The sequence below is a fragment of the Grampus griseus genome (genome assembly GCF_964374135.1).
Source record: "Grampus griseus genome assembly, chromosome: 10".
Taxonomy (NCBI): domain Eukaryota; kingdom Metazoa; phylum Chordata; class Mammalia; order Artiodactyla; family Delphinidae; genus Grampus; species Grampus griseus.
Window position 1 is genome coordinate 72,428,093 of NC_139004.1, and position 576,716 is coordinate 73,004,808.

The 576,716-nt window shown below is 37.4% G+C and overlaps 8 protein-coding genes, 1 long non-coding RNA gene and 2 pseudogenes across 46 annotated transcripts in view; 5 read left to right on the forward strand and 6 right to left on the reverse strand.

The window, feature by feature from the left end:
• Window positions 1-9,803: 9,803 nt before the first annotated feature.
• Window positions 9,804-11,380, reverse strand: HESX1 (HESX homeobox 1; the record flags this gene model as incomplete). The annotated part of the gene is made up of 4 exons (XM_082664220.1): window positions 9,804-10,017; window positions 10,114-10,215; window positions 10,505-10,704; window positions 11,224-11,380. 4 exons carry the CDS (start codon window positions 11,378-11,380, stop codon window positions 9,919-9,921), a joined length of 558 nt encoding a protein of 185 aa, XP_082520346.1. The 3' UTR covers window positions 9,804-9,918.
• A 21,978-nt stretch (window positions 11,381-33,358) lies between these two features.
• On the forward strand, window positions 33,359-67,728 carry APPL1 (adaptor protein, phosphotyrosine interacting with PH domain and leucine zipper 1). Of its 4 annotated transcripts, none has more exons than XR_014297303.1 (23): window positions 33,359-33,499; window positions 38,571-38,669; window positions 39,957-40,016; window positions 40,534-40,605; window positions 43,099-43,186; window positions 44,991-45,032; window positions 45,591-45,649; window positions 47,472-47,618; window positions 48,512-48,594; window positions 49,326-49,484; window positions 50,180-50,368; window positions 51,854-51,896; window positions 53,141-53,197; window positions 55,588-55,679; window positions 56,085-56,267; window positions 57,793-57,845; window positions 58,448-58,622; window positions 58,723-58,759; window positions 59,406-59,552; window positions 60,123-60,173; window positions 60,473-60,562; window positions 61,415-61,641; window positions 67,592-67,728. XR_014297303.1 is itself a non-coding variant. In XM_082663432.1 (22 exons), the coding sequence occupies exons 1-22, from the start codon at window positions 33,446-33,448 to the stop codon at window positions 61,559-61,561; spliced, it is 2,127 nt and encodes a 708-aa protein (XP_082519558.1). In that variant the 5' UTR covers window positions 33,359-33,445; the 3' UTR covers window positions 61,562-66,740. The 4 variants fall into 4 exon arrangements, 2 of the variants coding, with proteins under 2 accessions (XP_082519558.1, XP_082519559.1); XR_014297304.1 differs by lacking the exon at window positions 67,592-67,728 and adding an exon at window positions 61,767-66,740; XM_082663432.1 differs by lacking the exon at window positions 67,592-67,728 and having other exon boundaries at window positions 61,415-66,740.
• ASB14 (ankyrin repeat and SOCS box containing 14) lies at window positions 60,608-80,950 on the reverse strand. Of its 4 annotated transcripts, none has more exons than XM_082663434.1 (11): window positions 80,853-80,944; window positions 80,116-80,257; window positions 77,216-77,262; window positions 76,624-76,755; window positions 76,368-76,526; window positions 73,919-74,164; window positions 70,494-70,665; window positions 69,478-70,024; window positions 67,689-67,842; window positions 66,754-66,954; window positions 60,608-61,492 (listed from the first exon to the last, which is right to left on the reverse strand). In XM_082663434.1, the coding sequence occupies exons 2-10, from the start codon at window positions 80,235-80,237 to the stop codon at window positions 66,776-66,778; spliced, it is 1,758 nt and encodes a 585-aa protein (XP_082519560.1). In that variant the 5' UTR covers window positions 80,238-80,257; window positions 80,853-80,944; the 3' UTR covers window positions 60,608-61,492; window positions 66,754-66,775. The 4 variants fall into 4 exon arrangements, with proteins under 4 accessions (XP_082519560.1, XP_082519561.1, XP_082519562.1 ...); XM_082663435.1 differs by having other exon boundaries at window positions 80,839-80,905; XM_082663436.1 differs by lacking the exon at window positions 77,216-77,262 and having other exon boundaries at window positions 80,853-80,950.
• A 1,223-nt stretch (window positions 80,951-82,173) lies between these two features.
• Window positions 82,174-293,812, reverse strand: DNAH12 (dynein axonemal heavy chain 12; the record flags this gene model as incomplete). The annotated part of the gene is made up of 74 exons (XM_082663999.1): window positions 293,684-293,812; window positions 292,837-293,015; window positions 276,525-276,606; window positions 276,297-276,323; window positions 262,356-262,545; window positions 261,639-261,711; window positions 260,872-261,030; window positions 260,469-260,664; window positions 258,216-258,404; window positions 257,204-257,360; window positions 256,460-256,551; window positions 239,485-239,663; window positions 236,106-236,241; window positions 230,459-230,584; window positions 229,164-229,298; window positions 228,638-228,831; window positions 227,411-227,654; window positions 212,890-213,075; window positions 212,065-212,265; window positions 208,935-209,129; window positions 204,195-204,316; window positions 203,818-204,100; window positions 201,398-201,517; window positions 200,930-201,086; window positions 200,526-200,698; window positions 196,512-196,664; window positions 195,794-196,033; window positions 195,212-195,457; window positions 194,755-194,874; window positions 183,241-183,350; window positions 180,502-180,685; window positions 180,229-180,369; window positions 176,783-176,866; window positions 176,049-176,237; window positions 168,543-168,662; window positions 167,032-167,220; window positions 165,176-165,327; window positions 161,999-162,137; window positions 160,812-160,978; window positions 158,461-158,716; window positions 156,432-156,731; window positions 155,577-155,755; window positions 151,499-151,691; window positions 150,000-150,161; window positions 146,387-146,581; window positions 141,792-141,925; window positions 140,376-140,538; window positions 139,584-139,664; window positions 139,067-139,247; window positions 136,711-136,838; window positions 134,840-134,929; window positions 134,059-134,199; window positions 131,048-131,289; window positions 129,894-130,041; window positions 129,441-129,586; window positions 123,409-123,623; window positions 122,512-122,704; window positions 121,023-121,215; window positions 116,754-116,926; window positions 111,911-112,051; window positions 106,713-106,871; window positions 106,396-106,540; window positions 99,705-99,855; window positions 99,241-99,494; window positions 98,897-99,037; window positions 97,220-97,357; window positions 95,687-95,920; window positions 95,217-95,405; window positions 93,091-93,194; window positions 91,331-91,535; window positions 85,492-85,629; window positions 84,945-85,036; window positions 83,584-83,651; window positions 82,174-82,364 (listed from the first exon to the last, which is right to left on the reverse strand). The coding sequence occupies exons 2-74, from the start codon at window positions 293,004-293,006 to the stop codon at window positions 82,174-82,176; spliced, it is 11,883 nt and encodes a 3,960-aa protein (XP_082520125.1). The 5' UTR covers window positions 293,007-293,015; window positions 293,684-293,812.
• A 17,043-nt stretch (window positions 293,813-310,855) lies between these two features.
• On the forward strand, window positions 310,856-316,276 carry PDE12 (phosphodiesterase 12). The gene is made up of 3 exons (XM_082664356.1): window positions 310,856-312,214; window positions 313,202-313,280; window positions 313,801-316,276. Exons 1-3 carry the CDS (start codon window positions 310,907-310,909, stop codon window positions 314,241-314,243), a joined length of 1,830 nt encoding a protein of 609 aa, XP_082520482.1. The 5' UTR covers window positions 310,856-310,906; the 3' UTR covers window positions 314,244-316,276.
• Window positions 316,277-319,910: 3,634 nt separating this feature from the next.
• On the reverse strand, window positions 319,911-339,125 carry ARF4 (ARF GTPase 4). The gene is made up of 6 exons (XM_082663223.1): window positions 338,780-339,125; window positions 331,128-331,208; window positions 330,568-330,677; window positions 324,342-324,413; window positions 322,693-322,818; window positions 319,911-320,867 (listed from the first exon to the last, which is right to left on the reverse strand). The coding sequence occupies exons 1-6, from the start codon at window positions 338,844-338,846 to the stop codon at window positions 320,781-320,783; spliced, it is 543 nt and encodes a 180-aa protein (XP_082519349.1). The 5' UTR covers window positions 338,847-339,125; the 3' UTR covers window positions 319,911-320,780.
• Window positions 339,126-357,741: 18,616 nt separating this feature from the next.
• LOC309828756 (ATP synthase F(0) complex subunit C2, mitochondrial-like) lies at window positions 357,742-358,243 on the forward strand (annotated as a pseudogene). The gene has a single exon. The product of its transcript is annotated as an ATP synthase F(0) complex subunit C2, mitochondrial-like (transcript).
• A 3,545-nt stretch (window positions 358,244-361,788) lies between these two features.
• DENND6A (DENN domain containing 6A) lies at window positions 361,789-413,679 on the reverse strand (the record flags this gene model as incomplete). Of its 2 annotated transcripts, none has more annotated exons than XM_082662767.1 (20): window positions 361,789-364,227; window positions 364,700-364,774; window positions 365,998-366,100; window positions 366,657-366,766; window positions 366,873-366,926; window positions 368,735-368,824; window positions 369,409-369,473; window positions 369,562-369,627; window positions 375,566-375,660; window positions 377,738-377,833; window positions 378,319-378,441; window positions 384,141-384,196; window positions 384,991-385,053; window positions 386,149-386,228; window positions 386,833-386,938; window positions 388,440-388,520; window positions 390,601-390,713; window positions 398,600-398,642; window positions 398,741-398,779; window positions 413,443-413,679. In XM_082662767.1, 20 exons carry the CDS (start codon window positions 413,677-413,679, stop codon window positions 364,096-364,098), a joined length of 1,827 nt encoding a protein of 608 aa, XP_082518893.1. In that variant the 3' UTR covers window positions 361,789-364,095. The 2 variants fall into 2 exon arrangements, with proteins under 2 accessions (XP_082518893.1, XP_082518894.1); XM_082662768.1 differs by having other exon boundaries at window positions 388,440-388,517; window positions 413,443-413,550.
• Window positions 413,680-413,820: 141 nt separating this feature from the next.
• LOC309828342 lies at window positions 413,821-452,524 on the forward strand. The gene is made up of 3 exons (XR_014297305.1): window positions 413,821-414,018; window positions 450,504-450,548; window positions 452,160-452,524. It is a non-coding gene; the product is annotated as an uncharacterized lncRNA (long non-coding RNA).
• A 3,213-nt stretch (window positions 452,525-455,737) lies between these two features.
• The window catches only part of SLMAP (sarcolemma associated protein), a gene marked incomplete at its 5' end in the record, with an annotated part of 147,717 nt that continues 26,738 nt past the window's right edge, over window positions 455,738-576,716 (forward strand). For 4 of the 29 annotated variants that reach the window (XM_082663931.1, XM_082663909.1, XM_082663916.1 and 1 more), the window contains 16 exons: window positions 455,738-455,935; window positions 516,370-516,523; window positions 533,233-533,305; window positions 537,554-537,590; window positions 539,243-539,305; window positions 543,661-543,756; window positions 544,016-544,087; window positions 545,432-545,572; window positions 546,867-547,004; window positions 548,565-548,733; window positions 548,820-548,870; window positions 549,361-549,411; window positions 554,224-554,286; window positions 567,873-567,998; window positions 573,281-573,361; window positions 573,644-573,703. In XM_082663931.1, the coding sequence (XP_082520057.1) occupies window positions 455,738-455,935; window positions 516,370-516,523; window positions 533,233-533,305; window positions 537,554-537,590; window positions 539,243-539,305; window positions 543,661-543,756; window positions 544,016-544,087; window positions 545,432-545,572; window positions 546,867-547,004; window positions 548,565-548,733; window positions 548,820-548,870; window positions 549,361-549,411; window positions 554,224-554,286; window positions 567,873-567,998; window positions 573,281-573,361; window positions 573,644-573,703 (1,573 nt within the window). The remainder of the gene's footprint in view (window positions 455,936-516,369; window positions 516,524-533,232; window positions 533,306-537,553; window positions 537,591-539,242; window positions 539,306-543,660; window positions 543,757-544,015; window positions 544,088-545,431; window positions 545,573-546,866; window positions 547,005-548,564; window positions 548,734-548,819; window positions 548,871-549,360; window positions 549,412-554,223; window positions 554,287-567,872; window positions 567,999-573,280; window positions 573,362-573,643; window positions 573,704-576,716) is intronic. The other 25 variants (XM_082663936.1, XM_082663934.1, XM_082663922.1 and 22 more) reach the window with 14 other exon arrangements.
• On the reverse strand, window positions 491,860-492,885 carry LOC309829081 (pyruvate dehydrogenase E1 component subunit alpha, somatic form, mitochondrial-like; annotated as a pseudogene). Its single transcript has 2 exons — window positions 492,813-492,885; window positions 491,860-492,431 (listed from the first exon to the last, which is right to left on the reverse strand). The product of its transcript is annotated as a pyruvate dehydrogenase E1 component subunit alpha, somatic form, mitochondrial-like (transcript).

Consider the following 576,716-nt stretch of genomic DNA (forward strand, 5'->3'; position numbering starts at 1 on the left):
TGAGCCATGGCCACTGAGCCTGTGCGTCCGGAGCCTGTGCTCCGCAACGGGAGAGGCCACAACAGTGAGAGGCCCGCGTACCACCAAAAAAAAAAAAAATCTAGAAACAATAAATGCTGGAGAGGGTGTGGAGAAAAGGGAACACTCTTGCACTGCTGGTGGGAATGTGAACTGGTAGAGCCACTATGGAGAACAGTATGGAGTTTCCTTATAAATCTACAAATAGAACTACCATATGACCCAGGAATCCCACTACTGGGCATATACCCTGAGAAAACCATAATTCAAATAGAGTCATGTACCAAAATGTTCATTGCAGCTCTATTTACAATAGCCCAGAGATGGAAACAACCTAAGTGTCCATTATCGGATGAATGGATAAATGGCACATATATACAATGGAATATTACTCAGCCATAAAAAGAAATGAAATTGAGCTATTCGTAATAAGGTGGATGGACCTAGAGTCTGTCATACAGAGTGAAATAAGTCAGAAAGAGAATGACAAATATCATATGCTAACACATATATATGGAATTTAAGGAAAAAAAATGTCATGAAGAACCTAGGGCTAAGACAGGAATAAAGACACAGACCTACTAGAGAATGGACTTGAGAATACGGGGAGGAGGAAGGGTAAGCTGGGACAAAGCAAGAGAGTGGCATGGACATATATACACTACCAAACGTAAAATAGATAGCTAGTGGGAAGCAGCCGCATGGCACAGGGAGATCAGGTCGGCGCTTTGTGACCACCTGGAGGGGTGGGATAGGGAGGGTTGGAGGGAGGGAGAGGCAAGAGGGAAGAGATATGGGAACATATGTATATGTATAACTGATTCACTTTGTTATAAAGCAGAAACTAACACACCATTGTAAAGCAATTATACTCCAATAAAGATGTAAAAAAAGAAAAAAAATCCATACCCATTAGCAGTCATTCCCTATCCCTGTTTCCAGCCCCTAGCAACTACTAACCTACTTTCTGTCTCCATGGTTTTGCCTATTCTGGACATTTCATATAAATGGTATCATAACAATATGTGGCCTTTTGTATTTTACTTCTTTTACTTAGGATAATGTTTTCAAAGTTGTAGAATGTATGAATACTTCATTCCTTTTTATGGCTGAATAATAGTCCATTGTATGACTATACCGCATTTTGTTTATCCATTTATCTGTTGATTGTCATTTGGGTGGTTTCCACTTTTTAGCTACTATGAATAATGTTGCTATTATTATTCATGTATAAGTTTTTGTGTGGACATATGTTTTCAGTTTTCTTGAGTATATACCAATGAGTAAAACTGATGAGTCATATGGTAATTCTATATTTAACTTTTTGAGGAACAGACAAATGATAACCAAAGTTGCTGCTCCATTTTACATTTCCACCAGCAATGTCTTAGGCTCTCATTTCTCTATATCCTTGCTAATACTTGTTATTATCTACCTTTTTAAAAAATTATGTCTATCCTCATGGGTATGAAGTGGTATTTCATTGTGGTTTTGATTTGCATTTTCTAGACTTTCTCTTTCTGGTGGTGCTTTTAACCGAATCCCTTTCAGAGCCCCTACTCCTAATCCTTATCCTACAACACACAGACGCATAAAGGAGTAAAAAGTAACCCCCGCGCCCGACCCTCCCCTTAATCCCCTCCCCATAGTAACCACTTGTTATAGCTTCAACAACTTATTATATCTCTTTTCAGATCTTGTCCCAGCATTTAAACACACTCAGATTTATTTTAGTTTACTTTCATTTTTTTTACAGAAATAATGTTATAATATACATATTCGGTAACTTGCTTCTTTTTTTTCCGATATTCTAGTTTTTAAAAGTCTATTAGCATGGTTTTTGTAAGTGGAATACTGGCATCTTCTATATGAATGAGTAGATCTGGATTCCTTCTACAAATTTCTTATTGCTATTTTAGGGGAAAAGGACTTTAACCTAGTGATTTTGTTAAATCTAAATTGTAAGGTTTAATATTTATACACACAAGGATGTACCTATTCTCTAGCCAAAATACCACTTATATTTGGAGAATGTATTATTTCTAAGGGATTCTTGGAACTTAAGAGATGTTGATTACCTTAGCTATCAAACACTCATATTTCATACTGCCACCCCCCCAAAAAAAGAATGGAAGAAAATAAAATTTCAGTGTATTTTTCTAGGTATTGACATCTGACTGTGACTATGTCTGCTGGAAGGCTTAGTGTGGGGAGGCAACTCTGGAGATGGACAGAACTTGCCCTGCCTGAATCCTGGCTAAGCCACTTGCTAGCTGTGTGGCCCTGAAAGTTATTTAGTCTTTCGGTATCTCTCAGTTTGCTCATCTGTAAAATGAGGATAATAAACCACAATAAAAATATCTGGGTTAGGTTTCCTTATTTTTGAAGTGGGTTGACTATATCTACCTTGCAGAGCTGTTATGAAAATTAAATGAGATAATTCATGTGAAATACCATACTGCTTAGTTTGTAGCGGGCACCTAATAAATGGTGGTATTAATTATTGTTTATATTATTAGTATCATCATCTTTCACCTTTATGACTTTGGTGAGGAGGCTTGTTCTATTCATTCTATTCATTATGCAAAAAGATATGATGGACTAAAAAAAAATAACAGATCTAAAAACCATCGAAATAACTTAATAAATGAAAAGAACACTAGGTGATCACAGGAATGGGAAGGTGTCAGATAAAGCAGTGGGAAAAATCATAAAGGAAAAGACTGATATTTGTCTAAAAAATTTAAATTTCTATCTGCAAAAAGGGCAAATGTTAAGAAGTTATGAGTTAAAATATGGTAATCAAATGTTTACTATATAACTAGCTGCTAAAAATCAACAAGAAAAGTTATCAGACTCTGTACTAGTACAGTAATGCTGTTTTTATAAGCCCTCATACTCGGTGGTTGAAAACTCTCTCACAGGTCTGGGACTGGGGAGAATGTAGGCGGGTTGGCTGAGCTTGGTTGCAGACTGCAGGTTGGGTTCAGGTCTGCTTCACGACTCTCAATTTGGAGCCCAGCCTAAAGGGGTAGCTGCTACTTTGGGTATGTTCCTGTCTTAGCAATAGCAGAAGGCAAGTAGGCGAGGAGAAAGATATACTGTCTCTTGAAGCCTCATCCTAGAACTGGGATAGTATCACTTCTCTCTACATTCCAATGGCTAAAGAAAATCACATGACCAAACCCAACATCAATGGGATGGGAAAATATACTGTGCTCTCAATAATGAGTGGCACTGGGAGGCCACATGGCAAAGAATATGGACGAATAATTTTAAAATATGGAGGGCATGAAGAATTGTGAACAATGATTCAACATACCACAGACTGCTAGAAAAGATATAGGTGAAGTAGGATTGACCAAGTGAGAAAATACAAGATATCAGTTTACATACAAAAAGTTAAACCTCAAAAAATCAAGTTAAAATAACGAGAAACCAATATTAATCTATGAAATTAGCAAAAGTTAAAAAAAGTTATTCTACTCAATGTTAGGATGAGGTAAAACAAGCAATAATTAAAAGATTTTCATTTTTGTAGTAATAGTGCAAAGAAGCAATGTCATCTTTAAAGGTACTTAAAAGCTTTGTTATTAATTTTCTGAATACAGTTTGAATTTTTGAGATAACTCATCAAAAAAGTAAAATTTTCCCTAAATTTCAATTTCCATGCATATTATATCTAACACACACACACACACACACACACACACACAACCATTTTGGATCTCATTTAATTTTGCAGGAATTTTTTGCCTTGTTAAAATACTTCTAACATTTTTCTCTATTGTTCACCTCCTAGTAAGAATGATTTTCAAATGTTTTAAAGCTTTGGTACCCTCTTGGAAAGCTAGAGCACAGTGGGAAAACCACACAGCAATCAAAGAATTGTAGATCATGAGAAAAATTTGTCAGCAGAGTTACTGTTATTACTCGTAGGATGATAATTACTTGCAAAATTATTTGCAGGGATTACTTTGCAAATTGCTAAGAAAACATTTTTCTCATGATAACATCAGAAGTAAAAATGGGTAAGTAAAGTTTGCTGCCTGAGTGTGTAAGTTGTGGGCTAAATATGATCCAGTTCTTGCATATTTAGCAATCTTCAAACGTCCCAAAGCTTGCAGCACTTTTAATTCACTCTTCTCTCCTTTTCCCACATACTTAGTTTTCAAAACCTGCCGAAGTTCCCTTCTCTCTATAATCTCCCCTTTTCTTTCCATCTTCACCACCCCACCCTCATCCAGGCCCTCAACAACTTCAAAAGCACATACTTCAACTGCAGATAGGTTGATCCCCTCAATCCAGCCTTTTTCTTCTCCCTGCGTCCTGCTTCTATCTTCCTAAGCCATGCTGCAACACTAGTTCAATAGCCAAATGTGGCTATTTACCACCATATCAAATTTTACTTCCTTGGCCTTTTCCTGTATCTACCTCCAACAGGGAGGACTGGCTACAGAGTTTTAGGGGCTCAGTGCAAAACGCAAATGTGGCACCTCTTGGTCAAAAACTTAAGAATTTCAAAATGGCAACAGCAGAGCATGAAACCAAATGCAGGGCCCTTCTGAGCACAGGGCCCTGTGTAACTGCGTGGGTTCCACGGCCATGAATTTGGCCCTGCCAATAGGCACCTGCTACCCTAAGGAAGCCACTGTTCATGCTGTCCAGGTTTTGAGTCTTCTCATGTATTGTTCCCTCACCCTTCCACCAACACCCAGCTCCTTCCCACATTAAGCCTTAGCCTTTTCCCAGATGCATTCAAGTAGGGGCAACAAGTTGAGGATTGATCTTTACACATCTCTCTGATCCTTCCCCTCCTATAGTCTACAGTAGTCCTAACCATCTACACACGTTAATTTAGTCCCTAATTATATACTTCCCTTTTTTTCTGTGTCATTCATTCATTCACTCATTCACCATCTATCGTGGGCCAACTACTTGCCTTGACTGTGCTGGGCACTGGGTATGCTAAGTTCTAAAACAGCAGAGACCTTGTTTGACTTGTTCACCACTCCTTCCCTAAAGCCTCACACAGTGACTGGCTCACAGCAGACACTGAATAAATATTTGTTAAATAACCGTTGAATAGGTTTTCTCTCCACCATATGGTGAGTTCCTGGAGACCAAGAACTGTTTTCATTTGCTCTATGACTATTGATTTGGAACCTAATATGTGCCGTACATTGTTCCAGACATGAAAACACTGTTCTAGACCACTGCCTTTACTTCTATATTCCCTAGCACATTATCTCTAGCACATTATTATAACAAGAGCTAACATTTACTGAGTGTTTTATATGTGCCAGGCATTAGTCTAAGTCTTATCTATTAACTCACTTAATTGCCCCAATGATTCTATGAAATAGGTCCCATTATTATCCCCATTTTATAGATGAGGAAACTGAGGCTTAAAGAGATTGAGTAACTGGCCCAAAGTCAAATAGCTGCTGGGGTTTGAAGCCAGGTGACCAGACAATAGCCCAATTTTTGACTACAGGGCTAGGCTGCCTCCAATGAGTATGTTTTGATTGACTGACTTGACTGAACTAGAGAGATCAAGGAAGAGCAGTGCTGGTGGCACAACACAAATCCATAAATAACCATCAAAGTGGTTGGGCCTCATAAAAATGACAAATTGTTATGCAATTTCCTGACCAACACTAGATATAATAGGTGCATAGTTTTTCAAGCTTACAATGTGGTAAATAGGACATAAACTATGGTATCATTTATTTCACTGAAATCACCCAGCCATAAAATGCTAAATAAAGAAGATAGCCCACTAGGCCACCCATGGAAGCCTGGAGGAAGAGAACAAACTCTAAGTTCCTACATGTTGGTGACTCTTTACTAGACTGAAGGTAAGCAATAAAGTTTTTAGGCTGAAAGTTCATTTGCTGGAGGCAGTAAAGCCTGTTGACACCAACAAGCTTACCAAGGCATTAGCAGGCAAAAAAGGAAAAGGGTGGAAAACAAGAGAATAGGAGGGAGGAAAATGGAAAAGGTGAGTCTAATGGAATATAGAGTGTGGGAGCCACCAAGAGCTGCCTTGGCTGCTCTGCTGCTGTGGTTGGTGCCCCAGCAGGAGACAGAACAGTCAAGATGAACATTAAATTTAGCCAAAGGCACATGGAGGGTCTTTTAGTCCTATGGGGCTCAGTGAAATGGAGATAGCAAGTCACTATTTGTCGTACTTTGATTTGGGTTCCACGTCAAGTATCAATAAATGGACTAGCATACAGCAAACAGACTAGAAGTAAGCATAAGGCCCAGGTTGATGGTGTGTGTTGGGTTTGGTAATGGGGGATTTATGCCACTCACATAAATGTGTGACAAGATGCAGGGGGTGAAAGCGGCTATTAACACTGATTAACTCAAAAGTTGACCACCAGCACACACAGCCATTGTTTCCACCAGCACTCGTTAGTGACGGGCTTTGTCTGGCTGGCTTCACAAGAGACAAATGCCATTACGGGAGACCAAATAACCTTATTTAGGCAGTCGACAGATAATAGAGACGCTCCAGGTATTAGCCTGACTGCATTAGTTTGATTTGTTACTACTGTTCACCTTGTCCTAGGCATTAATGGAGACAAAGGCTTGGAATTACTTGCAGCAGAGTTAAGCTGTGGATTAGAGAGAGCCTTCGTGTTTTGAGGGAAAGACAATTTTATCTGGGGTTTCCATTTCCATTTTCATCTTGCTTGATTTTTCCTCAAAGCTGAAGTCCAGTTTTTCCCTTGAATATCATCATATTCTCTCCAATTTACTAGCAATTTTAATTGTTAAAGAGAGTTACTGACCCATTATTTCCTTTAACAAGATCAGCCTTTTATCTTTTAGGTTTTTGGAAATGATTTTAGGGGAAATATACTAGTGATTTTGTATATTATCTTACTTCTTGAATATTCTTACATATTATGAACTCACTTCACAATATTTAATAATATTGTTATCAGTATCTGAAAATATAAAAGGATATGCATATTACATTCATAGTTACTTCTTTAATATTACAAATTCTATATTTAATTTTTTCTGACTTCTAAATGTTACTTGTTCTAGTTATAGATACATAATTTCTATTATTAATGATTTCAGTTATAAATACATAACTGGTTATAAACACTATTTCAATTATACACAAAATTGAATTTTAGAATCACATAAATCAGTTATATTAAGCTGTCACTGGAAAATAATGAGATAATGATATTCTAGAGTTACTACATTTCTCTCCTCACCAGACTTTTTATAGATATGGTAAGTTTGTATAATTAAAAAATAGTTTAGGGGGCTTCCCTGGTGGCGCAGTGGTTGAGAGTCTGCCTGCCGATGCAGGGGACACGGGTTCGTGCCCCGGTCCAGGAAGATCCCACATGCCACGGAGCAGCTAGGCCCGTGAGCCATGGCCGCTGAGCCTGCACGTCTGGAGCCTGTGCTCCGCAACGGGAGAGGCCACAACAGTGAGAGGCCTGTGTACCGCAAAAAAAAAAAAAAAAAAAAAATAGTTTAGGGACTTCCTGGAAGTCCAGTGGTTAAGACTCCACACTTCTACTGCAAGGGGTACATGTTCGATCCCTGGTGGGGGAACTGAGATTCCGCATGCTGTGCAGTGTGGCCAAAAAAAAAAAAAAAGTTTAATTGCACTTCTAGTTGTTGATCAATGTTTGTGATGCTGTTTCATTTTTTTCTAAAGTCTGTAATTTTATACAGAATCCTCATACTTCTCACATTTGGGGGTTAGGTTTAATTTTAGATAAATTCTAGATAACCTATGATTACTCTTTGAAAAATCTCAATTTGTGAAAAGTACTAGTTCAAAAATACTTGAATATTAACATTGTGAAATAGTTAGTTATACACAGGACTTGCTAAGCCAAGCAAACATTAAGATGGAGACAGAGCTATATCTCCGAAACTGCAAGATGTTAGAAAGATGCACAGAATGTCAAGTCTGATGACATTATAAAAAATAACAACAGCAAAAACAACAAACATATACACATGTGTGTATATACATGTATAGATATATATGTGCTTTTATACACAGAAAGATCTACAAAAATGTTTAATGATGGTTATCTGTGAAGGATGAGATTTGAGGGAAGTTTTACTCTACTTCTATAATGCTTGAATTGTTTACAGTATGTAAACATGACCTTTGGGATTAAAATAAATGGCTATTTGAAAAAGCTTACCCATCGCATGATCCTTTCCCCTCAAACCCACTCCTGGTGACTTCTAGTCCTCCACCTTAATATGATTTCATAGGAACCTACGAAGAGCAAAGAAAGCTCTTGGTGGATAAATTGTGACTAATATATTTTATAAATAGTGCTTTGAATTTTATAATATTACTGAAAGCAGATCTTTATGTTAGAAAAAGTGGCCCCACAGGGTGACAGCACAGACTTCTTGGAAAACATTTAATGCTTCTGCTCTTCCAGTTACTTCCCTGCTGCCCTTCTCTTCCTCCTCTCTCTCCATCTCAGCAATAGTGAAACAGGATAAGCACAGCTTACTGCTGACCAGCTGTTGGGACACAGAGCTCTCTACCCCAAATTGTTCTCAGAAAATGATTTTTTAAAACCTCTAAAATCTGAGTCATGGTACTTTTCCTCAGCAATAAGATACAAACTCCTCTAGTCTTTTCCATGCAATTAAAAAATGAAAGAAAAAAATATATAATGGGCAGAAACTCAATAATTCAACAAGAATTAGTCTACTCTGGTCATTACCAGAAGAGAAAAGAAGGGCAGAGGAATAGGAAGGAAAAAAAGGCAAGCAAGGGAGAATTCAATCCAAATGGGCAAACTTGAAATACAGCTTCTAGGAAACAAAGTCAGCGTTCTCCAGCTCATATCAAAAAGAACACCCACTTTGGCCTTCCGTCAATTAACTGGAAAATAAATACCCAGATCTCCAGTGGCAGGACTCCCTTGTGACGCATCTTATCTTATTCCTGTCTTTAACTGGCAGGTACAGTGGCAAATGCAAAGAAAATACAGTTTTGGCCCAGAAAGTGCCCTGATTATTTCCAGTGACAATGTCAGAACATATACAAAAGGCAGGAGAGTTATCTTACCTCCTCAGTCAACATATATATTACTTGTAACAAAATATACAGGTGATTGGAAATCACTAAACTGGAAATAGATACAAGCCAGATGATCATTCTTACTTTGATGAATGCAAGTAAAGTACAACATTAAGTGGACTAGAAAAACATTTTAAAATTTGCATTTATTTGTAGCTCAGTTCTTTTGTGCAATGCAATACTAATGGCATGAATAAGACAACTCATGATTTTACATCTCTACTTTGGCAATAATAACTTTGCTTTAAAAAAAAACAACTTGAAACTGGAATGCTATACGGATTTGTATTGATATATGGTGAGAAATTCTCACTGCTTTCTGCCAGAAATCAAAAGGAACAAAAGATTCACGAATAAATCACACTAATATATTTAAGTATAATGTTTCAAAATGCAGTTGAAGGAAACTTATTGAAACAAATCACACCTTTGTGCCATTCTTCAGATTATTTGACTTGAATTATTTTGTAAATGGAATCCATTTGTGGAGTCAATTAGTCATGAGTTTACTGATTTTAGCAAACTAATTTATTAGATTAAATTTGCTCACAAAAAATAGCTGGCTTTTTCTGAAAATGTTTATTAAAATATATAGGAAAGGCCTTTATTGTAACTAAAAGTGCCCAAGTATAATAGGTACCATGTTATAATAGTAATTATTTACAATATATTTTCAGAAAAAAAAGACAATACTCAGATTAAACACAGAAAAGAAAACATCACATTTTTAACACTTGATATCCCCATTGATTCTTTATATTCCACAATTGGAAGATAATTCCCCATGTTTAGTTTTCTATCTATTCCAGGAGATCTGTGTTGAAATTTTTTTTGGCCATGAGAAACTGTGATTCTCTATGGGATCTTTTCAGCTTTGCACGCCGATTTTGGAACCAGATCTAAAATTAAGGAAAAAGAAAACAGATCTGAGAAATGTTATTTTATTATTCTTAACATTTTAATTACCACGAGTAATAACTAAATTAAAAAATTACCTGGATTCTGTCTTCCTCTAGGTTCAATTTTCGAGCTAAGTCTTCTCTGATATCAATGCCAGGATAGCAGTTTACTCTAAAGACATTTTCCAACACTTCAATCTAAGAATAAGGAAACAGTTATTTAAAGTGTTGATCTTTGGTATGTTATCATAAAATAGACTTTAATTTGTATAGCAACATAATTGCATTTAAATCTTGGGCAATTAATCTGTATGCCTTTTTTAAAAAAATTACTATCCAGAAACTGTTAAAGAGAGAGAGATAGAGACAGTCTATTGTTTCATTAATTAGGATTCTAAACTGAGATCCCAAGGTGGATAGGCTTTTGCCCAACAGGGTGTCAGTTAAAGCCTTTGTATTACGATCGTTGGTTGAAAAAACTTCCTACCTGGTTTTGAGTAAAAGCGGTTCTGGGTCTTCGGCCTCTATACCAACTCAACTCTCTTTTCAAAGAAAGTCTTTCTGAGGGTGAAAAGTAATCTTCATATTTCAAAACACTTTCTTCCGGCACTGAGTGATCCACAGTACAAGGTAATGAGATCCCATTAGGAAGACTCGGGACATGTAGACATAGGTTAACCTCTTTCCCTAAAAACAGAAAAATAAATCCCACCTTAGATGTCCAATTCTATATTCCACAAAGTTCTATAAGAAGTAATTTCAGGAACTTGTCTTTAATTTTCCTAGTAGAATTCTTCTGGGTTTCACAGAACTGACCTTTCATCGACCAAAATCCAAAAAGCAAACAAAAATGAAAACCCTGCCTTGCTGATAGAGGACATATTTTGGCCTCTGAATGTCATTTAATTTTCAGTGAAAAGAGATTTAGAATATCTGATATGGCAAATACACCCAGAGATCTTCTGAAGAAAATGAAGGTTCTTGGCATTTCCTGTGGGTGAACTTCATATCCACTTGGATCTAAGGCCGATGTTCTTTTTATTTCCCATAGGACTCAGCTGGAGGCATTAAAAGTGCTAGATTCTTCAATTATGTAATTGGATGAAATTGCAGTTTTTCTCTAAGTCTATGTAGTACGAAAAAAAGGTCAAATTAAACATTGCAAACTAATTAACAAAGAATTTTAAAAATTAAGTTGTGGCGTACCTGAAGAGCCGCAGGTCTCTGCCCAGGGCCTGTGGGGTTTCATTGATGGAACACAGTCTTTCTTCTGGTCCAGTCCTAAGATGCTCTCAATTGAAAAGGAGCAGGGCAGGGGTTTGCTTTTCCCAAGCCGAGCACCTTCTTGAAGGCTGGGAGACATCCTCGTGTGGGCTGCACAGAGCTATAGCTCTGGCCTCTCCACTCCTCCCTGGCTGGCTCTGCCCCACGTGTACCGGGCTGAACCTTCCTGCAGTTCACCTTATGGCTCCGCTGACGATGGGGGCTGGATTTAGAACGTCACTAATTAAAATCCCGTCTTAGAAAGTTTTAGCATGTCAATGAACACTGGTCCAGCCAGCAGCTCCAGGAGTTAATTGTTTATTTGTTTGCAAGTAATTAGCAACTAATGGTTACACCAGGGGGGCCACGTACAGGGACAAAAAGTGTTATCTCTCCTAAGCAGAACACAGACTTAACTTTCTCGAAAAGAAGTGATGCACAGACTAACACTCCTCTTTTATTTGAAATCATTAATGTATAAAATCATGCTTTTTATTCTGAAGTTTATACTTTCATGAACTCCAGTTACCTAATACAGGCAAGAAAGGAGAGCAGTCAAGTAATAAATAATCTAATTTAAGTGAATTTTCTTCCAAAGAAATTGGAAAAAATAATAATCCCTTAATGCTATTATAGTAATTCTGATGAAAAGGCCTGTTTTTCACATGCATATGTAATAGTGAATGTTGTCAAAGAAAACACAATAGTATTTGGAGTGCAGCATACTGGAAAAGGTTGGCAATGTTATTAACACTGAGTTTAATTGTCTTCCAAGTGCCTCGATTAATTCATAAGGAACAGTTGCACCAAGTATTTTAAATAATTAATGAGCTAATTCTCTTCTTTCATCTTTTCTTTTAAATGAGAGAGATACAAGTTTATATGAAGATTCATATGTAACCGCCTCCAAGCAACTAAAAAGTATGACTATTGAAACTAAAGGAAGAATTTCTCTCCCAACATAGTTGTTTCAAAGAAAAAAAAAACAGTTTATCTTTTAAAGAAAAATTTCTCTCTGTTGATATTTTGAGGGACTGGAGGGTTTTCATGAGGACAATAAGGTTTGTGAAAAATAACCAAGAACAGAATATTTTAATGCCATCATCCTAAGAAAACATGAAATTAAAAGAGAAACACACCTGCTAATTGGGAAGATTCTGAAGTGGCCACTTCCTACCAAAGTTGTGACACTTTTAGTTCTTGTACTCTCCTGCTCCTCTTCTTCCAATACCTTCTTGATGATAAATTTAACTGCTCAGCTTTATCCAGCATTTAAACAACTATTAGGCTTTTCTTGTGGGAAGAGGAAAAGTAGTCTGTGTCATAGAGGAAACAGCCTCTACAGGACTGAGCTCAACTTCATCAGATTTTGCCCTATCATGATGTCACTTCCTATCACAATGTCATAAATACCAAGCTAAATTCCTCCTTACACTAGCTCTAGAGTGAATAAAGGATCCACACACAAAGCATCAACAGGCACACAAGATAGATTTATAAATATACAAGTAAAGCCATCCTGACAATGAATAAACTAGTAAAACATTTATACCTTGTGGAGGTTTTGCCTGTAGTGTCTTGGGAGGTAGACTGTGCAATGGTAAGGGTGACCTTACTCTGGGAAGACTTGGAGGAAGAGATTGATTCAGAACCTCCCAGATTCCTTTCTCTCCTTTGAAACATTCATGCATTCATCCATTCATCCCGCAGTTGGGTGAACATCTACTGAGTACCAGAAAAAACAGAATAGGATTCTTGCCTTCATGTGCCCATGAAGCTCACAGCGGGCGTGGGAGTGGGGAGACAGGCAACAAACAATAATTGTAAATAAGTAAATAATCTCGTACATTAACTAGGGATGAGAATGGAAAAAGAGAAAAGGTAAGTCAGGTAAGGGAGGTGGAAGGAGGCCTCACTGAGACCTTCAACCCCACAGATTAGTGTCCTAGAGGCACAAGTTTCAAGGATGCCACAACACAGGCTGAAGCAACTCCAGTCCCTAATTTCTTCTTTACGAACACAAACATTGCAATATTTTTATTTCTCCTGAGTTGATTTTATCTGGACTTACTTATAACATTTTATATATGGATGAGTAGATGGAAATAAAAGATAGCAAAGAATTTCTTTTAAAATGTGGAGGAAATGTTTTCTCATATACTCATATAATGAATTTTTATATAGCACTTAACCTGTGCCAGATACCATTCTAGGTGCTAGAGATTAGTGATAAACAAAACAAGGTAATTTTAGAGAGTGATAAACTCAATGAAAGGAATAAACAAGGTGATGGTGATAAAACATAACAGGGGTAGAGGTGGAATGGGAAGAGAGTATTGATGGTCAGGGAGGCCTCTCTAAGGAGGTGACATTTTAGCTGAAGCTGAGGATGAGAGAAAGCTAGCATGCCAGGATCTTGAGAAAAAGCATTCCAGTCAGAAGGAACAGCAAGTACAAAGGTCTTGCAGCTGAAAAGCATTGGAATATTTGAGGAAGAAAAGGGCAGTTAGCCAGAGAGAAGTGAGTGGTACCAGATGCTATTGTTTGGAGAGCCAGGCCTGGCTGGATAAGAGATGCCTTTATAAAGACCATTGTAAGGAGTTCAAGAGCAAAGGGAACCCACGGCAGGGTTTTAAGTTGGGACTAATATGATAGTCTGAGCTGTTTTTACTCACAACACTTCTGACACCAAATGTGTATGGGTTTTTCCACACCGAGCAATTCTCCAGTTCTCTGCAGACATCAACAGGGTGTCCTACAATTCAATTCTGACACTAACTACCTGGAGCTAGTGCAGACCCCACAGGTTAAGGGCTCAGTCCCACGAGACTGCCCCCACTCTAGAAACTAGTTTGCAAGTCCCAAGTTGCCACGTGTACTTCTGACCAACCGACTGTACATCTGGGGTTCCCACGACCCACTTCTCAGGTTCAATTATTTGCTAGAATGGCTCACAGAACTCAGGAAGGCATGTTGCTTATGTTTACTAGTTTATTATAAAGAATACAACTCGGAAACAGTCAAACGGAAGAGATGTATAGGGCAAGGTACGGGGGAAAGGTCAGAGAGCTTCCATGCCCTCTCTAGGCACACCACCCTCCCAGTGAACACCATTTCAATGTGTTCGCCACCCTGGAAGCTCTCTGAACCCTATCCTTTAGGGGTTTTTATGGAAGTTTCATTGCATAGGCAAGACTGAATAAATCATTGGCTATTGGTGATTGATCTCAATCTCCAGCCCCTCTCCCCTCCCCTGAGGTTAGGAGGTGGGGCTGAAAATTACAAGCCTTTAATCTAGGTTTGGTCTTTCTGGCAACCAGCCCCCACCTTGAAGCTATCTAGAACCCACCAAGAGTCATGTCATTAGAATAAAAGATGCTCCTATCACTCTTATTACTCAAGAAATTCCAAGAAATTTAGTAGCTGTGTGCCTGGAACTTGGGACAAAGGCCAAATATATTTCTTTTTATTATATCATAGATAGGACTTATGGTTTTAAAACCCCACCCTGGCTGCTACGTAGAAAGAGACTGAAGAGTGATGAATGTAACCAGGAAGATCAGTTGGGAGTTGTTTATTCAATACCTTTTTTTTTTTTTTTTTTTGTGGTACACGGGCCTCTCACTGTTGTGGCCTCTCCCGTTGCGGAGCACAGGCTCCGGACGCACAGGCTCAGCGGCCATGGCTCACGGGCCCAGCCGCTCCGCTGCATGTGGGATCTTCCCAGACCGGGGCACGAACCCGTGTCCCCTGCATTGGCAGGCGGACTCTCAACCACTGCGCCACCAGGGAAGCCCTATTCAATACCTTTTTACTGAGCATATACTAATGCCAGGCATTGTTCTAGGTATGATGAAAACAGAGATAGCTGTCTGGGGCAAGAGATGAAGGCTAATAGCGGATTTGGAGAGGGATACAATTCTTCAGGAGGTTGTGGGAGACTGAGTAATTGAATAATTAGTACCAATTCTTCAATCCCCATAATATACTATACAGCCACCCCCTTGCTGTGGCCTCATAGTGGATATAGTGTACTTCCCACTCCTTAGCTTTAGGCTTGTCTATGTGACTTGCTTCAGCCAATGGGAAGTGATGTGAGCAGAAGCTTGAAATGTGCCAGCTGACTTGTTTTCCCTCCCGAGCTTCTGATATCACCATGTGGTCATCCCTGGGGTAGCTGCTGCCCCTCAGCCTGAGTCCCAGAATGAACACACAGATCCCAACCCATCCTGCGGCCTGCAGTCAAGTAGGCCAAGCCCAGGCAAACTCAGCCAAACACCAACCGACCTACAGTACTGTGAGTGAGAAAAATAAATATTCGTTGTTTAAGCCATTGAGATTTTTGAAGTTATTTGACACATAGCATTGTGGAGGAAATAGCTCATCCATTCAGGGATAGAAAAACACATCCTGCTGATGGACTGGTGGAAATGAAGGAAAGAGAGGCATTAAGGATGACTGTTTTTTGGCTTGAGCAAATATAGTGTCATTTACTGGGGTGTGAAAGCCTGGATTAGGAGAGGAAAGGTTTGGCAAGAAGTGAAGAGTTCAAGTTTGGATAGCAAGTAGGCTACTGGGTTTATGAGTATGAGCTCCGGGCTGAATCTCTCAAGTTTGTGCATTACAAGCATAAATCATAGGTATTAAAGCCATTAAAATCTAGAGGTTTGCATGAGATCACCAGTGAATGGACCTAGATACAAGAAGGATCTTAGGACCAAGTCTGAGGTATTCCAACATTTGGAAATTGGAGAAGATGTGCTGGAAAAGGAACTAGAGAAGGAAACAGCTAGCAAGGCAAGAGAAAAATCTGGAGATACAGTAATGGACCCAAGAGAGGAAAAAGGATCAAGGAGAAAGATGGCTACAATAGCATCTCAAGTGGTCTTCCTGATCTCCTTGATCTCCTTCCCACCCTTGATCTCCTATGGCTTTCTATCAACACAGTAAACAGCCAGAGGGATCATTTAAAAACAAGTCAGTTCAGGGAATTCTCTGTCTGTCCAGTGGTTAGGACTCTGTGCTTCCACTGCAGGGGGCACGGGTTCAATCCCTGGTTGCCTGGTTGGGAATAAGATCCTGCAAGCCGTGCAGTGTGGCAGAAAAAAAAAAAGTCAGTTCATATCATAACTCTGCTCAAAAAATGGCTTCCCATCTCAGTAAAAGTCAGTCTTTATAGTGTCCTACAGGCTCTGACATGATTTGCCAGCCCCCCTTCCCTATCTGATCTTACCTCTTATTACATCTCCCATGCTCACTTTGTTCCAGCTACACTGGACCTCTTCCTGAAAACACAGGCACAATCCTGCTTCAGGAGTTTACACTGGTTGTTCTCACTACCTAGAATGTTCTTCCTTCACATATCCTCATGGACTACTCTGTTACCTCCTTCAAGTATTTCCTCAAATATCATTTTCTCAATAAGGCTTACTCTTCCTGCCCCTTTAAAAATTTCAACCTCTCTTTCAGGATTCCTGAGGCCCTCTGCCCTGCTCCAATTTTTGTTAAAAGCATTTACTACCTTTTGACTTTTTATATATCCTTTTTTGTTGTTGTTTTGATTTTGTTGTTTTTTTTTTGTGCCAGCACAGCGTAGCGTGCGGGATCTAAATTCCCTGATCAGGAGTCGAACCCATGTCCCCTGCAGTGGAAGCATGGAGGCTTAACCACTGGACTGCCAGGGAAGTCCCTTATATATCTGTTTATTATGTTTATTGTTTACTGCCTGTTTCCTATCTCTAGAATTTTTGTCTGTTCTGTTCATTCTAGAATCCAAAACAGTACTTGGCTCATACTAGATGAAAGAATAAATGAATGGTCAGCTGTGTCAATACTGCTGAGAGGCTGAGTGAAAATATACTAGGTTTGTTAACAAGGGGGTTACTGTCAACCTTGGCAAACTGGAGGGTAAAGAAAAAAGCCAGACTTGAAGTAAACTGGAGAGTGAATGGGATATTTCTGTTCTAGCAATATGCTGGACCATATTCCTTGAAAGACCCTTCAACTACAAAACAATTAGATCCTGGGTAAAAAATACCTTCAAATACATGCTGAGATCCCCATAAGTAAGGGAAATTTTGTTTGTTCACCAAACAAAACAATAAAAACCCAACAACCAAGAAATGAAATCAGAACTGGGAGCAGTGATCAGTAAACAAATGATAAATACGAGGTAACCCACAAGGGAAAAATCCTTAGCATCACTGAAACCAGGATTCTAATCCTCAGGCTAGCGGTAGACGGGGGCGGGGGGGCACCGAACTGAACTCTCTTACTTCAGGCCACTTCAGTAATGGTTCCTGGCAAAAGCAGACCAAATTCTCTCTGGAAGAAAGCCTCCCTAATTTAGGTCCACAGGATTCCCACAGATTAAAAGTAAGCATATATAACCTCACAATCAAAGATTGGCAAGCACATGAGGCCAGCTACCATGACATGTGTAGAGGCCAACATGGAGAGGAACTGAGGTTTCCTGTCAATAGTCAACACCAACTTGCCAGCTATGTGAATGAGTCACTTGGGAAGTGAATCCTCTGGCCCTACTCAAGTCTTCACATGACTGAAGTCCCAAATGACACCTGATCACAATATTAACAGAGACTCCAAGACAGGACTGGGTATCCAAGTCACTCCTGAATTCCTGACATAGAGAAACTGTGAGAGGTATTAAATGAATACTACTTTTTTAAACCACTAAGCTTTGGGTGATTTATACAGCACTAGATAATTTATCTAAAAAGCTCCTCATAAAAAAAACTGGGCACAGGGAACTCTACTCAATACTCTGTAAATGGCATATAAGGGAAAAGAATCTAAAAAAAAAAAAAAGTGGATATAAGTATATGTATAACTGATTCACTTTGCTGTACCGCACAAACTAACACAACATTGTAAATCAACTATACTCCAAAAAAAAAAAAAAAAAAAAAAAAAAAAAACTGGGAAGGGAGAACCTGTAGGTAGACTGGTCAAGAAAAAAAGATAGAACACAAATTACCAATATTGGGAATAAAGAGGTGATATCACTACAGAAGTTGCAGACATTAAAAAGATAAAAGAATATAATGAACAACTTTATATCAGTAAATTCAACAACTTACATGAAATAGGCAAGTATCTCGAAAAATATATGATTACCAAAACTGAGACAACATGAAATAGAAAACATGCCTAGTTCTATATCTATTAAAGAAACTGACTTGGTTATCAAATTCTTTCCCACAAAGAAAACTTCAGGCCCAGATAACTTCACTGGTGAAGTTTATCAAACATTTAAAGAAAATCTTGGGACTTCCCTGGTGGCGCAGTGGTTGAGAATCCACCTGCCAACGCAGGGGACACGGGTTCGATCCCTGGTCTGAGAAGATCCCACGTGCTGTGGAGAAACTAAGCCCGTGCGCCACAGCTACCGAGCCTGTGCTCTAGAGCCCCCGAGCCACAACTGCTGAGCCCATGTGCCACAACTACTGAAGCCCGCGCGCCTGGAGCCTATGCTCCGCAACAAGAGAAGCCACCACAATGAGAAGCCGGCGCACCGCAAAAAAGAGCAGTCCCCGCTTGCCACCACTACAGAAAGCCCACACGCAGCAACAAAGACCCAACACAGCCAAAAATAAATAAATAAATTTATTAAAAAAAATTTTTTTTCAGCAAATTAGGATTAGAAGTAACTTTCTCAATCTGATAAAGGGCATCTATAGAAATAATCGGTTAACATACTATTTAGTGGTGAAAAATTGAATGTTTTCTCCCTAAGATAAGGAACAAAGCAAGGATGGTCACTTTCACCATTTCTATTGAACACCAGTGCAATAAAGAAAGAAAAAGAAATAAAGATTATATAGATCAGAAAGGAAGAAGTAAAGGGTCTCTTTTCACAGATGACATGATTGTTTACAATAGAAAACTTTTAAGAATCTACAAAAGCTACTAAAACTAATAAGTGAATTTAGCGAAGTCATACTATAAAGGTAAATATACAAAAATCAATTTAATCCCATACATTAGCAGCAAACAAACATATACTTATGCTATGATCTAGCAATTCCATTCCTAGAAAAATGAAAACAGGTCCACAAAAAGACTTGCATGAGAATATTCACAGAAGCTCTACTGATAATAGCCCAAACTGGCAACTAGGTGTCTATCAGCAGGAATGCAGATAAACTATGGTATAATACAATAGTAGAATACAACTCAACAATATAAAGGTATTGATATATAGTATCAATATATGGAAAAACACTGATGAATTTCAAAAGCATTTCAAAAACATTATAAGTCAAAGAAGCCTTATACAAAAGAATACGTGAAGTTTGATTTACTGATGTGATGTTCCAGAACAGACAAAACTAGTTTATATTGAAAAAATCAGAATTTGGAGTTGGAGGCAGAGAATGAATGGGAAGAAGAATCAGGAAACATGGGGGGTGATGGTAATGTTCTATATCTTGCTAGGTTTTGGATTACACAGATGTATTCACTTGTCAATAATTATTAATACTCTAAGATTTATGCACTTCACTGTATGTAAAATTTTATCTGTTGAAGCATAAATGAGTGCTGAACTATAGTTAATGATACACATGCTAAAGAGTTTAGGGGAGAAGTATATTGATGTCTGTAACTTTAAAATGCATAAAAAATAAAATAGATTGGTGGATAGATATGTGGTAATAATTAAACATTATTCTATAATTATAAACAAATAGAACTTCTAGTCCCATAAAGTTTTCTAAAATGAGAGACATGTTCTGTGTTTGCACTATCCAATATGGTAGCCACTAGCCACATGTGGCTAATGAGCACTTGAAAAGTGGCTAGTGCAAGTGCTGGTGCAATTAAATTTTAAATTTAATTCTCCTGTAATTTATTTACATTTACGTAGCCACTTGTGGCCAGTGGCTACTATATTGAACAGCACAGACAGAGAATATTGCCATCACCGCAGAAAGTTCTGTTGGACAACGCTGGTCTAGAAGTACAGAACAATGTTGAAAATAGTGATGATGAAAACAGACATACTTGTTTTGTTCCTGACATGAGAATACTGTTTCACCACTAATATAATGTCTACTGTTGGTTTCTAATAAGTGCTGTTTATCTAGAGTAATGTTATAATGAATACAAACACAAAATATCTGTAGTGATTTATAGCTTTTAAAGCATTTTTAGTGTATTTGTGCTTAATCCTTTAATAAATCCTCCACTATTTGGTAGCTGAGAAAACAAACTGAGAGTTCAGTTGTAATTTGCAGAAGTCACCAAATAGCAGCGGCAGAGCCTTGACTTTTCCATCTCCAAATTCCCTGTTCTATTGATTTTATCAATTAATGGCCACTGTAACATCTTCACCAATGATCTCATGATATAAACATCAAAGTGTACTGATCCATTAAGAAAAAGGTTGTGAACCTAATTGGGAAAAGAACTTGAAAAAGAATAGATACATGTATATGTATAACTGAATCACTTTGTTGTACAACTGAAGCTAACACAACGTTGTTAATCAACTATACTCCAATATAAAATAAAAAGTTAAAAAGAAAGAAAAAGGTTGTGAAATCTTGCTTATGATCAATCCTCAATATCTTTCAACAATTATTTTGAGATGAGAAATAAAAGCCTGACACATTGACACTGAAGAGACTTTAGAAATTGTAAAATTGGACAGCCTATATTTTAAACATCTACATGTTCAAGGTGAAGTAAAAGTTGAGAGGTTTATGTTTTATTTTGCTTTAGTAACTTGTAAATCAACTCAGGCTTTGCTAACATTTATTTTCTAATTATGTATTTCTATTAAGTCCCAAATCATTAACTATCAGGAAAAATGCCCAATGTGTTAGGTGTTTTGGCAGAGATTTTTAAAATCCAGTCATAGCATAATAAGAAATAAAATCAGCCTGTGAGCATAATAAGAAAGAAATGCAATAAGCAAAGCTTTAATGACATTTGCCCCTTACTTCTGCACAGGAATTACACTGTTCTATTTGAGACCCTCAGTATTTTTAAATATTAAAATGTGTTTTCTAAAATAAAATACTTTATTTTTTACTATTACACATACAGTATCTCCTAGAGCAACGCTAAAGCAGACATTCAATAAATATTTGTTGAATGAGTGAATAAACGGATGGATGGATAGATGGATGGATGGATGGGACTAGGAAGAGGTGACATTTGTAAGCTGGACAGGCAATGTAAATTCTGTGTGTTTACTACTGTTGTCATTGCTTTTTAATGTGTAAAAGTAGTCCCAGTTTTCTATGAACTACTTATGTATGACTCCAGGGTAATCCACAAATTAGACATTATGACATTCTGAAACTATAATTAAATAAAAAGTGAGATGGGGGATTCATTTTTAAAATCTGAGCTTAAAATTTAAAAATCCTGAGGCACAATTCATATCTGTGACACTCTGTCATTCCTCAGGCCCTCCTCAGCCATCATTGTAACTTGAGACACATGGTATATTTCCCAGGGGCTACAAGGTTCAGGAGAGTTGGGACTATTTCACACACTTCTGTCTCTCCCAGCACGGCTCACAGTGCCCATCAAACAGGAGATATTAAATAAAGACTTGTAGAATAAGTTCACTCTATTTATAACATTTAGAAAACATTTTAGGCTTTGCTCTTCTCAACCTCAAGAGTATAGTTTCATATTTTTACACTTTCAAATCAGTCAAAATTGTTTTCAGTGTAGTGCCTTGCATACATCAAGCCCTTGATTTTAAAAATTTGATGTAAAATCATCTAAAACTCTGATACATTTCTATTTTTAAAAAAATTCATTTAATACTATGGTACATAGAGTAAAATATGATAGTCCCTTTCAATTCTACCCCATTTTTACTCTCCAACCCACTGGCCACCATTAACAGTTTAGTGCTGCTCCTTCCTGTCTTTTTAGAATGCCTTGACATAAAGAGGTAGATGCATGCACACACGTTTTCATCCACATGGAGTCAGACACACATACTATTCTGCAATGTGGTTCCCCCACACTGACAAGACATGACATCAGCACACACAGCTCTACCTCATTCTTCAACAGCTGCTTGGTGCTACATCAAGTGGAAGAACCATAATTCATTGAACTATACCCCTGATAATGGCACTTACGTTTGTCTCCAATTTTTTAAACTATAACAAACAATGACTACCTTGTTAGCACATACGCAGGAGTATTTCCATGAAAAAGTTTCTTTGAAGAATATATTATTTCTTTATCACCCAAAAATAAACCAGAATTTATTATGAAAAAAAAGAATATATTATTTTTTCGCTGGATTCTGCCATATTTCCTTCTAAGAAATCTTTACCAATGAACACTCCCACCCAATCTAGCCCTTGTCTTTATGTCCTCCCCAGATTGACAGTGGGAACAAGAAAACTCAGGGCTAGGTTAAATTAGACTCAGGATTTCCCCAGACTCAATAATCAAAGATAAAATAGTTTAAGGCTCCCAGGGGCTCAGGCCTACACGTTAGTGCCATTTAATCTAATCATTGTAGATTAAATGAGAGTTGTCAGTTAACCTGAGAACCTGATTGTTATTTATAACATTGTTTCTGGAGGATAAATGTCATGGTTCTTATCAACTTAAAAACAACCTTTTGAATCACAACAAACATTTATTAAACTCCAGCATATATCAGGGATGTACTAGGTAACCAGGGGATGAAATGATTTCTGCCCTCAAGAAACTCATGATCAAGAAGGTAGTCATTAATATTAATTTTGTTCAGTGTGATAATGAGATTATGGTTATATTTTTTTAAATGCCCTTCTAAAAGATATTCTACTTAAGTATATACAGGTGAAATTTCAGAATTTGAAATTTTAGGTTTCTGGGTTTTGGTTGAAAATACTTCAGGAGGGCTTGCTTCCCTGGTGGCACAGTGATTAAGAATCCGCCTGCCGGGCTTCCCTGGTGGCACAGTGGTTGAGAATTTGCCTGCCAATGCAGGGGACACGGGTTCAAGCCCTGGTCTGGGAGGATCCCACATGCTGTGGAGCAACTGGGCCCGTGAGCCACAACTACTGAGCCTGCGCGTCTGGAGCCTGCGCTCCGCAACGAAAGGCCGCGATAGTGAGAGGCTCGTGCACTGCAATGAAGAGCGGCCCCCGCTTGCCACAACTGGAGAAAGCCCTTGCACAGAAACAAAGACCCAACACAGCAAAAATAAATAAATAAACTCCTACCCCCAACATCTAAAAAAAAAATCCGCCTGCCAATGCAGGGGACACGGGTTGGAGCCCTGGTCCAGGAAGATCCCACATGCCGCGGAGCAACTAAGCCCGTGCGCCACAACTACTGAGTCTGCGCTCTAGAGCCCGTGAGCCACAACTACTGAGCACACACAACACAACTACTGAAGCCTGCGTGCCTAGAGCCCGTGCTCCGCAGCAAGAGAAGCCACTGCAATGAGAAGCCTGCGCACCGCAACGAAGAGTAGTCCCTGCTCGCCACAACTAGAGAAAGCCTGCACACAGCAAAAAAGACCCAATGCAGCCAAAATAAATAAATTAAATAAATAAATTTTAAAAAAATTTTATATTATAAAAAAAAAAGAAATGAAAATACTTCAGGAAAACCCAGAAAGAAAACAAAGGTAATTGAAGCAAGTGTTGCAAAATGTTGATAAGTGCTGCATTGGACTGATGGGTATATGTGGATTCATTGTCTCTAATGAATAGAAGTATAGTAATGTGGGTTCATTATTTTCTCTACTTTTGTAAGTATAAATAACAAAATTCTCTCATTCTTCTAGGAACACCAATCAATAAATACAAAATTTCAATATAAGAATATAATAAAGATGTGTGCACAAGAGGCTATGGGAGCAGAAAAGGGCCCAGATCACTTGAGTGAGACTGAGAAGGGCTGAGGAGTGGTATGAGCCCAACTCTGGTGTCATACTACTTCGGTCCAAATTCCAGCACTGTGCCTTTTTTTAACTATGTGACCTTGGGCATGTAACTTAGCCTCTCTGTGCTTCAGTTTCCTCTATAATTAAATGGGGATAATTATAGTACCTAATTGAGAATGAAATGAGATAATACTTGCAAAGCCCTTGAAGTAACACCTGACACATAGTAAACATTATGTAAACTGCTTGCTATCATTTATTACCATTATCAATGTTACTATGAAGGCTTTTCAGAGATGTCTTCAGGTAGAGATGTTTCAAGAAAAGGTCAGAGAAAAGCAATGTAATGAAGGCCAGTCAGGTATAGGGGTGTGTGTGTGTGTGTGTGTGTGTGTGTGACAATGAAGGCTTTTCAGAGATGTCTTCAGGTAGAGATGTTTCAAGAAAAGGTCAGAGAAAAGCAATGTAATGAAGGCCAGTCAGGTATAGGTGTGTGTGTGTGTGTGTGTGTGTGTGTGTGTGTGTGTGTGTGTGTGTGTGTGTGTGTGTGTGTGTGTGTGTCTGTTGAGGGGAGTAAGAGGGAGAAAGTGAACCTGATTCCCATATTTCTAGCTTACGTGACCAAATGGATAATGACATCATTAACAGAGGGAACAGAGATGAAGGAGAGTTTACCACTTGAAAACTGTATTTCTAATCATATAAACAAATGACAAAGTATTTAGCAAACTGAATTACCTCAGAATTAAAATATAGTTCCCAGATTGAGAAAGTAAAAAACTGATGAAAAATTGGCAGCATGCAAGTTAAATGATAAAGATTCTAAAAATACTTTAGGGGATTTTATCTGGAATAGTAAACATTATTGTTATACAGCTCACATATATAACCTAAATAAATGAGTTCATTTTAGTACTAGAAGATAACTGGAAATAACATTTCAGAAATCTAGCAACTCAGATATTAGTGGAATTGCCTTAAAATAAATACATATTTCTAAAAGGTTATAATCAAATAAGGCAGGTGTCGTGGTTACCACTGGATCCTTTCACATAAGTACTACCTGAGAATTCTCGGCAGTGTTTGGGTCCCCATTAAAGCAGATATATGTATGGGGGGCAGGGCAGAAAAGAGCAAAAATCATCTCTGGAATATTTTACTTTGAGTACCCTGAGGTCATACCCCTCTCCAGGAACTACGCTTTCTTCCTGCCAACAGCCATGACATCTATTTACTTAATAATTTCTCTTTAAAATCTGAAAAAACTTTAAGGGAAAAATAAACAATTTAGCAACATATCATGTCATTGGTCTATTCATGAATATATCTATGCACCAATTTTCATTTTAATATTTAATGTTTTCTATTTAATTTTGAAAGAATCTTAAACTTTCAGAAAAGTTGCAAATATAGTACAAAAAACTTTTCTCTCCAACAATTTGAGAGTAGTTGCTGACATGCTGACATCATGCTCCATCACCCCTAAATACTTTAGTGTGTTTTCCTGCAAACAAGGACATTCACCTAAATAATCACAATAAAATCATCAAAGTCAGGAAGTTAACACTGATACATCACTACCACCTAATCACCAAACCCAATTCAAATTTCACGATTGTCCCAAATAACATCCTTTACAGTGAAAGGATCCAGTTCAGAATTACAAACTGCCATCAATTGTGTTACTTTAGTCTCATCCACTCAGCAACAGATCCTCTAGTATTTCTTTGACTTTCATGACCTGGACACTTTTGAACATTACAGTCAGTTACTTTGTAGAAAGTCCTTCATTTAGGGTTTGTCTGAGGTTTCCTCATGATTAGATTCAGGTTAAGCATCTTTGGCAGGATGACACAAAAGTGATGTTGTGTTCTCATTTCCTAGCAGGTAGCACATAATTTTGATTTGTCTCATTACTGGTGATTTTAACTTTGAGCATTTGATTAAGATGGCATCTGCCAGGTTTTCCCACTATAAAGTTACTCTTTTCACCTTTATAATGTAGTATTTTTTTGGCGAGGTATTTTAAGCCTATGTAAATATTTAGCGAGGTATTTTAAGCCTATGTAAATATTTTGTTCCTCAACAAACTTTCTATTTATTCACTTCTTTATATCAGCAGGGACTCATGGTTTCCTATTTTATTTATTTATTTATTTATTTATCTATCTTTGGTTGTGTTGGGTCTTCGTTGCTGCGCGCGGGCTTTCTCTAGTTGCGGTGAGCAGGGGCTACTCTTCATTGCATTGCGTGGGCTGCTCATTGTGGTGGCTTCTCTTGTCGCGGAGCACGGGCTCTAGGCATGCGGGTTTCAGTAGTTGTGGCTCGCAGGGTCTAGAGCGCAGGCTCGGTAGTTGTGGCGCATGGGCTTAGTTGCTCTGCGGCATGTGGGATCTTCCTGGACCAGGGCTCCAACCCGTGTCCCCTGCCTTGGCAGGCGGAGTCTTTTTTTTTTTTTTTTGCGGTATGCGGGCCTCTCACTGTTGTGGCCTCTCCCGTTGCCGAGAACACGCTCCGGACGCGCAGGCTCAGCGGCCATGGCTCACGGGCCCAGCCGCTCCGCGGCATGTGGGATCTTCCCGGACCGGGGCACGAACCCGTGTCCCCTGCATCGGCAGGCGGATGGACTCTCAACCACTGCGCCACCAAGGAAGCCCGACCGGCGGATTCTTAACCAATGCGCCACTGGAGAAGTCTCTCCTATTTTATTTAATGAGTTAGAATCTCATTATTTATTGTGACGTTGAAATGTCCCCTGATTTGGCTAATGGGATCCCCCTTCAAGCTGACTTCTGTGTTCTTTTGACACATCAGTTTTGAGCACTTTCTACTTTCTAGCACAACAAGATGTCTCAGGCACATCTTGTTCTTTTCTTGCTCTAGCCCTTGTGTCAGCCATTTCTCCAAGGAGCCCTAGTTCTTTTTAACGGAGAATGGGGTTTGGAAGCCAAGATATGGACTCAGATGTGCATTCATTGTTATTGGGGCATCTCTGCTCACAAGCCTTCTCGATGAAAAAGCTAAGAAACACATGCAGGTATGTGACATATACGCACTTTACATCCAGTTTACTCCTATACATTTATTGAAATCTGTGAGTTCACATACACACCTCTAATTCCAGTCTCATACCAGAGGATTCATTCTAAAATTTCCCCCTTTCCATATTTGTAATTCCCTTCTCTGACAGTGAGAAATCTGGCTTCCCTTATCCTCAATATATTTACCTATTGCATCTATCCCCCTGTGTAACCAAACTGCCATTGCTACCACTCCTTCCCCGCAAAGATGCCCTAATTCCTCACTTGAGCTCTGATGCCTCGTCCCAGGCTGCCCTACTTCATGGAAGCCTTCCTTACTGCACTAGAGTACCAATAACCTAACCTAGGTGCACAAAAGACCTTCTTTCCCTGCTTGGGTTCTGACACCGCACACCCAAGCACTCTGTGTGGATACCTTCTTCACCCCACTGGGACTCTGAGACCCTGCACTAGGCTGCCCTTCTTCATGGATATTCTCCACACCCCTTGTGTTCTGAAGTCCTGCAGCAGGCTTCCAACCTGAACAAAAGCCCTCCTCATCATGCTTGGACTCCGAAACAGCCCTCTCAGGCACCCTCACCCCACATTTGCTCCAACATCCTGCTGCTTGGGGGCTGCCCCTCCAACCAAAATGCTGTTTTTACCCACCTTGTGCTCTGACGCCCCCCTATGTAGATGAGGGGGCTCACCTTGCATGGGCTCTGGCACCCCACACCAGGGTGCCCCTTTGTGAGGACGCCCTCCTCGCCCCTGCTGGCTCCAACACCCCGTTCTGAGCCCCCCATGCCTACCCACCCTGCATAGACTCCTACTTTATTTAGCCACACCTAATGGCTTTAGGGCTGAATTATTCAGAAAGGGAAGAGAAAAAAACATACAGCTGTTTTTACAAGAAATCATTGTCTTCTGTTATTAAGACTTTACTTTTGACCCTGTATATAGAACATGACTTAGCTAAATCACTCATGTAATTTTTCCTTTAAACCAATACATCTCATAAAGTATTGAGTTTACTTAAGACAATGTTAATTTGCCCACAATTTATGATATCTCATATCACTAATGTATACAGTTTCTCCAACATTTGTTTCAAATCACAACCTCAGTTAAAGATGTTTTTGGGACTTCCCTGGTGGTCCCATGGGTAAGACTCTGTGCTCCCAATGCAGGGGCCCCGGGTTCGATCCCTGGTAGGGGAACTAGATCCCACATGCACACTGCAACTAAGAGTCCACATGCCACAACTAAGAGTCCGCATATTGCATCTAAGAAGCCCGCATGTTGCAACTAAGAAGCCCACATGCCACAACTGAAAAAAGATCCCACGTGCCACAACTAAGACCCGGCACAGCCAAAAACAAATAATATTAAAAAAATAAATAAAGGTGTTTTTGTCCAAAATCCTCACACCTTTCCTGCCACCCTGATCTCTATGCAATTCTCAAAATAGCCAGCCACTCCTGCCTTAGGGATTAGGGCGTCTGCCAGGTTGTTCCTCTCCCGGAACACCTTCTCCTCAGATGTCCCCATTGCTCACTCCAGTGACTCAAGTTTTTGTTCAGATGTCACCTTCTCAATGAAGTCTACTCTGACAAGCTTATTTAAAATTGCAACTGCCCCTCATCCCATTTTCCCTGCTGCTTTCCATAGCGCTCCCCACTTTCTAATATACTACTGATATACTTCTAATACTACATATTATGTTTATTTTTCATTGTCTCTCTTCCTACCATCTCCACTGAACGGTAGCTCCGCAAAGGCAGAGATTTCGAATATTTTGTTCATTACCTAATAAATATTTGTTGAATGACGACAGCCATTTCCTGAGGTAGTTTGAATCCTAAAACTAAATTCAGAGCACCACCTAGTGTTCTTAGAAGGATGTCCTGATTAACTCTGAGACTTCTCTGCATCAGCCATGATATAAACAGTACTGGTTTAATCAATTCTCTGTAACTGTTTTTTCACTGCCCTCTGTGGTTCCATAGAAAGTAAAATGATTTCAGTGATTAACCTGTCATGGGACTTATTGGTTTCTCTAAGAGCAATCTCTTCTCCACTGACTTGCCTATTGCTCCCCAGAACTTCTGGGAAGTAGGAATGTCGTGAAGATCTTATATCTTTTAATCTGAGGGCATCTCCCCTCCCCACACTGCCAAAAACCAAAAACCAGAAACAGGGTAATAGCCTTTGCTGGTTTGGTACCTACACCATTTCTCCAGAATATCACTATATATATATATATTGATTAAAAATTTTTTGATTTGACCACAAAAGCCCCTAGATCAAAGTGATAAAACACTAGCAAGGGTAACGGTAATATTATTTAAAATAGTATCAGGATTCTCTAAGACAATGAGGACAATCTTCTGATTTAGAAAATATTGGCTTCTTTAGTTATGATAAAGAGGGAGAAATGAAGAAAATGAAAGCTGCCTTAAAAGCACTGAAACATTTAATATTGGTAAATCATGAAGGGAACACTTAGCTGATTTTTACTGGATGCTTATTGGGCCCAGCACTATTCTGAAAGCTCATTAATCATCTTCCCGACTCTATCATGTAGGTTCTCTATATTAAGCCCCATTTTTTAGATGACGAAATGGAGACACAGAGAAGTTAAGTAACTTGACTCAAGTCACAGAACTAGTAAAGAGTGAGGCCAGGATTCAAAGCCAGCTAGGCTGGCTCCACAGTCCATGTCCATGAGCTCACGCCCATGTATTTATTCACCTCCCAACAGAAACAGGAATGATGCTGCTTGGTTTCACAGTTCTTGGCTTGGTCAAAGAAATTAGTTTACAATGTCCTCATCTTCCAAAAATGAATCAAGGCAACCATAAAAGAAACAGGCATATACAATTATCCTAGAAATAAAGTTTCATTCTTTTCACAGTCAAGAAAGTAGAAGCTATGGAATTTGCCTTTCCAAGGATTTATGTTTTAGCCACAAATTTGCAATCTAAGGATGCTGTGGCAAAGAGCAAAAGCAACATTAATATTAAGGTCAAAGACTAGAGGGTGGTTTGCAATGGGCACAATGAAGAATCAGTTGGTCCTGGCTGCCCACCCACCTCTTTTGGAACACACTCCTCAGAACTTTTGATTCTACCCCCCAATTGCCCAAAGCTTCTCCCCACTCGACCACTGGTTCAAATGTTTTAGAGTCGATGGAATGACTCAGGTTCCCAAAATATCAATTAATATACTCATTTCTTGAATTTGGTTCATCTCAGCTGAATGCTAAGAAAACAGCTGAATTATCTGTTAAAGTGAGTCTCATTAAGGAGTGATTTATTAGGTAACATCTAGAATTATTTGCATTATATATTATACTCTCAAAATGAGCATGAATTACCCCAGAATTTCAGATTGATGGAGTCTTTCAGGGGATGTTTGTAAGTGGGAAGATTCCCAAGCTCTCTAGGTGATTCTGGAAATGGTGCCCCTCTCACCATCCTCAGCTGGAACCAAAGACTCTTTCCTAAATATTTATTTGACCCTTTAAATTTTCTAAAATACAAGGTTATTTGGTAAAGGGAAATGGTTATTTTCCATTTTGGATAGAGTTTTTCAACATGTGGTTTGAGGATGACCTGCTTTGGATTCACCTGGGAGAGTCCCAGTCCTACCTCTGACCTACTGCATCAGAATCTTCAGCTGGGCTCAGTAATCCGCATTCTAACAACCTCCCCCAGATGACTTTTATGTGTGCATAAGTCTGGTAACCACTAACCTAAGAGGATAATTTTAAAAGGTAAAGCACCAGTGTCATTTGGGTTGTTGGATTCTTTCCTATTATATACCGCAGACCAGAACTTCAAGAGGTATCATGTAAAAACTTAATTATAAGAAGATCAAATATAATTTTAGGAGACTAATAATTAACAAATCTACTTACAAGACTGTATGTCTTTTTGTTGTAAATTATATTGTGAAACGTCTCAATGAATTCTTTGGTGGATGTTGTTTAAAGCTGCCTTGCCTTCCATAAAATTAACCTGCTAGCCAGCTTTTACTATGCTACCCACACAAGGCTCCAGTAAACCTTGAAGCATTCTCTGAACAAGCCTCATTTCCTGTATAAAAGGAACCGAGTTTGGTCAACTATACAGAACTTAGGCTGATTAAACTTAAACTGGTTATCAAAGGAGACTGCAATTCTGCAGTTTTAGAGGTGTTTTAAAATAGGAAATACAATCGTTTTTCTGGTTGAGCAGAGTGAACAGTAGCCTAAAGCTAGAGGATCCAAATGGAAAGCCTTTTAAGATTCTTTCTAGCTTTATAATTTGACTAAACTGCCTCTCCACCCAATTGAACGTGAAGTTGTTTTTGTTTGCTTTGTTTTTTAATCAGCTGAGCCTGGCAAGAATTCCTTGCCTCTCTCTGATAATATAATAGCCTCTTGAGAATCCTTGCACAGTTTAGGTGCACGTAACATACAAAAAAGGAAACCATTTAACTTGATGATAATACCCCACCCAGATAATTCAGATACCTAAGATAATTTTTCATTAGAATTATTTAGTTTGGCCAAGTTAACTTGCCGAACCCCTTCAGCTGCACCATATAACTCTTCTTCACTTTGTTTTCACGTATCATTTACTCCTGATTCTTATCAATTGTCACTAACTTTCTTCTTCTTCACTTACAATCTAATTACAGTTCAACCAAGAATGTTACTTACCCTGAAAGTCTTCCTTCTTTATAGCCAGGTTGCATGCCACTGTGCTGATAGACGAGAAATGTCGAAGGCCAGAGTTGTATTGCTGAGATCTGTATGATGCCGGGTACATCCAAGCAGCTGGGAACCAGTAACACTCTAAGAACTGACTCCAAACCACCTTTCAAAAACTAAAGATCTCTTCTACAGGGTGACTAGTTGATAAACAATCTAAGGGGAGAGCTCTTATTGAAAGTTTATTGAAATCTAAGGATTATTCTGTGAAACTATACTGCAAGTCTACCTGGTAAAACTTTAAAAACTTGATTCTATTTGTCCTTCAAGAGATCATGGTAAAATCTAGGATTTGAGTTTAAAATAAGTAACTTCCATTCCCGTTACTGTATTTGGATTTGTTCCACTGTACCTGGATTTATTCCAATTTATCTGTGGAATCGGGCAACTAATAATTTTTATTCAGCATTTCTTATACTTCTTGAATGAAAATGGGATGGATTGGTGGGATTAATGGCTATTTAGAAGACACTAGTGATTCTGTCATTTTCTCTGTATAATGATTCTTCTCTAAGGAATGTGGACATATAGAGATGGACAAAAGAGGCAGAAGTTCTAATCCAGACCGAGTTCTAGAAGTAGAGCTTCACTTTTCTTTCCTGTAAAAAAAGTTAGAGGCTGAAGAAGCTATTTAAAGATTCTTCCAAAACTTTAACAGAAATGCTAATCAGTTACCAGCATAATAAATCAGTGCACCCTGACTTTAAAAAGATGTTTTGTGATTTATAGGAAATATGGAAGTCTGAATTGTGGCATGTCAGTCTCTCAAGGCCAGGTAAGAACTGACGAATTGGCAGCAAAGTCATGTTTTTAACTGAATATACTGATATGTAAGTGCTCAGAAAAAAATCTTACGGAGACTACTGTCCACGAATTTACCAGAAAGCCAAGTTAACGACACAACTGATCGCTCAGATCTGAGTTAGCCAGCACCATTTTGCTGGAGAGGGGAAACTGGACGCTTCAGGCAGGTTTGGGAAGGTTATAATCTGAGGAAACTAAAGAAGGCGCCAGCAGGGAGGTCTCCTTCATGGTCTCTGACGAAAAACGTTGCGGGAGTAGTCAAACCGCCCCAAATTCCCCAGTGCTGTCCTCACTCGAGGCTCTGGTTCCAGGAGACGTACGCCTTGCTGGGGGAAGACTGTCCCCTACGATTTACAACCAAACGCGCGGAAGCACGGCTGGCGCCCGAGGGGCGCAGTAAAACCCACCTCCGCCGCCTCGGAGGCCCAAGCTCGCAATCAAGCCCCGAGCAGTGAAGGAACCTCCGGGCCAGCCCCGTCGCGGTGACGGGCGTCACCGCGAGCCAATGAGCGCGCCGGGAGGCGGAGCAGTCAGGCCAAGGGGGCGGGATTTCCCGCGCGGCAGCGCAGCCCCTTGGCGCCCGGCGAGGGTGGCAGACCCATCGAGAGAGGGCGGGTCGGGGTCAGCTGCTGCAGGCGGGCGGGCGCGGGAGCTGTGGGCGGCCGCCGCCTCGTCTTTTGCTGCGGCCCTCCCTCCGCCACGATGCCGGGGATCGACAAGCTGCCCATCGAGGAGACGCTGGAGGACAGCCCGCAGGTAAGGTGCGGGCGGCGGCGGGCTGCGAGGGAAGGAGCGGGGCTGGCCGACCCCAGGCCTGGCGCCGCCGGGGCCGCAGGTGCCAGCCCTGGCCTAGGTGGGCGCCGACCCCAAGTGCCCCCGCCGGTAGCGGGCGGCGCCCCGATCGCGGAGGCCGGGCCGCCCTACCGAGGCCCGCGTGGGCCTGCTCCGCTGGGCCGAGAGCCGCGCGCGGGGTCTGGGACGTCGGCAGGCTGCGACAGAGCCGCGGCCGCCTTGGCTCGTGGGCCCGGCGGTCACATACGCGCGCGGGGCTCCCTTGTATTTGACAAAAGATGCTTTATAATCGCCATGATGTGAGGTGGTAAATCCCGAACCTGGAATTTTCTCTTCGAAAACCTCTTCGGAGAGAATGCAGAAGGAGAAAAGACCCCGTAGACTTAATGATTTCTGACCAAGCTAGGGAAGGAAATGGATAATTTTGGGGGGGCAGATGCTGAAAGGCTGTTGATATGCCCGTGCGTAGAGTCCTCGGCGAAGCCCGTCAAGGGTCCCGGAGCCTCTCGGCCGAGTGTCGTGGCCGTGAGTGTAGCCGCTGTCACTCGGACCATGCACGCCGAGTGGAGGACGGCGCCTTCGCGGCTCCACGACTGCTGCGCCCTCGTTGCAGACTTGGCTTTAGTGAACTCATCAAAATAAAAGCCCTGTGTTTTGTGCGTTGGGGATGATGCTAGTGTGGTTGCTCTAGCTTAAGATAGTCCAGGAACACGTAACCATTACTGATGTTTTCAGTACTGAAGAATGAAATCAGCGATGTTAAAAACCATGTTGGTAGGCGCTGTAACTTGCGTTGAGAAACTTCATCCCTAGGTCTGTCTCTTACACAATAAGGGATTTCAGACGGTGTTGCTGGTTGGCTACCACTTAGAATGAAGAAAATTTTCTGAAATGTTCATTTAGAACTACAACTGCACATATTTCATGTGTCTTGACGGTTTAATATGACTCCAAATGAACAGAAGGGAGGGGCTGGATCCCCCTTTACTGTATGATATGTCTGCCATGGATGTGGTGCCAATTTTGATCGCCAAGTTGAAGTTGGGCTCTGATTGTGGGATTGATTTGTTTTTTTTCACGCTGAAAGTTATCTTCACAGGCCAGTTCCTGCTGGTAATGTACTCTTATCAGCCTGTATTGACACAAAGAGAAACTGACTTCTTGGCTTATTTTGACTGCCAGAATAGCCAGTTCAAATGCTTAACGATTTCTGTAGTATAAAATCATAAGCTACATTTGTTTCAGATGTTTAGCAAAAATTTTGTGGGATGTATTGCTCAGGTGTACTTTTGTCATTTACTTTTTTATTTTATAAGACTCAACAGGTGCCTTACCTTTCTTCTCATACCTGGGCTCGCTTTTATAGCTCATAAAGACTACACACTGCTCAGAATGGGTTACACAGTGCCCTAGCCATGACTTAGGAGGGTATAATCTCTTGACTCATCTAATTTCTTGGACTTTTCACACAATTAGTTTACAACTTGAGCTTCTTTTTTTACAAGAATGTGCTGTATTAGTATTAGTTTTATGGTAATTTTTAATGAAATAGCCACGTTGATAGTCTTTCAATTTCTAGAAGTAGTAAATTTGAACTAGTTAATGTTTACTTGGGAAGATTAATTGGGACAACTGGGATTTAGAAGGGTAAGACACTGAGAAGCAATTCTTGGGGAAAACCTGTGGCAAGATGGAAAGCCCTGGATTGGGGATTCAGGATATAAGGGTTTTAGTCATTACTGCCGCTTAGTACCTTCTACTTTAGGGCAAGTCACTTAACTTCTCTGAACTTCGGCTGTTATAGATAGTGAATGTTTTAATCTTTGTACTTGATTATAAAAGTAATAGTTGTTTCCTTCAGAAAAATTGGAAGATACAGAAAGCACACAGTTACCTGTCGTGCGCCCAGCAGCAAACTCTGTTAACAGTTTGCTTTCTTTTTTCTAGTTTTTTTCTCTTACACATTCTAATGTGATTGAGATTATATTGTGCATAACGATTTTTATTTGGCTTTAACTACACATTGTACCTTACGTACCTTCACACGTTATTACATACTGAATAAAAAATTCAAAGGTTGCACATTTCCTTGACTCACTTAATATAGTTGTCCTGTTGTTGGACTTTTAGAGTTTTTCCCAAGTTTTGCTGTTATATATAGTGCTAAGATTAATGCTTTTGGGCATCAATTTTTGTTCTCATCTGGACTATTTATCTAGGATAGAGTCCAAGAAGTTGAAAGCTCCTGATAGAGATGTTTTTATTAGATTATTTGATCCTAGTCAAAAATGGCCTGCCAGTTGCTGTGTAAAAAAGTTAGAGCCTGGGAGTCTTGAAGGACTACGCTGAATTACAATTATCCTTTTTTAGTTTTAATTTAAAGTAGCGAAGTATTAAAATAGGAGTATATTTGCAAGTCCAAATCCAGCTGATTGCACATAAACATCTTTAGAATTATCTTGCACAAACCATACCATTCTGCAAAAGATACCATGTTGAAGTAGGAAATCTTAAGACTATACTAGATGCCTTATCAATGCTTATATATTGTTTTGAAAATCAGAAACAAAATTAAACTTTCTATTTAGCAAGAAAAGATATGATCTTTAAAAACATAACTGATTTTATATGTAGATAACAATCTTATCAATGATCCATCTAAGCTAGAACTGTGAAGGCAAACTCCAATCCCAAATGGAGGCTTTTCTCTTTGGCATAATATGAAATACTCAAAGATTATGAGATGTACTTTTTTTAAATTCACATTTTGACATCTCTTATATTGAGATGCCCCTTACAGTTGATGTTGTTTTACTTGTAATTGCCTGCAAATGTACACACTTGGTTATTTCTCCTAGTGACATGAGTGGCTAAGTGCAGCCTTTTAATGTTCAGCCAACAAATCAATTCACAGCCACTTGAAGGATTATCAGTCTTGTTTTTGTCTGAAAATATTTCTTTGACAGCTAGTAACATGAAGCAAGTGCTGCCACCAAAACTTGCTGACTGGGTATCAATAATTTGGAAGAAAATATTGGAGATAAAAGTGGAGCACTTCTGAGAAATATTTGTCACCTGCTCGTGGCACAGAATAATACTGGATGTGAAAACATGGCTAGCGGTGTCTCTTATGTCAAAAAATTACCCACAAGAGTTGAAATTTTAGGGTTATATTAAGCTTGTGCAACTTGTGTTTTCTTTTTTGTGTTTATATGAGAGTTATATAAAAAATTCTGTCAAAGATCTGTTTCCATAAATATAAAGTAAAAACTTCAAGACATTAGAAAACCTGAATTCATAGCTTAATTGCCAGCATTGTTTTGTTTGTGACAGTAGTATATTAAACTGGCACAGCTCACAGTGGATGCCGTCATAGATTCAATGAAATGGTACCATATTGATTGCATTTTTGTAAGCTGCTAACTTTAAACAGTCATTATACAGTGTTGAACTCAATCTTATTAGCTTTACATAAGAAAGCTGTTTCAACCCTGTTTGAGGCTAAGAACATCTTTTTAATATAAGTCCACTACACATTTTTGCATAAATGTGTTATTCCTTGAATTAGAATGCTAATTTTTGAAGAAAAAAAATGTAAGTGGCACACTTTTCTTAAGAATGGCACTAGCGAAACAAGATTTCATGATGCTTTCTTTTTTACATCTTAAAATAGCACTTGGGGAATGGCAGTAGGGCACTAGAGCTAAAAAATAAAAAGATTCTGCCAGATCTAAATTTCTGGGGCATTGGGAAGTAGAGGATTGAGATAACTTGGACTTCATATACTGGCATAATGATTTTGCGCTGCTTTTTAAAACAACCATAGTGACTTAGCTTTCTCTTCTGAAAGTAGGAAGCTAAGGAATAAGTTGATTTTTAGAAACCAGCTTCTAAGGCTGAGGTATAAATTAACTATTTGTAGAATAAAAGTACAAGGTCATCTTTTAGATTTTAAGCTGTAGTTATCTCAATAATTGTTGGAATTTAATTCTTATCCTGCCTTTGGGATATAAAAAGGTGAACATACTTTGCCTTTATGCTGAGTTTCCTTATCTCTGATCCTTTTTATTGACAGTCTTAACATTTACTGACTGACAAGTTTTTACTCTTAAAGTGAAGGTAATTTTTACATGCTTATGCTCATTGTGGGGGAAAAAAAAAAAAGCCTAACAACATAGAAATGTATAAAGAAGAAGAAAAATGATTCCAAATTCTGCACTCAGAAAAAACCTAGTTAGCATTTTACAGGCCATGTTGGGGAGGGGAAGGGGTACTATGGTGTTATTTTGGATTATGATGGGGAGGGGGTTGGCACTACTAGAAGAGACTATGGAGAAAGAGAAATAACCAGGGACTTCCCTGGTGGCGCAGTGGTTAAGAATCCGCCTACCAATGCAGGGGACACGGGTTCAATCCCTGGTCCGGAAAGGTCCCACATGCTGTGGAGCAACTAAGCCCGTGCACCACAACTGCTGGGCCCACGTGCCGCAACTACTGAAGGCCGCGTGCCTAGAGCCTGTGCTTCGCAACAAGAGAAGCCACTGCAATGAGAAGCCCATGCACCGCAACGAAGAGTAGCCCCTGCTTGCTGCAACTAGAGAAAGCCGCTGGGCAGCAATGAAGACCCAACACAGCCAAAAAAAAAAAAAAAGAGAGAGAGAGGGAAATAATCATACTAAGTTATCCTGAAAAAAGATATTTAAAATATTTATACATAGAATACTGTTAATATAGCCTTGACTGATTCTGTAGATTTGTTCTTAATTACAGACTTTTTAATTCATAAAAATATACCTTTGTTGTTCCTTCTAAGGTTTATATAACACAGTTGGAAAATCTATCTGTTTTAATGAAGTGAAATTGAGAATAAAGAACCCTAGCATCTTGGCATTACTATCAAGAGAGAGAAAATAGATCAAAACTCAGAATTGTTAGAGTTCTGATATCCTGTGATTTTTGCATCTTTTAGGAAAAAAAGATTTCCACTTGATTTATATAATCGTTAACATAAACTTACTGCTTTTATTTTATACAGACAAGGTCTTTACTGGGTGTATTTGAAGAAGATGCTACAGCTATTTCCAACTATATGAACCAGTTGTATCAAGCTATGCATCGGATTTATGATGCACAGGTAAAGAACTAAAGGCTGACTCAGTGCATTTGTAAAATAAATCTTTAAGCCCATGAGGACAGAGATAGTGTCTGTCTTATTTACTGGTGCCTAGCCCTGTCCAGGGTGCATAAGTAATAAACATTTGTTGAATGGATGAATGAACATTAAGTAGTTTGTATTACAGAGCTTACATTTCAATTACTAGTGTATAGTTTGTAGCACTACAAAAGTGATGAAGATTGAAGCATCTGCTCCTTTTCCCCAAACATAGTAAGGACTTTCTTAGTGAAACTCATTGATAGTGATCTTTGCATAAGATTTGACTTAAAACCCTGTATTGTCACCAGTATTTTCCCTAATCACGCTTTTAATCTTATGGGATACTTCTCCTTTTTGAGCAGAGGATTTGTAAGTAGCTAGCCTCTATCTAGTTAGAAGGTAATAGATATAGCTCTAGTAGATATAGCTATATCTATAGAGTAGATATAGCTCTGGGGTACTAGGAGATGAATTTTAAAAGGATATGACTAGATTATTTTGGTTGAACAGGCATAAGATTTGAGGCTCTGTTTATGTAACTTAATTATAAGCCTTAACAGCAACCTGGGTTCTATGATAAACTCTCTTTGGGATTAATTAAGTGTACAAGTTTCTTTTTTGCCCCTTCTCAATTTCTCTTCTTTCTGGACTCAAATTTTCATTATGTACTTTACAGTTACTGTAATAGTTACTTATTTATTTTTCTTAGTGATAGGTTGCTCAAGAATTTGATTTCTGACCACACAGATTAATATGTAAAAGAAACATTACATGTGTCATTATATTCATCACTGAAAAAAAACCTTTAAATTAAAAAAAGTATTTCCTTCATATGGCTACATTGCTATATGGTATGACTAGGTCATATGGTTGTATGTTATTAAATGCTTCTCATGGTCTAGTATCAGCATCTAGAGAGAGGGATAATCAGTTATCAATGTAGACTCTCTGAAGATTCTGGCTAACATTTTGTACAGTTTACTTCTAGCTTTAAAGCTTTAACTATTCGTTTTTATTAGCTAAAAAGAAAAAGCACACACCTGGGACACTGCTGAATTCCTTGATGGTGTCTATTTCGTGGTTTGAGTTTCCCTTTAAAGTGCTTAGTGGTAGTTCCCTTTCCAATGGCTTAATGAGGGGTTTTGAGAACATGTTGTACAATATTTATGTTAAGTGATAAATAAAAGTGGCATAGGAATCTTCAATTAAAACTTTTTTCTTAATCTGTACTACTGTGTTAATTTGAATGCTCATCTTTTCTCGTAGAACGAATTAAGTGCAGCAACACACCTGACTTCAAAACTTTTAAAAGAATATGAAAAACAGGTACTATATATGAAAGTTTTAAAAGTATAATTTAAAATATGCAGTGATACAGTATCTGTATAGATAAACAGAATTTCTTATCAATAATCCTAAGCCTTTTGGGATTCACAGAAGGTAATTTTGATATGCCGTTGAAATTCCATTATGCACTTATATCTAATTTTAATGAGTTAATGTTAGACACAGAGGTTATCTAATTTACCTCTCTTTTTTCAAATGAAGAAACTGAGGCTTGCTCAAGGTTACACAGCTGGCTAGTAGAGAAATTGGAGCTAATTTTAAATCTTTGAACTTCTAGTATGGTGTGCATTCCTGTACACCATGTTGATTGGTCACTTAGCAAACATTTTAATTAATGTGTACTACTTATATGAATTACATTATTTTATTAAAACGATGTTTTTAGAGCTTATTCAAAATTTTAGAAGTTTTCTGAAGTTATTTAAAAATTATAATGTCACTCACAAAAGACATACAGCATTGGACCTTTACCTCATCTCTGTTTCTCACTTTTCAGCGTTTTCCACTGGGGGGTGATGATGAAGTTATGAGTTCTACTTTGCAACAGTTTTCAAAAGTTATAGATGAGGTAAATGCTTATTTTATTTTGCTTGGATAAGTGATCTTATAATTAAGTTACTGAAGTTGTTTAGCTTTTATTGGGAAGTTTTATTATTAGGATTTTATGAGTAAATCTCAATGATAAAAGATTACTATTTAAAGAAGGCCTTATTTCCAAATCTTGGTGGCTGTCTTGTAGAAACAATACTATCTTTGTCTGATTAAAGCAAATTGTTTTCAAGGAATAAGCATATAGATGTGCCGTCTCTACTTTCATGTACCATTCAGCCTTTAATTGTGTAGTCTGATGTAGGCAGGGAGAGAAGAGTTAAGCTGTTAGCCATAGCTGGGCTCTTTATGGTTTCTCTGTTTTTTACATTGAGCAGTATTTTACCATTCATTTCATTAATCCTTGCTTCCCAAACAACCAGTACCAACCATTAATTTCTCTACCAGTCAGCAGAACAAATCATTAAGACCTCGAAGCCAAGAGGAAGCAAGGTGGTGAGAAATGTTTGGAGAATCCATCCATAGCTACTTTGTACTACTGCAGTGAAAGCTCTTCTTTTCAGATGAGCCATTAGGTAGTTCTGTCTTTTCTAGTCTCTTAACTGGAAAAGTAGTTTTTAGAAATACTTTAATAACTCATCATAGCAAAATATTGTCACAGGAGATCAATTTAAAGAAATATTTATAGGAAATGGAATTTTTTATTGTGGTAAAATATACATAAAATTTACCATTAATGACATTTCGCACATTCACAATGTTGTACAACCACCACTGATGTTCCAGAACATTTTCATCATCATCCCAAAGGAAACCTACTAGGTGCCTATTAAGTAGTCACTGCCTCCCTCCCCTCAGCTCCTGGCAACCATAAATCTGCTTTCTGTCTGTATGGATTTGCCTGTTTTGGATATTTCATACAAATGGACTCATACAATTTGTGGATTTTTGCGTCTGTCTTCTTTCACTTGGCATAATGTTGTCAGGGTTCATTCATGTTGTAGAAAGAATCAGAATTTCATTTTTTGTTTTTATTTTGTTTTGCTGAATAAAATTCCATTGTATGTATACCACATTTTATTTATCCATTCATTAGTTGACAGACATTTGATTTGGGTTGTTTTCCATCTTTTGGCTAATGTGAACAGTGCTGCTGTGAGCATTCATGTACAAGTTTTTTGTTTTTGTTTTTTCAAACGCCAGTTTTCAGTTTTTTGGGGTATATACCCAGGAGGGGGAATTGCTGGATCATATAATAATTTTATGTTTAGCTTTTTGAGAAACTGCCAAACTGTTTTCCACAGCCCTTGCACAATTTTACATTTCTGCCAGTAATGTAGGAGTGTTCCAATTTCTCCACATCCTTATCAACACTTGTTATTTTCATTAATTTTTTTTGCTATAGCCATCTAAGTGGGTATGAAGTGGAATCTCATTGTAGTTTTTTTTTTTTTTTTTTTTTTTTTTGCGGTACTCGGGCCTCTCACTGCTGTGGCCTCTCCCATTGAGGAGCACAGGCTCTGGACGCGCAGGCTCAGCGGCCATGGCTCACGGGCCTAGCCGCTCTGCAGAATGTGGGATCTTCCCAGACCGGGGCACGAACCCGTGTCCGCTGCATCAGCAGGCGGACTCTCAACCACTGCACCACCAGGGAAGTCCCCTCATTGTAGTTTTGATATGCATTTTCCTGAAGGCTAATGATGTTGAGCATTTTTTCCTATGCTTATTGACCATTTGTATATATTTGAAAAGTATCTATTCAGACCTTTGCCCATTTAAAAAAAATTATGTTTATTTTTTCATGTTTATTTTACTTTACTTTTTTTGGCCGCGCCTCATGGCTTGTGGGATCCCAGTTCCCCGACCAGGGATTGAACCCAGGCCCTAGGCAGTGAGAGCAAGGAGTCCTAATCACTGGACCACCAGGGAATTCCCTGCCCAATTTTTAATTGGGTTGTCTTTTAGTACTGAGTTTAAGAGTTCTTTATTCTAAAGTATACAAGTCCCTTATCAGTTATGTGATTGGTAAATATTTTCTCCCCTTCTGTGGGTTGTCTTTTTATTTTCTTGATAGTATCCTTTGATGCACAAAAGTTTTCAATTCTGATGAAGTCCAGTTTATATTTTCTTTGGTTGCTTGTGCTTTTGGTGTCATATCTTAGAAACCATTGCTAAATTCAAGGTTATCACGTTTTCTTCTGAGAGTTTTAAATGGAATTTTTTTGACTGTCACCTAATTATGTGATAACATCACATAATTTTAGGGTTCCCTTATGTAAATGTATCAGTACCTTTTTTAACTTTTTGGCCGCACCACTTGACATGCAGGATCTTAGTTCCCCAACTAGGGATCGAACCTGTGCCCCCTGCCATGGAAGCACAGAGTCTTAACCGCTGGACTGCCAGGGAATCCCTATACCAACACCTTTTTACTAGGTTTTGTTCAGTTTCCATAATGCTGGTTGATTGTCTCTTTGTAGTTATTTGGCCTTTTTGGTCTTTCTTTTACCAGCTTAGCTCTTGTCATGCGGTACTTTCAACACAGCTTGCTGATGCCATGATGTTCCCCATTACCCAGTTTAAAGAAAGAGATCTGAAAGGTATTGAAGTCAAGCTTATGTTTACTTTCATTAGCTGTCGGAAGATCACTGCTTGTAAAATGTGTAATACTCTATACCTTAACCATTTCTGACTGTAGCAAGTGTCACTTTTACTTTAATTGGTTGCTAAACATTTACAGGAGCTCCTGCTAGATGTTAAGCTAGATACTGAGGAGTACTTATATGAATAAGATGTCACATCCCTTGAGAAAGCCCAGAGAAGGAGATGGGTAAACAGATAATTCTGGTACTCTTATAATTAGGGATGAGCAAGGTGCTGTGGGGGCTCAGAGGAGGGTGTCAGAAAGGCTCCCTCACGGACGTGCCATGAGCACTGAGCAAGGAAGAAGAATTTGCCAGGAGAAGAGAGTCACTGTTCTACTGGAGGGACCAGAAAGCACAGAGTTATGGGTAGAAATGCATGTGTTGTTTTGAGAAACTGAGTGTGGCTGCAATGTTGGATGTGTTGGGGGATGGCGGGAGACAACTCTAGAAATAGATTAATTGGGATTAGATCATGCTAAAGATGTTGGACTTGAGTTTATAAGCAAAGAGAAGACAATGGAGGTCTTTAAGAAGTATACCTTTGTTTTTGGAGGATGGATTTGATGCTAGGAGAATGGACTAGGAAGTTGTGAGACTCCAGTGAGGTGTGACCAGGGCCTGAACTGGGACAGTGGCGCAGGAGATGAGGCGTGTTAGTGGGCTGGAGTGGTGGGAGGTAGGGGCTGGTCCATCTAACAACCCATGTCTCAGTAGCTTGTGGTGGCTTTCTTTTTTTCCCATTTAGGATTATTACGTGATAAAATGAGAGCGTTTATAGACTTGGCTCTGCTTTCTTAAAATTTACAATCTCAGACAATCATACAGACTCATTTACAAAGTATGTATAGATAGAGTAAAAACATTGTACTAATGTATTAGTGGATGATAAAGTATTTAAATTATACATGGAATAAAGACAAATGTATTTTAGAGATAGAATTAATATTTGTCTTGGTACTCTTCAAGAATAATCTGTTCCAAGGTCAAGAGACAAGACCTCTTTTCTCCATCTAAGGGGACTGAATATCATAATCTTGTCAATAAAATGTTCTTTTTATCATTCAGCATTTGAACTTATTAGAGTCAGTATCAAAAAATCAATTGGTTGGATTCTGGTACTAAATCAGAACATTTGTATATCTTAGAATTTGCAGTGTTTTTTTTATTTTAAATTTACTTATATTATGTATTTATTTTTGACTGTGTTGGGTCTTCGTTGCTGTGTGCAGGCTTTCTCTAGTTGCGGTGAGCAGGGGCTACTCTTCGTTGCGGTGCACAGGCTTCTCTTCTCTTGTTGCAGAGCACGGGCTCTAGGCGCGCGGGCTTCAGTAGTTGTGGTGCATGGGCTCAGTAGCTGTGGCTTGCGGGCTCTAGAGCGCAGGCTCAGTAGTTGTGGCCCACAGGCTTAGTTGCTCCGCGGCATGTGGGATCTTCCCAGACCAGGGCTCGAACCTGTGTCCCCTGCATTGGCAGGCGGATTCTTAACCACTGCGCCCCCAAGGAAGCCCTCAATGGTTTTAAAATTTTGTTTTTGGGTCATATTACAATTTGTGGCAGGTACAATTTCTGGTGGTGTAACTGTTGTTAATGATAGTAAATGTTAGGCTAGTTGAAACACAATAACTTTTTCACTTTAAACGTTGAACTTTGAAATATTTGGAGTTTTAATAGTAGCTTAAATGGCAGTTACTGTTTTCTAAACAAAATTTAAGATAGTTCGTAAATATACTAAACTGAAATTATTCTTGAACTTTTCCAGAAATATTGACATTAAAGGAAGTGTTTCAGATTGCTAGTAATGGTAAGCTCTGAATACTTTGTACATTTATTTCTTGTATTGATGCATTTCTTTATCAATACAAATCTGTGGCCAAATTTTATGTAATAATTGAAAAGAATGAACCTAATTAAAAGTTTAAGTGAATATTATTTAAATCCTTGTTATTTAAGTTGCACTATTTATGCTAGAAGAAATATTTTAAAGGAAGTTAAATCTTGTGGTTTGTTATCTTCGTAATACCTAAGAAGGCAGTATATTTTCCCTTCCTCATTTTCCTGTCTATTCCATATTTTCTTTAATGAGCATTTGCTATTTCTGTACTAAAAAATACTTCAAAAAACTTTTAGTGGACTACTGTTTCCTTGGAATTAAATGTTTTTACCAATTTAATAAACAGAAACATACTTTAGGGGGAAATTTGGCTGTGGGGGACATTTGGGTGGAGTGATCACATAGTAGGGAATTCTTATTTTGCTTTAGTACATTTGTTGAAAGATGCACATGTGAAAACCGTTAAAGCACTTATAAGTTTTGCAAAGTACTGTTGTATATTTGTTAATAGTCATTTCTGTTTTCCAGATCATGATGCTGCAATTAACAGATATAGCAGATTGTCAAAAAAAAGAGAAAACGACAAGGTGTGATACATATTACTCCTTCAGTATCACAATTAACAACTGTTTCATTAGGTGGTCTCCTTTCTTCAGTTTAAAAGTGGTAGCCAGCACTTGCTTTGTGTGCTTTGCTGTATTGCCCTTAGTTTATTCTTTCCTTCTAGTTATTTCAAAGCCTTTCTGTTAATTGTTAATTATCAGACAATTAATAATTGTCTTTTTAAACAAAATATTTTTCTGTTGATAGAGTTTTATAAGTAAACATAGCTATTCCAAAATGTAATTGATGCCCAGGTGTAACATTGCCTCCTTTTGCTTTGTATTTTGATAACACTGCATTTGTTTTATATATGTATTCAAAAGTGTGTTCTGATATACAGTGGTTAAAAAGTTGAATTGTTACATACATAATTGAATGAAATTCTGTTTTGAAGACCTCCTCATTTACAGGGAATATATATATATATATATATATATATATATATATTTTATGCTTCTTCAAGGAGTGAAATTCAGAAATATTATACTACATTTGAAGAGAAATGCGTTTGAGTAAAGAACAAAGAACAGAGTATTAACAAGTTCATCTAGATGCTCCTTAAAATCATTTCTCTCTCAGTGCCTAGTCCAAGGCTTGATCAGAGTAGGCCTCCTCTAGATGCTTGTGAGTGAGGTGGTCTCTGTGCCCAGGAATTGGCGTCTGCAGCCTTGGCTGCGGCTGCTGGTAGGGACACAGTGACCACTCTGGGAATCCACAGTTGGGTATGATTACTATCCAACAGCCACTGTGACCCAAAAAGGGAATGTTTCTCTCACAAATTCAGTACAAAGATCTGCTTTCACTGATTACTTGATGGTGCAAATATTTATAAAATACATACATTTTTAGATCTACATTACTTTGTTACTTTGCCATAGAGAAGCAGTTAAGGCTCTAAGTATGAACTTTGTTTTTACATTGCTTCTGGCTGTTCCAGGTATTTTTAAATACATTCTTCCACTAATTCAATTTATTTGAAAAATTTATTGAGCACCTACTACATGTTGGGTACTATGGGGGAACAATGTGAGTAGGCTCCACCTCTGCCCTCAAGGAGTGGATAATCCACATCTATCAAAGGCTTCCTGTATGAAGGCATGTGACTAGAACAGCTGCCAGAATACAGGGATGAAGAGAACACTGAATTATCACTGAGTTAAGTGCAGTAAAGAAGTCTTAACAAAATGCTGGGAGAGCAGAGAGAGGACAGTATATCTTTGATTGGTAAGTTGGGAAAGGTTACACTTTAAGTACCTTAAGCAGGAAAAGCAGGAAAAGAGAAGAGACAATGTATGTTACGTAACAGGTGCTCAATAAATATTTGTTGTCTGAATACAAGAACTCAAGGGACATAGTTTAAGTGTGGGTGAAGGAAAACAAGTACAAGAAAAGAGGAGCAGTAGGGAGAGAACCAGAGAACTAGGAGGCAAGTGGTATGCTGTGAACTGAAAAAGGTCAAAGATTAATGACTAAGCTAATACCAGACTGTTGTCTGCTTTTCCTCCATGTGGTAGACCTTATCTGCCATGTTTAGTTTAGTTACTATAGCTACTATAGTTACTATAGTTCATAGCTATGTGTAGAATGCTGCTTTTAATGTGCATTTTAAAAAATAAAGTGGTTGGTAGTAAAACAGGAAAACTATCTTAGCCAATATTCTGCAGGATTTCTATCTCAGAAAATAAGACAGCTATGTACAATTGCTGGTGATGCACCTTTTTCCTTGGGTAGTCTCTTCCCCTCAGCCACTACTAAAGATAATTCAAAATTAAATAAATAATAGTATTTTTAATCTTTCACTCAAAGGTGAAGTATGAAGTAACAGAAGATGTCTACACTTCCAGAAAAAAACAACACCAGACCATGATGCATTATTTTTGTGCATTAAATACTCTTCAATACAAAAAGAAAATAGCGTTGTTAGAACCTCTACTTGGGTACATGCAAGCTCAGGTGAATATTGTACTGTGTTCTGGATTATAACTGTCCTAAGAACTTTATATTAAGTTTGATTTTTATGTTAAATGTAAGGATATTACAAACTAAGGTCAAATACTCATTTGTGTCTGTGATTTTAAAGCATTTTTTAAAATGTCAGAGTGCTGTTTTAAGGAAGTTAGGGAGAAGGGTTTTCCTAGCAAATGAAGATTTCAAATATTTTAGGGTAGATGAAACCACTTACCTTGTATTTAGACCTTGCCCATCACAGCTGGGGACAGAAAGATAAATGAATTCCAAAGCTACTCCTATTGCTCAAGCTTCCACTCACTCTTGCTTCATAATAGATCTGAAAGAGAATGGACGTGTTTGAGCTTATCTCATGTTCCTGGCATACTTCCTGAGTTAAAATTAATGGATGAACTCCAAAGTATTCCAGGAGTTGTACATCAGGAAGGAGGCTAGAAAATTAAATTTGGGTAACATAAGATGAAATAGCAGTCCCCTAAAAGCAAGAGTTTAAAGAAATTTGAATATTCCTTTGAATATAAGTACTTATTATTCCTCAGATATAAAACTTATCTTTGTAGTAAACATGAAATAGTTTATCCATATGACTTACTTGAAATATTTTAAAATATATTTTCCAATTTTAAAAACTTGCTTACTATATGCATGTGTTAATATATAAGATGATGCACAGTGAAATTTAAGTGTAGTTTCTTCAGTGGCTCTATGCCCAGTAGAAATCATTGTAAACTACAACCTATTTTTACACAGTTGGAAATAATCCTTTGTTTTTTACTTAACTATGTATTTTGGTGATTGTTTATATGATTCACTCTAAGTATTTTGTGTGTATGTGTTTCTGTTGTTCAACCTCCCATTCCCATACCCTCTTGCCCCAGATAAGTTTCTTTAAGATGGGTTCTGAAAATCTCAATGACCAACTGGAAGAATTCTTAACTAATATTGGAACAAGTGTACAGAAGTAAGTATTTTCTTCCTTAAAATTGAAAATGAAGTTATGAGAATGATAAGTTAACAGCTAAATACCATAATCTAAAAATATTTACCACTTAATTTCTGAGTGGCTATTTTCCCTGCCGTGAGAGTGTTTCTCGAGTGGCTCGTGGATGCTTCTTGGTTTTCTCACCATCTTTTCCACAGAATTTGAACTCTGAATTTCATAACAGTGTCAAATCTGATGGTATTTTATTGATTGTAGACTAGGTTTTATGTCTGAATACAACAGACACATAATAATTATCCATAAGTGAATTATCTTCACAGTTATCTGAATTGTAGGGGATGGATGGGAGAGTACTAAATGAATCTTGCTTTGCAAGCCATGAAAGATTAAAGAGACAGAGAAAGTAGTTCTAATCAGGTTCAAAGTCTGAGCAGTGATGTGGTTAATCTGCGATATGGAGGGAGATGAAAATGATTGTTTTAAACGCACAGGGCAGAGCAGTTTGAAAATTCCTCCAAAATATGAGTCATTCAGTGTGGCTTCATTAGTTTTGGAATTTGGTATTGTTCCCAAATATCTAAGTTTCCAATAAAATGTAAAGCTGCTTTATAACACGCCACTTTAACCACTCATGCCACTGCTGTTCTCTTTAGGAAAATATATACAGAACAAATATACAGATAAATAAGATTGGTAAGGAGTTCTTTGTCTGTTGTAGTTGGTAGTAAATAATCTGTTCCCTCTGTTAGTGTTCGCAGGGAAATGGACAGCGATGTAGAGACCATGCAGCAAACAATAGAGGATTTGGAAGTAGCCAGTGACCCCTTGTATGTGCCTGACCCAGATCCCACAAAATTTCCTGTTAATCGAAACTTAACCCGAAAGGCTGGATACCTTAATGCTAGGAAGTAAGAAAACTATTGTTATTTTCATATATTGTGTATCAATTAAGGTAATAGCAAGTGAATATAATAAATGATATCTCCAAACTGTTCTGATTTTACTAAATGTTGAAACTTTTTACTAATACCACTATTAGTATTTATGCCAACTTTTTGACAGATGAGGTACATGAATAATTTTCAAAAGTAAAATTCTATTTAGATATTTATCAAATGATTTAGAATTATTTTAAAAAGTGAAACCAATTTGAGTTTAAATAAATCTAGCATAACATGTGAATGCTATTAAATATCATTATCATACTTTAAAATATATGTAATTACACCATCAAGTCAAATTTTAGTTTTTACCTAAAGATGGGATAAAGCAAGTTAACTCTAACAGTAAAATAAATTCTTTTGTTTTGAATTTATTCCCTTGAAATACAGTTGGACTGTATTTTATGGAGCATCATAACAGCTGTAATTTGATCATTTCCAGCCTTGTTTTGGAAATATATACATGCAGAATCACACAAGTGGGTCAGTTTATGTGAATTTATTTTAGAGACTGAAAACCTGATGTTTATATTTTCTACGCACCTTGGTGCCTTTTTGCAAGGTGGTTCTTTGTGATGTGCTTTACCTTTATCTTGTGTCTGGCTGATGATGGGATTTTAGGTGTGTTGTTATTAAAGAGTGAATGTACTTTCTTCATTTAGTAAAACAGGCTTGGTGTCATCTACCTGGGACAGACAGTTTTACTTCACACAGGGTGGAAACCTAATGAGTCAGTCCCGTGGGGACGTAGCAGGAGGCCTGGCCATGGACATAGACAACTGTTCAGTAATGGCTGTGGACTGTGAAGACAGGCGATACTGTTTTCAGATCACTTCTTTTGATGGCAAAAAGTTAGTATTTTTCCCTACTATTAAAAAAAATCTGTCATATTTTAAACTACTGAAATGTAGGATAATTCCTTTTCACTTGGACATTGTACACATGTTAGAATTATTATGTATTAAGATAATTTTCTTTTTAATCTTGTAGAAATTAGTTGAATTTTCCTTTTTGACTTAGATAAATGATGTCTTAATATTTTGAGGTTGTCAAAGCAAGTTTATGTGGTAAAGACCTGGGATTTCATGTTAAGAGACTGGTCACTGAAAATCCAGCATGGTATGGGGAAGGCAGCACAAGCTAGTGGAAAGAACTCCAACCTTGGGGTCAGAAAGTTCAAATTCTGGATCCACTACCTACTTTACAGTGTTAGACAAGTTACCTGACCTCTCTGAGCTTCAGTTTTCTACATGTAAAATGGAGGTTGGGGGGTCCTTCATTTCTATTTTGTGAATTGTTATGTAGAATAGAAATCTAACATATGTAATGTGCCTAGCATGTAGTAGGTGCTAATAATAATATTTTTAAATGTTAATCACATATTTCTGATCAAATTAATTATTTAGGCCATTAATGTTTACGTGCCATTTTAAAACTTCTATTACCTTTGCATTAAACAAGAATCCCATAGAGCAGCTTTTAAAACAAATTTTTGAGAAGCACAGAACAATACAAAAAGATGTATGAAAAAAAGCTATAATCTCATTAACCAGAAGCAATAATTAACTTTTTGGTCACTGCCTTACAGTTTTTATTTTTTATTCTAAGTACATTTTTAAAATAGCTGAGGAAATACTGAATGTTTATTTCATATTCCTTCTATAAACAAACAATGAATGTCAATTACTGTGTGTCATTTATCACACTGGATGTTGGGAGTCCCTTTGTTCATTTGTCAAAATTACCAAACTGTTAACGTTACTGGATGTATTTACATTTTTGTATTTCCAGTTTTTTGCTAATGCTTAACATGATTTCCCATTTCACATTCCTGGTGTGATTCAAAATTAGTGAAAAAAATTTTTTTCTAACTCTTAAATATTAACATCTATAGAAAAGCTACATATCCCTATGTTAGTGATTAATATGTTGAAAAGTTTTACTTAACCATATTCAAGGAAAAATAATAAATAATGAAGTAAAATTAGTATTTTCTATTAGGACCACTGATTTGTGTTTGAAATATATATGGTAAGTGTCAGAAAGTTGAAATGCATTGTCTTAGTGTCAATGTACCTTTGTTATAGTCTGCCTTCTGAAAACCAGCACATTTCTTTTTTGGTACATCTTGGCATAGATAGACAAAGTCAAGAGTTGTTAAAATCTGAGTCCTGATACCTCTGATAGTCTCCTTTCCTTAAGATACTGGTTGGTTATGTGTTTTCTCTTTGTTTGTTTCATACTGATGTGTATCTTTAAAGATAAAAATTTCTCACTCATGTTAAAAGTACTTTAGAAAAAAGTTGACTGTCAAACTTTTTCTCTTTTTTTTTCAGGTCTTCAATTTTGCAAGCAGAGAGTAAAAAAGACCATGAAGAGGTAAAATTTTATCTACTTAATTTCTTCAGCATCATCTTAAGATATTTTTCTGATGACAAAACATATTGATGTGTTCATTATAGAAATTTGGAAAATCCTAGTTAATTACAAATCTTTTTTTCAAAAAAGTCTATTGTCCTCAAGCAACATTCTTAAGTTTTGCATGGAATTTTACAACTGGACCTATAAGGAGAGACCTTAGAGATCATTTCTTGCTGTCTTTTTAAAAGCTCAAATTCAGAAATGACCTTGTGACTGCTGCTTTCTGGCAGGCTGTTAGTATCATGAGGCGAGTTTAATCTATTCCCTTCTCTTACCAACTCTCGAGACAGTATTTGCTGCATTAAGAACATAGTGGCAGATGTAGCATGGCAGGAAGCAACTAAAGCTTAAAACCTTGGGGAAATGAAAGACAGAAAAACAAAAATTTGGGAGTGTTTGTTCTTCCTCGTGAGTCTTTTGTTTTTGGCTCCATTTTTACTTGTCGTTCACCAAATATGGAAGGTAAGTTGTTATTATATAATTGTGCTGGTAAAAGACAAGTTTAGAAATTATGTAGAGATCAACTTTTATTTACTTCTTATGGAAAAGAGTAGGTATTAAAACGTGCTTCTGGTCTCTGAGGAATACAGACATATGGCTGTTCTTTGCAGGGTTTACCAAACAGAATATTAGGTTAGCTTTGTAAGGCTCCTTAGGCACTGGAATACTTGAGAGTGAAGCAGAGGATGTGGGGCAGAGAGTGTTTTCTGTGTTATTTATAAACCTGAAAGGGAAGTATGTAAAATACGTTCACAAGGAATATATTTAGCTCTTAACTTTTTTTACATTGGTATTAATCATGGTATCTGAGTCCAGACTGTCTTATTTGGTGGGGATTAGATATAATTTATATTAGATATAAAAAAATTTATATTAGATATAAAAAAATTTATATTAGATATAAAAAGATAAATATAGACTATTAAATTACAGTTTAACATGATAGCTATATTTTTTATTTCCTTGTATGAAATAAATCTGGAATTTAAAAATAACAAATCTGTTCAGTGTTCTGTTATACCTTCATATGTTGTACATATATATGCTTTTGCATATAGGAAGGTATTTATATCATAAGAAAGATTATATGTTATTTCTTCTAGTGAAACTTCTATGTCAGTTAAATATTAAACATTCTCTTTTAGAAGGGAAGCATTGTAGAAAAAAATATTAATCGTATTTTTCTATTTTCCCTTTTGCAGTGGATCTGTACAATAAATAACATATCTAAACAGATATATTTAAGTGAAAACCCAGAGGTAATATTTTTATTTTATGTATCCAGATATGGCAAAATTGAATAATTCTGTGGCTTATATGGCTTTTATTGTATTTTCTCAAGTTCTGTAATCTTTTAATTTGCCCTTGAATGGGCAGCTTTCATATATCATGAATAGAATGAGTATCTGGTCTTCCTAGAACAGTAAATTATTTCAGAACGTACTGAAATCAGTCAACCAACAAATGTAAGTAGACGTCAACCTTGTGTTTAGCACCATGTTGAGCACCATGGAGAAAGGGGATATAGAAGAAAAATAGGCCATGGCCTCTGCCTTCCAGGAGCTTATGTATGTGGGAAGAGAAATCTAAAACTTTAAGTAACATTTCATATAAATTGAAAGTGTATGGTGATGACTGAAAGCTTAAGATTTCAGAATATTAAGATCAGTATGGATTTTAGTTTTAGAGAAAACTCTGTGGAGATGGCAGAAACCTGAGCTAGGTAGGATTTTTCCAGATTTTGAGGAATTTTGTGAAATTAGTTGTATAATTAGAATTGAAAGGTCTTGTTGGAGAATAATAGAAAACTGAAATGTGCATACAAATCACCTGGGGACCTTGTTAAAATGCATATTACGTTTCAGTAGGTCTGGGGTGAGGCAGCCTGAACTCTCAAGTTTTGCCAGTTATGCTTTGAGTAGTGGGTATCAAATCACATGAACTCAGCAGTGTAGACAGAGTTGTAGATGCAGTCCAAACATGCAGGCAGAACCCGGGGTGCAGAGAACTCTGGAAGGACCAGTGAGTCCTAACTGCAGTGTAGTTGGGAAGAGACTTGGTTTAAGAGAGGAGCCATCTGACCTCTGCCAGTCTTGGTAGGCCCAGCTAGGCTGTGAACCTGGCTGCCTCCCAGGGCTGTTTGGGGCTGATGGGAGGCTGGGGGTGGGGGTTACGGTTTCAGTTGAGGCAGATCGGGGCTAATTTCTCTAGGAAGCCCTACCCTTCTAAGTCTTAAACTGTCGTTGGTGTAGTGGTTAATTAGACAGGACTGTTGGGGGACATGTAGGAGGCCATTATAGTTTAGGCATGAATTGAGGGTCTGAACATGGTGGTAACCTGAGGGAAGAGAGAAGAATGAATCATAGAAACAGGTAAAAAGAAATTGGCTGGACTAGTTAGCAACTGACCGATGTAAAGGATGAAGAAACCGACCAACATAAAGGATGAAGGAGACAAAGATGACTTCCAGGTTTTAAGCCTGGATGAAGGGAAGAAATGAAGGGAAGAACAATTTGGAAAAGAAGAGTTCTGTTTTTACCATAATGGTTTTGAGGTGCCATCCAAGACACATATGATTTGGATGCCTAGGAAAAAAGTTTTGAACTAAAGAAGCAAAATCTCATGACCTGAAAAATATTAGTTGTTTCTGTTAGTTTTATAATGATCTAATGAGTTTAATCTAAGAATATCAGTGCTAATTGTAGAGAAGTCTTCTGCTTTTAGTAACTTGATCTCCTGCCAAACTTGCTTTTTCTTTCTGTTATGTCACTTGGGAAGAACAAAAAATTAAAATGCAAATTAGATGACTTGTTAATACCTAAGGAATACAAAGGGAATATAGTGTTTGGATTTGAATAAGTCAGGCTTATTGTACTCTCCTGCCAATTATCAGAAGTCAGAGTTTTAATATTTTCCAGATTATCCAGAATTATTTTATTTATATTAATGAGAAGAAATTTTGATCGATTTGTGGCATTGTCTTTATACTTTTGCTAAGACACAGAAGTGCAAAAATGTTTTGTGATTATTTTTTCTAATGTACATGCTATTTTATTTAGCTTGTGTTTTAAATTATTTAATAAGTTTAATATTTTAATAAGTTTTTAAATATTTCTTATGGAAAGCTTTTTTCAAATTTGGCCGAAAATATCCATGATAACTTTATTAATAAATACACAGATATTTCTGAGCATAAATACATTCCGGAAAATCATAAAAACTTCAGGATCATGGTTATAAAATACTTTAATATTTTGTGACTATTTCCTACTCCTTTTAAATTTCTTTATTTAGCAAATTTGAGTGCCCATATGCTACGCACTGTACTAGGCACTAGCAATACAAACCTTAATCTAAAAAAAATTTGATAGTTAAAATTTAAAGAAAAAATATTTCCTATTATGTATATTAGTAGAAAAAAATCAGATTTTCCCCCTAGATTTACAGGAAGTAAGAGGAAACTTAAGTTATAATGTTGTGAAATTAATTATGTGTCTTAATACTAAGACAAGAGAATGTGGAACAACTTTAGTAACTTCAATTTACATTTTAAGTGTAACTCAGGGACATTCTGACAGTTCAGAGAGTTATATTTAAACTTTTGGTTTTCTTGCTTTACTAATTCATCCTTTTTTTAAAAAAAAAATAGGAAATTGCTGCACGGGTAAATCAGTCAGCTTTGGAAGCTGTCACTCCTTCCCCGTCTTTCCAGCAGAGGCACGAGAGCCTGCGGCCAGCAGGGTGAGTTACCAGTCTCTGGGCTCTTTAAAGAACTATATGGGCTATTGAAAGTGTTAGCAAACACTTTGATTTTAGCAGTGTTAGTTACATTAGTACGAAATAGTTCTAGAAAATGTATTTCAAATAGGTAAATTTACCAGCAAGAGTGCTAAATAAATGATGATTCCAAATTTCCCTTGTGTTTATCTCTAGGTTAAAGTGATTTACGTTTCTGAATTTAGTAATTGGAAAGAAAAAGTCTTTTGATAAAGTCTTTTGACAAAGTAACTGTGATTTGGGATTGTGTGTATTAAAATTTGTTCTCATCGACTTATAAAATTGTATTTTCTTTTCTCATAGTTTAAGTGTTTAATTTCCAAAAGAGAAAACTAAATGCAATGCCTTCTTGTTTTCTTCTGTGCTTAGACAATCTCGGCCACTGACAGCTCGAACCAGCAGTTCAGGATCCATAGGATCTGAGCCCACAAATTTGGCTGCCCTCTCTCTAGATTCTCTCGTTGCTCCAGACACCCCAATACAGTTTGACATCATTTCTCCTGTGTGTGAAGATCAGCCTGGCCAGGCAAAAGCCTCTGGCCAGGGAGGCAGGTGGGTAATAGGAAGGTCTGTAGGGCTGTAGGGCTTATGAGCCAATTTCTACAGTTGAGAGCCATCTCTCATATACCTTGTGCATCAGCTGTGTTTTACTTTCTTTGTTTAATTACCTAACAGAATTTTGATAGTTGAAGAAGAATCATGCAGGCTTTTCTCTGTTTTTTGCCTCAGTTAAATGAGTTAAGATAATTTAGTTTTAAAAATACTCAATTCTGAATTGTTTATCAGATCTACTTCTAAGGTATTTACTCTTAAAATTACAGAAGAAAGTTGACAGTCCTATTTTTACATCATGACAATATTTTTAAAATTCTTGAGAGTAATACATGTGCTACAGGTTTATTAGAAAACTTTATATAGGGGACTTCCCTGGTGGTCCAGTGGGTAGGACTCTGTGCTTCCAATGCAGGGGGCCCGGCTTCGATCCCTGTTTGGGGAACTAGATCCCGCATGCATGCCACAACTAAGAAGTCCACATGATGCAACTAAGAGACCCGCATGCCGCAACTAAAAAAAAAAAAAAGTTATCTTGTGTCAGAATAAGAAATCTCCAGGAAGGAACTAAAACATTGTCATGCTATGAATTATTAATAAATTATCTTTTGTTTATATGATGAGAAATCCTTGTCAAAGCAGTTAAAATTTTTCTTTGGCTGTGGATGAAGGTAACGTGGCTTAAGGCAAATCATTTATTAAGTAGGTGGGGCACCTAATAAATTGATAATGTAGTAATTTGGATATACATGGCCGTGACCAAGAAAAGATAATTTACTCTTGATCACAGAAATATACTTAGCATTTGATATGATAGGTCAGACATGTATTAGGGAGATCAATTTCATGTTATCTTAAAGCCAGTGTTATCTTAGAACCACTTAGCTCTCTGTTTGTCTATAAAACCTACTTTGGATTGTACTTTTCTTCCTTCGTTGTGGGTGTGTCATGAGCCATGCACACTAAGGAGGGAGGTAGCTTCCATTCTCTAGTTAGCTTTTCTTCTTGCATTCTGTTACGTATGTCTTGAGAAACACAGGTTTAAAACTAGAAAATGTTCAAATTATCATAGTTAACTTGCGACATGTACTTAGAGGACCTAAAAAAAGGTTTTTTACAATCCAAGGGAATTCCTGGCATTTTTCTCATGTACCTAAAGTTGAAGCTAAATTAGCCATTCCTCTGTCCTACTTTATTTAAATTCAAGAACTTTTGCAACATGTTTTATTATAATGTTGATTTTTGTGTGTCTATGGCTAAACATGCAATCTGTCCACATCTTCTAAAATATAGCAACTTTGAGTTCAGCCTATTAACTTAGTGTGAGGGCAGAGGCCTTCATCACAAGTTAGTTGGTCATCAGTAGTGTTCCTTAACAGGAAGGGGTATTTTGGAGCTTTTTTAAAATGTATGTACAAGGTTTTGTGACTTTTAGTTTTTAACTCTGGGTTCAATGATTGAGATTCCTTCCATGTGGCTCATGGTAACTGACCTCTGGTTCATAATTTTTTAAAATACTTTTCAGGCGTACAAATCCATTTGGAGAATCTGGAGGAGGTACAAAATCTGAAACTGAAGGTAAAACAAGTGTAGTATTCTTATATTTTAGAAATTCTCAGAGCAGTAAACTATGTGAAGAATTTGATGTTTACATTTGTTTTGCTGTATGCTGTTTTAATGGTATCTATACTTCACAGTTTTCTCTTTTCACTCATAGTACACTTAAAGCAACAGAACTTAATCAAACTTAAGATTTCATTATTCACACAAAATTATAGATTATGATACTTTTGACCTCATAGTCAAATTTTCATTCCATAAGATATCCTTTGACCTTTTCCTAACAGCTGTTTTCTTCTGGTTTTGGAGCATAACTTTTTTTTTCTTTTTCCCATAGCTATTTACTTTGATATAATTTCAAACTTACAGAAAGGCTGTAAGCATAGTAAAAGGAATTCTTTTTAACTCAGAAGTACCAATTGCCAAAGCATAACCTTTTGCTATTTGAGTTTGAGATCTTAATTCTTCTATAAGATGAACACTGTAGTTAGGAGTTATTTCTAAATGCTTCTGCTGTGTTGAATTTTTCATTGGAAAACCTAAAGAAAGCAGTGTATTTTATTCCTTAGGAAAAGAAATTTGGGATTTAAAAATACATAATGTACCTTATTTTGTTGTAGATTCTATTCTTCATCAGTTGTTTATTGTCCGATTCCTTGGTTCTATGGAGGTGAAATCAGATGACAATCCAGATGTTGTTTATGAAACAATGCGCCAAATCTTAGCTGCCCGGGCCATCCATAACATCTTTCGTATGACAGAATCGCATTTATTAGTCTCTTGTGATTGTTTAAAGTAAGTAGTAACCTGTCCCTCAAAAAACTGTAGGAAAAAATGTTTACATAACTTTAGCCTAATTAAAATTTGTCTCCCAAATTTTTAATTATTTTTATAGGTTAATTGATCCACAGACACAAGTTACAAGGCTCATGGTGAGTTCTGCATGTTTAAAGCTTTATTTTAAGTCTCTTTGTACATATACGCGTCTTACATCTTTATAATAATCCTGATTCTGTATATTCAGATATGGTAGCATGAATTATGATTGGTCTTTAGGGTGTTATAATTGAGTCTATGGCTATCTCTACAAAAAAGTTGTAACATTCCGTGTAACTTAAAGAATCAATGCAATCTGGTGTGATACTTAGTATTTATATTTATCCCTCAGTTAGGGAGCATATATCATACACTAAAGAAACTAAAAATTAAATTAAGGGATTAAAAGGCCAACATGATTGAGTTTATTTTATAATTATCTGTTTTGAAATAGCTGCAGGCATGTGCTTCTATTTAATCATTTAATAATATAGACCATTTTTGTTACTGAATTTGAATTTGTAAAATGTGTTAATGACTAATAAAACAAATTCAGTATTCAACAACCTTTTAATTTCCTGACAATCCAAACCAAATATGACATTGTTTGTTCTTGGATTACCATTCGGTTAAGAAAAACAACTGACTCTAATGTTCTATTTAGGATATTAAACAACTTAGTACATGAGTTTGTCATATGTAAGAGGGCTGTTTTAATGGTTTGAAAAATTTCATGTTTGCTTCTGATGTTTTCTGTGGCAGTTTCCATTACCCAGTGTAGTTTTGTATGCTACACACCAGGAAAATAAGAGGCTTTTTGGATTTGTTCTTCGGACATCAGGAGGGAGAAGTGAAAGTAATCTGTCATCAGTCTGCTATATATTTGAATCAAACAATGAGGGTGAAAAGGTACGTGGCTTTTCAAAATGTGTTTCTGTTGTGAAATACATGTCATAGTCAAAGTTCTTACTAAGATTTCTGGAGAAAAACTCCCAAACTTTGCCTAGTCCAACTGAGCTGCTTGACCAAAGCCTCTTGTTTTGAGGAGAGCTGAGCTGATGGGTTGGGCCATCTGACTCCACAAACCTGTATCTTCCTGGCCATTGATAGCTGTTGCAATCTTCTGGCTTTGTTAACTTATCCTGGGAATGCAAAATATTCCCATAATCAGCCATTTCCAAATGTCTTCATCTTAGAGTAGCAGCAGCAGCTGCTTGCTTTCTTCTTTGCAACTTTACCATCTCAGTAATGAATCTGAGATAACAAGAAGTGGGGTATGTGAAAGAGATGAGAGCCAGCAGTGGCAGCTCACAGACTCTGAAGAAAATACACAAAGGATTGGTTTTGGGGCTGGAACATTCTTAAATCAGCTTTTGTTTGAAGCAGTGTATTAAAATGAGTTATAAAACTAGTTACATCAGCCATTTGGATACTTGATGTAAGAACTGCCTGAGTTTTTCTTACTTGTTCCCCCTTTAGATTTGTGATTCTGTTGGACTGGCAAAACAGATAGCTTTGCATGCAGAACTGGTAAGAATCCAAGACACTTAATTATCCAAGAATGTTAACTAAAGTAATATAAGATCTTTCATATTAGCAAGTAAATAAAAATGATTTTGCTATGCAAGGTTAACAATAGATGCTATTCCTGATACATAGCATTTAGAATTTGGATAAATGGCTAACATTAGAATGTAAATTTTTGGTGTGCTTTCTCATATAAATGCAAATAATAATTTGAAAAGGTTACAAAGGTAATATTAATTGACAAGTTAAAATTTAAAGTTATTTCATATTTAATTCATTAGTTGTATTCATCTGGTCTTCAGGATCGCAGGGCATCAGAAAAACAAAAAGAAATAGAGAGAGTAAAAGAGAAGCAACAGAAAGAACTCAGTAAACAAAAACAAATTGAAAAGGTATGCAGTCCTAATGTCTAGATCTTCTCTGACTAGATATGATGTTTATGAAGAGTTTCCTTAATTCAGCACTGTGACTTTCATATTGGAATTTTCAAGTGAAGGTCTGTTTCTACTTGCTCAGCCACTTCATACATAACCAGATGATTCATAGCATAGTAGAAAAGGATGACATCTGTCTTCTTGGCTGCGCCGCACGGCTTGTGGGATCTTAGTTCCCCAACCAGGGATTGAACTGGGGCCCTTGTCTGTGAGAGCTCGGAGTCCCAACCACCGGACTGCCAGGGAATTCCTGACATCTGTCTTCTGATACAATGTTTACATTATAGTTATATTGACATGTAGTGTGACTTGCTGTTTAGCAAACATACTACATATTCCAGAAGAGGTTGGAAGGTTGTCTCTGTCAAAGTAGGTCTTTTGAGAGGAGATATATATATGGCTTTCATCAATGGTAGTTGTGTGTGTGTGTGTGTGTGTACACACACACACACACACACACACACACATATATATTAGAGAGAGGGAAGGGAGGGGATGTGGAGTGATTCATTATGAGCCTTTTCTGTAGTTTATAATGAGAGATAATGATGGCTCGAATGTAAGTTGTTGGCCATAAAAATGGAGAAGAGTGACATGTTGGCTTTTATAGGCTTTCTAGAAAAGTGTCAAAATTTACTTTGGTGTTGCATTGGTTGTGTGTAGTCTTTCTTTTCAGTAAGTTGCCAGAATTATGCATACATATTTATGACAGAAGAGTTGAAGTGGCTCTCAAGTATGTATTTAACTGCTTACTTTCCTATTTGATTGCAAACAATTAACTTTAAGTTTCTTTTCTGTCTTTTCCACTAGGACTTAGAAGAACAAAGTCGGTTGATAGCTGCTTCCAGTAGACCAAACCAAGCCAGTAGTGAGGGGCAGTTTGTTGTCCTTAGCAGTAGCCAGTCAGAAGAGAGTGATTTGGGAGAAGAAGGAAAGAAGAGAGAATCAGAAGCATAAACTTATCCTTACTTTTTGGTTGATATTCGCCCCCCACCCCTTTGAATTTGTTGACAATTTCTGTGGTGAAGTGGCACAAGGTAACAACAATGCTGAACTATCAAGGAGACTAAAATTTATATTTGCTTGTTTATTTTAACTTCATTTTTTAAACTATGACTGACCTTGATAACTTAGGTTTGCATTGATTTTTTTTTTCCCTTAGAAATAATATACTATGCAGTAACTTCAAATTCCACATGTCTAAAAGAAACCTGTTCATATCCCTGAAGTAGATTGCTGAGGAATTACAGTTGCTCAAGCCTGTTCTTCCTTCAAATTGTGAACTTATTACCTTGCATTGTAATTGGCTGTGACCATAAGAAATCATTTATTCTTCAGCTTCAGGTATTCATGGATATGTTCCCTCTCTTTCATTAGGAACAATTGCTGGCAGTGAGGAAGCTTTTGACTGAATAGGTTTAAAATCCTTATACAGATAATTCTACAAGTTTGCAAATATTTTAACAATGTTAAATGTGCAATAGAACTTTTACAAAATAATTAGAATAGAGATTTTAGACTTAAGGTTTCAAGTTGTGGCAGGTGGTACTGTTGATTTCAGGGCATTTTCTTGGATTGCTCGCATTTCTCTGATGTACTACACCTGATGCCAGTGGGAAAGAAGCTTAAGTGTCTTCAGTTCAAGATTGCTACAGCCCTTGGCATTTTATTATCACATTCTTAGTTCTCAGGTTGGGACTTGAATTGTTGCTGCAGAGCAGTAATGGTTAAAATAAGATTTTGGAATTTATTAAAAGGGATTTTTTTTTTGTTCAAATACATTTTAGATTAGGATTTAACATGTAAAGATATTGTTACAGGATACATGGTATTTTCTGCATTGTGTGAAATAATTTTTATTGAAAATCAAGTGACATTTAGAAAGAAGTTCTATAGCAATTGTTTCCTGCTTAAAAATTCTCAGAATTTAGTTTAAAAATGTAATCTTTTAAATTTCAGACTGATAGCCCACAGTATTTTCATAATTCCATGTTTTTATAAAATACTGATCATCACTTTATATCCGTGAAGGCAAATAATATATGAGAATAGAATAATTTGCACTAATTATTGTAAATACTTGTCCTCTTTAAGTAAGTAGAGTGAAAGGTCTAATTCCATGAAAGACTGAAAAGCAATTGAGTGCTTGTTATAGGAGAGTCAACCCAGGAAGGATTTTAACCTGGTGCCAAGGTTAAAATGACATTTCTCTACTGCCTAATTCTGTGTCAAAACTTTTTTTTTTTACCTTGGATTTTTAACATTGCTGATAGAAATTATGTTCCTGTGTTTCACATGTAAAAGTATATATGGCCAAGTTAAATATATTGAATAAAATATTTTACACAGTCATGCATTTAAAGTTTTCAAGAGATTAGCCACTAAGACTAATTTTACAAGGGAAAAGCCTTTTGTTATTTAACATATAATTTTTTCTTTTTAGTTCTGATTTAGAAATGGCATATAGTTCTCACAATATAGTGTGGGTGTTTCACACTGTATATACATTGTTTTCTGTAGGAACGGGATAGATAATTATATATAGTATCATGATTTTTTTTAGCCATGTGCCAAATGGGAATAATGATTACTTAATCATTATTTTGAAGCCTTATGTTACCAAAACATATAGTAAAAAAGTAGAAATTTATGGAATACTTTTTGAAAGAAGTTTATTTTGTCCTTGCTAAAGGGAATGCTTTCACAGTAGTTTGTGTATCATTCCTTTTGTAGAAATTGAAATTTCTTCTGTGGTCAGCATTTGCTTAGTCACGGCAGGTCCTGCTTTTAAGACCTTTTTGAGAATTAGTAAGCTTTTTGTTTCAGTAAGTCTTCTACTATAAAGTTGTCACCTCACTTAGTTCAGGTGTAACTTGTCAGCCACCGTGCAGGGAAGGTGGTCAGCATTAGGAGGCAGTTTTACTAGGCTGGTGCTTTGCATGGTAGCGTACTACAGCCCTTGGTGAGCACTCTGGGTCAAAGTGTAGGCTAAAGTTAAGGGTACTGGCAGACTTAGGGATGCTGGACAGACTTGTGGTTCCTTTTACATCATGTTTTGATAGGAATTTCCACAATAACACACCCATGTCTATAGGTCAGACCAAAGTGCTTTCCAGTGCCAAATAGAAGTTATGTGTGGGTTTAACAATTTTAGATGATTCAACTTCTGTTCCATTACTGTAAACCATATGAACAATTCCATTACTGCAGATATTTAAGGATCAACTTTAATAAATTCTGTGTTTTGTTTAAGGAAGGCTCCCCGTGGATTTCTGCGTAATGTTAAAGCTGATCTTTGTTACCCTTTGAAATCCCTTCAAGCTTTTGGATGTTTTGGTGGTGATTGAATTAGATTTTGGGATATCTTTCTCAGACTTGAACTTGCACTTAATGGTTTTAGAGATTAACAAAACTGATTCTTTAAAAGGAAAGAAATTAAGTCTACTTAATTCTGCTAGGCACTCTTGCTACCTATGTCAACAGTACTTTTGTAACTATGGTAGTGAAGTCAATAGATAGGAAACTGATGATTCCTTCCCCCTTGTAAAATTGGGAAAACTTGCTAACGAGGGACTAAAACTGTTGCCTTGAACACAGTCCCCAGTCTAGTTTTTGCCATGTTTACAATGATTACTTCGTGTTTAATTTCAAAAGAATTCTCAGATTCCACAGTCTAGGGGTGGTAAATTTATGTTACTTTTATGCTTGAGGAAAGGATAGTATGGTGTGCATACCATTCTACATAACATATAATCATATGTGGTAAAGGCATCTGAGTTAATTTTGAATTATATATAGGAACTGCAAGTATTTAAGATTTGAATCTTCTTATACCTGCTGACAGACCCTAAGAGCCTGTGTTTTGTAAAACCTCTGCCACCCAAATTAATAAAATGAAAATATTAACATTGGTTTTGATAACAGCCTCCTAGCATTCAAACTGTACTTTAAATATTCAAACACACTGATTGTAGCAAGCAAGCCTTTGACTTTATTTTTATCAAGTTCGGCTTACTTTTCTTTCATGAGATTTTTTTCTTCCGTATTAATTAATAATACATAATAATTTGAAACTGGAACTATATTATACTTTTAAACTAATCTCTTGTGGCTGTACTCGTGTAATTTACTTAGGTTAATATGAGAACTGGGGATTAAGTTATAACTAATGTGCAAAACCACTTTGTATATTTGGTGATTTTGTAATGTAAGTGAATTGGTTCATATTTCACTGATATTGTTAATCATGCATATACAATTAAAAATTATGCTTCATTTCCCTTTAGAATTAAATTTGAAAAACTCGACTTTATGTAATGGTGGTATACATGTGGAGTGAAGAACTTATTTTTTCATTTTATCAAAATAAGTATTCCTGACAAGGCTTCAGGAAATATGCTGTTAGGATATTTTTAATGTATAATAAAGTCCATGATTTTTTTATAGTCTTTTTTGTATGAAATATTTGATATATACTCTGAATTTTACTTCTCCAAGTAATTTCAAATGATGCTTATAAAACAATTGGACTTTTTCTTAATCTGTTATGATACTGTTATTACACATCTAACCCTATTGCAATTCCATAACAGCTAAAATGGGAAAAAAATGTCACTTATGGGGAAATAATACTAATTCATATCTAGTGACTTTTTTCCTTTAGAAAAATTAAGAGAATTTTCAATAATTACCCTAGACATGTTACAATGTATACTTGCTATATTGGGTCCTATTCAAAGAAATTCCTGTAATTTAAAGGGTCAGGTTATTGTGTACACCAGCTTAAGTGGCTTGGGCCTGTAGTTTTAATACTAATGCATATTCAACCCCTGTGCTCTTTATGGTTTCCTGTAGCACTTACCAAGTTCTGTTCTTCTACTGGCAGTTTGTTTTAATTTGTTTTGAATTTTGTAAAATGTATACACTTGTAGAAGGTCCAGGGAGTAGATGAAATTAACTTCAGAATTATGTAATTTATCTAGGTGCATGTATATCTTAAATATATTTGTGTATCGACATACATATAATCTAGCACCCATTTATAAACAGACACCACAATTTGATTAAAAAAAAATAAAAACTATTCATGCCAGCTAATTTTGCAAATTTTTTATGTGAAAACTGTATTATTAGTAATTTTAAGTCTGTGCTTACTGAAATAGTCTGTATAGCCATGAATTCCTACATTAGAAAGAAATCATATAACTTCAGTTTCCTTAAGAAGGACTATATTATGCTAAAAAAAAAAGTATGCTAAGACTAAACATATAAACATCAAGCTATAACTGACTGGGCCTGTGGTCATCATGCTGCCTCTCTGTTCTCTCTGTTGATGTGCCATATAATGGTACACAGGTATGGCTGAATGAATGTCTTCTTAGTTTCCTTCCTCGCTTCCACATACAGAAACCTGTACTTAAATGCAGCATAGAATATATAGAAATAAAATTTTAAACTAACACCTATAACTGCTTCTATCAGTGAGCCCCTCCTCTGTGTATAGTAGTCGACTAGGTTCAGTACAGAAATCATAAGCCATTATCCATTTGAAAACACTTGTAGTGATCACATTAACCAATAAATGGCAACCCTTAGCCAGGGTTTTGTAGGAAGAAGGAACGCATGTATCCCATTAATGATGAAATCGCAATTGAAGGTTCTCTTTCAATTAACTGAATTACCTCAGTAATGGACTCTGCAAGTAAACAGACAATAAACTGGCCTTGGGACTTTTGTACAAGAACAGCTAATTTTAGGGTCATGTACTGGGGTCAATACTTTATTCACTGCAGTCACTAAGACATTTTATATATGTACTTCTCTATAAGAAGGATTACTGTTAAGAATTATGAATTATCAGAGGTAGCATTTATTATTTTGAGCATGTAGAAATGTGGATTTATACATTTAATGTAAGATGAATACAGTATTAGAACTGATGTATCTTAGTTAATTGAAATTTTTACTGTTTGGGTTTTATTTTTACAAAACTGCCTTTCAGAATGCCAGCCATCTGTTGAGAGGCTATGTTCAGAGTGACTTTTTAAAGAATGTAGACTGCATTGAGATTTTAGTTGCTAGGTAAAGTGAGAAATATGAATCAATGTAACAAGTCACATTTTAAGAAAGACATCTGTGGAATTATATACCTTTTCATCCAGAATAGTTTGATTACCAGGTTCCTGTGAAAATTCCTTGTTCATAAAGGTCATATTCTTTGTAAAGGACATATGCCTTTAGACGATTGGGTAACGGAAGAAATGACATGAAGATGGGGCAGCGCAAATGTAAACGTCCCATACACTTCCGGATCTTGAGGCGGCACAAATGTTTCAGGGAGCGAGGGTTTGCTAAAATGAAAAACAGGCACATTATCCAAAAGAAAGAATTGCTTCATTTTTTAGTGATCTTTAGCAAATGTATTTTGTACTTAAGCCACCAAGATTTTCATTTGCTCTGACTAAATGGAAAAGTTAATTGGGAAATAGCTTTCCACTTCTCACTGCAAATCTCGTAGCTGTGGTTTCAGAGCCATGTCATGTTAGAGTCCAAAGACTGGCATCAGTTGTGGGTCTGGCCTGTGAGACCTAAAGCTCCTACACCTGTGGGTATTATCCCCCTGTCCTGCCCCTTGGGGTCAGGCTAAAAACTAAAGATCACTACCTGTGGGGAAATTATATGAAAGAAATTCTTCTTAATTTGACTTATGTGCTACTGTGAAAGAATTTGATTTGAAGGGTCATTTAATATCCTCTGTAGCCTTAGATCTTAGCATTTTCTCATCCCTGTTTTAGTGCCATTTCATAGTTTTTAATTCCTGTGTCTATGGTGTTCCATAGGATCAGAAGAAAAGTATTATCTACCTATATAATAAATAATTACCTAACAGATTTTATCTATTGGGAAATGGTAGTAAGTACAAATTAAGTGTAGTTGTAAATGGTAACATTTTTTAGATAGGAATAGTATTTTTCTTCGTTTCTTTAGGTCAAGCTTTTAACTGAAGAGAACAATGTTCTACAAAAGAAATAAGAGTTCAGTTAGTATTTTTTGGTAAGAATCGTCAAGAAAGAAAAATACTCACTCAAGATAAAATGGATTTCTGACCAGAGCCTCTGTTTTTGGAGCACAGCTTTCAACTTTGAACAGATCCTAACTTGATCAACATAATCAAGCATCACTCGAACAACCTTTCCAGAGAGATGTTGCAGCCATGACAAAGTTATTACTTCGCAGAACTGAGGAAGAAAATCAGAACTATGAAAGTAAATGGAAAACTAAGTATCTGTGGTTTAACACAGTAATCAAAAGAACACTAAACTCGGAGTCAAGAACCAAGGTTTGAAGTTCCTCATTTATAAACTAAGGTGTTGAACAAGAAAATATTTCTTAGCTCTAACATTTGGAAAAATATTTACTACCAAGTCTTCCAAACTTTATAAGATAACGAGGGTTTAAAACAGACTGTTACCTAATAGCTTTTATCCCCTTTGGTTGCCTGCATGGCTATGTGGAATAAAGATTACCTTTCCAGCTTCACTTGCATCTAGATGTGGCCATCTGACTAAGTTCTAGCCAATGAGATGTCAATGGAAGTGTGAGCAACTTCCAGAATGCTGTTAAAGGAAGAGCAAGGTGTGTGCTGCTTCCTCCTGCCTGCCTTCCTGCTGGTTGGACTGTGGATGTGAGTTTCTCCTGTGAATCATGGAACTGTCCAATTAGAAGTCTATTTACTCTCGCCTTTATTTATAGGAGAGGGGAGTAAGCCATCTTATTAGAGCCTCTCTTATTTGGGGTTTTCTATCATTCATAACCTATTCCCACTCTGATACTTGAAACGTATGATAGTTTCTGCCTTTAAGTAATTTACATGTCCTTACACAAGATGCCCATGTAAGAAGGCAAATAATACTATATGAAAAGTCAGGAAATAATACAAGATGACATATTGCTTAAATACCAAGTTCTACATTAATCATAACCTAAAAGTAATATACAATATTAAAATATTTTCCTTTTCAGAATTGACTCAAAGTTCTTTCTCCATTTTATTTATATTTTCAGATTTTAATAATATGAATTCAGGTATCTATAGTGCATCTATTGTGTGCTAAGCACAGATCTGTAAGCTGAGGAAAGTGGTGAACAAGAGCTTACATTCATGTATTTGTGGGGGAGATACATAATCAGTAAAATATTAAGAATTTCAGAAACCGATAAGTACTATAAAAGAAATGAAAAGCATTAAAGAGAATGATTAGGGAACAGAACTACCTTAGGTAAGATGCATAAGGAAGGGCCTCTTTGAGGAGGTAACACTTGAAATGAGACCTGAAGGGTGGCAGCTATTTGAAAAATCAGGGGAAGAGCTCAAGTTGGGGAAAATAGAAGTGACCAATTAAGTAGGGGGAAAATAGGAGACTGTGGTGTGATGACAGCTAAGAGAAAAATGTCTCAAGAAGAGAGTGGTCAACTATATTTATTGTGATCCTTTTTTCATCAAAATGTGACCAAAGAAATCCATTAATCAAATGTTAGAGCCAAAAACCTAGGGGTACAAGTATCAGGAACCCAGAAACATTTTAGCTAGATAACTCACTTCTTCAAAGAAAAAACATAACTGGTATATAAGGCTGCATTTATTTTTCACAGCCTTGTTCAGATGTTGCTTCATTAACTAGAGTTAAATCACTTTTTCCTCTGTTTCTATACCTTTTACATCTTTCTACTATCATGTTTATTTTATCATATTTATCGTATTAAAATCTTTCCCTCCATGAGCTTCTGGAGGGGATGGAGTTTTATCTTTTGCTGTAGTTCAGGGACACGGATAATGACTACATAGGGTGACACAGCCGATACTGTGCACTTACCATAGTATCTTTGATAACTGTAGATGTCCAGCCTTCAACAAAAGTATAGAAAGGATGAACTTTGTCTCCATGAGGACAGTCAAAGCATCGCTCTGTGTCATACCCATAATTCAACAGCATCCTGAGCATGACTTCATCTTTCAGCGTGTATTGAAGTGCTGATGGGAAATGTAAAGGGTTGACTTTGCAGAAGTAATTAACGTTGGCCCCATGCCGTAGCAGCAGGCTTATCAGCTCATAGTTGCCCATCCTTAGGGCTACCTGGAGGCAGTTAACTGGGTCTTGATTAGGCAGAGCTCCAGCACTCAGAAGCAGCTTAACTGAAGAGAGGTCACCATTTGATACAGCAAAATACAAAGCTGACTTCCTGTGGTCATCATAGTGTTTGCGAATTCTCTGATCTAGCATGAAATTTACATCAAACCCAGACTGGATGAGAAGTTCCAGGCATTTGGGGTGTGCTCCTGCTGCTGCACAGTGAACTGGACTGATGCCACTCTGCTTAATGGCAGCAAAATCTGTGACTGGAACCAAAATCTTCAGAGCTCTGAGAAAGAATTTCAAAGTGCATTAAAAAATAGTTTTTGTTAAGATGCTGCATTGACCTGTATATGATTGCTTTATACTAGCATTGGATGGTATTAGCATCAGTTGGTTTTTAGACACCCCAACCAAAAAAAAGCATAGTCCTGCATCCAAAAACTCAGATACCACGTAAAGTTAAATGAAACTAAGGTGTACATATAAAACTCAGAATTACCCCAGTCAGTGAAACCTGAGGCTCCCCATATTGCCAAACGACCTGAAAATAAAATAGTTTTATGTCTCTTCAGGGTCTACAGAGGATGTCTAAATTTACCACTTTTCTAGCTGGTCAAGAGTTTCTCACCTTTAAAAGGGGTGTTGGAGTTGTAGGATCAGAGATGAAGAATATAAAATTCCCAGAAGCTGCCCCCCCTCCAAAACCCCATGGCTATTACTATTTCTATTATTTGCAATAATGTAGTTGAACTTACAACAAGTGGCCTCTGTCAGCTGCCACATGAATGGGCAGGTGGCCTGAATTCTTAGGGATGTTGGCATCAGCTCCATACTCCAGCAAGAGAGTTACAGAGTCTGGATTTCCTCCACTAGCTGCTTCAAGTAAGATGGAAGAAGAATCAGAGGCCTGACCAAGAGCATTAGCTCCTAGGAGGAGAAAGAGTGATGTTATGCAGAGTCTTTTCCACTGTATTGCTTAAGTATTCTTAAAAGTGTACCACCACTACCAAAAAGCAATTATTGAGCAGCTACTTTAGCAAAACACTAAGAATCAAAGACATAAAGTATGTACCTCCTGTCTCAGACAGTTTACAAACTAGTTGGGGAGAGAAAATGGTGTAAGCAGTCTCTAAGTTATAAGTAGGTTGGCTTTCAGAGTAATTTTATAAGTTATTTGTTTCTAACTTAAAAATCCCAGGAGAAGTAATTTTATAGAAGATGGTTTTATTTCCAGACCAGCATACAAAAGCTCGCTTACCTCATAACACACTATAAGATGGTCTAACAATCCTGTTGAACTATGTCACCATGACATCTAATGAAGATCTTACGGTGGAAAAGTGTATTTGTTCTTTTTAACTTGTTCCTAGGAGACTGTTCATACTAAGAGACACTAGCTGTTTTTAGTTGAAGATAGGGACTGCTGATAGTTAAAAGGGTATATTGTAGTACCCTGTAAGCTAAGTGCTGTGTGAGTGGTGTGGATAATAAGAGTACAGATACAGGCTGTCTTCTTGAAGATCTCAGGGCTGGAGTTGTGAGCAGGGCTGGGAGGTGAAGGAAGGAGGGAGGAATTTGGGGTCAGTTGTGGAAGGCCTCTCAGTAAAGGCTTTGAAGAAAGAGTAGCATTCGAATGGACAAAAGAATAGGAGGACACTCTGGGCACCTTCACAACTCATATAAAAAAGATATAGTGACTTTAGTGTGGACTCCATAATCTTCAGAATATAAGGACTCTAATATTTATTGACTGTCTTGCATGTGTAAGCAGTAAGCCAAAGCCCATTTAAGGTGTATGTTGGCTCATCACAGTCATTTGTTCTTCTCTGTTCTTTATTTTGGCAATATCATCCACATACAAATTCTATTTCAATATATTATTCCTAATTTATATGGTGTCATTGTGCTTTACATGGAATGGCACTCTATTGCTGTTTCAACTTGGAGGAAACTGAAAGATCTTTCTTCATGGAAAAGATTATGATGAATCAGATCTCAGTCTTAAAAGCTCATATAGTTTTAGATGCAAAACTCCAGACTTAAGTGGAGTTGTACCGTAGGAGGAGAGATGAAAGTGACTTCAGTCTTTGGAAAATTATGTCCCCTCCTTACAAGTGCAGAATGGGGTACCCAAATGATGCCATTCATTGAATAATCCATCTTGAAAATGAATTCCTAGAAGACAGATTATCATCTCTATGTTCTGGAAGGAATCCATAAAATGCTTCCTACAGAAGAATTCTCACTGTAGCATTTGATGAGGAATAATCCATTTTAGGTGAGTGTTCTCTTAGTGAAAGTTCTACATAGAACTATGAGAAATCTATTATATGCACCATGTTTTTTCTTTTACTGAAGAACTTATTCACATTTTTTGCTAATACACATAATATATATGTCCTGATTATCATCGCTCAATTAGATAACCCCTTCCTGCATATTTTTGTCTAATTGAAAAATTTGTAAATGGATTAAAATATTTTGAAAATTAAAAAAAAAAGAATATAGTGGCTCCCCCAGAACCCCATTCCTAGAATGCATTAAGAAATGTCTAATAAGCCCCCATGTAATGAGTACTCACTATGTGCTGGTTTCTTTATGTATGTAATAATTTCTAAACTTCACAACAACCCTAGGAAGTAGATGCTAATATCTTCATTTTAAAGATGAAGAAACTGAGTTTCATTGAGATTAAATTACTTCACCAGAGATGCACAACTAGTAAGCAAGGTAGTCGGGATTCATGTACAGGTGGGCCAGACCCAGGTGCTATTTCTATGATGCCATGTTGCCACTCTAGCAGTGCAGGGTAATAAAGTAATGTGATTTGGAATGAGACAGAAGTGGGTTCAAAGCTTGGCTCTTCTATTTAGTAGCTGTGTGCAAATGACTATAAGGGGCTTACCTAAGGGAAATGCTCCCTCACTGACCTCACTGAGGTCAACCGATACTGGTTTCTTTGAAAGGTTAAGGATTTAAAATCTGTCGCCTCTCCTGTTTCTTTATATTTTAATCAATGATCTACACAAAAGGTTGCTCTTTTTGTGTAGATGAAGGATCCAGTGTTTACTTTGTTATTCCAGCTAATAACTTTAGACATCTCTGGTATCACTCATTTAAAACATCTTACTTAAAAGGTCTTACGGCCATTGATTGGGAACTAGCCTCCCCTATATGATAGGAAAGATTTAGGTAAGTCTAGAAAGCAGAAAGTTGTTCTTAAATGTAGGAGTCCCTGCAGTCTAGAAAATTGGACACCAGGACCGTCTATTGTTAGAGAAAGAAATAAGACTTCTGGATGCAAATGGGGAGGAGAATAAAGAAGATAATTCTAATATTGGGACTTTATTAAATCTTGGTAAAGATTTGCTTCTTCGAAAAAAAGCTTTAGATATTACACTGCTTCTTCTAACAGTGTCATCAATGAGGGTCTCCTCAAAGACAGTTCTCTGAGCTAGGATCTCTGCCAGTTAAACCAGGATATAAGATGGCCACAGCTATAGCACGGGTGGCAGGGGAGGGAGTGTTTGAAGGGAAGTTCTACAACTGGTACCATCCCTGACCCTCACTTTCCTCAAGGGTAAAATGAGGATAATGCCTACCTCACAGGGTTTGTAGAAGATTATTTGAGATAAAATAAGTAACTTAATACCTGGTGCTTAGAGAGTACTCAATACATATAAATTGCCTTCCCCTTCTCTCAGAGTTTTGTTTATTACTAGAGGGGAGAACTGGGACCCAAAGAGAAGAAATCAGGAAGAATTTCCTAACAACTTAATTCATCTGGTAACAGGTTGGACTGCCTCATAACTTAGCTTAGGCAGAGACAACGTGAAGGGGATGTTGTGGAGTGTTTCATTCTATGAATCTAGAAAAGAACACCACCACACAAAAAATTAAACAAAAAACAACCATCCTCTTAACATGGTCAGGGTACATTAAATAAAAGAGTAACCTGCATCCTAGTAATTTTAGGGAAACTGCTTCACAGCAAATAAGAAATATTCAATCCCTATTTTAGGCTCTTTCAATAGCTAATATTAACACACACTTCAATAAAATATTAAGTTAGGCTTAAATAAAATGTTAACTTCTATTACACTGAAGCTCTCCATAAAGAGGAGAACGCTTAGGTCATGTTATCCTTTAGTAGTGTGCTGACTGTATAGGAAAATCTTGCCTTTCTGCAGTAATAGTTCCATGGTTTTAGTGTGTCCGCTTTGGGCAGCAAGAGCAAGAGGAGTGAATCCGTAGGAGCTCTTTGGGTCAGGGTGGGCCCCAGAAACCAGCAGGAGCTTCACTATGTCCCGTCTGCCCAGCCTGGCTGCTTCGTGGAGAGCTGTCTTCTCATTGACACACCGCAGATTGACATCTGCTCCACGGCTGATCAGCAAGGCGGCCATATCGTAGGAGTCCTGTAGAACAGCTGGGAGATTAGAAGTGAGGGAGGCATCATGTTCAACCGGAAATTAAGGCCAGAGTATCAGATCAGCTAGTTTCCCTCAGGCTTCTTAAGGAGTTCTTCCTACCTATCCCCCATGTACCAGCATTTGGTGTTTAGGAAACGGATTGTAAAATGAGGCATATATCAAATAATATTAACAGTGTTTTACATCAATAGGCTATTTGCTTTTCTGTAAACCATGACCAATTATTCATTGTCTGTTGGCTGCTTATGTAGCTGAAAAACAAAGTTTTCATTTATCATCTTTATGTTCTCAAGAAAATGGGAACTTAAGTACCTAGTACAGTCCTAGAAACGATTGTAGCTGCTTTACATGAGGAAAAACAAAAACAGCAATAATTAGGAAATTATTGTTAACCTCACATTTTGTTAACCAATATTCTCTAATTGGCATTTCTGCTGTTAATTTGCATTGGATGATAATCTTTAGTCCTTCAAGATTCTAGAGCACCTTAATTTATCCATCTCCCTATCCATTTGCTAATTGTTGGCACCAGCTGTGTTTGGGGAATCTTGCTAGGCGTTAGACACTGAATCAGCATGAATTCTGCTCACAACCATTTATAATGTGCCATATCAAGGGCTATAACTGCACTAAGACTAGGAATATAGAGCGCCAAGAGTGTTGGGTCTTTTGTAATTCATTGAGCTGGCACTTTGTGTGCTCTTTCATTTTGGAAAGATGAAACATGTCCTTTGTTTTAGGAAATAATTTTCTAGACTTGTCTCATTGACGGTATATTGCCTCTATGATGTCTGTTCTCTTTCTACCATTCCTGTTACTCACAGGCTGCTCCTCTTCAGTTATCATCCTAGTTCTCTTAGTTATTCTTCTTACTGATTTTTCATTTCTTATCTTCTTTTTCTGGAAGCTTTCCTAACTTTATCTCCTCGCGTTTGAGTTTTTTTAAATTTCTGCCGTCATATTTTTCATTTTCAAGAGTGTTTTCTGTTTCGTTCTTCATTTTTTTTTAGTAGTGTCCTGCTAGTTCATTAATTTTCATTGATTTCTCTGAGGAAATTAATGATAATTTCCCCCTACCTTTTATTTTCCCCTAAATAATCTGTTTCCTCCAAGTTGTTTATCTTTGTTGAAGACTTTCCTCAGATAGTCCTTGGATGTCTGCTCATGATTAAGAGCTGGGGACTAAAAATCTGCCTAGAAATTCTAAACATTGACTCTGGTCTTAACTGTAGGTTAATATGCCTGGGCTATTTGTTGGGGAACCTCCAGTTTTAGTATTTTTAGTTCTTTCTCTTTGAGCTGATCAGATTCTGCAAAGAAGCCTCCTCTTGGAGGGTGAAGTTCTAGCTGCTGGCTTTCTAGAATTTGGTGAAGAACTGGGAGATCTCAGCCTATGTGCTTAATTCCTCCAGTGTTTTCAATCCAGTGCTCTTGCCCTTGCCAAATAACCCCCAGTCCAGAGAGCCTTTGCTCACACTATTCAGAGAAAAAACTTCCGAAATTCTGCTGGGTGGGGGAAGAGTCTGACCCAGCAGGGTGGATTGAGAGAAGTGATCTAGATACCTGACTACTTGTTTCTTAATAGTTTTCAACCAATTTTTCTATTTTAGCTGCCCATCCTTCATCCCTGCTCCATGAGGTAACTATAGCCAACAATTTCCAGGCCTTTTCATATAACTGTGCTGGTTTTTGGCTTTCCCCACTTCAAGTTAAGATTTGGCTTTCTTGACACTTACTAGTCATCCATCTGCTCTTCTGATTTTTAAAAATCATGTTATTGTTGTCTCCTCTTCCATTCTTTGTATCTTAACCCTTTAAAACACTTGACGAACTGTAATCCTCCTGAAGACTCAGGAGGCAGCAGAATTACTCATTCATATTTAATCTGCCATCTTTACCCAACCATTGGCTGCTTCTTCCTACTCTGCTCCTTTCCTATATTTCTTATACAAGAATTAACTTGTTCAACTGAGGTACCATGTAAAAATGATCAGCTCATAATTGGGCAGAGACTTTCCCTCAGGCCACCTCACAGGCCAGCCTATATAAAGCTTCTTGAGGGTCAGGTACCCATGTGTGGTTATTTGGCACCAGAATGACACTGCTGCAACTATGCACAAGAAACTGCCTTTGAAACCTGTGGGCCTGGAGGACACTCAGAGCCACAGACTGTTCTCCAGAGCTAACGTGTTAATTTACCTGTAAGAAGAGGAGAATTGCCTTCGACGTTCTTGGCATTTGGATTGCAGCCATTGAGAAGAAGAAAACAGACATTTTCTAAGAGGCAATGGCTGACAGCCAAAAAAAGTGGTGTTTCACCATTGTTGGTGGTTTGCTCCCACACACTGGGTTTTGAAGCTGAAATAAATCCATTAGACCACACAGATTAAGATACAGAAATAAATTTTAAATTTATTTCTCAGAAGCATCAATAAGAGTTATAAAGGGAGTTTACCTTTCAGGGTTATTTCCAAAATGTTCTTATTTAATTGCACTGCAGCCTTATGGAGAGGAAGCCAGCCTATCTCATCTGCTTCATCAAAAGCAGAATGGTACTTGGTCAACCCTGACAATACATCTTCCTTACCTATTAACAAGTCAAATGAGAACATATTCACATTTGGCACATATACAAGGCAGCCCATACTGCTTCTGAATTCCATCATCAAGGTTAGTGCATGAGACAACAGTATTCTAGCACTACCTTTAATGAAAGACAAATTTAAATGGCATAGGACAAACAAGCAGTAAGGCCTTTCATCTAGCATTCCATACCACCTGGACCTGTGAATACCCGTCATCTTGTTACATACAGAAAACAGCTCTGTCCACCGAGGAGCCCAGGAGCTGTTTGCTAAATTTTGCTGAAGTAGTTTCTCCCAGGAAAGGCCCCATCAGACTCTTGACAATTAGCTGTTGACCCCATAGTGTTCGGCACTTGGGAGATCCTGCTTCTAGGCTTCCTGAACTTAGAGGGGAAATGCTACCAGTTGTCACCATTACATCTTACCACAAGTTGAAGGGGATAGAATAGGAAGAGTACTTAACTGTCTCTATTGTTTCAACTATCCTCTTACAGTCTGCAATCAAAAAGCTGCAGAGAAAAAACATATGAATGTAATTCCAAAACTGAGGAAAAAACTAAGGCATTTGATAAAACAAAAGGAAGGGGTAAAGGCAATAGTAGTTAACCAGGAATGAACTCATATGAGGCAATGACTGAGGCATAATAGAAATACTTCAAAACGCAAGAGGGAGGAGATACGGGGATATATGTATATGTATAGCTGATTCACTTTGTTATAAAGCAGAAACTAACACACCATTGTAAAGCAATTATACTCCAATAAAGATGTTTCAAAAAATAAATAAATAAAAGATATATGTATATATATTCAGAAAAAAAAAAAAGGAAAAAGAAAACGTAGTATGGCCCTTAATGTGTTCCAGGGAAACTCCCCTCCCATGTGTCTTCCCTCATCAGCTTCTTTAGGGCAAGAACTTTGAGAGCCTGGATTACAGTTAGCCTTCAATCAGTGTCTGCTGAACTGAATCAAACATGCCTAGGACTGAAATGTCACATTGTCACATGGTAAAATTTAAATGGCCACTCTATAATGTCAATGATTCTAGCAAAAATTATTATTGAAAAAAATAGTAAATAATCATGGTGTAAGTTTTAAAAAATATTCATGATCAGAATCTGTATTCAAAAAACACAATCAGCAGTTTTTTAAAGTAATATTTTTATTAAAATATTTAAAGTTTTAAAGCTCAACTTATAAATCTTATATTATTTTAAACTCTAGTAAATAAGGATTGTCACCTTCCCTTTTTCTTTGATTATTCAATGAACCCAGCTTGAAAGAAATAAATTCCCTTAGACAATCTGCCCTACTTAAAATTTAGTCAATCTCCCTATCTTAAAGTCAACTGATTAGCAACCTTAATTCGATCTGCAGCCTTAATTCTCCATTGCCATGTAAGGTTACATATCCACAGGTTCTGGGGATTAGGACTTGGGACATCTTTTGGTGAGGGGGGGGCTTTATTGCTCCTGTCTCAAGTATATTCTATTTTCCTAATTCCTTCAAGTGCCTGATCAAATCAGCAAGCCTTGCTAAGTATCATACAATTCTTGCAAGTCTAATGACTGAAATTTATAACTGTAGTCAATTTTAATTTCTTTGAAACATTTCAGTACTCTTAATCAAAATCTCTTATGCCTTTCAACCTAAAATCATGACTTCAAAGTTAATCACAAGGTTTAATCACAAGGTTAATACAACAGGTAACCCAATGAAATCCAATTTATTTACAAAACTTTTAACTATTTAAAGATTATTCCTAAATTTAACATAAAAGTGTAGGAATAGTGTAGTAAAGAATGCAGACTCTGAAGCCAGGCTGCCTGGCTCATTACTTACTAGCTCTGTGACCTTGGGTAAGTCATTTAATTTCGCTATGCTATGCCTCAGTCGCCTCATCTCTAAATGGGGAAAATAATAGTACCTACCACATAGAGAGGTAATGAGAATTAGAATTTAAATGAGTTAATACATATTTATGAAATGCTCAGAATAGTGTGGCACACAGTGTTCACTCCATGAGTATGTTACTTAAAAAAAAAATACTGTAGGTTTGATATACTCCAACATCTCTGTATTTAATTACAAAATCTCTTGGGGTTAAAACACATTTATCCCATTTTACCTCCATCAGGCAAATAGAGGTCACCACCCCAAGCAAATGGGTTTAATACCCCTGAAAAATAATTGTAACTACTCAGGGGCTTGAAGTTCTGATCACCCAGAGAGCATTTGACTAGCTGTGCTTGGCCGCAGACAGCCCATATCCAGGGCAATTATCTTACTCCACTGAGGGATCCATGGGGTCCTTTTCTAGTGTTGTCATACCAGAACTCTGAGTTCACACCCTTCAGAAGGGGTTAGTCTCTTCTGGGTTTAAGTTTACATAATAACTCCTTTTGATTTGAGTAGATTAAAGACTTTACCCTACTAAGGTTTCTGTGTCTTGGTTGGATTTATGCATTTCCTTAGCTCCCCAAAGAAAAGATGCATTAGTGTTCTCTAGTCTTACATATCCTCATGTATTTCTTCTTTCTGATTTCTCATCTGCCTCTCCTCACCCATATTTGCTAGTAACCTCCTCCAACTATTTTCTTTCTTTTTTTAAATTAATTTTTATTGGAGTATGGTTGCTTTACAATGTTGTGTTAGCCTCCACTGCACTACAAAATGAATCAGCCATATACATACAGATATCCCCTCCCTTTTGGACTTCCTTCCCATTTAGGTTACCACAGTGCATTAGGTAGAGTTCCCTGTGCTATAAAGTATGTTCCTATCAGTTGTCTATTTTATACATAGTATCAATAATATCAATGTGTCAATCCCAGTCTTCCAATTCCTCCCTCCCCACCCCCTTCCCCTTTGGTATCCATACATTTGTTCTCTATGTCTATGTCTGTATTTCTGCTTTGCACATAAGGTCACTGATACCATTTTTCTAGATTCCACATACATGTGTTAATATAAGATACTTGTTTTTTTTTCTCTTTCTGACTTACTTCACTCTGTGTGACAGTCTCTAGGTCAATCCATGTCTCTACAAATGACCCAATTTCATTCCTTTTATGGCTGAGTAATATTCCATTGTATATATGTGCCACACCTTCTTTATCCACTCCTCTGTTGATGGACATTTAGGTTGCTTCCATGTCCTGGCTATTATTTTCTTTACTGCCTGATTAAATTCTGAATTATTTCCAAATTTCTCCTGTCTGGTCACACATCAAGTCTCATAGATATTCAGCTCCTTGGATTCTGACCCTCTCTTCTGTTTTTGTCACAACACTAGCATCAGTGCTTATGACAAGGCTCAACTGTTGAATACTTATACTATGTTGCCAGTGAGATACCATTACCTCTCATCTTCAGGTGACTGCTGTGTAGTTTCCGGCTTGTGAATATCCTGTAAACTCTGTTGAATGATGAGCTGGGTGTCAAACTCATTGTCTATGTCTTCATCACTGGTGTAATTATCCATGTGAAATGCAGACAGATTTACTTTAAAGTCAAAATGAATTAAAAATATTTTTCCAGTTGTGAAAGATTATCAACTGATTAAAATTATAAATGAAATTCAGAAAACTAAAAAATTAATAGGATTGATAAATGAAAAAGTGCAAAATTTAGAACACAAAATATTCATTAAAAATTTTTTGAAAACTCCAAACAGTTTTCTGAACTGACACAGATTCAACATAAATTAAAAGTTTTCCATGAGCAGCCATCTACTTAAAGCTTATTCAGGAAACACAACCTTTCATATAAAACTTAGGTCAGTGCCATTGTAACTATGAAAATGTTCATATCAATCTATTTTAAACTTGGCTTATGAGTTTTTCTCATTAATTGTAGCTCTCACTCCAAAGAATATCTTTCCTACACGCAGGGAGTATAATGCTGAAAATAATATTTTTAGTTAGTAAATACTAAAAATAAACATGTTATAGGAATAAATATATTCTCATAACATGTAACAGGAATAGTGGGAAAAAAAAACCCCGGTATATTTTACTAGGCAACATCTCAAAGGTATTAAAAGAACATTTCAGTTTTAGCATAGAATAGGTTTGATCACATACCAAAGACTTTTTACCTTTTATTATATCCTTTAGGACAGCACTGAAGTTTTCACTGTTAAGGATTAGCACATCAGAATTTTCATTTATATTTAGGATCTCCACTCCCATGTAGTGACCATTCCATTAATAGCTTTACTATAAATACTTGATCATAAGACAGTCTGGCACATTCTCCCTGTTTTTTATATGTGGTTTAGCTCTGTTTGAAAACATGATCTCTTTTTTTCACTGCTGTATTCATTAAATTTAAAAGATTAAACATTCTATTCCTGGAATAAAATGCTTTTGCAGGGGGTTGGCCATGTGAAGTGAATTCGTTCTCTTAGGGCTCATGCACATAGACACTACAAACCAGAATCAATTTTCTACTTAAGAGAGGCCAAACATTTTGCACTGACTGAATTATCAAAAGTGACTGTCCCAAGGGTCCTGATTCACTGGGATGCTGCACCTACATTTTCTTTGGATTACACAGCTGTGGCCCAAAATGTCCAGGGAATCCTAAGGAAGGAATAAAAGATAATAAAATAAGATAATAAAAACATGGTAGTAAAATTTTGACTATAATTTTGTTTTGTTGAAATGTTTAAAAATTGTTAATATACACTAATACGTTAAGTGCATACTAAATAATAAGAATAATAACTACTAAAAATAACAAAGCGCCCACCTGGTATTTCCAATTAAATATGAAGCAGATGCCAAGAAGCATGATACCACCTCAAGTGTGTAGGATTTCCCTCCAGTCATCTCACTGCCTTTGCATGTCAATTCACCGCTTTGCGTTTCCTTTCCTTGTCACAAGGGTACTGTGAGAAATGGAACTAATGTTTTAAAAGTATGAAGAAAGGGGTTTCATTCTGAAATTGTTTCAACATTTTCCTTATTTACAATTTATTTATTTTTGTATTTGAAATGTTTGCGTATAATCACTTCACATAGGTGAGTGGAAATTATTACTGAAGCTGATGAAATGACTTAACACTTGTGAAACAGATAATTTCTGATATTAGTTAAATTTTATCCAGTCTTCCTAAATCTGTTTTTCACATATATATCAAACTAAAAAGAGGAACTAAATAAAAGTTTCAAAGATTTTCCACATTTCTTTTCACATTTTTCTTCCACAGATGTCTGTGATCTTGAGAGTCCGTGTGGAAGGCTGTGCTCCAAGTGAGACTGGTACATCAGGGAGGAGAACAATGCAAAGACCACTCACAAAGATCATTTAAAAGAATTACACCAAGATACTTGGGTTTTATAATATATATATTTTCAAGTAAGTGAAGGCAATTTTTTTTAACTTCTTTCAGATGTTTTCTTAATTTGTCCAATTTAGTCATCCAACTGACAAAGCAGAGCAACCCCACGTTTGATCCAGTGTTGAGTGGGTTGGTCTGTTTTCAACAGCATTGCAATGACAAAATTAGTCGAATGTCCTGTGGTGGAAAGAGTTCCTTTACGTTCACTTGTCTTGTAAAGAGGACAGACATAAGCATTCGACTTCACAATCTCAGACTTTTTAGCTTGAAGAAAAAGGAAATATATTCATTTGATAAAAGGAAAACAGCCACTGGTACTAAAAGAACAACTATTTATCTTGTAATAAAATGACCAGTACTAAATCTAAGATCATGATTATGATATTGAACATTTTAAAGTTATTATTGTTGTGTTTTTACAGCTGGCATATAATTATGGTTGTGAAACAAGGTAAATGATTTCATATGGTGCATGATTCTAGGTCTGTGGACAGGAATTGATTTTAAAGACCTGATCACTTAGCAGGTATGAAAACACTCAAGAGGACTTGGGAGAGAAGGAGAAATTAGGGAAGAAGGAATAAAATACAGCATAGGTAATGGAGGAGATGCAGAAAGAGAAACACAGCTGCTTAGAGCTCTAATACAAGAAATCCATAAATTAGAAGCTGAAGTTACTATTTTTTTTCAGCAGGTTATTACTAAGAAAAATATACCAACTCTTACCTACTCACAGAAAGAATCTATACACAATCCTTGAAAAGCCAGATATGAGATATTAGGAATCTTTCTAAACTGAGGCCACATTTGTCATAGTTATAAATGAACTGCTTTAATAATAAAAAATGCTTAATGGGTTGAGTGGTGATTGGGTAATTTATAAATTTTTCATTTATAGTTATTTGAGAATTAAAAAATAGAGAAGAAAGAAAAAACAAAAGAATGAGCTTCAATTGTTCAGATTTGGTAGGGAAATGATGATTGCAGAAGGAGGGAAGGAACAAGTAGGTTGCCCAAGGGGGCAAAATTGGCCTCCACCCCGTGTGGCTTGCAACATCTGTACCTTGGGGTACCTGGCTGGCTCCTAGGCCTAGGAGTTTCTTATAGCCAGAAAACTCTAGTCATTAGCTGGAGACTGTGTCAAGCCTATTTGTGTCTCTGAGAGGTATGCAAAGGCACTTCAGAATCAAAATATTGATGGGAAGCTCTAGACTGAAAAAGGAGAAGTGTAGCGGAGGGGCAAAGGAAACATTATATCCCATGGGATAAGAGCAAAAAGAGGCAGAATAATATTCCTAAAATAATATAAATGCAACCCAAAAAGGCAGAACAATATATTTCCATTGTAAACATTAAGTCACTATTTACTATAATTGAACAAAATCTTAATAGGTTTGAACAGAGACTTATTTGGGGAAGCAGTTATAATATCTATCATTATCTTTCCTAAAACTCTACAAAGTTCTGTTAGAAATATATTTACTTGGTTTTATCCATATTATGGGCATCAGGTCAAACAGAAGTTTGGGGTATTGTTCGGCAAGCAATCCGCTGTGAAGAGAAATTGACAGATGTTTATTAGAAATAAAATAAAATTTGCATCTTAGAAATTGCTACTTAGCTATTGGCTTTTAATACAAGAGAGGACCAGAGATATGCAGGAAAAGAAATGTAAAAACAAAACCAAACAAAACCAAGGAAGAGGCAATGAAGAATTGAGAGAAACAGAAGAAAAATATGGAAAGGCAATGTGTCAAACAGTGGACAAATATCAATTCCTGCCATTTTAAAAGCACTGTCCATGAGGCAGACACTATGCTGTCACATTTAACCTTCCCAATAGTCTTGTCCCCATTTCTAATCCTATTTCAGAGATGAAGAGTGGAAGGAAGCTCAGAGAGATTGAGTACTTTTCTCACAGTAACACAGCTCTTAAATGCCAGCATGAGGATTCAAACACAGATCTATCTAGAAAATGTGGTTTATTTTCCCTATGCTACATTGTTTGTTTCTTTGCTTGCTTGTTTGCTTGCAAGAGGAGGGAAGAAAGGGATGAAAAGATGAATACATATATAAGGAAACGTAAGTTAAGAGAAATGTCAGCAGAATGATGAAAATGAAAAGAGAGATAATCAAATGAACTATGTGCAGCTAAGTCTCCTCATATCACTGTCTTAGAACCATCTCTGTAAAACCACCTTCATGCTCCTTAAGTGACTTTCCCTGCCTTAGGCTTTAACCCTCCCTTGAGAGCAAAGTGTAACCCTGACTCTGGAAATAGAAGATTATGCTTAGTAATGGATTGTTAAAGAGCAGGGCTTCAAGGGAAATAATCTTTCCCTTTCTCATATGTCTCTCTGTGTGTATATAAATATATATATACACACATATGCACTGTTTAGTTTCCTAAGCTGGAAATTCAGTATTTATTTAAAATATGTACTTATTATGTCATCAAAATGCAAGAAACAGTTTTCCATTCACCAGGAGAAATGGGAACTTTACTGTAAACTGTTTGAAACTGAGGTGCTCCTACACATTACCAAACAGAACGTAACTGTTATAAAACAGAAGAAGGAAAATAATTTCAACTAACTTTTCTACTAGTAAGACCATTGAAATATTAATTCAAAATTGTTCAGAACCTGAAATTACTCACTCATTAACTGTCCGAGCCTGAGTAATGACTTACGGCAAGAATTCTGATATTATTTATTACTTGTCGTATTCTCTAGAAGAAGTCTTTTGGTTGATGGGGATGGCAGGGGGGAAAGGTAGCAGACAGCTTATCTCACCTATGATTCAACTACAAATGAATAGGTTTTTGCAGTTGAAACTACTGACCTTGTTCTGTCCCAGCGTGCTCCATCCAGATATAATCCGTGGATATAAACGCCATTTTCTGGTGTTCCCTCAGATGTATCAGAAGAAATAACCTGAAGGCAGAAGCACACACTAGCAATGATTTCCTCCCTAGACAACTTTGTCTCATAAAGAAAGCAGTAGCTAAATCTTCAGAACATATTCAGGGAAACTCCACCATATAATAGCTTCTTAAACTGTAAGACTTTTTCAGTAAAATGTAAATCTAAAAATATATAATACGATTCCTTTTGACATATTTATATGGTTTTACTGTACCTCATATTAATTTTTTGCTAAGATAGAAAAACAGCATTAGATTATTTGAATTGAATATTGAGATATATAAAAATTCTCTCATAAAGATAGCAAGACAAATATTATATACTTTCTTCATGAACACAAAGAATGGAAAGAAGTAGAATTGTTTGTAATGGGCTATAAAAATATGAATTCCCCATATCCTCCTTGCTTAAATACATGCCTTTGATGTAATGATATACTCTGGAGTTTAAGGAGTTTACTGTACCTCAAATTCATATCCTAGTAAATCAATAGGGATGGTATATTTTCTGGCATAATTCTGCATCGCTCCAGTTAAAAAGGCTTGCGTGAAAAAGAAACCTGAGAGCCAAAACACACGAGGTTTTCCTGAATTATACCAGTCCTATAAAGGAAAAAAAAAAATGCATTATGTTCATTTTTCAACTTAAGAATCACCTGACATACAATTCCTGATTCTGGTTTTTGTGTATGTTGCCCACACTTTCCATCACAGGACGCTTTCCTGACACCAAACACACAACCTATCTTGGCCCTTCTACCTTTTATCCCTTCTAGTTACTCTTCTTGGAAAATTCAAACTAACCTTAACATTAACCTGAATAAAACAAAATTTGAAAGATTCAAATCTTCTGCAAAAAGGCAAATGTAAATTATTTGAGGGTTTATTACATTACTTAATACCACTCAACCAAAGAGAGAAAAAAAAATACCACTCAAAAGCAACCATCTTGGGGCTTCCCTGGTGGCGCAGTAGTTAAGAATCCGCCTGCCAATGCAGGGGACACAGGTTCGAGCCCTGGTCCGGGAAGATCCCACATGCTGCAGAGCAACTAAGCCCGTGTGCCACAACTACTGAGCCTGCGCTCTAAAGCCTGCAAGCCACAACTACTGAAGCCTGCACACCTAGAGCCCGTGTTCCTCAACAAGAGAAGCCACCGCAATGAGGAGCTCACGCACAATGAAGAATAGCCCCTGCTCGCCATAACTAGAGAAAGCCCGCACGCAGCAACGAAAACCCGGCTCAGCCAAAAATAAATAAATAAAATAAATAAATTTATTAAAAAAAAAAGCAAACATCTTTAGATATCTTATGCATTGTCTAACTATAGCCTTCATGTGTTGGTTCCAGTTCCTTAATCCTCTTAAACTCCCTGCCTCCACATCCACTATCCCTGTTCCAGTTTAGATATCCTGGCCTTCTTTCTGTATCATGTGTACCTCTTCTTGTTTCTTCCCTCTGTCTGCTCAGTACATCTATAACGATGCTGCCAGAGTACACTTCTCCATGCATGGTTTAGATCAAGTTTTAGCATCTTTAATTCTTCAGCAATCTACTACTACCCTACCAAATTAAAGTCTAAAACATCTTAGGCTCCTATTCAAGATACTTCACAACCTGGCCCCAGATTGTATTTAAAGATCCATCCCTTTTAGTTCCCCTTTAAAAATCTTACATTCTAATCAGAATGTACTTTTGGTGGTCTCTTCTCTGCACTGGGTGGACATCTGTTGTTTTTTCTGCTTATCTTAAAGTGGCACTACTCTTATATCTCTCTGGAGGATGAACCCTCCTACACTTTCAATCGAAACACTTCTGGTGGTGGAAATGCACCTTCTGGAAGTGGGCATGTCATTCATGCCTAGCTGATCATACCTGCAGTCATAGTGACTGATTCAGGAATGGACATGTGACCCAATCAAAGCCAGAGATGTAGAGACTTTTGCTGGGACTTTTGGGGAAAAGATTCACTCTAAACTCTTTGAAGTTTTGTGGATGTAAGGCCAGAGTTGCTGTTGCTATCCTGCTACCGTCAGACAAGAACCTAACTGAGAATGGAGTTAACCCACAGAGACTGGAGCCGAGAGAAGTGCAAGAAGCCAGGATCAGGCAACCACATTTACACCCTAGGCCAAATGCTGCCTGGAGTCACTTTACTCCCTGGCTTTTTCAATTACATGAGGGAACAAACTTAATTTTTGCTTATGTCAAAATTTTTACAACAGAATCAATCCTAAATGATATAGTGCCTTTCATCCTACAGCTGTCTCTTTAAGTCCTCTTCCTTTATTTGTAGTGTCCAAAACCATTCATCATTTAGACCAGCTCAAATGCTACCTCATCCAATAAACAAACTCTGCTTTCCGAAGTAAAAGAACTCTCTCCCTTCTTTGAATTCCCAGAGCATCTTATATGTTGCTCTTAGCTTTTTCTTAGATACATAGATTATCTTCCTGTAGACTATTGGCAACTTGAAGGTAACCTGGCAACTTTATCCAGCAACAAAGCGCTTTAGACAAAGTGGGTCTCAATTCACATTTGAATGAACAGATGAATTAACAAAACGAACTTTGTCTCTGAGTGAGCAGCACACTATGGGAAGAAGCCAGCTTTGCTCCCTGGGAAGAAGAGAACAAACCACTGCTGGAGATGTTGCAACAGTACAAGCTGTCAGATAAAGAAGAAGAAGAGAAAGAGATGGAGCTTGACAAGGGTACAAACCAAGCAGAACTAGTATCATGCACAAGAAAGCTATAAAAACCCAGAGGCAAGTGTATAGAACGTTCCCTTGTTCACTCCAGGGCTTCATTTAGCCAAGAATGTCATGAGTGTCTGGGTCAGCTACTTACATACAATCTCTGAATTAGCTACCATTTACTGAGCGCTTAGTGCACACCGTAGGCGCTAAGTAATTTACATGCATCATCTCATTTAGTCCACGAAATAATTCAGTGAGTTAGGAATTATTCCTCCCATTTTACTGATGAGGAAACTGGGGTGTAGAAAGATGAGTATCTTGCTCAAAGTCACACAGATACTAAGTGTCGGATCCCAGATTTAATCTGAGATTCCAGCCAGTGTGCAAAAAGCTTAAAAAAAAAAAAAAGGCACAGGCAGGAGGAAGGGAAGGTAAGTAGAGTGAACAGTGAGAGAGAAATGAGAAAAGAAGAAAAAACTCCAGATGACTCAATTTGTTTAATTTGTTAACTCTAAGAATCATTAGGAGGTAAAGTCAAGAGTCCAGGGGAGAGAAAGATGATGGGAAAACTGTGCAGCTTCTGTAAGGGTAAGAAAACAATAGGGAAGATCCATTCAGGGGAAGAGATTTGTGGTGAAGGATGATAAACATGCCCAATAATGAGTGAGATTTTCCTTTCTCATTCAAACAGAATGATTCCAAGGGGAAAGCCAATTTCGGAAAGTAGAGTTTGATATGAACTTTATATTAACAATAACAACAAAGGAAATTTGTCCTGGATATTATTCCAGCTGGCACCATACCAGGACCCCTCTAGGGGACCAAGCTAAAGACTCTTCAAGGCCCTTCAGGAACAAAGCAGTATACGAGAAATGTAAGCACTTCCGATTAAAATTTCAGAAAAGTTTAGGAAATGAAAAAAAGCAAGATTATGTCAAGAGGAGGATGGAATTAACTATATGTCAGATACTTTTGATAAGGGACAGAAACTACTGAAGCCCGCGTGCCTAGAGGCTGTAATCTGCAAAAAGAAAAGCCACTGCAACAAGAAGCCTGCACACTGCAATGAAGCGTAGCCCCTGTTCGCCCAACTAGAGAAAGCCCGCACACAGCAATGAAGACCCAACACAGCCAAAAAATAAATAAATTTTTTAAAAAAATGTAAAAAAAGCCCTTATATTCTGATTCTTTTGTTAAGTGTATAATCTACATAAAAAGCTCCTATAAATTAATTTTTAAAAAATTTTTCAAAGAAATATGGGCCTAGGAGATGAAGAGGCAATTCAAATCAAAGAGGAAATAAAAAAACACCTAGAGACAAATGAAAACACAACAATCCCAAATTTATGGGATGCAGCAAAAGGAGTTCTAAGAGGGAAGTTTATAGAGATACAAGCTTACCTCAGGAAACAAGAAAAATCTCAAATAAACAACCTAACCTTACACCTAAAGGAACTAGAGAAAGAAGAACAAACAAAACCCAGAGTTAATAGAAGAAAAGAAATCACAAAGGTCAGAGCAAAAATAAATGAAATAGAGACTAAAAATAAATAAATAGAAATAAAATAGAAAAAAATCAATGAAATTAAAATAGAAAAAAATCAATAAATAAATAAAATAGAAAAAAATCAATGAAATTAAAAGCTGTTTTTTTGAAAAGATAAACAAAATTGATAAACCTTTAGCCAGACTCATCAAGGAAAAAAGGGAGTGGGCCCAAATCAATAAAATCAGAAATGAAAAGGGAGAAGGTACAACCAATATACACTACCAAATGTAAAATAGATAGCTAGTGGGAAGCAGCCATAGAGCACAGGGAGATCAGTTTGGTGCTTTATGACCATCTAGAGGGGTGGGATAGGGAGGGTGGGAGGGAGACACAAGAGGGAGGAGATACGAGGATATATGTATATGTATAGCTGATTCACTTTGTTATAAAGCAGAAACTAACACACGATTGTAAAGCAATTATACTCAAATAAAGATGTTAAAACACACACACACACACACGAGATATCGCCCTGCATCTCTCAGAATGGCTATCATCAAAATTAACACAAATAACAAATGCTGGCAAGGATGTGGACAAAAAAGAACACTTGTACACTGTTGGTGGGAATTTAACTTGTTGCAGGCACTGTGGAATATGGAGGTTTCTCAAATAACTAAAAATAGAACTAACATATTACCCAGCAATTCCAGTCTCGGATATATATCGGGAAAAAAACAACACTAATTTGAAAAGATACATGCACCCCAATGTTCATAGTAGCCTTATTTACAATTGTAATATATGGAAGCGGCCTAAGAGTCCATCAGCAGATGAATGGATAAAGTAGATGTGGTATATATATACAATGGAATACTACTTGGCCATTAAAAAGAATGAAATTTTGCCATTTGAAGAAACATGGGTGGACTTGGAGGAAGTTATGCTAAGAGAAATAAGTCAGACAGAGAAAGACAAATACTTTATGACGTCACTTATATGTGGAATCTAATAAATACAACAAACTAGTATATACAGCAAAAAGAAGCAGACTCACAGATATAGAGAAAAAACTAGTGGTTACCAGTGTGGGAGTGCAATGTAGGGGTGGAGGAGTGGGAAGCACAAACTACTGTGTGTAAGATAGGCTCAAGGATGTATTGTACAATGTGAGGAATAAAACCAATATCTTGTAATAACTGTAAATGGAAAGTAACCTTTAAAAATTTTATAAAAAGATTAAAACAAACAAAAATAGTCCCATGAAAAACTGGCCTAGGAGATGAATAGGCAATTCACAGGAGAGAACACAAACAGCAAACACACATACCAAAAGAAGCACAGACTCACTAATAATCAAAGAAACTCAAATTGAAACAAAGATATGCTTGACCTATCAGATTGGCAAAAATTAAAAAGCAATGTATGAGAAAGCCTATCTCTCCACATCTTCACAAGTAGGGTTATTTTATTATTAGCTTCTATAGTGAAACAGATAAAGCGTTTGTATAATAAAAGGGCAACTGAACACTGAGAGGTCATATACCTATGTGAATTTCCAAAATGTATTTTGGGGGCTCTCCCCACCCACTATCCTCACATAAGCATCAACCATAGGATGGGGGCAAGCAGAGGAGTTGGGGAGGAAAAAGAGTGTGCTGCCTTACACATCCTTTATGTGTGAGATTGCAGGGTGAAGCGTTCGGAGATTTCAAAGCACTCCATCTTTTCCCTGGTTTTATGAGATAAGAGATAAGAAGCACTGATTTCTAGATAATGGACAATTATTGATAAATCCAAGCCTCAGGCTCTTTTTGTGATTTACCATCAGTAGGAAAATCACAAGACCAAGTTGTGAATCTTCAAAAATATAAATGTCACATATTACTTGGGTTTGGGTAAAATAAAATTTTAATTTTCTACTAGTACTTTGAAATGTGTATAATTTTCAATATTCTAAAATTTTGATTAGATTACCATGAAACTACTAATCCATTTCATCTAACTCAGAGACATTCAAGTGACCACAGCCAATTTCTAGTATCTCTTCTAGTATCTCCCAAAAAATGAAAAAATGTATACGTTATAATATATATATATTATATATAATTTTTAACCTGTAAAAAGTTCAGCCGGGCTAGAAAGTCTGTGATGTAACTTCCTAGGGGTTTAAGACTTGGGTATGATCGTCGGGCCCATATTTCTGGAACCTTTCCAACAAGCAGACTACCAGAGAGTGCCTCCAAAGCAGAATCCATGACAACCACGCCCTTAATAGCTTTTTCAAGGTCCTGTAGAGTGTTGCGTATAGTTTTAATTAAACTGCAAGGAAAGAAATTGTGTCATCAACATATATGATACTAAATACCAACATACAGTCTTTCCAGTAGAAGAAATAGCAGGATACCGTTCACAGCTTTATGGGAGTGTATTCCCAAAATGTGGTCACCTCCCACTTGACAATATAAAGTAATTTTAGGTGATACTTGGATGCACATTTTTCATCTTATTTATTACATATGTATTTTTAAATATAGAAAATAATATAACTTGTATATCAAAATTGGTGCTTTCAAGGTATTATTGCTTAAGACCAGGCAAATTTAAACAGAGAATGATTTCAGAAAAAATATCAGGTAAATAATGTTATAGGTGACATGCAAATATGAAGAAAGTTATAAAGGTACGATACAATGGCTGAAACTTTGGAAACACTGAATTAAAACATACAGTGTATATTCATTTATACCCTTGCAAGTACTTTGTTTCCCACTGAGGCCCAAACTGCTAAGAACACCATAAATATACCTGAAGTGAGGGTTTTAGCCTAGAAGCCTAAGCAACTGAGAGAGAGTATGTTATGATATGTAAATACATATGGTATTTGTATAAGAATTACTAAATTAATTAAGGCATCATAGTGTTTTAATATGCTTCATTTTAAAATTTCAAAAAGTCTGGAAACTGAAACAAACTTGGAAACACTAGAAAATTCATAACCAAAACAATTCTCCATTCCTTAAGCCAGTATTTAACTGTAGAAAATTCAATTTGAAAATTCAAAGCAGGGGCTTCCCTGGTGGTAGAGTGGTTAAGAATCTGCCTGCCAATGCAAGGATCACAGGTTCAAGCCCTGGTCTGGGAAGATCTCACATGCCGCGGAGCAACTAAGCCCATGCAGCGCAACTAGTGAGCCTGAACTTTAGGGCCCACGAGCCACAACTACTGAGCCCATGTGCCACAACTACTGAGCCCACTTGCCACAACTACTGAAGCCCATGAGCTTACAGCCCGTTCTTCTCAAAAAGAGAGGCCACCACAATGAGAGGCCCGCGCCACAACAAAGACTAGCCCCTGCTCGCAGCAACTAGAGGAAAGCCCATGTGCAGCAACAAAGACCCAACACAGCCAAAAATAAATAAATAAATAAATATATTTATTTAAAAAAATTCAAAGCAAATAATTTGTTTGCTATTTTAGGGTACCTAGTCAATCCAGATAGACTCAGGAAGAAAATGGGGGGGTGTATATGTGTCAATGGCAGAAAAATGACAAGAGATGTATTTACACATAGACCAAGATAAGGCTCATTCCATCTTCACTTCCTGAGGAGAAGAGCAATAGGTGGATGAGAAATTATGATTAATGAAAATTTTTAACCAGTAAAAGCAGATCTCTATTTCATCACCATTTTTACATTATAAAAGATACCTTCCCTTCTGGGGCAGAAGATTATGCAACTTTAAAAAAGGAGAAAAACTCTAATGAAATGGCAAGTTTTGATAATATTTTCTTAAACTTTTAATTCAATACCAGTGTAACTTTTTATCAACTTTGGTTGGTAGCCTTCTGAATAACTGGGTATAGAGCTCCTTACTTGTTAAATCTTTCCATTTCTTGTACTAAAACAGTATTCATGCTCTCTTCATATCTCACGGGATACTTGAGTAGTGCTGATTCAATGTCAAAGTCATTTGGTAGCTAAGAGAATAGATTTTGAAGATCGCATATTACTCTCAGAATAAATAATTAGTTTCATTCAGCTACAATATCAATTATAGCTAACATTAGGCAATTACTATGTGCCAAGTATTATGCTAACTGCTTTCCAAACATTATCTCATGTAATCTTTACCATTCACTATTAGGTGGCCATCATTATCATTTAAGTACAGATAGGTTAAGTAAATGCCCAAGGGTACAGAGTCCGAAAGTGGTCTGTTTAAATCCATAGATCTCTAACACTAAGGCCCATGCTCTTTACTACAGGATAGAGTACTATGAAGAAGATATACATTTCTGAAAAGTTGTGTAATTTTCTTTTGTAAATTGAATTTTATTTTCCATTAATAAAACTGATATACCACTTCATAACTCTTTTTAATTTATTTCCAATAAATTATCAACTGGCTCAAAATGGATTTGCTTACATCACTATCAAATAATTAATGTATAAATGTAGCAAGGTTCCAGGGCATAGGGAAAGAGAAGGCCATTGAGTGTCTGATTTCAATGAGGCATCTCAGAGACACTTGAGGAGAAGCGATAAAGGGGACTTTGGGGTTGGTGATCAAGCCCCAAGACAATGGAATTCACACTCTTAAAGGGGCAAAGGAATTTCCCTATGGGGGAACTCCCAAACTAAGAAAGTTGAGCTGCCCAGACTGTCCCCAGGCAATGGTCCTTGGGTGGTACAAAAGAATTCTAAGTCATATTAGGTGGTGTCACTCAAGGCACATTTGGCTCAGCACAAACATTCTACCCCAATTAAGTCCTATATGCCACTTCCAGGTAACTTCCTGCTAGGGATCTTGTAAGAGCCACCATTTTGGGAGGGCAAGAACCTTGCCCCGAAGAGATAAACCACACAAGAAGAAGGGGCTGAGGGTGAGAAGAGGCAAATGGCAGAAGCAGAAGTCCAAGGGTGGAGGTTGGAGGAGACTAGCTTGATTTTACCCAGGGGTAGAAGGCAGTGTTGCTCCCTTCTCCTCTCCAGTGGCCACAGCCAGGCTTAAGGTGAGTAAGCTCTACTTAAGGACTGGTGTAAGGCAAGGGTACCAACTGTGAGAGTAGAGTCGGTGCCATCCGTGGTTTTTCAAGGCAGATGGGGTAGGGGTCAGGTTCTGCTCTGTCAGAGTGCCTGACACTGAAATATGGGGATAATTATAGTATTTATCCTGGAGGGGAGTTGTGAAGATCTGTGCTTAGCACCATAAAGTCCTCTTAGTAGTTCTTTACTGAATTTAAGACACAGAAAAAAGTGAGAAAAGAGATTATCATTCCACTTTACCAAGAGGGCTAAGTACATTGGGCTGTAGTATGGGGGGGAAAAAAGGCTGTAGCTGTTAATTTAGTGCTGATCTTATTTCCCTGTGCCTCCTCACTTCTGAAGGTATAGATTAAAAACCATTCCCTCCTTGAACCAGCAAGTTCAGACCATTTCCTCCATTTAAAAAAAGTAGGTCCGGGCTTCCCTGGTGGCGCAGTGGTTGGGAGTCCGCCTGCTGAGGCAGGGGACACGGGTTTGTGCCCCGGTCCAGGAAGATCCCACATGCCGTGGAGCGGCTGGGCCCGTGAGCCATGGCCGCTGAGCCTGCGCGTCTGGAGCCTGTGCTCCGCAACGGGAGAGGCCACAACAGTGAGAGGCCCGCATACCGCAAAAAAAAAAAAAAAAGAAAAAAAAAAGTAGGCCCACCATCTTTATTTAGAAATAATAATAAATCATATATTCAGTAGCTTATCCACAACTGTAGTTACTAAGAACTTACTATTTGCCAGGCATTATGCAAAGCACTTTAATTTAATGATCTCCTTAATGTTCACAAGAACATTACACAGCTGGTACTATTATCACCACTTTACAGATTTGAAAACTGATGTTCAGAAAGGCAAAGTATCTCACTCAAGGTCATAATGCTGCTAAATGGAGTTTTCAAGTTGACATTTCAGTGCCATTTTGATTTATGTTATATTACAAGTAACATATCTTAAGCTAAACATTACCTTGTTGAGAATATCTTTGGTAATTTCTAGTAGAATCTGGTCAGCACTTCCTGAGGATCCTGTCTGTTTGGAGCCTCCTTGGGTGAGGAGCAAGGACTCAAAGAGGATTTTTGTTTGTTGAAGATCTTTGGAGATATCAACATTTTCATGTAATCCAAATATCTCAGGGTGTTGAGTAAATGGAAGTTTCTACCAGAAAATAGATTCAACAAGCATCACATTTTCACTGGATACGTTAATTCATAAGGTAGACATGTGCAGACCAAAAAGGGTTAAAAATCAACTAAACATCAAACAACAGAGGAATCAAACTTTTCCAGTTTTCAGTAACTACTAGAAACAAAATATATTGAAAGCTGATTGAACCATAGTACTTGTCTAATCCTATACATTATGGAGGACTACTTCACTATTTGCTTTTTAGAAAAATCACACTTGAATCTCACCCTATTTTCAGTGATATCAGTTACCTTAATGAATTCAATGTACTCATTATAAGTGCCTTTGGGAGGTGCAAAATAGTTTCCACTGGGAGAAAACTTATAATGAGAGTTTTCAATTATGTTTGCGTTATAAAAGTCAGCCAGCATGGTTAAGAGGAGACGTCTGTCCCAATCATCTGTCACTCTTCCTCCATAGTTACACTCTCCAGTCAGGTAAGAGATAGCTTCAAATGGAATTGTATCATATTCATTTATAAATAACTGAAACAAAGGAAAAATGAAATGAGAAAAACCTTAAAGTATTTCACTTCATCTCCATTTTAAGATGGCCTTAAATATCTATCAATCAATCAATCATCCATCAATCTATACACATGGAAGTGGGGTTGGAAGAATTATCATCATGGTTGTTTTGAAGCCCCATGTCATAAAGGCCCTTATCACAGCACAGAAGCAGAAAAATACAATATTCTGTGGTTGTCTCGTTGGATTAATATATTTGGTAAAACATGACAGAAATAATGGGAAAGTATTGGAGTTGGACAGACCCGAGTTCAAATCTTAGCTCAATGGGTAAATTTACTTCTTAGCTTTGGTTTTCTCCAAAACAGGGATAATACCCACCTTACAGGGTTGCTGTGAGAATTAAAATTCATGTAAGTAATGTGCCTAGTTCAAAGTCTGAGTGAGTAGTAATTTATAGTGGGCATTTGATCTTTTTCCTTTGGTGGGGGGCTGCTGACCATCTCATGCATCTCATGTTTCATTGTAAGTCTACAGAAACTGAAAAAGCCGACCACTCACTTTCTCAGCCTCCATTATGGCTAAAGCCTAGGCTTGTGACCTGGGCTTGGAAACTCAGATGTAGCCATCCTAGACTGAACTGGGGTTTAGGGTGCAAAGAAGCAGGAACAGCAAAGAATTTTTTTGATGACATCAGAGAGTATGTAGTAGACTAGTGTCTGTGTGGCAGCTATGAGCTGTGGTGTCTGATATTTAATAAGAGTAGAAGGAATGCTGTTACCAGACATGATATGATTCTGGATATGACTGTGGATGCCTTGGCTCTCCAGCCATCTTGGTGATTCTGTGACCTACCCAATATTCTTTCAATAAATTCCTTTTCTACTGTTTTTGTTGACTGATAGAGCTAAATTGTAGATCTGACTGAGTGGAGGCTAAGAGTAGAGTATAGTGAGGACCTATATAAAGCCAACACTGAGGAGGGCACTGCAAAAAGAAAGAACTAGGGTCCTTGATGGCAACACTTTTGTTGAATCAACCAACTCCAGAGTCTGTCCTTCCTCTGCAACTCTTTTTTATGTGAGATAAAAAGTTTCATTATGGTTTAAGCCAGTTTGAATCAGGTTTCCCATTATCTGCAGCAGAAAAATGCAGATGGAGATTATGCTTTATAAGACAAAATTATAATTATTAATACCATCTAGCCAACTATTAGTGGTGTTGGGAGAACTGAATAAGTCATTCTAAGCAAAGGGAATTGCCTAGGGCCTGGTACACAGTGATCCTCCATCAATGTTAGTTCCTTTCTAATTTTACCTGTAGTTGTCGAATACTGATGCGTAAATCTGATTCATTAAATCCATATGGAATATTCCAACCAAGAGGACCAAATTTCTTTCTCTCTTGCACAAGGGCATGAAAAAAACAAACTCCAAAGAGTAACTTCTCCCATGCCTTTAAGATAAAAATATGCAACAAGGAAAAAATCTGATCAGGTTTCCATTACTAAAATGAGGGGAACTGATGATCTTTCATTATAAGGTTCTATGATCATATATCTCTACAAACTTTTATTTAGAAAGACTATCCAAAATAATGCTTACTATAAAAAGTATTAATCTTATGACTTATCCAAAACCTCCAAGCTAGACAAACTACAATAACATTATACTTTATTAAAATGCAATGGTGCTAGAGAGACATGCCAAGATGGCAGAATAGGAAGACCTTGAACTCACCTCCTTACTTGATACACCAAAATTACAACTACTTACAGAGCAACTATCTATGAGAACAAACTGAAGGTAGAAGAAAAGATTTTCCACAACGAAAGACATAAAGAGAGAACCACAAGATGGGTAGGAGGATCAGAGACATACTGTAGTCAGGACCCAGGTTTGCTGACCCACAAATGAGAGGAAAATCACAATTATAGAGGTCCTCCCCAAGGAGTGAAGGGTCTGAGCCCCACATTGGGCTCCCCAGTGTAGGGGCCCTGCACTAAGAAGACAAGCCTCCAGAACGTCAGGCTTTGAAAGCCAGCAGGGCTTATGTTCAGGAGAGCTGGTAGGCTATAGAAAACAGAGACTCCACTCTTAAAGGGTGTGTTGCAAAATCTCCTTAGTGCTGATGTTTCCTTCCATGCAGGGAAACTTCAATTAATGTAACACTCCTGGATTTTCTCCATCCTTATACTCACTGGTGGAGGGAGGAGTACCTATCTGACGGGTAAATTTGGGGAAAGTCAAGCAAATATGCTTTGCTCAGCTTTTCCCTTTTCTCTCTTAGAAGTGAGCTTCCGGCAGGGAAGGAAGTTTTCCTCTGTTCCTCTGGGTAGATAAATGTACTTAATTCTGGGTTCAGTAATACTAAGCCCACTTGTTCACAGATGTAAACTACATCTTCCAACCTAGTCTATATCAGTAATTAAGGTTATAATTTGTTTCCCATATGTTTGTACTTTTTCCTGTTTCTTAACTGGTAAGAATTTGGGCAGAGAAAAGGAGTGCTATTTATTGGAACTCCTAACGTCCTCAATACCACGTGCAAAACTTTTTTACATACGGATACATTGAAGAGTGTTATTAATATGTCAAAACATTATTACTAGAATTTCCATGAAGGCAGATTTTTTTGGTGACGGCAGTGTCTATTTTACTCTCACTGCATTATATCGTACCTAACAAACATATTTGTTGAAAGAATAAATAAATGATGTTAAAATAGATTGCTACTCTTGGGTCTTAATTGTCTTAATCAAATGCACTGTTGGACTTTTGTACAAACTAAGAAATGTTCATTCATTCAACAAATATTTATTTGAGTATCTACTACACGGGAAGCAGAACACAAACAACTGGGAATAAAATAACATAGGTAGAATTTCTATCTTCTTAGGAAATGCCTAAAGTTTAATATTAAATAAAATATTTATGTTTTCATATTTTTTCACTATAAAAACACATTTTAAAAGTTCCAGAGGCTGAGCATTACCAGTTCCTTTCCCTCGCATCCATTGAAAAACTGAGGATCAGAAACTGGATGAGTGAGATATGATTGGAGGAGATTTAGCCGAAGACCCGTAGGAGGCTCATTAGTCATTTTTACTCCATTCTGTAGAATTGTTACTGGGAACTAAGACAAAATAAACAAAGAGCATTACTCTAAATAACCAACTCAAGTCCTAAAAATACATACACTAGTGGATTAAAAATAGGTATAAGGGAGGACTCCAGAAATATTTTTAAAACCTCTTAAGGTTAAGCATTTAAGATATACAATATATCAATAACACATAACCAAATAAATGTACTAAACTCCATAGGAAATAAATATACTTTTGGAGATGGGTAACTTGTGAGCCAAAGCCTAAAGGATGAATTACAGCCTTCGGGAGAAAAATCTTCACATATTTTTTCCAACATGGGCATCCAGGAGACAGCGAGGTGACAGTTCTGTAGGCAAACCCAAGTTCCTTCCTCTATTGCTGCGTTAATCATTTTTGTTGCAATTGGTCCTTGTCCCTGTCCCAGTGAAATAGCTTGAAATTTATTTCCAGACATAGCTTTATCATTTGCAAATTTCAGTAGGCCTAAGAGGGCACAAAAAAATAAATGGTTTCACTGCTTACTCTAAAATTATAAAATGTGCCTTATGTTTCAGTGTATAAGTATTTAATTGTGAATAATTCTAGTTACCTTTCCTTATAAATACCGAATTTACTGATTTGCACTCATCTAAGAAATAGATATTGAACAAGATGATTTATTTATAATTTATTAAGTTGACATTATGCACTTACTGGCCATGGGATCTGCTCCTGGAGATAACACAAAAATTAAGGGAATGGTGCAATTTGAATCCAAATAACTCTTTGCCAAATCAAATGGTGGAGGCTCTACAAACTTTTTCCCTAGTTTGTCAGTTACATAGTTAGTTATGGCTGGACTTATCTGTTGAAGAGAGAAAAAATATGATCTTTAGAGTAACTTTTATTTCACATAACAACTTTGATTATTACTGAAAACCGACAGAGTAAACTATGAGTCTAATGGATAAGAAAAGCATGCAGCATATCATAGGCAAAGCGCTAATTTTCCTAATATATAAAAGGTATCTATAAATTGATGGGACAAGACTAACAATCCAAAAGAAAATGGGCAAAGAAGATAAACAGTTTATAGAAAATGAAATAGAAATGGATCTTAAACATAGGAAAAGATGCTCAACCTCATTTAGTATAGCAGAGACTGCAAACTGTCCCCATTCTGTGTCTCCTTTTGGTAACAGAACCCCAAGTTTTCCCAACCTTTCATGCAGCTAGATGTGGCTATGTGACTAAGTCTTGGCCAGAGAAATACAAATGGACATTATATATGGAGCTTCCAGATCCTATTTTTTATAAGGAAACTGTTTGCCTTCAACACTCTCTTTTCCTGTTCAACAGATGTGGTGTTCATGACCCAGCTTCAATCTCACTGACAAGGACCACACTTTAGGAGTCTTCTCTAGCATGAGAGAAGGAACTTGAATCTATGGATGATCTCAAGAACAGAGGTGCCCTGCCAGCCCTCAAGCAAATACTCTGGGCTGTTAGGAGAGATAGAGAAAATAACTTCTATTTTATTTCAGCTACTGTATTTTAGGTCCCTTTGTTACAGCAGCTTTGTCTATACCCTAATACTTATAAATAAGAAAAATACAAATTATAATTTTACTTAGATACCATTTTTCACCATCAGCTTGTTATATAAATGGGACAAAGATAGCCTGTGTGTATTTACCGCTGGATTATTTATTTTTCACAGTAGGCTAAAACCTGTTAGCTCAAAAGGCCACTGGCACCAAACTCAAAATGTTACATATTCAACTGTTTTAAACATAGCCCAAATAAGCAGATTTTTAACCATTTAGAGTCTGCCTACTTTTCACCCAACGTCTGCTAGCCATAAAAAGATAAGCCCCAGGATATAAAGACCCCAAGCCACTGCTGCCCTTCAGAGCTCTGACACAGAGACTCTCAGCCGCCATGCTGATGAATAATGTTGTTCAGACACCACACAAGTCCCCTCTCCATTAGGAATTCCCTTGCCTTCCCCTCTCCTTTGGAGTTGTGGACCTCCCCTCACTCCCAGTCTCTGGACAGACACCTGCTATGAGGGATTTCTTCCTCCCCAACAAACAAACCTGTCAAAGTAACATCTAATGAAACTCATGTGCGTTACTGCCACCTCGATCAGCCCCAGAATCCTCAACCCCTCTGCACAGATTGGCAAAGATCCAAAAGTTTGGCAACAGGGCTTCCCTGGTGGTGCAGTGGTTAAGAATCCGCCTGCCAATGGAGGGAACACGGGTTTGAGCCCTGGTCTGGAAAGATCCCACATGCCGTGGAGCAACTAAGCCCACGCACAACAACTACTGAGCCTGCGCTCTAGAGCCCATGAGCCACAACTACTGAGCCCATGTGCCACGACTACAGAAGCCCACATGCCTAGAGCCCCTGCTCCACAACAAGAGAAGCCACCATAATGAGAAGCCCGTGCACTGCAATGAAGAGTAGCCCCCGCCTGCCGCAACTAGAGAAAGTCTGCACGCAGCAACGAAGACCCAACACAGCCAAAAATAAATAAATAAATAAATAAATATATTTTTTTAAAGTTTGGCAACATACTGGGTGGGCAAAAGTACAGGTAAACAGATATTTTCATATACTGCTGAGGAAGAGCAATCTGGTATAACTTTCATGGAGGACAATTTGAAAGTATCCATAAAATTACAGAGGGCAAATCCACTGACATAGCAATTTTGTTCCTAGGAATTTATTCTGATATATAGTTGCACATGTGAGAAATGACTTTTGAATAAGGTTATTCATTGCAGCATTTTTATAATAAATAATATATAAATATTATAAAGATCCATCAGTAGGAACTGGCTAAAGAAATTATTGTACACTCATACAATGGAATACCATGCAATTGTAAAAAAAAAAGAAAGAGAACACTATTTGTGAATTAGTAGAGAAAAAAGCAATATGCAAAACAGTGGATGCTACCGTTTCTGTTGAAAATAAATGGAAAAAGAATTTATATGTATGTACATTTATATGTGTATAAAAGGACAACAAGAAGCAGATAACATTAACTGCTTGAGAGGAAGGATGATGAATGACTGAGAGATGGAGTCTGGAGGCACACTTTTCATCGTATTCATATATTCATGTGATTCAAAACAGTGCATCAGTTTTGAAACACAGGAAGATGTGACTTACTTGTAAATTATATTAAAATTAATTAAAAATAAAAGAATGCTGTTCATCAATATTAGCAGCAGAAAAATCAGTACAAAGAGGTATCAGACATTATCTTCTAAATGCCAAAGGACTTTCTAAAGGGAATGTGTAGGAATTTGATGGAGAGAGGAGTGATCATCACAGGCTTCTTTGGTCCCGGAAGGTTTGTGGAATACATGGGGAGGAAGGATAGGGGCTTCTATATGGGTAATTTACTGTAATTGTGAGCAATTCTGTAGTTTTAAATAGAAGTTTCAAGCTGAAAAGAGGTCTGATTAGCCAAGGTAATAGACTGCAAAGCTGTACTTTTGTCATTATTCTACAGGTATTGACAGGCTCCTGAAGGGTTTTTTTTAATAAAGAGCTCACAATGACATAGCAGCTTTTTATTTCTTTCTTTAATAACTACACATGAGCAATGATGAAATCTTTTTCATCCTTTTACCATTAATACCATGTAGAGTTTCCACCTAGCACAGGAGATCTTCAGTATACATTTTTAAGGAAAGGGAGCTGCTGAGGACACAGAGACCTTGCTCTGCATTACCCTACGCACTGGCCAGGGGCAATGCTCCCTGACATGATGCAACTGCAATCGAGTATGATAGTTTTCTATAGAAAAAGTATCTTGTTCCAGTAATTTAACATGAGAAGAAGTTATAAGACTTTTCTATAATATTAAAATATATATTTTAATCCTTCATGTAAGATACTCTAGAAAAGAAATTATGGAGACTTAAACAGACCTGGATATGGGCTTTGTGAGGATTAATTTTATGTGCCAGCTTGGCTAGGGCACAGTATCTAAATACCTGTTAAGGTATTTTTAAAATAAGATTAACATTTAAATCAGTAGACTTTGAGTAAAGTAGATTACTCTCCATAATGTGATTCGGCCTCATTCAATCAGTTGAAGGCCTTAAGAGAAAAAAAGACCAATTTCTACTAGGAAGAGGGAATTCTGTCAGTAGACCACCTTTGGACTCAAGCTGCAACATCAGCTCTTCCCTGGGTCTGCAGCCTGCAGATTTTGGACTTGCCAGCTTCTCACAATCATGTGAGCCAATTCCTTAAAATCATCAGAATCCTACTGATTCTGTTTCTCTGGAGAATCCTGACCAACACAGACTTTAACTGAATTTGGTTTAATGCAATTAAATCCAACTCAACTCACAGATATTTACTGAGATGTCCAACCATCTGCCAGGTACTGCTTTAAGTCCTGGAGATATTGAACAAAATAAGACATGGGTCCTGACCTCAAGAAGCTCAGAGTCCAGTGGGAGACCCTACCAAGTAGACAGACAATTATTGTGTATTCCAGTGTGGTCAGTGTGGTGTTTAAGCACAGGATCCCAAGCATGGCAGACAAACCAGTAACCCCACACGTGGTACTGAAACAACATCTCCACTGGTCATCAGAGAGCCATTCTGTGGAATGCAAATAGGCAGGGGTTTCCCAGATGCAGAGCTACTCATTCCTAAGTTTACCATGAACAAGGGAAGCTATTTGTGATAAAATAATGAATAAAGCACTGTTTTGGCCTTCAAGGGACTTATTTTCTAGTGAAAGGAACATATATATATATATACATACAACTATCAGGTAGGAAAGAATGAGGTACATTTTAATAATGTACAAAGGTCTTTGGGAGTTAGAGTAAGGAGAAAGACTCAGAAGTCACGTAATTATATAGGCCTCTGTTTGAACCTACTCAGAGACTGAATGAAGCATTCGATAATGCTCCTTGTGAAAAAAATGTAAAAAAAAAAAAAAGGAAAAAGAAAAGACAGGACCATTGCAATCACTTTCAATACCTTCATTTTATATGTGGTTGTAACTGGAACTCAGAAAGGTGAAGTGACTTACTCAAAGTTTTAAGATACATATATAAGCATAGCTTTTAGTTTTTGGGGTTTTTTTTTAACATCTTTATTGGAGTATAATTGCTTTACAATGGTGTCTTAGTTTCTGCTTTATAACAAAGTGAATCAGCTATACATATACATATATCCCCATATCTCTTCCCTCTTGCGTCTCCCTCACCCCCTCCCTATCCCACCCCTCTAGGTGGTCACAAAGCACAGAGCTGATCTCGCTGTGCTATGCGGCTGCTTCCCACTAGCTATCTACTTTACATTTGGTAGTATTTATAAGTTAGCTTTTAGTTTTTTGTTTAAAATTTTTCCTTTCGTAACACTATAACACTTTTCTCGAGTGTATGAAAATTTATTTCACCTAAAGAAAGATTTTTGTGCTTGTTTGAACTAATAAAATTATGACACATTCAAGATTTTTTACTGTCTTCTGCTTCTAGTCAATATTGAGGAAATGGACCAGATTTACCTTCTTGCCATAAAGAACTAAAAAATGGGCAATATTAATGAAACAGCCATTTTCAGACATAAGGCTGTTCAGACAATAGGTGGTACAGGATAGTGATTCCTGATAAAAAAAAGAAACAAACAAGGTGAGACCTATTATCCCCTTGACTTTCCTCTGGGAGATACATTCCAGACTGTGGAACAAGGAGAGCAACTGAAAGTGGTACAACACAGTGTTGCTGAATTGGGAAGACAGGCATCAGAGTTCAAGGAGGCTCAGGCTGCTGGAAGTTTCAGAGTTCAAATCTGAAGGGAAGTATCCAGAGAAAGAGCTCAGAAATCTGCATAATATTGTCCTTCTGTCTTTGCTGAACACCATGGTATGTATACATAGGCCAAGCAAAGAGTGACTGGGGAGCTGTGAACTTGGGATATGAGGAGCTACCAGAGTTCATGAAAGGCTGGGAATCATTCAAGTTCCCAGTAGCCACAATGGAGAGTCCTTGGTGATCACTTGGGGCATTCAGTAAAGGCCCTAGAAGGACCACACTTTAGCCATGGAACTAAACTATCCATGGAGTAAAGGCTATTCTATACCTGCGCTAACAAATCTTAAAACAATCTTTGAAAGGAGCAATCTGAATTTAACTGTATAGTCAAAGGGGTAGGTAAACCTTTTCTATAGAGAGCTAGATAGTAAATATTTTAGGTGTTGTGGGCCACATACAATTTCTGCTGCTTATTCTTTTTCTTTTCTTTTTAAAATTTACTTATTTTATTTATTTTTGGCTGCATTGGATCTTCGTTGCTGCACATGGGCTTCTCATTGCGGTGGCTTCTCTTGTTGCGGAGCATGGGCTCTAGGCGTGCAGGCTTCAGGAGTTGTGGCATGTGGGCTCAGTAGTTGTGGCTTGTGGGCTCTAGAGTGCAGGCTCAGTAGTTGTGGTGCACGGACTTAGTTGCTCTGCGGCATGTGGGATCTTCCCAGACCAAGGCTCGAACCCGTGTCCCCTGCATTGGCAGGCAGACTCTTAACCACTGTGCCACCAGGGAAGCCCTATTATTTTTCTTTAAAACAACCCTTTAAAATGCAAAAATCATTTACAGTTCATGGGCTGGACAAAAATAGGTCACTGGCTAGATTTGGCCCAGAGGTGTTGTTTGCTAATCCTGAACCAGCAGAACAAAAGTCAACAATCTTTAAAGGAAGATGACAAAATCAAAATCATAAACAATGTTGAGCATCCAATCAAACATTATTGGGCATGCCAGGATGTGGGAAAATATAATCTATAACCAAGAGTAAAATCAGTCAATAGAAACAGATTCAGAAATGATGGAATTAGCAGTCAAGGATTTAAAAACAGTTATTATAACTGTTTCCAAGTATTTAAAGAAAAGTATAAACAGAATGAAAGGAGAAATAGAATATATAAAAAAGAACAAAATGAACGTTCTGTAAATGAAATATACAGTTGCTGAAACAAAAATTAATTGGATGGAATTAATAGCAGATTAGACACTACAAAAGAAGAAATCACCAAATTTAAAGATAGCAATAGAAACTGTCCAAACTGAAGTACAGTGATACAAAGGATTTTAAAATAATTAACAGAGTATCAGTCACCTATGGTATAATATCAAGCAGTCTAACGTATATTTAATTGGAATCATGGGAAAAAAGTATTTGAAGAAATAATGGCCAAAGTTTTTCTCAAGTTGAGGAAAACTATAAACCTACAGATCCAAGGAACTCAATGAACCCACATGAGCATCTGAAATAAAGGTTGAAGTACCAAATAACAATAACTTTAAACCTAGTACTTCATAAATGGCAAATTATCTGGGTTCCAAATAGAACACATTTGTCTTTTACCTTATCAGGTCTTAAGCACCGAAGAATTATGATTTTCTGTAGTTCATTTAGCCTTGTATCCATTGGTGCTGGAAATTTAGCATTGTGTGGCTCTTTACTATCGTAGATCTCCCGCCATTCAGCTATATTGTCACAAAAATGATTCCTAATGGAAAGAAAAGCTTAATGATTATCCTTTCATTGGGAAAAAATTTTAAAAAGAGATTGTTGAATGAGGAGATGAATCAAGACAGCTATAGAAATATTTTTTAAAAATCACTAGATTACAAATTTACCTGTTACTATTCAATGCTAAGTCATTGTGTTTAAACAATTACCTGAGTCCTTTGAACGCAGGAAATTCACTTGCACGACAGATTTCCTCCCAGCTTTTATCCTGTAGCCAAGTTGGATCAGGATTTTTCTCAGAACTCTTAAGACTTACACCTCCAGTTAAAAGAAACATCAGTTCCTGGTATTCAATCTCTTTCTTTGCCCTGTGTTCCCAAAATAAGGACTGCTGTAAATTGTTGTTTTAAAATTGAATGAAGTCAATTTCTGCTTATATAGCCTGGATAAAACAATCAGAACTGACCTACCCTACTGCTATAAACAACTAGGAACTGGAAAAAAAAATAAACAATTGTTTTTAGAAATTATAATAGCTAGTGCAGGACTGTGGGCCATGAAAAAAAGGGAGACAAGGTGATCCCCATGATTGCCTCAGCTAACCGCCAGGAGGCACTTTTCAGACTACAAAGCATGAGGGTAATCAAATCAGAATCTAAGAGTACTGCTGAGTTGAAGAGACAGAGATCAGAGTTAAGGAAGGCTAAGGTGGCTGCAATTTGTGGGCAGAGTACCAGAAGAGAGGAAGATACATGGATGAGGAGCTCCAGAAATCTGCACAGAAATCCTTTTTATTCTATTGCTAAATGCTGAGTTATGTATGAGTAGGGTAAAACCCCAGGACGACAGGCAAAGAATATCTGGGGAGCTGCAAACTAAGTAGTTACCAGAGTTCACACAGGAGTGAATATATGAGTTATTGCCAACTAGAGTTGAATTTTTATTGAACACCAGAGGAGTTCAGTGGTGACACTGGAGATACTTTAGTAGTGAAGCTAACCTAGCTGTAGAATAAAGTCTACTCTAAAACTGTCATAAGAAATCTTAAAAATAAGACTTGAAGAGGTCAAATGAATTCAGTATAATTTAAGTACCTGCAAAAGTAAAGTCTAGTGCTCTTTAAAGCAATTAAGAAAAGAGAGAAAAACAAATACCGTATGCTAACATATGGAATCTAAGAAATCTATAATCATATATGGAATCTAAGAAAAAAAAAAAAGGTCATGAAGAACCTAGGGGTAAGACAGGAATAAAGACACAGACCTACTAGAGCATGGACTTGAACATATGGGGAGGGGGAAGGGTAAGCTGTGAAAGTGAGAGTGGCAATGGACACATATACACTACCAAAGGTAAAATAGATAGCTAGTGGGAAGTAGCCACATAACACAGGGAGATCAGCTAGGTGGTTTGTGACCACCTAGAGGGATGGGATAGGGAGGGTGGGAGGGAGGGAGACGCAAGAGGGAAGAGATATGGGAACATATGTATATGTATAACTGATTCACTTTGTTATAAAGCAGAAACTAACACACCATTGTAAAGCAATTATACTCCAATAAAGATGTTAAAAAAAAAAAAAAAAAGACCCAGCACTTACCAATGTAAAATTCACAACATCCATAACCAGGAGAAAAGTCAGTACATAGATGCGATGTAGAAGTGATAGAGATGATATAACAAGCAGATAAGAATGCTAAAAGAGCTATTATAAACATGCTGAAGGAGTGAAAGTGAAACATGAACATAATGAAGAGAGAAGTGGGCAAAATAAAAAATAACCAAATGAAACTTCTAGAGATAAAAAATTAAAATCTGAAAGAAAAATTCACTGACTTTTTCTCAGATTTACAGAAATTGAAAGTATGCATTACCAGTAGACCTACACTATAAGAAATGTTCAAGGAAATTTCAGGTAGATGGAAATTTGAATCAACAAAAAAGAATAAAGAGCATCAGAAATGGTAACTAGTAGATAAACATAAAAGACATTTTTCTGTTACTTATGTCTCTTTTAAAAAGTAATTGACTATAGCAAAATAACAACATGCTGTGGGCTTTATAACATATATACAAGTAAAATGTATGACAATAAAACAAAAGCTATGAGGGGAAAGTTAAAAGTATATTGTTTTCAGTTCTTATATATATATGAAGTAGTATAATTTTACCTGAAGATAGACTATAAGTTCAAAGGTATACTATAACCCTAAACAAATCACTAAAATAATAAAACATAAAATTATAGCTAATAAACCAACAAAGGAGATAAAATGGAATCATAAAAATACTCAATTTAAAGAAAAATAGATTTATAGAGACGTGGATGAGCCTAGAGACTGTCATACAGAGTGAAGTAAGTCAGAAAGAGAAAAAGAAATATCGTAGAAAAATGGTACAGATGCACCAGTTTGCAAGGCAGAAATAGACACACAGGCATAGAGAACACATGTATGGACACGAAGGGGGGAAGGGGGGTGGGATGAATTGGAAGATTGGGATTGACATGTATACATTAATATGTATAAAACAGATAACTAATGAGAACCTGTTATGTAAATAAATAAAAATAAAACCCACAGGTTAAAAAAATAAATAAAACAGACACTAAGTTCCCAAAAAAATAGAAAATGAGGAAACATGAAACAAAGAAAAGATGGGCAAAACAAAATAAATCATAAGATGGTAGATTTAAACATAACTCTATTATCTCATTAAATGTAAATAGTCTAAACAATTTCATTAAAGGTAGTGATTATCAGATTGGATAAAACAAGTAAGACCTAATTACATGCTGTCTATAGACACAGTTTAAATATAAAACAAATAGGTTAAAAGTAAAAGTATGGAAAAATATATACCATGCTAACACTATTCAAAAGAAAGCTGGAGGGGCTACAATAATATCATACAAAGTAGATTTCAGAGCAATAAATATTACCAGGGATTTTAAAAAGTCAAGTCAATTTATTAAGAGGACGTAACAGTCCTAAACATTTATACATCTAATAACAGCATCAAAACACACAGTAATATTGATAGAACTGCAAGGAAAAGTCTCTATAGTTAGAGATTCCAACTCTCTCTCTATAACTGAACAAGTAGATAGAAAATCAATAAAGATATAGATGATATATGGACCATCTTGACCTCCTTGACATTTTAGAACATTCCACCCAAGAACAGCAAAATATACATTCTTTCCAAGAGTACATAGAACATTTACAAAGATGGATCATATTCTGGGCCATCTAATGTCTCACTCATAAAATTTCTGGAACAGGAATAACTATAGAGACAAAAAGCAGATCAGTATTACCTGGGGCTGGAAGCAAGAGCAGGAATTGAATAAACTGGCAAAAGGAAACTTCTGGGGATGATGGAAGTGTTCTAAAACTGGATTTTGGTGATGGTTGCACAATTATATAAATGTACTAAAAATCATCTAACTGTATTCTTACAATGGGGGAATTGCATAATGTGGCAATTACACCTAATAAAGCTGAAAAAAAGAGGCTATCTCTATTGAGTGACTTACATTTATATTAATAGAAAAAGGTGCACAAGAACATTTACAGTGTATTCCCTTTGTGTAAGAAAGGAAAATAAGAAAAACATAAACAAATATATATAAACACACACGCACACACTTCACAAAAATTTACTCAAAATGGATCATAGACCTAAATGTAAAATGCAAAACTATAAAATTCCTAGAAGATAACATAGGAAAAAATCTAGGAGGTTTTAGGTATGGCAATAACTTTTTAGATACAACACCAAAGGCACAATCCATGAAAAAAAGAATTGATGAAGTGGACTTCATTAAAATTTAAAACATTTGCTCTGCAAAAGACAGAGAATAAGAAGGCAAGCTACACACTAGGAGAAAATATTTCCCAAAGATGTATCTGATAAAGGACTGTCATCCAACTCAACAACAAAAGATGAACAACCAAACTGATTAATAAATGGACAAAAGACCTAACAGATGCTTCACCAAAAATGATATAAAGATACCAAATAAGCAAATGAAAATATTTTCAATATTATATATCATTAGTGAATTGCAAATTAAAACAAGATTACACTACGCATCTATTAGAATGGTGAAATCCAGAACACTGACAAGACCAAATGCTGGCAAAGTTGTGAAGCAACAGGAACTCTCATTCATTGCTGGTAGAATGCAATGGATTAAGGAATGTAACCTATATGCTTGTTGAGCCTCTTCTGGGATCTGTGATGCAGAATGGATTTAGACTTTCACTTAGGACCCATTTTCAAAGTAATTTTCACAGAGAAAATATTAGTCAAGAAGAAAACTCTTTTAATATTTTAATGGTCCCATGAGTGAGAAAATAAAGGTGCTCCTTCAGCACCTTCCCCTGCCCAATATGTTCTGGCCCGAGTTTTTGCTTTTTCCAGAGTGTGGGTCAGTTTCAACATTCAGGACATCAAGGACCACAAGCCAAGATTCCTAAAAATGCTGAGATGCTGCATGGAATCTCTTGGAATACAGTTTCTTATAAAACTAAACATACTCTTACTCATGATCCAGCAATCACACTTCTTAGTATTTAACCAAATAAGTTAAAAACTTATGTGCACACAAAAACCTGAAGTTTTATTCATACTTTTCAAAACTTGCAAGCAACCAAGATGTCCTCCAGTAGGTGAATAGATAAACTACAGTACATCCAGACAATGAAATATTACTCAGTGCTAAAAAGAAATGAACAATCAAGCCATGAAAAGACATAGAAGAATCTTAAATACGTGTTATTAAGTGAAAGAAGCCAATCTAAAAACTCTCTTTCTTTTTTTTTTTTTGGCCACGCCACACGGCTTGCAGGATCTTAGTTCCCTGACCAGGCCAGCAGTGAAAGCACCGAGTCCTAAGCGCTGGACTGCCAGGGAATTCCCTGAAAACTCTATTTCTTGATCTGAGTGGTAGTTATGCAGATTTTTGCTTTGTACGAATTTACCAAACTGTACCTGAACATTTTGTGAGCTTTTCTGTATGATCCAAATTTTAAAAATCAAACATCAAAACACCAATACTACTATAGAGAAATGTACAAGTAAAATCATGAATTATGCAGAGCTAAAACATGATATCCTTCTGTGAGAAGCCATTGATTAGGTTTTCCAGGCAAGTTTTTTTTTTTTTTTGCAGTACGCGGGCCTCTCACTGTTGTGGCCTCTCCCGTTGCGGAGCACAGGCTCTGGACGTGCAGGCTCAGGAGCCATGGCTCACGGGCCTAGCTGCTCCACGGCATGTGGGATCTTCCCGGACCGGGGCACGAACTCATGTCCCCTGCATTGGCAGGCGGACTCTCAACCACTGCGCCACCAGGGAAGCCCCAGGCAAGTTTTTAAAAGAAAGAAAAAGCAAGTAACTTACAAAAGAAGATTGGCACATAATAAAAAAGAAAACAATAGCTTGTCCTTCTCAAACAGTGATCGGCATATATTACAATATAAGTTGTATGTGAAGTGGTCATTTAAATATCGTAGGCGCTTTTCCAAAATTTTGGATTTGTTACTGAAAGGTTAAAAAAAAAAGGAAAATATATTGAGTCAAGTAAAACTAAGAAAAAATAAGTAACATATGAATTAACATACAAGTTGTTTTTATTTTATCGAAATAACCACTGTTAAAAATATGAAACTACACACACACACACACACACACACACACACACACACACACGTGCATATATTGGGTTCACCAAAAAGTTTATTCAGGAAAATACCCGAAAGAACTTTTTGGTCAGCCCAATAAAAATGGTGACATCTGAGTAAGCGCTCTGGATTGTACCAGTGTGAACTTCCTGGTTGTGATACTGTACTATAGTTATATAAGATATTATCATTGGACGGGAACCCTCATGCACTATTGGTGGGATTGTAAATTGGTACATAGTCCCACTATGAAAAACAGTATGGGGGTTTCTCAAAAAAATAAAAATAGAACTACTATACAATCCAGCAATGCTACTTCTGGGTATGTACCCACCACAAAACTCCAAAAACACTAATTCAAAAAGATATATGCACCCTATGTTTACTGCAACATTATTTTTTTTTAATTGAAGTATAGTTGATTTACAATATTGTGTACATTTCAGGTGTACAGCACAGCGATTCAGTTATACATTTATATATATACATATAAATCTATATATTCTTTTTCAGATTCTTTTCCCTTATAGGTTATTATGTAATATTGAGTATAGTTCCCTGTGTTATATAGTATGTCCTTGTTGGTTATCTATTTTATACATAGTAGTGTGTATATGTTAATCCCAGTCACCTAATGTATCCCTCCCCTGACTCCTGTTTTCCCCTTTGGTAACCATAAATTTGTTTTCTGTGTCTGTCTCTCTCTGTTTTGGAAATAAGTTCATTTGTGTCTTTTTCTTTTAGATTCCAGATACAAGCGATGCCATATTTGTCTTTCTCAGTCTAGAATACTTCACTTAGTATGAGAATCTCTAGGTCCATCCATGTTGCTGCAAATGGCATTATTTCATTCTTTTTTTATGGCTGAGTAATATTCCACTGTACATATATACCGTATCTTTTTTTTCTCTCTCTTCTTTTTATTAATGTAGTATATCATATTGATTTTTTTAACATCTTTATTGGAGTATAATTGCTTTACAATGGTGTGTTAGTTTCTGCTTTATAACAAAGTGAATCAGCTATACTTATACATATATCCCCATATCTCCTCCCTCTTGTGTCTCCCTCCCACCCTCCCTATCCCACCCCTCTAGGTGGTCACAAAGTACTGAGCTGATTATCTTTTCAAATTATGGTTTTCTCTGGATATATGCCCAGGAGTGGGATTGCAGGATCATATGGTAGTTCTATTTTAAGATTTTTAAGGAACCTCCATACTGTTCTCCATAGTGGCTGTACCAGTTTACATTCTCACCAACAGTGTAAGAGGGTTCCTTTTTCTCCACACCCTCTCTAGCATTTATTATTTGTAGACTTTTTGATGATGGCCATTCTGACTGGTGTGAGATGATACCTCATTGTAGTTTTGATTTGCATTTCTCTTATAATTAGCGATGCTGAGCATCTTTTCATGTGCCTTTTGGCCATCTGTGTGTCTTCTTTGGAGAAATGTCTATTTAGGTCCTCTGCCCATTTTTTGATTGGAATTTAAGTGTCCATCAATAGATGACTGAATAAAGAAGATGTGGTATATATACACAACATATACTTAGCCATAAAAAAAGAAAATTTGCCATTTGCAACAACATGGAAGGAACTAGAGTGTATATGCTAAGTGAAATAAGTCAGAGAAAAATATCATATGATCTCTCTTATATGTAGAATCTAAAAAACAAAACAAATGAACAAACAAAACAACACAGAAACAGATTTATAGATACAGAGAGCAAACTGGTGGTTGCCAGAGGGGATGGGGTGGGGGCCATATAGGTGAAGGGGATTAAGAGGTACAAATTTCCAGTCAGAAAATAAATCAGACATGGGATGCAACATAGCATAAGGAATATAGTCAATAATATTGTAATACTTTTGTATGGTGACAGATGGTTACTAGACTTATTGTCGTGATTATTTCTTAATGTATTTAAATGTTGACTCACTATGTTGTACACCTGAGACTAACATAATATTGTACATTAACTACACTTCAGCTGAAAAAAAAAAGATGTAAGAACTGGAGAAACTGGGTAAAGGGTACATGGGACCTCCCTGTACAGTTTTGTGTGTGTGCAACTTCGTATGAAGCTATATGTTAAAAATGGGGTATAATTCTATGAGAAAATGAAATATGGTTTACACCATCTCTCTATTTTCAAAATTCTAAATTTCTTATTGTACTCCCAAATGACTGAAAACAATCAGTTAATTAAAAAGCACCTACTGAATATCTATTAGTGTGAGAATCTAAGCTGGGGAGGGAACTGTAAGAGATAAAGAATTATGAAACATTTACCTGCCTCAAAGAAGCATAAAATCTAGATCAAGATCCATATGTTAAAAAAAAAAAAGAAAAGTAAGAAAACATATGGACAAAAGTGATTACTTCTGGATGGGTTATGACTAATAATTATTTTCTTCTTTATACTCTTACATGCTTAAAACTTTTGCAATAAGAATACGTTGCTTTCATTTTTTTAGTTCAATTTTTTCAGTAATACTTATGGGAATCTAAGACGATACACCCATTCTAGGAAAGTTTAGCAGTTACTTAAAAAAAAAGAAACAAGCAACTACCACATGACCCAGCAATTGCACTCCTGGGCAGTTATCTTGGAGAAATGAAAACTTATGTTCACACAAAAACCTGTCCATGCATTTTATAGCAATTTTATTTGTAAAAGCCAAAACCTGGAAATAACCCAGATGTCCTGTAATAAGTGAATGATTAAACAAACTGTAGTACATCAATATCATTAAATCCTCTCAGCAATAAAAAGGAGTAAACAATCTAAATGAATCCCCAGAGAATTATATTGGGTGAAAAAAAGCCAATTCCCAAAAGTTACATAGTGTATGATTCCATTTATATAACATTCTTGAAGTGACAAAATTATAGAAATGGAGAACAGATTAGTGGTTGCCAAGGGTTACGGTCAGCAAGAGAATGGGAGGAAGATGAGTATGGCTATAAAAGGGCAACATGGGTATCCTTGTGGTGATGAAAGTACTCTGTATCTTGACTGTGTCAACATCAATATTCTGGTTGTGATATTGTACTACAGTTTCTCAAGACATCACCATTGAGGAAACTGCATAAAGAGTACATGGGATTGCTGCATTTTTTCTTATAATTGCATGTGAATCTACAATTATCTCAAAATTAAAAGTTTAATTTTTAAAAAGTAATACTTGGATCCATGGGAATGGGATGGAAGGGGAGGGGGTAGTGACACTTCTCTGAGCAGACCTTCTGTATGGGATTTACTTTTGGAGTCATATTGATGGCTTACGTACTCAAAAATATAATTAAAATCAACAAGGAAAAGGGGGAAACTCTAAAATGAAATATAAAAATAAACAAATTACCCTAACTGTATTTCACGTGAATAACAAACATCATCATACTAAAGGAGGAAAAACTAACCCAAGTAACTTTTGAATATAGTTTTTTGCATATAAAAACAAAAAGACTGTAAGTTTCTGTGTGAATACATGCATCCAATTCTCTTTAGTATATACCCAAGAATTGCTAGATTTGCTGGAAATACTGGATCATACGGCAAATCTATGTTTAATATTTTGAGGAACTTCTAAAAATGTTTCCAAAGTGGATGCATTATTTTACAATCCCACCAGCAGTGTATGAGGGTTCTGATGACTTCACATCCTCGACACCTATTATTGACATTTATGTCAATTCTTCAACTTGAACATCCTACATCATGTAGGGTATGTTAATTCAAATTCCAAATCCCAACTGGGAAAGTTTAGGGATTTCAATCACTCAGGAAAGATTGTTCTACCAAAAGCCCATGTAGAACACATATGCTAGGCTCAAATCATATTTTTATTCTACTTAACAAGTTACTAAATACCAGATATTGTTAAAAATACTCTATAAATATTATCTTTTTAATTCTCATAACAACTCTTAAAGGTAGGTATTATTATTATCCCTATTTTATAGATAAGAAAAATTGAGGCAATTACAGAAAAGTTAGCTGACTTGCCTGTATTCATGCAGCTATTATGTGGCAGAACTGAAATTTAATCGCTTACTCCAGTCTAACTCCAAAATCTGTGCACATTCAGTAATTGGTTAAAGTGAAAATATCTAGCAAATGATTAGAAATGTGGGGCTGAAATTTTTTAGAGACCTCAAGGCTGGAGAAAGATATACTGGAGTTGCTAGCAAAGATAGGTCATGTGCTTTATCAAAATATTCAAAAGAGAGGGGCAAAAAGACCTAAAGCTAATCCCTCTATGCCTAAATCTTGAGTAGAAGTGAAACAAAACTTAAAATAGAAATGAGGCCTGCTTGCTTGCTTTCTCCTTCTTTCCTTCCTTCCTTCCTCCCTTCCTCCCATCCTTCTTTCCTTCCCTCTTCCCCTTCCTTCCCTCCCTTCTTCCTTCCTTCCTTCCTTCACTTTTCCCATACTTTGTAATGTTCTATAGTGAATATGTGTTATATAAACAGTAAGAAAAAAATTATATATTTTAAATGGAAGGATGGTGAAAATCCAACCTAGGGAGCATGAATGAAGCTAGAGAATGTTTACCTGTCATGAATAGAGTTGATATAAAGGTTCACAAACCAGATGAGAGAGTATTGGTACATGGGATCAATGTTAGCCAGGTCTGCAATGCTAAAGAATAATACTGATGAATGTTTAGCAATAGGTCTATAGCCTTCTCGAGACTCTGCTATTTTGAGTTCTGTTTTTTCTGCAATCTAGAAGAAGAGAAAAATCAAGATTAAGAAATAGGAGATGTTTTAATTATATATTTTTCATATAATGAAATTTATATTAAAAATATCCCCTAACTTAATGACAAAATTATACAGGCATAGTTTACATCAAAGGGCTTTACTATGCTAAAATCTATTAAAAAAAGAAAGGGAGGGGGCTTCCCTGGTGGCGCAGTGGTTGAGAGTCTGCCTGCCGATGCAGGGGACACGGGTTCATGCCCTGGTCCGGGAAGATCCCACATGCCGCGGAGCAGCTGGGCCCGTGAGCCATGGCCGCTGAGACTGCGCATCCGGAGTCTGTGCTGCGCAACGGGAGAGGCCATAACAGTGAGAGGCCCGCGTACCGCACAAAAAAAAAGAAAAAAAGAAAGGGAGGGACTACCCTGGTGGACCAGTGGTAAAGAATCTGCCTTCCAATGCAGGGGACACTGGTTCGATCGCTGGTCCGGGAACTAAGGTCCCACATGCCGTAGGGCAACTAAGCCCGTGCACCACAACTACTGAGCCTGCGCGCCTCAACTAGAGCGCCTGCGTGCCGCAAACTACAAAGCCCAGGTGCTCTGGAGCCCGCGGGCCACAACTAGACAAGAGAAAAGAAACCCTGCATGACACAAGTAGAGAGACGCCCATGTGCCGCAATGAAGAGCCCACGCATTGCAACTAAAGCTCCCACATGCCTCAGCGAAGCTCCTGCATGCTGCAACTAAGACCCAACGCAGCCAAAAAAAAGTCTAAAAAAGAAAGAAAGGAAAAGGAAGGAAGGAAAGAACTAGGGAGAGAGGGAAGAAGAAGAGAGGGTGGAAAGAAGGGAGGTAAAAGAAAGAAAAATCTCTTTACAGATTGAAGGTGTAACTACCCACCAATCATCTCTTTCTTATTTGAGGAATACAAAACTGTCAATCTTTCCTTATTCTTTGCCTTCATCTGACATGTATCTATTATTGTCACTCACCCTCTTTTATTTTAATAGGTCAGAGATAGAGAGGGAGATGGAGAGAGAGACAGCAAGTGTGCATGTGTGTATGGCTTAAGGTGTCAACATGTGTACCAGAACCCAGCACAAAGTCTGACAAAGTAGGAATTCAGAAATATTTGTTGGCTGATGGTTTGATACATTAAGAATACCTTTTTACAGTGAAATTCTCAAATTTTTAACTTTTCTGGGCTGAATAAGGGTATAGATATTTAACCCCAAATGAAAAAATTTCTCCAAGATAACAGCCCTTCCAATGACAACTCAATCTGATAGGTTGATATTCTACAGGAAAAACATGTAGAGCATTTTTCCAACCCTCTCTCCCTTCTTTGGAAATGCTAGCCACAGACTCTCTTGAATAAATGTGCCTATGTAGCCATGTTTATATTGAATGATCCTGTTTATAGCTGATTAAATCAGGTGGGAGGGATAGAACCAGACCCAAAATAAGCTAATTAATTTTCCCGCCAGAGAATGAGAACTTTAGGAGCATCAAAAACTGAAATCAGGTGGTACTTGGCCTTAGTGCTAAAAGGTAATGGTATCAGAGTTGGTTTCTATGTGCAAGATAAACGTACGAAGGAACAGTATAAAAGTTTTACAGAAAAAATTGGTCTCCGGATGGAGCAGAAAGAAGCACATATGAGAACGACACAACCTTAGAGAAAGGGAGAGACAAAGAGCATAGAAACTTAATACTTTCCATTAATTCCTGAGGCCTGTATGTACTTCCTATAATTAGGAAAATAAAATATCCCCTTGTATATTTTTTATTTAAGCTAATTTGAGTAGGTTTCTGTTCCTTGCAAGCAAACTTTCCCCCAAATTACAGTGTAGCTACAATTAAAAAGTAAGGTTTGAACCTCAAACTTGACTATAAGTGAAACAAAGTTATCAACAATGGAAATTAATGACATTTTTACAAAAGAAAGCATAATCTTGGTATTCTCATTTTAACCTCCTGTTATTTAACCCTTAATTTTTTCAGCTAAATGCCATTTACCATTAACAGCAACAGTAAGCAAAAACATTTAGCAAATATTGTTATTATTTTTAAAGAGTAAATAATAATTTAACTCAGGTTCCAAGGCTTAATCTGCAGTGTATTTATAAATAGTGTTATATTTATATATACTTGGCTGCTTAGTATGAAACACTAAACTCAAGACATATAGAGTTTTGATTAATTACCATTAATGGCCTAAAATCAAAGGACAAGACATTTTCTAACAAATAAACATTGTGAGCACACGATGTTAAAAGAGGAGAATTTATTATTTGTAAAAATTTCCGGGGCTGTGCTATTTATGTATATTATACTTTCCAAGAATCCACAAGACTAAACTTCAATCAAGACAACTTTTGCAGGGAGGGAAGGCTTTGAAACTTATAGAACAAATTCTTTTTTTTTTTTTAAATATTTATTTATTTAATTGCACAGGGTCTTAGTTGTGGCATGTGAACTCTTAGTTGCAGCATGCATGTGGGATCTAGTTCCCTGACCAGGGATCGAACCCAGGCCCCCTGCGTTGGGAGTGTGCAGTCTTATCCACTGTGCCACCAGGGAAGTCCAGAACAAATTCTTAAAGTTTTGTTTGTGTTTATTTAATCTTATGGGTTGGGATAAAAGGGAAAAGCAGGTTTTAGACTATGTGGGAACACTTTGCTCTGAAGTTGGTTTATCTTACATCTGGGTAGGTGGGTGGATAAAAGTCAGGGCCAGATACAGAGCATGTTTTAAATCAAAATATATAGTGAATTCTAAATTATGTTTGTAATGATTAATGAGACCCAGTCAAAAAGATATTATGATTAAATTTCTCTCTTTTTGTAAGATGAAGTATTTGAACCAATAAATACTGATATCTACTTTCCTCTTTGAGTCTAATAGGAAATAAGCTGATAAATGCTTCCTGTCTTTTCTTCCCTTTGAAAAAACACTGTGGTGAGAGGAAAATGAGGAATGGGTTCTGCTCTGACGAACATTAATTGGTAAGGCAGACATTATAGAATATCTCAGCCATGGTCCCCAGATGGGAGGCTACCACAGCATATTACTCTAAGACACTACTCCTTTTGGCTCTCCTGAAATGAAAAGCACAAACACAAAACAAAACAGTACACCTGGCTAGAGAGAGTCATTACCATCACATTCATATAAAACTAAACCCATCCCAAGGGGAAAGGTGCCTAGACCTTTTGGAAATCCTCTACCCCAAAACTGGGGTGCATGGGGTAGGGTGCAAACAGGAGGATGCTGAGCAACTAGTGAAATTTCTATTAGGTTTCTTTTTATTTTTTAATTACGCCAATATTAAGGTGTGTTTAATTCATTGGGTGGGCCAAGGAGGATTGAAAGGTCTGAAAATCAGTAAAGTTAGCCTACTAAAGTCATTCTGTATTATCATTTCATTGTATGAACTTGGGCCTTAACTACTTTTTCTGGGCCCTACTTTTCTCAACTATGAAATGCTAAAGATGACAAATAGCTAAGGCTTCTTCCACCCATAACACTGTAGGATTATATTTTTTAAAAGATGCAATATAAAAATACCATTTAGCTGTGTTAGATGAATTTGCAATAAGTACATTATTGTATGTGTCTTCCTTCCTCTACCTGCCACTCCCAACTCTCATACCTCTCTCCCAGACAAAAGACAAGGCAATGTCAGAAGATCATCCTTATTAGTTCCTAGAACCACTTACTGTCCAATTAACCAGCAATTACCTTCACACATCTTAAGTTCCAACCAGGAACAGAGGCAAGCCATATTCCCAAACTTAAGTTTTAGGTGAAGAGTCAATTAAAATTTGAATGAACCTGACTAGCTTACCCTACCTACACAATAATAAAAAGTATGCTTAAAATTTTTTTCATTCCAAATTTATTTCTTCTGTGTATAGGTGCCACAGAGATGACACCAGGTTTTGAATGATTCAACAGTATAAGATATTCTCTTATGAGTTTAAAATTAGTTTCTATCTTTTGGTATTTTATGAATTCTTTTCCTCTTCCCATAAGCCTAGTATAGCACTTTCCTTAGGGAGTGGGAGCACATTGGACTCTTAAGAATCTAAAAATTTCTAGGATTCTTTTTTTACCTGTTGTTTCTTTGTTATCTCATTGGACATCAATTTAGCAGAGTCTAAGACTTTAATTGCACTTTCATCTTCTAAAATGTTCCCTTCTGAAGATGATAATGTTTCTAAAATTTTTTTCTCTATATCTTTTAGCTGTTTCTTATTAGCTGCAGACTGAAGAATAAGAGCATTTCGTTCCTCTTCTAATTCTGGTCTAAAAAGATAAAAACATTTAGTCTAAATTTGTAGTATTTTATCCAAATATTAGATATCCCAATTTTGTAGACAGTTAAATAATTTTGTAGACATATAATACAAATTAAGATGAGTAATCTCTTTATCCTAACCTAAGAAAAAAATGCTCCCATGAAAATAATAATTTGAGAAACTCAAGCAAAAAAAAGCATTAATTACATATATGTAAAATGTGGCAATAACATATACTACAGTAAGTCTAAGAATATGTTAAATTTATCCATATGGCTTAGCTCATTGCGTGAGAATAAGAACTGGAAAAGAAACTCAGAATATGAGACTTCTTATCTATTCCTTGGCTTAATCATATTCAGTCCCATTTTCATCATCTCTTCTACAACAGGAGACAGAAAAGATGACTCATCCTACAACTGGCTCTTCAAGTAAAAGACAAAACTCGCACTTATATCTTAACAATGAAGGTATGAAACTTCAAAATAACATAATTCACCATGTTACAGAATATGTTATGACATAGTTCTGTCTTGGATACTGCGCAAGTGGGATAAACACTGAAAATAACAAAAGAACTTCATGGTACATATTTTCACTTATAAGTTGATTTCATGTAATAGACTACTTGATAGTGTTATATTAAGCTTCAAGTGGAATCAAAGGTTTCCTTCAGGAAGCAATTCTTTACTAGTAGCCCTTCTAGGTATCATAATATTTTTTCTCATTTAAAAAATAATACATGCTAGCAATGGAAAAATACATAAAGTATAAAGAAAATAATAAGAATTATCCATAATCTTACCAATCCTAAGGATTATCACTGTCAATATTCTCTCTCAATCTTTTTTTGGTATATATGGATATCCATTCATGCATTAACTTTTTAAAAACAAATATTACCCCTACCATATATAGGTTTGTATCCTGCTTTTTCATTCTTGTCCTAAGTATTTTCTTATTTCATTAATATCCTGTATATGTCTTTGAACACATTTCTGATTTTGTCTGTAGCATACATTCCTAGGGATAAAATTTTTTGGCTCAAACAGTCAGATACAAGTCAGAAGTCATGGCGTATCACCTGAATCCTGCTACCCATACTAAAAGCCCAATATAACATGGTTGGTTTATAACTTACTTGTTACAGAATGGCTATTTTAAAGAATTAAATACTTATTTAATTTATAATGACAAAATATAAAATTTTGACAAGGTTTCAAAATAATCACATAACAAAAGTATTAATGGCCTACAAATATTCCTCTCTATACCCCATGGAAATATCTAAAAAAACACATACCTTTCCTTTGCAACAACAATACCTAGTAATTGATCTTCAAGTCCTTCTGGAGTTATCATGAAATTGAGCAAAGATAGCTTTGTAGCCAGCTCTGGCATATAGTGTGGATTCCTCAGCTTTGTGGTGATATAAAACTTGAAATCAAAGGAATACTCAATAATGACCTCACCAAGTCTGATGCAATCAATGCCACCTGTATTTCAGAAAAAAAATGCAGAATAAATAAGCCAAAGTTACATAGCCCATCCCCCCTGTTAAAGCCCTTCCTAGGTTACAAGTAAAAAGTCATAAAGTAATTTCAAATAGAATACAAAAAGGTGTTGCAAAAGTCACATATAACACAGAGGCAAGTAAGCAATTATACAGCAGGACTCATTAATTCTGGGGTACTATAAGACATTTTCTCTGGTTGTCATGGAGCCTTCTAAATCAAGATTCCTTTTGATCTTACTTCTTCCATTACTTTTCAATAATGATTCCAAAATTATTTATATATTGCTAAAGCTCTTAAAAGTACTAGAGCTTGACAGAGATAAAATTTTTATAAGCAGAAAGATACATGGTGGGCAACGTCAACCTAAAGTCAACTCTGGTCCACATTAACCACTACTATTCATAGTAATGGACTTTGTGGGGTCCTTGGTCACAAGATAAAGGAATTTCAGGCTGGCTTCAACTTCATGTTCTCTACTGAACAACAGTCTAGGTAACAGTGATTAAGGCAATGAAGGTATTTACTTTAGAATGTCTGATACTTGTTCCAAATTTCCTTTCATGCATAACAACGACACAGAAGTTCTGCGTTAACATTATTATTAAAATATGTAGTGCTTTTCTTGCCTCAGAGATAATCCAATCACCTTTCAGTTCTACCAACTAATATCAATTGATTTCTACCTTGTTTAAAAGTTTGTCTAAGTAGTAAAGGCTCCAAAGACGGATCCAGTTCTTCACCAACATTTTCTAATAGAAGTGGAGTTCCAAACTGAATACAGTTTTCCAGTGTTCTCATATAGTCTGAATCTGATAGCTTAATAACACTAAGCTGATTTTCTTTCTCAGAGTTTTTGATCCATTTATTGGCTTGACCCTGGGGGTCAATCATTAAAGGCCTAGAATATAATAAGAAATATTCTGAGGGGAATAAATAGATGTTGAGATTTCTTTAAAATTATATAATTTACATAATAAACATCATCATCAATCTGTACAAATACGAAGTGTTTCACGTACATTACCAGGATTAAGCTTCACAAAATTCCTGTGAGAAAAAAGTGAAAAGGAGTTTTATTCTCATTTATTTATTTATTTATTTGTTTGTTTTTGTGGTACGCAGGCCTCCCACTGTTGTGGCCTCTCCCGTTGCCGAGCACAGGCTCCGGACGCGCAGGCTCAGGGGCCATGGCTCACGGGCCCAGCCGCTCCGCGGCATGTGGGATCTTCCTGGACCGGGGCACGAACCCATGTCCCCTGCATCGGCAGGCGGACTCTCAACCACTGTGCCACCAGGGAAGCCCCCCGTCATTTATTTTTGAAGTGAAGAAATTCAGTCTCAGGGAGTACTTTGCCCAAGGTTCTAAGGTTAAAAAACTAGTTCAATGTCAGAAGTAGGACAAAGAGCTGTGTTTTTTCCAACATAACATACTGTTTTCATGGTAATTTTAATACATGTCATCTGTTAACATAATATAAAAAATAATCCTATGTATTTGATAAAAACTTAAAATAAGAGATCCACTAGCCTATAACGGATTTCCTTAGGTTATGAGTAGAACCATAAACTAAGTTTCCAAGTTTAGTTTAGTATATATTTGAGATCTATTTAGGAATTTTTTCTACGTAAGTATGGTACAGACTTTGTGTTTAAGAACATATGATTCATGGTTTCAGAGAATCAAAATATGATGTGCTTTCCTCTTCTTCAGTGATGATGCTGTCTTAGGTTCCTTTTATATTCAGTACAGTGCATTAAATTATCTTTTAAAAATATAAGCACAGAAAGGGGAGTTTTCATTCCATGTCACTTTGCCTTTCCCATTCTCCTTCTGTTTCAACAGCTTCTAGGGATAAAAATCCCCTTTCCCTTTGCCTAAAAATAAGCTCTTTAATCAACTACTCCCAGATAACTTTGTTCTTTTATTTTCTTTCCTTTCCAAAAAACAAAACAATCCAATACTAGCTGACTGGTTGTTTTCTTTCTCTGCTCAAACTGTGCTGAAATCTTATTGAAAGCACAAAAAAGTACAAACACTAGTTAAAATTTACTTTTGCTATCATACCAAACAGAGGAAAAGTGTTCTGGAAATGAGAAAGTTATTTTGCACACAATTGCTTAAAAGTTGTCTAGTAATTAGACTAGATGCTTTTAGTACCTTTCAAGGCCCTGTTTAAAGGGACATTTTTTCTTCCTTACATATCCTTATTATTGGAAAAATATGGTATTTGTTCATTCCCCTGCAAAAAGTAACTATTTCTGTCAATTAAGATTTTTAATGCCTATCAATATTCTTGGTAAAACCTAAATCAATGTTCTCAGCAATGCAATAATTAGAGATCCTGTTTATTCTAAAAGAAATCCAACTTCTACTTAATACAACTTTCTGTATTACAAATACAATTGGAAAATTGAGTTGTGTCCATCAGAGAAATAACACCATGCCAAGTTATTTGTATTCTGTATGTACATGACTGTAGGTATGAAAGTAATGCTCATCTACATTTGAGATCTTTGGGCAGTCTGAAGAAAAAAGCATTATCAATCTATGCTTCTGACAGAGGTAGTAATTTTGGGGAAAACAAAGCTTTGCTGTTAAGTAGCCAGTAGCCAGTGTTGTATTAGTAAACGATAATAAAGCAGAAGAGTAAGTATTTTCATTGTGGTTAAAAAGTAAGCAAGGGGGGGCTTGGTGGCGCAGTGGTTGAGATCCGCCTGCCGATGCAGAGGACACGGGTTTGTGCCCCGGTACGGGAAGATCCTATATGCGGCGGAGCAGCTAGGCCTGTGAGCCAGGGCCGCTGAGCCTTCGCGTCTGGAGCCTGTGCTCCACAACCAGAGAGTCCACAACAGTGAGAGGCCCGTGTACCGCAAAAAAAAAAAAAAAAAAAAAAGTAAGCAAGGGGCTTCCCTGGTGGCACTCCATGGTATGCAGTGACATCTTTAAAGGAAAAAAGGAAAACCAAAAGAATCCAAAAAACTGTCAACTCAGAATTCTAAACCCAGCAAACAATATCTTTCAAAATGAAGATGAAATAAAGAAAAAAAGCTAAATGAATTAATTGCCAATAGACCTGTACTCAGGAAGTGCTGAAAAATATTTGTCAGGCAGAAGAAATATGAAAATAGATAGAAACATAAAGAAATGAAGAAGTCTAAGGGCATTCCCTGGCATCCCAGTGGTTAGGGCTTGGTTCTTTCACTGCTGTGACCCAGGTTCAATCCCTGGTTAGGGAACTAAGATCTTGTAAGCCGTGCCACCACAAGGCCAAAAAAGAAAAAAACAATCAAAAAGTCCAAAAATGAACATAAACATAAAAGACATTTTTCTTATATTTAAGCACCCTAACATAATTACTGTCTAAAGCAAAAATAGTAACAATGTATTGTGGGATTTATGACATATGAAAAATAAAATATACAATAACAGCACAATAAATAGGAGAGAGACATTGGAACTATACTGTTGAAAGATTCTTATACTATATGTGTAGCAGTATATTGCTATCTGAAAGTATTCAGAAACTAAAGATGTGTATTGTAAACTCTAGAGCAAACACTTAAAATAGGGAATATATAACCAACAAGCAAATAGTGGAGATAAGATGGAATCATAAAAAAATTCAATTAATCCAAAGCCAGGTGGAAAAAGAAGATAAAAGGAACAAAGAACAGATGAGACAAACAGAAAAGAACTTGTAAGACAGTAGAGTTAAATCTAAATGTATCAATAATTCCATTAAGTATAACTGATCTAAATACTCTGATTACAAGTGAGAATTATATCAATTATATCTCTATTTTAAAAAACAGAAAAAAAGTCATGTAATCCCTCCCATTTAAAAGCTTCAAATGGTTGGTAATGTTCTGCATCTTGATTGTGGCAGGGATCATATGACCATAGGCCTTAATCAAAATTCATAAAATACTGCACCTAAAAAGGGTGAATTTTATTGTATATATCATATCTCAATAAACCTGACATAAAATTAAAGAAAAAATAAAGTGATGAGAAAAACAAAGACATTTTCAGACCAATTCACAAGTCCTTACTAAACGAAAGACTGAAGGGACAAAGATAGCATTACAAATCAGTGAGGAAAGGAAGAATAACTCAATAAATGCTGCTGGGGTAAATGGTTATCATTATCAAATAAATAAATAAAATTAGATCCTTACCTTTCATCACATCCAAAGATGCAAAAAGAAGCAAGCAACAGGGTTCTAACTGTGAACTGCTTTCCCAGTTCACGACTCTGTTTCTGAGAACTATATTCTTGACCTACTCATGTGTGTTACTACAATGGCTTGGCCCCCAGCCATAGGTGACAAGACCTAGTATGGATATTTGTCCCACACTAAACTAATCAGATTTTTCTCTCATGGGAATTTGAACTTGTACTTAATGGTTCTGGTTAATGTATATTATTCAACTGATGTGTTTTGTGAACTTAGGAACTAAGGCTTCATTAGGGAATGGCCATGTGTACAGAAGAACAGAATCAGCATATAATCAGAGACAGACCAATGAAGCAGCTGCACAGAGAAAAACACAGAAAATAGGTCCTACAGTGAGGGAGAGAAAGAGAGACAGAGGGAGAGATTGAGACTGATTGGGAGAGATACCAATTTTCATTGGTATTTTCATTACAAAAGCCTACTGGCTCAACTTTTCTCTGAGGTACACTTAAGATACTCTAAAGTGAGTAGCCAAAAGAGTGAACATTAGTTACATTACTGGGTTCTGCTGTTAGGAGGCAGAGAGAAGAGATTAAGCCTCTGTGGTCACTTACAGTGTCCAGAAGGATGATAGCCATAGATGAACACATTGGTCCCAACTGGCAAGAAGTGAAGTCTGGTCTATAAGGATGGAGACTCATCCCTCAGAACTGACCCAGTCCATGACTTATTGACCAGACAGTCCAAAAATAACAGGTAGAAAGGAGTAACACCATTGAAATATTACTGTATTAGAAGAGTCATCTTTCTGCCAGAAAATGACAGATTGTTTTCTTCAATTTACATACAATCCTGAAACCTCTGGTTTCCCTGGATTTCAGTTAAGCCTTATAGATATCCTAATAGCATTTTTGAACTGCAATTTAAAAAATCTGAATGGCCACCAAATGCATAGAAAAGGGTTCTAAAACAGAATACTCAGGGTCAAATATTCTGTTAAATAGAACTTGCCCTGCTTTACAAGAGAACACATTTTCTGGAATAGCTAATTACACTTCCTCGGATTGTAATAAATTTTACTAATTGCCTAGAAGTTTCAACCTAAGGATGTTCACTCTCAAGTAAAATTTTGAGTGGATAAGCACTCAAAACACATACATCAGTATTTCAGTAAAATGATACTATCAGTATAAAGGAGACTTAGACATCTTGAAGTATCTAGTAAGTTTTCCAAAGAATGTAATAAACAATACCTCAAACTTTTAGAATGTAAGATTTCCTTGTATCTTTAATGTATCTTATATCCCAAAAGAAGACTGAAATTTCCATTACAGTTATAAAGGTAGCAAATGGGATACCCTATTCCACATTTCACTTAACATAATAAATAAGAACAAGGATTTGGAAGTTAAATTGCCTGGGTTCAAATTCTTACTCCACCATTTACTAGCTCAGTTATCTCACTACATTTCAAATTAGTAAATCACTGTGGGCCTCAGTCGTCTCATCTGTAAAATGGAATAATAAGAACTAACTCATAGGAATTTGTGAGGATATAAGGCACTTACAAAGTACCTCAAGAATATAAGAACTCAATAGTATCTATCATAGTATATTTGACATAAGATCCCAAGAAAAGACTTAAATTAGATGACAACATGACTAAATAACCATTTATAGGAAACTATTTCTCAGATGAGAGTAATTTCCCAAGTTTTTGAAAGTGATATAAATAAAAGGATAACAATAAAAACCATTTGGAAAACTCATATAGTTATCACACTATCAGTGATAGTGTTGAAAAATATACATGAAATTGCATAAATTATTGTTATAGTATCATGAAAATGGGTAGAAATACCTAGTTAAAATAAATACATTGAATAGCCAAAACCTGCCAACGGCCCAAGTGTCCGTCAACAGGAAAATGCATAAAGTTATATAGTCATGTAATGGAATACTACTCAGCACAAAAATTAGTAAGATTATGCTGTGTGGAAAAAGCCTTATACAAAAGACTACATACAGTATGATTCCATTTATATGAAGTTCTAGAATAGGCAAAACTAACCTGTGATGGAAAATAATCAGAATAATAATCTCCTATGGGATGAGGGTGGGGATTTACTGGGAAGGGACAAAAGAGAATGTTTTATACCTTGACAGAGGTTTGGGTTGCACAAGTGCATACTTTTGTTAGAACTCATTGAATGGCATAGTTTTAAGTTTTGTGTATTTCATTGTATGTAAATTTTACCTCAAAAGAAAAAAAAAAAACAAATATTGAACTTTAGTTAATGGTATGCATGCTGAAATATTTGGAAGGAAGTAGATCCATGTCTGCAACATATGTTGAAATACATGAAAAAGGATGAGTTGATGGATGGATAGAGGGATAGATAAGAATAATAAAATGTTAATTGTAGGATCTAGGAAGTAGTAGCTATACAGGCACTTTAAAATCCTTTCAACTTTTCTCTATATTTGAAAACCTTAAAATAAAATAATTGAAAAATAAATACTTTATGTTCCTTACCAACGCCTGGAGTTATTAACAATCACTCCATTGTCTATGGAGAAAGTATCTGTAGGCAATCCAGCAATATTCCAAGCTCTAATTTTTACTGGATCACCCAGGGTCTTACTCAATGAGAACTCCTCTGAACATGGGATTTTTTTTTGCTGTAAGAAATAAACAAATTTCTTTTGATGTTTTCTCTTGTCTTGTTGATTGAAATATTGTTAACATTAAAATACTGATTTGTTATTAGATATTGTTTAATAATTCTAAAGAACAAAAAGAAAACTGAAAGGAAAGTTGGACTATGGAAGTATTTTACTGATCAAACAAGAAGAAAAAAAGAAAAACCCCATATTTTCAGTCATTTCTCCCCTTCTCTGTTTTTATTATCATCTTTTCCCCCCAGATACCCCAACACATACTTTAAGTGTTTTATATAAAGAAACTTATGAAATATAAAACCATTACCTTGCACAACATGCTCCAATCTTCTGTACATGTTTGTCGAAAGCCAGCAGTGAAAGCACCAAGGTAGGCTATTACTCCTGCTGATACTAAGACATCACCAGTCAAATTTTCATATACTATCTGAAGGTCATCTGCAGCTTGAGACCATCTGGGAGATTAATCAAAGGCAAAATAGCCTCATCATAGAGAATGATCTATGATAGTAATTGAAAGGGCTAGGGGCTTCTAGTCCAAACTCTATAACAAAATGCCATGAAATGTTGGGCACTTGCTTATCTATAAGCAAGGAGGTTGGGTCCCTTCTAGCTCTAACATGCTATAATATATATCTATGTTATACAAATGATAATCTACCTTTGATTATTAGAATATTAGGCATTTCTTACACGACTTGTTCTTTCAGAATAAGCAAAACAAAAAAACCACCAGCATTTTGTCTAATAATTTTAATCAGGATGATTTGGTCTAGTGGCCCTGCTATTTGTTCCTGAAAAACATAGGAACATTTGCAATTCATTACCAAAAATTACATTTAAGTTGTATAGCAGCTGACATACTAATGCTAAGGTTGATATTTTTTTGCATTTAATGAAACCTTTACAATAAAAAGTGCATTACAAAACCATCCAATCTACCTTACAAAGTATTGTCAAAAGTATGTAACTTTATCATGCTATTCATTCAACAAATGTAGTTAATAACTATGATAGTTGGCTGGCCAGTACAAATAAATAGATTAAAATAAAGCTAACTGGCTTTGTTGTATCAAGTCAGTTATCCGAAATAAATTTAACAAAATGAACCATATATCCACTACTCCCTCCCATTTTATTATGAAAAATTTTAACATACATAAAATTGGAAAGAATTGCACAATGATCACCCACATACTCACCACTTAAAAATTACCATTTGTTTTATTTGCTTCTTTCTCTCTCTCTCTCTCTCTCTCTTTTTTAACATTTGAAAGCAAGTTGCAAACACCATCCTTGACATTGATATTCTGTTAGGAGAAGCTTAGCCAGGTACTTTATAGAAAGTCCCACAATCTCAACCAGCCATTTAAAAATCAGTAATCATAATAAATATCCAAAGAAAGTCACATATTCAAGCCCGACCTTATGAAATATTGTTAAAAGGAGTAGAAATCTGACCTTGATTTTTCTCCACCTAGTCCTCCAATTAGTTTTGAGGCTCTTTCAAGTTTCTTAGCACAGAGTTCCACCTGGTCTTCTAAACGAGCCTTTTCCTCAGTTTTCTCAAGAAATGTTGCTTGTAAATTTTCCAGATGATGTTCTACTTCTGCTAGTTCTGCTCTCTTCTGATTCAAAAGCTCCATTGTCTCAGCTAAGGACTTCTGAGCTTCTGTTAAGCGGGCTTTCTTAGGAGCCACTACCTGTTTGGGAACAATATATGCAGCTATAATGTGTACTATATAAAACTGACAATCGACATAATCCTTTATAGATATTATGAATTTTAAATGTTTATTTATGATTATAAATACATTTATCACTTATAACAATGAATTATACAAATTTTAAATGCCTTAAATCTTACATCATATTTTTATATGCAGAAAAGTAAAATATATTTCTATGTCTTATAAAATATATAAAATCATTCTGGACTAGCAAACAGTTATCTATAAAATAGGCAAGTTATTCTGGACTAATAAAAATGTCATAATATGTAGCAAGAATAGCATAATATATAGCAAAATAATGAGAAGTTGCCATTCAACTGCTGCAAAAAAAATAGAAAAACATGTAACAGGAGTTACAAATGCTTAAAAATACATGAAAGTGCTTTTTTTTTTTTTTTTTTTGCCATTTCCAAGTCAGCTTGGAAATTCTCAATGTCTTCCCAGTCAGCTGAGGCTTACATTTGCCTTGAGGGGATTAAGACAGTAGCAGTAATACAAAGAGAAATAAAGTCTCGGTGTTCAGCTTCACTACCAAAACTGAATTTTCCTCAACAAATCTTGAAAAGTGACACTTTGTTGAGAGAAAAAGAATTTTCTAAATTTCTTATTTTATTATGCTCATTAGTATCAATATATCAAGAATGGGTTCGGCCAACTTGATCAGAGTGTACTATAAGCCACCAGTAGAAGGAATTCACAAGATGACCAAAGAGAGCATATGTCCATTTGAAAGAAGGGAGACCTAAGTCTTCTGGTACATTGCTGTGAATGAGCTGAAGGGTAAGAGGAAGAGTGAGGCAAAGAATCGGATATTGGGGCTCCCCTGGTAGTGCAGTGGTTAAGAATCCTCCTGCCAGGCTCCCCTGGTGGCGCAGTGGTTGAGAGTCCGCCTGCCGATGCAGGGGACACGGGTTCGTGCCCCAGACTGGGAAGATCCCACATGCCGCGGAGCGGCTAGGCCCGTGAGCCATGGCCGCTAAGCCTGAACGTCCAGAGCCTGTGCTCCGCAACGGGAGAGGCCACAGCAGTGACAGGCCCACATACTGCAAAAAAAAAAAAAAAAAAAAGAATCCTCCTGCTAATGTAGGGGACACAGGTTCGAGCCCTGGTCTGGAAAGATCCCAAATGCCACAGAGCAACTAAGCCGCACCACAACTACTGAGTCTGCTCTCTAGAGCTCACGAACCACAACTACTGAAGCCTGTGTGCCTAGAGCCCCTGCCCCGCAACAAGAGAAGCCACTGCAATGAGAAGCCTGTGAACTGCAACGAATAGTAGCCCCCACTCACTGCAATTAGAGAAAGCCTGCACACAGCAACCAAGACCCAGTGCAGACAAAAAAATAATAATAATAAAAGGATCAGATATTGAATTAGGAAGCTCCACTTTCTACTTTGGACTTTGAAGAAGACCTTGCTGGATATCTCCCTTCAACCCCTCCATAAAAACATGAGACAGGTGCATCAGAATTAAAATAGCATGTGGAGGTGTAGAGTGGAAAGTCAGAAAACAACCTGAATACCTTAGATTCTCAGCTTTATAGAAAGGATCCAGAAGATTCCACATGTGTTAATTAGCTGAGTTGAGAGCTTGCCGACCTGCTGAGATTACTATGGGGAGGGACAAGATGTTCAAATGGAAGAACATCCATTAAAATTAATTTTAGGGCTTCCCTGGTGGCGCTGTGGTTAAGAATCTGCCTGCCAATGCAGGGGACACGGGTTCGAACCCTGGTCCAGGAAGATCCCACATGCCACGGAGCAACTAGGCCTGTGCGCCACAGCTGCTGAGCCTGCACTCTAGAGCCCATGAGCCACAACTACTGAGCCCATGTGCCACAACAAGAGAAGCCACCGCAGTGAGAAGCCTGCGCACCGCAACAAAGAGTAGCCCCCACTCACCGCAACTACAGAGAGCCTGTGCGCAGCCAAAAATAAATAAAAATAAAGTGAATTTACTTAAAAAATTAATTTTATTTCTTTAACAGGTGTATAAAGGTCTACTCCCCTGAAATTTACAGTCACAGTCTGTACCTCTCTACAGGTACATATACCTTATTAAGAATATCTTCTCAATCATTACAGCCTGATCACTCATCCTACACTCTGAGGTTGTTCTAAACACATGCTATCATGTATTTCCATGGGTATTTTTATTTATATTTCCTGCTCCCCTTGGTAGAATTCTGCAGGCTCCTGAGGACAATGCCAGTGTTTCCTTGGTCCTTTGCTAGTCAAATTTACAAAATGCTCTTAACCATTCTCTGCTCTCCCAGGAATTTGGCCTCAGTGGGTACTCCAAAAAAGACTCCCTATCACTGCATGCCATGGCTTGATTCCACGCTCCGCCTCTTAACCCTACTGGAATTTCTTACTTCTGACCTTTGCATCAAGATTTTAATCTGCCACTTTGCCCTTGGTGTTTTGGATTTTTCTTTGCTTCTGCAGTCCCCTCATAAAACTTAATTCTCTTGCCCCAGGTCCCTGTAGCTATAGGTCAGTCTGGCCAACTCCAATGATCATCCCTGCTCTCACTTACACTAGTCCCAAACAGGTTATGTCACACATAAGTATTCTCTTCATGTACTAGATACTCAGTTAATGTCTGATGATTATGCTGCAGCAGGACAAATTCTTTGTGGTATCACTTTTAGAAACTTCTTAACTAGTAAATATCGGCATAGATTTTAACTTATGGGAATATTTCAACACAAAATGGATGCGCTGATCCTCAAAATACCTTTGCAACTCTGTCATACACTTCCATAGCCATGATCCACTTACACAGACCCTCAGCTGCAGAGGAAGCTTTAGCAACCTTAGGGGGATCAAATTCAGGGTTTGTTAAGTATTCACCACGAATCTTCTGCATAACAGTCACCTATAAAACAAAGATTTAGATCTTAAGATTTCAACATATATCACGCAACCATAGATGAAAAATTAATCATACACAGTAAAAAAAAAAGTATATAAAAAAGTTATGTTGTCTTTAAAAACCAAGGTGAGTACTTTGAGATATTTTTAAAATAAGCATAATTGTAGCAGTCATATTTGTGAGCAAAATATGCAAACTTATTACAGATAGTGAAACAAGGTACTTCTTCCAAAAAAATTAAAAGACTTGTGTAGTTTGGGAAAACATATGGAAATAAGGAAGAACAATTAAACATAAATAAATAGAAGTTTGGATGAAAAACAACTATACTTTTTTACCTCACAAATTTGTATATCCAATTTATTAAGAAATAAACTATTATAAGGCACTTGGAGAACTCTTTCATGTCAATAATACACTAAAACAGTAATTTATTCAATGACTTTTGATGGTCTGAAAGAGGAGAGGTTTTATGTATTATGAGAATTCATAATAGTCATTAATAAATAAAATATTCATTTATTTATTATCTTAATTCTAAAGACAGACTATCTTCTTACGTTTTATATAATATTGCAAAATGTTAAAGATTTTATACATCTTGGCAAAATTACATTTGTAGAAAAAATCCAATGAAACTCACCGGAATGTTGTCCTTGTCATATTCTCTCAAATCTCTTAGGAAATTCATATCTCCCAGAAGTTTTTTGCTAGGTCCCCAGTAATCCAATATCTATAAATAAAATTTATGGAAACTTATTAGATGTGCAATTAAATATGCTTGATATAAAACTTTTCTTCTTGAGGTTTAAGATATATTAATCCAGAGAAACTATACACTGTACTTTCAAAATATAAACCTACATCTCCTTGGAAATGAAATAAAGAGACTTCTCTCCCTGAGAACATGTTAAGCATATCAAATATTTAAAATATGTATATGAACTTATATATTGACTTTATTATTAAAAATTAAACATTAGAAGGCAAAAGATATGATTATTTCTCTTTAGAAAACTTAAGAAAAGCAGCTGGTATAAACACCATCACAATTTTCATATAAGAAAATATATTTTTTTAATTTCAACTTTTATTTTCCATTAATCTTGACTTTCAAACCAGAAAGGTAGTGCCATAGACTGAAAGTTTGTGTCCTTTCCCCAAATTCGTATGCTGAAGCCTACTCCCCAGTGTAATAGTATTTGGAGGTGGGGTCTTTGGGAGGTGGTCTTTGGTGTGAGAAATAGACCTCAGAGAGGTCCCTCACGCATCCACTATGTGAGGACACAACAAAGAGATGGTAGTCTATAAATCGGGAAGTGAACCCTCACCAGACACTGAATCTACTGTAGTCTTGATTTTGGACTTCCCAGCCTCCAGAAGTGTGAGAAATAAATTTTTGTTATATATAAGCCACCCCTATCTGTGGTAACTTGTTATAGTAGCCCAAATGGACTAAAACAGGTAGCAAATACTTTTCTTATAGAAAATCTCCTCACCTACCTAGACTTCCCAAGTGGAATAGAGAAGAGAAAGCAGAAAGACAAAGATTATACACTGCTCTGTCAGTTATAAGATAAAGCACATGGTACTTGTGCTAATAAAAGGTGTTAAATAAGTAGCTGAACATTCTTTTTATTAATTTCAGAAGCCTGATGGGGTGTATGTGTATGTCTATCTGTGTGTGCGTGAGAATAACTTGTTAAGGTAAGAGCCTATTTATTTTCTTTATCTTTATTATGTCAACGAAGGATAGAATGGCCAAAAAAAAAAATCCCAATTCTCCAATTCAGGAATTCAAACCTAGGTATTGTAAAAACCTGAAAAGAAAATAAGTCTATAAATTTAGTTTAGGATAGATGTTACACCATCTTTTTTAAGGGAGATACCTTTGAATAATAATTGTAATAACAACAACTAACATTTAGTAATAAATATGTAATATTTATTATTATAAACAGGTTACTGTTTATAAGGCCTTATACGTAAGAGCTTTATATGTATTAACTAATCTAATCCTTGCATTAACTTTGTGAGGCAGGTACTATGACAATCCTCTTTTTACAGAGTTCCACAGAGGTTAAGCATCGTCCCCAGGGTCACATTGCTAGGAGGGTCAGAATTTCTGAATATAGACATTCTGGCTCCAGAGCAAATGCTTTTAACAATGTCACTGTACTGCTTAACAGCAGAATTTTTTGAATGCTCAGAAACACCTATATAACCATATCACATTCTTGAGACTCTTAGCTGGAAAAGCACAGGTGTCTCACTGTTCATTCAACCCCACCCCATGACAGTGGGGAGTTCCGCATAGACAGAAAAGGAGATGGAAACAACCGGAACTACATTTTTCTGATGCTATACTGCCTTAGCTTTATCTAGGATACATATAATCTGGAAAACAATATATCTTCCCTGAACTGGGTACTGTTGACATTTAATTTGATAATAGTTGCTGTACAGTGTTCTGTACATTCATGAATATGATATAAATCTGTGTCTAGTTATTACCTTCCCTCCAGTTCCTGAAGGATCTGAAACTTTTTCTGGTTTTATATCTTTCATAACACAAACAGCTGCCATAACTAGTTTAACACCAGATGGAGGATTCTTCATTGACTTCACAATTGTAATGTCAGCTGGCTAAATAAAAAGAAAACAGGGTATCTTCAGAATAGCCTACTTTTAAATAATAAGAGTTTCAAAAATAATGTTGGAGAATAATAAAAGCATAAATTTTCATTTGAAACTAATTGTTTTTTGCTTTGCATGGTTATGAAAGAATTAACAAAAGAGAACTTAAGTACAGTAAACCAATGGTTCCCAAGTGTTTGAGAGTTCATAGGTCCTTATGAGAATATGGTGACAGCTAAGAATATTCCAGAGAAAATATTTTTGCGCACATGCACAAAATTTTTATATAGTCACATGCCAAGCCCACACATGGAATCCACGTTAATAACCCTAAGTTAAATAAAGACTTAATTCTATATTTGCTTACATGTTAGCTTTACCCACCAAAAATGAAAGAAGAGGTAAGTTCCAATTCCAAACTTATTTTCTAAAAAGGTATATATTATTACGACAGACACAACTGATTCAGTTAGTTATTATCCACTCCAGTATCCTTCTGACTACCCTTGCAATTGCTGGAAAGCTAAAAATTTATCTTAGTTTCCCATGCAGCTAGAGTTGTGGGAGGTCGTTAGGTCCTACCATCAGATCACTTGAGTGATACTAGAATTCAGAATGAATAAGTGAGGAGACTCAGGGCACGAGGCATCTGTTTTGCTGATATGGATTATGGTGGAGGCAATATGGCTCTGTAAGAAGGCTCTGCAGGCTTCCAACTCAGAGGGATCATTCCTCTGGTAGATTAGTGCCTCAGTTTAGCTTTGTGAGTCATTCCTGGCAGCTCGGCCTAGAATCTATTTACTTAGCTCTTCCAAGAATTCTGTAATTTATTTATAAAATTCCCTAAAGAATCTCTGCTAACACTAAATAGTCAATTCACTTCTCTGCAACTGAACCCTAACTCTTTTCTATGATACAGTATTTGATACTAGGAAGGGTACAAACAACTGAAAGGGAAACCTGATACTGATAACTTGAACTGGTGGTGTTTAAAGGCATCAAGAATCCTGTGAGTATCAGAGGATACAGTACTGAAAGTCCATGGTACACAGTGATAAAAGTTACCTAAATTCATGCTCATGGTCGTCTAGAATGGAGTGTCTATTAAAAACAAACTTTGTCAAAATGATTGGCTCCTGTGATAAACGTCTAAGGAGAGAATGAATAAAGACTACTGGGTAGAATGTGGCTTTTAAATGTGACAGAGAGCAGACATGAAGAAAATAATAAGCTCAGAATTTTAATATTAAAATTCTGGTTAAATTCCTGGTTCACAGCACAGTGACAGTTTCTAAATATAAATGACCTAACACAATCTTAAGTCTTACAACTACAAGTCTGATATAACTGAAAATCAGATATAGAGTTTGATCCTGAAGATGCTGAATTACTGATAGGTTGAGCTCGCCATCTTGTCAGGTATCTTATGTGAAAGTTGTAGCGGTCCCTAAACTTTCTGGCACCAGGGACCGGTTTCATGGAAGACTATTTTTCCACAGGTGGGGGGTGGAGGGTGGCCGGGGGATGGTTCAGTTGATACTGCAAGCCATGGTTCAGGCGGTAATGCGACCGATGCAGATCGGCAGATGAAGCTTCGTCTGCCCGCCGCTCACCTTCTGCTGTGCGGCCACATTCCTAACAGGCTGCGGACCAGTAGCGGTCTACGGCCTGGGGGCTGGGGACCCCTGAGTTAGGGCATTGATTAGGAAAAAAGGCAAAGAATGGGGTCTGAATATCCTGAACTTCCATACTACACTGGGCCTCCCTAGTCAACAGAAGCTGGTCTCTCTGCTCTGTTTGGTGAGGTTATTCTGGTTTTGCCTAAAGACCCTGTAGAGTCATACACAACATAGTGTAATGCAGACAGGTGTGACCCACATCTATATTGGAAATGATCTTTAGGTTTTGCTGTACATGCATGTCCAGAAGGCTGCAGAAAGGTAGCTCAACATTCTATTTAACATATGCCTCCTGGTCCATGTACAGAACCACTGTGGCCTCTTGGAGATTATTCCATTCCCACTGGAATATCCTGAATGAAAATTATAAATAATACATGAAAAGCAAAAAATATAAGATAACAGTATAGCAAAAAGGAATTGTTAAGAGTCAAGTTTCATTTGACTGGACAAAAAAAATATAATACCACCCACTGAAAGTGAACTACACCGAATTAACCAAGTGTCTCTATGCAGTTTTACTTTGTTGATGAAACACAAGCTAATTCAAACACTCGCCTTTAGTGTATCCAGTGCAGACAGAGCTGCTTCCAAAGCTGGAATCGCCTCAGCTAGATCACTTTCACACTCATTTTTCAGAGCTTGGGCTTCTTCAGCCTTTCCGCTGGCTATCTCTTCATCAAATTTCACAAACTCTCTTTTTGCTTCCACTTGTGCAGATTCTTTCTCAATAATCTAAAGAAAAGAAAGAAAGAAATAAAGACATTTCCTTAAACATCCTAATGCTTTCTCTATCCTAGAGACAAAAGAACATTTGAAGATTAGGGAATCCGACATATCATTTTGAAGGATAAAATGAGGAGAAATGTAAATACACGTGACCTAATTTGGTAATGGGCTCCCCATCTGTCTTCAAAAACAACAGAAACCACACGGAACCCAATGAGTCAACTGAAAAGGGTAACATCCCTAAGATCTAGTGGCAAAAAAATTAAGGCTTATTTTCAAGGCTGATTTTACATATTTCAATTGTCCTCTGACATCAGTTTTTAAAAATTCAGGATACTTTACCTGCATCATATGTGCGTTTTCAATTTTAGCTTCCTCCAATTTGGGCTGTAACTGAACAAGCTCTATTTTCATTTCACCAACCTAAGTAAACAATCTGTCATTAGTTTTCATAACTACAATAGCTATGGAAGCCAAACAGAGAAAATTGAAACTTAAATGTATCATAAGGTACTGGGGACAGAAAACCTTAACTTTTTTTTTCCAGTTCTTCACATGATAAACAAAACCATGAGAGTGTGGCCAGTTTTCTTCACAAAAGACTTTATCTTCCTTGAGTATGACAGGGCAGTGGAAGAATGCAGTTGTTGAGGAAGAAAATCAGGTAGAAAAAAGGTGGCAGCTCGGGCTATCCCTATTATACTATGTGCCTGGTATACAGTGCGTCCAGACCACCCCAACACTCTGTTGCCTATGTTGAAATAATACTAATAAGTATTACTAGCACTTGACTCATTTAAAAAAAAACCCAATCTTATATTTAACCAGCTATTACAATAAAAAGTCAACCCTGACATTATATTCTCTCCAAATGCCAAAAAATTAAGAATAAAACTGGGTGTATTTGAGTCTGTGTGGTCTGGGAAACTCAGTGAACTTCTGTAAAATTCACTTTACTCATCTGTAAAATGAGGATCATAAAAGTGTCTACCTCATGGAGTTGTTATGAGGAATAATTGAAGGAATGCACATGAAGCACATAACACAGTACCTGGCACATAATATATTCTCAATAAATTATAGCTCTTCTATTTCCCATTATGTATTACCATTTGAGCAGCTCCTCAAATTTACCTGAGACTCAGCAAAAGCTAATTTGTCAAGTCCATTCACATATCGCTGTTTTGCTTCCATTACAGCTTGTTGCCTCTCAGTCAAAAGCTGTCGAAATGAGGCAATAAGTTCAAGGTAAGAAGTAGCAGTAACATAGTTATGTCGTCCTAATGTGTGCAAGAACCTAAAAGAGAGGCAGATAGCATATCTTACTATAAGTAATGGGTTTTACAGAGTAAGAAGTAAATTCGACATAGCATTAACAACAAACATTTAAGAATAAAGGTTAATTTTATTCAGAGGCTGCTGAATACTTGAAGTTTACAAAATCCTAGAATTTTACACAGAACCATTTCCTAATATCTTGTCTACAAAATATCAATGGTGTAGTTAAAAAGCACAAATCAACAAAGATATGTCTCAAAAGAGAACTATAGCAAGAAAGATATAGGTAGGTCTTTTTACATGTTTCATATGCCAGGAGGATCTAAGAGACCCAAGATACTGTACAAAAGTATAGTAGGAAAGGGGACTGCAGATAGCATAGCAAGAATGAGTCATCATTCCTTGCACACGTGTCACATGTTGGTTGAACAGGGTTTGGCCAGAAATATGAGACTACTACCCATACACATAAAAACAATGGATGCAATGATGTTTCACAGCAAGTATGTAGACTAGAGCCCACTGATTGGTGTTAACTGTCCAAGCCAAACATGCTAGCTGGCCGTAAAACTCTGGCAATATACTATGAGCATCTTTGAAATGAGGATCTCAGAGATGAACAGAGGTAAAGCTTATACTTTTAAGGCATCCACAGCCCACCAACCATCTCCCTCCTTGTCTGAGAACTTCCAACCAGTGCCCCAAGAGCAATGTTTGTTCTGTGAAACCTGCCACCATAACCACAGCAGATCAGAGCAGGATTGGGCACTGGACACAAACAAGGCTAATCATATTTTGGAATAAATTGAGACTAGAGAGCTGGAACAGCCAATCAATCTCTGCTACAGCTGGAATTGCAAGAAGTAAAATTGAGAATCGAGAGGCACACAGTTTCCTCCATATATACTGGGAAGTAAAAAGTTCAGTCTGTAAAGAGAAAGAAGAAAGCAGATGCCCCAAGAGAAACAGGGATGAGAAACAGAGAAAAAGCATTTCTGGGTTTGTGGTGGCTTTTTAACTCCTGCTTCCAGTCACTTCTAAGATACAGCTGTATTCTTTCCCTTAAACTTTGTAAGGTATCCCTGTATCTTTGTAATAAATTCCTCTCTTTGTGAAACCTAGATCAAGTAGCTTTCTATTACTTACAAGTCTTAACTTATTAAATGATTGGAGAGACTTAGAAGCCATAGAAATCTTATTAAAATTTTAGGCTTTCACAAAAAAAGATGCTTTAAAATACAAGGCATTATTGTAAAATTTATTAATATTAACCTTTCTGAAAGATGCATAATGGAAGTGTGAAAGTGTTTGCAGATTGGAACTATCTCTCGTCGTTCAACTTCAGTAAGCTCCAGTGTTTCTAAGAATTTCACAGCTACAAGTTCAAGAGCGTCTTCCGGCCATGGCTAAAAATAAGAAAACGAAAAGCAAATAAAAGTTAAGACGATTAGTCACACTTCAGTTATATAAATTGTCTTCCTGTGTGAGAAGAATTTGAGGTTGAGAAAATTAAAACCTTAATAGGGAAAATAGAATTAGGGGGATTAAGGGCACAATGAAAGATCTAATAAATATTTTATACAGTAAAATTAAAGATAACGCAATATAAAGGAAAGGTAGATAATAATTTACATATCAAAGATATACTACACTGCTTCCCTAACTCTTCCACTTGGACATCTAGTAGGCACCCCAAATTTAGTAGGACAACGGCACAGGCTGCTTAGTTGCTCTCCTAATACCTATCAGCCCCCTTTCCTTAGGACTCCAATTTTATTCTAGATAGCAATATGCCCAGTTATAATACCACATTTCCTAGACTCCTTTGCAATTCAGAGTAAATAATGACATATAAGCAAGCTCTCTAGAGAATGACATAGAGCTGGCATGGGTCCTTTTTGCCCTACTTTCCATTATTCTACTTCGTTTCCGTAGCACAGATGTGAAAGCTGGAGATGTAGCAGCCACATTAGACCATATGATGACTCTGAAGATGGAAACCACATGCTAAGGATAGTAAAGAAGAACATGGGGGGCTTCCCTGGTGGCGCAGTGGCCTGCCAATGCAGGGGACGCGGGTTCGTGTCCGGTCCGGGAGGATCCCGCGTGCCGTGGAGCGACTGGGCCCGTGGGCCGTGGCCGCTGGGCCTGTGCGTCCGGAGCCTGTGCTCCGGAGAGGCCTGCGTACAGCAAAAAAAAAAAAAAAAAAAAAAAGAAGAACATGGGATTCTGATGACTTTGTTAAGTCACAAACGTCCCAGTCTGCTTACCTTCAATTTTTTTTCTATATGAGAGAGGAAAAGAAAAAAAAGCCTATGTGTTCAGTTTGGGTTTCTGTTACTAGCAGCCCATTATAATTCCTACCTGTTATAACATCCAAAGTTGAACATCTGATTTTCTTCCTCACAAATTCACTTTTCTTCCAGTATTCCCCATCTCAGTGAAATGGTTCCTTTGCTTTTCCTAGAATATACCAAGTGTGCTTCTGCCTCTGGGCCATTGGATTTGCTGTCCCTCTGACTAGAACCCTCCCCACCTAGACCTCCATGTGGTTCACTCTTTCACATCTCTGTGCAAATGCCAATTTACCAGGAAGGTCTTCCCAATGCACTCTTTCTAAAACAGCATTCCTTCCCTCATTACTCTTTCCATTATCCTGAATTTTTTCTTAGCACTTACCAATATCTGACATATATATTTATTTGTTTTTGTCTGTCTCCCTGACTCACCACTAAAATGTAAAGTCCACAAAAGCAAGGACTTCTTCCTCACTGCTGGTATCTTCAGTGCCTAAAAGAGTTCTTGTCAAATAAATACTTGAAATATTTATTCAATGAAATAATTTATGTTAAATGAGTAATTAATCTCCATTTTCTCATTAGAGTATTTTCCAAACTTCATTTCATTTAGATTCAACAAGATGCTTGTAATTTTTTTCTTTATAGTAGACCATATGCATTTTAAGATCAATTTTTTCAGTGTCTGGCCCTCTATCCTGGTAAAAGTCAAACTTTTTTGATCAAGCACCCTATTAGTAAAAAAAAGTTTTAAGCACATACTACCAGTGTGCACATACTTATTAACAGATTATATGCATATGGTATTACTGTACTAATATATATTTTTTAAACCTCAAAAGAGGTATCTAAAGATTATTAAGATAAATGAATTTTTGTAAAATGCCAAAATAAGTGTCATATGACTTTTCCGATCATGTAACTCTTTTTATACTGAGAAAGCTTCTCCCAAAAGCTCCCTGGTAGACTTTAAATCCAGATCCATTGGCAAGCAATGGGTCATGAACAGGCTCATGTGTAAAATGGTCAACAGTAAGAGGAGTGAGAGCACCAATGCTGACTTAGACCAACCAGGAATGAATCCCTATTATACATGGCTACATGGATAGTGATTTCCCAAACAAAATCAGAATTCTGTCAGCAAAGATGGAGTCGGTAGAAAATGGCTGTTGATAGGTAACCACGCTATCATAAGCTAATACTGCAAGTCACGACACACCCTGGGGATAACCTTTATTATTTAAACAGTTGATATAAATCCATATTCCAAATAGCCTGCTTAAATTTGTTTTTACCAATGTCTTACCAGATCTTGTTAAGTAGTCATTGTTTTTGCCTTATAATGTAGCTGACACAGAGCTTGAGCTAGCTGCTACTGGTTTATGACATTCTCTTACTATCCACATACAACTGCATTATGTATCTTCAATTTTTAGTTCATTGCAGGAATCCCTCAGGGTACCTTGCATACCATCTGTGACACATGGCCACTTGACGTACAAACTGAGCAAGGGTGTCAATGTTAATCCATGTGAAATATTTCATACAAAAGCGAATATTCCAGTAAATCCTTCCGTTATCCTCTGAGTTGTTTTGGCACCTCTGGTGAGAGTACACCCTACTTGGGAGAACAGAGATCTATCCAAAAAGTCAATGACTTCCTGACTATGTGACACAGTGGTTTACACTCACTTCCTGAGTTTAAAAGAGCCAGGCCCCAAACAATGCCATCAGCGCCCCTGACACAGGTTCTATAACCCCAATGTTCCACTATAAAATCTCTGTTCCTCTCTGTTATCCACTTAATCTCCCTTATCTATTTGCAACTCCTAGTTCCACCTTTTAAAAAATTTCCCCCAACAAGTATGAATCACATATAACAGAACAGAAAGCCTCATGGTTATAAAAAAAAAAATCCAGAAGTCGTAGAATTGTATTTATAAGATTTCACAAAAGAAAAACTTATGGTTGGACAGGCTTTGTTCATTTGTTTGTTTGGTTCTGGTTTGGGGCTACTTAATGGAAGCAATATTAAGATATAGTTTGCATAAAGCAAAACTGTTTCACACAGCTTTTATTGTTGTATAAACACTAAAACATCCACTAGCTGAAACATATTGCAATCCTCAAAAGGGTAGAATTAGTTTTTCAAACATGCAATTGATAAATAGGCAAGAGAGAATAAAACAAATTAGTATCAGAAATTTATCTTTAAAAGAAATTATCCAGGGTCAATCTATAGTCCACATTCTATTAGGCATAAAACAAACAAATAGAAGGCACCAGGAGCTACCCTTCTCAAGAGCATAAATACTTAACGGTTTTACACAGGCAGTGACGATTTGCCTTGTTTAAATGAGGTGGTGGCCTGCATCATTTGCTGCTGGCATGACTGAAATTGCCACCAAGTTGGTCTTCCTGTTTCTTGTTTTGCCCCACTCCAAATCATCCACCATATAGCCTCCAAGTGTTTTGGGTTATTCCTAAAATATTGATTAGCTAAACATATGTTAATGCCTCCACAATGTCTTTGGGATAAAACCAAATTCCTAGGCACATTTACAAATTCCTTTATAGCCTGGCACCCACTTAAAGCTCCAACTTAACTTCTGCTGCCCTCATTGCCAGTCAGCCATACCAAACTATTTGCCCAAATGAGCCATGCTCTCCCCACTGTTCCACCTTTGCACGTACTAACATCTTGTGATAGTTAATTTTATGTGTCAACTTGCTATGGGCCAAAGGGTGCCCATATATTTGGTCAAACATTATTCTGGGTGTTTCTGTGAGGTGCATTTTTGGATGGGTTCAATATTTAAATGAACAGACTGAGTAAAGCAGGCTACTCTCCCTAATGTGAGCGAGCCTCATCCAATCAGTTGAAGGCCTGAATAGAACAAAAAGGCTGACGCTCCCTCAGGTAAGGGGGACTTCCTCCTGCCTGATGGCCTTCAAGCAGGAACACCAGTTTTTTCCTGCCTTTGGACTCAGATGGAAATATCATTTCTTCCTAGGTCTCAAGCTTGCTGGCCTTCACACTGGAACTACATACCGTCAGCTCTTGTGGGTCTCCAGCTTGCCAGCTGCAAATCTTGGAACATGTCAGCCTCCATAATCATGTGAGCCAATTCCTTATAGTAAATATATGTAAAGATAGATAAATATATCTCTCTCTATATATATATCTTTACACATATACGTGTGTGTGTATATATATATATATACGTATATATAAAATACATTCTGCTGGTTCCTTATACACCCCCTCCTCTATGTAACGAATTCATTTTCCTATTTCAGAGAGTCACTGCCTTAATAAGTACACATTTCCCACACCAAGACTATGGCTCTTTTATATAATTGTTGACTGCTCATTTGCTGACTGCCTTTTTTGTCTTCCAGTCTAGAGTGTGAGCTCCTTTTGGGGATCATGTAGTCTTACCAGTCCCTGGTGCTGCCATTAGAGTAAGTGATCAAGAAACACTTGATGAATGTAAATTAATAGAGGTTGAGTAAGATTTCAGCAAAATTCCAAAAGATTTAGTTGTCCTTCCCCCCCAAATTACAAACCTGAAACCAGTCAATGGTACAGCAATTGATGAGGGATGGGAACTGCCTCAAGTAATTTCGAAAGGCATCTCCAATGGGACTAAAGGCCACTACAACATGAAGATTATCTTTGCAGCGATTCACAAAGAAAGCAAACAGCGCTAAGGGACTGAATTCATCGTGTTTATTGCCAGCCTGAGCCACAGGATGAACACCCTAGGGAATACCAGAAAAAACCTCATAAATAAAAACAGGTATGCTGATAAGATTACTAGATATTGGAATATTAAGAATTTTTATTACTCCCCTTATAAATATCTTTAAATTTTTGCTTTTGTATCAAAATAATGGTTTTGTCATAGCTTGCACTTAGAAGACTACTTTCAATTCCGTAATTCTATAATTTAAAAACAAATATCTGACAAAAATTTAACTTATAAAAATACAAAAGTTCACCAAGATATATGTGTGGGACTATAATTCAACATTGTTTTTAGGAGGAAAAAATATAAACAACTAAAGTGTCCAGTTAAAAACATTATAGGGACTTCCCTGGTGGTCCACTGGTTAAGACTCCACGCTCCCAACTCAGAGGGCCTGGGTTCGATCCCTGGTCAGGGAACTAGAGCCTGATGCCACAACTGAGATCCTGTGTGCCGCAACTAAGACCCGGTACAGCCAAATAAATAAATAAATATTTTAAAAATAATAAAAAATAAAACCATTATTAAACATCCATATATTGTAATTTTATACAACTGTTAAAAATAATGAGATGCATCAACATGTGCTATGGCAAGATCAGCAAGATAAAATAAATGCAAGAACAAACTGTGCAACAGTATGTATAATATGATCCTTTTTGTTAAATTAAAAAATATATAGGTGCATATGTGTGAGCACATACACACTTTTTTATGGAAGCAATCACAAAGAACTATTAATAGTGGTTACTTTGGGTGAGATGGACTTAAGGGAGAGTGAGAGAGAGGCCTTTATATTTTATCTTGGACATGCTTCTTGGTTTATATCATTTTTTTTCCATTTTGGACGTTCTTATGCTGTTTGAATTATCTAATTTTATTCTTATAATATTTGTATTTTTTGAAATGTTAATAGAGTTGTTTGGTAATGAGATTATAGGTCATTTTTAATTTTCTTCCCTTGTATATCTCTATATGAGAAAGGCATCTTACATGTGGTTAGGAATAATGGCTCTAGAACCAGACTTCTTGAATTCAAATCCCTGCTTGCAGCTGATTACCTACGTGACCTGAAGGCAAGTTACTTAACCTCTCTGTACCTTAGTTTCCTCATCTGTAAAATGGGGAAAAGAGTACCTATATCAAAGGATTGTTGAGGAATCAAAAAGCCATTACATGTGAATACTTAAAATAGTTCTTTCCACACAGGTAAGTACCTTTCAGCTTTTTATATCCTACCTTTCTCCTTGTTCAAAGCAGAAAAGGTTTCATAGTCAATAAATTATCTTATAAATAGATTTAAATTTTTTTCAATAGCAAATTTAGGGAGTGGTCACAATGATCATACAATTTCCAATGTTATAACAATGAATTTATTTCTAAAAGAATTCTCTACTATAGATATATGATAGCTATATCTATGGGAAACGGTAAGTCAACTCTGTATATTCATTCTGACAGTAATTCTCAAATTACGACTATTATGATCAGTGTCAATCTATGAAATTATGTTCAGGTGGTCTACCTGCATTAACTCTGAGTTAACAGGGGGACATTCAGAGAGAGAAAGGTAATACATGGTTGTAACTGTAGAACAAGAGTTCGTGAAAGGGCCAGGATGGTGATATAAATATAGGGGTTATTTACACAGAAATATTGGTTAATGCTTCTAGAGTAGAAGTAGGGAGTAATATCCACATGCACACGCACACACACACACACACACACACACTTTGGGAGCACAACTGATTCTGGGGAGCAAGAAAAAGACTAGTTACTGAAGGAATAATTAGGGAGATAGGAAACAAACTGAATGAAATTTCATAGCAGTCCAGAGAAAGCAGAGTTTAAAAGAAGGAATGATGAATTATTTCAAAGATGAATCACAATTTTAAAAGGGAACTGAGAAAATATCACTAAATGTGGTAAATAAGTCACTGCTACACTGAGAAAAATACTGCAATAATTTAATTCTGCAAGGAGTGCAAATGGAACAGTGGAAAAGGTAGTCAGGAAACAGAGGTTTCTAGAACTCAGAGGTTCTGAGTCTAAAACGCTGATGTTGACGTCAGAGAGATGTGCTGAGTCTATAAGAGGTGCCCTCTAGGCAGTACCAGGGCCAAGCTACACAGGTCAGTTATAGGAAGTGAGGTTTACAGTAAAATGTTTGCCAGATGGATGAAATAAGCAAAGTGGTCTTCAAAGTGGGATGCAGGGTATGTAAAGAAATTAATATAACTTCTTTTAATTACCTTTTATATTTTTAAAAATTAGTATAAAGCAAGCAAAAACAGGAATGCATTTTGGTACCCCTGAGTTCTGACCATGACTATTTCCTTGTGGAAAAACTGATACGGTGTTCCTAGGGTGGAATATGAAGGAAAGAAGTTCTTAAGGCTACTGTTGGGTCATACCATAAAAGAGTGAAGCAATGGAAAAGTTTTGTAGCAAAGTGATGAGAAGAAAAGGTAAACAATAGCTACAGTGAGCAGAAAAGCCTTGCAAAGCTTAGAAAATCCCACTCCCCAAGGTGTCCTATTCCTTGGGTAGGAGTGTGGGGGATGAATTTATCCTATAAATTAGGAGAATTACGATTCTTTAGCAGCCTTAGCCACGCCAGGCCATGAACTGGTAATGTATCAGATTTACTGAGGGCTTTCTAAGCGCCTGACATTCCATAAGTGCCTTACATTCCATAAGTGCCTTATTTCACTTGATCCTCAGAACTCACAACAACGCTGTGTAGGAGGAACTGTTTTGTGTATATAACAGTTTCATTCCATAGACAAACAAAGCAGGGTGCTTGAACAACCAGGGTGAAACCATTTTACTCCACATGCTATCACTAGAGGCTGGAATGAAGCATCCCGGTGTGAGTGATAAAATCTGTGGGTAAAAGTAGTTACGGTACATGAAAGGGGAAATTACTAGCTGAACTCTTGTATGGGAAGATCTTAGAAATGGGGGTCAAAGGTCAGGACATCTGAAGTAGTGGGTGCTTCAAAAATGTATTTTTTTGTCAATTAAATCACAAAGCATGACTCTCAGATACATCAGAATTAATACAAGTAGTTTTGTTAAAATTTGAAAATTTTACTAACCAGTGGTAAACCATAAAAGCTAATCAAGTAGTGTTTTAAAGCTATATTTTCTCATATCACTGTAACCCTAAGATATGATTTTAAATCTCTAATCACTCAGAAAACATGCTAAATAAGATCAAATGGATGAAACACACTGTCATCATTATGGAAAAAATGAATTAAAACTCTGTCTAACTATCGAAGCTGTTTAAAATTCACCAAAAAAGTATTAAAATAGTATACATTAATTTTTCAATTACCAAAATCGTCTGCACAAGATATATTTATCCCGAAGAGCAGAAAAGCTTCAAGACATGTTGGGAGCAGCACTCCCTAAAAAGCACTTACCTCCATCACTTCTTGTTTTTCATCTGCTGCAAAAATATTAGGTACTTCTCCAGTATTGAGCACACTGTCGATATCCTCTAGAAAAGCTTCCTCTTTAATCTGAGTGTCCGTGATTAGAAAGACTGTCTTCTGGCCCCTCATGCCCACATTCCTTAATAGAACCTTAAAATAAAAATGTACTTATAACCAGAATCTGGTGGAAATCTGTTGGTTTTGCTTTCCTTTCTTTTGATAACATCTCAAATTTAGAGTAGTACCTCTTCCATTTTGGTGGGGCTCTCAATCTGGGCCTCCATTTCTCCCACCCTTTTGGTGGGAGACTCCAACTGGCCAGTTTGCCCACCCCTTAGACATACTCATTGATTCAGAGTCTTACTTCAGGGACTGAGATGGATTTGAAAACAGAAAGAATCTCTGTCCATCTAAGATCGAAAATATAAAGACCAGTTCTCTACACTAACTTTTAGGATGTAGAATTTTAGTATGTCAGGGTCAGAGAAAGTTTAAAAAGTCCAGTAATGTCTCTCTTATTTTTTTCCACTTTAGGTCATCTCTCTTCTGGGGCCTGCAGAGCCCTAGGCACATGAGGATGAAGCCCCAAGTATGCACTCCACTATTCTATTTGTTACTGGAACAGCAACACAGCTCCAAAGAAACTATTAAGATTTGACAACATTAATGACATCATCATCCTCATTGAGGTTCATATTTAAGTCTACTGGAAAACATACATTTACCTGAAATAAGGCCTCTCTGAACTAGAATAAAGGTAAAATCAGCAGCAGCCATGGTAACAGCAGTGGATAAGACTTAAGTCATAAATCCTGCTCTGCTGTGCATACCTTCTCTCAACTTCAGTTTCCTCATCAGTAAAACACAGAGACAACCATACCTGCTGCATTGAACTGTCATACCTATAGAGTGACAGCATGTATATAAAGAACTTAAAACAGTGCTCAGCACACACAGTAACTGCTCTAGGGATAATATTATTATCATCATCACCAGTGTATTTAGCACACAGCTATACAGGTTGGCTCTCTCTTTACAGATAAAATAATGCATTGTAACACATATATGTAGAATCTAAAAAAAAAAATGGTTCTGAAGAATCTAGGGGCAGGACAGGAATAAAGACGCAGACGTAGAGAATGGACTTGAGGACACAGGGTGGGGGAAGGGTAAGCTGGGACGAAGTGAGAGAGTGGCATGGACATATATACACTACCAAATGTAAAATAGATAGCAGTGGGAAGCAGCCACATAGCACAGGGAGATCAGCTCAGTGCTTTGCGATCACCTAGAGGGGTGGGATAAGGAGGGTGGAAGGGAGATGCAAGAAGGAGGGGATATGGGGATATATGTATATGTATAGCTGATTCACTTTGTTATACAGCAGAAACTAACACACCACTGTAAAGCAATTATACTCCAATAAAGATGTTAAAAAAATAATGCACTGATATTATTTTAGACACTAGATTTGCTCACAATTTTACCTTCAGGTCCTCTCTCCATTCATTCATACCATAGCTCTTGGAAATTTCTGGTTGGAAAATTTGCATTTTTGCCATGGATGTAGCCAGACGAGTTAAAGATTGACGACCACTTCCTCCAAGTCCAACAAGCAAAGCATTTCCACCAGACTGCTTTAGAATTCGACATATTCGTGATAAATGTTCCAATACATACCTATGAAATATCGATATTATTATACTTGAAAATATGAATATAAATGTATATTTACACATAAGTATCATTTTGCTTTCCTAGAAAAATGGACCTTGCTGCCCCATATATTACTATCCCAATTTTAAAGAGGTAATCATCAAAAAGCATGATTTTTCAAATGCAGTTGCAATTGGATCATTTGATGTAAAGGAAAACTATTTGAGGTACAAATTCAGGAAAGGTACTATACAAATTATAAAAATAAAATGTAATGGTAATCATTTATACTGGGAGTATATTATTGCTTTTATTAAAAACATTTCTTTGGGAATTCCCTGGTGGTCCAGCGATTAGGACTCTGGGCTTTCACATGGGCCCAGGTTCAATCCCTGGTTGGGGAACTAAGATCCCACAAGCCACACAGTTTGGCTAATAACAAAACAAAACAAAAAACCCCCAAAATTTATTCAATCTTTTAATACTGGGATTTCTATGTGAGAAATAGAAAATCAGTTATATACAAAATAGTAAATTCAGGAAACGTAGCCTCACTAGTAATTAGGGGAATTAAAACTAAAGTCACAAAGTAGGCATAGAGGGAACTTACCTCAACATAATAAAGGCCATATATGACAAACCCACAGCCAACATCGTTCTCAATGATGAAAAACTGAAACCATTTCCACTAAGATCAGGAACAAGACAAGGTTGCCCACTCTCACCACTATTACTCAACATAGTTTTGGAAGTTTTAGCCACAGCAATCAGAGAAAAAGAGAAATAAAAGGAATCCAAATTGGAAAAGAAGAAGTAAAGCTGTCACTATTTGCAGATGACATGATACTATACATAGAGAATCCAAAAGATGCTACCAGAAAACTACTAGAGCTAATCAATGTATTTGGTAAAGTAGCAGGATACAAAATTAATGCACAGAAATCTCTTGCATTCCTATACACTAATGATGAAAAATCTGAAAGTGAAATCAAGAAAACACTCCCATTTACCATTGCAACAAAAAGAATAAAATATCTAGGAATAAACCTACATAAGGAGACAAAAGACCTGTATGCAGAAAAGTATAAGACACTGATGAAAGAAATTAAAGATGATACAAATAGATGGAGAGATATACCATGTTCTTGGATTGGAAGACTTAACATTGTGAAAATGACTATACTACCCAAAGCAATCTACAGATTCCATGCAATCCCTATCAAACTACCACTGACATTTTTCACAGAACTAGAACAAAAAATTTCACAATTTGCATGGAAACACAAAAGATCCGGAATAGCCAAAGCAATCTTGAGACAGAAAAATGGAGCTGGAGGAAACAGGCTCCTGGACTTCAGACTATACTACAAAGCTACAGTAATCAAGACAGTATGGTACTGGCACAAAAACAGAAATATAGATCAATGGAACAAGATAGAAAGCCCAGAGATAAACCCATGCATGTATGGTCACCTTATCTTTGATAAAGGAGGCAAAAATATACAGTGGAGAAAAGACAGTCTCTTCAATAAATGGTGCTGGGAAAACTGGACAGCTACATGTAAAAGAATGAGATTAGATCACTCCCTAACACCATACACAAAAATAAGCTCAAAATGGATTAAAGACCTAAATGTAAGGCCAGAAACTATCAAACTCTTAGAGGAAAACATAGGCAGAACACTCTATGACATAAATCACAGCAAGATTATTTTTGACCCACCTCCTAGAGAAATGGAAATAAAAACAAAAATAAAAAAATGGGACCTAATGAAACTTCAAAGCTTTTGCACAGCAAAGGAAACCATGAACAAGACGAACCCTCAGAATGGGAGAAAATATTTGCAAATGAAGCAACTGACAAAGGATTAATCTCCAAAATTTACAAGCAGCACATGCAGCTCAATATCAAAAAAACAAACAACCCAATCCAAAAATGGGCAGAAGACCTAAATAGACATTTCTCCAAAGAAGATATACAGATTGCCAACAAACACATGAAAGAATGCTCAACATCATTAATCATTAGAGAAATGCAAATCAAAACTGCAAGGAGATATCATCTCACACTGGTCAGAATGGTCATCATCAAAAAATCTACAAACAGGGCTTCCCTGGTGGCGCAGTGGTTGAGAGTCCGCCTGCCGATGCAGGGGACGTGGGTTCGTGCCCCGGTCTGGGAGGATCCCACATGCCGTGGAGCGGCTGGGCCCGTGGGCCATGGCCGCTGGGCCTGCGCGTCCGGAGCCTGTGCTCCACAACGGGAGGGGCCACAGCACTGAGAGGCCCGCGTACCGCAAAAAAAAAAAAAAAAAAAAAAAAAAAAAAATCTACAAACAATAAATGCTGGAGAGGGCGTTGAGAAAAGGGAACCCTCTTGCACTGTTGGTGGGAATGTAAATTGATACAGCTACTATGGAGAACAGTACGGAGGTTCCTTAAAAAACTCAAAATAGAACTACCATACAACCCAGCAATCCCACTACTGGGCATATACCCTGAGAAAACCATAATTCAAGAAGTGTCATGTACTACAACATTCATTGCAGCTCTATTTACGATAGCCAGGATATAGAAGCAACCTAAGTGTCCATCAACAGATGAATGGATAAAGAATATGTGGCACATATATACAATGGAATATTACTCAGCCATAAAAAGAAATGAAATTGAGTTATTTGTAGTGAGGTGGATGAACCCAGAGTCTGTCATACAGAGTGAAGTAAGTCAGAAAGAGAAAAACAAATACCGTATGCTAACACATATACATGGAATCTAAAAAACAAACAAAAAAATGGTCATGAAGAACCTAGCGGCAAGACAGGAATAAAGACGCAGACCTACTAGAGAATGGACTTGAGGATATGGGGAGGGGGAAGGGTAAGATGGGACAAAGTGAGAGAGTGGCATGGACATATATACACTATCAAATTAAAATAGATAGCTAGTGGGAAGCAGCCGCATAGCACAGGGAGATCAGCTCGGTGCTTTGTGACCACCTAGAGGGGTGGGATAGGGAGGGTGGGAGGGAGGGAGACGCAAGAGGGAAGAGATACAGGGATATAAACTGATCCACTTTGTTATAAAGCAGAAACTAACATACCATTGTAAAGCAGTTATACTCCAATAAAGATGTTAAAAAAAAAACAACAAAAAAACTAAAGTCACAGTCAGATACCATTCCACTCTCCTTCGACTGACAAAACTTACCAAGTCTGGCTATCCTAAGTGTTGTGAAGGGTGAGAAACAATGGAAGCTCTTAAAAACAATAATTATTTTTGAAGATACTTTGGCAAAACTTAGTAAAGTAGAAGATGCTTACATACCATGACACAATAATTCCATTTCTAAGAATATAGCCTAGAGAAGTTCTTACACATGTAACTAAGGAGACATGAATGTTCAAACCATTTTTTTAATTACATAAACTAGAAATTACCTAGAAGTCTATCTCAGAAGAATGACTACATTCTGTTAAAATTATACAATGCAGTGCAATACAGTAGTAATAATTCATCTTCTGTGAATTTCACAAACAATCTAGAATAAACCAACTTGCAGAGGAATGTGCACAGTATGCGACATGCAAAATAAGATTGCATATATGTTTAGGAACACACACAAAGAAACACATGAGTTTCTTTTTATCCCCGTAAGGTACAATAGGGATGCAGTGAGGGAGGGCTGGCTACCCAAGGGACTTCAAATAAATTGCTAGTATTTTATGCCCTTTTTTTTAAAAATCAAAGTATATTTGATTTACAATATTGTGTTTAGTATTTTGTGTCTCAAGCTGGGTGATGGGTACAAGGTTGTTCATCATAGTTTTATCTTTTCGTACATTTTAAATATTTCACAATAAAATTTTATAAACAGTAATTTTAATCATCAATACCAAATATAGGTACCTAAAAATGACAAGATTCATTCTTGTTTTGTGAGTTTGATTATACTCATCTAAGCATTGCTCCACGATGTCACTAAAATCATGAATATTTGGAATTTCAATATAAACTCTGTCATCTCCTTCAAGGTCAGGATTCATATAGTCACCAAACATGAGATTTCTTAAGTCCTCTTCAGTTACCTATAAAATAGAAATCAACAAATTATATTAAAATTTTTTCTAAAATAATTTGAAAACAAAAATTTTTCTGAAATAAATTTAAGAAAGTTTAAAATTTTTTTCTAAAATAAATTTAAGAAAATGTTACACAAAATTTTGTTTTATCTATGTTATGGGATGATTATCAATTAGATAATTCTTTTAAATATTAGGATAGTAAATAATATACTTGTAAAATTAACACCTGAAATTATATTATACCCTTAGGAAGTAAAAAGAAAACAGTTTTTTCTATCATATAAGCTTTTTGCCCCCAGGGGCAGGAAAAGTCATTCTGAGCAACTCCCATTTTGTGAGTCATTACTAAGGGATGGTCACCATGTTAAGCACCTTATATCTATTATATCATTCAATCCCTATCATATAACTTCTATGTTATACACATAATTCCTCTGAAAGCAAATCTTCTCAATATAAATACCTATCTATGAGGAAAGTTAAAAGAATATGATCATTAAGAAATAATAGTTTGTTATAAAGCAGAAACTAACACACCATTGTAAAGCAATTATACTCCAATAAAGATGTTAAAAAAAAAAAGAAGTAATAGTATTCTTTCAAAGATAAGTTGATTGTAATAATTCATGCTATTGGATTGTTTTAACTTAATATATTTTTAATCACTAAATATACTCACTGGTGCATTCCCTTTCCTCAAATGTGAAAAGATACTATCAAATGATTCTTTAAAATGGTCTCTTATAACATTTTTGGTTAAAGTGAACAGCCAGCATCGGTCATTATCATTAATGAGACGATCATAAAACACTCGGAGAACCTCATGCACAAACAGACGGATCATAGTGTGCTTGTTCTGCACGGCATCTCTTTCAATGAGCAAGCAGCCCCGGATGACACGTGAAAAATCCCGCAAGTTGAAAGTGTAATGAGATTTTGTGGGAGTGGGCAAAAGATTTTCCATGGATTGTTTATATATCTGAATATGAAAAAAGCAACAAAGCAAAAATAAAATGCTTATAATCAGCAAAGTCAATAATACAAAGCCAACAACAATGTAATATACTGTAAAAGACAGTATATTATATAAAATATTTTATTTATCCTATCAGATCATATTGACTTGGAAAATTGTATAGTACTGAGTCTAATATAGCATATATCTATTTCTTTTGGTTTATAGCACTCAACCAGGCATTACAAAGTTGAGGGAACTTATTATTATCTGATTCCATCCAAGCTCAAGAAGTGACAATGCTTTTATTTCCCAGTAATTATGGTTGTTCCATTTAAAGGCGAATGAGCTTGCATTAAATAGTTAACAAAAACTTTAGTAGAAAGTGAAATCAGATAACTCATTCTGAAGCGTTCGAAATGAAGAGGATGATGAAACAATTTTCTTTGACCACCACTGACTTCAAAACAAATCAACGTGTTCTCTCCCTTCCCTTCTCTCTCTTGTTTTCTCTCTCCCCTCTCCTCCTCCTATCTTAATTGGCTATAATATCAAAATGAAGTATATTTTTACTACATGCTGAATTCACCAAATGAAGTTTAACATCCTCTTTAAGAAAGGTAAATTAAACCTTTTATAATATAGCCTGAAAAAAAATCCAAATGAAATTATTTTTTATTTATATATGTTCTCTAATTCATCTCCCCTAATCTCCACACATGGTAGGTCTACAATACATCAAAGACAGAAAAAAAAGAGGATCCTTTCTGTATCCTCTTTTGCCTAACCAACTCCCCTCTCTTTCCAGGAGATGCCTGAAATATAACTACCATATTTTATAAATAGAAGAACTTTTCTGTATAAGTACAGAAATTATAATAATGTACTATCTCTTTGCTCATAGTTTCTCTATTTTAACAACCCAATTTTCCACCAGAACAGGGGCAGAAGAACTTTAGAAAGATACAGTGCTCTTGGAAACTGATGGAATGATTCTAGGGAGCTTTTTGCTTCTGGTTGCAGTGATGCCAAAGTGAACCCCACTGTATCAAGGATCCAGAAAGCTTAGTTCAATGAGATTATCACTAAATTACCTTAGATACATTTTTTTCCCTTTTACCATCACCGATGAGGCTGGCTCTGGCCTCTGAGCAGAAGCAGGTAACACACCCTGAATAAGTTAAGGGCTGCTCTTTGGCCATATGGGCAATCTTGTTTTCTAGTCCCACCCTTGTATTCTCTTTTTTTTTTTTTTTCACTGCTACTCCTAAGTTATGTGGTCTGGCAAAAATAATGTATTCATAAGCTTCTTAAGTTTCTTTTTTTTTTTTTTGACGCAACATGAAGAATGGGAACGAAGAGAGAGAAGAGAAAATTAGTAAATACTAGAGTAGGGACCCAACAATTAGGGAAACACCCACAGTATGGCAGATATTGGTTCTGGATGATTTCCTTATAATAACCTTGTGAAATAGGTATTATCTCCCATTTTAGTGATTAAAAAGTAAGTTTCTGGAAGGTCAAGTTACTTGCTCAAGGCCAGATAGCTAGGAAATAGCAGTCAAGACTCAAACGCAGTTAGATTCCCCAATTTCAAAGCCTATGATCTTCCTGTTCTCAAGCCTTCCTAACAGCTTCTCTGACACTGAAGACTAAAGTGGCTAAGGGAAAAAAGAAGTTAAAAAAAACAAAAAGGAAGGATCAAATAAGGATATATGTAGTACTAAAACACTCTATTGCATTCTTTGCTCACCTCCATAGTCCCATTGACAATTTGGTTCCCAACTAAAAAGTACTCTGGAGGAAATTCTCGAGTCCTAAGGTAGAATGCTACAATTGATGAGAAGATTCGGACCATGGTTTCATCACTAAAAGTATTAATAGTGCAGATGTTGAAATGTCTAATAAAACGGGGAGTGACTGGATTTCTTCCACCACCTGGAGGGCCCATGGCAGCAATCAGTTCTATGTCAACCAACGTGATTTTACTTGTGTCCTTAAGGTCATACCTTGAAAGCACATAAAAATTCCAAAACGATCAGTTATAAAGCCAACAAGATGGATTGAAAAGTAGATCTCCTTAGAAAATTAATCTGATTTTAGCTTCTTTAAATGGAAGAAGATTAGATAATGCTTGGAGTAAGAGAGAAGTTTTTTTTTAAGGATTTCTATAATTTTTATTTCTTTTTTTTTAAATTGAGGTATAACTGACATAACATTATATTAGTGTCCGTGTACACCGTAATGATTTGATATTTGTCCAAATTGTAAAATGATCACCACAATAAGTCCAGTTAACATTTGTCACCATACATAGTTACAAAATTTTTTTTCTTGTGATAACTTTCAAGATTCACCCTCCTAGCTACTTTCAAATATGTGATACAGTATTATTAACTATAGTCACCATGATGTACATTACAGCCCCTGACTTACTCATTTTATAACTAGTAATTTGTATCTTTTGATCCTCTTCACCTATTTTGCTCCCCCTATCCCCCACCTCAGGCAACCACCAATCTGCAGAGAAAACTTGTTTTAAAGCAGCACTCTATTTCTCCTTTCAGTGACACTGATTCTGTTGCCCAGATTCTGAGTATCTAGAAGGTCCCTTCCTCTTGCTCTTGCCTTTCTTTTTTTCAGTTCTTTCCAATTTGACTCTCCTTTGCCTCTTCACACTCCAAATCCAGAAGTATGGATGAGAGATCAATCTTTTTTGTGAATGGTTACAGGTAAATGACAATATGTCCCACTTTGCCTAGGACAATTGTTGTTTGTGCCTGTCCTGTAGTAACTATTAACACTCCCCTTTTTCTCTCAGAAATGTCCTGGTTTGAACAATAAACTATACACTTATTCTACTTACAGCTAAGTCCTGATTTCTTTTTCTCATCTCAAATCTTATCTTTGGAGCACAAAAGAATGTATAAATAGAACCTATACACAATTTTGTTATATAAAAAGAGACCCATTAGGGAATAACAAAGCTTCAAAGAAGTTTTAATCAGAAGGGGTATACAAATGACTCAGTTTAGCTGGAACCACTCAAAGTGAAAAGCTGCTTATTTCCAACAGGTCATAAAGTCCTTTAATATTGAAGTTCTTGCAAAAAAGGGGGGTGGTTATGGAAGAAATCTATATAGCCAGTTCTTAGTCTAAAAGTACCATAGAAAGTATGAAAATATGACTTGATTTTTGACAACAACTCTAGTAACTGTCAATAAGGGACTGGTTAAGTAAATTATAGCAAGATCCACAAAACTAAACAGTACTAAAAGGGAACAAAATGAATGAGACAGACAAATAATATCGATAAATATTTAAGTGCAAATAAGTTGCAAAAACATTATATGTATTATGGGTCTTTTTTTAATAAAAATATATTTATATAGAAAAAAACCTTGGAAGAATAGGGAATAAACTATTAACAGTGGTTATCTCCTGGAGGCAGGATTCCAAGGGCATGCAATAACAACAACAAAAATATAATCCCAAAATATGACTTAGCTTCACAGTTAGGTTACCCTTGCCTTGAGATAAAAATCATGGCATATTAGGGATTAGGAAAGTATTTTAACAGGAGGAAATGAAGAATTATTAATCTGAACTAAAAGATACAATGTCTTATTTGTTGGAAACTAACCATGTCATCATAAAATAGGGTGGGAGGAATGGAAGAGTTATCTACGAAATTGCTGTCAAAACCAAGCCATCCCAAGGATACAGTAGTCCCAAATAGTTATAGATAATATAAAGAATTTTAAAATGGTAGAAACATAGGGTGCTGATTACGGTTACTTAGGTTGGAGACTACCCACAAATTCTCAGTGCTGGTTGATAGTAAAAGATGTAATTTGTAAATTATATTTAATAATTGAAAGTAGTAGATAAAAAGGACAAAAATTAATACTGGATTATTCTTCCATGGTATAAAAAGGTATAGAAAAGTCTTCTAAAATTTTCTTTATAGGAAAATCTGAGCAACCATTTTCTTCCATAAGTAATTTGAGAAAATGTATTATTTTGATGTGAGAAATTAAAATAGAAAAAGAGAACAAGAAATAACTTCAGCATGGCTACTTAAGACTTTAATTAAATAGTTACCAATTCCCACAGTCAAAAAACTGTCGTAATAATTCAATAGGAGGTTGAGCTCCATATTTCTCCAATGCAGGCATATTCATGTCATCTATAAAAATTATGCACTTCTTTCCCATAGGTGGTCCAAAAACTCCTTTGCGTCTTTTATCCAGCCTAGCCATGATAATGTTCTAAAATATAAAAAAGAAATAGTAGTATATTTAAAGCCATACTTAACACCAGAAAAAAAAAAAGAAATTTAACAGTCTAATTATGTAAGGAAATAATGCCAAGCAACACTATGTGCATGTTTATTCATTTATATTTATTCATTTTAGGGTTATACCAAACTTCATATTCAACATCATTCAAAGAGCATATATTGAAATCCTTCTATGTGCTCAGAATTGTTACATGTTTATATGTAACCAATTGTTACACCTATTTATATATTTATATTGTATACACACATATGCACAAACACACACAAAATATTTTCTATATTGGATACCCCAACATATCTATTAACTTTAACTTAATATCTAAAAGCACTAATCTAAATCTGTAGTATTTTGAAATTAGGGAATTCTACTGGCTTAAAACAATGAAAATGAGCACCATAGATCAGGAGAGAATGGACAGATATAAATTTAGGAATGGATGATAAAAATGGTGATTAGAAAAGATCTCATGCAGTACTTTCATCTTGGTACCTCTGGGGGTAAAGGGTGGGATGCACAGTTTCCTGTCACAGAAGGTCATACAATAAACAGTATATGGTTTGAAAGATCTTTCACTGACAGAACTTCAGTAGGCAGCAAATACCCCTAGGGGACCATCTAGGAGAGTCTCGAAAGAACAAGTTTTCTCTCTCTCTCTCTCTCTCCCCTTGTCTCCTTCTCTCTCTCCTTCCCTCTCTCTCTTCCACCCTCCCTCTCTTCTCCTTTACTTCTCCAGTTAAGAAATCAATTGTTGCTTCTTGGGCTTGAAAAAAATGATGACAAAGCTCAACAATTCAGTATTAATGCAAAAATGTTCTCTTGAACTTTTGTCCTTAAAACTTACTTGTAATGCCAAAAAGAAATTTTGAAGTTTTATTTAAATTCATAGAGGATTTACACAGCTGCTCATTTAAAATACAGTTTTAAATGCTAATCAAAAAGGCAAAAAAATTAATAACTATAGACCCATGTTTCTGGCTTTTAACTAACCTGAACCTGATTGGCACTGGTCCGTGCGGAGAAATTAACATAAAAAGGAAAGTACAGGTCCTTTTCCAAGTGATTCATCAGCTTATTCTTCACATACACTGATTTTCCTGTACCCGTTGGACCCACAAAAAGTAGCGGCCTTAATGAAACAGTGAACATATCATTCAAAAGGAGAAAAAGTCAGAATACATTTCAATTAGAGGAGGCTGGATTTAATTGAAAACCTAAATAGTAATCAAATCAACTTCATCCAAAAACTCACATTTCAATTTATCATTGTAATTTCATAAAAGACCGGTGAAAGTAACAATTGGCACCGTTTTGCTTACTTACTGAAATTTAAATAGTAACAAACTATTATTTGAACAAATGTAACATTGCTATATGTAAAAACACTCATAAAACGAGTAGTAACATGCTTAACTTTTCAGAAAAAAAAAAAAAAAGCCAAAGTTTGTCTCCTCAGAAAAGTGATGTATTTGTACTTTTTAGTTAGAGATACAGGCAAGAGGGTGCTGTGTGGAATAGACTAATAGGATGATGACAATAAGAGAGGTTGAAAGTGTTTCGCAGTTATCTCAACAGCACAAAGTTTTTGTGAGAAACTAAATAACAATGAATTCTAAAGGTAACGGTTATATATGCCCATTAATAGCATTTTTGAATCAAGTCAGTGTTACTAACTGAAAATACTTGTCTAAAAGCAAACTCTAAGGAATTCCCTATTCCAAGGGCTTCAAAAGCAGGGTTTCTCATTTTTGAGTGGTCTGAACTAATTTTAAAGGGAAAAAAAAAATCCTAAGAGTTTATGTTCACAGAACCCTGGAGAATCCCAGTTTGAGACATACTGAATTAAAAATTAAATACTGTCACTTTAATTGACAACTTGGCATCACATGCTACATAAAGACAAACACAAAGGCTGGCACTAAAACTGAGCAGCAGTAATCAGGTATAAAGAGTCATCTATATGACCCAAATAATGATAATATTAATTTTTAAAATTATCATTGAAGTAGAAACATAAAATTAATACTATAAACAAAAAAAGATCATTTAGAACTACAGTGATGCCTGAGAATTCATCTATGCTTTCCAGTCTGAGTAACACGTTATGGAAAACTATTTATTAAAATAATTTTACTAAATAAACACTGTTCTTAACTTGAGGTCCATGGATCAAACTGAAGAAATTCTAAGACAATATTGAGAGTTTGTGAACTTAGATGACATAGAGTTTATACCTTTACTTTCACTACCCTTAACTAAAATGGAGCAATTTATAATATAGTACCTGTGTACTTTATTATCAATAATAATATTGTTAATATTTGTCATCAATAGAAATCACAGATATTATACTAAATATTACAATTGTTAGAGATATCTCAAAAATATCACTTATGCCCATTGCTTCTTCAAAATTATGATCATCAGACTCACTGCTGGATCTTATTATTTAATGTGTTAATAAAAAGCACATTATTACTACTATAGCTCAAATTTGTTCAATATTTTAATAAATATATTTTAATATGTGGTTTGCTTTATAATCCTATGTTTGTACTTATTCATTCAAAAGCATTATTCTGACAAATGGTTCATGGAACAAGAGAATTCCTGTACCAGGAATTCCCCAGCATTGACAAGTACTCTCCTTGCTTAATGAAGTTTTTAATATTAGCCTCTAAATGCAAAAATGCAACTATGGGTACAAAATAGGGATAAAATAATGTTCGCTCATAAGCTATTTTTCTTTTTTTTTAATAAACAGGATAAAACTGTCACAAAATTCACGCAGAAACAGGTTCTTCATCAAAAACAATAAACCATGACATTCATGCATATAATGTAAGCTTGTCCAGTTTAAATAATATTTTTTTAATAATTTTATTTATTTATTTTTTTACTTTTGGCTGCATTGGGTCTTCATTGCTGTGTGCAGGCTTTCTCTAGGTGTGGCGAGCGGGGGCTACTCTTCGTTGTGGTGCGTGGGCTTCTCATTGCCATGGCTTCTCCTGTTGTGGAGCACGGGCTCTAGGTGCGTGGGCTTCAGTACTTGTGGCCCACAGGCTCAGTAGTTGTGGCTGACAGGCTCTAGAGCGCAGGCTCAGTAATTGGGGCACATGGGCTTAGTTGCTCCGTGGCATATGGGATCTTCCCAGACCAGGGCTTGAACCCATGTCCCCTGCACTGGCAGGCGGATTCTTAACCACTGCACCACCAGGGAAGCCCCAGTTTAAATAATATTAATGATAAATTATGGCTAGTGTTTCAAAGAAAAATAACTATAAAAGTGTTATTAAGAAAATTGGTATGGATATGTCTATGGTACGTGCTAGGCTTTTCATCTTTTTTGATGTGCTCTTCTTATTTAAGTCTGAGTCTTTTATGTTCATCTTAAGTTATGAAGAACTAGCATAGGACAGATCTCAAAAATGCCAAACGGGAAAATGTGGATCATGGTTAGTCTTATCCCTCAGGAGTACAATGAACCTGTGAGTAGAGTGCATACCTTTTTAACAGTAACACTGTAACTGACTTTTAATCTGCTATTACAAATAAAAGAAATAAAAGATGGCTTATGAGGCAACAAAGTATGATGGTAAAGACTTTGAAGTGGGCAATAGGAAACCTGGATTTCAGGTTTACCACTAGTAACAGATGTCACTATGGAAATGTCAATTAGTCCCTCAGGGTCCTTGTTATCTGAAAATGGATGACCTCAAAGTTCACTTCAAAAATCCTATGATCCTGGGCTTCCCTGGTGGCACAGTGATTAAGAATCCGCCTGCCAATTCAGGGGACACGGGTTCGAGCCCTGGTCTGGGAAGATCCCACTTGCCATGGAGCAACTAAGCCCGTGCACCACAACTACTGAGCCTGCTCTCTAGACACCGCAAGCCACAACGACTGAGCCTGTGTGCCACAACTACTGAAGCCCGTGCACCTAGAGCCCGTGCTCCGCAACAAGAGAAGCCACTGCAATGAGAAGCCCGCACATCACAACAAAGAGTAGCCCCCACTCGCCGCAACTAGAGAAAGCCCGTGTGCAGCAACAAAGACCCTACACGGCCAAAAATAAATAAAAATAAAAAAATTATTTTTAAAATCCTATGATCCTATTAGAAAGGTACTATAATATTTAAAATGCATGTTTATAATAGAGTTTCTTACTTTGCATAGGTAATACTCAAATCCATTAGAAATGTATATCTAATTGTATCCATTGTAGGGACTATGATATCTTGAATCTTGACACATTTATCTCCTAAATTAGTACTTTTAATTAATTCATTCCAGTGGATCCAGCGACCTCGGTTTTTCAACTATAAGAGAACATAAATTTTAAAGTATTATAACCATGCACTTGCTATCTAAAAGGCTCTTTTTAGCACAGTTATCATATTTGCTTTTAAAAACTTTACAGCCTTTTCCTCCTTTTTATTGTGAAATACAGTGGCTTCTCTTGTTGTGGAGCATGGGCTCTAGGCACGCGGGCTTCAATAGTTGCGGTGCATGGGCTCAGTAGTTGTGGCTCGCAGGCTCAGTAGTTGTGGCTTGCGGGCTCTAGAGTGCAGGCACAGTAGTTGTGGCACATGGGCTTAGTTGCTCCGCGGCCTGTGGGATCTTCCCAGACCAGGGATCTAACCCGTGTCCCTTACATTGGCAGGTGCATTCTTAACCACTGTGCCACCAGGGAAGTCCCTGTCCTCTTAACACTCTAATCTTTCCAGGCTGCCTTCAAGATGTCCTTGTGCATATATCAAGAATTTATCTGAGAGCCACTCTGATGTGGCTGAAGTTACAATTGACAGGACTTTGGCTTAATGTTTTCATATTTTAAAGTAAATGGGCAATAATCTAACTAGAAACAAAATATCAAATAAACTCATATTTGTTTCTCTAAAATTATTCTCTTTGGCATATTGATCCAGGCTGATATTCAGCCAGGACATATTGGAATGGCTGGACTGATTGTTACATTATTGAAGTTCTTCTGAACCAGGGGCTAAATAGCTGCTGTCTTGATACCCTAAGTGATCCTGATTAGGGAATCCACCCTCCCCCACACAGATATCTTCCTCTCCAAGTTGTCCTGCCCTTCCCTGGAGATCCTAAAGCCTCTCACCATCAATCAACAAAAGAGTTAGCACCTGGCAAAGAGGGCGGTCTCTTGGACTCCAGTCCTATGGCTGGCATCTAAGAATCTTTAAATATTTTCTGGCAAGTTGTATATGTATATGGTTTGTGTCTGGGTGACGGTAATTTTGCAAGTTTGGGTGAGTGTTTCTTCAGTAATTCATATTCTTAATTTCTTAGGTTTTAGCTTTTATTTTTATCAAAGTTATTTATGCACTATTTTAGAGTCAAAAGTTTACACAGTTAAGGAAAAACAGCAGTTTCCTACTCTTTTCTCCTAACAGCAACTACCTTTGCCTCTTTAAGCTGGATATTTTGATATTTACCTTCAATTCTTAAAGAATATGCTTGTGTTATCACTTCTTGATTTTTTAGTTTTAGAGGTTATTCTATTCACTTCCCACTGTGACTAATGAGGATGAAACTCTCTTTCTGGTCATATTCTTAAAATTCTGTGTTAACATGGTTTTAGGGAAAGATTTCTGCACTGGCAATCAGGAGAGCTGGGTACAAGTCCTGGCTGTGCTAGTCAGTTGTGTTTCTAGGTTTAGGTAAAATTGTAATAAGTCTCTATCCAGATCTTATGGCTCTGTGAAGTAAAATTTTCATGAATCAAATAATTATGCAAATGCTTACTGTTTAAAAGAATCTTCTCGTGAATTCTTTTTTAAATTGGAGAAAATAGATTTAATTTAAATCTGAAATTATAAAATATTCTCAAAATAAGTTTATCTATACTGTCCACAAGTTATAGGAGGAGAAACTGAAGAGAAGGGACTAAAATGCTAACCACAGGAGTCAAAGTAACTCTAGGATGGGAACCCACTTTTGACTGCTGATCTAAGACTTTGTGTTTTACAGCTTATCATAACAAGCATTTTATATCATACCTCATACATGTAGTCATAGACTAGGCCTTTTTCATCAAAGTGGCATTCCCATTTACCCACAGAGTCAGGTATTGGGTTGCTTTCATCTTTTCCCAATATGACTAATCGTATGTAATTGTCAAAAGCAATGCGACCATCTGTATCACAACTTCCTCCAATGGACCAAATCAAAGAAAATATAAAGCAAGCCTGTTGGTTAAAAAGAAAAATTAATTTAAACTATTTAAAAGGAAATTTTAACAGATTAACTAAAATATAGTACATTAAGTTCTGATTAATCTACTTGGAAAAGGTCAGATTTACAAATAAAGTAGAATGGAGCACATCTAAGTCACGTAACGAATCATTCCTCTGGCACTATGTATCTAAATTAAAATTCTCATGCCAAATGACCTAGGAATTTCTCTTTTAGGAGTTTATCTTCAAATATATTCCCACTGGACAAAACGATATATGTACAAGAATATTTACTGCAACACTGTTTGTGGTAGCAAAATATCTGAAGCAACCCAAATGTTCTTCAATAGAAGTCAGCTTAATTGGAATATGCTACATACACTGGAATACATGTAGCTATTAAAAAAAAAAAAAAAGGTAACCCAATACTGATATGGAAAGATCTCCAAAATACATTGTGAGAAAAGATGCAAATCAGTATGTATAGTATGCTAACATGTATAAAATATGTATACATATAGAAGAGGATATGCATCAAATATCTCTAGCAGGCTACATGAGGCACTGGTAATAGTGGTTGCCTTGAGGGTGGCTGGGGGACTGGTATGGGTAGAAAACTTACTTTTGTCTTTTGCTCTAGGTACATGCCTTATCTAGTTAGAAAAATCTATCAAAAATATTTTAAGAGAAAATTTTCTGTGGCAACAAAGTGAAGGGAAAACCGTGGGAGGGAACTGCTATTATCACAGAGTAGAAGAGAAGATAGATTGAAAGAGATCGAGGCATTTGAGAATAAGGTGGTGGATAGGAAAGTAGCATAGACCAGGGCAGAGTACAGAACACCTCTTTCCTTTGGCTCCCTGAGAGCCTTATTCTCTGCTATTCTCTGATCTCTAGACATTAACTAACCTGGACCACTGACTCCTTCCTACATATATCCTCTATGAATTCTGCCTGCAATGCTCCACCCAGCTGGTTGGATGCCTGCTCCTAGTCTTTTGTAGCCAGTTTGTTGTAGCCTACACTCTAGCTTAACATTTAGACAAGATCAATTCACCTGAAGTCTATATTGGTTTAATATTGTCACCTTATTGTTTATCAAATTATGATCTTTCATAAGTAATAGGATGTCTTGATTCATTCTGACATATTTTACTTTCTCTAAATCGTTTTTTAAATCAGAATACCAGGTCAGGGCAACTTTAATGTCTTCAGGTATTCTTTTGGTTCTCACCAAAAAACAGCTCTAGGTCTTGTAATGTCTTTCTCAACACAAGTTTGCCAGAGGCATATTTTATTCCATAGTTAAAAAACACAATAAGTATAAAACCAACCATAATCCAAACACGAATGTGCTTGCTGGTAGGATCGTTTTCTACCACGTTACAGAGGAGTACTTCAAAGAGGCGTGTGAGAGATACAACTACATTGCTATCACTTGTAGGAATCAGTTCCTTCAAAGTGAAAAGAATAAGATACTTTACTTTCATCTTATTTACATAATAAAAGAAAATAAACATTTCATTTTAAAAATGTAGTTTTCCTAAGGTCTTTATAAAATTTAAACTTAAGGAATTTAAATTGTAGGCATGATAAAAATCTCTCAAATATTTTAGTCTAGCATATTACATTACACAGTTGTGCAAAACATATTCTTATTCTGAATTCTTTGAGAAATGAAAACTAGTAAGAGAATAAACAATGCTCTAGAGATAGTAGAAATGAAGTTTATAACACCCATTTATTCATCTGTTTATTCAACAAACATTTATCAAAAATACAGTATACCTATATACCAAGCTAGGAGATATGAAAATAAAACACATGATCTCTGAAAAGAACTGATATTGAAATTAAATAGACTAAAATAATATGGTATAATAATGACATGACAGAGTAAGTCCCAAGGTAGTGGGAGGCTACTAGAATACTTGGGATAAACAATTAGCCCAGACCCAGGTAGGAAGACAAGGAGGGAAATAGGAGAGGAATAATCAAGGAAGATTTCCCAGATGAAGGAATAGCTGAGATGAATTTGGAAGGGAAGTGTGAGTTAACCAGGTGCAGAAGGGAATAATGTTCAAGGCAGGGGAAACAACATATATACAGACATGGAGATGTGAGTGGACACAGAGTATCAAAGGGATTCTGTAGGATGTGAAAAGAGGGTGTGAGAGAGGAATGGCAAGAAATAAAACCTGAGAAGCAGACCGGGGTCAGATCCTGAAAGGCTTTATAAGCTATGTTAAGGATGTCATGCTAAGACGAAGAGGGTTCCAATGGAGGGTTTTAAGTAGGGGAGTAAATGGAATGAATTTGTGTTTTGGAATCCTCATTCTGGTAGCAGGATGTAGACTGGACCAGAGTAGCTCTATTGTATTGATTCAGGTAGGAAATGATGAAAGTCAAAACTGAAGCTATTATGGGGGTTGGTCAGAGGAACTGCGATGGAGAGGAGAAGACAGATACGAAAGTTAGCAATGAGGGAAAAACCAATAGATGCTGGGGACTAACTGGCTATGGAAAATATGGGAATGAATTATGAAAAGAAAATCTATCACTCATTATCAGAAAGATGAAGTTTATTTTATTTATTTTTTTGCGGTACACGGGCCTCTCACCGCTGCGGAGCACAGGCTCCGGACGTGCAGGCCCAACGGCCATGGCCCACGGGCCCAGCCGCTCCACAGCACGTGGGATCCTCCCGGACCGGGGCACAAACCCACGTCCCCTGCATCAGCAGGCGGACTATCAACCATTGCGCCACCAGGGAGGCCCCTATTTTGTATTTTTTTACAACGTATAGTATTAGCTTTAAAATTTTAAAAACTGAAAAATGATTATTTGTATATTTTTTCTATGAGACGTTGTACAGAATCTTCATAAAGTGAAATTGTCTTTTATTTTATGCAGGGTATTTTTCCTATCTCCAAAATAGTATTTTAGGATGAAAATCTACTGAATACTCTTTTCCCTTCTCTATTATGTGGTGGTCCCCAAAAAGATATATCCCCATCCTAATCCCAGGAAGCCACAAAGGTGATCTTACTTGGAAAAAGGGTCTTTGAAGATGTAATTAAGTTAAAGTCTCAAGATGAGGAGATCATTCTGGATTATCTGGTGGGCCCTAAATTCAAAGTCATAAATCCTTATAAAAGTCACATGGTGGAGAGACACACAGAGTAGAAGGCCATGTGAACATGAAGAAAAAGACTAGAGTTATGCAGGCACAAGTCAAAAAAAGGCTGGAGCCAAAAGAAGCTGGAAGAGATAAGGAAAGAGTCTCCCTTAGTGCTACCAGAGGAAGCACATTCTTGCCAACACCTTGATTTCAGACTTCTGGCCCCAGAACTGTGACAGGATAAATTTCTGTTGCTTTAAGTCACCAAGTGTGTAGTAATTTGTTACAACAGCCCCAGGAAACTAACACAATATGTAAAGTTTTCTCACAAAATACTATATGTATATGTGAGTTTTTAAAGGTACATATTTAAAATCCTTTTATTATTTATTTATTTTTTTGGCGGGGGGGGCACTTGGCTTGTGGAATCTTAGTTCCCTGACCAGGGACTGAAGCCAGGCCCTGGCAGTGAAAGAGCCAAGTCCTAGCCACTAGACTGCCAAGGAATTCCTAAAATAATTTTAAAATATGGAATTTTTAAATCTTTAGTTACAGTAGTTTTAATCCAAAGAGTATAGCTGGAATAAATTTTACCTCTGGGTTATTCGGATGTAACTTCAGCAATATAAAACCACAGGGTGGTGGGGACTTCTCTGGTGGCGCAGTGGTTAAGAATCTACCTGCCAATGCAGGGGACATGGGTTTGAGCCCTGGTCTGGGAAGATCCCACATGCCGCGGAGCGGCTGGGCCCGTGAGCCATGGCCGCTGAGCTTGCGCGTCCGGAGCTTGTGCTCCGCAATGGGAGAGGCCACAACAGTGAGAGGCCCGCGTACCGGAAAAAAAAAAAAGCTAAAGGACAAAAGTATTAAAAACAACTATAACTAAATTATGTTAATGGATACATACTATAAATAAATGTTAATTGTGACATCAATAGCCTACAATGTGGGGAAAGGAGGGATAAAAGTGGAGAGTTCTTACATATAAATGAATTAAGTTGTTATCAGCTTAAAGTACCCTGTTTTAAGATAATATATGTAAGCTCCTTGGTAACAACAAAGAAAATACTTATAGAAGTTACACAAAAGAAAAAGAGGAATCAAATCCTATCAATATAAAAAAAACAAAACACAAAGGAAGACAGCAAGAGAGAAAAGAGGGACAAAAGAACTACAAGATAAACAGAGAATAGTTTTTAAAATAGCAATAGTAAATTCTTTCCTATCAATAGATAGTTTAAATGTAAATAGGTTAAACTCCCCAGTAAAAAGATACAGAGCAGCTGAATAGATAAAAAAACAAAGATCCAACTGTATGGTATCTATAAGAAACTCACTTTAGATTCAAGGACACACATAGGCTGAATATGAAGGGATGGAAAAAGATATTCCATGCAAATCGTAACCAAAGGAAAGCAGAAATGGTTATACTTAAATAATATGAAGTAGACTTTAAGTCAAAAACTATCTCTAGAGACAAAGAAGGTTATTATTACATAATGATAAGATGATCAATTGCATAGGAAGATAAAGCAACTGTAAATACATATGCACCCAACATCAGAGCACCTAAGTATATAAAACAAATACTAACTGATATGAAAGGAGAGACTGATAGCAATACAATAATATTAGGAGACTTCACTATCCCATTTTCAATAAGGGATAGAATATCCAGACGGAAAATCAGTAAAGAAAGAGTGAACTTAAACACCATAGACCAAATATACTTAACAGATATATACACAACTTTTCACCCAAAAGCAGAAGAATATACATGCTTTTCCAGTGCACAAAGAATATTCTTTAGGATAGACCCCATGTTAGATCACAAAACAAGTCTTAAGGAACTTAAGAAGATTAAAATTATACCAAGTACCTTTTCTGACCACAATGGATTAAAACTAGAAATCAGAAAAAAAAAAAGAGAGAGAAAATTCACAAATATGTGGAAACTAAATAACATACTCTTGTACAACCACTGGGTCAAAGAGGAAATCAAAAAATATCCTGAGACAAATGAAAATGGAAACAATATATACCAAAACTTATGAGGTACACCAAAAGCAGTACTAAGAGGAAGTTTATAGCAATGAACACTTTCATTAAAAAAGAAAAATGATCTCAAATAAACAACCTAATTTTACACCTCAAAGAACTAGAAAAATAAGAGCAAACTAATTTCACAGTTGGCAGAAGGAAGGAAATAATAAAGATCAGAGTAGGAATAAATCAAATAGAGACTAGAAAAACAATAGGAAAAAAATCAACGAAACTAAGAGTTGGTTTCTTAAAAAAATATACTAAATAAACAAACCCTTAGCTAGACTAACCAAGAAAAAAGAGAGAAAACTCAAATAAATAAAATCAGATATGAAAGAGGAGACATTGCAATGGATGACTCAGAAATAAAAAGAAATAATAAGGAACTATTATGAACAATTATATGCAAACAAATTGGATAATCTAGAAGAAATGGATAAATTCCTAGAAATATACAACCTACCACAACTGAATAGAGAAGAAACAGAAAGCCTGAATAGACCAATAACAGATAAGGAGATTGAAGTCGTAATCAAATACTTCCCAACAAAAACTTCCAGGGCCAGATGACTTCACAGCTTCACAATTCTACCAAACATTCAAAGAAGAATTAATAAAAATCCTTCTCAAACTCTTCAAAAAATAGAAGTAGAGGGAATACTTCTGAACTCATTCTCTGAAGCCAGCAGCCAGAGAAAGCCACCACAAGAAAAAAACAAAAAAACAAAAAACTATAGGTCAGTATCTCTGATGAATGTAGATGCAAAAATCCTCAACAAAATACTAGCAAACTGAATTCAACAACTCATCAAAAAGAGAATACACCATAACCAAGTGGGATTTATCCCTGGGATCCAAGGTTGGTTTAACATATGCAAATCAATCAATGTGATGCAACACATTAACAGAATGAAACATAAAACCACATAATCATCTGAAGAGATTCAGAAAAAACATTTGACAGAGTTCAATATCCATTCATGATAAAAATCCCTGCAACAAAATAAAGGCCACTTATGAAAATCTCAGAGTTAAAATCGTAATTGGGTAAAACTGAAAGCTTTTCCTCTAAGATCTAGTACAAGGCAAGGATGCCCCCTCTCACCACTTTTATTCAATACAGCGCCAGAAGTACTAGCACAATGAGACAAGAACAATGAGACAAGAAAAAGAAATAAAAGACATGCAAATCAGAAAAGAAGAAGTAAATTTATCTCTCTTTGCAGATGACATAATCCTATTTGTAGAAACCCTAAAGACTCCACGGAGATGGGAGGGAAGGGGGACACAACATTTTAGAACTAATAAATTCAATAAAGCTGCAGGAAACAAAACCAACTCACAAAAATCAGTTGCATTTCTTTTCATCAACAATGACCTATTTAGAAAGGAAATCAAGAAAACAATCCCATTTATGATAGCATCAAAAAGAATAAAATACTTAAGAATAAATTTAACCAAGGAAGTGGAGTATCTGTACACTGAAAACTATAAAACAGTAATGAAAGAAACTGAAGACACAAATAAATGGAAAGATATTCTGTGCTCAAGGATTGGAAGAATGTCCATACTACCCAAGTGAACTACAGATTCAATGCAATCACTATCAATATTCCAATGACATTTTTTACAAAAATAGAAAAACCAATTCTAAAATTTGTATGGAACCACAAAAGACCTCAAATAGCCAAAGTAATCTTAAGAGAGAAGAGTAAAGTTGGAGACATCACACTTCCTGATTTCAAATTATATTACAAAGCTTTAGTACAAAACAGAATGGTAGAGGCATAAAAACGGACATATAAACCAGTGGAACCGAGTAGAAATAAACCCAACCATATATGGTCAGCTGATCTTTGGCAATGGTGCCAAGAATATACAATGAGGAAAGGATAGTCTCCTTAATAACTGGTGTTGAAAAAACTGGATGTCCACATGTAAATGAATGAAATGGGACCCTTACCTTGCACTAGACATAAAAATCAGCTTGAGATGGATTAGACTTAAATGTAAAACCTGAAACCATAAAACTCCTAGAAGAAAACATGGTGGTGGGCGTGGGGAAGCTCCTTGACATTGGCTTGGCAATGTTTTTTTGGATACGACATCAAAAGCTCAGGCAAAAATACAAAAATAAACAAGTGGGACTACATCAAACTAATAAGCTTTTCTGCACAGCAAAGGAAACCATCAAAAAATGAAAAGGCAACCTACTGAATGGGAGAAAAATATCTGCAAATCATATATATAATAAGGAATTAATATCCTAAATATATAAGGAACTCATACAACTAAACAGCAAAAACACAAACAACCCAATTTTTTAAATGGGCGTAGGACCTGAATAGACATTTTTTCTGGAGACAACATACAAATGGCCAACACATATATGAAAAGCCACTCAGCCTCACTAATCATCAAGGAAATGCAAATCAAAACCACAATGAAATATCACCTCACACCTGTTAGGATGGGTATTATCAAAAAGATAAAAGATAATAAGTGTTGGTGAGAATGTGGAGAAAAGAGAACCCTCATGCACTGGTGGTGGGAGTGTAAATTGGTCCAGCCATTATGGAAAACAGTGTGGAGGATCCTCAAAAAACTAAAAATAGAACTACCATATGATCCAGCAATGCCTCCTCTAGATACAGCACCCAAAGGAAATGAAATAAGTACCTCAAAGAGATATCTGTGCTCCCATGTTCATTGAAGCATTATTCACAATAGCCTAGATATGGAAACACCTAAGTGTCCCCTGGTGGATGAATGGATAAAGATACTGTGGTATATATATAATGGAATTATATTCATTCTTAAAAAAGAAAATCCTGCCATTTTCAAAAACATAAACAAAACTTGAGGACTTTATGCTAAGTGAAATAAGCCAGACATAGAAAGGAAAAAGCTGCATGATCTCACTTGTATGCAAAATCTAAAAGTTGAACACATAAAAAGAAGCAGAGAGTAAAATAGGTTACCAGTGGTGGGGAGGTGAGAGAAATGGGGAGATACTGGGCAAATAGTACAAAGTTACATCTATGCAGGATGAATAAGTCTAGAGATCTAATGTACAACATGATGACTTTAGTTAATAATACTGATACAATATGTATCAGTACTGGAAATTTGCTAAGAGAGTAGATTTCAGGTGCTCTCATCACACACACACAAAAGTATGTTAACTATTTGAGGAGATACGTTAATAAGCTTGACTGTGGTAATCATTTCACTACATATATGTATATCAAATCAACATGTACACTTTAAGTATTATAACTTTTATTTTTAAAATTAAAAAATTAAACGCATGCACACACATACACACACACACACACACACCCCAAGTAGAAGTATAACTAGGGAAATGTAGATAAGATCAATAGATATTATCAATGTCAATATCCTTGTTGTGATATTATAATACAGTCATGCAAAATGTTACCATGGGGAGACATTAGGTGAAGTGTATGTGGGATCTCTCTGTATTATTTCTTACAACTGCATGTGAATCATGGATTGTCATAATAAGTATTTCAATTTTTTAAAAAAGTGGATACTACATGTCTAAGGAGAAAATGATTTTAGTTATTTATCCTACCATTCTGACTTTAGACTTAGTCAAACTGAATGGAAAGTAAAGAAATTTGAGTGTATAAGAGAATTATAGTGTTACCTTGCATTTTTTCTTACGAAGACTTAAAGTGGGCTGTATTAACCAGTCAAAAAGTCCTCTCAGAAGAGCTTGATGATCTGGTTCCTGTAGAGGTCCTTTCAGCGAATTCAACCAAGAAGACACAAGTGGTTCCCATCCCAACTGTGAGGGCTCCAAATAAATCATGCCACAGCGGCTTACAGTGGCAGGCTACAGAAAAAAGACAAGTTTTCCTTTTCTAATCTGGTAGTTATTAACTAATTCTTTGCATGACTTATAAGGTCCTTCATGATCTGGCTCCTATCTTCCTCTACAGCATTCACATACACTAGATGAAACCATTTGCAGTTACAGTTCCCCAGATATGGCATGGCTCCATGTCTCTATAAGTTATCTTGTCATGATTTGGAATGCCCAGCCCCAACCAGTCTCTGTGGAGAAGTCTTACCCCTCAAAACCAGATCAAACACTCAAACTTTTTCCATTGTCGTCCTCCTCTACCCATTCCTCTCTTGGGTGCTCACCCCCTCCATATTCTTAGAGCACTTAACATGTAGCTCTGTACTGGGATATATATATATTTATTAGCATGGTTCTCATCCTCCCTAAATGAGCATACACTGTGTCTTATTCATCTTTGTATTCCTTGTGCCTAACTCGCTTTCTGACACATAATAAAAAGTACTTATTGACAAAGTGAACAAATGAATAAATGAACAAACAAAAACTACTGTTATATTAAATTATGAACTTACTGAGGCCTGGGAAAGGTCCATTGCTTCAAAGATGAGACTCATTTGAGGGGACATTTGAATGATTTCTCCACTCATAAGGCAGAGCTGAAGACAATAATTTTTCAAATGTTTATTTTTAAAAAATCTCAACCTTCTCAGGTAAAAATTTATTCTATTTATTAAAGTATCTCCTATGATATAATGGAATAAGTATTAGAATGGAAGCCAGAAAAATCTTAATTCGAGGTCTAGTTCTGTCCATTACTTACTATGTAAGCAAATATATAATATCTCTGACACTCAGTCTCTTCATCTATAAAAAGGGATAATTTTCCTCTCATAGAATTATGGGAGAGGGGAACTACATGATATATTGAAAAAAATATAAAATCCTATACAAACATCAGTTTTTGTTATTAAAAAATTACATGAAATACTCCTGATTTTATAAAGTTGTCATAAGACCTTTTTTATTAATAAAAAAAGAGAAATAGAAAAAATAGAGAATACTATGAATACTCACATACCCATCTTGTAGATTTAACCTATGTTAACATTTTGCCATATTTACTTAGTCTTTTTTAAAAGTATTTTAAAGATCATTACAAACCACGGCATTTCACATCCAAATATGTCAATATTCATCTTTAAAAATAAGGACTTTTCTATATAACCACAAGAACATTATCACACCTAACAAAATGACCAATAATTCCTTAATATCATCTAATACTCAGCCAATACTCAAATAATCTCAGTTGTACAAGAAATGTCTTTTCAACTGATTGATTCAAACCAAAATTCAATCAAGGACTATGCATTGGGCTTGCCATGTCTTCTTGGTCTCTCTTAATCTAAAACATTCCTCTTTAATCAAATATGTGAAAAACTGAATTTATCAACTGTGTCCTTCCTGCCAAATTCCTATCTTGTCCATTATTATTAAAGCCATTGTATCCTCTCAATCTCCTTGGCTTCCACCCTTGGAATTATCATTAACTTTTAATGTTGGTAATAATTATAAACTGTTGATACCCCAAATTAATTGCATTATTAAGTCTTTAAAATTCTTCCTCTACATTTATTTTTCAGTGCTTCATCTCTGATTCATTACTCTAATCCCTATTTTGCCCCTATCTAGTTCGTCAACAATGCAGCATTTAACATTTCTGGATCTGTTTCTTATCTGTAAAATGAATGAACGGTCTAGTGCTGGATTGTCCAATAAGACAGTCAGTAATCATACGTGGCTATTTATATTTCATTTTAATTGGATAAAATTTAAAATTCAGTTCTTCTATTGCACTTAGCCACATTTTAAATGCTCAATAGCTACATGTGACTAGTAGCTACCTTATTGGACAGTGCAGATATGTCCATCACTACAGAAAGTTCTATTGGACAATGCTTGTCTAGAATACTTTTAAGTTTCTACCAGGCTGTTTCAGCAAACATTCTCCTTCTTGCTACAAATTTGGGAGGGAGAGTCAACATTTTCCTCGCTCCCCCACGCTATTTCCCAACTACTTCTATTCCATCCTCTATTACAGACCTTGCTCCTTTGACAACCCGTGCTTGGCTAAAGCCTTTGGCATCTGGCTCAGTCTCTTTCTCTCTACTATAACTCTGGCCTGATCCAATGTTCATAAGGGGAAACATCTCATTACAGTACCCCCACCCCCCGCCTCCGGTATTTAACTACCTTGTCTTCACTTACTTCTCCCCTACTCCACTCCAGCCATCCACCTTATCTACCTGGGACCTTCTCTCTTGGAACACTACACAGTTCTGAGCATTCAAGTCTCTGCTCCATCCAGCTCTCTCACTCATTGACTCCTACTATATTTGCTCTTCATTTTCATAGAGATTTTCATATCCCTGTTGTTTTTACTTCTTTCTTTAGGTAGCTTCTGTTCTATGGTCGAGCACTTCTATCGTTCTCATGCCAATATCTTTAAAGTCTTTCTGTATTTCCAGTCTGGCAACATTATCTACACCCACATCCAAGGTGCTTAAATTGGTAGAGAAAATCTCACAAAGGCAGACCTTGGCACTATAGTTTATAACTCATGGTCTTTAACTCCATCAGGTTCTCTACAACACTCAGATATGCTTCTATGTTTTCCCAGGCAGCTGTCTTTCCCATTTTCCATGATGGCTAATTTAAATCTTCCCCTTTCTCCTTGAGTATACAAAGAACCAGGGCCTGCCACTGCACAAAGAAAAAATAAACCATCAAAAGGATTTGCCTTCAAATTTCCACTATGAAAGCCATACATTCACCTTTCCTGCTCTCCTCTCATCCAATATGAAACAATCCTTCCATTTGGCTCTGAATCCTTAGACTTGACTGGACTGATTAACCCCTCTCTTCTGAATCATCACTATTTCTCCTCTGTTTACTTTCCCCTTTAGTTCAATCAATATGACTGACTGAATGAATGAAAAAAAGAATATGAACAAATGACTAACCACCTATGATAAAGTACTGGAGTATATGTTTGAATGCTAATTAAATTAGTTTGCTTATTTAGTATTATAATTATTTCATAAAAGCAAAAAAATAAATTGATATACTAACACAGAATACTAATACAGACACAAAAAGAATAATAAACAAATAAAATGGATCTACAATATAAATATCACAGAGCACTATATTGACCAAATGAAAGAAAACACTAAAGAGTATGATTCTATTTATATGAAGTTCAAGAACTGGCAAAACTAGTTTATCACAGTAGAAGTCAGAATAGTGATTGCCCCTTGGGGAGGATACACTGATTGGGTAGGGACATGAGTGAACTTTGTAGGGCACAATAAATTTTATGCACTTTTATTTAGGTGATGGTTATGTGAGTGTACACATATGTAAAAAAATCTTAGACTCTAAACTTAAAGTTAGTGCACATTTTATACTGTTCTCTCTCAATTAAAATAAATACTAGAAGACTTCCATTTTCTCTTTTTTTGTATATCTCATAGGTTTAAGGTAATGTACCACATATAAGCACTGAAGCAACTGATGTTTTCAAAAAAGAATGAGGGCTTTTTATTTTCTTCTAAAATATTAAAGTTCTATAAGAAACCTTAACACTGTAGTCGCTTAACTTATTGCCACCCATTACATTACTATGCCTTCCTGCTAATACAGTAATTTTAATATACTTGCATTCTAATTAAAAAATTAAGCAAAGAATTTACTACAGCATAGTTTTCATTGAAAAGATAATTTATAAACTTATTCAATTTGCTGCATCCCTTATTTTAAATATATATAGTCTGAGATGATTAGTTGTTGAACACATAACATTGTTTAAGCCTATCTGCATCTGCTTTGCTTTTTTTACTTGTGGTAAAAAAAAATAAATAAATTTACCATATTAACCATTTTTAACTTTACAGTTCAGTAGTGTTAAGTATATTCATATTGTGCATCTGTTTTGTTTTTAATCATGATGAGTTACCTTTTTATTATCATCCAATACTGTGTTCATGCTCTCTATCCACAAAGTGTCAATGGGACCATCAAATACAACCCATTTCCGGTCAGGCGTTTCTAATGAGGCAAATTCTCTAAAAGTGTTAGCCACAATACCATCAGTCCACTGAGGAGGAAAAAAGGAAGAGTTGGAAAGTGTCCTTAAAAAACTATAAAGTGATAATACAAAAACACTTCAAATTTCTTGGCTTAATGTGCATTGTCAATGAGAGTGGAGAATGTTTATACTGTAGATTACCTCATGGGACACGGGGTCAAATTGTCCAAAAAGTTGGCCCATAGTAATGGATTTGGGGTTTACAGTCCTATAAATGACCTTTTCTTCCTCTCCATAGCCACGTTCATTCATAAGAGTTAGAGTATCAGCCAGCATATGCAGAACTTTTGTTTTAGCAGCAAAAGGCTCTCCTACTAACATAAAACTATTAAGGAAAAGAAGTCATTATACAATAAGATTCTAAAAAATAATGGTAAATTAAATTATTTCCCTATATATGGGTATATGAAATTTTACCGTATGATAATTACTACATATAATTTTTGAAATTATATTAATTTTTCTCAGATATAAGGGAAATACATTTAACTTCTTAATTGACTGATCTCTAAATCAAATTCTCGACATTAATACCATTATCTACAAAAGAGAATAAAAAATTTCCAAATGAAAATGGAAACTTAGTAACTGCATACTCAAAAAAATTTTTTTAATGACTTGGGGTTTCCTAAGCAGAGGAGAGGAGACGATTCACTTTTCCTCAAGATTTCACTTGCTATAGTGCTCCTTGCCAAATATTTCTGAATCTCCTCTCTCCTGGCGCATAGGATTCCGCACTCTCTTGTGGGAATGAATACTAGGTAACTAAGGAATAATAAGTGCAAATGATGAGTGTTACTTCTTAGGGGATAGATAATTGCCAGCGAGGGACCTTACAGAGCTCTCCTTTCCCTCTAGCACACCTGGGACCCACAATGCTGAGATGGTGGCTGCTCTAACAGCCTGGGACCTGAGTGATTATGATGAGCAGAACCTCCCTGTTAAACTATAATGTAAACAGTACAAATGAGAAATACATATTTGTTTTGAAGTCACTAAGATTTGGGTGCTGATTGTTTCTATGGAATAACCTAGCTCATCCTTATTGATAGAAATTGGTAACTAGAAGGGCAAAAGGTATTCTTGCCATAATAAAAAAGACTAAAATAAGTGGCACTGGCTTAGAGGCTAGGTTGTGGGTGGCGGCTAAAGGATTGGCAATTAATATTATGCAATGATCAAACATTTGGTAAATTTATCCCTGAGATAACCTGGAAGATAGATAATATATCTAATGAAATTGTAGTTTTAGGGGAAAAGGATAGTGAACAGAATATTATTAGTATATATTGGCAGCTGATGGCTGTATTTAACAAGGAACTACAAAAAGAAATAAACTTAAGAAAATATGGTCAGTTTGCAAGCAGGAATGAAAGTAGAGGGAGTTGAGAAATTCAGAGACTTGAGGGATTGAATGAGGTAACTTATTCTCACCTGCAATTGGTAAAACATAAACTGAGAAAATCTTTGAACAACAAAGATCAACTCAGCCTAGTATCAAGGATCAAATCAATAAGCCTAATATGTTCAAGGATACTACAAGGAAGTTTAGAAAGGTATGACTTAATAAGGACTATAGTTGTGGCTACTGGCACATGGAACTACCTGGAATCAAATAGAAAAAAAACTTATTAAATATAGTTTTTGAGAGAGTTTACTGACAAAGAAACCATGAGTCTAGGCTAAAACACATGTGAATGTTTAAGATGTAAAGAAGACTCTTAGGTGCTGAATGCACGGGGGTTGACTGTACTAATTCCCTCTATTATTATATATGTTTGAAAATTTATATAATACAAAGGTTTGGGTTTTTTAAAAATTTTGCCTTTAAAAAAATCATGACCTTTGAGACTTCAACTTTCTATAGGCAGTAAGTGGGCTGAAAACATTTCTCAGCTCCCAAGGATATTTTCTCTATTGTCCACCTCACATGTGACCAGGGAAGAAAATGGAGATAGAAAGACCTCTCAAAAGGTTGAACCGAAGTCCACAGAGCAGAGGTTACTGGAAAGACTCTCTCAGGGAGCAAAATCAAGCAGAAATAGATCCAGGTTTTACGGGGATTTCAGTTTATACAATTGGTGGGGAAAGCTCTCTAAGGAAAAAAATATATATGTAATTACAAATACAAAAATGTCCACCGCCACTTTAATGACACCCTTTCCAATAAATTATATATAAAATGATTATGACTCCCTGGAGGGGCCTCTACAAATAAGAGGTCCTGAAGTTTAAACTCCAGTAGTTTCACAATCTATCTCTGGAACTGGGCTCCCACACGCACAGCTGGGTTTCAGAACTGCTACTGACAAGTGTTGGCTTTGTCTCCCATTCTTCAGTTTCTAAATGGGAGTATTTGCTCTGATAATCCTGCTCTGGTAAACCCACTATTATAATACTGGATGTATGCAGGGCAGATAACTTGTCTTTGTAGTTTTAGGTCTTTGGAGCAAGAAGAACAGCTTCCAAATCTGATACACAAACTATCATGCATCACCTAGAGATCCTATACTTTCAGTCTGGTTCATTGATTGATCAGATCTTTTAGGTTGTCTCCCTGGGAAAGGAAAAGTGTGTTCTACGTGCATGAAGTAGAGCAAATAACATATTTGATGATCAAAAGGGCAAATTGTGGTGGTCATTAGTGCTACATCACTGCATGAGTACTCCTTACCACTCCTTTTTGGATAGGTAACATGAGAGAGAAATAAACCTTTGTTTTTTAAGCTACTGGAATGGAGATGGGGGTCGGGGGGCGTTGTTCCCTAGCCTACCTCGCATACAAAGTTTGCTTAGTCTTTTAGTTCACAAATTTTAGTTGTTTTAATAGTTTAACTTAAAAAACAACATCTAACTTTGGCACACTATCTATAATCTTACCCATGTCTAACAACCATCATCTCATATGTCTGAATCATTTTTTCAAGAAAAAATTTAACAGGCTGAAGATTATGTACTTTGCAGGCTTCATGAGCACATTCCAAAAATTCCTAAAATAAAAGAAAAATGGAATGCATTTCTACAAAATCGTATTATAAATCATGTCATTCATGTCTTATAAATATAGACTTTTCATTTAGAAATAAGAAAATTGTATCTTCTTATATTTATAAATTATTTCTTGAAACTTTATTTTTTAATTAAAAGGAGGAACAAATAAAATTAAAATACTTAAAAAATATTAGTATTCCCCATTATAAGTTATCAATGATCATGGCACCATAGCATTGGGTGTACACTGCATGAAAACAACTCCTCTTAATAGTTTTTCCAGAATTTCACTTTTGGTTAGGATATAGAAGGACATGCCAAACAATCCTTCACACTATAGTAAAGAGAAATAAACAGAGGTTACAAAAATTATAAAGCTTTTAAAGATACAGGAGCACTTTGGATGCAAATAAGTCTAAAGGAATTAAACTTCAGAAAGGGATGAGCCTTTCCTAGGTGAACACAGATCAACAGCTAATTTTGCCTCTGGGAGCAAGTTTAGACATAGGTGGGCATTGGATTGAGCCTGCTATAGGCAGAGGGACTTTGCTGAAGTAAGGAGAAAATAACAGATACTTTAATGGTCATGTGGACTTATGTGAACCTCATAAAACTGGAGGAGCCTCAAATGCAAAGCTGGTTTTCCCATGGCCTATGCTTTTGCTGAGTCTGAAGTGACATAAGAAATCAAAGGCTTAGCTAGAAAGGCACATAGAGATTTTCTTAGTCTTCAGATGCTTATATCCTAGAATGCTGCTATAGGAAGGCCCTTATTATACAATACGACAATTTTCACTATAAAGACATTTGAAACCAGAGGTAAACTAAAGCTCAATAATTCTGCAACAAAACTCTGGCTTAGGTCAACTCCTGATTGAACTGATCAACAGCTCAATCTAGCTATCTGACAAAAGGAAGAACATGGTTTTTCTGTAGGAAAATAATACCAGTTCAGCCTCTACAATTATTTTCTATACAATTTTTTTTTCTTTTTTTTTTGCGGTACGCGAGCCTCTCACTGCTGTGGCTTCTCCTGTTGCGGAGCACAGGCTCCAGACGCGCAGGCTCAGTGGCCATGGTTCACGGGCCCAGCCGCTCTGTGGCATGTGGGATCCTCCCGGACCGGGAGGGCAGATAACTTGTCTTTGTAGTTTTAGGTCTTTGGAGCAAGAAGAACAGCTTCCAAATCTGATACACAAACTATCATGCATCACCTAGAGATCCTATACTTTCAGTCTGGTTCATTGATTGATCAGATCTTTTAGGTTGTCTCCCTGGGAAAGGAAAAGTGTGTTCTACGTGCATGAAGTAGAGCAAATAACATATTTGATGATCAAAAGGGCAAATTGTGGTGGTCATTAGTGCTACATCACTGCATGAGTACTCCTTACCACTCCTGGACAATATGACAAAAAATAGATGAAAAATGAAGAATTTAAGCAAAGATATGGAATCTCTTAATAAAACCAAATTGGATACACTAAAACTGAAAACAATAAAATATGTGAAATTAAGAATTCATTGGGGAGCTGGAGTCAAGATGGCAGTGTGGGAAGACGTGGAGTTAGCTTCTCCCCACAACTAGGGCGCCTTCCCTCAGCTGGTGGGGGACTCCAATGCCCAAGGAGATGGGAGGAACCCCAAAGTGAACCAGTAGGACATAGGGGGACTGACAGGGGAGGAGAAGTGGAGGCCAGACAGGATTGGCACCCCTGAGGCAGGGAAGATCAGGAGAGGCAGGTGGGAGGGACTCTCCGGGAAGAGCAGGACAGGAGTGGAGGGTGATCGCTTGGCCTACTCGGGCTGGGGAGCCTGCTGAGCTCCAAAGCCCCGTGTGGGTCCTGGGAGCATAGGAGGGAGGTCAGGGAGATCAGGAGAGGCAGGTAGGAGGGGTCCTTCCACACTGGAGGAGCAGGAGAGGAGAGGAGGGTGTTTTCCCTGCCCACTCGAGCCCAGGAAGCCTGCTGGGCTCCCAGATGAGGTCCCCTGCCCTCTGAGACCAGGGGTGGGGGGCATGCCTGGGCCCCTTCTGTTCCTTGAACCTAAGCCCCACCCTCCACAGCCCCAGGGCCTTTTCCAGCCCTGTGGGTACTAAGCATAGGCCCAACCCACCACCCAAATCCTGCCCTTGCTTAGGCCCCACCCTCCACAGCCAGGGCCTTCCCCCTCACCTTTTTTTTTTCTTTTCCCTCTTCCTCTTTTTTATTATTGTGCTACTGATGTACCTTCCAGTTGTTGATTCATCTATATTTTCATTTTTATATTCTTTCTAACATATCTGTTAAGTTTCCTAGTCTAATTTTATTTTTTACTTTGCTATTGTTCTCTCTTTTTTTTTTTTTTTTTGGCCACCCCACATGGCTTGCAGGATCTTGGGTCATGAACTGGGGACTGGGCGGAAGCTCCTGTGGTAGGAGTTCCAAGTCCAAACCACTGGAGTAACAGAGAACCTCAGACCCCAGGGAATATTCATCAGAGTGAGGTCTCACAGAGTTCCTCATCTCAGCACCAAGACCCAGCTCTACCCAATAGCCTACAAACTCCAGCGCTGGAAGCCTCAGGCCAAGCAGCCAGTAAGACAGAAACACAATCCCACTCATTTAAAAAAAAAAAAAAAAAAAAAAAAAAAAGGCAAAAAATACATGTCACAGATGAAGGAGCAAGGTAAAAACCTATAAGACCAAAAAAATGAAGAGGAAATAGGAGGCAATCTACCTGAAAAAGAATTCAGAGTAATGATAGTAAAGACGATCCAGAATCTTGGAAATAGAATGGAGGCACAGATTGAGAAAGATCTAGATCTAGAAGAACAGAAGAACAAACAAACAGAGATGAACAACACAATAACTAAAATGAAAAATACAGTAGAAGGAATCAATAACAGAATAACTGAGGCAGAAGAACAGATAAGTGACCTGGGAGACGAAATGGTAGAAATAACTGCTGAGGAGCAGAATAAAGAAAAAAGAATGAAAAGAATTGAAGACAATCTCAGAGACTTCTGGGACAACACTAAACACACAAACATTCAAATTATAGGGGTCCCAGAAGAAGAAGAGAAAAAGAAAGGGTCTAAGAAAATATTTGAAGAGATTATAGTTGAAAACTTCCCTAACATGGGAACGGAAAGAGTCACCCAAGTCCAGGAAGCACAGAGAATCCTATACAGGATAAACCCTAGGGAAAACACACCAAGACACATATTAATCAAACTAACAAAAATTAAATTCAAAGAAAAAATATTAAAAGCAACACGGGAAAAACAAAAAATAACATACAAAGGAATCCACATAAGGTTATCAGCTGATTTTTCAGAGGAAACTCTGCAGGTCAGAAGGGAGTGGCAGGATATACTTAAAGTGATGAAAGAGAAAAACCTATAACCAAGATTACTCTACCCATCAAGGATCTCATTCAGATTCGATGGAGAAGTCAAAAGCTTTTCAGACAAGCAAAAGATAAGAGAATTCAGCACCACCAAACCAGCTTTACAGCAAAGGCTAAAGAAACTTCTTTAGGCAGGAAACACAAGTGAAGAAAAAGACCCAGAAAAACAAACCCAAAACAATTAAGAAAATGATAATAGGAATATACATATTGATAATAACCTTGAATGTAAATGGATTAAACGCCCCAAACAAAAGACACAGACTGGCTGAATGGATACAAAAACAAACCCATATATATGCTGTCTACAAGAAACCCACTTCAGACCTAGGGACACATACAGACTGAAAGTGAAGGGATGGAAAAAGATATTCTATGCAAATGGAAATCAAAAGAAAGCTGGAGTAGCAATACTTGTATCAGATAAAATAGAATTTAAAATAAAGACTGTTACAAGTGATAAAGAGGGACACTACATAATGATCAAAGGATTTATCCAAGAAGAAGATACAACAATTATAAGTGTTTATGTATCCAACATAGGAGCACCTCAGTACATAAGGCAAATGCTAACAACCATTAAAGGACAAATTGACAGTAATGCAATAATAGTAGGCGACTTTAACACCCCACTTACCCCAATGGACAGATCATCCTAACAGAAAATAAATAAGGTAACACAAGCTTTAAATGACACAATAGACCAGATAGATATAATTTATATTTATAGAACATTCCACCTAAAATTGGCAGAATACACTTTCTTCTCAAGTACAAACGGAACATTCTCCAGGACAGATCACATCTTAGGTCAGAAATCAAGCCTCAGAAAATTTAAAAAAATTGAAATTGTATCAAGCATCTTTTCTGACCACAATGCTATGAGATTGTAAATCAATTACAGGAAAAAAACTGTAAAAAACACAAATACATGGAGGCTAAACATTGCGCTACTAAATAACCAAGAGATCACAGAAGAAATCAAAGAGGAAATCAAAAAATACCTAGAGACAAATGACAACGAAAACACGACGACCCAAAATCTATGGGATGCAGCAAAAGCAGTTCTAAGAGGGAAGTTTACAGCAATTCAATCTCATCTCAAGAAACAAGAAAAATCTCAAATAAACAATTTAACCCTACACTTAAAACAACAAGAGAAAGAAGAAAAAAGAAAACCCAAAGTCAGTAGAAGGAAAGACATCATAAAGATCAGAGCGTAAATAAATGAAATAGAAACATAGAAAACAATAGCAAACATCAATAAAACTAAAAGCTGGTTCTTTGAGAAGATAAACAAAATTGATAAACCCTTAGCCAGACTCATTAAGAAAAAAAGGGAGAGGACGCAAATCAATAAAATTAGAAATGAAAAAGGAGAAATCACAATTGACACTGCAGAAATACAAAGGATTATAAAAGACTACTACAAACAACTATATGCCAATAAAATGGACAACCACTAAGGAATGGACAAACTCTTGGAAAGCTACAATTTTCCAAGAACCAGGAAGAATTAGAAAATATAAACAGACCAATCACAAGTAATGAAATTGAAACCATAATTAAAAATCTTACAACAAACAAAAGTCCAGGACCAGACGTCTTCACAGGTGAATTCTATCAAATATTTAGAGAATATTTGATCCTTCTCAAACTCTTCCAAAAAATTGCAGGGGGAGAAACACTCCCAAATTCATTCTACGAAGCCACCATCACCCTGATACCAAAACCAGAAAAAGATATCACAAAAAAAGAAAATTATAGACCAATATCACTGATGAACATAGATGCAAAAATCCTCAACAAAATACTAGCAAACAAAATACAACATCACATTAAAAGGATCATACACCATGATCAAGTGGGATTTATCCCAGGGATGCAAGGATTTTTCAATATATGCAAATCAGTCAATGTGATACACCACATTAACAAATTAAGGAATAAAGCCATATGATCATCTCAATAGATGCAGAAAAATCTTTTGACAAAATTCAACACCCATTTATGGTAAAAACTCTCCAGCAAATGGGCATAGAGGGAACCTACCTCAACATAATAAACGCCATATATGACAAACCCACAGCAAGCATCATACTCAATGGTGAAAAACTGAAAGCATTTCCTCTAAGATCAGGAACTAGACAAGGATGTCCACTCTTGCCACTCTTATTCAACATAGTTTTGGAAGTTCTACCCACAGCAATCAGAGAAGAAAAAGAAACAAAAGGAATACAAATTAGAAAAGAAGAAGTAAGACTGCCACTGTTTGATGATGACGTGATACTACACATAGATAAACCTAAAGATGCCACCAGAAAACTACAACTAATAAATGAATTTGGTAAGGTTGCAGGATACGAAATTAATGCACAGAAATCTCTGGCATTCCTATACACCAACAACGAAAAATCAGAAAGAGAAATTAAGGAAACATTCCCATTGACCACTGCAACAAGAAAGAATAAAATACCTAGGAATAAACCTGCCTAAGGAGGCAAAAGACCTGTACTCAGAAAACTATAAAACACTGATGAAAGAAATCAAAGATGACATAAACAGATGGAGAAATACACATGTTCTTGGATTGGAAGAATCAATATTGTGAAAATGACTATACTACCCAAAGTAATCTACAGATTCAATGCAATCCCTATCAAACTACCAATGGCATTCTTCACAGAATTAGAACAAAAAATTTTACATTTCGTGTGGAAACACAAAAGACCCCGAATAGCCAAAGCAATCTTGAGAAAGAAAAATAGAGTTGGAAGAATCAGTCTCCCCGACTTCAAACTATACCACAAAGCTACCGTAATCAAGACAGTATAGTACTGGCACAAAAACAGAAATATAGGTCAATGGTACAAGATAGAAAGCCCAGAGATAAACCCACACACATATGGGCACCTAATTTATGACAAAGGAGGCAAGAACATACAACAGAGAAAAGACAGCCTCTTCGATAAGTGGTGCTGGGAAAACTGGACAGCTACATGTAAAAGAACGAAATTAGAACACTGCCTAACCCCATACACAAAAATAAACTCCAAATGGATTAAAGACTTAAATGTAAGACCAGACACTATAAAACTCTTAGAGGAAAACATAGGAAAAACCCTTTTTGACATAAACCACAGCAAGATCTTTTTTGACCCACCTTCTAGAGTAACAGAAATAAAAACAAAAATAAACAAATGGACTTAAAAGCTTTTGCACAGCAAAGGAAACCATCAACAAGACCAAAAGACAACCCTCAGACTGGGAGAAAATATTTGCAAATGAAACAACAGACAAAGGATTAATGTCCAAAATATACAAACAGCTCATGGAGCTCAATATCAATAAAACAAACAATCCACGTAAAAATTGGGCAGAAGACTTAAATAGACATTTTGCCAAGGAAGACATACAGATGGCCAAGAGGCACATGAAAAGATGCTCAACATCACTAATTATTAGAGAAATGCAAATCAAAACTACAATGAGGTATCACCTCATGCCAGTCAGAATGGCCATTGTCAAAAAAATCTAGAAAGGGTGTGGGAAAAGGGAACCCTCTTGCACTGTTGGTGGGAATGTAAATTGATACAACCACTATGGAAAACAGTATGGAGGTTCCACAAAACACTAAAAATAGAACTACCATATGACCCAGCTATCCCACTACTGGGCATATACCCTGAGAAAACCATAATTCAAAAAGAATTATGTGCTGAAGTGAATATACCACAATGTTCAGTGCAGCACTTTTTACAATAGCCAGGACATGGAACCAACTTAAATATCCATTGACAGATGAATGGATAAAGAGGATGTGGCACATATATACAATGGAATATTACTCAGCCATAAAAATAAACGAAATTGAGTTATTTGTAGTGAGGTGGATGGACCTAGAGTCTGTCATACAGAGTGAAGTCAGAAAGTAAAAAACAAATACCATATGCTAACGCATATATATGGACGCTAAAAAAAAAAAAGGTACTGATGAACCCAGTTGTAGGGTAGGAATGAAGAGGTAGACATAGAGAATGTACTTGAGGACGTGGGGTGGGAGGGGGAAGCTGGGGCGAAATGAGAGTAGCATCAACATATATACACTACCGAATGTAAAATAGTTGGCTGGTGGGAAGCAGCAGCATAGCACAGGGAGATCGGCTTGGTGCTTTGAGATAACCTAGAGGGGTGGGATAGGGAGGTTGGGAGGGAGGCTCAAGAGGGAGGGGATATGGGGACATGTGTATGCATATGGCTGATTCGCTTTGTTGTGCAACAGAAACTACCACGGTATTGTGAAGCAATTATACTCCAATACAGATCTATTTAAATAAATAAATAAATCATTGTATAGGGACTTCCCTGGTGGTCCAATGGTTAAGACTCTGTGCTTCCACTGCAGGGGGCAAGGGTTCAATCCATTGCCAGGGAACTAAGATCCCACATGCCGCACGGTGCAGTACTCCCCCCCCCCCCAAAAAAAAGAAAAGAATTCATTGGATAGGCTTATCAGCAGAAATGAACAAAGCCAAGGAAAGGATCATTAATCTTAAGGACAGGTCAATAAAATTATCCAAACTAAAGTACAGATAATAAAAAACAGAAAGCAAAAACAGAGCATAAGAGACATGTGAGATGACATAAAATGTTCTAACATTCATGTAACTGGAGCCCCAGAAGGACAGGGGAGAGAAAATAGGGTAGAAGAAATATTTTAAAACATAATTACTGAGAATTTTCTGGAGAAAGCAATACACAGATTCAAGAAGTGCAGCAAATCCCACGTAGGATATGTAAAAAGCAAACAACACTAGGCACATAGTCAAGCAAGGAAAGAAAGAAAATATTTCAAACAGCCAGAGGGGAAAAAACATATTACATTCAGGGAAATATACATAAGAAAAATTCCTGACTTCTAAGCATAACAATAAAAGCCAAGAATTAATGGAAAAACATCTTTAAAAAGATGGGGCGGGGGAGACTCCTGCCAATCTAGACTTCTATACCTAGTGAAAATATTCTTCAAATAATGAAGTCTAAATAAAGATATTTCAAAAGAAAAACTGAGAGAATTTGTTGCCACAAGACTCAACATGTACACAATAAATACTGAAGAAAGTTCTTAAAGTTGAAGGGAAAAGATCCCAGTTTAAAGCACATATCTGCTGGAAGGAATTAAAAAACACTAGAAAGGGTAAATATAAAAGAATTTTTTTTTTCAAATACTAATACCTAAAGCAAAAAATGTGGAGTTTATAACATATGTAGAAGTAAAATACGTGACAACAGTACAATGGGCAGAGATGAGTGGATAATGGAATTATACCATTTAAAATTCTTATATTGTGTCTGAAATGGTTTAGAATACAAATGAGGTAAACTGTCATAAATCAAGGATGTGTATTGCAATCTGTGAGTGACCACTGAGGTAAAATTAAAAAGCCAACAGAGAAGATTAATGAAGTAATAAACATTACCTGAAACCCAAAAGAAGTCAGTAGATGAAAAACAAAGTAATACGGTACATATTAAAAAGCAAGATATTATATTTAGTATGGGCATACCTCAGAGATACTGTGGATTTGGTTCAGATCACTGCAATAAAGTAAATATTTCAATAAAGCAAGTCACACAAATTTTTTGGTTTCCCAGTGCATATAAAAGTTATGTTTACACTATCCTGTAGTCCAGTGGTCCCCAACCTTTTTGGCACCAGAGACTGGTTTTGTGGAAGACAATTTTTCCACAGACGGGCGTGGGGTTGTGGAGGGGATAGTTCAGGCGGTAATGTGGTAATGTGAGCGCCGGGGAGCGATAGGAGTGGTAGATGAAGTTTCCCTGGCTTGCTCACCTCCTGCTGTGCAGCCCAGAGGCCGTGGACCAATACCAGTCTGAGGCCCAGGGGTTGGGGACCCCTGCTGAGTCCATTAAGTGTGCAATAGCATTATGTCTAAATAACAATGCACATACCTTAATTAAAAATACTTTTTTGCTAAAAAAATACTAACCATCATCTGAGCCTTCAGTGAGTCATAGCAGTAACATCAAAGATCACTGATCACAGATCACCATAACAGATATAATAATAACGAAATTTTTTCAAAATTTCAAAAATTACCAAAATGTGACACAGAGACAAGAAGTGAGCAAATATTGGGAAAATGGCACTGATAGACTTGCTTGACTTGACTGATAGACTTGCCCAAAACCTTCAATTTGTAAAAAATACAGCATCTGCAAAGCGCGATAAAATGAGGTATGCTTGTAGTATTTTTTTTTCTATGACCCTGGCTCCCCTGCAGCTCAGTTGCAGGCATACGCAGTTGCTCAGCCACACACCTCCCAGCATTGACTCCTAGTAGTGTTTTTCAAACTGGATTCTATGAATCCATGAAACTATTTGCTATATTCATAGGAGTACAAGAGTTCTCCAAGAGAATATTAAAATTATGTATTTTCATTTTGATTTAAAAAATCATATTAGCGTATTTTGAATCATCTTGATAATCACCTGTGGTATAATACTAAAATATATAAAGTCTTTGTACCCGGTTCCAGGCACAGAGCTCCTAAAACTCTTGGAATTTTCTGAGTGATAGGAGTATCTTTTGTTATTCATAAAGAGTCCTTTCAATAACACCTGAGTTTATGCTAATGAGGTGACTTGTTGTGGGAACCTAGATAGCTTCAAGATTGGGCTGGTCACCAAAAAGACGCAGTGATTAGAGGGTTGGAACTTTCAGCCCTACCAGCCTTTGGGGAAGAAGGGGCTGATGACTGAACTCTATAAAAATTCTTGAACAATGAGATTCAAGAGCTTCCGGTACAGGGAGGGTGACTCTCCCTGAAAGGGCACAGAAGTTCCACGCTGCCACCTGCCCATACCACGCTCTATACATTTCTTCCATTTGGTTGTTCCTGAGTTGTATCCTTTATAATAAACTAATAAGCAGAAGTAAATTGTGTTCCTGAGTTCTGTGGGCTGTTCTAGCAAATTATTAAACCTGGGAGGGGAGGGGTCAGGGAAACCCCTGGTTTATAGCCCGTCAGTCAGAAGTACAGGTGGCCAGGACTTGAGACTTCTGTATGAAATGAGAGGCAGTCTTGTAGGACTGACACTAACTCTAGGCAGTTAGTGTCAGAATTGAATTGAAGTTTTGAACACACAGTGGGTGTCTAGAGAATCAGAGAATTAGTTATTGGTATTGGAAAACAGCCTAGAATCACCTTATTCTAATCCTGCCATAGGATGTATAGTAGTATTTGAATTTGAAGATTAAAAAAAAAAAAGAAGGCTAACATTCACAGCAAGATGGATGGACCTAGAAATATCATACTAAGTGAAGTAAATCAGACAGAGAAATACAAATATTATATGATAACGCTCACATATGTAATCTAAAAAATAATACAAATGAATCTATATGCACAACAGAAACAGACTCACAGACACAGAAAACAAACTTATGGTTACCAAAGGGGAAAGTGATGAGGAAGGGATAAATTAGGAATTTGGGATTAACAGATACAAATTCCTATACATAAAATAGATAAGCAACAAGGATTTACTGTATAACACAGGGAACTATATTCAATATCTTGTAATAACCTACAATGGAAAATAATCCGAAATATATATATATATAACTGAATCACTTTGCTGTACAAAAAAACTATAGGATGTTTTACCACTTTCAGTTTATCAACTTTTCTACCTGTGGAGGTAATATGATAGTATTATTGTATACATAGTAGTAAATATTATAAATCACAAGATAGGAAATAAAATATGTATTCTCTTACAATAAACATTATCTTTGACCTGAATCTCGTTAACCCTACTATCATATAACATAAGGTACTAAAATTTACTCTTCCTCATTAATTAAAGTGGCCAAAATAGGGGTTTATCCTCCAAACAGAATAAGTCGCTCATTTAATAAAACTTGGAAAACTATTGAGTCACCAGATGAATTTATTTGCAGAACAAGTCATTCTCACAGGTTTACTTACATGATAGTCAGCTTCAGGAAGTTTAACACCAGGAAATAAGTCACTAGTTATTCCATTAAATAAGGGTATATCATGTGATAAAAACTTTGGTTCATTTACATCTTTAATTGATCGAAGAAGCTAAAACCATCCAAAAAGTGCAAGGTAAGTTAAGTGCCGGTATTTGCCCTTCTTTCACCCCCACCCCACCAAAGTCAAAGTTTCTTTTACATGGTTCCATGGAATCCCCATACTAAAAAGCCAATACTACACTTATCAAACCTAATGGTCCTTGGATTCATACAAAGTATAATGAAAAACAGAACCTCAAAACTATCATTTCAACCCTATGTAAAAAGGCTCAAAGCAACAACTCTCTTATCTGCCTATCTATAGTTCATGATCAACCTTGCTGAAAAAGTTATCTTTCTACAGATACACTTTCTACACTTTCACAACGTGTATATTTAATACTTACAAGTATATCTTCATTTTCATTTGGAAATTTTAGTTTTAGGTTTCCAGCAGCCACTAAAACTGCTTTTACTGCTCGCATTCCATAGTCATAATGAAATTGTGATGAGAGCTGCTCTGAGCAGAGCCTGTAGGTCATTACTATCTTCACAGACAGAGGTTTTGCATTCAAAAATCCATAGGAGTAGAGGGAGATTTCTGCTATGAGGGCATAGTTTGGAACCATCATAGCCACTGTTCTAAAAAGAACCTGAAGTATATAATAAAGGAAATATATTATTTACATAAAGGAAACCATTTTTAAAGCTGAGCATAAGCACCCAAAGATAATGTGTTGATATCCAAGTTTACTCCCCCAGTGAAGCACCTTTTCATTAACTTTGTAATTTTTTCAGGAGCACTTTAACAGTTTCATGTACTCTAATATTTTTTTTAGACATCTAAAAAAGTTTTTAGAGGTTTACCTTATAGCAAATGGAAAAGGTAAAAGGGAGATTACAAATACACGTGAGAAAATTATACCATTTTGAGTAGATTATGCTGTTACTTTTGATTACCAAATTTACACTCTTTAAAAAAATATTACCTTAAGATTATCCGGTAATTCAGAACGTCCTGCATAGCCAGGATTCATAGTAATAGCTACAAAACAGTTTGTATTGAGCTTAAGTTCTGTCCCTTCAAAATTAAACACTTCTAGCTTCTGTTGAATGGCTCTCTGAATGCAAAGGATCTGTTGAGCTACCACTGACAGCACTTCCAATTCAATTCGATTAAATTCATCAAAGCAAGCCCAAGCACCAGAAGAAGCCAATCCTTTAAAAAACTGAGGACAAGAAAAAAGGAGATGATTTTCGTAGGAAAGGGCATCATTTGTTAAAACAAAAATTTAACCTTTTTTGGGTTTTTGTTTTGTTTTTGTGGTACACGGGCCTCTCACTGTTGTGGCCTCTCCCGTTGCCGAGAACAGGCTCCGGACGCGCAGGCTCAGCAGCCATGGCTCACGGGCCCAGCCGCTCCGCGGCATGTGGGATCTTCCCGGACCGGGGCACGAACCTGTGTCCCCTGCATCGGCAGGCGGACTCTCAACCACTGTGCCACCAGGGAAGCCCATAAAACAAAAATTTAACCTTTTTAAGTCAAAAGTGACAGTTAATAAAAGCCCCAAGGATAAAAACGTCTTTACCCCTAAAAAAAAAAAGGTCAAGTAATGCTTAAACCGCATTCAGTGTTTTAAACGAGTTTCTTCAGTTTATCCAGGTTGACCTAGCTGTAAATTTGTAACATGTAATATGTAACTTTACCTTTCCCATTGCTAGATAATCTAGCCCGTCTGAACAGTTGAATACCACACACTGTACAGCAAGAGCTTTAGCCAAGTCCTTGGTGGTTTCAGTTTTTCCTGTGCCTGCTGGCCCTTCTGGAGCACCTCCAAGGTTTAAATAGAAGGCACCTATCTGAAAAGAAAAATAAACGTGAAGAGAAATCCATGCTTAACTGAAAACAAACAAAATACCCCATAATAGGACAATTGCTTATAAAGTGGATTTAGTCTTATTTGTAGCTTCAGAGAGGCAGTAATACAATTACATCATTCAGTTAATTTTTAGCACTCAATTTTCTAGCTGCACAAAGAAAAAGCAGTTTAAAGGATCTAAAAAAAAAGTGAAACTGTATCAAAGTCTCCTTATTTTCTAATACGTCATGTGTATCCCATTTGCCTTTAAAAACAAAGAGAATCCAGCCTTGAAGTGTTAACATTTGGTCAGAAAAGTTTAATTAGAAGTGTTTATGGAGGGACTTCCCTGGTGGTGCAATGGTTAAGAATCTGCCTGCCAATGCGGGGGACACGGGTTCGAGCCCTGGTCCGGGAAGATCCCACATGCCGCGGAGTGCCTAGACCTGTGTGCCACAACTAGAGCCCCCGGAGGGGCCACTGCAGTGAGGAGCCTGCACACCGTGGCGGGGAGTGGACCCTGCTCGCTGCAGCTGGAGAGAGCCCGCACGCAGCGACAAGGACCTAATGCACCCAGAGATGAATGAATAAACCAACTAATTTAAAAAAAAAAGAGAGCAGATTGCTCCATCTCCTGTAAAATAAAGTAATATAAAATAAAAAAAAGAAGCGGTTATGGTTGTAGAGATCAATGATGACAACCTCTACAGCTAGCTGCGAAGAGAGAAAACACCTAAAAGTGAGGGTCATAAGTGGGGGCCCATCAGTGGGAAAATAAACAGATGACCTACTATATAATTTTGTCTATGATTCACCTTCGCTGTTGCATTCCACTCTTGGTATGTTCTTTATTTTATCCATCCCCATAGCATTGTTCTGTACTTCTCTAACCAGTAGTGTCACTTTCAACCTTGTGAAACCCAGAGTAGTTATCAGTTACCCACCGATAAATGGTAAACTGTGACCTACCTTCGCTGGTTGGACTCACTTGTATTGTTTTTACGAAAGCTGGCGTATCCTCCAAGCGTCCTGTAGCCTGGGCATTTGGATGTTTGCCCAAGTTGCTTTTTACATATTTGGAGTCTACTGTGTCAAATCAAGCTTGAGCTGATTAAGATGGTTAAGACCATCAACTCTCCACTTGGGCATGGGCAAGGGTCCACTCGGTGACATTTTGATGTCAGAGGCCAAAAACTCCACCCTCAGAGCATGCTAACTAGGCTACTTTCTGAGCTTTCCTCCCATGAAAAAGCCTATGGCTTGGGTGCATATGCGTAGAGCAACGATTGTCTCACCTTTTTCTTGTTTTCAATTACATTTCCCCACGCTCCCCACACCTCAGCTTTATCCCATAGATATCCTGAGCCCTTCGCCTTCAGAGAGGCATATTTGAGTTGTTTTCCTATCTCCTTGCTTGGCTGCTTTGTGAATAAGCACTTTCTCTGCTGCAAACCTCAGCGTTTCAGCATTTGGCTTACTGCAGAGAGTCAGACAAATGAACCTGGTTCATTTGGTTCAGCAATGCTCACATTACAGTTAACTATGTTAACTGTAATGTAACTACAGTTAACAGTTAACATTTTTTCCCCTCTCAATTAGTACTTAAGCTCCTTTATTTTTTTAATAATTTTTTAAAATATTTATTTATTTATTTGTTTGTGCTGGGTCTTAGGTGCTGCATGTGGGCTCCTTAGTTGTGGCATGAGAACTGTTAGTTGCTGCATGCATGTGGAATCTAGTTCCCTGGCCAAGGATTGAACCCAGGCCCCCTGCATTGGGAGCACAGAGTCTTAGCCACTGGACCACCAGGGAAGTCCCAGTCCTTAAGCTCCTTGAGAGTAACATCAGCAGTATCTGAATTCTTTCTGGGTCCCCACAGTGACTAGAAAAATGGCTGGAAATTTTTATATGCATACAAGTTACAGTCAACTCTTTCCATGAAGTTTGTTTCATGAAAACTGCTATGAGAGTTTGTGAAACTTAACTCCTTTTAGATAAAATAGGGTTAAAGGACCAAGACTGTACATTTGGGGAGGCAAGGGGTATATGGGAATGCTCTGTTCCTTCTGCTTAATTTTGCTGTGAACCTAAAACTGCTTTAAAAAAATTAAGTATTTAAAAAATTAATAGATAGACCTATGAAAATCTTAAATATTTTCACATTTACTAAAATAAAACAATAGAGAGAGCTCATTAAATAAAGGCAATATCAATGATATTTTACCCATCTTAAATTTATAGTAAACGCTATACTGTTAATGTCCATTAACTTGATTGCTGGAAACCTCAGTCTTTCCCTTCTTTATAATTTCCAAAAAATGCTTACAAATGTGTTCCCTTTATTATGGATAGTAAATATAATAGGAGACTTTCAATGTTTAGTGTTGTATACAAGTGTTTAATGTGATTTTGATTATATAACTCAAAGTCCTTAGCGTCCACCTTACAAATATTCACAGCTGATTTCAGTGAGGTCTGAGGACACAGAAGCTTGAGATTCATTTACTCAACAAACATTTAGGGAGTAACTTATGTACTTGTCAATCACTAGAGTAGAGAACAAGACAGATGTGGTCTGGCCTTCAGGTAGCTTCCTGAGAAAGAGGATTTGGTGAAACTTTTTATCATAGATGCACTAGAACCTTACTCAGATTCTTTTACTGGTCATTGCATCCATCCTTCCAATTGCTGTCAGTCATCTACAAATAGCTCACAACTGTCCTTTTCTCCTGAGATCTGCCCTCAATTAATAGGAGCTCCCTTATCCACAAACACCTGAAAGCTTACTCACCCCCCACCCCCCACCCAGCCACAGGAGTGAACCGTAGCCAATGATAATAAAGGGATAGAAAAGCTAGACCCCTTTGCCTTAAAGTGAAGTACCCCTGAGATGCCATTCATGCTCTAATGCTCCCCATGAGATCAGGCTAAGGCCATACATCCATCAAAACCACATCTTTGTTTAGCTTTCCCACCTGCTTTCCTCATTTCCTTATGGGTTTTTACTGAGAGCATTCCCTAGAAAATCATTTGCCCAATAATCCCCATTTCATTTCTGCTTCCAGAAAACTCAGACACTTTAATTTACTTACTCAGCACAGGTGGATTGGTGTTTCTTGATGCATCTCCTCAATTCCCAGGTAGGATTGCCAGATTTAGCAAATAAAAATACAGGATGCCCAGTTAAATTTGAAAATCAGATAAACAATGAATAATTTGCTGGTATAAGTATGCCCCATGTAATAATTAGGACATGTTTCTACTAACAAATTATTCATTGTTTATTTGAAATTCAAATTTACCTGAAAGTCCTGTATTTTATCTGACAACGCAATTCCCAGGGTTTCACTTTGTTGTTGCTGTTGTTTTCTGTAGTCATGGCTTTATCTTCCATAGCTTCCCAACAAGCACAGCCCTCAGTACTACCTGCCTACATTTCAGCTCTCCCTCTCCTATTCAACAAAACTAACTTGGAGTTCTAAGGCCCAAATGTGCTTCCTTCATCTTCTTGGCATCTCTCCCAGAACTCCACTGCAAAAACTGATACCATTTTCTGAAGCTCTGGTTTCTTCTTTAAATCTCCAGTACCTTCCTTTTTCTAATTATCCCCAACGGGAGTGACTCACGATTTTCAAACATTAGAATTCACACACTCTTGTATTCTACAAAGGCACGCAGAAGTAAATATTCACTACTATAACTTCACATAAAGGGAATTTGGGATTAGGAAGGGATAGCTGTATTCAACTATACAGATAAGAGAATAAAATGAGGATAGCCATGTTAAATTTAGACAAGGAAATATGACACCAAACGAAAAAGGAATCTTTAATGTGTGAATTAAAATAATTTAAACACATACCAATGTTCTGTAACATCTGTCAGTTAGAGGAGTAATGACAAGTCGAGGTGAGTTACCAAGGTATTCATAAGCATATTTTACGTTGCAATTAATGATACTAACATGAGCGTTGTCATATTCCCAATAATATCTAAGCTGAGCAAGCCACTGGAAATCTGTATCATGTGAGACACCTAAAAGGAATAAAGTAAAACAAGACAGATAATCCTGAAATGGAAATAATTTGAAAAATAAGTATTTTATCATCTTTACAACAGCAAATATTAAAATAATTCATGTTTTCTAACTTATGAAAAAGATCATATAAAATAAATTCTGTTGAGAGAGAAAAAGACATACAGTGTAAGTCCTTGTTTCTAAAAGCTATATATATCTTATTTTTAAGATAAAAAAGAGTCACATACCCATATCAATCATGTCCATAACCACATCTCTAGCATGGACATCAATAGTAACCAAAGCCCCCAGAGTAATCCTGGTCTGCTTCGACAGTTTTCCTCTTACCAGCTCTACAATATCATTTAGTTGATTCTGAAGTTCCTTATAGTACTTCTTTAATCCCTACAAAATAAAAAAAGCAATTAAACTAATGTTATATAGTAGCTAAAACATGTATTTCATGCATTTACTCTTTAACAATTCTGACATCATAATTTAGCACACTATAGAAATGAGTTCTCGAATAGAGTGATTTTTGTCTAAGCATAAGAAAAATTAAGAACAAGTTTTAAAATAATTGTACAATTTTAATGCTACATGTAGAAATTGGGGGGAAGGTTACCTTTGCAAATAATAGATAAGCTAACTAAAAAAACATAGCATGTAAAAAAGAAAGTTATTTAAAAAGAATGTTATTTAAGGTAATGATTTACCTCTGTCCCACTACTTATAACTTCCTGTGTCTCAGAGGTCCAGAAGATTTGAGAAACACAAAGTACAACTTGGCCAGGCCACTCTCGAACCCAGTCTCTTCTTGCACATTCTGGATAAGCCTGAGTAATTAAAATGCATTTCTAACTTTAAAAGTTTACAAAGGGGAAAAAAGCTTAATGTTTAACAATAAAGAAGTGCAATATTTGGTACACTTGTAGGCTAGAATGTAGTCATGAAAAATTTTAGATGACTATTTAAAAGACCGGAAAATTTTTTACAAATCATATTTTTGAAATATTTATTTATAAAAGGATGGAAAGATGAGCACCAATATGTTAATAATCAGTTATCTTTGGAAGGATTTGATTATTGATTCTTCTGGAAATTATTTTCCATAGGAATTTTAGGTTTCCTTGCTGTGGGGAGTTGTCAATTTTCTACATAGAATACACATTACTTCTATTATAATGAACTATGAGGGTTTATTAAAGTATAAAATAAATCAGTCTAATAGATTACATATACTGATACCACGATTTAATTGAAAAGAAGACTATGCCATCTAGTAGAAAACTGACCTAGTAGCTAGAACCCTTGTATTATTTATCCATAGCTTTTCTAAAAACTTGTATGGGGCTTCCCTGGTGGCACAGTGGTTGAGAATCTGCCTGCCAATGCAGGGGACACGGGTTCGAGCCCTGGTCTGGGAAGATCTCATATGCCGCAGAGCAACTAGGCCCGTGAGCCACAACTACTGAGCCCGCGCATCTGGAGCATGTGCTCCGCAACAAGAGAGGCCGCGATAGTGAGAGGCCTGCGCACCGCGATGAAGAGTGGCCCCCGCTTGCCGCAAATAGAGAAAGCCCTCGCACAGAAACGAAGACCCAACACAGCCAAAAATAAATAAATTAATTAATTAATTAAAAAAAAAACCAAACTTGTATGACCAGCATATATAATTTAAACAATAGTATATTTGTTCATTTATATACAATTGAACAATCTATGCTTTTGAGTTCAAAGTATACTTTCATTTCTTCTAACATTTTTATGTTCAAAATGCATTTAAATAGATTTATTGGGGGGGTAGTCTTTTAAAAAATAACTTGTTTCAACAGTAAATGATAATAGCAGATCCAAATTAAAAACTGAAAAAAAACAACCGCGGGACAAAGTATGAAGAGTCGATACTAAAGGAAACTTTATATATATATATATTTTTTAATTGGCCATGCGGCACGGCTTGTGGGATCTTAGTTCCCCAACCAAGGACTGAACCCGGGCCACAGCAGTGAAAGCGCCGAGTCCTAACCACTGGACTGCCAGGGAGTTCCCTGGAAACTATATTTTTAATACAATGACACCACCTTAGATAAAAGAATATTAAACATAAGGATATAAATATCTATTATTAAAATGCATTTTATTAGCAATATTTATAGATAAATGCAAATGACAAATTAACCTAAGTTTCAAAGAAGGCTGAGTTTCATATAATTGATGAGCCATTGCTAGGTACATAGAAGGTAAATTTCTGTATGGATTAAGGAAATACTTTCATGGACAATGTTGATTCTTTCCTATGTGTTTTAGTTTGTTTGGAATCATAATAGAAAAAAGGAGAGAAAAAGTCAAGATTTATCTGCAGGAACATTGAAGCTGAACAGAATAGTCACTGCAAGAAGATGATTCTCATAGGGCTCTTGGTGAAGGAAAAGGATTCCTCATTCATATAACGTGAGTTGCTGGATATAAGGCTGCAAAGCCTTTTTAAATGACATTTTTACTACACAACTGTTCCTTTGTGATCCTAAAGGAAGAAATATACTGAAGTTTATCATTCAAGATTAGGTTAATTGAATTAGCAAAAGTGAGGTACATGTAGTGCCTACGTGTTATATTTCTCTCAAATATTATAGATCCTCCGTTAATGTTGGTTCATCTCATTTTGAGTTTTTAAGTAACTGTTTGAGTGTAAATAGCAATAAGTAAACTAGATCATGCATTTAACACCCATGTCTGAGGTTCTTTCTTATCTCAGGGGCTTAACACAGGATACTTAGGTGCTCTCCCATTTGCTATTTATCTGGTTAATTCCTACTTATCCTTTGGGTTTCAGTTTCAATTTTACTTTCTCTAAGAGCCTATCACTAGCAACCCACCACCCCCATTCTAAATTATATACACCTTATTATTCTTTCTCATAACACTTTTTTCTTTTGTAGCACTTAATCACATATTATTATCAATTCTTACTACTATTATTATTTTAATAATAATGTTAGGAACAAAGAGTAAAGAAAATAAAAGCCTTAAAATAGTAAGACCTGAGGTGTTCATTTACTGGTACCCATTCAAAACCTCCTAAAAGAAAGCACTTACAGAATATAGGATATACATTAAATCCTAGGAAACATACCAGCCTGGCTGCAGCGATCACATCATGAATACTCCGGAGCATCAAATCTTCTACTTGAATGAGCCACTTTTCCACAGCACCTCGCGCTGCAGACGTGGAAATAGGTGCAATCAGCTCCACTCGCTCACCTTCAGAGCTATACATGGCTTTAATGTCCAAATTGGGAAGGAACTCCAATTTAGTGATGCCCTCAAAGCATTTTTTTAAATGAGGCTGAACTCTAAGTGGATCTTTGGTCTCTGACAAAATCTCTAACATTTCATCATTAGATAAGAAGAAAAAACTAGGGAAAAACATGCAAATACAAAAGTTTTAGTTATAATTCATCACACATCAGAAAAAGCTTAAATTATACCACAATTGATTATCCATCATACCGAGGGAAGAAAAGTCGTTTTTTTTCAAGATATGCATTAAGGCCTTTCATAATTTTCTCCAAAAGTTCATTGCAGTTCTGCAGTTTTTCTAGTAAACCTGTTAAAGAAGTAACAACAAGAACCTAAAAGAGACCAATTCGTTCCGGTCAGCACTTATATATCAGATATTATGATAAGACTTAAACATTAACTTATATGTCAAAAATGTTAAGGTGTCAAAAAAGGTTTATGAAAATTGTCAGGAAATTCTTTTTATAATGTAAAACTATTAGAATTCAATAAATCACAAATATTCTTATCCAAAGATGCTAGTTATAAATGAGAAATTATGATTGTCATATTTTCATTTCTCCTATATGATGTGGAAAAAGTCTGCTAGGTTGGTGTGTGATTTAATTTTTGCATTCACAACTGTCAACTATAAACAATCTATGGTATGAGTTGGCAAACTACATCCCATGAGCTAAGTCATTTCTCCTATATGATGTGGAAAAAGTCTGCTAGGTTGGTGTGTGATTTAATTTTTGCATTCACAACTGTCAACTATAAACAATCTATGGTATGAGTTGGCAAACTACATCCCATGAGCTAAGTCCAGTCTGCTACCAGTTTCTTTTTTGTTACTGTTGTTTTTCAGCTTTTATGAGGTATAATTGACAAATAAAAATTGTATATATTTAAGACATATAACTTGATGCTTTGTTATTTGTATACACTGTGCTGCCACTGTTTTTTTAATGTTTATTTATTTATTTATTTATTTCTTATCAGTCATCCATTTTATTTATTTATTATTATTATTATTTTGCTATACGCGGGCCTCTCACTGTTGTGGCCTCTCCCGTTGCGGAGCACAGGCTCTGGACGCGCAGGCTCAGCGGCTATGGCTCACGGGCCCAGCTGCTTCGCGGCATGTGGGATCTTCCCGGACCGGGGCACGAACCCGCATCCCCTGCATCGGCAGGCGGACTCTCAACCACTGCGCCACCAGGGAAGCCCTCCCTCTTTTTCTTGATGAGTCTGGCTAATGGTTTATCAATTTTGTTTATCTTCTCAAAGAACCAGCTTTTAGTTTTATTGATCTTTGCTATTGTTTTCTTTGTTTCTGTTTCATTTATGTCTGCTCTGATCTTTATGATTTCTTTCCTTCCGCTAACTTTGGGTTTTGTTTGGTCTTCTTTCTCTAGTCCCTTTAGGTGTAAGGTTAGATTGCTTATTTGAGATTTTTCTTGTTTCTTGTGATAGGCTTGTATAGCTATAAACTTCCCTGTTAGAACTGCTTTTGCTGCATCCCATAGGTTTTGGATCATCGTGTTTTCATTGTCATTTGTCTCTAGGTTTTGTTTTGTTTTTTGGTACGTGGGCCTCTCACTGTTGCAGCCTCTCCCGTTGAGGAGCTCTGGTCGTGCAGGCTCAGTGGCCATGGCTCACGGGCCCAGCCACTCTACGGCATGTGGGATCCTCCCGGACCGGGGCATGAACCTGTGTCCCCTGCAATGGCAGGTGGACTCTCAACCACTGCATCACCAGGGAAGCCCACTAGGTATTTTCTGATTTCCTCTTTGATTTCTTTAGTGATCTCTTGGTTATTTAGTAACATATTGTTTAGCCTCCATGTGTCTGTGTTTTTTTCATTTTTTTCCCTGTCATTGATTTCTAATCTCATAGCGTTGTGGTCAGAAAAGATGCTTGATATGATTTCAATTTTCTTAAATTTACTGAGGCTTGACTTGTGACCCAAGATGTGATCTATCCTGGAGAATGTTCCATTCGCACTTGAGAAGAAAGTGTAATCTGCTGTTTTTGGATGGAATGTCCTATAAATATCAATTCAATCTATCTGGTCTACTGTGTCATTTAAAGCTTGTGTTTCCTTTTTAATTTTCTGTTTGGATGATCTGTCCATTGGTCTAAGTGAGGTATTAAAGTCCCCCACTATTTTTTTTTAAAGTCCCCCACTATTGTTGTGTTACTGTTGATTTCCTCTTTTAGAGCTCTAGGCAGTTGCCTTATGTATTGAGGTGCTCCTGTATTGGGTGCATATATATTTATAATTGTTATATCTTCTTCTTGGATTGATCCCTTGATCATTATGTAGTGTTCTTCCTTGTCTCTTGTAACATTCTTTATTTTAAAGTCTATTTTATCCGATATGAGTATTGCTACTCTAGCTTTCTTTTGATTTCCACTTGCATGGAATATCTTTTTCCATCCCCTCACTTTCAGTCTGTATGTGTCCCTAGGCCTGAAGTGGGTCTCTTGTAGACAGCATATATATGGGTCTTGTTTTTTATCCATTCAGCAAGCATGTGTGTTTTGGTTGGAGCATTTAATCCATTCACATTTAAGATAATTATTGATATGTATGTTCCTATTACCATTTTCTTAATTTTGGGGGTTTGTTTTTGTAGGTCCTTTCCTTCTCTTGTGTTTCCCACTTAGAGAAGTTCCTTTAGCATTTGTTGTAGAGCTGGTTTGATGGTGCTGAATTCTCTTAGCTTTTGCTTGTCTTTAAAGCTATTGATTTCTCTGTCGAATCTGAATGAGATCCTTGCTGGGAACAGTAATCTTGGTTGTAGGTTCTTCCCTTTCATCACTTTAAGTATATCATGCCACTCCCTTCTGGCTTGTAGAGTTTCTGCTGAGAAATCAGCTGTTAACCTTATGGGAGTTCCCTTGTATGTTATTTGTCATTTTTCCCTTGCTGCTTTCAATAATTTTTCTTTGTCTTTATTTTTTGCCAATTTGATTACTATGTGTCTCAGTGTGTTTCTCCTTAGGTTTATCCTGTATGGGACTCTCTGTGCTTCCTGGACTTGGGTGGCTATTTCCTTTTCCATGTTAGGGAAGTTTACGACTATAATCTCTTCAAATATTTTCTGGGGTCCTTTCTCTCTTCTCCCTCTGGGACCCCTATAATGTGAATGTTGTTGCATTTAATGTTGTCCCAGAAGTCTCTTAGGCTGTCTTCATTGCTTTTCATTCTTTTTTCTTTATTCTGTTCTGCAGCAGTGAATTCCACCAGTCTGTCTTCCAGGTCACTTATCCGTTCTTCTGCCTCAGTTATTCTGTTATTGATTCCTTCTAGTGTATTTTTCATTTCAGTTATGTATTGTTCATCTCTGTTTCTTTGTTCTTTAATTCTTCTAGATCTTTGTTATACATTTCTTGCATCTTCTCGATCTTTGCCTCCATTCTTTTTCTGAGGTCCTGGATCATCTTCACTATCATTATTCTGAATTCTTTTTCTGGAAGGTTGCCTATCTCCATTTTCATTTAGTTGTTTTTCTGGGGTTTTATCTTGTTCCTTCATCTGTTACATAGCCCTTCTGCCTTTTCATCTTGTCTATCTTTCTGTGAATGTGGTTTTTGTTCCACAGGCTGCAGGATTGTAGCTCTTCTTGCTTCTGCGTGCTGCCAGTTTTTACATGGCCATCAAGCTAAGAATTATTTTTACACTCTTAAAAGGTTCAAAAATTAAAAGAAGAATAACATTTCATGGTACATGAATATGTCAGTTGTCCATAAACAGTTTTGATGTAGCATGGACATATCCATTCATTTACATATTGTCTTTGGCTGCCTTCTTACTACAACAACAGCAGAATTGAGTAGTTACGAAAAGCACTGTACATCTCACAAAGCCTAAAATATTTACCATGTCGCCCTTTGCAGGAAAAAGCTGCTGACTTCTGTTCTATAAGAAATAATGTCTTACAAAGGTTCTAAAGTCAACATGTAAGGGAAATCCTTGCAACTCATAAATTTCAGTACTATTGACTCTCAACAGTTCAGCACAGCTAGTTTTTCTTTTTTTCTTTTTTTCTTTTCTTTTTGGCTGCATTGGGTCTTCATTGTTGTGCGTGGGTGGTGAGCAGGAGATCCTCTTGTTGTGGAACTCAGGCTCTAGGTGCGTGGGCTTCAGTAGTTGTGGCTCACAGGCTCTATAGTGCAGGCTCAGTAGTTGTGGTGCACGGGCTTAACTGCTCTGCAGCATATAGGATCTTCCTGGACCAGGGATCCAACCCATGTCCCCTACATTGGCAGGCAGATTCTTAACCACTGTGCCACCAGGGAAGTCCCCAGCACAGCTACTTTTTCATCCAGCATTGAAACAAATCGTTATTTCTTAAGTTGAATACCAGATTAAAAAGTGGATATATATATCTATGAACTTTGTATACTATGCGTATGAAAAATACATGGTCTGTCTTTCAACATTAAAATCGCACTCAACAAGGTGCTATACTCACTAGGAGAGAGACATAGCAAGTGAAACCAACTGAGAGAATTGCTGACTCTTTTTTCCCATCACCCCCAAGCATATAGAGTCATTGAGTAGAAACTCAGGTGAATCACATGCACTACTCATTCGTTTGTATTCATTCTCTCTCTGTCTGTCTCTGTCTGTCTCTCTCTCCCACCCTCTTGCTTTCTTCATTTTATTTTATTTTACTATTTATTTTTATAAGAGGGATCACTGAGTATACATAGTAGAAGCCAAGTGAGTTAAATGAATGTTTGAAGCAGCTCCACTATACATATTAAAGAGTTATGAGTAGTGTAGCTTATGAATTGAAAAGTAAAATTATCTATGCTTTCTTATATTTTTCTGAGCTCTCCAGTTTGTATACAATGAGCAGGTTTTATTTTTGTACTTGGAAAAAAGCCAAATGCTTTCTGTAATAGCCAAAAATAAAGATTCCTCTTTATTTGAAACAGAGAAAAGAAACACTTCACCTTTGGATCTTTTGCACAAAACTTCATGATATCTCTCCAATGTCTGTCTACTGTCTGAAACTGACGCCCTTCTTCTGGCATCTGTTGCATGATATCCTCAGAACAAAAAATGGGCTCCAAGTACAGCCAATGAGCTTGTACTTTTAACCATTCATCAATTGTTTCTTGTATTCGAATCAAACGGTCCTCCCAGGCCTTAATGAAAAGCATAGTATTCTAAGTTCCAGTTATTAAAGAAAACCCATAAATTATAGCAAGGAATATGTATTTTAAATTTATTATTATTTTTGAATCAATGCAAAACAGCTCATAGTCACTTATAGTGTCTCACATGGGCTTTGAAAAGCTCTAGGAGGTCTGAAGTTTTCCTAAATCATTGGAACTCACAATTGCAAATGACTGTAGTTATTTAGACCAATTTCCTAATCTCTAGGTGAACTGTCCCATGTCCAAAAAGCATACAGGAATACATCCTGCTCTACACCAGTAGCTATCAACCTAGGGGCTATTTTGCCCCCACCCCAAAGGACATTTGACAATGTCTGGAGGCATTTTCATTGGTCACAACTGGTGGGGTGAGATTTCTACTAATATCTAGTGGATAGAGGCCATGGACACTGCTAAACTTCCTACAATATACAGGACAGCCCCCACAACAAAGAATTATCTAGCCCCAAATGTCATTAGAACCAGGTTGAGAAACCGTGCTGTACATCAATGCATTTGGGAGAAAAAGTCTTCCTTATTGTCACAGATCTCCTAGAATCCATAAGGTATTTCATTAGCCAAAGATCATTCATATAAGCTCTTTGTTTCTTAAATATATGGCCTAAGGTCCTATATATCAAGAGATTGGCCTCATATTTTTGTTTTAAAAGCTCTAAGAGAGGTTTCAAACTTGTATTGTAAATTCTCCTTTGTTAAACAAGAAATATCTGCAAAAGCATAACTTCTTACCAGGAAAGGGTAGGTCAGCCTGATTCAAGGGAAAATGTGCAGCTTCATGTCTTTTTGGAAGAACACAACTGTTTGTCTTCTCCAAATATTGAAAGCCAAGGTGTCCTATAAATACACTCTTTATGCTTAAATTAAAATCAAACTGCCTTTTATGAATTCCAGGTTTGTCATTTATTAGCTGTGTGAACTTGGGTAACTTACCTATCCCTCTATGCCTTGGTTCCCTTAACTATGACTACTGATAATAACAGTGCCTACCTTGAGGGTCTGCTATGGGGATTAAATGGGTTAATAAATGTAAAACCCCTAGAGTAGTATCTGGCACACATTTAGAAGTCAATAAATATCAGGGGAAAAATCCACTTGTTGTTGATCTTTTCCCCATTTTATATAGTCTCCAGTTTGAATTTTGATACTACCTATAAAACTATTAGTTATTATAATTTATTTGCTTTGTGTACTTACCCACATCAACTATAAGGACATTAAATAATCTTACAGTCTCAAATATCATTTGTTTTTGTCAAGTGGACAATATTTCATTAATTATTCTAAAAGACCCTCAAGTTATTTGTTCCCAAATATAAAGTATAGTATACAGAACTTCACTACAAGTTATGAGAATATAGCATGAACTGTTGGTAGGAATGTAAATTGATACAGAAGAGTACGGAGGTTCCTTAAAAAACTAAAAGTAGAACTACCATACGACCCAGAAATCCCACTACTGGGCATATACCCTGAGAAAACCACAATTCAAAAAGAGTCATGTACCACAATATTCATTGCAGCTCTATTTACAATAGCCAGGACATGGAAGCAACCTCAGTGTCCACTGACAAATGAATGTGTAAAGAAGATGTGGCACATATATACAATGGAATATTACTCAGCCATAAAAAGAAATGAAACTGAGTTTTTTGTAGTGAGGTGGATGGACCTAGAGACTGTCATACAGAGTGAAGTAAGTCAGAAAGAGAAAAACAAATACCGTATGCTAACACATATATATGGAATCAAAAAAAAAAAAGAAAAGAAAAATGATTCTGAAGAACCCAGGGGCAGGACAGGAATAAAGACACAGAGGTAGAGAATGGACTTGAGGACACAGGGAGGGGGAACGGTAAGCTGGGATGAAGTGAGAGAGTGGCATGGACATATATACACTATCAAATGTAAAACAGGTAGCTAGTGGGAAACAGCCACATAGCACAGGGAGTTTTGTGCTTTGTGTCCACCTAGAGGGATGGAATAGGGAGGGTGGGAGGAAGATGCAAGAGGGAGGAGATATGGGAACATATGTATATATATAACTGATTCATTTTGTTGTAAAGCAGAAACTAACACACCACTGTAAAGCAATTATAATCCAATAAAGATGTTTAAAAAAAAGAAAGAAGATTAGCATCAACTTGAAACAATCTTTAAATGAGAATTTATTCATTGCCCTTTGAAGAAAATATTTCTTTTAATTCAGAGTGTAAAATTCATGTTTTGTCTTATCAGCTATTGAATTGTATAAAGAAAATAAGAAGTGTCCAAAGTCTATTTTGTTTTATAATATAACACTCCTGCATAAACTCAAAATTATTATATTCGTTCTTTCACTTTAATACCATTTCCTTATAGCACCACCGTGTTGAAAATTTATTTCTTCTTTTCTCCTCCATGTTCAACACCATTTTCCTGCCCCACATCCACTAAATAATGACAGCAGATATTCTTTAACTGCTCAGCCAACCATTCTGAACAATTATATTTATTAAAATAACCAGATTGATTTTCTGCCTATAAGAAAAGATATTTTGAAAACTTTATGCTTCTCGGTCAAAGCTTATGTCAATAAAATACTCAATAAAGTGAAAAAAAAAAGAATATAGCATGAAACAGGGTCTAGGCTGTCTACAGTTAGATTAAATGATACAGTTTTCCTTCCAAATCTATCACTGTCATTGGAGAAGATTTTTCTTAATAAAAATATAATTTGTTCTTTTAAAAATCATTACAGTTAATGGCTCATCTGTTCTATATATTTTCACATTAATTTTAAGTTATCTATTTCTATATTTCACCAAAGCTATCCAACAAACTGACTTATTTTCACAAGAGCATATATGTAATAAGATTGCAGTTTTTATAAATGACCAGGAGTTGACTATCATATTTAACATACCTTGATCTCCTTTTCAAATGGTTTGATGAAAGGTGAGCTTCTCATTGTCTGTGTTTTTATAATTTGATCATCAAGGAGAGCCTGAATCTCGTCTACTGAAGAAAGAATACAGACTCCAGTATCACGATATAGACTTACATGAAAAGCAATATCATCCCAAGTTCGCATCATTGTATGCATGGATTTCTCTAATGAAAATTCCTAAATGAGAAAAAGAAGAAAGAATTTGGTGCATTACACAGCAATTTTTGTAAGGTAATCTGCAACTGTCTGTAAGTTAGAAAAGTTTTAAAACAATTAAAAAATTCCTATGGAAAATGACAATGTAGTTTTTAAAAATTCACTTGCTCTGAAAACTACTGCTGTCCGTATTAAAACAGACAGCAGAATGAAAGACCTGATGGATTTTCCCTGAAGTGGCTTTTCTGCAGTCTATAGTCTGAAGATGTTTTCAGTGTATTCTGAGAACACTAGATGGCCTCACTTACTCTGCTAGAATACACACACATCACATGCCACACACACATGCATCTATTTCCATTCTTAATGGAACAATTATATATCAAGACTAGCATATCATCCATGCATATCAGAATGTGGCAGAATTAACAAGAGGTCAAAGGAACCATTTCTACTCTGGATTCAGGACAAGGAAATCATAGAGAAGCAGACACTTTGTGGGGAAAAATAAGAGTGGTCTTCCACCACTTTACCCCATCTCCTCCCACTGCTAGCCAGTACTATACATTCAACCACAACAAAAACTATGATTATATGATGAACAAACTCATCAAATAAAGTATTTCAGTTGATCTTCATATTTACCTTGCTTGCACCCGCACTTATAACTTCAAATTTTTCCAAGTATGGTGTAAGGTTTAATTTTAAAACTTTCCTCATTGTAGTTCCAGAGTCTGGAGTTAAATCATAGCCTACAATTTCTGATAACTGCTTCCAGTGACGTGTTCTCATTCCTGGATTGCATAGGATGGAGACAGTAGGGATGTATTCCTAATGGTGAAAATAGAAACAATAATGAGTCACTCATTTGAATTCCATACACATACACTTGAAATTAGGTAATATACTTAATGAGTCCAATCAAAATCCCAATTAGATTTGGAAGGGGAGAAAAAGTAACAAAATTATTCTAAAGTTCATCTGCACAAATAAACATGTAGAAATAGCCAGGAAAACTATGAGAGTAAGAAAAAGGGGGGATATAAATGTTCTATAAGATATTAAAGTATATGATAAAACTACAGTAATTAAAACTGTCATATTATTATTATGGAAATACAAAGTTAAGTTTATTCTATATATTATATGGAGAAAAATACAGTATAACACAACATAATATAATATATAGTTATAAATACACACACAAAACATAAATGGGAAAAAGCCTGCAACAAAATGCCAAAATGTAACTGTTTGGAAATAAAAATTAAATATTCAGCAAAAACACTTAGTTCATCACTTTTGATACTGACACTAGAACACTTCCTTTAAAATCAGGAACAAGATAAGCATACCCATTATTAATACTTCTAATCAACACTATATTGAGTGTCTCAGCCACTGAGATAATATAAATAAATAAAAGATATGGGGGAGGAGGGGGATCAAGATGCCAGTCGCAAGACCCTGAATTCACCTCCTCCTATGAGCACAGCACCAAATTACAACTACTTTATACAGCAACTATGTATGAGAATGACCTGAAGAGTAGCAGAAAAGATTTTCCACAATGACAGATATAAAGAAGGAGTGACAATAAGATGGGTAGGGGAATGGAGATGCAATCTTGTCAGGAGCCAAACTCTAAGGTTGGTGACACACAAATGAAAAGGACATCACCACTGCAGAGGTCCTCTCCGAGGAGCAAGGGGTCTGAGACCCATGTTGGCCTTCCCATCCTGGAGGTCTTGCACTGGGAAGACAAGCCCCCAGAACGTCTGGCTTTGAAAAACAGTGGGGATTCCATTCAAGAGAGATGGAGGGCTGTAGGAAAAAGACTCCACTCTTAAAGGGCACAGGCAAAATCTCACACGGTCCAAGTCCCAGCAAAAAGGCAGTAGTTTGAAAGTCACCTGTGTCAGACCCACTTGCTGATCTTGGAGAGACTACCAGAGAGGCAGGAGGCCTCTGGGATTCCCCCTGTGGATGGAGATGCTGGTGGCAGCCATTTTGGGGATCTTGTTCTATTTGACTGACTCCAGCACTGGCAAGCACCACTTAGAAATCCTCCCTCTAGCCTATTAGTGCTGGGGGTTTGCCCTGTGCACCAGAGGGCCCACAGCAATTCTGCACCACCAGGCCACATAGTCAAATGCACAGGGATCCTGCCCCACCCACCTGTGGTCCCAAAGAGGGTGCACTGCCCAGCTACACAGTCAGCCTCACCAGGAGACTGCCCTGCCCACCAGGGCACCCACAACAACTGCATGAGTCAGAGCATCACAGCCAGACAGGCCAAGGGCCAGCCCCACCAACCAATATGCCCTCAACAGTTAGCTCTTCCACAACACAGGGAGCATGCAGCATGAATAGAGGACACCCCTGGAGCATAAAGTCTAGTAGCCAGGAGGGAGTGCGCTGCTGAGCTCATAGGATGTCTCCTATATAATGTCACTTCTCCAAGATCAAGAGACATAACAGTCCTATCCAATATATAGAAATAAACATAGAGAATTAGGTAAAATGAGGAGGCAAGAGGAATATGTTCCAAACAAAGGAACAAGACAAAAGCTCAGAAAAATAACTAAATTAAATGCAAATAAGCAATTTACTCAATAAAGAGTTCAAGGTAATAATCATAAAGATGCTCACTGAACTCAGAAGAATGGATGAACACAGAATTTTAACTAAGAGTTAGAAAATATAAAGAAGAACAAATCAGAGCTGAATAATACATTAACTGAAATGAAAAATACACTAGAAGGAATCTACAGCAGATAGAATAATATAGAAGAAAGGATCAGTGATCTGGAGGACAGAGTGGTAGACATAATCCAAGCTGAACAGAAAAAAAGAAAAAAGAATTTTAAAAAATGAGGATAGTTTAAGAGACTTCTGAGACAATATCAGGTGTACTCACTTTCATGTTATAGGGGTCCCAGAAGGGGAAAATTGAGAGAAAGGAGCAGAGAACCTACCTGAGGAAACATTAGCTGAAAACTTCCCTAACCTAGAGAAGGAAACAAACATCCTGCTCTAGGAAGCACAGAGAAGCCCAAACAAGATGAACCTAAACAGGTACCCACTGAGACACATTATAATTAAAATGACAAAAATTAAAGATAAAGAGAGAACCTGAAAAGCAGCAAGAGAAAAGCAACTAGTTATGTACTGTATAAGGGAACTCCCATAAAACTATCAGCAGACTTTTCAGCAGGAACTTTGCAGGCCAGAAGGAAGTGGAACAATATATTCAAAATGATGAAAGGAAAAAACTACAACCAAGAATACTTTACCTGGCAAGGTTATCTTTCAGATTTATCTTTATCTCTGAAGGAGAGACAAAGAGTTTTACAGATAAGCAAAAAGCAAAAAGAGTTTATCACCATCAAACAGACCTTACAAGAAGAGTTAAAGGGACTTCTTAAAGGAAAAGGAAGAGGCCAAAACCAGAAATTAAAAAATATGAAAGGAAAAATCTCACTGGTAAAGGCAAACATAGAGTAAAAATAGTGGATCAACCACTTATAAATCTAGTAGGAATGTTAAAAGACAAAAGTAGTAAAAATCATCTATATCTACAATAGTAGTTATGGCAAAAATTAAAAGATGTAAAATATGATATCAAAAGCATAAAACATTTGGAGGGTTAGTAAAAATGTAAGGTGTTCAAACTTAAGAAATCAACTTAAAATAGACACCTATTTGTTGTTATATATGAACTTCCTGGTAACCACAAACCAAAAACATATAACAGATACACACAAAAAGAGAGAATCATTGGGTCACTGAAAAACTCAAGTAGAAAATTTAAAAATACCTTGAGACAAATGAAAACATAACATTCCAAAATCTATGGGACACAGTAAAAGCAGTTCTAAGAGGAAAGGTTATAGCAAACAAGCCCACCTCAGGAAATAAGAAAATTCTCAAACAATCTAACCTTACCCTGAAGGAACTAGGAGAAGAAAAACAAACAAAACCCAAAGATAGTAGAAGGAAGGAAATAATAAAGACCAGAGTGGAAATAAATAAAATAGAAACTAAAAAGAAAAGATCAGTGAAACTAGGAGCTGGTACTTTTAAAAGATATACAAAATTGATAAACCTTTAACCAGACTCATTAAGAAAAATAAAAAATAAAAAAGAGGGCCAAATAAATAAAATCAGAAAGAGAAGTTACAACTGACACCATTGAAATACAAAGGATCATAAGAGACTACACAAAAAATTATACACCACTAAAATAAACAAACTAGAAAAAAATTAATAAATTCCTAGAAATGTAAAATCTTCCAAGACTGAATCAGGAAAAAACAGAAAATACAAATAGACTGATTACCAGGAATGAAATTGACTTAATAATAAAAAATGCCTAAAAAACAAAAGTCCAGGCCAGATGGCTTCACAGGTGAATTCTATCAAACAGTTAAAGAAGGACTGCCTTTGCTGAAACTATTCCAAAAAATTTGCTGAGAAAGGAATGCTTCCAAATTCATACTACAAGATCAGCACCACCTGGATACCAAAATCAAAGACAACACAAAAAAAGAAAATTATAGGCAAACATCACTGATAAACATAGATGCAAAAATCCTCAACAAAATATTAGCAAACTGAATTCAACAATTAATTAAAAGAATCATACATCATGATCAAGTGGGATTTATCCCAAGGATGCATAGATGGTTCAATATCTGCAAATCAATCAATGTGATATACCATATTAAAGAATACAAATCATATGATTATCTCAATAGATGCAGAAAAAGCTTTTGACAAAATTCGACATCTTTTTATAATAAAAAGTCTCAACAAAGTGGGTACAGAGGGACCATACCTCAACATATTAAAGGTCATATGACAGGCCCACAGATAACATCATACTCAATGGTGAAGAGCTGAAAACATTTCCTCTAAGTTCAGGAACAAGACAAGGCTGCTCATTCTCACTGCTTTTATTCAATATAGTATTGGAACTCCTAGCCTCAGCAATCAGACAAGAAAAAGAAATAAAAGGAATCTAAATTGAAACAGAAGGGATAAAACTGTCACTATTTGCAGATGACATGATAATGACATAGAAAATCCTAAACATGCCACCAATAAACTACTAGAACTCATCAATGAATTCAGTAAAGTTACAGGATACCAAATTAACAGAAATAGGTTGCATTTCTATACACTAACAATGAACTATCAGGAAGAGAATTTAAGAAAATAACCCCATTTATGATCATATAAAAAAGAATAAAATCCCTGAGAATAAATCTAATTAAGGAGGTAAAAGAGCTGGATTCATAAAACTACAAGACACTGAGAAAAGAAATTGAAGACAACACAAACAGGTGGAAAGATATACCATGCTCATAGATTTGAAGAATTAATATTGTTTAAATAACTATACCCTCCAAGGCAATCTAGATTTAATGCAATCCCTATCAAAATACCAACAGCATTTTTCACAGAACTAGAACAAATAATTCTAAAATTCGTATGAAGATACAAAAGATCTTGAAGAGCTAAAACAATCTTGAGAAGGAAGAACAAAGGTGAAGGTATCAGCGTTTCCCTGGTGGCACAGTGGTTAAGAGTCTGTCTGCCAATGCAGAGGACATGAGTTCAAGCCCTGGTCTAGGAAAATCCCACATGCCATGGAGCAACTAAGCCCATGTGCCACAACTCCTGAAGCCCGCATGCCTAGAGCCTGTGTTCCCCAACAAGAGAAGCCACGGCAATGAGAAGCCCACACACCGCAATGAAGAGTAACCCCTGCTTGCCACAACTAGAGAAAGCCTGCATGCAGTAACGGAGACCAAAAAAAAAAAACGCAGCCAAAAATACAAAAAAAAAAAAAAAAAAGTTCCCTGATTTCAAACTATACTACAATGATACAGTAATCAAAACAATATTACACTGGCACAAAAACAGACACATAGATCAACGGATCAGGATAGAGAGCCCAGAAAAATAAACCCACACACTTCTGATCAATTAATCTATATTTAATAAGCGACTTGTATCTAGAATATATAAAGAATTTGTACAACTGAATAAAAAGAGGTAAATAACCCAATTTAAAAATGGGCAAAGGATCTGAACACACACTTCTCCATAGAAAACATAGAAATGGCCAATATGCATATGAAAAGATGCTCAGCATCATTAGTTATCAGGTAAATGCAAATCAAAACCACAATGAGACACCTCTTCACACACATTGGGATGGCCATAATCAAAAAGACGGACAGGGCTTCCCTGGTGGTGCAGTGGTTGAGAGTCTGCCTGCCAATGCAGGGGACAAGGGTTCGTGCCCCGGTCCAGAGGGATCCCACATGCCACAGAGTGGCTGGTCCTATGAGCCAGGGCCGCTGAGCCTGCGCATCCAGAGCCTGTGCTCCGCAACGGGAGAGGCCACAACAGTGAGAGGCCCGCGTACCGCAAAAAAAAAAAAAAAAAAAGATAGACAATAACAATTTGGCAAGGATGTGGACAAACTGAAACCCCCATGCATTGCAAGTGGGAACAGTGCAGCCACTTTGGAAGACAGTCTGCAGTTCCTCAAAAAGTTAAACATAGAATTACCATGAGACCCTGCAATGCCACTTCTACATATACACCCAAATCAAGTGAAACACATAAGAACACAAAAATTTTTACATAAGTACTCATAGCAACATTACTCATAATGGCTAAAAAGTAGAAACAACACAAATGTCCATTAAGTGATGAATGGATAAACAAAATGTGGTATATCCATATAATGGAATATTATTTATCAATAAAGACGAATGGGGACTTCCCTGGCAGTCCAGTGGTTCAGACTCTGCACTCCCAATGCAGAAAGCCCAGGCTCAATCCCTGATCAGGGAACTAGATCCCACATGCCGCAACTAAGACCTGGTGCAGCCAAATAAATATTAAAAAAAAAAAAAAAAGAATGGAGTATGAGGCATATTACCACATGGGTTAACCTTGAAAACATGCTAGGGAGAAAGAAGTCATTCACCAAGACCATATAACAACATGATTCCATTTATATGAAATGTCTAGAATCGATAAATCCATAGAGACAGAAAGTAGATTCATAGGACACCAGGGCCTGGGAGGAGGAGGGAATGGACAGTGACTACTAATGGTCATGGGCTTACTTTTTGGAGTAAGGAAGTTATTCTAAAATTAGATAGTGGTGATGATCACACAACTCTGTGAATATTCTAAGAAACCACGGAACTACATAATTTAAAAGGTGAACTTTTATATGTGAATTATATCTCAATAAATCTATCATTAAAAATTCAAGCCAATAACAAAGAAAAAACAGTAAACTAATGATAAAATAATAAGTACGTAACAATTTTTATTCAGATATGAAAGCAATCAACCGGATAGCCTCGTCCACCAGAGGGCAGACAGCAGAAGCAAGAACTACAATCCTGTAGCCTGTGGAATGAAAACCACATTCACAGAAAGATAGACAAAATGTAAAGGCAGAGGACCATTTACCAGATGAAGGAAAAGATAAAACCCCAGAAAAACAACTAAATGAAGTGGAGATAAGCCACCTTCCAGAAAAAGAATTCAGAATAATGATAGTGAAGATGATCAAGGACCTCGGAAAATGAATGGAGGCAAAGATCGAAAAGATGAAAGAAATGTTTAACAAAGATCTAGAAGAATTAAAGAACAAACACCTACAAGAATTAAAGAACAAACAGAGATGAACAATACAATAACCGAAATGAAAAATGCACTAGAAAGGGGCTTCCCTGTTTGGCACAGTGGTTAAGAATCCGCCTGCCAATGCAGGGGACATGGGTTCGAGCCCTGGTCTGGGAAGATCCCACATGCCATGGAGCAACTAAGCCCATGCACCACAACTACTGAGCCTGCACTCTAGAGCCCACGTGCCAAAACTACTAAAGCCCTCACGCATAGAGCCCATGCTCCGCAAAAAAAGAAGCCACCGCAATGAGAAGGCCGTGCACTGCAATGAAGAGTAGCCCCCGCTCGCCACAACTGGAGAAGGCCCGTGCTGCAATGAAGACCCAACTCAGACAAAAATAAATAAATAAAATAAATATATTTTTTTAAATGCACTAGAAGGAATGAATAGCAGAATAATTGATGCAGAAGAATGGATAAATGACCTGGAAGACAGAATAGTAAATTCAGTGCCATGGAACAGAATAAAGAAGAAAAAATGAAAAGAAATGAAGACAGTCTAAGAGACCTCTGGGACAACATTAAATGCACCAACATTTGCATTATAGGGGTACCAGAAGGAGAAGAGAGAGAGAAAGGACCTGAGAAAATATTTGAAGAGATTATAGTTGAAAACTTCCCTAATATGGTAAAGGAAATAAACACCCAATTCCAGGAAGTGCAGAGAGTCCCAGGCAGGATAAACCCAGGAGAAACATGATGAGACACATAGTAATCAAACTGACCAAAATGAAAGACAAAGAAAAATTATTAAAAACAAAAAGGGAAAAACAACAAATAACATACAAGGGAACTCCCATAAGGTTAAAACCTGATATCTCAGCAGAAACCCTACAAGCCAGAAGGGAGTGGCATGATATATTTAAAGTGATGAAAGGGAAGAACCTACAACCAAGATTACTATACCCAGCAAGGATCTCATTCAGATCCAACAGAGAAATCAAAAGCTTTACAGACAAGCAAAAGCTAAGGGAATTCAGCACCACCAAACCACCTCTATAACAAATGTTTAAGGAACTTCTCTAAGTGGGAAACACAAGAGAAGCAAAGGACCTACAAAAACAAACCCAAAACAACTAAGAAAATGGTAATAGGAACATACATATCAATAACTTAAATGTGAATGGATTAAATGTTCCAACCAAAAGACACAGGCTCGCTGAATGGATACAAAAAAAAAGACCCGTATATATATGCTCTCTACAAGAGACCCCCTTCAGACCTAGGGACACATACAGACTGAAAGTGAGGGGATGGAAAAAGAAATTCCATGCAAATGGAAATCCAAAGAAAGGTGGAGTAGCAATACTCATATCAGATAAAATAGACTTTAAAATAAAGAATGTTACAAGAGACAAAGAAGGACACTACATAATGATCAAGGGAACAATCAAAGAAGACATAGCAATTATAAATATATATGCACCCAACACAGGAGCACCTCAATACATAAGGCATATGCTAATAGCTATAAAGAGGAAATTGACAGTAACACGATAATAGTGGGGGATTTTAACACCTCACTTACACCAATGGACAGATCATCCAGACAGACAATTAATAAGGAAACACAAGCTTTAAATGACACAACAGACCAGATAGATTGAATTGATATTTATAGGACATTCCATCCAAAAATGGCAGATTACACTTTCTTCTCAAGTGCACATGGATCATTCCCCAAGATAGATCACATCTTGGGTCACATATCAAGCCTTGATAAATCTAAGAAAACTGAAATCATATCAAGCATCTTTTCTGACCACAATACTATGAAATTAGAAATCAACTGCAGGGGAAAAAATGTAAAAAACACAAACACGTGGAGGTTAAACAATACGTTACTAAATAACCAAGAGATCACTGAAGAAATCAAAGAGGAAATCAAAATACCTAGAGACAAATGACAATGAAAACATGACCATCTAAAACCTATGGGATGCAGCAAAAGCAGTTCTAAGAGGGAAGTAAAAAGCAGTTCTAAGAGGGAAGAAACAAGAAAAATCTCAAATAAGCAATGTAACCTTACACCTAAAGGAACTAGAGAAAGAAGAACAAACCAACCCAAAGTAAGTTGAATGAAAGAAATCATAAAGATAAGAGAAGAAATAAATGAAATAGAAACAAAGAAAACAATAGCAAAGATCAACAAAACTAAAAACTGGGTATTTGAGAAGATAAACAAAATTGATAAACCTTTAGCCAGACTCATCAAGAAAAAGAGGGAGAGGACTCAAATCAATAAAATTAGAAATGAAAAAAGAGAAGTTACAACAGACACCGCAGAAATACAAAGCATCCTAAGCATCTACTACAAGCAATTCTATGCCAATAAAATGGACAACCTGGAAAAAATGGACAAATTCTTAGAAAGATATAACCCTCCAAGACTGAACCAGGAAGAAATAGAAAATATGAACAGACCAATCACAAGTAATGAAATTGAAACTGTGATTTAAAATCTTCCAACAAAAAGAAGTCCAGGACCAGATGGCTTCCCAGGTGAATTCTATCGAACATTTAGAAAAGAGCTAACACCCATCCTTCTCAAAGTCTTCCAAAAAATTGCTGAGGAAGGAACACTCCCAAACTCATTCTACGAGGCCACCATCACTCTGATACCAAAACCAGACAAAGATACTACAAAAAAAGAAAATTACAGACCAATATCACTGATGAATATACATGCAAAAATCCTGAACAAAACACTAGCAAACAGAATCCAACAACATATTAAAAGGATGATACACCATGATCAAGTGGGGTTTATCCCAGGGATGCAAGGATTCTTCAATATATGCAAATCAATCTATGTGATAAACCATCTTAACAAATTAAAGGAGAAAAACAATATGATCATTTCAATAGATGCAGAAAAAGCTTTTGACAAAATTCAACACCCATTTATAATAAAACCCCCCTGAAAATAGGCATAGAGGGACCTTACCTCAACATAATAAAGGCCATATATGACAAACCCACAGCCAACATCATTCTCAATGATGAAAATCTGAAGAAACCATTTCCTTTAAGATCAGGAACAGGACAAGGTTGTCCACTCTCACCAGTATTCTTCAAAATAGTTTTGGAAGTTTTAGCCACAGCAATCAGATAACAAAAATAAATAAAAGGAATCCAAATCGGAAAAGATGATTTAAATCTGCCACTGTTTGCAGATGACATGATACTATACATAGAGAATCCTAAAGATGCTACCAGAAAACTACTAGAGCAAATCAATGTATTTGGTAAGTAGCAGGATACAAAATTAATGCACAGAAACCTCTTGCATTCCTATACACTAATGATGAAAAATCTGAAAGAGAAGTTCAGGAAACACTCCCATTTACCACTACAAGAAAAAGAATAAAATACCTAGGAATAAACCTACCTATGGAGAAAAAAGACCTGTATACAGAAAACTATGACACTGATGAAAGAAATTAAAGATGCTACAAACGGATGGAGAGATATACTGTGTTCTTGGACTGGAAAAATCAACATTGTGAAAATGACTATACTACCCAAAGCAATCTACAGATTCAATGCAATCCCTATCAAACTACCAATGGCATTGTTCACAGAACTGGAACAAAAAACTTCACAATTTGTATGGAAACACAGAAGACCTCAAATAGCCAAAGCAATCTTGAGACAGAAAAATGGAGCTGGAGAAATCAGGCTCCCTGATTTCAGATTACACTACAAAGCTACAGTAAACAAGACAGTATGGTACTGGCACAAAAAGAGAAATATAGATCAGTGGAACACGATAGAAAGCCCAGAGATAAACCCACACACATAAGGTCACCTTACCTTTGATAAAGGAGGCAAGAGTATACAATGGAGGAAAGACAGTCTCTTCAATAAGTGGTGCTGGGAAAACGGGACAGCTACATGTAAAAGAATGAAACTAGAACACTCCCTAACACCATACACAAAAATAAACTCCAAATGGATTAAAGACCTAAATGTAAGGCCAGACACTATCAAACTCTTAGAGGAAAACATAGGCAGAGCACTCTATGACATAAATCATAGCAAGATCCTTTTAGAACACCTCCTAGAGAAATGGAAATAAAAACAAAAATAAACAAATGGGACCTCATGAAACTTAAAAGCTTTTGCACAGCAAAGGAAACCATAAACAAGACGAAAAGACAACCCTCAGAATGGGAGAAAATATTTGCAAATGAAGCAACTTACAGAGGATTAATCTCCAAAATTTACAAGCAGCTCATGCAGCTCAATATCAAAAAAAACAAACAACCCAATACAAAAATGGGCAGAAGATCTAAATAGACATTTCTCCAAAGAAGATATACAGATTGCCAACAAACACATGAAAGAACGCTCAACATCACTAATCATTAGAGAAATGCAAATCAAAACTACAATGAGGTATCACCTCACACCAGTCAGAATGGCCATCATCAAAAATTCGACAAACAATAAATGCTGAAGAGCGTGTGGAGAAAAGGGAACCCTCTTGCACTCTTGGTAGGAATGTAAATTGATACAGCCACTATTGAGAATAGTATGGAGGTTCCTTAAAAAACTCAAAATAGAACTACCATACGACCCAGCAATCCCACTACTGGGCATATACCCTGAAAAAACCATAATTCAAAAAGAGTCATGTACCAAAATGTTCACTGCAGCTCAATTTACAATAGCCATCGACATGGAAGCAACCTAAGTGTCTATCAACAGATGAATGGGTAAAGAAGATGTGGCACATATATACAATGGAATATTACTCAGCCATAAAAAGAAATGAAACTGAGTTATTTGTAGTGAGGTGGATGGACCTAGAGTCTGTCATACAGAGTGATTAAGTCAGAAAGAGAAAAACAAATACCATATGCTAAAACATATATATGGAATCTAGGGGGGAAAAAAGGTTCTGAAGAACCTAGGGGCAGGACAGGAATAAAGATGCAGACGTAGAGAATGGACTTGAAGACTCGGGGAGGGGGAAGGGTAAGCAGGGATGAAGTGAGAGAGTGGCATGGACTTATATATACTACCAAATGTAAAACAGATAGCTAGTGGGAAGCAGCCGCATAGCACAGGGAGATCAGCTCCTCTGTACTTTGTGACCACCTAGAGGGGTGGGATAGGGAGGGTGGGAGGGAGACACAAGAGGGAAGAGATATGGGAATATATGCATATATATAGCTGATTCACTTTGTTATAAAGCAGAAACTAACACACCACTGTAAAGCAATTATACTCCAATAACGATGTTTAAAAAAAGGATCATACACCATGATCAAGTGGGATTTATCCCAGAGATGCAAGGATTCTTCAACATACACAAATCAATGAATGTGATACACCATATTAACAAATTGAAGAATAAAAACCATATATGATCGGGCTTCCCTGGTGGCGCAGTGGTTGAGAGTCCGCCTGCCGATGCAGGGGACACGGGTTCATGCCCCGGTCCGGGAAGATCCCACGTGCCGCGGAGCGGCTGGGCGCGTGAGCCATTGTCGCTAGACCTGCGCATCCGGAGCCTGTGCTCCGCAACAGGAGAGGCCACAACAGTGAGAGGCCCGCGTACCGAAAAAAAAAAAAAAAAAGACCAAAGGCTTAAATGTTAACAATAAACTATAACTAAATCCCTAACTAGGCTGATTAAGAAAAAAGAGAGAAAATTTAAATTATTGATATTTGGAATGAAAAAGGAGTTATCCCTATAGATTCCACCAACATTAAAAGATAATAAATAAATATTATGAGCAACTTTATGGCAATAAATTTAACAACTTTAGAAAATGGAAAAATTCCTTGAAAAATACAATTTACCAAAATTGACAAAAAATTAACACAAATCTGAATATTCCTATATCTATTTTAAAAATTAAAACTGTTTTCAAAATCCTTCCCATGAAGCTCCAGGTCAATGGTTTCACTAGCAAACGTTTCTCTAAAATATTTAAGAAAGAGATAATAACAATTTTATACAAAACTCTTTTGGAAAATAGAGATAAAATTTCCCATTTGTTTCATAAGGCCAACATAATCCTGATAGCAAAACCTGACAAAGATATTACAAGAAAAGAAAATTAAGACCAACATTGCTTCTGAACATAATCTCAAAAATCTTCAATAAAATATTAACATACTATTAATATTAACATACAAAGCCTAATCTCCCTAGTCCTGTTTCTAGGACTAGAAATCAGTAAGAAAAAAGACCATAAATTCAATTAAAACAATAGACAAGAAGACCAAATAGCTCACAGGCAAAGAAATACAAAATATTCTTAAATATATTAATTTAGGCTTAACATTTTATGTAATAAGAAAAATGAAATTCTTCTAGCAGATTAACAAACACCCAAGTTTGATGATATTCTGTTGTCAAGGTTGGTGAGAGAACATACTGGTAAAACCCATATAGAAGGTAATTCAACTGTAATATTTTAACCTGGAATTTACTCTTTGGCAATTTACCTTACAGTCACACCTTCACACACAGAAATTTTACACCAATATATAATATTTATAGGTGTAAAAAAGAATGAAAACACTCTATATACAATAAGAAAAGGTCTCCAAGATAAATTAAAACAAAGGGGGGAAATAATATAAACGGTATGCTATTTTTTTTCAGTATTCTATTTTTATGTAAAAAGATGGAAGGATTAGAATATATATTCACATTGTTATACATGTAAAAATACCCTGAAGTATACAATAGAAACTAGTAACATTGATAACCTAATAACAGGTGAGAAACACAGCAAGGAGACCGTTCAGGTATATCTTTTTATATTTTTAAACCATGCAAATTTATTAAATATTGAAAAAAATTTTAAGTAGTTACTTTAAAAAAATTTTCAGGCAGCTCATAGTATATCTGAGAGTGCTAGACACAGACAGGAACAATGTTGAAAAGCAGAGTTTGCACTCTGAGCATGCCGACAGTGGAAACTTGGCACTACCACTAGAACCACTGCCAGTACTGCCTTGGGAAGGTAGATGTATTATTTACTGTCACAAAAACTGTTATTATCCTCTATTTATAAATGAGGCATGAGAAGTTAAATATCTTGCACAAGTGGCATATTGCCATTACCAAGCGCAGAATTGTGATATAAACCTAGGTAGTGTGACTCCAAACCTTTCTCAGCTAATTGGTACCCTGGGTTGCTGCCCATAGTATAGGCTAACTTGTTTATTCTAGTAATTTTTTACCCTCTTCCAATCATTGTAACTGGTCATTACAGTCTTCTATTTGTTAAGTATTGTTCTATGAAGGGATTGATTTCGATGACATCATCAGGAAAGAATGAAGCATGTATTAATAGGTCAAGTTTTCTGGATTCAGCTTTGGTTTTGCTTTCCAGTTTTTCCATTTCTCTTCACTAGCACTTGATGCAAACAACTCTACCAGGGCTTTTAAAAATGTCATTAAATGTGTTTATACCTTAATAACTTTTATCTGCTCCATTACTGCAGTGCACATAGTAATAGTAGGATTCTCTTTTGGTTCTTCTTCAAGTTTCTCTTCTCCCAGAGATCGTCTTTTTGCTGCCTTTCTTTTTTCTTGTAATTCCTTCCTTTGCTTTGTTTGGAAAAATTTCAGAGTCTTAAAAATTTCTCGGGAAAATTCATCTACATCAGCTTCCATGCTTTCCCCATTAAGGTCCAAAAGCCCTCCATCCATCCACCTGAATTGAAAGAAAAAGTAATATTAAACTCAGAAGGGCTTCCCTCGTGGCACAGTGGTTAGGAATCTGCCTGCCAATGCAGGGGACACGGGTTTGACCCCTGGTCCAGGAAGATCCCACATGCCGTGGAGCAATTAAGCCTGTGCGCCACAACTACTGAGTCTGTGCTCTAGAGCCCGCAAGCCACAATTACTGAGTCTGTGCTCTAGAGCCCACGAGCCACAACTACTGAAGCCTGTGCGCCTAGAGCCCGTGCCCCACAACAAGAGAAGCTGCTGCAACGAGAAGCCCGCACATCACAACGAAGAGTAGCCCCCGCTCGCCGCAACTAGAAAAAGCCTGCATGCAGCAATGAATAACCAACACAGTCAAAAATAAACAAATAAATTTATTAAAGAAAAAAGACTAAGGAAGAATGATTAAAAACAGAATTAAGTGAAAAAAATAGGATATTTTAATTTAAAAAATATTAAACTCAGAGACTTCTGGTGTGTGAAAAGGCCTTACAGATTCTTTAGGCTAGGCCCTTCATTTTATAGTAGAAATAACTGAGAACAAGAGCAATTAACAGTTTTTCTCAGTCACACAGATAGAATGATGACAGACAATACTAAAACCACAATTTCAGCTATGCTGCATGTGCAAAAATATGAATCAGACTGTAAACGGACAACTAACAGTATCCAGATGAAATGCTGATTTGACTCCATACTTCTAATTCTTAGTGTCAAATGAATGAGTCAAATGAATTAATTGCATTAAAAAATGAATCAACTCTGGAAAACCCAGGTGAGACTTTAGATATTATATTAGTAAGGCTAGGTGGCGCCTTAGCAATATTTGATGCTTCTATATAATATTTGGTTTCTCTTTCAAATGGACAGATAAATCCTACTTTTAAACACCTAGCCAACAACAACAATCAATGTACATTTTATAAATCTTTGTATATCTTTACTTAATTTTTTATTACCAGAAATTACCGTTTTTCTGTTCGTTGCCACTTCAAAACTAAATTAAAAAACTTCTGATAGGGCTCAATGTTAATTTTTAATTTATCCAGTTCAGGATATTTTGTCAGTTCCCATCTGAAAAGTTCCTCTTCTTTATTAATAAATTGAACTGCTTCTTCAGATTCCTGAATACGTTTTTGTAGTTGTCTTACATCTGTCACATACTGAAAGCAAATAATTTTTTATTTCAAGAAATACCCAAGAAATGTTATAAAAATAAAATTATATAATACTGCATAGGCTATGTCCTTGCATTTATATAGCAACTTTAAACATCAACTTCACAACATCACCATGACACAGCAAAAGGTATGGTTATGTCTATCTTACAAATAGAAAACTAAATCACAAAAAAAGATTACATAATTAGCAGCAGTCCCAGGCCTAAGAGTCAGGCCTCTGTTTGCCTTAGTAAGCACAGGTTTTTCTATATTATAGAAACATGTCCTGTATTAATCTACCAGCCTGCCATAGCTACTGTCTATATTTATCAGACCTGCTGCATGCGGTCCAGTTCTGCAAATTCTGCAAACTCTTCCATGCGGCGTGATTCCTTTTCTATTTCCAAAATCAGTTTCTCTCTCTTTTCTATTAGCTCACTTTCTTTTTTATGTTTAGCATTCTCAAGGAGCTTTAAAAGAAAATTATTCATGTTAACTATTTTGTTACAAAGCAAAGAATTATCAAATCAGAAATCCGAATGCTTTATACAGTAACAAAAAACATCAGCGAAGTAAAAACAAAACATTGTACAAAAATAAAACATTGACTGATATAAAAATGAAAAGAATAATAAACCACAAAACCACACAGAAAAACTTTCCTATATCTCTGAAGTGACTGTAACAATTCTTATTTATTAAATAGATACTTTAACTATTTAACAGATTCTGGGAAAATAATAAAAGCTACCATATATTGAGCACTTGTTATGTCAAGATTGATTAAACACTCTACCTATATTACCACAAGTATTAGTATCCTCATTTCAGAGGTAAAGAAATTTAAGCATATAGAGGTTAAGAGGCATGTCCAATGTCACAAAATCATAAAAGTCAAAATCTGGATTAGAACTCTGGCTTATCTAACTGAAGTCCATGCTTTTCATTACTACTATACCATCTCACTTCCCAGTTTAGGAGAAACTAGTTTACATTAGGACTTTTTCAAAATCTGAACTATATTCAGTCTTATATAAAATCCTGAATCTGCTACTTCTTCCTGGGAAAGTTACTTAACTTCTCTGAAACTCATTTTTCTCATCTATGAAATGGGGAAAATAGGAGCACCTGGGATTTTTGTGAGTATTAAATGATTTAATAGCACAGAGCTTACAATTATTATTATTAATTTGTAAATAGTTCTGACTTTTTTAATGTCAGTCCCACTTTTTTTTTTTTTTTTTTTTGTGGTACGCGGGCCTCTCACTGTTGTGGCCTCTCCCGTTGCGGAGCACAGGCTCCGGACGCGCAGGCCCAGCGGCCATGGCTCACGGGCCCAGCCGCGCCGCGGCATGTGGGATCTTCCCGGACTGGGGCACAAACTCGTGTCCCCTGCATCGGCAGGCGGACTCTCAACCACTGTGCCACCAGGGAAGCCCTGTCAGTCCCACTCTTTACAACTTTGTGGGTTAAGCCTAAGCCTGCAGGGCCATAAATGTGGCTAACCCCAAAATCATACGGACACATGAAGATACTTTTTAAAGGTAGATGGCATGTATGTATGAAAATTAAACGAACATTGTGCTTAAAATATCATAATACAAAACTACATATTGAAAAATATATTCACCTCATCATTTTCATCAAAGATGGGATTAATTTTCCAAGGCCACATAAGGACAGCTGAATTTAAAGCTAAGTCTTCTGGAGGAAATAGAAATACATCTAAAAAGTAACTCATCCGGCGTTTGGATTCCTACAGAAGAAACTCCAGGTATATTAAACCATATACAAAATCTAAAGCATTATGAAAAAGAGAACCAATAACAATTTCTAATACTCTCTCAAATTTCAATCTGACTCACATTGTTAACTGATATTTCATATTACCCAAACCATATGGGTATTTCAATAACTGTAGGGTTATTTATTTGGCTTCATACCACACAATTGCAGATTTTTATACCAGAAATAAAGCTTTTTAAAAGTTTTCACTTGCAGTTGACTTAACAGAAATGTACTCTTGAGTCTCCATGTAGATAACTGAAAATGATGATGAAATATGCAGCTTTTGTTCAGCAACCCTTTAAATTTTTTTCTTTTAAAAGATTTTACATTTTTTATTCTTATGTATTTAATTTTGAATCTTTGTTGACAAAGATTTTAGCATCTTTTATTTTGTTTTGCATCTTCAGTGACAGTACCACTTTTTTTGCCTACCATTAGCATACAGCAATTGTCTAGAAAGAGTTTAGGGGTGAATGGCAAAACCAAACCAAAACAAAACAAAAACCTTTAAAACCAACAGATTTACCTGAATAGAGAAGTTGAATATCTTTACCCTCTATAGCTTACATATTTGCTGTATATGTATATAATATATATAATATGCAGAATGCATCATATATGTATTATGTTGCATGTAGAAATTAACCTAATAAAATCTGATTCATGTAATCAATTATATTAATAGATTAAAGGAGAAAAAGCATAAGATCACCCCAATAGATGCAAAAAAAAAAAAAAGATAAAATTCAACATGCATTCACAGTAATGTTTTTCACTTAATTTTTATTGGAGTATAGTTGATTTATAATATTTCATTAGTTTCTGCTGTACAGCAAAGTGAATCAGTTATACATATACATATATCCACTCTTGTTTAGATCCCATTCCCATATAGGTCATTACAGAGTACTGAGTAGAGTTCCCTGTGCTATACAGTAGGTTCTTACTAGTTATCTATTTTATATATAGTAGTGTGCATATGTCAATCCCAATCTCCCAATGCATCCTCCCCACCCTCCCATAGAAGAGAATTTACTAATCTCATAAGGGAACCTATAAAAAACCTATAGCAAATTTCATACTTAATAGTGAAATCTTGAAGCCTTTCCCTTTGAGATTGGGATCAAGATGACTTCTATTCAACATTACTAAAGATCCTAACCAGTCCATAATAGCAAAGAAAATAAAGTTTTAGAAATGTGTAATGTTTGATAAGGACAAAACCAAAACTGTCATTAACTACTAGTTATAAAATAGTATATGTAGACATTCCAAAAGAATCTTCAGATAAACTGTTAAAATTAAAAAGAGAAAAAAATATATAAATTTTAAAGTTAGGATATTTAAATAAAATTTTTTTAATTAAGAAAAAATTTAGTGATAGCTATTACTTTGCATATAAAAATAAATTTTATATTATATTATAGTCAAAGTATAAAATAAATATACATAAGTTCATATAAATAAATCATTGAATAAATTAAAAAGCAGCAGAGAAGAAACAAGTCTCCTATGCAGAATAATTCCAAATAAATAATGTAGCTACCCTACTGTAAAGGAGGAAAGCACAACTCCCAGTTCTTAAGTGTGGATGCATACAGTGACTTCCTTCCAAAGGAGACAGTATGGAAAGGGGGAGAAAAGAGTGGAGAGACATGATAAACACTACTTCTGCCGGTGATCAAGCTCAACATCAAATGCCATGTTGATAATATGTATCCTTGAAATGACGTGATGAAAATGGCACTTTTCCTTTGTGATTCTCCTCCAAAAAACCGACTACCCCGTTCTAATCATGAGAAAAATAGCAGACAAATTCCTACTTCTCAAAACTATCAAGAACATCAAAAGCAAGGAAAACCTAAGAAACTCTCAGAGCCAAGAGAAGCCTAAGGATACATGACAACTAGATACAATGTGGTATCTCAGATGAGTTCCTGAGATAGAAAAAGGGCTTTCAGTAAAAACTAAGGAAATCTGAATAAACTATGGACTTTAGTTAATAATATATCAGTATTGGTTTAATAATTATAACAAATGTACCATATTAGTGTAAGACGTTAATAATGAGAAAATTGACTGTGTGAGGATGTGTGTGTAATATGGGAACTCTCTGTACTATCTACTAGGTTTTTTTTGTAAATCTAAAACTTTTTTAAAGTCTATTAATATAAGTTAATTGTATTTTTGTATTCAAGTAACTAAGATAAGATGAAAAATTTAAGATATAATTTAATATAACATTAAAAGATATCAAGTACCTGAAAATATAACTAACAAAAGATGTGCACAACCTCTACAGAGAAAATTATAAAATATTAAGAGATGTTAAAGAAGAGGTAAATGAATAAATGATATATCATGAACTGGAAGACTCCACAGTGTATGTACTGATTCTCTCCATCTATTTAATGCATTTCTAATCAAAATTCCAACAGATTTTTGCAGAATGTGAAAAACTGATTCTAAAATTTATATTGGAAAGATGCTAATTCTCTACGTTTATTATCAATTTTATGCAATCTCAATGAAAATCCCAAAACGTTATTTTATGGGTTGTGATCATCTAATTCTAAAATTTATATGAAAATACTAATAGCCAAGAACAAACAAGAAACTTGATGAAGAATAGAGTGGGAGGACATGCTCTACCGGGAATCAAGAATTATTATTGCTATTACAATTAAGCTGTTGTAATTAAGTCAGTGTGGTATTGATACAAGGATAGACAAAAGGCCAATAAAACAGAATAGAATGTCTTAAAACAGATCTGCACATATAGGGACACTTGATATATAATAGAGATGGCACTGCAGAGCAGTGGGGAAAGTATAGTCTCTTCAATAAATATGTAACTGCTCATGCATATGAAAAAGTAATTAAATAGGACCTCACATCATTCACAGAAATAAAATCCAGGAAGACTGAAAATCTAAACCTGAAAGGCAAAACTAAACAGCTTCCAGAAAAGGACACAAGAAAAAAATCTTGATGACCCTGGGTAGAAAAGGATTTCTTAAACAAGATACAGAAAGCACTAGCTATAAAAAGAAAAAAAAAAAAATTTGCTCCACTTGACTACATTAAAATTAAGAACTTCCATTCATCAAAACACCATTAAAAACTGAAATAAATACAGAGTGAAATACATTAAAATTAAGAACTTCCATTCATCAAAACACCATTAAAAACTGAAATAAATACAGAGTGAAATACATTAAAATTAAGAACTTCCATTCATCAAAACACCATTAAAAACTGAAATAAATAAATCAATAATATATTCAAAACTACTACACTGAACTATACACTTAAAAATGGTTAAGATGGGGCTTCTCTGGTGGCGCAGTGGTTGAGAGTCCGCCTGCCAATGCAGGGGACACGGGTTCGTGCCCCGGTCTGGGAAGATCCCACATGCCGCGGAGTGGCTGGGCTCGTGAGCCATGGTCGGTGAGCCTGCGCATCCGGAGCCTGTGCTCCGCAGCGGGAGAGGCCACAACAGTGAGAGGCCCGCGTAACCCCCCCCCCCAAAAAAAGGTAAAGATGGTAAACTTTATGTTATGTATATCTTATCACAATTTTTTTAAAAACTACTATAAATCAATTAGAAAAGGACACACAACCCAAAAGAAAAATAGGTAAAAGACATGTACTGGAGTGAAATACTACACAGCCATAAAAAAGAATGAAAATTTCCCATTTGTAACAATATGGATGGACTTGGAGGGTATTATGCTAAGTGAAATAGAGAGAAAGAAAGCCAGATAGAGAAAGAAAAATACTGAATGATATCACTTATATGTGGAATCTAAAAAATACAACAAACTAGTGAATATAACAAAAAAAGGAACAGATTCACAGATTTAGAGAACAAACCAGTGGGGAGGGGGAAGGGGGAGAGGCATTATAGGGGTATGGGATTAAGAGGTACAAACTATTATGCATAAAATAAGCCACAAGGATACATTGTAGAACACAGGAAATAGAGCCAATATTTTATAATAACTATAAATGGAACATAACCTTTAAAAATTGCACATCACTATATTGTACACCTGTAACATATAATATTGTACATCAAGTATACTTCAATTTTAAATATAAATAAATAAAAATTTAAAAATAAAATTTTCTTTTAATTAAAAAAAAATACTAGTATTTCACAAAAGAGGAGCTCCAAACGGTCAATAAGCATACGAAAAATTTTTTTTTCAGGAAAATGCAAATTAAAAATTCAGTAACCTCCACCCAACAGACTGGCAAAATTTTAAATATCTCACAATAGCAGGTATGGGTAAGGATATAAAACAACAGGACTCTTAAACACTGCTGATAGGAGTATAAAATTGGAACTACTTTAGAAAAGAGTTTTGCCTTAGCTAGTAAAGGTGAAAATAAGTATATCTTATAACACCTGGAAGAAATGCATGAATATACGCACCAGCGTACACATACAGAAATGTTCCCAGAAGCATTGCTTTTAGTAGCAAAAGTAGAAACAACTCAACTATCCAGAACAGTAAAATTAAAATAATAAATTATTCTATGGTTATATAATATGAGTACCAGACATCAATGAAAATAAATGAAAGTTAAGGAACAATGACATTACTAACAATGTTGACAAGACACAAAAGAATAGAAATAGTATGATTCTATTTATATAAAGATCAAAATGAAACAAAAAGTAGCTATATTGATTAGGAATGCATATTTAGATGGTAAAACTACAAAGAAGAGCAGGAAATGACTACTATAAAAGTCAGGATAGTGTTCACACCCAGAAAAAGACAGGAGATTGTAATGGGCTTCTAGAGTGTTGACAAGCTTCTATTTCTTTCCCTGGATGATAATTACTGGATGTTTACTTTATAACATTTTAAATTGTACAATTTATTTTTTATGCAATTTTTGGTGTGTATTGTATTTTAATTTTTTTTTTTTTTTCCTTTCAGCCATGCCGTGCGGCATGTGACATCTTAGTTCCCCGACCAGGGATCAAACCCATGCCCCCTGCGGTGGAAGCACGGCATCTTAACCACTGGATCGCCAGCGAAGTCCCTATATTTCACATTTTTAAACAAAAATTAGAGTACAATATAGGTGAATAGGTATATAACCTTGTGGTGGGGAAAGTATAAGCATATGTACTACTAAATGTAGAAACTATAAAAGAAAATATTTTTTTAAACCTTTGTTAAGGTGGAACTAAAGAAAAATAAAAAAGATTACTGTAGAAACCAAGTCGACACCTCTAGGAGGTAAAGGAAGGGAAGTAGTTATGGTCAGATAGTCATACGCAGAGGGTTTCTAGGGTGCTGGCAATATCCTATTTCTTGACCTTGGTGATGGCAACATAGGTGTTCACTTTATAACTTTGTGTTTTTTTATAACTTTGTTTAACTATATGTTTTATACACTTCCAATATGTTTATCATATTTCACAATGAAAAAAATATTTTAAAATATGTAAATTTAAAAATTCTTACCTTGATCCGTGAAACCAACTCATTAATTCTTACAGTCCGGGCTTTTTCTACGTAAGATATGAGCTCCATCATCTCTTCTGTTGTCTCAGGGACTTTTAATGCATGCTCTTTGATTGCTTCAAATTCACTGCAAATACTGACATAATACCCTGCTTTATTATAGTTAAAGTAATTAATGCTCTATCACACTAAATAAATTTTATTATGATTACTATAAAATAGGAACTGTGATCCTAAGAAAATTGGTTAATTCACTAATATATCTTAAAATATTTAAGCATAACTTATCTGATATAACTCAGGATACATCATACATCTATAAAATCTATAAAATTAAGGTAACATTTTCTGTGTGACATAGAGCATGCTTTGGATCAAGCAGCCCTACGTCTAAATCCTGCCTCAGCTGCTACTAGCTTTGAGAACTTATGTAAATCTCATAGGTTTATCTTTCATATTTGTAAAATGAAGTTATTAACATTCATCTTGCAGGATTGTTGTAATACAATAATGAATAATGAATGTAAAAGAGCCTAGCACACAGTACACTCTCAATTACTGGTAACTATAACTATAATTTTTAGTATAATCATCAGCTTAATTATTATTATTATTAGTGTCCCTTGTGAAATGTGGTAAGTAAAAAGATCAAACCTCTGTATACATTTAAAAATCTATGATTCTTTCAGAATATATATGTATGTAAGTATGAACCTAGATACCCTATAGCCATTATTCAACTAAAGGTATATTTCATAGAATTTTTTTCCTTGTACTTGGCAGTATCAGTACTGTCATGCCATTATTAGAAATATCAGAAAAAACCCTTGCAAAAACAAAGTACAAAAGAGGTAAGTGATTTTAAAAATAAATTTTAGTTCATGCAGGTATTTCATTTATATTATGTGAGTAATTATACTTATTCATTCATCTAATAAATAATTGAGTACCTACAACGTGCTAAGCAAAGTTCTAAGCACTGGAGATATAACAGCAAATAGATAAGTCCCTATCATCATAAAGCTTACATTCAAGTTGATGAGAGAGACAAGAGCACATAAATATATAACACAATGTTAAGTGGTAAAAAGTGCTATGAAGAAAAAAAAAAAGCAAAGTAAAGGGATAAAGAATGATGGAGTATAGAGAAGGGGTCAGTATTTTATATAAAGTGGCCAGGAAATATCTCTCTAGAGAGGTGATATTCAAGATGAGAGAAGGAAAAAATGAGTCATTCAAATATCAGGAAAAAAGCTTCCAAGGAAGAAAAAATAGCAAGGATTAAAGCCTGAGGTAGCAATAAGCTTCGCATAGTTTAGGAATGGCAAGCAGGGCAATGTGAATACAAAGGAGAGGACGTAACATGAAATTGTAGAGATGAGCAGGAATCAGATAATGTAGGGCTTGGCAGTTAATTCTTGATTATCAAAATTTTAGGAGGATGCATTAATGTCGATAATGCAAAAAAGACAGATGATTCTACTGTGGGTGCTTTCTTCTTACTAGAGCAGAATCTGAGTCCCTTGGGGAGTGACATTACAGCAAAAGAAAAAGAGGCTGGAATTCCCTGGCGGTCCAGTAGTTAGGACTCCGTGCTTCGACTGCGGGGGCATGGGTTCGATCCCTGGTCGGAGAACTAAGATACCACATGCCGCGTGGCATGGCCAAAAACAAAAAAAAAAGAAAGAAAAGAAAAGAAAAGGAGGCAAACAAGATTACTGAGGGCAAGGTGGCCCAAGCAGATACTAAACCAAACTATGAAGTAAGAAAATTGTTCTTTAATAATTATTAATTTATTTAATAAATTGTGCTTAACATAGTGGCACATATTTCCTCCTTTTGATGTTACCTATCTCAAGTATGGAACTTAAACCGGAAAGAATCAAAGAATGAAAGAGGCAGAGGAAAATGGACTTTTCAGCTGCTCTTATATCATAGGTTTATAATAAGACAGTTATTTTGTTGAAAGAATTTTCCAGAAAAGTGACAGATATTACAAAAATAAATACCAAAAAAGTCATGTCAAACATAAAAATTTTTTAAATTAACTATGGTATTGTCACTGCTCTTACTCAACGGGATTGTTAGAAATGAAGAGTCTAATACTTTACCATCTTCAACATCTTTTTGTAGTATAATTTTGTACAAAGTACAGCTGACCAATACTTAACTTTCTGAGAGTCATGTATTTTTTATTCATTTAAAAATATTTATTGATGTGATAGCTCCCTTTATTGGGTGCCTATTCTATGCCAAGCATGGTGCTAGATACTTTACAAATGTTATCTGTGATCCTAACATTAGTCCTGCAAGGAAGGTATTATTTTTCATAGTTGGCACCGCAGGAAATTGAGGCTTAGGGAAATTAAGTAATTTGCCTAGAGTCACGGAACTAGTTCATGGCAGAGACAGGATTCAAATCCAGGTCTCTCTGATTCCAAGGCACATAATTCTCTTACATTGCTTCTGGGAAAATAAACATAATGGCTAACATTTCTTGAGTACTATACTATGTTCCAGGCACTGTGCTAGGTGATTTATATAAATATTAGTTTTAATCCTTCTAGAAGTTGCAAACTGAAAGTCCTCTGGGGCCAGACAGGTAACAAATAAGTTAAATTATTTAGAGGATCAGTTGCTTGAGCACTGGATGAACAAACCAGAGGCCATTCTCCCTGTCAATGGGAAAGTTTCATCTCAACTCCATTTACCACTATAGGCCTAATGTGGCATGGTCTTCCCACTTTTTCAAGAAAAGTAAGAGATCTGGAGAGAGAGAGAGAGAGAGAGAGAGAGTGTGTGTGTGTGTGTGTGTGTGTGTGTGTGTGTGTGTGTGTGTGAAAACTCCTAATTTTGAAATGTTGATAGCAAATTCAAAATTAGTTTAAACAAAATAAAAAACAATGTGAGACAAATAAAACACATTTGCATGACACATTCAGCTAGTAGGCCACTAGTTCATGAATCCAATCTATAGCCATCCTGCCAACTAGGTATTACTGTCTCCATTTTACAGATGCAAAAAACAAACTAGGTGACACAATAAGTCAGTATCGTGGTCAGGAATGATCCCAGATCTTCCCAATATCACTGAAAGTCTATGGTTTTTTCATTACCATGCAACCTGTATCCAAAAGCTGATGTACGTCAATTTCTTTTTTAAAAAAAATCCTGGGTTGCCTCAAAACTAGTCTCAAACAGTATCAAACGAAAAGAAACCAAACCAACAAGACTATAACGAAACCCTCTTAGGAAGTAGCTATGGAGAAAAACTTGCAAGTACTTATATTTTAATCTTTTATTTTTAAACAGGAATTGTTACTAGCAAACTATTTCTTTTAGCCCCATAATTCTGAGTTTGGCAACTAATTCTACTTACCTTTCATTTTCTTTCCTATGTTTTGAAGCTACGTCATTTAGTAATATGTTTGCAAACGCTTTTGCTTTGTTTGTTAGGCCTGTCTTCAAATCTTCACAATCCAAACGGACCATAGGAAAATGAGCCCACTGAGGCAAAAGCATTATTTCTGAAGCAAGACTGAAAAATTTTCCTACAAACTTAAAAAAAAGGATTTAAAACAAAAATGCTTAGAATTTTTAAATTCAGCTGTGATTTTATAGTACAGTATTATGGTGAAATTCTTAATTATATGATATAAATATAAATTCATTTCTTTTTGCTAAGTGACTAATATTTTTCCCATTATCGCACAAATCTTTTTTCACCTGTCCTTTCATTAAAGAATTGACAAATCTACCAGTAAATATCCAATACGATGACATTTATAGTATCAATATCTGGACATGACACAAGGTGAAATTTCCCTCAGTAACTATTAAAAAAATTATCATCAAAGCCAACTCATCTCTTGGTTTAAAAACAAACCTGTATCATGTGACAATTTGTGTAGCTGACTAATATCAATACTTGCTTGTGCCATTACTGATGCCTCACTGAAAATTCTAATTCAATCTTCAGGAAAATAAATAAAAGAAATTTTTTGGTTTGGGTCAAAATAATCCAGGAGAGAAACATTGTACCCTGCTGTTACTAACATTCCAAGATATTGGAATTTATACAAATTCCTAATACCCAGACACTGGGATAATTTTTTAAAATTGAGCAAAGTAGTATGGAATAAAACCTGGCAAGCTATGTTGTGATAAGTTTTATGGAAAGTGAAACATATCTACCAACTTTGGGTAACTTTGACTTAATTTCACAATCCATTTTTTTTTATTCCTTTTTTAAAATTTTTTGGCCATGTCGCATGGCATGTGGGATCTTAGTTCCCTGACCAGGGATTGAACCCACACGCCCTGCACTGGAAGCAGGAGTCTTAACCACTGGACCATCAGGGAAGTCCCTCACAATCCATCTTTAATGTTGCCTCTACCTTCCTCCTCACCTCATCTCCACCCTCCACCAAAAGGCCTCACATTCCTTTTATTCTTCCTTAAGGAGACTTTTTCTTCATTTCCCTCTCTCTCAAATCTACCCTATTTTTATAGTCTCCAGTATTTAGTGGATTGGGCTTAAAATTTTCAATGTTTAAAGGAAATGAGGATATTAATTAGTTAGTTTAAAGACCATACTCAGTAGTCTTGGGTTTTTGTTAAAAATATACCAAATAGAGAGTTAATAGAGCTGATGGCACCTGAGAAGGGAGAAAAGATGTTTTCTCATTCTCAAAGGCCATCATCCAGTTTTTCAGGGATGTAATTAACAGATATGGAAAATAAAATGGGCTGAATCAAAGAAAACATGGCAACTGGAAACAACACAAATGTCCATTTACAGTAGAATTGATGGCATATTCATATATTGGAGTGCTATGTTATAATAAACTAGGACTATATGCAAAATATGGATGAATTTCATAATGATGAAAGAATAAAAACACAAAAAATACATGTAATATGATATCTTTCATATAAACTTACCATGGGCAAAACTAAACTATATTATTTAAGAATGCATACATAGGTGGTAACTATAAAGAACAGCAAGAAATGTCAGGATAATAGTTTCCAATAAAGAAGGGGGAAGTTTATGGTTGGAAAGAGGCACAGGGGTGGCTTCTGGAATACTGCAAAATTCTAACTCTTAATCTAGGTAGTTATTAAGTTATAATTACCTATAAATCTGTACATATCTGCTTTACATGATTTTTGTATTATATTACACTTTTTAATGGAATATTTTAAACGTACAAAAGTAGGTAAAATGTACCCATTTTCCAGCTTCAACCATTATGAACTCATGGCCAATCTTGTTTTCTCTATACCTCTAACCATTCCCCTTCTGTTTTATTTTTACAAAAATCCCAAGCATCATATCATTTCCTCTACATATATGTGTAGTTCATAATTTTTTATTTCTCCCAAATAGGCATACTATTCATAACTATAGTATGTCATAATTGACAAAAAGTCCAGGGGTAGATCACTAAACCTAAAAGTAAATTTTTATATAGTTATGTAAACCATCCAGAAATTATGAAATTCTATAAAATTTCACAGCAAAATACTAGGCCTAAGAAGAGAGTCACTGTGAAACCCAATGAAACATGTTCCCAGCCTAGAGATTTAGGGTTTCCAGATGCTAAAAGTTATGGCCAGGATCAAAAAATTTAGCTGTTAGCTCATAGAATATTTATTGTGCCTATTCTCTGAAGAGCATTGTATTGAGATATATGGTAAAATACAAATGAAAGAGAATATACCATCACTGATTTTATGAAAGTAATAATGCATTTATGAATCCATTATGTACTTTTATAAACACACAAAAACCAAATAAGGTATAAAGTATGCAAATTAGAAAAAACATACAATCATCTCGTAGATACAGAAAAAGCATTTAATGAGATTGGTTCAAGATGGCGGAGTAGAAGGACATGCTCTCACTCCCTCTTGCAAGAACACCAGAATCACAACTAACTGCTGAACAATCATCAATAGGAAAACACTGGAACTCACCAAAAAAGATACCCCACATCCAAAGACAAAGGAGAAGCCACAGTAAGAAGGTAGGAGGGGCGCAATCACAATAAAATCAAATCCCATAACCTCTGGGTGGGTGACTCACAAACTGGAGAACAATTATACCACAGAAGTCCACCCACTGGAATGGAGGTTCTGAGCCCCACATCAGGCTTCCCAACCTAGGGGTCTGGCAATGGGAGGAGGAATTCCTAGAGAATCAGGCTTTGAAGGCTAGTGGGATTTGATTGCAGGACTTTGACAGGACTGGGGGAAACAGAGACTCCACTCTTGGAGTGAACACACAAAGTACTGTGTGCATCAGGACCCCGGGGAAGGATCAGTGACCCCATAGGAGACTGAACAAGACCTACCTGCTAGTGTTGGAGGGTCTCCTGCAGAGGCGGGGGGTGGCTGTGTCTCACCATGAGGACAAGGACACTGGCAGCAAAAGTTCTGGGAAGCACTCCTTAGCAAGAGCCCTCCCAGAGTCTGCCATTAGCCCCACAAAAGAGCCTGGGTAGGCTCCAGTGTTGGGTCATCTCAGGCCAAACAACCAACAGGGAGGGAAGCCAGCCCCACCCATCAGCAGACAAGCAGATTAAAGTTTTACTGAGCTCTGTCCACCAGACCAACAGCCAGCTCTACCCACCACCAGTCCCTCCCATCAGAAAACTTGCACAAGCCTCTTAGACAGCCTCATCCACCAGAAGGCAGACAGCAGAAGCAAGAAGAACTACAATCCTGCAGGCTGTGGAACAGAAGCCACATTCACACAAAGATAGACAAGATGAAAAGGCAGAGGGCTATGTTCCAGATGAAGGAACAAGATAAAAGCCCAGAAAAACAACTAAATGAAGTGGAGATAGGCAACCTTCCAGAAAAAGAATTCAGAATAATGATAGTGAAGAGGATCCAGGACCTCGGAAAAAGAATGGAGGCAAAGATTAAGAAGATGCAAGAAATGTTTAACAAAGATCTAGAAAAATTAAAGAATAAGCAAACAGGGATGAACAATACAATAACTGAAATAAAAACTACACTAGAAGGAATCAATAGCAGAATAACTGAGGCAGAAGAACGGATAAGTGACCTGGAAGACAGAATGGTGGAATTCACTGCTGCGGAACAGAATAAAGAAAAAAGAATGAAAAGAAATGAAGACAGCTTAAGAGACCTCTGGGACAACAATAAACACAAGAACATTCGCACTATAGGGGTCCCAGAAGAAGACAAAGGACCCCAGAAAATATTTGAAGAGGTTATAGTCAAAAACTTCCCTAACATGGGAAAGAAAATAGCCACCCAAGTCCAGCAAGGGCAGAGAGTCCCACACAGGATAAACCTAAAGAGAAACATGCCAAGACACACAGTAATCAAATTGGAAAAATTAAAGACAAAGAAAAATCATTGAAAGCAGCAAGGGAAAGATGACAAATAATATACAAGGGAACTCCCATAAGTTTAACAGCTGATTTCTCAGCAGAAATTCTACAGGCCAGAAAGGAGTGGCAGGACATATTTAAAGTGATAAAAGGGAAGAACCTACAACCAAGATTACTGTACCCAGCAAGGATCTCATTCAGATTCAACAGAGAAATCAAAAGCTTTACAGACAAGCAAAAGCTAAGAGAATTCAGCACCACCAACAGCTCTACAACAAATGCTAAAGGAACGTCTCTAAGTGGAAAACACAAAAGAAGAAAATGACCTACAAAAACATACCCAAAACACTTAAGAAAATGGTAATAGTAACATACATGTCGATAATTACCTTAAATGTGAATGGATTAAATGCTCCAACCAAAACACACAGGCTTGCTGATGGAAACAAAAACAAGACCCATATATATGCTGTCTACAAGAGACCCACTTCAGACCTAGGGACACATACAGACTGAAAGTGAGGGAAGGGAAAAAGGTATTCCAAGAAAATGGAAATCAAAAGAATGCTGGAGTAGCAATACTCATATCAGATAAAATAGACTTTAAAATAAAGAATGTTACAAGAGACAAGGAAGGACTCTACATAATGATCAAGGGATCAATCTAAGAAGGAGATATAACAATTATAAATATATATGCACCCAATACAGGAGCACCTCAATACATAAGGCAACTGCTAAGAACTATAAAAGAGGAAATCAACAGTAACACAGTAAGAGTGGGGGACTTTAACACCTCACTTACAACAATAGAGATAATCCAGACAGAAAATTAATAAGGAAACACAAGCTTTTAAATGACACAATAGACCAGATAGATTTAGTTGATATTTATAGGACATTCTATCCAAAAACAGCAGATTACACTTTCTTCTCAAGTGCACATGAAACATTCTCTGGGATATATCACATCTTGGGTCACAAATCAAGCTTCAGTAAATTTAAGAAAATTGAAATCATACCAAGCATCTTTTCTGACCACAACGCTATGAAATTAGAAATCAATTACAGGGAAAAATACGTAAAAACACAGACACATGGAGGCCAAATAATACATTACTAAATAACCCAGCGATCACTGAAGAAATCAAAGAGGAAACCAAAAAATACCTAGAGACAATGACAATGAAAATACCACGATCCAAAACCTATGGGATGCAGCAAAAGCAGTTCTAAGAGGGAAGTTTATAGCTATACACCCTACCTCAAGAAACAAGAAAAATCTCAAATAAGCAATGTAACCTTACACCTAAAGGAACTAGAGAAAGAAGAACAAACCAACCCAAAGTAAGTTGAATGAAAGAAATCATAAAGATAAGAGAAGAAATAAATGAAATAGAAACAAAGAAAACAATAGCAAAGATCAATAAAACAAAAAACTGGGTATTTGAGAAGATAAACAAAATTGATAAGCCTTTAGCCAGACTCATCAAGAAAAAGAGGTAGAGGACTCAAATCAATAAAATTAGAAATGAAAAAGGAGAAGTTACAATAGACACCACAGAAATACAAAGCATCCTAAGAGACTACTACAAGCAACTCTATGCTAATAAAATGGACAACCTGGAAGAAATGGACAAATTCCTAGCAAGGTATAACCCTCCAAGACTGAACAGGAATAAACAGAAAATATGAACAGACCAATCACAAGTAATGAAATTGAAACTGTGATTAAAAATCTTCCAACAAACAAAAGTCCAGGACCAGATGGCTTCACAGGTGAATTCTATTGAACATTTAGAGAAGAGCTAAGACCTATCCTTCTCAAACTCTTCCAAAAAACTGCAGAGGAAGGATCTGCCCAATCTCATTCTATGAGGCCACCATCAACCTGATACCAAAACCAGACAAAGATACTACAAAAAAAGAAAATTACAGACCAATATCACTGATGAATATAGATGCAAAAATCCTCAACAAAATACTAGCAAACAGAATCCAGCAACACATTAAAAGGATCATACACCATGATCAAGTGGGGTTTATCCCAGAGATGCAAAGATTCTTCAATATATGCAAATCAATCAATGTGATACACCATATTAACAAATTGAAGAATAAGAAGCATCTGATCATCTCAATAGAGGCAGAAAAAGCTTCTGACAAAATTCAACACAATTTATGATAAAAACCTTCCAGAAAGTGGGCATAGAGGGAACTTACCTCAACATAATAAAGGCCATATATGACAAACCCACAACAAACATCATTCTCAATGGTGAAAAACAGAAAGCATTTCCTCTAAGATCAGGAACAATGGCAATCAGAGAAGAAAAAGAAATAAAACAAAGACAAATTGGAAAAGAAGAGTTAAAACTGTCACTGTTTGCAGATGACATGATACTATACATAGAGAATCCTAAAGATGCCACCAGAAAAGTACTAGAGCTAATCAATGGATTTGGTAAAGTTGCACGATACAAAATTAATGCACAGAAATCTCTTGCGTTCCTATACACTAATGATGAAAAATCTGAAAGAGAAATTAAGGAAACACTCCCATTTACCATTGCAACAAAAAGAATAAAATACCTAGGAATAAACCTACCTAGGGAGACAAAAGTCCTGTATGCAGAAAACTATAAGACACTGATGAAAGGAATTAAAGATGATACCAACAGATGGAGAGATATACCATGTTCTTGGATTGGAAGAATCAATATTGTGAAAATGACTATACTAACCAAAGCAATCTACAGATTCAATGCAAGCCCTATTAAATTACCAATGGCATTTTTTACAGAACTAGAACAAAAAAATCTTAAAATCTGTATGGAGACACAAACGACCCCGAATAGCCAAAGCAGTCTTGAGGGAAGAAAATCGAGCTGGAGGAATCAGGCTCCCTGACTTCAGACTATAAAAAAAAAAGCTACAGTAATCAAGACAATATGGTACTGGCACAAAAATAGAAATATAGATCAATGGAACAGGATAGAAAGCCCAGAGATAAACCTATGCACCTATGGTCAACTAATCTATGACAAAGGAGGCAAGGATATACAATGGAGAAAAGACAGTCTCTTCAATAAGTGGTGCTGGGAAAACTGGACAGCTACATGTAAAAGAATGGAATTAGAACACTCCCTAACACCATATACCAAAATAAACTCAAAATGGATTCGAGACCTAAATGTAAGACTGGACACTATAAAACTCTTAGAGGAAAACATAGGAAGAACACTCTTTGACATAAATCACAGCAAGATCTTTTTTGATCCACCTCTTAGAGTAATGGAAATAAAAACAAAAATAAACAAATGGGACCTAATGAAACTTAAAAGCTTTTGCACAGCAAAGGAAACCATAAACAAGACGAAAAGACAGCCTTCAGAATGGGAGAAAATATTTGCAAACAAATCAACAGACAAAGTATTAATCTCCAAAATATATAAAGAGCTCATGCAGCTCAATATTAAAAAAACAAACACCCCAATCAAAAAATGGGCAGAAGACCTAAATAGACATTTCTCCAAAGAAGACATACAGATGGCCAAGAGGCACATGAAAAGATGCTCTACATCACTAATTATTAGAGAAATGCAAATCACAACTACAATGAGGTATCACCTCACACCAGTTAGAATGGGCATCATCAGAAAATCTACAAACAACAAATGCTGGAGCGGGTGTGGAGAAAAGGGAACCCTCTTACACTGTTGGTGGGAATGTAAATTGATATAGCCACTATGGAGAACAGTATGGAGGTTCCTTAAAAAACTAAAAATAGAATTACCATATGACCCAGCAACCCCACTACTGGGCATATACCCTGAGAAAACCATAATTCAAAAAGTCACATGCATCCCAATGTTCATTGCAGCACTATTTACAATAGCCAGGTCATGGAAGCACCCTAAATGCCCATCAATAGACGAATGGATAAAGAAGATGTGGTACATATATACAATGGAATATTACTTAGCCATAAAAAGGAATGAAATTCAGTCATTTGTAGAGACGTGGATGGACCTAGAGACTGTCATACAGAGTGAAGTAAGTCATAAAGAGAAAAACAAGTATCGTATATTAACGCATGTATGTGGAACCCAGAAAAATGCTACATATGAACTGGTTTGCAGGGCAGAAATTGAGACACAGAAGTAGAGAACAAATGTATGGACATCAAGGGGAGAAAGCGGCAGGAGGTGGTGGTGGTGGTATGATGAATTGGGAGACTGGGATTGACATGTTCACACTGATGTGTATAAAATGGATGACTAATAACAACCTGCTGTATAAAAAAGTAAATAAAATTAATTTTTTTTAAAAAAGTATTTAACAAAATCTATCACTCTTTTGTGGTAATAGCACTTAACAAACCAGGAATAGTAGCCAACGTCCTCAGCTTGATAAAGAGTATCTAGGGAAAATCTACAACTAATATTATATTTAATGGTTTAAAAAATAATGTTTTCCCTCTAAGATCAAGAACAAAAAGTGTATCTACTCCCACTACTTCAACTCAACATTATACCAGGGGTACTAGCCAGGGTAATTAAGCAGAAAAAAAAAATGAGGCACCCATATTAAAAAGGAAGAAATAAGACAATCTCTACTTGCAAATGACATATTATATACAGAAAACCCTAAACAATATACACACATATACATAAAACTATGAAGATTAATAAAGTTCAACAAGTTTGCAGGATATAAGACCAATATACAAAAATCAAGTGTATTTCTAGACATTAATGATCAACAATACAAAAATGAAATTAAGAAAACAATTCCATGTATAACATCTTCAAAAAATAGAATACTTAGCAATTATATTTTATGAAACAAGTACAAGACTTATAGAACACAAAAATGTTGGGGGAAAATGGAAAAGCACTATATGATGGACTGAAATGATACAGACCAGCCTCCCTGTAACCTATTAGAAATATGCTCTATTATGTTCAAGAATGTAAAATAAAATATGAACATAGTAAAGCAAAAATAATATTTACAAAACAATTTGGAAAACATCTGAAACAAAAATGTTACTTAATATGAGTAACAGCAGTTTAACACCAGAGAAAAAAGGATAAATGTATTTATTTATTTATTTATTTATTTTGATTTATTATTTTTGGCTGCGTTGGGTCTTCATTGCTGTGCACGGGCTTTCTCTAGTTGCGGCGAGCGGGGGCTACTTTTCGTTGCGGTGAGTGGGCTTCTCATTGTAGTGGCTTCTCTTGTTGCGGAGCACACGCTGTAGGCGTGCAGGCTTCAGTAGTTGTGGCTCGAGGGCTCAGTAGTTGTGGCTCACAGGCTCTAGAGCACAGGCTCAGTAGTTATGGCACACAGAATGAGTTGCTCCACGGCATGTGGGGTCTTCCTGGACCAGGGCTTGAACCTGTGTCCCCTGCATTGGCAGGCGGATTCTTAACCACTGCGCCACCAGGAAAGCCCTTAGTGTACTTAAAATGATGGAAAAGAACTATCCAAAATGAACTATAGAGAGAAGAAACTGAAAACTCTGAACAGAACTTCAGTAACCTCTGGAATAATATCAAACAGCCTAATATACATGAAATTGGAATTCCAGAATTGGGAGAAGGAGACAAACAAAAAAATTTGAAGTAATAATGTCTGAATATTTTCCAAGTTTGATAAGAACTAAATAGACCTAAGAATCTCAACAGTATTTCTTCTCAAACAAAAGAAATAAAAAAGAAACAATATAAAAGCACTTCACAATCAAATAGCTGAGAAGCATCAAAAAAGAGAAAATCTTAAAAGAAGCCAGATTTTTTAAATTACAGAAAGAAACCCAGAAAACACTTCCAGCATGACAACATGAGGAGTTCTGTGGACCTGCTCCCCAGTGAAACTGGTGAAAATTATTTTAAAAACAAGCATTTAATTTAAAGCCTCTGAAAATGGTCATAAGAGTATACAGAAAATGAAGAAACATCTATTCATGAAAATCTATGAATATTTGGTAAGAAAAGTGAGAATCTGTGGTATTTGAACCTGGATTGCTCCCTCCCTCCGTGTTCCCAGCTCAGCAAGGTTGATATTCCACTCCAGATAAGTGTACTCAAGAACACAGGGCTATCTTTCCACACAGGTTCCAGCTGGAGAGCTTAAATAGCTGTTGATAAAGCTACGTTCTTGGTGAGTACAATTAGAAGGTGGGGACTCCCTTGTTCCACCCAGATACCACTCATGGAAGGGAGGGTCTACCTTGGTCATGGTACCACTGAGAATACTGCGACATCAATCACACTTTCCCTGGCTGGTAAGGTGGTGGTTCCGTATCAGAAGAAAGACAGGAAAACCTCAGGTTACGGCTCTTCACTCCACTGAGGGTTCAACCCCTTCAGTGGGATTGTCACTGAGAGAAGCATGTCATTATCCCCATTCCCAGCTCCAGGGCCGTGGCTCAGAGATTTTGCCTGGAAGTGAAGGGGAAGCAGGTCATAAAATAGATACCTCCTAATCTTTTCCCAAAGGAATTGACTTCATTTGCAATAGAGCATGGAAAAGTTCAAGCCTAAGTGTGCCCTCAAAAACATTGGAGGTTGTGGTAGGGAGCAACTGTGAGGAAGATTCAGGGATTTGGTGAAGATTTGGGCTAAATCACAGACCGGCTAGTTTGAGGGAGAGAGCCAGGGAAGGAGACTGCTGGTAGAAGCCCTCCTAGGGTAGAATAACTATCAAACACTGACCCTGGGAACTGCTCTTTCAAGGGAGTCTGAATTTGATTAATCAGTAGAGCAATTTATACTTCCATGGCATTGTTGAAAACAATACAGCAATTAGCCAACAAAAAGTGAAAACTAACAGCTATGTGTGGCCAGAGAAAGAGAGAAGAAAGCCATTTGAAAGCATGGCCTCCCAGGAAGACTTTGGGCACACCAAAAGCTGTGGCTCCTGGAGGAGCAACATCAAAAGCTTAATACTTCAGAGGGTGGGGGAGAGAAACAGGCTTCACTAAAATAATCTACCCAGTCATTAAACAAATAAACAAGCAAATAAAAATAACAAACTGGAAAGGGGAACAGGGCCTAGAGTTGCTACAATATATTATCTAAAATGTTCAGATTCCAACAGAAAATTATGAGACATACAAAGAAACAAGAAAGTAGGACCCATACACTGGTTTTAAAAAACGCAGGCAACAGAAACTGCCTGTCAGCACAACCAAAAACAATCGAATTTAACAGAAAAAAACTTGAAAGTTGCCATTACAAATACGTTCAAAGAATTAAAGGAAATCATGCTTAAAGAAGTAAAGGAAGGTACAATGACCATGTCTCATCAGATAGATGAAAGGTTTAGAAATTATATATATAAAAGAAAGAACTAAATGGAAATTTTGGAGTTGAAAAGTACAAAAACTGAAATGGAAAATTCTCTAGAGAGGCTCAACAGTAGATTTGAACTGACAGAAGAAAGAATTAGCAAACTTGAAGGTAGATTGATAGAATTTATGCAATCCAAAAAACAAATGGAAAAAAAAATGAAGAAAAAACCAGAGCCTCTGTTAAATATGGGACATGATTAAGTGGACCAATGCATGTGTAATGAAGAAGGAAGCACAAGAGAGAGAGAAAGAAGCACAAAAAATATTCAAGACCACAATAGCTGAAAGATTCCCAAACTGATTGAAAAACACCAATCTACACATCCAGTAGTTCAAAGCACTTTAAGATAAATGCAAAGAGATTCAGAAACAGACACATGATAGTAAAAATACAGAAAGCCAACGACAAGGAGAAAATCTTGAATCAGCAAGAGTTAAAAACTGTCAACCAAGAATTCTAAATCCAGAAAAGCTATCTTTCAAAAATCAAGATAAAATAAAGATATTTCCAGATATACAAAAACTGAGAGAATTTTTTAAGCAGACCTGTCCTATAAGAAATACTAATGGAAAAAAAAAAAAAAAAAAGAAATACTAATGGGACTTCCTCAGGTTGAAAGCAAGTAACCCCAGATGATGATTCAAATCCATAAGGAAAAACAAAGAGTACCAGTAAAACAAATTACAAAAGTATAAAAGATAGTATAAGTACATATTTTTCTCCCTCTTTCTCTTAACCAATATTAAAAAGAGATGTATAAAATAATATGTATAATACATATCATATATATTATATCTATATTATATATAATGCATAAAATAACATGTACAATAATGTATTGTTGGGCATCTAACATACAGAAATGTAAATATATTTTAAACATAAACGTAAGAGTACAAAGAAGAAAGGTGGAGGCAAAGCTGTACTGGGCTAAGGAAATGACTACAGATGGTAAAGTAATAATTATAAAAATGTATTGTTGGGCTTGTAACATTAATATATGTAATATGTATAACAATAATACCACAAAAAGGGGGAAAGTGTATAGAACTATATAGGAATAATGTTTCTATATCTCACTGGAATTAAGCTAGCATAAATCTGAAGATATTTAAGTTAGGCTTCTCTCATAAGCCCTAGAATAAACACTAAAAAAAACTTTTTTAAAAATTGAAAAAAATCATTAAAGAAATGTAATTGCTTCATTAGAAAATATTCATTTAATGTAAAAGAAAGCAGTAAAAGAGGAAGAATAGAAGAACAAAAAAGACATGAGACATATAGAAAACAAAAAGTAAAATAGCAGACAGAAATAAAACTATATTAATAATACTAAAAGTGAATAAATGACCAGGACTTCCCTGGCAGTCCAGTGGTTAGGACTCCACACTTCCACTGCAGGGCACAAGGCTTCGATCCCTGGTTGGGTAACTAAGATTCTGCATGCCGTGCAGTGCAGCCAGAAAAAAAAAAGAAATTCAGTTTAATCCTAATCAAAATCCCAGCTGGCTTCTTTACAGAAATTGATTTTGAAATGTACATGGAAATACAGAAACCATAGAGTATTCAAAATAATTTTGAAAAAGAAGAAAAAAGTAGAGAACTTATAATTAATACCTAATTTTAAAACTTACTGTAAAACTGCAGAAATCAAGATTATGGTATTGGCATCAGAATAGATCTATAAATCAATGGAAAAGAATATAAAATCCAGAAATAGACCCACAAACATAGAGTCAATTGAATTTCAATAAAGATGTCAAGATAATTTAATGGGGAAAAGACAGTATTTTCTTTTTTTCTTTTTTTTGTTTTTGGCTGTGTTGGGTCTTCGTTGCTGCACACAGGCTTTCTCTAGTTGTGGCGAGCAGAGGCTACTCTTCATTGAGATACACGGGCTTCTCAGTGCGGCGGCTTCTCTTGTTGTGGAGCACAGGCTCTAGGTGCATGGACTTCAGTAGTTGTGGCACACGGGCTCAGTAGTTGTGGCATGTGGGCACTAGAGAGCGCAGGCTTCAGTAGTTGCAGCGGGTGGGATCAGAAGTTGTGGCTCATGGGCTCCAGGTGCATGGGCTTCAGTAGTTGTGGCACATGGGCTTAGATGCTCCTCAGCATGTGGGATTCTCCCAGAGCAGGGATCAAACCCATGTCCCCTGCATTGGCAGGTGGATTCTTAACCACTGCACAACCAGGGAAGTCCCAATGATGGTATTTTCAATCAATGATGTTGGCACAGCTTGACATCCACATGGAAAAAATCGAACCATGACTCATATTCCACACCATATGTTAAAATTATGTATGATGGGTAACGGACCTAAATGTAAAAGCTGAAACTATAAAAAGTCTAGAAGAAAATATAGGCACAAATATTTGTGACCATGGAGTAGGCAAACAAAAAGATAGATAGGACCTTAAAAAGAACGAACCTTAAAAGAAAAAATTGATAGACTGGAATTCAATAGAATTTAAAATGCCTGCTCCTTGAAAGACATGGTTACAAAAAGTGAACAGTCAAGGCATATACTGGGAGAAAATATTGCAAAACATTTTTTTTTTTTTCCTGTACGCAGGCCTCTCACTGTTGTGGCCTCTCCCGTTGAGGAGCACAGGCTCCGGACGCACAGGCTCAGCGGCCATGGCTCACGGGCCCAGCCGCTCCGCGGAATGTGGGATCTTCCCGGATCGGGGCATGAACCTGTGTCCCCTGCATCGGCAGGTGGACTCTCAACCACTGCGCCACCAGGGAAGCCCATTGCAAAATATTTTGCAGATAAAAGACTTTTAGCCAAAATATATAAAGACAGCTTAAAACTCAATAATAAGAATTTTATAATAATATAGCCCAATAAAATAAATCCATTATAATTAAACAATAAGAATAAAAAACACAACTTAAAATATAAAAATTACTAGAACAGAAACTTTATTTTTAAGAAGATACATGGGTGGAAAGTAATATATTAGAAGATATTCAGCATCATTAGTCATCAGTGAAATACAAATTAAATCCACAATGAAACAACCAATGGGTCACTGAAGAAATCAAAGAGGAAATAAAAAAATATCTGGAGACAAATGAAACACAATGATCCAACATATATAGGGAAAACAAACTTATGGTTACCAAAGGGGAAAGGGGGTTGGGGGATAAATTGGGAGTTTGAGATTAGCAGATGCAAACTACTATATATAAATTAGATAAACAACAAGGTCCTACTGTAGAGCACAGGGAACTATATTCAATATCCTGCAATAAACAATAATGGAAAAGAATATGAAAAATAATATTTATGTATATGTATAACTGAGTCACTTTGCTGTACACCAGAAACTAACACAACATTGTAAATCAACTATACTTCAATAATATATATATATATATATGAGATACAGCAAAAGCAGTTCTAAGAGATAAATTATAGTGATACAAGCCTACCTCAGGAAACAAGGAAATCCTCAAATAAGCAATTTAACCTTACAGCTAAAGGAACTATAAAAAGAAAAACAAAATCTCAAATTAGTAAAAGGAAAGAAATAAATATCAGAGTGGAAATAGAGATTTAAAAATTAATAGAAAAGATCAGTGAAAACAAGAGTTGGTTCTTTGAAAAGATAAACAAAATTGATAAACCTTTAGCCAAACTCATTAAGAAAAAAAGAGAGAGGGCCCAAATAAATAAAATCAGAAATGAAAGAGAAGTTACAACTGACTCATAGAAATACAAAGGATCACATGGCATTGTTAACAACAATTATAAGACAATAAAATGGACAACCTAGAAGAAACGGACAAATTTTGAGAAATGTACAATCTGCCAACACTGAATAGGGTAAATATAAAGTATGAACAGACCGATTACCAGTAAAGTAACTGAATCAATAATTTAAAAACTCCCAACAAACAAAAGTCCAGGACCAGACAGATTTGTAGGTAAATTCTACAAAACACTTAAGAGTTAACACCTATCCTCAAACTATTGCAAAAAATTGCAGAGGAAGGAATGCTTCCAAATTCATTACATGAGGCCAGCATCACCCTGATACCAAAACCAGAAAAAGACAACAGAAAAAAAGAAAATTACGGGCAAGTATCACTGATGAACATAGATGCAAAAATCCTCAACAAAATATTATCAAACTGACTTCAACAATACATTAAAAGGATCATATACCATGATCAAGTGGGATTTATCCCAAGGATGCAAGGATGATTTAATAACTGTAAATCAATCAATGTGATACACCATATTAACGGAATGAAGAATAAAAACCATCTGATCATCTCAATAGGTGCAGAAAAATCTTTTGGCACAATGCAAATTCCGTTTATGATAGCAACTGTCAAAAAATGTGCATAGAAGAAACATACTTCAACATAATAAAGGCTATATTACACAGCCAACGTCATACTCAATGGTGAAAAGCTGAAAGCATTTCCTCTAAGATCAGGAGTAAGACAAGGATGCCCACTCTCACCACTTTTATTCAACGTAGTATTGGAAGTCCTAGCCACAGCAAACAGACAAGAAAAAGAAATAAAGGGCATCCAAATTGGAAAGGAAGAAGTAAAACTGTCACTGTTTGCAGATGACATGATAACCCATATAGAAAATCCTAAAGACACCACCAAAATAGTGTAAGAAGTAATAAATAAATTCAGGGAAGTTGTAGGATGCAAAATTAATATACAGAAATCTGTTCTGTTTCTACATGTTAATAATGAACTATCAGAAGAAGTTAAGAAAACAGTCCCATTTACAACTGCATCAAAAAGAATAAAATACCTAGTAATAAATCTAGCCAAGGATGTAAAAGACCTGTACTCTGAAAACTATAAGACATTGATGAAAGACATTGAATCAACACAAACAAATGGAAAGATATACCAGGCTCATGAAGTAAAAGAATTAATACTGTTAAAATGACCATACTTCCCAAGGCAATCTACATATTCAGTGCAAGCCTACCAAAGCATCAATGGCATTTTTCATAGAACTAGAACAATTAATTCTAAAATTTGTATGGAAACACAAAATACCCCATATATTGTTTCCCTAATTACCTACTCTTCAGCCATTTGGGGTTTATTTGACGTTCCCTGAACACCTCTAAATACTTTTGGCCTTTTCTTACGTTACATTTCCTCTCTTCTCCACCTATAAACATCTACTTCAAAGTCCAGCCCACTTTTCACTTTTTCTAGAAACCTCCACCAATTTCCAAAAGCAAAAGTAATCATTCCTTCTTGTGAGCTTCCACAACACTTTGTCCTTATCTCCATTCTAGTACTAATCTCAATATATTACAGTTGTTATTTCGATGTCTGGCTTCCATGCCAAATACAAGCTCTTGAGGATAATGCTTATGTATTATTTATTTTTGCATCACCAAAATCTTGCTATGTCTCTGAATGTGATGAAAGATATTTTTGTTGAATCAATGAATGAGTTAAATGAATGACTAGGGAAATTATTAGATGAACATATGAGTTTACTAAAATGACGTTTTGAATAAGAAATTCTGTTAACTTAGACTGAAGCATTTGTTTTTTAGAATAAAAAGATCTTAATTTTAAAAAGAAATTCAAAGACATTAATGAAAAAGAATTAACACTTACCTCTGTGTATTCATCAAAAGTATGATCTTCTGCCTGAAAAGTCTCTATCAGCTTAACTGCAGTCCCATCAAGGAGCCAATTGTATTTTTCAACTGAAAATTAATAATCTAACTTAAATCTCAGTAACACCCTCTTAAAAAGGTAAAGTGCTTGTTTTATATAGTCATAGAATGGAGTAGCCTATTCAATTAAATATTATTAATAGACTATTAACATACACTAATAGGAACAGACAGAATAACATAAAATAGACTTAATAAGCAAACCAGGTTAAATGCAAACTTTTAAAATAAAGATAATAGGGTATGTAAAATAACTTAGAGGTACAGATAAGCCAGTCAATAAAAGGTTTTGGTTAATAGAATGTCAAATAACAACTATCTATCCTGACCCCATAACACACTTGAGGAGGCTACTGAGCTGCAGACTCTTCAAAACTATTCTTAGAAATTACCTTACTTTTGCCCTTGATTTAACTTTCTCCTTATGCCAACAACTCTTCTCTCTACATTTTGGCTTTGTGACCCTGCTCCAATTAACATTCACCCTTTGGACTGAACAACAGAATTCAAGTTTCTTGGGTTTGATCCATGACTCTGCCAAAAGCTGTGCCTATGCTCACTTCTGGCTCTCTGCTCTTTCATGACAGATCCAGACAACCAAATAACTGACCAAATTCTAGTGAAATAAAATGGCATTATTTTATGGCAAAAAAAGAGATATAATATTATGTGTCATATATACCATATGTCTCATAATGTTTTCTTGCACCTTCTAAGTTATGATGTACTGCCACCTTCAGTGTTTCAAGAGCCCATTTTAACACATGTTCAGGAAGTTCTGTGTCAAGATTCACAGTTGTTGAAGTTCCTGATAGCCAAGAGGGTACTGTTTGGACATTCTAACATAAATAAAAATGACAATTCATGAAATAAATATCTGTGCAATTGATCTATATGTAGATCTTATACTATACTTTTAAAAATTCATTTCAGATTTCAGCGGTCCAAGAAAAGATAACCTGATGCAAAATAATGATTTAAAATTGTCTGTAGTCTAATATAAAACCTTAGTTGGGTTAGCTTTCTATCATTCAACAAATATTTATTGAGGAACTATAATGTTGAAGTGATTATACTAGAAAGCTCTAGAAAGAACAAACATGACTTGGATCTTGTTCTTAAGAAGTTCACAACTCAGTAGGGAACATGAGACATACACAAAAATATCAATTCATAACTGCAATAAAAGTTATAAGAAGAAAAAAGTCATTTCAAGCCAGGAAACTTTCTCAAAGAGAAAGCACTTTTAACTTAAAATAACCTGGAGGATGGAAAGAAAACAACGAGTTACAACATTTAATGTACATATACACTTTATAGATCTTCAAGTCAATTTAAAAGTTCAAAAAAGGGCCATATAAAGAAACCCAATGGGCAGAGTCACAGATGTAGAAAACAAACTTATGGTTACCAGGGGGTAAGGAGGAAGGAGGGATAAATTGAGAGATTGGGATTGATATATACACACTACTATATATAAAATAGATAACTAATAAGGACCTACAGAGAATTCTACTCAATACTCTGTAATGACCTATATGGGAAAAGAATCTAAAAAAAAAGACTGGGTATGTGTATATGTATAACCAATTCACTTTGCTGTACACCTGAAACTAATGCAACATCATAAACCAACTATACTCTAATAAAAATTTTTTAAAAAAGAAACCCAATGGATAAGAATAAAGAAATACCTGCAGAGCTTCAGCTATTCGCTCAACCAAACCCAAAACAACATCTTCCAAATCTTGAAAAGTAGGATAAAATTCCATTTTATCATCATCAAACGTCAATTCCATCTTAAATATCGGCAGCCCTCGTTGATCTTCTTGGTCAAAGAGTTTTACAAATCCTTCTACAGTTCTCTTTAAGAGCTCTTTTAGCTGCATGATGCCATAAGTTATTATTACTTTAGAAAGTACAAACTGAACCTTTAACTAAAATCAGTAACCTATTGCCTATAATTAATTCACTCTACCAATCCATTTAGTCCTGAAAATTATCTTCATTCAGCAAAATATGTTCTTAATATAGTCTAAAATAAATAGGACAAAATATACAAACTTTAATTTTTCTATGGAATATCAACAATCTTAAAATGGCAACTCAGAATCTTCTACATCCTTTAGTAATTCTGTCCCTGGTACAGAAAAAGTTCCAGAAGACCCAACAATATGTTAAAGACTGAGGGGAGGAGAGGCCTGAAACCTCTCCTGCCCTACAGGGCAAGGGACAGTAGTGTACTAGAGCTAGCTCCTACAATTATAAGAGCCAATTGTTAAACATTCAAGAATTTTGTGAGCCAGATACGAAACTCTTGGATGCTTGAAAATCACTATGGTGGGAATATTTACCCCATGGAAATTGGCAAACACTACAAACCAGGGCTTTTTCTCCTGGGGTCAGATTTCCAGCACATCACTAGGTGAGAGTGAAGCCACTGGAACTCAGAAACGTGCACTGTAAGTTACCAAAGTATGAATAATGCTTTCTTATGCAGAACCAACTATTAGAAATTTAAGCAAGGTACACAAACTTATATCTAAATAATCTTCAAAACATTCCTCATCTCTTTACTTCTTATCATATAATCATAGTCCTCTTAAGAGGATAAAGGTAAAAAGGAAATCATGTATATTCATTACAGTATTACATACCAGATATATATATATATAAAAAAATTCCCTTTAAAAATGGCAAAATTCAGGCTTCCCTGGTGGCGCAGTCGTTGAGAATCTGCCTGCCAATGCAGGAGACACGGGTTCGGGCCCTGGTCTGGGAAGATCCCACATGCTGCTGAGCAACTAGGTCTGTGAGCCACAACTACTGAGCCTGCGTGTCTGGAGCCTGTGCTCCACAACAAGAGAGGCCGCGATAGTAAGAGGCCCACGCACCGCGATGAAGAGTGGCCCCCGCTTGCCACAACTAGAGAAAGCCCTCGCACAGAGACGAAGACCCAACACAGCCAAAAATAAATATAAAAATAAATTAATTAATTTAAAAAATACAGCAGGCTTGGAAGTCCTTCTACCTGTGTTTAAAAAAAAAAAGGCAAAATTCATGGAATCTTTGAAGGTCTTTACCAAAAGGAAAAGTTTTTATTCAAAACTATTTTTCTAGGATTACATTTCTACAATAGTAAAAATTCAAGGAGCCCATAAAATAATTGTATAAAATTCATATTCTCTTTCTGTTTGTCATTTAAAGATGATCAATAACATTTCGAACCAAGATTTTATTGAGAACAAAACAAGAATCAATTAACTTGTAATTTCGTAAGTTCAAAAATATGTTCACTAGGATAGTACTTTTGTTAATTTACTCCAATAAAGCTATAGATAATTAGTTTATAGCCTTTAAGCATGAATCCAGTAATCAATCATAATATTGACACATATTTCTAGACTTACCTCTCATTTTATTTTTTACTTTTATTATTTTTAGATTTTATTTATTTATTGGCTGTGTTGGGTCTTCATTGCTGCGCACAGGCTTTCTCTAGTCGCAGCAAGTGGGGGCTACTCCTCGTTGTGGCGCGCGGGCTTCTCACTGCGGTGGCTTCTCTTGTTGCAGAGCAGGGCTCTAGGCACACAGGCTCAGTAGTTGTGACTCACTGGCTCTAGAGCACAGGCTCAGTAGTTGTGGCACACGGGCTTAGTTGCTCCGTGGCATGTGGGATCTTCCCAGACCAGGGCTCGAACCCATGTCCCCTTCATTGGCAGGCAGATTCTTAACTGCTGCGCCACCAGGGAAGCCCTTACCTCTCATATTTAGACTGCTTCCAGAAATGAAGCATTTTTCTGCTAAAGTTATTTAAACAAAATTATAGTAAAAGTCTTTCTTAATTTATTTCAAAATAATTATACAGCACTATATCTAAAGATTTATTTAAAATACTAAAGTAACTTCAATAACATTATCATTTAAAATATACAAAACCTATTTACCTGATTTGACATAAGTGTGGAAACACAGTTATAAAATGCATCCAGTTTCTCAGGTTTAATGCCTTCTAGTGACTCCTTCTTGGTAAAGAGACTTATAACCTTTGGATACCAAGTGTTCATTATCTTCTCTTCTGCCTTTCTAGCTTGTATTGATAAATCATTTTTCAGTGATTCACAATCAATTGGGCCTTTACCTCTATTTATGAAAAAAAATGATTTAAAGCAAACAATAGATATTGGTCATGATACAAAATTATTGAAACAAGATAAATTAAAAAATCTTTTAACCTAAGAAAAGTCCTGAGTATTTATCAATCACTTTTTAAAATTATATAGTCAAAATATAGACTCAAGCAGGAGACATTAAAATTTTAAATGTTAATTAATAAATATGGGATTTTACCTAATTCCAGTTAAGTCTAGCAAAACTGTATTGGCAAATGTTGTATAACCAAGGTCCAATAACATTTTCATAGTTGGATGAACAATGTACAAACTAGCTAATATTTGATTTCTTGTCTGCAGATAGTTAGAATGCCAACGCTTAGAATAATCCAGGCCTCTGGAAAAGCAAAACACCATATCAAACAGGATTCAAATGATACATTCTAAATTTTAGGAAATAATATTTATGACATGGAATTAGTATCAAAGTGAGAAGACTGGGGATTGAGAAGGGAGAAATGTACTCAGCAATGGGAAACTTAGGAGATAAGCATGTAATAAAAATACATCAAGATCTTGAGAGTTCATTATCTTCGGAGACATCAGAGATCATTTGTGTGTAAGGCAGGCTGATGGGCCAGGCATGAGTTCCCTAACTTCCACTGTACTCTGGCTCAGTTACCCTGGGTAGAGATAAACAAACTCAGTCCTTAGGATTGGGAAGAAGAGACAGAGAAATCTGTCTGGCAAACTCCAAAGCTTACTTAAGGCCGAGTTGAGTTATACATCCATAAATGTTCCCACTAATTGCATAAGCAACAACTAGATAAGTTCAATGTAGAGGATATCTTTGGGGAAAAACAAAAACAGTAGTACTATTTTTTTTTTACATGTTTTCAAAACACTTTTGAGCTTCACAGCTGTAGCCTTGAATGAAAGATCTGTTTATTTTCAATCTGTTATCAAAACCTAGATACAGTACTGTTTTATAAAAATTTTACTTACACAGGGGATTCAGGTAAACGGCCTCCTTCATCTTCAAGCCATTTAACTGGAGGTCTCACAAGAACACTCCTCACTCAAAAAAAAAAAAGTATATATATACATATATTTTATAGATAGATAGATAGATAGATAGGTTAATGCTTCTTGACAATCCTTGCAAGACTTAACTGAAATCAAAGTTTCTAACTTTTGATAATGGATAGTATAGTTTAATATGAATCAAAATGAGTATAAGAAAAAAATCCCTTATGTGAAACAAAATCATGCTCTTGGTTCAATTTCGGCCCTGCTTTGGAGGTGAATTCAGATACAGTAAAGCTTTAATAAGTTCTCAGTTTTTCTCATCCTATCTATTCAAAGGTCACTGGCATGGTCACTTAAAACAATTAATCCAATTAAAAATTGCAAAGGTTAAATCCCTAATAAATCTCCCCAAACACATTAATATTTTCTTACAATCCTGTAAATAGTATAACCATAAAGACAAAGTAAAAAATTAAAAAGCTATTAAGCACATAAAAATTACAAAAAGTACCCTTAAAAACAGTGTCCTTAAATTACAAAGATTTGACTAGGTTATAGGCTCAAAGTTAAAACTTTAAAAATATCTAAGAAATATATATAGCTAAACATATAATGTTCATTATTCATATTTCTACTTTCGATTGGGAGAGGTGGGGGAACAAGCAAGCTTGGTGTGTGTTAAATACCACTTACCCAAATATCTCTTCATGCTTTTTTCAAAATCACTTGACACCTCATTTATGAGACTTTGAATGAGTTCTTCTCTTTCTTTCCCTTCCTTTAAAGACTCAGGTATCAGCATTAACATGTGATCCAGCCATTCCTGCTGAATAGGTACTATGGGACTACTCTCTACACATTGTTTCAAATAAATATAGTTGAACTGAGAATGTAATAAGAAAAAATTAAATGTTCTAAATGGTGTAGCATTTCAATGATACATGTGAAATGTAGCATTCCAGAGTAAAAATATTATGAAAAATAACATGTTTTCAGAATAAAAATATTTTATCCAAAAGTACAACCTACAAAGAAACTATTTTACATTTTTATTTATGATGCGTTCTCTCCAAATTAATGTTCTTAGTATACTCTTCACTTTCTCAAGGCAAAACAAACATCCTTAATCTAACTTACTATTCCTTCATTTAACAAATATTCATTAATTCAACAAATATTCAGGTATTGTTCCAAATGCTGAGGATATAGTAATAAACAAAACAGACAAAGCCCCACTCTCTTGGAGATACTATTCTGGTATACTAGCATCATAATATAATTTCATAAATTCTCCCATAACAATGAGTAGTCTGACAAAAATAGACATGAACAAATGGAAAGACAGTACTTGATCTTGGTAAAGATATTTTAACATCATGAAAATTTAAAGTTGTCCCAAAATCAAGTTAATGCAATACCAATAAAAATATCTACACACATTTTTAAGAAACTAGACAAGTAGAGACTAAAGTTCAAGTGGAAAAATAAATAGCCAAGAAATTCCTGAGAAAGAATATTTGTAAGGAAGAACTATTCCTAGGAGACATTAAAACATACTATAAAGTCTCCCTGATGAGAATAGTGTGGTACAGGTATATGAATAGACACACCACTGGGGAAAAAAAAAAATAGAAAGTCCAGGTATAGCTTCAGTCCATAGGAAAATGTAGCATATGATAAATGTGGCACCCCAAATCACTGAAGCAAAGATAAAGATTTTAGTAAATATTTCTGGGACAACTGGTTAGCCATTTGGGAAAAGATAAATTTAACACATATCTTCCAACATACACAAGAATAAATTCCAAATAGCAGAAATTTAATTAAACTAAATAATAAAACTATACAAGGCCAGAAAAAACCCGACAAAATTCTTCTATAATTAAGCATAGGGAAAGACTTTATAACTATGATTCAAATTCCAGGTACAAAAAAGGAAAAAAAGATTGACAAATTCTGACTACATAAAATTTAAATGTTTGCATGTTTTAAAAATATCATAATAAAAAAGGTCAAAAGACTACTGACAATCTGGGAGAAAATATTTGCAACGTATATCTCAAATAAAGGGGAAAGAATGCTTAAAAATTTAGGAGATGGGTGAAACTTGAGGACATTATGCTAAATGAAATAGGCCAATGACAAAAAGATAAACACCTTATGATTCCACTTATATGAGGTATCTACAGTAGTCAAATTAATAAAACAGAAAATAGAATGCCACTTGCCAGGGACTAGGGGGAAAAGGAAATGGAGAGTTGTGTATCATGAGTGTAGAGTTTCAGTTTTACAATATGAGAATATTCTGGAGATTAGTTGCACAATGTGAAAATACTTAACACCACTGAACAGTACACTTTATTTATTTTTTTTAAAAAAAATTTATTTATTTATTTATTTTTGGCTGTGTTGGGTCTTTGTTTCTGTGTGAGGGCTTTCTCTAGTTGCGGCAAGCAGGGGCCACCCTTCATCGCGGTGCGCGGGCCTCTCACTATCGCAGCCTCTCTTGTTGCGGAGCACAGGCTCCAGACGCGCATGCTCAGTAGTTGTGGCTCACGGGCCTATTTGCTCAGCAGCATGTGGGATCTTCCCAGACCAGGGCTCGAACCCATGTCCCCTGCATTGGCAGGCAGATTCTCAACCACTGCGCCACCAGGGAAGCCCCTAGTTATTTCTTTTTACTTAATTTATTTATATATTTTTGGCTGCAATGGGTCTTCATTGCTGGGCACAGGCTTTCTCTAGTTGCCGGGGGCTACTCTTCATTGCGGTGTGCGGGCTTCTCATTGCGGTGGCTCCTCTTGTTGCGGAGCACGGGCTCTAGGCATGCAGGCTTCAGTAGCTGTGGCACATGGGCTCAGCAGTTGTGGCAGCACAGTCTTAGTTGCTCCACGGCATGTGGGATCTTCCGGGACCAGGGCTCGAACCTGTGTCCCCTGCATTGCCAGGTGAATTCTTAACCACTGTGCCACCAGGGAAGTCCTGAACAGTACATTTTAAAATAGTGAAGATGGTGGGACTTCCCTGGTGGTGCAGAGTAGGTTTCTCACATGTTATGGGTTAGCAATTTAAAAACAGTTTATGTGTATTCTAGAATTTAACAAAATAAGTAAATATACTGTGGTTCATAAAAGCTAGGTTTCTGACTGGGAGAGAAGGGAGCAACAAATAAGGAAAGAGGGAAGACTAGAATGAACCCAGTGATATTAAATTGGAATAGGAGGCATAAGTGTAAACTCATGGTTTTTAAGATAGATAGACAGATGATAGAAGGAAGGATGGATGGATAGATAGATAAATTATGTTTCCTCAAGGATGAATAAGAAAGTCCACGTTGGTGAAGCATAAAATATGATACAGAGCGTGGTGAGAGGAGAGGCAGGAGAATAGGTAGGAGTCATATTACAGAAAGCCTTGCATACACATTAAGATTTAATTCTGTATGTTATGGGAAGCCACTGATGGCTATTGTAGTCAAGGGGAAAGAGGAAGACCTGATCTAAGGCTAGGACAAAAAGAGGACTGATTGGAGAAATATTCGTAGCATTTGGGGACTAATTGTATGGCAGAGAGAGGGGGAAAAAGAAGTTAAGACTCAGGTGTATTAAGCATGAGTGATTGGGTAAATAGCGATAACTAGAAGAGAGAATAAGGAGGAAGAGACGTCTTATGGAAGAAGCTGATAAGTTCATTTTTTCTGACATGTTGAATTTGAGGTATTTGTGCATCAAAATCTATGGGAGTCATCAAAATATGGAAGGTACTTGAAATCAGAAGAGAATCATCCAGGAAGATTCAAGGAAAGAGAACACTGGGCCACAGTCAGGCAGGGAAGCAAAACCCATGAAGATGACAGAGAAATAATATTTAGAGAACTAGAAAAATAAGTATAAGGGCATTTAAAAGGAAATGAATATTCAGCAGTGTCAAAAATCAGCTGGAATTGTCACTATTTTTTATTTTAGCCATACTAATGGGTATGTAGTGATAACTCATCACAGTTTTAATTTACATTTCCCTAACAGTTAATAATGTTGAGCATCTTTGATGTGCTTATTTGCCATCCATATATCCTCTTTGGTAAAATGTCTAGTCATGTCTTTTACTCATTTTCTAATTGGAGTTTTTGTTTTTATCCTGTTAGTTTTGAGAGTTCTTAAATATTCTAGATACAAGTCCTTTGTTGGATATGTGATTTGTGAATATATTCTTGCAGTATGTAGCATGTTTTTTCATCCTCTTAACAGAATCTTTCACCTAGCTATAGTTTTTAATTTTTATGAAATAAAATTTATTGGTTTTTTTATGGATTGTGCTTTTTATTTTTTGGCCGTGCTGCGCAGCACGCAGGATCTTAGTTCCCCGAACATGGATTGAACTCGTGCCCACTGCAATGGAAGTGCAGAGTCTTAACCACTGAACAGCCAGGGAAGTCCCAGACTGCTTTTTTAAATTGGGTACAGTTGATTTACAATATATATTAGTTTTAGATGTACAACATAGTGATTCAAAATTTTTATAGATTATACTCCATTTAAAGTTATAAAATATAGGCTATATTCCCTGTGCTATACCATGTATCATTATAGCTTATTTATTTTATACATAGTAGTTTGTACCTCTTAATCACCTACCCCTATCTTGCCCCTCCTCCCTTTCCTCTCCCCACTGGTAACCACTAGTTTTTTCTCTGTATGTGTGAGTCTGTTTCTCTTTTGTTATATTACTTCATTTGTTTTATTTTTTAGATTCCACATATAAATGATAACATACAGTATTTACCTTTCTCTGTCTGACTCATTTCTCTATGCATAAAACTCTCCAGGTTTATCTTTGTTGTTGCAAATGGAAAATTTTCATTCTTTTTTATGGCTGAGTTATTCCATTACATATATATATATATGTATATAAAATATATATATGTATATAAATTCACATCTTCCTTATCCACGTCTTGGCTTTTGTAAATAATGCTGTTGTGAACATTAGGGTGCATTTATCTTTTTGATTAGTGTTTTTGTTTTCTTTGGATATATACCCAGAAATGGAATGGTGGGGTCATATGTAGTTCTATTTTTAGTTTTTAGAGGGACCTCCACACTGTTTCCCATAGTGGCTGCACCAATTTATGTTCCCACCAACAGTGTACAAGGGCTCCTTTCTCTCTACATCCTCACCAACATTAGTTATTTGTGGTCATTTTTTTTTAACATCGTCATTGGAGTATAATTGCTTTACAATGGTGTGTTAGTTTCTGCTTTATAACAAAGGGAATCAGCTATGCATATACATATTCCCTCCCTCTTGCATCTCCCTCCCACCCCTCTAGGTGGTCACACAGCACTGAGCTGATCTCCCTCTGCAATGCAGCTGCTTCCCACTAGCTATCTATTTTACATTTGGTAGTGTATATATGTCCATGTCACTCTCTCACTTCGTCCCAGCTTACCCTTCCCACTCCCCGTGTCCTCAAGTCCATTCTCTGCATCTGTGTTTTTATTCCTGTCCTGCCCCTAGGCTCTTCAGAACCTTTTTTTTTTTTTTTTGATTCCATGTATATGTGTTAGCATATGGTATTTGTTTTTCTCTTTCTGACTTACTTCACTCTGTATGACAGACTCTAGGTCCATCCACCCAACTACAAATAACTCAATTTCATTTCTTTTTATGGTTGAGTTATATTCCATTGTATATATGTGCCACATCTTCTTTATCCATTCATCTGTCGATGGACACTTAGGTTGCTTCCATGTCCTGGCTATTGTAAATAGAGCTGCAATGAACACTATGGTACAAGACTCTTTTTGAATTATGGTTTTCTCAGGGTATATGCCCAATAGTGGGATTGCTGGGTCATACGGTAGTTCTATTTGTAGTTTTTTAAGGAAACTCCATACTGTTCTCCATAGTGGCTGTATCAATTTACATTCCAACCAAGAGTGCAAGAGGGTTCCCTTTTCTCCACACGCTCTCCAGCATTTATTGTTTGTAGATTTTTTGATGACGGCCATTCTGACTGGTGTGAGGTGATATCTCATTGTAGTTTTGATTTGCATTTCTCTAATGATTAGTGATGTTGAGCATCCTTTCATGTGTTTGTTGGCAATCTGTATATCTTCTTTGGAGAAATGTCTATTTAGGTCTTCTGCCCATTTTTGGATTGGGTTGTTTGTGTTTTTGATATTGAGCTGCATGAGCTGCTTGTATATTTTGGAGATTAATCTTTTGTCAGTTTCTTCATTTGCAAATATTTTCTCCCATTCTGAGAGTTCTCTTTTCATTTTGTTTATGGTTTCCTTTGCTATGCAAAAGCTCTTAAGTTTCATTAGGTCCCATTTGTTTATTTTTGTTTTTATTTCCATTTCTCTAGGAGGTGGGTCAAAAAGAATCTTGCTGTGATTTATGTCATAGAGTGCTCTGCCTATGTTTTCCTCTAAGAGTTTGATAATGTCTGGCCTTACATTTAGGTCTTTAATCCATTTGGAGTTTATTTTTGTGTATGGTGTTACAGAGTGTTCTAATTTCATTCTTTTACATGTAGCTGTCCACTTTTCCCAGCACCAATCATTGAAGAGGCTGTCTTTTCTCCATTGCATATTCTTGCCTCCTTTATCAAAAATAAGGTGACCATATGTGTGTGGGTTTATCTATGGGCTTTCTATCCTGTTCCATTGATCTATATTTCTGTTTTAGTGCCAGTACCATACTGTCTTGATTACTGTAGCTTTGTAGTATCGTCTGAAGGCAGGGAGCCTGATTCCTCCACCTCTGTTTTTCTTTCTTAACATTGTTTTGGCTACCAGCCCCAGTGATAAGGAGGTTGAAATAGCATATAGTGATGTAGCCAAAAGATTTACCAAGTAAAATAGCACTTACGAGAGAGATGTCTTCACATCTTCCCCTGACTAAGAACATGCTTTTCCTAACACACTGCTCCTCTTCCTATAAAGTAGAAACTTTATTTTGTACAAACATGCAGTTATTCCAGATTAGTATAAAGGATAGACAAGGTATAGTAGCTATCGTTAAATATATACTCCTAAGCAGTGTCATTTTAAAATTGTTTTACCCTGCTTACCTCCCCTACCCTGTATCCTCCTCTCCTCTAATTTGGAGACACTCCATAAAAAATTTTCACTTTAGAGGTACTTTGCCATCTCTCTAGAGCCCTCACCACTGTCTCCATTCACTGTTATAGATGGCAGAACTTTTGAGGTGCACTGTTTAACTGTTAAAATAGTAACCACAACCTCATCAGGCCCAAAATGGAGCACAATGCATGATAGAAGGAATATTTATGTATTTTTGGAATTTTATAATATTTAGTAAGAGTATATGAAAGTATTGCTACTGTATCAAAATATATTGTTTCAATTTAATCTATTCTGGATATGTACTAAAGGATGTTACCACAAGAGAAGAGAGCCTTCTACAGAAAGTCTCTACAGATTTTGCTATTTTACTTTGTATGTGGATTTTTACTTTTGCCTAAACGCATTTATACTTCATATCAATTATAACATCTGACACTATGTAGAAGCTAAAAATTTAGAGGGAGTAACATTATTTTCAAGATCTTCTTCAAGCCTCTTATGCGTATTAAGAGAAACCAGTCGGCACCTGATACTCACTGTCTAAATATGTTACTGGTAATATGTATTTTGCCCAGTGCCATTCATTTGGAACATAATTGTTTTCTTCTTTTATTTTAAAAATGCTGCTTTTTAAGGTAAGCATCAGCCTTGTTGTTTGTAGATCTTTTGAGCAACACTATGTAAAATTATATTTAGTTGATTTAGCTATAGCAGTACAATGATAAGTAATATAAAAATTAACCTAAGGGGGAAAAAAAAATATTGCTTTGGCTATTTGGGCCTCTTTTGTGTTTCCATACAAATTGTGAAATTTTTTGTTCTAGTTCTGTGAAAAATGCCAGTGGTAGTTTGATAGGGATTGCACTGAATCTAGATTGCTTTGGGTAGTATAGTCATTTTCACATGTTGATTCTTCCAATCCAAGAACATGGTATATCTCTCCATCTGTTTGTATCATCTTTAATTTCTTTCATCAGTGTCTTATACTTTTCTGCATACAGGTCTTTTGTCTCCCTAGGTAGGTTTATTCCTAGGTATTTTATTCTTTTTGTTGCAATGGTAAAAGGGAGTGTTTCCTTAATTTCTCTTTCAGATTTTTCATCATTAGTGTATAGGAATGCAAGAGATTTCTGTGCATTAATTTGGTATCCAGCTACTTTACCAAATTCATTCATTAGCTCTAGTAGTTTTCTGGTGGCATCTTTAGGATTCTCTATGTATAGTATCAGGTCATCTGCAAACAGTGACAGCTTTACTTCTTCTTTGCCAGTTTGGATTCCTTTTATTTCTTCTTCATCTCGGATTGCTGTGGCTAAAACTTCCAAAACTATGTTGAAGAATAGTGGTTAGAGTGGACAACCTTGTCTTGTTCCTGATCTCAGAGGAAACAGTTTCAGTTTTTCACCATTAAGAATGATGTTGGCTGTGGGTTTGTCATATATGGCCTTTATTATGTTGAGGAAAGTTCCCTCTATGCCTGCACTCTGGGGGGTTTTTATGATAAATGGTGTTGAATTTTGTCAAAAGCTTTTTCTGCATCTATTGAAATTATCATATGGTTTTTCTCCTTCAGTTTGCTAATATGGTGTATCACATTGATTGATATGCATATACTGAAAAATCTTTGCATTCCTGGGATAAATCCTACTTGATCGTGGTGAATGATCCTTTGAATGTGCTGTTGGATTCTGTTTGCTAGTATTTGGTTGAGGAATTTTGCATCTATGTTCATCAGTGATATTGGCCTGTAGTTTTCCTTCTTTGTGACATCCTTCTCTGGTTTTGGTAACAGGGTGATGGTGGCCTCATAGAATGAGTTTGGGAGTGTTCCTCCCTCTGCTATATTTTGGAAGAGTTTGAGAAGGATAGGTGTTAGCTCTTCTCTAAATGTTTCATAGAATTCGACTGTGAAGCCATTTGGTCCTGGGCTTTTGTTTGTTGGAAGATTTTTAATCACAGTCAGTGCTTCTGATTGGTTTGTTTATGTTTTCTATTTCTTCCTGGTTCAGTCTCAGAAGGTTGTGCTTTTCTAAGAATTTGTCCATTTCTTCCAGGTTGTCCATTTTATTGGCATATATTTGCTTGTAGTAACCACTCATGATCCTTTGTATTTCTACAGTGTCAGTTGTTACTTCTCCTTTTTCATTTCTAATTCTATGGATCTGAGTCCTCTCTCTTTTTTTCTTGATGAGTCTGGCTAATGGTTTATCAATTTTGTTTATCTTCTCAAAGAACCAGCTGTTAGTTGCATTGATCTTTGCTGTTATTTCCTTCATTTCTTTTTCATTTATTTCTGATCGGATCTTTATGATTTCTTTCCTTCTGCTAACTTTGGGTTATTTTTCTTCTTCTTTCTCTAATTGCTTTAGGTGCAAGGGTGGGTTGTTTATTAGAGATGTTTCTTGTTTCTTGAGGTAGGATTGTATTGCTATAAACTTCCCTTGTAGAACTGTTTTTGCTGCAGCCCATAGTTTTTGGGTCGTCGTGTTTTCCTTGTCATTTGTTTCTAGGTATTTTTTTCATTTCCTCTTTGATTTCTTCAGTGATCTCTTGCTTATTTAGTTGTGTACTGTTTAGCCTCCATGTGTTTGTATTTTTTACAGATTTTTTCCTGTAATTAATATCTAGTCTCATAGTGTTGTGGTTGGAAGATACTTGATACGATTTCAATTTTCTTAAATTTACCAAGGCTTGATTTGTGACCCAAGATATGGTCTATCCTGGAGATTGTGCCATGAGCACTTGAGAAGAAAGTGTATTCTGTTGTTTTTGGATGAAATGTCCAATAAATGTCAATTAAGTCCATCTTGTTTAATGTATCATTTAAAGCTTGTGTTTCCTTACTTATTTTCATTTTGGTTGATCTTTTCATTGGTGAAAGTGGGCTGTTAAAGTCCCCTACTATGATTGTGTTACTGTCAATTTCCCCCTTTATGGCTGTAAGCATTTGCCTTATGTATTGAGGTGCTCCTATGTTGGGTGCATAAATATTTACAATTGCTACATCTTCTTCTTGGATTGACCCCTTGATCATTACGTAGTGTCCTTCTTTGTGTCTTGAAATAGTCTTTATTTTAAGTCTCTTTAGTCTGATATGAGAATTGCTACCCCAGCTTTCTTTTGATTTCCATTTGCATGGAATTTCTTTTTCCATCCCCTCACTTTCAGTCTGTATGTGTTCCTAGGTCTGAAGTGCGTCTCTTGTAGACAGCATATATATGGGTCTTGTTTTTGTATCCATTCAGCCAGTCTATGTCTTTTGGTTGGAGCATTTAATCCATTTACATTTAAGGTAGTTACTGATATGTATGTTCCTATTACCATTTTCTTAATTGTTTTGGGTTTGTTATTGTAGGTCTTTTCCTTCCCTTTTGTTTCCTGCCTAGATACATTCCTTTAGCATTTGTTGTAAAGCTGGTTTGGTGGTGCTGAATTCTTTTAGCCTTTGCTTGTCTGTAAAGGTTTTACTTTCTCTGTCGAATCCGAATGAGATCCTTGCTGGGTAGAGTAATCTTGGTTGTAAGTTTTTCCCTTTCATCACTTTAAATATGTCCTGCCACTCCCTTCTGGCTTGCAGAGTTTCTGCTGAAAGATCGGCTGTTAACCTTATGGGGATTCCCTTGTATGTTACTTGTTGTTTTTCCCTTGCTGCTTTTAATATTTTTTCTTTGTATTTAATTTTTGATAGTTTGATTAATATCTGTCTTGGTGTGTTTCTCCTTGGATTTATCCTGTATGGGACTCTCTGCGCTTCCTGGACTTGATTGACTGTTTCCTTTCCCATATTAGGGAAGTTTTCAACTATAATCTCTTCAAATATTTTCTCAGTCCCTTTCTTTGTCTCTTCTTCTTCTGGGACCCCTATAATTTGAATGTTGGTGGGTTTAATGTTGTCCCAGAGGTCTCTGAGTCTCTCCTCAATTCTCTTCATTCTTTTTCTTTATTCTGCTCTACAGTAGTTATTTCCACTATTTTATCTTCCAGGTCACTTATCCGTTCTTCTGCCTCAATTATTCTGCTATTGATCCCTTCTAGAGAATTTTTAATTTCATATATTGTGTTGTTCATCATTGTTGGTTTGCTCTTTAGTTCTTCTAGGTCCTTGTTAAATGTTTCTTGTATTTTCTCCATTCTATTTCCAAGATTTTGGATCATTTTTACTATCATTACTCTGAATTCTTTTTCAGGTAGACTGCCTATTTCCTCTTCATTTCTTTGGTCTGGTGGGTTTTTACCTTGCTCCTTCATCTGCTGTGTGTTTCTCTCTTTTCTCATTTTGCTTAACTTATTGTGTTTGGGGTCTCCTTTTCACAGGCTGCAGGTTCATAGTTCCTGTTGTTTTTTGTGTCTGCCCCCAGTGGGTAAGCTTGGTTCAGTGGGTTGTGTAGGCTTCCTGGTGGAGGGGACTGGTATCTGTGTTCTGGTGGATGAGTCTGGATCTTGTCTTTGTGGTGGGCAGGGCCGAGTCCAGTGGTGTGTTTTGGGGTGTCTGTGGCATTATTATGATTTTAGGCAGCCACTCTGCTAATGGGTGGTGTTGTGTTTCTGTCTTGCTAGTTGTTTGGCATAGTGTTTCCAGCACTGTAGCTTGCTGGTCATTGAGTGGAGCTGGGTCTTAGCGTTTAGATGGAGATCACTGGGAGAGCTTTCACCATTTGATATTACATGGAGCCGGGAGATCTCTGGTGGACCAATGTCCTGAGCTCAGCTCTCCCACCTCAGAGGCACAGGCCTGACACCCAGCTGGAGCACCAAGACCCTGTCAGCCACATGGCAACAACAACTCTGTCAATATGTCTTCATCAACCATATGAGCAATGCCAATGTGGGACCCAGTACCATTCACTTGGTGGAAGAATACTGGGTTCAGGCAGGGGACAGGCACAGTGCAGGTGATATCTGGATATTGCTTGACACTTTACAGACTGTTCTCAATGGATTTCCCTTCTTTGTTGAGCTTCAAAGCTTCCAAGATATTGGGAGCTGGGAAGTGAAAGGCAGAGGGAGGGAGCACAGGAGAGGAGCAGCCCCTGGGCGTTTGCCCATGGGAGTGGCTGCCTCTGTGGTCTTTTTGATGGTAGTCATTTTGACAGGTGTGAGGTGATATCTCATTGTGGTTTTTGATTTCATTTCTCTGATGAATGAATGATAAATGAATGTTGAGCATCTTTTCATGTGCTTGTTAGCCATCTGTATGTCCTCTTTAGAAAAATGTCTATTCAGGTCTTCTGCCCATTTTTTAATTGGGTTATTTGTTTTTTTGACATTCAGTTAGTTGTATGAGCTGTTTATATACCTTGGATACTAACCCTTTACCAGTCATATGATTTGCAAATATTTTCTCCCATTCAGTAGGTTGCCTTTTCATTTTGTTGATGGTTCTGCTGTGCAAAAGCTTTCAAGTTTAATTAGGTCCCATTCATTTATTTTTGCTTTTGTTTTCTTTGCCTTAGGAGACCAATCCAAAAAAAATATTGCTACAATTTATGTCAAAAAGTATTCTGCCTATGTTACCTTCTAGGAGTTTTATGGTTTCCAATCTTACATTTAGGTCCTTAATATGGATTGTGCTTTTGATGTCACGTCTAAGAATTCTTGGCCAAGTCCTAGATTTTCTTCTAAAAGTTTTAAAATAATTTTGTTTTACATTTAAATCTATGATCAATTTTTAGTTAATTTTTGTACAATAGGCAAAGTTTAGGCTGAGGTTTGGGGTTTTTGTTGTTTATTTCTTTTGTTATTTTATGGTTGTCCTATTGCTCTACCCCATTTGTTGAAAAGATTATCCTTTTTCCATTGAACTGACTTTTGCACCTTTGTCAAAAATCAGTTGGCTGTAGCTGAGTGTGTCTATTTCTGAGTCATCTATTCTGTTCTACTGATACATGTGTTCAATTATTTAAAAGTAAAAAGTTTTTAAAAGTCAGCTGAAGGTCTAGTGAGAGAAATATTGAAAAAATATCCTTTGGGTTTGGCAACTACTGGTCATTGGTGACATTTATGATGAAGTGGTGGAGTTCCTAGAAGCCAGATTGCCAAGGCAGTGGGTTTAAGAGTGAATTACTGTTTCATACCCAGCTATCTATTTTAGATTGTAAGACACTAAAGGCAAAAACTATGGAGGAAGGATGAGGATGCTAAACACATACACACAAAAATATCTTGCAGTTCACCCAGCCTCACATTAAATATTTATAAATGTTTGGGGGTTGTTTTATATCAGTTCTTACATCTAGTAAAGAGGCAAATCCACAGCCCAAGTCTCCGGAAAAGTTGGGAGGCAGAGGGAGGAGGAGGAGGAGTATTTTAAAAAGACAAAAAACTTGGATTAGCTAAAATGAGATTCTTCCAAAGAGCCTCAGTCAGTAGGAAGGTATCCTTAGCCCTCTATCCCAAGAGGGAACTTCAAGGGTTCTGGAAAGCCTGTACCCCCATCTGGTAATATGCTGCATAAATTCTTCTTTTGTGTAACCAGCTCCATAACTTTCCATATCCTTTGCTGTTAAGGAGATTTTACATGTTTTCATCTTTCCAACAATCACATCACAGTCCCATGTTGTCACCCATGCAGTCAGTGTCTTTTTTTTTTTAATCTCTATCATCTAGCATGTGGGTGGCACACAATGGATTCAAAATAAGCAGTCATCATTATATCAACATCAAGACAATGAAAAGGGAGATGTATTTTCCTTTATAACTACCACTTTGGATATTTTTTTTCAGTTCTTTGGAATAACAACAAAAATATTTACAATTAATCCTCAAATAATGAATAGCAACAAAAATGTAACTCTTAAAACCTGTATAGGGGCTTCCTTGGTGGTGCAGTGGTTGAGCGTCTGCCTGCCAATGCAGGGGACATGGGTTCGTGCCCTGGTCTGGGAAGATCCCACATGCCATGGAGCGGCTGGGCCCGTGAGCCATGGCCGCTGAGCCTGAGCATCCGGAGCCTGTGCTCCACAACGGGAGAGGCCACAACAGTGAGAGGCCCACGTACCACAAAAACAAACAAACAAACAAAAAAACCTGTATTGTCGGGCCTTCCCTGGTGGCACAGTGGTTAAGAATCCGCCTGCCAATGCAGGGGACACGGGTTCGAACCCTGGTCCAGGAAGATCCTACATGCCATGGAGCAACTAAGCCCATGCGCCACAACTACTGAGCCTGCGCTCTAGAGCCCATGAGCCACAACTACGGAGCCCGCGTGCCACAACTACTGAAGCCTGTTTGCCTAGAGTCCGTACTCTGCAACAAGAGAAGCCACCGCAGTAAGAAGCCACGCACTGCAACGAAGAGTAGCCCTTGCTCTCTGCAACTAGATAAAACCCGTGTGCAGCAATGAAGACCCAATGCAGCCAAAAATAAATAAATAAAACCTGCATTGTCATCATGGCACGCTTGTACCTTTGGCAGAGAAAATAATGTTTCTAAATTTCTTTCTTCTCTAGGATGGAATTTAGCAGGTGGTCTTAGAAGGAGCTACTCTGTAACAATTTGTTTGAACATTTTCAAAGCAAGAAATATAAAAAATTGAACTCACTCCTTTCTTTTTAATTTCACTGGTCATCTGTCAAAAGCAAACAAACAAGACATAATTAAATCAAGAAGAAAGTTTTTAAAGTAATTTTAAATTTTTTAAATCAAAAATATAAATAGTTTTAAATATATGTATTATTCTTTAAAAAATACTAGTTATATTGAGACTGATTTAAAATAAGAGTTAAAATAGTATAAAGATACACTTTTTAAAGAGAAAATATAAACCTACAGTTGGAGGATAATCTGGCTCTGGTGATGAAGGTGTTCTTTTATCCAATGTTCTGGCTAAATTTCGTTTGGCTCCTTCAATTCTGAAATTTATAGTTAGAACAATGTATGATTTTCTTGAATATAACATTAAGATATATTATTAAAACATAACAATTTGAACATTTTTTCAACTATACTTGAAGAAGAGATATTCAAGAGTTCTTTACCTTACTGAATTTTCTGTAAGAAATAAATCTCAATTGCCATTATCAATGAGTCCTAATATTCAAATTATTCATGTGTAATATAAAAGGAGACTAAAAATAATAATCAATAATGTTCAATTATAACATGACAATTTTTAAGTTAATCCTGATGCATGTGGGCCCTTATGTATGTGTTATCTCTGTTCAAATGCCACACTGTCAGAGAAGACTACCCTTACCCCTTACATTAAGTAGCACTTCCTTCACTATCCATCCCTTTTATCCTCACTTACCTTGCTTCATAGTACTTACCACCATTTGACATACTATATGTTGTAGACCGTTTTATTCATTGCCTTATCCCAATGCTCAGAATAGTACCTGCTACATAGTAGGTGCTCAATAAAAAGTTGTGAATGTAGGAATTTATCATCCATAAAATATAATTTCTTCTTTAAATAAAATTATATCATCATATAATCTGTTCATCTGTCACCAAATACGTACTGAATGTTTATATTCTGCAAGATACCCTACTAGGTTTTTTTTTTGGAAAGTACCTTTTCTTTTTTTTAATTTAATTATTTTTATTTATTTGTGGCTGCGTTGGGTCTTCGTTGCTGCTCATGGGCGCTACTCTTCATTGCAGTGCACGGGCTTCTCATTGTAGTGGCTTCTTTTGTTGCAAAGCATGGGCTCTAGGCACGCAGGCTTCAGTAGTTGCGACACGCAGGCTCAGTAGTTGTGGCCCATGGGCTCTAGAGCGCAGGCTCAGTAGTTCTGGCACACGGGCTTAGTTGCTCCGTGGCATGTGGGATCTTCCCGGACCAGGGATCGAACCCATGTCCCCTGCATTGGCAGGCGGATTCTTAACCACTGCGCCACCAGGGAAGTCCCTACTAGGTTTTATTAAAACATAGCAGCAACAAGTTTCAAGGAATTTATAAACTGAAAGTGTAGGAAGATAAGATCAGAGTGCCATATAAAAAGTATGGGAGGGCTTCTCTGGTGGCACAGTGGTTGAGAGTCCGCCTGCCGATGCAGGGGACACGGGTTCGTGCCCTGGTCTGGGAAGATCCCACATACCGTGGAGCAGCTGGGCCCGTGAGCCATGGCCGCTGAGCCTGTACATCCAGAACCTGTGCTCTGCAATGGGAGAGGCCACGACAGTGAGAGGCCCACGTACCGCAAAAAAGAAAAAAAAAAAAAGTATGGGACCCTGATGGTTCAGAGGAGGGACAAGTTCACTTCCACCTGAAGGTATATTTGAAGGTTATGTGAACAAGTTAGCATTTGCAATAAGCTTGAAATGAAGAAGAGGATCTCAGTTGGAGATGTGGCTTTCCTGGGCAGATGGATCTGAAAAGATAAAGGCCCTAAGAAACAGGAAGACAAGGGAACAATCAAAGGCAAAAATTGAAAATAAGGAGTTGTCCAATCTGCTCAGAAGTTATGGAACCAGATGGAGATAAGTTTGGAGAAGTGGACTGGAATATCTAGCTAAGGGTCTCAAATAGCAAGCTTTTTTATTAGTAGACAATGGGGAGTCACTAAGAGTTTTTAAGCATGAGAACATTTTTAGAAAGACAAATCTACCAGTTTGTAAAGTCTAAATACGCTAGAAGAGATGGCCAAAGCAGAAAGTATACAAGGGAAAGAAAAGAGACTTAAGAAAGAAGATTGAAGGATGTCAAGCGTGACAGGAATGAGGAAGAACAACTGAAGGAGGCAAAGGAGACATGGTCAGAGGCAAAAGGAGAACTAAAAGGAATTTGAAGGGAAGGATGGCCACCAGAACAATAAAGGCATAAACTAGTAAATGCCATAAAGAAAAAGATCATGTCTGTTTTGCTCACCGATCTATCCATAGCACTTAGATAGTGTCCATCAAGGTCAATAAATATCTGTAGAATGAATGATCAGAATAGTGGATGTGGAAAAGATTCTGCATATCTAGTTCAGTACTTTCTTTAATGCATGAATACTCTCAAAAATTTCAAGTTGTACCCCAGGATGGGTGAGGGGAGATGACATTCATCATTTTCTGAGGTAGCTCAATTTATTGTCAGCTAGCTCATATTCTTCGAAATAAATTTCTTGAGTTGTATCCTTTTAAATTATATTCTCTGGAGCTGTATAAAAAAGTCACATTCCTCTTCTTTGTTACCCTTCCAAAACTTAGTAATACCTATCCAGTTCCTTTGACCATTCCTGTCAATAAAAGTTACCATTTATGGTGAGTTTCTGACGTTCTAGGCATTGGCATAAGATCTTTATATGCATGGATCTCATTTAACTCTCACAGAAATCCTAAGAGGTAACCATTATTATAATATTATCCCCATCTTACAGATGGGAAGATGAGGATAAGCAAAGTTACTTGACTTGCCAAATTCACATTAATAAGCTGTAGAGATGGGATATGAACTCAGGCCTGTCTAAACTCCTCCCCATTAAGCAAATCAGTTCCCTTCAAATTAGGTAGTTTCAAAATTCCTCACTCTCATTGGTAGCTATAATGGTTTAGCAACATCCATCTTATAGTGTGACCCCAGAATTCCAGATGTTGCTTGACCAATGGAGGGTGAAAATTTTCTCTCCCACATTCTAGACATTCTTCATTTATTAAAAGAGACTAAGACTGAATTAGCTTTTATGAGTAGCCTCATTTCCCTGTTGTGCCTTACTGAGCTTGACTAAATCAAAATTAAAACATGATGACACAAAACCTATGGGATGCAGCAAAAGCTGTTTTAAGAGGGAAGTTTATAGCAATACAATCTCACCGCAGGAAACAAGAAAAATCTCAAATAAACAATCTAACCCTACACTTAAAACAACTAGAGAAAGAAGAACAAAGAAAACCCAAAGTCAGTAGAAGGAAAGAAACCATAAATATCACAGCAGAAATAAATGAAATAGAAATGAAGAAAACAATAGCAAAGATCAATAAAACTAAAAGCTAGTTCTTTAAGGAGATAAATAAAATTGATAAACCCTTAGACAGACTCATCAAGAAAAAAAGGTAAAGGATGCAAATCAATAAAATTGGAAATGAAAAAGGAGAAATCACAACTGACACTGCAGAAATACAAAGGATTATAAGACACTACTACAAAAAACTATATGCCAATAAAATGGACAACCATGAAGAAATAGACAAACTCTTGGAAAGGTACAATTTTCCAAGACTGACCAGGAAAAATTAGAAAATATAAACAGACATATCACAAGTAATGAAATTGAAACCATAATTTAAAATATTCCAACAAACAAAAGTCCAGGACCAGATGGCTTCACAGACGAATTCTATCGAACATTTAGAGAAGAGCTAATACAGATCCTTCTCAATCTCTTCTAAAAAATTGCAGCAGGAGAAACACTCCCAAATTCATTCTACAAAGCCACCATCACCCAGAAAAAGATATCAAAAAAAAAGATTAAAGACCAATATCACTGATAAACATAGATGTAAAAATCCTGAACAAATTACTAGCAAACAGAATCCAACAACACATTAAATGGATCATACACCATGATCAAGTGGGATTTATTCCAGGGATGCAAGGATTTTTCAATATACGCAAATAAGTCAATGTGATACACCACATTAACAAATTAAGGAATAAAAAACATATGATCATCTCAATAGATGCAGAAAAAGCTTTCAACAAAATTCAACACCCATTTGTGATAAAAATTCTCCAGAAAATGGGCATGGGGGAACCTACCTCAACATAATAAAGGCCATATATGACAAACCCACAGAGAGCATAATTCTCAATGGTGAAAAACTGAAAGCATTTCCTCTAAGATCAGGAACAAGACAAGGATGTCCACTATCACCACTCTATTCAACATAGCTTTGGAAGTCCTAGCCACAGCAATCAGAGAAGAAAAGGAAACAAAGGGAATCCAAATTGAAAAAGAAGAAGTAAAACTGTCACTGTTTGCTGATGACGTGATACTATACATAGATAATCCTAAAGATGCCACCAGAAAACTACTACAACTAATCAATGAATTTGGTAAGGTTGCAGGATACAAAATTAAGTCACAGAAATCTCTGGCATTCCTATAAACCAACAATGAAAAATCAGGAAGAGAAAATAAGGAAACACTCCCATTTACCACTGCAACAAAAGAATAAAATACCTAAGAGTAAACCTGCCTAAGGTGGCAAAAGACTTGTACTCAGAAAACTATAATACACGGATGAAAGAAAACAAAGATGACATAAACAGACGGAGAATATATCATGTTCTTGGATTGGAAGAATCAATATTGTGAAAATGACTATACTACCCAAAGCAATCTACAGATTCAATGCAATCCCTATCAAACTACCAATGGCATTCTTCACAGAAGTAGAACAAAAAAATTTACATTTTGTATGGAAACACAAAATACCCCGAATAGCCAAAGCAATCTTGAGAAAGAAAAACAGACTTGGAGGAATCAGGTGCCCTGACTTCAAACTATACCAAAAAGCTACAATAATTAAGACAGTATGGTACTGGCACAAAACAGAAATATAGGTCAATGGTACAAGATAGAATGCCCAGAGATAAACCCATGCACATATGGGCACCTAATTTATGACACAGGAGGCAAGAACATACAATGGAGAAAACACAGCCTCCTCAATAGGTGGTGCTCGGAAAACTGGACAGCTACATGTAAAAGAATGAAATTAGAACACTCCCTAACACCATACACAGAAATAAACTCCAAATGGATTAAAGACTTAATAAGACCAGACGCTATGAAACTCTTAGAGGAAAATATAGGAAAAACACTCTTTGACACAAACCACAGCAAGATCTTTTTTGACCCACCTTCTAGAGTAACAGAAATAAAAACAAAAATAAACAAATGGGACTTAAAAGCTTTTGCAGAGCAAAGGAAACCATCAACAAGACCAAAAGACAAGCCTCAGACTGGGAGAAAATATTTGCAAATGAAACAACAGACAAAGGATTAAACTCCAAAATATACAAACAGCTCATGGAGCTCAATACCAAAAAAACAAACAAGCCAATTGAAAAATGGATGGAAGACCTAAATAGACATTTCACCAAGGAAGATATACAGATGGCCAAGAAGCACATGAAAAGATGTTCAACATCACTAATTATCACAGAAACGCAAATCAAAACTACAATGAGGTTTTTTTTTGTTTTTTACATCTGTACCTTTTTCTTTTTTTAACATCTTTATTGGACTATAATTGCTTTACAATGGCATGTTAGTTTCTGCTTTAAAACAAAGTGAATCTGTTATACATATACATATGTCCCCATATCTCTTCCCTCTTGCGTCTCCCTCCCTCCCACTCTCCCTTTCCCACCCCTCTAGGTGGTCACAAAGCACCGAGCTGATCTTGCTGGGCTACACGGCTACTTCTCACTAGCTATCTATTTTACATTTGGTAGTGTATATATGTCCATGCTACTCTCTCACTTTGTCCCATCTTACCCTTCCCCCTCCCCTTATCCTCAAGTCCATTCTCTAGTAGGTCTGCATCTTTATTCCCATCTTGCCCCTAGGTTCTTCATGACCTTTTTTTTCTTGTTTAGATTCCACATATATGTGTTAGCATATGGTATTTGTTTTTCTCTTTCTGACTTACTTCACTCTGTATGACAGACTCTAGGTCCATCCACCTCACTACAAATAACTCAATTTCATTTCTTTTCATGGCTGAGTAATATTTCATTGTATATATGTGCCACATCTTCTTTATCCATTCATCTGTTGATGGACACTTAGGTTGCTTCCAAGTGGATGGGTATTGTAAACAGAGCTGCAATGAACATTGTGGTACATGACTTATTTTGAATTACGGTTATCTCAGGGTATATGCCCAGTAGTGGGATTGCTGGGTCATATTGCTGGCGGTTCTACTGTTAGATTTTTAAAGAACCTCCATACTGTTCTCCATAGTGGCTGTATCAATTTACATTCCCACCAACAGTGCAAGAGGGTTCCCTTTTTTCCACACAATCCACAGCATTTATAGTTTGTAGATCTTTTGATGATGGCCATTCTGAACGAAGTGAGATGATATCTCATTGTACTTTTGATTTGCATTTCTCTAATGATTAATGATGTTGAGCATTCTTTCAAGTGTTTGTTGGTAATCTGTATATCTTCATTGGAGAAATGTCTATTTAGGTCTTCTGCCCATTTTTGGATTGGATTGTTTGTTTTTTTGATATTCAGCTGCATGAGCTGCTTGTATATTTTGGAGATTAATCATTTGTCAGTTGCTTCATTTGCAAATATTTTCTCCCATTCTGAGGGTTGTCTTTTGGTCTTGTTTATGGTTTCCTTTGCTGTGAAAAAGCTTTGAAGTTTCATTAGGTCCCATTTGTTTATTTTTGTTTTTATTTCCATTTCTCTAGGAGGTGGGTCAAAAAGGATCTTGCTGTGATTTATGTCATAGAGTGTTCTGCCTATGTTTTCCTCTAAGAGTTTGATAGTTTCTGGCCTTACATTTAGATCTTTAATCCATTTGGAGTTTATTTCTGTGTATGGTGTTATGGAGTGTTCTAATTTCATTCTTTTGTATGTAGCTGTCCAGTTTTCCCAGCACCACTTATTGAAGAGGCTGTCTTTTATCCCCTGTGTATTCTTGCCTCCTTTATCAAATATAAGGTGACCATATGTGCGTGGGTTTATCTCTGGGCTTTCTATCCTGTTCCATTGATCTATATTTCTGTTTTTGTGCCAGTACCATACTGTCTTGATTACTGTAGCTTTGTAGTATATAGTCTGAAGTCAGGGAGCCTGATTCCTCTAGCTCCATTTTTCTGTCTCAAGATTGCTTTGGCTATTCAGGGTCTTTTGTGTTTCCATACAAATTGTGAATTTTTTTGTTCTAGTTCTGTGAAAAATGCCAGTGGTAGTTTGATAGGGATTGTATTGAATCTGCAGATTGCTTTGGGTAGTAGGGTCATTTTCACAATGTTGATTCTTCCAATCCAAGAACATGGTATATCTCTCCATCTATTTGTATCATTTTTAATTTCTTTCATCAGTATCTTATAGTTTTCTTCACACAGGTCATTTGTCTCCTTAGGTAGGTTTATTCCTAGATATTTTATTCTTTTTGTTGCAATGGTAAATGGGAGTGTTTTCTTAATTTCACTTTCAGATTTTTCATCATTAGTGTATAGGAATGCAAGAGATTTCTGTGCATTAATTTTGTATCCTGCAACTTTACCAAATTCATTGATTAGCTCTAGTAGTTTTCTGGTGGTATCTTTAGGATTCTCTATGTATAGCATCATGTCATCTGCGAACAGTGACAGTTTTACTTCTTTTTATTCAATTTGTATTATATTTTTTTCTTCTCTGATTGCCGTGGCTAGGACTTCCAAAGCTATATTGAATAACAGCAGTGAGCGTGGACATCCCTGTCTTGTTCCTGATCTTAGAGGAAATGCTTTCAGTTTTTCACCATTGAGGATGATGTTGGCTGTGGGTTTGTCATATATGGCCTTTATTATGTTGAGGAAAGTTCCCTCTATGCCTACTTTTTGGAGGGTTTTTTTCATAAATGGGTGTTGAATTTTGTCAAAAGCTTTCTCTGCATATATTAAGATGATCATATGGTTTTTCTCCTTCAATTTGTTAATATGGTGTATTACATTGATTGATTTGTGTATACTGAAAAATCTTTGCATTCTTGGGATAAACCCCAGTTTATCGTGGTGTATGATCCTTTTAATGCGCTGTTGGATTCTGTTTGCTAGTATTTTGTTCAGGATTTTTGCATCTATGTTGATCAGTGATATTGGCCTGTAGTTTTCTTTCTTTGTGACATCTTTGTCTGCTTTTGGTATCAGGGTGATGGTGGCCTCGCAGAATGAATTTGGGAGTGTTCCTACCTCTGCTATATTTTGGAAGAGTTTGAGAAGGATATGTGTTAGCTCTTCTCTAAATGTATGACAGAATTTGCCTGTGAAGCCATCTGGTCCTGGGCTTTTGTTTGTTGGAAGATTTCTTTTTTTTCTTTGCGGTACGTGGGCCTCTCACTGTTGTGGCCTCTCCCTTTGCAGAGCACAGGCTCCAGACATGCAGGCTTAGCGGCCATGGCTCACGGGCCCAGCCGCTCCACGGCATGCAGGATCTTATGGACCGGGGCACAAACCCGTGTCCCCTGCATCGGCAGGTGGACTCTCAACCACTGCGCCACCAGTGAAGCCCTGTTGGAAGATTTTTAATCACAGTTTCAATTTCAGTGCTTGTGATTGGTCTGTTCATATTTTCTGTTTCTTCCTGGTTCAGTCATGGAAGGTTGTGAATTTCTAAGAATTTGTCCATTTCTTCCAGGTTGTCCATTTTATTGGCATATAGTTGCTTGTAGTAATCTCTCATGATCCTTTGTATTTCTGCAGTGTCAGTTGTTACTTCTCCTTTTTCATTTCTAATTCTATTCTATTGATTTGAGTCTTCTCCCTTTTTTTTTGATTGAGCCTAATGGTTTATCAATTTCGTTTATCTTCTCAAAGAACCAGCCTTTAGTTTTATTGATCTTTGCTATCATTTCCTTCATTTGTTTTTCATTTACTTCTGATCTGATCTTTATGATTTCTTTCCTTCTGCTAACTTTGGGGTTATTTTTGTTCTTCTTTCTCAAATTGCTTTAGGTGTAAAGTTAGGTTGTTTATTTGAGATGTTTCTTGTTTCTTAAGGTAGGGCTGTATTGCTATAAACTTCCCTCTTGGAACTGCTTTTGCTGCAGCCCATAGTTTTTGGGTCGTCATGTTTTCCTTGTCATTTGTTTCTAGGTATTTTTTTCATTTCCTCTTTGATTTCTCCACTGATCTCTTGGTTATTAAGTAGTGTATTGTTTAGCCTCCATGTGTTTGTATTTTTTACAGATTTTTTCCTGTAATTGATATCTAGTCTCATAGCATTGTGGTCAGAAAAGATACTTGATACAATTTCAATTTTCTTAAATTTACCAAGGCTTGATTTGTGACCCAAGATATGATCCATCCTGGAGAATGTTCCATGAGCACTTGAGAAGAATGTGTATTCTGTTGTTTTTGGATGGAATGTCCTATAAATACCAGTTAATTCCATCTTGTTTAATGTATCATTTAAAGCTTGTGTTTCCTTATTTATTTTCATTTTGGATGATCTGTCCATTGGTGAAAGTGGGGTGTTAAAGTCCCCTACTATGAATGTGCTACTTCCGATTTCCCCTTTCATGGCTGTTAGTATTTGCCTTATGTATTGAGATGCTCCTATGTTGGGTGCATAAATATTTACAATGTTTATATCTTCTTCATGGATTGATCCCTTGATCATTATGTAGTGTCCTTCTTTGTTTCTTGTAATAGTCTTTGTTTAAAGTCTGTTTTGTCTGATATGAGAATTGCTACTCCAGCTTTCTTTTTTTTTTTTTTTGCGGTACGCGGGCCTCTCACTGTTGTGGCCTCTCCCCTTGTGGAGCACAGGCTCCGGACATGCAGGATCAGTGGCCATGGCTCACGGGCCTAGCCGCTCCGCGGCATGCGGGATCTTCCCGGACTGGGGCACAAACCCATGTCCCCTGCATCGGCAGGCGGACTCTCAACCACTGCGCCACCAGGGAAGGCCCTCCAGCTTTCTTTTAATTTCCATTTGCATGGAATACCTTTTTCCATCCCCTCACTTTCAGTCTGTATGTGTCCCTAGGTCTGAAGTGGGTCACTTGTAGACAGCATATATATGGGTCTTGTTTTTGTATCCATTCAGCCAGTCTATGTCTTTTGGTTGGAACATTTAATCCATTTACGTTTAAGGTACTTATCTATATGTATGTTCCTATTACCATTTCCTTGATTGTTTTGGGTTTGTTATTGTAGCTCTTTTCCTTCTCTTGTGTTTCCTGCCTAGAGAATTTCCTTTAGTATTTGTTGTAAAGCTGGTTTGGTGGTGCTGGATTCTCTTAGAATTTGCTTGTCTCTAAAGGTTTTAATTTCTCTGTCAAATCTGAATGAGATTCTTGCAGGGTAGAGTAATCTTGGTTGTAGGTTTTTCTCCTTCATCACTTTAAATATGTCCTGCCATTCCCTTCTGGCTTGCGCAGTTTCTGCTGAAAGATCAGCTGTTAACCTTATGGTATTCCCCTGTGTGTTACTTGTTGTTTTTCCCTTGCTGCTTTTAATATTTTTTCTTTGTATTTAATTTTTGATAGTTTGAATAATATGTGTCTTGGCATGTTTCTCCTTGGATTTATCCTGTATGGGACTCTCTGTGCTTCCTGGACTTGATTAACTATTTCCTTTCCCATATCAGGGAAGTTTTCACCTATAATCTCTTCAGATATTTTCTCAATCCCTTTGTTTTTCTCTTCTTCTTCTGGGACCCCTATAATTCGAATGTTGGTACATTCCTTGTTGTCGCAGAGGGTCTGAGACTCTCCTCAATTCTTTCCATTCTGTTTTCTTTATTCTGCTCTGCAGTAGTTATTTCCACTATTTTACCTTCCAGGTCACTTATCCGTTCTTCTGCCTCAGTTATTCTGCTATTGATCCCTTCTAGAGAATTTTTAATTTCACATATTGTGTTGTTCATCACTGTTTGTTTGCTCTTTAGTTCTTTTAGGTCCTTGTTAAATGTTTGTCGTATTTTCTCCATTCTATTTCCAAGATTTTGGATCATCTTTACTATCATTATTCTGAATTCTTTTTCAGGGAGACTGCCTATTTCCTCTTCATTTGTTAGATCTGGTGGGTTTTTATCTTGCTCCTTCATCTGCTGTTCTCATTTTGTTCTCATCTCTCTTCTCATTTTGCTTAACTTACTATGTTTGGGGTCTCCTTTTTGCAGGCTGCAGGTTCGTAGTTCCCATTGCTTTTGTTGTCTGTCCCCAGTGGCTAAGGCTGGTTCAGTGAGTTGTGTAGGCTTACTGGTGGAGGGGACTACTGCCCGTGTTCTGGTGGATGAAGGTGGATCTTGCCTTTCTGGTGGGCAGGTCCACGTCTGGTGGTGTGTTTTGGGGTGTCTGTGGCTTTATTATGATTTTAGGCAGCCTCTCTGCTTATGGATGGGGTTGTGTTCATGTTGTGCTAGTTTTTTGGCATAGGGTGTCCAGCACTGTAGCTTGCTGGTCATTCAGTGGAGCTGGGTCTTGGCGTTGAGATGGAAATCTCTGGGAGCTTTTCGCCATTTGATATTACGTGGAGCTGGGAGGTCCCTTGTGGACCAGTGTCCTGAACTTCACTGTCCCACCCCAGAGGCGCAGCCCTGATGCCTGGCTGGAGTAGCAAGAGCCTGTCATCCACATGGCTCCTAATAAAAGGGAGAAAAGAAAGAAAGAAAGAAGAAAGAAAGAAAGAAAGAAAGAAAGAAAGGAAGGAAGGAAGGAAGGAACGAAGGAAGGAAGGAAAGAAGACAAAATAAAATAATGTAAAATAAAATAAAATATAGTTATTAAAATAAAAAATAATTAAGAAAAAAAATTTTTAAGTAAAAAAAACGGACAGACAGAACCCTAGGACAAATGGTGAAAGCAAAGCTATACAGACAAAATCACACACAGAAGCATACACATACACAGTCACAAAAAGAGAAAAAGGGATAAATATATACATATTGTTGCTCCCAAAGTCCACCTCCTCAACTTGGGATGATTCGTGTTCTATTCAGGTATTCCACAGATGCAAGGTACATCAAGTTGATTGTGGATATTTAATCTGCTGCTCCTGAGGCTGCTGGGAGAGATTTCCCTTTTTCTTCTTTGTTCACACAGCTCCCGGGGTTCAGCTTTGGATTTGGCCCCACGTCTGCATGTAGAACAGCATCTGTTCTTCACTCAGACAGGACGGGGTCAAAGGAGCAGCTGATTCAGGGACTCTGGCTCACACAGGCTAGGGGGAGGGATGGGTACGGATGCGGGGCAAGCCTGCAGTGGCAGAGGCCAGAGTGACGTTGCCCCAGCCTGAGGCGTGCCGTGCATTCTCCCGGGGAAGTTGTCCCTGGATCTCGGGACCCTGGCAGTGGCGGGCTGCACAGGCTCCCAGGAGGGGAGGTGTGGATAGTGACCTGTGCTCGCACACAGGCTTCTTGGTGGCTGCAGCAGGAGCCTTAGTGTCTCATGCCCATCTCTGGGGTCCGCGCTGATAGCCGTGGCTCATGCCCGTCTCTGGAGCTCCTTTAAGCTGTGCTCTTAATCCCCTCTCCTCGCGCAACAGGAAACAAAGAGGCAAGAAAAGTCTCTTGCCTCTTCGGCAGCTCCAGACTTTTTCCCAGACTCCCTCCCAGCTAGCTGTGGTGCACTAGCCCCCTTCAGGCTGTGTTCATGCAGCCAACCCCAGTCCTCTCCCTGGGATCCGACCGAAGCCCAAGCCTCAGATCCCAGCCCACGCTCACCCCGGTAGGTGAGCAGACAAGCCTCTCGGGCTGGTGAGTGGTGGTCGGCACCGATCCTCTGTGCGGGAATCTCTGCACTTTGCCCTCCGGACCCCTGTTGCTGCGCTCTCCTCCGTGGCTCCGAAGCTTCCCCCCTCTGCCACCCGCAGTCTCCACCCATGAAGGGTCTTCCTAGCTTGTGGAAACCTTTCCTCCCTCACAGCTCCCTCCCACTGGTGCAGTTCCCGTCCCTATTCTTTCGTCTCTGTTTTTTCTTTCTTCTTTTGCCCTACCCAGGTACGTGGGGAGTTTCTTGCCTTTTGGGAGGTCTAAGGTCTTCTGTCAGCATTCAGTAGGTGTTCTGTAGGAGTTATTCCACATGTAGATGCATTTCTGATGTATTTGTGGGGAAGAAGGTGAACTCTGTGTCTTACTCTTCCACCACCTTGAAGCTCCTTACAATGAGGTATTAACTCACGTCGGTCAGAATGGCAATTATCAAAAAATCTAGAAAAAATAAATGCTGGAAAAATGTGTGGTGAAAAGGGAACCCTCTTGCACTGTTGGTGGGAATGTAAATTGATACAACCACTATGGAAAACAGTATGGAGGTTCTTTAAAAAACTAAAAATAGAACTACCATATGACACAGCAATCCCACTACTGGGCATATACCCTGAGAAAATCACAATTCAAAGAGACATGTACCACAATGTTTCAGTGCAGCACTATTTGCAATAGCCAGGACACGGAACCAACCTAAGTGTCCATCGACAGATGAATGGATAAAGAAGATGTGGCATATATATACAATGGAATATTACTCGGCCATAAAAAGAAACGAAATTGAGTTATTTGTAGGGGGGTGGATGGACCTAGAGTCTGTCATACAAAGTGAAGTAAGTCAGAAAGAGAAAAACAAATACCATATGCTAACACATATATATGGAATCTAAAAAAATAAAAGGTATTGATGAACCTAGTTGCAGGGCAGGAATAAAGAGATAGATATAGAAAATGGACTTGAGGACCTGGGGTGGGAGGGCGAAGCTGGGGCTAAGTGAGGGTAGCATCGACATACATATACTACCGAATGTAAAATAGTTGGCTGGTGGAAAATAGCACAGGGAGATCGGCTCGGTGCTTTGCGATGACCTAGAGGGGTGCGATAGGGAGCATGGGAGGGAGGCTCAAGAGGGAGGGGATATGGGGACATATCTATGCATATGGTTGAATTGCTTTGTTGTGCAACAGAAACTAACACAGTATTGTGAAGCAATTATACTCCAATAAAGATCTATTAAAAATAAAATTCCTAAGGCTTTCTCACATGGAGTAGAAAATGTGCCTGGAATATCCTCCTTCCTCTTTTCTTTGTTAATTGTCAAGGCCCAGGCCAGACTCCCCTTCATCCATCATTTTCTCTGTGAGCAGCCTAGCTCTCAGTGATCAATACTTTCAAGGATTATACTTTGGTATGCTAGTTGGCACTAGCTACCTTGCACTGCAATGATCCCAACATAAATATGCGTAACTACCTTGAGCTCTTTATATATAAATGTCACCCTTTAATATAGCAATAATTTCCTGGAGTGTGTTTTCTCTACTGATATAAATAAAAAGAGCTGCGAAGAATGTAAGAGCTAGTGTTTTCACTCCCTGTTTTTGCTTTCTGTGTTAACAATCAAAAAACAGATAAATAAACAAAATTGGATAATTTCAAAGGACTGTGTAAGAGACTACATATGGTGAAGGAGAGAAAGGCTGGTCTGAATCAAGAGGGATTCCTAGTGGCCAAGGAAGAAGTGGCTCATTCATGGGAATCTGGAAAGCTACAAAACAATTTTCGATCTTTGCTCAGCCAAGTGTTCCAAGGAACTGGTCCCAGCAGAGGGCTCTGTTCTGCCCAGGACTCCTTACATCCCACCTTACTCCTGGAACTCTCTATCCACAGACCTCACCTGATAATACTCTTCCCCAGGTCCCTGATACTCTAGTGACATAGACCTTTGTCAATTCCTAGAACACACTGAAAGCATTCACATTGCAGGGCTTTCATGCTTGCTATCCCCTTTGCTACAGTGGTGTTCTCATGTTTATTTAAATGACAAACTTCTTATTCTTTAGATCTCTATATATCACCTCCACGGGACTTTCCTGCAATGTTCCTAGAAACATCTTCCCTGTCACTCTCTATCCCACTATTTTATTTCTTCATAGTATTTATCACCATCTAAAGGGTTAACATAATTTTTTTAATGTGTTTACTATCTGCCTCCTCCCACCAGAATATAAGCTTCTGAAAGACTAAAGTCCTTTCTGTTGTGTTCTCTGTGGTCTTTCTAGTAACAAGCACAGTGTTTGGATAACAGTAGATATTTAATATCCGTTAAATAGATGTAAGAGAATATGTAGACAGGGTTAAAGCTGCACAAAGGGGATTAGGAGAAAGCTTTCCAGAGGAGGTGATTCATAAACTAAGCCTTGAATAAACTGTATAAGTATTCAGATAGACTTTTCAGTGAAGGAAACTGCAGGGAGCAATTGTGAAATTTATTTTTCACTAAATGTAAAAATATGGAACTGCAAGTAGTTCAACATTCTGAGATTATAAAAGGTTTTGGAGCAAGAACAATATGTAACTCCTAAGGAACCCCTTTTTCTATTCTCTAAGTCTACTGAAACATTGGTTAGTCTTAGAAATTAAAGGGGTAAAGGGTATCTGACAATACATATACTGCCATTAGTTAATATACCTTATAAGTTTGGATTTAAATATGATTAGAAGATTGACAGACTAATAGTAATGTAAATTTAAAGAAGTTATATGATTAACAGACCTGTTTAATTTTAAGGAAAGTAAAATCAGCAAAAACTTAAATTATTTTAACTAGCAACAATATGATCATCAACAATGTAACAGAGAATAAAACTTAGTCAGTTGCAAAAATAGGTATAAAGGAGGCAGACCAAAGAGGGAAAGAGAATGCAGAAAGAGAAGCAGAAATCCACCAGAGAGAAATTCCCTGTTTTATAGTTCAGTGTTAGGTTCAAAGCGTACAGAGCTCAATATCTTTTTCTTCTTATTTATCCCTAGAGCCCAGCAGAATCAGGTACCTAGGAAATTCTCAGTAACTGCTGAATTGACTGAACCATCCTTATCAGTGCCTTTGGTAGCTGGTACCTAAATTAGTTTTAATTTCCACTAAATTGGAGCGGAAAGGGTAGGATGTTAGACTATATTTTCTTTTGTATAGAAAAAAATTTTAAGTACAAGTAGTTTCAAGGTATTTTATTAAGTATTTGCTCCAGTGCAATGCTATTTGTAGAGGCCCAGTTACTTGGTCTTACTTTCAGGGACCAGTATGGTTATAATATATCACAAGGAGGAATAGTGTGGTGTTCAAAGTATGTGAACTCTAGGACCAGACTGTCAGGGCCTAAACTCAAGCTGTGAGAACTTCGGCAAGTTACTTAACTTCTCTGCACCTCAGTTTACTCATCTATATATAGAAATAACAATAGTACCCATCGTATAGGGTTGTTGTGAGAAGTATAGGTAAAACAATAAAAACAATGCTTAGAATAAACACTATAAGCACTATATAACATTTACTATCATTACAATTACTTTTTCAATTGTTTTCCTACTTGAATTTGAAGATGATATTTTGACCATGAACAACCTAAATAGTTAAACTTTTTATGAGAATACAAACACTAATTATTTCACTCAAATTCCAAACAAGGATTATTTACTAATATGCTACTTACACTAACTGATTAATTGTCTTCTGCTGCTCCTTGGATCTTCTGTAACTCAGCAGCTTACTTTGTGCTGGTGTGTCAACACCTATGTCTTCCAGGGGACGAACAATGGGAGGTAACTTCAAGTTCAGAGCCTCTTTTTCTGCTGCAATGGCAGTTTTGTTTGTATCTGACATCTTGGTCCCCTAAAGATTAAAATATACTCTGAGGAGAAAAAGTCCGTAAAGCCATTATTGTAAAAGCTAGCCTCCATATATTCATTACATATCAATACCAAAAATTCTAGGCCTCTTTATATCTTTTTCCCAAGGATGGCAGTTGAGATAAATGGGCAGGGATTCCTGTTACAGCTCTACCATTCATTGCTATGAACAAATGAAGCCAGTCACTTCCCGGTGAGTGAGGGCTTCAGTTTCCTCATGGCTGAAATTAAGGAACTGGATTAGATGCTCTCTAAATACCTGTACAGTTCTAAAATTTTGAGTTCAAATTTTCCCTAAGAAGCAAATCACAACAACAACAAAATCCAGTTGTTGAGATATAATCTCTCTCCCCAAAAAGCTGCTACTTTAACATCATTAATATTTTTAAACATCACTATTGTATCTTAGTTTTGCTACCTTCCTAGAAAGCCATACTATGACCAAACAAAAATAGGCATGCTAAGTGCATAAGAAATCTAAAATGTCATATAAATGCTGAATAATTAACTGTGATATCAACTGCATTTGCTGCAGATGCCCACACAATTTGGCGATTCCTGCCTTGAAAAAGACAGTTTCTGCTGGCGCCCAGTTCAAAATCTCCTCCCCTGGGAGAGGGGTGAAGATAAAAGCTGAGGACAAGAAAGTACCTCTCTGATTGTTTTCACTACTTCCCGGCTGCTCAGATAAGAGGGGTACGTTCAATGAACTTCTCTAATGGTGAACGGGAGAGAAAACAGGGTTGAATCCTCCGGAACGCCCTACGGGGTCCTGCCGAGCTGGTGAAAGGAAGAGAGAAAACAGGGTTGAATCCTCCGGAACGCCCTGCCGAGCTGGGCAGTCGCCTGCCGAGTAGAAACAAAGTTGTCGCCATAGAAACTGTCGCCGTCGCAACTAGAGAGACTGGGCAAATGTTGCCTGGAGAGGCAGTTGCTGAGTGCCACAGATTAGGATTACCTGTCACAACAATAATTCATTACTCGAGTAAATGGAGGGTCAGTGAATGAGACTTTTTTACCTAACTCTCTTCCCTTAGAAAGGGCACAGAATCAGGATCTTCAAATTGTGGAAAACTGCAAGACTGGAAATTCGGATCCGTTGGAAAATAGATTTATATAAACACTCTCAAGGAGGATCAAGTCTTCAAGTGTCCCCATAGCGACTTCCCTGTAAATATTATAACTAATCAAGATTTTAATTTATCTTTTTTCTCTATCCAGTATTTGTTTAGACAGCACTTCTTTCAGAAAATTTTTGGCAGAGAAGATTAAGCTGTGTAAATTTTTTGAGTATGCATGAAGAGAGAAATGTGAAACTTTGCTATTTGAGGCTGCACAATGGATACTCCATCTAAATGATAATAGCCTACACAAATACCATGTTTATAAATAAAATTGGTAGATAAATAAATCCTGGTGGTGTATTAATGGCATATTCATTCAACAAATATTTGAGCATCTTCTATGTGCCAGTCGGCATGTAAAGAATTTTTTTTTAATGAGAGTACAGCCTACACTATTGTGTCTAGCAAACAGTTGTTCCTCTAGAAATTTCATTTGAGTCAGTGAATGAACAAATTGAAATTCCTCCCAGCTTGTAAAAACAAACTATTTTCTGTGGAAAACAAAACACTTGTGATTTTTTTGTCACAGTGTCTTTTTAAAAAATTTTATTGAAATATAGTTGATTTACAATGTTGTGTTAGTTTCAGGTGTACAGCAAAGTGAGATATATATATATATATATTCTTTTTTAAGATACTTTTCCATTATGGGTTATTACAAGATATTGAGTATAGTTTCCCATGCTATACAGTAGCTCCTTATTTGTTATCTATTTTATATATAGTAGTGTGTATATTTTAATCAAAAACTCCTAATTTATCCCTCCCCCACCTTTCCCCTTTGGTAACGGTAAGTTTATTTTCTATGTCTGTGAGTCAATTTCTGTTTTGTTAATAAATTCATTTGTATCATTTTTTCAGATTCCACATATAAGCAATATCATATGATATTTGTCTTTCTGTGATGGTTTTTTGACATGTCAATTTGGTTAGGCTAAACTACAGAACTGAACGGAGGACAGTATTATATCATGCACTCACCTTCTCCCAGTTACTCAATCAAATACTAATCTAGGGCTGCTGTGAAGAGATTTTGCAGATGTAATTCAAGTCCCCTGTAAATTGATGTTAATCTAGGGAGATTATCTGTGTGGGTCTCACTCAGTCAGTGGAAGTCCTTTTAAAAAGTTTTAGACATGCCCTGAGTTAGACTCCAAACAGCAGCTAGGTGTACAGGTGCTCTCCCCTTTCTGGCTCTTTCCTTCCTGACAGCCTGCCCCTACAGATTGTGGACTTGCTTCATGATCCCCTACAGTTACATAAGCCAGTTCCCTGTAAGAAACCCTATATATAAACATACAAACAATGGATACATATAGGGTATATATATAATCTACTGGTTATAATCTTAATCTTCTGCTTCCCTCATTAGATCCTAACTAATACAATGTACATCTTTTGTCAAACAGGTTTTAATAGGTATAATTTACATACTATAGAATTCACCATTTTAAAGTATATAATTCAATGGGTTTTTCAGTAAATTTATACAGTTGTGCAACCACTACCAAGATCCAGTTCTAAAAAATTTCCATCACTGCAAAAAGTTCCCTTGACGTCATAAACAGTCAATCCTCACTCCCACCTCCAGTCCTAGGCAACCACTGATTTACTTTTGGTCTCTATAGGTTTACAACTTCTGAAAATGTCATGTACATGGAATCATGTATTATGTGGTCTTTTGTGTCTGGCTTCTATCACTTAATAATGTGTTTGAGGTTCATCTATATGTAGTATGTGAGAGACGTTCATTCCTTTTTACTGATGGGTAGTCTTCCATTATATGGATATATCATATTTGGTTTATTCATTCACAAGTTGATGGACATTTGGATTGCTTTCAGTTCGGGGCTATTGTGAATAATCCTTGCATGAACATTTGTGCGCAAATCTTTGGATGAACATACATTTTCATTTCTCATTGGTAGGAATTGCTGGGATAAATGATAAGTGTATGTTTGACCTTTTAAGAAACTGTCAAACTGTTTTCCAAAGTGGTTGAAAGATTATACATTTCTACCAGAAAAATATAAGCATTCCAATTTCTCCACATCCTTGCCAACACTTGGTATTGTCTATCTTTTTCATTCGAGGTATTTGAATGGGCATACAGTGGTATCTCATTGTGGTTTTAATTTGCATTTCCCTAAATGCAAATATGTTAAATATCTTTTCATGTGCTTATTATCCATTAACATATCTTCTTTTTTGATGAAATGTTTATTTAGATCTTTTATCCATTTTTAAATTGGAATATTTCCATTTTTATCATTAAGGGGTAAGAGTTCTTTACATTCTGGATACAAATCGTTTATCAGATAATTTGCAAATATATTCTCTTGGCCTGTAGCTTGCCTTTTCATTTTCTTAATGGTATCTCTTTTTTTTAACATCTTTATTGGAGTATAATTGCTTTACATTGTTGTGTTCGTTTCCACTTTATAACAAAGTGAATCAGCTATACGTATATATATATCCCCATATCCCCTTCCTCTTAAGTCTCCATCCCACCCTCCCTATCCCACCCCTCTGGTGGTCACAAAGCACTGAGCTGATCTCCCTGTGCTATGCAGCTGCTTCCCACTAGCTATATACTTTATATTTGGTAGAGTATACATGTCCATGCCACTCTCTCACTTCGTTCCAGCTTATCCTTCCCTCTCCCTGTGTCCTCAAGCCCATTCTCTACATGTGCATCATTATTCCTGTCCTGCCCCTAGGATCTTCAGAACAATTTAATTTTATTTTTTAGATTCCATATATATGTGTTAGCATATGGTATTTGTTTTTCTCTTTCTGACTTACTTCACTCTGTATGACAGACTCTAGGTCCATCCACCTCACTACAAACAACTCAATTTCATTTCTTTTTATGGTTGAGTAATATTTCATTGTATGTATATGCCACATCTTCTTTATCCATTCATCTGTCGATGGACACGTAGGTTGCTTCCATGTCCTGGCTATTGTAAATAGAGCTGCAATGAACATTATGGTACATGACTCTTTGAATTATGGTTTTCTCAGGGTATATGCCCAGTAGTGGGATTGCTGAGTCACATGGTGGATCTATTTTTAGTTTTTTAAGGAACCTCCGTACTGTTCTCCATAGTGGCTGTATCAATTTACATTGCCGCCAACAGTGCAACAGGGTTCCCTTTTCTCCACACCCTCTCCAGCATTTATTGTTTCTAGATTTTTTGATGATGACCATTCTGACCGAAGTGAGGTGATACCTCATTGTAATTTTGATTTGAATTTCTCTAATCATTAGTGATGTTGAGCATCCTTTCATGTGTTTGTTGGCAATCTGTATATCTTCTTTGGAGAAATGTCTATTTAGGTCTTCTGCCCATTTTTGGATTGGATTGTTTCTTTGATATTGAGCTGCATGAGCTGCTTGTATATTTTGGAGATTAATCCTTTGTCAGTTGCTTCATTTCCAAATATTTTCTCCCATTCTGATGGTTGTCTTTTCGTCTTCTTCATGGTTTCCTTTGCTGTGCAAAAACTTTTAAGTTTCATTAGGTCCCATTTGTTTATTTTTGTTTTTATTTCCATTTCTCTAGGAGGTGGGTCAAAAAGGACTTTTCTGTGATTTACATCATAGAGTGTTCTGCCTATGTTTTCCTTGAAGAGTTTTATAGTGTTTGGTCTTACATTTAAGTCTTTAATCCATCTGGAGTTTATTTTTGTGTATGGTGTTAGGGAGTGTTCTAATTTTATTCTTTTACATGTAGCTGTCCAGGCTTTCCAGCACCACTTATTGAAGAGGCTGTCTTTTCTCCACTGTATATTCTTGCCTCCCTTATCAAATATAAGGTGACCATATGTGTGTGGGTTTATCTCTGGGCTTTCCATCCTTTCCACTGATCTATATTTCTGTTTTTGTGCCACTTCCATACTATCTTGATTACTGTAGCTTTGTAGTATAGTCTGAAGTCAGGGAGCCTGATTCCTCCAGCTCCCTTTTTCTTTCTCAAGATTGCTTTGGTTATTCAGGGTCTTTTGTGTTACCATACATATTGTGAAATTTTTGGTTCTAGTTCTTTGCAAAATGCCAGTGGTAGTTTGATAGGGATTGCATTGAATCTGCAGATTGCTTTGGGTAGTAGGGTCATTTTCACAATGTTGATTCTTCCAAACCAAGAACATAGTATATCTCTCCATCAGTTGGTATTATCTTTAATTTCTTTCATCAGTGTCTTATAGTTTTCTGCATACAGGTCTTTTGTCTCCTTAGGTAGGTTTATTCCTAGGTATTTTATTCTTTTTGCTGCAATGGTAAATGGGAGTGTTTCCTTAATTTCTCTTTCAGATTGTTCATCATTAGTGTATAGGAATGCAAGAGATTTCTGTTCATTAATTTTGTATCCTGCTACTTTAGCAAATTCATTGATTAGCTCTCGTAGTTTTCTGGTAGCATCTTTAGGATTCTGTATGTATAGTATCGAGTCATCTGCAAACAGTGACAGTTTTAACTCTTCTTTTCCAACTTGGATTCCTTTTTTTTTTTTTGCGGTATGCGGACCTCTCACTGTTGTGGGCTCTCCCATTGCGGAGCACAGGCTCCGGACACGCAGGCTCAGCGGTCACAGCTCACAGGCCCAGCCGCTCCGTGGCACGTGGGATCCTCCCGGACCGGGGCACTAACCCGCATCCCCTGCATCGGCCGGCAGACTCTCAACCACTGCGCCACCAGGGAAGCCCTGTATTCCTTTTATTTCTTTTTCGTCTCTGACTGCTGTGGCTAAAACTTCCAAAACTATGTTATATAATAATGGTGAGAGTGGGCAACCTTGTATTGTTCCTGATCTCAGAGGAAATGGTTTCAATTTTTCACCATTGAGAATGATGTTTGCTGTGGGTTTGTCATATATGGCCTTTATTATGTTGAGGTAAGTTCTCTCTATGCCTACTTTCTGGAGAGTTTTTATAATAAATGGGTGTTTGTTGAATTTTGTTGAAAGCTTTCTCTGCATCTGTTGAGATTATCATATGGTTTTTATCCTTCAGTGTATTAATATGGTGTATCACATTGATTGATTTGTGTATATTGAAGAATCCTTGCATTCCTGGGATAAACTCCACTTTATCATGGTGTATGGTCCTTTTAATGTGCTGCTGGATTGTTTGCTAGTACTCTGTTGAGATTTTTGCATCGATGTTCATCAGTGATATAGGCCTGTAGTTTTCTTTTCTTGTGACATCTTTGTCTGGTTTTGGTAACAGGGTGGTTTCATAGAATGAGATTGAGAGTGTTCCTCCCTCTGCTATATTTTGGAAGAGTTTGAGGATAGGTCTTAGCTCTTCTCTAAATGATTGATAAAATTCACCTGTGAAGCCATCTGGTCCTGGGCTTTTGTTTGTTGGAAGATTTTTTATCACAGTTTCAATTTCAGTGCTTCTGATTGGTCTGTTTATATTTTCTATTTCTTCCTGGTTCAGTCTCGGAAGGTTGTGCATTTCTAAGAATTTCTCCATTTCTTCCAGGTTGTCCATTTTATTGGCATATAATTGCTTGTAATAATCTCTCATGATCCTTTGTATTTCTGCAGTGTCAGTTGTTACTTCTCCTTTTTCATTTCTAATTCTATTGATTTGAATCTTCTCCCTGTTTTTCTTGATGACTCTGGCTAATGGTTTTTCAATTTTATCTTCTCAAAGAACCAACTTTTAGTTGTACTGATCTTTGCTATTGTTTCCTTCATTTCTTTTTCATTTATTTCTGATCTGATCTTTATGATTTCTTTCCTTCTGCTAACTTTGGGTTATTTTTGTTCTTCTTTCTCTAATTGCTTTAGGTGTAAGGTTAGGTTGTTTATTTGAGATTTTTGTTTCTTGAGGTAGGATTGTATTGCTATAAACTTCCCTCTTGGAACTGCTTTTGCTGCAGCCCATAGTTTTTGGGTCGTCGTGTTTTCAATGTCATTTGTTCCTAGGTATTTTTTGATTTCCTCTTTGATTTCTTCAGTGATCTCTTGTTTAGTAGTGCATTGTTTAGCCTCCATGTGTTTGTATTTTTTACAGATTTTTTCCTGTAATCGATATCTAGTCTCATAGCATTGTGGTCAGAAAAGATACTTGATACAATTTCAATTTTCTTAAGGTTACCAAGGCTTGATTTGTGACCCAAGATATGATCTATCCTGGAGAATGTTCCATGAGCACTTGAGAAAAAAGTGTATTCTGTTGTTTTTGGATGTAATGTCCTATAAATATGAATTAAGTCCATCCTGTTGAATGTATCATTTAAAGCTTGTGTTTCCTTATTTATTTTCATTTTGGTTGATCTGTCCATTGGTCAAAGTGGGGTGTTAAACTCCCCTACTATGATTGTGTTACTGTCAACTTCCCCTTTTATGGCTGTTAGCATTTGCCTTATGTACTGAAGTGCTCCTAGGCTGGGTGCATAAATATTTACAATTGTTGTATCTTCTTCTTGGATTGATCCGTTGATCATTATATAGTGACCTTCTTTGTCTCATGTAACAGTCTTTATTTTAAAGTCTATTTTGTCTGATATGAGTATTGCTACTCCAGCATTTTTTTTTTTCCCGGTACGCAGACCTCTCACTGTTGTGGCCTCTCCCGCTGCGGAGCACAGGCTCCGGACGTGCAGGCTCAGCAGCCATGGCTCACGGGCCTAGCCGCTCCGCGGCATGTGGGATCTTCCTGAACTGGGGCATGAACCCGTGTTCCCTGCATCGGCAGGCGGACTCTCAACCACTGCACCACCAGGGAAGCCCTCCAGTTTTCTTTTAATTTCCATTTCCATAGAATATCTTTTTCCAACCCCTCACTTTCAGTCTGTATGTGTCCCTAGATCTGAAGTGGATCTCTTGTAGACAGCATATATACAGGTCTTTTTTTTGGGTATCCATTCAGCCAGTCTATATCTTTTGGTTGGAGAATTTAATCCATTTACATTTAAGGTAATTATCAAAATGTATGTTCCGGGGGACGAGGGGAAGATGGCGGAATAGTAAGATGCGGAGATCACCTTCCTCCCCACAGATACACCAGAAATACAACTACACGTTGAACAACCCCTACAGCACACCTACTGAACGCTGGCAGAAGACCTCAGATCTCCCAAAAGGCAAGAAACTCCCCACGTACCTGGGTAGTGCAAAAGAAAAAGGAATAAGCAGAGACAAAAGGATACGGACGGGATGTGTACCAGTGGGAGGGAGCCGTGAAGGAGGAAAGGTTTCCACACACTAGGAAGCTCCTTCGCGGGGGGAGACTGTGGGTGGCAGAGGGGGGAGGCTTCGGAGCCGCGGAGGACAGCACAGCAACAGGAGAGCAGAGGGCAAAGCAGAGAGATTCCCGCACAGAGGATCGGTGCCAACCAGCACTCACCAGCCCGAGAGCCTTGTCTGCTCACCCACCGGGGCGGGCGGGGCTGGGAGCTGAGGCTCAGGCTTCAGTCAGAGCGCAGGGAGAGGACTGGGGTTGGCGGTGTGAACACAGCCTGCAGGGGGTTAGTGCACCATGGCTAGCCGGGAGGGAGTCGGGGAAAAAGTCTGGACCTGCCAAAGAGGCAAGAGACTTTTCTTGCCTCTTTGTTTCCTGGTGCGCGAGGAGAGGGGAGTAAGAGCGCTGCTTAAAGGGACTCCAGAGACAGGTGCGAGCCGCGGCTAAAAGCGCATACCCCAAAGACGTGCATGAGACGCTAAGTCTGCTGCTGCCGCCACCAAGAAGCCTGTGTGTGAGCACAGGTCACTATCCACACCCCCCTTCCAGGGAGCCCGTGCAGCCCGCCACTGCCAGGGTCCCGGAATCCAGGGACTACTTCCCCGAGGGAACACACGGCGCACCTCAGGCTGGTGGAACGTCACGCTGGACTCTGCCGCCGCAGACCCGCCCCGCAGTCCGTACCCCTCCCTCCCCCCGGCCTGAGTGAGCCAGAGTTCCCGTATCAGCTGCTCCTTTAACCCCGTCCTGTCTGAGAGAAGAACAGACGCTTTCAGGCGACCTACACGCAGAGGCGGGGCCAAATCCAAAGCTGAACCCCAGGAGCTGTGTGAACAAAGAAGAGAAAGGGAAATCTCTCCCAGCAGCCTAAGAAGCAGTGGATTAAATCTCCACAATCAACTTGATGTACCCTGCATCTGTGGAATACATGAATAGACAACGAATCATCCCAAATTGAGGAGGTGGACTTTGAGAGCAAGATTTATGATTTTTTCCCCTTTTCCTCTTTCTGTGAGTGTGTATGTGTATGCTTCTTTGTGAGATTTTGTTTGTATAGCTTTGCTCTGACCATTTGTCCTAGGGTTCTATCCGTCCGTTTTGTTTTATTTTTTTTCTTAATAATTATTTTTTATTTTCATAACTTTATTTTATTTTATCTTCTTTCTTTCTTTCCTTCCTTCCCTCCTTTAGACAACAAATCATCCCAAAATGAGGAGGTGGACTTCGAGAGCAAGATTTATGATTTTTTCCACTTTTCCTCTTTTTGTGAGTATGTGTATGCTTCTGTGTGAGATTTTGTTTGTATAGCTTTGCTCTGACCATTTGTCCTAGGGTTCTATCAGTCCGTTTTGTTTTGTTTTATTTTTTTTCTTAATAATTATTTTTTTTCTTAATAATTATTTTTTATTTTCATAACTTTATTTTATTTTATCTTCTTTCTTTCTTTCTTTCCTTCCTTCCCTCCTTTAGACAACAAATCATCCCAAAATGAGGAGGTGGACTTCGAGAGCAAGATTTATGATTTTTTCCACTTTTCCTCTTTTTGTGAGTATGTGTATGCTTCTGTGTGAGATTTTGTCTGTATACCTTTGCTTCCACCATTTGTCCTAGGGTTCTATCTGTCCTTTTTTTTGTTGTTGTGGTTGGGTTTTTTAAAATTTTTTTCTTAATAATTTTCTATTTTAATAACTTTATTATATTTTATCTTACTTTATATTATTATATTTTATCTTACTTTATTTTATTTTACTTTATCTTCCTTCCTGTCCTTCCTTCCTCCTGCTCTCCCTCCCTCCTTTCTTTCTTTCCTTCCTTCTTTCTTTCTTTCTACTTTTTCTCCCTTTTATTCTGAGCCGTGTGGATGAAAGGCTCTTGGTGCTGCAGCCAGGAGTCAGTGCTGTGCCCCTGAGGTGGGAGAGCCAACTTCAGGACACTGGTCTACAAGAGACCTCCCAGCTCCACATAATATCAAACGGTGAAAATCTCCCATAGATCTCCATCTCAACACCAGCACCCAGCTTCACTCAACGACCAGCAAGCTACAGTGCTGGACACCCTATGCCAAACAACTAGCACAACATGAACACAACCCCAACCATTAACAGAGAGGCTGCCTAAAATCTTAATAAGTCCACAGACACCCAAAAACACACCACCAGACGTGAACCTGCCCAACAGAAAGACAAGATCCAGCCTCATCCACCAGAACACAGGCACTAGTCCCCTCCACCAGGAAGCCTACACAACCCACTGAACCAAGCTTACCCACTGGGGGCAGACACAAAAAACAACAGGAACTACGTACCTGCAGCCTGCAAAAAGCAGACCCCAAACACAGTAAGATAAGCAAAATGAGAAGACAGAAAAACACACAGCAGATGAAGGAGCAAGATAAAAACCCACCAGACCTAACAAATGAGGAGGAAAAAGGCAGTCTATCTGAAAAAGAATTCAGAATAATGATAGTAAAGATGATCCAAAATCTTGGAAATAGAATAGAAAAAAATACAAGAAACATTTAACAAGGACCTAGAAGAACTAAAGATGAAACAAACAACGATGAACAACACAATCTGAAATTAAAAATACTCTAGATGGGATCAATAGCAGAATAACTGAGGCAGAAGAACGGATAAGTGACCTGGAAGATAAAATAGTGGAAATAACTACTGCAGAGCAGAATAAAGAAAAAAGAATGAAAAGAACTGAGGACAGTCTCAGAGACTTCTGAGACAACATTAAACGCACCAACATTCGAATTATAGGGGTTCCAGAAGAAGAAGAGAAAAAGAAAGGGACTGAGAAAATATTTGAAGAGATTATAGTTGAAAACTTCCCTGATATGGGAAAGGAAATAGTTAATCAAGTCCAGGAAGCACAGAGAGTCCCATACAGGATAAATCCAAGGAGAAATACGCCAAGACACATATTAATCAAACTGTTAAAAATTAAATACAAAGAAAACATATTAAAAGCAGCAAGGGAAAAACAACAAATAACACACAAGGGAATCCCCATAAGGTTAACAGCTGATCTTTCAGCAGAAACTCTGCAAGCCAGAAGGGACTGGCAGGACATATTTAAAGTGATGAAGGAGAAAAACCTGCAACCAAGATTACTCTACCCAGCAAGGATCTCTTTCAGATTTGATGGAGAAATTAAAACCTTTGCAGACAAGCAAAAGCTGAGAGAGTTCAGCACCACCAAACCAGCTTTACAACAAATGCTAAAGGAACTTCTCTAGGCAAAACACAAGTGAAGGAAAAAATCTACAATAATGAACCCAAAACATTAAGAAAATGGGATTAGGAACATACATATCGATAATTACCTTAAATGTAAATGGATTAAATGCTCCCACCAAAAGACACAGATTGGCTGAATGGATACAAAAACAAGACCCATATATATGCTGTCTACAAGTGACCCACTTCAGACCTAGAGACACATACAGACTGAAAGTAAGGGGATGGAAAAAGATATTCCATGCAAATGGAAACCAAAAGAAAGCTGGAGTAGCAATTCTCGTATCAGACAAAATAGACTTTAAAATAAAGACTATTAGAAGAGACAAAGAAGGACACTACATAATGATCAAGGGATTGATCCAAGAGGAAGATATAACAATTGTAAATATTTATGCACCCAACATAGAACCACCTCAATACATAAGGCAAATACTAACAGCCATGAAAGGGGAAATTGGAAGTAGCACATTCATAGTAGGGGACTTTAACACTCCACTTTCACCAATGGACAGATCAACCAAAATGAAAATAAATAAGGAAACACAAGCTTTAAATGAAACATTAAACAAGATGGACTTAATTGATATTTATAGGACATTCCATCCAAAAACAACAGAATACACATTCTTCTCAAGTGCTCATGGAACATTCTCCAGGATAGATCATATCTTGGGTCACAAATCAAGCCTTGGTAAATTTAAGAAAATTGAAATTGTATCAAGTATCTTTTCTGACCACAATGCTATGAGACTAGATATCGATTACAGGAAAAGATCTGTAAAAAATACAGGCACATGGAGGTAAGCAATACACTACTTAATAATGAAGTGATCAGTGAAGAAATCAAAGAGGAAATAAAAAAATACTTAGAAACAAATGATAATGGAGACATGACGACCCAAAACCTACGGGATGCAGCAAAAGTAGTTCTACGAGGGAAGTTTATAGCAATACAATCCTACCTTAAGAAATAGGAAACATCTCAAATAAACAACCTAACCTTGCACCTAAAGCAATTAGAGAAAGAAGAACAAAGAAAACCCAAAGTTAGCAGAAGGAAAGAAATCATAAAAATCAGATCAGAAATAAATGAAAAAGAAATGAAGGCAACGATAGCAAAGATCAATAAAACTAAAAGCTGTTTCTTTGAGAAGATAAACAAAATTGATAAACCATTAGCCAGACTCATCAAGAAAAAAAGGGAGAAGACTCAATAGAATTAGAAATGAAAAAGAAGTAACAACTGACACTGCAGAAATACAAAAGATCATGAGAGATTACTACAAGCAGCTCTATGCCAATAAAATGGACAAACTGGAAGAAATGGACAAATTCTTAGAAATGCACAACGTGCCAAGACTGAACCAGGAAGAAACAGAAAATATAAACAGACCAATCAGAAGCACTGAAATTGAAACTGTGATTAAAAATCTTCCAACAAACAAAACCCCAGGACCAGATGGCTTCACAGGCGAATTCTATCAAACATTTAGAGAAGAGCTAACACCTATCCTTCTCAAACTCTTCCAAAATATAGCAGAGGGAGGAACACTCCCAAACTCATTCTACGAGGCCACCATAACCTTGATACCAAAACCAGAGAAGGATGTCACAAAGAAAGAACACTACTGGCCAATATCACTGATGAACGTAGATTGAAATATCCTCAACAAAATGCTAGCAAACAGAATCCAACAGCACATTAAAAGGATCATACACCATGATCAAGTGGGGTTTATCCCAGGAATGCAAGGATTCTTCAATATACGCAAATCAATCAATGTGATAAACCATATTAACAAACTGAAGGAGAAAAACCATATGATCATCTCAATAGATGCAGAGAAAGCTTTCCACAAAATTCAACACCCATTTATGATAAACACCCTGCAGAAAGTAGGCATAGAGGGAACTTTCCTCAACATAATAAAGGCCATATATGACAAACCCACAGCCAACATCGTCCTCAATGGTAAGGGTTTTTTTTAATATAAATTTATTTATTTTATTTTTGGCTATGTTGAGTCTTCGTTGCTGCATGCAGGCTTTCTGTAGTTGCAGTGTGTGTGGGCTACTCTTTTTTGCAGTGTGTGGGCTTCTCACTGCGGTGGCTTCTCTTTATTTCAGAGCGCAGGCTCTAGGCGCACGGGTTTCAGTGGTTGTGGCTCGCAGGCTCTAGAACACAGGCTCAGTAGTTGTGGTTCATGGGCTTAGTTGCTCCGCAGCCTGTGGGATCTTCCTGCACCAGGGCTCAAACCCATGTCCCTTGCATTGGCAGGCGGATTCTTAACCACTGCACCACCAGGGAAGCCCAGGCTTGATTATATAAAAGCACTTATGGATAACGACACCAAAATGATTCTCCAATACTATACAAAAAGATTTTTCTATTTCTTAATAGAAATGATGAAGATGCTAAGAGAACTTATGAAACAAACTTACTATGCTTTAAACTATGTATTGTTATTTCAAAATTAAGAATGGGAGTGCAGGAAAAAGAAATGAGTCCATATGCTTAAGAGTTCTTTATGGAGCTAAACTGTGTTGTTTTACATAAGTTCTTTGACTGAATTTCTTTTCTTCGAACTAAGTTTATGATTGCTGTTACAGTAACATTAATTATACTTATATTAAGTGATATAGTTGTATCTCAATTTTAAAAATGAAAAAAATGATATAGCTGTATCATATACATACTATGCTATATAGTATATTAATATATAATGTAATCATAAATTATGATAAATATTTTAAAAGATAAGAAACAAATAGCACTGTTGGTGGGACTGTAAATTGATGTAGTCACTATGGAAAACAGTATAAAAACAGAAGTTTCTCAAAAAATTAGAAGTAGAACTATCGTATGATTCAGCATCCCATTTCTGGTTATATATACACACAAAGGAAACGAAATCAATATCCCAAAAACGTCTCTGCACCCCCATGTTCTGTGCAGCATTATTTACAATAGCAAGACATGGAAACAACCTAAATGTTAAGTGTCCACAGATGGATAAATGGGTAAAGAAAATGTAAGATATATAGACATAGAAATGATATAGATATATAGATACAGATATATAATGGAATATTATTCAACAATAAAAAAGGAGATCCTGCCATTGTGACAACATGGATGGACCTCAAGGGCATTATGCTAAGTGAAATAAGTCAGACAAAGACAAATACTGTATGATTTCGATTATATGTGGAATCAAAAAAAAATTAATTCATAGATACGGACAACAGATTGGTGTGGGGGGAGGGATGGATGGAGGAAGTGGATGAAGGTGATCAAAAAGGTAAAAACTTCCAGTTATAAGATAAACAAGTTCTGGGTATATAATGTACAACATGGTGACTACAGTATATGTGAAAGTTGCAAACAACAGATCTTAGAAGTTCTCATCACAAGAAAAAGAATTGTAACTATTGATATAATGGATGTTAATTAAACTTATTGTGGTAATCATTTGGCAATATATACCTATATCAAATCATTATGCTGTACACCTTGGACTAATACAATGTTATATATCAATTATATCTCAGTGAAACTGGAAAAAATAATTTAAAAAGAAACAAATAAATAGAAGAGATTGATTCCCTTAAACAGAAAGCAAATAGAAATTATTAAATTTTGGGGACTTTCCTGGTGGCGCAGTGGTTAAGAATCCGCCTGCCAATGCAGGGGACATGGGTTCAATCCCTGGTCTGGGAAGATCCCACATGCTTTGGAGCAACTAAGCCTGTGTGCCACAACTACTGAGCCCACATGCCACAACTACTGAAGCCCACGTGCCCTAGAGCCTGTGCTCCGTGACAAGAGAAGCCACCACAATGAGAAGCCCACTCACAGCAACGAAGAGTAGCCCCTGCTCATCGCAACTAGAGAAAGCCCACACGCAGTGAAGACCCAATGCAGCCAAAAATATATATATATATATTAAATTTTGAATATATGAGAAAATAGATTACCCTGAAGTGATATCAACAAATTACTCAAAATTTCTGAGTGCTATCCCTCAAAATTAGTTTCATGTTGACCTTAAGTTAAAAAAGATAAAAGTATATTAATGATCTATGCCAATGTTATTAACTAAGTGAGGGTAATTACAAGAAACTTGTCTTCACACACTAATTCCTGCAGATATACGTATAAGTAATAAAAATAACTCCAACAACCGTAACTTTTGATTAGTGAAAGTTAGCTTGTGTTTCTTGGTATGAATTGAGAATGGATGAATAAAATGATTTCTATTAGATGCTTCTCCTTTTGGCATGAGGAAAAGCATAGTATTGGTTCAGTCTTGTAATCTCAAATTTTAATTATATAATGTATATAATTTATATACATAATTGTGCTACAGTTTAGCCTCATAAAATAAACACACCATTTATTATTTTTAAGTCTGTAGAGTTCAGATTAAACTTTCTTTGGGAAGTTGTGAAACTTCCAGAACACTTGCAGATACTTTCTCCTGAAAGAACTGACAAAAGATAATGTAAGATAATGAAAAGAGGAAGGTACTGAACCATGGGTATACTACATTCCTATCTGTGCAAAAAGTGGGGGGAAGGGTATAAATTCATAAACGTTTGTGCATGCATAGAAGTCAGAGGCGGGAAGATTACCTTTTTTTCACTACAAATATGTTTTTACTCTTTGAAAAAATTTAAATATAAAAAAAAAAACCCTAAAAGAAAGTATGACACTTCAAGGCATGTGTCTCAAACTCGGATTAAGACTGCTACAGTGCTACAGAGTTAAATTAGATCAGCTTGCTTGAAGGAGAGTCATTTTCTAATAGGGTTTGTTTTTTTTTTTAGCCTCCCGGAGCAGGTTGCAGGATCTTAGTTCCCAGACCAGGGAGTGAACTCTGGGCCTCAGCAGTGAAAGCCTCGAGGTGTAACCACTGGACCGCCAGGGAATTCCCACATTTCCTAATAGGGCTTTTATCTTTTAGCTTATTTAAGATTGAGTTCTGCAAAGATGCATGAAGAGAAGTGCCATTTCAAAATTTATATTTGCTAATGTGGGTACTATGATACTATGAACTGGAGTACTGAGACTTATTTTCTTAAGCCAACTGATACAATGTAATGACTTTTACCCTACACTGTAGCCCCAGATTACATACATACCACCAGGCATCCAGTTACCTTGTCAAATACTTGCTGCGTGGGGAGAGGGGAGGACAGGAATATACATTTCAAATGACTGCAAAATTCATCCTTCTTTTAGAAAAGGCTTATTTTTCTTATTGTAAGCCAGGGGAAAGGGTATGGCTTATTATTAGATACCCAATAAATAAACATTCCAGTTGTAGGAGACGGGAAAATACATACAAACATATCACTTGTCGAGAGAAGGGAATTCTCAATTTGTTCTCTGAATCTTCAAGAGTTGTTTTTTTCTTCAGTTAATCAGAGTATTAATTATATTTAACACAAAATCTGTTTCTTTAAATACTTTCTTCATTTGGCTTTCAAAGAAGCTACATTTCTCATATCCTCTTACTTACTGGCTATTCTCAGTCTCCTGCCATTCATTCAGCAATGTCTGTTTGGTCTTGAGCAGGTAACTTAATCTCTCTGGTCCTCACATCCGTAAAAGACGTTTTTAGCACACTCACCGCTCACTGACTGGGAGCTACTATATATCGTTCGTAGTTACTACCACAAAAGCCCTGCTCCGCGCGTCGGCACTGGCTAGGCCTGAGGTGAACCCACCACACCTCGGAAGAGGGTGAGCAGCCTCGGGAATGCTGTGGAAAAGTGAGCAACACTTTCCACACCCGAAACCAGGCTGGCAAACCGGGTGGAGTTCCCTACGCCCTCGCGCGAGGAAGCCCCAGGAACCACCAGAAGGCACGGGGTTAACAACCAGGAACTGCGCCAGCCTCCGCCGGGGAAGCGAAACCCGTGACACCACCCCAGCCAGTTCCGTTTTGGGCGCGCCTTCGCTTCCGCCCGCTAACTGCACTTTCGATAAAACCATGGAGTCTAATATTTCCCTCTGGAACTTCTATATTTTCTTCATTTTTCCAGCCTTATGACTCTGGTTGCAGATAAAAATTAAGCTGTGATGGATTAGAGACACGAGTGGCTATGGAAAAAAGGAGCTGGTGAGCGGGCCTGGCGAAAGTGCGTGGCAGGAGCACAGTACGCCCTCTCTTCGCCGGCCGGAAGTTGAGGGACTGAATGGGTTCCGGAACCGGCGGCTGCGGCTCTTCTGTTTCTACCTGACGCTTAACGGTCGCCCAGGCTCAGAGCTCGTCAGCCTCTGGGCCGCCAGGTTCATGTGGAGGCTCCCAGGCGCCCGCTCCGCGCTTCGTGGGGTCCGTACGGCAGTGGAGCGGCACAGTCGGGCCGAGGCGGCGACTGAGACCGTGGCAGGCGCGATGGAGCGCGCTGTGGTGCGCTGTGTGCCCTCGGAGCCTAAGCTAAGTCTGTCGTTCGCGCTGGCCGACGGCAGCCACAAGAACATGCAGCGCGACCAGAGCGAGCCGCTGGGTCGGGCCCTCAGCCGGATCGCTACCAATGCCCTCAAAGGCCACGCGAAGGCGGCCGCCGCCAAGAAGAGCAGGAAGAACCGGCCAAACGCAAGCGGCGGCGTGTCCTGTGCGGGCCCTGGGCCCGAGCCGGCTGCAGCCTGCGAACCCGTGGTGAAGCTGTACTACCGGGAGGAGGCAGTGGCTGAAGACGTGCTCAATGTGGACGCCTGGCAGGACGGTGCGGTGCTGCAGATCGGCGATGTCAAGTACAAGGTGGAGCGCAATCCTCCCGCCTTCACCGAGCTGCAGTTGCCGCGCTACATCATGGCCGGCTTCCCGGTGTGCCCCAAGCTCGGCGTCGAATTTGGGGATCCCGCCGGCTCCCTCTTCCGCTGGTACAAGGAAACCAAACCCGGCGCGACAGAACCTGAGGGCGGAGGCCCCTCATCGTTGTCTCCCTCTTCGCCCTCTCCTGGTTGGACTGAGACGGGTGTGGACGAGCGCGTCTACACCCCGTCCAATGCCGACATCGGGCTACGGCTCAAACTTCATTGCACCCCAGGCAATGGGCAGCGCTTCGGGCCAAGCCGGGAGTTGGAAAGTGTGTGTCCAGTGGAGGCCGGGCCCGGCACCTGCACCTTTGACCACCGGCATCTGTACACCAAGAAGGTGACGGACGACGCTCTCATCCGCACTGTCTCCTACAACATCCTGGCCGACACATACGCCCAGACTGAGTTTTCGCGGACGGTCCTGTACCCGTACTGTGCCCCTTACGCCCTGGAAATCGACTACCGCCAGAACCTTATCCAAAAAGAACTCACGGGCTACAACGCCGACCTCATCTGTTTGCAGGAAGTTGACCGCAACGTGTTTACAGACAGCTTGGTGCCGGCCCTGGAGGCCTTTGGGCTGGAGGGCGTGTTTCGAATCAAGCAGCACGAAGGCCTGGCCACTTTCTACCGGAAGTCCAAGTTCAGCCTCCTTAGCCAGCATGACATTGTTTTCCATGAAGCCCTGCAGTCTGACCCACTTCACAAAGAACTGTTGGAGAAACTGGCCTTGTACCCATCAGCGCAGGAGAGGGTGCTCCAGAGATCTTCTGTACTTCAGGTAGAGTAACTCCGCCAGTCTCGACATACTCGTTCTGGAAGGGGCGCCGGGGCCGGGGGTGCTTATAGAGAAGAAACAGTCCAGATTTTACTGAAAGGTGTTTGCTCTTGTATCTTAAGCACGTAATTTAGCCTTCCTTCCTTCCTTCATCGAGCAGATACTTATTGAGTACCTGTAATGCGCCAGGCACACTACAGGTTGCCTTGAACAAGACAAACAGGAACTTTTCATAGTGCTTATGATTTAGTGTTTAGCTAAATACAATAATTTAATAGCTAATATTTTCTTACTACTTGCCAAACACTGTTTTGACACATTTTAAAGAATTTAAATTTTAAGTCTCTGGTATGTTGTACAAAGTGCTCCGTAAATATTAGCTGTTATTTTAATTTTGGCTCATAGTAATCCTAATGTTCCCATTTTATAGATGTTATTCTAAAACTCTGTTGTCCAGAGTTTTTAGGTAGTTGGTTTTGTTCATAGTAAGAAGAGCAGCTGCCATTTTTTGAGCACCTACTGTGTCTCATGCACCTCTGAGTAAGCTTATTTAATTGAATCCACACAATTAAATGTCCTCCTTGAGGTGGATGATATTGTCTCTTTTTTACTCATGATGAAGCTGGTTTAGGAAAAAGAAGTGTCCCTCTCCAGGTCTCACTGCTGTAAATGGTAGAGTGGGTATTCAAAGCGAGTTCTGCCTGACTACAAAGCCCACGCTTACCCACAGAAAAACACGGGCTCCAACCTTAGTGTTGTCATCTAAAATGTATTCATGCTACCTCTGTGTATTGGACTGTTACTAAAATGTTATGCTGAATCCCATTCATTTATATTCCAAAACTTAAAATTAAATTTCATAATTTCAATCATACTTCATCAGCAGGGAGGCATATGGAATAAAGTGTCAGTTCATCATATACGTTTAGATTTTTTAAAAATTCAGATTGGGAAATAGCATCTGAACTTGGCATTTTCTGTTTATTTTAGGTTTCTGTTCTTCAGTCTACAAAGGACTCTTCTCAAAAGATATGTGTTGCTAATACCCATCTCTACTGGCACCCCAAAGGTAAGTTTTATTGGTTTTCTCAAGTGGCTTGAACGTGGTAATGTAACGTCGGTAAAAGCTGTTTTACACAAATACATCTTTTTTTTTTGCGTTTTATTGAGATATAGTTGACATACAGCGCTATACAATTTAAGGTGTATGGCATAATGACTTATACATATTGCAAAATGATTATCACAATAAGTTTAGTTAAAATCTATTACCTCATATAAATATCCCCCAAAAGGTTTTTTTCCTTGTGATGAGAACTTCTGGGGTTTACTCTCTTAGCACCTTTCAAATATACCACCCAGCAGTGTTAACTATAGCCATTGTGTTGTATATTACATCCCCAATACCATTAATCTTATAACTGGAAGCTTTACCTTTTGACCACCTTCATCCACTTCCTCCCCACACATACAAATACATATCTTGAATGTCACCCAGATACTGTGGTTTGTTTTTTAATTTCTTTGTTTTTTTTAACTTAAAGGCAACTTTAGAAAGTACTTAACATTAATGTTTTTTATATTCATAGGTGGGTACATTCGTCTCATTCAAATGGCAGTAGCCTTGGCTCACATTAGACACGTCTCTTGTGATCTGTATCCCAGCATACCAGTTATATTTTGTGGGGACTTTAATAGTACCCCATCAACAGGAATGTATCACTTTGTCATCAGTGGCAATATTCCAGAGGATCATGAAGACTGGACTTCCAATGGGGAAGAGGAACGATGCAACATGTCTCTTACCCATTTCTTCAAACTGAAAAGTGCTTGTGGTGAACCTGCTTACACAAATTACGTTGGTGGCTTTCATGGATGTCTGGATTACATTTTCATGGACTTAAATGCTTTAGAGGTTGAACAGGTGATTCCATTACCTACTCATGAAGAAGTTACCACCCACCAGGCCTTACCTAGTGTTTCCCATCCCTCTGATCACTTAGCACTTGTATGTGATTTAAAATGGAAATAGATTTGTGTCTGATGGAATTTAAATCTGCTTTAGTAGGAAATTTAATATGAATCAAAGCTATGTGTAACCTTCAAAGAGGAAAACTAGGCACTAAGGTAAAATATTCTTACCATGCGAGTTATGTTCTAGTGTCTTCATTACATGACTATCATAATGGTTGCATAACATAGTTTCTCTACCCTTTTTTTTCTACACTTGGAGGAAAACAAATATATTTATGACTAGCAAGAAGAACACTGGGTACTTTTTATACTTTTTTTTACTAGTAATTAAGAATTTTGTAAAAAAAATAACCATTTGAATGATCCTGTAATTTTTCTATCATAACACATTTCAAATTAAATCATGTATATATAATTAGGGGGAAGCGCATACAAGTTAAAGTGAGAGGCTTATTCTGACATATGGAAGGAATAACATTAGGGTCTACCTCTACCTCAATTTGGTTAGCAATTTAATACAACTTCAGAGCTTTAACAAAAAATTAAAATATACCATTACCAATTCCTATTGCTTCTCATCTTTCATTTTTCAGTTATCATAAGGCATCTTCATTCTCTTAGGATTTTAATTTTTAGTGTATGGTACAAATGGACATATTTATATTCCCATTCTTACTTGCAGCTCATTTTAACTTTCAGTATGCAAGCACAATTTACTATTTAAAGTGAACAATAACATCGTCAACTTGATCCTGTTGTCTTTAACACCCTTGCCCATGGAAAATGTTCATAAATCAACAGGGTATTTGACATATATTAGACTATAACACAATACATTAGATATGAGAAACTGCCTATTGATACGGGCTTGCAGTTGTGGATGAACCATGGAGCATTTCTGTGCTACAAGTATTTTCAAAATTGTTTTTTTTCTAAATAGGAGAAAGGGAGAGTAGTAGTGGGGCTTTTGAGCATCTCTCGAATAAACTTCTTACAGACTTGAGCATTATAGTTTGAGTTACCGAACACTGTATATGTAATTACATACTGTAAAAAAAATTTTAAATATGAAGCCAAACTCTTGAAAATTACAAAGTATAGTTTTACTGATTAGAGTCTAGCCTAGAGTAGTAACTGAGCTTTTCTAACTCAATTATCACCATACCTTATTTTTAATGTTTTAGCTGTTGCGCTCTTGTTCAAAAGAACCAAAATGTTCTCGTTTTCCTGCATTTAACTTCTAAGCTTAGATAGCTAGAGCTCACTTCAAGAGCTCTGATTTTCCAGTCATGAAGGCCTTTGTTCCACGTTTACTCTCTAACCCGATACCATAAGAACTTTCATCTTTTGACAAAGTAACCTGTATTTTCATATTCTGCTCACTATCCAATGTATTGTTTACTCTTAGTAATTTTGAGAATGAGAGGGTTTTACTTGCACTTCAGATTGAACCTTGAAGTGCTTAAAAGTACGTGCCGGAAAAATTAGGGTGGCAGTTTCCTGGGATCTTGTTTAGAAAAGGCTGTAAGTGAAAAATTGATGCTACCAAATTGTGCCTTCCTAAAAAGCATCTTGAAAGCATTTTTTAACATCAGTTTGCAAATATAGAAATAATATATCGAAGCCAGAATCTGATTCTTTTGAAATTTTTTTTTCCGTTTTAATATTTGGTTTTGGTTTGCTTTCAAACAAACATGTTGACAGGACTTACTACAGTAAGTTGAGAGAAAAAGTTTAAGCAAAAAAGTTGAGAAACATAAAAGAAAAAAGTGTAACATGACATCCTCATGCCCATGAGAAAAACATACAGGTCCTGTATTAACACCACAGCTAGCTAGATGGAACTCTGGTCAGAAAAATTCTAAACACTTATCAAACATTCCACATCCTGACACTTTAAATTTGATATTTGCTGACTAAACAATGGTCAGATTGTACACAGGCATTTCAGAATATTAGAATATAGAATATTATTTTGAAGTGCATATACTTTGGTCAAATCTCTAGCATATAGATATGTTAGTATGGTTAGTCCAAATGTAGGGAACACTAAGAAAACTGTATAAATAGCATACCAAAATGTCCTTGTATATGAGCTAGAATAAAGTGTTATTCAGAAATGTTTAAGTGTTTAAAGCCATCTCTGTGATTGAATTTTTCTATTACATTTAGATTTTTTTAGTACATTTAATTATAAAATATGGAAAGTAGTAACTCCGGTGAACCACATTTTACGATGTTACAAGTTCTTGCTATAGGAATTAACATCCTGAAAATTTTGTTATCAATGACAAACTACTATTACAGAACATATTATCCTGTTAAATGCTTTTTTTTTTTAATTTTATTTTTTTATTATTTTTTTTTGCGGTATGCGAGCCTCTCACTGCTGTGGCCTCTCCCGTTGCGGAGCACAGGCTCTGGACACGCAGGCTCAGCGGCCATGGCTCACGGGCCCAGCCGCTCCGTGGCATGTGGGATCTTCCCGGACCGGGACACGAACCCGCGTCCCCTGCATCGGCAGGCGGACTCTCAACCACTGTGCCACCAGGGAAGCCCTAAATGAATTCTTATACAGTTGCCACTACAGACATACACACTGGTAGTTCATAATTCATTAGTGAACAAATCATTTCTGGCTATGTGATGTTCTTTAAAATTCTAGAAACTAAAATCAGTTGTTTCAAATTTTCAAGAATTTTACTGGTTGCTGACATTTTTGAGTCATCAAAATGTGGTGGTTTCAGTCCAAAGGTAGATCTCTGAGCAACATAATATAAGGGGGATAAGTCCAAAGAACACTACTGTGGGAAAATCGCCCTGGTGGAAATTGACACCTTTAGATCTCACATTCTCCAGCTATGAAATACAGGCAGAAATTCCCTACAAACTAGTCTGAGACAAAACCAAAACCCATATATAATGAAAGATAAAAGTTTGTACTACTGGTTTATCATAAGACCCACATGGCAACCAACTCAAGAGGGAAAATCTTTCCTAATAGCCAACCAGTTTTCCAAACATAATTCAAAAACACTTAAATGTGGGAATTCCCTGGCAGTCCAGTGGTTAGGACTCCGCGCTTCCACTGCAGGGGGCAGGTTCAATTCCTGGTCAGGGAACCAAGATCCTGAATGACACGCAGTGCAGCCAAGAAAAAAAAAAAAAAAAACACAAATCAATGACATTAAAAACAAGAAATCAATAGAGAACACCAACTAAACCAAAAGCTGGTTCTTTGAAAAGATGAATAAAATTGATAAGCCTCTAGCCAGACTGAGGATACAGATTACCATTATCAGAAATGAAAGTGAGGACATCACTACACATCGCATGGACTTTAAAAGTCAGTTTGGGGACTTCCCTGGTGGTCCGGTGGTTAACACTCCACCCTTCCAATGTAGGGGGCTTGGGTTTGATCCCTGGTTGGGGAGCTAAGATCCAACATGCTGTGCAGCGTGGCCAAAAAAAAAAAAAAAAACATGCAGTTTGATCCCAGTAAATATCTGGAAATAATTATTACTACATATGAGATAATTCTGTGTATACACTAATGAAAATGAAGTCTCAGTAAATGAGACACTGATACTCTGGAAGATTAACATTTCACTTACGTTTTATTTTCATTGAAGAATATATAAGGTAAAGGGGGGAATCCATGGAAGCAAATATGTAACAAAATACCACCACAGAAAAGCAACTGAATGATTTGAGAAAAAAGACAATGGGGAATATTATGGACAACAACAACAAAAAAGCCTATTAACAGAGGGACAGAAAACAGAAAATGGTTCTATCCTCAACTCTGATGCTGCTAGTCAGCCTTTAAGGGAACCACAATCCCTCTTCAGCTTCTCTGTTAACATACTTAACAATTATTTGACAGAGTATTTTTTAATCTGTGGGTATAATCAACTGTTCTGTATAATACAGGAGGGTCACAGAGACCTCTTTTTGATTGATCAACACTACATTTAACATTTGTGTAAACAGTAAGCAATGAATATAATGTCAAGTATTTCATAAAAGAGTACTGATCATGTCAATAAATTAGGACAGTGATAGTGATTTTATAAGTTTGCATTGTTTTCAAAGAATGTTAAAACACAGTGAAAGGCATTCTAGGGATTATCTCTCAATTTACACTTTTCCCCAAAGCATTTACTCACTTCTACTTGGAAAAAAATGGAACTTCTCAATTTAATTTAAAAACAAAAACAAAGAACTACCACCAGGACTGAAGAAAAAGAATAACTCCTTGGGGTAAAAACATGCCAAATCGGGCTTCCCTGGTGGCGCAGTGGTTGAGAGTCCGCCTGCCGATGCAGGGGACACGGGTTCGTGCCCCGGTCCGGGAAGATCCCACATGCCGTGGAGCGGCTGGGCCCGTGAGCCATGGCCGCTGAGCCTGCACACCCGGAGCCTGTGCTCCGCAACAGGAGAGGCCACAACAGTGAGAGGCCCGCGTACCACAAAAAACAAACAAACAAAAAACATGCCAAATCACCAAGTTAATGTTTTCTTTAAAACATAAAAAAGAACAAGCAATCTTGCAAATCTTTATTTAACCCATTTAGCAAAAATTAGGCAATTTTAGATTCCTAATGCAGTCATTTCCAACAATGGTAGTAAGAGCTGCCATATCTTGAAAGTAAGATTATATGGATTCTCTTTATTCTATCTTCAGAGTTCATGAAAGCATCTTTGACTTACTTGGTTTAGTCTTTTAAAAATTAATACAACAATGGTAATTTAACTATGATCCTATCATTGAACCTCTGAAGTTTTGTATCCCCTAGTTGAACCCCATAAAAACCACACATACTATATACCCTTATCTTAGTTTTATCCAAGAAATGAGACCTTTCTTATTTGGAGGGAAGAAGGAAGAATTCATCCAGTGGGCTAGAGAAGATGCACTTACATGAAATAACACAAGTTTAGCATACACTTTCTCCCAGTAACCTGTTTCACAATCACCAACTACTTAATTCTAAATTCCTTTTGCTTTGTCCAGTAGTTTTTTTGTTTTGTTTTTTTTACAATTCAAATATACACATTATTTTACAAGCATGTATTGGCTTTGAAACCAAGATTCCAATCCATAAATTTATCTAAATCTAAGCCATTAATAATCATAAAAATGCAAGGTTTATGAAATACATAAAACGTTAGATTACAGACAAAAACTAAGTTACTCATAAGGTTACCAAGTTGAGTTCTTAAGAAATTAACAGACGTAATTCATGAGGTACTACCCTATGACAAAGATTTAGTCACTTTCTGCAGAAGTTCTGAAATTTGTGAAGCTAAAAAAGAAAAGTGTTTGTGAACTTTGTTCTCCTACACAGGAGAGCAGCATCACTAACCGTCTATGTATTACGAGATACAAAAAACACTTGAATTTTTTTTTAAACGAATGTTAAGCTGTGAAACAAACACATGCATACATACTTTGGGAGCAGTTCATTTTATTACAGCTTTTTACTCTTGATCTGACTTTAGAAATGTACAGCATCAAAATGGTATTTTATCAAAGAAGACTAAATTCTTGAAATTGCTCCTCACTCTGTTACACACAATAGCAACCCACATTTTATTTCCAATTCAAACAATAAATAAACTCACTGGGATCTTTATTATTGTTCACAGTATGTAATATATGCAAATCAACTAAGAAAAATCTATTTCAAACATCTTCAAGACTCAAGAAAAACAAACACCATTACATGTTTTATCATTTTATTAGGAATAATTCCAAATGGGTTATGAAGAAAACTTATTGAGTCTGATGAGTTTTCCAAAACTCTTAATGAAGACATGTTCACCAACAAACAATAAAACATCAGCAGAACTATCATATACTGGGCCAAGAGTCAGGCTGATACCAAAAGCAACATGCAACATAAAAAAGATACAATATAAAGGAAGACAATCTGCTGAGTATTAAAAATCATCTCAATATGAACTCTTTGCAACTAGCACAGAACTAATTAGCTATCAAATCCAAACCACACCAAGGTAAGCTTGGCTGATGGAAGCCAGGAGTTAATAATGGGAGGGAAATATAAGTTCCTCAGTGCAAAAGATCTGAATAGTGTTTTGGAGCATTTCCCTGGCTGGTACAAGCAGTATTAAAAAATCTTTTTTGGCAAGGGAGAAAAATAAATACAAATGGAATGCTACATTTTTTAAATCAGCAGACTGTCCCAGGAATGATAAACGTATCAGTAAAGTAGCAAGGGGATAACTTTAAAACATTATTTGCTGTGGGCTCAAAAAAACATTCAAAATGGATTTATTTAAAGGTGTCACATTAGCTATGTCCAGGCATTTAGGCTTAAGGGAAGTAAAATTAAAAGAGGACAGTTTTTTTCCCCAAGTTAAGAGAATCTCTTTAAAACCAAGCATATTGCTAAATGGCAACATTATACTTGGTAAACAATAATTGGCAACAAAATAAGTTTAAACGCTGTAATATTCTGCCCAAACCAGTCCCACATATTGTTTAAAAACCAAGATGCAAACTAATTTTGTTGTAACAAGCCTAGACCAATTCTATCAAACATGTCCTTGGTTAGATATCCAGTTTCATTTAACGTTTTGAAAGCTCATTTGACAGCCAGTCAAGTCCCTCATACAGACCGGTTCCTTGTGTAGCACAAGTGGCTTGAACATACCACTGTAAAGAAAGGACAATGAGAAAACACTTAATTAATATAACCAGTGTTTAAAATTCCTTACTCAGAAAATTATTTTCCAGGGGTATTAGTGAGCAGGTGCCATAAATGTATAGAGAAAAAGGAAAAATACATAAAGCCATAGGAACTAAAGTTGTAAATGTGTTAAAAGTATATTTCACAAATGATTAATTTTGTATTTAATGATCTCAGTAACTGTATAGATTAGAACTGTTCTCCCACCTCTTGCTTCTCACAAAACTCCTCTCATATCTAAAGCTACTACTACCCATTCATTACATTTAACCAACTACTACTTAATCTGAAAAGAAAATTCATGGGAAGATTAGTAACTAATAAACTACCCACCTGGTCCTTATGATGCTCTTGTTTCCCACAAAACTAAGTTCAGAGTAGAAGAGGCAAAATTTTGAAAGAGTAGGGATTATTGATATTTTAGAGGCAAGCTTTTTCGGGAGTTTCACTATCTTTAGTCTCATGTACCCCCACAAGTTCCAATCTTTAAAATGTTTATGAATATTATCTTCAGTAACTGTATGAAATGCCATGAAAAGTTTCAAATACCAAGAAAAAGACCTAGAAAGCAATTTAATTACCTTTTAGGGATGGTTTATTAATTTTCTTTACTGACCAGTTTTATTTTGCCTTAAAATAAAGACCTTGCTTTAATGTTGCAAAGTCACTTCAAGTCTACCATATGCTGCCAATTATTACTTTAATACCAAGGACCCCAATAACCTAGAAGGCTGGGAAAAAGGCATGAATTCATATCCTCACAGCATGGAAAACTGCATCATTTACAGTCTGTCTTATTTAAATTGGGCTGGGACATCTTAAATAGTGTATACAGTTATTGCCACACCACAGTTTCACCTTGTTGACAAGTTAATGAAAAACTACTGTAAGGCACAAACCGTAATAATAGTTTGTGATATCATCTTTATAAATAAAACAATATATTGCATTTCGCCAATATTTAAACCACTGATCTCAAATGGTAAAGCTATTGGAGAGCAAGTAGATATTTTTTATAATTTTAAACTCAAAACTTGTTTAACATCATAATTACAGGTCCCTCCACAAGCTCTTAGTGCTACCACACACACAGTACAAAATATTATCTAAAATATGGCTGCTATGGCTTCCCTGGTAGTGCAGTGGTTGAGAGTCCACCCGCCGATGCAGGGGACATGGGTTCGTGCCCCGGTCCAGGAAGATCCCACGTGCCGCGGAGTGGCTGGGACCGTGAGCCATGGCCACTGAGCCTGCGCGTCCGGAGCCTGTGCTCCGCAACGGGAGAGGCCACAACAGTGAGGGGCCCGCGTACCACAAAAAAATAAAAAATAAAAAATGTTAACAAAAGTCAAACGAAATAAAGATATTTAAAACCTTTGGATCCTTAAAGGATATATATTAAAAAGTTTAAGAATGGAGAAGATATCAACGTACTTTAAAGTTGAATACAACATTTACAAAGGTTTGAAATAAAGCCTGAAAGGGCTCATTTTTATATAAGCAAGAGTCTCTTACTGTAGTGTTTTCTGTTTTTTGCTTTTGGCTGTGCTGCCAGGCATGCGGGATCTTAGTTCCCCAACCAGGGATCGAACCCGTGTCCCCTGCATCGGCAGGCGGACTCTAAACCACTGCGCCACCAGGGAAGCCCTCCTGTAGTTTTTTAAATGATGTGCTCATCATCTATTTCAAAGGGGACAATTAACTAATAAATGTTTAAACTAAATATCAGCTTAAACAATTATGCTAATAATCTAATAGTCAGGAGATTAATATGAAACTCCAAAAACTTACTGTTCTGTTACGAAGAGACTGAAGACCTAATTTATCTGTCATTTCACTAATGGCCATAGCATTCGGCAAATCCTGTTTGTTTGCAAAAAGCAGCAACACAGCATCTCGCAGCTCATCTTCCTGAAGCTGAAAATAAAGACATTAACAACTACCAAACTGGAATCCAATTATTGTAACAAACTAAGTAAAACAGGCTTCCTACGTATGTACATCATTTATTCAACATTAAATACATTATCAAACATCAAATCAATAATCATACACCTTCAAGTAAAGCAAAACTATTTTCCAAGTCAATCATCCTATACTCCATTAAGGTAAATCATTCATTCAGTCTTGATGATAATCCATGGAGGGTCAGGATTGGCAAGGACCAGAAACACACATGGGAATAAACATTTATGGCAGGATCTTATGGTACTCAGTAGTAAACATACTTAGACGATGATTCTTTTTGGACTTTTATCCTTTCCAGCCAGTTGGATCAAACGACAGTGGGAAAACAATACAGTGATTAGGGCATTAGTAGTATCATGTAAAATACAAGAATTATACCAAGAGCAGAAGCCGGTGGGAATGAAATACTGATATATGACACAACACTTGGAAACTTATGCTAAGTGAAAAGAAACAAAAAGTTTAAAAAGGTAACAAAAGACCACATATTTTATGCAGGTAGGGTAGAATGGGGGAAGGAATGGGGAACAAATGCTAATAGTTATAGGATTTCTTTTTGGAGGTGATGAAAATGTTCTAAAATTCAACTGTGGTAATGATCGTACAATTTTGTATACCAGAAACCACTGACTTGTACATTTCAAATGAGTGAAGTTATGGTATGTGAACTATATCTCAATAAAGCGGTTTACAAAATAAAAAAAAGAGTAGAAGGGGTAATAGTTAACGGAGACAAAAAAAGCACCAGTTACACATATACTGGCACAATGGTTTTACAAACTGCACTCCAGTCTTAGGAGCACTGAATGAGAATATTTCAGTAAATATTTTACACCTACAAGTCTGAAACCATGACAACGCTCCTCTAGCAAAGTTCCTCAACAATTTTCCCCCTCAGGATTTTTAACAGTATGAACATATGAAAACATTTATCCAATATTTGGCAAGGCCAAAATGCCACCATCAACCAAAATGCCACATGCCTTAGGTGGAATTCTTTTACCATGGTTGCTATTATGTAACATTTTGAAGTATATTTTATAGGTATAGTATAGAGAAAACTGAACCCAATGACCTTGGGAACAAGGGATTTGAACCAGGATTCCTAGGTCACAAAAGCTTCAAAACTGGAGATTTTATAACTAGAAAATAAAAGACCGGACTAAAGTAAAAATCCTCAACCAGAGATATGCATCAAAATCACCCATGGAGCATTCTACAAACAAACTGGGCCTTCCTCCCAACTTACTGAAGTAACTGCTCATCCATGAGTTGTTTTAAAAGCTCTACAGGAGATTTTTATTTGCAGTCTTAAGAACTTGTGATAATATATAGTTTTTCAAGGTTCTTTCTAGCTCTAAAAAGTTGATTTATGTAATCAAATTACAGTTAAAATGTACCGACCACTAACACCACCACTATCACCCAGAAAAACATATCTTGGAAATGATAAATTTAAAAACTATTCTCACCATTTTCTGCAGCTCTTCTGCTCCTTCCTGAATTCTTTCACGATCATTGCTATCTACCACAAAAATAAGACCCTGAAATAAATTAAAAGTTAAATTTAAAGCACACACTAAATATGAAACCTAAGTACACAGGCAGCAAAACCACATCAAGAGTTAATAACATGTTAGGAAGAAAGTCTCCTTACAAAAAAAAAAAAAAAGGAAAAGACAGGGCATTACAGATTTGAGCACTATTTGTTATTTTAACTTATCAATGTTATTTCCAAAAGAAAATCTACCTCTTAACAACTGATCACTTTTTTCAACTATGCTAAGAAGAATAAATTCTATACCTTTCCCCTACCTTTGCACATTTAAATGCAGGTAAGTAGAAGTAACAAAACGGCCACAAAGTGGGCACAAAAGGAAAAACAACAATCCACAGATCCTAAGGATTCATGAATTTACTAATTGAATTACCTTATTCAAAAGCATGCACAAAATGAAACTAAAAAAAGAAGCGGAAGGAGTGCACTACAGTAGCTTTTATATAGTTCATCAGGAAAAGAGAGTCTTGCTCTAGAATGCTGCCTGCCAGCTCTAGAATCAGGAGAAGCAAGTCTTCAGCAAAATATATCAAGAAAAATTCAAGGCTGACTTGATCGAATAAGAAATTCTTAACAAAAAGGAAGGTAGTAGATATTCAAATATTAGATATTCAAAGATATTCAAGATATTCAAATATTAGAATTTTATACTACAAAAGAAGTGGAATTGGGAAGGAATTAATTGAATTAAGACTCTTCCAAAAACTTTCAAATGGGAAAGTATAAAATTTTCAGTTAGAGAGACAGGGCAGATGAATTTTATAGCTTTGTTAAAATCTATTCCTATTACACTAAAGTATATTCTTTAGTATATACACTAAAGTATTATTTTCCCCACAACCCTGACCCCTAAAGTATTTTTAATCATTTGTCACTTTATCATAAACTGTGTTGTACCACTACTGATTTGTGTAAGTCACCAGATTAAATCCACTGAGGGATTAATCCCCTCAGTATTACCATAGTACTGAGCTTGCCAGGGTACTTAATAATTATTTTAGGCTACGGTCATTAAATGACATAATTTTTTTTGGTCTAAAAAACTTGAAACCCATTTCCTTTATCTCTGCAGGAAATCTTAATTTTTAAACATCCTACCCTTTGAAAAAAATTTTGGTGCTCTCAGAGCTAGTATGGCATAGTGGGAAGATACCAAATTCAATGCTTATTAGTTATATAAATTACCTAATCCTTGAACATGCCTCCTCTTCTATAAAATAAAATACCACCAATTTTTTAAGCCTATTTTTAAACATAATCATAGAGGTATAAAAGAATGAAGCATTGTCCTTGGCATATCACGGGCATTTAGTAAATGTCTCCTCCTTTTCCTCCCATCCCCAAAACCACTCTTATTTAGAACCTACTTCTCTAGAAGAGGTAATGCCTCTAAAAGGGATCTAATTTTATCTAGACTACTAACAATCCATTTTTATCGTTTTAAGATGCAAATAACACTGTCAGTCCCAAAGTAACATTACTGAGAGGGAGGATTATTTGAGAAATTCTAAGTTATTCACTTCCTGGGACAGCACGATCAAGAGTGTAGAAAAGCTAGGATTCTAAAGATAGCTACTCTAAGAAAAGATTACTTAAAAGGCCAAATATTTAGAACAGGAAAATAATTTGAATTATATAATGAGGTAAGAGGAATTTACTACAATAAACACTGTGTCCTGAATTGCTAATAAAAGTTAGAAGCATGGTTAAATGGAATAATTAGTTTCTTTTAAATTTTACAGCTAAAAGAACTGATCATGAGTGCTGCAAAAGACAGCTTTAATAGCTTAGCTGTGATTACATCCGGCAACCTTGATGTAAAGCTTTCTCCGGCAGCCTTGAAGTCCCTACGAAGTACTTGGATTTCTGTGGGGTTTTAAGATTTTTTTTAATTTGGACCATTTTTAAAGCCTTTATTGAATTTGTTACAATATTGCTTCTGTTTTACGTTTTGGTTCTTTGGCCATGAGGCATATGGGATCTTAGCTCCCTGACCAGGGAATGAACCCACACCCCCTGTATTGGAAGGCAAAGTCTTAACCACTGGACCGCCAGGGAAGTCCCAGAAGTACTTGGACTTTTGATTCTAAGGTGGTCCACAGAGGCCAGGAATGGGTCTAATTGCAAGTTAAAGTAAATTAAAAAGCATTCTAAACAAGTCTAGGGATAAGAGCAGTATTACCCTTGGTCAAGAATTAAAGGCTTAAAAATAAAAACATGGAAACAACCTATATGCCCATCGACAGATGAATGGATAAAGATGCAGTGCATATATACGATGGAATATTACTCAGCCATAAAAAAGAATGAAATAATGCCATCTGCAGCAACATGGACAGACCTAGAGATTATCATACTAAGCGAAGTCAGAAAGACTAAAACAAATACCATATGATATCACTTATATGTGGAATCTAAAATACGACACAAATGAACATATCTACAAAACAGAAACAGACTCACAGACATAGAGAACAGACTTGTGGTTGCCAAGAGGGAGGAGGAATGGGGGAGGGAAGGATTGGGAGTTGGGATTAGCAGATGCAAACTAGTATATATAGGATGGATAAACAACAAGGTCCTACTGTATAGCACAGGGAACTATACTCAATGTCCTGTGATAAACCATAATGGAAAAGAATATGAAAAACAATACATATATGTATAACTGAGTCACTGTGCTGTACAGCAGAAATTAACACACTGTAAATCAACTATACTTCAATAAAATTTTTAAAAATAAAATAAAAAGAATTACAGGCTTAGGATTAGCAGTTTTACTTCATACCTAAATGTATTTAAAAAGCGTGTTCCCTAAGTGAAATGCCTATGACTTACTTTAAAATAATCCAAATGGTGAAATACATTATAAAGGAGTACTGATTAAAGAATACTGGCCATATCCTAATAATTGAAGTTGGGTAATATCATAGATACGTGGGCGCTTATTATGCTATTCTCTACATTTGTATACATTCAAATATTTCCATAGTAAAGTTTTTAAAAGCATGTAACTCATATCAAAACATCTTTCCTAACCACAGCTTTGTTAATGAACAGAAACATTTTAATTTTTAAATAAAAAAGTATGCCTCTTACTTAACATGACATGCTACTTAAACCTGGTTGTTCCCGCCACTCACCTAGGGTATTCACTGCCACCCGGTGGCAATAAACGTCACTTGTCTACAATGTTGTAAGAGCTGGAGATCAAGAAAGACATCTGTACATCTTAAACATATGAAGTGCTTCTAACCTCATACATTATTTTAAAAAAATTTTATCAATTCCAGTAGTAAACAAAAAATGATAAGAAACCTCTCGTGGTAGAAAACACCAGAGTTGGGAACTACTTGAATAAAAAATGTAAAACAAGAACCAGCTCTCCACTCTTAATTAAGTCATTCCAAGCTTCAGTTTCCTCTTATATAAGAGTTAGACAACCACAGTAGTTCTCAAGAGGGAGCAATTTTGTCCCCAGGAAATATTTTGCAATATGTGGAGATATTTTTGGTTGTTGCAACTGGATTGGGTGGGGGAGACTACTGCTGGCAACTAGTGTGTAAAGGCCAAGAATGCTGCTAAGCATCCTACAATGCAAAGGAGAGCCCTCCCCTCACTCAATGACAAAGAATTAACCAGTCTGAAATGTCAACACTGCTGCTGTTGAAAAACCCTGTACTAGATAGAGCCTTGCTATTCAAAGTAAGGTTCCAAACGAGCAACATCAGCACCACCACCTGAGAACTTGCTAGACATGAAGAATCACAGGCCTTACTCAGCCAGGTCCCACTGAATTGATCTGTATTTTAACAAATACCCAGGTGATTCATATGCAGATTAACATCTGAGAAACACTACTGATGTCTAGTTTATATCCCCAGAGATTCTTTTTTTTTTTAACATCTTTATTGGAGTATAATTGCTTTACAATGGTGTGTTAGTTTCTGCTTTATAACAAAGTGAATGTTATACATATGTTCCCATATCTCTTCCCTCTTGCCTCTCCCTCCCTCCCACCCTCCCTATCCCACCCCTCCAGGCAGTCACAAAGCACCTAGCTGATATCCCTGTGCTATGCAGCTGCTTCCCACTAGCTATCTACCTTATGTATATATGTCCATGCCTCTCTCTTGCTTTGTCACAGCTCACTCTTCCCCCTCGCATATCCTCAAGTCCGTTCTCCAGTAGGTCTGTGTCTTTATTCCTGTCTTACCCCTAGGTTCTTCATGACATTTTTTTTCCTTAAATTCCATAAATATGTGTTAGCATATGGTATTTGTCTTTCTCTTTCTGACTTACTTCACTCTGTATGACAGACTCTAGGTCTATCCACCTCATTACAAATAGCTCAATTTCATTTCTTTTTATGGCTGAGTAATATTCCATTGTATATATATGCCACATCTTTATCCATTCATCCGATGATGGGCACTTAGGTTGTTTCCATCTCAGGGCTATTGTAAATAGAGCTGCAATGAACATTTTGGTACATGACTCTTCTTGAATTATCGTTTTCTCAGGGTGTATGCCCAGTAGTGGGATTGCTGGGTCATATGGTAGTTCTATTTGTAGTTTTTTAAGGAACCTCCATACTGTTCTCCATAGTGGCTGTACCAATTCACATTCCCACCAGGAGTTCAGGAGTGTTCCCTTTTCTCCACACCCTCTCCAGCATTTATTGTTTGTCGAATTTTTGATGATGGCCATTCTGACTGGTGTGAGATGATATCTCATTGTAGTTTTGATTTGCATTTCCCTAATGATTAATGATGTTGAGCATTCTTTCATGTGTTTGTTGGCAGTCTGTATATCTTCTTTGGAGAAATGTCTATTTAGGTCTTCTGCCCATTTTTGGATTGGGTTGTTTGTTTCTTTGTTATTGAGCTGCATGAGCTGCTTGTAAATTTTGGAAATTAATCCTTTGTAAGTTGCTTCATTTGCAAATATTTTCTCCCATTCTGAGGGTTGTCTTTTGGTCTTGTTTATGGCTTCCTTTGCTGTGCAAAAGCTTTGAAGTTTCATTAGGTCCCATTTGTTTATTTTTGTTTTTATTTCCATTTCTCTAGGAGGTGGGTCAAAAAGGATCTTGCTGTGATTTATGTCATAGAGTGTTCTGCCTATGTTTTCCTCTAAGAGTTTGATAGTGTCTGGCCTTACATTTAGGTCTTTAATCCATTTTGAACTTATTTTTGTGTATGGTGTTAGGGAGTGATCTAATCTCATACTTTTACACGTACCTGTCCAGTTTTCCCAGCACCACTTATTGAAGAGGCTGTCCTTTCTCCACTGTACATTCCTGCCTCCTTTATCAAAGATAAGGTGACCATATGTGCATGGGTTTATCTCTGGGCTTTCTATCCTGTTCCATTGCTCTATCTTTCTGTTTTTGTGCCAGTACCATACTGTCTTGATTACTGTAGCTTTGTAGTATAGTCTGAAGTCAGGGAGCCTGATTCCTCCAGCTCCGATTTTCGTTCTCAAGATTGCTTTGGCTATTCGGGGTCTTTTGTGTTTCCCCAGAGATTCTGATTCAAGTGGTCAGGTGTTATGATCAGGGCTTTGGGATTTTTAAAACTCCCCAGGTAATTTTAATGTGCAGTCAAATTTGAGAATTCCTGCTCTACAGAATCACTAAGGTCTCTACCATGCCAGCATTATACATACTACATGATAATATAAAAATCATGTACAAATCAACAGAGCAGATTTACCTTAATATATTTTTTCTTAATGTATTTTAATAAAGTAAACACTTAACTGGGTTAAATGAAGGGCTATTAATTGTATTACATTCATTTAAAACTACAATGACAGAAAGTTATACAGATCTTACTTCCTAAACTAAGAATGAAACCAATAGAACTACTGAAGAAACATCTAATTCAACCCTGAGAACCACCCCACCTCATCTTCCAAAATATTACTACGATAATTATGTAACTCTTCCACCCTAAGTTATTTAGCCTACAAAGGCATGAATGAGAGAGTCCACTGAAGAACATGGAAGTAGTGATAAGAAGAATGCCAACTCATGGAGTAAACACCAATATCCAAGTAAACAGTATATATTAACATAAACTTTGGAACATGAAACATATAAATAAAAGTTATAAAAATGTATAGCATTCCTAACTTACCTGGGTATTTTGGAAGTAATGCCTCCAGAGAGGCCTAATTTTATCTTGACCGCCAACATCCCATACTGTGAAACAAATGTTCTTATATTCTACTGTTTCCACATTAAAACCTATAGAGAAAAAAGAAAAAAAAAGTTTGCTGCGCACAATGTCATTCAGAAAATAAATCCCTTTATTGTGGAATTCTCCCAGAATTGCTTTTTTTTAAAGTCCTAATAGATAATCAACAAACGTAAAAGCCCAAGACAGTTACAATGATGGCTATATGTCATTGTATACTTGTCCAAACCCAAAGAATGTAGGACAACCCTAAGGTATATGGACTTGGGGTGATTACGATTTGTCAATGTAGGTTCATCTACTGAGTGATGCTGACAATGGAGGAGGCTATGCACGTGTTGGGGGAGTGGATATATGGGAAATCTCTGCAGTTTCCTTTCAATTTTTCTGTGAACCAAAAACTACTCTGAAAAAAAAAATAGTCAGAATTAAACTATATTCTATTTTACTTTATAATACATTATTATGATATAAATTAAAATCACTGTAAACTTTCTTACCAATGGTAGGAATGGTGGTGACTATCTCTCCTAACTTCAGTTTATACAGAATGGTGGTCTTGCCAGCAGCATCCAACCCAACTAGAAAAAGACATTTCAGATTTTAAATCTAGACCAAAAGCACACATTAAGAAACAATTTTACAACAAATTTTTATTTTGAAAGCAAAAGCTGACTGGTCAAGGCACAAATGAGTTAGAAATGAAATCGCCTCATTTCTGATTCCCAAAGGCAACACCTCCTACAAAAGCCTTTCCATTTTTCTTTCTAGACCTAGAGAGACAGCACAAGGTCTAATCTCAAGATCTGCTTTGCCACACAATAGTTGAATAGCTTTAAACAAATCACTTTGGGAAAGAGGCCAGAGAAATCAGCTATAAAATAAGGGGACTAGATCAAGTAATCTAAGATCTCTTCCAATTCAAGTCCTCATTAATTCTATGAACTACTACCATTTTTAATAACACAAATTATAGGGCTTCCCTGGTGGCGCAGTGGTTGAGAGTCCGCCTGCCGATGCAGGGGACACGGGTTCGTGCCCTGGTCCGGGAAGATCCCACATGCTGCGGAGCGGCTGGGCCTGTGAGCCATGGCCGCTGAGCCTGCGTGTCCGGAGCCTGTGCTCCGCAACGGGAGAGGCCACAACAGTGAGAGGCCCGCGTACGGCAAAAAAAAACAAAAAAAAAAACACAAATTATAAGTTGAATCAGAGAACACATAAAAACAAATTAAGAACTATCTTTAAGATTCAAAAACTCAATTTCCTTTAATATAACAAGCAAATTTTAGGTAAAAGGTCTTGATGCTAGGGGAAAAAATATATATGTAAGAAAGGAAGATGAGGCCAATTTTACCCCTACCTAAATCCATTTCAACATCACATGTGCAGAAATGATAACAAAAGACTGGTTAATTTGGGTTGTAAAGAAGGCCTTGTCATATTCATCTCCAATATAATGTCTAAATTCTTAAAATAATTCCTTTGAGGCAGGCAGATATAAGTAGGGAGGAATGTACTTGTTTCCAAAACAAAAAAAAATCCATACTACAACAAGAAGGTATAGAAGAGGGTGAAAAGCAAATTAAATGTTTAAGTATGAATCTCTGAAAAGCTGCATATTCTACATTGTTTGTTAAAGCCTTCATAAATGGAAGGTCAATATCTAAAAACCTCACTGAATATTATTGGTCTAAGGATATCACATTTGGCCACCTAGATTAACACTATCACAGATTTTGAAATCAATTCAACCGAGTATTGATTTAAGCAAGGATAGTTTTTCGTGTTTCTTTGTTTGTTTTTTAAGGATAGTTTTGTTGTTGTTGTTTAGTATTTATATCAGAGCATGACTTAGCACAGGAAACCCTTGCTTAAAAAAAAGAAAGATCTCCCTGGAGACTCAGGCATTTTATGCTTTCTTACTCCTCTATCCTCTGATCAAACTCTGTTCCCCACTTCTTCATACTGAGATTGTTTATTCTGTCCAAAATACTATGACACTTCCTAGTCAGAACGAGTAGCCCCCTCACTCACGGGCATAAGAAAAACCAACTGTTAACAGGAACTGTTTTATGTTTTAACTACAGAACAGAAGAGCAAACATATCAGAAAACATAATTCTAAAAATATACAAAGAAACAAAAGCAGCTACCTTAGAGTTTGGCATCTTTAATAAAAATATAGAAAATGAGGAGGTGAACAACAGGATATTTTCATTGTTAGAAAAAGCTAAGTCCCTTAGAGCCTAAGTCCTCCTCAGGAGATTTTGATCAAATTTTAAAATAAAGCAAAATTCACCTTTAGCTAAGTCCAAATGCCATTAGCCCAGGTAGGAAGAACTGAAACTGAAATAATGATTACAAAAAACACTTGTGTTAAGTTTTGAGAACTAAGGTACACACCAGTCCTCACTGGTGGTCCAACTTGACCTCAGACCTTAGTTTAAAAAAAACGTAGGGCTTCCCTGGTGGCGCAGTGGTTAAGAATCTGCCTGCCAATGCAGGGGACAGAGGTTCGAGCCCTGGTCTAGGAAGAGCCCACATGCCGCGGAGCAACTGAGCCCCTGCGCCACAACTACTTAGCCTGCGAGTCACAACCACTGAAGCCCGCACTCCACAAGAGAAGCCACCACCATGAGAAGCCAGCGCACCGCAACAAAGAGCAGCCCCCGCTCGCCGCAACTAGAGAAAGCCCGTGAGCAGCAACGAAGACCCAACATAGCCATAAATGTATAAATAAATAAATTAAATAGCGTTGTATAAATGCAAACCAGAAGGTTTTTTTAAAAGGTATTTCTATTGTGAGATTTAAGATGCACAAATTAATGTATATCATCACTCATTATATAGTTCCTCACTCAAAAATATGTTGGTCTAACAATTCTGTGCCCATTTAGTGATTTCTTAAGTATGTATTTCCTTACTGTTGCAATATTTGGCAATGAAATTTCTCCACAAAATGAAACTATAACCAATTCTCAACTAGCCAAGATAAGACTCTAATCTGTACAGTCCAGTAACGTCCTCCCCTCCCTCTCACCCTCATAAACAAGTCACTGTTTTGAAAGATATACTGGAATTACTTGTTCTCCTTGACTGGACCTGCACTTTAACCAGAGTGTTAAAAGCAGCAAAACTTTCCCCAAAATCTTTACCAATCATTAAAAAGTATGTCTACCAAATTAAGGCAGCAAGAAATACTTATATTTTAAGTTTTAAAATTAGATTCCAATTATCTCAACTTGGAGAAACAACCAAACGCAGAAAAGAAAACGACTGAGAATAAAAAAGTATATTTTCAGTTAAGTTTCAGTTAGGATATTTTTCTTCATGTTTTATCTCTCAAATTTTCTACAAGGAAGCTTGAAAAAAACTTCATAATTTTTCAATAATTAAAAATTGAGTGCTTATTGTGTTCCAAACACAATACTAGGTGATTCCATACATTTTGTAATTTAATTCTCACAATAACTCTCCATTTTTCAGATGCAAAATCCGAGATTCAGAAACATCCCCAGAATCACAGGAGTAGTAAAACAGATTTTAAAACCCTAGGTCTTTTGGAGAAATTAGATACATATATAGCTGTGGGAATGGAAAATGGTGTAGCTGCTTTGAAAAAGTTTGTCAGTTCCTCAATATGTTAAACATAGTTAACAACGACCCAACAACCCTATTCCTAGCTTATCTACCCAAGAAAATTAAAAACATATGCCCACACAAAAACTTTTCATGAATGTTCACAGCAGCATAATTCATAAGAACCAAAAAGTGTAAACAACTACAGTTCCATCAACTGATGAATGATAAACAAAATGTGGAATATATCCATACAACAGAATTACTATTCAGCCATAAAAAGGAATGAAGTACTGATACATGTTATAATATGGATGAATCGTGAAAACACGCTAAGTGAAAGAAGCCAGACACTAAAGGCCACATATTGTATGATTCTGTTATATGAAATATCCTGAATAAACAAGCCCATATAAACAGAAAGCAGAAGAGTGGTTGCAAGAGGGAGGGGTGAGGAGGGGAGTGACTGCTATCTTGTGTGGGGTTTCTTTCTGGGCTGATGAAAATGTTCTAGAATTAAGACAGTGGTGGGAGTTCCCTGGTAGCCTAGTGGTTAGGATTACGGGCTTTCACTGCCCCGTGGTCCAGGTAGATCCCCAGTCCCGCAAGCTGTGCGGTACCGGGGAGGGGGACAGTGGTAATGGTTACACGACTTTATGAATATACTAAAAACCACTGAACTGTACACTTTTAAGGAATAGTATGTGAATTACATCTCAATTTTTTTTTAATTAAAAAGAAACAATCCTAAGTCTGATGCCAGAGCTCTCAAATAGTATTCATATATTGCCATCCTGCCCTTAGGGTTTTTTGGTGGACACACACTATCTTAATATTTTATCTAATTCCTCAGAGGTTTGACCATCAAAACTGAAATTGAGGCTACCAGATGTACAGAAAAACTATAATGACCTTGAGTTTTGCTTCTACCTAACAGGTCAGGAGTATCAGCACTTTCATCAATGTGTTAATTAACCGCAAATTATCAGCCTCTGATAGTCATACTTTATAATAATGCAGGAGGGTACACCTAAGGGTGGTTGTATCAACTTCTAATGGCATGAAGCTAAGGATTTTTGCCTTTTCTACTGTTTACCTATATCACATAACTAATCAGAAGACACGCCCCCCCCTTTTTTAAAGGCTGGCAATTATGTTTTCAACTAATGACCTAAGAAGATGGTCATAATAAACTAAGTCAAAAGGACTACAATTTTGGAGAAACAAAAACCTCCTCTTAAAGGCTGAGAGTAAATATAACAAATATTAAAAGTGGAATGGTGGAATGATAAGAAATTATCACTTTATTGTTTTTCATGTTTTCTAAATTTAACAATAAGGACATTATTTTTAGAATCAGGACCAAAAATTTAAAATTAAATAGTAAATGTATTTATAAAATATGCTAGGAAAAAAGTATGAGACACCACTCACTTTAAAATACTGTTAGTATTTTTCAAATTGGGAAAAGATCCTTTCCTCCAAAACCTCTCTGGTCCCAAAAAGCCACTGTCACATGAAAGACAACACAAAACTACATTGGTATGTATTAGCAATCTTTTCGAAAGCAATACTTTCTCAGCTTTTCAACGGGCAAGAACTTGCAAGTTCAAAGAGAGGAGAATTAGTATTTCCTCTACAGAACATATTGTTTCAAATATAAAGAAAATTTGGGCAGTCATTTACCAAAATTACATCTCACCACAGATATGGAGATCAGACTTAAAACAGGATAATGACGGACTACATGAGAAATCTAAGGTGAAAACTGGTCATCTTTGAATTTAAGCTCAATAATATCATTTACAAGATTTTTTTCTGTAAAACTACAAAATTTCTGTCAATCTATAGTTTAAGTGATGTTACATTTGATACATTGTGTTGATTTTAAATTTTTTTTTTTTTTTTTGCGGTACGCGGGCCTCTCACTGTTGTGTCCTCTCCGGTTAAGGAGCACAGGCTCCGGACGCGCAGGCTCAGCGGCCATGGCTCAGGGGCCTAGCCGCTCCGCGGCATGTGGGATCTTCCAGGACCGGGTCACGAACCCGTGTCCCCTGCATCGGCAGGCGGACTCTCAACCACTGCACCACCAGGGAAGCCCGATTTTAAATTTTTTTAATTAGGGAATTCCCTGGCGGTCCAGTGGTTAAGACTCCATGCTTCCAACACAAGGGACGTGGGTTCCACCCCTGGTCGGGGAACTAAGATCCCGCATGCCTCACAGCACGGTCAAAAAGAAAAAAAAATTTTAATTAGTTAACATAAGCTGCAACTTCAAACACCTTTTAAAATTACTTTAACTTTTAGGAAAGTGTGTACAAATAAAAATTAAAACTTCTCCAACAGTAATTTGGCAAACCAGATTCAATAGCTAACTGCTATCTTTCAACAACATTTTAAAATGGTCACTGACTCAAGAAAGCATGAATTTTACTAAGCCATATAAAGGAAAAGGAAGAACACATGCCTGTCAAAGAAAATTAATATGGAAAAAACAATCATTAATTGGTAATTCTAAACTAGGATAGGGGCAGACACATTAAGAGTGACCTATTATATATGCTATCACTCATAAAGCTAGATATAAAAATCTAAGAATGATCAAACCCCCAAATCACCTATTTCACTATCCATACACATATTCTCCATAAGGTTATACTTCCTTTGATGAGCTACCATAAAAGGTGACCTTGTGACTAACCTGTTTTTAATCAAGGAAACCTAATTATCCTAAGTTAAAGTGCAAAACAAGAACAGCAAACCTGAGTAATAAAACATTTAACATGAATGAATAATTTCAAATCATGACTTCTATTCCCTGCACAAATGCACAAAGTTACTTTTCTTCTTCCATTTTCTATCAATCATTTCTGGGGAGTAAAGGAGAGAAATGCTTCCCTAATATAGTAAATATATGAAAGTGCTTATAGCGTATATAATTCTACCTTTCTTCTCCCTCTGAAACTGTCAGCCGTCACAAAAAACTAGTGAAATGAGAAACAACAATTTACAAAAAATCTTAAGTAAAATACTACACATTACATTTCAAATATAACACACTACACTTCCAGGAACAGAACCACGTACTAGCTAATCTCTTTAAGGAACAGGCTGGAAATCATTTAGCACAGTCCAAAGTTCTCCCAGTGACTTCAGATCCTTTTTTAGATGGTCGATTTTCAGGCACTTTTAAAGAGTAAATAATATGTTTACTCTGCTAAAATAATTCTTTTTCATAATTGAAACCTGACAAACTTTGAAAGAGAAAACATTTTCATTTATCTTTGTGAATCAATTATCAACAATTGTTTCATGGATTGTGAATAAGCTGCAATAAGAGGAAAGTGAAAAAAGAACGAAATGTGCACACCCTTTATCTTCACATACCTTGAAATACTACTGAACCTTGCTTTGGGAAACTTTCAAATAAAACCTCCCCCACTGCACTTCTCTAGAAAACAAGCTAATGAACCAACAAAATTCAATGTTTAAAGTTAGCGAGGCTAATTATAGCATTATTTAGGTCCATGGAGCTTAGCTGTGATGTAAAGACTACTCACAGTACTTTGAGGGAGGCATTGCTTACATCACTCAAGTGACAAGCCCCTTCTCCCTCAGCAGAGCGAAAAACCGACCCTAAAAAGCAATTTTTAAAAAGCCCATTTTCCATAAGAATTTTTAAAAAACACCCTTGTAATTACTGCTTAACAAGGCCTCCCTAAAGTTATGCGTCAAGATGTTCACTTACTGAAAATCTGTCACCGGCTTAAAAGAATTAGTTTCTAAGCCTTTTTTTTTTCATTAAACTTTAGCCAGCTGTATAAAAACTGCATAGTTTTAAAACCAAAGGGAGTAAACCAAATATATTTAGCCCTTGAGAGTGGCCAAACGAAACATTCATGATAAACTCAGTTTTCAGGAACATTAATAAGGAAAAGAAAAAAAATATGAGGCGGAATCCTGAGCGAAGCAAAGTTTAGCGAAGTGAGCGCTGAGGACTCCGAACTCTACTGAAACCGTGGGTGCTCCCCTGCCACCGCACTGGGCCCGGTCACTTCCTGCCCCGGCCGGCTCCGGGCTCTCGGCGACCGCTCGCTCACACACCATTGGAGTGTGCAGAGTGTGTACACGGGGCAGAAAAGGGGAGGAGGAAGGCTGGAATCGCTCGGCCTCCCTCCCGACCGTTGCCCACACCCGGGGAAGAAGGGAGCCAGATCGCACTCACTGAATGGGCCTCGCCAGTGTCTTTCGGGTTCGGCAAGATCCGACAGTTCGCTACTCTCACATCTCCGCCAAACTGTGTCGGGCTTTCAATAAGACCACGAAGAGAAAGCCAAACCCAGAAGGAGGAAACCTTGCCCGCGGCCCCGTTCCAGCCTCTTCGACAGATCTCGGGCGACCGCCCACCCTTCGCCCCATTGTTCCCCCTTAAGAATTCCTCCCGACCCCCAGCCCGCCGCCCCTCCCCCACCACAGCTGACGGGGGGTAAAAAAACAGGCCCCGAGGCCGCCCCAAGCGTAGAGACTCGGCCGCCCCACCAGGGCCTGGCCTCTTCCCTCGGGCCCTGACTCACCCATCAAAATGCGCATCTGCTTCTTGCCGAAGAGACGGGAGAAGAGAGAGGAGATGGTGAGGCCCATGGCGGTAGTGGCACTTGCGATGGGCAGAAGCAGAAGGGGTTTGGCGCGACCCCGAGCCTTCTTTCACGCTCCCGGCAAACTCAGGGAGGAAAGAGGAGCTGAGGGCCGCAGGGACGGCTCGCCAGCCGATGTGTAGGACGGAGCTCCCCTCCGGGAAGGAATTAGCGGGGTGATGACCTGCTTGACGACTGGCGGGGCTGCTCCGGCTCTGGCGTTAAATCTTCGGCTATGCCACGTCACGCGGCAGCCGCGGCGACTCCGGCAGCGGCCCGGCCCCTCCAACGCGGACAGAATCGCGTCACCGTCGCCCCATCCCCCTGCGCTTCCGGCGCTGCCCGAACCAGTGCGCCTGCGCACCAGGGGAATTGGCCATCTTCGCTGACTTGCGCCGCTGGCCGGCGTCACCCCCCCGGACGTGGCTCCTGGAGTTGGGCGAGGCCAGTCAGCCCCTGTGTAAAGGGCGACGGACACGGTCCCACACTGCCTCGCTTCATCACGTCCAATCAGACTCAAGGAGGGACGTTTCTGCGCAGAGAAATGCATCCTGGCGGTTGTATTCCTTGCTTCCGGAAAGGCGGGCTGTGCATTATGGGTTCGGTAGTGAACCTCCGTTCTTTCCGCCTCTTCAAGGGAACGCGCGTAGGGGATTTCCTGCTCTACGAAGGTACGCGGTTCACGCACGGGACCACACACTTGCCCTAATGGAGGGGTGAAAACGGGCCCTGCTTTCCCAAGAGATAACTTGTTAAAAGCTGACGTGCAGGGGCAGCGGCTGTAGCAACCCCATATGAAGCTAGGCCTAAACACCTCGGTCCCCACGCCAGGTTATACTGAAGATCCCTAATCCTTTGTCAGAACAAGAGAACTCCGAGACATTTTCGTCGACTATTGAAGCTTTTTAGGAGAAGCCAACGGGGAAGGCTTTTCTTGTATCTCTTCTCTCCCAGAAGAAGCATGGAAGATTTATTCCCGATGTTAAGAAAGTGGAAAGCCTCCTCACTTAAAAAATATTTACGATCTTAGTGTTTTCCTGACTACAAAATAAAGTATACATCTTGTTTAAAATACATGTCTACACATATATCCGTAAGTTCCCCACAGTCTTCGCCTCCTACATACTTCCTCCATACTGTTGGTGCAGTTTAGGATTAGTAGCACCCCCGACCAGCACCCTTATGCTGGTTAAGTCATGCTCACCTACCTTTCAGATCTCTTTAGAGTTTAACTCCCTGGAAAATACATTCTTCACCTCCTAAATTACTCAGGCTCAAAAAAATCATAACTGCTCTTCACAGGTATGATTTCACATTTAATATTACTATTGACAACCCTCTTCCCCTCTCCCACTTGTCTGAAAACTCTGTAAGGCCGGCCTCTAGCCCGTTTTTATATTACGTTGTTTTCGCTGGGCTTGGCACACCGCGAAACTCACATATGGTTGAATGATAGAGAGATAGCTGAATAAACTATGGTGTATCCATTACTGCTCCTGAGAATACTCTCAGGAGTTAAAGGAATGTAGAACTATAAATTCTAATGAAAAGCTCTCCGAGATACAGTTACTGAAAAAACACCAAATAATGACTAAGTACCGTGAAGGAATATAAAAATGTAGATTTCACCCGGGGTGGGGGGTGTGTGTGTGTGTGTGTGTGTGTGTGTGTGTGTGTGTGTGTGTGAATGCAGAACAATAACTTTCAAGTAGAATCTGCAGTAATGATAGTTACTGGTTACCTGTCTAACCTGTGTGGAGCGAGGAGGGCACCTTCCCCAGAGTGAGGGAACCTAGTTTGGGGGTGGTAGTCAAAAGAGCTTTATCTATACTTTTAAAAATCCGCTTTATTGAGATATAATTTACATGCAACAAAATTCACCAATTCTAAGTGTACAGTTCTATGAATTTTAACAAATGTATACAGTAGTGTAGCCAACACCATAATCATGATATTAATCATTTATATTACCCCCAAAAGTTCTCTCATACTCCTTTGTAGTCGTTCTCTTCCCTCACTTCAAGCCGCTGGCCAACCACTGATGTGCTGTCACTATAGACTAACCCTTTCCAAATTTCATGTAAATGGAATACTGCAGTATGTAGTCAGTCTTCTGTGGGTGGCCTCTTTCTCCTAGCCAAATGATTTTGAGATTCATCCATGTTATAGCATGTACCAATACTTTGTTCTTTTTTATTGCTGAGTAGTATTCCATTGTATGGATATACTACAATTTCTTTATCCATTCATCAATTGATGGCCCATTTGGGTTGTTTGAAGTTTTGGACTTTTATGAATAAAACTGAACATTTGAGTACAAGTGTCTGTGAATCTGTATTAACTTATTTTTACAAGATGAATTTATTCATGCACATATGTAATTTAAAAAATAATCTTTTAATTCAACGAATAAGTTCACCACTGTTTGACGTTTATTCTTCCAGATTTTACTCTCTGAAATATTAACATCCCTTTATAAATATTAATGGGATTTTATACTGCTAAGCAACTCCTTTTTCAATTTACAAATATACTGTGGCCATTTTAAAATATAAGTACTTACAGATTTAACTCATTCTTTTTAAGGGTTGCATTTCATTGTATACATGTAAGATAACTTATTTAACTGATCTATCAAATTGTAAAACATGAATTTCTTTGATCAAAATTCCACTTTCAATAATCTATGGTACCAAAATTTCCCTCAAGTTTCCTACGTAATACTTTTAAGATGTTCAATGTTCATTAAAGCACTGTAATGGAGAAAACTGGAAACATTATTTAAAATAAATAAATATATTTTTTTGGCCGTGCAGCTTGTGTGATCTTAGTTCCCCGACCAGGGATTGAATCCATGCCCTCAGCAGTGAAAGCGTGGAGTCCTAACCACTGGATGGCCAGGGAATTCCCAAAACAAATATTTAAATACTCCTTTGTTTCTTTTCCTCACTGGTCACTAGTCCAGACATTCCAATTTTGCTTTTGCTTTGCTGCAATTTTATGAGTTTACGCCAGTAATAAACGAAGACAGTTATTAGACCCATTGCCAGGATAAAGATTTAATATCTTTTCCTAATAGTGCTATCCTAGGCGATTCTGTAGTTGCTTATTCCAGCTGGTGCATTCTGCAGGATGGGGTTGAATAAGATAAGAAAAACCTGCGAAGTTTCAAAAAGAGTAAGCTTTATATTGTTGAAGTCCTACTGAGTAAAACTACGTTTCATAGAACTACCCTTCAGAAACTGTCATTTCTCAGGAGTGACCCTGAGCAATCAAAACCAAAACCTTCTTTACTCAGGTGGATAAGGTAAAGCCACTCACAGATTCCAGTCGGTTTATTCTGCCCTGCCCCCCTTTTTTAAAATTTCCAAATGTTCCAATAATATTCTTAAGCAAAGTGAAATTAAATTTCAATTAAATATACAACATTTGAAGAACAGGGAAATGCAAAGGGTAAGCAACTGATTTTTGCACTCAGATTTTTAAAAGCAACTTAATAGACATGTTTATTAATTTCTGGTGTGCAACAAAATGCTATTTGATTTTGTAATAACAAAGTCTATGCAATTACCTGAGAGATCCACATATTTTCCCAGAATTTGACTTAAACGGAATTATAGACTATATCTCCCTTTTTGAGAAGAAAACTTCCTTTTCACTGGAAATACGTATAAAGAGTTGCTTAGCAGTTGAATAACTTAAAATTGCATTTTGGAAGCTTGCTAGATAAAACATTCTTGTATCCTTTAAGTTTTTATGTCTGCTTTGAGTTTTTATAGAATTCCTTAAAACAATGTTCACCTGATCTAAGGGTCTTCTTAAATTGATTTTCTAAATTTCTTGAGACAAATGAAATGGGTCCCCTTCCTCATAACTTCTTCCAAAATATAATCCACATGTTCTTCTTAGTTAAGCAAAACAGATGGAAAGAATCCTGATCTCCATCATTAGCCTCTAAAACCTAAACCAAAAAATCAAATGAAGATGTCAGGAATAGATTTTTCAGATTTCCCTTTAAGATTTTCTACGCATCAAGAAGCTAATGGAGGTTACAAAACAGGATAATGGCCCACTGAAATGTCTCCATTGTAAAGATAAGGATAATCAGAGTCAGAGAGGTTAAGTAACCTGCCCAAGGTATCACAGCTAGTAAGAACTGGGATAAGAACCCATTTATTCTCATGTCAACACCCTTAACCATGGTACTACTGCCTTTTTTTTTTTTTCTTTTAAGTACACTTAAAAGCAAGGGTTCCCATATGGAACAAACAGAATGGAATACCTATTTTAATTAGTGTGAAGAAGCCTCCAAAAGATTTCGAAATTCCCAGATAGCCTCTTTGAAATACTTGTCGTAAAAGGCTAATGAAAAATCAGGCACAAAAGGTATCTAAAACAATAACTAGGTCTAACCCATTATACCCTCCTAGGCTTCCTCATCAAAACATTGGCCCCCAGAATGATGTCTCAATTTCAATCAACTGAGACACTGGAAAAAACTATCCTCAAAAACCCTATGTAAACTCTTCAGCATCAACTTAAATGGCCTCATATGGGTCCCTCCCAGATTTGATGACTCTCTGAGGGATTTTCTGGCAAACTGCTATGTATTTCCTTAAACAGCCAAGGGGAAACAAAAATTAAAATTGATGAGGTTATTGAATACCACCAGAAATATTTATTGTTTGTCCTGGATGAAACCTGACAATATATTTGAAAGGATTTGATAACTTTAGGATTAGAAATTTGGCCAAATAGGAGAAGCTGATATTCAGGGCCTCTTAGGAATTTTTTTAGGCCTTCTCTCCTAAGTTAAATATACTAAAAGGGAAAGAGGCATTCAAACAATAGGTGAATCGGTGTGTCAGTCCTTTTAATCCTAAACCTCCCCATTCATCTTAAAATACTTGTAGACATTGTGACATTAGAAACAGAATTGTCCTGCAGATATACCCCAAAAATCCATCTTGTAAAAAACTTGGATACTTTGTGCCTTTGTGATATAGATTTTATACCCCCATTCTCTCTAGGACCTAAAAGCCATTCTTGGACATGCAAACACCAGGGAGGTAATTCTTATCAAAAGGGGTAAAAATCATTAAAAAAAAAAAAACTTTTGTGACTTTTACACAAATAGTAGTAACTATAAGGTCTCTGTGTCTCTGTGCATCTATATTTATACATGTTGTAAATGTGTGATATTCTCCACCTCTGGATGGTATTATCAAAACTAATTTGTAGGGACTTCCCTGGTGGCTCAGTGGTTAAGAATCCGCCCGCCAATGCAGGGAACAAGGGTTCAATCCCTGGCCTGGGAAGATCCCACATGCTGCAGAGCAACCGAGCCCGTGCACCACAACTACTGAGCCTGCACTCTAGGGCCCGGGAGCCACAAGTTCTGAGCCCTTGAGCCATAACCACTGAAGCCCGTGCACCCTAGAGCCTGGGCACCACAACTACTGGGCCCGCGCGCCTAGAGCCTGTGTGCTGCAACAAGAGAAGCCACCACAAAGAGAAGCCCGCGCACTGCAACGAAGAGTAATAAGCTCACTGCAACTAGAGAAAACCCACAGGCAGCAACAAAGACCCAACACAGCCAAAAAAATAAATAAAATAAAAATTTTAAAAACTGTGGAAAAAAAGAAACCCTTATAAAAAAATTTGTAAAGTGCTCTCTTTGATTGGCTTAAAAACAAACAAGTGCATATATATATATATATATATATATATATATATATATATATAAAAATTAAGGATTGGGTATTCTAAAACTCAGAAATATAGAAACTAACCCAGATGTTTTTCAAGTTTGTGTGGTCTAGGATAAATTAAAGCTAGTTTAACTTCACTGGTGTAAAAACAGGCATGTTTCTAGAATTATCAGCATCAAGTATAAAATTTTTTATTTTACCTGGGTTAACTGGTCAGGTAGGCTCATGTTGCCTCTTTTAAAAAATGTGTCAGCATGAATGTAATCAAAGTATGATTGTTAGGAGCAAGTAATAGATATAAGATAAAACGTTTTTAGGTGAACTCTTTAGCAATAACTATATTTTATGTGTACTTAAAAAAATTTCTCAAATCTCTCTGGTAACTTGAAACTTTAAAGATTTTGCAAGTTAAATTAAATAATAGGGTTTATTGAATATCTGGATCATTTCCAAATGGGATAAAATACTGATACATTAATTGCTAAATATAGGTTCATCTACTTTTGGCTTCCTACTATAGAGAAACTAAAGAAAAAGGAGAACATGCTTGTAGAAATAAAAGTTTCCAAGGGTTAAAAGTTATAATTAATGCATGTATTATAATTAAGACTACTGGAAATAGTAGAGGAGACAGCTCTGTATGTAAGGACAGCATGATGTGTTTTTTGGTTAAGAAGAGGTTTGAGGAATAAAGATGCAAATTTGTTGAAGGAAATGAGAGTAATTTTGTCTAAACTAGAACTTCTGGTTATTTCAGAAGACAGTGAGAGAGAATTTTACCTTGTGTAATCAAGCTGGATAAAACTGAATTATAAGGGTTTTTTAATTACACTTTAAAATTAGTAGTGTACTTACGTGAAACTAAAACTTGATTACCTTTCATCTGTTAAAAGGACAGTGTTTTTTTTTATCATTTTGGCCAAATAGATAATTAAGTATTGTTTCATGATCTGTGATCCTATTTAGTCAAGTGTCCAAACTTTTGATATTCTTTGATAGCTTCCACAAATCAAATGCTATATGGAGTCCTTTTGATCTCTAGTTAACTTTGGGATTCAGGGGGCCCCTGAAATATCTCAAAGAATTTATTCTCTCATCTCATAAGAAGGGAGATGTTAAACCAATTTAGGCTTATTTGACATGTTAAATTACGTGGGAAGCATTGTCAAATAAGTAACATTAAGCCTTCTTTATGTTGTGTCTGTATAGGTATGTGTTAATAAGTGTTCCAGAAATTGTATGAAATTCCTGGAAGTCTGATATGTCCTGGCATAATGTCTGTCATCAAAATTGAGGCTCACACTAAAAGGACTGAACTTGAATATCAGGGAAATGCCCTAGCTTTTATGCAAAGGCAGTAGCAACAGAATCCGTAAAGATTGTGGTACCTGTGGATGACGTCTATTCTACTTCTGGAAAAAAAAAAAAAAGACCCCTCATTGCCAGACCTTTGCCATTCTGATATCCTTCCAACATGGCAACGGTCTGTTCCAGAAACAGAGAAATTAAGATGGGTAAACAATGGCTGTAATTTAAACAATCATGGCTATAGGAAACCCAAGACAGCCACTTGGATTTTCCAGGCTCTCTGGCAAACCCCAGTTTTCATTTTTTGCATTCCTTCTGCACAGGCCTCATCTCTTCCCTCTGGACCCTTTGAACACCTGCAGCTGGACTTCATTCAACTGCCACTTAGTATGGGCTATCAATACGCTTTTGTTATTGTATGCATGTTTTTCAGATGGCCTGAAGCCTTCCTCTGCCATAAGGTGTGATGCCCTCACAGTGGCAAGGAAATGGTTAGACAATGGGTTTCCCACTTTGGGTAGACCTTTCACAATCTCCACTGATCAAGGTACCCACTTCATTGGGCAAATCATATGAGCCTTAATGAAAAACTGACAAACTACTCGGAATTACCACTGTCCCTATATCACCCTCAATCATCGGGTAAGGTCAAGTGAACTAATGGAAATACTGGTTTCAAGCAGAGCAAGTATTAATTACATGGGACTGCATAAACTCAGGAGGATGCTCTAACATTTTGGATTTCCAGATTTAAGGAAACCTTTTCTCTGAAGCTATCTAGGACTTAATGGAAGTTTGGCAAAGTATACCTTTGTGAACAAAGATGAAACATTTACTTTTCTCCCTACCTGGTCCCTCCAGAATTCAGAATCTCTCAGTGAATATTCTTATTTTCATGACAATATATTTATCTGCGTAAGTTCAGTAAGAATCTGTTCTCCTTCTCACACTGCACCCAAACCATACGAATATGAGGACTACAGAGAAAAGTCATATAAATGTAAGGCATGTGGGAGAGTCTTCAGTTACCACAAATCTGTTCCTATGAAAGAACTCACCCCAGAAGAACACTCTGTGAATGTAAGCAATGTGGAAAAGCCTTCAGTTAATACCAGTCTGTTCAAAGACATGAAAACAGTCACACTGGGGAGAAACCCTATGAATGGAACAATGGGTAAAGCCTTCAATTGTTCCAATTATGTTAAGATAAATGAGAGATCTCATACTGGAGAGAAACCCTATGAATGCAAGGAATGTGGGAAAGCCTTCAGTTACTGCAGTACATTTTGAAGCCATGAAAGAACTCAGAATGGAGAGAAATCTCTTGAATGTAAGCAAAGTGAGAAAGCCTTCAATCTGCCCAAATCCTTACAAAATCACGTGAAAATGAACACCAAGCAGAAACGAGATAAATGTGAAAAACATGGGAAATTTTTCAATTTCAACAAATACCATCAAAGTCATATGTAAACTCCCACTGGAGAGAAATCCCACGAATACAAGTAGTACTGGAAAGCCTGATGCAAATTAATTCACATATTATGCTCCTGAAAATTTACAATATGAAAGTTATCAGTTATAAATATATATATATTTTTTAATCAGTCCCTCATTCATAAAGTAATTCTGTGGAGCATGGATTCTGCTTGTTACTTTTACCAATGTACACTGAATTGAGATGATTCTGTAAGTACTCTTAGCCTTAGTACATAAGTTTAATAAGTCATGTTTTTTCATTAAATCAGTTAATAACATTTTTGCCTTTCCATTATGAAGTTTGCTGGATCCATGGGTAAATTGAAGTGTACTTTGAATATGCAAGGAGCTTCAATTTTTATGTAATTAAAAAACTGTTTTCTAAGTAAGGGGTCATTGAGAAATGACACTCTGACATTTGTTGGACTTTTCCAACTGGCCTCCTGTGGGAGGTTCTGGATATCTTACCCATTATATATATTTCACCTTTCCTATAAGAAAAATTATATTTTGTTGGCCAGAAGAGCCTTTTTCCATTTTCCTTGCTAGTAAATAGTTGACATAAATTTGTTAAGTATACAAAGGTTGTTATATCGTCACATGTGAAGTATTCTTTTCATCTTCTGCCTTTTGTTCTTTGTCATTACTTCTAATTGGGATATGAATAACAGATTTTGCATTAACAAGGGGGACCTGTGATAGGACAATAAAATCTAGAGTTGGAGATTACCATTCTGGATTGTATCCTGTCAACATAGGTAATGTTATGAAGTATATTTTCTAAAATCTACTGCTTTTATGGCTACATGTTAGAATTCATGGAATCTATGGAAGATGGAGGAAAATAACAGCTTTTGTTTTATTTAATAGCAAAGGAAAGTTAAAAAAAAAAGAAATAAAGAAAAAGAACCTGTTCTCCTTGTAAAACGACAAAATTACCAAGGCTTTCACTGGAATGTAATGTTTGAGAGAAACGTACATAGCCTCATATGACCAGACAGCTTCAAGGAACTGCTTGGAAAAATCAAGCTGTTATTTTGCTTACAAGGTTCTAGCAAAGCAATCTTACAAAAATACTTATATGGTCAATCACTGTTCTTGCTGCATGTATATAAATAATCAGGCCAAGTTTAATACAAACAAATTTAGTTTTACTGTGATTATCTATAGTAAAAAAAATGGGAGTAATTATAGGAGAAAAATTAAGTTTTTACCTTTGTAGATATTAGATTTTACTGCTATTAACTGTCACACCTCTATACTGGACTCCCCTGGCCTAAGGTATTGCCTGTGGTCTTGCTGCCTGTTCATAATACCACTTTTGGGAAACATAAACTCACTCCACATGAGATAATCATGGGCAGACCAATGTCTATTGGTATACAACCTTCTGCTGATCCTTTGTAGCCCCATGCTAGTATGATCAGCTACTGTAAGTCTTTAATATCTTATTTTCAAGCCTATTACCAACAGGTTAACGAAGCTTTCCCATATTCCAATTTAGGGAAAACTTGTTGGTCAGAGTCTGAAGCCTGGTGACTGGATATTCTGGAGGCATTATCAGAAAAAAACCACCCTCAAAGCCCCACTGGAAGGAAACTTACCAAGTGCTTCTGGCCACTTGCACTGCTGCAAAACTAAAAGGCAATAAGCCTTGTATACATATATTATAGCTAAAGGAGGCTCCAACTGACATCTGGTCCTGTACAAACACTGGAGACCTCCAAATCAAGTTGACAAGGATGAGAAGTAGTGGACATCGATGTAGACTGCTTCCATCCAAGACACCAGATCAAGACTTCCCATTTCAGCTAAACACAAAATCTTTTCTTCTCTTTCCTTTATTCTGGCACTGACTTGGAAAGATAATGCCATCAGCCATATCTTCCAGGCCATTGCTAAGGAAGGTAATCTCTAGAATTTAGAACAATTTTTTATGGCAAGCTAGGAAAAAAATCTAACCGACCCCGGCCTTAAATGGGCAAATGCAACAATTCTTGCAGATGAATCCATTAACAATGCCACCTTAGTGGAAAGGATTTATTTTTTGGTGGTTAGCATTCTCCTTGGGCATATGAATGCCTAGATGGCTGGTGCACAGCTGGGCAATGCCTCCTAAGTTACCTAACTGTGACCCTAACTGTTCTCGAAAGGGCCTACCAGGAGGCATTTATGATTCAGGATTTGCTTCCCTTGGCAGGTCCCTACTTCCCTGGTTAGGAATAAATACAAATGATGCTATGATCAGGAACCTTTCCTTAACTCTTGAAAGTACAGCAGGATCCACTGCTAATCAATAGCCTCCCAGCAAAGATCCTTGGACTTTCTGGGGGGGTTGAAATTCAGTTACATATTAAGCAAGCCACTTGGCTTAAGAAGATGACTCTGAATGGGGTCTTTCTTTGATTGGTTTGGGTCTTGGAGATCATAGCTTCAAAGTCCACTCCAAACACTGGAAATTATCCTGCTTATTATAATCATAGTAATCCCCCTGGTGCTTTGTATCCTCTCAAAAGCTTTAAATGCGTGTTTGCAGCCACTAACCACCATGCAAATGATCACCCTAAGACTAGAACAGAAAAGAAACAAAGAGAGTAACCAATTTAAGGATTATGAACCATGACCTGTGAATGTCACAGGGCTTAAAGAAAAATGTCATGACCTATGGATGCAGAGAGTGACCTATGGCAGCTGAGAGTGGCACTAATGCCTTAATTTTTTTTTATCACATCTCATTTATGCTGAGAGTTTGATCAGAAGGGGGGAATTGTTAAAGAAGAAGCAGACCCAAAATGGAGTCATTTGCTTCCCCTTACCCACTACAGCAAACCAGGACTTAACTGCTGTTCCAACTCCTCCCAGAAATGACCTTGTGTTTAACAATGGTTAAAGAAATTACTAGGTAGCATGAAGCTGAATGTCTAAGACTGCTATGTACCATAACAACATCAACATCATTTTTTATTTCAGAAAACCTTCTTCTCCTTACCCAAATCTCCATCTATCCTGACTGTATAAATATTTCAAATGTCTCATAATTACTCACATATCTTCCATGCTACAAAACAGAAATGAATTTACTCAAAAAATTTTTTCCTCCAAAAATTAGATTTACTGACTCATGTCTTCATGGTAAATGACGGTTGATAGTGAAACAATCATCTAACATTAAATTCAAATATCTGTATGTTTCTCAGATTTTAACATGCATCAGGATTCCTTAGAGGGATTGTTAAAACCAGATTGCTGGGACTCTCACTTCCAGTCAAGATAAAGTACAAAGACCAGATTTACCCCCTCACCTAAAATAATTTTTTAAAAAACAGACAAAATTTATTAAACAATGGTTTTCAAGACCCTGGACACCAGGCAATGAAAAACAATGATTCCTGAAAGACAGAAAACAAATGCAGTAAGGCCTGAATCTGAGACTGCCCCTGCTTACTGCCTTGAGAGTGTTTCCAGCCCATAGCACAGAAAGGGGAACAGAGGGGTAGGCTGGTGAACTCCTTGAGCTGAAAGTCCGAGGAAACCAAACTTTAGGGCAGAATGCCAGAGAGAGAGCGAGCAAAGAAAGAAAAACACCTTGTATAGAAAGAGATCTACAGAAGGCTTCCCCTAGAATATTCAGCAGAGTACCAATAAGTACATGCATGTGCAGAAACGACCGAAAAGCCAAAGACTCATCAAAGGATTAAAGAGAACAGTGCCTGTTCCCATCAGCAAGACTGAAAAAACTCATAATTTATGGGATAGTGAGTAGGATACTCAAGAAGGTCTCCCCTCAGTAGTGAAGAATAATTAGTTCTATATTGAGGACTACTTCGAACCTACCTAACAAGTCATAAAACACCTGAAAGGACCAAATGTTTGCAAATAGCTTAACTGCACCCTAGAACAAAGCTCAAGAAATTTTTAAGAATACAAAAATATCCAACGTCTAACAAGGTAAAATTCTGGCATCTAACCTAAGATTATTATTTTTTAATATTTATTTATTTTATTTTATTATTTATCTTATTATTTTGGCTGTATCAGGTCTTAGCTGCGGCACTCAGGATCTTCGTTGAGGCATGTGGGAGCTTTTCGTTGCGGCATGTGGGAGCTTTTCGTTGCGGCACATGGACTTCTCCTTCGTTGCAGCGCGTGGGCTCCAGAGTGCGTGGGCTCTGTAGTTTGCAGCACGCAGGCTCTCTCATTGAGGCACGTGAGCTCAGTAGTTGTGGCGCGTGAGGGTTTAGTTGCCCTGTGGCATGTGGGATCTTAGTTCCCTGACCAGGGACTGAACCCACGTCCCCTGCATTGGAAGGCGGATTCTTTACCACTGGCCCACTGGGGAAGTCCCTAACCTAAGATTATTGAGTACACAAAGAAGCAGAAACACATGACCCATAATAATGAGGTAGTCCATCGAAATGAACTCAGAACTGAGAGAGATGTTATCTTAAATAAGTACAGGACTCCCCTGGTGGCGCAATGGTTAAGAATCCGCCTCCCAATGCAGGGGACACGGGTTCGAGCCCTGGTCCGGGAAGACCCCACATGCCATGGGGCAACTAAGCCTGTGCACCACAACTACTGAGCCTGCGCTCTGAAGCCCGCGCGCCTAGAGCCCATGCTCTGCAACAAGAGAAGCCAACGCAATGAGAAGCCCGCGTGCCACAACAAAGAGGAGTCCCCACTCACCGCAACTAGAGAAAGCCCGTGCACAGCAACAAAGACCCAACACAGCCAAACATAAATAAATTTTTAAAAAAAGTACAGACATGAAAGACAAAAGACATAAATCAAGCTTCTAGAAATAAAAACTACCACGTCTGAGAAGAAAAATACACTAGATAGTTAACAGCAAATTAGACAATACAAAAGAGAAGACTAACTTAAAGGCACAGCAATACAAAAGTATCCAAAATGAAATACAGATAGAGGAGTAAAACAAAAACATGAAAAGCATCAGTGAGCTGTAGGACAACCTCAAGCAGCCTAACACGTGAGGTAACTGATGTCCCTGAAAGAAGGGAAGGGGGACAGAAAAAATACTGGAAGAAATAATGACCAAAAGTTTTCCAAATTTGATTACAACTATAAAACCACATATTCAAGAAGCTCAACGGACCCCATACAAGAAACCTGAATAAAACTACATCAAAGCCTATCATTATCAAATAACTCAAAACCAGTGACAAAGAGAAAATCTTAAAAGTAGCAAGAGAAAAAGAGACTTATTAGCTACCTAGGAACAAAGATAAAGATGACATATTTCTCACTGGAAATAATGCAAGCAGGAAGACAGTGGAGCAGCATTTTAAAATACTAGAAGGCAAAATAACAGCCTAGAAATCTATATGCAGCAAAAAACATCATTTAAAAAGAAGGTAAAATAAAGATATTCCCAGACATACAAAAGTTGAAAATTCATCAACAGCAAATCTGCACTACAAGAAACGTTAAAGGAAGTTCTTCAGGCAGAAGGATAATTATACCATAAAGAGCTACACAAAGGAATAAAGAGCACCAGAAAAGGTTAGGTAGAAGAGTATACATGTAAGAATTTGTTTTCTTACTATTTAAAACTTAAAAAAAAATAATGAACTATTTAAACAAAACTAACAACAGGGCTTCCCTGGTGGCGCAGTGGTTGAGAGTCCGCTTGCCGATGCAGGGGACATGGGCTCGTGCCCTGGTCTGGGAGGATCCCGCATGCCGCGGAGCAGCTGGGCCCGTGAGCCATGGGTGCTGAGCCTGTGCGTCCGGAGCCTGTGCTCCGCAACAGGAGAGGCCCGCATACCACAAAAAAAAACAAAAAACAAAAAACTAACAATAATGTACTGTGGTATTTATAACTTATGTAAAAGTAAAATCCATGAACAATAATATTACAAAGGCTGGAAGGAGCCAAACAGAAGTACACTATTATAATATTCTATACATCAAGTGGCATAATATCACTTGAGGGGAAACTGATAAGTTAAAAATGTGTGCTGTAAATCTTAAAGCAGCTATACTAAAATAATAAAACAAAGAGTTATACTTAATAATCCCACAAAGGAGATAAAACAAGATCATAAATATTCCATTAATTCAAAAGAAGTCAGAAAAAAAAGAAAAGGGGAACAAGAGCAGATAATACAAACAGAAAACAAATAGCAAGATAATAGATTCAAATGTAGTTTTTTTGGAACCATAGCAATAATCACAGTAATTGTAAATGATATAATTATACCAATTAAAAGGCAAAATTTGTGAAATTGGATAAAAAAGCAAGAACTAGGGAATTCCCTGGCAGTCTAGTGTTTAGGACTTGACACTTTCACTGCAGTGGGCCTGAGTTTGATCCCTGGTCAGGGAACTATAAGACCCCACAAGGCATTCAGCGTGGCCAGAAAAAGGGAAAAAAAGCAAGAACTACATTACCTACAAAAGTATTTTATTTTATTTTATTGAAGAGCTGGCTCTTTTAAAAAATATTTATTTATCTTGGCTGCACCAGGTCTTAGTTGTGGCACGCAGACTCCTTAGTTGAGGCATGCAGGCTTCTTTTTTTTAAATTTTTATTTTTTTATAAATTTATTTTATTTCTTTCTTTTTGGTTGCATTGGGTCTTCATTGCTGCGTGCAGGCTTTCTCAAGTTGTAGTGAGCGGGGGCTACTCTTCGTTGCGCTGCGTGGGCTTCTTATTGTGGTGGTCTCTCCTGTTGCAGAGCATGGGCTCTAGGTGTGTAGGCTTCAGTAGTTGTGGCATGTGGGCTCAGTAGTTGTGGCTTGCGGGCTCTAGAGTCCAGGCTCAGTAGTTGAGGCACACGGGTTTAGTTGCTCCGCAGCATGTGGGATCCTCCTGGACCAGGGCTCGAACGCACGTCCCCTGCATTGGTGGACAGATTCCCAACCACTGTGCCACCAGGGAAGCCCCCATGAGGACTTCTTAGTTGCGGCATGCAGACTCTTAGTTGCAGCATGTGGACTTCTTAGTTGCGGCATGCAAACTCTTAGTTGTGGCATGCATGCAGGATCTAGTTCCCCGACCAGGGATCGAATCCAGGCCCTCTGCATTGGGAGTGCAGAGTCTTACTCCCTGGACCACCAGGGAAGACCCTACGAAAGTATTTCAAATGTAAAAATACAAGTAGGTAAAAGTATGGAAAAGATATATCATGCTAACAATAGTCATAAGAAACCTGGAATTCTATTAATATCAGACTAGATTTCTGAGCAAAGTATACACAAATCTACAATTATGGTCAAGAGATTTCAATAGCCCTCTCTTAATAACTGACGGAACAAGAAGGCAGAAAATCAGCAAGGACGTGAACAACACTATCAACAAACTTGACCTGACATTTATATAACACTCTACCCAACAACAGCAAAATACACGTTGTTCTCAAGTGTACCCAGAACATTTACAAAGATAAACCATATTCTGGACCATAAAACGAATCTTAAAAATTTAAAAGGACTCAGATCATACCAAGTATGTTCTCAGACCACATTAAATGAAATTTGAAATCAAGAACAAAAAGATTTTTAGAAAATCTATAAATATTTGAAAAGGAAATAACACTTCTAAATAACCCATGGATCAAAGAAATCCTAAAGGAAATTATAAGGTATTTTGAACTGAATGAACATAAATATAGAACGTATCAGAATTTATGGGATGCCACTAAAGCAGTACTTAGGGGAAACTGTATAGCACTAAAAACCTATATTAGAGAAGAGAAAAGGTCTCAAATCAATGACCTCAGCTTCTACCTTGAGAAACTAAAAAAAAAAGACCAAATTAAAACCAAAGTAAGCAGAACAAAGGAAAGCCAAAAGTAAGAATCAATGAAATGGAAAATGGAAAAACAGAAAATCAATATAACCAAAATCTGGTTCTTTTAAGATGAATAAAATTCATAAGCCTCCAGTATCAGGAATGAGAAAAGTTACATCACTATAGTCTCTACAGATAATAAAAGAATAACAAGGGAATATTATGAACAATTTTATTCCCTTAAATGCCACCACTTAGATGAAATGGACACAGTTCTTGAAAAACACAAAATACCAAAGCTCACTCAAGAAGAAATAGATAACCCTAACAGCCTTGTATCTTTTTAAAAGTTGAAAATGTAAACACCTTCCCACCAACCATCATTTAAGGAAGAAATAATACCATTTTGACACAAAGTCTTCCAACTCAGTCCATGAGGCTTGATACCAAAACCAGACAGTCATTACAAAAAGACTACAACCCAATACTGCTCATGAACACAGATGCAAAAATTCTAAACAAAAATTGAGCAAATCAAATCCAAAACTATATGAAAAGGATAACATATCAAGGCTAAGTGGTGTTTAATCCCAGGAATACAGTTGGTTTATCATTCAAAAGTTGATCAGTGTTAACAAACCAATTATATTCATAAAATGAAAACAAAACAAAACCATATAATCATCTTGATAGATTCAGAAAAAGCATTTAACAAAATCCAGAGTCCATTCCTGATAAAAACTCAGCAAACTAGGACTAGAAGAGAACTTCATAAACTTGATAAAGGACATCTACAAAAAACCTATAGCTAATATCAGATCTAATGATAAAAGTCTGAATGCTTTCCTTTAAGATCAGGAATAAGGCAGATGTCTAGTCTCATACATGTTATTCAACATTCCATTGGAGGTTCCAGCCAGTGAAATCAGGCAACAAAAATAAACAAAAGTCATCCATATTGGAAAGGAGAAGTAAAACAATCTTTATTCATAGATGGCATGATCTTCTATGTAAAAAAATATGATGGAATATGCCAAAATAAAGCTACTAGATCTAATAAATGAATTTAGTAAGGTAGTGGGATACAACATCAATATACAAAAATCAACTATATATTAGAATTTTGAACTGGACTTTTTAATGAAAATTGAAAACTGAATTTTATAAAGTGATATCATTTACAACAATATCAAACATATGATAGGCATATGGGTAAATCTGACAGAAGATGTGAAAGATTTGTACCTTGAAAACTATAAAATACTGCTAAGAAATTAGAGAAGACACAAATAAATGGAGAGATATATTTTGTTCATAGATCAGAGACAATTTTAAGATGTCACTTCTCCCCCAATTTACAATCCCAATCACTAGCAGTAATTTGTGTAGAAATTCATAAATTTCTGCTTCTTCAAAAGACCTGTTATGAAAATGAAAAAAGGTATATAAACTTTGGAGAAAAATTTTGTAGACCGTATATCTGAAAAAGAATTTGCATCAAGAATATATAGCGAGCTTCCCTGGTGGCGTAGTGGTTATGAATCTGCCTGCCAATGCAGGGGACACGGGTTCGAGCTCTGGCCTGGGAAGATCCCACATGTTGTGGAGCAACTAAGCCCATGCGCCACAACTACTGAGCCTGAACTCTAGAGCCCTCGAGCTACAACTACTGAGCCCGCGTGCCACAACTACTGAAGCCTGCGCACCTAGAGCCCGTGCTCCACAATGGGAGAAGCCACTGCAATGAGAAGCCCACGCACCGCAACGAAGAGTAGCCCCCACTCACCGCAACTAGAGAAAGCCTGCACACAGCAACGAAGACCCAATGCAGCCAAAAAATAAATAAATAATTTTAAAAAAGAAAAAAGTATAGAGAACTCTCAAAATTCAACCACTAGAATTTAAACAACTCAGTCTTTAAAAAGAGCAAAGATTTTAACAGACACTTTACCAAAGAACATATACAGAAGACTAATGGAAAGCACATGGAAAGATGTTCAACATCACAGGTCATTAGGGAAATGCAACTTACAATCCCAGTGATACAACAATACAAGCATATTAGAATGGCTAAATTTAAAAAGGCTGGGCAGGGAATTCTCTGGTGGTCCAGTGGTTAGGGCTCCATGCTTCCACTGCAAGGGGCACAGGTTTGATCCCTGGTCAGAGAACTAAGATCCTGCAAACTACACGGCATGGCAAAACAAAAAAAAAAAGGCTGAGCATACCAAGTGTTGAGTAGGATGTGCAGAAACTGAAACTCTCATACACAGTTGGTGGAAACAAATTAGTATAACCACTCTGAAAAAGTCTGGCAATTTCTTAAAAAGTTAAACATTCACCTACCATATGATTCAGCTATCACACGCACTATCACTCCTAGTATTTACCCAAGATAAAAGGATATATATGTCCATACAAAGACTTGTACATGAGTGTTCATAGCAGCTTTATTTGTAATAGACAAAAACTAGAAATGACCCAAACGTCCATCAACAGGTGACTGGATAAGAAATTTGTGTTATAGCCATATAATGGAATACCACTGAGCAATAAAAAGAATCAACTATTTAAACATGCAGTATGAATGAATCTCAAAATCATTATGCTGAGTGAAAGAAGTCAGATCACTCTCTGCACTGGGAGCCACTTTCCTGCCACAGCCCCTTACTCCCCTCCCTGGTGAGGAGTACCTCTGAGCTGCTGGGCTGACCACTGTCTGCAGTAGTGATGAAACAACTGCAGATGCTGACAGATGAGAGCCTCAGCAGCTTGGCAGCCTCAGGGTTCTTGACCTCACTTATCCCTAGGCATAGCTTCCAAACCAGTGCCACTGAAGGGACACTGACACAGCAGCCACGTTCACTGGGGCTGGGGCTGCCACAGTTGGGGTGGCTGGGATTGGCACTGTGTTTGGGAGCCTCATCCTTGGTTATGCCAGGAACTCTTCTCTGATGCAACAGCTCTCCTCCTATGCCATTCTGGGCTTTGCCCTCTTGGAGGCCATGGGACTCTTTTCCCTGATGGTAGTCTTTTCCATTCTCTTTGCCATGTTAAGGAGCCCTCTCTAACTCCCATAGTTCTTTCTACCGTGTCTAATAGGCCCTGTATGTTCCTTTTCCTACACATCCCCAGGCAGCCTGGGGAAAGTGGTTGGCTCAGGGTTCGACAGAGGGAAGACAAATAAATACTATGTTAAGATGATTAAAAAAAAAAAAAAAGAAAAAAGCCAGATCAAAAAAAGAAGTACATACTGTGTGTAAAACCTAGAAAATACAAACTAATCTACAGTGACAGAACACAGATCACTGGCTGTTTGGAAAGGGGAGGCAGGATGGAGTGCAAAGGAACATAAGAAGATTTTGGGGGGGTGACAAGACATATACCTATCTTGACTGTGCTGATGGGTCTATGGGTGTATTCAAACGTCCAAACTTATCAAATTGTACACTTTGTGTTCAGTTTATTGTATGTCAATTACACCTCAGTAAAGCTGTTTTTTAAAAACACAAATTTCTGGATTCTATCACCAGAGCCTTTGGCTGTAAAAATATTTACCCATTTCATTCGATCAAAATCAATCATTTTGATAGCTTCCTACTGAGGTCTAAATATCCACTCACTTAATAGCAAGTATGATAACTTGGGAACATAAAGTTACTATTTTTCAAAATTATCTCAATATAGAAGCAACTTATACTACAAAGTATTCGTCCTGGTGGATACGGAAAAATATGAGGGATAGTAAAAAAAATAAATAAAGGATTTATGAAGTTTAGCTTTCTAATGGCTAAGCAGAAATAGTATGATGACAAAGAAAATGGGGAGGCAAAAATAAACAGAAAAGCCGACGCACCTATGGTCATCTAATCTATGACAAAGGAGGCAAGAATATACAATGGAGAAAAGACATTCTCTTCAATAAGTGGTGCTGGGAAAACTGGACAACTACATGTAAAAGAACGAAATAGAACATTCTCTAACACCATACATAAAAATAAACTCAAAATGGATTAAAGACCTAAATGTAAGGCCAGACACTATCAAACTCGTAGAGGAAAACATAGGAAGAACACTCTTTGACATAAATCACAGCAAGATCTTTTTTGACCCACCTCTTAGAGTAATGGAAATAAAAATAAACAAATGGGACCTAATGAAACTTAAAAGCTTTTGCACAGCAAAGGAAGCCATAAACAAGATGAAAAGACAACCCTCAGAATAGGAGAAAATATTTGCAAACGAAGCAACTGACAAAGGATTAATCTCCAAAATATACAAGCAGCTCATACAGCTCAATATCAGAAAAACAAACAACCCAATCCAAAAATGGGCAGAAGACCTAAACAGACATTTCTCCAAAGAAGATATACAGATTGCCAACAAACACATGAAAGGATGCTAAACATCACTAATCATTAGAGAAATGCAAATCAAAACCACAATGAGGTATCACCTCACACAGGTCAGAATGGCCATCACCAAAAAATCTACAAACAATAAATGCTGGAGAGGGTGTGGAGAAAAGGGAACCCTCTTGCACTGTTGGCGGCAATGTAAATTGATACAGCCACTATGGAGAACAGTATGGAGGTTCCTTAAAAAACTAAAAACAGAGCTACCATATGATCCAGCAATCCTACTCCCAGACACATATCTGGAGAAAACCGTAATTCAAAAAGATACATGCACTCCAATGTTCACTGCAGCACTACTTACAATAGCCAGGACATGGAAGCAACCTAAATGTCCATTGATGGATGAATGGATAAAGAAGATGTGGTACATACCGTCTTTGGAAGATTACTGAAATATAACTCATCCATAAAAAAGGAACGAAATAATGTCACTTGCAGCAACATGAATGGACCTAATCTAAAATTAAAATTGGAATCTCAAAAATGGTACAAATGAACTTATTTACAAAACAGAAAGAGTCACAGATGTAGAAAACAAACTTACGGTTACCAAGGGGGAAAAAGGGGGAGGGATAAACTGGGAGATTGGGATTGACATACACACTACTATATATCGAATAGGTAACTAATAAGAACTTACTGTATAGCACAGGGAGCTCTACTCAATATTCTGTAATGACCTATATAGGAATACAATCTAAAAAAGACCAGATATATGTATAATGTACAACTGATTCACTTTGCTGTACAGCAGAAACTAACACAACATTGTAAATCAACTATATTCCAATAAAACTTAAAAAAAAAATTTAAACAGAACCCAAGCCTAGTGTTAACACTAGTAAAACGGATGAAACCTATGATAATTAGACAACAATAATCTTAATTTGAAGAAAGGCATAGCATGGTATTCAAGTAATGGGTAACAGAGAAAGGCTGGTGTTCAAAAGTCCAGAAATAACACTGGAGACTAGGATATAGCAGAATTCTACTGCCATCTTCTTTTTCCTCAACATTTGTGCATCATAAGATAGGCAATGTTATAACTGCAAAATAAATGTCATAAACCTATTTCATTAACCATCAACCTTAAACTTGCTTTTCTAAAAATTGGTTAGATGTGGGATATATGTTAGGAATCATGATTTTGTACCTTGTATCAAATGCTTTATCTATTTCAAACAAACAAGGAAAATTCTCGGAGCTCTATTAACAAATACTAATTTCTATTGATATAATAATAAATACCATAATTCAACCAAGTTGTAGATGGCATATAAGTACTGTATCTTCAATATAGAAGGGATATCAAGTTATTAGTGATAATTTAGTCATTATTATGAGTTAACATATTTTGTTATTTAAATGACATTTATCCATAATTAGAGAAGGTTTTTGCCTTCTTCAACTATCTGTTTTTAAAGGACTAATATTAGAAAGTTGGTAGTTAAAATTTTTCCCCCAAGTTATGCTAAAAGAAGAAAGTAAAATTCAGGTATATAAAAACAAGTGAGTTAAGTTATGGGCAAGTGAAAACAAAAGGACAAATTTTAAAGGCATCTCTCCTAAATGTACCAATATATTTTACAGTATACTTTGAAGGATATTACCCAGTAACTTCAAAAAGGAGTAACATCCAATATATTTTATTATTAAAAAATAAATTAAGGGCTTCCCTGGTGGCGCAGTGGTTGAGAGTCCGCCTGCCGATACAGGTGACACGGGTTTGTGCCCCGGTCCGGGAAAATTCCACATGCCGCGGAGCGGCTGGGCCCGTGAGCCATGGCCGCTGAGCCTGTGCGTCCGGAGCCTGTGCTCCGCAACGAGAGAGGCCACAACAGTGAGAGGCCCGCGTACCGCAAAAAAAAAAAAAAAATTTTTTTTAATAAATTAATTAAAATCTAAAGAACGGTATTATATACTAGCTACTTTCAAAAAAGAAGAGGAAGAAATAAAAGTAATTTGAGATTTAAGGTTAGAAAAGAAAAGGTAGCAAGCAGAGAATCTAACAATACCTAGATTATTAAGCTAAAAATTTTTCATCAGAACATTTCACAAAAATCAAGACACTGGTAGGAAGGATATGAAATCACTTAATTCTGTCTGTTAATAAAATGGACTATTCATCTGTTCATAATGAAGTAAACAGAGGAAGGTTTTCATTTAAATAAAAAAAATAAGTTAGAAACTAAAAGGAATCCCATAATGCAAAGGTTTCATTTACTCTGCATTTTTTCAAGCATTCCAATCTTACTCAGAAATAATACAAGATATCCAAGGGCTTTAAAATCTAAGGCCTTTAATTAGTTTTCAGTAATGACCATAAATGCCTTCTCAAAACCCCTTTCACTGAAAACAGAAGGCACTAGGCATTACATAACACCCTGAAAGCAGTGATTCCTTCTGATGCTGGTGAAGATACACATTAAATGGCAGGTTTTAGATCTTAATATCTCCTCCGGGGGAAAAAAAAAAAAGACAGCTCTGAAAATCACCCTCAAAATTAAAGTTACCAGTCTTTCTCAGGTTCCCAATGCAATTTTAAGTTATTTTTACAAGTACATAATTTGAAATTAATAGATAAACCCGGTAAGTATGATATGGTTTTCAACATGTGTTAGGCTTTTTGTTAAGTACAGTAAATATGAAGATACCGTTATTACGCTAATTGGCATCCTTTGCTTCTCTTTAGCTGTGCAAAATAAAGTTGAAATGATACATCCTGTAGTGGTATAATTTAAAAAATCCTTGATATGACACTAACAACTTTCAAACTCTGGTCACAAACTACATATAAATTGTTAGATTATTAAAATACACCTTTTTGAAAAATAATAAGATGACCATTTATACCTAAATAAGGTTTCCCAGGAAGATATGAAATACTTTAGCATATAAAAGTAGTTGCCCCTTTTCCATGAGGACAACTGTTGTTTCACAAAATAACTCATGTGATTCCTTTCAAATGCCACATTCTCTCCATGACTTTGAGGTATGCTTCAAGAGACTTGTATCCATGAGAAAAGGGCACATTTGGATAGAAGAACACAGTTACAAACACCAAGGACCCTTTCTTAGGTTAGGAGTGCCCTTAAGAGTTACATTAACAGAGAATAAGAGATAGCTCCTGAAGCCATTTCTTTTACAACCTACAACTAAATTTGGATATGTAAAGGGTAATTCAAGACACAGCTATTTACATATGTGCTATGTCATGTGTGCCTATTTTAAACAGTGGCTTCTTCAGGACACTCCTATTCAAACACTAACGAAAAAACCTTATTCTACCAAACCACAATCTTCTATTTTTGGCAAGGTAGTATAGTGTAAACAAAACAAAACAGAAACAAACAAAAACAACAATGACAAAAAACTAGCTATAACAGTGATTGAGGCAAAAGTTCCATGTCAAACAACAGTAGGGAAAGTATTCTGAGAAATATTAATTTTGGGGGAAAAAACCCTACCAAACAAATAATGCTAGAAATCAATCTTATAATCGCTCAAATGACTATCACATAAAAGTTTTAGGGCTTCCCTGGTGATTGGGAGTCCGCCTGCCGATGCAGGGGACAAGGGTTCGTGCCCCGGTCCGGGAAGGTCCTGCGTGCCGCGGGGCGGCTGGGCCCGTGGGCCGTGGTCACTGGGCCTGCGCGTCCAGAGCCTGTGCTCCACGGCGGGAGAGGCCACAGCAGTGCGTACCGCAAAAAAAAAAAAAAAAGTTTTACAAATGCCTTTAAAATAAGAATAGTTGTTTTAAAAAGTAGCTGATTATGAGGTTTATAATTAGAATGTCTTTGAAAAACAGACAAGCTAATTAACTTGGGCCCAATTAGCAAAGGTAAGAGGAAATAAACTCTTCCATAATTAATACTAGATGTCTTCTTCCCTTTGGTGAAACAGATTAAATTTGAAACTGGTATAGAAAATAATGAAATGAAACCTCTATGACAATTGAAAAAAAAAACACCAATGCCACTAATAATGAACACAATGGGAGGCAAAAAACATATTTTTAAGCAATGATTACTCAAAAGAATGCCTTATAAAAAACTACATATAATCACGTTAAGAAAAAGCTTCAAGACTAGCAGCTGGGCTTTGTGAAACACGTAGGACAACGGAAGGCACTACAAAAGCATTAATCACTCCTAACTACAGTCTGACAGTTCAGTCTTTTCCTTCTTCTTAAGAAGATAGCCAGTGTGAATGTCATTTTTATATCCCCCTGAGTTTTATCATGATTGGGCAGAGAAGCACCAATTTAAAAAAATATCTGCAATGCCAGCACTGCAGTTTGGAATCGCTTAAACTGATGGTCCCACAGGTCTCTCATAAGAGCACTTTAGAACATGATTAAAAATATAGAAATGCCTTTTGGTGTTTCAGTATTAAAGTGGAACCACCACAGATATCCATTTTTTTAAAACTAATGCACTAAAAAGGTCTGTTTATACAGTATAGTCTTTCAACCCTGTAGCTAGCATTCACGGCTATTTTCCGCTCCGAGAGATCTTGGGCATCTGGTTGAAGTGTCAGTATGCTTCATGATGTACAATCCTTTTGGCTGGAAAATCCTGGCAAATATCATGTCATGCCCGTTTTGAGCAGTATGCCTTGTAGGTCCTCTGGCAATGCTAAAATAATTGCATCTATATGTGTCCGTAACTTTTCCATAGTGTCAGGTTTCACAGGTAAATGCTCTCGATCAGCCTGCAACTATATAAGGAACATTTGGAAGCATTTAAATTACCTTTTGAGGCTGTATTAATACAGTATATTCTCTAAATAAACAGTTTTAATGGTCAAAGATTTGGAAACTTCAGACTGAGACCAGAATTTACAGAATCTATAAAAAAGCAAAGAACATGCCACTTTAACAATACAATTGCTGAGCTCGAAAAAAGACTTCATGTAAATTAATAGATAATATCAACGCAGACCATGTGGTATTAAATATAAGTCACAATGTTTTTTGTAAAGCTCATTAGACTCCATGTAAATAACTAAAAAAAATATATGGCTTCATTATGATCTGCTTGAGTGACCAAGTATTTTCAGTCAGATCTACCATCAATTGACCAATCATAAGTCCTCTCATTTAAAAATTTACTTCTGTGATACATCAAAGCTATCACCTCAAATAAGAGCAAAACAACTTCACAGATCTTTGGCTGCTTTGGCTACATACCAGCTTGTTTTTTAGCTTCAATACAAGGTCTACTGTTTCTACTTCTGTGTGTTTCTGGGTCCAGTGAAGTAAGTCCTAGAAGAATAAACAAATCTCAAATCAGTAAATACTCAAAATAATATTCAAATCGTTCTATTTCAATAGGCAAGGCTACTGGGAAGAAAGGACAGGAAGGAAAAGGAGAACAGGGTATTTAACCCAGACATAGCATTATAGTATAATTCTGTACATAATATTCTGATAATGTGAATCAGATACTTTTTGACATTAGCCAGAATGACTGTCTAATATTCAGAAGTAAAACACAATGGAAGAAATTCCTTTCTGGCCCTTTTAGATCAATCAAGAGAAACAAAATTGGAACTTAAGGTACGATACTAACCCCTAACTCCACTAAGTATTGAGTAATTTATAAGGTACATCAACTAACAAATCAAGATAATTGCGAACATGAATATATTACTGTATACAAACTTTGCATCTTCAAATAAGCTCTTCCTGGGCTTATCTGTGGTTGCCTTCATGGTATTCTTTCTCTGAAAACCGGTCACTGAGAGTTTATGATTAGAAAGTTAACACTGAGGCTAGCCCACCTCAAGCTAAACACAAATTGAGACTATCCTTTATATTTTTAAAAGTAGCTTAATTTAAAATAGTCTGCTGACAAATTATAGAATACGAAAAAGTCCAAATACAGGAAAAATATATTAATAACTGGGAAAGGTGAATAACGCATGGTGGAAAAGGTGTTGAGTTAGACTGCTCGGATCTGAATTCTAACTCCATCCAGTGGTATGCTAGTAAATATTTAACAACTGGCTCTCAGGAAAAGTTCCTGGTTTATACCATTTGCCAGTTGCTGTGGTGTAATTCTCCCTCTGTAGCTGATTTCAAGCTACCAACCTGAGATCACTGAATACAGAGCTGGGAAGAGATGCACACGGCTGGCTCTTGTGAGCCAGTGCAAGTGGGCTCGAGCACACTGCTGGTTCCACTACTTAGCAGTGATGTGATCTGAAGCAAATCACTTAATTGATTAATGGATCACTCAATTGTCTCAATTAATCACTCAAGTGTCTCATAACGCAGATCATGACACACCTACTTCAATGAACTATGAAGATTAAAAGACTGTCCATTTAAAGCACCTGCACAGTCCTTGGCACATGGCACATGATCTGGAAAAGTTAGCTATTACTATTTATAAAGTAGTGGATATGGATATAACCTTTCAGCCTCTATGAATAACTTTATTTTCAATAGTTGTTAATCATCACACAAACGTGCTGTTTTCTAACCTCTTCACAAAGAGCTTCCAGATGGAGTGCCTCCAGTTTCTGGGTCATTTCCTTCCTCCGGGTCTTGAACCAACCATCAAAATTTGGAGATTTTAGAAAATGCCTATAAAAATAAATTTTTAAAAAGCAAAGTTTGATTATGACTTAACTTCCTCTCAATACTTTTTCTACCGATAGCTAGGAGAACCATGTGAAACAATGTAATTTTTTTAAAAAAAGAATATGTTGGATTTCCCTGGTGGTCCAGTGGTAAAGAATCTGCCTTCCAATGCAGGGGACGAGGGTTCAATCCCTGGTTAGGAAACTAAGATCCCACGTGCAGTGGGGCAACTAAGCCTGTGCGCCACAACTACTGAGCTCACGCGCTAGAGAGCCCACACGCCACAACTACAGATCCCACAAGCTCTGGAGCCCGTGCGCTGCAACTACAGAGCCCACGTGCTCTGGAGACCCTGTGCCACAGCTAGAGAAGCGAAAACCCACACAACACAACTAGAGAGAAGCCCGCACACTGCAATGAAGATCCTGCATGCTGCAACTAAGACGCGACGCAGCCAAAAAATTAAAAAAAAAAAAAAAGGATATGTTTAAGCCCAGTTTTTTGTTTCATTTTTAAATAAAGCTCTATAGATGGATGAAATAGAAAAAAAAGGACCAACCGGTAAAGTCCAATCCAATCGCCTTTTATTCTAGAGGTCAGCTGAGGTCCTGTTTTCTCAAGTGTTTTCATAAATTCTTCTGGAAGGAACTGTCTTAATTGGGGTGGACTCTAGAAAACATGACATACTGTATTTTAAAATTAAAAATGGATATATTCACAGAAGTTAACTGCAGTTAGACAACTCAAATAGGAATTTAACTGAATATATTTATACCTTCCATGGAGAAATGCTTTTCTGCAAAGGCATCAAGCTTGCCACATATCTTTCCTAAGTCCAAGAAAAAAAAGTTAGTCAAAGTCAGGTGTTCTTACCGAGAGAGTCTTCAAAAATGTTTAAACTGACCTACTTAAAAAAAGTGGGCTTCCAAGTTTTTCATCATATGCTCTTTCAATGGACATCAACAACACCATCACCAGTCTCAATAGATACACTAAATTTAGATTGAATTGAGAAGTCAGACTTCCAATAAAAATTTAACTAAATCTCAGATAATCCAAAGAACTACCTATTTTTAATGATAATAATTAACCTTATTGAGTAACTGTGTGCCAGAAAATGTACTCAACATTTTACATGCGTGATCTCTTTTAACTCTTGCAACTATCCTTTGTGGCAGGTATTACTGGGAAACTGAGGCTTCGAAAGGCTAAGTAACCTGCCCAAGTTCACACAGCTTGAACTTGAATTCAGGTCTACTTGACTTCAGCCCATGCTCTTAATTAAGCATTACAGTAAAGTTCACTTAATCAACTTAAGCAAGTTGATTTAAATGAAACAAAATAAATTGACATCTATAGACTAAGAAAAAATATTTCTTCCCAAAGTATAATAGCAAAGATTTCCAGACTGCCCTCCTATAATATTCTTAGATAGATTACATTAACAACTACACGAGTCTCTCTCTGATGCAGTCTCCAGACTAGGACCACATCATGTTACTGCCTTATACTGTGACGCATAACTTGCAGTAATTTAACATGATGTTCCACTGAACTTCAAAAAATAATTATATCATCTAGTCATTTATTTCATAAATATTTATTGAGTGCTATCATGTGACAGACTGAGGAAAGGTAATGAACAAGACAGATAAGGAACTTCATCACGGAACTACATTCTCACAGGTATCATATCAAATTGTGCTCAAGAAAACAGTATCAGATTTGAAAACTTCTGCTCTTTCCATTACAGTAAATGCAGATGATAATGGCAGCTACCTCATAGAGTTGTTAGGAGAATTAAACAAATTGTTGCTCTCTAGCGCCAGTGCTTGGCAGTCTTAAGAAAGCACCTGCTTAGCTCTGCATAGTGAAGTTCTTCTTCCCAGTGAAATCTATTTAGCCCAGACCATGATCCTAGGGAGTTGCTATTTAATTCTTTAGAAAGTATAATCAGTAAACATGTTTTTTCACCTGCACAGTATCCTGGGAATGAAATATTGGAAGCCTTGGGTATGCTCTGCAAGGAATAGGTACTATTAATAGGTACTAATAGGTATTAATAGGTACTAATAATAGAATCCTAAAATGTTCAACCTCATCTCTACCCCAATGCCTCCTTCAACCAGTTCAAGCTTTGTCCTGATACCTCAGACGAAATGGAAATATGAGCATACAACATCACTGCTTAAAACCTCCCCATCTGCTTGGGGAGCACAATCTGACTCTCTTAGCATGAAATAAAAAGTACCGATCAAAAATAAATAAATAAATAAATAACATCAGAGAAAGAAGCTCCAGTAGAACATTTTAAGGTACAAAATTCAATAATTATATAATATTTCATAAAACTTATCTCATTTAAGATTCACAACAACCCTGAAAAGTCTTTAGGGAAAGTGTAATCAGCCACATTTTACAGATAAACAAATTGAGGGTCAAAGAAAGGAAGTGACTTACCAAATTACACAGCTAATACCAGAACAAAGAATTCAGGTGTCTTGCAAAGGGCTCTATTTTAATCACTACACACACGAGCAAGCAAAACAATTTAAGATAAAGTTTTGGTGGATGAAAAAAACATTCATGTGCCCTTCAACAAAGCATTAAATTAAGCAAATACGTATGCTAACTTACTAACGGAATGATGAAGCTTTGTGTCAGTTCCAAAAAATAACGTCGGAGAATAACGCTTTGAGCCTCAGAAGGACGCTTCTGTTGTACACCCTTAAAAGAGGAAAAAAATGAGAACCTATACTCTAGTGTCAGAGAATACAAAACAATGAATGCTTATAGAAGTTTAGCTGATATGTAAATATGTATTTTACTTGATAGGAAAAAAACCCTAGAACTTCATCTTGAAGTAATTTAATGTGAAGTTCACTGTGCAATATCCTGTAAAAAAATCCTTAGAGAAAAATATAAGACATTCATCCCATACCTTAAAATATTAGCTCACAACAAAGACTATATTTATTTCATACTTGTTGTATTAACAATATTTACATTTTCCAAAAAAATGCTAACTATCCTATTAGGTGTTAAGCTACCTCATAGTACAGTCCACGACTTTCTCACTATAACTCCTAAGTTTTCAGGAAGATTGGCACTAGGTTGGTAGCTGCAGTCCCATATTTCTAGCCCATAATTGCTGCTACATTAGTCTCCTGATTTTCATGAAGCTTTGGTTCAAAGTCCAGAGTCCAGAAAGACCTCTTTTCATATTATTGTACATAAAGCACATGTTGCTTTACTGGATACTGCATACCTGAGTAAGGAAATTTAAATTAATAATATGAGCAAGTAATCACCTTCTGCAATTGTTTCATGATTTCTTCATCTCTATTTAGATATGGCTTATAAGAAGTATAAACTCCTAAGAAGTAAAGAAAAGAAAATGAGGTGAGCAGTATGACCCATTTACCCATATAGTATGTGTTTTAAAAATTAATAAAAGTCAATACCAGGTTTAGAATCCAGAGTCTTTAGGTTCTTCAATTTTTTCACTTTAACCTGCTTAGGAATTTCACCTGAAGGAAACATCATAAAGATTCTTATAGTTATTTGAATTTCACATATCACAAAACTGGAATTTTCTAAGACTGATAATCCACTAACTGTTATGTACTTAGGGATGCTGTAGCTAAGGTATTCTTAACATCAGTGAATATTTAAGAGTTTATTCCTAGTACTTTAAAACTGGATAAAGGGAACACTGGGCTATATAACAGCATTACAGAAACAATTGTGTAAATTATATAAAGTGGATATTTGATCTTTCATTAATATCTATCACTACTTTAAAATTTCCCTTTTTGTCACTCAACTTAAAATTTAAAATCTTTGTGCTAAATATATGAAACATGAATAAGATACCATTTTGAATATGATGCCAAATATAATACAATTTAAGAGTAAAGAGAATTGAAAGCAACTCCTAAGTTAGTATGAAGATGTAGTATTCAAAGATTTTTTTTCTAGTACCGCCCCAAATTCTGCTTTTGCAGTGTAGAAACACTGCCACCAGGTGGTGATAGTGGAAGCCACAACCACGGGCCTGAGCCACAGGTGGACTGGACTCTGGACTCCTAAGCAGGGGTGCTGTGTTGCAAAAAGGAGTATGAAGTAAAAGAGAGAAAAGATTACAGGATGAAATGTATGCTTTGTTGAATACTGCTCCTGGGTAGAAAGAAAATCTGAAGACATGTGCAGCAAGGAAAGAGAAGAAAGTGAGCTACTGTAGCTCTGTGGAGGAGATTTAAAAACAAGAGGCTTTGGGGACAGACTGAGAAACAATAGGAAAGAGTCCAGAAACACTCAGGTTTCTGGAATGTTTCTGATTTATTAGCTCACAGTTTTTACTTTGTCAACTTATTCTATATATTCCCACATACTAATTCTTATTTATTTATTTATTTTTTGGCTGCATTGGGTCTTCGTTGCTGCACGCGGGCTTTCTCTAGTTGCGGTGAGAGGGGGCTGCTCTTTGTTGTGGTGCATGGGCTTCTTATTGCAGTGGCTTCTCTCCTTGAGGAGCAGGGGCTCTAGGCGCGCGGGCTTCAGTAGTTGTGGCGCGCGGGCTCAGTAGCTGTGGTGCACGGGCTCTAGGCACGTGGGCTCAGTAGTTGTGGCTCACGGGCTCTAGAGCACAGGCTCAGTAGTTGTGGCGCATGGGCTTAGTTGCTCCATGGCATGTGGGATCTTCCCAGACCAGGTATCAAACACGGGCCCCCTGCATTGGCAGGCGGATTCTTAACCACTGCGCCACCAGGGAAGTCCCCACATACTAATTCTTATGAGAATGTCTCTCATCTTGAATGTCATCTCACGGTTTTGCTTTCCAGAGTTCAGAGTAGCTTTTCGTCAGAAGATTTGTAAAACTTTTTTTTCTTAAAGTGCGGAATTAATACATATTTAACTACACAGATAACTAAATTCAAATCACTACCTGCCTCTGACTCTGAGAACCCAAAGAACATCACATGTCAAAACTACAACGCTTTGAATAAGTCTAAATATTTCTGTGCCTACTTTCTGTTTCCTTTTGTCTAGATCACAAAGGACTTGCAACTCCTGTATCCACCAATGCCATTTATTATATATTATTTCCTGAAATTCACTGTGCAGAGGAACCAAATATCAGGGAAGAGAATAATTCAGCAGTAGGTTTCATATATTCTTTACATTCAGTAAGTTCTAGGTAATAACGAAGATATATAGTGATCCATATCAGCTTTTTTTAAAAGGCAAAGACAAGAATACTACCTGCGCAGCAATCTTCACTCACACAATTCCCCTCTGATTCAAGGGACCTCATCAGGTGTAAGATGCATACTGAACTCTAACCCTAGCCACTATAATTCTTACACTGTAGTACATAATAGACATAAAGAAAACTAGTCATAAAGATACATTGTTTATTGCCAAAAAGTTAAATGGTATTTGTCAAATACGTCTGGAAAATAAAATAAGAATGCCAGAAAATGAACTGAAGTCCTACAATTACAGATGTTTATTTTAATTAAAAAATACTTATTCAATGTCTGTTATGTACATGCACATAAGAGAGGGGTTTAACATTATTAAATTAATAATGTTCTGCACATTTGCATAACAATCTTCTACATTTAGGTCAAATGTTTTACCTTTGATTAAATCATCAAACCCAATTTCTGGTTAGAAATTCAGTTTATAATGTGATCCAATATACACTAGTAGAATTACTTTCTCTTTGAGGAATACTTGTTCAGTACCATTATCCTAGCATTACATTTCTTCATTTAATAGGATTTGGGTGAACTAAAACTAGGTATAACCCATAAGAAGTAATCCCTTTATAGCACGAGGAATGATCCCTCTGCAGGGTTAAAACTATATATATGTTTCTAATAAAGCTACAAACTTCTGGGCCCAGGAGAGCAAAATCTCAGTTCTGCTATGCCTTCCCTGCTGGTCCTACAGAACATACTTTATCTGCAGTTTTACTGACCCTCTCAGATAGTCTTGAATTTTCAAAGCCAGGATCCTAGGCAGAGCTGTTGTGTTTCCTAACTTGTGTAGCATATGCAGTGGTCCTAGTCTTGAGATCAATGGTAGAAAAGAAATATATCCCAAGATATATGCCCAGTACTCATAAATTAAAAGACAAATGGATTTTCATGAATGTGATACCAAAAACAGAGACAATAAAAGAAAATATTGATAAACTGGACTTCATCAAAATTAAAAACTTCCGCGCATCAAAGGATACTATCAAGAGAGTGAAAAGACAACCCACAGGAGAATACATTTACAAAGCATACATCTAATAAGGCATTAGTATCCAGAATATAAAGAACTACAACTCAACGAAAAAACCAACCCAATTAAAAAACAGGCAAAGTGGACTTCCCTGGTGGTGCAGTGGTTAAGAAACTGCCTTAACCACTGCCAGGGTACACGGGTTCGATCCCTGGTCCGGGAAGATCCCACATGCCGCAGAGCAACTAAGCCTGTACGCCACAACCGGCTGAGCCTGCGCTCTGGAGCCCACGAGCCACAACTACTGAGCCACGTGCCACAACTACCGAAACCCACGCGCCCAGAGCCCGTGCTCCACAAGAGAAACCACCGCAATGAGAAGCCTGCGTACTGCAACGAAGAGTAGCCCCCACTCACCACAACTAGAGAAAGCCCGTGTGCAGCAATGAAGACCCAACAAAGCCAAAAATAAATTAATTAATTTTTTTTAAAAAAAAAAAGGGGAAAAGGACTTGTAAAGACATTTCCCCAAAGGAGACATAGAAATGGCCAATGAGAACATGAAAAGATGCTCAATATTACTAATCATTAGGGAAATGTAAATCAAAACTACAATAAGATACCACCTCACACCCATTAGGCTACTATCAAGAAAACAGAAAATAACAAGTGTTGGTGAGGATGTGGAGAAGTTGATATCCTGTGCACCACTGGTGAGAATGAAAAGTGAAAACAGTATAGCAGTTCCTCAAAAAATTAAACATGATGACTATATGGTCCAGCAATTCCACTTTTAGGTATACAGCTGACCCTTGAACAACATGGGTTTGAACTGCCCAGGTCCACTTATACATGGATTATTTTCTTTTTTTGATGAATATATACAGTACTACAAGATTTGCAGTTGGCTGAATCCACAGATGTGGAACTGTGGATACAAAGGGCCAACTATGGGAGTTGAACATCCTCGGATTTTGGTATCTGTGGCAGGTCTTGGACCCAATCCTCTGTTGATACCAAGGGATGACTATATACCCAAAAGAAGTGAAAGCAGAGACTGGAGATATTTGTACACCCATGTTCACAGTATTATTCACATAGCTAAAAGATGGAAACAAGCCAAGTATCCATCAACAGATGAACGGATAAGCAAAATGTGGTATATACATATGATGGAATATTTTTCAGCCTTAAAAAGGAAGGAAATTTTAACACATACTACAACATGGATGAACTCTGAGGACATTATGCTCAGTGAAATAAGCCAGTCACAAAAGGACAAGTAGGTAGAATTCCACTTACATGAGATACCCAGAGTAGTCAGATTCACAGAGACAGAAAGTGGAATGGTAGTTGCCAAGGGTGGGGGGTGGGGCGATGTGGAATGAATAGGGAGCTACTGTGCAATAGTTTCAGTTCTGCAAAATGAAAAGAGTTCTGTGGGTAGATGGTGGTGATGGCAGCACAACCATGTCAATGTACTTACTGCCACTGAACTGTACACTTAAAAAATGATTAAGATGGTAAATTTTATGTTATGTATATTTTACCACAGCTTTTTAAAAAAAGGAATAAAATTCTAATACATGCTACAGCATGGATGAATCTTGAAAATGTTATGCTAAGTGAAATAAGCCAGACACTAGAGGAGAAATACTGTATGATTCATAGAAACAGAAATTAGAATAGAGTTCACTAGGGGCTGGGAGATGAGAGGAATGAAGAGTTATTGTTTCATGGCTACAGATCTTCTGTTTGAGATGATGCAAAGTTCTGTAAATGGATAGGGCTGACAGTTGCACAACACTGTCAATGTACTTAATGCCACTGAATCGTACACTTCAAAATTGTTAGAATGGTAAATTTTATGTTATATATATTTTGCTATAATAAAAAATTTTAAGATAAGTGGGAAAAAGTATCATAAACATACTAAACTTAATGAAATTTTGCACATCTATTAAGACCTGTGCTCAAATGACACAATCCAGTCCCAGAAATAGGTACTACAGTCTTGCTCAAAATCATTTAAACACCCCTGGTGTCATTGCTCACAACGTATCACCTCTACTAATTGAACAAGGACCAAACTGAGGACACTGACACTCTCTACCATCAACTCCTCAATGACCACTAAGGATCTATAAAACATAATGTTTCCATACAACATCATCACTCTCCTATAGAAAAAGTGATACCTTTTTCTATATGATACGGTCCAAATACTCTGGTGACAGAAATAATCAGAGGGAACACAGCATCTCATCCCTAAAATAGGCTGCTTAAAATAAAGTGTAGGGCTTCCCTGGTGGCGCAGTGGTTGGGGGTCCGCCTGCCGATGCAGGGGACACGGGTTCGTGCCCCGGTCCGGGGGGATCCCGCATGCCGCGGAGCGGCTGGGCCCGTGGGCCATGGCCGCTGGGCCTGCGCGTCCGGAGCCTGTGCTCCGCAACGGAAGAGGCCGCAGCGATGAGAGGCCCGCGCACCACAAAAACAAAAGAAATAAAGTGTAATTAATATTCCATATATGCCCTTATGCCCATTTTGAAAAATAAACTCAAGAAGTGTCCCCTTCCCTCCCTTGGTCCTAGGTCCTACTTTTAAATGGTAACTTCACCTGTCTGAAGAGGATTCTCAGAGCAGCAAAAATATTAGCTATCAAGACATCACAAGAAAAGGATATCCCTCATGGATAAAGATGTAAAAATCCTCAAAAAAAATTAGCAAACTAATAATAATAATAATAAAGGACTATACACCTTAACCAAAAGGGATTTATTTAAGGAATATAAGGTTGGTTTAACATAAAAAATCAATTAATTTAGTATACTGTATTAATAAAGGACAAAAAGTACACGATGATCTCCACAGATACAGAAAAAGCATTTAACAAAATTCAACACCAATTCATTATAATCTTTTTCAACAAACTAGGAACAGAGGGCTACTTCCTCAACTTGATAAAGGACATCTATGGATGTCCTCTATGCATTTTTTTTTTCCTCTATGCATTTTTTTTGGTAGGTGGACACGATGGGTTATACATATAAGAATCTGTATATTTTAGCTGGAAGCTATGCTCTTCTCCAAAGGCTTTTATTCAAGTTGCCTAAAAGAAGGTTGCCATCAACATAATTAAAAAGTAACGAAGCAGTGAAAACAAAGGAAGAAATAAACCTGCTCATCCACCTTACATACTAAAACGAGAACACCAAGTTTATACTTTACCTGCAGGTTTAAGGTCTCCTATCCGAATAATGTGTGGCCAGTGCTGGAGTGTTTTTGCAAAAAAAGGGTTGGTTACTCCTAATATGACTGAGGGCCTACATTAAAACAAAACAAAACAAAACCAAAGTGAGGAAAAAATGAATGTTCCATCAGTTTACAATTTATTTTGAGTGAACTACTGTTTACTCAAAGATTACTAAGATAATCTTTTCCTTCATTGGTACCACATATCAACTACATTCCAGGCACCATTTTTAGCACTAGGTATATAAAGATGAAAAGACACAGTCTTTCTAAAAGCACACAGGAAAAGCGGTATACATAACCAATTATGATACCAGAAATTAGAATACAGTGAAGGTGGTATAAAATGTACAATTATTACAAAAAAAAAAAAATGTACAATTATTACAAAGGAGAAACTATGTCTACCAGGGGATTAAGGGACAGCCTCACCAAAGAGATGACATTTGCACAAAGCTATGAAAGATGAACAGGAGGTTTTTTTTGAAGGATAGTTGATATATAACATGATATAAGTTATGAACAGGAGTCTTTTGCCAGGTGGATAACGGAAGAAAATGTGATGCAGGAGAATGAATAGTATGTGCAAAGCAATGAAGTGAGATCACGGTCTGTTTGTAAAACTACATATAGTTCAGCATTCCTAGAGCACAAAGCAGGAAGAATGAATAGTCAGAAAAGAAAGCAGATGGGCAGATGCTGGCCAGATGATTCAGTACCAACTTAATATGCTAAGAAATTCAGATGTTATCTTGTAGGCAAACAGAAGCTACTAGAGAACTGAGTGGAAGAATGCTACATGAACAAAAATGTACTTATTAGAAAGATCACTCTGGGGGAAATTTGGAAGATGCTGTGCAAAAAGGGGAAGAGGTTTGGGAAAAGCAACAGCAAATACGAGAAAGACTGGAGGTAGTAAGACTAGGAAGAGAGCTCTGGAAAGAAGATAACAAATGTTATGAGAGATATTTTAGGATGTTGAATTGACAGAATTTGGTAAAACTTCACGTGGAGCACATTAAGAACGAGAAATTTATGACAATTTAGGTTTTTGATAACTAAGTGAAAAGAAGCACCATTCATGAAGTAGGAAGAGGCATGGAACTAGGGAAGAAAAGAAGGAGACAAAAAGAATTCAGTTTGAACACGTTTAATTTTGGGGGCCATTAAGATGTCCAGGTGGCAAATACGATAAAAAAACAACAACAAAAACCTGGACAGAGGTCGAGACCTTGCAAAGATTTGAACTAGGAAGATAAATTTCAGTCATCAGTACATAGGTGTTAACAGAGACTGTGGGTACAGATAAGACTGTACAGAAAGAAATATCAGTCTGAAATCAGAACCCAGAACACAATACTGGAGAACACCAACATTTAAGCGGTTGGCAGAGAAAAAGAAGTCTGCACAGGAGACTGAGATGCACCAGCCAGGTGAGACGGTACCAAAGATTAAAATGTTTTCAACGTCAATAGAGTAAGTGTTACAAGAAAGGGAAGGCAGGAAAAACAGGGCAATAATGTGCCCACAGGTTCAAGGCAGTGAGAAAGGTCTTGATGACTTTGGCAAGAACTTCATCAGAGATGAAGAAATCAACCTGCAACGAACTGAGAAGCAACCAGGAAACCAAGAAGTGGAGAGGGTAAATGGAAATTTTTGTTGTTATTCTAGAAACAGCTATGAAAAGAAGGTGAACAACAGAGCAGGAACTAAAGGGGAAAGGTAAGATATTTCTTCCCCTTTTACAGATTGGGAAGAATTTTTATATGTTTATATGCTGATTCAGTGAAGAGGGAGAAGGAAAAGGAAGTTACAGAGCAAGAAGAGATAACTGATGCTATAAGGGGTCCTGAAGTAAAGAACAAAGATAGAAGTAAAAGTAGTCAGATAGCTATTAAATTAGAGGAATTAGCTATTAATTAGCGGAAGACAATATAGCTTCCACTAACAAATAAGGTCATTCAAAGAAAATAGGATAATGACTCTTGAAATGTGAAATTATTACCAGCAGCTCCTCAAAGCTTCCTTTATAAAATCTATCTGCCAAAAGTTCAAAATTTAAACTTTTCAATTATTACCAAAAATAATTCTACATAATTTGGTTATAAAGGTAATACTTGGTCAATAAAAGTTATTTTGTTTACTCACGGGGCTTGAGTACGGGTGGTATATTCTTTGAATTCACTATCATGAATAGTGAAATAAGGTCGGAAATCACTGAAGTACTTTAATGGAGAAATACAGCTGCAGAGCAAGAATAACATGTAAAACAAAGGACAGAAATTAAAGGCCCTACTCAATAACTACGAAATATCTAAACACAGAGTTTACCCCAGTGGGATCATCTATCTATAACTCATTTCAGGAAACTAGAAAGACAAATGGAAAAATGTAATGTAGATGGCATACCAAAAACACACTGGATTTGGGGCAGAAGACGGGGTGAAATTCTGGCTCTATCATTCATTAGCTACATACCTTTTTCTAGACACTGACCATTCACACAACTGATTTTTATCAGGTGCTAACTTTATGTAAGTGAATGAATGTGCTTATTGCCCAGAAAAACAAAAACATGGAATCTGAAATAATTTTCTCATCAATAAATGGTGTTATAATGAGCACTACCTTCTTACAGGATTATTGTGTAGATAATGCAATGAGTGTGCAAACATATCACAGGTGGTAAACTGTTGCAACTATCACCATGAGGAACCAAATATACTCACTTAACAAGTGCCAATACAGTCTCTGACGACTCTGATGGTGACGGTGCCATGACCACGAGGGGCTCACCCAACAGCACCAGCTCCCAAAGCATCTGACTATGAAGGAAAACTGGGCAGAAACACCTGAAAGGTGTTTACGCAGCAGAGACACTGTTATTTATCCATCCCTGTTTTTTTTAAGTTCCCATATAATCATTCTAAAAACTTCACATTGATACAATTCTTCCAGCTATGTGTACCTTGACCTGATATACAAATTCATTTAGAATATGGTGATGCGGACTTCCCTGGTGGTGCAGTGGTTAAGAATCCACCTGCCAGGCTTCCCTGGTGGTGCAGTGGTTAAGAATCCGCCTCCCAATGCAGGGAACACGGGTTCGAGCCCTGGTCCGGGAAGATCCCACATGCCGCGGAGCAACTAAGCCCGTGCTCCACAACTACTGAGCCTGCACTCTAGAGCCCATGAGCCACAACTACTGTAAGCCCACGCGAATACAGCCCGAGCTCCGCAACAAGAGAAGCCACCGCAATGAGAAGCCCGTGCACTGCAACGAAGAGTAGGCCCCACTCACTGCAACTAGACAAAGCCCACGTACAGCAATGAAGAACCAACGCAGGCAAAAAATAATAATAATAATAATATGGTGATGCACATAGATATAAGTTCCTTTTATCCACACAAAAATATATAGCAATTTTACTTGTTCCAAGTTTTACAAAATTAAATGTAATATATTGACACATAGAATGGCTAACAAATGATAAAAGCATATAAAATAATTATTAAATTATTGTACCATATAGTATATCTAGTTTATCAATATTGCTGTTACATTTGAATTTCTACTCTATTTTGAAGGAAACAAGAAAAATTAATTTTCCAAAGGATGTTTACTGGATGTACTTAATTTCAAAGTCAATGCTTTCAATATTAAAGAATGAGGAAAACAAATCACAAGGAGGTGTTCTAACACCAAACGACAGAATGCTTTCCTAAGCAGATCCTCCCCCTACAGAAATGTTGCATATTTTTACAGTAGCCCTGGAATTAGGCAGAAGCCTATAGGACAAAACTCTGGTACATTATCTAGCCTAAGTTAATTTGATAACTTTTACTTATTTAGTAATTTCCTCCTAGTAGGGTCAAAATTTTTCCTAGTATATTAGAGGGAAAAAAAACTACATTATCTATTTATAAAAATCATAACCAAAGGACTTTCCTGGTGGCACAGTGGTTAAGACTCCACGCTCCCAAAGCAGGGGGCCCGGGTTCAATCCCTGGTCAGGGAACTTGATCCCACATGCGTGCTGCAACTAAGAGTTCACATGCCACAACTAAGGAGCTGGCAAGCCACAATTAAGGATCCTTCTAGCCGCAACTAAGGAGCACACGTGCTGCAGCTAAGGATGCCGCCTGCTGCAACTAAGATCCGGTGCAACCAAATAAATAAAGTAAATGTTAAAAAAAAAAAAAAGTAACCAATCTACCTACCTGAAAACATACACACACAAGAAAGAAAAGGAAAAAAATACAAGTAACTTTTAAGTGTAAAAATATGAAACAAATTTGTGAGATGGAAATTAGGGAAAGTTCATTTTAACTATTCAAAGGCAAGAAGAGAAATGTGAAGGAAGGGCAAAAAACCAAAAATAAAAACAATAAACAGTTCAAGGATAAGGCAAAGGAGCTCTTCCTCCTTCCTTCCTAAACAATTCAATCCTACAGCAAAACACACTGCATGGTAGGCATCTCTGCCAAGAGGGAAAGAGAGCCCTGCTGGCCTGAAGAGCGTATCAGGACTTGTGTGAGATAAGGCAGACATCTATGTGGAGGAGGTGGCTTGTCGTGGGGGTGTTGGAACCCTAATGTAGTGAGAAAGGTGTGCATGTGTGGAGGTGATCTGATTTGGGGTGACAGAGCCCAGGAATTGTGAGGGGCGTGGAGGGGCAGCAGGTGCAGAGGGTCAGAGCCAGAGTGGGCTGAGGAGGCTGTCCATGGTGGGGTGTCAGAGCAGGGGAATGAGGGTGAACGTATGGAGGGGTGGCCTGCAGTAAGGTGTAGAAGCACAAGTAGGGAAAGGAGGGATCCACGTGGGGGCTGGCTTGGCACTGGGAGTCAGAGCACGACAGGGTGAGGATGGCATCCACAAAGAGAGGTGGCCTAAAGTGGGGTATGGAAGCCGGACTGGGGCAAGAGGGGAACCACGTGGGGGGTCAATCAGGCATGGAGCAGGGCCTAAGCAGGGTAAGGAGGGTGTCCATGAAGAAGAGCAGCCAGGTGGGCAGTTTCAGAGGCCAAGAAGGATAAGAAAGGCATTTGCTCAGAGAAGAAGGTTGCAGCAGAGACGAGAGATTGGTTACTAACATGGGCCGATCAAATAAGTAAATGAATCAAGGATAATAGGATGTAGCTCCTCTGTCAGAGAAAAGAAACACAAATATGAAAAGGGAAAAAAGTAGAGTGGAATTAGGGGTATTGGTGTGACTTTATAGTTTTCAATATATATGGATATAGAAATAAATATGTATGTAAAAGTGTTTAAATACTATATATGAGTGTGTATGTATACATGCATTTACAGATACATATTTTCCTTAGCTCTGTCCACTAACAGGGATATTCCCTTAGCAAGGAGCACAACTAATGCCCAGATCTTGACTTCTAAATCCTATTCTCTACTAAGTAGCTGATTCCAGGGCTGGGGAAGAGAAAATACAAGATAATCTTGGGACTCAACAGAACTGAAAACATATGTCCACACAAAGGCTTATATACAAATGTTCACAACAGCATTATACATAACAGCCAAAAAGTGGAAACCATCCAAATGTCCTTCAATGGATTAATGGATGTGGTATATCCATACAATGGAATACTATTCAGCCATAAAAAGAATGAAGTAATGATTCATGCTACTGCATGGATAAACCATGAAAATAATATGCTCAGTGAAAGAAGGTAGACATAAAAGGTCACATATTGTATGATTCCATCTATATGATATGTCCAGAATAGACAAATCCAAAGAGACAAAGTGGATTAGTGGTTACTAGGGGCTGCAGGGAAGAGGCCCACAGGGACTAACTGCTAATGGGGTACAGGGTTACTTTTTGAGTGATGAAAATATTCTGGAACTAGACAGTAGTAGTGGTTGCACAACTCTGTGAATATACTAAAAACAATTGAACTGTATACTTTGAAAGAGTGAATATTATGTATGTGAATTATATATCAATTTTTTTAGTTAGAAAAAAAAGATAAGCCTGGAACAAACAAGTTAGTGTTTCAAGAATGAAAAGGATATGACAAAAAAAGAAAAACAGAGGCCAGCATGAAATGGATTCTCACTGGCCAAACTGGGGACAATTTGAACATCAAAAACTGATGAGAATAATGGATTTTAATAACCTGTTGAATAAAACAAGAAACCAAAAATCCATACAGATATACATACATGGTGCAATGTTTTAAAATAGTTCTACAAATTCTTTGACACTCCTTTTAAAGCACTGAACCTATTTCTCACCATCTTAGGTGGGCTGGGTTAGTGGCTTGCACTTAATGAACAGAGTAAATTAAAGCAATAATATACAACTTTTTTTTCAATAATCGTTGAACAAATGAACCTTTAATAGCAGTTACACCATTGAGGTGTCCTGATCCAACATCGAGGTCATAAACCCTATTGTCAATATGGACTCTAGAATAGGATTGTGCTGTTATCCCTAGGGTAACTTGTTCCGTTGATCAATTTTTGGATCAATAAGTGATATTATGCTTTGGCTAGTGGGCCTAAGCTTTAATCACTCAGAGGTTTTTTTGTGCTCCGAGGTCACCCTAACCGTGTGGCATGTGGGATCTTAGTTCCCCGACCAAGGATCAAACCCGTGCCCCATACAGAGGAAGCACAGAGTCCTAACCACTCGACTTGCAGGTAAGTCCCAATAATATACAACTTTGAAGCCTGAGTCATAAAAGACATTGTGACTTCAGCTTTCTCTCAGATCACCTGCTGAATGTTGTGAGAAAATTTAAGCAGCCCTTTGGAAACGTCCACATGGCTGGAAATGAAGGTCTCCTGCCAACAGTCACAAGGAACTGTGACCACCAGCCAACAGCTAAAGTAGCTTTCTAGGGAAGCAGACCCTCCAGCCCCACTTGTCCAACTGACTAAAACCTCAGCTGACATCTTGACTGCAACCTCACAAGAGATCTAGAACTAGAACCATCCAACTGAGCAGTCCCCAGATTCCTAACTCTCAGAAACTGTGTGAAATAATGTTTGTTCTTTCAAACTTCTAAGTATTGGGGTAACTTATTACACAACAATAAATAAATAGTTTCATAGTTTCAACGTATAGTTTCAACGTATCTCCTCACAACGTATCTCCTCACAAAATATTTAACTACAAAAGGAAAAAGAATAATTTATCAATGGAGAAGCTTGGAGAACACCACACTAATAAAGATATCAAAGTGAACATTATCAGCAATGAGGCAAGCCAACTTTATGTGCTACCTCCTGGCCAAAGATACAGAGCCTGAATCTTATTATGAGTAAATCCCAGACAAACCCAAGCTGAGGAATTTCCTGTAAAATAACTGTCCTGTAATCCACAAGAATGTCAGGGCCATGAAAGGAAGACTGAGGAGCTATTCCAGACTGAGACTAAACAGACATGACATCTAAATGCAACAGACGGTTCTGAACTAGATATTATTGTGACAACTGGACACATTTGAATGTGGTCTTAGTATTAGATGGTATTAATTTATCAATGTTAATTTCCCAATTTTTATGGTTGCATTGAGTCCTTACTTGTAGGAAACAGACACTAAAGTATTAAGGGAAGATGGGGCATCAGGTCTCCAACTTACCATCAAATGGTTCTAGGAAAAAAAAGTTTACTATACTGACCACGTTTCTGTAAAATCTGTGATTGTTTCAAAATTTTATACAGATACATAAATTTTATATAAATATTTATATATGTAAAATTTTGAAATAATCACAAATTTACAGAAAAGTGATCAGTACAGTATATATGTATAATTTTTAAATATATAATTTATATATTATATATGTACATTTATAATTTTAAAATAAGCAAAGGAAAAATGGAAAAGACCTATATGGAAACATCTGACCAACTGACTTTAATAGTGGGATGCCCTTAAGGCATCAAAGTTGCAAATTAGTTTTTCTCTGAAGTATAGTAATGTTATCTATCAGCAAGGGCACAAACAGATAGGAAGTACAATTACAAGATGAAGCATTCTCTGAAACCTCTGTATTACACTAATAATATCTGTTACACAAAGTAGTTTTTATTGGGGGGAGGTAAGTATTAAATATTCGAGAGGAAACCTTTAATAGATATTGGTGGTATACATCAAATTAACGGCAGTGTAGAATTACTAAAATGAGGGGTTTGTAGGGAAATCACAGTCTTCTTTTAGCACCACTTTTATATTCCCATTCTGTAGTATCATGCTTTATGCTCTCAACCCACTCCCCCCAACTCCCCAAAAAAGGCCATCCCTAGAAAAAAAATTATTTATTTACCATTCTCACACCCAACCAAACAAAAATAATTTGTGTCTACCATGTAATACCCAATCCATATCCAAATTTCCCTAGTAGTCAAAGTAACTGACATGCAGTCAGGGATGAACCACTGATTTACAACATGTGAAACATGACTATTTTCTTCCAGTTTTTTCCACATTTTATATGGGAATATTCACTTTCTAAAGAAATTAACAACAATATCATAAAGCAAACGAGACAAGGCAGTTAACAAAATTTTTTAGTCTTTACCTGAAAAGATCCACCTCATGAACAGTAGGTAAAATAACAGATATATGTGTGTCTCCCTAAGAGATAAAAAAGAAAAAAAAATAGACAAGATGTCACCAAAATTGCCAGAAACTGACTTTTATAATATGCCTATCTATCTCATCATCAATCAGCCATGTTGCCCTGTCTTCTAAGAGTCTCTTCCTCCAGAAGCAGCTACAAAGAGACTGGGTCTTAACAGTCTCCCCTAACACAGCAGGTCAAGGACAACATAGATTCCACCGATAAAACATTAATCCAGTGGTCAGATGTTAGATTAATTCTCAACTGTATGAATACTATCATAATACCAGTTGACATATATAACAGGCAAAATTTGTTTTCCTATTGCTCTCCATTTTTATTTAATTCAAAGGACAATGGGAGTGCTAATATACGAGTTAAATCGTTTCAAATGAAAAATTCATCCCCACCCATGAACAAATGTAACTTTGGGGAAAATGAAGGGCAATTATAACTACAGAATCCTTTTGATTAAGTTTCCTAAAAACAGAAGTCTGTTGACCACTCTTCTACGATAAGAGGTTTTGTTAGAATTAAACCTTGTTTAATTTTTCAAAAGATAATTTTCTCCTTGTCCTCACAATTACAGTATAAATTCTGAGTTCTCCAGTGTCTGCTAGAGAAAGAACAAGAAAAAAAAATCGGAAAATAGGAAGCTTATTATCAATTCATTAAAAATTATTTAATGGGATATTTCAGTGATATTCAGAAAGGTATCATAAACCCAAGAAACTCTACATTTGCTAGTTTAAAATTTCTGTTAAAGAGACTATATATGCTGGATTATTCTACCACAGTAGCACACTACCTGCTGCGTTAACTGCACTATTTGAGTTGTCCCAGGCTTGTCATGACATGTGGGAATCCGTACCTAAAAGAGAAGAAATTAACTTTGGCTACAAAAGAATGACCTTTCTATAACTTGCGAGTCCTGCTACAATGAGGGATCAGAAGCACTCTATCCTGATGCTAAAAAGGTACACTCAACAATGCCTAAAAAGCCATAAAAACAAAATACTTATGTCAGATTAAAAACTAAAGTCATATTTATTTTTAGTCACAACAGAAGGTAAGTGAACCAAGGTCTCCACATTCCCATACACACAGAAATCACTAACCCACTGAGAAGCAAACGTGCTGAAAAACAGAAAAGGCCATCAACTACATACCACTTCCTGTTTATTGTTCCAATCTTTGCTTCATTAATATACACACACCCAAACACACCCTCTCAAGCTTGCCAAACTATGGGATAAATCTCACAGGGAACCATGAGAACTCTCAACCCAGACCTACTTTTGATGATTTCCCATGGAAAAAACAGAACAGAGGTCCTACAGAAATGAGCACATCTAAAGAGAGAACATTGCCAAAAATAAGTTCAACTTGAAAATGAATTGCAAAAGCACTTACAGCACATTCATACAAAGCCTGAGAGCAAAATGCTAATTCATCGTATTAAAAAAAAAACCTTAGTAGAGAACAATACCCTGGGATGGACATGTTGGTCTGAAAATACACATTAAAAAAGATCACTTAAGACTAAGAACCAATGACCTGCTGTATTAAAAAAAAAAAAAAAAAAAGACTAAGAACCAATGGCTTTCCTAATTTCTTTTAAATTTTACTAACTCATACTCAATTCTACAAGTGTTCTACAATACCATCCATTTCTGGAGGGCCATGAAGTTGCACAATTCTAGGAGGTGGCATTTACATTCACATGCATTGTATAAGAATGACAGCATCATGTAAACTCTACAGGATGAAAATGGGGCTGGTGACCCCTGGAGTTGTGTGACTAATGGTTCTGTGCAGCAGGATAAATTGCGGTACCTTTGTAACTCCTCACATCAATGACAAGTGAAAGCAACAACAGGACTGAATGTTATTAGGAAGTTAAAAAGCAAAATTCATGTGTGAGCTTCCTAAAAAAGGAGACAAATGAAATATAAGCTATTATTACCTTCATTACTACCCCCATAATAGGCAGATGTAATGTTTTCCCTGGCATTGGTGCAGGCCATCGATCAACATCATTGCAAGCTGAAAAATATAGTAAAATATCTCTTTAGTATAAGTGGAAATACTAAAATATTAAAAATGGAACATTAGAAGTTAGAACTCCACTTTATGCTTTCTATATAGCAGAAAAAATACACTGGGAAGGATGGAAGATAAAAGGCAAAAGTACTGAAAATATCTTATATTTCACCAGATATACATCTATGTTCTAGGATATAAATTGGTTAATACATGTTTTGAAAGCAACAGATTAGGTTTAAAGGGAGTTTTCCTACTCATTTATTACTACTAAAATTAGCTACAAAAGCACACCACCTAGCAGATGTCTTCTCTCTGTATTGAGTGACATAAGGATTTCTGTTTAACAGTACTCTGAGTATCAGAATTGGCAACTCAATATTTGTTTATTATTATCCTAAAAAATAGGCATCATCCGTGCTGCAAAAGGAGAAATAAAAGATAGGATCTTTGGTGTTTGTAGGTAAATATGCCAGAAGAATTGTTTTACCTCTCTCTCCTACCTTATAGTCCTTAAAATTCTTAACTAATTTTTTTTCATTCATTTCCAGTAAAAAATTTAAAACTCCTTCATAAAGGTACCTAACTCCCACAATGTTTAACTTACCTGCTTCCAAATAAGGTTCATTCTTTTCAAAATACTCTGGTGCTATCTGTTTGAGCACAGAGTGAAAAAAATGAATATAAGGTAGTTTGCTGATCAAAACCAAGGACTGGAGGGAAAAAAGAAACAATGTTTAATTTCTTAATGGTTATAATTTTAGTTTGCCATTTCTTATATAATCAATTACTAACAAGCCAAATTCAGCGAAAAGTGTGGATTTTAAAATAAAAAGGCTTTTACAGTAGATGGTTAAAAGAAACATAAAACTATAGTGGCAGAACACCAGAAGTTTAACCTTATTACTATATTTTAAGAGCATAAAGACACATTCACAGATTTTCCTGCTGTGCAGGAAAAAGAATTTCCTATAAACAAACTAATGTCATGGATAATTCCAAAGCCTGGCTACTATTGCTGTCAGCAAAGCAATATTAGGAATTAGCTAGGTAAACTCTTCCTAAAAAGGAAAGTGCAAATTGTGATGCCTTTTCTGACTAAGAGCTATGACTGTTATATTTTAGAGTTCAATGGTTTTAGCCACATTCTTAGAAATTGTGACTTTATAGTTTGTGACCACTTCAGATATAGATTATGCTGACTTTTTAAAAATCTATTTTCTTGAAAACTACTTTTTATCTTTCCATTAAGCATCAATTAGTGGTCAGGGCATGTTCTGGTTACAAAAGGTAAAGGTGTGTCCCTGTTAGCTGGGATTAAATTGGAATTAATTGATATTTATATATATATATCTTTAGAAACAAAAAGATTGTACATTTAGAGTGGGAACAATAATGACTAAGATGTTGATCAAGTATATTTACTAGCTCTTCAAAAAAAAGATATTGCAGGCTTTTATTAGCTGTAACTATGTTACAGTCTGTTTACTCTTTCCCTTATTCTAAAATGTGAAAATTCAACAGATTCTTCTGAGTTTTGACAGTTTCATACAATAACTGCAACTTACTGTCAGGAATCTAGTACAGAGATAGCAGGAAGGCAAAATTCAATAGCAGTTAAAAATCTAGGGACTTCCCTTGTGGCACAGTGGTTAAGAATCCGCCTGCCAACGCAGGGGACACGGGTTCAATCCCTGGTCCGGGAAGATCCTACATGCCGCGGAGCAACTAAGCCCATGTGCCACAACTACTGAGCCTGCGCTCTAGAGCCTGCGAGCCACAACTACTGAGCCTGCACACTACAATAATGAAGCCCGCACACCCTTGAGTCCGCACGCCGCAACTACTGAGCTCACACACCACAACTACTGAAGCCCGTGCGCTCTAGGGTCCGCGTGCTGCAACTACTGAGCCCGCGTGTCTAGAGACCGTGCTCCAAGAGAAGCCACCAAAATGAGAAGCCCATGCACCGCAACAAAGAGTAGTCCCCACTCGCCCCAACTAGAGAAAGCCCGCATGCAGCGACAATGACCCAATGCAGCCAAAAAAAACGAAGGACAGGTGTCTACAATCTAAAAAAAAAAAGATAAAATATAAATTCTAGTATGTTTAAAGATAAAATATCAAACACTTTAAAGACTGTTCATTCTAATAATTTCTGTTCTTCTAACCACAATGTAAAAATATTTTTCTGTTAATGTATATGAAAATTACCTTCTGAAAGTAGCCTCTTTTTAGAGTTTTGTCTCGAACTTGTCGAAAATACACATATCCATAAAAATAGGCAGGATCCTTCTATAAAAGAAGTGACAAATTTAAAAAAAAAAAAATATATATATAGCCATCCTTTCTTATTAAAAGCAGGTTCCTTTATAAACTTGAACTGAGATATGAGGTACACACAAAGAGCTAGTTATGCTTTTCCACCAATGCAAACAACAATCATGACAATAACTGGCAGATAAAAACCTGCTAACTTGCCCACAGATGAAATAATCATAACTAAAGTACTAAGGTCAGATTTTACCCCCTATAACTTACTCTGTTTATGTTCTTTATTCATATCTGTGGTAGTTAATGGAAGTTAGGAAAACAATCAAATTCTGTTTTCCCCAATGCTATACTTAGTTTTGAAAAAATTCTGCCTACAATTCTGAGTTAGGCATCAGTCTTATGAGGTATACTAATGCAAAATTTCAAGAGAGAAAATAAAAGGAGTTAAATGCCAATATGAATCTTACATAGACAGTTATATTTTTACCCAACAATAATAAAACACTGGAATATTTATCAACATACAATTTGAAAGGTCCAAAAAACTTAAAAGTTTTTATATCCTAATGGAATAAACTCTGGTCCAGTTCCTTATTTGATTGTTATTCTTTAAGCAAATATTTATTGACTACCTACTCTGAACAAGGCATTGTGTTAGAAAAGATAAAAAGATGTGTAAGACACAGTTCCTTAAGGAGATCACAAACGAAGAGTGATAAGAAAAGTACAAAAATGACTAGTATGTGATAGGAGGGCAGGTACCATGCAAAAAAGCACAAAGTGTTACAAAGAGGCCAAGGGGGAAGAGGTTACTTCTGTCTATGGCGATCAGTATTTTGCGGAGGCAGCTGGTTTTGAGTTGGGCATTGAAGGATGGATATGATTTAAACAAAGACAAAGACATTTCAAGTTTAGACAGCCAAGAGTTTGAGCAAAACCACGCAGAGATAGAAAAATACAAGCTACCTCAGGAAAAAGCATACAGTTCTATTTAGCTAATATATGGCACATGTATAGAAAGGAGATTAAGCTGGAAATTTGAAAGGCAAAGGTTTTATTTTGGAAGGCCCAAAAAGTGAGAACCAGGAAATATTACTATCATTAGCTCTTTATTCATTAAGCAATAAGTAATCATTTTAGATTTTATTTATTTTATGTAATATATATGTACACTTTAGCTGGGAACACTGTGTTAAGATATATTGCACTGAAAAAGACAGAAGATGGACGTCTTTGGGCAAATATTTTTATCCTCAATAGCCCTCAATTCCTTCATTTGCAAAAGGAACTCTTTTGGAACAATATAGGGAGGATTAATAAGATAATATGTGCTTACTGATACAATGCCAAGAACATAAAAAGCTCTAATAAGTGGTAGCTATTATTATCAGCAGTTGACAGAATATGTTATTAGTGATAGCAAATGGTCATGAAAAGGACAAGATGGCTATAAGAGACATTTCAAAAGGTAACATCTTTGCTAACTGGAAGAGGATTCCTGTCATTAGTGGAACCAGGAAGGTAAGCTGTAAATACTTATTTTAGGCAAAATATGTCAAGTTCTTATTGGATGTGCTAATAGGACATCCAGATGGAAATGTTCTTCATGTAGTTAGAGATAAAAGTATGAAGTACCAAACAGAAATTCTACACTCAGGAATCATCTGAATTATTAAAATTGTTTTTAATAAACAACAACAATAAACCAAAGTTTATTCAAAAATCAAAAAGAGACAACAATAATTCTACTATAAAGCAGGTAGGGATTACCACAGGGAATCTTCAACTCTGGGTGATATTTACTGGTATACTATCACCCCACTTCCACATCTAAACAAAGAGTTTTAACACGTGAAAGGAAATTAATTCAACATTCTAATTTCTATAATTCACAATGGCATTATGTTTTAAGAATAGTAACTTTATAAAGTCTCTTTCACTCACATGCTAAATCCTTATGAATTAGACTCAGGAAATTCAGCAGTATAATACAGTAACAAAACAAAAGCACAATATTTCTGAATGCTATAAGAGGTAACTGAGTAACTGAGTTCTAAAGTTTCCTCTCACATAGACATTATTCTATTACTACTTTTCCAACCTTTAAGTAAACTGGTAAATCTTTCTCAAATTGATCCAGGAGACAATGCAGTGACACCCTCCTCCCAGAAGACTGTCGAAATCTAAAACAAAACTGGGTATCTCCAAGACAACCTAATGAAAACAAAAATGAAAGAAATTAAGGGCAGCACAGTATAACATTTATTTATCCAGTTTCATCACATCTTAGAGCTAAAGGGGTCCTATCAATTACTGAAACACATTCTATCATGCTTTAGAGAAGAAAAAAGAGATCCTGACAGTTCGACTTGCTCTAAGCCATCTTTGCTGGTTAAAGGCAAAGGCATTAGTAAACTATGCATCTTAACTCCTATGTCCCTCTACTGTTTTTCCTATTCCATTTTCTCTATGTAATTAAAACTTTTTGAAAACTGTGTGCATGTCATGTTGATTCACAAACATAATTATGAGCAAAAGAAGCCAAATATAAAAGAACACAAATTGTTCAAATCCATTTACATAGTTTTTTTTTAAATAAAGCAGGCAAACTAAACAATAGTGTTTAGGAATACATGGTTCGGTGATAAAACTATAAAGAAAAGCAAGAATCTTATTACTATAAGAATCAGTAGAGTGATTTGAAAAGATACAGGCACCCCAACGTTCATAGCAGCCTTATTTATTTACAATTACCAAGGTATGGAAGCAACCTAAGTGTCCATCAACAGATGAATGGATAAAGATGATATGATACACACACACACACACACACACACACACACACACACACACAAATGGAATACTACTCAGCCATAAAAAAGAACAAAATTTTGCCATTTGCAGCAACATGGATGGACCTGGAGAGCATTATGCTAAGTGAAATAAGTCAGACAGAGAAAGACTATGTATGATATCACTTACATGTGGAATCTAAAAAATACAACAAACTAAGCAAAACTAACAAAAAAAAAGCAGATTCACAGATATAGAGAACTAATGGTTGGTTACCAGTGGCAGAGGGACAGGGAATATAGGGGTGGAGGAGTGGGGGGTACAAACTACTGGGTGTGAGATAGGCTACGAGGATTATTGTACAACACAAGGAATATAACCATTATTTTGCAATAACTGTAAATGGAAGGCAAACTTTAAAAATTATGTTTAAAAAATTTTAATAAAAAGTAAAAAATTGAAAAGCAAAAAGAATCAAGATAGTGGTTACCTTAGGTGCGGGGGAGAGAAATACTGTTTGGGGAGAGACATGAGGGGGTTTTTGCGGTGTTGGCAAAGTTCTATTTCTTGACCTTATATGTGTTTTATATTTCACAATGAGAATTAAAAAAAAACCCAAAAACATAGCAGACTCAGGAAGAGCCCAAGTAATAGACTTACTATTTTAATCATGTTAATTATAAAGTTTTTAAACTTCAATCATTTTAGCAAACCTCTTAAAATATTACCTAAACTGTCAGGCAATAATTACAAAAAACTGTAAATACTCTAAAAAGTGAAAGACACAAGAAGTAGCCTGTCACTCAAATTCTTCCCAGTTACTATATTTAAAACTAATGAGATTATATTAAATACAAAATGTGCTCAAGATTTTATTACACACAGAAGTACTTATATTTCTTTAGCACATCAAGTTCTCAAAAAGGAAGCAGAAACTTGATATTATGTTTAAGTTTTTTAAAAAGCGACTCAGTACAAATACCTAAATGCACTTATAGAAACTAGTATTTCTTTGGTGGAGGAGGGAAGAAACAAAGGGGACTGGAGGGTGAGTCAGTTCAGTTTCTCTACTTGTCATAGCAGATGGTTCAAAATAAGGAAAATACATGAGACCTGAGATAATGGAAAATACTCCTAGCATTGTTTTAGTTCAACAGATTTATATACAGATGGTTCAGTTTTTCTCTTCAGAAGACAGAAAGATCCACTGAGAAGTATACACTAATTTCTCTGAGACACATAGCAAGATGTAGCAGAAAAAATGCAATGGATTTTAAGAAAGATGTATGGTCTCTGGAAAATGTAAGGAATGCTGAGCTTTGTGGAAAGAAAGTAATGAAGCTCCCACAGCCTTCAACCCCAACCCACCCCTGGCTCCACTCCCAAACCATGGACATGCTGTAAGAACTTTCCGATGACCAGTTGTACCTGCAAGCTGTACAGAACTGGTCAGGAAGCTAGTTCACCAGGTCAAAAAGGCTTTAACCATAGTGTCTTTGTGAAGTGAGGTAAATGGTTCCCATTTTATGTTTCAGAAGTCTGTTCCCTCACACACAAAAGGTTACTAAAGAAAAACCAACTCTTTATCTGGGTAGACCTTTGTTCTCCATCCTGACCTCACTATTAACGGGACAGGAAAAGAGGTGTTACAGATTGGCAACCAGGTTATTTACATTTGTCTTGCAGAAAATGATACCTGTGGAGGGCAGGGCAATCCTGATAACCTACAACCTCATCAAAAATAAATCTACCTTGTTAGTATGACCCATCCAATTTGCCTATTTAACAGGAGAGTGCACCTCTACATAAGCAGTATAATGATTACATATGAAAGATGGTTAAATGACTGTGCACATGAGGGAAAGGTTATAATCTGAGGAAAAAGGAACCACAATCAATGGGATCTAGTCCCAGGTCCATCAATAATTAGCCTTCTAGAAGTCACTTCGCCCAAGGTTCTCAATTTCCTTGTAAACAAAAGTTAAGGGGCATCATAAGATAATCTCTAAAGTCACTTCCAGCAGTAATATGCAATAATTCTAAAGTAAATCTCCACAACTGACCTACGACTGTACTGAATTCCAAGCATCTTACCCACTGTATTCACTAAGAAAACTAAAGACCTATATAAAGATCCAAAAAGACCTAGAAGTTATGCTATGTGCACCATAGTTTTCTGATTATTAACAAAAACAAACAAAAAAAAGGGTAAAAAGCTTTAATGGAAAGTATTTTTTCTTCACATAAATCAAGGAATAAAGATGAATTTATACAAATTTTAAGATTAAATGACAGCTCTCCAAAGAAAATACACCTTCACGTGGCTTCTTGACTAAGAACCACATAAACTCTTTCCCTGATAAAGCAGCAGGGATTAAGGAAACAGCAAATTTGCTCAGCAAACCCCCACAGCTTGAGGAAAAGTTCCACTTTAATTAATCTAAGATAATCTTTACGAGCCCAGAAAACAGAACTAATAACCCAACACTTTTTAAACCAAGAAAATTCCTGTAACCTTCCCCCAACATCCTTTTCCAAACAACTAAGTTCTTACAACAGAAATCAAACAGAATCCCAGGTCAAAATTATTTTCATTATTTTGTCTGCTTTCAGAAGTGATCTTCCACCCTTTCAATACATGAATTGAGCACCAATTTCACTGAATGCTCACTCTGTGGCAGGCACTGTCTTAAACACTTTAGATACATTAACTCATTTGGTCTTCATGCTTCTCAGGTAGGTCCCATTATTAGTCCTGTTTGTGAGGAGGAAACCAAGGCACAGAAAACTTATGTAATCCTCCAAAGAAATAAATCTGCTAAATGGCAGAGCAAGAATTTGAGGCCACGACATCTGACTCTGGAGCTGGTGCTTTTGACCATGACATCATACTGGCTCTTTCAAGTCAAAATGGACTTCAAAAACACCACTTCCACTAATATGAAATATCCAGAATAGGTAAATCCGTAGAGACAGAAAGTAGACAGGTGGTTGCTGAGGGGGAGAGGTGGGTAGGAGGAAACTGGAGCAGGAAGTTTCTTTTTCGGTGATGAAAATTTTCTAAAATTGACTTCGGTAATAGTTGCACAACTCTGCATGTACTAAAAATCACTGAACTGTACATTTTACATGGGTGAATTATATCTCAATAAAACTGTTTTGCTTTTTTTTTTTTTAACGCTACATCACTGCCAACTGGAGCAGATCAAAAGCTCCTATTCTTCACTTAGAAAACGAAGTCCTGAAAAGCACCCCTCCAACTGAGGAGTTGCTGAACTCACTGGTTTCTGGGACACTCACTGGTTTCATGGCTCCTCCTATGCGAATGCCATGTGGTAAGCCACAAACTGCTCTCCTCCCATTTTAAAATTATCAAGGGCACAGATGATTTTATGCTTTACATCTGCCAATCAAACCAAGACTGCAAAGCTATAGATAAACGGAAGACACTTTCCTGTATCAAAAATATTACTTGAGGGGCTCCCTTGGTGCCTCAGTGGTTAAGAATCCACCTGCCAATGCAGGGGACACAGGTTCGAGCCCTGGTCCGGGAAGATCTCACATGCCGCGGAGCACCTAAGCCTATGCGCCACAACTACTGAGCCTGCGCTCCAGAGCCCACGAGCCACAACTACTGAAGCCCACGTACCTAGAGCCCGTGCTCTGCAACAAGAGAAGCCATGACAATGAGAAGCTCACGCGCTGCAATGAAGAGTAGCCCCCGCTCGCCACAACTAGAGAAAGCCCACGCACAGCAACAGACCCAACACAGCCAAAATTAAAAAAAAATAAATTTATTTTAAAAAAATTACTTGAGATTTGAGGGGAAAAAGCTTAAATATTTCTTCTAAAGGGAAAAGACAACTTCAGACTATTTTTTTAAATTAATTTATTTATTTGGTTGCGTCAGGTCTTAGTTCTGGCAGGTGGGCTCCTTAGTTGTGGCAGGCGGGCTCCTTAGTTGCAGCTCACGGGCTCCTTAGTTGCAGCTCACCAGCTCCTTAGTTGCAGCATGAGAACTCTTAGTTTTGGCATGCACGTGGGATCTAGTTCCTGGACCAGGGATAGAGCCTGGGCCCCCTGCATTGGGAACACGGAGTCTTAACCACTGCACCACCAGGGAAGACCCTTGATCAGTTTTGTTTTTGTTTTTTTAATAAATTTATTTATTTATTTATGGCTGCGTTGGGTCTTCGTTGCTGCACGTGAGCTTTCTCTAGTTGCAGCAAGCGGGAGCTGCTCTTTGTTGTGGTGCACATGGGCTCTAGGCGCATAGGCTTTAGTAGTTATGGCACATGGGCTCAGTAGTTGTGGCTCCTGGGCTCAGTAGTTGTGGCTCATGGGCTCTAGAGTGCAGGTTCAGTATTTGTGGCGCATGGGCTTAGTTGCTCCACAGCTTGTGAGATCTTCCTGGACCAGGGCTCAAACCCGTGTCTCCTGCATTGGCAGGTAGATTCTTAACCACTGCGCCACCAGGGAAGTCCCAGAGTATTTTTATATTAGCGGAAAACAGCTATAGAACAGTTCAGAGTAAGACTAAAATAAAACATGAGACCTTAAGAGCTAGCCCCATCCCTGGCCTTCAGCTCTATGTAGTCACCCTCTCTGTGATTAGAGTTGGAAACGCTGAGAAGCAGGAGTTTAGACCAGGGACTACACTTCTCAAAGTGTAGTCCATAGAGTGATGCGAGTCCACAAACTCTTGTTACAACACATGACAAAATAAATACCCAAACTGAGAAGACACATTTAGAAACCCTTATAGCGATTTGATATTGCCATGACAAATTTGGACTTATATTTTGTATTCTTTGGTTTTTCTCCCTTTCATTTTTCTAATAATTCATGTATACAGCATTTTATAAAAGCACCAGTCCACAACAGACTGGAAATTCTTAAAACACCCAAATGGCCCTTCAACACAGATGAGTGTGAGAAGCACTCCTTTCACCACCGGGAAGTGTAAAGTACATGACGACGTCCCAACTCTTTACATAGAAGAAAATCTGTTGAGACAAATATTATCTGCACATCTAATCCATCCAGAACAAGGATTGATATTTCCCTCGGATTCATCATCACTTGAAACTCTCTCTACTAATGCTAAGTTTTCTCTCTGGCCTTGTTTAGAGCATAGTGATTACAGTCCTTGGGTACCCATCACAGCTTAAGACTCAGGAATGCATATATCCAGATGATATTAATGGTAAATAATGAGAAAAATATCTGACAAATATTTATTAGAGAGAAAACATTCTTTAAACTTAGGCTCCTAAAGATAAAAGCCATTCAAATGGAACAAAAAGCTGAAAGCTAAAAACAAACAAAACAAAACTTTTTTCTAAAGTCACAGTATCTAAGTTGTGTGTGGGTAGTGGGTGGAGGAAGTGGAGGACTGGCAAATCCTCCCATTGGGAATCCCAAAAGTATTCTTCTTTATCTGTATAACTTACCATAGAGTCTAAATGTTGTTTTACTTTTTTTAAGTGTGCACCGTGGAAACAAAAGCTAGGTTATGATTCTTTCCTAAAGACTGCTCTACTGCACCTTCTGTAACAATAAAGCTATCTTGGGAAAAATTAAATCCATTTCAAAGTTGGCATAGTACTAATTCCAACTTCCATTTAATGAACACATAAATGAAACAAACTATTTGGATAATCACAATTCAGAACAGTGATCTCAAATATATGTAAATGCATAGTCTCTTGCTGGCTAGATTAATATTCTTCTGTTAAGATGGCAAGGTGTCTATTTTTAAGATCTTCTGTTGACTTTACTTCTAAGTACCAAGCATATTTTGAATAAAATGAACCACACTTCCTTTGATATGCAGCTTATAAAAAAGGCATTACAAAACATCTGTAGGTCATTCAAATGCCTAAAATACTGAACAAATTGGTTTTTTTTTTTTTTTTTTTGGCCCCACGGAGTCCTAACCCCTAGACTGCCAGGGAATTCCCTGAACAAATGCTCATTTACACAGATTTACACTTGAGTTTAACTTCCAATAAGAAAATGACTCATACAGAGACTAACTGCAAAACTAGAAATAAAAAAGACTATCAGACATCATACAATTAACTTCTTAGTCTTTTTTTTTTTTAACTTCTTAGTCTTGATGCTCATGTAGAGAGGTGAAAGGGAGAGAGCCATGAAAACCAGCCATGACCTGAAAAAGAAGAGTGTGCAGTATAATCACATGAAGTCAGATTATCCTGTAATCCACACAACTCACCTGACCTTGAGTCATGGAAGTCCAATCCAATACTCACTACAATCAGAACTACATGTGTGCACTTTGTAAGGCAAATGTTATCCGAAATAAGGGGAGATCCTATAAGACCGCTGTATCATTATCTCGTTAACAGGCAAAACATGTGAAAAGATTCCAATAATTCCAGGTCAAAACAAAAGCCGTCCCGGGATCGCTCAAAGCCATCCTTTTAACTTTTTTTTTTTAAAACATATTTCATGAAAGCTGAGTTCCAAAACTATAGGAAAAAATTCTGGAAGCATTTATAAGGAAAAGAGAAAATGCTTTAAAAAGCTAAAATGTCAAGTCTCCCAAATCAGATTATCTAAACTAAATTAACAGTATATTAGAAGTAACCACAAAAGGAAAGGGAACTGTAGTGCCTTTGCTTCATGGGATTCTAAGTGTGTGGTCTAAGAACTTAAGTGTTCTGGTCACTGTAAGCCTGAAAAATTATTTTCAAAGTGAAACACAAAAGGTAATCTGAAAGATATCAACTTATAGGACCACACAAAGGAAGAACTTGAAGGAGACCAGCAAAACCAAGCTTAATAATAATAGCAAACACTTATAAAGTACTTTCTATACCCAAGCACTATTTCAAATGCTTTATATATACTAACTCACATAAACTATTGCAAATAACTGATGGCCATGCTTTATAACCATGTTTACCCTGATTTTTTTTTAAATCCCTGCTTTTACAGAGTTCTTGGCAAGCTCCCAAATCCTAAACTAAAAGAACACTGCTTAATATAAATCCTCAAACATACCAGCGTTGATGATTTTCAATCTCTTCATTATTTCAACAGTTTATGGCTCCATGACGTTTTACCTCATTACAAGATAACAGTTATTTTCAAAGTTGAACCAAAGAAAATAAGTAAGACACGACTAGGATCATAAAAGTAGGAATCAAAATCACTAATCTGTTAGGATGAAATTGAGTTTGCATTCTACTATGTTATTTCAATTAATTTTCATATATTAAGAGTATAATCAGTATTCTCCGTATAAAATTCAACAGAAACACCACATGAAAAATAGTTACCTGAATTTGAATCTGGAAAAGACAAATAGCAAATATTGGTTTTCTGAAAAAGAAAACAAAAACTATATATGCTGACATATATACACCAATAAAAACAAACAAATAAAACAGTAAACTATATAGGGCAATATTTTTACTTACTTCTTTATCAGTAAGTTTGGAATGTTGAGGATAAATTACCTGGGAGAAGAAGAGTTAAATTTTGTTAGACAAATATATGGAGTATATATTGTAAACATTAGCAGGTACTCCTAAAATACTAGTCGGCTATGATCAAATTGGTTTAAGAAACAGTTCACAAATTTAACAATGAAACACAGGAGAAGCTGGGAGAATTGAGGAGGATTTACATTTGGCAAAAAAAGTTTTGACTCAAAGTTATCTCTAAAAATTGGTGAAATTTTGAGTTATCAAGAATAAGTTGAGGGCTTCCCTGGTGGCGCAGTGGTTGAGAGTCCGCCTGCCGATGCAGGGGACGTGGGTTCGTGCCCCGGTCCAGGAGGATCCCACATGCCGCGGAGCGGCTGGGCCCGTGAGCCGTGGCCGTTGAGCCTGCACGTCCGGAGCCTGTGCCCCGCAACGGGAGAGGCCACAGCAGTGAGAGGCCCGCGTACCGCAAAAAAAAAAAAAAAAAAAAAAAAAAGAATAAGTTGAGACTTCCTTGGTAGTGCAGTGCTTAGGACTCTGCGCTCCCAATGCAGGGGGCCCAGGTTCGATCCCTAGTCAGGGAACTAGATCCCACAGGCATGCTGCAACTAAGAGTTTGCATGCCACAACTAGGGAGTCCGTGAGCCGCAACTAAGGAGCCTGCGTGCCTCAACTAGGAAGCCCATGTGCCGCAACTAGGGAGCCGGTGAGCCACAACTAAGGAGCCCTCGAGCTGCAACTAAAGGAGCCTGCCTGCCACAAGTAAGGAACCCATGTGCTGCAACTTAGACCCAGGGCAACCAAATAAATAAATAAATAAATAAATATTTTTTAAAAAAGAATAATTTACTAATTGAATTGCTAATAACTCAAAGTTTTTTGAGTCTTTTCTTTGGAAGCCTAAAATCTAAAGAGAACTTGATCTATAAGCTTGTAGCTACTTCAAGAAATAATAATTTTCAATTGATTACAAGAAGTAATACAAATTACTAACTACTTATTAAAAGAAAAATGAAAAGGAAAAAATGATCATCTGCAATTTAAGAAACCTCAAAGGCCATCTTCCCACCATAAAGCCTATCCTGTTTTCCTCCAATCCCTTTAAATAGTCATAGCACTTCCCTAGATAGGTCAATTTAGTGCCTGCAGTGACCCAGCCACCTTCTGAGGGAAATACCTGCCCCACAGCCCCACGAAGGAAGCAAGACTAGGCCAGCACAGCTCCTGTCAGAACAAGCACTAGTAAACACCAGACCCAAGGGCACCCACTCTACAGGCCAATCAACCAAGTGCCCAGATGGGGCTGGGTATGAAAATTCTGCCCAAGAGAATACCAGTGCTCAAGTGGGCCAGTACAGATTCTCTCGGGAATGTGAAGAAGAGATGGGATTCGGAGCAGCAGGTTAGCTAGTGGCTGGTAACCAAAAAGAGAGGAAACAACACAAAGTGTAGCGGAACTGCATTAATACTAGGTTGCTCTTCCAGTTCTGGAAGAATCCATGCGTTCTTCTATTCCCCAGAGTTGCCCAGGTGCCTGAAAATCTTACATTTCCAGAAATAACATACAGTAATAGCACATTATAAACTGTATTAAGGTGGTTTCACATATTTATTTCATTTATTTAGTTCTCACAATAATAGACAAGGCTAGTAATGGTATCCCCACTTTACATATAAGAAAACTAAGGTAAGAAAAAGATGGGGAGAATTCACATTACTGACCATCTTCTAGAGTTTTTAATTTTCACAACTCTGTCAATTCTTCACATCTTTACAGAAGAGGGGACAAGTTCACAGTAGTTAAATAACTCGCCCAAAATTTAGCACCTAGTAAGTGCCACAACCAGGACTTGAACTTAGGTCTGCCTGATTCCAAAGTACACAAGCCACCATTCCTCACTCCACCCATAGTAGCAATCATTAACTCACAATCACAGCCCTCTTCCTCCCCTAGCCAGGATGTGGCATATAATCCTTCTCAATTCAGGAGTATGAGGAGGGTCTACAGAGCTGGTATTGTTACATGAAAACCACCCAGCATTCCTGGAATAGAAAATGACACCAAAGCCAATATTCGCTCTACTTTGCTTTGTATCCCATGTTCTGACCGACCTGACTTAACCTCTGTCTCCACAATTCATGAAGGCAAGAACCTGGTCTGTTTTGTTCAACAGTCTATCTTCACACCTAGAACAGTTTCTGGTGCATAGTAGACACTAAAAAAATATTTCTTCCATCAGTGGATATACTCTCAGATTAGCTCTGTTAAACAACTCAGTATTTAGTAATATGTAATTCTTCTTTAAGTGTACGTAGATCTTCCTTGCTTCACCTTGAGACCATTTTACTTTGTTAACTTTAAAGGAGAAATGGCAAAGGTGCTGCGTGCCGCAACTAAGACCCAGCACAGCCAAGTAAATAAATAAATATTTAATAAATAAATAAAAATAAAGGAGAAATGGCAAACTTATAACCTATTTGGCCATATTCATGAAAATCTCTTTACATCTAAGTTAACCTGGAGTTTGCTGGTCTAAAACATATTGAGAAGTTTAGTGGCCTGTAAAAGCTTAATCTTAGACTCTAAATTCACTTTTATGTGAATGCCCTTCAAATTTTTATTTCCTCAAATTAAAATACCAACTCAAAAGCAAATATACAAAATTCCATTTTTTATTACATAAAGATATCAACCATGGTTCATCTGGACATTGGTTTCCTAAGGTTTAAAATATTAGCAAGACAGTATAGAAGAAAAATGTTGGTATGTTTTACCCATATATATGAGTACCTTAAATATATATATATAACATGTGTGTGTATATATATGTGTGTATATGCATGTATTTAAGGGGCTTATATATGCTCTATATATTTAAGTAAGTTAAAAGGATATAAAAACTACAGAACCTATCAAATTTGTCTTTCAGGGAATCCCCTGGTGGCCCAGTGGTTTGGACTCCACACTTCCAATGCAAGGGGCCCAGGTTCGATCCCTGGACAGGGAACTAGGATCCCACAGCCGCACAGCGCAGCTCAAAAAAAAAACCCACAAAAAAACAGTCTGCCTTTTAAAAACTCTGACTGTGGGACTTCCCTGGTGGCACAAGAATCCACTTGCCAATGCAGGGGACACAGGTTCAATCCCTGATCCGGGAAGACTCCACATGCCACGGAGCAACAAAGCCCATGCACCACAACTACTGATTCTCCACTCTAGAGCCCGTGAGCCACAAGTACTGAGTCCACGCACCACAACTACTGAAGCCCATGCGCTCTAGGGCCTACACGCCGCAACTACTAAGCCCACGAGCTGCAACTACTGAAGCCACACGCCTAGAGCCCGTGCTCTGCAACAAGAGAAGCCACCGCAATGAGAAGCCCACACACCACAACGAAGAGTAGCCCCTGCTCACCACAACTAGAGAAAAGCCCGTGCGCAGCAACGAAGACCCAACGCAGCCAAAAATAAAATTTAAATTAAAAAAAAAAGTAGAGTAAAAACTCTGATTGTACTAGACTGTCAAATAGTATCTAGAATTTCATTTTAATGTACTCTGTTAGAACTACTCAGTGTTTTATTTCGGAACAAATATGATATTCAAAAAGAAACAATGCATATTTATATGCTACAGCTACTGAAATGGCCACACTGTACCTAAGATCAGAAAAATCAGAAAAATTCAGGGACTTCCCTGATGGTCCAGTGGTTAAGACTCCACGCTTCCACTGCAGGGGCACAGGCTCGATCCCTGGTTAGGGAACTAAGATCCTGATTGCTGCACAGGCAAAAGAAAAAAATAAACAAGTGAAAATAGATTTTTAAAAAAGAAAAAAGAAAAATTCATACTTCACTTTAAAAACATCAACTCCCTATTTAAAAAACAAAAGAAAGAAAAGTAACCACTACCAAGTATCTAGAACTGCACAAATTGCCACAGTTACTAGAATTATTACCTGTGTACGTACTTTATGTTGTTAAAAAAAGAAAGTTTAAATATAAGTTTGGGCAATCACTGTTAGTTTAGTTTTAGTCAGTTAGCTCCTGATAGCTATATGGGAAATAATCAACTGTGGGTTAGCTCCAGTACCTGGAGATGCCTCTCACTTGAAGCTTCCTCTCTCCATAGCTCAAGTAAAGGCATCTCTACTCCCCCAACCACTGGCATTCTGGGTGGCATTAAAGGGGGACAGAGAGCATCAACTAATGTCACTCTGGTTTTGTTACCTATGTTAAGATCTCCCATGTTACAGCAAATAAGGGAGAGGTGGCCAGGTAATAACCGAAGAGAAAAGTGAGTTTTATTTGATATAATTATTAAGGCTTAAAAATGATGACATATTTCACATCATGTTACAATAGAAAAAATGTCTCAGAAAAATATTAATATATATACTAGAAAAGAGTATTACAAAATGTTTTAAATGGGTCTATTCAAAGGTACATCTCTGTGCATACATCTACATCTCTCTAGCATTCCCAACTCAGTATGAAAATAATCATGGTCCCAGGAGGAGGAAAATTAGAAATACCAGCTAACTTACTGCCAGTATCATTTGGACATGGGAAAAATTCATGCCTGCCATGCACCCAAGTTGTGTGTGAATGGGTGTCTACCTGATGCCATGTGACTGGGTATCTGTCTCTACTGCATGACCCTGCCTGGTGTCCCAGGCCTGACAGAGACTACATTTCCCAAGAAACCTTGCCTTGATCTCCTACAGAAACATTAACTTACAAACAAACATCATCATAACCTTGGGGACTTCCCTGTTGGTGCGGTGGTTAAGAATCTGCCTGCCAATGCAAGGGACGTGGGTTCGAGCCCTGGTCAAGGAAGATCCGACGTGCTGCAGAGCAACTAATCCCGTGAGCCACAACTACTGGGCCTGCGTGCCACAACTATTGAAGCCCACGCACTTGGAGAGCCTGTGCTCCACAGTAAGAGAAGCCACCGCAATGAGAAGCCCGCGCAACGAAGAGTAGCCCCTGCTCACTGCAACTAGAGACAGCCTGCACAAAGCAACGAAGACCCTATGCAGCCAAAAATAAATAAATATTTTAAAATAAAAATAATAAAATAATAAAAATGAAACTGAAATACTGTATTAAAAAAAAAGAATTCCAACTAATAAATGCAGAAGGAATAAGGAAAATAGCAAATCACTATTAGAACACCAGAGTAATAATAGTTACTACAGGAAAGATCCACTTTTGGATGCTGAAATTTGCAAGCAAATTTGAGAAACAAGATACTGCACAGTCTCAAAGTATCTCCCACAAAATAAATATTTACTAATTATGAAGAGAAAAACAGTAAATTCACAGTGGATAAATCTGACAGACATCATTTTAACCAAGTGATCAAGGTTAAAATCACCAATAATAAGACATTTTAACACCAGGTACTCTTTGATATGATGCACCAAGAAGGGCACATCACGTCTGGGGTATTCTTCCCAATAATGTATAACCCCAGACTAATCATAGGAACACACCAGAAAAACCTAAATTGAGAAACATACTACAAAATATCTGACCAATATTCTTCCAAAGTGTCAAAGTCATGAAATATAAGAAAAGACTGAGGAACTTCCACAGATTGGAGAGGGAGTTATGACACCTGTATGCAATGCAGGAACCTGGATTGGATCCTGAAAAAAAAGGACATTAATAGAAAAACTAGTGAAATTGAATAAACTCTGTTGCTCAGTACACAGTATCATGCCAATGTTATATTCTTAGATTTGATAATTGTACTATGTTTATATAAAATGTTAACATTAAAGGAAGCTGAATGAATTACTTTCATAACTCTAAAATTATCTCAAAATAAGGTTGTTAAAAAAGTAACACCTCTACTTCACATCATATTCAAAAAGTAACCCAAAGTGGATCAAAGACCTAAGTGTAAAAGCTAAAACTACAAAACTCTTAGAAGAAAATATAGGAATAAATCTTTATGACCCTGGATTAGACAATGGTTTCTAAGCTATGATACCAAAAACACAAGCAACCATAAATAAATTGGACTTCATCAAAATTTAAAGCTTTTGCACTTCTAAGAACACTGCCAAGAAAGTGAAGACGAACTGCAGAATGGGAGAAAGTATCTGCAAATCATATATCTGATAAGGGTCTAGAGTACAGGATCTATAAAGAACTCTTATAATTCAACAATAAAAAGTCAAATAACCCAATGTTTAAATGGGCAAAGGATCTGATTTGAAATTTCTCCAAAAAAGATATACAAGAGGTCAATAAGCACATGAAAAGACGCTCAATGTCATTAGTTATTAGAGAAAAACAAATAAAATTACAGTAAGATACCACCTCATACCTCTAGGATGGCTGTAATCAAAAGGACAAAGTGGTAGCAAGGATATGGAGAAATTAGGAGCCTCATACATTACTGATGAAAATGTGAAAATGAAGTCACATTGGAAAACCATTTAGTAGCTTCTCATAAAATTAAACATGGAGGACTTCCCTGGTGGCAAAGTGGTTAAGAATCCGCCTGCCAATGCAGGGGACACGGGTTCAATCCCTGGTCCAGGAAGGTCCCACATACTACGGAACAACTAAGCCCGTGTGCCACAACTACTGACCCTGCTTTCTAGAGCCCATGCACCACAACTACTGAGCCCCCATGCTGCAACTACAGAAGCCTGCGAGCCTAGAGCCCGTGCTCCACAATAAGAGAAGCCACTGCAATAAGAAGCCCACGCACCGCAACAAAGGGTATCCCCGGCTCGCCGCAACTAGAGAAAGCCCGTGCACAGCAACGACGACCCACAGCAGCCAAAAAAATTAAACATGGAGTTACCATATGACCCAGCAATTTCACTCCTAGGTATTCATCCAAGAGAAGTGAAAAGCATACATCCACACAAAAACCTGTACACGAACGTTCATAACAGCATTATTCATCATAGCCAAAAAGTGGAAACAATCCAAATTTCCATCAAATGATGAATGGATATACAAAATGTGATGTATCTGGACTTCCCTGGTGGCGCAGTGGTTAAGAATGCACCTGCTAAAGTAGGGGACACGGGTTCGAACCCTGGTCTGGGAAGATCCCACATGCTGCAGAGCAACTAAGCCCGTGCACCACAACTACTGAGCCCACGTGCCGCAACTACTGAAGCCCACCCGCCTAGAGCCTGTGCTCCACAAGAGAAGCCACCGCAATGAGAAGCCCGCGCACCGCAACAAAGAGTAGCCCCCACTCACTGCAACTAGAGAAAGCCCGCGCAAAGCAACAAAGACCAACACAGCCAAAAATAAATAAATAAATAAATAAACTTATAAAAAAAAGTGATGTATCCATATAATGATATAAAACTCAACCATATAAAAGAATGAAGTACCAATACATACTACAACATGGATGAATCTTGAAAACATACTAAGTGAAAGAAGCCAGACACAAAAGGCCACATGTTGTATGATTCCATTCATATGAAATATACAGAAAAGGAGAATCCATAGAGACAAAGTAGATAAGTGGTTGCCAGGAGCTGGAGGGGAAAGGAGAATGGGTCATGACTGAAAGAGAATGTAAGGGAAATTTGGGGGCAGTAATAATATTGCTTCTTGATCTCTAGGGTCGTGACATGGTATACTCACTTTTTGAAAATTCACCAAAATACAGATTTAGAATTTGTGCACTTTTCTACATGTGTGTTACACTTCAATGAGAATGTTACTTACTTTAAAAAGTGGAAAAAATGGCCTGAAATCACAGTATCCTCAAGTCTAAGATTCCCACTTTCTCAAGATTGAAGTTAAATTACTCTACTAGAAAACTTGATCAGTTTGAAAATGGAATGGACGGTAAAGCATTTCTCAAAAAAAAGTAAAGTTTAGGTACAGTTTTCCATGTTTCACATCATTCATCACAGTAAGTACAAAAACATAAAGTACTTGTGAAAGAACTAACTAGACAGGAGAACATCCCAGATTATCTCCAGATTATATAATTTCATAACTGAATCAGAGATTAGTAATGTCCCAGATTATCTCCAGATTATATAATTTCATAACTGAGTCAGAGATTAGTAACACCAATTAGATTGTAGAATCTGGGAGCCTAAGAAGCTCAAGAGGTCACTAAGGTTTTAAACCTCAAATCATAGAACTACATCAAGCTACCACGAAGTGCTACTATTTCACAAGGAAATTTAAAGGCCATTATTAGTACCCTGCAAATCCTATCCTATCATTCACTGTTGAATGGTCTACCTTCCATGCTAGACTGCAAACTCAATGAGGAAGGGATAATCAAGGCTTTATCTCCAGAACATACCATTGTCTGGATATGGTAGTTGTCCAGTAAATATCTGAATAGATGGCTCAATGAGACAGTATAGCAGCATGCAGTTATACACACCCATTTCAATTAAAACAGTGAACATGCTGAGGATCAAATACTGAGGCTATGGGTCACCCAGAAGAGAGGAAGAAACACGAAAACCTTTCACACAACTGCCTTTATCCTTCTCAGAAAAATAAACAGAAACTTTGCTAAGATAAAGAAAACTGTGCTGACTACTCCAGGTTCCACCCTGTTAGGGGTTAAGGGGGAATAAATAGGCATTGGCTCAACAAAAAACAGAAGTGGGAAAAAAAGGGGAGTCAATTCTGCTACCTGCTCTTTTAAAAACGGCGTAAGTTTGCCTTCACCCCAAAGCAGGAATTTATCTTCAATTTGTTAGAAAAAAAGTAGGGGGGGATCAGTAATGAAATGATTATAAATTGTCCTGCTTTTTATAGATAATTTAACTGGCCTGAAATTCTTTTCACCAAAGAGGTGAAATACAAACTATGTACATATACATATATGTATGTACATATGTATGTACATACAAATAGGCTATGTCATAGATTATCAGCAAAGTGAAACCTAATAAACTTGATTCCCAGAAAGTGCTTTAAGTACTTGTGACTGACACAAGTTTAGCTTGGATGATTCACATCCAAAGCTGTGTGTTTTTATAAATAAATTTAAGGCAAAATAATAGGAGTGAGGGAATAGCCAAGATAGGCCCACACTGATTATTGAATGTGCAAGGACACGAATTATAAAAAAGGGGCTAGGGACTTCCCTGGTGACGCAGTGGTTAAGAATCCACCTGTCGGGTTTCCCTGGTGGCGCAGTGGTTGAGAGTCCGCCTGCCGATGCAGGGGACACGGGTTCGTGCCCCGGTCCGGGAAGATACCACATGCCGCAGAGCGGCTGGACCCGAGCCATGGTCGCTGAGCCTGCGTGTCCGGAGCCTGTGCTCCGCAACGGGATAGGCCACAATAGTAAGAGGCCCGCGTACAGCAAAAAAAAAAAAAAAAGAATCCACCTGTCAATTCAGGGGACACGGGTTCGATCCCTGATCCAGTAAGCTTTCACATGCCACGGAGCAATTAAGCCTGTGCGCCACAACTACTGAGCCTGTGCTCTAGAGCCCACGTGCCACAACTACTGAGCCCGCGTGTCACAACTACTGAAGCCCGAACTCCTAGAGCCAGTGCTCCGCAACAAGAGAAGCCACTGCAATGAGAAGACCGCGCACCGCAACAAAGAGTAGCCCCCGCTCGCCGCAACTAGAGAAATCCCGCGTGCAGCAACGAAGACCCAATGCAGCCAAAAATAAAAAAATAAAACAAAATTTTTAAAATATTTTTAAAAAGGGTAGCTAACATATTGGGTATGCATTAAATGAGAGAAATTAATTTTTACATGCTTTATCTCACTTAGTACCTCCAACAACGCTCAGGATATTATTTTGCCATTTTATAATTGAGGAAAATGAGACACAGAGAACTGAAGAAACTGGTCAAAACTCGGACAATTAGCATATGTTCAACACCCCAAAGCTTGTACTCTTTTCACTAGATTGATATTCTGTCCAAAAAGTTGATAGGTCATAGCCTTCAACAGGGGGAAAGCCACCAATGATTTCTCGATTCTTATAAAATTGGGGTGGGGGCTGGAGAGGTTCAAGAGGTAATCTCAAATTACAGATGTGTCACCTCCCATGATGTTCTGTGAGTTCCGTAAATTCACATGATTTAAAGGCCCTCAAAAAATGAAGACCATCTCTAAGGAAGTGTGTACAGGTGGCAAACAACTCTTCACACTATGAAGAAAAAAAGAAACTACTAAATATCCAAACTAGGGAAAATGGTTAAATAAATTGTGGTCCATAAAAGAATATTTATGAGGACTCTTTAACGATATGGCAAATTGTGAGAATGCTTATCAGTAATGGCAGACTCTTACAGCAGACCTATTTGGGGGACTGCTGCCCAGACCATGCTTTCAAGTGTCCCCTCCTTTTGCAGGGGTGAGCCTAAGTGGCCACTACAGTTACTGAAACACTGTCTCCTTACCGCAACTGACTGAACAAAAGGGAGCACCTGACCCATGCTGAACCAGTCAGATACTCTAGTATTCGAATTAAGCTTCTGCCTGGTTCCAGAATACAAAAGTATAAGTTTGGCTAATATCAGTACCGTGGAAATCCAAAGTCAAGTGAAATGGGGGAGCAGATATTGAGACCCTTGCAGAGGAAATCAGCCTCAGCACAGAGAAAAGAACAGACATGCAAAGAGAAGCAAAGACAAAAGACCACACAGCTCCACAGAGACAAAGGCAAAAGCCTGGGGCTTTCCAAATCCCATGAGGTTCAACCCTGCTTCCTGCAACTGGTTCCAAAAGATTCCTTACAATCAATTTCTCTTCACTTAAATTTATTTGAGAGGATTTCTGTTCTTAACAATCAAACTAATCCTTGACAGATACAAAATTATATAAAGAAAAAAAGCATTAACAAAAATGCCAAGTATTAATCTCTTAATATAATTATGAGTGATGTTTTCTAGTGTTTATAATTCCCTTTCTTGCCAAGTTTTCAACAATGAACATATTATTACTCAATGAGGAAAAAAAAAAACTGGAATGAGGCAATTCTGGATTCAGATAATTAATTAAGGCTTTATTATAAAATCAGGTAATTTCACAGAGCTGGAAGTGACAAAGAGTATATAAAATTCAGAGGATTTCAAACCTTGTTCCAGAGGACCCTTAATGTCACTGTGGTGATGCCAGAGCCATCTCAGGGGAAAAGAAAGAAGCTGAGCACACCTCCTGTAGTCAACACCTTTTGCAGCCTCTTCCCAGCTCAAAAGACCCCCTTTACTGTCCTCTTCTTCTAGGACAGGGTTCCCAACAGACATTTTATGCAACACAGACCACTCCTCCAACCACTCAGGTCTTCAGCTGATTATAGCAGAGTGAGAAACTGCTCCAAACAAGGCCTGAGTACCTTCCTTCGGTGTCTGGAATGAGAATGACATTCACTCTCTTCGTTGAAGTGGCCGAAAAGGGCAACTTCGCCATAAAGATCACAGAAGCAGAGAAGTTAGTTTAAAGGAGAGCATGAAGCATGAACAAAATCCATAAAACAAGAGCATAAACAAGAGACTTCCCTGGTCCTGGGCTCTAGCCATTTTCTGGAAGTCCTTCTAGGTTTGTACCTTGGACATCTTGAAACACCTCTGTGGCCTTACAGCAAATGTGCCTTTTCTCCTTCAGCTATAGCTTAATTTCTGTCGTCCACAACCAAATATATACACACAGGCCCCATTTCAACCAGATTAGCCACTGAGGTACATCTGATTCTCATCTACCCAGAAAAAAAGTTCCCCTACTTTAAAAAGCATACTAATTCGGGCTTCCCTGGTGGCACAGTGGTTGAGAGTCTGCCTGCCAATGCAGGGGGCACGGGTTTGTGCCCCAGTCCGGGAAGATCCCACATGCTGCGGAGCGGCTGGGCCCGTGAGCCATGGCCGCTGAGTTTGCGCGTCCAGAGCCTGTGCTCCGCAACGGGAGAGGTCACAGCAGTGAGAGGCCACAGCAGTGAGAGGCCCGCGTACCGCCAAAAAAAAAAGAATGCTGATTCTAGTACTTCAACTTCATTTTTCTAGTGAGAAAACTAAGGTCCGAAGGCCTCATCTTCACAAAGCAAAAGTTAGGGGTTCTCTTCATTGAAAATGAAAAAGAATTTCAGTGCTTCCCAAATACAGACTTACCTAGGTCTTACTGAGTCCAAGGCACTGTTCCAAATGCTTCATCAACATTAACTTACCTAACCCTCACAACAGTGCCATGATATAGGCACTGTTATCCTGTCACAGAGGAGTGTGAGGCTCAGATGAGCTAAGTAACGTACCCCAAGTCACACAGATTCAAGCCTAGGCAGTCTAGCTCTAGGGTCTGAGTTCTTGGTCAATTCTACATTATCTCTTTAGTAGGGATTTAAGCTTAAATAAGTGGCATTGTTTATGCATTTAAAATTTGCAACTGGTACTTTCTATCATAGCAGAACTGACTTCTTAAGTCTCTCGCAAGCCTAAGACTAAATGACTGCATTTCTGATAACACAACTGCGTTGGAGGATATACTGTCCAAACTTAGTTTTTAACCTATTTAACTTCCCTTCTGAATCCCTATGGTTGTGCATTATAGGAAGTAGGGTGGGGCTATTACGTCATTTCTCCAAAACAATTCTATATTTACCTTCTTGCCCCATTACAGCCACCCCTCCTGTCCATTTTTGGCCTGGATATGGCCATATTACAAAAGTGAAATATATTTTCAACTATTTTGTTATATTAATTATTAATTTGTATTCCTTTTTCTTCATTTTAAAAGTGGGAATATTCTACATTCCTCAGGAAAACAAAACAAAATTAAATTGTGTTCCCTCTCAATGTGTTTATCTTTCTCGGGATCCTTTATTAGGGAATCTTCCCCACCCTCACCCTACACTTTCTAAAATCAGTGATTCTTAACCTGAGGACAATGCAACAGAATCTCCATAAATGACCCCCAGATAGTCAATGAAAGCATATACATGATTTTGTATTACCATTTTCCTTAGGGAGAGAGTTCATGAAGTTCATAACTTATCTGCATTCTGGACCTTTTAAAAATGTGAAGATGGGCTTCCCTGGTGGCGCAGTGGTTGGGAGTCCGCCTGCCGATGCAGGGGACGCGGGTTCGTGCCCCGGTCCGGGAGGATCCCACATGCCGTGGAGCGGCTGGGCCCGTGAGCCATGGCCGCTGAGCCTGCGCGTTGCTCCGCAACGGGAGAGGCCACAACAGTGAGAGGCCCGTGTACCGCAAAAAAAAAAAAAAAAAAAAAAAAATGTGAATAACCAAAGACCTAAAGAAAACTCTGTGCAATAGCATATACTATGGGAAATGAAATTCAAAATAGTCTCAGTGATTCACATTTTTGTAGCACCTCAATACTTGCTAAGTATTGTTTATTAGGTCAGAAAAAAACATACACGTTATAAAGCATGCCCAAAGGGTCAGAGTCCAAAAGGATCTCCTTTAACTATTCAAAAATATAATCGACTACAACAACTCAATCCTATGCTTTCTGATTAAATCGTATTTTGCTATACATATAGCTTCAGGTTAATATGTCAGTGTAAATGATAGATGACATAAATCTCTTCTTCACAGTCTTTGGGAACTGTTGTTTCCATCTCAAAGTACTGTTCATGAATTCACTCACTCTATCAATTTTTTATTGAACACTGTCACGTGCCAGGCACTGCATTTAGCCCTATCTGCTGGTGTGATTAATTCTTGGTTCTCCTCTAAATTGTAGTCTTACTCTATAAATATAGGTTAGAGTATATCTTTCATATACGTCTGCTCAGCAACCAAGATAATGCCTAAATCTTAGTGGAAACAAAGTGTATTGAGCTGTGTAATGATAAAACACAGAGAAGACAGGCTGAATACACACTCCACATTAAGAAACACCTCCCTGGCCAATTTTCATAGCCCACTCATGCCACTAAAGTCAGAATGAGATGATTCATTAAAATCTGTCATTGCCACCAAAACAAACAAAAAAATCTTCTAAACGTAGGTCCTTCTGACTCTACGTTTTTCTTGGCTACATAAAGACAAGCAATCTCTTATGCTACAAAAGGAACCCTAAATAATGTCAAGATTACAAAGCCTTTCAACAAGGCGCTATAAAAATGGAAAACTTGACAAATTCACAAGCGAACGATTTTCCTTACGTTCATCTTGCTATTAGCTTTCAGGCCGTCTCATAAGCAACATCAAGATATAACAGAGATGAGAAACAAAAGGAGGAAAAGGAGAAAACCCCTGCTGAGACAAGCATTTCGGCTCAGGCTAAGTGGAATGTTCTGAGAGTCGCTGCAAACGACCAAAACAATCCATGAGTCTAAAAAAAGTTGGCTGTGTGAGGTCTGGCTAGTTCACCATATGTCAGGGGCATTGTTTGCTTCTTGAAAAAGTCCCAAACATCCTGCCTGCTGTCTTCTCCGGGTGCCGCTAACCATTCTAGTTATTCCTGTGACACCGGGTTAAAAAAAAAAAAAAAAGAAAAGAAAACAGGGCCATCAACAAGTATTTAGGAGGGGACTAGAGAGAACTTTTCACCCTTAGCCACAGCCCACGATCCTCCCACGGGAACTGCCTCTGGACCGCAGCCCGGCAGACGGCGGAGGGGCTGCCGGCCACGCCCGGATGCGCAGCAGGCAGGGTCCAGGCCGGTCGGCCCGCGGGCCACAAGCTCTGCTGGGGCTGACCCAGCGCGGGGACCGGGACGGGGCGCGGGGGCCAGGTGCGGCCGGGCCTCACCTCCACGGCTTGGCCCAGCTCCAGGTCGAAGCCCACCACACACACGCAATGCAGCCAGGCTGAGAAGCCGTCCCAGCGCAGCAGGCCCCGGCTGCGGCCCTCGTCCTCTTCAACGTCCTCTGGCGCGTCTCCCGCCGCCACCACGGCCGGCGCCTCGCGTTCCTCGTCCGCTGCCCCCGCCTGACCCAGCGGCCAGCGGGAGCCGGGCCCCGAGCCTGCCAGGCCCCGCAGAGCCATCCGCCGCCCCCTGGCTGTTTGCGCCGCCTCCACTGCGGACCGCGCTACAGAGCGCGCTCGGCTCCGCGCAGACGCAGCCACAGCTGCCGCAGCCGCGGGGGACGGGCTCAGCCGGGGCGGGGCCGCGGCCCATGTGACCCTGGGAGCCCGGCTCTGCATGGGTCTTCCTGTACCGGCCTCCTGGAGTAAAAGACGTCGCGCAGGCCCTTGACTGGGCTTGTGAAGCCGCCTTGCTTTAAAGCTCTTCAAGACTGAAGCAGTGAATCCTGGAATCCTCCTTCGCAGTCCAACGACCAAGGAATGAATTATTCTTGGAATGACACCGTTCATAATTATAAGGTATTATCAAATTGTTAGAACATAATGGTAACGGTGGCTAACATTTATTGAGCACTTACTTTGTGCCAGATGATATGCCAAGTAAGTATTTGCAAATATTACTTCATTGAATCTAGTAGGTAGTCATCATTGTATATTTCTTCTCAGGTAAACTGAGGTTCTGAGAGGTTATGTGACTAGCCAAGCAAGTATTAAAACTCTGATGCAGGCTTACAGTTCACTCAGGCAATCTGTTGACAGAGATCTGTGCCTTCATTCAGCAGCCCCCTCTCCACCAAGCCCCCTCCCACCTTTCTTGGCCTGGTTGCCTGTGACTCACTCAGCACTCATCCATCGCCAGACCTTTCTGGAACACCTCTACAACAACCTGAGGATCACTTTCTCTCAGCAGAGGTCTAGTCTCAGGCAGCTTAGTATTCTTGGAGATCGACGTTGGGCTGGGCACCCAGGAGGCACTTAGTCTATTGAATTGTTACTGATTATGGGTCCAGCGTGGTGCTACAGACTAGGATTTATTTAGCACCTACTGTGCTGAGCATAAACTGAAAAGTGGAAGTAAATCAGAAACACACAATAATGCCCCAATAGAAAAGTGAGTAAAAGACAATGAATAATAACTCACAATAAACGTGTTTTTAAAAAACAGCACAGTATTCATGCTTTTACACACATTATCTTACCTAATCCTCCCAACAGCCAAAAAGGTAGGTCCTATTCTTCCCATTTTACAGATAAGGGCCCTGAGGCTCCATGAGATGATGATAATGTCACAGCCAGTAGGTGGCAAAACAAAGACTTAAGCCCACATCTCTCTCACTGAACCTGAGCTCCTAAGCGTTTTGCTGCACCACCCAGTCAAATCTACCCTGTCTGACAAGCATTGTTCTGTCCACATCCATAGGATTTTTATTTGAAGTAAGTGTTAGCATCTCTCTTTTCAAGGAGAGGGTCAAGCATTCTCAGACATCAGTAGCGATGTTTGCAAGAGTCTTTCTTTAGGACATAAGATGAACTAGAGACAGCATTAAAGTTAAGAGGCCAATTCTTTGCCCGAAGCTATCTGCCCTCCTACTCCAGAGAACCACTGTAGTTAGAGAGAAAAAATATATTCTGCATTTAAGTAAGTCTCTAGACCTGTTCTTAGGAAAGAACAGTAACAGTTTTTAGTATTGAAAACAGTATGAGAAAGAGCACTAGACAAGTGCTAGTGGATTTTGGATTTTAGCACCCGCTCCATCCACAATCATGGTAGGCAAGCTGCTCAACGACCCCGTTTCTGCATTGGTAAAATAGGAATGATCATTCTGGTCTACTTACATAACTGATTATGGGGAAGAGCCAAGCTATTGCAACGTACACGTTTTACTGGACACTACCTCATTATTAATGATTAATGAGCTTTAAACACCAGTTGTTCCACAGGACTGCTTCTTTGACATGTGGACAGACTGCCATTCCCTGAAATGCTGCTTTATAATTTTGGATTAAGAGTAATCTTTTCAAAATGTAATATCCTGAAAACTATTAAGAGGACCATAAGTTTGATGAGAAAGAAAGCAAACCAGGGCTTTAAAGAATCTTAAAAGAGAAAAACAAAATCATTCCATCTGCTTCGAAAATAACAAACAAACACTACTACACAAATCTTTATACACAAAACACGACAACCACGAGGGAAAAGAGAAAGTTCCTATGACTTTTTTTCCTTCCATCCTCATAACTTTGATATTTGACCTTAGAGTCAATTTTAGCATAGTTTCTATTGTTAATACTTGTATGAGATCTGAGGCAAAAAGGTACTAACACTTCTTTCCTTCTTGAGGTTCTGTCATTAGAACCTTTGAATCTGTAAGGATCTTAGATCAGTTTGTCTCTCCAAACCTCCCATCCTATTCGTGAATCTTCTGGTGTTTGGTCAGCCAGTCACCATTCTAACACCCCTTGTTAAGGTAAAGTCACTACCTTGCAAAGCTCCTATTTTCTGGATGTTCGTAAGGGCTAGAAAATTCTTCCTTTTATGGAGACAAGATCAACCGCTTTGTAATGTACACCCATTGGTCTAAGTTGTGCTTGCTGAGATTATACGGAAGAGTTCAACTCTTCTACATGATAGCCCTGCGAGTATTTGGAAGTGGTTATCCCACATCCTTATGCCTCTAGTTTCCAGGGTGAACTACCCCAGTTCCTCTAACTGTTCCTCAAAGGATGTAGTTTCTAGGCCATTCATCATCCTGTTGCCCAACTTGGGTGTACTCCAACTTGTCAACATCACTTTTAAAATGCTGTGCCCAGGAGGAAACACCATCCTCCAGGTGTGGTCTGACCACTGCAGAGTGTACTCTGGGACTATTACCTTACTTGTCCCAGCCACAGCCTTCGATTAATGCTGGTTCAGATCACATTGGCTAGTTTTGGCAGCTAGGTCACATCACTGGCTCAGGTTGCTTTTACTGTCAACTAAAGCCCTGGGTCTTTTTTCATGTGAGGAGCACTTAAGTCAGGGTAGGCTGCTATAGCCAAGAGCGTGACTGGATTCACGGCTCTGCTGATCTTCTACTATTACCAGCAATACTGAGAGCAGGATTAAAAACATTCCATACTTCCCTATTCACCCGTAACCAAACTCCTGGCATTTCAGCAATTTTCATAGTTGAAGAAGAAGAAAGATAAAAGGAAAGGGTGAGCTGTAGATAATGGTGTGAATTGCAATGCCAAGGTCTCTGGACTTAGTTTTACCAAAAGGACCTGAAGGGAATCCAAATGTCCTGGATATCCACCTACTTGGGCAGCCAGAGGACTTCCTCTTGCTCCTGAGCTAAATGCTGCTGCAGCTGCTCGGGCAAGAAAATAGAGAGAATATAGGGGTTCAAGTGCCAATGTGTTATCAGTAGAGAACTGAGTTTACTGCCACATGACTCAGAGACAAGATGCTCAAATGCACGTTTTGAAGGGAGGATCCAGGCAAAGAAGACAAAATATACTGTTAGGTGTTTCCTAAATAGTACTTGTGAAAGCTTTAAAAAAAGAAGATGAAGAGCTTTGGTTTTTCATTTTTACGTTCCTAATATCTATACATGTGACAGGTACTCAGTAAATATTTACTGAATGAATGAAAACACTAAAAAAATCTTTAATTGCTCTTCTCCTATTTTACAAAAATTTCCTTTCATGGTCAGTTGTATGAATACGTGAAAAGTCAACATAAAAATGTTTCTTAAATGTAGTTCACTCTTAGCTTATGAAAAGTAAACATAGTAACACCTCACTTTATTTGAAGGTTACTTTACCAACTGTTTGACCCAGTTAGTACCAGGAGGTAGGTTTAAAAGGCTCACTACGAAATGCCAAACAGAAAGGATAACCAGTGAAGTTCATGCTCTTTAATCAGAGAGATGTGAGGCTTTTACTCATAAATTATTTTGACTAAATCTACACATAATTCTAGTAGATGTGCTAGTCTGGTTTCCCAGACTAAGCAGCAAATAAGAGTGAAGAGGCTGCTTGAGGCTGAGGATGAGAAGAGCAGGAAGCAAAAACCTACAGTTAACAGAATGGAAGGAAAAGGAAGAAAGAAGTCAGAAAACAAATTCAGAAAGACACACAGTAAACTATTAATGGTGGTTGCCCCATGGGGAATAGAAGCGCTGGGGAAAAGAAGTGCTGATGAATAGAAATAAGGAGCTTTGCTTTTTATCTTACACAATTCTGTATTGTTTTAGTTATTTGGAGAGGGCATGTATTGCTTTTGTAACTAAACACTGAGAGATAACAAGAGAGGGCTTCCCTGGTGGCGCAGTGGTTAAGAATCCACCTCCCACTGCAAGGGATACGGGTTCGAGCACGGGTCGGGGAAGATCCCACCTGCCGCGGAGCAACTAAGCCCGTGCGCCACAACTACTGCTCCTGCACTCTAGAGCCCATGAGCCACAACTACTGAGCCCGCGCGCCTAGAGCCTATGCTTCGCAACAGGAGAAGCCACCACAATGAGAAGCCTGTGCACCGCAACGAAGAGTAGCCCCCGCTTGCCGCGCACAACAACAAAGACCCAAAGCAGCCAAAAATAAATAAAATAAATAAATTTTTAAAAAAGAGAGAGTCCTACTGTCCAAGAGTGTGATAGAGTTGCTTATAATAGTGAAGAATTGGAAACTACTAAATGTCTAACAAGGGGAGATTGACTGAAAAATGCCATTCAATAGACTATTCAGCAGTCATTAAAAATGTCATATAAAGATGTTAAAAAAAAGTCATAAAAGAATATTTTGTAGCAAAGAAATGTTCAAATTATATATTTTAAGTAGAAAAAGGTAGGTCACAAAATATAATGAATGATCCTGTTTGTATAGACTATCTAAAAAAAAAAAAAGACACTGGAGTTGATAAAAAAATATCCTGACTTAGGAGAAATTTTTTGCTTAGAATTAAACATTTCTTTTTTTTCATCTGTGTAATATCTATTTAACTAAAAGCTTTCTTTATATATATATTTATATAATAAGAAAACAACTGAAACAGAAAGGAAAGGAATTAAATCACAATGTTTTCACTAATATCTTTGTGGCAGAAATTGCTATGCCACTGTGATGATTAATTTTATGTGTCAACTTGACTGGGCCATGGACTACCCAGATATTTGGTTAAATATTATTCTGGTGTGTATATGAGGGTGATTCTAGATGAGATTAACATTTAAATTGCTGGACTTGAGTAAGGCAGCTTGTCCTCCCCAGTGTAGGTGGGCCTCATCCAATCCATTGGAGACATAATAGAACAAGAAAGGCTGAATAAAGGAGAATTCCCTCTCTGCCTGACTGTCTTAGAGCTGGGACAACAGTCTTCTCTTGCCTTAGGTAAGACTCAGACTCAAACTGGAACTTACACCATCCCCTCTCCTTGTTCTCAGACCTTTGAACACAGACAGGAACTATACCATTGCCTCTCCTGGGTCTCCAGCTTGCCTTTGCCGATCATGGGATTTCTCAGCCTACACAACCGCATGAGCCAATTCCATATAATAAGTCTCTCCCTCTCCCTCTCTCTCTGTATATGTATCTCAGTCCTACTGGTTCTTTTTCTCTGGAAGCTAATTAATACAGATTTTGGTACTGAGAGTGAGGTGCTACCGTAACAAATACCTGAAAATATTGAAGTGGCTTTGAATTGGACAAGGGGTTGAGGCTGGAGGAGTTTGGAGGTGCCTGCTAGAAATATGGCCATTAAGGGCAATGATTTTGGTGAGGACTCACAAAGAAAAGGGGAGAACTGGAGGGAGAGCTTCCCTCTTTTTAGAGAATATGTAAATCATCAGTAGAATGTTAGTATATATATGGGTGGTAAAGGCTATTCTGGTGAGATCTCAGATGGAAATGAGGAACATGTTATTGGACAATGGAGAAAAGGTGCTCCTTGTTATAAAGTGGCAAAAGAACTTGGCTGAACTATATTCTAGTGTTTTGTGGAAGGAAAAACTTGCAAGCTATGAAACTGGATAGTTAACCGAGGAAATTTCTAAGCAAAGTGATGAAGAAGCAGTTTGGTTCCTTCTGGCCACTTAGCATTAAACGCAAAAGAGAGAAATGAGTCAAAACAATGAATTGTTGACAAAAAATGAACTAGAACTTTAAAATTCGGAAAATTCTCACCCTGTTTATAGTGGGTGTGAGCCACAGCCCTAATCAGCCACCCCAGCACAGAAGGAAGGCTGTCAGACTTCTTAGACCCCACAGAACTGGACTGTGGAGCTAGGCAGCTGCAAACGTGTGCTGTTCTTCAAGGCAAAGGAGGAATGACCACAAAGGTGATTCAGAGATCATCGGGGCTGCCTCCTCAGTTTCAAGGGTTGGGGTGATCTGTTGCTTCCGATTCGCTGGGCCAGACTGCAGCCACCTGGAGCTTGGGGGGTGGGGCCCCCCACCTGGCATAGCTACAGAGGTGGGATCACCCCATTGGGTCTGGAAAGCAGAGCATCGAACCAAAGAGGATTATTCTCAGGCCTCAAGATCTAATATTATTTACCTTATGAGGTTTTGGAATTACTTGGGATCTGATACCCTCTTCTTCCTTACAATTTCTCCCTTTTGCAACAGTAAAGTCTACCCTGTACCTGTCTCACCATTGTATTCTGGAGCACATAACTTACCTGGTCTCACAGGTTCACAGCTAGAGAGGAATTTTGCCTCAGGATGAATCATACCTCGTGTCTCACCCATATCTGGTTTAAATGAGATTTTGAACTGTAGACTTTAAAGTTGATACTAGAATGAGTTAAGACTTTGGGGGCCATTAGGAGTAAATGAATGTATTTTGTATGCAAGAGGGATGTAAATTTTTTGGGGGGGTTGTCAGGGGTGGAATGTTATGGGCTGAATATTCATATGCTGAAGCTCTAACCCCCTATGTGATGGTATTTGGAGCTGGAAGATAATTAGGTTTATATGAGGTCATGATAGTGGGGCCCCTTGATATGATTAATGTCCTTGTAAGAAGAAACTAGACCTCTCTCTCTGCCATGTGAGGACACAGCAAGAAGAGGGCCATTTGGAGGAGTGCCCTCTTCAGGGAGCTGAGTTAGCCAGCACCAGAACTATGAGAAGGAAATATCTATTGTTTGTCACCCAGTTTGTGTTGCTTTGTTATAGCAGCTCCCGCTGACTGAGACAGCCCCCCAATATCCATTATCCCCCTTTTCCTTAGTAATGCAGGCTGGTTTAATTTGGAGTGGCACTGAGCCCAACTAAAAGACTACATTTCTCAAGCTTCACAGAAGATATATGTGACCATGTGATGTATGCAAGAGTATTGATTAGAACATCTGGTTATACTCTTTAAAAAGTACACAGGAAGGGCTTCCCTGGTGGCGCAGTGGTTGAGAGCCCGCCTGCCGATGCAGAGGACATGGGTTCATGCCCCGGTCCAGGAAGATCCCACATGCCACGGAGCAGCTGGGCCTGTGAGCCATGGCCGCTGAGCCTGCGCGTCCGGAGCCTGTGCTCCGCAATGGGAGAGGCCACAGCAGTGAGAGGCCCGCGTACCGCAAAAAAAAAAAAAAAAAGTACACAGGAAAAAAGAAAAATATATGTTTATATAGCAGGCAGTTCTTGCCCTTTTGTACTCCTCTGCTTCCTCCTACTGCCACCCTGGGCATGAAGCCCAAAATTGCAGCAGCCATTCTGGGACCATGAAGAAAATATCAAGAGACTCACATCCATAAGTCACCAAACCAATACCAGTAACAACCTACCTCTGAACGTCAAAATTAACCCTTATCTGTTCAAGGCACTATAGTTAGATCTGTCATTTGCAGCCAGATGTGATTCATAACTGACATGAGTCAGCTTTTGTATTAAAGCTTTTACAGTGTACAAACCTACATCAGAAAGCTTTAGAAGTTAAATGCTAGAAACAAGTTTGTGTATAGAGTTGATTCTCAGTTCATTACTTTTATATAAAAACAGAATTAAAAATAATTTGTTTTGCAGAGCTAGGATTTGTTTTTTTGTTTTTGTTTTTGTTTTTTTGCAGTATGCGGGCCTCTCACTGTTGTGGCCTCTCCCATTGTGGAGCACAGGCTCCGGACGCGCAGGCTCAGTGGCCATGGCTCACGGGCCCAGCCGCTCCGCGGCATGTGGGATCTTCCCAGACAGGGGCACGAACCCATGTCCCCTGAATCAGCAGGCCGACTCTCAACCACTGCGCCACCAGGGAAGCCCTAGGATTTGTTTTTTGTTGTGAATTCCCACTGCTCCTACTTGGCTATCACTCATTGCATCTTCTGCTTAAGAGTCCCCAGTTTTCTGGGAATCCCCTGGTGGTTAGGACTCCGCGCTTTTCACTGCGAGTTCGATCCCTGGTCGGGGAACTAAGATCCTGCAAGCCGCGTGGCACGGCCAAAAAAAACGCAAAAAGAGTCCCCAGTTTCCCAACAGGAAGCCACCCCATGATCATTCTCAGTCCATGAGGTTCAGGAGGAGGTAAATGCTACCCCTGAACTGCAGTGTGGGCATACAACCCTATCCTAGCTAATCAGTGTATTCCATAGACCTAGAACAATGATGAATGCAGGCACATCTCCATGTGTGACTCATTTAAATGATGCAGCTCAACTCTGGGAGGCATTAGAACTGCTCTGAAAGAGGCACTGTCCTAACACCAGGATTACTGAGAGGATAGCTTGGAGCTGTTAGCAGCCTTACCACCATAAATGAAGAAATGGCCCTAGAGATCCATTTGACCGTAGATTTAGCCAAGCCTGAACTTTTCAGATATATAAGTCAAATAAATTTTCCTTTTTGGTTGAACTAGTTTGAGCTAGCTCTTCTAACATTTGCAAGCACATGGTAAATAATCCTGATTCATTACGTTAGCCTTTTATCACATCGAGTTGCTCATAGGAAATCTTCCCTGAGAATTTATTTGCCAAAAAAGCAGTATAATAGTATACTAACATAATACATTGCTTCTGGGTTTTTATATTATAAAATAATCCACAACTTATTTTTAATTGGACAAAACAGGGAGAAATACTATTACTATAATATAATCATTATCACCTAGCTAAAGGATATTTATCTCTACAAAATTATGAAGCAACTATCACTGAAAAATAATCTTCAAAAAAAGATAGCTCAGGGCTTCCCTGGTGGCGCAGTGATTGAGAGTCCGCCTGCCGATGCGGGGGACGTGGGTTCGTACCCCGGTCCGGGAGGATCCCACATGCTGTGGAGCGGCTGGACCCGTGAGCCATGGTCGCTGGGCCTGTGCTTCCGGAGCCTGTGCTCCGCAATGGGAGAGGCTGCAGCAGTGAGAGGCCCGCGTGCCACACACACACAAAAAAAGATAGCTCAACTCATTCTCCCTTCCTTCCTTCAAATATTTAACTTATAAAAGCTATAGTCTTAAATTGTGAGGGATAGCAAACTGAATGTGATGTTTTCTAGGACTGTACAATTTAGCAGAGCAGACAAAACATGAATGCTAATAACCGTTTTACACCATTTTCTAAGAATTAGAGAATAATAAGAGAAGTATCTAGAGGAGGTTAAAAAAAACCCACAAAAAACCATGATTCTGTCATATTATTAGAGCTGTTAGAGTTCTTAAAAATCCAACAATTCTTTCAGCACATGGTTGAGGAAATTGTAGCTCACAGAGCCAGTGACTTATTTCCCATTGCAAGTCAGTGGCAAAATCCTGTTGGAAGCCAGAGCTCCTTAGACACAGTCCAACATTCTTTCTTAGTACCCCACCCTACCTCTGTTAGGAGAAAAGCAAAATACCAGGCAAGTTTCTCAAACTATACTTTTTCTTCTGCACAACCTGAAATGGAGAGAAAATCTCAAAGACCCCACTAAAATAAGCTTGATTCTCTTTTTGTCATATACAGAGGCAATCCAGAAAGGCTCTGCCTAGTTTTGAGAGTTTGCCTTTAACTTTCAGTTATGATTTTTCTCTCATTGACTTTTTTTTTTTTTTTTTTTTAGTCTAACCTTGAATGTGCAGCAACCCTGCCTGATAAAATCCCAACCAGCTTGTTTTGAACATGTTTGTTCTCTTCTGTATTCTGGGCAAACTAATGGAGTCTGATAGCCCAAACTGAAAGAGTTACCTAAGTTAAACTTAATCCAGGAAGTCTTCTTTGGCTGATATCCCAGCTGGGCAGTGCCAGCCTGAACAAAAGGCTAAGATACAGCAAATTCTAATTCAAGTGTGAGTAAGAGTTTTATCTAAGGAAAATAAAAGAAATACAGTGACTCCAAACTAGGACTGCTATTCCTAGACACCTTCTTGTGAAGAATTTACATAGAAGACCAGTTCTTATTGGAAATAATTGCTGTGAAATGTGTATTTTTGCACTGTTGCTGAGATGGCAACCCCTACAAATAATTTTGGAAATTATTTGTAGGATTAAAAATTTGGTTTCAAAGAAAAACAAAGTCAGAGGACTCACACACCCTGATTACAAATCTTACTACAAAGCTACAGTTATCAAAATACTGTGGCACTGGCATAAAGACAGACATATAGATCAATGGAATAGGATAGAGAGCCCCAAAATAACCCATTGCATATATGGTCAAATGATTTTTGACAAGGGTACCAAAACCATTCAATGGGGAAAGGATACACTTTTCAACAAACAGTGCTGGGAAAACGATATCCATAAGATAGAAGAAGAATGAAAACAGAATGAAGTTGGACCCTTACCTTAAACCCTATATAAAAATAACTCAAAATGGATCAAAGACCTAAATATAAGGACTAAACCTATAAAGCTCTTAGAAGAAAACATAGAAAAAAAGCTTCATGACATTGGATTTGGCAATGATTTCTTGGGTATGACAGCAAAAGCACAGGCAACAAAAGAAAAAATAGGTAAATTGGATTTCCTCAAAATTAAAATTTTTTGTGCATCGAAGGATGCCATCAGCAGAGTGAAAAGACAGCCTACAGAATGGGAGAAAATATTTGCAAATCATTAATCTGTTAAGGGATTAATATCCAAAATATCTAAAGAACTCCTACAACTTGAAAGACAACAAAAAACAACCCAATTCAAAAATGGGCAAAGGACTTAAAAAGGCATTTCTCCAAAGAAGATATACAGATGGTCAATAAGCACATGAAAAGATGCTCAACATCACTAATCATTAGGGAAATGCAAATCAAATCCATGAGAAACCACTTCACGCCCATTAAGTAGGCTACTATCAAAAACAAAGAATCAAAAACAAAAGAAAATAACACGTTAGTGAGGATGTGGAGAAATTGGAATCCTTGCACATTGCCAGTGGGAACGTAAAATGATGCAGCCACTGTGGAAAACAGTATAGAAATTCCTCAAAAAAATTAAACATAGAATTGTCACATTAAAAAAAAAAAAGAATTGTCACATAATACAGCAATCCCACTTCTGGGTATATACACCAAAGAATTAAAAGCAGGGACTCAAACAATTATTTGTACATCAGTGTTCATAGCAACATTATTCACAATAGCCAAAAGGAGGAAACAACCCAAATGTCCACCTACAGGAGAATGGATAAACAAAATGTGGTATATACATACAATGGAATATTATTCAGCCTGAAAAAGGATTAAAATTCTGACACATGCTGCAACATAGATGAACCTTGAAGACATGATGCTAAGTGAAATAAGATAGACACAAAAAGTCAAATATTATATGATTCCACTTAATATGAGGTGCCTAGAGACTCATATAAGACTCAGAGACAGAAAGTTGAATGGTGGTTGCCAGGGGCTAGGAGGAGGAGGGAATGGGAAGATATTGTTTAATGGGTACAGAGTCTCAGTTTGAAATGATGAAAAAGTTCTAGAGATGGATAGCTTTGGTGATTGAACAACAATCTGCATGGACTTAATGTCACTGAACTGTATACATAAAATGGTTAAAATGGTAAATTTTATGTTATGTATATTTTACCACGATAAAATAAAATGTTGGCTTCAGGCACAATCATACATTGAAAATAATTTTCAATTATTTTCAAGAGCCAGGTTTGCTGAATTATAGGTTTGTTTGTTGTCAAACAATAATATGTACTTAAGAGTTTCATTCACTCATTTTTTAATAAGTGCTTTGAAGTTTCATTCATAAATATTTATTGACAACTAGCTGAGGTTACAAAAATGAGCAAAACAGACATAGTTGCAGCCATAGCAGAGCTTACAGTTTGTTGTGGGAAACAGGTAAAAAGAAAGTAAACAAGGGACTTCCCTGGTGGTCCAGTGGGTAAGACTCTGTGCTCCCAATGCAGGGGGCCTGGGTTTGATCCCTGTTTGGGGAACTAGATCCCGCATGCATGTCGCAACTAAGAGTCTGCGTGCTGCAACTAAGAAGTCCACATGCTGCACCTAAAGATCCCATGTGCCTCAACGAAGATCCCACTTGCCACAACTAAGACCCAGCACAGCCAAAAATTTTTTTTAAAAGTAAGCAAGCAAATAACTAAAAATAATGACGAATTATGTGTAAAGAAGTAAATGTTGTGGTAAGATACAGATTAATGGGGGTGGGAAAGACCTACTTTAGAAGGATTTGATAGATGGTGTATTAGTCTGCTAGGGCTGAATGATATGATAAAAATAAATATTTGATTTGTGTCCCAGGTTGCTGGCATACAGCACCTAGAACCGTTGGAGTCTCTGGAGTGATAAGAGGGACTGTTGTATGCTAATGAGATGACTGGTGACTGGGGCCCCCTAGATAGCTTCAGACTGGGGGCTGGTTGCCAGAAAGGCATAATTAGAGGGTTGGAACTTTCAGCCCCACAGAAGGGGAGGGGAGAGGTGCTGGAGATTGAGCTAATCACCAGTTGCTGGTGATTTAATCAATTGTGCCTACATAATGAAACCTCCATAAAAACCCCTGAATGATGGGGTTCAGGAAGCTTCTGGGTTGGTGAACACATGGAGGTGCTAGGAGAGACCATGGAAACTCTGCACTTCTTCCCCATACCTTGCCCCATGCATCTCTTCCATCTGGCTGTTCATGAGTTGTATCTTTTATAATAAACTAGTAATAGTAAGTGAAGTGTTTCCCTGAGCTCTGTGAGCTGTCCTAGCAAATTATCAAACCTGAGGAGGGAATTGTGGGAACTCCTGATTAATAGCCAGTTGGTCAGAAGTACCTGGGACTCGTGACTGGTGTCCGAAGTGGGGGCAGTTTTGTGGAACTGAACCCTTTCACCTGAGGGATCTGATGCTAACCCTAGGTTTATAGTGTTAGAATTGAATTGAATTGTTGAACACCCACTTGGTGTCCGAAGAGTTGGAGAATTGGTTAGTGTGAGGAAAATATCCATACATTTGGTGTTAGAAGTATCATAAGTAAAAAAAATTCAGAGGCTGCCATAACAAAATACTCTAGACTGAGTGGCTTGAACAACAGAAGTTTATTTTCTCACAGTTCTGGAGACCAGAAGCCCAAGATCAAGGGGCCATCAGGATTCGTTTCTGGTGAAGCCTCTCTTCCTGGCTTGTAGGTAGCTGCCTTTTTGCTGTGTTTTCACATGGCCTTTCCTTATTGTGTACAAGGAGAGAGAGAAATCTCTGGTGTCTCTTCCTTTTCTTATAAGAACACAAATCCTATCAGATTATGACCTCATTTAACCTCCCTAAAGGCCCTATCTCCAAACACAGTCATATTAGGGTTAGGGCTTCAACTGTGAATTTGGGAAGGGACACAATTCAGTCCATAGCAGATGGGTGATCAGAGAAGGCCTTTCAGAGAAGGTGACATTTCCACTGAGACCTAAAGGCTCTTGGAGCTTGTTATGGGATGAGCCAGAGGACGGTCACCATGCAGAGAAGAAATATGTGCAGAGGTATAAGGTGCATTAGTTATACTGTTTGAGAATACTGAGTTATGATGCAGAAGAAAAGAAAAAGCAAATGGGATAAATGAAACTCATAACATATGTTAAGTTTAGATAAGTAGTTAGTGGGTAGAGCATGTGTGTTAAATGTAAATAGAAAGAAATTAAAAGACCAAGAGTAATAGTTGAGAGGCACTAAGTATACATAAGGCACATAAGCACTAAATAAATATTCATGACAAATTAAATATATACGAGATATTTAATGTCCAGGATACAGTAAATATACATGAGCACTTAATATTTATGAGCTCTTAATCCAGCCACTCACTGGTAATAACTGTTCTGGTGTATGTGTCTTCTGCCCAAAACATAAAAACTCATAGCTGTTCAGCAGGGTAATTGGCAAGCTACAGCTATTGGCCAGGTGTACTTGTCCCTGCATCTTTCTGGTAGAACAAGTGTGTACCACTGGCCCAGGGCACCTTCTGTCTGTGGGCCCTCTTGATTGAACCTCAACTCTGGTCTGTCAGCAGAGAAGGCTGACACAGCAAAGAAAGGGAGGATATACAAGCATTACATAACCCAGGATTTGAGCAGTGTGATCCTTCCACCATTCATGCAACCTTTCCTAATAGTGTGTTAACTTACCCTTTCTCTTTTCCCTTGCTCTGTGCTGTGTTTTAAATTAATTTAATAAACTATGTGATTCAAGCATTTTAGTTTGATCTGTAAGTTCCCATACAGCAAAAGGCCTTAAAATGGGAAAACCTCAATGTGTTCTAGAGCTGCATTGCCCAGTATGGTAGCCAAACTACCTACGTTTGGCTATTTAAATTTAAATTAATTAGAATTAGATAAAATTAAAAATTCATTTCTTCAATTGCACTAGCCATATTTCAGGTGCTCAATAACTGTGTGTGGTTGGTGGACACCAAGAGATGACTGGCGAGTGCAGAAGAACATTTCCGTTAGCAAGGAAAGTTCTGTTGGGCAGTGATGTTTTCAAAACTTAGAGGAAGCCAAAGTGGCTGCAGGGTGTTGCTGAGGAGAGTGACAAGAGATGAGTTTGAGGGGAAGGAGTTATTGACATCATGCAGGGACTTGTGGACCATGGTAAAGAGTTTGGATTTTAGTCCAAATACAATACACATAATTTGGTTTATATTTCAAGAAGATTCCTTTGGTTATTGACTGGAGAATGGGTTAGAAGATGTGCAGAAATGAGTTAACATAGTAGGCCTGAGTGCTGTCTTTTGAAAGTCTGGCTTACAGGATTGGTCCTTGGCAGGTGTCTGGAAACTTGGGTTTTGGGAGGGTTCCCATCACCCCGTTGATAAGATTGGCTCGCTTTGCCTGAACTGTTTGTATAAACAATGTGCTGTATGTTGAACACCTGCTTTCCTTTGAGGAATCTGGGATTTGGGTACCTGCTAGGCAGAACATGTCTATGTGATTTGCCCCCAATCTGTGGATGCTGAGGTTTTCTTTTTTTCTTTTTTAAAATTTTATATTTATTTATTTTCTTTAGTTTTTTGGGCTAAAGAAAAGAACTTTAGTTTTTTAGTGTTGGGTCTTAGTTGCGGCACGCAGGATTCTTCGTTGAGGCATGCGGACCTTTTGTTATGGCCCACGGGCTTCTCTCTCGTTGTGGCGCATGGGCTCTGTAGTCTGCAGCACGTGGACTCTCTCATTGAGGCCCATGGGCTCAGTAGTTGTGGCACACGGGCTTAGTTGCCCCATGGCATGTGGGATCTTAGTTCCCCAACCAGGGATCGAACCCGTGTCCTCTACATTGGAAGGCAGATTCTTTACCACTGGACCACCAGGGAAGTCCCTGGATGCTGAGTTTTAAACAAACTTCCCTGGTTGGCAACATTTTACATGTGCTGTCACAACTTATTGCCAGGGGAATTAAGCACATCCTGTGTGACTCTAGTGGGAGAAGACTCTTGGAAGCTTGGGCCTGGTTTTCCCTAGACTTTGCCCCCTGTGCCTTTTCCCTTTGCTGACTTTGTTTTGAACACTTTTTCTGTAATACTTCATAGCCATGAGTATGATTATATGTTTTCTGAGTCCTATTAAAGTCTTCCTAGCAAATCATTGAACACGAGAGGTGGTCGTGGGGACCCCTGACACAGAGGAGGAGGAGATAACAATGAAGTGGAAAAAACATTTAAGAAGCAATTTCAATCATCCATCCAAGTGAGAGATAATAATGACTTGATTAGAATGGCACCTGCCTGGCTAATGTTAATGATCAATCTTCAGGTGCTCCTTGCCCCTTGCGGCATACAGAAATGCTGGCAATTATGGAATCCAGAAAAATTGAACCAAGAGCTTTGGCCTTGGTTCATCATGGTAGCTTGGAGATATTCACTCCCAGCCCTCATTTTCCATTTGAATCTCAGCAGCTCTTACTGAGGGCATCTACCCTCTCTAGACCACTAGGATTTTAAGTGTATATCCTAAGGCTAAATGTGCTTAGTGTTGAGAGCCCGGGCTTCCATACTCACCTTCTTCAGTGGTTTTGCACCTCCCATGACGGAACTGTATGGGATCAAGACTCACGTCTCTATTAGTTATATACTTATATATTCTCTTACAGTAATTGCTACAGTTTTACATGGGTAAGATTTTTCTTCCAAGCTAAACTGTTTGTTTTATAATTTATACTTTTGTAGGCCTCACTTTGCTGAGCATAAAGAATGCAATAGGGCTTTCCTAGTGGCGCAGTGGTTAAGAATCTGCCTGCCAATGCAGGGGACATGGGTTCGAGCCCTGGTCCGGGAAGATCCCACATGCCACGGAGCAACTAAGCCCGCATGCCACAACTACTGAGCCTACACTCTAGAGCCCGCAAGCCACAACTACTGAAGCCCATGTGCCACAACTACTGAAGCCTGCTTGCCTAGAACCTGTGCTCTGCAACAAGAGAAGCCACTGCAATGAGAAGCCCTCGCACCGCAATGAAGAGTAGCCCCCGCTCGCTGCAACTAGAGAAAGCCCGCGCGCAGCAATGGAAGCCCCAATAAATAAATTAAAAAAAAAAAAAAAAAAAGAAGAGCTCAACCCCTAGCGTTGCTTTAAAAAAAAAAAAAACACGAATGCAATAAATATTGTTGATAGGTACAAAAAGGAGAACACACAGTTTCTGCCTAAAGAAATTTACAACTGGCCAAGGAAGTACAACTGAGAAAGAGAGGCCCAGAAATGACCACGAATCAAGGAAGAGTAATAGGACTGGAAATGAGAAAAGGAAGTACTATAGGCACTCTAAAAGAATAAGATTAGATCTTGCTGAGTGTTCAGAAAAGGATATATAAAGATAGACTCATTAAAGAATGCCTTTGAAGTCTTGAACCCCTTTAAGAGAGAAAAGAGATTTTTCGTTTTGATTTTCTAGTTTTTTGAAAGAAGGATTTTAAGATCTAAAACAGCACTGTTGGGGGTGGATGCAGAAGTCTGGAAAACATTTTATTCTCTCTTGATCCCTCTTCATTAAGATTCAGACTTTGTTTAAATTTTATTTGCAAGAGGTATCATTTAGTAATAAAATGATAATAGATATTAACATTTCTATTAACATCTAATGTTAATAGATATTAACATTTAATATCTATTAATGTGGATTCAAACTGTGTAATTTCATTTCATAATAGTTATGCAACTAGTGCTGCCATTCTTTCACCCATTCTGCTCAACTTTCATGTCAGTGGTAGAAGGCCTTGATGTAGACTGTAGCAATAGAGGCAGACCAGCAAACTTCAGGCACCAAGTGCCTGTTTCAGCATTTATCCCTGCCCCCAAACTCCCAGACCCTAGAGAATGTTATTATAAAGTCATGTTAGGTACTTTTCCAATAGGACTGACTATGAAACTAACCATCCTGATATGAGACATTGATGAAGAGGAGCACAGTGACTTTAAAGAAGCATCAGACACAGGAAAAAATCTTCTTTTATTGCATAAGAAAATACTGAGAAGCAGAAAAATAAACATTAAATTACTTGATAGAAACATTTATATTTCATTTGTATGTTAAGACTGATAACCTGTAAAAAAGAAATTCTGGAATGCTATTTACATAGTTTTGTAAAAGAGGTATCAGAGCAGCACTTGGATGAGATCTCTTGCAAAAGTAGCACTCTCTAACAATAGGATCATAACTAAAATTACTGTATTTCAAATAACCCAGTGCAGGGCTGGATGAGGGAATGGAGTCAAAGCTGGAAAAGGGTTTCAATACCAAGAAGGGGGAGCTATTAAAGCAGCATTTGTTTTTGCAGCCAGGAGTTTTCTGATGGTTCTCTGATTGTTGGTATGTATCATATGTTAGTTGAAAAAGTGGTTTGCAGTGCCCTTCCCCCTAAAGAGTCAGATTCGGTAAATGTAGGTAGGATGGGGTATCTGCATTTTTAACAAACTCTCTAGGTTATTCAGATGCAGGTGATCTGAGGATTGTACCTTGAGAAACACCGAACATTCAAAGCATTGCTGCTTCAGATTTTCTGTACAGAAGGTAGAGTGTGGAAAGCTCTCCAGTTGGAAAGGGTGGCTAGGGGGAATTGTCCGGAAGTTTGTTTAGAAAGCAAACACTCTGTATGCTTTTTTGTTTTGTTTTTTTAAAAATAAGTTTATTTACTTATTTATTTATTTTTGGTTGCACTGGGTCTTTGTTGCTGCGCGTGGGCTTTCTTTAGTTGCAGCAAGCGGGGGCTATTCTTTGTTGCGGAGCACGGGCTCTAGGTGCGCGGGCTTCAGTAGTTGTGGCTCACGGGCTCTAGAGCACAGCCTCAGTAGTTGTGGCGCACATGCTTAGTTGCTCCGCGGCATGTGGGATCTTCCCGGACCAGGGCTCGAACCCGTGTCCCCTGCATTGGCAGGCGGATTCTTAACCACTGCACCACCAGGGAAGCCCTCTCTGTATGTTTATTTGAGGTGATGAGGGGCTCCTGGGGGACACTGGTGCATCCATTGGTTAAGGGATACTTAAGTGTAGTGCTTCTTAAACATTAATGTACACACAGATCACCAGGGATCTTGTTGAAATGCAGATTCTAATTCAGGTGGGTCCTGAAAATTCTGTATTTCTAACAAGCTCTCAGGTGATGCCAGTGCTACTGGTCCCAGGACCGCACTTTGGATGGCAAGATTTTAAATGACAGTGGGGTTATGTCATGGAGAAAGATATGGTCAGAAATTGCCTGTGAAGTGGAAAACCAAGACATGAAATATAGCCACAGTCTGAAGAAGACAGTCCAAAGGGTGAGCAAATTAGAATCATGAAAGGGGAAATAACTAAGAGTGAATCACCAAGGCTCTGGCTCTCAGCCTTCTTTTTCTCCACGTGGAGGATGTTTGGTGTCTGCATGAAAAGAGGGGATCATAAATAAGGTCACAGGCCAGGTCCTATCAGACAAAAAGGTCCAGCAAAGTTTCTTAAAGAAACACACCGTTTTCTCTGATTAACAAACACACCTCCCACAAGCCACAAAATGCAATTTTGCAACACAGGATAACTGATTATCACCACAGAAGTTTCAAAAACCAAGATTTTATCATATCTTCCTTGGCTGAAAATCCTGGCTGGTTCCCCACTGTTAGGGACAAACCCGTACTTCTGAGCCTTGAATTCAGTTCCCTCCATATTCATCCCTACATTTCCAACACTAGCTCTAACCAATATTTAATTTTCAGTGCAGGTCACCCTTACCTACAGGGTATTTCCTACTTGTAAGCCTCTGCTTCAGTCAGTTCTTTGCTGGAATACCCTTTTTCTAATACAGTCTTCAAAGACTAGTATAAATATAATAATAATGATGATACAGCAACAATCTGTGTTCAAATAGTCCTTCCTATTCAATAGGCATTAACATTATCAGAATGAACCCTTACTCCAATTCTGAAAGATATGATTGTCCATTCATTTATTCAGCAAATATTTATTGAGCCCCTAATGTGTGCTAGGTACTCTCTAGGCACTGAAAACCTAAATAGAAATAGACAAGTCCTTCCTTCAACAGGCTTATATTCCAGTTTTAAGAGATAGTGAAATAAACATACTCTATGTCAGTGATAAGTGCTGTGGAGAAAAATGAAGCAGGCTCTGGGGATAATGATAAAGGTAATTGAGCAGATACCTGCCTGGAGAAACTATTATCCTGAGGATAATGCAAAAGGCACGCCTGACATGTTTTGGCAAGGGGAGTGTGACTGAAGAAGAGGATGGTTGGAACTGAGGTCAGAGAAGTGGGGGAGGTGGTGCTAAGTCATATAAGAGGGCTTTCTAGGTTAGTCTAAGAATTTTGCCTTTTCCTCAAAGTTAGATGAAAGCCATCATCCTTTTCAAAAGAAAATTGATGACGGGAATAAGGGTAGAATCAAGGAGACCTATTAGGAGGCTACTGCAAAGATCCAAGTGAGACACGGTGGAGACTTGGCCCAAGGTAGAAGCAGGGTAGGTGGAGAGAAGTGGTCAGATTCTCGTTCTGTTCTGAAGGTTCAGGAGGCAGAATATGAGTGGCAGTGAGAGAATGAGGGAAGCTAAAGACAAATAAATTTTCTGGTCTCTACAACTGGCAGGATGGGGTTGCTATTTGTTGTTATCTTATAGATAGATAAAGAATTTGAGGTTTCAGGAGGTTAAGTAACTCCTCCACAGTCAACTGTCTAGTTGTCTGTTATAGGTTTATATGGAGAGGTTGAGTGGTAGTTCCTTTTCCCCATCTCCTCAAGAAAATAGCCTTTACTAGTATAAAGACAACACTAAGGCTGGGGAGGGGTTGTGGAATTTTAGGATTTCCAAGTATCTCCCTCGAAAATAACAGACCCAGGTTGGGATGGCTGCAGGATGCCTGGGAGACAGGTCACTAAGCACTGAGATCCTGAAAGCAGCTTTAAAAGTGTTGCAGGGCTGCTTCCCTGCCTAGAATGGAGAAGACCTCTGGAGAGGACTGTCTCTGGCCAGACAAAGGAGGATCAATAGCATAACCCCAATCCAGTTTCCTAGGGCCACTCAAACCCTGGAGGTCATATATAATTCACTGTAGCGGGGAAAAGAATCCCAGAAATAACTCTTGTCCACCTTGATGAGTGGGGGCTCTGAGTCATATTTTTTTTTTTTGTCTGTTTCTGTTTTTGTTTTTTTTTTTGGCCGCACTGTGCGGCATGTGGGATCTTAGTTCCCTGAACTGGGATCAAACCTGTTCCCCCTGCAGTGGAAGCACGGAGTCTTAACCACTGGACTGCCAGGGAAGTCCCGAGCCATGTTTTATTTGAATGAACAAATAAATAAATACATAAATAAATAATAAGGGGACTTCCCTGGCAGTCCATTGGTTGGGACTTTGCCTTCCAATGCAGGGGGTGTGGGTTTGATCCCTGGTCGGGGAGCTGGGATCCCATATGTCTCAGGGCCAAAAGACCAAAACATGAAACAGAAGCAATCTTGTAACAAATTTAGTAAAGACTTTAAAAATGGTCCACATCAAATAATCTTTAAAAATAATAATAATAAAAGAAAGAAAGAAATATGACAGGGATGTTTACCATGGTATTGCTAATTAAAAGAAAGCCTTGGGGGTGTTCCTGGTGGCGCAGGGGTTGAGAGTCCGCCTGCCGATGCAGGGGACTCGGGTTCGTGCCCCGGCCTGGGAAGATCCCACATGCCGCGGAGCGGCTGGGCCCGTGAGCCGTGGCCGCTGAGCCTGCGCGTCCGGAGCCTGTGCTCCGCGGCGGGAGAGGCCACAACAGTGAGAGGCCGGCGTACCGCAAAAAAAAAAAAAAAAAAGCCTTGGGAACAACCCAAATGTTCAACAGTGTGGGAATGGTTGGTTAAGTTACGGTGTTTATATAGAGCGTAATACTACGCATCTGTTTAGAAAGCTGGAACCAGATCTATATTTATGGAAATGGAAAGGTGTCCACAACGTGTTGCAAAATGAAAGGATCAGTTTACAGAACGGTATGATTCTGTGTAGGTCACGCTACGGGCATACATATGCATACACAAATATATGTATGAAGAGACGGTTGGAAGCAAGTTCACAAAATTTTAACAGTGCTTCTCTGTGGCTGGTGAGGTTTATGTAATTTAGTTTATTTCCTGCTTTTCTGGATCAATTGAATTTTTTTTAAATGAGCATGTCTCAATTATGTAATCAAAAGAACTTTTTCATCTTAGAAAAAAATCTGTTACCTAAGATTTTTTTTAATTAATTAATTTATTTTATTTATTTATTTTTGGCTGCGTTGGGTCTTCGTTGCTGCGCGCTGGCTTTCTCTAGTTATGGCGAGCGGGGGCTACTGTTCCTTGCTGTGCGCCGGCTTCTCATTGCGGTGGCTTCTGTTGTTGAGAAGCACGGGCTCTAGGCATGCGGGCTTCCATAGTTGTGGCTCGCGGGCTCCAGAGAGCAGGCTCAGTAGTTGTGGCTCGCGGGCTTAGTTGCTCCAGTGCATGTGGGAACTTCCCGGACCAGGGCTTGAACCCATGTTCCCTGAATTGGCAGGCGGATTCTTAACCACTGTGCCACCAGTGAAGCCCTATTACCTAGGATTTTACAGATTTACCTTTAATTATGCTGTAAAACTGTTTTATCTAAAGCTAAATATAAAATATTCATTAGACATTTTGCTCCTTAGAAAATTTTTATTGAGCCTCAATTTTCATCAATTAAATGTTGAAAAAGTTAAGTACATTAAGTGGTGTCTCCAGATGCTAACCACTAAGCACTCAGCTCCATTTCCTTATTTTTAACGTTACTTTCCTTGGGCTTTCTTGCTAACAAAAATTAAGCGGTAATTATTTTTTTTAACCGCAGTTATTTCCACAAATAAAACGACATGAAGTCCACTGCTATTAATTTTTACTGAGGCAGAAATAGTTTTGAAACAACCAAAAGAAAAAGTCCTGTTCAAAATCTGGGATTGTAGCACATTTATCACAGTGATCTTTCTTCTCAACTTGATTACAAAACTATATGACCTGGCAAGTTACTTTTTCTTTAATCCTTGAAGTGCTAGTGCATTTATCTATGTGATCTTTCTAAAAATATACCTCTTGGATAAGTAGATCAGGTCAAATCAGGTGAATTGGTTGAATTCCAAGTCTTGGAGCGTTGACTACTAGGCCATACTTAGGTGTTAGAGATGAAAATCACTGTATTAGTTGAAAAACAATTTCAAAGAATTAGAGAGCTATTGACAATGAATCAAGAATGAATGCCTGTAAAATATTCAATTAAAAAAATCAAGAATTCTGCTACACCTGTTATATAGTCAGTAAAGGAAGAGGTTTTATTTTCTTTTGTTCACAAAAAGCAGGAAGAGGAGAAAGGGGAAAAAAGGAGGAAGTAGAAGATCATGAAACTCATATAAATTTACTGGAAAATAGGTGAAGAAAATGGAAGCAAAATTTACTTCAGAAAATTTTAAAATCAGTGATATTGAAATGGGGCATAGATCATAAGATGTTATACATGATGGAAAATGTAGATCTAAGAAAGGAAACTTTGGGGGAGGGAACTAATTTTTTAGACTCTTCCCTCTCCTTCAATCTCTATACTTAAATAGTCACCAGATTCTGCTGATGGTTGAATCCCCAGCAAAACTGGAAGATACTACAAAATGGCCTTCCACCTGTACCTGGTTCTGACTTCATGCCATTGATCCTATCCCAGGTTTTTACTGTAAATCTTATTTCTAAATGGCTTTGCTATCAATGAAAGATAAATCTAAAACTCTAAACTGTAGTTTGATTTCATTTCACCCATGGAGTTACTTACCTTTTAAGAAGGGATGCTTGTATGAAAAAGCCTTCAAAACTTCTGTGCATCTTCAGCCTGACTTCATTCCCTCTTGGGTTCCAAGCCAGACCAGTGTTTCTAGTTGTCCCCTGTACATGTTTACCTTGGTGTCCTACACACCACTCAAACTCACCCCTTCAAAGCTTGCTCCTCAAGACCTCCCTGGTGGTCCAGTGGTTAAGAATTCACCTTCCAACACAAGGGTCACGGGTTCGATCCCTAAGCCCATGTGTCACAGCTACTGAGCCTGCATGCCACAACTAGAGAGAAGCCCGTGCGCCACAACAAAGAGCCCGCGTGCCGCAGGTAAGACCCATCGCAACCGAATAAATAAATAAATATTTTTTAAAAACTTGTTCCTCCTCCTGGATCCCACATATTCCCTTTTCCTCATCCCTCATATTCTGAAAATTATACCTCCTAATAGCCCTCCATTCCCCGCCCCCCGTTCACACTGCTAAGACCTTAATTCAGGCACTAATCATTTCTCACCTGGACTTGCAATTATTTCTAAATGGTCTTTCTGCCTCCAATCCATCTTCCATTTGGCCATCATTCTAAAATGTACAATTGATCATGTCAGTTGCCTGCTTAAAAATTCTTTAGTGGCTCCTCATTGCCTTTAGGATAAAAAACAAATAGATGAACATGGCATTTAAGGTCCTTTTTGAGCTTGTTCCTGTCTACTCCTGTAATCTTTCTCTACCTCATTCTTTAAATATACTGCACCTCAGTCATGCTGAATTAATTGCTGTTTTTTCAAACAAGCCATGCCCTCTTACTTCTGGCCCTATAGTCAAGCTGTTCCTTTAGCCTGAAATGATTCCCCTTTCTCCACTTTACCTGCACCTGCAAGCTCCTACTCATCTTTGAAGACTCAACCCATGTCTTCTTTTTTTCTGAAGACTTGGCTGATCTATTTAGGCAGAGTTTCACATAGACGTTTATTCCATAGAATCTATAGTATAGTGTTTTATTTATTGATGCATAACAAGTCATCCCAAGACTTACTAGTTTAAAACAATAATAAACACTTATTATCTCTTATAGTTTCTATGGGCTGGGAATATGGGAGCCACTTGGCTAGGAAGTTCTGGATAGGGTGTTCTCATGAGGCTCAGTCAAATGTCAGCTGGGGCTGCAGTCACCTGAAGGCTTGAATGGGGCTGGAAGATCCACGTTCAATGACTTAACTCACTTGGCTGGCAAGTTGGTCCTGGATGGTGGTAGAGGCCTCATTTCCTCCTCTTGTAGGCCTTTCCACAGAGCAGCTTAAGAGTCTTCATGAGGACTTCTCTGGCTGTCCAGTGGTTAAGACTCCATACTTCCAATGCAGTTGGGCAAGGGTTACATCCCTGGTTGGGGAACTCAGATCTTGCATGCTGTGTGGCATAGCCAAAAATAAATAAATAAGAGGCTTCATGAGATGACTGCTGGCCTACCCCAAAGCAAGCAATTCAAGGGACCAGAGCAGAAGTTGCAAGTCTTTTACAACTTACCCTTGGAAGTCAACCACTGTAACCTCTGCCATACACTGTTGTTCACATAGACTAGCCCTGATTCATTGAAGAAGAAGACTATATAAAGACATAAATACAAAAAAGCAAGGATCTCTGGGAACCATCTTGGAGACTGGCTATGGCATATAGAATAACAGATACAGTACATCCTATCTCACTAACCAGTGACTACAAAATATGATCATTCTTACTTTTATTGTTCAAATTATGATGGCATAAGCCCTCAGGGCCTATTTCCTGCAAAAGGCAAACTCCTTCTCTCCCATATTTCTTTTTTTTTCTTCTGTATTTCTGACATAGCTTTTGTGTTCTCAGAAACAGTCCCTCCTGTACTTCTGCCCCAACTTTCTGGACCTGCTGCAGCCTTACTATCTCTCACCCTTATGAGGACAGTGGGCACCACTGTTTTGCACAGATGACTGTCACCATTGCTTCTATCATTAACTTTAGGAAGTGCTTGATATTCTTCCAAGAAAGTAGAACAAGCTCAAGAGCACAACTGAGGCCAGGGTGTGACAGTTAACAAGTCTTATCAGAAGGCTTGGGAATACCAGAAAAGAAGTGTAATAGACAGGGTAACTTACACTGCTATTAGTAGTGGCTACTCTGAGATGTCCACAGTCTGAACATCCTCAGAATGGTACAAACCTAGGTCCTCTGGAAACTCTACCACCACCAGATGCCCTATGTCCTACAAAAGACAAAGTATAGCACAATCTGTCATCAGTCTTAATTCCTAAGGTCTGGGATTTTCAGGCTGGGATTTTAATACCACAGGTAGAACTCAACCATCCACGCCAGGGCATGCTGGGCCAAGCACTCTCCATTTCTTGTTCACAGCCTGTCCTCCAGCACTAGCTGAAGAGAATAAGCCTGTGCACTCTCCCAGCATTCCTTCCCATCCCACTTCTATGATCCTCACAAACAAAGAATAATCCAAAGAATAGTCCTCTCAACTCTGCAAAGATATGCAGCAATGCATAAGCATAGGATAGTCCAAATCCACACTTAGGGAAAAACATTTTCGCATAGAAATCTATCGAAGCCTAAAACTACTGAGACATCTTGTTAACGGCCTGAAGCATCTACGTTTGCGTTACCTTAATTATTTCAGGCCTTCCCCAAGACTAGACCTGGGTAGATTGCTTTATATTTACATAGCCCAAGAGACGACTTCAGGGTGTTTCCTAGCACTAAGGAAGAGTTAGTACCATGGGGAAATTGGATCCTTTGCTTTTAGAAGGTAGTATTTCCAGCTGCTTTACTCATCAAGGTTAAAAAATAAAATCCTGGCTTCAGCCAGCCTGGTTATATCACTTGCCGTAATTACTTCCTGGAAAGCATGTCTCCTCTTCATCACAGAGCCCAGAGGTCAGACAGCAAAAATAGGAGCTGAAGGGAATAAGTAGTGCCTGGAGATAGAAAATAGTGTCAGGCAGATTGTCATATAGAAACAGTGGGCTGCCATGAAAGGACAAGAGATTTTGGAGCCTGGCAAATGTAGGTCCACGTTATGGTGGATGCTTCCCTTATGGTGAGGTGACTCAGACTTAACTTCTCTGAGGCTTGTAAATGATGTAAAATGATGGTAACAATCTCTACCTCACAGAGTTGAGGAGTAAATGAAAAAATATATAATCCAGCCCTGGCAAGCAGGCTACACTCCAGCTACAGCACTGGGTGGTAGGAATAGAGTGGTGAGCAGATAAAAATGAGTCACTGTCTTCACTGAGGTTCCAGTCCAGAAGGGAAGACAGGCATTAAACAAAGAACTACCTAATTACAATTGTGATGACTGCTATGACAAAGAAGCACAGGGTAACATAAGAGAAGACTTGACCTAATTTAGGCTGGCAGGGAACGTGGTCTTAAGGTAGTGATGCCAAAGGTGGGGAGTCTGGGTTAGGGAGAACATGTTGGGTTTCAGTCAGAGCATTGTAGGCTGCTGGAAGGTGCTCAATAAATGGGAGCTGCTATAATAATTACTATTATTATTATTAATTTAGTAAATATTTATTGAGTATCTACCATGTGTACTGTGCTACTATGCATACTGAGGGTACACTAAATGTGTGAATTTGAGCAAATATCTTAACCTCTTTGAGCCTCATTATGTTCATCTGTAAAATGGGGATATTAAGACTATCTCTTAAGTCTGTCTTTGAGGATTCAATGAAATGTGTATATAAAGTATTTAACATAGTGCCTGGCAAAAAGAGAAGATAATATATGTTAGTAATTATTATTACTGCTCATTAGTCAGGGCCAGCTACATAATTTGCAGGGCCCATTGTAAAATGAAAGTACAGGGCCCCTTGTTTAAAAAGTAATAAAAATTTCAAGACAGCAACAGCAGAGCATTGAACCAACTTCGTGACCCTGTGTGACGGCATAGTTAACACGGTCATGAAGACAGCCCTGTCACTAATTATATCATATATATATATTTAAATAGCTTAACTATCCAAGAAGTTTGAATTGGGAGGGTGGGGGATGCAACTTCTAGAACTTAATCTGTTGAATTTAGTTTATAAGAATAAAATATAAGCATATTCAACATATCAGTATATCAATAGATGATCGGTGATTACATTTTCCTCAACATTTTATTATGAAAATTGTTAAAGTGCAAAATTATAAGAATTTTATAATGAACACACACACACACATATATATATATATATACACATCACCTAGATTCTACAATTAACATTTTATTATATTTGCTTTATTATGTATTCATCTATCCATTCCTCAAACCATCCATTAATCTATCTTGTTTTCGGTGCATTTCAAAGTAAATTCCAGATATCAATATCACTTACTAAAATCCAATTTGTTTTTTTTCCTTCTGATGTAAAACTGACATACAGAGGAATGCACAAATCTTGGCTAAATTTGTTGAGTTTTGACAAATACATATACCTCTGTGACCCAAACCTTTAAAACATTATCCATCACCCTAAAAGTTTCCTTCATACCTTTTCCCAGTTTATCTCCATCCCCAACTTCCCAAGAGACAACTACTGTTCTGATTTTTTTTTTATGGAGCTTAAATTTTTCAAAAGTACTTGATAAGTATTTAGCTTCAGTGCTTTCTCAAATGGGTGCATAGAAAATTCAGCAGACTGTAAAATAGGAAAGATAATTCTAGAATAATGTGGTACAATCAACAAATATTTGATGAGTCAAAGAGTAAAACTAGTGAAATCACTTGAATGCTTTTTCTTTATCATTTATTTATTTATTTATTTATTTATTTAGACCATGCTGCAAGGCTTGCGGGATCTTAGTTCCCCAACCAGGGATCCAGCTCGGGCTCTTGGCAGTGAAAGCTCTGAGTCCTAACCACCGGACCACCAGGGAATTCCCAGCTTTTTCTTTTTAATAGTTTCATTTTTGGGTAAAAATGATGACAATGTGTACTCCCGAAAAATGTGAATAATATGAAAAAATACAGAGAGGAAAACCACCCATCATGGAGAAATAAACATTTTAAATATTTTGAAGACATTTCTCCTAGATATCTATGCATATATACATATAGTGATATATGGATGACATTCGATAAAAATGGGATCATACACATGTAAGATCTATTTCTATATCTTAACAAAATGCTGTACTGGGTTACAACATGAGTACATTTTACATGCTGATTTATGATACCAAAATGCCCTGCAAAAAGGAGGCACCAGTTTACATCAACTGACTGTCTAAGTTTTAAATTCTTAAGAATGGAAAATAAATGTTTGTTTTATATTTTTTCCTTTAGGGTAGAAAAGAGGGAAACACATGAAGGGCTAATAAGTGCCCCTAAAAGCACAGCAAATCAATCCAGTTGAACTCAATTCAATAAACAATTACTAAGCAAAGATAAGAAGAGCTGCTGGGAACAGAAAGATAAGTCATGAACCCAATATGCAGAATACTCATACCCTAACAGGACAGTTTCCTTGACTACAGTGATTTATCCTCCCTTGAGCCTACATGATGAGGGAGGATCAGAAGGATCTACTGCTGAAGGGGCACTGAGTCCTCCATTAAATTTGGTACAAAACTCAAAAGATGTAAGTGAAAATCAAGTATCCCTCCTGTCCTTCTTCCCCAGATTCTTACCCCCACCCATTGTTCCCCTCTCCAGAGTTTTCCACTGTTACTGATTTCCTGTATCTCTTCCCAGAAAATGTTCTGCATATACATATATATATATATATATATATATATATATATATATATATATATATACAGGCATATGCTGAGCAGGCAAAAACATTAATTGTCCACTCATTGCTTACTCCTTCAAGCAATTTTAAAATACAATTGTATGATACCTACACATAATTGTGCACATTGCTCTAAAAGTATACCTTGGAGATTGTTCCATATTTACTCATATGTGGGTGCTTCATTTATTTTTAACTTAGAGATCATTACACAGCCACTCTTAGGGAGCTTCTTCATTCTTTTTTACCATCTACGCAATATTCCATTGCATGAATGTATTTATTTAACCGGTACACTATTGTTGGACCCCTAGGTTGGTCCCAATATTTTGCTAATATGATCCTGCAATGAATACCCTTCTAGATACTGAAATCAATTTTCAGTAAGAAGTGATTGTGTGAAGGTAGTAATGTTTGGCTTCAAATCAAGTTAGTAAGTAGTTGGTAGAGACATTTGTTGGGTTATAGATGAATATTTAAAAGTACAAAGCATTAAATATATATGCTGTGTCTGAAGTATGTTCCCCTAAACCACTGTTAAAACAAAAGAAAAGCATAAGAGCCAACAGGAAATCTCCACCCACTTAGTCAGACTCCTCAGGAGCAGTAAATAGACAGGCCTTATCCAGTATCTTCCAGGTTCACAGTGGAGCTTTGTCACACTAGTAGTGAGAACGCATTGTAGAGTCCATGCTTTGGCACTAAAAACTTCCCCTAGAGAGTTAGGATCTAGCAGTACAGACATACAAATACTCACTTGTCACACAAATAATTCATCAAAAAGCCTTTGGACAAGCAGGCAGAGGAACAGATTTCCTTTTGCCCTTCCCATTGACTTTTTTTTTTGGAGTTCATTTTGAAATAATTACACTTAGAGAACAGTTTCAAGAATAGCTCAAAGACAAAAACAAAAGAAAACAAAACAAAAAAAGAATAGCTCAAAGAACTCCCACATACTTTTTATTCAAATTCACTACTTTTTAACATTTGGACACTTTTTAACATTTGTAGAACCTTTCTTTACACAGAGACACATACACGTATGTATATATATATATACATGAGTTTTTTTTTCTGGATCATTTGGGAGGAGGTTGTATACATAAGGCCCTTTTACTCCTTAATACTTCAGTGTATATTTCCTAAAAACAGGGATATTTCATTGATTCTGAGAGGAAAGACTGACCTGGCTGCTTCCATCTGTTCTTTTTTAGAATCATGGACTTTTACAGCTAGAAGTAACCTGAAGGTGTCTAGTTCACCCCCTTTACACACAGGGAAACCCAGAATTGGCAAATGAGTCAGCCAAGGTCATATTGCCAATATCTGGGAGGAGATCCTCTCTTCTGGCTCTTTTCTCTCTACAAGCCACTTGGGATCATCTGGTCCAAACCATTCAATAGATTTTATAAATGAGGAAACTATGGCCCAGAGAGGGTTTATGATTTGTCTAAGGTCACACAGGAAGTTACTTGCCTGGATTCCATAGGTAGCTATAGTTCTTTGCTATGGGGCTCAAGGAGAAGACTAATTTTCCTGAATGTGCACTCAGTGAATAAGCTGATGAATGGACATCTAATGCTTTTGCCTGCCCAGCAATCCTTCCCCCTTCTCCTGGCAACAGCTTTGGGAAACCATCCTTCTTCCATTAGATATAGAGTTAGTGGGACTGTCCTTCAAAGTTCTGCACCCTTCTGGCCATGAAATGGGCATGTAACCCAGCCTAGGTCAATCACCTTCTCTGGGGCATTTGAATCTTGAGGAGAGAGACTCAAGGATTGAAAAAGGTCAAGCTGATAAGGAGGCTGCTTATTGGCTTTTGTTGCTCATCAGCTGTGCTTCCCATCCTGCCTGAGACTTGCTTCTTCAGTGTTTATTTCCATTCCCTGAGCTACCTCATGTCTTTCCAATACTTTCCGTAGGCTTAGGTTGGCCAGGGGTAGTTTCTGTTGTTTGCAAGCACAGGACTCTAACCAATAACAGCTGACTTGAAAAAAATTTTGCTTTCAGTAACACTTGCCGAAACAGAACTGCAACGTAGGTTCCGTAGGAAATAGTTGGCCCTGGGTACACCCTCCCTCAAAGCTTAGTGTGAAAGTGCTTTTCAGGCTTATCGCTATGCTGTTCAGTCTAACTGATGACATTCCACTTTCACGTTCCCTGAAGTGACTGTTCCTTCACAGAGCAACCTTTCTGTTAGTTCGTAGCTCTTAGAAATGTCTCCAGCAAGGGGACATCGCTTAGTCAGTGGTGATTTTAACCCCATTGCCCCCAAACTGTCCATCTGGGTGGTTAGAGTGGTGAAATGCAATCTGACTTGAGCACAATAGCCCAGAGTGGGCTCCCTGGTCGATTGATTCTAGGGCTTGCCGCCAGTAGGAAGTGAAGACACTACTCATTGTCTTTCCTGACAATGTGTTCCTGACCTCCTGTGAGGATGTTTGGAAGGAACTTACACATATGCAGGAACATATTGGTATCTCCAGAATGACATTCAGACAGTGTAGTCTGAATTTGCATCCAGGAAAAAAAAGTCTCCAAGAAAACAAAATTATCTTCAAAGAGATTCCCAAGCACTTGTTGAAAACAGCTTTTTCTTCCTTTAAAATTTTATTGTTTTAATATTCTTTAAAATAATATATATAATTACATATAATTAATCTTATATATAGTTTAGTATTATAATTGTTAATATAATTACACACAGCAGTTTAGCTTCTCATTAGCCACTCAAGAACCAGATTTTTGCATTGCCAAACATTCAATCATTTAACAAATATTTTGGGGTCAACTATGTGCTAGGCACATAGCAAAAACAAACCAACAGGGTCCTTACCCTTACAGTGCTTAGAGTCCAGAGGGACAACAGACATTAATCATGATGTTATACTTGTACCCCATTACAATGTGTTATAAGTGCTATGAAAGACAAGTACAAAGATCTGTGAGAGATTGAGAATAAATGGTTTTCCTCAAAACAGTTTCCATCATTCCAAGTGAATTTCTTAAAAAGACTAGAGAGCAATCCCTCCCCCTGCCCTATGAGTCTGTAAATGGTCTGTGAATGTATCAGCCCAGCCCTGGTCAAAAGAACCATAGAAGATCTAGTCCCCCTTTCAGAGCAAAACCTAGGGGTACTGCCTTTATTTTCTCATTGTGTTAGTCATTATTGTTTTCAAAGCCAAACAGAAGAAGAAAATAAGAAAATAATTCAGTCACAATGTCCTAAAGAGGGCTTCCCTCGTGGTGCAGTGGTTACGAGTCCGCCTGCCAATGCAGGGGACACGGGTTCGATCCCTGGTCCAGGAAGATCCCACATGCCATGGAGCAACTAAGCCCGTGCGCCACAACTACTGAGCCTGCGCTCTAGAGCCTGTGAGCCACAACTACTGAAGCCCATGAGCCACAACTACTGAAGCCCGTGTGCTGCAACTACTGAAGCTCACGCACCTAGAGCCCATGCTCTACAACAAGAGAAGCCACTGCAATGAGAAGCCTGCACACCGCAACGAAGAGTAGCCCTTGCTCGCCACAACTAGAGAAAGCCTGCGTGCAACAATGAAGACCCAATGCAGCCAAAAATAAATTTTAAAAAAATGTCCTAAAGAATAAAAGACTTCTATTTCAAAGGCAAATACAAATGGGGAGATATATTCATTTTCTATTGCTGCTATAATAAATTACCACACATGTAGTGACAACGCAAATCTATTACCTTAAAATTCTATAGGTCAGAAGTCCAACTGGGTCTCACTAGGCTAAAATCAAGGCACTGGCCTTTCTGAAGTTTCTAGGAAAGTATCAGTTTCTTTGCCTTTTTCCATCGTCTAAAGGCTCCCTTCATTTCTTGGAGGCTTCCTCTATCTTCGAAGTCAGCAACAGGTTGAGTCTTCATGTCACATTTCTCTGATTTACTCGCTGCCTCCCTCTTCCACTTTTAAGAACTCATGTGATTAAAAACAGATCCACCCAGATAATCCAAGATAAGATCCCCAGCTCAAATTCTGTACCCTTAATTGTACCTGCAAAGTCTCCTGTGCCTTGTAACATAACATACTCATAGGTTCTGCAGATTAGAATATGGACATCTTTGAGGGGCCATTATTCTGCCTACTACAGAAGGCATGGAAAATGTTGGTAAAGGTGAAAATAAGTAGAGATGCTTCATTCTGTGTGGACAAATAGATACAACGTGATGCCATTTTTCTACTTATGGTGGTTATCTCTGGGCAGTGGAATTATGGGTAATTTTTCTTTATACATCTCTGTTTTCCAAGTTTTCTACATTACAAATAAAATACTTTTTTAAAAAAAAAAGCATTATATTTTCATTATTTAGGAGAATGTCTGAATTGTTAGGAAGGGCATGTTGAACTATTTCAGAGTAGTGTCATGATGTCTGCAACTCACTGTCAAAAGTTCAGAAAACATGGGGCTTCCCTGGTGGCGCAGCAGTTGAGAATCCGCCTGCTGATGCAGGGGACACGGGTTTGTGCCCTGGCCCGGGAAGATCCCACATGCTGCAGAGCGGCAAAGTTCAGAAAACACACAGATACATAGATAGATATGGCAAATATGGCGAAATGGTAACAACTTTTACTCAAAGAGGAGTATATATGTGTGTTCATTGCAATTGTAGTTTTCCTGTACATTTGAAATGTTTTATAATAAAAAGCAAAACTTTAATGGACAGAGATTCTGTGTTTATTTCATATTATTCTAATTATCATTTTCAAGAATAACTTCAGAGTCTAAGAGTAAGAAGATAAGTCACAAAATCAAGGCACGTTTTCTTCGGCAACCATCTTTGCCACTGATACCAAATTATATAATTAGATTCCAAGAGCTAGAGAGATGGACCTGACTGGTTTCACTTGAAAAGGTCTCATTTCTATAGGGATGCTTGTTCGCTGTCAGTAGCCCACTAATTTCTCCTAGCATTTCATGTGTTGTGCTTGTTAACATGCTGGACTTGTACAGAGGAGCCTGGGTTCTCAAAGCAGTATGCCCAAGGTGGGACCAGCTCTATAATTTGACAAGCCCAGTACAAAGTAAAACTGAGGGACCTTTCGTTTAAAAAGTATTAAGAATTTCAAGACAGCAGAGTCCTCAAGCCCCATGTAAGGTCACACATTCATGAAATCAGCCCTACAGAAAGCCCAGCAGATTCCAGCAACAGTCTTCTCCCACCAAGCCTCATATGCTGAGCATGCTCGGTGGGAATGGGGGTGGAGGAAGAGCAGGCACTGTAGACTCATTTTACTGCACAGTCTGTTCACTCCATTTCAACCAGTCGTCTTAGGGATGCTTAAGATCAAAGATTCCTAAGAAATCTATGAATTCTCCAAATTATAACCGTTCAGTGAAATGCTTTTGACCATTATCTATGACCGTGTTGTACAGTTGTAGGAACAATGCATTTATGTGAAAGAAAAGCTCTAACGGAGCTTATCAAAAGGAAATACAAATAATTACATTAAAAAACGATGATTTTGGGCTTCGCTGGTGGCGCAGTGGTTGGGAGTCCGCCTGCCGATGCAGGGGACACGGGTTTGTGCCCAGGTCCAGAAAGATCCCACATACCGCGGAGCAGCTGGGCCCGTGAGCCATGGCTGCTGAGCTTGCGCGTCCGGAGCCTGTGCTCCGCAATGGGAGAGGCCACAACAGTGAGAGCCCCGCGTACTGAAAAAAAAGACAAAAAACAAAAAAAAACCCCGATGATTTAAAATGTTATAGTCTTGGGACTTCGCTGGTGGCGCAGTGGTTAAGAATCTGCCTGCCAATGCAGGGGACATGGGTTCGAGCCCTGGTCTGGGAAGATCCCACATGCCACGGAGCAATGAAGCCCGTAAGCCACAACTACTGAGCCCACGTGCCACAGCTACTGAAGCCCGCACACCTAGAGCCCGTGCTCCGCAACAAGAGAAGCCACCGCAATGAGAAGCCCGCGCACCGCAATGAAGAGTAGCCCCCGCTCGCCGCAACTAGAGAAAGCCCGCGCACAGCAACGAAGACCTAGCACGGCCAAAAATAAATAAAATAAAATAAAATGTTATAGTCTTCCTAGAATAAAGAATATACTTAAAATATTTTTTAAAAAACTCACTAGATGAACAAAACCACCACATAGAAAGTCTCTGATATTTTAATTGATAACTAAGTTATTTAAAAACAAACCCAAATGTACCAATAAAAATTCAGAAAGAAAATGCCTCATGTGGCTTTCTGACCCATCCCTTTTATTCTTAAGCATTTGCTGCATTCCAGCTAACATTCTTAAATTGATTATAAAAAGCAAGAGAACGCTTCCAGTAATCAAAAATGGACTTACACAAGAGTGACAAAAATAAATAGAATTTCTTCTCTTCCTCTTCTTTCTCCCCTTGTCCAGGCTTTTTGCTATTGATATAAAGTATTTATCACTTTTAGGAATAAGACTCCTAGTGTTGATTTTCCCATTTCTGATAAATGATATGGTATTTTTTTAAAGGGCATGCCTCATATGGCTTAGAAAAACATCTGGAAGAATATAGCTAATAAACTGTTAATAGTAGCTAGCCCTAGGCTGAGGATTTGTGATGAGGATAGAGAGGATTTTTACTTTCCTTACTGTTGCTTATATGAATATATGCAATGAATATGTATTAGCTTTATCAATCAAAAAACAAAACAAAACAAAACAAAACACTAAAGAAAATTTTTAAAAAGAAAAAAACCCAAACAACCCAGCACGTACTTTAGATCTAGCATGGTGATTTAGGATCAGTCACTCAATCTCTTTAAGCCTTAGTTTCCTTACCTATAAAATGGGGTTAATACCACACAGAGATGTCATGAGGAAAACGTGTGGTAAATACACCCTCAAGTGCTCGCTTCGGCAGCACATATACTAAAATTGGAACGATAGAGAAGATTAGCATGGCCGCTGCGCAAGGATGACATGCAAATTCGTGAAGTGTTCTATACTTTTAAGAAAGGAAATTGAGTTATTTGTAGTGAGGTGGATGGACCTAGAGTCTGTCATACAGAGTGAAGTAAGTCAGAAATCGAAAAGCAAATACTATATGCTAACATATATATATGGAATCTGAAAAAAAAAAAAAAAAAGGTCATGAAGAACCTAGGGGCAGGACGGGAATAAAGACGCAGACCTGCTAGAGAATGGACTTGAGGACATGGGGAGGGGGAAGGGTAAGCTGGGACAAAGTGAGAGAGTGGCATGTACATATACACACTACCAAATGTAAAACTGATAGCTAGTGGGAAGCAGCTTCATAGCACAGGGTGATCAGCTCGGTGATTTGTGACCACCTAGAGGGGTGGGATAGGGAGGGTGGGAGGGAGGGAGACAGCAAGAGGGAAGAGATATGGGGATGTGTGTATATGTATAGCTGATTCACTTTGTTATAAAGCAGAAACTAACACACCATTGTAAAGCAATTATACTCCAATAAAGATGTTAAAAAAAATACACTTTCAATAAATGTACCTTCTCTGAGCCTCAGATTCCTTGCCTGCAAAATGAGGGAGCTGGATTAGTTGTCCATGATCCTTTTGAGAGTTAATCTTCTGATTCCCTCTTTTTATTTTCACAGAAAAAGACTGCTGAATGAAAAATAAATGTCTTTACTTGTCTTCAGGTAATTGTTCTTCTTTTATTTCCTGAAGAACCAGGAAGCCAAAAACCAATGAGCAGTACCTCTGGAATGTCTGGGCAACTCCACCCTGGGCACCTGGGAAATGACAGAGTATTTCCACTCATTAGACTCTCCCTGATGAGGAGAGCTTTCCTTATTGTGAAGAAGATTAAACTTCAGTTTCAAGAAGCTAGTGTGTGCCATTAAAAATATTATATCCTCTCAATTTTAATCTTTGACTACTCCAGGTCTCCTCTTTAGTTAGTTTACTTATACGTATTTGCAAACCAGATACTCTACTTAAGCAATTATGCAAGTGTTCCATAATTCATGATATCATATGTCATTGGTTAAAATCCAATTAGATGAGTATCACTTAGGGAGGGTTGCATACTGAATGAGTTTACAGAGTAAACTCTGTAAGTTGAGCTGTCTCTTACACATCTCAAATGCTAATGATTGCCTATCTTTCACGATACCAGGGTAATAATTTTACAATTCGTTCTTTGTTTTTCTTAGATTGAAAAGTAGCATGGATCATAGCAGTGGTAATAATGATCAGTTTATTAAAAAAGTAAAAACAATAAAGGAAGAGAAAGCTACCACATTGGGAAATACTATCGTTCCAAATTTCTCAAAACATAACATGCTTTTTATTTAATTAAAATATTGTATGGATACAGAATCGTAGAGAGGAACACCCACATGGCTTAGAATTCAAAATATCTCATGTATGAGATGTCTAATTTAAGCCTTTTCTGTGCCTACCAAATACCAGTGGGTGAGGAACGCCTTCATTGCCATTTTAGCATTTCCAGCACCCTGTGTAGCTTGGTGAGATTCTTTACCCTTCCAGGTTATAGCAGTCCTAGCTTTTCTTTGAAAAAAGTGTGAAAAAGCATATTCTATTTAACGTTAATTTTAAGAGATTGTAGTAGAACTCAACATAAAGAGACATTTTTTTGTTTCCACATTTATGAACAAGCTTCTCCATATACAAATTAGAGACATTACAACTTGCTCCTTACTGTATGTGGAAGGCTGGAAGAATTCTTTTTTTTTTTAAATTTATTTATTTTTGGCTGTGTTGGGTCTTTATTGCTGCACACAGGCTTTCTCTAGTTGCAGCGAGTGGGGGCTCCTCTTGTTGCAGAGCACGGGCTCTAGGCACGTGGGCTTCAGTAGTTGTGGCACACAGGCTCAGCAGTTGTGGTTCACAGGCTCAGTAGTTGTGGCACATGGGATTAGTTGCTCCGCAGCATGTGGGATCCTCCTGGACCAGGGCTCAAACCCATGTCCCCTGCATTGGCAGGTGGATTCTTAACAACTGCACCACCAGGGAAGCCCTGGAAGAATTCTTAATATTAGTAATAATAGTAGAAACTAACATTCTCTGAGCATCTATTATTTTCTAGGCATCATTATTGTATTTAATCCTAACATCATTTTATTTAATCCTAACAAGACTCCGTGGGGGTACTATCTACTTTTCTTCAAATGAGGAAATTGAAACTTAGAGAAGCTTAATAGTTTATAATTTACAGTGCTTTTAAATGGTGATGTAATGTGTGATTCTGAAACCTTGATTTTCGTTATTCTACTTTGATCTTCTAGGAGAAAGATGGAAATACTCCGAAGACCACTGCATTGCCTGCAAGTCCTTCAACAACTGAAACCACTTTTCTGTGCCCTTCTTTCTTGACCACCTCTCCTTATGCTCCAGTAATACAGACCTACTTGTAATTCCCTTAAAGTCCTTTTCTCCCGAGTCTCTGGGTGTTTGTAATGTTTCCTTGGCCTAAAATTTCATTATCCCATTACTATCAGACTAGCTGGCCTACTCCTACTCATTTTTCATCTCAGTTTAAACTATTCCGCCATGCTCCCATTCCTCTTGATAAACTCATTACAGCAAGAATCTTATTGTGTCATCAACTAAATTGTAAGTAACTCAAGGGAGTCTTTCTTTTTTAATTGTTGTATTTCCAGAGCCTGTCGCAGTAGCTGTTTCCCACATTCAAATTAAATATTTATAGAGTGAATGAATGACAAGAATGCATAAGTGACTTATAAGTTCATGCACAGAACTCATTAGGGGATGTGGCGGGTTCTATATTACTTTACTCCACAGAAGCCTAAAAGTTACCACAAGTGAAAAATTTTCATCCTCTTATATTAAAACTTTTCAACATATCCTTATTTTTCTCCAGAATCAAGTACCTGGAAAGAAAGAAAAAAAAAAGTACCTGGAACATGGTAATAATTCAATACATATCCGCTGAAATAGTGAAGAGTGTTAGAAAAGTATACAAGGTCCTTATAATCTAACACATATTCTCTCCAGACTCACTTTGTGCCACTCCTACTTTATCCTGTAATGAGTAACAGTATGTAATTTTCAATCACGTATCAAATATTTATTGAGTTACTGTTATGTGCCAGACACATTGGTCCACCATTTCAAATAGCCTTATTTCTTTTTCTTGCTAAACCTTCTTCCTGGAAACTTCTGAAGCCATTCATCAAATACCATATTCATTGCCGTTTTTCTACCAGCCTTGTTTCAGTTCAGTTACCTCCTGTAGAAGGCCGTCTCTGACCCCTTTAGCACCCAGTGCTTGTTTCCATCTTAGCCTTAATTACATCAAAGTGAAGTTATTTCTGTTTGTCACCTTCGTCTCCCCATCCCTATCTCACAATACTCAGGTGTACTCTCAGAGGGCACGGATTGAGGTTTTGTTCACCTATGTGTCCCCAGGGCCCAGCACAGAGCTTAGGATAGGGTCCAAACCCTGTATATAAGAATTGAAATGCAAAGTAGTTACTCTTTTAGGAGCAAATGGATTTACTACCTTGAATTCTCACAAGAAGTGAGTTAAGTATTATCTCCATGTAATAGATGACAAAACGAGGCTTGGAGAGGTTTAGAAACGTGCGCAAGGTCACAAAGTGGTGGAGCCTGTTGTCAAAGGAAACTGAAGAATGAAGCCACCACTGATTCTAAATGAGTAAGACTCACTCCCACTGTCTTTTCTTGAAATTTTCGTTTAGATTTTGCAAAATCTTTCCTTCTTCGGACTAATGACTCCTCATCTACCTTAAAGTTTTGAGTGGAAGCAGTCCCCCTTTCTTCATATTAGAAATTGTTCGACCACTCTCTGGAAGCAACGTGATGTTAAACTTTATGAAGGCACATTCATTCTGGGGTTTAATCTGAGTTAGGAGCCCTGGGGTACAAGACAGGCCCAGTGAGAAGAAAGGTTGTTTGAAATGGAATACAGGGACTAAGAAAGAGTGTTCCTCCGGGCAGGATAACACAGTGAAGACTTCAGCAAGGGGAGGATAGACCTTGTTTTAGATGCACAAATCCCAAGGCTTGTGGGAATTTAGTTGCTCACACCTAAGGCGGCCGTGGGGGACTGTGCTGCCCACAGCTAAGATGGATGCTAATAACCTCTCCTTTGGATGGGGTTGTTCGCCTTGCTCAGTGGTATTTTCAACGACGACTATAGTGAATAAAATTTAGTAAAAGTAGGCGCCTTCTACCAAGACGCTAAAGTAGGAATTTGGCAAGTTATGTTTAGAAAACCTTCAACAGGTCAAATTTTTTTCCTGCCCTTAACCAAAATGGTACAGGTTGTCCCACGGTGCTGAAGCGTCTAACCCTTAACTAAGATGGCGTTCGGAGGCTTGTTAAAAATTAGCTTGCCCTCTTTTTCTGCCCTTGTCCATCATGGCTTCCGAGGCATCGATCACGTGACTTCCGGACTACGGCGCGGGAGAGAGGGTAGGAGGGCCCTTGAAGGGTGCGCGTTCCCGTGGCGGTGCACCGGGTAGGTTTCAGTCAGAGTCACTATGGCGGCTGGCGCTGGCAAGGTAAGCTGAGGCGGCGGCGGCAAGGGAAGCTGGACCCGTCGTGGCGTCCGGGCGCCCAATCCCCGCAGCCCGTCCGCAGAGAGGTCGGCCGAGGTCGTGGCCAGTCGCGGGGGCTGGCTCGGGTGGGTTGAGAGGGGCGAAGGCTGAGGCGGGCGGGCACCGGCGGCTGACGGCCGTTTGTTTTCATGTTTGCCCCACCAGATCGGAAAGTTTTCTGCCTCGTCGGGCACAGCCTGAGGGTGTCCCACCGGCCGCGAGTGGTGGAGGCTGCGGCGGACCCAGCCCGGGGCCTCCAGGCCTCTCCCCCAACCTCCGGGCCGGCCTCCCTCCCCCACCTCCTCGTCAGCCCGGAGCTTCGGCTGCCTCCCCTGAGATGCGACCCTCGCGGGGGCGACCCTAAAAGGAGGCGGCCGGTGTGCTGAGCAGCAGCCAGGAGCCCAGGTGTTCAGGGACCAACTTCCTGCGGGTCGAGACCCCGGAGCCTCCCCCGGGTCGCGCCTCGCTCGGTCCGCACCCTCCTGCGGAGCCGGATCCCCGCCCTGGTCGCGGGGACGCCCGCCAGGTGCCCCGGAGTCCCGCCTCGGCCGCTGCCCGCGCCCCCGCCGGTCCCCGTTCCTCGTGCCAAGGACCTCAGCCACCGCCGCCTCGGCCCACGGCGGTCCGGGGACCCCGTGCCACCTCCTGGCCGGCCTCCGCGCAGCAGGGGCAATGCAGACTGTCCCGCTGGCCGTCTAGACCCCTTAGCCGCCCCCATCGCCTCTCGTCCCTCCACTCCCGAGGCCCTCGAGGACGGGCGGTGGCTGCCCAGAGGTGCTCAGCTACACCACCTTTCTTCCGCCCGAAAGGACCTTTCTGGCCGCACCGACCCTTTCTTCATGCTGCAGTGCTGCAACATTTCCGCCACCGAGGGGGGAAAGCGGCCGCGATCCCAAACAAAATACAAGAATTGGTGTGTGACTCATCTGGTTGTATACCTCCAGTCCTCAAACTGTCTTCCAGGAGTTTTCTTGGCCGAAGCTGTCCAATGTTTGAGCCTTTTCTTCCCAGGGAAGAAGATGGACTGAAAGCTGCCGGTTGGGGACTTTTTGTGATCAGGGCCCTGCTGGGTTTTAAAGGAGATGATGGGGCTTGCGCTGGCTTGTCTTCCCACCCCAGTGAAGAGTTTTTGATGTTCACTGGTTATGCTTAGACAATGTGCAGTTTGCTTTAATTTAAAATTTGGGGGGGGATAGGGGTATAGGCTTGTGAAGGGCAGTCCGGATCCGGTGGAACTCCTCTTTGTCCCTGGTAGGAGAGACACCCCAAGTCTGTCCTCGATGCCGTCAGCCTTGGCCATCTTCACTTGTCGCCCGAACTCACACCCGTTTCAGGAGCGTCATGTCTACCTGGACGAGCCTATTAAAATCGGCCGCTCGGTGGCCCGCTGTCGACCAGCACAGAATAATGCTACCTTTGATTGCAAAGTGCTGTCAAGGAACCATGCTCTCGTCTGGTTTGATCACAAGACGGGCAAGGTAATGTCACTACGTTGTCTAACAATTGTTGCTTTTCGTTTCCCTTTGCCCCTTCTGCATAATGAATGTGGGATCCCAGGGCTTGCACCCAGAGGAGACTTTCAGCAAGGCCATGAAACCAACTTTTTGTGTGTCTGGTTCTAGTGGAAATTTGATTGAGGTGGTTGAATGGAAAACAGAGAAGGTATTGTTAATTAAATGCCTCGAGAGGGCGATGGCATCTTGATAACGTGGTCATTCCCAGTGAAATCCCAAACCCTAATTCATTTTAGAAAACTAGATAGCGAAACTTGGCTTCTTGCTTTCAGTCTTTTTAGAAAGGTGAATTTGCAGTTCAGTGCTTGATGAAGCAAGCAGCAGTTCCCAAAGCAATGCAGGGAATCTGCGGCCGGTATTACTCTGGGGCTCAAATGACTCAGTGGTGAGATATAGTTAACACAGTAGCTTTTAGTTGAGTTCAGATCAGGGCTTTTCTAGCAAGGACAGTGTTTGTGTAAATTTATTTTGGAAGATTTGATACATATTTACCTAGGAAGGGATAATTTGCAGTTATCAAAGCCAATTTAATTAAGCATGAACAACTAACTTGACGATTTCAGAGTTTTGTTTGCAGGTTGGGTGAACGTATACCAATTGCTTTTGAAAATGACTTTTTGATGTTCCCTTCAGCACTTAATAAAAACAATGCATACTTACAGAGGTGATATTTAAAAATCAGTGTTAAAAATTAATTTATTTTCTGAAATTATATCCAGCTCTATCAGTTATTGCATTACCTGGATGTGATAGCTTGAATTTAGCGCTCTTCATTATAAGTGACTGACTATTTTAGCATTTTTATGTTGGCATCCTAATTAACTATACATGTGGTTGCTTATATTTTAAGAATACAAGAAAAAAATTGAGTAAGACCCTTTCAATTTTTAAAACTATCTCTGTGTGAGGAGAATATACTAAAGAGCTCATGTTTGTGCTTAAACCTCAAGTTTTAGTTAAGCTACTGAATTAGTTCCAACTTAGAGTAAGTTATGTAAGACTAATAAGAATATCTCCGGTTTCACCTCCTGACTTTTTGGTCCCTCTTTCTGAGTTAAATGATTAAGTCTTTTTTAAAAGAAGAATTTAAGTCTTTTAGAAAAGTACTGTTTTGAAATGAAAGAAACCTGAGCCTCAAAAGGAAGAGAGAAAGCGTTACTTCTGAATTAAGGAATTATTATATAAATCATTTTTCAAAGAAAGGAGGAAAAGATTGCCCAAGTGCTGTGTGCTTGTGTAATATCTATATCCTACTCTGTATGTAGGATAAAAACTAAAAAGTATGTTAATTTTTCTGTATAACACCAGATGCTCATTTATTTACCTGTGGAACAGATCCTTTTTTCTCCCTGGAAAGTAAAGTTTGGGTGCCTGAAAGACCTCATAGGTTACCTATAGTAATTTAAAGAACTCATCTTTCCGGCAGTCAAATTCAAACATAGATAGTTGCCTTAATCAGCTTTTACATTTTTGTCCTTTTATGTCCCTGGGCAACAGTTAAGGTGAAACTTAATCAGGTAATACGTTTCTTAAAGTACATTGCAAATGTACCTTCTTTGATTTATTTTGAGATGACTAAGGATAGATCAATGGTGAGTGTTTATTGTATAAATTGAAATATGTTGAAATTTTGAATGAAATTTGTTATTAGAAAACCTTATCTTTAAAGGATATGCAGCTTATTTCTACCATTTGAACTTTTTTTTCTTTCCAAAACATACTCAGGATGTGAGGCCTTTACTTTAGGGGTAGATATAGCTATTGATTATTTTACCACCTACCACTTAGTCTGTTTAAAACAACCTGTCAGATATTGCCATGTGATCAAATTGTTTTAAGAATTAACTATTTAAAGTTTAGGTTTGAACAGACAGTAGGTTGTTGTTTTTTTTTTAATCTTTTAATTTGTTCTCAGCAGGAGAAATAAGGAAAAGTACACCTACGCAGCTTTTCCTGAAGCATAAGTCCCTCTTCTATTATTTTTTAAAAAAATTTTTCTATCTATTATTTTTGGCTGCGTTGGGTCTTCCTTGCTGCACGTTGGATTTCTCTAGTTGCGGTGAGCGGGGGCTACTTTTCGTTGCAGCGTGCAGGCTTCTCATTGTGGTGGCTTCTCCTGTTAGGGAATGCGGGCTCCAGGCGCGCAGGCTTCAGTAGTTGTGGCACGAGGGCTCAGTAGTTGTGACTCATGGGCTCTAGAGCGCAGGCTTAGTAGTTGTGGCACTCGGGCCTAGTGGCTCCGGGCATGTGGGATCTTCCCCGACCAGGGCTTGAACCCTTGTCCCCTGCATTGGCAGGCGGATTCCTAACCACTGTGCCACCAGGGAAGCCCCAGACAGTAGGTTTTGATTGAGCATCTGTTATGTGCCAGATAGCGTGAGGTACACAGTTACAAAGAAAACCCACAATTAGACCAAATATCATTTATTGTTTTCTCTGTAATAAATTTCCAGTATGAGGATTTGTTACAATTTTATCGTAACAGAAGTCCCTAGGGCCTAATATATTTTCCCAGCAAATTTCTTCCTACAACACTAGAATCCCCTCCTTCTTTAAGCATTGCCTCATGCAAGTTCTTTTTGTTTGTTTGTTTGTTTCCTCAAACATCTTTAAACTTCAGTTTTCTCTTCTGGGGATAATAATAGTACCTACTGTTGTTTCCAGCATTGAGATAATCATGTAAATCACTTAGCACCCTGTTCCTGGCCCTTAATAAGGGCTCAGTCCTTAGAAAAGAGGGTGTTTGGGGGTCAGGGGGAAAGGGAACCATCTAGGCAGGTCTTTGCAATTTGCTGTAGTGCTGTGGAATCTCAGGAAGGTAATGAGACATTTTTTTCTTTCATGTGATGGCATAGGTGGAAGTAATTTTTAAAATTGAAACGTGAAGAACTTTGCCCCAAATTGGCACCTTACCTGGGAAGTGGAAAATTGGGGTAATATGCCCTTTGGTTGACTTTCAATTTGTGAGTGTTGCATTCTGCATTCATCATTATGGGAGAACCATTAAAAGCTGGAAGAAATTATAAACACTTAAAACTTTCTGATTATTCAAGTAATACATGTTTATTGTAGGAAATTTACGGAGTGTAGGCAGATGGAAATCTATGTGACATTTTTTAATGCTAAGTTCATGGAATGTGTTATGGTACTTAAAACCTGCATGCTGGAGGGTGACAGGTTTGCCAGAGAGTGGAATTTAATAAGCTTTCCCAAATCATCTACTCAGGGATGTAACAGTTGGATATTGCCCTGCCTGGTTTCCGGCCCTGTGTATCATCCTTCACTCCTTTTTGGAGGTCAGACTCTTCAAATTAGATGGCAGATTATAGGATGGTCATTAACCCTTCTATTGACTCAAGGTACCACTGAACAAGCAAATCTACCCATATGGTGATTACATAGAAGAGATAGTAAGCGGACTGCCTCCTTCTGATTTGGATGGCCCTATTTGATTTGAGGCTTTGTGGACCAGCGATAGTCTAGTGGTCGACACAGTAGTTTATTTCCAGTCTCACTGTAGTTTACCTAGTAGTAAGTAGTAGTAGTAGTTGTCTACTTCCAGGTTCACTTTTTTACTTAAATTCAGCACATATTTTTGGGCACCTGTTCTATCATGATCTGTTTCAGTGGAGAGCATAGTGGTGGGGTGGGGGCATGGGGGAAAATGAAGAGAATTGGTAAGAAATTGTTACTCCTTTTTAGGGGCTTATATTTGGATAGAGAGGGTGACTAAACACCTTGAGAACAGTTGATTTGAGATAAGACAGTATTATATAAGTTCAAATGGCTAGAGAGTGATGGTGTTTGAATTAGGCTTCAAAACAGGAGTGGACAGGTACAGGTTAAGAAAGGGTGCTTTTATGGGTTGTGTTTGTGTGTGAGGGGATGAGGGTGGAATAAAACAGACAAAAGCAAGTTATTTTGAATGATTTGGGCATCTTCCAAACACTGAAGAAACTGATTTTGTTGGATAGAAGGTCTTGGATAGTAGCTATGGGTGAACATTCGTTGTGTGTGGTGTTTTCATGTTTCTGCCTTGTTTTTGGAATTAGTTTTCAGACCTTGGAGGAGAGGGTCTCTGCCTTATGTGTCTGTTTCCTATTATTTCTTGTTAAGTAGATGTTGAGTAACTGAAGCTGAGTAGATACCCTGGTGCCAGGTTGTGGAATGCCTTTGTTGCCAAACTAAGGGCATGGACCCATGGGTTATGGAAGGCCCAGGAGAGTTCTATGCCGAGCATCGACATACCAAAACCATTATTTAAGAGTGATAAAACGTCCACGTGTAGAGAGGCCTGGAGCAAGTAAAAACGGGTAACTGTTAGCTTAACTAAACTTATTGTGTACATTGTACCATGCCCTGTTCTAAATGCTTTACGTGTTAACTTATTTAATACTTAAATATCTAAGATAGGTGCTTATTTTTCCCATATTAACATATGAGGAAATTAAGGCACAGAGTGATTAGATTAGGTTAACTTGCCCAAGTTCATATAGCTAATAAATGGTAGAGGTGGGATTTGAACTGAGGTTTTCTGACTCTTGAATCCAAGCTCTTAACTGCTTTGCTATTCCAAGGCTTTGTAAAAGTTTAGATATGATGTCATGTTGTAGGGGCGTGGGCCAGGTTAATAGTAGGAAAGAAAACGACTAAATGCCAGAAAATGAAAAAAGACAAATGTGTTAACTTGTCTGTTAGGACTTCAGCAAAGAGAGAAGGTCTGTATGGACTGGAGATTTTAGGAAAGTTTTCATGGATAGATGGTTTCATGGACGAGATGCAATTTGAGCTAGACCTTAGGACTTTTTGAATAGGGCAGAATGTAGATAGAGTCAGTCGGAAAGGAGTTTTGGGTGGGAAGAATTGCTCAAGTAAAGGCATAGAAGCAGGAATGATGTGGCACGTTTCAAGGACGTTGCAAGAAAGTCATTGCAAAGGAGAAATCTGCAGAATTTGACAACCAGGATTGTTTCTTCCTTCTTCCTTCCATATGACTGCAAAGATCCTGGCCTCAGCTTCTGGGGAGAGTGGCAGATCATACATTCATTGATTTTGTCTGTATTATGTTTCAACAGATATCTGTTTTTTTTGTTTGTTTGTTATTGTTTTTTTTACAGAAGTTACAAAGGTCATTAAGAGCTAGTTTTTGTGAGAAAGACATGTATTTGACATGTTATATTTAATGTGCATTAATGTAAATGTGTTCAGAAGGCCTGGTTATGTATCCACAGCACATCATCATTTCCTTCTCTGTTACTTTTAGCAGTAGTGGAAAGTTAATGAAATATTTTGTCTATTATTTCAAGTTGTTAAAAATATGGTTGGTGTATACACTTAAAACATTTTTGTTCTACTTTGTTATTTGACTTTACTCCTTGGCTTAAATTTATTCTTTACCTTCTCAGGCTCCTGTTTGGTTTTCTCAAGTGGTATTTATGTTAGAGCTTAGTATCTGTTCTCTTTTATAAATAGGGAGGAGGGTGTCTGTCATTTAGAGTTTTAAGTGAAAAGATTGTGAGATTGGTTCTTAATGTATATCAGTTACTTGAATCCAGAAAAATGGTGGCATTTGTTAGCTGCAGAAATGTTCTAAGGACTCTTTCCTGCCCATGCTTCTCTCACTACCACTACCAGTAGATGAACAGTTTATACGCCTGCTCAAAATCTAGGTTGTTTGCCCCTTTAATTTTTTTTTTTTGCCCCATTAGTTTTTAACATGATATACAAAACCTTCAAAATCGTCTCTCATTCCTTTTTTTTTCCAGCTTCATTTTCTATTACTGTTTTTTTCCTTTGCCCCAGGCTCTGTGCAGTAGCTATGTGACAGTGCTCATTGTTCCTAGAAAAAGTGCCGTTTTTGCTGTTTTGACTTCCAGAATGACTTTTCCCCTTCATCCCAGTTCCAATGTGACACCTTCCCTGACTCCCACTGAGGAATTAATTGCTTCTTCCTCTATACTCCCATAGAACTTTGTATATAATTTCGTTATGAGACACAGACAACAAAATAATTATGACGCAAATGCACTATTGCTCTGCCAGATGTGAGCTCTTGAGAACAAGGGAATAGGCACTACATAAATGCTTGAATGAGTGAAATGTGAACAATGGAGCAGTTTCTGTTTCTGCAGACCCTGAGGAGGGTCAAAGAGCAGAAGGTCATTCGAGTTAATTCTCAGTTTGACATCATGGACTCAGTTTCCAATACATGGTGTTTGTATAAATCATTACTTATTGAGAATTTGCAGCGTGCAAGACACTTTGCCGAGTGTTTGGTATCTTAGATAATCTTGTGATTGGTGATATTATGAATTTTGAGCCATTACATATATATCCATTCTCATGCAAAATAATACTTTTAAGGGTTTGATGATATTCAGAATGCTTTCTTATTTCACTTGATCTGTATAACACTTAGGAGGTAGGTAGAGCAACCGCAGACTGGCTCCATTTTATGAAAAAAGAGTTTGCTGTTTAGAGGTTATTTGCACAAGGTCATCTCTTAGTAACTGTGGAGAGTTGGAACCAGAATCTAGATTGTTTCCCTCTGAGATAAAAGCCAACTGCTAGACATTTATTCTGAACTATCTTATTATGGAATGAACAATTATTGTAATGAAAATCTGTCATTTGCTCTCTTGAAGGGTAATCTAAGCTATTATTTTCTGGAAGTATAACTAAAAAGCTTGTCATATGACAGACTTTCAAAGACTGAGAGAATCTGAGTTAATTATTTCTCTGAGTCAGCTAGCACTTTTTAAACATACCCCTACTACTCCTAGCAATAAATATATTTTTTCTTAAGTTTGCATTCATGCAACTGATTTGGATTTGAGTGTTTATGTAAATGAATGAAACAGCCTTGGAAAAACTTGTGTGACGTGTAAATTTTTAATTCTTTAAAGAGAATAGCTGACAGGTGTAAAGAAAAAAAGTAAAGTTTATATAGGCACTTGAAAACATGGAAGCCTTTGGTGATTCTGCTGTATTCTTTGTCAAATATGTAATTTGGGTTAGATTTTAATTTAAAGACATAGGAAACTTTGTTTTCTTATTTATTTGCATTAAGGTTTTATCAATACTTTCAGGCTTATGATTTTATCTACATTTATAACTACTGACTTATTCTAGCTGAGTCAAGTAGAAATGAATTTCCAATATGGACCTTCAAGCTATTCTTCCTTTTTTTATTTTTCACTTACAAAAATAATGGATACATTCTCATAAAAATTGAAGCAATAAGGACGTATGTGGAGTATATATATGTTCTCCTTCACATAGGTACCTCTTATCCTCTTCCCTTCCTCTAGAAGTAACTTTTGTTATTAGTTTGGTATGTAATTTTCAGAGCTTTTTCTGTGCATTTGTCTACTTGGGTATGTAGATAAGTAAGGTTTTTTGTTGTTGTTACTTTTTTTCATAAGCAATTGGATCATAGTTTTAAATGTACTTTTTAGCTGATGATATCAAGTGAATTATGCTCAGCTTATCTGAAATGTGTTAATATGCTCTAGGTTATGACCAGCATCCAGACTGCTGTAAAATTAATATCATTTTATTGAGCACTTACCAGGTGGTACACTGAGTTTTATATGCATTATCTCATTTAATCCTCACAACAGACTTTTGAATTTGTTAGTATTATTATCCTCAGGATGAGAAAGCTGAGCTTCAGGAAGGTGAAGGAATTTGTTCAGGGTAACACAGAGAGTGGTGAAGTCAGGATTTGAACCCCAGTCATCTGATTGCAGAATGCATGCTCTTGATCGCTCTGTTGCTTGCTACCTCAGCACCTCCGCACAATTAGTCATTGTTAATCTCATCACCAACCAGTTAGTGAGCAATAGATCAAAAGAAAAAAAAATATTGAAATAAAAACCTTATTGTCTGTTAACTCATAGATATTTTGGTAGTAAATCTGTGTAGAGTTTCAATTGAAGATCAGTTCCTCAAACAATATTTATTTATACTTAAAATTTTACAATTTGAAAAAAAAACCTCTACATGTAAAGATATTAGAGTATCACTGTTCAGATACTATAATATACTTAAAAAAGATACTCTTTCATTGGATAATTTTTTAGTATGCTTTATTTTTATTGAGATATAGTTGATTTACAAAATATGCGCGTCCGGAGCCTGTGCTCTGCAGCGGGAGAGGCCACAGCAGTGAGAGACCTGCGTACCGCAAAAAAAAAAGAGGACTGTTAGATGGAGTAATAGGTTAGTGAAAGCAGGTTAGTGTGGAGGAAGTGGAAGAATGTAGAGTTCAGTGTGGATAGTCTAGCAGAGCAGCTTTTGTAGTACTGTGTGGCTTAATTTCTGTCACTAGTTTCTTAGTGTGAATGTCTTACTCTTGGTTAGACTTTTGTTTTATTGAATTTAGTAGATGGTGTTTCGAAATTTAACTACATTTGTTGAAACAAAAGTCTAACCAAGAGTAAGATATGAATACTGAAGAGGTAGAGACAAAATTTTGGTATTATTGAGAAGCTCTAGTGCCAAAGTCTTAATGTGGGAGTTGAGAAATGGTTGGAAAGATGCAATTTATAAGTCCCAGTCTGAACCTGGGAATCTTAAGATATTAATTTTTCTCACCGGTGCATCTTTTGCATATGCAGGCCTATAGAACATGGTAAAATATTGTTAGAATGAATGATGTTGTCTTGACTAGAAGAAAGTAGTCGTTTAAATTATAGTTGAACTTAAACTGGGACCATTCCTAGTCCTTAACAAGTATCTGAGTGTCTCATGTGTGCAGTGTAGTGCCCAGCAGATAGTACTGAAAAATATAGTTACAATACAAATAAGTCCAACAATAGAAGTATCTACGAATCATTGTTTCCAAGGAGCTAAGGGAGTGATGTATTCCTTCCCTAGGATTGGGGGCAGCAAATATGGAAGGAATGAAGAGGGCTTCAAAGACAAAGTTGTTTTTAAGCTACTGTATGAAGAGTGAGGGTTTACTCTCTGTATAAAATAGAGCAGGGCATTCCAGCCCCAGGGAATAGTGTGTGTTTAAGGCAGAAAAGCCTAAAGAGAATGATGTATTCTGGGAAATGCAAACCCAGAAGTTAGCAGAATTGAGGAGGGGAAAATAGAGCTGCTATCAAATCTTTGGGGGTCATTGAACACTGCTGGTAGAAGTTTTAGGGTTGGACTACCTGAGTTGGAATCCTGGCTCCATTGCTTGCCAGGTGTGTGACCTTGAGGAGTCTCTGTGCCTCAGTTTTCCTCATCTAAAAATGAGGCTAATAGTGAGATTCACCTCATAGGATTGTTGTAGAGATCATGGGAATTCTTGTAAAGCAGTAAGCAGAATGTTTGGCACAGAATAAGTACAGACAGTCCCTGATTTACAGTAGTTCAATTTAGGATTTTTCGACTTCATGATGGTATGAAAGTGATAATACATTCAGTAGAAACAGTACTTAAGATTTTGATCTTTTCCTGCAAAATGTGGTGTGATACTCCCTTGTGGTGCCGGGCAGCGACAGCAAGCCACGGCTCCCAGTCAGCTCTACAATCCCAAGGGTAAACAGCCAGTACACTTAAAACCACCTGTGCCCATACAACCATTCTGTTTTTCATTTTTAGTATAATACTCAATAAATTACATGAGATATTCAACACTTTATTATAAAATAGGCTTTGTGTTAGATGGTTTTTCCCAACTGTAGGCTAATATAAGTGTTCTGAGCATGTTTAAAGTAGGCTAGACTAAGCTATGATGTTCGGTAGGTTAGGTGAATGAAATGCATTTTCAACTTACTTACAATGGGTTTATTGGGACATAACACCATCGTAAGTCTAGGAAAATCTGTGTTCAGTAGCTTGTGGCTATTTTAATTTTTCTTTATATTTTTAGTTGGTGTGTTTGCACGGTAAGACCTGTATGCTTATTTTTTTTAATTGTTAAAAAGCTTTTCTTCTTCGAATATCTGCCTTTCGAGTCTCCTTAACTAAGTTATTTGATACCTTGAAACTTCTTTGAATGTGTTAAAGAAATAGTGTGATACAGTAAAAAAGAAATTTGGTCTTTGTCCCAGGTTCCTGGCTCACAACGCCTAAAACTCGTGGAATCTCCTGAGTGATAAGTGTGTCTCTTATATGCTAATAAGATGACTGGTGGCTGGGAGCCCCTGGATAGCTTCAGGATGGTACTGGTCACCAGAAAGACTAAGTGATTAGAGGGTTGGAACTTTGGGGCCCGCTTACCAATCTCTGGGAAGAGGAGGGGTAGCAGGATGAAGATTGAGTTATATAAAAACTCTTGAACAGTGAGATTCAGGGAGCTTTTGGTTTGGTGATCACATCGAGGTGCTGGGAGGGTGGCTCACTGGAGAAGACATGGAAGCTCCTAGCCCTTTTCCTCATATCTTGCCCTTTGCAATTCTTTCATTTGACCATTCCTAAATTGTATCCGTGTTGCAAGTATCGGTGACAACCTGGGACTTTTGACTGGCAGTAGAAGTGGGGGCAGTCTTGTGAGACTGAGCCCTTAATCTTTGGGATCTGACATTAACTCCAGGTAGATAGTGTCAGAGTTGAATTGAATTTTAGGACACTCGGCTTGTCTCAGAAAATTGGAGGAGTAGTGTTAGAAAAGACAGCCACACATTTGGTATCAGAAGTGTTGTGAGTAAAAGCAGTTCAAATAGTCTTCTGATTAATATCCATTATCCAGTACTGCCAAGTTTGTATGCTTTCCCTGTTAAAAGGAATAAAAATCATTAGCATACTTGGCTTACCTTACTTGAAGATATGGAGTTAAAGGAGTTGAGTAAGTTATGTGATGAGAATCTAGTTAATCAATCAGGAAACATGTAAGAGTGTATATGCTATATTAGGCAACATGGGGCATAATGAAAGTATTAAGATATCACTTCAGTCTTTGAGGAGCTTATAGTTTAATTGGGAAGCCAGACCTAGCCTCATAAACAACTAGGGAAGAATTAAGTTCTAAATGGAATTAAGAGCTCTATGTGATTAAGGTGGAGAAGGCTTGAATTGGACCCTGAAGATTTAGGATAGAAGATAACAGGTGTCCTTGGTGTATAAAGGTCTGCATGAAAAGGCGTAAAGCCAGAGGGATAATCCGGAGGCAGCTGTGTGTTGAGGAGCTCTACTACTGGATTGAGCAGATAGTTTAGGTTAAATGACACAGGTGAACTTGTCAGGTTCCATTACAGGAAGGCTGTGGAGGTGGGGCAATAGGGCAGAAATCTTTAGGGAACCAAGGTCCAAGCCCTGGGGTTAAGAATCTTGGATTTGTAGTTTAGGGGAAAGCCGTGCCTCCCCTTAACCCAGCCAAATAACCCTACTGACTAAAATGGTATGTTCTGTAGTGGGTTATGAAACACCCATCTGCTTTAATAAGCTGACTTTATAATAAAGTGGTTGGAAAGTGGTGAGGATTTGATTCATAGTGAGTAGACAAAATTCGAAGTTTCCAAAGTATGATTTCTTATTTTCAAGATGGTTTCTCTCTTGGCATGTTAAAAGGTTGCATTTGTGTGCCTCATTTTAAGGTAGACTTTTTTTGTCCGTCACTTTAAGTTCTGGAATAAACTTATTTAAATACCATTTCAGGGGGCTTCCCTGGTGGCGCAGTGGTTAAGAATCCACCTGCCAATGCAGGGGACACAGGTTCGAGCCCTGGTCCGGGAAGATCCCACATGCTGCGGAGCAACTAAGCCCCTGTGCCACATCTACTGAGCCTGTGCTCTAGAGCCCACAAGCCACAACTACTGAGCCTGCGTGCCCAAACTACTGAAGCGCATGCACCCTAGAGCCCGCACACCGCAACTGCTGAGCCCATGCGCCACAACTACTGAAGCTCATGCACTCTAGGGCCCATGTGCAACAACTACTGAGCCCATGAGCTGCAACTACTGAAACCTGTGTGCCTAGAGCCTGTGCTCTGCAACAAGAGAAAGCACCTCAATGAGAAGCCTGTGCACCGCAACGAAGAGTAGCCCCTGGTCGCTTCAACTAGAGAAAGTCCACTTGCAGCAGTGAAGACCCAGTGCAGCCAAAAAAAGAAAGAAATTTTACTTCCCTGGTTGTCCAGTGGTGAAGAATCTGCCTTCCAACACAGGGAATGTGGGTTCTATCCTTGGTCGGGGAACTAAGATCCCACGTGCCACAGGGCAACTAAGCCTGTGCGCCACTACTACTGAGCTTGCGCGCCTCAACAAGAGAGCCCGTGTGCCACAAACTACAGAGCCCACACGCTGTGGACCCTATGTTCCACAACTAAAGAAATGCCTGCTAGAGAAGCCCATGCGCCACAACTAGGAGAAGCCTGCTAGAGAGAAGTCCATGTACCACAACTAGAGAGAAGCCTGCATGCCACAACGAGAGAGAAGCCTGCACGCTGCAACGAAAGGTCCCATATGACTCAACAAACATCCTGCTTGCTGCAACTAAGACCCCTCACAGCCAAAAAAAAAATTTGTCTTTTTTTTTTTTTTTAAGTCTCTTGTTAGAGAATATAGACTATCTTTATGCGCTTGGCGTACGGAAGGATACCATAAATAATTCACAAAAAGAACACATTGAAGTAAAATATTGATAAATTCAAATACATTAAAATTAATTTTGTTCGTTAAAATAGAATGAAAAAAATGAAGAAAAACAACTAACAGAAGATAGTTATGGTACATACACTTGTAAAATATTGGTATCCAGAATATAGAAAGAACTTGTCCAAATTAATAAGGAATACAACCCAACAGAAACAATGGTCAAAAGAGACAAATAAGAATTTCACAGAAGACAAAGAAAGAATGGATAATAAGATCAGCGTAACTAGGGAACTGTAAACGGAAACCTCGAGATACCATTTATACTCATTTTATTTTATTTTTATAAATTTATTTATTTTTGGCTGTGTTGGGTCTTTGTTGCTGTGTGCAGGCTTTCTCTACTTGTGGCGAACAGGGGCTACTCTTTGTTGCGGTGCACTGGCTTCTCATTGTGGTGACTTCTCTTGTTGTGGAGTATGGGCTCCAGGCACATGGGCTTCAGTAGTTATGGCATGTGGGCTCTAGAGCACAGGCTCAGTAGTTGTGGCACACGGGCTTAGTTGCTCCGTGGCAGGTGAGATCTTCCTGGATCAGGGATCGAATGCATGTCCTTTGCATTGGCAGGTGGATTCTTAACCACTGCGCCACCAGGAAGTCCCTATACTCATTTTAAAAGTTGGACAGTATTGGGACTTCCCTGGTGGTCCAGTGGCTAAGAATCTGCACTCCCGATGCAGGAGGTCTGGGCTTGATCCCTGGTCAGGGAACTAGATCCCACGTGCTGCAACTAAAGATCCCGCATGCCGCAACTAAAGATCCTGCATGCTGCAAAGAAGATCCCGTGTGCCGCAGCTAAGACCCAGCACAGCCAAATAAATACATATTTAAAAAAAGATAACATCAAGTGTGGGTGACACTGTAGAGCACTGGGAACTCTCGTACTCTATTGTTGATATGATCAGTTACATTGAGTTTTGAATGTTAAACCAACTTTGCATTACTGGGATAGAATCCACTTCATTGTACTGTATTATCCTTTTATACATTGCTGGTTGATTGGCTTATATTTTGTTCAGGCTTTTTGCTTCTTTCTTGATGAAAGATTAGTCTTAAATGCTTGTTAGAGTTCACCAGTGAAGTCATCTGGATCTGTTTGTGTCTTTTTGTGTGTGTGTGTGTGGAATGTTTTAAACTATAAGCTTAATTTCTCTGTTAGCTGTATGGCTTTTCAGGTCTATTTCTTCTCGCATTGACTTTGGTAGTTTTTGTCTTTCAAGAAATTTCTCTGTTTCATCTTATTTGTTGGATTTATTGGCATAAAATTATAACATTACCTTATTATCCTTTTAATATCTATAGAATCAGTAGTGATGTTACTTACCTCTCTTGTTCCCAATACTGATAATTTGTATCTTTTCTCTTTTTTTCTTTATCGTTTTGGCTAGAGAGTTATCAACTTTACTGATCTTCTTAAAGAATCAGTTATTTTAAATAGATTTTTCTTTATTATTTTTTTCTGTTATCTGTTCCATGGATTTCTGTCCTTTATTATATCCATTTTTCTGCCTTCTTCGGGTTTAATTTCCTCTTCTGTTTTTTAGTTTCTTGAATTGGAGGCTTAGATCATTGATTTAATGCTGCTTCTTTCCTAATGAAGCATGTGATGCTATAATATAACCATTTTGGTAAACAATTTGACATTGTTATAATGTTAAACTTGTATATACCTAGTGACCCAGCAGTTCTTCCCCTAGATATATACTCTAGAAAAACTTTTTTACAAATCTGTATCAGGAGACATGTTCAAGCATGTTAGTAGTAGCATTTTTCATAATAGCAAAAACTGGAAATAATCCAGATGTCTATTGACAGAAATATGTAGATACTTCTTTTAATTTACACCATAGAATACTGTACAGGAATCAGCATGAATGAACAATAGCTGTATGTATCAATGTAGATGAATCTCAGAAATTTTGAATGAAAAAAGCAAGTTGCAAAGGCATACTTAGACTCTGTAGCCAGTTAGTATAAAATTTAAAAATCACAATTCTCATCCATACATCCATTTTACTACATATATAGTAATAGAGTGGTAAACATATTTCCTTGTGAGGGTGGCAGAGAGTGAATACAAGAATAGCTAAATTTTACGTAGTATATGCTGGAAAGTGTTAAATACTTTACGAATATATACTTATTTAATTCTCATAATTAAATGAGTACCTGCTGTGAAGCAGGCACTATTATTCTTCTCATTTATTAGTATAGGAGCTTATAAATAAGCGTGCAGAAAACTTTAACTTCCCCAAATCATAATGCTAATAAGTGGTAAACCTTATAATCAAACTCAGGCAGTCTGGCTCTAGAGTCTGTACTCTTAACCCTTAAGCATACAGCTTGCCTCATGGGAGGGGTAGGGAGGGGGTTCTCAAGATAGGTGTTAGGTACATGAATACTTCTTTTATTATTTTTTAGTTGTTATTCATATGTTTGTGTTTATTTTTATATGTACGAACTACTTAATTAAAATTTTGAAAGAAAAATAACAAAGATCAATGGAATGTGAAATGGAATATAAGAAACATAAGCCCCCAAACTGTGTCCCAAATGGAAGTGTAGGAAGTCAACACTTTTAATTTTCTCTAACATATTTCCTAGATACTAATAGATCATGAAATATTAAAAAATCACGAGTGTGTTGGCTTAGTGGTGATTCATCAGGCTTATACACTTTTTATTTGTTCACTTCTCTATAGGTGTTCCATACTTTAATAAATTCTTTATAACAAAAATATCAGATAAGATTTTTTAAATTCCAAAGATTTTTTATTGCAGCAACATTACATATTTGTCTTTGTTGAGATGATCACAAGGGCATTATAAGATGAGTTATAAAGTAAGGCTGACTTTTTGAGATTCTGCTTCATTGTAAAGTCTGTAAAAAGAATGAGGAATCTGTCTTTGTACTGATATGGAGAATTCTCCATGATATGTATTGTCAGGTAACAAAACAACATGATAGATGAGGCACAGAACAATGTATATAGTAATCTAGCTTTTATGCAAAGGAGGGAAAATAAGAATCTATATTTGTTGTTTATTTGCTTATGCATAAAGAGATCTGGAAGGATACAAGGGAATTAGTAACTGTGGTTACCTGAGAGTGGGTTCGGGGATGCAAACTGAGTTGATCTGAGATAAGGTGGCAGGAAGACTCTTCAGCGTATGTACCTTTTTAGTTCTTTTGGAACTGTGCAACTATACCACCTATTCTAAATAAACCAACATCAATTTATTCATTTAAAAAGAAAATATGTTTACTATGGCTCTCTTAGGTAGATTCAGATTTATGTCCTTTTATTTATTTGTTGGCTATAGGATACTTCCATTTCCAGGAGATTTGGTTTTATAATCTCTTGAAATAGTAGAAATTTTGGGAACACTGTACCATTAATTAATAAGGGTTTAAGTTCAAAGAGGACTTTTTCAATTAGATTCTCAAAGTCTTTCCAGAATCACCCCTTTTCCAGTGTTAGTTCTTTGATTATCTTCTGTCTCTTTTGGATGTGGTACATTTATAGGCAGAACTTTCCTTTCAATGAGGAGGCTTTTTAAAATAATACCTTATATTTAAACAGTTTTATAATTTATAAACTGCTTTGGTACTGTGACTTTGAGCTTTCTGACATCATTTAACTTAAAAACTAGGAAAAGTTAGGGCTTCCCTGGTGGCGCAGTGGTTGAGAGTCTGTCTGCCGATGCAGGGGACACGGGTTCGTGTCCCGGTCCGGGAAGATCCCACATGCCGCGGAGCAGCTGGGCCTGTGAGCCATGGCCGCCTAGCCTGCGTGGCCGGAGCCTGTGCTCTGCGACGGGAGAGGCCACAACAGTGAGAGGCCTGTGTACCGCAAAAAAAAAAAAAAAAAAAAAAAAGGAAAAGTTAGTGTTTAGATGGCCAAAGAGTTCCTTTTTTCCTTTTTTTTTAATTAAAAAATTTATCTGTTTACTTATTTATTTATTTTTGGCTGCATTGGGTCTTTGTTGTTATGCGCAGGCTTTCTCTAGTTGCAACAAGTGGGGCTACTCTTCATTGCGGTGCACAGGCTTCTTGTGAAGCACGGGCTCTAGGCACGTGGGCTTCAGTAGTTGTGGCACTCAGGCTCAATAGTTGTGGCTCATGGGCATAGTTCCTCTGCAGCATGTGGGATCTTCCCAGACTAGGGCTCGAACCCGTGTCTCCTGCTTTGGCAGGCGGATTCTTAACTACTGTGCCACCAGGGAAGTTCCTGTTATGTTAGTTTCCGTTGTACAGAAAAGTGATTCAGTTGTGCATATATGCATTCTTTTCCATTATGGTTTATCACAGGGTATTGAAATAGCTCCCTTTGCTAAACAGTAGGACCTTGTTGTTTATCCATTCTATATATAATAGTTTGTATCTACTAACCCCAAACTCACAATCCACCAGCTAGCTCCCCCTCGGCAACCACAAGGCTGTTCTCTATGTCTGTGAGTCTGTTTCTGTTTGTAGATAGGTTCATTTGTGTCATGTTTTAGATTCCTCATATAAGTGATATCATGTGGTATTGGACATAACCTTTTCTTAATGACCTAATTTACTAATACCATTAGAGGTTATATGTTTTTTATCCCAGTGCTAAGTGACTTTTTAGATTAGCAGTTTTAAAATTACTGAATTATGCATTTTTATGTGTTGGTTCATCTGAGTTGTTATTTGTCAGTTTTCTAGGTCAGCCATTCCTATAGGAACTGTTTAGAAACAATAACTAAACATTTGTAAATATGAACCGATAAGGAAGCATGTGAACTTTACAGTGCATCAGCTTGGACATCTGCTCCCACACTTCTTTCCTTTCTGGTTATCAAGTGAATATGTTGTAAGTAAAATGGTATTATTGAAATCTTTGATAAATATATTGGCAAAACCTTTTAGAATAATGTTAAGATGTTTTACCTAAGATCAGGTAAAATAGATGGTCATCAGATCTCTTCAACTTTTCTTTACAGTATTAGGTATTTTGATTTCTTCAGCTTTTTTTTTAAACAATATAAGTTATTTTTGTATTACATTTAAAAAATTTTCAGTAACTATGTAACTTCATTTGTTGGAAAATACATAATAGTTTAGAAAGAACTAAATAGAAAGAACTTACATAGTTCTTTCAGCAAACTATCAGTCAAATATATCAGTCTTCTACTACCAGGTGCTAGAGATGAAAAAAGAAGAGTCTGCCCTCTTAAAATCATAAGTCTATTTGCATAAGACAATAAAAAACCTTTAGTATAATATTTTATAGTGTCATATGCCTGTGTATTATGATATTATAGAGGAAGAACAACTGATTCAGTGTGTTGATTAGTTTATGCTAGTTATACTGTGGTAATAAACAACCTGAAGAGCTCAGTGCCTTATAACAACAAAGATTTATTTCTTGCTCATGTTAAATACTTAGGTAGATGGCAGCTCCATCCACAGTTGTTCTCCTTTCTGGAATTCAGGCTGAAGGAGCAACTCCTGTCTGGGACATACATGTTCTGGTAGTAGGTATTAGAAGGCGAAGAGCTATTCAGAGCCATGGAATTACAGTTAAAGTTTCTGCCCAGAAGTGGTACATGTCACTTCCACTCACATTTCATTGGCCAAAGCAAGTTATATGGCCAAACATGACATAATTGGGCAGGGAATTGTAATTAATATTCATTTAGGAAAAATCAGTGGAATAATTGAGTACTGTCATCCGTTCTGCTACACTCAGCTTACTTCCCAACTCAGTGAAAATTATACAGCCTTGGGAGCTGTCAAAGAAGAATGCATTTAAAAAAAGAAAAAGAAGAATGCATTTTAGCAAAAATAAAGTTTTCTAGTCTTTTATGAGTATTCTAATATCCATAAGGTAAATGGTTTGTATTTCTCTCAGAGAAGAGAAAATTAAGGCCTAAAGAAATTATAATTTGAAGTAGCAATCTCCTTTTTATGAGAGAAGTCTATATCGTTGATATAGTACTTAGTATCTTTTGTGAATAACTCTGACATTGAGTTATGGGGTTTAGTCATAAGTGATGTTTTTTTCCCAGACATCTATTCATCAACTTTATCTTGCCAGTTTATCTGCCTTGTCATGGACTGAATCTGTATTGATCATATTTTAAAATAAAACACTGGGATATATTAGTTCATAGGGTCAAACATTAGAGTATTTATTTATTATTGAGATATAGTTGATTTACAGTATTATGTTAGTTTCAGGTGTATGATATATTGATTCAAATTCTTTATAGATTAAACTCCACTCAAAGTTATTATAAAATATTGGCTATATTTCCTGTGCTGTACAATGTTCTCGAAGCTTATTTATTTTATATGTAATATTGATAGTTTGTACCTCTTAATCCTCTACCCCAATTTTGCCCTTCTCCCCTCACTTTTCCCATTGGTAACCATTAGTTCTGTATATCTGTGAGTCTGTTTCTTTTTGTTATATTAATTGGCTTGTTTTATTTTTTAGATTCCACATGTAAGTGATAACATATAGTATTTGTCTTTCTTTGACTTATTTCTGTAAGTGTAATAACCTCTAGGTCCATTCATATTGTTGCAAATGGAAAATTTTTCATTCTTTTTTATGACTGAGTGGTATTCCAGTGTGTGTGTGTGCGTGTGTGTGTGTGTGTGTGTGTGTGTGTGTCTTTTGATGGACACTTAGGTTGCTTCCATATTTTGGCTATTATAAATAATGCTGTTGTGAACGTTGGGGTGCAAGTATCTTTTTGATTTAGTGTTTTCATTTTCTTTGGCTATATACCCAGGAGTGGAATTGCTGGATCATATGGTAGTTCTATTTTTAGTTTTTTGAGGAACCTCCATACTGTTTTACATAGTGACCACCAATTTACATTCCCACCAACAGTATACAAGGTTTCCCTTTTCTCCGCATCCTTGCCACATTTATTATTTGTGGTCTTTTTATGTTTGTTTGTTTTGCGGTCTGTGAGCGTCTCACTGTTGTGGCCTCTCCCGTTGCAGAGCGCAGGCTCAGTGGCCCTGGCTCACGGGCCCAGCCGCTCCGCGGCATGTGGGATCTTCCCAGACCGGGGCACGAACCCGTGTCCCCTGCATCGGCAGGCGGACTCTCAACCACTGCGCCACCAGGGAAGCCCTATTTGTGGTCTTTTTGAGGATAGCTATTCTGACAGGTATGAAGTGATATCTCATTGTGGTTTTGATTTGTGTTTCTCTGATGATTAGTGATGTTGAGCATCTTGTCATGTGCCTGTTGGCCATCTGTAAAACATCAGAGTATTTAAAATAGAGAGCGACATAATTACATAACATTTGCTTATTGGACATCTTTTTATTAAGCATCTACTATGGCATGTTTGCTAGCTGACAGGGATAAAGGGGTGAAAAGATATAACCCCTGTTTTTAGGGATTCTGTGTAAGTGGACATGTCTACAAAAAATTACAATTCAGTGAAATAATTGCTTAGAGAGATACTATTCAAATGGACTGCAGTAGAAATATTGAGGATGGAATGACCAATTGAGAAGGCAATGAAGGAGGGAATGGCTTCTCCAGAGGTGATATCTGAAACAAATCTTAAAAGGAGAGCAGGTTTTAGCATGCAAATGAGGGGGAAGTACATTTTAGGCAGCATGAGTGATAGTTTTATTGGTACTGATAGGAATAAAAATAGTTGGCTTGTTTGAGAAACTGATTTTGTGTGATATCATTTAGGTGAGGAATAGAAGATGAGGCAAAAAAGACAGTTCAGGACGAGGCTGTGAGGGATTTTAATGTCATGCTCCTTTTTCCTTTAGGACAAGTGGTGAGGGGTGCCAAAAGATTTTAAGTAATAGAATTACACGGTTAAAACTTTGTTTTTAGAGCAGCAGTCTTAGTGACAATATGAAAGACATTGGGATTGTGCTCAGAGGCAAGGAGACCCAGTAGAGTGATATAGTAGAAAGATCAGTTAGAGATAAATTCCCAGAGTGCAACCACATCATCTGGATGGAGTGAGACAGATTTGGGAGTCACTACCCGATATAGTGAAGGCTGTAGGAAATACACGCCCAGGGAGGTTTGTACATCCTAGAAAAGTAGAAGCTAGGAAAGAACCCTGGGGATGATCAACAGTTGAACTGCTGTGAGGGAAAAAGAAAAAGAGAGTTGGAAGGGACAACCAGTGAAGTAGGAGGACCAGGAAAGATTGGATTTGTGAGGTACAAGGCAGGGAAGAGTTTTTGAGAAAATACTCGTGTCACCTTTTAAGAGCTGAAAGCAGTCCTTGGATTTGTCAGGTAGTAGTCTCATCAGTGACTTGAGGGCTATTCAGTGGAGTGGTGGGTATGGAAGCTCACTGGCAATGGATTAAGGCCCTTCATTAAATTTAGAATGAATTTTAAACATTTATATTTAAAATTAACGGGACTTCCCTGGTGGCGCAGTGGTTAAGAATCCGCCTGCCAGTGCAGGGGACATGGGTTTGAGCCCTGGACCAGGAAGATCCCACATGCCTCGGAGCAGCTAAGCCCGCGTGCCACAGCTACTGAGCCTGCGCGCCAGAGCCCGCGAGCCACAACTACTGAAGCCCACGTGCCTAGAGCCCGTGCTCCGCAACAATAGAAGCCACCACAATGAGAAGCCCGCGCACCGCAACGAAGAGTAGCGCCTGCTCTCCGCAACTAGAGAAAGCCCGTGTGTAGCAATGAAGACCCAATGCAGCCAATAATAATAATAAATAAATAAATAAATAAATTTAATGGAAAAACATAATTAAGTTGCTTTGGAGCAAAGGGGTCAAATAAAATATTTTTATTTTCAGAGAGATATCCATTAATGGAAAGATAATAAAGATGTACTGAAATATGTATTTTAAATACATTTTATGAGTTCTAGGATGGAAAAAGTTACTTTGAGCAGCGGGTAGGGGAAGAAGGAGATTTTGGAGGAATGGCTTTTTAGGAATTTTGGCCCAGTATAAGTATATAGCAGCAGTCTTACTTTAAAAAAATGTACCATTTTATTTAGCATATGTTGTAGTTCTCAACATTAGTACTTTTTTACTTGCACAATGTTTTCTATTGTAAAGCATGCATGTCAAAACCCAAAATCTGCACTGTCACTTCCTTAGTGTAAATCCGGCTTTGCTACTAAGATAATATGCCTGAAACAGAGTGTAAATATCTCAGGATCTTGAAAAACAATTTGAGAATGAAAAAAAAAGTTAAGGTATGATTAATTTTCTAGTTTATGACTATTTAAAAGTTCAGTATTTGCAGCATAATCTTTGGAAAACTATCAAGTGAACTCCTGTATCAACAGAAAGTGCCAAAAATTGCTTAAGCTTTTTTACATAGCATCAAGTTTGCTCAGATTAAATACTCTAAAATTAGTTTTAGTAATAGAAATCTCTCATACCTGAACCAATTTATGTTCTTTACTAAACTTTGGAGTTGAAACTGATCTATTTAAAGACATACCTATTTATTAATGGAAAGCGAAACAACATTTCATCTCAAAATTTGCTTGCTCTTTTTTTTTTGGTACTTAAAAATTTTTTTCTTATTTTTTAATTTTTTGACTGCGTTGGGTCTTAGTTGCGGCACATGGGATCTTCATTGCAGCTTGTGGGATCTTTTGTTGCGGCGCATGGGCTTCACTCTACTTGTGGTGTGCGAGTTTTCTCTTCTCTAGTTGTGGCGTGCCAGTTCCAGAAAACCTGGACTCTGTAGTTTGCTGCACGCAGGCTCTCTAGTTGAGGTGCGTGAGCTCAGTAGTTGTGGCGCTCGGGCTTACTTGCCCTGCGGCATGTGGGATCTTAGTTCCCCTACCAGAGATCAAGCCCGTGTCCCCTGCATTGGAAGGTGGATTCTTTACCACTGGACCACCAGGGAAGTCCCAAAATTTGCTGGATATTTTAGATTCAAATAAAGTTCTTAGTAGAGGTAAATCTAAGACAGTATTCAAATATGAGAAGTATAACAGGATGTTTTAGTGGGCTGTCTTTTTAGTGTGTTCAGAGGGAGTTGTTTGAACTTGAACTACAGCTTTAATTGCATGTCTATTGCCCACAAGTATCTTTTTTAAAAAGAGAGGTGAGGTGAAATGAACTAAGTAATGATATTTGTCATTATTCTAACAATAGAGTACTTTGATTTAAAGAACAAAATTTTGTAATAACTGTGTTGATTAAATATTTAAATGCAACCTTCTTAGTGATATTTTTATTAAAAAACACCATTTGTTTCGTTGGTATTGATTTTACTATTTATGTGACAGGTATAGAAACTTCTTATACATGTAATGTTTTAAAATAAGATGTGTCTTCTTAACAATTGAGGTAATTTGGTTTATAACATTATATATTTTGCATGTACAACATTATATTTTTACTTATGTGTATACTACATTGTGCTCACCACCAAAAATTCAGTTTCTGTCTGTCACCATACAGCATACAGTTGACCTTATCCATTTCACTCCCCGCTTCCTCTTCGGTAACCACTACTCTGTTCTCTGTATCTACATGTTTGTTTTTGTTTGGTTTGTTCATTTATTTTGTTTTTTATATTCCACATATGAGTGAAATTATAGTATGTCTTTTCCCATCTGAAGATGTGTCTTTTTTTGATCCTCCATGTAAATTTATAAGTAAATTAGCTGAATCAGGCATTGTTAGAAATTGTTCTTATCGTTGTTATGGTGTTTATCACTGTCTAGTAGTTTTTTCTTGTCTATTATCCTGAACTGAATTCCTTTAAGCTGGAGGATTTTGTTTTCTTTCTGTGTTCATCGTTCTAAGTTTAGTTAGTATTGAATAGATTTTAACAGTTAGGTTTTATATTTTCTGCTTAGATCTCTTAGATAGTGGCTTTATCTATTGTATTTTACTTAAATCATATCTTTGTCTTTAGGGGATTTTATCTTGTGTATTGTGTGTTCCTATAACTTGACCATGATGAATTCTAAGCGTATATAGTTATTTTTACCATTTAAAAAGTTAACTCTTTAGAATTGTACAGACTCATTTATGTTTTTCATTATGCTGGCAATGTAAAAAATAAAAGAAATTTATGATTATGTTTAAGTGTTTAACAGCACAAGCAAGTTATGTAGCCTTCTTATCTGCCTCCAGTCAGTGTGGTATTTCAAGGAAAATTCTTTTCTTCCCTGAAGCTCTAGTTTTAGAGCTCAGTTATCTCTGGCTCTTCATTAAAATTCCATTTCTAGATGTGAAGAATTCCCTAATCTAGATGGGAATTCCTAAAATATATACACAGATTTCAAAGTGCTGTTGATTCATTTAGCCAATATTATTGAGCTCTTCCTGTGTGCTAAGCATTGTTCTAGTTAAACAAAACAAAGTCCCTGCCCCCATGGAGCTGACATTCTGGAGTGCAGTGTGCCGTCATCCGGTTTTCATCACCTCAGTCTATTTAGGACAAAAGGGAGTGCTTGATTTACTGACAGGGAATGCAACATAGTTCAGTTCATCTTGTCCTATAAATTTGCTGTGTAAAAGCAATATTGTTAATATGTATCCAAAGTATTCTGGTTAAATTTCAGTTTTGCCCAAAATTGCTAGTGCTCTACACTTGGTGAAGTCTGTTCATATCGCCTTCAGTTTTATACATTTAGACTGTATGTGTATTTTCTTAACCTTGTTTAATGTACTAAGTTAGATTGTTTTTTTTAAAGTCATCAGGGAATCTCTTTAGATGAGTCATTGAATGATTTTGTTTTGGTTGTTATTTTTGTTTTCTCTCTACTCTGAAACTTACTTTTCCATTTTCCTCAGTGTGAATTTTAATAGAACTTTTCAAACTTTTGTTTGCGTGACACATACTTTCCTAGTTCTTAATTTTTTTGACTTTTTTGACAGTTTTGACATTTCCATCTTTGTTTCCATTGCTTATGGTTTCCATAAAGACTTTACCTTTATCCTTTAGATTCCACGCCTCATTCTCTCTCTAAATTCATATACTTCGTCATTTTTTAAAAAATTAATTAATTAATTAATTTTTTTGGCCACATTGGGTCTTCGTTGCTGCACACAGGCTTTCTCTAGTTGTGGTGAGCGGGGGCTACTCTTTGTTGCGGTGCACAGGCTTTTCACTGCGGTGGCTTCTCTTGTTTCTGAGCATGGGCTCTAGGTGCGTGGGCTTCAGTAATTGTGGCATGGAGGCTTAGTAGTTGTGGATCGCGGGCTTTGGAGCACAGGCTCGGTAGTTGTGGCGCACAGGCTTAGTTGCTCCGCGGCACGTGGGATCTTCCCAGACCAGTGCTCGAACCCGTGTCCCCTGCATTAGCAGGCAGATTCCTAACCACTGCGCCACCAGGGAAGCTCTACTTACAGTCTTAAATTACCACTTCTAAGCACTTAATTTCAAAATTTATGTCCTTATCATGAATTTCTTAACCATATTTTTTAGTTTATTTTTAGTTTTTCGATACACTTCAGTTGTTTTTAGTATATTCACAGAATTGTGCAGTGATTACCACATTTAATTCCAGAATATTTTCGTTGCCCCCAAAAGAAACTCTGTACCCATTAGCAGTCACTCCCCATTTCCTCTTCTCCCCGCTTCTGGTGACCACTAATCTACTTTTTGTCTCTATAGATTTACCTGTCTGGAAATTTCATATAAATGGAGTCATACAACATGTGACCTCTTGTGCCTGGTTTCTTTCATTCAGCATAAGTTTTCGAGATTCGTCCACGTTGTAGCATGTATTGGTACTTCATACCTTTTTATTGCCAAATAATATTCCTTTGTAGGGATATATATATAACATTTCATTTATCCATTTATCAGCTGATGGATATTTGGGTCATGTCTATTTTTTGGCTATTAAAATATGCCGGGACTTTCCTGGTGGCACAGTGGATAAGACTCTGTGCTCCCAATGCAGGGGGCCCAGGTTCGATCCCTGGTCAGGGAACTAGATCCCACATGCATGCCACAACTAAGAGTTCACGTGCCACAACTAAGAGTTCACAGACTGCAACTAAGGAGCCCATGTGCCACAACTAAGGAGCTCGCCTGCTGCAACTAAGACCCCATGCAACCAAATAAATAAATAAATAAATATTAAAAAAAGAAAAAGAAACATGCCACTGTGAACATATATGTACAAGTTTTTGTGTAGAGGAAGTGCCAAACTGTTTTCCAAAGTGGCTGTACTATTTTATCTTCTCACCAGCAATTTATGAAGGTTCAGTGTCTCTACTTCCTGTTCAAACTTGTTATTATCTGTCTCTTTTATTGTAGCCATTCAGTGAGTATGAAGTGTCTCACTGTGTTTTTCATTGTATTTCCCCAGTTACTAACTAGTAATATTGGGCATCTTTTCATGTACTTATGGGCCATTTGTATACTTTTCTGGAGAAATGTCTGTTCATATCCTTTCCCTGTTTAAAAAAATGGATTACTTATCTTTTTATTATTGAGTTGTATATTCTGGATACAATTCCTTTATCAGATGAATGATTTGCAAATATTTTTCCCTATTTTGTAGATTGTCTTAATGGTGCCTTTAAAAAAGTATTATTGTAAGATACACATAACAGAAAATTTACCATTTTTACCATTTTAAGTGGTATTAAATACATTCACAATGTATTGCAACCATCACCTTCATCCATTTTAAGTACTTTTTTTTTCTTATCAGTCATCCATTTTATACACATCAGTGTATACATGTCAATCCCAATCTCCCAATTCATCACACCACCACCCCAACCCCCTGCTACTTTCCCCGCTTGGTGTCCATACATTTGTTCTCTACATCTGTGTCTCAGTTTCTGCCCTGCAAACCGGTTCATCTGTACCGTTTTTCTAGGTTCCACATATATGCGTTAATATATATTTGTTTTTCTCTTTCTGACTTACTTCACTCTGTATGACAGTCTCTAGATCCATCCACATCTCAACAAATGACCCAATTTCGTTCCTTTTTATGGCTGAGTAATATTCCATTGTATATATGTACCACATCTTCTTTATCCATTCATCTGTCGATGGGCATTTAGGTTGCCTCCATGACCTGGCTATTGTAAATAGTGCTACAATGAACATTGGGGTGCATGTGTCTTTTTGAATTATGGTTTTCTCTGGGTATATGCCCAGTAGTGGGATTGCTGGGTCATATGGTAATTCTATTTATACTTCTTTAAGGAACCTCCATACTGTTCTCCATAGTGGCTGTATCAATTTACATTCCGACCAACAGTGCAAAGGGTTCCCTTTTCTCCACACCCTCTCCAGCATTTGTTGTTTGTAGATTTTCTGATGATGCCCATTCTAATTGGTGTGAGGTGATACCTCACTGTAGTTCTGAGTTGCATTTCTCTAATAATTAGTGATGTTGAGCAGCTTTTCATGTGCTTCTTGGCCATCTGTATGTCTTCTTTGGAGAAATATCAATTAAGGTCTTCTGCCCATTTTTGGATTGGGTCGTTTGTTTTTTTAATATTGAGCTGCATGAGCTGTTTATATATTTTGGAGATTAATCCTTTGATGATTCATTTGCAAATATTTTCTACCATTCTGAGGGTTGTCTTTTCGTCTTGTTTATGGTTTCCTTTGCTGTGCAAAAGCTTTTAAGTTTCATTAGGCCCCATGTGTTTATTTTTGGTTTTATTTCCATTACTCTAGGAGGTGGATCAGAAAAGATCTTGCTGTGATTTATGTCAAAGAGTGTTCTTCCTATGTTTTCCTCTTAAGAGTTTTATAGTGCCCGGTCTTACATTTAGATCTCTAATCCATTTTGAGTTTATTTTTGTGAATGATGTTAGGGAGTGTTCTAATTTCATTCTTTTACATGTAGCTGTCCAGTTTTCCCAGCACCACTTATTGAAGAGACTGTCCTTTCTCCAATGTATATCCTTGCCTCCATTGTCATAGATTAGTTGTCCATAGGTATGTGGGTTTATCTCTGGGCTTTCTGTCCTATTCCATTGATGTATATTTCTGTTTTTGTGCCAGTACCATATTGTCTTGATTACTGTAACTTTTTAGTATAGTCTGAAATCAGGGAATCTTAGTCCTCCAGCTCCGTTTTTTTCCCTCAAGACTGCTTTGGCTATTCGGGGTCTTTTGTGTCTCCACACAAATTTTAAGATTTTTTGTTCTAGTTCCATTAAAAATGCCATTGGTAATTTGATAGGGATTGCATTGAATCTGTAGATTGCTTTGGGTAGTATAGTTATTTTCACAATATTGATTCTTCCAATCCAAGAACATGGTATATCTCTCCATCTCTTGGTGTCATCTTTAATTTCTTTCATCAGTGTCTTATAGTTTTCTGCATACAGGTCTTTTGTCTCCCTAGGTAGGTTTATTCCTAGGTATTTTATTCTTTTTGTTGCAATGGTAAATGGGAGTGTTTCCTTAATTTCTCTTTCAGATTTTTCATCATTAGTGTATAGGAATGCAAGAGATTTCTATGCATTAATTTTGTATCCTGCAACTTTACCAAATTCATTGATTTACTCTAGTAGTTTTCTGGTGGCATCTTTAGGATTCTCTATGTATAGTATCATGTCATCTGCAAACAGTGACAGTTTTACTTCTTCTTTTCCAATTTGTATTCCTTTTATTTCTGTTTCTTCTCTGATTGCCATGGCTAGGACTTCCAAAACTATGTTGAATAATAGCAGTGAGAGTGGACATCCTTGTCTTGTTTCTGACCTTAGAGGAAATGCTTTCAGTTTTTCACCATTGAGAATGATGTTTGCTGTGGGTTTGTCATATATGGCCTTTATTACGTTGAAGTAGGTTCCTTCTGTGCCCACTCTCTGCAGGGTTTTTGTCATAAATGGGTGTTGAATTTTGTCAAAAGCTTTTTCTGCATCTATTGAGATGATCAGATGGTTTTTTTTCTTCAATTTGTTAATATGGTGTATCACATTGATTGATTTGCGTATATTGAAGAATCCTTGCATCTCTGGGATAAACCCCATTTGGTCATGGTGTATGATCCTTTTAATGTGTTGCTGTATTCTGTTTGCTAGTAGTTTGTTGAGGATTTTTGCATCTATATTCATCAGTGATATTGGTCTGTAATTTCCTTTTTTTGTAGTATCTTTGTCTAGTTGTGGTATCAGGGTGATGGTGGCCTCATAGAATTGGGAGTTTGGGAGTTTTCCTTCCTCTGCAATATTTTGGAAGAGTTTGAGAAGGATGGGTGTTAGCTCTTCTCTAAATGTTTGTTAGAATTCACCTGTGAAGCCATCTGGTCCTGGACTTTTGTTTGTTGGAAGATTTTTAATTACAGTTTCAATTTCATTACTTGTGATTGGTCTGTTCATATTTTCTATTTCTTCCTGGTTCAGTCTTGGAGGGTTATACCTTTCTAAGAATTTGTCCATTTCTTCCAGGTTGTCCATTTTATTGGCATAGAGTTGCTCGTAGTAGTCTCTTAGGATGCTTTGTATTTCTGTGGTGTCTGTTGTAACTTCTCCTTTTTCATTTCTAATTTTATTGATTTGAGTCCTCTCCGTCTTTTTCTTGATGAGTCTGGCTAATGGTTTATCAATTTTGTTTATCTTCTCAAAGAACCAGCTTTTAGTTTATTGATCTTTGCTGTTGTTTTCTTTGTTTCTGTTTCATTTATTTCTGCTCTAATCTTTATGATTTCTTTCCTTCTGCTAACTTTGGGTTTTGTTTGTTCTTCTTTCTCTCGTTCCTTTAGATGTAACGTTAGATTGTTTGAGATTCTTCTTGTTTCTTGAGGTAGGCTTGTATAGCTATAAACTTCCCACTTAGAACTGCTTTTGCGGCATCCCATAGGTTTTGGATTATCGTGTTTTCATTGTCATTTGTCTCTAGGTATTTTCTGATTTCCTCTTTGATATCTTCAGTGATCTCTTGGTTATTTAGTAACGTATCGTTTAGCCTCCGTGTGTTTGTGTTTTTTACGTGTTTTTCCCTGTAGTTGATTTCTAACCTCATAGCGTTGTGGTCAGAAAAGATGCTTGATATGATTTCAATTTTCTTAAATTTACTGGGGCTTGATTTGTGACCCAAGATGTGATGTATCCTGGAGAATGTTCCGTGCGCACTTGAGAAGAAAGTGTAATCTGCTGTTTTTGGATGGAATGTCCTATAAATATCAATTAAATCTGTCTGATCTATTATATCATTTAAAGCTTCTGTTTCCTTATTTATTTTCATTTTGGATGATCTGTCCATTGGTGTAAGTGAGGTGTTAAAGTCCCCCACTATTATTGTGTTATTGTCGATTTCCTTTTTTATAGCTGTTAGCAGTTGCTTTCTGTATTGAGGTGCTCCTATGTTGAGTGCATATATATTTATAATTGTTATATCTTCTTCTTGGATTGATCCCTTGATCATTATGTAGTGTCCTTCCTTGTCTCTTGTAACATTCTTTATTTTAAAGTCTATTTTATCTGATGTGGGTATTGCTACTCTAGCTTTCTTTTGATTTCCATTTGCATGGAATATCTTTTTCCTTCGCCTCACTTTCAGTCTGTATGTGTCGCTGGGTCTGAAGTGGGTCTCTTGTAGGCAGCACATATATGGGTCTTGTTTTTCTATCCATTCCGCAAGCCTGTGTCTTTTGGTTGGAGCATTTAGTCCATTCACGTTTAAGGTAATTATCGATATGTATGTACCTATTACCATTTTCTTAATTGTTTTGGGTTTGTTTTTGTAGGTTCTTTGCTTCTCTTCTGTTTCCCACTTAGAGAAGTTCCTTTAGCATTTGTTGTAGAGCTGGTTTGGTGGTGCTGAATTCCCTTAGGTTTTGCTTGTCTGTAAAGCTTTTGATTTCTCCATCGAATCTGAATGAGATCCTTGCCAGGTAGAGTAATCTTGGTTGTAGTTTCTTCCCTTTCATCACTTTAAGTATATCATGCCACTCCCTTCTGGCTTGTAGAGTTTCTGCTGAGAAATCAGCTGTTAACCTTATGGGAGTTCCCTTTTATGTTATTTGTCGTTTTTCCCTTTCTGCTTTCAGTAATTTTTCTTTGTCTTTAATTTTTGCCAATTTGATTACCGTGTGTCTTGGCATGTTTCTCCTTGGTGGGTTTATCCTGTATGGCACTCTCTGCGCTTCCTGGACTTGGGTGGCTGTTTCCTTTCCCATGTTAGGGCAGTTTTTGACTATAATCTCTTCAAATATTTTCTCTGGTCCTTTCTCTCTCTCTTCTCCTTCTGGGACCCCTGTAATGCGAATGTTGTTGCATTTAATGTTGTCCCAGAGGTCTCTTAGGCTGTCTTCATTTCTTTTCTTTGTTTTTTGTTTATTGTGTTTCGCAGCAGTGAATTCCACCATTCTGTCTTCCATGTCGCTCATCCATTCTTCTGCCTCAATTATTCTGCCATTGATTCCTTCTAGTGTATTTTTCATTTCAGTTAGTGTATTTTTCATCTGTGCTTGTTTGTTCTTTAATTCTTCTAGATCTTTGTTAAACATTTCTTGCATCTTCTCGATCTTTGCCTCCATTCTTTTTCCGAGGTCCTGGATCATCTTCACTATCATTATTCTGAATTCTTTTTTTGGAAGATTGCCTATCTCCCTTTCATTTTGTTGTTTTTCTTGGGTTTTATCTTATTCCTTCATCTGGTACATAGCCCTCTGCCTTTTCATCTTCTCTGTCTTTTTGTGAATGTGGTTTTTGTTCCACAGGCTGCAGGATTGTAGTTCTTCTTGCTTCTGCTGTCTCCATTTTCAGTACTTTTCCGTCATCCTGAACAGAAACTCTGTACCCATTAAATAATAACTCTCCTCTTCTCCCCGAGGCTCTAATAACTGCTATTTCTACTTTGTGCCTCTATGAATTTGCCTATTCTAGGTGACTTATGTAAGTGGAATCACATAATATGTGATTATGCCTTATGGTGTCTTTTTTTTTTTTTTTTTTTTTTTTGCGGTATGCAGGCCTGTCAGTGTTGTGGCCTCTTCCGTTGTGGAGCACAGACTCCGGATGCTCAGGCTCAGTGGCCATGGCTCACGGGCCTAGCCGTTCCGCGGCATGGCATGTGGGATCTTCCCGCACAGGGGCACGAATCCGTGGCCCCTGCATCGGCAGGTGGACTCTGAACCACTGCACCACCAGGGAAGCCCCTTTGTGGTGTCTTTTATAGCACAGAAGTTTTAAATTTTGAAGTTCAGTTTATCCTTCATTTTAAAAATAATTCTAACAACCCTAAAATTTTAAATTTATATTACTATTTGTGCTTTTGGTATCATGTCTAAGAAGCCATTTGCCTAATCCCAGGTCATGAAGACATATTTTAACCATTTTTGAGTGTTCTCTTACTTGGCCCTCCCATTTGTATATTAAACCAATATAAATATCATTTATATATTTATATATAAAAATTTATATATTATCATTTATAAATTTATCATTTATATGATAAATTTATTTATTATATATATTATTATCATTTATATATATAAATTTATATATTATCATTTATATATAAATATCATTTATATAAATATAAATATCAACCAATATAAACTGTCAGTGGTCTGTCAGTGGTTTTATGAGAAGGGTTTATTAGATGTTGTACTATTTAAAAATTTTTAGATCAGGATAGTGGTTTCAAACTTTAGAATCTCTTGAGATGCTTACTGAAAACAGGTTCCTCAGATGATTTTTGTACATTTGTAGTAAACGTCTAGGAGACTTGGCATCATGTGGTTGAAAAGTGTGGAATTAAGATAGTCCAAAATAATGATGAAGAGCCTGGATCCTGGATTCTGACTAGCTGGGTGTGAATCCTGGCTGTGCCACTTTGTTAGCCATATGATCTTGGGCCAGTCACTTGTTGTCTCTGGGCATTCATTTCATCTCTCAGGGTTGTTGCAAGGATTAAACAAGCTAATATCTGTGAAGCACTTAGAATAGTTTGGCAATAGTAAGCAGCACATGTGTGTTATATATTGTTATACCCTTTAACTCAGTAATATCATTTTCAGGGACTTAATCTAAGAATATTAACAGATATGTTGCATAAAGATATATGTATAACACTTTCATCAAAGACATTAATTGCAAGAAGTCTTCTATATATATAGTCAGAAGACCTGTGGTTAAATATCTTAATGAAATTTATGAAATGTCATGTAGCCATTTAGTCATATTCAAAAAATATTTAATGCCTTGGGAAAATAGTGATTTAAGTGAAAAAGTCAAATTAATATACAACTACTTACAAAATAGGTCTCTAAACTTCTTTAAACATATGGGGCAGGGCAATGGAGTGTTGGTCTTGTAATGCATATAAATAAATAAGTTAAACTGTTGACAATGATTATCCTTGGAAGCTGGGAGGAATAATTTTAATTTTCTTCTATACTTTACTGTACTTTCTTGACTTCACTGATAAGTATTTTATGCTCAGAAAAACAAATTAATTTTGAAAAAGACCAGAAGAGGGGAAAAGCCCAGTGTGAAATAGGAAAAATGATAGGAAAATAGGAAAAGCCCAATGTGAAAGAGGATAATAGGATGATAGAAAAATAGGAAAAGCCTAGTGTGAAATAGGAGAGCGTAATGGGAATAGGAAACCTGCATCCTAATACTAGTACTGTTATTAAATGATTTTCAACCTTGATTGAATTTTCTCTCTTCCTTGGGGACATAGTTTCCTTATCTGTAAAATGAGAAATTGGACTAAAATTTAAAAGGCAGTATAGTAGAATGGTTAAGAGCTGCGAGGTCAGAAGTGGGGAGTTAGGGACTACAGCTGAGGAGATCATTACGTGGGTTCATACCCTAGTTCTTATTTGCTTGGTGACTTCTAGCAAGTAATTTGCCAGAAACTCTGCCTCAATTTTCTTGTTTTTAAAGTGGGGTTAATAATAATACCTCACAGGGGAGTGGTGAGAATTAAGTGAATTAAATACATGTAAAGGACTTAATATAGAGCCTGGCACACAGTAAGAATTCAGTAAATGTTAACCATTTTTACTGGTATGTAGATCCTTTCTAATGAGGTTATTTATTGCGAATATTTTGAGTCAAGTGAGTGATTCTTAAATTTGTCATTTGAAAGTTTAATCAGTTTTCTATATAGATATTTTTGAGATTGTGGAGGCTATTGATTTGTGAAATAGAATGTTTTAGAGGCCCTGGCCCCCACTCCCAGCTTGCCTTATTTGTTTTGTGTTCTTGTACAGGCAACTTCTTTGAGGTTCTAAGTTATCTCATCCATGAGAGTATTTTATAGACCATTTCAGCAGTAAAAATCTCATATTTGATTTTTTTAGTTCTTTTCTAACTCTTTTTGTTCTGAAGCTGATGTGTGCAGCTTAATCTGCCTGTAATTAAGTTGCATAGGCTGTTAGGTTGTACCTATTTTTCTTCAACTGATGTTTCAATTTTAAACTTGAGAAATGGCATAAAGCCCAAGGGAATGTTACAGCTCAGTTGACTTGCCCATTCTAGAAAAAGCTAACGTTATATTGTAAACTCAGCTAGAAGTTGGTGGAGCATTCCCTCTGGTGTAACTCGATTGATGCATAGATGTTATTTAATTTAATCCCAGAAAAAGAATGTACCCAAATGTTTTAAGAGGTAAATCTGAGTGTGAAAATCACTTTCAGAGTCAGCAACCATATTGAAATTCATTTTTGGAACCCTGAACAAAGACTACAAAAATAGATGACTTTTGTAATGTTATATCATTTTCTTTCACTGACTATATGAGATAATTAAGTCTTTGGTGAATAGTGACTCAGCTATTCCATTGCTTGGGAAATTTTTGTCTGTGAACAAGTCACTCTGTGATACCTCAGTTTATAATGGCAGTCAAAATGAAGATGAAATTTGTATTTTAATGCACTTATTCTTAGATCTTCAGAAGCGCTCTCCTTTTCTGCATGGAGTAACTGCAGTAGGCAGCCCACCATGGGGGGCATTATTTCTCTGTTAGAGAATAAATTAGTAGAGTTAACATTGCCAGGAAGCAAAAGGCAGTAGTTTGACTGCCACAGTTAAGGGATACAATTTGTTACTTATAACAGATATAAGGTATTTTCCTCTAATTGTAATAACTTGTTCATTAAACATACCTAGCTATAATCCTTATAACAAGAGAGTGGTATGTCTTTTGGCTTGATGGGTAAAATAAGCTTGAGACAGCTTTGTGACTCACTGACACAAGAGGGAAAAATCTCTGCCTGACTTCGGAATTGGATTTTATTTTAAGATGAGTTTTTTCTGTAAGTATAGGTATGAGAGAGTTCCTATATGAGAGAGTTCCTATCCTACATGCTAATATCTTATTCTATCTCCCCATAGATTTAACTCAGTGCTTCCAAATTCCCCCAGCCTATACTTTTCGTATCTTCTGCCACTTGGTTCATGTTAATTACAATGTGTTTCTGTTTCTCCCTCCATATTTTTCTTTCTGAATGTAAGAATTTATGAACTTTTCCTTTAAACATTAAAAAAAATTTTTTTTTAAATTTATTTATTTTTGGCTGTGTTGGGTCTTCGTTGTCGTGCGCAGGCTTTCTCTAGTTGCAGTGAGCAGGGGCTACTCTTCATTGCGGTGCGCAGGCTTCTCATTGCAGTAGCTTCTCGTTGCGGAGCACGGGCTCTAGGTGCGTGAGCTTCAGTAGTTGTGGCTCGCGGGCTCAGTAGTTGTGGCTCGCGGGCTCAGTAGTTGTGGCTCGTGGGCTTAGTTGCTCCACGGCATGTGGGATCTTCCCGGACCAGGGTTCGAACCTGCGTCCCCTGCGTTGGCAGGCAGATTCTTAACCACTGCGCCACCAGGGAAGCCCCCTTTAAACATTTTAAATTGTCTTTTGGGTTTGTCGATTTGTTTCAGTTTTTAAAAATTTCATTTTTTCTTATAGAAGAGACTAGTAACATATTTGCTTCTGTGGAGGGAAATTGGGAAACTGTGGGGCATGGGAAAGAAGATGTACTTTTCACTGTACCACTGGACTTTTGGAACCCATTAAATTTTTCTCCCATCTTTTTAAACTTAATTTTATAGAGTAGCATAAACACGTTTACAAACTGTTTGTTTGTTTGATGGGTTTTATTTCTTTTAAAGTTGAGAACACAAAGTTTCTTAAAGTTGACCATTGAATGTTCTGTTGAAGGCATAATAGTAAGTTTACAGTGCTCCTTTATTTATTTATTCATTCGAATATTCATTCATTCATTCTGCTCCGGGTCATAGTTGCACCATGCGGGATCTTCGCTGTGGCATGCAGGCTCTTAGTTGTGGCATGTGAACTCTTAGTTGTGGCACGTGGACTCTTAGTTGTGGCATGTGGGATCTAGTTCCCTGACCAGGGATCAAACCCAGGCCCCCTGCACTGGGAACATGGAGTCTTATCCACTGGACCACCAGGGAAGTCCCTGCAGTCTTCCTTTAAGTGATTCACTTGATCCATAAACTTCAAAAGATGGATCACTGTAATAGAAGTGATGGCCTAGCTCTTCTAAAGGTGGTTTGGGATCAACTGTAGCAAACTAGACTGTACTCTCAATTTCTTTCTTCACTTCAACATCAGTTTCCTTTCATTCTTCAACACTGGCAGTATTGCTGTGTGCTATTCTATCTCGGAGAAGCATAATAGGATCACTCTTCTTACTTCTTGTATTTCTTCTTGTGTATAGTAACCGGCTCCAAGATCATGCATACTGTGTCCTTCATAATATTGAGTCTGCAGCTCTATCAGTATGATCCCCTATACAGATCTATAATAGGCAGCTGCAATCTTTGTTGCCTCCTGGACACAATAGAGCATCCATTCCATCTGACCTAAGCCCAGGAAGAAAATTGTCTTTCTTGTAGTAATCAGTGATGGCTGCTGCTCTCTAAACAGATGTTCCCATTACACAGTGGTTTTTCTCACAGATGAAAATAAACGGTCATTTCCACAAAGTTGCCATGTTGTATGCTTCAAATATAAAGTCAAACAGACCTCATTTTTTCCATTATACAATTGGCCCTCCCTATCCATGGGCTCTGCATCCACCGATTCAACTAACTGCAGATTGAAAATGTTTGGGAAGAAAATTCCAGAAAGTTCCAAAAAGCAAAAATTGAATTTTCCATGCACAGGCAACTATTTACATAGCATTTATATTGTATGAGGTATTATGAGTAATCTAGAGATGATTTAAAGTATATGGGAGGATGTGCATAGGGTTATATGCAAATACAATGCTATTTTATATAAGGGACTTGAGCATCTGAGGATTTTGGTATCCATGGAACCAATCCCCCTTGGTATCCTGGAACCAATCCCCCTTGGATACTGAGTGGTAACTGTACTTACAGGCCAGACCAGTGCTCAGGGGAACCTGAGCTCTGACAATGCCCTGATCCCCGTAGAAGGTCTTAGTGTACATGTGTATTAATCCTACTTTTCCTTTAGCACAACCTTCTCTTTGTCCTGTAAACTCTACAAATTTCTAGGACAGAAAGTCCACAAGTAAAGCTAAAGCCATGAGCCCGGTAAGCTGTGATGAGATGATCTATGATTTTTATCCCGACCTAAAGTCCCCCACAAACTTCTTGACATTACATAAGTAACAAAAACCACGAATAACTTTCTGTTTGATTCCATTGGCAAACAGTCTGTATCATCCTGTAGAGTCTGAGTCTCTCTTCACTACCGAGCACTGTTGTGATACGAGGGCCCTCTTACTACCCATGAAGGTCACATTTCTTCATTTCAAATGTACCATCATTTGCACAGTTACGGGATGCCACCAGTGTTCTGCTAGCCATGACCTGCAGGAAACGGTGAGAATCTTCCTCTTAGAGGATCTTCCTCCTGAGTGTAGGTCGTGGTGGTGGGAGCAGTGATGACATGCTCTATGCTGGGCCATAGGCACACAGATATTTTTAAAGAGTGCAGAATATTCATGGATGGGCTGCAGTTTTCTTAACTGTTCTTCCATTGTTGAATATTTACATAGGTTCCATCTTTTAAAACTATTATAAATTTTGCTTTCTGAATATCTTTATACCTAGATCTTTATATATGTTTTTTATTACTTCTGTAGGCTAAGTTCTCAGAAGTAAATCAAAGGGGACATTGTTTTAAAGCTTACTTCGTATACTTTGCCAGACTGCTTTCCAGACAGGTTGTGCCAATTTACACTCCCATGACCAGCTTGTGAAAATGTTTCTCTTATGTCACTCTTGAACGCACTGAGTGTTATTTAAAATACTTTCTGCCACTTTTATCAGTAACAAGCTGAATCCCTTAAATTTTTATATTACAAAGTTATTTCCTATGTGCGTGTATATATTCATATATTCTTTTCATCCTTCCTCTGTTCATTGGCCTTTTAAAAACAGCTTTATTGAAGTAGAATTTACATTCCATAAAATTTACCCATTGTAAAAGTAAGTTTAGTTTACTTGAAGTTAATGGTTTTTAGTAAATCTGTAGTTTTGTAATCATCACCATAATCTAGCTATAAAACATCTTCATCACCCCCAGAAGTTCTCTTGTGCCTATTTGCATTCAGTCCTTGATTCCCACATGCAGCCTTAGGCAACCACTGATCTGTTTTCTGTCTCTATAGATTTGCATATTCCAGAAATTTTAAATCAACAAAATCATACTATATGCAGTCATTTGTGTCTGGCTTCTTTCCGTTAGCATTATGTTTTTGAGGTTCATCTATTTTATAGAATGTATCAACAGTTCATTCACTTTATTGCAGATATATCTTATTTATTCAGTGGTTGATGGATATTTGGATTGCCTCCAACTTTTGGTTATTATGAACAGCGCTGCTAGGAACATTTGTGTACAGTACTTTGTGTCTTTTATTTCTCTTGGCTAGATACCTAGGTGTAGAATTGCTTGGAACCCATTACATTTTATATCATTACTTAGCCACAAAAAATGTTTCTTGTTCTTTTTGCGGTACGCGGGCCTCTCACTGTTGCGGCCTCTCCCGCTGCGGATCACAGGCTCCGGACGCGCAGGCTCAGTGGCCATGGCCCACAGGCCCAGCCGCTCCGCGGCATGTGGGATCTTCCCGGACCAGGGCACGAACCCACTTCCCCTGCATCTGCAGGCGGACCCTCAACCACTGCGCCACCAGGGAAGCCCAAAAATGTTTCTTTTAAAGAAAGGATGATAGCACTGTATTTGAGAAGAAACATAAATAAATGATATAAAAGAGTTAAACTGAAATGATTGGATCAGGCAAGTGAAAATTTCTAAGACATGCAGTATAACTGTATAATAATGGAAACCCCTTCAGGATTTATTGGTACATAAGCAACTGCTAGCGCCTAAAACCAAGTGAAGGCAAAAAAAAAAAAAAAAAATTAATGAATATCTAAGTAAACATTGATAACTACTTTGGTTCCATGAAAAATGAGAACAATGGAAATAGAACATCATTTGCATTCATTATGACAGCAAAATGAGTATATATAACACACAAGATGTCCTTTGCAATATAAGAGGTCAACAAGATTTTTGTAGGTGGACCAAAGAACTATGCAGTCTGTTTGTTCAAGATGAATATATGTAGTAAACAAACAGACATCCTTGCTAGTAACCACAGAAATAAATATCTTACAAAATGGTTGTTATATTAAATTAGCAAAATGAAAATATGTAGTGCTAGAAAGGTTGTGGTAGTGACGTTAGCTTTGTGTTTTGGTCTAGTCCAAGTGCAAAGCAGTGTGGCAGAGCTTGTCCACATCTATGGAGTAGTAAGATTCTGGGGTAACCTCTGTTTTAGCTTCTTTGAATGTAATTAACATGTTTTAATAGTAAATTAATAAGGGAAGAAGTAAACCAAAAGATAACAGCTACAGATTTCTCCCATGTGCTGAAATCCAGTCTGGTTGTGCTTTTCTCTCTGCTCTCTCTGTGACTCACCTAAACTCTGGAGGCACTAACCCAACTCAGCTATTTTTCTCTCTGGCCTGGAGAGCTGCATGTGATCTGAATCCTGCTTTTCCAGCTTTCACTAAATCCTGGATCCAGTTGTCCTTTAATCCTATGACTCACACCTTGAGAGTCACCCCCACCCCACTCCAAGAAAATGCTTTAAACTTTCTCATAGTGAGTAATAATTCTGTCACATCTTTTCTATGCTTTAATGATTTTGTGTTAGGTGCTCATTTGAAAATACGCTTCCGGTTGATTTTCTTTTTTTTAAAGTTCTTTGCAGTGTTCTTCTGTATGGGTGGGACCAAACACTTATGAGTCACTCCCAGTTAGTACAGTACAGCCATCCAAGAGTAAGTGATTTTTCAGTGTGACAAATTGTCTGCCAAAAAATTATAAAGTAGAGCTAAAATCAAGAAACGGAAATTGATCCTTGCCCTGTTTATTTCCCCTTGTATCTTCAAGTTATCTCTTTTCTTCCAGTGTCAAAAATTCTCTCCATTCCTGACAAATTTTTATTGTATTGGTAATATTTTTCCCTAAGTACTAGCATTATAGGTTTTTACATCATCCATACTTAAATACTTTTCCTTATTATATAAGGCTATGAGTTTTATTGTTAGTTGAGTTTATATAAAGTCGTGGGTGAAGTATTATGTAACAATCAAGAAGTCAGGCATGATAAAAAGTAAAAATCTTCCTATTCATTTTATTATACTTGACAACAATTTTTGGTTTATTAAGAAATACATCACCAATTTTCTTTGTATAGAGCAACCACAAATACTCTTCTAGTAAAACTGTAAATACTCTTCTACAGGAGGTAGTGGTGCAACTGTATTTAGTTCTTTAGTCTTTTCCACTCAGATTGGCTTGACTACTTAGGGACCTCAGGAAGAGCTGACCTGTAGATTCTACTAATTTTTGAAAAATTAATACAACAGAATTGGAAAGTCTAGACTGTTACGTGATTTGACTTGATTTCTGATCCCCACCAGTGTATTCAGGTCACTACACTATCTCTTTTTAAACTGGTAAAGGTGTTAGTCCTTGGCTGTTCCCTGGCCTCTTGGTTATTTCTTTTCCTGAGTTTTTCTGTAGCTTTTTGACTGTTTTGTCTGAAATTCCTTCAAGCATATTCTCCACTAACTCTCCATAAAGTGTTAGTGTTCCTAAAAGTTCAATCATTGTTTTCCTCGTAAATGTTATTTTTGGATCATCTCATATATTATAATAATTTTAATTACCACTCAGATGCCTCTCAGATATCTTGAGCTCTAAGGTCTGAGTTTTCTACCCATTGCCTGCTTACATTTATTCACTTGAATGTCCTATAGAGACTCTAAAAACAATATACCCCAAATTGAAATGAATCATTCACCACCCCCTCCCCAATATTTCCAAATACAGGTAATGGCCTTATCATCTGCTCAGTAGCTCATACTAGAAACTACTGCTTTTCAACACTGAGCACTTAAGATCTGTCACTAAGCCCGTTCACTGCTTCTAACACTGTCCAGTTTAGGACCTTGTTATTTCTTTATTTCAATAACTATAACTGGTCTCCCTGGCTTCAGTCTAGTACCCCTCAAGCTATTCCCTCCCTGAGTGAAATGTCAGTTTGATCTTAGTATTTACCTATCTAAACCCTATAGTGGCAAGTCCCCTATCATCTATATCATAAAGGTTGTACTGCTTGAATCATCTTAAAAGGCTTGGTGACTGCTCACCTCTCCAGCATGATTTCCTGTCATTCTCAGTCTTGTGCTTCACATGCCACCCCCCCACTATGTTGTTTCTCACCTCTGTTTGCTCATGCTGTTTCAGTCCCCTCCCTTCTCATCCTGATTCACTTTTTTTTTTTTAATAAATTTATGTATTTATTTATTTATTTTTGGCTGTGTTGGGTCTTCGTTTCTGTGCGAGGGCTTTCTCTAGATGTGGCAAGCGGGGGCCACTCTTCATCGCGGTGCGCAGGCCTCTCACTGTCGTAGCCTCTCTTGTTGCGGAACACAGGCTCCAGACGCGCAGGCTCAGTAGTTGTGGCTCACGGGCCCAGTTGCTCTGCGGCATGTGGGATCTTCCCAGACCAGGGCTCAAACCCGTTATCCCCTGCATTGGCAGGCGGACTCTCAACCACTGCGCCACCAGGGAAGCCCCTGATTCACTCTTAATCAGCCTTCATGACTCAGCGTGGGACAGTTCCATCAGAAGCCTTTTCTGAATCCTCAGGATTGGGTCAAGTACCCTTGCTCTTTACTGGATTATTCTTTTTTTTTTTTTTTGCAGTACGCGGGCCTCTCACTGTTGTGGCCTCTCCCGTTGCGGAGCACAGGCTCTGGACGCGCAGGCTCAGCAGCCATGGCTCACGGGCCCAGCTGCTCCGCGGCATGTGGGATCTTCCCGGACCAGGGCACGAACCCATGTCCCCTGCATCGGCAGGCGGACTCTCAACCACTGCGCCACCAGGGAAGCCCTGGATTATTCTTGTTAGTACATGAAACAGTGTAATTTTTCTCATATTAAAAAATTATTATCTTGACCCCACTTTACTTTCTAGCTACTGCCCATTTCTTTGCTTCCCTTTAGTGCAGAACTCCTTAAAAGATTTGTCTATATGTACACTTTCTCATTCCCCTCCATCCATTTTCTCTTGAATCACTCTGGTGAGGCTTTCATTGTCCACTACATCCACAGTTCTTGTCAGGGTCATCAGTGGCTTCCAGGTTGCTATTTCCCTTGGTCAGTTCTTATTCCTAATCTTCCTTGATCTTTCAGCATCATTTGACATAGTTGATCTCTTCCATGTTCTTGGAAACATCATTCACAATGGCTTCCAGGACACAACACTTTACTTCACTGGCCATCTTTGAAATTTCCTTTGCTTGGTCTTCATCTCCCTGACCTATAAACTTTGGACTGCTTCAGCACTCTGTCCTTGGTCCTCTTGTCTATCTGTACTTGCTTAATGATTTCATTCTGTCTCTTAACTTTCAGTTCTTTGTATATGCTGATGACAACCACATTTTTATCTCAAGCCCAGACTTTTTCCCCGGACTCTAGGTTCACATCCAGCTGCCTTTTTGACATTTTCACCTGATATCTAACATACACCTCAAATTTAATATGTCCAAAGCTGAACTCCTGATACCTCCCTAACCTCAATAAAAAACCTTCTCACATTCAGCCCTTCCAGTTCACATAGGGGCAGTTACAGTTGACCCTTAAACAACATGGGTTTGAACTGCATGGGTCCAGTTATATGCAGATTATTTTCAGTAGTAAATACTACAGTGCTACACGATCCGAGGTTGGTTGAATTCCTGGATATGGAACTGCAGATACAGAGGGCCAGCTATAAGTTAAAAGTTATATGGGAGTTTTCAACTGCATGGAGGATTGGTGTCCCTAACCCCAGTGTTGTTCAAGGGTCACTTGTATATCCTTCTAAGTTGCTTGGGTCAAAAACTTTGGTATCCTTCTTGACTCCTTTTTTTCATATTTTACATCCAGTCTGTCAGGAAATCTTGTGCTGTACAAATATTATCATTGTGTGTGTGTGTTGTATAAAAGGTTAACGTTATGCTTTTCCAGTTTTATAGCACTATTTTATTTTAAGGGCAGGGATCCTGAAGACCATATTTATACCAGATGCCTTAATTTGATTCCCCCCTCTCCCCCTCCCCGCCCCATAAAGAACTCTGGTGGGTTGCTGAAGCTCTTCCATTCAGAACTGAGTCCTGTAATCTGAAAGAACAAAGAGCAAGTGAGCTGTTAACCCTCTTAAGTACCTTTCATAAGTCAGTGATTTTACTTCTGAAGTGTGTTCTTGTGTCAAGGAGATGACTAGTTTATTAACCCTTTTGAATTTATTGCACTTTGATCTCCCTTGATGTTTAACTCTTTTTTTTTCCTGGCAAATTCTGTTTTTCTGTGTTTTTCTCTCTTTGCATAGTTATATTTTTCTATTTGTTTGGGGGTTTGTTTTGTTTGTTTCTTTTCATCTTCTTTCCATTTTCTTCCATCAAATGATGATAGTGCAGAATTGAAGATTTGTTAGCCTTATTGAATAAAGTTTTATATCTCTTTTAATATTATGAAAGTTTAACTCTTTAAGATTTCTTTTTTGTGGAGATAAGCACTGTGAATAGTTTGTATACATTCTTTCAGATTTTTGTTTTCTAATGGCGTATAAGCGTATATCGTTTTTTTTTTAAGATGACTCTCAATTTCAGGATATTTTATTTTATTATTTTATTTTTTTGGCTGTGTTGGGTCTTAGTTGTGGCACATGGGATCTTCGCTGAGGCACGCGGGATCTGTTGTTGCACTGCTTGGGCTTCTCTCTAGTTGTGGCGTGCGGGTTTTCTCTCTCTACTTGTGGCACACGGGCTCCAGGGCGCCTGGGCTCTGTAGTTTATAGCACATGGGCTCTCTACTTGAGGTGCGCGAGCTCAGTAGCTGTGGCGCATGGGCTTAGTTGCCCCGTGGCATGTGGGATCTTAGTTCCCCAACCAGGGATCGAACCTGCATCCCCTGCATTGTAGGGCGGATTCTTTACCACTGGACCACCAGGGAAGTCCCTATCATTCTTTTTATAAAAGGGATCACTGGGGCTTCCCTGGTGGCACAGTGGTTGAGAGTCCGCATGCTGATGCAGGGGACACAGGTTCGTGCCCGGTCTGGGAGGATCCCACATGCCGCGGAGCAGCTGGGCCTGTGAGCCATGGCCGCTGAGCCTGTGCGTCCGGAGCCTGTGCTCCACAATGGGAGAGGCCACGACAGTGAGAGGCCCGCGTACCGGAAAAAAAAAAAAAAAAAAGGGATCACTGTATGTCTTGATATATTTTAATTTCAGTACCCATACCGTTATATTATTTTTGATGATTATGATGTCTGATATTTAATCAGACAGTTTGGCTGGGCATTAGTAGTTTCCAGTTTTTAACTTCTATTAACGTGGCTTCGGTACATACTTAACGCATTTGTCATTGTACATGTGTGCATTTCATTGTTTCTATAGGTTAGATTCCTGGATGTGGAATTGCTCAGCCGAAGAATATAAGCATTTAAAATTTTAATAGGTGTTGCTGAATCATTTTCCAAAATGATTGTAGCAGTTTACACTCTTATGCCCAGTGTATATATGCCCAGTATATTTCCCAGTATGTGAGAGAGCTGTTTCTCCACATTTTTATATTGCCAGAGCCAGGTATCACTATTCTTAATCTTTGCCAAACTGATATTGACCACTTTGATAATTGCCCATCTTCCTGAGCTTTTTGGTCTCTTGAAAGTTTTGGAGTTAGATGCTTGTTTGCCCCTTCCCATACATGTCTCTTTCTCTCTCTCTTTTTTTTTTTAAACAGAAAATTCAAATAGTATAGGAGGGTGTAATGGGAAAACTTCTGCCCTGCCCTAGTAATTTATATGCTACTTAGGTGTCCTAAGGAGCATTTTTAGTTTTGAACTGAGTGAGTTAATGCTTCTGGAGCATTATTCCATGACTTCACTGGATTTCCAACCCTGTCACTCACTCAGGGCCAGGAGTATAGTAGGGCTCTGGTTTAGAAATGGAATTATATGACATCTGTTAAATATCACTTGCTTAATTTATTCAGAAGCTAGTTCACACTGTCAGGTGAGCTGTAGATTGCTAATCTGTGCTATATATTCTGAGTGTATTTACATATATCTGAGGGTAGTAATTTCCTTTTGATATAACTATGATTAGGGAATTCCCTGATCCATATTGTGATGTGTGTTTCATATTTTTTATAAATGGTTTTCAGTCTGTGCTGTGAGACAGAGATTTAGCTGCTTCTTTGCACAGGTTGTGGTTATTTATGGTAATATTCATGTGTAATGGGGCAATGACATGCTATTTTTAACATCTGTATTTGTTAGAGTTCAGCTGTTACTGATTTATTTATATCTCTATCAGCTGTTTACTGTTTAAGTAATTAACTGGTAAATTATTTTTAAGAACTTTAGCTTAAGAAAGGTTATAAGGAAAAGGCATAAAGGAAAGTCTTGCATCAGTTCTCTGAAGAAACTTTCAGTGATTACACGTTTATGCATATTCTGTGAATTTAGTAATAATAGCTGCCATTTGTTTAGCAGTTACTGTGTACAAATGCTGTACTAAATACCTTCCATGCTTAACATCATTTAACCTTTACAACAAACACTCAGAGGTACCTACTGATATTATCCCCAATTTATAAATAGGGATTTATAAATAACCCTTTATAACTAAAGGGATGCTCAGAGAGGCTAAATAACATGCTCAAGGTCACACAGTATGTTAGAAGGTGATGGGGCTGGAATTCAAACCTTTAACGTATGCTCTGTTCCATATAGCATATTGCTATTTGGATGTAATACAGTTTGGCCTGTCCTATGGTAAATCAAAACTTTATAGCTTCCATTCTAAAGTATGAATTATTTCATTTATTTGAAATGTATAAAACATCATTTGTTACTTGTGTCTATTGGAACTTTCTGACAGGGAATAAATGTTATAGTTTTAAAAAGATGGAATTGTAATGCTGTTCAGACTATGATTTGGACATAGAGGGTTGGGAGTTAGAGGCTTAACCTGGAATAAAGCCTTGAGTCTCTGGTTCAGGTGTAATATTATTTAGTGAGAAATGTTATTTGAACAAGAAATCTTATTTGTTAAGATATTTAAACTGGGGCTTCAGAAAGAAAAGGAGGCTTTTAACAAGTAAAGAGTGTGGGTGGGTGGAAGCAAGGGCTTTTCGGGTCCAAGCACAACATAAGCAAGCATCATACCTGGGGCTTGTGTAGGGAATTGCTAGTAGTTATGCAAGGATGGAATGGATGGTACTTTTAGGAAAAGTGGAAAATCCAGTTTCATAGGGTGATTGAGGTCATTATGAAAGATTTTGAAAGTTATCAGAGCTCTCAGATTTAATTTTGAAGGCAAAGGGTCAACAGCCATTTTTACAAAGGGAAACAAAATGGTCAGGTTTGTATTTTAGGAAATAAATCTAGCATCAGTGTAGGGGGTGAAGAGTGTGGAATCATAGCCATTGTCTTTGCAAATGTTACGGGCCTGAGTTAGAGGAACAGTAATGGGGAGGGAAAGGCAGTGTGGAATTGAGAGATTATTCTGAATCAGAATTCCTAGGAATTGGTGACATATTGAATGCCCTATGGGGTTATTGACATTATTACTACTGATAGTATTTGTTGTTATTACTGTTTTGCACTTGCTCTAAGTGACTTTGGAAAGTCACATATTCTATTTTTAGCAGCTGATGGCTGAATTCCTATTCACAGATGCTCAGGAAATGGTGGGTAAATGATGGAATGAGTCGGGGCTATAAATATCACACTCACGAAATATTTATTTAAAATACTTGTTTGGGGCTTCCCTGGTGGCGCAGTGGTTAAGAATCCACCCGCTAATGCAGGGGACACGGGTTCGAGCCCTGGTCCGGGAAGATCCCACATGCCGCGGAATAACTACGCCCGTGCGCCAGAACTACTGAAGCCAGTGTAACCGGAGCCCGTGCTCTGCTGCATCAAGAGAAGCCACCACAATGAGAAGCCTGCGCACCGCAACAAAGAGTAGCCCCCGCTCACTGCAACTAGAGAAAGCCTACGCGCAGCAACGCAGACCCAACGTAGCCAAAAATAAATAAAATAAATAAATTTATTAAAAAAATAAAATACTTGTTTGATGCCTGTTCAGCAGGCATTTTATTAAGGGTAGGGATATCACTTATCTTGATCTTCAAGGGATTTGCCATGGTCATGAGGTGTCTAATAGATCTTATTTGCCATTCTTACTTTCTGTGTAATCTTTGGGCGTATAATTTAACTTCTTACCCTGTCTGTTCATGTGGGATACTACTTATTTCATAGTGTTCTGAAGTTTAGATAAGGTTATGTGTATAAAGTGCCTAGCATAGTCCCTGGCATATGCTTGTTCCCTTTTAATCTGCCATGGACATGGAAGCTGGGAAACTCAAATTTATTAGGATTGTATGTCAGATAGGTGGTAGAAGGTAGTGAATGCATTTCTGAAAGAAATTTTGAAAGTTCACTTTTCCTGATAATTTGGCATCATAAGGCCTGATTGCTGTTTTATGATTTTATTGTGACCGTAGAGAGGTTACTTAGATGGGTTGCTTGTGTTTCAGCCTCAACCTGCGGATCCATCAAATGAACAAAATCATTCCTAATTCATGTGATGGTTGGTAGAAACATTAGAGATAGTGGTTGTGAAATGACCAGACAAACATGAGTAGCATAGCAGAATAGTTGAGATTAAAAACTTTAAAATGTACATCTCTCCCCATTACTACCTTTGGCAGGTTAGTTAACCTATTTTAGTCCTAATTTCTTTATCTGTGGTATAGGGATAATAAAACATCTACCTCATAGGACTGTTTTAAAGAATAAGTAGAAGACTGCATGGAAAGTAGTTTATCCAAGCATATGGTAAGAACTCAAAAAAACTTGTGATTATTGTAAATTATGTGGCATCTTTTTGACACTGTTGAACAATTAACTCTTCTTTGGCTTTGCTCTGTGTTTAAAATTTCTGTATACATAGGTGAATTCTGGATATAAGTGATGTTGCCTTTCATGGTAGTGAAAGAAATCAACAACCCTTCTAAAAGAAAAACTTCCCAGCAGCCTCACCTTTGGCCCTTAAAACCTTGGGAAAATGTTTAAGGCCTTGTGTTAAAGCCGTAGGTGGAGGTGGAATTTGAATGTGATACTTTCTGTTACTAAATTTCAGTTCAAAATTAAAAAAAGAATTAGTGACTCTTAATTGGGGGCATTACCTACTCATCCTGAGAAACAGTGGATGTCATGAGAGATATTGGGAAATGTCATGAGAGATATTGGGAATAGACTATGTTTTGAATATCTGAATCATGTGGGGGGCAGAAAAATGGGAGCCTCTGCACTATACTCAACCCCGTAAGGGGTTTATTTTCTTTGGTCCCAATAGTCATTTCCCATTGTTTCATAAATTTCATCATTATTATTTCTATATATTCACTTACAGTCCTCAGTAACTGTTTTCTCTTCTCTTTCAAAGTAGAAGTATTATAATTTTTAAAGAACTCCCCTATGGATGTGTGAATTGTCAAAGCCTTGAGGAGATAAATCTCTTGAAGAATTAACTGTCACTAAAAACAGGGAGACGTGAGTAAAGAACAAGTTGTCTTCAACATTAAAATTATATGCCAACCTGAGTGGTTATGCTTAAAGAATAGAAAAGGCCATCATAATCATTTTGATTACTTTATTAAGCATTTAAAAAAGCTATGAATGTTCTTTTGGGGGGCAGATGTACTATTTGTGTCTTTTAACATTTCCATTTGGTTTGTTTGCCAAATAGACTGTTTCATGTGTGGGCAGTTTTTTGTTTTTGTTTTCCTAAATAAGATCTAGATTCCTGTTTTGCCAATTTTGCTAATCTTTAAGGAAAAAAATTAATTTCTCCTTCTCCCTACCTCCTAGTGACTGTATAAATCAATATCAACTGTCCTTAGATTTAGCCCATAGTGTGCATTATTAAACAATATGTAGGGCTACATCCTTTAAATATAGTGACCTTGTTCTGTATTTCCCACAAATGTGATCACAATGATTTCCTTTTGTGGCAAACAAGACTGTTATTCTATGGGTGAGGTTTTTTAACTATCAGAGATAAAGAATGGAGGTGCAACTATTTTATTGTTATTTCAGCTGACCTCAGGATGGTTTAAGCTAACATTTTGTGAGGAAAATAATGATCTATAAATTATTGTCAGAGTATTATGTATTTAAAATATCACAATATCCCTTTGCTCTATCCTTAATATGCTAAAATATGTGGTATTTTAATAAAGACATGTTTATTTTAGGTATTGATGTTAAAATTTTAACGTTTGAGGTTAAGACCTCTTGGGGTCTAAAAAGATTGAGTTTGAGATCAGTGTATCTGTTCTTTAATTACCTCAGTAGGAGCTTCAAAGACAAAGAAGAATGCATCTTGCTGTGATTAACACACTGTGAGAGGAGAAAATAATTAGGATTTGCCTGTCAACCCATCAGTTTTGGGTTATAGGAAATAGGTTAATCTCTTCCAAATTGGAATTTGGTACAGGCTTTCAGTAGCCTCACCTCTCAGAACTGTAGTGTTCTGATTATATGTTTATTTTGCATCTTGCTAAGGTTCAGAAATCTAATTTACTTTGTCTTGAGTTCTCAGTGAAGGGTTGTCACAATTTTGTTTGCATATTTTAGAAGGGTGTAATCATTCTAGCTGTGTTTTATATGTTTTGTAATGTTTTCATTAAATTAAAAAAATTTCTCCTCCCCATCTTCTCTACTTCTGTTCTACATAATCGTATCTCTGTTCCTATGTAGAGAGATAGAAATACTTTTGCTTTCTCTTTCTATTATGGACTGACTCCACAAGAAAGAATTACTTTACAACAAATGTGTCTGGGATGTCACTTGGAGATGGAAAAAATCCTGGCAATTTCATAACATTTGTAAGACCTTTGGGTGTATATTGACAAGTTCATTCTAGTTTACTTGTGAGATTTTATTTTGGTGAGAACATTTTACCACTTTTCTATGTGTTTCCCTATGGCATGTGAATAAAACTTTTATTTCCCCCTTCAGCGGCACAACTTAAAAATTCCAGCCTCTGAAATATGTGGTGCTTTGCTAGTCAGGAAGCCAGGAAGGTTATATAAACAAATCCATATTGAACATGCATATAAACTAAGTTTGTGTAGTCTAAGAAATAACTAAATTGTTGGTGGCAAAAACGTACAAGTTATGGATCTCCCTATTTCTAGTGACTCCCACTGTAATTCATCCTACACACAGCTGCTAGATTATCAGAGCTGTTGGAATAATCTCCCTAAAACAGTATTTTCATCAAATCCTTTAGTAGTAGCTTCTGTCTTAAGAAATCTCAACTCCTAAGTGCAGTGCTCAGGCCCTCTCTTTATAGCTTCACTCTATTGTATATTTCCCCACTTCTTCCTTTGTTTGTTTTTGGTTACCCTCTAGGGCTGGGCCTTAACTGTATATAAATATACTGTAATACCTGTTCCTCCTCCATCTCCTCCTTCTCCTTGCCTTTCATTCAGGTCACCTCTCTTATTCTTAAGTGTCTTGTTAGCAACTGACTGTGCCTAACGTTATTAATCCTAATCCTGCCTCTCAGGATTTTGGTACTTAATGCATACTCTCTTAATTTATTCTCAGTGTACAGTTGCTCCGTATTTGATTTTATGGATGTGCAATCTCTCCAGACAGGTGCCAAGTAAATGTTATAGATTAAAATGATTTGCCGTAATAGTGGAGTTAGAGTTGAAATTGGCTCTTCCTATTCTGATTGCTTCAGGAAAACTTCATAAACAAAGTGGGATTTCATAACTTTGGACTCAAAGACCAGAGACTGTTTAGTTTAAGTAGGAGAGAAGGAAGGCGTTGTGGAGGTTTTGAAGGAATAACAGTGTCAAATCTATGCTATCTGTGAGACCATGGCAATCTACTTAATATACCTGAGCCTCAGTTTCTTAATCTAGAAAATGGACATGGTAATAGCTACTTGGTAGGATTGTTGTGAAGATCAGAAGTGCTTGCACATAGCAGGCAGTCAATAAATGGTAGCTGTTATTATAGATTAGGGACTTGTGGAGTGATGCCATAAAAAATAATGGAGGAGGAAGCTCCAAAAATTGGTTTTCTTCACCAGGATGACTGTTAAGCTAGCATGAACTGTCTGAAGCAATTATTTTGGAACTCTGGAGTCTAAGCAAACACTTGCAGCATCCAGGGGAGTGCTTAGTGAAGCAGAGGGTGATAAATTTCTGAGAATTTCAGTGTTTTGCACAGTGGCTACCATTTCCATCCCCTAGCCCTGTGGTGGGTAACTGTGGGTATGGTGGCCCATGATTCCTGGTGTGACTTTGCTTGTCTTTCAAAAATTGGGGTTGTATGTTTTTGTCACTGCTTTTTTTTTTTTTTTTTTTTGGGGTACACGGGCCTCTCACTGTTGTGGCCTCTCCCGTTGCGGAGCACAGGCTCCGGACGCGCAGGCTCAGCGGCCATGGCTCACGGGCCCAGCCGCTCTGCAGCATGTGGGATCTTCCCGGACCGGGGCACGAACCCGTATCCCCTACATCGACAGGCGGACTCTCAACCACTGCGCCACCAGGGAAGCCCTTTGTCACTGCTTTTCATTGCTGAGGGCCTGGCACAGAGGCTGGCCATTGTTTCAAACCCCACAGACTAGAACAGCTTCTCTGACATCTGCCAAGGGGATTAAAGAGACAAAACACACCCTTCCTGCCTTTTCTTATTGGATCCTGACATTTAAGGGAATCTCTGTTAGGTCACTGGATGACCATGGAGATGACAAAACAGAGACTTCAGTGATGATACACGACAAAGAATATAGTCTTTGCAAAAAATCGTTTGGAAAAGTCAGTAAATAAACTGGTGACTGCAGCCTTCATCAAGTAACAACAGCAATCCCTAGGGTGAGGAGAGAACCTGATATCTGTAGTTACCACATTACAATATTCAAGATGTCTAATTCTCAAAAAAAATTCCAAAGCATATAAAGAAATAGAAAATTATGGCCCATTCACAGGAAAAGAAAAAGAAATTGATAAAAGGCATCCCTGAGGAAGCCCAGACATTGGACTTACTAGACAAAGACTTTTTAAATTAACCGTTTTTAATATGCTCATAATGCTGAAGGAAACCATGGACAAATTAAAGAATAACAGGAGAACAATGTGTGAATAAGTGTGGAAGATCAGTAGAGAGATAGAAATTGTAAAAGTATTAATACAATAGCTGAAATAAAAATTCAGTGGAAGATTCAGTGACAGATTTGAGTAGGAGGAAGGAGTCAAACTTGAAGTTAGGGCAATTGAAATTACTCTGTCTGAGGACTAGAAAGAAAAAAGATGAAGAAAAATGAACAGTACCTAAGGGACCTATGAGACACCATCAAGTGTACCAACATATGCATTTTGGAAATCCCAGAAGAGAGTAAGAAAGGGGCAGAAAAAAATTATTTGAAGAAATAATGGCTGAGGAGAACTTCACAGTTATAGTTCTTACATTTACGTCTCTGATACACTTTGAGTTAATTTTTGTATATAGGGGGAGGAAGGGGTCCAACTTTTGCAAGTGGTTATCCAGTTGTCCCGTCACCATTTGTTGAGGAAACTGTTCTTTTCCTATTGGATGGACCCTGTTCTTCTTTTTCAAGATTGTTTTGCCTATTCAGGGTCCCTTGCAATTCCATATACCTTTGTGGATTGATTTTTCCATTCCTACAAAAAAGGCGATTAGGATTCTGGTAGGGATTGCATTGACTCTGTGGACCAGTTTGGGTAGTATTGACACCTTAATATTTAGTCTTCCAATCCATGAACACAGGATGTCCTGTTTACAGGCGTACCTTAGAGATATTGTGGGTTCAGTTCCAGACCACCACAATAAAGCAAATATCGCAATAAAGCAAGTCACATGAATTTTTTGGTTTCCCAGTGCATATAAAAGTTATGTTTACACTATACTGTAGTCTATTAAGTGTGCAATAGCATTATGTCTAAAAAAAACAATGTACATACCTTAATTAAAAGAAATGCTGTTGGAAAAATGGCGCCAATAGATTTGTTTGACCCAGGGTTGCCACAGCCTTCAATTTGTAAGAAATGAAATGTCTGTGAAGCACAGTAAAGTTAAGTGCAATAAAACGAGCTATGCCTGTATTTGTCTTTAATTTGTTTCAGCAGTATTTCGTAGTTTTCATTGTACGAGTTTTTTACTTCTTTGGTTAAATTTATTCCTAGGTATTTTATTTAGATGCTATTATAAATTGAATTACTTTCTTAATTTCCATTTTGGATTGTTCATTGCTGATGTATACACACGACTGATTTTTCTGTTTTTCTTGTAAACTGCAACTTTGCTGAATTTGCTTGTTAGCTCTAGTAGCTTTTTTATGGGTTCTATGGGATTTTCCATATAGAGAATCTTGTCATCTGTGAATAGACATAGTATACTTCTTCCTTTCCAATATGGATGCCTTTTATTTCTTTTTCTTGTGTCTGGCTAGAACTTCAGTACAGTATTGTGTAGCAATGGTGAAAAGTAGGCTTTCTTGCCATGTTCCTGATCTTAGGAAGAAAGCTTTCAGTCTTTCACCATTGAGTATTATGTTAGCTGTGGGTTTTTCATAAATGTCCTCTATCATGTTAAGGAAGTTCCTTTCAGTCCTAGCTTTCTGGGTTGTTTTTTGTTTGTTTGTTTGTTTGTTTTTAAATATCATGAAAGGGTATGGGATTTTGTCAAATGCCTTTTCTACATCAATTGAAATGATCTTGTGGTTTCATTTTGGTTTTTTCCTTTTTTCTATTAATGTGGTATATTATATTGATTGACTTATGTTGAACCACTTTGGATAAATCCCACTTTTTCAGCAAGCCAAGCCACTGCTTTTCCATCATGGGTGAGTTCTGAGTTAGGCTAAACAGAGGTGAGAGCCTCTAGTCAGACCTTCAGGTAGCCCCCAGACACGTTAAAGTAGACGGACACAATAATTTGCAATTTAGGTCTGCTCTCTCTGGAACTAGGTAACAGGGTCCCACAGTGGGAATTCAGGCTGATGTCTTCAAGGCTTCTGTTTTACAGGGGGAAGGGAGGCGACAAGGGTGAGGAATGCCACGAAGATTTCCCACTTTTTTTTTTTTTTTTTTGGCTGTGTTGGGTCTTCGTTGCTGTGCGCAGGCTTTCTCTGGTTGCGGCAAGCAGGGGCTACTCTTCGTTCAGTGCACGGGCTTCTCACTGCAGTGGCTTCTTGTTGCAGAGCAGGGGCTCTAGGCTCATGGGCTTCAGTAGTTGTGGTGCGCGGGCTCAGTAGTTGTGGCTCGTGGGCTCTAGAGCACAGGCTCGGTAGTTGTGGCACATGGGCTTAGTTGCTCCGTGGCATGTGGGATCTTCCTGGCCCAGGGATTGAACCCATGTCCCCTGCACTGGCAGGCTGATTCTTAACCACTACGCTACCAGGGAAGTTCCAAGATTTCCTACCATTTTTAAGTTGCCTTATTCTTGATTCAGTGTTCACATGGTTGCTGTAAAACTTTGCTTTCCAAGGCTCTGATGAAGTTGGTTCTGACAGTTTCTGCTTGTTTTTTTCAGCCTTTGTGTGGGGATAAGAGCTTGGAGCCGCCTACTCTGTCATTTTGCTAATTTCACTTTCTTCATTTGTTTTGATTCAAAAAAAAATTCCTTCTTTATTTCTTATTTCTCTTAAGACATTTTTTGTTATATTTAGTTACTTGTGTCCTTTTAATTTTATACTCATTCCTGAAATGATTTCCCTTTTTTTTCTATTTCTTTTTGAGTTCTTTCACCTTTCCCTGAGTTTTGTAATTGTGATTTATATTTCTTTTTCGTGCCTTGAGTTATTTTCTTAATGTCTTTTAACTTGTTCTGAAATAGTATAATTTTGATCTGTTCCCGAGGTTTGTCTGTCATTATGTGTAGGGAATGTTATTTTGCTCTTTATTATTATTTTTTTTAAATAACTGTATGGCATGGGACACTGATATTTTTCTGTTGCTCATTTTTATGTGTAATTTGTTTTCCTGAACTTACAGAAGGGGGTCATGATTCAGGATAAATTTTCTGATGTCACAGAGCTCCCTCTTCTGTTGTTTTTGTAAAATGTTTAAAAATACGATGGCTTCCTTTCCCCTTTTCTCCTTTTATCTGGGTCTTTTTCTTTCCTTGTCTCTATTGTCCCTGCCCTGATCAATTTTGGTTCCACACCCAACAGCTTTCCCACAGTGTGGAGCCCTATCCTTGAAGGCAGCTTTTGTTGGTAGGTTGGTTTTAAGAATTTATAAGACTCAGACTGCTCCAGCCTTTTTCAGGATCTACCTCATACTCACTTGTTAGTGGATTGGGCTGAACCTTTCCCATTTTCATCTTCTCTTCTCAAATTAGCTATCATATTGTCCAGTAAATATCTAGTGACTATTCTGAGGTTCTCAAGTCCCTCAAATCCTGCATTGTTTCCATATACACATCCTCCTGCACAGATGCTGATTTCATGAAGGTCTTGTGACTGTTGATGGTTTTCCCTGCTTGGATTTTGAGGTTCATATGGATAATTTGTCACCAATTTTTGTTGCAAACGTTGCCCATGGGATTTTGGTTTTGCTGTCTTAGTCACTTTTTTTGATTTTAGGTGGTGATTCAAGTAAGTTAAAAATCTATGATGTATGGAGTCTTGCCTGGTGGTCCAGTGGTTAAGACTCCACACTTCCACTGCAGGGGACAGAGGTTTGATCCCTGGTCAGGGAACTAAGATTCTGCATGCTGCATGGTGCAGGCCAAGAAAAAGAAAAAAAAAAAAAAATCTATGATGTAGTATCTGCCATCTAGAATCCAGAATCTACTCTGCATTCACATTTTTAAAACCCCCCTGTATGGACTTAGAATTTCTGGCCTCTGGCCTGTGGCACATGTCCTGGGTTTGTGTTTTGTTCTGAAGCTTTAATTCAAATGTTATTAATCTATTGGTGGTTGGATTTTTTTAATAATTACTATCATCATATCTGTGTGTGTGTGTGTGTGTGTATGTGTGTATGTATTTATTTATTGGCTGCATCGGGTCTTAGTTGAGGCATGTGGGATCTTCACTGAGGCATGTGGGATCTTTTGTTGCGGCTCACGGGCTTCTCTCTAGTTGTGACGTGTGGGTTTCTTTTTTTCTTCTCTCTCTAGTTGTGGTGCACAGGCTCCAGAGTGTGTGGGCTCTGTACTTTGCAGCATGGGCTCTCTCATTGAGGGTGCAAGCTCAGTAGTTGTGGCACACGGGCTTAGTTGCCCCACAGCATGTGGGATCTTAGTTCCCCGACCAGGGATCGAACCCGCGTCCCCTGCATTGGGAGGCGGATTCTTTACCACTGGACCACCAGGGAAATCCCTATTGGTGGTTGGATATTGCAAAAACGTGTCAACGTAGAAAAGCTAGAAAGAAGCAGTCTATCATTATAGTGGAAATGAAAGCATTTACAAATTGTAGCGAAGCTGAAAGTGATGCAAAATGTATTTGTTTATGGAGTGAAAGAGCAGAAAACTTTCTGAAGGCCAAAGAGCAAATTATGCAACCTGTAAAGTTCTGTGCCTGCGTCTTTGAAGGTAATCGTAATAAGCAAGAAACAAGGAAAAGTGACTGATGGGGTAAGGACAACCTTTCAGTTCAAGGATCACCATCAGTGCTTGATTTGGGGGAGCTTAACCTTCAGTCAGGGGAAGGCAGGGAGTTAATTGAAGATAAAGCCTGAAAACAGTGAAAGTTGAACTTTGGCCACGAGCTCCAGGGGATTTTATAAATTCTGGGCTCCTTACACATCTGCTCAACATCAAAGTGAATGCCCATTGGCTAATACAAACACCAGAGATGCTTGGGCATTCCTTAGGCTACTAGGAAATAAAGATAGTTAAAGCTTCAACAAGATTTGTTTTTTAGAGTAGTTAAAAATTTTCTCTTTTGGAACTTCCCTGGTGGCACAGTGGTTAAGAATCCGCCAGCCAGTGCAGGGGACACAGGTTTGATCCCTGGTCCGGGAAGATCCCACATGCCACGGAGCAACTATGCCCGTACGCCACAACTACTGAGCCTGCGCTCTAGAGCCCGAGAGCCACAACTACTGAGCCCATGTGCCACAACTAGTGAAGCCATGCACCTAGAGCCCATGCTTCACAACAAGAGAAACCACAGCAATGAGAATCCCACGCACCGCAACGAAGAGTAGCCCCTGCTCGCAGCAACTAGAGAAAGCCCACGCGCAGCAATGAAGACCCAATGCAGCCAAAAATAAATAAATAAGCCTGATAGAAAAAGGTGTATCAGCATAGAGGAGAAAGATATTTCTGGTTTGAAAGTGACAAAGGACCAACTGACATACCTGCTACGGGAAATGCATCCAGGGACTGTAAGCACAGTCACTTCCCAGTGCCTTGCAAATAAGTTGACTTATTTATTATACCTATCTAACCTGATAGTAAATAGAATAGCTTCTGTACAATGTAGACTGAATAGTGGCAGATTGTTTCATAGAAGGTGCAGAAACATTATTTTTAATAACAGTTTTTCGAAACACCAAGGGCAGAAGGTTAAATCAGTGAAAATATTTCTGCAGGGAAGTAAACAATTGCAGTCTAGCTATACTCAAGTGTGGCGGCTCAGGGGCATGAGTGGAGGTTAGTGTGGCTGAGAGGGATAAGGGAGGAAAATAGTGTGAGTTAATGAGTTTGGAGAGGGAACCAGGAGCCATATCATGTGGGGCTTTATTGGCTGTAATGGTAAGAACTTTGGACTTTCTTCCAAGGTGTTTGGAAGCCATTAGCTGGTTGAGAGCAGAGGATCAATGAGCAACTAACGTAAATGGTATGTTCAAGCTAAATGAAGGCCAAAGATACCATGGTGTGCTTTGGACATAATATAGACATGTTAGAATGAAAAGAACATGGGTTAATATTGATTAAAAATTTTTTTAATTTGAAAATTTATGGTTTTAGAGTTAAGAGCTACAAACATGAGGTGTTGAGATATATGTGTGTGTGTGTGTGTATACACATAGAAAAGCACACACACATTTTTGTTTTTCAAACAAAGTTTTCTAAACAGTACTGAACCTCATTTCATATGTTCTTACTTTTGTTCTCTTAATTTTTTTTTTTTTAAACCACTAGTAACAGCCCACTAAATTGACTTAGTAACACACTAATGGATCAGAATTTGAAGTTTGGAAACCCCTGTAAATCTATAATCCCCTTATTTGGCTTGCCAAGGCACATATAACTGAAAATGACCAAAGCAGAATTCAGATATTGCCACATTTCCCAAGAATATATTAAAATTAAAAAACAAACTCGTTTATACAGTGCAACAGTAGGTTCCAGTGTAGAAAAAATCTTGAGGATAATTGTTCCTACTTGAGCATATTGCCTGTGCTTATCTCCCTGGTGTGAAATATTAAGGCCTCTAAGTTTCAAATGGACTTGTAAAATATCAACACAATTTTCTTTATTAATGGTCTGTAATTAACTATATAAACTGCTAGCGAAAGTAACAGTTGGTCTCTTTTTGAATTATAAACAGAGACTAAGTCATTTATAGACAGCTTGGTGGCCTTTAAATTGTCACCTAGGAATTAATGAAAAGAAATGTCATTTTCGTATCTTCTGCAAATTGCTTATTCTTCTGTTGTGTTTCATTTTGGAAGAGGGTTTTTGGAAGGAGTGAAGGATAAATGAAACATAAAGGTCAGTGTGAAGTAATGGGGGAAAAATGTCCCTTTTAATTCTATGATATAAATCCCTGCTTCTGTATTCCATAGCTCTGTGACTTTGGAAAGATACTTGCCTGTGCCCCACTTTTCTCACTTATAAATGGAAATAATATCTATAACATAGCTTTAATGTTAAGGTTAAATAAGGACCTGGTGGTGCAACATGTATTTTAATAAATATTAGTTTTCTTCTTTCCTTTCTTCCTTAGGAAGGCATTCAGTGAAAATGTGTTGCTAGAATAAGCAGGGCTGGAGAGTGTAGAAAGATGCAAAAAGAAAGGTACATCTTTTTTTATTGGTTGTTCTCTTCCTAGTAAGTCTATTGTGTGTGATCCCAGTTGTTCCTAATTTCTCTTGGAATAGGTAGGTGATAAATAGGTAGGCTTCCTGTGCCTCCTGCTGTCCCTTCCCTTGTTAAAGAAGGAAGATTACCCAAGTGATGAAAGGCAAGTTTGGGGGGGCCAGGAAGTGGTACCTTCATAGTTGATTCCAGTATTTTAGTTTCTAGTGTCTCCAAAATGTTTATCACAAAGAGTTTACTGAAGTGTTGGGCCTGGTACCACGTATGTTAGTTAACTGATAGCAATTAATATAGGTGTTACCTAATACCAATTGTCCTTGCCTTTGGAATAAACAGCACTTCCTTTGACTTAACCCAGAAATCCTAGGAGCAAAGTTACAAAGTCAGAGTGAGATGGAAAGATAAAATTAGAGTTTTGTGTAGCTGGCTTAAAAAAAAGAAAATAACAGCTTTATTGAGATATAATTTATACCATAAAATTCAGTCTTTTAAAATGAACAATTCATTGGTTTTTAGTATATTCACAGAGTTATGCAACCATCACCACTATCTAATTTTAGAACCTTTTAATCACCCCAAAAGGAAATCTTATACCCATTAGCACTTATTCACCCCATCCCACCGTCTGTCCCAGCACCTCAGCCCCTTGCAACCACTAATGTGCTTTTTATCTCTATGGATTTTATTCTGGATATTTCATATAAATGGAATTACATAATAAATGTCTTTTGTGACTGACTTCTTTTACTTAGCATCAGGTTTTAAAAGTTCATCCATGTTATAGCTTGAATCAGTACTTCATTCCTTTTTATTGCAAAATAATATAATTCATGTGGATATACTATGTTTTGTTAACCCGTTCATCAGATGATGGGCATTTGGGTTGTTTCCATTTTTTGGCTATAAGGAATAATGCTGCTATGAACATTCGTGTACAAGTTTTAGTGAAGACATATGTTTTCAGTTCTCTTCAGTATATACCTCAGAGTAGAATTGCAGGGTCATATGCTAACTTTTTGTTTAACATTTTGAGGACCTTGTAAACTGTTTTCTGAAGTGATATACCATTTTGTCCAGCTGGATTTTAAATCACCCAGTTTCAGGGTTCTAATTTCATATGTAATGAAGGAGAATCTTAGCTGAAATAAGTGGTTTGAATTGATAGGGAAAAAAATCTACCTGCAGTAGTTTGCAAAGTTGGAAGTATTGATAACTATTTTTTAAAAGTAGGTTTGGAATTATTACTACTAATGTTTGGCTCTTTTTTTAAATTTTATTTTTGCAGTTTTATCTCCAAGACACTAAAAGTAGTAATGGTACCTTTATAAATAGTCAGAGATTGAGTCGAGGCTCTGAAGAAAGTCCACCATGTGAAATTCTTTCCGGTGACATTATCCAGTTTGGGGTAGATGTGACGGAGAACACACGGAAAGGTACGGGTATGGATCGATTTTTCCTATTATTTGTCTTGTTTGTTTAATTTTTTATTCTATTGTTTAATGTTACAAAACATTTCATGCTTGCAAAAGCAATTTAAGTACAACATTTTATGCAGTGAAAAGTTGAGTCTCTCACTTTCCCTATCGTTTTTCTAAAATTTTAAATTATAAAATGTTATATAATTTATATTCTTTATCACAGTATGAAAACACAGGGCACTGCTGTGTCAGTTAGAAAACAGTTGGCTGTGGTGATGCTATACTCAACCAATAGGAGCTTAAACCATAAGGATATTTCTTGTTAACTTATTAACAACAAGCCTGGAGGTAGGTAGGTCCAGACTGTTCACTTGGCTCAGTGATGTTATTAGGAATCCAGAGGGTCTTACTGTCCTCCCATTCTGTTATCCCTTACGTGTTGGTTTTTTACGCTTTTGCTTGTTGCCTCATGGTCTAAGGGTGATGGCTGCAGCCCCAGGCTTTATTTTCCTCACACCAGTGTCCTAGGCAAAAAAGATAAGGTGGGGGCAAAATGCCTTTTTGTGTGGCTCTCTTTTCATGTTTGAAAGAATAATCTTTCATAGACTCCTTCCAGCAGATTCTTTCTTTTGTGTCACTGGCTGCATGGGTAGGTCACATACATACCTTTAACTGTAGCTACAAAGGAGCCTGGGAAGGAAGTTACTTGGCAAAGGGAAGCAGGAGATCCGTGACTGGCATAGATCAATTATGATTTGTCCCTTTTGGTTGTGTCTTCATTGTTGCCCCAAACAAAATCAGAATTCTGTAGGCAGCTACCACGAATATAAAATTTCATGTCTCAAGTATTTGAAACTAGGCTTTCTCTAGCTAAATAAATTTAGATTAATTTTACAATTCTGAGGCTTTTTGGCCCTACCTAGTTCACTGTTTACTTTATGACCCAAAAATTATATGGCTGAATCATAAAACTAAATAAATAGGAACCAAAAGTATGCAGTCCCACTGTCTCAGTTTAGTATAGACAGTGGAACCGATTGGCAAGTTTCTGCTTTTGTTTCTCTGAGCACACTCTGATCTGATAATACCCTAAGTCATTAGTCTCTGGCATTTTGCACAGTAGATATGGGAATCCAGGGGGTACTGGTGATGATAGTGTGTGTGTGTACACGTGCATATACGTTTACATACTGCAACTGCAGTATTATTTTTGCTGGGTTTTGTTGGCCTCCTCAGAGTGTTAGGTTTTTTGTTTGCTTGTTTGTTTTTTTAAGGTGTTAGGTTTTGAAATTTGGATGTGTGTAGGGCCAACGTCTTAGGAATTTTCATTTACAATTTAAAATAGAAGGGACAGTTTGTATTTTGATGCAAAATATTGAGTGCTCCTTACTAAGAGCTCAACTTATGTATAAACATACTGAGAACAGCTGCAGTGGACACTCTGATATCTGCTGTTGCCACATCACACCTCCTCTGCTAGCAAGTCATTCAGCAAACATTTACAGAACCCCAGCTGTGAGAAGCCCACAGAGAAGACAGAATTCGATTACGCTGTCTTTCTCTCCAAGGAATATCTATTTTCTTGGCTTGCATTTCTCAAAGAGAATTAAAAGGTGTTAATTGATAGAAGAATGAAGTAATCAAATACGTTTAGGAATGCTTAGTTAACTAAAGATAGTCAGGACTTCTCCGACCTTATAACATGCTAACATATATGCAGATCTTCAAGGGGGTGACTGTTATAAGATGTAGGTAAGTTCCAAACTCCTTCCCTCTCTTCTTCCCCATCTAGCTGTGGGGGCCACTTTAGAAAATGCTGTAGAAAGCTAAGAGGACAACTCTGAGATTCAGGGTTACTATTAGTACAATATTATTTTGACAACATAGATTCTTGCAGGCTTCTTTGAAAATTTATCTTTTATGCCAACTTTAAGGAAAGTAAAGAAAAATTTCTTCATCATTTAAAATGTTGTTTCTTTTGGTATTTATTGCCTTCAAAAAGTTGACTTATAGTATGCATGGCCTCTTGGGATACAGCTGTGTCACGAGTTGAGTGTTACTGTTTAAACATATGCTTTAAAAAATAAAAAAAAGATGCTCTATGCTAAACAGTATTATGATAAGCTTTATATCACTTGGAAAATCCTACTGAAATTGTACAACACTACTGGATAACCCCTGGATCAAAGAAGACATCAAAAAGGGAATTTCAAACTATGTGGAAAGGAAAGGAGACTTTCATACCAAAATACAGTAAATCCTTTACTCAGATAAAAATTAATAATCTTAAATATTTTCCGTGTTAAAGAAGAAAGACAAACAATGAAGGAACTTGGCACTTAGAAGAAATTAGAAAAAGAACAACAAGAAAAAGAAGTTGGGAAGAAGAAATAAAAAAGCAGAAATTAATGAAGTGAACAAAAAACTCTGAAAGGGATTAAACAAACCCAAAGGCTGGATCTTTAAAACAAAACAGTAAAATAAAATAGGTAATTAATAAGCCTTGATTCCTTTATTAGGTTAAAAAATATAAGGAATGAAAAAGGAGATATAAACACAGATATGGGATATACCAAAAGAATTATTAGAGACTGTTACATGCGAAACTATGGCAAAGAAAAAAAAAAAAAACTAGAGTAAATTAATGTTTTCCTGGCAAAATTATCCCAAGATGTAGGAAACTTTTAAGTTGATTTCTTTAAAAGAGACTAAAAAATGTTATTAAAGATTGACCAGAAATGGGCATTCACAGCCGAATTTGGTCTTACTAAAGAACATAAATCCAATGTTGTTTAAATACTCCAACATAGGTGAAGGTGGGAAGCTCTCAAAATCCTTTGAAGAAGCCAGCAGCCTGTCATTAGTGCCAAAGTCTGATACAGATAAAGTACAAAGAAGAAAATTGTAACTAATTTCATTTGTGACAGTAGATAAAAAAATCCTGATTAGGGTATTAATAAATTAAATTCAGAAATGAAACTATGTGAGTCTATTTTTGTTTTGTAAATACGTTCATTTACATCATTTTTTTAAGATTCCACAAATAAGTGATATCATATGATATTTGTCTTTCTCTATCTGACTTACTTCACTTAGTATAATAATCTCTAGGTCCATCCATGTTGCTGCAAATAGCATGATTTCATTCTTTTTTATGGCTGAGTAGTATTACATCATCTATATAAAACACATCTTCTTTATCCATTCATCTGTCTATGTCTATCTGTCTGTGGACATTTAGGTTGCTTCCATGTGTTAGCTGTCGTAAATAGTGCTTCTATGAACACTGGGGTGCACATATCTTTTTGAATTATGTTTTTCTCTGGATACATGCTCAGGAGTGGGATTGCAGGGTCATATGGTAACTCCATTTTTAGTTTTTTAAGGAACCTCCGTACTGTTCTCCATAGTAGCTGCACCAATTTACATTCCCACCAACAGTATAGGAGGGCTCCCTTTTCTCTACACCCTCTCCACCAATTATTATTTGTAGACTTTATAATGATGACCATTCTGACCCACGGGAGGTGGTATCTCATTGTAGTTTTGATTTGCACTTCTCTAATAATTAGCGATGTTGAGATCTTTTCATGTGGCTATTGGCCATCTGTATGTCTTCTTTGGAGAAATGTCTGTTTAGGTCTTGGGCCCATTTTTTTGATTGGGTTGTTTTTTTTCTGTTATTGAATTGTATGAGCTCTTTGGATATTTTGGAAATTAAGCCCTTGTTGGTAGCATCATTAGCAAATATTTTCTCCCAGTCTGTAGGTTGTCTTTTCATTTTGTTTATGGTTTCCTTTGCTGTGCAAAAGCTTATAAATTTAATTAGGCCCCATTTGTTTATTTTTGTTTATATTTCCATAACTCTAGGAGACAGATGCTCTATAGTGCTTTTGAATACATTTATAATAAGAGTATCAAATTAGATACTTGAAATGATAAAAACTAGTTTGTCGGGATCTGTGAAAGGATTTTTTTGCATCATTGTGCATAGTACAAAAAACAATGGAAGGATAATTTTTATATTTCCCTTCATGCAGGTATTAAAAAGAATACATTAGTATTATATGAATTGCAGGGATTTCTGTAAGATATATTGTTGAGTGAGGAAAGAATTACTTTAGTAATTTCATTATTTTTAAAAAGTATCATCAATCTCTATAAATGTACATTTATATGCATGTGTTTTTGTATGATTTTATGAACATGGGAAAACATGGAAGAATGCATACATACTAGTCATTAATGTGAGTCTTCCTGGAGTTTGATTGGAGAGGAGGAGTAAAGGAGAAGTGGGAGCCAAATTAAAAAGGGCAAGAGTAGCAAAACTGAAATAAAACCCCTCTAGGATATATGACATTTATGTATTTGTATAAAATAATATATGTGTAAAAGGAAATTTTAAAAATATATATATAATATATAAAAGTGTTTTTATATTTGTGTGTATGTATGTATAAATCAGGATTTTTGTTAAAAATGTGATGAGTCTGAGGTCATTGAACATATCAGTTCATATTAGTGTGTCTTCTTTTCCGAGCTCTCCAAAACAAGCTGATTTTGATGTTTGGCTTTCCACACAGTGTGGCTTCAGGGAAAAGACTCATTGGTTAGCACTTTAGTGATACCCTGCCCTATAGATATAAAATGTTATTGTAAACAAATAGGATGACTTTCTTATATATATATATATATATATATATATATATATATATATTTTTTTTTTTTTTTTTTTTTTTTTTTTGTGGTATGCGGGCCTCTCCCTGCTGTGGCCTCTCCCGTTGCGGAGCACAGGCTCCGGACACGCAGGTCAGCGGCCACGGCTCACGGGCCTAGCCGCTCTGCAGCATGTGGGATCTTCCCGGACTGGGGCACGAACCCGTGTCCCCTGCATTGGCAGGTGGACTCTCAACCACTACGCCCCCAGGGAAGCCCTCTAATAGAGTAAAAAAAAAAAAAAGAAAGAAAGAAAGAAAACGAAAAAGGAAGGGAGAAAGAGAGAAAGCCAACCTATCAGATCCTCCTGGAATGGGAGCCTTAACAACCCGATTGCTGGCCACTCCTCTGTTCACAAACCCACAAACTGCTCAGATGGCATGAGTTTTCTGGGTCATACATTACAGTAACCCTCTGTTGCAAATCTTGGGACCATTTAGTTCTATAAACTTCACATATAACTCCAATTAGCTGATCAGTCCAGGTCCCACTTTACCCACTCTGTTCCTAGGTTAAGCCTCTATGAACAAAGGGCCTGTTATGAGTAAGGCAAATGGTATCTTCCTTTTGCTTTGTGCTACAACTGCACTGAATTGCTTTTACTTCCCGCAGTAGGTCTTGTGCCTTCTGGCCTTCAAGCCCTTGCACATGATCTTTCCTTCACCTAGAAAGCTTTCTAGGCTGAACAAAATGCCCTTCCATGTCCCTGTTGCACACTGTACTCGTCCTCTTTGTATGGTTGCCTCCCTCACTAACGTGTAAGCTGTTCAAGAACAGGCAGTGTGTCTGTCTTCATTGTAGACTCTCCACACTTAACCTGGCACATATTGGTTGAATAAATTTTCAAACGTCTCATAAATCTTTATCTGCTATTTTACAAAAGTTCCTTCTACCACATCATCTCAACTAAGATTTTGACAACCTTCCTCCTAATCTGGAGGCTTATATGAGGATTGGGTATTGGCAACCTTCTTGTTACCCACTGCCCTTTTTATTCTGCTGTGACTACTCAGTTACCTCTCCTTAACCTGTCTCAGCTTTAATTTCCTCATCTTGTAAAAGGGGACTCATGATACTACTAACTATCTCAAGGTTTGTGGTATAATATTGAGTGTTCACATTGTGGCACAGTGTTCAATGTGAACACTGAAAGAGTGAACATAAAGTGCTTAGCTCAGGGTCAGGTGCTTTAATTATTACTGAAACCCTTGCCAGTCATTTGCACCATCTTTTTTTGCCATCAAGTTTGCCCATCTTTCTCAGTAGCTTCAGCCCCAGACTTCTTTACCCATCTGTCCTTTGGAACCCATCATTCGCATTTCAGAGGTACTCTCACCAACTCCTTGACTACTCCGTGATTTTTGGCCATGCTGTTTTGCTTATTTCTAGCTCTTGGAAACTTTCACCATAAGCTTTACATACTTCCACTTTCTTGCTACTAACGGAAATCACAAAGCTGATTCAACACAGAATGTGCCAAATTTGCCAGATTGAGAGAATCTGTCTGATGGCATGGCAGTCTTCTTTTGTTCATTTAAAAGATGGCTTCTCGGGCTTCCCTGGTGGCGCAGTGGTTGAGAATCTGCCTGTCAATGCAGGGGACACGGGTTTGAGCCCTGGTCTGGGAAGATCCCACATGCCGCGGAGCAACTAGGCCCGTGAGCCACAACTACTGAGCCTGCGCGTCTGGAGCCTGTGCTCCACAGCCAGAGTGGCCGCGATAGTGAGAGACCCGCGCAACGCGATAAAGAGTGGCCCCTGCTTGCCGCAACTGGAGAAAGCCCTCGCACAGAAATGAAGACGCAACACAGCCAAAAATAAATAAATAAATAAATAAATATAAAATAAATAAATCTCAACCCAGGATATGCACCAGAATTAACCTGCAGAGCTTTGTAAAGCTACACATGTGTGGATCCCACCCTTCAGCCCTAAGAAGGAGACTTGTTAGGTGTGGGACCTAGGCATACCTATTTTTTTCTTGTTGTTTGTTTCCCTTTGTATGTATGTATGTATGTATGTATGTATTTATTTATTTACATCTTTATTGGAGTATAATTGCTTCACAATGTTGTGGTAGTTTCTGCTGTATAACAACGTGAATCAGCTATATGTATACATATATCCCCATATCCCCTCCTTCTTGTGTCTCCCTCCCACCCTCCCTATCCCACCCCTCTAGGTGGTCACAAAGCACTGAGCTGATCTCCCTGTGCTATGCAGCTGCTTCCCACTAGCTATCTATTTCACATTTGGTAGTGTATACATGTCAGTGCTACTCTCTCACTTTGTCCCAGCTTGCCCTTCCCCCTCCCCATGTCCTCAAGTCCATTCTCTACGTCTACGTCTTTATTTCTGTCCTGCCCCTAGGTTCATCAGAACCTTTTTTTTTTTTTTTTAGATTCCATATATATGTGTTAGCATACGGTATTTGTTTTTCTCTTTCTGACTTCCTTCACTCTGTATGACAGACTCTAGGTCCATCTACCCCACTACAAATAACTCAATTTCGTTTCTTTTTATGGCTGAGTAATATTCCATTGTATATATGTGCCACATCTTCTTTACCCATTCATCTGTCGATGGACACTTAGGTTGCTTCCATGTCCCGGCTATTGTAAATAGTGCTGCAGTGAACATTGTGGTACCTGACTCTTTCTGAATTATGGTTTTCTCTGGGTGTATGCCCAGTAATGGGATTGCTGGGTCATGTGGTAGTTTTTTTTTTAGTTTTTTAAGGAACCTCCATACTGTTCTCCGTAGTGGCTCTATAAATTTACGTTCCCATCAACAGTGCAAGAGGGTTCCCTTTTCTCCACACCCTCTCCAGCATTTATTGTTTGTAGATTTTTTGATGATGGCCATCCTGACCAGTGTGAGGTGATACCTCCTTGTAGTTTTGATTTGCATTTCTCTAATGACTAGTGATGTTGAGCATCCTCTCATGTGTTTGTTGGCAATCTGTATCTTCTTTGGAGAAATGTCTGTTTAGGTCTTCTGCCCATTTTTGGATTGGGTTGTTTGTTTTTTTTGATATTGAGCTGCATGAGCTGCTTGTTGATTTTGGAGGTTAATCTTTGTCAGTTTGCAAATATTTTCTCCCATTCTGAGGCTTGTCTTTTGGTCTTGTTTATGGTTTCCTTTGCTGTGCAAAAGCTTTTAAGTTTCATTAGGTCCCATTTGTTTATTTTTGTTTTTATTTTATTAATATGCAAATTTATTTAATTTTGGCTGCGTTGGGTCTTTGTTGCTGCATGCGGACTTTCTCTAGTTGTGGTGAGCGGGGGCTACTGTTGTGGTGCGCGGGCTCCTCATTGAGGTGGCTTCTCTTGTTGCAGAGCATGGGCTCTAGGTGTGCGGGCTTCAGTAGTTGTGACATCAGGGCTCACTAATTGTGGCTTGTGGGATCTAGAGTGCAGGCTCAGTAGTTGTGGCGCATGGGCTTAGTTGCTCCACAGCATGTGGGATCTTCCTGGACCAGGGCTCAAACCTGTGTCCCCTGCATTGGCAGGTGGATTCTTAACCACTGCGCCACCAGGGAAGTCCTATTTTTGTTTTTATTTCCATTTCTCTAGGAGGTGGGTCAAAAAGGATCTTGCTGTGATTTATTTCATAGAGTGTTCTGCCTATGTTTTTCTCTGTTTTATAGTGTCTGACCTTACATTTAGGTCTTTAATCCATTTTGAGTTTATTTTTGTGTATGGCGTTAGGGAGTGTTCTAATTTCATTCTTTTACATGTAACTGTCCAGTTTTCCCAGCACCACTTATTGAAGAGGCTGTCTTTTCTCCATTGTATATTCTTATCTCCTTTTTCAAAGATAAGGTGACCATATGTGCGTGGGTTTATCTCTGGGCTTTCTATTCTGTTCCATTGATCTATATTTCTGTTTTTATGCCAGTACCATACTGTCTTGATTACTGTAGCTTTGTAATATAGTCTGAAGTCAGGGAGCCTGATTCTTCCAGCTCTATTTTTTTTTCTCAAGATTGCTTTGGCTATTCGGGGTCTTTTGTGTTTCCATGCAAATTGTGAATTTTTTTGTTCTAGTTCTTTGTTTATTTATTTTTAAATTTTTGGCTGTGTTGGGTCTTCATTGCTGCACGCAAGCTTTCTATCTCTAGTTGTGGTGAGCAGGTGCTACTCTTTGTTGCAGTGCATGGGCTTCTCATTGGTGCTTTTTCTTGTTGCAGAGCACAGGCTGTAGGTGTGTGGGCTTCAGTAGTTGTGGCACGCAGGCTCAGTAGTTGTGGTGCATGGGCTTAGTTGCTCTGTGGCATGTGGGGATCTTCCCAGACCAGGGCTCAAACCTGTGTCCCCTGCACTGACAGGCGGATTTTTAACCACTGCGCCACCAGGGAAGCCCTGTTCTAATTCTGTGAAAAATGCCATTGGTAGTTTGGTAGGGATTACACTGAATCTGTAGATTGCTTTGGGTAGTATAATCATTTTCACAATGTTGATTCTTCTAATCCAAGAACATGGTATATCTCTCCATCTGTTTGTATCATCTTTAATTTCTTTCATCAGTGTCTTATAGTTTTCTGCATACAGGTCTTTTGTCTCCTTAGGTAGGCTTATTCCTAGGTATTTTATTCTCTTTGTTGCAGTGGTAAATGGGAGTGTTTCTTTAATTTCTCTTTCAGATTTTTTGTCATTCGTATATAGGAATGCAAGAGATTTCTGTGCATTAATTTTGTATCCTGCTACTTTGCCAGATTCATTTATTAGCTCTAGTAGTTTTCTGGTAACATCTTTAGGACTCTCTATGTATAGTATCATGTCATCTGCAAGCAGTGACGGTTTTACTTCTTCTTTTCCGATTTGGATTCCTTTTATTTCTTTTTCTTCTTTGATTGCTGTGGCTAAAACTTCCAAAACTATGTTGAATAATAGTGGTGAGAGTGGGCAACCTTGTCTTGTTCCTGTTCTTTGAGGAAATGGTTTCAGTTTTTCACCATTGAGGGCGATGTTGGCTGTGGGTTTGTCATATATGGCCTTTATTATGTTGACGTAGGTTCCCTCTATTAGGCATACCTATTTTTAAAAAGCCTTGGGTTGTTCTTTTGGACAACTAGGTTTAAGAACTCTGCTCTGTTAAGTTTCTGGCAACTGTTTTATGGGCTTTCCCTTATCCTCAAGTCCCAAATTTCCCTTCTCATGTTGTCTGCTGTGAATCCCTACTTCCTGGCTCTGTACCTGTATTTCCAGCTGCTTGCTTGATTGTTTCCTCTTGAGTGTCCTACTTTCACCTTATAATTACTCTGTACAAAGCCTAATTCCCACCTTCAAACTAGAGCAATCCACTAACTTACCAATTTCATTTATTGCTCCAACATTCTGTAAACACTCTAGCTCAGAATATTGGTATCTTTTCTGAATCCTGTCTCTTCTTTACCTTTAGCAGTTGTCACCTACACCATTTGCCTGCCTTCCCTGCTACTACTTGTTTTTCCTGATGCCAACCTAGAATGTTACAGTAGCTCTCCACTTCTGGCCACCATATTTTGCCAACCCACTGCCTCCAGAATATTCTTCTGTTACAGCTTTATTCATGTCATTCTCCTGCTTTTAGAAGCCTTAAGTTGCTGTGTCATACTGTAGAATAAAGTCTGAAATGCTTACCTGTACACTTGAGACCCTCAAAAATGTGGATCCAATTCAACCTTTTGATTTTATTTCCCATTACCTCCCTTAATGTATGTTAAGCAACGTTATTTAGAGGCAAGAGGGAGAAGAAACTCTTTTTGAATACTAGCGCTGCCACTTGCCAAAATGGGATCTGAAGCAAGTTTAGCTTCTTTGACTTTAGTTGCCTCATCTGTAAAAATAGAACATAAAAATAACTATTTACGTGGTTTGTCATAAGTAGTTAACATGTATAGTGTGCTTAGCACCTATACATGTTAACTACTGGCACCTAAAGGGCCTTGAAATATATTCTTTACCCCCTCCCTCCAATCTCCTCCAGCTGCCCTCATTAGATGTGCAGCTCTCTCACATCCGTCTCGTTTTCTTTCTCTTTGCTCATGCCACTCTCTCTGCCTTTCCATTTATAGCTTTTGAAATCCTATTCTTTTTTTTTCTTTACCCTCTTCATAAATGCCCCTGCCCTTGTCCATTTCAAATTCCCACAGTGCTTTATAGCATTTTTCCCCCTTTGTTGTTATGTTAGATATTTCTAGTTCTGTCTACAAACTGAATTGAAATCTCAAGGACAAGGACCTGGTTGTAGTCCTCTTGGTTTTTCCTGTCATTCCCAGCATGCTCCTTTGTAGCCAGCATGTTTTCAGTGAATATTGAGCCAACAGGTAAAGCCAAAGAACCAACCAAGTCAAAAGATAAACCAACAAGCAATATCACTCCAAGAGAAATAAAGTAGCAAATTAATCCACATACCTAGAGAAAGGATTCCTCCCATCAAATAAATAGGTCGAAAGAGGACTTCTCTGGGAAATAGCTGACTCTGAATCTAGGGCAGGAAATGTATAAATTGAATTTATAAGATTTTTGTTATATCAGGAAGCAATGGAATTATCTAAGACTGCTGAGGTTCTGTTAGAAGAACTCAGGAATTAACGTGGAATTTTGGCTGATTAAATGTTAGACAATTTGAGTATCAAGCAATAATAAGAGCAGTGGATTGAAATATATCAAATATGTTCAAATCCATAAAGTTACAATGAAACTAAAAAAGAAAAAAAGATTTGATCTCCTCTGGAAGAACCTAGGAAACCCATTTCTCATTCTGAAAACAGAAGAATAAAGCATTTGTGTTACCTTTCTTGTAGGAATTATACCTGAGATAAACAAGTAGTTGAAGAAAATGTTTCTTTTAATCACTGAACTCCAGCTCACAAATGAAGATGATAGAATATCATTTCAAATGATAGATGATAGAATATCAATTCAAAAAAAGTTTTTCTAAGACAGTCTCTTCAGCAAGTGGTATTGGGAAAGCTAGACAGCCACATGTAAATAATGAAGTTAGAACACACCCTCACACCATACACAAAAATAAACTCAAAATGGCTTGAAGACTTAAATATAAGACGTGACACCATAAAACTCCTGGAAGAGAACATAGGCAAAACATTCTCTGACATAAATCGTACCATTGTTTTCTTAGGTCAGTCTCTTAAGGCAATAGCAAAAGCAAAAATAAACAAATGGGACCTAATCAAACTTATAAGCTTTTGCACAGCAAAGGAAACCATAAAGAAAATGAAGAGACCGCCTACAGACTGGGAGAAAATATTTACAAACGATGCCACCGACAAGGGCTTAATTTCCAAAATATACAAACAGTTCATACAACTCAATAACAAAAAAAAACCCAATCAAAAAATGGGTAGAAGACCTAAATACACATTTCTTCAAAGAAGACATACAGATGGCCAAGGGGCACATGAAAAGCTGCTCAGCATTGCAAATTATTAGAGAAATGCAAATCAAAACCAACAGTGAGGTACCACCTCACACTGGTCAGAATGGCCATCATTAAAAAGCCTACATGTAACAAATGCTGGAGAGGGTATGGAGAAAAGGGAACCCTCCTACACTGTTGTTGGGAATATAAATTAGTGCAGCTACTATGGAAAAACAGTATGGAGGTTCCTTAAAAAACGAGTTGCCACATGGATCTAGCAATCCCACTCCTGGGCATGTATCTGGAGAAAACTCCAGAAAACCCATAATTTGAAAAGATACATGCACCCCAGTGTTTATCGTAGCACTGTTTACAGTAACCCGTGTACTGTAAACGGAAGCAACATAAACGTCCATCAATAGATGAATGGATAAAGAAGATGTAGTATATATACACAATGGAATACTACTCAGCCATAAAAAAGAATGAAATCATGCCATTTTCAGTAACATGGATGGACTAGAGATTATCATACTAAGTGAAGTTAGTCAGATAGAGAAAGACAAATATCATATGATATCACTTGTATGTGGGAATCTAAAATATGACACAAATTTTCTGTTACAAAACAGAAACAGACTTACAGACATAGAAAAAAGACTTATGGTTACCAAAGGGGAAAGGGGGTGGGGGAGGGATAAATTAGGAGTTTGGGATTAGCAGATACAGACTACTATATATAAAATGGACAACAAAGTCCTACTGTATAGCACAGGGAACTATATTCAATATCCTAAAATAAATCATAATGGAAAAGAATATGAAAAAGAATATGTATGTATATGTATAACTGAATCACTTTGCTGTATACCAGAAACTAACAAAACATTGTAAATCGACTATACTTCAAGTTAAAAAAGTTTTTTTTCTTAATTTGAAGAGTACTTGTCTATCCAGCTAACTTGCCCTGTCTCTTTTCTAACCTTAAAAAAAAAAAAAGCAGTCTTAGAATCAGAAGCTTTATGTAGCAAAAAATACCAGAATGAAGGTTTGGTAACTTTCGTTTTAGATTGCAGTCAAAAGGCAATTAGAGGGACTTCCCTGGTGGCAAAGTGGTTAAGAATCCACCTGCCAATGCAGGAGACAAGCATTCGAGCCCCAGTCTGGGAAGATCCCACATGCCTCGGAGCACCTAAGCCCATGCACCGCAACTACTGAGCCTGCGCTCTAGAGCCCGCGAGCCACAACTTCTGAAGCCCATGCGCCTAGAGCCAGTGCTCCGCAACAAGAGAAGCCACCGCAATGAGAAGCCCTCACACTGCAACGAAGAGTAGGCCCCACTCTCTGCAGCTAGAAAAAGACAGAGCACAGCAATGGAGACACAAAGCAGCCAAAAATAAATAAATTAATTATTTTTTAAAAAGGCAATCATATGAATAATTTCCCATCCTGGAAATGTTAAAACCTCTCATTTGGGTCTTGTTTTTTTTTAATGTTTCTGGAGTTTTACTTCCCGTTACTGCCGGTCATCTCAAGAGACCCTTCAACCTACTCAAGTAGATTGTAGTATTGACCTTCCTACTCAATGGAGGGAAGGAGACAGAACCAGAGTCCAACATTCTAGTAGTTTCAGTCTCCCAGTCCAGGGTCTTAAACAGTTTTTAAACTTATCACAGTGAACATTGGTTCTTTAAGTGGTGTATGTGTAAAGAGGTAATAGGAAAGGCTGACTGTATATCATAAAGTAAATATATTAACTCCAAAGCAAAATAAATAATCTGTATAAGATAATAGGGAAAGAACTCATTTAAATGGCAGTCAGCGTGTATAGTCTTAATTCTGATTTTTAATGAAGTGCCATAAATACAGCAGGTAATTGCAGATTTTTCTCTGCAGATATACCTTGTTTTCCCTCGACACATGTTTTTCATGTTTTAACGTTTCTGAAATTTGCATTTAGCTTACAATACATGTGTATACTTAACGTGGCAGTGTTCCTACAGCCTCCTTACCCCGCCCAAAAAACTTTAAAATTGTGTTTTACAATTAATTTTGTTTTTGAATCTTGGCAGTATGACAGTAATAATGTTTCTGGATGAATTTCTAGAGCAAAGTTTGTTTTAAAAGTGCTTCAAACATGCTTTAGGGGCTTCCCCGGTGGCGCAGTGGTTGGGAGTCCGCCTGCTGATGCGGGGGACACGGGTTCGTGCCCCGGTCCGGGAGGATCCCACGTGCCACGGAGCGGCTGGGCCCGTGAACCATGGCCACTGAGCCTGTGCGTCCGGAGCCTGTGCTCCGCAACGGGAGAGGCCACAGCAGTGAGAGGCCTGTGTACCGCAAAAAAAAAAAAAAAAAAAAAAATGCTTTAGAGCAGTATTTTCCAAAGTAGTTTCTTCATAATACCATGTATACCGTGTATGTTATACCATAGTGCCAGTTCCAGTGTTCCTAAAAAGGGGAGCGGGGATTCTCAATGGTCAAATAAGTTTGGAAAACACATATAACCTTTAGAGTTTCATTATGGACAAAAAGCCCATTAAGCTCTGAGAAAGCCTGTGATTTAAATAAGTAAAAACTCTTTAAATGTCTTTTAACCAAGTATTTTCCAAACTCTTCTGACCCCAAAATCCTTTTTTGTTAATACCTGCTAGCACTCCATTTTAGGAAATGCTGCTAGGTAGAGTCATTAATAAAAGTATTAGAAAGAAACATTTTTGTCAGGTTGCTTTAAATACTTGCCTTTTGCGAATTGAAAAGATTACTAACATTTCTATGCATCTGTTTACCTAGTTGTCACAAGAACCTTTCCAAAGGCAGGCATGACTAGACTAGATTATCAGCTTAGTCAGACATGATCTTTAACTGATATTTAACTGCTTTCAATAGTACAGCAACCTCGAACTGCCCAGGTAGTATTAGCCCTTGGTTCATCTCACATTGGTACATTGCACCACCAGGGAATTCCCCAAAACCATCGACTTTTAAACTATGAAAATAATTTTTTTCTGTAAAAGAAAGAGAAGCTCTGTACAAGTACTGCTTTTGAGAGGTTTTGTCTCTTGAAATCTTCAGAAGAAGGAGGAAGTAAGAAGCAATGGTAAGAAGCTATCTTTAGGACTTCCCTGGTGGCGCAGTAGTTAAGAATCCGCCTGCCAATGCAGGGGACGTGAGTTCGAGCCCTGGTCCGGGGAGATCCCACATACTGCGGAGCAACTAAGCCCATGCGCCACAACTACTGAGCCTGCGCTCTAGAGCCCGCAGGCCACAGCTACTGAGCCTGTATGTTGCAACTACGGAAGCCTGTGAGCCTAGAGCCCATGCTCTGCAATAAGAGAAGCCACCACAGTGAGAAGCCCACGCACCGCAACAAAGAGTAGCCCCTGCTCGCCTCAACCAGAGAAAGCCCGTGTGTGGCAATGAAGACCCAATGCAGCCAAAAGTAAATAAATAAATAAAAAGCCTTAAAAAAGAAGAAGAAGCTATCTACAAAGTGACTGATATAATGTTATATAAAGATGTTTGGAGGTGGAGGAGGAAACAACCACCGAAAAAACAAAACCATAATTTTATTTTATTTATTTATTTATTTTGTGGTACGCGGGCCTCTCACTGTTGTGGCCTCTCCCGTTGCGGAGCACAGGCTCCAGACGCGCAGGCTCATAGGCCATGGCTCATGGGTCCAGCCGCTCTGCGGCATGTGGGATCCTCCCGGACTGGGGCACGAACCCGCGTTCCCTGCATCGGCAGGCGGACTCTCAACCACTGCACCACCAGGGAAGCCCCACAAAACCATAATTTTAAATACTGAACTGGGAACTTCAGACTTGAGTTCTAGCCAACAGCTGTGATACTTAATAGCAGAGAGTTGTAGAAGCAGTTTCACTAGTCTGAGGTCTTGGTTTTCTCGCTCATAAAATGGGGTATTGAATGGCATATTCCAAGCTGTTATTATACGGAACTTTAGAGTTTTGTGAGGTATGGATAGGAGTTATAGGTTGGGGACAGGAGACTGAGGACTAAGGGCTAAATTTTAAACTGGGTACTAGTTGTGCTTAGGGTTTTGTTTTGTTTTGTTTTTTGTTTTTTTTGCGGTACGTGGGCCTGTCACTGCTGTGGCCTCTCCCGTTGCGGAGCACAGGCTCCGGACGCGCAGGCTCACCGGCCATGGCTCACGGGCCTAGCCGCTCCGTGGCATGTGGGATCCTCCCGGACCGGGGCACGAACCCATGTGCCCTGCATCGGCAGGCGGACTCTCAACCACTGCGCCACCAGGGCAGCCCCACTAGTTGTGCTTAGATTTTGATGCTAGCATATAGAGGAGAAAGTGCGTCTCCCCCTCACCCCAACCCCGACCCGCAATTGTATTTCCATGTACTCCAATGACCTTTGGTTCATTGTTGCTATAGCATTGGACGTTAGGACACTTTTCAAAGCAATTTTATCTGTGATTCTGCCTTGCAGTTGTGATTCATTATAGATAGGAATGCATTTCTCCAGGGGAATGAATATTGTTAAACCACCAAAATTATTTTCGTTCCTGGAAGTTATTATATTTAAGAATAAAATATATGTTTAGACATGAGAGGTATGAAGGTATATATTTTTATACAATTATTTTATCCATCTTATTTGTTTGTTTTAACCAGTTACCCATGGGTGTATTGTTTCCACAATAAAACTTTTTCTACCAGATGGTATGGAAGCCCGGCTCCGCTCAGAGTGAGTATAATATAGAGCTATGAACTTTTTGTATTAATTACATTGGTTAATAATACTCTAGATGATAGTATACTGTTTATACTTCAGGATTATTCTAATAATGTTAGAAAATTGATGTAGTACTTTTGGAATATAATGTACTACAGTATAATTGCTTTTCACATTAGTTACAATTGTAGTAAATAATAATGTGTAAGGAGGCACAGTTATTTTGTTTCCAAAATTGACTTTATAACTTATATTTGCTGGAAAATTAGTTTTTTAGAATATTTGGAGTATGTAAGTTATTGATGCGTGATAATTGTATTCATTTTGATCTGCATTTCATATACGACTTCTTAAACTATGGTTGCCTCTGAAGCTAATGCCAGTGTCATAATCTTAAAGGACTTTAAGGATGTTGACACAGTTGGTAGTCTATATTGGTGGGAGTTTTTGGAGGAATTTTCCAATTCTGTAGTTTTTTCTTTTTTAAAATGAAGCAGTGGAAAGGTCACTTACACGAGGACAAACTTGAGAGGGAAAAATTGCTCATAAAATGCAAATGTTAAAATGTAAGCATAAATACATTTTGATCTTGTACTTTTCACAGATTATTATTATGAAGTGTTAGAGGGAGCTAAACAGTCTTTAAACTTAAGCATTTTTTATTTTGAATAAATAAATACGAATATTGGATATGGTAGAGGCTTGTTTCTACACCCAGCATAATATTTTCTGTCCTACAAAAGCAGAAACAAATATCTGAGGGTGGGAGGTTGAGAGCAGCAGTAAGTTGAAGGTGAAGTAGAATAGTGAGTAGGAAAGAGAGGGAAAAAGGAAGCAGAGAGAGATCCTCTTATTACTATGATAGTGCTTTCATTAGAATTACTGTATATTATGCTTCAGTTGGAGGCTACCAATTTGTTTTTTTTTAAAACCTTTCAGGATATCTGAATAAAACAGAAAATTTTAAACATTTTATGTTTTTGGGTTTTTTTTTGTGGTACGTGGGCCTCTCACTGTTGTGGCCTTTCCTGTTGCGGAGCACAGTCTCTGAACGCACAGGCTCAGCGGCCATGGCTCACGGGCCCAGCCGCTCCGCGGCATGTGGGATCTTCCCGGACTGGGGCACGAACCCGTGTCCCCTGCATCGGCAGGGGGACTCTCAACCACTGTGCCACCAGGGAAGCCCTTAAACATTTTAAATTTAAAACGTTAAACTGTTCCCTATTCTAAATTATAGTTTAATTATTAAAAATATAGTTAACTTTGGGAACATTAATGTGACTTAGCTTTTAATATGAGTTAGTCAAGAGTTAAGGTTTTAAAAATAAGAGTAACTATTAATCAACTAATAACAAATGGCTTCTTAAAGACCTGGATGTTTGTATTTGATAATGAGATTTTTCTTTCATGGATTCAAAAGCTTTGAGCAGCTGCATAAAGGGTCATGTCTGTTCTCAGCTTCCATCCGATAGGGCATATGAATTTTTTCAAAGTCTACATCAGTGAGTTGTGTTCCTATCCCTCTTGTTCCCCCAGTGCTTTTCATCTTTGTCCCTTTTTCCTTCTCTTTGTTTGGTTTTTCTTATGTGGTTAAATGTTAGCATCATTTAAAATTTCGCTGCCAGTTTCATTGTGTGTAATCTGGTTGACTTTCTGGAGAAGATGAAGTTTGAACAGGCAATCCTCAAGCTGGAGGAAGATCAGAACGGTCTTTAGAGGTAGATAGTCTGGTTCAAAGCCCAACTCCACCTGTTCTGTGACTTGATCAGGCCTCTCTTTTCTCATTTGTAAAATGAAGTTAATAATAGTACCTATTGAGCAGGAATTTTATGAGGAGGATTAAGCAAGACTGTACACTTAAAGAGTTTAGTGTAGTACCTGGTGCATAATGAGCACACGATGAATACTGTTTCTCTTACTGTAATCTAATATTTTCTAGCAATCAAGATGCTTTTAAGTATGCCAGAATACCATTTAATATTTTTAAGGTCTTCAGTAGGTATACCATTCTCAAAAAGCTGATTCTTTTTTCTTCCTTGATTTTTATTGCACAAATAATTTTCAAATAATAAGAAACATAGAAAAATTGCCTATAATCCCACCACCCTAACACTAAATAAGTTTTCCTTCTACAGTTCCTTGTTGTGTATGAACTTTTTTCCATAACTCAAACAAAATACACCTGTATCCACAATAGTTTCTGTAAAGTACAAATATATATCAATTATGGAATGTTTTGCTAGATTTTTAGCCTTTTGTTTATCAACCAGATTTTCATGAGAACGGAAAATTTTGTACTTGGGTCACTGAGAAAACTCGTTTAAAAAAAAACAAAAACAAAACCTCCTGGGACTTCCCTGGTGGTCCAGTGATTAAGATTCCGTGCTCCCAGTGCAGGGGGCCCAGGTTCAATCCCTGGTCAGGGAACTAAGGTCCCATATATTGCAGCTAAGCCCACGTGCCGCAACTAGAGAAGCTCGTGCGCCACAACAAAGAGCCCAGGCACTGTGATGAAGACCCAGCACAGCCAAAATAAAAAACAAAAAGCTTCCATTAATACCATTTGCTTCTATTTAGACTTTCTCAAATTCATTTCCCTGTATGTGCGTATCTACAGAGAAAAGGTATATACCCCAAATGGCTATATCTGGGTGCTGGCATTGGGTAGTTTTTATTTATTTCCTCATGCTTTACTTCACACATTTTCCCTAGTCAATATGTATTACTTGTATAAAATCAAGAAAAAGAAACTTATGTTTAAAACGTCTATTGCATTTTTATGAGGCAGAGGAAAAAACACTAAAGCTGTATGTAATTTTTTAAACCTTCATTAGGCACCAGATTTGTTAGGGCCTTGTATAGGTTCTGGGGATGCAGAGGTGAATTGTTCAAAGTGCTGAGAACACAGATGTGAAATCAAAGGAGTAGAGCAGGGGATTATATGGTCTCAGTGGGAGTCTCTACAGGATATCATGGGAGCTCAGAAGGGAAGTGGGGGCTAATACTTAATATTCCATTTTATTCAGCATCTTAGTGTATTTGTGACTAATTAAATTGAAATATTCTTAGGATGTTTGCAGTTACTACAATGGAATCAGAATTGTCATCCCTATTTTTAAGTCCTGCAAGATCAGTTTGTCAGCAACTTACACGTGATTAACCTGTTGAATCTAGGAACTTTACCTAATCAACCATCAAGCAGACCATTACCAGATTGGCCTCTAGGATATGGAGTGAGGAGCAACTGGTAGGGACCATGGGTGGCAGTCTTGCTCTGTGCTCCGTCTACTCACCCTACCAACCCACATTACAGTATCTTACAGTGCTTGTTAAGACAGGAACCCTGGCTTCCTTAGCGGCTCTGTTCTCATGGGAGTGGTAGTAGTGATCAAGTGCTACTATGTCAAGGTACTTTTTTAAGCTCTTTACTTCTATTCACACATTTAATACTCACAGTAACCCTATGTGGTTAGTTTTATGATTATCCCCATTTTATGGATGAGGAAACTGAGACCTATAGTGGTTAGATAACTTGCCCAAGATTATATACCTGGTAAGTAGAGCCAAAATTTGGACCCAGTCAGTATAGCTTCTGAGCCTGCATGCTTAACTGCTACACTGTACTGCCTCTTATGTACTTTATAAGGCCCAAAAGGCAATTAATACCAATTAATACTGTGTTACTGTTTAGTTTTAAAGCTATATATTGAGTTAGATTCGTAACTACATGGAAGCTTTCAGTGTGTGAGGTGGCTGGGTAGAGAAGAGTAGTACTAATGTTTTGGTTAGCTGAAGTTGTTCTCCACTAGAATGTATTTTCAAATTATAGCCTTCTTTACAGTAGAACTTTGCTTTTTAAGGCTTTCTGTATAGAAGTATTTAATTTTAAGAGAACTTAATTTACACATTCTAAAATTTTAAATGGATAATTTAAGGAGTGCTTCCTTTCTGTTTAGAAGTTCTTATAACCAAGGAATTCACCATAGCCCTCATTAATAGTAGATCCAGCAAGGGCATTTAATACGTTTTGGATTTTGAATTTGTGTTTAGAAATACATTAATGTGTAAAAGGTTTGTGTATTTATTACCTTGTTTTCTAACAATTCTATATGTTTATGAAGGATTAAAAATAATTCACATTCTTTTAATTATATGAAAACAAGTGTGCCAACTTTGGGGTTTAAGATATTCTTGTACTGTCATACTCTATTTCCTCTATTGTCAGGAAATTAGATAAAAATTCTAAATTTTACTTTTCAGTGTCATCCATGCTCCATTACCAAGTCCTGTTGACAAAGTAAGTTGCTAATGATTATTTTTTCCAAACTGATTCAGCTATATTGCTTTTGAAAATGTTTCTGTTTGTTCGTTTTTAATATGCTTTACCTAGAAACTTACTTCTCTTTTGTAACAAAAATACAAGAATGCATATAGCTGTATAGTTATTCTAGTCTGATCTTCAAAAACTGGAGAATTTAGGATGGATGTTTCTTAGGACAAAGCCTTTGTTATCTCAAGTCAGTGGCTGACTCTAGACTAGAAGCATTTGTTTTGTGCCTAGCCAAAGGTAAGAAGTGTTAGTTACTACTTTTTATTCTATAATGCATTTCTGTCTAGAAATATTTATTAAAGCTTTGCACCCAGATAATTTACTCAAAATATACCTACACATGGAAATAACACAAATATGGGCTTACAGAAATTTCTCTTTAATTGTTCTTGAAGATCAGTTTTAACTTGATTTGGACAGAAACTTTGCAGTAATTACTTGTTAGAAAATATTTTTCTTTTGTTCAGAAATAATGGTGTATTAAACTGTAGATATTACTGCTAAGTAGCAAAAAAAAAAAAGATCTCTTGTATCTTTTGGCATTAAAGTGTATGTTGAGTTTTCTTAGTAAAGTAACTAAACTATTGGGAAAAACATTTTACTTTTTTTTCCTTCCATTTGGATAAAGAATGAAAGCCTACCTGAAACTGAAGTTCTCTGTTAGATTCCTTTTTTAGAAGTAAAAGTGGTTAAACATCAACTTCAGCAATACCAAGAGTCATTTCAGAAGTAAATAATGGCCTTGCTGATTTAGGACTAACTTTTAAAAAAATAATGCCACCTCTCTGTCTTCTACTTAGCATATTAGTAAAAATAGACTAATAAGTTAACACTTATAAGTTAACGCTAATAAGTTAACATATAAGGCTTGGGTAGTGTTGAGAATATGGATAAATGAATGATACAGCAACCTGTTAGTGCCTTTTTTAAAAAAAAATAATTCTGTGGTTCTATATTCCACACCCAGGAGAAACCCTTATAGAAGTTATTTCTTCCAATACTCTTGAGTTCTAAGCATTTTGGCTGTGACTTTAATGTTTAAACACTATTATTTCCCATCTTTTTCTTCTTAAAACCTACCTACAGTTTAAAGGAAAAAAAAAAAAGACCTTTTTTCATTGCCTCTGGCCATTGGACAAAGTATTGTATTTTGTGCCCTGCTTCTCCCCACGTGCCCACATACAAATATCATTTTGAAGATGGCTACTTCTAAACGAATTGTGACTTGTTGACATGTTGAAGAACTATTTGACAATGAATTTTAAAGGGGAAAAATGTAGATCTGTTGATTTAGCAGGTATTATTTCTGGGTAAAGAAAAGGCTGTATTGCCTTTGTGCCGTAAGTTTGTGATTTGGTTTATCAAGGAATGTTTTCATGGGTAGCACTTGTTGCACCATCCTGCTTGTAAATCCCAAACTGATCAGCATAATACAATACCGTTTATAAATTCTAGACATGGAGCAGAAATATTTTGAAAACTAAAGAAAATTGTTCATTTGAAAAATAATTTTTATTTTGCATATTTCAGTAAATAGGCATTGCAAGGACTTGATTTGGCTTTAATGTCTTCTGCAAATATTCTGTGTGACTGTCAATGGTGTATCATTTTGTTTCTAGGTTGCTGCTAACACTCCAAGTATGTACTCTCAGGAACTATTCCAGCTTTCTCAGTATCTTCAGGTAAAATATATCTTGAGAATTCTTAGTCTTTAAAAGCAGAACTTAGATTTGATTTTGCTAGTTCACAAATATAGGCTAAAGAAATACTGGCTGGATACAAGTACAAAAGAAATACCTTTTTAAAGTACAAAAAAAATTAAAAATAGGTCTTATAAAAAAAGGATTTAAAAAATCCGATTGTTAAGTCTAGAGAAGATAAGGTTCTGTACAAGAGAAGTTTTTTTCTTCACATATGAAGAAGTTCCACAGTTGTTCTTTATCCAAAGGTGACTTTTAAATAAAATTAAATCTGGACAGATTTTGGTTGTTATTAATAGCTATAATAGCAAATAATATGAACTGTTAAAATATTAACTATTAATAGCAAATAATTATGTAGTACTTACTATATGCCAGACTCTAGCAGACTTTAGCACTTTACCTATATTAATTCATTTAATCCTCACAAAATTCCTGTAGGGTACATATTTTATTCCCATTTTTATAGATGGAGTAACTGAGGGACACGGAAGTTTAAATAGTTTGCACAATATCACACACCGAGTTCTGTGGTTGAGCTGGGATTTGAACCCAGACAAGTCAGACCTCAGAGTCTCTCTCTTAACTACTCTTCTGTGCTGCTCAATCTGTAGAAAGATCTCTTGGTAGGGCAGATACTTAGAATGGGCTCCTGAAGACGTTAATGCCATATTTAAAGAGCCATACAGATCTCTAAAAAGAAAACAAGTGGTTGTTCTTTCCTTCTTTTTTTTTTTTTTTTCTGAGTTTGGTAGATTTAGACCGGATTATGGTTCTTATTATTCTAGTGAGGGAGCATGATTAAGGAAAACCCTGAATCAGGAGTTTAGAGATTGAGGTTTTTATCTTGGCTCCTACTCAATGAGTTCTGTGACCTTGGGTGAGTCAGTTTACATATGTGGGCCTTCAGTTGCCTTTTGTTTAAAATGATAGGACCAAACCAGTGATCCTGTGTCCCTACATTCTTTTATAGGTCAGTCACTAAGAGCAGTTCTACCTCAGTTAAGAATGTACACATCTGTGAAAATTATCAATGCATTAATCAGATCTTACTTTCCACTGGGCATAATGTAATGGTGGATTGAAAAGTGGTTTTACACATTTGCAGTTTAGTATTTACAAACGTAGGTAGACTCTAGCCAGAATTCCCTGGATTTGATCTTTGGCTTTAACTTCTGACCTGTTGGGAAAGTTGTTTGTGCCTCATTTTCCTCATCTATGATATGTGTATAATAATAGCACTTACTTCACATAATTGTAAAGAATAAATGAATTAATGCAGGGAATTCCCTGGCAATCCAGTGGTTAGCACTCGGTGATTTCACTGCCGAGGGCCCGGGTTTGATCCCTGCTTGGGGAACTGAGATCCCACAAGCTGCAAGGGACTTCCCTGGTGGTCCAGTGGTTAAGTCTCCGAGCTCCCAATGCAGGAGGCCCAGGTTCGATCCCTGTTCAGGGAACTAGATCCCACATGCCACAACGAAGATCCTGTGTGCCACAACTAAGACCCAGCGCAGTCAAATAAATAAATATTCAAAACAAAACAAACAAACAAAAAAGAATTAATACATGTAAAGCACTTAGAACAGTGCCTGGCACATAGAACGTATGCTGTAAATGTTAGTAGTTGTTTACCATTCAGTAGGAAGTCACATTAATTGACCTAGATCGCTCTTATTTTTTTTTTTTTTATTTATTTTATTTATTTATTTTTGGCTGCATTGAGTCTTCATTGCTGCGCGCAGGCTTTCTCTGGTTGCGGTGAGCGGGGGCTGCTCTTCATTGTGGTGCGCAGGCTTCTCATTGCGGTGGCTTCTCTTGTTGCGGAGCACAGGCTCTAGGCTCACGGGCTTCAGTAGTTGTGGCGTGCAGGCTCAGTAGTTGTGGCGCGTGGACTCAGTCGTTGTGGAACACAAGCTTAGTTGCTCCGTGGCATGTGGGATCTTCCCGGACCAGGGCTCGAACCCGTGTCCTCTGCATTGGCAGGTGGATTCTCAACCACTGCGCCACCAGGGAAGCCCAATCTCTCTTATTTTTAGAGGTAGAAGAAAACTTTGAGATTAATCTGGTCTAACCTTCACTTTTCATATGAGAAATATGGTAAAATGATTTCCCAGGGCTGTATACTACAGTTACTAGTTAACATGGACTGTGAATCTAATGTTCTGACTCACTCCAGTACTCTTTCCATCTTTCTTGTCAGTTCTTTGAATATTCATAATGGCATAATCTTCCACTGTTCTTTTTCTGATTCTTTGAGGGAAAATTATACTGGATTGTCTTTTCTGTATACGTCTTTTTGAATTGCTGAAGTTCTAATATAAGTTGTAAACCTTTTGAATAAAAACTGAAATAGATGCATTTCATGCCTTAGAACTAAAAGCTGTTCCTGGAAGTGTTAGATTTCTGTTAGGATGTGGTTCATGGAGTTATGAAACTCTAAATGGAATTGAGTAAAAAAGGAGAAATTACACCATCTAGTGGAAGTAGTGGTTGTTTGGTGGCTTTGTTTTTAAGTAAAACTTTTTGCAGCATTAGTGTAACTTCCTGGATATTAGGAATGTTTTAGAAGTTTAAAATAAACTTGGCACCTAGTCCCTTTTAAGTGTAAGCTGTGTTTTAATGTGTGTTCTGAGGCGGAATGACTTTTATTAGATTCCTTAATCTGTACTTTTAGAGTTATATTAAAAAGCAGTACCTCTGGGGCTTCCCTGGTGGCACAGTGGTTAAGAATCCGCCTGCCAATGCAGGGGACACGGGTTCGAGCCCTGGTCCAGGAAGATCCCACATGCCATGGAGCAACTAAACCTGTGCACCACAACTACTGAGCCTGTGCTCTAGAGCCCGCGAGCCACAACTACTGAAGCCCGCGCGCCTAGAGCTTGTGCTCCGCAACAAGAGAAGCCACCGCATTGAGAAGCCCGCACACCGTAACGAAGAATGGCAAGCCCGTGCACAGCAACTAAGACCCAGTGCCAAAAATAATAAATAAAATAAATAAATTTATTTTTTTTTTAAAAAAAAGCAGTACCTCTGACTCTAATCAGACCAAATTTTCCCTAATCATTATTTATCAAGGATGTGGAGAGCAACAAATGAATGCTTTAAACCTCAAATACTATGTTTGAAGTATATATTTCTCAGTTGAGGTGGCTCAGAGATATTATGGTAGTAAATGTTCTTCTTGGGATAATGACAGAAATAGAAGAAAGTGAATTTAAAGATGTGCCAAAACCGCAACTGAATGCTGTGTGAGCATTTTCATCTTGACTTCCAGTGATGGAGACCCTCTTAACAGCTATCAAATGTTAACAAGTGACCTAGAAATAAGGCTTTGCTTGCCAGTGTCTTTCTCTGTAAAAATATTCCTTTGGAGCTGCCAAATAGTTATATAACTCCTTGACCCCTTAATTACATTGAACTAACACTTGGTGGACTCTTACTTATATTTGGCATATTCGACTATGGCTAAGCGTTTTACAGTCACAGAGAGAATTAGAACACCTGAAAATGGAGTAGACTGTGAGAATAAAGCAGTCTCTCTCTTTATATATATATATAAAACACTGTGTTTATATAACACTTTTAAAAGGAAAAATTAAAAGTTATTTCTTTTGTAGATGTCTACTGATGTAGCTAAGCCATTATGAAGTATCTTTGCTGCTAGATTGTTTGGATTTAGTTTGGAATGAGTTTGTTCTCACCTCGCCCTCTCTCTCTCGCCATACACACACACACACACACACACACACACACATCTTTTAAATGTGTATATATAAAATGCAGGGGTTAAAGAATTTGTCAGATTTTCTACTCTAGGTTTGTTTTTTGTTTTTTTTTTTGCGGTACGCGGGCCTCTCACGGTTGTGGCCTCTCCCGTTGCGGAGCACAGCCTCCGGATGCGCAGGCTCAGCGGCCATGGCTCACGAGCCCAGCCGCTCCGCGGCATGTGGGATCTTCCCAGACCGGGGCACAAACCCGTGTTCCCTGCATCGGCAGGCGGACTCTCAACCACTGCGCCACCAGGGAAGCCCTAGGTTTTTGGTTTTTTAGACTCTTGTTAATTACAAGTAAAAAAACAAAAACAGATGACCTGTTTTCTGTTATAGGGGAAGTTGCAACTAGAGCACCCCTAATAGCACTAATCACAGCTCAACAAATGAGGCTATAATGATGTGGCCTAAATATATTTTACAAAGTAGATTTATCAGATTTGAAAGTGAGATACACTGTGGGTTGTAATATGAGAATATTTTCAGAATGTGCTAAAAATTGATTACTCTTCAAAGGTATCATGCTGAGTTTATTAGAATTTCTTTTGTGATTTATAATATTAGGAGGCCTTACATCGGGAACAGATGTTGGAACAGAAGTTAGCCACGCTTCAGCGGCTACTAGCCATCACCCAGGAGGCTTCAGATACCAGTTGGCAGGTATTCCAGTTGCCTTTATATTCAAGAAGCATTTAAGCACAGTTTAATATCCCTTAGCTGTTGATTAAGCTAAAACTAAAATTTTGTGACAAGCAAAGGCAAAGTTATTTCCTAATGAACAAATAATGAAAATTTAGCATTTTTCAGTGGATGTTGGTCAGCGTTATGATTTTAGATCTTTTCTGGCAGTAGCAACCTTTTTGATACATTTTTTTTTATTCCTCTGGGATTTTACTGATATTTAATTTTTCTTCAACAGGCTTTAATAGATGAAGATAGACTCTTATCACGGTTAGAAGTTATGGGAAACCAATTACAGGCTTGCTCCAAAGTGAGTATTAATCTCAAGTACATAAAGAAGAATGCATAGTTTTTTTATGTGGCTTCATGTCTTGACTGTCATTTTGAATACATGCAAAAACGTTTATACATTTTCACCATTCTTTTTAATCTTCTATCATTATGGGAAATTTCAAACATACATGTAAATAGAAAGAACTGTATAGTGAATACCCATGTACAGCTCTCTCTTTGTTCCATCATAGTTGATATTTGTTGGAGAAACTGGGTCATTTGTTCTGTATAATTTTCCTCAGTCTGGATTGATATTTAAACATTCTTCTAGCTCCTCCTTCCACACCGTAAATTCGTAGTTTGATCTACAGATTTAGATCAACTCTGATGTAGGCTCAACTTCTTTTTTCTTTCAGCACTTCGTAGATAATATTGTGTACTTTCACCAGGAAGCACCATAGTGTCTAGTTGTCTTCCTTTTTGAGATATTAGCAGTCTTTGATTATCCTTTCCTAGATCCATTCTTTTATTAAGGGTTGCAAAAATCGTGATGTTGTAATTCTATCTTTCCTTCGTTTACTAGCTGAGTTACTTCTATAAAGAGAAACTTCCCCGCATAAACCATTTTGTTATCCTGAGATACATTTTCTTTAGGCAAGGCAGGATAAATGATTTTCTCCCTTTATTTACTGGATTTCAAAATAATGGTTTGGTTCCTTTTCATCCACCAAAGAATGACCAATGAAGTATTTTTTCCCCCCAACTTAGATTTAAATATATTTCATGTGTATAAACCTATTTCATTTGTTTTCCTTATTGATTCCCAGTTATCCCACCTTTGGTCTATAGGAACTTCTTCAGGTTGGCACCTGAGTTCTTTTGATAGAACCCTGGTAGACTTTGATAGCTTCCTGCTGTCATATCAGACAAGATAGTCCATACTCATCTTTTACATTTCCTGCCTTAGACGTGGAATCAGCTTTTCCCACAGGGTGCTGTTATTCCATTTGGTTTAGTTATTATTTTAAAATGCTTGACCCCTTTAGAGGTAAGAGATTATTTTTGCCCATAAATGTAAATGTTGTGGCTTTCAGAGAATATGGCAAGTAGAAGAGTTCATTCATTTTGTATACTTGAGAGAAATTTTCAGTTTATTTCGACCTTTTTTTTCTGTTGGAAGTGTGAATTAATATATTTGTGAAGGCATAATTTATTAATGCAGCTTTTAAATAACAGCTTCAATTAATACAGAGTGAACATAATTTGTGTTTGGAGGTACCTCAATATAGAACTCAAAGAGCATTGCAATGTGTTGTTTTTTTAAATGGAAAATACTTAAAAAAATAACTTGGCTATAATTATAAATATTTTTTAATCCTAGAATCAAACAGAAGATAGTTTACGGAAGGAACTTATAGCATTACAGGAGGATAAACACAACTATGAGACGACAGCCAAAGAGTCCCTGAGGCGGGTTCTTCAGGAGAAAATTGAAGTGGTTAGAAAACTTTCAGAAGTTGAGGTATTTAACTATAACAAATACTAAATAGTACTATGATTTTAAAATTTTAGCCTAAAAGTGCTAGCTAGCATTTCAGGACATTTCAAACTTGGGTATTATTATATAGCTAGAAAATTTTTCCTGTCCATGTGGTGGGAAGGAGCAGTATGCTGTTTTCATTGTCAGGAATTCTCAACATAACCCTGTGAGTTCTGGTGCTTATGGTCTCTAGTCAGTGGTTGAGGAAATAAAAGCCTAACCAGGGAATTTTACTATTTGCACTTTGGTTAGGATTCAGCCTCCACACAGTGGACCACGATATGTGCCAAGGAATTGATCTCATTTCACATAGTTTTGTTTTTCTTCCAGGTGAGGATAGTCAGTGTAAGGTAGAGAGCAACACCACTATTCTTACTTTACCCATCCTCCAGAGAGGAAAATTGTGCCTCTTTGGAGGTTCACAGGGGAAATTATCTCTGAGGTCCTTTCTAGGTCTTTTAGGAATAATCAAAATGTGATTCTCATTGCTTTAAAACAACATAATTGATAATATGGGTTATTCTTTTGAATTACTGGAAAATTACCACAGAAGTTACGTGTTACTGGATTTAGTTAAAATGTCCATTGTAAACTAAATAGTAAACATATTTTAATATAAGGATAGTTTCTATAATAGCCCCATCCCAAAGTGACTGATTCACTGTCATGTCATTAATATGACATGCAAGGAAAGAAAATTGCTAATTGTCTTCTAATTTTATTAAATTGATTCTGTGCACATTATTAAACTTGTTTTCAAGAATTGATAGGCTTAAAATATTTTCAAGGCTAAAACTCATAACCAATGGCCTTTAAAAAGTGTAATTATGGGCTTCCCTGGTGGCGCACTGGTTAAGTCCGCCTGCCGATGCAGGGGACACGGGTTCGTGCCCCGGTCCGGGAAGATCCCACATGCCACGGAGCGGCTGGGCCCGTGAGCCATGGCCGCTGAGCCTGCGTGTCCAGAGCCTGTGCTCCGCAACAGGAGAGGCCACAACAGTGAGACGCCCGCGTACCGCAAAAAAAAAAAAAGTGTAATTATATAAAGTATTGTCCTTTTCTCCCTCCCCCTGTTTTTTGTTTTTCCAAATTCTTGGTATTTTCTGTTTTAGCATGTACCTAAAGTAAATTGAAATTCTTATGTTACTTAACTCAGCTTTATATAAAGTCCAGGGTAGATGCTGATTTAGAACAGCCCATAGAGTTACACTTTTTATAAATTGAATTTAGAATGTGCATTTATGCTAAATCAATTGCCTGTAAATTTGAATTACAGCGAAGTCTGAGTAATACTGAAGATGAATGTACCCACCTGAAAGAAATGAATGAACGGACTCAGGAAGAATTAAGAGAATTAGCCAATAAATATAATGGAGCAGTTAATGAGATTAAAGATTTATCTGATAAATTAAAGGTAGGTATTTCTCAACCTAGAAGTATGTAAATTAATCGTCCCTAATACACTGGATAGCTTAAGAGTTAGTTATTGCTGAATAGTTGTTGATGTAAAATTTGGCGATGATTTAAATTCATAGTAAAAATTAGGTGCCATTTAGCCCAAACCCCCTTACCACAGATAACTGAAAGTTTGTAAAAGCTGACATATTTCCTTTGGATGGAAATAAATAGTACTTCATAATAGGCATTTTAAAATATGTAACAGGAAATAGATGAGAGTCAGCAAAACCCAAGATATTTAGACTTTTGAAAAACTGGAATCTGCTTATCTTTCGGGTGTCCCAAAATCAGGGCCCAGCTATGTTAGTGCTAGCACAAGCCCAGAGGGAACCTTCGAGTGATTCCTTCTAGGAAGGCCATTGGCTTCACTTCAGCTGCATCTCCTTGTAGCTATAGGACATTTAGGATGAGGACAGACCAGACCATAGGTAATGCCAGGTTGGTCCTGTAAAACAGGGGTCCCCAACCCGCGGACCGCAGACCACTAATGGTCTGTGGCCTGTTAGGAATCGGGCGGCACAGCAGGAGATGAGCGGTGGGCGAGCGAGCGAGCAAAACTTCATCTGCCGCTCCCTATTGCTCACATTACCACCTGAACCATCCCTACCCACCCCATCTGTTGAAAAATGGTCTTCCACACAACTGGTCCCTAGTGCCAAAAAGGTTGGGGACTGGGACTTCCCTGGTGGCACAGTGGTTAAGAATCCACCTTCCAATGCAGGGGACGCAGGTTCAATCCCTGGTCAGGGAACTAGATCCCACATGCATGCCACAACTAAGAGTTTGCATGCCACAACTAAGGAGCCCATGGCCGCAACTAAGGAGCACACGTGCTGCAACTAAGACCCGGTGCAACCAAAAATAAATTAATAAATTAATAATAAAAATAAATAAATGTTTTAAAATGCTTTTTTTTAAAAAAAAAGAGGTTGGGGACCACTGCTGTAAAATGTTAGAACTGAGTTTGTGAAGACGCATCTTTATATAATTCTAACCATGGATTGAGTGGCTAGAAGATACACATTTGTTAGAGAAGACCAGAGCATACCTCCTCTTTGTGTGATTGGTTAAGCTATAATAGCTTTAAATATTGGACTTGTTAAAAAGAGGTCATCTTAAAAAGTTCTTGTAATCATCATTCATTTAGCTAAACGTAATTTTGTTTAAAATTTCAGAATAAGTTACATTTTAGAACTTACAAACTAATTGGAACAATAGTAATTTCAGGGGAAACCGTTATTTCCCTCTTGAAAAATGTGTTTTTCATTTTGACCCCTATAATCTCCGTATGTATTGAGTTTGCTTGCTTGCTACAAGTTTTTCTCTCCTAGGTGATATGGAGGCATGACACAGTGCATATCACTTTTGACATCATTTTGACATTTACAGATATGTTCTATAATATAGAATATTCTCCTTAGAAGTTTATGTGAATAAAAGCAGTCCTGCTTTGGACCTCTTAAATCAAGGTTCGATTTTATTAAAACAGCTGAATTTTCTTTCCCTTTTTCAACAGGTAGCAGAGGGAAAACAAGAGGAAATCCAACAGAAGGGACAAGCTGAGAAAAAAGAATTACAACATAAAATAGATGAAATGGAAGAAAAAGAACAGGAGCTCCAGGCAAAAATAGAAGCTTTGCAAGCTGATAATGACTTCACCAATGAAAGGCTAACAGCTTTACAAGGTAAGTTAAGCTAATCCAGAAATAGATTTGATTTGATTTTTTCTTTTTATCTGTGAAATATCTTTTTCTTGGACTTTTATTTACAGTACGGTTAGAACATCTTCAAGAGAAAACTCTTAAAGAATGCAGCAGCTTAGGTAGGTGTCACCAAATTTCTTATTTAAAGCTGAATTTTTATTATTAAATTTTTGATGTTTACTATCTCACATTGGGTACTTATTTCTTTAAGAAGGATGTTTTACGTATTAGGTGTAGAGTATCTACCCTCTTTCCAAAAATTTCCTTTAAAAATATGCTTGATTGCCACCAGTGGGCACCATCGTTTAGTCCTTGAGATGAATGAAATTTCTGCCTCTGAAACGGTCTGCTTAGAGATATTTAAATAAGAAAAACACATCATCAGCAGGATCCTTTTTCTTTTGAGGTTCACTGGCAGCTTACTAAGCAGTTGTAGGTTTTCTCTGAGATGATAGAAAATGGGAAGTTGAACCCTTCTTGTAAAAATAAATTTAAAGTGTTCTATCAGTCTTAATGTAAGTAGGGATACAAAATGCCATGGTTACACTTGAGACCAGTTTTAAATAATACTTTCTTTGATCAGGCAATGATACACTGTCTTAATCCTAGGGACACAAGTTGATGACTTCTTACCTAAAATAAATGGGAGCACAGAAAAAGGTAGTGTAAAAAACTTAAATATTTTTCTTTCATGATATCCTTTTACTATTTAAGCAGGATAGAGAAGTCAGGGTTTTTAGGTTTTAAGTGTTTGGAATGAAAAGCATGCTGCTCATTGACTATTAAATCCCATCTTGTAAAAATCAAGCTTCCCTTTATTTTGTAATTCTTAATTCTGTGATCTATGGTTAGATATCCCTTGTTATATGGAAATTTCAATTATTCAAATAACAAGAAAATGATAATGTTCAACTTTAGTACTGGCTTATATAACATAGTATAGCTTTTTTCCCCCACTATATTTTCAAAGACGATACTACCATTTTCTTCCATCAAATACCGCTTCCTGGGGATAATTGGCCACCATTTTTTAATGTTTGTGCACCCCCTGCCCCCTTCCTGGCCAGGAGTTTACTTCAGAGGCCAGTGAGCCTTTGAACGTGTCATAGAAATTGCTCTCTTTATCCGTCTGTTTCATCAATCAGAGATAACAGGGTCAGTCATTTCTGCCATCTAAAAAATTCTTTATTTGTTCTTGATACATGACCCTTCTTTCTGGATAGCTTGGGTTATCTCTTGCCAAAAATGTATAGCCTCTGTTGGTTTTCTTAGTGCAACATGGGGTTTCTACTCAATGGTTTCTATATTCCTTCAGTCATTAAGATTCCTCCTACCCACCCCATTCACCCAACATTAATTGAGCACCAACTGTATGCCAAATCCTGTATTGGTTGCTTAGAGTACAAAATGAATAAAACTGTTTTCTGTGTTTACAAATCTATGTACCTCTCAACTCAGTTTTTATACAGAAGTTGGTGGAAGACATCAAGGTCGATACCCAAGAATTTCTTACTAAATACTTTTTCCATGTATCAGGGGATATCTTTATAGTTCTTGGGCAGCAACCAAACTCTGCTAAAGTTAGGAGGTGCTCTTTTGGTTTGTTTTGATTCGGTTTGGTTGGTTGGATTTTAATCAAGAACTGGCATAATAGGCTCAGGTAATCATGTATATGTGAGCCGCAAGGTCGAGAGCTAAATACTCTGTATATAACAAATCTTGAAACTCTAAATTTTAAAAATGTTTCATTAATCATTGTTATTTGACTATTTTATGTATGTTTTGTGAAAATACATTGACATTTAAAAATTTCAGTTTGAGTTTCACTTTGAGACTTTTTAAAGGTGTAGTTTATATTCATTGCACCACTATTACTAAAGTATATTTAGCAAACATGTAAAAAGACTTAATCCTCATCTTCTAAAAGCTTCTCATTCTTAAATGAATTTATATTTTCTGTTGTCGTTATTTTGCCCTTTTTTCTCTTTCTGGCATGTACACTTCTTATTCAAATCCATCACCCTTTTGACTTGAGCATGTATTCATGGATAATGTTAGTGTTAACTCGAGCTGGGAACATTCTATTCCTTCAGTTAAGAATCTTTCTATATACACTGACCCATCTTTATACTATTTAGAATTGTCAAATTACTGCTTAAAATTTTTTGCCAAAAAAAAAAAAAAAAAAAATTTTTTGCCAATTCCAGTTGATTTAGAGGAGAATAGTTGTAGACAGCTCCTTGATTTAAAACTGAATAAGGGGACTTCCCTGGTGGTGCAGTGGTTAAAAATCTGCCTGCCAATACAGGGGACACGGATTAGATCCCTGGTCCTGGAAGATCCCACATGCCACGGAGCAGCTAAACACGTGCGCCACAACTACTGAGCCCACGTGCTGCAACTACTGAAGCCCATGCCTAGAGCCCATGCTCCACAAGAGAAGCCACTGCGATGAGAAACCCGTGCACTACAATGAAGAGTAGCTCCCACTCACTGCAACTAGAGAAAACCCGAGGGCAGCAACAACGACCCAATGCAGCCCCCCTGCCAAAGAAAACACTGAATAAGATATTTCGGACACTTTAGGGTGCTCCTTGCTATGATTATTTTTCCCTTGCTGGTATTTGTTTTTCTGGTAGTGCTAAATTGAGTAGTGTGAGAGTGAATAATAGAATGTCTTTAAAGAAACTGAGTAGTAAATATCTGGATATGCACAAAAGATTCATACACTGGATTTAGTTACAAAATGGATTTTGGAATAAGATGGGTCTATTCTGAATTATTTATGATATAGTAAGAAACCAATTATCAAGTATTCAAATATTGCCAAAGTCCACAATCATAATGTGCTATCAGATATGATTTTAACTAAAATTACTCTTTAAATAGAGTGAGAACCAAGTATGGTTATAAGAGAATATTTCAAAAATGTCTGGAGAAATTAAGATTAATAATACTTCTCCATTAAATCCCATTTTTGAGATTACTTAAATCTAAAGTAGCTGCTATAAGCACAGTTTTGTACTGTAATTTTTAAAATGTTATAAGCATATTTTAAATATATCTTAGAAGGTATAGAAAAGCTCTGTCTAATAGAACTATTCTGAGAGCCACATACATAATTTAAAAAAAAAATTTTCTGGTAGCCACATTAAAATTATAAAAAGAAATAGGTAAATTTTTAATAATGTATTTAATAATATATTTACTTTAACTCACTATATCCAAAATATTATTTCAATATGTAATCAATATTAAAAGATTGCAAATGAGGATTTCACATTCTTTTTTCCTTAGTAAGTCTTTGAAATCAGTATATATTTAATTTACACTGACAACACATTTCAGTTCAAACTAGCAACTTTTTAAGGGCTCAGTGGCCACATGTGGCTAATGGCTACTGTACTGGACAACACAGGTATAAAAAATCAAAACCCATAGGTAACTCATGTATAAATAAAACACATTTTAAGTGTCATGATTCTCTATTATGTTTCTGTATCTGCTTTTTCTTGACATTCCTACAGCTCTATTTAGTAGCACAGGACGCACCCCCTCCCCTGCCCCAGCACTTTCAGTATCTGATTCTTGATTCTTGGTTTGGATTATCAGTGACATCTTTTGTAGTTTTTTGCAAAGTGAAATTCCCAAGGTCCTGAATTCAAGTAATGAAGTGTTAACAGTGTCATCATCCAAATCCTTTACATGTACTACCTGAAAGACTCTCCTCATGTATCTTAGGAAATAACCTTTGTGAAAGTCACATGTATATTTATCTTTTTATATTAATCTTGCATTTTATCCAAACTAGTATAGTAGATATTTTAATGTAGAGTCCAGATAGTAAAATCAGAGTAGGTAAAAAGTTTGATTTTTGGCTTGGTATGTGATGGTGGGATGTCCTGCATTAATAAATTTCATCTGAAGTCTTGTGATGCTTCTCTGAAATTTGGTTTCAAATATATATATTTTTAAATATGTTTTATAAAGTCCTTTAGTTAGGCTAAAATTTGGTTTTACTGAGTTTTCATATTTAACAGTGATATTGTACAGTTTGAGTTTTGAAAATGTTCTATAGCTTACATAGGATTTATGTAAACAACTTTTTATTTTGGTAATTACTATTCAACTGAAGACTCCTGTTTTGGATTTCTTGGCTGCAATTGGCAAATGCTATTTATTAGATTTTTTTTTTTAATTTCTAATTTCTATTGCAGTTAGCCTTTTTTTCTCTTTTTCATTGTATTTCTGTATAACTGTATGTAGTTATATATATGTATGTGTTATATGTAGTTACAACTGTATATAACTGTGTATGTGTGTTTATATAGAAATATATATCGTCATACCATGTAAGTAGATAAAGGATAATGAGGGATTTGAATATGAAGGTAAAGAAGAAGGCCATCAGTAAGGGTGTCAAGAGAGGTTGTCCAGCCATCAGAGTAGGAGATGCCTGCCTCTTAAGCAAAGTTGAAATGATGAGGGGTGAGGCCAGGTGGAAGATAAAAGAAGCTTTTACAGTCAGAGTGGTACTGACTCGTCCTCTTTGACAGGTTTTTGTGTGTTTACACCTTCTAGATAGTCATCATGTTGGAATATATTTTTAACACTTGAACTTCCAATGTCTGTTTGGTAGTTTTGAAAGATACAAATATGTACTTGAAGGATGTTGTCCAGATTTAGAAGTTAACTCTTTGAATCAAAGTAAATAAAGCTTATTGTAAGAAAAGTGCTGAAACATTTATTAAACTACTGTGTTAGGTTTTGATTCTCTTTACTTATTGAAAAAAAAAAATCTGTTCGACCTGAGCGAAACCATTTACCAAGCTCTTATTTTAAAATGTACGGGCATTGATTTTAATCATTTAGGCAGAGATAACAATGTAATGATTTGATAGTGTATGAAGTATAGATTAAGTGACTCAAGGGGAAAGACTACTAGTGAAATGAAAGTGTAAAAATTAAAATATTATATCAGTTTCTTAAAAATTTTAAGGCATTTTATGGTATTCTTAAAATATTTACTGTTTGCCTCTTAACTAAGATGAATATCTTTGAAGGGGGACTGTTGGAGAACAGTCATTTGAAAATTAATTCAGTAAGAACAAATATAAAATTTTTAAATTATTTAAGGGTGTTTGTTAAGCTCTCAAGAAAAAGATGTATTTTAAAAGTGGGAGAAGCTTTTTAAAGCAATATATTTCTATGGTTTTCTTGAGCTATTTGGATAGAAACTGCACCTTTAAAAGCTAACCATTTGGGGTACAGATTAAGATTATATAATTATAATTTTCAGTCATTTAACTTTAACTCCAAAATATGTCTGCTGTTAGTATTAAAATATATTAAACTTTTATTAATCTTATTCAGTTACCCATGTTAATACATTTTGGTTTTCCTACCTTTGCTGTTGGTTTTCAAAAACAGCAACAAAAACTGTATCCTTAAAGGTGTTTCTTTCTTTATTAGAGCACTTGCTTTCAAAGAGTGGCGGGGACTGCACTTTTATTCATCAATTCATAGAATGCCAGAGTGAGTACAGAGTATTTTTCACATTGATTTTAATGAAGTCAGGGTCTAAATTGAAAAATGAGAGGAATAATTAACATCTCAACGTGTTTGTTATGGTAGAAGTGCACAAAGGCCATCTTCAGACAGCAGTGGTTCTTTTCATACTGTTTCTCTCTTTTGAGAAAAATGTTTCTCTTGTATTTGCCTTCACGATGGAGCTGAGCATTTCATATTGCCCACAAAAAAGAGGCAGTTTCAAGCTTTTTAAGTAAAAAGCATTACTGAGTAGGGAATAAAATAGAATGTCAAGCAACGAAACCTCTGTCTGGATACTTACGAGATAGTAATAACATTAACCTGTTTTACTTAAGTTCTAGTTCTATCACAGATTTGGATTTTGAGATTCTTAGATAAATATCTTAAATGATTAAATGAAGCCACAAAAATAGTGATTTCGTTTGGACACTCAGTTCTGGAGATAGCCCTTAGGGTAGCAAGAGCTTTCTAGAGAAGAAGTAGTAATAGATTGTCCTACAGTGTGACATCTACTACCTACTCTGGGGAAGTTGTACAAGGCTAATTTTAATAATATTTAAAAGATAGACAGGTTGGCTTTTGAGGTGATTTAGAACAAAAGAATTCTGAATGCTGAATTCTGAACAAAAGAATTGTGTATTCCATCTTACTTGAAAATCATGTGACTGCTTAAATCTGTAACAATCACAAGGTTGTGTTATTCTCTTAGTTTCTTAGTAACAATTAAAGGTCACGCTGTGTAGTAAAGATTCATTGATAAAATCTATACTTTTTCCTATCAGACACACATTTTGTCAGGCATTTATTTCTTCCTGTTTGCTCTCTCTTTGAAATGAGTGGTTTTCCAAGTATTTATGCTCATGAATTCATTTTATGGGTGTGCATGCATGTGTGGTTACTGTTCCACCCTTTGCTCCCACCCTGCCAATCTCAAGAGCATTTGTGGATCGTAAGGGTCGCACCTGGTAGTTATAGCAGGCACAAACTCAACAGATCACATGTTATACTCCTTAGAGATGCTTTAAGGAAACATGGAATTTCATTTAGTAGTTTTAGAAGAACTTCTGTTTTTGTCCATTTTAGAGACTATAATGTTGAATGTAAGTTTAATATTACTTTGAGCCAAATTGTTTAATAAATATGGCACATTTCTTTGTTCTTTGTTTTTTCATAAAGCAAAGATTAGTGCATCTTTTTGTTACCTTCTGGTTACTAAATCTCATTTTTACAGTCAGCAGACACAGGGATTGGGGCAAAATAATTGGTACCCACTGAAACCAACTAAAAGTAGGATGTGTAACCTAAAATATATATCTTTAAGAGAAGGGTTTTATGCTTAGTTATGTGACCATTTTAAAATAAGTTATTTTTATTTTGAGCTTTTGGGATTTATGTTTTGAGCCTAAAGAAATAAGAACAGAGAACTATCAAAATAATGTTTTACTAAGTTACTGTTTGCAAAAATCATTTAAAGTATTATTATGAAATGTTTAAAATATTTAGCTGTAGTTTTAACACAGAGCAATGTTTGTTTTAAATAAAGAAAAAGATGTTTGGAGATTTTTATTGGGTCATAGTTATGGGGGCAAATAAAGATTCAGAGATTGAGCAGAAGTTATATAAATTATAGCAATCCCCTCAGTGAGGATATTAGCCAATAAAATAATGTTTACAAGGACTATGTAATGGCACGGGTAAATGCTAAATGTGATACACAGAGGGGAAATGAGAATATAAAACCCTGTTTTCTTGGACAAAGAGTGAACCAAAGAACAGAAAAAATAAAGTATAAGCATTCCTAGATGTCTGAATCCACTGGGTTCTTAAGTATAAATAGTGGAAGTTTGGGTTGTAAATTCAGGTAGCTAGGGATATAGCTTGTTATCTGAATCTGTTTGGTTCCTGAGTTTTGGTGGCAAGTAGCAAGAGCTGTATCTCAAATTTTCCAAATCTGTTTGGCTCCTTAAATTTGGATAGCTGGAGCTGGCGTAGTAAGGGTTACCTCTGGTTTGATTTGTTCCCATTTTCATTATTTTATGACATTTGTATTGTTTGATGACAAGGTGCCATTATTGAAATTGTCATGCTTAATAAATATTATGGCAAGCTAGGCAAATTCAGCAAAAATCTTACTCAAGTGAACTTTTGAAACAATTTTGGATTATTTTTTGACAAGCACACATAAACTTTTTTGCCATTATTTTCATTGATAGGCATCTTGAACTGATTTATGATCTTGACAATGAAGTGTATATTCTGTGAGCAGTAATACTTCATATTTTTGCTTCGTCTTTTAAAAAGCAAATATTAAGTATCTAGTTCTCATTATTTACTATGCTTGTATAGTGTAAATTCACTTGGTGTTTTAAAAATTAGATAGCAAGTAGTTCACTTCCATAGGAGTCATCATGCCTATTTTATTATATTTTTATTTTTAAAATTTATTTATTTATTTTTGGCCACATTGGGTCTTCCTTGTTGTGCACGGGCTTTCTCTAGTTGTGGAGAGCGGGGGCTACTCTTCGTTGTGGTGTGAGGGCTTCTCATTGCGGTGGCTTCTCTTGTTATGGAGCATGGGCCCCAGGCATGTGGGCTCTGGAGCGCAGACTCAGTAGTTGTGGCGCATGGGCTTAGTTGCTCCGCAGCATGTGCGATCTTCCTGGACCATGGCTCAAACCCGTGTCCTCTGCATTGGCAGGCGGATTCTTAACCACTGCACCACCAGGGAAGTCTCATCATGCCTATTTTAAATATATTGACAGATTTTTTTTTTCAGTTTATGTGTATGACTCCGTAAGAGAACAATTTGGTTGTTGACTCTCTCCTTTTATAAGGTGATTTTGAAGAAATTAAATGGGTCGGAACACATTTCAATTTGTTTTCCTTTTATGGTAAAACAGACTGTTCCTTTTAATTCTCTTTTAGGAGAAAAGCTTTTTTTAAAAAATATTTATTTATTTATTCATTCATTCATTTATGGCAGCATCAAGTCTTAGTTGCGGCACGTGGTCTCTTCCGTTGCGCGCGTGGGCTCCTTGCTGCACTGGGCAGGCTTCTCTCTAGTTGTGGCGCTCAGGCTCCAGAGCATGTGGGCTCTGTAGTTTGCAGCACGCAGGCTCTCTAGTTGACGCACCGGAGCTCAGTAGTTGTGGCGCGCAGGCTTAGTCGCCCCGCAGCATGTGGGATCTTAGTTCCCCGACCAGGGATGGAACCCGTGTCCCCTGCATTGGAAGGCAGGTTCTTAACCACTGGACTGCCGGGGAAGTCACTAGGAGAAAAGCTTTTATTCTCTGGCATAGAGATTGGATTTTGAACAGATTTAAATATAACCTTTTGCATAATTCCAGAACTGTGAAGTAAATTTTCTATATAAAAATACATCATATAAAATCTAGAATTAACAAGTAACTTTAATAAAACTTACTAAAAAGTTTTCACAAATTTTCTTCTTCAGAGATTCAGGCATGAAGTTTGGTTTAAGCAGAACTCCACATACTGTGTTCCCTGCAAATTTTAGTCACTCAAGGTTTACCATATAAACTTTAATGAATACATTGAGACTTTTGTATGCTTGCTAAAGATGCTTTCTGAGTTAAAAGTTGTACATCTCTACATCTGTTTCATACATATTTTGTGAATTCTGCCACTTGATTAACTTGTATGCTGAGTGAAAGGATGAAGGGTGTAAAAGGTAGAGAAGCTAAGGATGTAGAGACCTGCCATCACTTGGTGGGCATGGAGTGAAAAACAGCCTTCTCTGGACTGCTTCCTGCCCCTTTGATTTCTCTTGCTACTGTTTGTCGAGGTGTCTGGGTGCCAGAGAAACTTTCCTCTGAGGTCTGCTTTGTAGAGACAAACTGCCCACTCCCCCAAGGGCATCTGCCTTTTGATGATGGAGTTAAGAGTCCTATGAAATAAACCTCATGTCTTTGTAGTCTTAATCCATGCTTACTATGCGACTTAATCATTTTTACTATCATATTAGGCAAAAGTCTAATTCTCTTAATATTTCATGTCTTATTTTTTTTCCTGATTAAAAAAAAAATTCTCTCCCTGCCTCCCACCCCCATTTTGAAATTACAGTCACTATCTGTGTATGATTCTCTCATTCCATCCTCCGTGCTCTTAGGACTTTGCTCTCACATAGGAATTGCCTTATTTGGAGTAATGCATTGAATCAGTGTTGCTCTTGTGACTGTTTACTTTTCATCACTCTATGAGATCAGCCTCTCTAAACAATTTCAGGCTTATTCTGATTACATATTGTACTTGAAACAGAGTTTTAAATTTTCATCTTTTAAACTTTTATTTCTCTAAGCCAAAGCAGTTTATTTATGCCAAAGAATAGAAAACACTTGGTGTGGTTCCCTTCTCTTAGTAGTTAATGTCCCCATTACAGGAAAACTCTTGAGTTTTAACTAGATGTTGCTAATTTTTTATTTCTTTGTTCTTAGAGTAGTTGTCCAATGTAAGATATATTGGAGGGGTTTTGTTTGTTGTTTATTTGTACCAACCATCTCCCCAGTCAGCTAGCTTTCCAATATTTCTGCCAGATTTTCTTCCAGTATAATTGCACAGAAGATAGTCTTAAATTCATGCCAGTAGTGTTTTGGTATATAGACTGTTCCTTTAAAAAAAAAAAATCCATTTCTGTATTCTGGAAATTGGTTCATTTCGTTGAATTTTAAATCTGTCATTGAATTCTAATTTGTTTTTCTTTTGTTCTTCCTTATTCTTAGATTTTAAGGCAAACAGCCTCTGGAACTGTTTTTAGGGAAAGGCAGATTATCTTCTGTAATAAGAATTGCTTTAAGTATTTTGCTGCAGAAACAAATAACCTTGTGAAAAAGTCTATTATTCACATTAGCAACCTCTCAGAGTCACCCTGTGCAGTTCTAAAGCTTTCTTTCTACTATGTGAGCTGCTATTCTCTGAAGGGAAATAAATTGTTGGCTTGATGTTGAATGCTGATTGTTAATTTTTATTTTGGTTGTATCTTGATGTTAATTCTTTTCTTTTTTTTAAAAACTTATTTATCTTATTTATGTATTTTTGGCTGCGTTGGGTCTTCGTTACTGTGCACGGGCTTTCTCTAGTTGGGGCAAGCGGCAGCTACTCTTCGTTGCAGTGCAAGGGCTTCTCATCGCGGTGGCTTCTCTTGTTGCGGAGCACGGGCTGTAGGCGCGTGGGCTTCAGTAATTGTGGCACACGGGCTTCAGTAGTTGTGGTTCGCGGGCTTAGTTGCTCCACGGTATGTGGGATCTTCCCAGACCAGGGCTGGAACCCGTGTTCCCAGCATTGGCAGGCAGATTCTTAACCACTGCGCTACCAGCCCCTTGATGTTAATTCTAATCTCAGTTTCTTAGCTGTATTTCCCTTAATGACCTTCTAAGTAACTCATTTTCATTTATGATGTTTAGAGGTGGATCAGAGGAACCTTTATGTGAATTCTGATTTGGTCCCTCATTGGCAGTATGACTCTGGGTGGTATGATCTCTTCAAACCTCAGTTTCCTCATTTGTAAAATGGGATGGTAGTACCTACTTCATAGGATTATGAGAATTAAATGAGATAATGTTTACTAAGTGCTCTAATTCCTGGCACACAGAAATACGTGTTAACTAGAAGGTAGAAAACTTTTGCAGGGGCGTGGGGCAGAGTTTGGAGAGGGTGTTAATGGGAGCTTTCATGTTGAAGTAACTTGTTTTCCTCCTTTTTATTCCCATTTTCAAGACAGTGAAAGCTAATTGATCTAGCTTTATTGCTCCTGTTAAAGTAATATGTTTCCAAAAATCTAGGGATTGTCTAACTTTTAAATTACCAATATGCATGCCATTTTAAAAATTTGGTCTCAAGCACATTATTTTGATGCCCTAGTCATAACATTTTCTTTTTAATGAAATCTAACTTTGAGATTTAGAAATATTCTCCAGGTTGGCATTTACAACAGCAAATTATGCAGTTCTTTTTTATTCTACTTTTCTGTCTGTTTAAGATCCCTAGGGAGCTGACATCTGTATATGATAGTACTGTTTGAGTTTATTTTCTACTTTCAATTGGTTGTAGCTGTCATGTGAGGAAAATGGCTAAGAACTAGGCACACCTGTGCTCCCTTTGAGCTTCTTTTGTTTGCCTTGTTTCTCACTTTCATTTTGCGCCACACAGTAATACAGATAGTATATAATATATTTTTATCAGCCAAGAAATACATTTGGTTCTCTTCTATTCAGTCTTTTGACAATATTAGGCAGTTTTTGCAATTCTGTAATATGTTTTCTGACTAAACAAAGTGTTTTGGTGGTGGTTCTCAAATGTTGTCAAACTTATACCCATCAGTTCTTTTCCTTGGTAGGTTCCCTACAGAATGCCTAAACACGTATATCAGGCGCAATTCAAGAATGTCCGCAGCAGCAGTATTATTCACAGTAATTCAAAACTGGAAGAAACCTGAAAGACCATCAGTAGTTAAATGGATAAAAAACACTGAGGTATATAGGATGAATAAAGTTCAAAACCACTAAAATTACATTATTTAGTCACACATACTTGAGTAGTATGACTATAAAGAAATGCAAGAAATTAAATACCACAGAAATCAGGATAATGCTTACCTCATGGGACTTTGATTGGAAAAGGCAATGTGGAAGGCTATGGAGGTGGTGGTTAGGTTCTGTTTCTTAATTTGGGCAGTAGTCATACAGACATTAACTTTAAAAAAATGTTATTAACCCGTACCTTTGTGTTTTATGCCCCTTTCTAAGTCTTGTTTCATAATAAATATAGTTTTAGAACAGGGGAAAATGAATAATAATCTCTCCAGAGTAACCCTCAAAAAGAGGGAGTTTTAAAAAAGAAAGAAAATCTTGGGGACTTCCCTGGCAGTCCAGTGGTTAAGACTTTGCCTTCCAATGTAGGGGGTGCGGGTTCTATCCCTGGTTGAGGATTAAGGTCCCACATGCCTTGCGGCCAAAAAAAGCAAAACATAAAGCAGAAGCAGTATTGTAACAAATTCAATAAAGACTTTAAAAATGGTCCATATCAAAAAAAAAAAAAGAAAGAAAGAAAATCTATCTTTCATTTGTGCCAAGGCAAATAGTTCTTTCAAGACCTGCAGTTATTATTATATGGAAGTTCTTTTTTGTCTCTGAGGGGTCTCTGATTTTCAGTACTTCTTAAAAGAGTTGAGGTCTCCACCCCAAGTTTGAGAACTAGCGGTTAGAAACTTTTTTAAAAACAATATTCTTTTCCTTAATACTTTAATCACAGGACACTAATGATTCACTAGATTGGTAATATAGCCTTAATAATTTCAATAGTGATAACAACAGCAGGTAATTATTATCTAGAGCTTAATACTGGTACTGTTCGAAACTTTTTATATGTATTTAATCCTTAGTTTTTTACAATGAGGAAAATATTCAAATAATTTTTCCAAGTTTGAACTCTTTAAACATAAATGCCTAATTCATTCATTCAGCAAATATTTATTAAGCATCTACTATGTATATACCAGGCATTATTTGGGAGGTATAGAAATGAACAAGACAAAGATAGCTTTGCCTTCATGGAATTTACATTCTCTTGAGGAGATGAAAACTAATAAACTAATAATATGTCAGGTAGTGATAAATCTGCTGAAGAAAAAATGGAAGGTTATAAGACAATAGGGAGTGATAAAAGTATTATGTAGGACTTGAACAGATTTGGGACTAAGCTGAGTGAGTTGTACATGTGTCTGCAGAAAGAGTGTGTGAGATGGAGAGAAACCATATGAAAACCCAAGGCAGGTCTGAAATTGGAGTTTTAGAATAAAAATGCCTTTAAAAAATAAATAAAACGCCAGATAGTAAATATTTTAGGCTTTGCGTGTTAAAAGGTCTCTGTTATAGCTACCAGACTCTGCCATTGTTGTGAAAAGCAGCCATAGACAATGTGTAAATGAATGGACCTGTCTATGTTCCTATAAAACTTTATTTACTGAGGCGGCAGAAGGCTGGATTTGGCTCTGTGGGGCCATAGTTGGCTTATAGACCTTGTAGATCATGGTAGGGACTTAAGATTTTGTTCTAAAGGTGAGAGAGTTTTGAGCAATAAATTACTCCTAATGTGTGTTTATAATTTTTTAAAGGTGGTACTTCAATCTTCAACATCCTAGAGAAAGATTGGAATGGCTTTCAGAACCTGTGTTTATACTATTTCATGATTTGCTATATTCATATAACAAGCTTTTGTGGAACCTGTATTATGTGACATAATTGTGTTGAGAATTAAATTATTAATAAGATGCCTCCCTGCTTTCACTAGACCCTAAATTCCTAGATTTATCACATTTATCTTGGTAATCCATGAAGAGTACCTAGTACTGTATCTGGTGCATAGTAAGTACTTGAAGGAATGAGTATATTCCTCAAAGAGTTTGTAGTATGTTGGGAAAGGTGGACATAAATAAATAGTTGTAGTATAGCTTAATAGAGATACAAATGAAGAGCTATGGAAGAGGAGAGTTACCAAATCCATATAGGAGAAAGGAAGAGAAGATAAATTCAGTTTTGAGGGGTGAGATTAAGTTCCTGTGGGATTTCTGGGTGAAGATGTTTGAGAAGCAGTTAGGCATTAGGGTTCTGGGATGTGAGAGAGAGAGAGCTAGACTAGGCATCAACATTTAGAAATTATTCAAGTGTAGCAGGTGGTTAATGCTATTAGAAAAGAATTTTTGAAATCTCAAAGACTAATTTTTTCTTGCTTGGCAGAACTTTAAAAATTTGTATTCTGCTTTCCCCCAGTACAGACAAGTGCTGCATTGGAAATCTTTGTACAAGCCTCTCTCTTCCCAGTGTGATATACAGAAGAGGGGTTGTGGGCACGTGCTTTCAACATTTAGATAGTTCCTGCCAAATTGCCCTCTAAAAAAAAAAAAATGATACTAATTTACTCTTCCACTGTGAAGGGGCACAAGATTACTCATTTACCCACTCCTCCCAGTACTGAATGTTTGCCAACCTGATGGGCAAATAATGCCGTGGCGTTGTGTTAGTGGCTAGACCAAGAATTTTTCATGTTTACTGGACATTTGCATTTCTTGGCCTGTGAATTCTGTGTTCTTGTTCTTTGGCCTTTTTACTCTTGTGTTTGATTTTTTCTTACTCATTTTTGGAAGGCGTCATATCTTTGCCTTCTCCACAGGCTCTTTCCTCATTTCTTGTTTTATTTTTCTCTGTAACTGCCATCTGACATACTATTTGTTTATTTTTTTATTGCCTGTCCCTCCCCGCACCATTAGAATGTAAGAATCAGGAGGGCGGGGATTTTGTCATTTGTTCATTCTAGTGTTTCCAGCACCTAGGACAGTGTCTGGCATATAGTCGGCACTCCCTAATTAATTGTTCAATGAATGAATTAATGGAGTGAATAATAACCTTTTTTTAAATAAATTTATTTATTTATTATTTATTTATTTTTGGCTGCATTGGGTCTTCGTTGCTGCATGTGGACTTTCTTTATTTGCGGCGAGTGGGGGCTACTCTTCGTTGTGGTGCACGGGCTTCTCACTGCGGTGGCTTCTCTTGTTGCAGAGCACGGGCTCTAGGCATGCAGGCTTCAGTAGTTGTGGCGCACAGGCTCTAGAGCACAGACTCAATAGTTGTGGCGCACGGGCTTAGTTGCTCCATGGCATGTGGGATTTTCCCGGGCCAGGGCTTGAACCCGTGTTCTCTGCACTGGCAGGCAGATTCTTAACCACTGTACCACGAGGGAAGCCCGAATAATAACCTTTTATCTGTTATTTGTTTTTCAAATATATTTTCCATGTTTGCACTTGCCCTTTTCCTTTGTTTATGGTGAGCTTGATCATATAGTTTTAATTTATATGATGTCAAGTCTATCACTTTTTTCACACGAGGCTTTTGAAGTCTACATTTTGCCTACCTCCCCTCCCCCTTTTTAAACACTGTGTTCCCCTCATTCACTTCTCCCACCTCCCACTCCCCTCCTCTGGCCAGCCATCAGTCTGCTGTCTGTATCTATGAGCTTGTTTTTTTTTTTTTTTTTTTTTTTTAAGATTCCACATATAAGAGAGGTCATATGGTCTTTGTCTTTCTATGTCTGACATAATTCACTTAGCACATTGCTCTTGAGGTCCATCCATATTGTCACAAATGACAAGATTTTATTCTTTTTTATGGCTGAATAATATTCCATTATATATACCAACCATAATTTCTTTATTCATCCATTGATGAACACTTCAGTTGTTTCTTTACCTTGGCTATTGTAAACAATGCTGCAGTGAACATGGGTGTGCATATATCTTTTCAAGTAAGTGTTTTTGTTTTCTTCAGATAAATACCTAAAAGTGGAATTGCCGGATCATATAGTTCTATTTTTAATTTTTTGAAGAACCCGCATACTGTTTTCCATAGTGGCTGCATCAGTTTACATTCCCACCAACAATGTACCAGGGTTCCCTTTTCTCCACATTCTTGTTATTTCTTGTCTTTTTGATAATAGCCATTCTAACAAGTGTGAGGTGATATCTCATTGTGGTTTTGCTTTGCATTTCCCTGATGATTAGTGATGTTGAGCATCTTTTCATGTACCTATTGGCCATCTGTATTTCTTCTTTGGAAAAATATCTGTTCAGATCTTCTGCCCAATTTTTAATCAGATTTTTTTTGTCTTTTTTTTTTTCTTGCTGTTGAGTTGTATATACAGATTTAGATCATAGAATAAAAGAAAGTCAGTGAAAAGCTGGGAAGGAAGGAATGAGCAGGCACATAAAAGAAGTAGGAATGAGTAGTATCCTAGAAGTCAAAGGAAAAGAGTTTTAAAAGGGAGGCAGTAAACTTTTGATTAAATATGGTGAATGAATCCATTCATAGTAAAATATTATAAAACACATAGGACACAAGGACAAAGAGAATGAGAGTAGAGACTAATTTTAGAAATATAAAATGATCAATTGAGTGGTAAGAGATTTTGGAGGATGGGAAGTAAATTCTTAATGAATAAGAGGTTTTCTTTTGAGATAATGAAAATGTTTTGGAGCTAGATGAAGTTGGTGCTTCCATATTATTGTGAATATACTAAATGCCACTGAATTGTTCACTTTAAAATTAATACACTATGTGAATTTAACCTCAGTTTTTAAAAACAAGACCATATACTGAGGTATATGAAATTTAAGAACACCAGGGATAAAGAAAAGATTCTGAAAATTGCCAGAGAGAAACAAAGGATCTCATAATGTATTATTAATCATAATAAACTAAATTATAATATAGCAACAAATAAATCCTGAAATCATAATGGCTTAATTCAACAGACATTACTTTTCATTTATGCTACATGTCCATGGTGAGGGAGAACACTCTGTTCTATATTGTTACTCAGGAATCTAGGCTAATCTGAACACATAGTTTCTAGAGTGGGGGGGAGAACAAGTGTAGAAAAATCCTACTGTACTCTTTTAAATGCTTCGGCCCTGGCTAGAACCAGTCACATGGACCTTCCTGAGTGCTAGGGACTTGGAATGTGCAGTCTTCTCAGGTGCCCAGAAAGGACAGGCAAACCAGGCTTTGCTGAGCACAAGAAGCTTCTACAGTGCATAATGAGGAACAAGAGTCAGACTGGCATTAGACTCACCTTCCAGCATGAAGCTAGAAGATAGTGGAACAATGCTTTAAAAATTCTGAAGGGGGCTTCCCTGGTGGCGCAGTGGTTGAGAGTCCGCCTGCCGATGCAGGGGACACGGGTTCGTGCCCCGGTCTGGGAAGATCCCACATGCCACGGAGCAGCTGGGCCCATGAGCCATGGCCACTGAGCCTGCGCGTCCGGAGCCTGTGCTCCGCAACGGGAGAGGCCACAACAGCGAGAGGCCTGTGTACCGCAAAAAAAAAAAAAAATTCTGAAGGAAAATTATGTCGTGTAGAATTATGTTATCTGTCAAACCAGTCAAATGTGAGGGTAGAACACTAACATTTTCAGAGGAACAAAGTTACAAAACATTTCCCTTCTACCCACCCCTTATCAGGAAATTATCAGAGGATATATTACACTAAAACAAGGGAATAAAACAGGAAGAGGAAAATTTGGGATCTGGGGGCAGGGGATCTTGTACAGGATACACCTCAGACTGGAGCAGGAAGATTAAAGGGCCGGGAGAAGGGAGAGACAGGGATATATAATGTGATAGACTGCCTGATATGTTTGAGGATATTGAGAGTTTTATGGTTCTATAAGAACTTGGGCTGTGTTTGAGATATATTTTTAAAAATTAGCAAAACAAAAGAGGGCATTGTAAGTTCCCAAAATAGTAAATGTTGTACAAGGAAAGAAATATAATTATCGCATATTATATAACTCAGGTATAGATAATAGTCATAATATAAATACTGATGACAGATGGACAAAATGTAACTCTTATGAGGATGATAATAGGATATGAGAGCATAATCATCTGTAAGAGATTGTCAGTAAATAATGCCTAAAATGGAAAAATTAAGAAATAGCAATGTATTATTTAGAAATATAAATGTAAATACCAGAAGAAATGGCTAAAAGTTAAAAGTTGTTGTTTGTAGGAAGTGATTTTTCAAGAATGGAATGGAGTAGGACAGAGGATGGGTAAGACAGCTTATGTTACATATCTTGTAGGGTTAATGCCTTTTAAAATTATCTAAATTTATTACTTCGACTTCCTATTTTTCAAGGAGGCAGGAGCAAACAGTGCCACATGCTGCAAAGAGCCTATGTTAAATGAAAATTAAGAAAAGGAACCATGGGCTTTGGCAGATAGGTTATAGTGATCTTGGGGCCATTTCAGTGGTTGAGTAATGGGTGTAGACCAAGTTGCAGTGAGTTGAGGGATAGAAGAATAGAGAAATTTCACATACTTCAAAGTGTAAAATGAAGGAGACCAACTGACATATAGAATCAGATAATGGTGTATACAGAATAGATATATTATCCTCCTGACTGAAAGGCAGAATATGAAAATCTGACCTTAAATAAATTATAAAGAAATTACATTATACATTTGCAGAGACTCCCCCATAAAACAAAAGCAAAAGTTTTTTTAAATTTCTTTCAGTAATTAGCTCTTCTAAAATTATTCATTTTACTGAAACATGTCATACAGGCATCTCTGCTAAATTGTGTCAATAGGGAAAAGTAAACTGTTGATATAATATAATTTGTATTACTTCTTTATTTAAATGAAATACCTTCTCAGAATTCCTTTATTTCAACTTAATATCCTTGATTTAAAGAAGGTTGCTTTGTTTGTTCTGAGTCCTTTTTTAAAAGTTCAAGGCTTTTAAAATAAGGTGAAAGCTAATGAAAACTGAAAGCAGTTCAGTTCCCTTACCCTCGGATTTCTGCATTAACCTGACTCATCTAGTATCATTCCAGTTCTCTTAGTTCCCCTTCCAGGTTCAAGTTTTTTTTCAAGCCTAGTCATGGGAGTAATGTTATCATCTTTAAATTTGGTCATGGAATGTGTTACACTGCCCAGCTCAGGGAAGTGCTTGCTACTCAGTTTGGGCTTCGATAGTAACGTTTATTTTCTTTGGCAGAGAAGCTGATCGTCGAGGGGCATCTAACCAAAGTGGTAGAAGAAACAAAGCTTTCAAAAGGTTCGTTTTCTGTGGGTTTCTGTGGCATTTTTCTGTGGGTTTTGACAACTCTTTTGGATAATGAAGGTTAGTATACATTTCCAAGTTCATAGTACTTTAACCATCAATTTCTGTCTTACAGCTCACAAAATGGCAATCTAGTAACAATATCAGATAATAATATAAAATAGTTGGAGTTCTGTTTTAAGAAGGATATGTTCATCAGAAAGTTTCTTTTTAAATGGGTATATATGTGTGGGTTTTTTTTTTTAATGCTTGGAATAGGTTTCGTTAGGTATTAAAGATTTGTTGCAATCTCTCTGTCTCACTTCCAGCATTATTTTCAGCTTTGATCTCAAAATTTTAATCAAACGCAATGTAAATCTTTTTTGAAACAGGTGAAAAATGCTTGCAGTTCCATTTTGTTGGTTATCATACGTTTAATAGTCCTTATGATATTTAATATTATCTTAATTGTTAGCATTTCAATTTGACTTAAACAAAAGTGATTATGTAGAACCTTATATTTTTTAATGAACAGTCCTGTAATTGCTTGAAGTAATTTATTCTGTTGATTCTTTTCTGTTACAATTGTCAGGTTTAGAGAAGAAAAGTGAGTTTTAAAGCATCGTATTGTCAAGTCACTTTTATGTATAGGGAAATTGTGCAAATAAATTTAGTGGGATATGCTCATTATTCATTCTAGGACTTTCATCAGAAGAACATACCAGTATAAAATTTAAAACTAAATTGACAATCATTTTGGTTAGCTAAAACAATGAGTGATAAAAGTTTGCAATACTCCACTTCATTATGTTTTGTTTTATGAAAGTAACTGGATCCATTTGGCTTTTAAAAATATTTAAAAGGATAGTGTTATTTCATATATCTGGTGGCTTCCATTTGGAATTTTGTGCATGGCAGATGCCATATTTGGAGAAAGAATGCATAAAATATGCATCACTAATATTGTTCTGGCAAACAGGCATTGAGTTTCAGAACAGTGAACTATTTTTAGTACATATGGCAATTTATTTCATCTTATTAAAGTGAGATGAGAACAGATTTTAAAATAGCTTTTACTTCACCACCTAAATACCTATTCAGATTAGTTGGTTAAATAGCCAATACTTTGATGTAGAAGTAGAGCCTTAGAAAAAAATCAGTGCTTCTTATAATTAAAGAAAAGTATCTTGCTACCCAAGTGCTTCTATTTAATGCATTCTGAATTAGAATATATTTCCTTCAAATTATGTGATGTCATTATTGAAAAAGAAAATCTTATGATTTCCTTTTGAAATCTGGCTATAAAATATGTATTTAAAGTTTTAAAGAACATGCTTTTTGACCTAGCAATTTCACTTCCAAGTTTTTATCTTAAGGAACAAATTGGACAAATGTGCAAGTGCATTTGTTCGTGTTGTTTTAAAGGCAAAGAAAGGAAAACATAAGTGTCCAATAATAAGGGCATTTATTAAATAAATTATGGCAACTAACTCCATGCAAGTGAATAGAATACATCCTTTAAGAATGATAATACGGGGACTTACCTCGTGGCGCAGTGGTTGGGAATCTGCCTGCTAACGCAGGGGACACAGGTTCGAGCCCTGTCCGGCAAGATTCCCACATGCTGCGGAGCAACTAAGCCAGTGCACCACAACTACTGAAGCCTGCGTGCCGTAGGCCCCATATGCCGAAACTACTGAGCCCACGTGCTGCAACTGCTAAAGCCCGCGCGCCTAGAGCCCGTGCTTCGCAACAAGAGAAGCCACCATAATGAGAAGCCTGCGCGCCTCAAGGAAGAGTAGCCCCCACTTGCCACAACTAGAGAAAGCCTGCACACAGCAACGAAGACCCAACACAGCCCCCCAAAAAAGAATGATAATACAGGGAATTCCCTGGTGGTCCAGTGGTAAGGACTCAGAGCTTTCACTGACCGGGCCCGGGTTCAATCCCTGGGCAGGGAACTAAGATCCTGCAAGCTGTGCAGCGTGGCCAAAAAAAGAATGATAAAACAGATGTTTTATATACCCAGAGATATTTCTATCAGCAGTCAACATTTTACTGGTACTTCCCACAGACAGCATGCAGAGGTACACTAATCCTTGTGACAAACTACTTGGCTGAAATAAATTACATTTTAAATGCTTTATATCTGGCTATACAGTATTTTCTTTTGGGTTTGGCTGGATTGTTTTATTTTTTAAATGCTTTCATTGCTGATGTTTTTAATGGAATGATATTTAAAACTGATTTTAAATATCAGTTGTTGGAAATTGCCAATTACCAGCTGTTACAAGTCTTGGTAGTATTTCCTTCAGGTATTGCACCTAATGAAAAATGTAATCATAAGTTGCGTATGCCTTCTATTTAAGTCCTAACTCAACTTGCAGTTTACAGTAGATTTCAAGGTGGAAGTAGAAAGAATACAGGGTAGGTCAAACAGTAGCTTTTAATTCCAGGTTCTACTAGTAACTAGCTATGTGCCCTCAGGCAACTTACTTTAGCTCTTTAAACCTCAGTTTCCTCATTTGTAAAATGGGATTGACAGTATATAACTTAGAGGATTTTGTGGGAATTTAATGAAATATTGCTTATAAAGCAGGGAGCACTGGTCCGTTGTCCAACAAATGTTAGTTCTCCTTTTTTTTTCCCCTTGATCCTTGACCTTGCTTTCTTTGCAAATAATGGTTCCAGTGGTGTAGGAAGTGGTCTGTGTTTGTCTTGCCCATCCGTCATTATGTCTGCTTGAAGATAGTGAAAATATTCACCTTATTTTAGACTTGCCAGTTTGGGAACAGTTTTGGTATTGATGTTGGTAGCCATTCCTCCATTTACTTCTATATACTATTGGTATGCATTTTAATGATTAAATACTGCACAGAAAATCAGCTAGTAAAGACTTTTAATACTGGAAAGTTGGGTGCTGCTTCGTAGCTGAAAAGTAGATGTTTTGAACAGTAGAGACTCTACCACTCATTTGTTGTGTCCTGTGTTTCATCTTGAATAGATTTTGTTTGCCTCTCCGTATAATAACTCTAGTATCAGGACACAACAATGGTGAACCATGACTTGACTTGCTAAAAGCTTGCCTTCTTACTCAAAGTAAAATTGTGTTTCTAATGGTCCTCTTTTTAGCGCACCTACTATGTACCGTGCACTGTTCTATGCAATGGGATTATAGCAGTTAACAAAACAAAAATTCCTGCACTCATGGAGCTTATATTCTAGTAAGATCTTAATGGAAGATAGTCCCACCTCTAAGGCAATTTTACCTTCCTGGCTACTACTCCAAATAGGAAATAAAAGTTCCTTCTAAGACAGAAGAATACTTTTGAAAATGCGTTCCTCTTGGTTTACCTCTGTATCTTGATCATCAAATTGCCAAGAATATTAAAATTAGGAAAGAGTCATTTTTGTCTTTTCCTTTTTGTTCCCACAGTGGTTTCTTTTCTGTCTATATATAGACAAGATGTGTTAGCCTGCCTTATTTGAGACTGTAACTTAGTGATCAAAACTAGTACATTCAGAAATGTCTGACTATAGTACACTGTGAATGCACCAGAGGTCACAGATTAGATTCCCATGGACCTCAGTAATCAGTGACTTCACTTGTAATCAAAACTCACTGTCGGGGCTCCCCTGGTGGCGCAGTGGTTGAGAGTCCGCCTGCCGATGCAGGCGGGGTTCGTGCCCCGGTCCGGGAAGATCCCACATGCCGCGGAGCGGCTGGGCCCATGAGCCATGGCCGCTGAGCCTGCGCATCCGGAGCCTGTGCTCCGCAACAGGAGAGGCCACAGCAGTGAGAGGCCCGCGTACCGCAAAAAAAACACAAAAAACAAACCAAAAAAAAAAACTCACTGTCTCTCCCCAGTTGGCCTTTGACTAGAAATGGCAGTGAGAAAGGAAGCAAAAGGCTTCTTGTAATCCATCACTCATTTCACAAATGAAGCCATAAGTTCTAATGTATTCTTATATGGAATAGCTTAGTTCTTATTCTTATATGGAATAGTTCTTAATGGAACAAGTTATATTTTAATATTAATTATTTTGACAGTATTGGTTTTAGATATGTTTCTGACTGTTTCTAAAATGAAAAATATCTCTTGATTAAGTTGATTATGAAAACAATTATATGTTCGCTATAATTTTTCAAACAATGTATAAAACAATGTGAAGTTAGAAAATAAATGTTCATCCCTACCTTCAGAAATGACCATGGTATCTCTGTTGTAGATCCTTCTAGACTTGAATGAATATATACAACAAAAAATTCATAGCTAAGTGTATAGCCATTTTCAGTCTAAAGGGGGTCATCTTATACATGGCTTAACAGACTTTAGTTTTACTTAGTAGTAGTGAATATATCTTGGACATTTTGCATTCCATAATGAACAATGCTGCAATGAACGTCCTTATGTATATATACTATATGTTGCCTATTATTTCCTTAGGAAAAGTACTAGAAGTGGATGTACACATTTAAATTTTTGATACAGATTACCGCAAACAGTATAGTTAAGTGCGTAACATTATAAAAAGTAATTATATGTTTAGTGAATTTATAATCTCACTGAGGAAACAAGATATATGTATACACAGAGAATGATATAAAATAGAACATGATTAATTATAAAATCCTATGTCCCAGAGAAGATAAATAAAAAGGAGCAACATGCTGGAGAAATGAAGACTTGCTTAGAGGTAATGGAGCTTAAGCTATGTCTTAATATAGCCTGAATAGGCCAAGTAGTGAGAATGGTCCTTTGAGTTTAAGGAAATATCAACTCAAGCAAAGAATTTCAGGCCTGTGGTTCAGGGACAGTAATACTTTCTTTAGATATAAAAGGCTGTTAATTTTCTTGTTTTAAATGTTACTTTTATAAAAGACAATGGTGATTTTTTTAAAAAGAGTTTTTATCATGAGTATAAATATTACTAAGGCAACCTAACTAGTGTTTTTATATAATAGAATCCTTTTCTTTCATCATCTTCATACAGTATCCACATTGTCCTGGGAATTTTGCTATATTTGTTGCAGGTCTCTGAATACTTTAGCAAAGCTTGCTTCATTTTTGTTTCCAGTTGGCCAGTGGACAGCCTTGAACAAAAGCCCCAGCCCTCCTCTACACAGCAATCATGATCCACATTATAATTTAATATGAGCTACGTGTAATAACCAGCATTCCATTTTGGACTAGAGTGGTGAAGAAGTAAGAGATTCAGTGACCTCAGTTAATTTTAAAAGTATTTCGCATACCAGTAGATTTAGAGCACTCATAGCCTGAAGCACTTTTATTGATATAAGCTATTTAATTGTAAAGAGATTCTACTTTTATTTATTTATTTATTTATTTATTTCTTCTTAGAGAACCAGGCAAGAGCAAAGGAATCTGATTTATCAGATACCCTGAGTCCAAGCAAGGAGAAAAGTAGTGACGACACTACAGGTGAGTTTTAACCTAATATTTATAAATCTGTAGATATTATTGTTACCTACCAAGCAGTTCAGGTATGCAGGTTAGTGTGGGTGGAGATCTCAAAGTTTGTGTTTGGGGGAAAAAGCAATACTTCTGTTTATCAAGTCACTCCCTTGAATCTTGGATAAATTTAAAAACTACTTTCAATGATCCAAATACAATAGCTGTATAAATTTCAGTTTTTTATTTTGGTAATGATAGCTTGCTAATACAGTTTACTGTTTATAATTATCTTTTTTCCCCCCTCTGTAGACGCCCAAATGGATGAGCAAGACCTAAATGAACCCTTTGCTAAAGTGTCCCTATTAAAAGGTATTTTAACTTGTTTTTAAGACATTTTAAACCAGGGCATCAGATTCACCCTTTGCCACAAAATCATGTATTATATGATGTTTTAAGCTTTAGTTAAAACTAAGTTTTAACTTAAAAGATTAAGATAGGTTCTCTAAAGTATCAGGAACTAAAATTTAAAATGTTGATGTTGGTGCCAGTGCTTTAAAGAAAAACATTTAAGTTGTAAAATAGTTTGTATCGATCAAAGTTATATGAAGGCAAGGCAGTAAGTGGTAGAATGTGAAATGCAGCTGTGGTCTTTTTGTGTTTACCTTGATGTCTCTGATAGAAACTCATTACCACTTTAATGTAAACTAAAAATAGATTAAAAATATTAACTTTCTTGAAAGAACTACCTGTTTGCTCTGTTATCATATGTAGCAGTTGTAAATTTCCTCATTTTCTGGCCCTCCTCATTCTCCAGTAAATATCCCCAGGTTCTTAAGACTCTTCTAGAAATTTTGGGTGGGGCTAAGATGAGCAGTGCATATAATAAATTCTTTCACTTGTGTCACTTCTAAATAAGTAGTACATTTATTTGATATTTACTTGTTTAGAATGAAATGGGTAGGAATTAAATTAGCATTTATAAAAGTGTTTTTAAAATAAAGTGCCTGGGGGTGGCTTATTGATAAACTTGTGATTGTCATCATTTAATCTTCCTTTTTTTTTTTTGCAATCATGACAAGAGCTGCTACACCGAAGATTCACTTTTAAGTGTTTTGATCCATTTCTCATTTAGAGAAAATTATTATTTTTTACATCTTTATTGGAGTATAATTGCTTTACAATGTTGTGTTAATTTCTGCTGTACAACAAAGTGAGTCAGCTATATGTGTATACATATACCCCCATATCCCCTCCCTCTCCCACCCAGCATTTAGTCTCTTTTATAATTGCCTTACTGTACACAAGAAAAGTTGACATATAAGTTCAGCTCACTAGGTTACGCATTTTAGTAGCAGTGGACCAATACCAGGCAACTCTTGGAAATTAGCAGCAAAAGCAGCCTGTGGAGGTTTCTTTGTATAGAAATGCCTTTGCTTCTGGCTGGGCTATTAAGGGATCTCCCAGTACAGACCCTAAGTTTTGGATTATATAAGGAAGCCTTAGTTTCACCCTGCATGATCCTGCTGCTCTCCTAGTTGTATAATGATTGGGATTGGGGTTGGTTAACCAAGAGATTACCCAGATTCTCTCGAATTCCTTAGTCTGGGCATCATGGCCTTCTCTTTTCTCCCCCATGGACACTGAAGCTGACATGGCTCTTTGAGGCACCTTTGACTGAATTCCCGTACCAAGGGAAGCCCTGAGGATTACTGGCCCGGGCAACCAATTGCCAACCTGTTTTTAAGTATGATAATAGTTTCCAGTATTCTTATCGATCCACACTCTTCTCAGGTGACCTTTGGTGTTTACGAGACATGCCTTTTTTCTAGTGTGGTAATAATAAATCTAAGTTAATGTGTGTACAGGCCAGAAATCTCATCTTGGAGCATTTCTGATTCTTCTCAGAAATGTAAGACCATTAATGCATAGAATGTTTTTGCTGATCCTGAAAAAGTTTGGGAACCTTGGGCCTTTGGGGGACACACAGAAACAAAAAGGAGGTGAATGAGGAAGGGACACCCGTCGTAAAGAAGTAGCTGTTCTTACGATCTTTTTTTACTGTAGAAATTTCCCAGAAAGCTTTTTAGCAGCCAAATCCAGATTGATTTATAAGTAGTAATTTTTTTTTTTTAGAAAAAAACAACAGCAACAGGAGTTTAATAACATGTATACCTCCTGTATACAAGGGAGATACCCAGGAAAACTGAGTAACTCCTGTAAATAGTGTTTATGATTGTGTTAATTATATTCAACTGCTTTAGTGCTTTTGTAATTTTATGTGTCCATCTGCTTTAGATTTTATTTTTATCCTCTTCCCTACCACAATGCCATATATTTGGAAAAACTCAGATGTTTGTTGAATGAATTAATAATAGACCTCTTACATCAAAGTTATAAAACCACAAGAGCATTAGGAAAGTGACAGGCTCTAGCCAAGAGGCTAAGAGCCAAAGATCTCTGAGTTCTGACCGAGCTCTGCCATTGATTTGTGGGTTGTTTTTTTTAATTCACTTATTTATTTATTTGGTTGTGCTGGGTCTCAGTTGTGGCATGTGAACTCCTAGTTGCAGCATGCATGTGGGATCTAGTTCCTTGAGCAGGATTCAAACCTGGGCCCCCTGCATTGGGAGCGTGGAATCTATTGCACCACGAGGGAAGCCCCTGCCATTTATTTGTAATATATCCTTGGGCAAATTGCATAACCCCTCTGTGCTTCAGTGTTTTTCGTTTGTTGGTTTGGGGAAAACCAACTTCATAGGATTATTGTGAGGATTAAATGAAACAGTACAAGTAGATCGCTTAATATGTTGTTGGGAACATAACATGTTAAGCCCCATAATGAAGATACTGATAATAATAATAATAATAATGATGGTGATTAACAAAGGCAAACCTATCTGGGGACTTCCCTCGTGATGCAGTCGTTAAGAATCCACCTGCTGGGCTTCCCTGGTGGCGCAGTGGTTGAGAGTCCGCCTGCCAATGCAGGGGACACGGGTTCGTGCCCTGGTCCGGGAAGATCCCACATGCCACGGAGTGGCTGGGTCCGTGAGCCATGGCCGCTGAGTCTGCACGTCCGGAGCCTGTGCTTCGCAGCAGGAGAGGCTACAACAGTGAGAGGCCCACGTATCGCAAAAAAGAAAAAAAAAAAGAATCCACCTGCCAATGCAGGGGACACGGGTTCAATCCCTGATCCGGGAAGACCCCACATGCTGTGGAGCAACTAAGCCCGTGCACCACAATTACTGAGCCTGCCCTCTAGAGCCCGCGAGCCACAACTGCTGAGCCTGTGTGCCACAACTGCTGAAGCCTGCATGCCTAGAGCTCGTGCTCTGCAACAGGAGAAGCCACCGCAATGAGAAGCCTGCACATTGCAACGAAG

Coding starts and splice junctions, on each gene's coding strand:
- APPL1 (XM_082663432.1), top strand. CDS start 33,446: ATGCCGGGGATCGACAAGCTGCCCATCGAGGAGACGCTGGAGGACAGC. Junction 33,500..38,570: donor CGCTGGAGGACAGCCCGCAG/GTAAGGTGCGGG, acceptor TATTTTATACAG/ACAAGGTCTTTACTGGGTGT. Junction 49,485..50,179: donor GGATACCTTAATGCTAGGAA/GTAAGAAAACTA, acceptor TTCTTCATTTAG/TAAAACAGGCTTGGTGTCAT.
- ASB14 (XM_082663434.1), bottom strand. CDS start 80,237: ATGGATAATTACACCAGTGATGAAGACATAGACAATGAGTTTGACACC. Junction 76,527..76,623: donor TTTGGAAATAACCCTGAAAG/GTAAACTCCCTT, acceptor GATTTATTTCAG/CTTCAAAACCCAGTGTGTGG. Junction 70,666..73,918: donor GGAACTATTACTGCAGAAAG/GCAAGATTTTCC, acceptor TTCTCCTCCTAG/GAGCTAATGCTCTTGGTCAG.
- PDE12 (XM_082664356.1), top strand. CDS start 310,907: ATGTGGAGGCTCCCAGGCGCCCGCTCCGCGCTTCGTGGGGTCCGTACG. Junction 312,215..313,201: donor AGAGATCTTCTGTACTTCAG/GTAGAGTAACTC, acceptor TGTTTATTTTAG/GTTTCTGTTCTTCAGTCTAC. Junction 313,281..313,800: donor TCTCTACTGGCACCCCAAAG/GTAAGTTTTATT, acceptor TTATATTCATAG/GTGGGTACATTCGTCTCATT.
- ARF4 (XM_082663223.1), bottom strand. CDS start 338,846: ATGGGCCTCACCATCTCCTCTCTCTTCTCCCGTCTCTTCGGCAAGAAG. Junction 331,209..338,779: donor GCAGATGCGCATTTTGATGG/GTGAGTCAGGGC, acceptor GTCTTTTTCTAG/TTGGGTTGGATGCTGCTGGC. Junction 322,819..324,341: donor CAGAAGAGCTGCAGAAAATG/GTGAGAATAGTT, acceptor CTTTATTTTCAG/CTTCAGGAAGATGAGCTGCG.